This window comes from Manis pentadactyla, chromosome 4 (assembly GCF_030020395.1).
Source record: "Manis pentadactyla isolate mManPen7 chromosome 4, mManPen7.hap1, whole genome shotgun sequence".
NCBI classification, from domain to species: domain Eukaryota; kingdom Metazoa; phylum Chordata; class Mammalia; order Pholidota; family Manidae; genus Manis; species Manis pentadactyla.
The window spans coordinates 48,396,617-48,890,006 of NC_080022.1; the positions used below are offsets into that span (position 1 = coordinate 48,396,617).

The following is a 493,390-nucleotide window of genomic DNA, read 5'->3' on the forward strand; positions in this document are numbered from 1 at the left end:
ATGATTTCATTAACTAATCTTGTAGGATTAATTTCGGAACCAGATATTTATTTAATCCAATCCCTGCATTATTCAAAGCCCTCATTCAAATAACAAATTCTTGGCAGGGTCGAGATTAAAACTGGGTCATTTCAGTTAATGAAAATTTGGCAAAATATTGAGTATTTTACTCTATTTCTCCAGTGACCCTTTCCCGGCACAAGAAACTCCAGTTCAGTCAGTAGCTGCAGGTCTTCTGACTGAAGCCTTAGGGTGAGACTCAAGCAGAAGAGCACTTTGGTTTGAGTCTCACCCACAGGCTTGGTCCCTGCTCTCACCCAGTAATCGCTGAGCTTCAGAGGTAGCTTCAGAGAAAGACCTGAGCAGCCAGAGGGGGTCATCCAGCAGCCCGACTCATCACATGACAATGGCATCAGCATCAGGATACTGAAAGTTTGTTGTATCAGCAGCCCAACCAAAGCAAGCTAGAATTCTCAGCCGGCTCTCATTTTTCTTCAACGATGCCTCTCCAAATCCAGTCTCCTTCTAGGCCCCTATCCCTTTGGCTTCTGTGATAGTTGAGATTCCATTAGACCATGGGTAACCTGAGGACAAGGATCTACTTTATTCATCTCTAGATCCCAGCACTTAGCAAAATGCCTGTGGAGAGGAGCTCATTAGATGTATGAAAGAATGAATGAATTTTATGCCTCAAAGTTCCAGAAGTATCCAAAATTACAGTGTCTGCACCCAGCTAAATGTGCAGTTTCAACAGATGTTGAATAAACTGTGTGAAATAATGAATGGGTGATTAATATAAATAACTACTATCAATGGACTATTGATTGCATACCAGACACTGGCTAGGAGTATTCGGTATGCTATCTTATTTAATCCTTCAAAGACCCTGCTTTATCTTTTTCTCATTAGTGCTTAACACTATCTGTCAACTATGTATTTCACTTATTCACCTTGTCTACTATCAGCCTCCTCCTTCCACAAGAATTTAACCTCCACAAGTTCTTTGTCTGTCTTGTTCATTGCTGCTTCCCCTGCCTAGAAGAGTACCTGGTGCCAAGTATATGTTCAGTAAATACATATGTTTGTGAAATACTGTAATATAGTAATATTCAGTGAACATAGAATAAATATTATTATCTATTATCCATATCTTTCAAAGAAAAATCTAAATTTAGAGATGCTAAAAAAAATCCCTGATCTTGTGTCAGGCAATCCAAATCTTCCATGCTTTCACTGAAACCTGTTAACTACATTGTCAGGTAGATGTTATCATTATTCTACTGAGGCAGATAGTGAGACTCAAGAGGATGGGGCCACCAGCTCAAGTCAGACAGTAGTTCACCTAATAAAGAGCTGGCTCCTGATTCAAACCCTGGGTAATGTGGCTTCAAAACTCTTGCTCTTCCTTGACCTCAGTTCATGTTGCAATGAGAAAATGGCCCAACCCCTGAATCAGAATATTCATGGGCAAGGTGTTATTGAACACCTAAGAAAAAATCAAGATAACCCATTACAACCCAAGTCAACTAAGAAAGACCCCCAGTGAACAAAGAGCATGTTTTAACATTAACAATGTAATAAATGCTGAATGTAAGAGGTTAGGAAAAAGTTATTAGGAGGAGAAAGAACACCGATGACTTAATGAGATTCCCACTGAATCTAAGAGTAAGCAATTTCCCAGAGGATTATTTGATGTGAAAGGAATCGTAAGGAGCTCTTCAGTGGCACCCAGACACATCCCCTCACATATGCACCTGCTCAGGGCTCAGCAAAAGACAGTGAGTAAATGTCTGGAATATTGCATAAAAGCTGTCTGCCTAACCAGTCAAAGCTATTAAAATCCATCTTGCTGAAATGAACCCTGAGAGCAGGTCAAACAAATCTAATTTTTATTGTTCCTTAAGGAGATAGCTGTGTCGGAGACAAAGGAGAGAGGCAGGAGGCCAGTTAGAAAGAAAAAAAAAAAAACCCTAAGAGGCCTTAAAAAATTAAATGTTCAAAAGAGCCGTGGCAGGCAAGATAAATGATATATTACAGTGCCGGTTTAAACCTAATTGATGACTAATGTTGTAATGCATCTGAACCTACACTGATCTATTATCCGTCTGGTCCAGGCTGAAGGGACACTGCAAGGAGAAAAATTGCTAACTGTTTTAACCTGATGGAACTTAGAAAAAAAAATAACCAGCCCAGTTACTTTAAAAGATAAATGGTTGGGTGGTGACCTCCTAATGTATATCAGGGTCTTGCAATGCAAAATCAAATGTTAATTAAATAGAATCCAGTACAAGAATGATGCAGAAAAAGTGTGGTTTCAAACACAAGAGTCCATGGGGAATTGTGTTGTTGGTTCCTACAAAATCTTTCAAAGAAACTACCAATAGATAGGCAGTAATGGCAGACCCCATATGAGTCATTGAAAAATCGAATGGACACACAGACACCATCTGGGTAACACCTACATATAGGTTATATAAAGTAGCGTGTGAGCAGAGCTAAGTCACAGTCTTTGGAAGGGTGGGGTCACCAACAGAACTGCTGAATACACTGGGGTGGATCAGAGAGGCTGTATTTTCTTGATTTCCATCGACACAATTTCAACACATCCCTCAGATGGGAAAACAATGTAAGAGAGCCAATTTGAAAGGGCTCCTGACGGAAAGTCTAGGAAAATGTTAGCCGCAAAATAGTAAATGTAATAAATTTTAGCTAAAGATGAAAATAAGACTCAATGAGTCCATACTGATGTAATTGAATGAATGTGTGAATGAATGAATGAATGAATGAACAAAAAAAAGGGAACTCTTTGGTTGAGTAGAATTCCAACTAATAAATGTATAATAAGTAAGAAAAATAGAAAGTCAACATTTGTCAAACAGCAAGGTAATAATTATCTCAGGTAAGAATCTTCAATAGACGGTAAAATCAGTGAGCAAAAATGAAAAATGATGAGAAATAGAATCTTTACATAATTCCACAGTATCTCTACTTTGAGGACACATGGACCAAAAGATTATAGTTAACATCACCAGTAATGGGACAAAGGGACATCAAGTGGCTCTTGATAAAATGTACGGAGAAGGACACATCATTTCTATGGTATTCTTGATAAAAATGAATAACCAGAATTTAATCATGAAAAGATATTAGACAAATTGAGAAACATTCTGCAAAATAACAGGTGAGTTCTCCTCAAAGATATCAACATTGTATATCAATTATCAGATCAAAGAATGACTCAGGAAATGGTCCAGGTGAGAGGAGACTAAGGAGATGTGATAATGCGACACACGATCTGTGATGCCAGTTTGGATGCTGGACCAGAAAAAAGTGACACCTGGGGGAGAGCTGGAGAAGTGTGCATGAGGGCTATAGATTAGACACTAATATTGTACCATTCCTTTTGTAGATTTGTTAACAGTGCAGTGGGTATGTGAACAACAGTTTGGAGACTTCAGGCAGAAAGCATATGTTCTTTGTTCTATTTCTGAAACTTTTTGTAAGTTTGAAATTATTTCAGAATGAACAGTTTAATTTTTTTTTAATTTTAATACATAGAATGCCATCCTTGTGCTTTCTCTGAGGACCAAATCTCAATTTATTCTTCAAGAAGCTGTTCTCCTCACAGGAGGGAAGAACCATCACCAAGCCAGTATATCCTTACTCAGTTGGGAAAGGAAGGAATCAGGAGCATAAAAAGGTGATCATTTTGACCACATTCATCAGAAAGGTCAGAACCACCACAGGCATGAGCTACTGCAGGACAGCTTTGCCTGAATGGTTCATGCCTTTGCTGATATTTGACCCTCTAGGTATAGGAGCTGCAATTGAGTCCAGAGAGAACAGCTCCTTTCTGACAGTGCCTCAGCAGAGGGAACCATTAGCAACAATTTTAATAATAATTACACCTTTTTTTGGCACTTATTGAGGTAGCCTTTGTGCTAATGTCCTTAATATATTATCTAATTTATGTATAAAAGCCTGTGAGCGAGATATTGTCCACATTTTAATAACTGGAGAGAAAACAGACTTGTTTTCTAAAACAGTTGTTTTGCTGAATGAGAAATTTATCAATTTGGCAATGGACAGAAGTGCTAACTCTAGAGATTATGCTTATTACTCTTAATCCTGGAATACTACAAGCCTCAACAAGGGTGCAGAACCCACCTACTGTGACTGTTAAAACATTCAGCTACATTTGATCCTTAGCTTAGGGTGCAAGTTGAAATGTGAAAGGCAAAAAAATAAAAACAAAAAAAAGAAATTTCTTAGCCAAGTATATCAGTATAAAGGCAAGATTGTAAAAGTCATGCATTTGCACCTATTGAAGGGAGGCCTTGCTAAGATCCATCCTACTATTCCTTTCTCTCCCTCTGCCTCTCTCCCTCTCTCTTCCTCTTTTACTCCTCCCTCTCCTTCTTTCTCTTTTTCTTTTAACCTATGGACACAGAAAAGGGAGGAATTAATTTTAACTGGAAGGTTTAGAAAGACTTATGGAGTAGAGAGCCCTGAGCAGGGTCTTGTACAAGGGGCAAGACTTTAATATGCAGGGATGAGAGAAACAGCTTTTCAGGCAAAGTACTCCTGGAGCAAAACCGTACTGGTGCAGAAGTTCAGGGAAATAAGAATTGGTGTGAATGGTCAGAGCATGTGTGCATGAGATGATGGGGGTAAGGAGCAAGGGGTAGGAGTGGTAGGACTATTGAGGCAGGTTGGGGCTGATCTTGGAGAGGCCATCAGTTCCTTCAGGAGGAATCCACATCTGACCTTCTAGACCAAAGAATGGTCACTGTGGGAGGAGTAAGTGTTGAGCAAGCCAATTCCTTGTCATCATCCAGGACTCGAATCCAGTTCCTGAAAGTCAGGCTCAGGAATGTTCATTTAAACTCTCCAGGAGTCTTACAAGCACTAGAACGACTCCACGAGACCTCCACATGGGCACAGGTTGTTATTATTGCATTCCTTGTACAGAATGAATTCTACATACTATCCTTTAAGATCCCTGTAATCCAGAGCTTTCACAATATAAGCTGGTTGTCTTTCTGCTCTTTTAGTATCAGTAGGGTTTGCTCATAAGGACACATTTTACAAGATGTACTTTGAAAAAAGTGAATGATACGAGTGCCCAAAGGTAGCAAAACAAGAACAAACACTCCTGGAAAGAATTATAACCTACCCTCTTGGTGTGGGAGCTGACAAATGAGCTGCCCTGCGCGGAGGCACTGGCCACCTCCCAGGCTGGCCATGACCACTCAAGCTCCCAGACCACTGGCTGGAAAGGTCAAAGTCATATTTTATCAAGCTCAGCTGGTTCAGTGAAAACATCTTGTTGAAAAACCTCAAGTACACTGTAAATAGATTTCTAGGGTTTTCTTGAAACAGTTATGAGAACACTGTGGCTTAGCACTGAGTTATGTGAGTAAAAGGACCAGAGTGCACCCTTTGAAGGAGTGTGTCTCTTTGTAAATCTGTGCTTCGTCACCCAAACAAGAATGCAAGCTCTGGAGTTAGGAAGCCCTGGGTCCAAAACACAGTTCTTTTATTTACTGGCTGTGTGTAGAGGTAAGTTACTTCATTCTTCAGAACCTCAGTTTCCTTGTGGCTGTAAAATTTTAGTTCTCAATGTTATTTTGAGGGCTACTTTTTTCCCCAGATATCTGTATGACTCACGACCACACCTCTTTGGAGCTTCATTCAATTGTCCTTCTCTGTGAAACCTTCCCCAACCTCCATGTTTAATTTGGCAAACATCCCTCCACCTGCACCCAATGCTTCTTATCTTCTTCCCACACTTTGTTTTTCTCCTCAGCACTTATCACTGTATAATGTATTATATATTTCAGCATTGTTATCTTCTTTATTTTCCATCTCCAACACTAACATTTTAACAACACAGTAGGATTTTGGCCTGTTTTGATCACTGCTATAACCTTTGTGCCTAGGACAGTGCTTAGAACATAATAAGTGCTTAATAAATGTTTGTTGAATGAATGGATGGATGATTAAATGGTTTGTCAGTGGGAAGATTTCTGGTCCAGAACTTCTGGTCAGTATGGCTTGATGGTACATGTTTCCACTGCTTTGAGTACCAAAACCCAGAAATAAGAAATAAACTAAAAAAAGAAAAATAATAAAAACCTAGCTATGTTGTATGAGATGTTAACATTGGGAGAAGAAGCTGGGTGAATATTTGGATCTTTCTGTACTATCTCTGAAATGCTTCTGTGAGTCCAAAATTATTTTAAAATAAAAGTTATTTAAAAAGAACATGGTTTAAGAAAAAGGTAAGCATCTCTGTGACCCATAAATAGAACCAAAACAGCAATAATCAGGGACTAAAAGGGGCAAAAACCACTAGTCTCTTCACCTAGCCAACAGAAACAGCAGGCAGTTGAATTTCTGGAACAAGGAGAACCAAATGTGGCAGGGAACCAGAGTGAATCTCACAAACTAACACTGAGAATCTGGGGCAGGATTCTCCAATCCATGAAGGAAGGCTTACCGTCATAACACTTGTTTCCCAAGTCTGAGGTTTGTATAAAGCTCCAGGAAGGAGCAGAACAGCTGTTCAATTAGGACTTGGGCCAAGCTATCTGCTATTGGCTCTCTTTCAGACAGGGATGGAAAAGCGATATTAGAAAAGACAATGGATGAGAATTTTTCAGTATGGAAGATAGACCACTGGACTCAGATCGAAAGGCCAGATTATCTACCATAAAACAACAGCGAGGCAGATAGCAGGTAACTCTTCAACAGCAATCTCTGCCAAAACTCAATAGCTATCTACGAATTGCTTTTGGGGAAAATATTTGACTTAGACTTCCATAGCCTATGTTACTACTGTTCAAAAGTATATTAGTTTTCTGGGGCTGCTGTAATAAAATACCACGAACTATGTGGCTTAAACAATAGAAATTTATTTTCTTACAGTTCTGGAGGCTAGAAGGTCAAGGTGCTGGCAGGTTTGATTTCTCTCGAGGTCTTGCTCTTTGGCTTGCAGATGACTGCCTTCATGCTGTGTCCTCGCATGGCCTTTCCTCTGTGCACACGTATTCCTGGTGTCTCTTTTGTGTGTCCAAATTTCCTCTTCTAACAGGGACACCAGTCAGATTGGATTAGAGCTCACCCTAATGGCCTCATTTTAACTTAATCACCCCTTTAAAGGTCCTATCTCCAAATATAGTTACATGCTGACATAGTGCGGGTTAGGGTTTTAACATATGAATATGTGGGGGATGGACACAATTCAAAACATAATAAAGAATAAGAGAAACACAGACATATTCAGATCTATAAAAAAAGTAGAGCATTTATTACCTAGAGATACTTGCTCCAAGAAATCACCAAATGCTGTTTATCATCAAGGAGAAAATAAACAAAAAATATGGTAATATGGTAGAAATGTACCCAAAAAGTAGTAATTAACTATAAATTAATTAAATTTATCAGTTGAAAGCTAGAGATTTTATTTTGGATTTTTAAGGCTTTCTGCTATATGCTCCATGACAGAGACAGAGATATGCCCAAAACACAATGGCCCACAGATTGAGACTAAGTAGATTAGACAAGATATAACAGCCACATACAAATCAAATAAAGCTGGTATAGCTATATAGTATTCAACCAAAAAACAACTCAAGGATAAAAAGCATTAGTGAAATAAAGAATATTAGATAACAACTAAAAGAATCTTTGCCAAGAAGATCTGAAAAGCTCAAACTTGTATTTGCCTAAAACTGACTAAAAATATATAGAACACTGACAGATCAGCAAACATGTAATTATGACTGGAAACTTAAAATCATCTCTCTCAGAGATGACTTAACATCTCGAACATACATACATACATATATATGTATGTATGTTCATACACTGATACATGTAAGTATCTAATGTTGATATATGCCAGATTAACAAGGGAGAACTTTCTAGCGGAGGGTATAATGTATTCTCTGGAAAGCACTTCTCTTCCCCACTTCTCAGGAAGAGAGTTCTGGGTAGGAGATGAGGGAAAAAGTCAATGGGTCACTTTCCTCAGGGTCCAGATCTTCCCTGAGTCTTTGAAGTCATTCCAGAATCCTACTGGTCACCCTAAAATTTAAGGTCTTCACAGCTCCTTAACATTCAGATCCATCTGGCTTGCTGCTTTTCAGTGTCCTTAACAGGGACAGGAGAGATGAGTGTTACTAAGGGCTCATCTAGACAGTTGGGTGACTGCTTTTTTCTTTTGCATTACCTAGAAAGTTCAGCTATAGATCAATAGATGAATTTTCAGAAAAACCTGGGGTGGAGGGGAGCAAGAACACCATCTACTTCTCAATCCTCAGTATCATGAAAACACTATGAAATACTTTATTTTTTTGGTGCCTGGATCATATGGGTTGTGAACTAACATATATACATATACAAATATACAGATATACACAATTGATAATTTATTCCCACTGAAGTAACAGTCAAGAGGAAAATACTGCTTTATTTGAGCAGCAGACATGTATCAGTTTCTCTAAATTCTGGGAGCCTTCACACTCCATCGCTGTGTCACTGAGAAATTACTATACAGCTTACATTATCCATTGTGTTTGTTTTATGGTATATTTGACCACAGTTTATGGGATAATTCACTGAATAATCTCCATCCAAGTATAGGAGCTGGAGACAGTTTAATTTATGTCTAACTTCAAAGCTGCAATGGTTGAGGGCTTCATTTGAGTAACCAAGCAATTAGTATGGTGAACCATGTAGAGCCTTTGACTTCAAAATTTAGACTGCGAATTCCTGGCTAGTAATTTGACATCAGTGATCCCTTTTGAGAAATTATCTCACAAAGCTCCTCTAGTTTTCAAGGTAGATCTCTAAAGGCTCAAAATTGGTGAAAGAGATAATAACCAAAATTATAATACTCTGGTTTTGGTAGAGAGCATTAGAGTTTTAAATATACTGCCAACTTAATCCTGATATAGAGTTTGCTGAGGCTTTATTCTCCTCAAAATTACAAATGAAAAAAATTAAGTTCCCGGAAAAGAAATCTCTCATCTGAACAAAATCACATAGTTGTTAGGAAACAGAAGAGACAAGATTTAAATCTAGATTTTCTTGTCTAATCCAACAGCAGCCTTCCCACTGTACCAAAGTCTGTCTATCTTCCACTTTACTTTGTGGTTATTTTTAACTGCCTTCACATGTGGGTCCCTCAGCCAAAGAGCTCGAATCTCTGCTGTATTTCACAAGGGAAGGACAGTCAGGAGATGTCTGAGTTGAAAGTGATTTTAGAGACCATCTGTTTCCATATTCTTCCTTTAAGATGAGAAAACCTAGGCCCAGAGAGATGGGGTTACTTGTGGAGGTGAGACCAAGGTCAGAATCCATCACCTCCTTGTCATTCTTTCTGCTACTACCTGCGATTCATCAGAAATGTTTCACCTCCAAACTCGTGAAATTGTATTTATTTACTCAGCCTATATTTACTCAACCTGTATTTACTCATCACTTGCTATGGAACAATTCATGGTTTACTCACTGAGAACACAAAGATTTATACTTCAGGAACTCTTAGTCCTTTAGGGAAGATAGATGCATAAACAATTATAGTTACTACGGTGGAGGTTTACACAGGTGAAATAGATTAGCAAAGAGGGAACAGTTAATTAGGCCTGTGAAAAAGGGAGGACTTCACCAAGGAAGTAAGAGCTGAGTTTTCAAGTAAAAGGAAGTTTGCTGTTTAGATCATGGAGAAAGAGGCTTTGCATGAAGAATTGTGACTGAGAGAAACAAGGCTTTGGCATGGGCAATTCACAGGAGCTGCAGAGGAGAGTGACATGAAAAGAGTGGAGAACGAGGTGCTTGATGAGGCCTCATGTATCATATCAAGGACTATGGACTCTCTCCACAAGGAGGTGAGGAACTATAAAGACATAAAAAGCAGAAATAATTCAGAGATCAATTTTATCAGGAGTATTATCATCCCCAACTCTGTAGAAATGGGAAACTGAAAATAAATAATATTCTCAAGTCACCCAACGTGTGTGTGTGAGAAAAAGCCTAGACCAAGACTCAGGTATTCTGAATCGGCAACCCAAGTCCTTTAAACATCAGCATGCTGTCTCTGATAACAACCACTTTTGAAGGAGATAAACTGAGCCCTGAGCTCATGCCAAAGGTGTGCAGCATAGAGCACACAGAGGTCCACATGACCCCATCTCTGATAAAACATCAGCCTGGCCCCTGCTTGCTTCCCTGAGCCTTTTTTCTTTTCTGTTGGTCTGTAGAGTTTAGTTTACCTTTCCCTGGCTTCTGAAAACAAACAACTCTCAAACAAAAACAACTATGCTTTTCTTCTGCCTGCGACCTTATGGGATTGATATTGGCAAGCAAGGCAGTAGAACACACAGGCAGGAAGGTGATGCTCCCACCAGCTCTACCCTCAGAAGAAGTGCTCAGCTATGACAGAAAAACACTCCAGATGCATATTCTCCCTCTCTCCCTCTCTCTCTGTTTTTCAGATTATCTTGTCTCTAGACTCCCTCTCAAGAGTCAGCATTTCAAACCTGCCCTTTGTATATGGTTCTAGGTTCTGAAGACATTTTTTCTATCCTTTCTGCTAAAAAATGCATTCACCCAATGCTCCATTTCCTCTGTGATATGCTTTCTCATTTTTGTGGTTATAGAAATGAGATACAAAGAATCCCAGATCAGAAGTTTTAATAACAACTCAGTCCAGCTGCAGCATCTTTTGTACCTTTTGCAGTGTCTAACACTATCATTTGTGGCCCATTCATTGAAATATTTGTACGTGGCCCATGGAAGACTCTCAATAATTTTTAGTTAAATTACCCAAATGCTTGATTCCCTTTCTAGTATTTCAGGTAAAAACTAGAAGAAAAGAATTATAACAACCATCCATGTACAGCTAAGCAAATTTCTAAAAATGTAGAAAAATACAATTAAGAAAATAATTACAAGGTCAGTCTAGGTCCAGTTAGAAAAGTAGAATCCATACCAACCAATTCAGTGGAGCAACTTTAATGTGAGAAACTCATCTTACATGCTTTGGGAGAGCTAACGGTGGAAACGGGCTGGAGAAGTAACCTAGGAACTAATAGAAGCCCACTCTTACCCTTAAGGACAAGGGAAAGAAGTGGTGTTGTCAGATCTAAGAAGCAGAGCTACCTAGAGGGAAGGGTTGCTGAGGCAAATCAAACCCCCCAAAATCACAGCTGCCCTGGAAATGCTGCCTGAACAGAGGTAGATAAATGCCCTGTCTTCTCCTGCACCCCCAACCTCTGCCTTCCATTGGCCAATCCTAACAGTGTCAGAGAACAAGAAGGCATGAGAAATGTGGTTTGCAGGGGTTAGCCCTCTACAATACAAAGGTCATAGGATGTGGTGAATGGGTCTGAGATCAAACAAGAAAATGACAGAAATAGATATCTATAATTTCACTTTGAAGAGAGAACCACAGCTTACATTCTAACGTATTTACCTTTCATCTTTTTATGTTATTTTTCATTTGCATAATTTAGATCATACAGGTTTTGCAAGTTGATGTCCTTCTCAGTTCACTCACTATTAAGCATTTTTCCACATCCAAAATTTTATAAGTTTGATTTTTATGAATACATGCTATTGCATTTTTATAGATGTACTATAACTTATTTAGCCATTTCTTTATTATTGGATACCAAAAATGTACCCATTAAAGCAATCTTTTAAAAGAATAACAAAGCTGGAGGACTTTAACAGATTTCAGGACTTATTATAAAGCTGTGGTAATTAAGACTACAGTTTAGTGCTAAGTTAAAAAAATACACCAATGAAACAGAATATACAGTCCAGAAATAGATACCCACATATAAGGTCACCTGATTTACAGCCCTGAAATTGAGCAGGGAAAAGGCAATTTTTTCCATAAATGGTGCAGGGCAAATGAGTATCCATGTGGAATAAAATGAACCTTGATCTCTACCGCATAACGTGCACAAAAACTAACTCAAAGTGGATTAAAAACCCACATGTGAAGGCTGAAACAATCATGTTTCTAGCAAAAACTATAGACTATCTTCCTGATTTTGATGTAGGAAAGATGGGCTACATAGGACACAAGATCATACCTTAAAGAAAAAAATGATAAAATGAGTTATATTAATGTTAAGAATTTCTGTTCCATCAAAAAGTGAATAGTGAAGCCACAATATATATATCTAACAAATAACTCATACCCATAACATATAAAGACATCCTCTCAAAAATCATTAAGGAAAATGCCAGCAACCTGATTTTTCCAAAGGCAAAATACTTGAATGAATAATGCACATAGATGCTATTCAAATGGCCAAATACATGAAAAAGTGTTTGATATCATTAGCTATAGGAGAAATTGAAGGTACAACCACAATGAGATACTACTATAAACCCACCTGAATGGCTAAAATTAATGAGACTAGCTATGTCAGTATTATCAAGGATGTGGAGCCACTGAACTTTCATGCGTTAGTGGTGTTGTAAACTACTTCAAACTACATCATAAATAACTTTAATTGATATGGATAAATTAAAACTGTAATGCAGAAATTCCAATCCTGGTATTTGCTTAAGAGAAATTTAAATACATATTCACTAAAGATATGTACAAAAATATTTATAGCAACTTTATTCATAATAGCTCCAAACTGGAAACAATACAAGTATCCATCAACAGGAGGATGGATTAGCAAATTGTGAAAAAGTTATACAGTAGAATACGACACAATGGTACGAAAGAACAAATTACTGACATACACAAAAAAGAATGAACTTTATAAACATTAAGCATAATGAAGGAATCAATCATAAGACACACTATATGGTTCTATCTACATGAATTTCTTGAACAGGCAACATTCATCTCCATTGATGAAAGTTGGATAGTGATTATCCCTAGGTTTGGGTTATTGGCAAGAACAAGGCAAACAGGAAACCACTGGGGTATTGGAAATGTTCTATAGCTTAATCTGAGTAGCAGTTACATGGATATATATATTTGGTGTATGTATATACATATATACATATACACACACATATATACACACATAAATACATATAATTGAACTAAACACTTAAGATTTGTACACATTGCTGTAAACAAATTATACCTTCAAAAAGTATCAAAATATTCCCTATGATAAACAATGTGGTAATACATATCTTTGTGCACAGATCTTAACCCACATATCTGTCTACACAAATTGGAGAGGCCAGGTAGCACAGTGCAAAGCATGTCAACTCTGAAGTCAGACTGCTTCAGTTTAAATTTTAGCTTTGCAAATTACTAGATGTGCAAATGTGGGTAAAGCATGTCAATTCCAATTTTCTTTTTTTTTTCCCTCATCAATAAAATGCAAATAATAGTAACATCTACCTCATGGGTTTCAATGAGGTTTAATTATCCTGATCATGTAAATTACTTAAAATATTATCTATACATAGTATTCAGTTGATGTGTGACAGTTTTCCAGATAAGCAGAAGCAATAGAAGATTAATTGATTGATTGATTTTAAAAAATTGGCTCGTGCCATTAAAGATGCTGATAAGTCCCAAGATCTACAGGTGCAAGTTGGAGTCCTAGGAGAGACCATGGGGTAGCTCCAGCCTTGAGGCCCAGGAAGAGCAGGTGTTTCAGTTCAAGTCCAAAGGCAGAAAAAAAAATGCCCCAGTTCAAAGGTGGTCAGGCTGGCAGAGCTCCCTGTTATTCAGGGAAGGATCAGCCTTCAACTGATGGGATGAGACCCCCATATTAGGGAGGGAAATCTACTTTTTTCAGTCTGTCAATTTAAATATCAATCTCATCCAAAAACATGCTCACAGAAACACCCTGAGTGATGTTAGAACAAATATTTGGGCACCCTGTGGCCCAGTCAAGTGACACATAAAATTAACTACCATAGCTGTATAGCTATTATTAAATTCCTGGATTAAAGAATATTGACATTTTGTAGCTTCTTCAGACATGTCACAAAATTTCTTTAAAATGGTTTGCACCAGTTTACGTTTCAATACCCAGTCTGCAAGAGGCATTGACATACCATTTAATGAGGTGAACTATGCTTAGGTGTTTGCTGAATATTAATAGAAAAGAACATCATCTTGTTTCAACAACAAGCACTGAGGCTTGCAGCTTTAAGGTGAGCACAAAACTACCCTGCAGAAGGCTGGAAATGGTGATTTAAAACTAACTTGCTCTTGTAAACTCCTGTGGCACAGATTGCTTCATGAAATTACTGTCTCCACTTTAGTACTTATTCTTCATTCTGAGCTCCACTCCTCTTGACTTGCCTTCCCAGTCCCTCTCCAACTTTGGCTACTGCCTACTGGCCATCCTCTTGTCTTGCCCTAGAATCTTAATATGCAGTTTCTACAACTGTTCTCCAACATCTTCTTTCAATAGACGGTGGAAGAGGGGATTCCAGGCAAAGGAATTAGCACAAGCCAAGACACAAAGGAGAACTTTTACTGAAGCTGAAACATAAACATACCCCTAGGCCCAGCAATTCCTATACTAGGCATTTGCCTAAGAGAAATGAAAGCGAATGTTCAGCAGTGGTATAAGGGTTAATGGCCCTGAAATTCAGGGTGCATGGGATGAAGAGTATAACAACTCAGTCGTCCCTCACCTGTCCCACCACTTCATCACTGATCCCCCTCACTCCCCTGTTCCAGCCAGTATAAATTACTTAATGTTCCTGGGTCCTGCTCTGCTCTCTTTTGACTCTGAATCTTTGCCATGTTCTTCCCTCTGCCTAGAACACCGTTCTCAGTTACTATCAGTTGACTGGCTCCTACAGTCCTTAGGACTCATCTTGAGCATTACCATGCCCATATCCCCTTAAATTGGGATTATTGAGAGACAAATACACCCTGAGTAACCTTTCAAACCTAGGGAGAATATGACTAAACCTTCTGGATGATTTTTCATCACCTTTAGGATCAAAATCTAGAGACACGTGGCCCAAAACGATCAGGCCCAAATAATCAGACCCTAACTGCCACACCAGTTCATCTCGTGACACTTCTCCTTCATGCTCCAAGTACACTGAACTTCTTTTGGACACTTACACTTGACACCCCCTCTTGCCTCTGGGCCTTTGCACATGTTTTATCCACCATTGAAGCTGAAATATATACATACCTCTCTCTGCCATTATTATCTCTCTGCCATTCATATCTCTACATGGCTGACCTCTATTCAGCACGAAGTCTCAACTTAAATGCCACTTTCTCAGGGGAATACTGTGTGGGACCTAGATTTGATTAGCTACCTCCCCTCCCCATATACTGCCGCAACCTCCTGACCTCTCTTTACTCATTATAGTTTATGGATTGCTTACTTTATCATCTTTTTCTCACTAGAGGGTAAGAATGTTGTTCATTTGTTTACCCTTTCACCTCCAAAGCCAAGCACAGTTTCTCCAGCACCTTTTATCTCCATTACTTGCCTGGTAGGTACTTGATAAGTATTTGCTAATGAATGAATGTGGGTGGGTGTGTGCACATAGGCACCTTGATAAATTATAAAATTCCAGACATATTGCTTGATCTCCATTTGCCCTCTCCCCCAGATCTACTTTCTGCCCTTCTTGGCCCTGTGCTATGTCAGGTTACATCCCATTCACTATCTGGCTTCTAGTGGATTCAACCAGTGGGAAGCACCAATGGAAAATCAGAAAGCCAAATTAGAAAAAAGAGGCTGGGCCTTTCTTCCCTGCTCCCTCTTTGCTTTGGTGCCTTTTTCCTGGCAGCACCTGTGACCCTCTATGACTGCAGCTCTTGCTGAGAGGCTGCTTCTCCAGGGTCCCTCTGGACTCTACTACACTGTTCCTTCCCTTTGCCCCTCAGGCTCTCGGGGAGAGAATGGCTTCTCTCTGTTGGTATTCTCAGGGTGCCCCAACTCCCTGTTTGCTCCCTTGCCTGCCCACACTCAGTAAGTAGTCCCTTCAAGTACAGTCTCTTCACTCAAACTGTTTGAATGAGTTGCAGGAACCCTGGCAATGCACTGACAAATACAGGTTTTTTCTTCTTCTCCCAGCTTCCCTCCCTAGTTGGAGGGGAAAGGGATCCCTCAGTTGTCTTAACACTTACCCCTACCCGATCTCTCCTGCCCACTGGATGATGAACACCTTCAGGCAAAATAAACAACTTATTTACCTCTGCATCCCCAGGGTTTAGGAGAGTGTCTGGTCTATACTAAATGCTTAATAATAATTGTTGGCCCCTACCTCATCTATAAAATGAGCAATGGGACTGAACTATCTCTAAAATCACTTTTAAGTCTTCCTAAGCAAAAGAGGCAAAGAAAATGTTCTTTTTAGATCTCTCCTCTGGAAAGAGTTGCCCAGGAACATGTAAACATATTTGCCTTTTCGTGGGATGATGTTGGAGCTGTCTCCAGTGGGGTAGATGCCTTAAGAAGCCCATATTGAGCAATTTATATTAGAGAAAAGATTTACCACAAAATATCACAGTTCATATCAGATTTAATAGACCAATAAATGGCTGCTTAACAGGGACATTTGGTTACTGTTACATTAAGTTTCCTAAGGGACTTTGTTCTGTTTTACTAAAAGGCTGCAAAGGTCTATAAAGCACAGGCCTTCCAAATTTTTTTTTTTTCCAAAAAAAAACACCTTAGTCCTTTTTGGAAATTGTTCTTAAGTGACAGTATGAAAACAAGCCTCAAACATTTTCTTTTCCAGGCACTTCCTTCATGTATTTTGGAGAAAGTTTGGCCTGACTTACAAGGAAACCCCTTAATTGTCCCTTAAAAGTAGAATTGCGTCATTGTGGATAAGACATGGTGTTGAAATAGCTCCCTGGGGGCTGGACTCTTGGAAACTCAGCAGGACTTTAATTGTAAGCAGACAATTTGTTTTGGATTGTATGTAGAGCATGAAAATATAACTGCGATAGGATCTAACAATCTATAAGAGGATTAAAGGCTAGTATTTCTCTGCTGCTTTACTTTTCAGTCCTAGGCATATTTGCAAGCCATGAGCTTACCATCTAAGGTTATTCTGTGTCTTTTTGAAAATCTCAAATGTATTATTAGATCCTAGCACCCTGAAGGGCCATGTCAGTCTTGTTCACTCCTGTATCACTGGTGCCTAACATTATTGCTGAGATCCATCTGTGCCCAATAGATGTACTACTGTATTTCATCAATTCTAAGGTATAATCTTTTTTATAGTTTAACAGATCTAAAATTAGAAGACCTTATACAGTCAGCTAGATTAATAGGTTAATAGATTAATCAGCTTTTCCTTTCTCAATTGTACACGAAATTATGACGCCTGTGGCAATTGATGCTATCTTAGATTCAGTGGAATGTGGAATGCTGAGTGCGTCTGGTGTGCCATAGTCTATATCAAGTTCTTCATACACTATTCATTATGCCATGTAATAACTACTCTTTAAGGCAGGTATTATTATTTCCACTTGACAGATAAGGCTCATAGTGCAGTTAATTGCCTAGAGTCACAATTTCTGCTTGGAAAAATAGAGTTGGCCTCAAACACAAGTCTGATTCCAAAGCCCATAATCTTCCCATTATATTGTGCTGTCTCCCAGTGGAGAGTTAAGATCAACATATTTTAAAATACAACTATATGTTAAAATCTAGGATGCTTCACTGCAATTTTAACTTTCTCTACCCTGATTGTCCTGGATTCAAGCAATGACTTCGATTCTAAGTAGCTCTCAAAAGTGATCAATACATATGAATTTGGTTGATTCTGAGTGACAGAGTGACAGAAACTCTTCCCAAACCAAAGTAAACCAGTGTGGAATTTGTTGGAAGCATTCATGGATATCTCACAGCTCCAAGGCTAGGTGAAGGTTGAGTACAGTTGGGGTTCAGGAACCATTCGAACCAGGGACTCCAGTGCTGATGGGGCACAATCTTGTCTCTGTTCTCTCTGAGTACAGCTCCATTTTTCTTTGACTGAAGGCCCATGTTTTCCACAAAGCAAAACCATGGCCCTGGATGGCCCCAGAGTGCTACTTCTTAGAGCTTCAGCTACATGAGACAAGTCAATACAACTTTTGCTAACCCAAACTTTAAAATCCCAGAGAATGGACTCATTGGTTCAAGAATCCACCCTGCTCCACACTGGAACTGGCCTTGGGTGGAGTCACACGGAACTAACACAGCAGGCCCCACAGGAACTGGGTGAGTGAACTTGGGGAAAAGTGGGGCAAGTCCTAGGAAACATCAGTGGTAGGCAGAAAACCCCTAAATGCCTGATCTGGTGCAGACACCACATTTAGAGACCTCAGAGAAGAAGCACAAAAATATTTCCAGCTGGGGAGATTGGTGGCAGTTAGTATTCAAGGTGGCCCTTGAAGGAGAGCTATGATTTGAGCATATGGAGATGTGAGGGGAGGGCTTTCCAAGCGGGGAAACAGCATGACCCATACATAGTCTAGTTAGGAGCAGACCATGTAAGAGCACAAACACATAACTGTAAATTAAAATTGGTGACATGGAGGAAAATACATAAGAAGATGTGAGAAAGGAGATTTTGAGAAATGAGGGGCAGCTTCTTTGAAAAACATTTGAGTCGTGATCAGAAGGATGAGTGACAATAACAAAATGAAGACCAGGGATGCTGGAAGGGACGATTCTAGGCAGGAGCAAACATATGCAAAAGATCCTGTGGTGGAGGACAATGGCAAGTTTGTGGAACTGGAAGGATGAGCTGCTACCGATCTTTTTCTGGGTCTCAGTTAATGTGCACAAGAGCCCTTTGTGTTAATTTAATCTGGTCACTTACAGGCTTAAAGCTCTCCTACTACTTCCTATCACCTAGAGCAGCAATTCCCCACTCTGTTAGCCCAGAGAGCTGTACCACCAGTGGTTTACAGGGTGCTTGAGATAGTGACCCCTCCCCCACTGGACCAAGCATCCTCCTCCATTTACTCCAGGGTGCCATTCAAAACCCAAAATACCATAGTTTTCCATGTGTACCATGATGAGACAGAAGCTGGGGAACACTGAAGAGAATAAAATGAAAATACCTAGCTCACAACTCAGGTCCCTCTTATTTCACTGTCAGGCACATCCATCACAATGTTCCCATTCACCCTCCAGATATAATAAAAGCATGTGAGGCTTAATGAGGACTTTGGACAATATATGTCAATTTTCCCCTCCCTCCCCACTTGCATTAGGGCAGCATTTGTTTTTCCTGGTTTAATCTTTTTTTATATTATTATTAAATATCATGATATACACTCTTATGAAGGTTCCACAAGAAAAACAATGTGGTTACTACATTCACCTTTATTTTTGAGTCCCCCCTGTACCCCATTGCAGTCCCTGTCCATCAGCCTAGTAAGATGCCACAGAGTCACTACTTGTCTTCTCTGAGCTACACTGTCTTCTCCATGCTCCCCCACACCATGTGCACTAATCATGATACCCCTCAATCCCCTTCTCCCTCCCTCCCCACCCGACCCCCCACCACCCCTCCCCTTTGGTAACCACTAGTCCCTTCTTGGAGTCTGTGAGTCTGCTGCTATTTTGTTCCTTCAGTTTTGCTTTGTTGTTATACTCTGCAAATGAGGAAAATCATTTGGTACTTATCTTTCTCTGCCTGACTTATTTCACTGAGCATAATACCCTCTAGCTCCATCCGTGTTGTTGCAAATGGTAGGATTTGTTTCTTTCTTATGGCTGAATAGTATTCCATTGTGTATATGTACCAAATCTTCTTTATCCATTCATCTTAGGGTAGCATTTTTTTAAGTGGCTTCATGAAACTGATTTCTTAGAATACAGACTTTTCTCTGCGTGTTTTTCTTTCCTACATGAGCGGTAAAAGTTTTCTTAATATTTCCCCATACTCTTCCCACAAGGGCCCCACCAAACCAAACCACACAGTTTCATACTTCTGGGCCTTTGCACTCTTTCCCTCTCCCTAGAACACCCTAAGCCCCAGCCCTTGGAATCCTAATGCTGAAGGATATTTAAAGGTATTGTGAAAAATAATTAAATATGACTGCCCTGTGAGCAAAGGAGGTTAGGAAGCCCTGGCTGAACAGCGGTAAATGGTGTCTTCAGCACAGGATTGCTCAGAGTTCTTGATATAGTGAGTGGCACTGAGAATTTCTAGGAAATGTAGGTATTTGATATCCTGGGTTTCCCAAAACTGCTTCAACACAGAGCCACTGTTGGCAGTACGCAGTACATCTGTCGCACGAGGGAATGTTCCCAAGGTCACATAGATGGGAATATGAGGACGTGTGGGACTTGTGTTCATGATGGAGAGACACTGAGAAGGATTGTAAGAGAGCAGGACAGAGAAGGCAGAAGAGTGAAAGCAGGAGAGAGCTCTACACTAATGAAGGTTCCCCTCCAATATCCAGAGATTTGCCAGATTATCCCTATCTAAAGTAATTATTTTTTCCCTTGGCAGAGTCCCCAGAGTTGGGTTGTCGGTAAAGGGTAAAAATAAGCAAACAGAGCTACCTCCTGCCGCTAATCAGGGACCTGATTCATGACCATCCCCAGAGGGTGAGGAGCGTGCCTCTCCCTTTCTGTCAAGGTCCCAGCTGCGGGAAGGATGGTTGGCACTTGCCACTGAGCTGTGGTGATGCCTTCTGCAGCAGCCTTTCCTTTCTTCTCTCAAACAATAGCTCTTCCTGCGCTGTCAGGGTTCACTCAAGGAATGAGATTCCAAAGGCAGGTGGCTGTTGGCATCATTACTTGATTATTCTACCAGGGCTGTTTTGGATTGTTCCCAAGTCAAAATTAGTGCTTTAACCACTAGTACCAACACTATGCCTATATTAATAATAATGTTATTAGTCATAGTTACCACATATCAAGCATCTTTTATGTCAGGAAAAGTGCAAAACAATGTGCATAGAGTCTTCAAAGAATGGTAGCAAGACTGTTATGTCTCTTTTGTCCTCATAACTCCCTGACCTGCTTCACCGATTTGGGGTCACATTTTCATTATTTAAAATTAAGATTTGCTTGACCCTGGTTCCACTCTCTCTTTTCGCTTCCTTTCTTCCAATTAAGAATCGCTTTCTGAATTCAAAAACTCAGTACCATCACTAACACCTCTCAAAGAGAGGGTAAGAGAATTTGGTTCGTGTCTGAGTAGCTTTAACTCCAGTAGCTCTATAGCTTCTGACACTGCTGCATGGGGTCATCAATACAGTCTGCATTCCTGCCTAGTTACCGTCATTCTCACCTCCTGCCTCAGAGGTTCTTGCTGTTTTGGAACCTTTCAAAGCTGCAGAGGGGTTTGTTTGTGTGTTTGTTTAAAGAAAGGACAAAAACTACTTTCTCAGAGTTATTCTCAGCTAAGGTTGCTACACATCTGTACTCCTAACTTTCCTCAAAATGTACCCACCAGCAGAATTACAGGTCACACACTTGACTGAAATGACCTTTTCTTTGAATCACCTAAACACTGAGTGTGAGTCAAGATAATCAGTCCAGAAATTTCCTCATGTGGAGTTTCTTTTCAGCAATCTTTGATGTTCTTTCTGCTAGGAGACTTCAGCTGGGGCCATCTTGAGTCATGGGAAAGGGTGTAATAAAGTTGAACATCTAAAGAAAGTCCAGGTCTCAATGCCTTCTGGGTCTCTATGCAAATTTTCCTACTTCCACCCAAGTGGTCCTCTTCTAATATCAAGGGAGCAGCAGCCTCCCAAAACCAAAAGTAAAATGCTCTCTTACAGAATAACCTCTGGCAATGGGTGCCACTTGCCTTCAGTTTGCATAACTACAAAGGGCCACCAAGTGAAGAGATTATTGATAATTCAAAGCAGAATGACTCCACTAGTTTCCAGACTTTGTCCTAGATAGACAGGCAACTGTTAAATGTCAGTGTATTAGAAATATATATTTTTGGACCCACCTACTCAGGAGCCCCACTACTTTTACCACTGTCCTTTCTCTGCTTGGTTTGCTGGATCTTCCTCTTTTTCCTATGCTTCAAATGTGAGCTCATACCCTCTGTTTTTCTTTTCTCTTGGCATCTAAGTACTAGCTCCAATGTCCACTAAGTTTGTTACTTTTAAAGTCATATTTCCTTACCAGAGCTCTGTTGGGTACCTGCCAAGACCCTGATGCTTAGATGGCACCCAATATACTTTTACTGAATAAATTCCCTATCTCTTAATTACAAAAGATGTCTTCATTTGTATAGCTCCTTTTATTAGAAACTTGGCCTATCTAAAACTGAGCTTTTCTTTCCATAGAGATGGGAAATATGTTTCCTTCTCCTAGTCAGTGGTATCATCAGCTTCTCAACCAAATCTCAAGTCTGGGGAGTTATCTTGGTTAATTCCTCCCCTCCACCTGTTGCTCTACTCTGACCAGTTTCCCCATCTGTAAAATAGGAATAATAATAGTTCCTATCTCAGAGGACACTTTTGAGGATTAAAGGAGTTAAAATGCAAGAAGAACAGAACAGTACCTAGCATACAGATGGTAATCAGTGCTAACCACTATTTTTTATATTCTGAAGCCAAAATTACTACATATGGTGGGACTAGGAACTTGTCATAGTTAACTATGGAGATGCAGGGTGGACATCCACCCAAACTGTGGTTCACATGTCAAGAATGATGATGTTATACACACATTAAGAGGGTTATTATAAAAAGTGTACTACTCACATAATGAGGCTTTCTGGGGAGAACAGGGTGGCTTCCAAGCACTTCCAAAAATGGTTTGAGAGAGCAGAGACAGGAGACTTGGCTGGGGTTTTTGTGGTGGTTGGGGTGAGAGTTTTCATGCATGGTACTTCTCACTGGTACCCAAGGAGGAGTACTGGACTTTCTTATCTGCTTGCCCAGATGTGAGGAAGGAGAAGGATGAAGAGGCTTAAAAACTGTCAGCAGCCAAACATCTAAAACTAAACAAACAATCAAATAAACAAAAAAAATCAGTCAGATCTTTATCACAGAGTTCATAAGCAAACCTCATGCCATCTGCTGCTACCAAATCTTTTCAATTTTCAATTTGAATTCTCTTCAATATGTGCCTCTTCCCTCCCATTCTCATGATGCTGAATGAAGGTACCAATCACTTTTTAACTTCAAGAAGCACAAAATCTCCCTTTCAGCTTTCCCATCTCTATTTCTCTTACCTTCTCTTGCCTAAGCTGTCCCCAGCCATCTTTCTGCTAATCTCATAACCCAGATGTGAGCATTTCTTCTTACTGTTAGGTTCAAAGTGTTTTCCAATGTGACTTTTAAAACAGAGTTCAAAAATTCTTTGACACAATTCCTACAAAGGAGTGGGGTCTGTGTCCCAACCCTTGATTCTGTTTTAAACAATGAGGTATAACAGGCTTCCCAGACTAGGTCAGTGTACGCCAGGCAAATCTACCTGGTTTTCTTGGGATTCTTGCCTGGGAGAAGCTAGCCACCATCTGAGAAATCTGATCCCCTGAAACCATCATGCTACAGAGGCTAAATATAGGGGCTTCTGTTGATAGCCCAATCTGGCTTCCAGCCAGCAGCCAGCATCAACTGAAGTCATGTGAGTAAGCCATATTGGACATCTTGCCCAATGCATCCTACAGGTGCCTACAACATCAGCAGATATCTGGTTATAACCTTATGAGAGATCCAAAGCAAAAACTTTCCAGGAAGTCCTTCCCGGAGTCCTGACCCATGACGTTGTGAGTAAATTAAATGGTTGCTATTTTACATCATTAATTTGGGGGTGATTTGCTATGCAGTAACAATAACTAGAAACTCTCATTTTGGGCATTAAAAATTAGGACTGTCAAAGTTTAATTTTAAAAAAGTATAAACAATTTTAAAGTGAGCACATGTACAAGAGATTTTTCTCACTCTTAATGAAGAAACCAGTAGATTAGTAAAACTCACTTGAAAAAAACGTGAGATGCTAAGTATTTATATGCACAGGAGAAAGAATGTTGGAATAGGACTGCGAGGCTAAACACAAAACCAGTTAATGTTCACAGACAGTAAAACCATAATCTGTGGGGTTATTTTGCTTGCAAACAAAAACCGTGTGTGTCTGTGCTAGGAAAAAAATCTGTAAGTTATTAGGTTTCTTCAAAGAATCTGGACCTTAAACAATAGTAAATAATGTACAAAACAATAGAGAATTAAGTAATCCTAGGATATTAGACCATGCTCCAGCATGATATTGAAATAACACACAGCTAACATTTTGTCTAAGCTTTCAATAATTTTTCTTAATGGGACTTACCCTCAATTTCACCTTTCCCTAAAGGTCTTTTTAAGGCTGAAGACAACTAAGGCAAAAATGGAGGAGTAAGTAGTAAAACTTTGGTCTCTGACAGTGGGCCGGAGACATTAACAGGGATATATTCTAGCACCTTCAGACCACATTATGTTATCTATCGCCTACCTCTTTCTGTATTGTGGCTGTTATTTAGCAAAATCTGTGGTTTGCAGAAAAGATGTGGTTAGAAAGCTTGACTGGATATTTTTCCTTTGGAAATAATGGGATTCTTAATAGTAAGATTATGTTGGGGAATGTCCTGAACACTGGGTTTTCAGACTCTCTTAAAGTCTTTACCATAGGGTGATGTATTTTATTTAATTAGAAGAAATTTATATGGAAAAACAGAACATACTCTGAACAAGGAATCCTTATTTCAAGCTGCCATTTACTAGCTGAATCACAATCTCCCTGATACCTGATTTTCTTATCTGCAAATGAGACTAATAATGCATACTTTTCTAACTCAGTGATAAGGATTATGCTGGGGGATTATGTTGAATTTTGGAAATGGTACAGCTCTGTTCACAAGTAAAGGGGCATTATTACAATTACCTATTTGAAGACACAAATGGTAGAAAGGGAGGAAATGCATTCTAGGCAGATTGCTGTCCACGCAGCCACACCCAACCAGCTGGGCCAGAAGTTTTTGGTGCAGCTGACTACTACCCATGGAATTGCTTCAGTGAACAGGTTGTTTTGACATCTACTGACAGGGACAACTCAGGAAATCCCCTCTTCTCCCTCGTAGTGACTCATGAAAGAGACTCAGAAAACCCCAAACCTGGAGGAGTCTCCTGAGTCCTTCACATATGCATGTACTGGAAGCCTGGGCCTCCAAGGACCGGAGGAAGTGCTGCATCAGCCTTTGGATTCACGGAGAATTGGCTTAAACTCTGGCTCTGCTGCTGTGTAGCCATGTGACTACAGGAAAGTGACTTATCCTCTCTGAGTTTCAGTACCCTCACCAATAAAGTGTTCAAGGAATTGGTGGAAGATTTGAAATTGGAGATGGAAAAAAATCAGAGAGTTCTTCATAGAGTATGTAGTCAAGGAAAAGCCCAAACCCCCATTGACAGCAGGATGGATAAATACATGGTGGTATATTCACACAATAGAATATTGTGTGAAAGGAATAAACCACAGCTATATGCACCAGAGTGACTGAATCTTTGTGATATAGTACACATAAATATGTGTGTGTGCATACTGTATATTAAAAGACAGGTATAAACATTATGAGTAAAGAGAGTTTGGGAAGTGGTTAATTTGGATGGGGCCAGAGGGAGAAGGAAAGAAGGCAAATGAGTGGGTAAGTGCCAATGTCCAATGCTAATGCATCGTGGCAGATTCCACAATATTTTTACAATTAATAATGATGATGAGCATTTACTCATTATTAACATGATGAAAGTATATCATAAAATATGGATTGTAATTAATTCGGTTGTAATTAATTAACCGTACAAAAACGCAGCATAGGCACTCAATAAATATGCCTTCTTGTCTCCTTGTCTCCTTCCTGAGATTCTTCTTCTGGAAATGTTAAAAAAAGAAAAGAGCAAAGCATTTTCTTTGATGTGCTTTGTTTTCTTCCCATTGTATACACAGTCTTCTGTCCCACACGTCTTTAATTAAAGTTAAAAATTATTGGTATATGCTTAATGGTTTCCATCTTTGGAAACTGTTTTGCTGATACCGTTGTTTGCATCTCTTCTCTGTAATAGTTCTTTCTAACTTCTATATCCCACTCACATTTATGATACAATAAGGGGAAAACGCAAAAAAGACATTCAAATGATTAAAAAGAAAATGCTATAGGGCAGACAAGATAAAGTCAAAACCTGAGAGCCCACACAGAAGTTCTTTCACTGTCTCACACCAAACTCAAACTCATTCCTTATACGCCTTCATTCCAGTCAAACCAAAAGTCTTGCCATTTGTCCAAAACACTGCAACTGTTAACCTCTCTGTGTACCCTTCTGGAATGCCTTTTATCACTTTCTTTTCCTCTCAGAAAATTCTTCCTCTTCTTTCAAAAAACCACACTTAAATGTCACTTTTTCTGTGAAGTTTTCCTAAACACCCCTGGGAGAGTTTGTTCCTACCTCTCCTACACTCCTGTGTAACTTGAAAAATACCACTATTTTAGCCCTTAACCCAGTTATTATAATGATTTACTCACATGTCCCCTCACACTCATGAGGATGGACTATACCTACTTCACCCCAGAAGTGTCTGGCACATTACAAACAGGTGAATATAAACTTGTATGAGTGATTGGGTGAAAGAATGCTGTATTAAATATTTTATACCTCCTTTCCTCACTGGCAATTTTTCAGTTGTGGTGTGGTGCTGACTGGAAGTGTTAAAGAGATCAAACGTCCAGTCAGGTAGGTTTCTTGGAGGATTTTATATGGACCCTTTAAGGATCCGAAATATGACAAAGGGGGTTTCTTCTTTGCTGACGCCATCAGTCTCTAGTCGTTACATTCTTGCTCTGCACCCAGAAGATCCATCCCTGTCCTAGTAACAGAGCTCCCACACGTTCCAAAAGGAGGAGATTACCGTCTTGTGAGAGTTTCACAGGAAACACACAAACACATTTATATACAACTTTGGGTGGCCTGGGAACAATTTACAGAGGGGGAAAGTTGTAAGGTATTTTTATGTCACTCCTATTCAATGAAATACATTCCTTCTTCTGAAAATGTGCACTGATGGAAGGGAAGTTGGTGTAACTGAACTCAAGTTATTGTGAGTGAGACAAGACAGGGAAGTCAGCTAGATTAGAGTTCCTGTTAAGTGACATGTTCTACCACTCAGGGCTAAGTGTATGTGTGTGCAGGTACTGGGGGCCCCCAAGAAAAAAAAAAGTATGGTGTAGCAACTTAAAGAAAAGGATTTGGAATTAAACTTGGCCTCAAACCCACATTTCACTTGGCCAAATATCCTTGGACAAGTCACTTAACCTTTTTTGGTCATTTAGTTTATCATTGATGAAATAGGCAGAAAATAACATTTACCTCATAGGATTGTTACAAGATTAAGATGTAAAAACAATCAGCACATTAGAAGTGTTCAATAAATGGTAGCAATCACTACTATTTAAATTCTCTGAGTTCTGTTTTCTGCAAGGAAGGAAAAGGTGAAGGGTACGCAATGTTACCTACTTCCCAGGAGGGTTAAATGAGGAAGCATTTAGTAAAAATATTTAAAATAGTGTTTAACACATGGCTCAGCATTCAGTAAATATCTGAATCTAGAAAAGAAGAGACCTTAAAGATGAGGAAGTTGATCTAGGATTTCTTAATATTTTTGTCCAGAAGTATATTGGAGACCCTCTTTGTATGTACCCAGAAGTATATTTGGAGATGATCTTAAACAACTACAAATCATTTCACCAGGAAAAAAATATGTGTGTGTGTGTGTATATATATGTGTGTGTGTGTGTGTGTGTGTGTGTGTGTGTATGTATATGCATGTAATGTATGTACACACCTTAAAACTCTAATAAAATTGTAGTCACCCTCTGAATTCCATGGGGGAAAAATGGAGTATTTGGATCCCCAGGTTTAAAATTCCTGATCTAAATAAAGGTATAAAACATAGGTTAGAGAAAATGGGAGCTACGCTGGTAGATTATTTTTTCCTTGGTTTCAGATGAATGAGACTATTATTCATTTTAAAAACTCTTGTTAACTGAGGCAGGCAGAGCCTTAAGTGTAAATTAATAAACTCTTTTGATGGAAGAAACAGGAGACAATGGCAACTACTTCATCTTTGCTCTTCAAAGTTGGAGTGGTTTAGTTTCTGCCCTTTTTGAACATGCTATAGATTTTGATCCCCTTTTGGCCCTTTATTTTGATTAGAGCTAATGGAATTGTTCCTCCCTTATGTCCTCATTTCCATTCCTCAACCTGTCTGGACTTTTGCCTCTGAAGGTTAACATCCCCATGAAGTCATGTAATTTGTCATTACTATTTAGACAGATTTATTCCTAGTTTTCTCTCCACAGATGTCTGTAAGCATGGTGAATCCTTCATCCCCAATTGCCCAGGGGGTTGGATGTTGTATTTACAATATCTAAGCCCAAAACTGAAAAATAAGGAACCCTCAAAAACCTCCACAACCTTAGATTTAATCAGAATTGAATGACAATGTGTTTCAAATAATTGTCCCAATTACAGTAAGAAATTCTTCTGAAGTGGACTTGAGCATTGGTCTGGCTACATGTAGAGATGAGCTTTGGTGAACTTAGTTTCAACCAACTTGTCTGACACTGGAACATTAAAGTTAGCCTTACCCAGTATTTCTGGGTTGGATAAAGTGTGAAAATTCATGGTCACACACATGAAGGTTTAGAAGGATGTCTAAAGGACAACACTATTTCTTACCGAGCTTCCCTGTGAGCAGCCTCTCAACAGAGGCCCAGGTAGCTCCTGTCCACCAGATAGAAGTGCCTTAGGAGTAGAAACCTCTGCTATTTCTGGCATTCTAGGGAATGCATTTAGGGGACATCCTTGTCACCATCTCTACAGTGGAGTCTCTCTTGTGAAGCAGACCTCTTTATAGCCTGTTTCACCTTCGGGTGGAGGGCTTTCTCATATCCAAGAGCCAAAATCTGTCTATCCCATATTTCTACACCAATTTTTCTCCTTGAGGAGGAACACATTTAATCCCTCTTCCACTTGACATGCAGAAAACTATTTAATTAATTGCTTCATTTGCTATCCATTGAGCATTAACTGTATGCCAGACCCTTGGGATCTCGTGGTGACAAGATAGATCCTGGTTCTCACAGAACTTGTATCTCAGCAGGGAAGAGATTTGATGATAGCTATGATTCTTCTAGTCTACAGATTAACCATCTGCAATTCCATAAACACTGTATGCAGGTCCTTCACCCTCCTGTTCAGCCTCCTCTGAATTTGCTCTTACTGTCCAGGACCCCCACAAAGGGTAGAGCCTAAAATGAATACCAGGAGGAAGGCAGTGGAGAGCAAGGCCTATCACTACCATCCTAGACCAGTTACTTTTCCCCATGAGTCTCTGAAATCCTCATCATTATTAACCTTGCCTCTGAGTCCCCTAGCTGCACTGTAGGGTAGGGGATGAGGGCAGTGCCTAGACAATCTGACTGATGTGGAATGGGTGTCAGTTTCTCTCTGATCTGGGGCACTCCCATTGCAGAGTAACTTATGAATTGAGCCCCATCCAGAGTTACTTGTGGATCAAAGAGATCTGGGTTTAAGTCTCAGCTCTACTACTTACTAACTTAAACAAGCTGGACCAACTTTTGGTCATGTGACCTGTGCCATCATGGTGGTGAGGAAGGAAACCATGCTCAGAAAGACTCTGAATTTGCTTTAATGCTCTGCTGTTGCCATCTTGAAGTTCGTAGCGATTTCTCACTAACTTAAAATGGGGCCTGGCATTTTAACTGTGCACTAGACCTCACAAATTAGGTAGCTGGTCCTATAAGCAAGTTATTTGACCTTTCTGAGCTTACACTGGAGTGATAAGGATATGTTTTCCACAGCTTCCTGTGAACTTTAGATGACATGGTATATGTTACACACTGTAGTAAGCACCTTCCTCACAACCAATGTAAGTCAATTGCATTGTTATTTAGAGTGTACTGTTCTGAACTTAGTATATATGCTGTCAGAATGAGGACTTCTAACTTTCATGTGCCATTACTTACCCTCTTTCATACTTCTTCTAATCTCCTAACTCAATAATACATGCTTGGGAAGGGAGTTAACCTAGTTTTGTTTTGTTTTGTTTTTCTTACTGGACATCTGATTTCTTTGGTTGAACATGACAAACTCTGTTTCTGGGTAACTAAAGGGAATTTTTGGACTGATTACATGATCTCAAAACAAACGAAAATGACAGTAAGACTGGGAAATCAGGCTTGAAAATGAGCAGGAACTTAGCTTCACTTCCAGGTGGAAGAGCTCTGGCAAGGGTGGAATGCATGAACTCCTACCCTTTTCAGTCTTTGTCACTCTGCTGAAGAATCAAATTCCAGAGAGCAAGTGTTCATGACCTACTTGGTTCACATGCTCAACCCCAGGCCAGGGAACACAGGGCATCTGATTACAGTACCACAGAGTAGGGGTGGAGAAGACTCACTAAAAGGAAAATGAAGTTCTGGAAGGGAGGGGAAATAGGTCCGGAAGAAGAAAAACAAGTCAACAAATTTTCTCCAGAGTACCTGCTGTGTACCTGGCACTCTGCTAGGTGCTTTGTATTGTATCCATTTTACATTACATACTGTGCCTAGCATGAGTAGGAACTCTAGATTTTGTTGAATAAATGAATAAGTGAATGAACTTAATTAACCCTCACACAACTCTTTGAGGTAGGTAATATCAGTTCCATTTTATAGAGGAAGAAACTAAGGTTCCGAGAACTTAAATAGTTTGCTAAAGAATCACACAACTAGGAAGTGGTACAGTTGGGATTAAAAAATGGATCTGTCTGATCCCAAAGCTTATTTCTGTGCTGCTGTCACCCGCTAGCCTTGGAGGCTCTGTGAGAGACCCACTGCTCTAAACCTCCAGACTTTCTGCCATTCTACCCCAAATCCCAGGATCTTGATGCACTATCATTCATTGGTGGGTTTTAGAACATTTACCTGGACAGGGAAAAATTCAATTTGTGATTCTCCACTAATTTCAGGAAGGGAGTGATGCAAGCTGTGTGATCCTGGGCAAATTATCTTGGTCTCCTCAACATTGAAAAGTTATGAGAATGCTATCTCTTCTAAGGTTATTGTGTGATTAGTGAGAGAATGTTTGTAAAGACTTTAGCAGTTTTACACACAGAAAGCCCTCTGAAAGGACACCTGATCTATAGTCTCAAAAAAGTACAGAGAATCAGAAAGCAAGTGCTGGGGGAGATGTCAGGTTTCAATGCTTATTTTGTCTAAGATAAGGCTCCACCTGCTGAACTATTCATTTACCTATTGCTTAGAAAAATCAGTGCCTTTTAAGCTGTGACATGATGCTTTCTTACTACTTTAAGGTTTTTAAAAAAGAAAATTGATACTGAATCTTTTAGACATAATTAGACATGATTTAGATATATTTTTAATAAAAATCTGTTTTAGACTTACTTAGACATGTATTTTTACCTCATATATTACTCTTGGGTATGTGAAAAAAAGACAAGCAAAATACATTGGTACATTGGTTAAGGTCTTCTAAGATGTTTTTACATTCAGAATGGTTTGCCTCTTCTGAAGCACCTTTTGTCTCAATTATTGATGTGTTTTTCCACACACTATTGTCAGTAGAGCCATTGAGAGAGCTGGGGAATGAGGCTTGTCTTTTTTTTTTTTTTGTAGATAATTATTTTTTATTGAAGGGTAGTTGATGCACAGTATTACATTACATTAGTTTCAGGTGTACAACACAGTGATAAAACATTTATATACATGACAATTCTAGGTACCAGCTATCACCCTACCAAGCTGTTACAATATCTTGACTATATTCCTTATGCTATACATTACATCCCGGTTACTTATTTATTTTACCATTGGAAGTCTGTACTTTTTTTTTTTTTTTGTGAGGGCAACTCTCATATTTATTGATCAAATGGTTGTTAACAACAATAATATTCTGTATAGGGGGAGTCAATGCTCAATGCACAATCATTAATCCACCCCAAGCCTAATTTTCATCAGTCTCCAATCTTCTGAGGCATAACAAACAAGTTCTTACATGGAGAACAAATTCTTACATAATGAATAAGTTACATAGTGAACAGTAAAAGGGCAGTCATCACAGAAACTTTCGGTTTTGCTCATGCATTATGAACTATAAACAGTTCAAATATGAATACTGATTTGGTTTTTATACTTGATTTATATGTGGATACCACATTTCTCTCTTTATTATTATTATTTTTAATAAAATGCTGAAGTGGTAGATAGATACAAGATAAAGGTAGAAAACATAGTTTAGTGTTGTAAGGGAGCAAATGTAGATGATCAGGTGTGTGCCTGTAGACTATGTGTTAATCCAAGCTAGACAAGGGCAATAAAACATCCACGTATGCAGAAGATTTCTCTCAGAACAGGGGGGATGAGGTTCTAAGCCTCACCTCTGTTGATCCCCAATTTCTCACCAGATGGCCCCCTGCGACTGTGCCTGTCTTAGGTTGTTCCTCCCTTGAGGAATCTTACCTGTCTCTGGCTAACCAGTCATCTTCCAGGGCCATACAGGGAAATGTAAAGTTGGTAAGTGAGAGAGAAGCCTTATTGTTTGAAATGGTTCGCTTTTTATTTCTTTGCATATTTATGCCCTGTAGCTTCTATGCCCAGCATTTGTCTTGAGGTATCTTTATCACTTGGAAGAATTATGATACTCAGTAAATTTGATATGAGGCATGAATTCTCTTTAAGGGTTGTAATTAGGAAGGAAGAAGAAAAGCTATAGAAGTAGCAGGCGGAAGAAAACATGGGAAGATTGATTATTTCTTTGACATATCTTCTTGTAGAGTAACTTCAGCATGTATAGGTTTTAAGCTACTACTTAAATTGTGCACACACATTAACATAATAGGAGTATAGTTACATAACCAAAGCATACCTGCAATTACCAGCCATCTCCAGTGAAACCAAGAAAACCAGTTAGGCACCTTAGGCATTTGTGAAAACTTATCTATGATATGGTGGATATTGTCCAACTGAACTTGAACAGTCTGAGAGAAATCAGATAAATTAAAACAAACCATTCCTGGGGAATGTTCACATCCCTTATGTTCTTTTAACAGTAAATAGTCTGTAGTTGTAAGATTTTGGAGCACTACAATTTGCACTTCTCCTAATTCTTGATTGAGTTCCAACAGTATAGATCCAGTCAAATTTGTTGTTTTACTGTGTGCACAGGCCAGCTTAGATATCTCCTTCATTCCCATGGCAAATCCAGGAACTGATGGGATGAGTGCATCTACAGCTGTAGCAGTGCGTGGATCTTTGTTGGGTTTTTTGATTATCATCTTCCGGAATGAGTCTTCCAGAGAGTGCTGATGTTGGAAGTTCTTTTTCATATCGTATCTTAGTTCATTTTCGGGGTAGCCCAATTAGGCTTTGATCCTCTGTATAAACACAAACAGACCCTTTGCCTACACTTTTATATGCCCTTTATACCCTTGTGTAGAACTTATTGGAGGTTACCACACAGGAACTGCCCTTTTTGTTTTGTTTTGTTTTGTTTTTGGTATCACTAATCTACACTTACATGATGAATATTATATTTACTAGGCTCTCCCCTATACCAGGTCTCCCCTATAAATCCCTTTACAGTCACTGTCCATCAGCATAGCAAAATGTTGTAGAATCCCTACTTGCCTTCTCTGTGTTGTACAGCCCTCCCTTTTCTCCTAACCCCCCATGCATGCTAATATTAATGCCCCCCTTCTTCTCCCCCCCCCTTATCCCTCCCTACCCACCCATTCTCCCCAGTCCCTTTCCCTTTGGTACCTGTTAGTCCATTGTTGAGTTCTGTGATTCTGCTGCTGTTTTGTTCCTTCAGTTTTTCCTTTGTTCTTATATTCCACAGATAAGTGAAATCATTTGGTATTTCTCTTTCTCCGCTTGGCTTGTTTCACTGAGCATAATACCCTCCAGCTCCATCCATGTTGCTGCAAATGGTTGGATTTGCCCTTTTCTTATGGCTGAGTAGTATTCCATTGTGTATATGTACCACATCTTCTTTATCCATTCATCTATCGATGGACATTTAGGTTGCTTCCAATTCTTGGCTATCGTAAATAGTGCTGCGATAAACATAGGGGTGCACTGATCTTTCTCATACTTGATGGCTGCATTCTTAGGGTAAATTCCTAGGAGTGCAATTCCTGGGTCAAATGGTAAGTCTGTTTTGAGCATTTTGATGTACCTCCATACTGCTTTCCAGAATGGTTGAACTAACTTACATTCCCACCAGCAGTGTAGGAGGGTTCCCCTTTCTCCACAGCCTCGCCAACATTTGTTGTTGTTTGTCTTTTGGATGGCAGCCATCCTTACTGGTGTGAGGTGATACCTCATTGTAGTTTTAATTTGCATTTCTCTGATAATTAGCGATGTGGAGCATCTTTTCATGTGTCTGTTAGCCATCTGTATTTCTTTTTTGGAGAACTGTCTGTTCAGTTCCTCTGCCCATTTTTTAATTGGGTTATTTGTTTTTTGTTTGTTGAGGCATGTGAGCTCTTTATTTATTCTGGACGTCAAGCCTTTATCAGATGTGTCATTTTCAAATATATTCTCCCATACTGTAGGGATCCTTTTTGTTCTATTGATGGTGTCTTTTGCTGTACAGAAGCTTTTCAGCTTAATATAGTCCCACTTACTCATTTTTGCTGTTGTTTTCCTTGCCTGGGGAGATATGTTCAAGAAGAGGTCACTCATGTTTATGTCTATGAGGTTTTTGCCTATGTTTTCTTCCAAGAGTTTAATGGTTTCATGACTTACATTCAGGTCTTTGATCCATTTTGAGTTTACTTTTGTATATGGGGTTAGACAATGGTCCAGTTTCATTCTCCTACATTTAGCTGTCCAGTTTTGCCAGCACCAGCTGTTGAAGAGACTGTCATTTCACCATTGTATGTCCATGGCTCCTTTATCAAATATTAATTGACCATATATGTCTAGGTTAATGTCTGGATTCTCTAGTCTGTTCCATTGGTCTGTGGCTCTGCTCTTGTGCCAGTACCAAATTGTCTTGATTACTATGGCTTTATAGTAGAGCTTGGAGTTGGGGAGTGAGATCCCCCCTACTTTATTCTTCTTTCTCAGGATTGCTTTGGCTATTCGGGGTCTTTGGTGTTTCCATATGAATTTTTGAATTATTTGTTCCAGTTCATTGAAGAATGTTGCTGAAGAATGTAGTTTCATAGGGATTGCATCAAATCTGTATATTGCTTTGGGCAGGATGGCCATTTTGACGATATTAATTCTTCCTAGCCACGAGCATGGGATGAGTTTCCATCTGTTAGTGTCCCCTTTAATTTCTCTTAAGAGTGACTTGTAGTTTTCAGAATATGAGTCTTTCACTTCTTTGGTTAGGTTTATTCTTAGGTATTTTATTTTTTTTGATGCAATTGTGAATGGAGTTGTTTTCCTGATTTCTCTTTCTGTTGGTTCATTGTTAGTATATAGGAAAGCCACAGATTTCTGTGTGTTGATTTTGTATCCTGCAACTTTGCTGTATTCCGATATCAGTTCTAGTAGTTTTGGGGTGGAGTCTTTAGGGTTTTTTATGTACAGTATCATGTCATCTGCAAATAGTGACAGTTTAACTTCTTCTTTACCAATCTGGATTTCTTGTATTTCTTTGTTTTGTCTGATTGCCGTGGCTAGGACCTCCAGTACTATGTTGAATAACAGTGGGGAGAGTGGGCATCCCTGTCTAGTTCCCGATCTCAGAGGAAATGCTTTCAGCTTCTCGCTGTTCAATATAATGTTGGCTGTGGGTTTATCATAGATGGCCTTTATTATGTTGAGGTACTTGCCCTCTATTCCCATTTTGCTGGGAGTTTTTATCATGAATGGATGTTGAACTTTGTCAAATGCTTTTTCAGCATCTATGGGATGATCATGTGTTTTTTGTCTTTCTTTTTGTTGATGTGGTGGATGATGTTGATGGACTTTCGAATGTTGTACCATTATTGCATCCCTGGGATGAATCCCACTTGGTCATGGTGTATGATCCTTTTGATGTATTTTTGAATTCGGTTTGCTAATATTTTGTTGAGTATTTTTGCATCTACGTTCATCAGGGATATTGGTGTGTAGTTTTCTTTCTTGGTGGGGTCTTTGCCTGGTTTTGGTATTAGGGTGATGTTAGCTTCATAGAATGAGTTTGGGAGTATCCCCTCCTCCTCTATTTTTTGGAAAAGTCTAAGGAGAATGGGTATTATGTCTTCCCTGTATGTCTGATAAAATTCCGAGGTAAATCCATCTGGCTAGGGGGTTTTGTTCTTTGGTAGTTTTTTGATTACTGCTTCAATTTCGTTGCTGGTAATTGGTCTGTTTAGATTTTCTGTTTCTTTCTGGGTCAATCATGGAAGGTTGTATTTTTCTAGGAAGTTGTCCATTTCTCCTAGGTTTCCCAGCTTGTTAGCATGTAGGTTTTCATAGTATTCTCTAATAATTCTTTGTATTTCTGTGGGGTCCGTCGTGATTTTTCCTTTCTCATTTCTGATACTGTTGATTTGTGTTGACTCTCTTTTCTTCTTAATAAGTCTGGCTACAGGCTTATCTATTTTGTTTATTTTCTCGAAGATCCAGCTCTTGGTTTCATTGATTTTTGCTATTGTTTTATTCTTCTCAATTTTATTTATTTCTTCTCTGATCTTTATTATGTCCCTCCTTCTGCTGACCTTAGGGCTCATCTGTTCTTCTTTTTCCAATTTCAATAATTGTGACATTAGACATTCATTTGGGATTGCTCTTCCTTTTTTAAATATGCTTGGATTGCTATATACTTTCCTCTTAAGACTGCTTTTGCTGTGTCCCACAGAAGTTGGGGCTTAGTATTGTTGTTGTCATTTGTTTCCATATATTGCTGGATCTCCATTTTGATTTGGTCATTGATCCATTGATTATTTAGGAGCGTGTTGTTAAGCCTCCATGTGTTTGTGAGCCTCTTTGCTTTCTTTGTACAGTTTATTTCTAGTTTTATGCCTTTGTGGTCTGAAAAGTTGGTTGGTAGGATTTCAATCTTTTGGAATTTTCTGAGGCTCTTTTTGTGGCCTAGTATGTGGTCTATTCTGGAGAATGTTCCATGTGCACTTGAGAAGAATGTGTATCCTGTTGCTTTTGGATGTAGAGTTCTATAGGTGTCTATTAGGTCCATCTGCTCTACTGTGTTGTTCAGTGCTTCCGTGTCCTTACTTATTTTCTGCCCGGTGGATCTATCCTTTGGGGTGAGTGGCATGTTGAAGTCTCCTAAAATGAATGCATTGCAGTCTATATCCCCCTTTAGTTCTGTTAGTATTTGTTTCACATATGCTGGTGCTCCTGTGTTGGGTGCATATATATTTAGAATGGTTATATCCTCTTGTTGGACTGAGCCCTTTATCATTATGTAGTGTCCTTCTTTATCTCTTGTTACTTTCTTTGTTTTGAAGTCTATTTTGTCTGATATTAGTACTGCAACCCCTGCTTTCTTCTCGCTGTTGTTTGCTTGAAATGTCTTTTTCCATCCCTTGACTTTTAGTCTGTACATGTCTTTGGGTTTGAGGTGAGTTTCTTGTAAGCACCATATAGATGGGTCTTGCTTTTTTATCCATTCTATTACTCTGTGTGTCTTTTGATTGGTGCATTCAGTCCATTAACATTTAGGGTGACTATTGAAAGATATGTACTTATTGCCATTGCAGGCTTTAAATTTGTGGTTACCAAAGGTTCAAGGTTAGCCTCTTTAGTATCTTACTGCCTAACTTAGCTCGCTTATTGAGCTGTTATATACACTGTCTGGAGATTCTTTTCTTCTCTCCCTTCTTGTTCCTCCTCCTCGATTCTTCATATGTTGGGTGTTTTGTGCTGTGCTCTTTCTAGGAGTGCTCCCATCTAGAGCAGTCCCTGTAAGATGTTCTGTAGAGGTGGTTTGTGGAAAGCAAATTCCCTCAGCTTTTGTTTGTCTGGGAATTGTTTAATCCCACCGTCATATTTGAATGATAGTCGTGCTGGATACAGTATCCTTGGTTCAAGGCCCTTCTGTTTCATTGTATTAAATATATCATGCCATTCTCTTCTGGCCTGTAGGGTTTCTGTTGAGAAGTCTGATGTTAGCCTGATGGGTTTTCCTGTATAGGTGACCTTTTTCTCTCTAGCTGCCTTTAAAACTCTTTCCTTGTCCTTGATCTTTGCCATTTTAATTATTATGTGTCTTGGTGTTGTCCTCCTTGGATCCTTTCTGTTTAGGGTTCTGTGTATTTCCGTGGTCTGTTCGATTATTTCCTCCCCCAGTTTGGGGAAGTTTTCAGCAATTATTTCTTCTAAGATACTTTCCATCTCTTTTCCTCTCTCTTCTTCTTCTTCTGGGACCCCTATAATACGGATATTGTTCCTTTTGGATTGGTCACACAGTTCTCTTAATATTGTTTCATTCCTGGAGATCCTTTTGTCTCTCTCTATGTCAGCTTCTATGCGTTCCTGTTCTCTGATTTCAATTCCATCAATGGCCTCTTGCATCCTATCCATTCTGCTTATAAACCCTTCCAGAGTTTGTTTCATTTCTGTGTTCTCCTTTCTGGCATCTGTGATCTCCCTACGGACTTCATCCCATTTCTCTTGCGTATTTCTCTGCATCTCTGTCAGCATGTTTATGATTCTTATTTTGAATTCTTTTTCAGGAAGACTGGTTAGGTCTGTCTCCTTCTCTGGTGTTGTCTCTGTGATCTTTGTCTGCCTGTAGCTTTGCCTTTTCATGGTGATAGGAATAGTTTGCAGAGCTGGGACGAGTGACGGCTGGAAGAACTTCCTTTCTTGTTGTTTTGTGGCCCTCCTCTCCTGGGAGAACAGCGACCTCTAGTGGCTTGTGCTGCGCAGCTGCGCGCAGACAGGGTTTCTGCTTCCTGCCCGGCTGCTATGGAGTTTATCTCGGCTGTTGCTGTGGGCGTGGCCTGGCTCGGGCAGCTACTCCAAAGTGGTGGAGTCGCGTTGGAGCGGGAGCGGCTGGGAGGCTATTTATCTCCGTAAGGGGCCTCCCTGCTCCCTGCAGCCCAGGGGTTAGGGTGCCCAGAGATCCCCGGATTCCCTACCTCTGGATTAAGTGTCCCGCCCTGCCCCTTTAAGACTTCCAAAAAGCACCCCCCAAAACAAAACAACGACCACCAAAAAAAAAAAGAAAAAAATTTTTAAATTAAAAAATAATTTTTAATTAAAAAAAAAAAAGGTGGCCGCTCGTTTTTCTTTATTCTCCGGTGCCAGCCTCAGGCCTCTGCTCACCGGTCTTGCTGCCCTGTTTCCCTAGTATTGGGGTCCCTATCCCTTTAAGACTTCAAAAAAGCGCTTGCCAAAACAAAGCAGCAAAAAAAAAAAAAAAATTGGTCGTGCACTTTTCTTATGTCCTCCCGAGCCCAGCCTCTGGTGCCCGCTCACTGTTCTTGCTGCCCTGTTTTCCTAGTATCCAGGGTCCCCTGGGCATGTACTGTGTCTGGGCCCGGATGGCTGGGTCTGGGTGTTCGGCAGTCCTGGGCTCCGTCTCCCTCCCGCTCTGCCTATTCTTCTCCTGCTGGGAGTTGGGGGGATGGGCGCTCGGCTCCCGCCGGGCTGGGGCTTATATCTTACCCCTTCGTGAGGTGCTGGGTTCTCTCAGGTGCGGATGTGGTCTGGATATTGTCCTGTGTCCTCTGGTCTTTATTCTAGGAAGGGTTGTCTTTGTTATATTTTCAAAGATATATGTGGTTTTGGTTGGAGATTTCCACTGCTCTACTCACGCCGCCATCTTCCGCCCCTCCGAGGCATGTCTTAAAAGGGTACTACAGTGTTGTCTTGAGAAGTTTCTGTCAAACCACTGGTTGGCAAATTTTGATGCAGGTGCCATTTTTTTATTCTACTAGAAAGTATAAGTTGAAGTCTTCAAGACAAGAACTGGAATTCAATGGAGGACGATTCCTCCAATGATCCATAGGAGGTTTGTTGACTAAAATCAATGACTGGTTGTCCAGTCGTTCTGCCTAGGAATAATAACCAAGTCCCCCCAAGCAGGTGATGCAACTATGACATTACTGCAGCCTGACCATCTGACATCATCGATTATAAGATGTGCCTTGATTTCTGTGATGTTAAATGTTAAATAAGAATATGCATTTCAGAATATAGGCAATATGGCAGTAGGAAACTTGGGGAATGAGATGTGCCCAGCTCTTTTGTTTTATTCCTTGTGTTGTCACAATAAGCTTGTGACTGTAGGAAACTTTCAAGCATTTGAAGAGACCTTAGGAATGATCTTGTTGAATCCTCTCAATTCAATTGCACATCACTGGCAATCCTATGCTGTCCCATCCCTAAAAGCTCCACAATATTTTTAAATTGAATCACTATCATTCCTGGGCATTTCCAACTACAGTATCTTTCTTGGACTTTAAGTCCCAAATCAAATGTCCTCTCCTCTTGAATGCCTTTTCCAAGAGCCACGCTCATCCCCCTTCCCCCACACCCAACTCCCCAGGCAGGTCATTGCTCCTGGTTTTGTGGTTTCAGCACACTTAGCTCCTATTCGTCTCATAGAAGTCATCATATTGTTAGATACAACTAATTTCCTTTTTAAAACATTTTCTCATGGAAGATTTCAACATATACAAAGTTAACAGACTAATTAATGAACCTCTCTGTATCTGTCGATTGCTTCAACAAATATCAACATCTTGTCTTTCCTGATTCTTCTACAACTTCCATCATTCTCTATCCCCAACTTAATTATTGTTTAATATTTTTCTCATTGGATGTAAAATTTACATATAATGACATACAGTTACAAATGGATATGCTCATGTACCCCCACACAACTATCAGGATTTTGAACATTTCCATCATCCCAAAAAGTTTTCTCATGTCCTTTCAAAGTCAGGTTTCCTCCTAAATGTCACACCTCCACCTTCCAGGCAATCCCAGGAAAATTTTTTTTCCATGATAATTATTTTACAAAGGGTTAATTTAGAAGTTTACATAAATGCAGCCATACAGTATGTACTCTTTTATGTCCATCTCCTTTCACTTGACATACTTTCTATGAGATTTATTCATATCTCATTTAAAACAAAGTAACATTTATTCATATGTTATGTGGATATATTATAGTGTGTTTATCCATTCTTGTGTTAATGGACATTTGGCTTGTTTCCAATTTGGAGCTATTAATAATAAAGCTTCTAGGAACATTCACATACAAGTCTTTTTTGTGAATATATATTTCCATTTCTCTTGGGTTAACATCCAGGAATGAATTGCTGGATCCTAGTGTGGATATACATTTTTCCAAAATGTTTATGCTCTTTTACATTCCCACCAGGAATATAGGAGAGGTCCTGCTGTTCTACATTATCTCCAACATTTGTTGTCAGTCTCTTTAATTTTAGCCATTCTAGATATTATATAGTGTTGTCTCATTGTGGTTCAAATTTGCATTTCCCTGGTAACTAATGATGCTGAGCAACTTTTCATGGGTTTATTGCCCATTCATGTGTCCTCTTCTATGAAGTGTCTGTTCAAACATTTTGCCCATTTAAAAATATGGGGATTTTTTTTTTTTAAATTATTGCATTGTAGTCACTCTTTACATATTCTGGAATGAAATCTTTTTTCAGATATATGTTTTATGACTATTTCTTCCCTCTCTGTGGCTTACCTAAGAAGTTTCTTAACAGTGTCTTATGATGAAGTTTATTTTGTCAAACTCTTTATTTTGTGGTTAGTGCTCTACTATTTGCTTGTGTGCCATCTCCATCACTAGGCTATAGGTTCCTAGAGGGAAAGAATGTGGATATTTTCGTATTGTACCCTCAGCTTCCAGCACAGAGATAGGCCAATGACTATGGGACTAAGCTTTCTGGAAGTAGGGAGAAGGAAATATGTATTCTTCTTTCTGTCTAGTATCTCTCTGGCGAATCATCCCCAACCCTCAGTCTTCAGTTCTTCTAGTTCAGGTGAGGCTCATCTCTTTTTAACCCATCCCTAAGGTTGGGCACTTGACTAAAACTGGGCCAAATAAACTTTGTCCAGCATTCCCCTCACCTTCTTCCCACCAAGATTTATAAGGACATTGTAAGGCTAAAGCAATTGCTGGACATCTTTGCTAACACACAGATTGGTCCTTCTTGAATATGAAGCCAACACAATTAAGAAATGAAAAAGGGAGAATAAAAGATCCTTGAGGCTGGAATTTGAATCCCTGGATCTGGCCTTCCCTGAAGTTCACCTCCTTTATGAACTGCCCAAATATATGAGACAATAAATTGCCTTTTGTTTGTTTGTTTTTTGTTGTTTGTTTAGTCAACTTTGAGTTACATTTTTATTTCTTATAACCAAGTGAGTCCTGTCCAGTGTAGCCCTTAATAATGTTAAACTTTCACCTCTAAGTCCACATATCGTTTTTCATAGCTACAGAGTTCCTTTGGAAGGTGAAGGAGATAGGGTGTGGAGACCAGTATTTGTAAGTTCTGAAAGTGAAAAAACAGTAAAATCGAAGTCCTGAATCTATGTTATGTAGCAGTACTAAAAGTCACAAATTTTTAATCATGCTAAAACCTAAAAACAGAATCAATTACAAGACTCATATCGTGGGAAGACTTGTCATTATCAGCATGTCTGAGTGTACCCCTCTTCTCACTATCATTTTACTTCTATATGTCATCACCAAATATTTGATTGATAAAGGAATTAAAAATGAATCCTCTAAAAGAGCAAATTAATGCTCTCTCAGCAGTAGAATATTTGTCAAATGAAATTTTTAAAGTAGAATTTGTCATATAAAATTGATAGTTCTGATTAAAGATGTATGTATGTATGTATGTATGTATGTGTGTATATGTGTCTGTGTGTCTGTTTGAGTATGTGTGTTTATCTGTGTGGCCTGTGTGTCTGTGTATCTGTGTATGTGTGTTTGTTTATATGTGTGTGGCATATAAGTATGAGACTATGTCCATATGGTGTATGTCTGAGCATACACGTTTTTGTGTGATATGGATGTCTGTGTGTCTATATCTCTGTGTGACCACATTTGTATTTATGTTTATATTTCTGGGCACTATATTGTAGTTTAGCTTGCATTTGCATATCTATGTGTGTATAGCATATGATACAAGTTTGATTGTGTATTTACATATGTGTCTGTGTGCTCTGTGTATAGTGTGTATTTGTATTTATTTGTATATTTGTGTAATTCTGTGTATGTGGTTGTGCTTATATAGTGAGCCTGTGAGTATGCTTGGGTGGCTGTATGTGTGTGTGTATGGCTAGGGGCAGGAGGATGACAATGCTACTACTATCCTCTTCTATACTTTGTGCATATTAGGAAAATTTGCTCTCTGTGGTGGGGCAGAGCATCTTCCCAGGCACAGAATTTGGCTAGCAGAGTGGGGACTGGACTTCAGCCCCCGCCAACCCCCTCATATGGTGCCTTGGAGAAAAGTAGGCAGTAAAGGGGACATTTGGAAGGCCCAGAAATCCATTCAGCCTCTCCTTCTCTGTGCAAGCACCTTCCCATAGAATCTAGCCTGAAAACTACCCAAACCAATGTTCTCTAATGGTTTCCAAATAACACAATTCGAGCATAGTTCATGGCACAGTTCCAGTCCACATGATGCGCAGGCTCCAAGGCCTCCTTTTTTGACTCAGCCCCTGAGGCCACGAGCGTGCACATCCAGCTGGCCACCTCCCACTTCTCCTTTAGCCCTGTCATCATTTCATGGCCCTGGACTCTCTTCTTCCACCTGTTGCTTCACTGCAGAGAAACACTGGTTGGGGTTTAGGGTTGCACACTGCTGTCATGGCTCATCACATAGCTTTTACTTTTATTAAAATGACTCATGGCCAGGAGGCTGTAGGGCTGTGATTGGGGTTGTGTTAGGGTAGAAAGATACAGATGGTGCAGAACTGGTTTAGAGGGTGAGTGAGGTCTTGGAACTGGGAAGTGGCTGAACAGCTCAAACCTGAAATAGAAAACTGGTGCTGCAGGTTGAAACCAGAGCTTCTTAGGACTTGCATTCATCTGAAACCTTTATATCCAACAGGAGCATCTCTGTCCACTTTAGCTTTTCGGCAGAAACTCCCATTTGGCAGTTTGACATGTGATGTCTTATGACAGATGACCTAGAGCAAGTTGCTCCACCTCTGTGAACCTCTGTTTCTTCAGCAGTAATCCCCACTCCCTCATGCAGGTAGCTGGAGGGATCACTGAGACCCTGCATGTGGAGATGTAGAGCACAGCCCCCAGTAAATGTTAGCATGGTCCTTCCTTCTCCTTTGCACTCTGTACCTGCTTCTTCTTCTCAGCCTTGTGGTGTCCATAGCACTTCATCAATGCTTTTAGTGTAGCATCCACTTCTGGTCTTGAACTTAACAAGCACTCAGTATTCAGTAGATGTTTGCTGAATGAAGAGATGAAGGAAGACATGTAGACAGAGGACAAGTATCTAGTAGCAGGTAAGCAATAAATAAGTTGGAGCATTTTCCTGTCTTTGGAAATGAGCAACTGGCATCTGTTAGAGATGAAGGTTAAGAAAAATTAATGCTTTTTTATATAAAATATGGCTGTAGGTGGTAGTCAGGGTGGGGAGCTCAGTAGGCCCTTCCGGTCAGTGACCATCTGTTGGGTCTCCAGGGAACTCTTTCAGTTCTTTTCCTCCTAAGATGACAGTGTGGATTTGTAATGGCACCTGAGATGACAGTGTGGATTCTATGCAATGGCACCTGTTCCTGCCAGAGAATCAAGTTTAAGCAAGGCTTAAAAGGGCCTAAGTTGAGAAAGAAAGGCGTAAGGACAGGAGAAAACAAGTTTGATTAGTAGTGAAATACCCAGTAGGACTGTCGCCACCTCATTATACACCTGTTATTACAGAGCACTGTGCTAGTTGCTGAGATTGTAAAGTAGATGGAATGGTTTTTGCCCTCCAGAGGCTTCCGGTCTAGGGAGTGGAACTGGGTAGAAGACTGAGAAGTATGGAGCATTTACTGTCTGTTTGGCACTGGAATAAATGTTTTACAATATATCTCAAGAAATAAATATTATTCTCCAAAGAAACTAAAGTACAGACAGGTTAAGAAAACTTTCTCCAGGTCACCCAGCAAACTAGTAGAACTAGGAGTAAAACCCGTCTGTGGCTCTAGTGGCCTTGGGTTGTTCAGAGAACTATGAGCAAGGGCATGAGGGCAAGCACCTGCAAGACAGAAATGACTTTACCAGGTGTCCAGGTTTAGTGCCACCTGGGTAATAGATAATGATTGTTGCAGGAATCTAGAAGAAAAGAGATGTATTGAGGCCTCAGAGAGAAGGAAGGACTTTGCAGAGAAGGCCCACAACTAGATGCTGAAAGCAGAATATGACTCCAGTAAGAGAAAAATGGAGGGAGAGGCTTTCCAGGTGGAAGGAGGCATAGTATGCACAAAGGTGGAAGGTTGAATGATTCTCACCTTCTGGGGTTGTGTTATGCAGTATAGAGTACTGGAGAGAGCACAGCCTGCTCCAGATTTACTAACTGCTCCCTTAGGTCAGTCACCTAATCTCCCTAAGCCTCAGTTTCCCTATCTATACAATAGTTGTGATAGTAGTCGCTTCACAGGACTGTTGAAAACCTGAGACAATATATGTGAAGCAACTGGTTCCTCAGAATCACCAATCTAAGTTAGATCTCAATCTAAATCATGTTCCCCTCTCATATCCTGTTTCCCTTCCTACTTGGAATTGAATCAGTTATATATCTGCCTGTTTGTTAACTGAATGTTTGTTTTGTGACTCTAAGTTCCATGAGGACAGGACATACCTGTTCTTTTCAGCATCATGTCATCTAGAAGAGTAGGCCCTCAATAAATCTTTATTAAATGTGTGAATATATAAATGTATGAATGAATCAATGATTCATGAGTAAATGAATAACTACCCAGCTCTGCACCATGACTCTAAGAATCTCAGGGAAAATATGTCTTTTCTCTGGTGAGGGGGTGAGTTACTAAGTCAGGAAAAACCTTCAAAGAATGCAGTTAGAGAATCACAGGGCCTCCATGGGTCATCAGAGAGAGAGCACATGGTCTCCTGTATGCCTCCCAGTTCTGCACGCAATCAGCTCTGAACAGGAAGGAAATAACACAAACTTCCAATTCAGTTGGTTCCAGGGTTTCACAACCCAGCTCCTGCTGTCTTGCTTAAATCCGATGTGCTGCTTCCCTAGTGTGACTTATAATGTGCCTAGTGGACAATGATGGCATGATTTCCATGCTGCCCAGCAATGACTCTAGATGGATGCCTAGACTTTTCAATAATCAAGTCCTCTATTCCAATGCAACACAATAGCTCATTATGTAGAGTTGGGGAAGAGGAATGGGGATAAACAAACATACTAATAATTACTAGTAATATGATATGTTCTGAGTTCCAAGATACAAGTAAAGACAAGGAACTGAAGGATACAGGGGAGGATATATGGCCCTGCCTGAGGGGAAGCAATATAACAGTTGGATAACATTTACAGCTTTCAAAAATATGATTACATGTATCATCTAATCTGTCTCCCTGAAGTCATGGAAAATGGGCAGTATAGGTAACATTTATACTGATTTTTGTTCCTAATACATAGGGAAACTGAGACAACTGGAGGTGTTCCAAGATATAGATCTGGTTTCAGCAGCAGATATGAACTCACTGCCTGGATCTCATGACTCTGTTTAGAGATCTTTCTTCTGGACTACATGGTCATGCGCTGGCCTTTATATTGCTCAACTGTGTGAGCATGCTTGCAATGTCACAATCCCCTTACCTTCTGTAGTGCATTTCCAATGCACTTTTGTGATGGAACATCACAATCTAATAAATCAAGGGTCATCAAGCTAAGACCCATGGGCCACACTGACTCATTGCACGCTTGCATAAATAAACATTTATTGAAACAGATTCATATCTACTTGTTTAGTGTTATCTATGGCTGTTTTCTTCACAACAAAGGCATAATTGAATAGTTGCAACAGAAACTTTACAACCCACAGAGTCTAAAATATTTACGATTTGGTCCTTTACAGAAAAAGTTTGCCACCCCCTAGAATAAATTAATGGAATGGAAGTAAACAGGAAAAAATAGATTCATTCATTCATAATAGGCATATGAAAATGCCATTCCATTCCTGGGGTACACTGAGGAAGATCTAGAAGACATGTCTTTCATGTATGCAGCATCTAACACTTTATTATAAAGCATTTCCATATCCATTACCTCATTTGCTCTTCACAATACTATGGAAAAGATGAACGGATCTTAGTATTCTTATTCTTATTGTACACTATGATTCACACAGGTGTTAAGTAACCAGATCCCAGTACTACCTCCTATCTTTCCAAACAGTCCATTTAGATCTTTGGATATTTTTCAGAAATGAAAGGTAAACAACCATGGTGCAGAAGAAAGAAAATGACCCCAAGCCAGGATCCCAAACAGATGCAGCTAAATCATGTGGCCTCAGCCTTACTGAGCCAGTATCCTCACCTATAAGACAAAGACCAGAGCAACTATTCACCTTTGGGGTTGTTAGGATAGCAGACAGTGACGATAATGCTCATGGCATAAAGTTCAGTTCAATGAAATCACTTATTACCTGGGCTTACCACTCATATCTGGTGTCTTTGGAAAGTTACTTCTCTTTACTGGGCCTCACTTTCCTTTTTTAGAATAATAAAGGTTTGGATTTAGTAACTTTCTAAACTGGATTCCAAATCTCCGGTCCTATCAAACTGTTTCTTAATGAAAACAGGTCAGATTGGAGCTCAGGGTGGAATTCTCCCTCCATTACCAGATGTGTGTCTCAGAACTCACTAAAAACGTCTCAACTCTCCACATCTGTAAAATAGGGAGAAATAGCATCTAGCTTATTGGAAAAGCAAGGGTTGTGAGAATTAAATGAGATAGGTATGTTCAGGACTCGCAGACTGTAACCTCATCAAAGGCAGGGACCTGTCGGTTTTGTAGATTTAAAGGTTGTGACACCACTTCATAAGGCTGGCTACAGAATTGGATGAGTAAATCCAGGTACAGTATGAAGAACAGCACAAAGAAAGCGTTCAATAAAAAACTTTTTTTTAAACCGCCTACAAAAGTGCTGGTGTTCAGTAAATGGTTGAGGAGTTAGAGGAAACACATTTGACGTGCACAGCCATCAGGAGCCGTGCACCGTTTGGGTGGGTGAGTTCTTCGAGATGAGCACCCAGGAGCCTGAGCTCGCTGCCGGAGCAGACAAAGTGCCCTCGTTTCCTTCAGAGGTCCAGAAGCGGGGGAGCTGCCACACGGAGACTGCGGTTTCCGCCACCAGCCGCTGAACTTGGCCAAAGGCCGCGGGGGCGGGCATACGTGGCCAATCCCGGGCCCGGTTCAAAGGGCCAATCCGGGTGCGTTTTACAGGGGCCGCTGCCGGCCGGGGCGGGCCTGGCGCGGGGCTGGGGCGGGGCCGAGGCCGCTCGCTGGGACCGCCCAGCCTCTGCGCGGTGAGGCTCTCAGCGCTGCAACTAGCAGAACCCTGCTAGCTCAAATGTAATTTCAGATTGGACAAGTAAGTGACCCTCCTCTCAGTCCCACGTGTGCACCAGGGGCTTTTGCAGAAGCGCAGGCACGAAGGCTCACCGGCCCAAGCCTCCTTCGCCTGTGCCGCTGTCGCTTCCTCCTCGTCCTCTGGCCGCTTAAATTGTGCCTCCCGCCCGGCCTTGGCTCCGAGAACTTGTAGAATACCCTGTGTCCTCTCCTGGCTGAGGCGTCTGGCCTCTCAAGGGAGGGATCGGTGTAAACTTCATCCCCAAAGCTGTCTGTGCGATGTCTGGAACCCGGGGTCCCCTAACATCACTGTCCAGTTAACCATGTTCACTTTCACTTTTTCCTTCACCTCCCCTCAGTTGTAGGACATTTTCCCAGGCATTTTTGAGCCATTCAGTCCAAATCTGGCTACCTATGGCATTTTTAGGCCAGTGCTGCTTATAACTTGAAGTGTTTTTCGTGGCTTGTGATGTTTGAGGTGAGATTTAGCTTAAACGGTATAATGCTGTTTGGTTAGTTCACCTGGGTAGTAAGGGCCTTGGGTATCTTTGCATTTTTCTTTATTTCTCTTTTTTTTAAGGATAGACAAGAGGCACAGTGGTGAATTTCCCTAATCACTGGCTATTTTCCTCTGAAGTACTTCTCATGTCTTAACAAATTTCGTTCCTAAATAGAAGGATCTGACATTGCCACAATATGGAAGAGCTGTTATCATTAGGTTAGTTTTTAAAATAGATCAGGAGGGAAGAAGTGATTGTGCTTTTGAATTGCAAATCAATTAGACAGGCAAGTTCTCTAGCTTGTGGCTGTTATTTGGATGGTAGAGTTTTGTTTTGTTTTGCTTGCTTTTCCCCACTTACCTATGATCCACGAAGTGCATATGCTAATTTTTTTAAGTTGCCAGCTGGGTCTTCCAGCTTTCTGACTACCTCCTGGTCCTCTGGGAGTCTCCTGCTAAGGAGGCCCTCTACCTGGTTCTTGATCTGATAATGGCCACTGGCCTGGCTTTTGGAGGGACCTGCTGAGGAAGACCTCCTAGAGGAGGCCCAGGGCGCTGTTATTAAGGATGATTGAGGGAACAGACTGGAGGAGGTGACAAAGGCCTGGGGATCGATTTTGAGGAGGGAGTTTGGGAGCCTCCCTGGCTGAATTTTGAGGTCAAAACATGTGTATTGGGAGAAGGGAATAACCCAGAGGGTGGATATCTGTGTCTTCTGGATAGAATTAAGCAGTTTACTGAGAGGAGACTGGGCCTTCTTCCAGGCCATACTAATTTTTGCTGTGGGCCTTGTCTTTTCCTGGAATCTGGTTCCCTTTCCCTAATCTTTCACGTAGTTCAAATCACAGTCAATTACCCACTGGTTTTGAAAACGATTTGAGGTAATGAATCTTGTCCTTCAACTCCCAGCCAGAGTGCTGCCTCCCATGACCCTGCATCCCAGGGGATTGGAAGTAAGTTTGGAATAATTATTTTGCCAAAATGTACTACAGAGATCATTTAACCTCTCACTTGCACATCATTTTAAAAGGTGGAATATAGAATCCACTCAGGTGGTGTAAGAGGAGGCCATCCAAACCAGTTTTTCACTTCATTTGCTCATGAATCTTGTGGCATATATTCTAGGCCTGGCACTGTACTAGGCTCTGGGAAAATAAAGATGAACTAGACTTGGTCTCTGTTTTCAAGCTTTCACCCAGTCAGTTTATATCTAGTCTGATGAGGGAGGTAATACAATAGTTTACTGCTGTGAGCAGGTATGCAAAAGATTCTCCAGTTGAGAGAAGGGCAAATGACCCACCATGGCCTCAGAGAAAACTTCCTGGAGGAGGTACTACAGGAGCTGAGTTACAAAGCCTCAGTATAAGTGAGAAAAGACAAAAGGGGAGGCGATTATCTGACCTGGGAACAGCATGGGCAAAACTATATAAGCCTGGCACACTGTTGATTAGTATGGCTGGACAGGAAAGGATAAAGTAAGAAATCACCAGAAAGGAAACTGAGGAGGGTGAAAGGGCCAGATCAAGGAGGGTTAGATGAGTCATGTTAAGGGAGTTTGAAATGTGTCTGCAGAGCAGTCAGGAGCTATTGAAGTTGTCATCCTCAGATGTGGAGTAGAACATTAATTCCGGCTGTAGGGTGAAGAATGAACTGCAGTGGTGAAGACTGGAGAGAGGATATTATAACACACATGAAAGATGGGTTAGCATAGTAATTATGGGACTGGAGAGAGGCTAGAACAGGATGGTTTGGAATTAATTATTACTTGAAGGTAAGGAATAAAGAGAATATAGCACTCAAGGTATCATTGAGAATACAAGGCATTCTCAACTGCGATGTTTTTCCACAGTTTTACTGAGGTATACTTGACATACAATAAACTGTACTTACTTAAAGTGTCTATTTTGAGAGATTTTGACATATGTATATATCCATGAAACCATCATCACCGTTAAGGTAAAGGACATTTTTAATAGCTCCAGAGATTTCTTGGACCCCTATGTTAACCCTCCCTCCTGTGGTCTCATACAATATGTATCCTTTTTGTGTGTCTGCTTTTACTTAGGATAATCATTTTGAGAGTCATCCATGTTGTATGTGCATACATAGTTCAGGTCTTTTTTTGTTGAATAGTATTTCATTGTTTGACTTTCCATACTTGGTTTGGTTTATCCATTTACCTGTTTATGGATTTTTGGATTATTTGCTGCTTTTTGGCTACTACAAATAAAACTGCAATGGATATTTGTATGCACACATTTCTCTGTAGGGATATAGGCTTCCATTTCTCTTGGTTAAATACCTGGAAATGGAATGACTGGACACAGTAGGTGTATGTCTAACGTTTTAAGAAACAGGTAAACTGTATTTGAAAGTGGTTGTGCCGTTCACATTCCTCTCAGCGGGGTCTGAAACTTCCAGTTTCTTCAGCACTTGGTGTGGTCACACTTTAATTTTAGCCATTCTAAAAATGTGGAGTCCTGTCTCATGTGGTTTTAACGTGCATTTCCCTATAACTGATAATTTCACCCTTCTGATCTGTGCTTATTTGCCCATGTATATTTCATATATGTTCTTGGGTAAGTTTTAAATCTTTTGTCCTCTTTAAAAAAATGGGTTGTTTGTTTCCTTGAGTTTTGAGAAGTTTTTATATCTCATTACAAGTTCTTTATTACATCTGTGATTTGCAAATACTTTCTCCCATTTCACTGCTTGCCTTCATTTTCCTTCACAGTGACTTTTGAAAAACACTGTTCTCAGTTTTGATGAAGCCAAATTTATCAGTTTGTAATTTTGATGTCTATTTTATCAATTTATTCTATTCTGGATCATGGTTTTGGTATCCTATCTAAGAAATCATGCTGAGCCTGAGTTCTACAATTTTTCTCTATTTTTTTTTTTAAAGAAGCTTTACTGTTTTGTGTTTTGTATTAAATCCACAATTCATTTTAAGTTAATTTAAATTAATTTGGAGCACCAGATGAACGAACGAAGTTCATTTTTTTTGCATAAGGTATCAGTTGTGCCCACACCATTTGCTGAAAAGCCTATCCTTTCTCCACTGAATTGCCTTTGCTCCATTGGTCAAAATCAATTTACTGTCACTGTGTGTGGGACTGTTTTTGGATGTTTTATTTTGCTCCATTAATCTCTTTGTCTATTTTAATGCCAATGCCACATGTGATGTCTTGATGACTATAGCTATGTAATAAGTACTGGAGGTACATAGTGTAAAGTCCTTCAACTTTGCAAGTTGTTTTGGTTCTTCTGGGTCTGTTACATTTCCATATTAATGTTTTAGTCATTTTGTCAATTTCAAAATAAAATCCTGTTTAGATTTTAGTTGGAATTTCATTGAATCTATTTATACACTAATTTAGGGGAGAGTTAGCATCTTAAATATTGACTTCTGACCCATGACCATAGTATGTCTGTTCATTTAATAAGGTCTTCCCTAATGTTTCTCAGCAGTGTTTTGTAACTTTCAGTAAAGTATCTTGCACATCTTTGTCAGAGTATGTGTAGGTAATTGCATATATTTTGATATTATGATAAATGATACTATCTTTTTACATTTCAACTTCCGGCTTTTGCTACTTGCATACTTATGTATCCTGCAGTTTTGCTAAACTATATATTAGTTCTAATAGGTTCTTTGTAGTATTGCCATTAGATTTTCTATGTAGGTAATCATGTTACTTGTAAACAGACAATTTTACTTCTTTTTCAGTGAGGATGCTTTTTATTTAATTATTTATTGCTATAGTGTCCTGGCAAGAACCTCTACTTAGTGTTACATAGAAGTGAGGAGAGCAGGCATCTTCCCTGCTTCTGATCTTAGGGAGAAGTGTTCATTTTTTTCATTAGCTATGATGTATGATGTTAGTTGTATATTTTTTTGTAAAAGCCCTTTATCAGGTTTAGGAAGTTCCATTCTGTTCCTACATTGCTTTGAGAGGTGAGGTATTTTTTATTTTTGTTTTAAATGAAGAGTGGATATTGTATTTTGTTGCCTTTTTCTATAATTATTAAGGTAACTTTTAAAAAGACTTTTATTATGACTTACATTCACTGATTTACTTATTTTTTTTCCAAATGTTAAACTAACCTTGTATGAGATAAACTGCACTTGGTCAGGACCTATTATCCTGTTTATATTTTGTTGGATTCTGTTTGCTAAAATTTTATGAAATTTTGCATCTACTTAATGATGGATATTGATATAATTTGTTTCCCTTGTATTGTCTTTTAAGTTTTGCTATCAAGGTAATTCTGGCCTCATAAAATGAGTTGGGAAGTATTTGTTCCTGTTCAGTTTTCTGGAAGGGTTTGTTTAGAATTCATATTATTTCATCCTTATATGTTTGGTAGAATTCACTGGTGAAACTGTTTGAACCTAGAGGATTTTTTTTTTGGTCAGGAGTAGAGGAGGAAGAAGTCAATTGATTTCATAATATAGGACTATTCAGATTATCTGTTGCTTCTTGAGTGAGTTTTACTGGTTTGTGTGTTTCAGGGAATGTGTACATATTGTCTAATTTGCTTATAAAATATTCCCTTATTGTTTTGTTATCTATAGAATTGATTTGATGTTACCTCCCTAATTTCTAATATTAGTAATTTGTGTCTTTTCTCTTTATTTTCTTGGTCATTCTGGCCAGAAATTTATTAATTTTATTGAACTTCTCAAAGAACTAGCTTTTGGTTTCATTTATTTTCTCTGTTTTCCCTTTTTTTAACTTACTGATTTCTGCTCTGAAATTTATTATTTTTGTTCTTCTACTAACTTTGGATTCCTTTTTCTAATTTCTTAAGGTAGAGATTAAGGTAATTTGTTTTAGACTTCTTTTCTAATATAGGAATTTGATTATATAAATTTCTTTCTAAATATTATTCCTTCAACTGCATCCCATAACTTTTGCTATGCTTTAATTTTCTTTCAGTTAAAATACTTCCTAGTTTTTTGTTTTTGATGTCTTCCTTGATCTATGGGTTATAAACAATTGTGTTACTCAGTTTCCAAATATTTGATGACTTTCCACATATCTTTTTATTATTTATAGTTTAATTCTGTTGTAGTCACAGAATGTACTTTGTATGACTTGAATCCTTCTAATGTTTTGAGACTTGTTTTATGTCCCAGAATGTGGTTTGTCATGGTAAATGTCCCTTGTGCATTTGAAAAGAATGTGTATTCTGCTTTTGTTGAGTAGAGTGTTTTTTACATGTCAGCTAGGTCAACTTTATTGACTACTACTTAATATTGTCCTTGTTGATTGTCTGTCTACTTTTCTATCAGTTATTGAGAGATGGTTTTTGAAATCTCTCATGGTAATTGGGATGTGTGTATTTCTCCTTGTAGTTCTATCAGATTTTGCTTTGTGTATTCTGATGTTCTGTTGTTAGGTGCATTAATATTTAGCATTGTTAGGCCATCTTGGTGAATCATCTCCTTTATTATTTCATACTTTCTAATAATATTATTTCCTCTAAAATTTACTTAGTCATTATTCTTGATAATTTTTTTGGTGTAAAATATACTTAGTGTGATAATGATATAACTACTCCAGCTTTCTTTTGATTGCTGTTTTATGATATATTTTTTCCCCCTTTTACTTTTTAATCTATTTGTGCCCTTATATTTGAAGTGGGTTTCTTCTGGACAACATATAGTTAGACTGGATAACAAAGCAAAGCCTAAGAATCTCTGCCTTTTAATTGGGGCATTTAGACTATATTTAATGTAATTATTTATATGGTTTGTTTTACATACACCATCTTATTTTTTCTTCCTTTTCTATTCTATTTTTTTTCTCTCTTTTTGTCTTCTTTTGGATTAATTTTTTATATTTTTGTTTTTTCCTCCTTTATTGGCTTATTAGGCATATTTTTAGGTGGGGGATATTATTTTAGGTGTTGTTTTAGGGCTTATACATCTTTAATTTATTAGATCAACTTTCAAGTGGTGTTATACCACTTCACATACAATATAAGAGCCATGTTACAATTTATTTATAATTCTTGCCTACTAGCTTTGTGCTACTGTTGTTTCATGTTGTACATTTCACTTTTACGTATGTGTAAACCCCACAATAAGTGGCTAATTTAGTTTGAGTGGTCCGTAATCTCTTGAAGACATTCAAATAATTTTTAAAAAGGCTTTATATGTAGTCATATAGATACCCTTTGCTCTTCAATCTATTTTATAGATCCAGACTTCCATGTGAGATCATTTTCCTGCCTGCTTCTTGTGGTACAGTTCTGTCAGTGATGATTTTTTTTCATCTTTTGTATGACTGAAAAAGTCTTTATTGTGGCTTCAGTTTTGAAATTTTTTTTCAGAGTCAAGAATTTTAAAGTATTTTCTGTTAGTAGTTCAAAGATCTTGCTTTTCTGCTTCATAGCTTGCATCATTTCTGATGAGAAATCTGTTGTCATTCTCATTTTTTTCTTTTGTGCATAAAGTATCCCCTCTGCTGCTTTTAAGATTTTCTATCATTGTTTTGAACAATTTTATATTGACATTTCTTCGTTTAGTCTTTATATTTCTTGTGGTTGGGGTTCACTGATATTCTTGGAACTGTGGGTTTACAGTTTTCATCAAATTTGGAAAATTTGTGGTCATTATATCTTCAAATATTTCTTCTGACCTCTTTTCTCCTGTGATTCCTATTTCACAGATATTAGGGCACTTGAAGGTTTTCCATAGCCCACTGATGCTCTGTTTACTTAAAAAAATTTTTTTTCTCTTTGTTGTATTATGGATAGTTTCTATACTATGTTCTTAAAGGTCACTAATCTTTTCTGCTGTATTGTCTAATCCCATATAGTCAGTTTTTTATCTCAGACATTTGTAGGGGCCAAGAGCAGGCTATCCCAAGATGTGCCATTGTGACATATAGATTATTTCAGAGTTGAAAACATCAAGGCCCAAAAGATTCAAAAACCTTGACTTCTCCCACCCACAAACTGCATAAAATGAATTTAGATGGAGGAACTCCTCCAGGAAGAGGACTGTCACCTTAGATAATTACGGCTGTAATGTAAACTAGGTGTAGTAGACAGGGAGGGATGTGGCAAAGTCTGTTAAAATTCCTCTCCCTGCCCCATGGCTTCTGTGCACCCCAGCAAGCAGTTGCTTATCAAACATTTACTCTTTCATATTCCTGTGAATTTCTTCCCTTTTCTTTCGAAGGCTCAGACCCCTATCCCGCTTCTCCTTGATTTAGGATGATATATATCTCATTCTCCCTGACTTTGGAATCTATGCTTGTAGATTCCCTGTATGTATCCAATTAAACTTTGTTTTTTGTTTTGTTTTGTTTTTTCTTCTCTTAATCTGTCTCATGTCAATTTGATTCCTGACCCAGCTACAAGAACCTGGAGGGGTAGAGGAAGTTTCTTTCTCCCCAATACATTCTAGTTTTTCATTTCTAGAATTCCAGCTTGAGTCTTTTTTATATCTTTCATGTCTGACCTTCTGAGTTCAATCAGACCTTCCTTTTTGAACATATGAAGTAGAAGTATGATAACTATTTTAATATCTATGTCTGCCAATTCTATCAAATGTGTCAATTCTAAATCCTTGTCCATTGATTTTTCTCATTTTTGAGAAGTATTTTCCTGCTTCTCTGCATACCTGGTACATTTTGACTGAATACCAGACATTACGTATTTTACCTTGTTAGGCTGGATTCTTTTGCATTTCTATAATCGTACTTGAATTTTGTTCTGGGGAATGTGTAATTGTGATAAAATGATTTATAAGAAATATATATTTGGTTATTCAGATGACCAAAATATGTTTCTCAGATATATTTGGTGTTTGTCCATAGTTCCTGAAAACAGCTTCAGAGCCATGAAGGTGAACTAGGTGTCTTGTTATGTTATTGGGGATACTCTAGAACCCCACCCAAGGGAAGGGGCTGTGTGTCTGGGGGCTCAACCATGTGATCGGAAGGTGGGACCTTTCAGTCCCCAGCCCCCAACCCCTGAGAGGGGAGAGGGGAGAGGGGCTGGAGGTTCAATCAGCCAGTGGCCAATCACTTAGTCAACTGTTACTATGTAACGAAGCCCTCACAGAAGCCTGTGAGAAGAGCTTTTTTGTTTGTTTGTTAAAAATTTTATCTTATTTAATTTTTTATTAAGGTATGATTGATATGCACTCTTATGAAGGTTTCACATGAAAAAACAATGTGGTTACTACATTCACCCGTGAGAAGAGCTTTTTACTCTTTCTTGTATCCTGCTTCTCTGTCTGATAGAGAGCTTCCATGCTTGGGGAAACCAGAACACTTCCACATGTCACTGAGCCAGGCCTGAAGCTCACAAGGATAGAAGCTCCTTCATTTGGGACCTTGCCCTATGCATTTCTTCATCTGGCTTGTTCACTTGTATCCTTTACAGTATCTTTTATTAAACTGGTGTAAAGTGTTTTCCTGAGTTCTGTGAGCTGCTCTGGCAAATTAATGGAACAGTGGGGGAAGTTGTTGGAACCTCCAATCTGTAGCTAGTTGGTCAGATGCACAGGTAACAGCCTGGGGCTTGAGAACCGTTGAGTGGCAGGAAGCCTTGTAGGCTGGAGGCCTACATTCCTTGTAGGGAATCTAGTGTTGTCTCCGGCCAGATAGTGTCTGAATGGAGTTGCGTTCTTGGACACCCTGCTGATGTTTAAGAATTGCTTGGTGTCATGCATGTGAAAACCCCCTCTCATATGCCTATATTGGAACTGGGCCTGGGAATCAGCCGAGTAAGTTACTCTGAAATAATTTGATCCTTTTGAGTTGTGCTTTAAGCTTTGTTAGGTGGGACCAGGACTAATTTCTTACTGCTGATGGAAAGCCTTTCTGGGTATTCTACCCAGTGTCCTGTGAGTTATGAGGTTTTCTACTCTGGCTGGTGTACATTCATTTCCTTGTGTGAAGTCTGATGATGGTTCACTCGAACTCTATTGGGTGCTTCTGGCTCAGATAGTTTCCTCACAGGCACACAGTGATTGGTACTCTCCTGAATACTTGAGTGCCCTTTGTAGGTCTCTAGAATATTCCCTCTGTACAACTGTCTGTTGTCTTGTACTCTGGCCCAAGACTTCCAGCCTCCATGTTCTCAGGACTCTTAGCTTTGTCTCTTCAACTGAGACTGCAGGGCTGGCCTGGATTTACCCATCCTGTGCCATGGTCTCAAGTACTAAGCTTGAGCAGTTCAGGACACCTCATTTTTTCCCCATCTCCTTGGGTTCACTGTACTTTGTTGTCAGATGTCCTGAGAACCTTTGTTTCCTGTTTTGTCCATTTTTTAAAAATTGTTTTAGACAGGAGGGTAAATAGGGTTCCTGTTACTCCATCTTAATTCAAAGTGGGGCTGTTCAACTGGAATTTTTGAAGGAAATTTGAAGAAGGGACTCTTTAAAAATGTGAGGAAGGGACTTTGAGGTACCCAGGCACCTGTAATGGGACCACTTCTACCACATGTCACCTGAAGGGGTACAGAATGAAACATAAAATACCCTCGAGTTGGTATAATTTTCAATAAAGGAGCTATTTAGAAAGGTGAGGGAGCCTGTATCCCTTGGCTAATAGCTGTAGGATTGTTATATCCCTGTATTTAAATGGGCCAGGGGAGGAATTGTTATCAGAATCCAGAAGGATAAATGGGGAGAAGTCTGCCTTGAGAGGATCCCTTCTCTTGGCTCAAGGGATGCAGCTGGTTCAAGGCAACTCTAAAGGAAGGGAGCCCTGACCTTGACTCTCCTTCCTCCCAGAAGGCTTCTGCTGGTGCCCTCCATTGGCCAGAATTAACTAACAGACAGAATTGGCCTAGATGATCCAGACTGCAGTCCCCAGGACACACGATGGGCAGAGAAGGACTGAGTATGTAGTGGAGGAGGAGGGCAGATGGAGCATCTGCACGAGGAGTCAGTGATACCCTCCTCTAGATCCTGGTTACAGTGTATCGGGGTGTTTGGTGGAGATTTCCTTTCCAAGCTAAGCATACTTTTCCCTGTAGGTTCCTATACTCCCTCCCCCAATCAGCTTGAATTACTTAGAAAGTCTTTGTCAACATGGATGACAAAATGAAGCAGAATTCACACAGCAGGTACACATGAGGTGATGTATGTGTTGACTTATGGGAGAGTAGGGGAATGAAGTAGAAATCATCAGGCTGAATGTATGACCAGTCCCTTGGCCATCTCAAAGTCCACCTTCAATGACAGTTTGTGAAGATACCTCAGCTCCATTCCCCTTTCCCTTGGCAACTTATTCTGATGTAAGTGTCAGAGATAGGATATTCCATTGGATGGTCATCTGATATGTTCCAGCATCTGTTTTATCCAGGGAGCTTCCAGGAAGGTAGAGAAAATCTATGTGCTTGTCATGTGCTATTAGCCCAACTTGCCTCCTCTCCATGCAATGTCATGTGGAAACATGGGTATCTCAAGATCGTTCATGTTAATGTATCAAGTGCCCTTATCCCATCTTCCTGTCTTTTTATTTTAGAAAAATAAAGACAGGAGGAACAGTTATAGGACAGGAGGAACAGTTATAGGAACTGAAAATAGAGAGTGTGGGAGAAAGAAGACTCAACAGGAGGTCATGAGAATCATTTTATCCCCATTTAAATGGATAGTTCATCTAAGGAACTAGGTGGTTTGGATGATCCTATGGGATAGAATTCAGGACCAAAGGGTAGAAGTCATACAAAGCAGAGTTCAATTCAATACAATTATCTCTTATTATTACAATCACAGCTGCTCATTGTAGAAATTCAAACAGCATAGACAGGGAACATTAAAAATTACCCTCCAAGTTCCTGCATTTCTTTTCCCTAGATGTCACTGAGATAAGCAGGTTTTTGCATCTTCCTGAAATCTTGTATGGTACTTAAATGGTACAGTGGTTCTCAAACTTCAGCAGCTGTCAAGGTTATCTGGAGGGCTTTTTACAGCACAGGCTGAGGAGCTGTGCCAGAGCTTCTGGATCAGTAGATCTGGGTGGAGTGGAGAGTTTGCATTTCTAACACATTCCCTGTTGATGCTGCTGTTATTCTGGAGACCACAGTTTTAGAACCACTGATGCTCTATTCTCTTTAAAAAAAAAATAAGACAAATGGGGTCATTTTATAGTGTCTGAGAATTTGATCTTTTACTTAATAATTCATAATTAGCATTTTTTATCTCTCCTCATTGTTTTTAACAGCTGTTTAGGTATCACTTTTAGCAACTCCCCCATGAATCAACATTGTTTCCAGCATTTTTGTGAGCATGCTCTTTCCAAAAAATGTTGTAATGGACGTATTTGTATATATCTTTTAGGTGAGCCAATCCTTAGATTCTTAGAATATAAATTCTTAGAAGTTAAGCTGTTGTATATACGGTTCAATTTTGAAAATGAATGGATATGCCAAATTGTTCTAAAGAAGGTTGAACAAATTCTCCCACTAAAAGTATATGAACGTGCCTATTTCCCCACAGTCTTGCCAGAAATGGATATTAACAAATTTTTAGTTTTTGCCAATTTGTTAGGTGTAATATTATATCTCAGAATTGTTTTGTGTGCATTTCCTCCATTATTTGTGAGGTGAAAGGTTCATATGCATTCACTGTATTTCTTTTTCTGTGAACTGCAAGTTTGTTTTTTTCATCACAAGAAGAGGGGATAGGGTAAATAAAGGTGGCAAACCTTGCTTTGACAGGTTGCCGGTATTTTGTAAGGTTAGAGTAGAAGGGGTTGCGGTCAGGGAGGCAGGTAGGGAGGTAAGGGTAGAGAGGCAGGCTGGAGCCAGCACTTGGATCAGATAGAGGGCTTGGGCTTCATTTTGGGCAGAAGCCACGTAGGCACTGGGGACAAGCAGCCATTGAAGTCGTGCTGTAGCTCTTGCATAGTTTGACAGGGTGTGTTAGAGGGAAGGCAGACTCTCCAGTTCTCTAAGTCTAATGTTTAATCTTCAAATAACTCATTCTTTTAGGCCTTTCACCTCGGGCTGTAATGCCACTTGGCCATGCCTCGTAAGCAGGTAAACAAGAACAGGTCAAAGACCTCCGCCAGCTCTGGCTGGGTATTGTCTCTGAGGTAGGCGTTTTGTAAGACTGTGTGGGAACAGATTTTGTTGCTTGACCCATTGCTGCTCTGAGCCCTTCTTGAACCTGCTGACGTCTGACAGCAGTTATTAAGGTTGGTGGGTTCCTCTGTTGTTTTAATTTGAGTGACTTTCTGGAAAAAGCCATGGATTTTGTCCAGTATGCTAATGATAATGGCATTGCTTTGAAGGTCTGGTTAGTTCTGTAGAAAATCATTTCGTAGTTAATTATGTCAGCAAACCAACAGCAGTCTTTTAGACAAGAAAGTGACAGAGAGGAAGAAACTACATGGTATTTACATTATTCAAAACTCAGAGGTCAGGAATTCATATTTCGAAGAGTCCCTGTAATAATAAATCACTAAGTTTGTATATAATTTTCCCTGTTGTGGGCTTAGCTTTATAACTGGCATATCAGGGTTCAAATATAGTAACTTTGCATTTAGAATCAGGATACCAGCCCTTCACTCTGTTTGTGCATTTTCAGCCATGTTTATGCTTCCAGGGTCCTGGCATGAGAATGAGAGACCATCAGATTCAAACTTAGACTTTTTAAGAACTCAAGGCATCAATTGGGTTGTGAAAGATAGACTGAGGTAGACTGACTAGACAGGATCTCTTGTCTGTCTGAGGGGTCTCCATCTCCATCTGCCTTCTCCCCTCCATACATGTGCCTATGGAAGTGGGCTCTTGGTCAAGGAGGGAGCTGCCCTGGGCTGGGAGCGTGGAGCTTTCCATAGAAGAGAGGCAGTGCTCATAGTGCTTCTAGAACCCTTCAGGGACAGTCCTTAGGGGCTTTTTATTTTAAAAGGTATTTGACTATTTTATACATTAATAATCTCCATCCCCCACAACCTAGTAATTCTCCTGATACTACATTACACTGCGCTGTGCTTATCTGTATGTACAAGGATGAAGCAGGCAGAAGATTCTCAGTTAATATCTAATGTTTCTTAAAGTAACATTTATAGGGACATAAAATAGCCTTTATTAATGAGAGCATGGAGAAGGCATTTCTAATGACTGAGTGTCTGAGAAGTTTTTACAGGGTGAACAGACTTGGGAGAGCATTCTGAAAATGTGCCCAGGATCAAGGCACTTGGTTAGTGTGGAAAGCCAAGGACTCTGGCTTAAACAAATTTGAATTTGAATAGCGCCTCCTTCCTCTCTGGGCTTTGTGACCATGAGCTGAGGATTGGTTGCTTCTGGATTTCCATGTCCTCACCTGTAAATGAGGGAAGCAGCACACACTTTGAAGGGCATTGTGAAAGTGGGTTCTCCTCTCCCTTTCTCTGCTCAAGGTATAGCTGGGTAGGGCACTATAAAGGGCCTGGAAGCCATGTAACCACTAAGAAGCTACTTTATTGGATGATAGGGGTTGAAGAGGAGAGAAGAGACAGTAAGCAGGGTTTAGAGAAGAGGACATGGGATCTGAAGTTTAATTTGCTCTCAGGTGATGTTTGTTGTCCGAGTTTGGGAGGTCATTTGGTGAGTCACGTTTTCCACCCCTGATCTCTTTAGGGCCTATACTGTGCGTTTGGCCTCAGCATGACTGGAGGCCGGGTTTTCACTGTGTCAGCTGTTGTGCGGTCCTCGCCTGTGTGGCTTTGGGGGGTGGCGGTTTGGGGCCCCCACCCAGAACTGGCTCAGTTCTGATCCTTGTGGCTGCCACCATATTGTGAGGCAGGCGTGGGGATTTGGTAAGTTCTGACAATTCTACCTTTTGGGATCCAACTCTGAATTTAAAAGAACAGCCAACCTTTTGACTGTCTGATTTAATCCCAAACTCCTCCTCCAATCACTTCATGTCTGTCATTGAAAATGGACTTGGTCCAGAGCATGAAGATCTTCAACATCCTGGAAAGAATTGAGGTTTTGCCCTAGAGGCTGAAACAGTGATGAAAGCTGTAGACTGGTGCTGACTTTACCAACTGATGTCTCTGCCTCCTGTGGGGTGAGGGGGAGCTGGAGTAGGATGCTTGGCCCCGAGAGCAGGGCTGGCATTATGGTGGCCATGTGAAGCCACTTCACTGTCATATGTAAGTTTACTAGGTGCATAACGTTTAGCTTGAATTATAGACTAGGAATAACTTGAGGCCTCACCATTTGAGTCATAAAAATCAAATTCTTACATTAAATTGTCAACTCTTTAAAATCAGAGATCATACATTTTTCAATTTTCTATTCCTAGCATCTTGGTGTAGAGAAAGCACTTGATATTTTCTTTTTTTTTTAAACTGGGATTTGAGCTGTTAACTATGGTGAGAACACCTATGTATAGGTAACAGATATTAAGAAATTGCAGGTGTCTGGAGGTGGTTTGGAAGGGCAGGTAGGCACATAACAACAGTCCTAATAATTGCCGCTGTTTGCTGAGCATATACCATCCATCAGCCACTATGCTGGGAACATCAGTTACATAGCGTCAGTTAATCTTTCCAAAAATACTATGAGGTTGGAGCTGTTGGAGACAGCTTTTCACTTTAAGAGGACAGCTGTTCTTCTTCCAGGTGTGTTGTTGTTAAAGTCAATAGATAACCAATTACTATTGCCAAATTAGCCCTTTCTTTCGTGTCCCAAACTTCCCACCATCTTAGAGCATGTGTGATTTGTTTAAAATGGTATTTAGTTCTTTCTGTTAACACTGATGTGGACAGGTGTACTCATTGCTTATCTTTTTCTTCCCAAATTTACCAATCCCCAGATTGCAATATAACTCAATAAATAAATTGTGTGGGACTCACGTACATGAGCTCCCAGCAAAGTTGAAAGATCAAAGTTGAAAGAAGATATTGAGTTCCCTCCCAGGTCTCTGGGACACTATTTCTGTGGACACGGTCACCAGATTGATCCTGGAGGAGTGGCTCTTTAAGAAATAGGACTTGAAAGCAATCTCTTCCACCCTGGAGGGTTGTAATCTTGGGAAATAATAATATTGCTATTGGGTTATTTAGAAGAAAAGGAGGACGAAATAAGAAAAACCTCCAAATGATTGGTTTTCAGCACAGTATTTGTAGCACTGACCCCCTCCTTGGAATTGCTGAGATAGTTTTGCAAAGGATAGCCTCCCATACTGGGTTCCTCTTTCCCTTTTTCACGCTGCATTTGAGCAGCTTGCACATTAGTTGAAGCATTAGCCATGAAGTCTGTGGTTTCCTGTGGCACATTTCTAATAATATTTATACAGGCTGTTATTTAATGAACCGTATAAATATTTATCATAAGAGTAGTCTTTTGATCATGGATAGGGGCCAAAAATCAGACCAGTCCATGCTGGAGACTTGGCCAGGAGGCTGTTGCTGTCCTATGAAACATCTTGTAGACTGAGAAGTTAGGTGTGTCTCAGAACTTGTGTGCAGCCCAGCTTGAGTTTCTTTCTATGATTTTCTTTCTTTGGCCTCCACAGTCCATGTCCATTTTCCTCTCTGCCTGATAACCCATACTACCCATATCCCTAACAGTTGTTTTTCTTGTTAAATTATTCATCTTTGTCTAAAAGGAATGAGATGGAACCAAAGTTCTGATTCTTCACCAGCCATACTTTGGGGTTTAGAGCCACACTGACTTAGCCTTGAATCTCAGCGGCTCTGGTTCTCTGCTCTGGGACTTAGCTTTATCACCGAGAACCTCAATCTCCCTAACTGGAAAATGGGCTCACACTGCCTACCTCACAGGGTTGTTACCAGGATTAAATAGAGTGTCCAGTCATGTAGTTTTGCAGAGCATAGCTTAATAAATGCTAATGGTTGCTACATTCATTGTTGATACTGTTATTGAAGAAGTTACCAAAGGATTTGGTTTTCAGTTTTAGGTTGGTGCTGTGAAAGGAGCCCTAAACTTAGAGTAAGAGGCTGGGATTCAAATCCAGGCACTGCTGTTCACTGTCTGGGCGTTGGGGGCGAATTTCCCCATCCTGTGGAGATACCAAATGGTGCTAGATTTACCAACTTGAATTGGGTTCCAGGCAGAAGACATTAACACACGTGTGACAGTGACAGACAGGAAGATCCTAATCCTTTTCTTCTAAACAATTAGAAAATGGACTAATGTTTTCCATTTTGCAGTTTCTTTATTTTTTTGAGGCCACGAGGAACTGAAATATAGCTTAGAGTCTGAGACACAGCAGATAGCACTTAGGACCCAGAAACAAAAGGCACAGGGTGGGAAGACAAAGAATCTGAGTTGCAGAAAACCCTCTGTCAGGGTTTTTAAAACTCTCAGGATTGAGTTTCAGGGAGGCGGCCCAAGGCTTGAACTTCTCTGCACCGCTGCTTTCAGGGTCCAGGTGTGGAAACAATCGCAAAGAGATCACTTTGAAACTCTAATAATGGGAAACATGGTGAGTCTGGAATATTTAATTAGGATTTATTTCTTAGCAAAATATGAACTGGGATGTATGTGTGAATGACACTGGGAGGTATGATGCCCTTGTCTCCATGGGTCTGACTCTCTTCCTGACTGATACCTGGGTATATGGTTAGATGGTCTAGAAACAGGGGGTTTGCCAGAGAGAGGCATCCTGGTGTTGGGAAGCGTCAGTCTCTGAAGCCAGACAGTCTGGGTTCTGAGTTAGCTAATATTAGACAGAGTAGGTAAGGACACCTGGCAGAGTCCTCGGCAAATAGGCATTGAGTAAATGAGGGGCCTATCAGGCTGTATAGCATCCTGGCGGTGGTGAGGGACTTTGGAGACAGAGGGAAGGGGATTGCCCTCAGCTCTGTTACTTACTGGCTATATGACATACTAGATCAAGTTACTTTAGGTTTTAAAACTATCCACTGAGTCACAAAGCTTGTCAAGGTTCTGCCATGTGTCAGGCACTGGGCTGGCCCTGTGTGTAGTAGCTGTGATGCAGGCAGGAGAGGGCTTGTTTAACAGTAAAGCCCCATTCTCCATACAGGGTGGAGGCTCTCCTGACTCCTATGGGTCCAAAACAAAAAACTGGGGTAAGCCCTGGGTCAGCTGCAAGGTGGAAATCTGCCTCTTTTGATTTTACTGGAAATAAATCAGGATGTCTGGTTAGTAAGATGATATACTCCCCAGAGGAAGACAGAGAGTAAACGTGAGCCATCCAGGTATGAGGAGCTGGGCCATGGTGGAATCTCCATTGTCGCTGGGGTTAGCAGGAGGGGAGAGAAGCCTGGACGATGGCTGGCTGGGTCTGTGTGAGCCAGAATGTTTGCATAGATTCTTCATTTCCTATTATTTCTTCCTTTCTCCCTGAAGTGTCTAGAATAGTCTTGGAAAGTCTAGGCAAGGGCAGAGAGTTGTTGGTTTCCAAAGAGCAGTGTTAGGGAGCCGTACCCTGAGGCCTTTTGCAGTGGGAGGCTGAGAGGGAGTCCCAAGAAAAGTCCTATGTGTGTGGTCAATAGGTGGGAGGTGGGGTAGCTAGCGTGGTCATTCCTCCTGTTTGCAGATAAAGAAACTGAGGAAGCCCTGAGCCAAGCAAGGTACTGTCCTATTTTGTCCTTCACTATATCCTCAGCTCTCAGCTGGCTGCCTGGTGCCTGGCACAATCCACATTTCTTCGAATATCAGCCATGGATTGCAAGACACATCATTATTTCATACACCACTAAGAAAGCAAGAAAACACTGTCAATTAATTGTAAGAGGCCATTGATTCCCTGATTTTGGAGAAGCTAAATGTGAAAAAAAATAATTGTCTTAGAATTAATAAAATGAGGTTATAAGCATCTGATAAATATTTAATTGGATGAATGCAGCAGAGATTAGAATCAAAGCAAAACAGTGCACATAAGTACAGATTTAGGAATATAAACTATTAAAGCATGAACCTGTTCATCCTTGTTTTCCGTTGACTTCACTGATTCAGTTGCTCATTTAGTCGACATCTATTGAAAACCGATCATGCACCAGACATTGTGCTAGGAGCAGCGGATGCAGAAATCAGTAATTTCAGTTTTTCAAGTTCAGACCAGTAAGGGAGACAGACATGGAAATGAAAAAAAAATCACTATTCAAAGTGGCAAGTTTTAAAAGAAAAGTAGGGACATGATACTCTGGTGGCATCAAGAGACAAAGGCAAGGAAGTCTTCCCTGAAGAGGTGGTGGCTGAGCTGGATCTTAAAATGTTAAGTCCTCAGCTACCAGGCAGACGAAGGAGGAAGGATTAGGATGGAAGGGCAAGTGCAAGGTAGTGAGGTCCTGGGGCAACGTGATGCACTTGAGAACCCTTGAGGGGTCCTGGGGTGTCTGGAAGTTCGTGTGAGAAGAAGCAGGACTGTGTTGGACGCAGCTGCACAGCAGGCAGACGGAGCTCAGGCGGGGCTGGGGCTGTATCACTGCCCTGAGCCAGTGGTTTCCCCTTCCTGAATCCTGGGAAGGACCCTGTGAGGACTTCTGTGGTGAGGGGTGGATGGTAGGGCAAGGGTGACCCCTGCTTCAGACAGAGCTGCTGTGCTTTATCTGTTGGACTGAAATTTTCCCTGGGTAATGGCTTCGAGGAAAGGTACCACTAGTGATTGCATGAAGGGGGCTGCCTAGTCAGAGCTGGTGCCGTTGGTCATGTGGAGCTTCCAAAGTGGTGTAAGCCGGGGAGAGGAGATGAGAAACACCAGGGCTGGAGCCTGCGAGTCGTTCCCTGAGGCTCGGATGGATGTAGCAAATGGTCTTGCTACAGCTTCCCCATTTTCCTCTCTACCTTCCAGTGAGCCAGCAAGCCGAGGGGGGCAAATACAGTTGGGAAATCATTGTGGTTAAGTCAGAAGCAATCACTTGGAATGAAGCTGTTTTTGACTGGGATAAATACCCAGGCAGCAATAACTGAACATCTGCTGGCTGACTTCGTGTTAGAATCCCCAAGTGTGACTCTGCCAAGGGACCATGACTTTTTGACATGGAAGGGCACAGAAAGCCACTGTGGTTGAGATTTAGACTCTGGATGTTGAGATGGTCCTGAGCTCACCTGGGGAGCTGTAGTGTGTTCACCAGCGTGGCTGTCTGGGGGGCTTCCTCTTACTCTTTGAAAGGCCAGTCTGAAATGAGAGCCTCTGTGAGACCTCTGTGTCCTGTGGGTCAGTCTCACCAGGCGGACTTAGAGTGCCAGTGAAGGCCAAGGAATTTCTGAGTGTTCTCTGGTCAGATTTCCTTGTCACTCACAAGGAAAACAGATTGTCTAACAAATTCCTGAACGGTCTCGCTCAAGGCTCCTTCCCAGTTTTCAGTCACTTCATGACATGGCTGTAATGTATTTTTTCTACAAACCTGTACCTCAAGCTCTCAAGAAAGGCAGGGAGAAGCACAAGACTTGGGAGTGCACAGATGTGGGGCTGAGGGGCCAGGCTGCTCCTGAGTGATTCTGGCTGGACCTCCTAACTTCTTAGACACCCGTTTCCCCATCAGGATAATGTGCATCATTATAATAATGTGCATTTGCTCTTCTCAAGAGCGTGGCCCTAGCATGAAGGGGAAGCGTGTTTCTCTGGCAGTCTCACCTTGATCACCTGTAAAATAGAGATTTAAATTTACTCATCTTCTAGAGTCATACTGAGGAGTAGAGGGGATGTGTGTATTTTTCACAGTGCTTGGCACTTAGGTGCTCAGTAGATAATTTCTTGAGCAAATGACTCACTGGGTGGTTGAGATACCTTTTCAGTACCATAGCCACTGTCCTTGTTTTGATTCAAATTCAGTGAGAATAAATTCCTTTCTGTTGCCTCTAGATTCTTAGTTCCTCAGCCTTTTATTTATCCTGAGAGCACTTTTCACCTGAAAGCATGAGTTTGCTTAAATATCCATGCAGTTCCTAAGTACTTCACATCTGACTTCCTTCCAAGAATGGAAACTCCATGTCTAAGGTGATGTCTATCTTCTTCACCCACTGCCTAGGTCAGTGTTGTTCACATATCATTAAAATTCAACATTTTGGTTGGGTGAATAAATAATAAATGGTCACCAGTTAGTTAGCTGTCCCCCTTTTATCTCCACTTTCAAGATGTCTTGTGCCCACTTGGTGTTCATGTGGTTTTTGCCCTTGATCACTGCAGGTGGAGGGACCACAATGCCTGGTGGAGATCAGGAACCAGCGAGCTACTACGTGGGTGTAGATGTTGGAACAGGCAGTGTCCGCGCAGCTCTGGTGGACCAGAGGGGCGTCCTTCTGGCTTTCGCAGACCAGCCAATTAAGAAGTGGGAGCCTCAGTTCAACCACCATGAGCAGTCATCTGAGGACATCTGGGCCGCGTGCTGTGTCGTCACAAAGGTATGGCCACAGCTGTGGCATTCTCTCCTTGCACACATGCCCTTGCTCCCACCTGCTGAGTATGTGTCACATGTCCACCTGGTTCCAGGGACAACAGTTGGGTATCTTTAGTCACAGGCCTTGATTTCAGGAGCTCCCAGTATAGTGGTAGAGACCAATAGTCAGCTAAAATATGATGAGACAGGTGCTGGGAGCAGAGCAACTATGGCCAGAGCTGAGGAAAGGGCTAACTGAGGGGCTCAGGGTAGACAGCACAGAGGATGCAAGCATTCAGCCAGAGGGTTCGGTCACATGTGAATGTGGAAGAGGTCATTGATAATCACAGCTCATGTCTACCGAGCCTTCATGTGTGCCCAGTGCTGTGAAAAATGTGTTATTGTGCAGCACGCAGCTGAATCTTTACATCCATCCTATACAGGTAGTATTGTTATTGCCCCCATTTTATTGAGGAGGAAACAGGTGCAGAAAACTAACTCACCCACGTTCATGCAACTAGCAAGTAGTAGAGGCAGGACTGGAACCTAAGCAGTCTGACTCAGGCCTGTGCTCTGTCAGTGGACTGTCCTGCCTTCCACATGCACGAGGGAGGGGAGCCTCATTTGGTTCAGCAGGAGCAGCTTGTGCAAGGGCATGGTTGAGTGAAAACATGGTGTGTTTTGAGAAAGCAAGGGAGTTGGGCCAGACCAGAACATCTCTGATTTGTGCCAGGCAGATGTGCATCCTGAGTGGCCTTGGACTGGAATCAGCCTACTGGCCTGGAAAAGGAAGTGGTGCTGGGCAAGACACGTTCATTTTTAGTTTCACTTGACTGGTTTTACATTCTGGGGATCAGGAATGACAGAGATACATTTGTCCTTTTTTCCAGGAGGAAAAATAAAGTCCTGGGTTCTCTCTTCTCCCTGTTCCTACTTTAGTTCCTTAAATATTCATGAAGGGCTTGGTAATTTGCAGATGGACAATTCACCATTCTGTCTGTATTGATCAGTCTGTTTAAACTTTAATGAGTCCTGGGCTGCTGTTAGTGCCCCCAGAGAAGAAGGCAGAGAGAGGAGGTGGGGGTGGGCAGCACTGGAGCATTATATGGGAATAAAAGAGGGGGCACATCTTCTCTTCTGCCTGTTTAATTTTCCTCCTCTTTCCCTGCCTCAGCCCCCGCCTTGGTGAGAATCTTCTACTCTTTGCCCTTGGGTCTCCTTTGTTCTTCTAACATATAGCCCTTCTTGCCATTAAGGAAATTGTCAAGAAGAAAATATAATCCCCTGATGAAAAGCTACTTTAAAAACGGTCTGCTCTAAGTACTGCTTGGTTTAATGGTAGATTTTTAATCATCTCCCAGTGGCAGCCAACTCATCTATTTGAGCCCCGTGCACCTCAGGAGTGCTGTGGGCATTTGTACTCAGCAAGGCTGGCTCACCATAGCAAACTCGGGTGCAGCTCTTGGGTCTTAGGCTGTTCCCCTCCCAGGAAGTATGACTGTGTGGCTGTGTAGCAGGAGCATGGGATAAGTGTGGTGCATTACCTACAGCTCATGGCCCGCTGTGAGGTTAGAGGAGGGAAGCATTTTATGTTAGTGAGGTAGCACCCCAAAGAGCACATTCTGGAGCCAGACTGCCTGGATTGACATCTCAGTTCCAGAGTTTATTAGCTTGGCATCTGGGGCAAGGTACCGAGGGTTTCTTGCCTGAGTTTCCTGTCAAATGGGAATGATCATAGTGAGGATGCAGTGGGTTAATGCATGTAAAATCTCACAACGGCCTGGAAATGAGTACATGCTGGGTTTCCTGTGGGGAGGAGGGTGATGGCACCAATGGAAGTGAGTAGTTTATGGAGGAGAATGAATTTCTAAGACAGAAATGCTGAGAAGTCAGTCATTTGTAGAGGCACCTCCAGGGAGTATTCTGTTCACTCATGCCCTTTCTGGTTAGGGTTCTTTCTGTGTAGTTCTGGAGAAACACTGGTTTAGGGCAAAGGTTGACAAAAGTCCTGACCTGCCTTTTCTTTCTCATGGACTTCAGGAAGCTGAGGGCTTGAGAGCAGTTGTACAAATTCCTTTTCCTTAAGCTGTTCACATTGCCTGAGGTGAATTTCCTTTTAGTCAAGTTAATAAAAATAATAGCAATAACAATATGATGATGGTGATGAGGATAATGGCAGCTAACATTTCTTAGGCACTAATTATGTTCTGGGTATTATGCTGAACACTTTATGCCCATGACTTCATTTCATCCACACAACACAGCCTCTTGATGTTGTCTTTATTATTCTCTGTTTGGAGCTGGAAGATAGGAGCTTTGAAGAGGTTGAGCAACCAGTCCAAGGACACATGGCTGATACAAGGAGTTGGGCTGCTGCAGCCATCAGCCCCCTCCTCATGCTTGCCTTTTGCCCCTCTTCCCAGCCTCATCTGACCCAAAAGTGCCCCCTGCTTGGAAATTGTATTAAGGTACCTGATGTTTTTTGAATTTGCCACTGTGTGGGAACCTTGAGCTTCTCCCAATTGTTAAACTGGCCATACTAGATTACAAGTGCCTTTACCTGGCTATCTACTTATGAATTTGTGCCCTGGATCAAGGGTTTATCCTTATCTCCCTAGAGTTCTTCTCCTGGTAGTATACCCAATTCATGTTTGTTGAGTACCTGAATGAATGAAATGTCTGTTGTTTTCATTACCTGGAGTGTTTTTCTCTCACCTTCACTTGCCCAACTCCTGGGCACCTTATGGATAAGCTTAAGCATTAAGCATTATGTACATTGGAATGTATGGAGGAGAGGTACACAGAATTCTGTGCCCTAAGGATGAAGTAGTTGAGTTGTGTGGAAAAAAAAAACACCTATGAAGCCAATGAAGTAGGATTTTATTCTACGTTACACTAGCTTTATGAGTAATGGTTGGAGGGAGAGGAAGCAGAAGAGCGAGTAGACCACGTGGGATTGAGCAATACTGTTAATCTCTTGCATTCATAGAGCCTGTATGGTTCACACAGCACATTCATATTCATTTGATTGTCGTAAGAGGTAGAGAGATGGGGAGTTGTTATTCCCATTTTTTTTTTTTGAGGGCATCTCTCATATTTATTGATCAAATGGTTGTTAACAACAATAGAATTCTGCATAGGGGAGTCAATGCTCAATGCACAATCATTAATCCACCCCAAGCCTAATTCTCATCAGTCTCCAATCTTCTGAAGCATAACGAACAAGTTCTTACATGGTGAACAAATTCTTACATAGTGAATAAGTTCTTACATGGTGAACTGTACAAGGGCAGTCATCACAGAAACTTTCGGTTTTGATCATGCATTATAAACTATAAACAATCAGGTCAAATATGAATATTCGTTCGATTTTTATACTTGATTTATATGTGGATCCCACATTTCTCCCTATATTATTATTATTATTATTTTTAATAAAATGCAGAAGTGGTAGGTAGATGTAAGATAAAGGTAGAAAACTTAGTTTAGTGTTGTAAGAGAGCAAATGTAGATGATCAGGTGTGTGCCTGTAGACTATGTGTTAATCCAAGCTAGACAAGGGCAATAAAACATCCACAGATGCAGAAGATTTCTCTCAAAACAGGGGGCGTGAGGTTCTAAGCCTCACCTCTGTTGATCCCCAATTTCTCACCTGATGGCCCCCCTGCGACTGTGCCTGTCTTAGGTTGTTCCTCCCTTGAGGAATCTTACCCGTCTCTGGCTAACCAGTCATCTTCCGGGGCCATACAGGGAAATGTAAAATTGGTAAGTGAGAGAGAAGCCATATTGTTTGAAAAAGTTAGCTTTTTACTTCTTTGCATATTTATGCCATGTGGCTTCTATGCCCAGCATTTGTCTTGAGGTATCTTTACCACTTGGAGGAATTATGATACTAAGTAAATTTGATATGAGGCACAAATTCTATTTAAGGGTTGTAATTAGGAAGGAAGAAGAAAGGCTATAGAAGTAGCAGGCGGAAGAAAACATGGGAAGATTGATTATATCTTTGACATATCTTCTTGTAGAGTAACTTAAGCATGTATAGGTTTTAAACTACTAATTAAATTGCGCACATGCATTAACATAATAGGAATACAGTTACATAACCAAAACAGATCTATAATTACCAGCCATCTCCAGTGAAGCCAAGAAAACCAGTTAGGCACCCTAGGCATTTGTGAAAATTTGTCTATGATATGATGGATATTGTCCAACTGTTCTTGAACAGTCTGAGAGAAATCAGACAAATTAAAACAGCCCATTCCTGGTAACTGTTCACATCCCATATGTTCTTTTAACAGTAGATAGTCTGTAGTTGTAAGATTTTGGAGCACTACAACTTGCACTTCTCCTAATTCTTGGTTAAGTTCCAACAGTGTAGATCCAGTCAAATTTGTTGTTTTACTGTATGCACAGGCCAGCTTAGATATCTCCTTCTTCATTCCAATGGCAAGTCCAGGAACCCGTGGGATGAATGCAGCTACAACTGCAGCATCGCCTGGATCTTTGTTGAGGTTTTTTGATAATCATCTTCTGGTATGACTCTTCCAGAGAGTGCTGATGTTGGAAGTTCTTCTTCATATCGTATCTTAGTTCATTTTCTGGGTAGCCAAATTAGGCTTTGATCCTCTGTATAAACACAAACAGACCCTTTGCCCACACTTTGATCTGCCCTTTATACCATTGTGTAGAACTCATTGGAGGTCACCACACAGGGACTGCTGTTAGTCCATTCTTGGGTTCTGTGATTCCACTGCTGTTTTGTTCCTTCAGTTTTTCCTTTGTTCTTATACTCCACAGATGAGTGAAATCATTTGGTATTTCTCTTTCTCCGCTTGGCTTATTTAACTGAGCATAATACCCTCCAGCTCCATCCATGTGCTGCAAATGGTAGGATTTGCCCTCTTCTTATGGCTGAGTAGTATTCCATTGTGTATATGTACCACATCTTCTTTATCCATTCATCTACCGATGGACATTTAGGTTGCTTCCAATTCTTGGCTATTGTAAATAGTGCTGTGATAAACATAGGGGTGCATCTGTCTTTCTCAAACTTGATTGCGTTCTTAGGGTAAATTCCTAGGAGTGCAATTCCTGTTCAAATGGTAAGTCTGTTTTGAGCATTTTGATGAACCTCCATACTGCTTTCCACAATGGTTGAACTAGTTTACATTCCCACCAGCAGTGTAGGAGTGTTCCCCTTTCTCCACAGCCTCGCCAGCATTTGTTGTTGTTTGTCTTTTGGGTGACAGCCATCCTTACTGGTGTGAGGTGATATGTCATTGTAGTTTTAATTTGCATTTGTCTGATAATTAGTGATGTGGAGCATCTTTTCATGTGTCTGTTGGCCATCTGTCTTTCTGTTTTGGAGAACTGTCTGTTCAGTTCCTCTGCCCATATTTTAATTGGATTATTTGATTTTTGTTTGTTGAGGCGTGTGAGCTCTTTATATATTTTGGACGTCAAGCCTTTATCAGATCTGTCATTTACAAATATATTCTCCCAAACTGTAGGGTTCCTTTTTGTTCTATTGATGGTGTATTTTGCTGTACAGAAGCTTTTCAGTTTAATATAGTCCCACTTGTTCATTTTTGCTGTTGTTTTCCTTGCCCGGGGAGATACGTTCAAGAAGAGGTCACTCATGTTTATGTCTAAGAGATTTTTGCCTATGTTTTTTTCCACGAGTTTAATGGTTTCATGACTTACATTCAGGTCTTTGATCCATTTTGCATTTACTTTTGTATATGGAGTTAGACAATGGTTCAGTTTCATTCTCCTACATGTAGCTGCCCAGTTTTGCCAGCACCATCTGTTGAAGAGACTGTCATTTCGCCATTGTATGTCCATGGCTCCTTTATCAAATATTAATTGACCATATATGTTTGGGTTAATGTCTGGAGACTCTAGTCTGTTCCACTGGTCTGTGGCTTTGTTCTTGTGCCAGTACCAAATTGTCTTGATTACTATGGCTTTATAGTAGAGCTTGAAGTTGGGGAGTGAGATCCCCCCTACTTTATTCTTCTTTCTCAGGATTAATTTGGCTATTCGGAGTCTTTGGTGTTTCCATATGAATTTTTGAATTATTTGTTCCAGTTCATTGAAGAATGTTGCTGGTAATTTGATAGGGATTGCATCAAATCTGTATATTGCTTTGGGCTGGATGGCCATTTTGACGATATTGATTCTTCCTAGCCACGAGCATGGGATGAGTTTCCATTTTTTAGTGTCCCCTTTAATTTCTCTTAAGAGTGACTTGTAGTTTTCAGAGTATAGGTCATTCACTTCTCTGGTTAGATTTATTCCTAGGTATTTTATTCTTTTTGATGCAATTGTGAATGGAATTATTTTCCTGATTTCTCTTTCTATTGGTTCATTGTTAGTGTATAGGAAAGCTACAGATTTCTGTGTGTTAATTTTGTATCCTGCAACTTTGCTGTATTCTGATATCCGTTCTAGTAGTTTTGGGGTGGAGTCTTTAGGGTTTTTTATGTACAATATCATGTCATCTGCAAATAGTGACAGTTTAACTTCTTCTTTAGCAATCTGGATTCCTTGTATTTCTTTGTTTTGTCTGATTGCCTTGGCTAGGACCTCCATTACTATGTTAAATAGCAGTGCGGAGAGTGGGCATCCCTGTCTAGTTCCCGATCTCAGAGGAAAAGCTTTCAGCTTCTCACTGTTCAATATAATGTTGGCTGTGGGTTTATCATATACGGCCTTTATTATGTTGAGGTACTTGCCCTCTATTCCCATTTTGCTGAGAGTTTTTATCATGAATGGATGTTGAATTTTGTCAAATGCTTTTTCAGCATCTATGGAGATGATCATGTGGTTTTTGTCTTTCTTTTTGTTGATGTGGTGGATGATGTTGATGGATTTTCAAATGTTGTACCATCCTTGCATCCCTGGGATGAATCCCACTTGGTCATGGTGTATGATCCTTTTGATGTATTTTTGAATTCGGTTTGCTAATATTTTATTAAGTATTTTTGCATCTCCATTCATCAGGGATATTGGTGTGTAATTTTCATTTGTGGCAGGGTCTTTGCCTGGTTTTGGTATTAGGGTGATGTTGGCTTCATGGAATGAGTTTGGGAGTATTCCCTCCTCTTCTATTTTTTGGAAAACTTTAAGGAGAATGGGTATTATGTCTTCTCTGTGTGTCTGATAAGATTCCAACGTAAATCTGTCTGGCACGGGTGTTTTGTTCTTGGGTAGTTTTTTGATTACCGTTTCAATTTCTTTGCTTGTAATTGGTTTGTTTAACTTTTGTGTTTCTTCCTTGGTCAGTCTTGGAAGGTTGTATTTTTCTAGGAAGTTGTCCATTTCTTCTAGTTTTCCAGCTTGTTGGCATATAGGTTTTCATAGTAGTCTTTAATTATTCTTTGTATTTCTGTGGAGTCTGTCATGATTTTTCCGTTCTCATTTTTGATTCTGTTGATTTGTGTTGATTCTCTTTTTCTCTTAATAAGTTTGGCTAGAGGCTTATCTATTTTGTTTATTTTCTCAAAGAACCAGCTCTTGGTTTCATTGATTTTTGCGATTGTTTTATTCTTCTTAATTTTGTTTATTTCTTCTCTGATCTTTATTATGTCCCTCCTTCTGCTGACTTTAGGCCTCATTTGTTCTTCTTTTTGCAATTTCGATAATTGTGATGTTAGACTATTCATTTGGGATTGTTCTTCCTTCTTCAAGTGTGCCTGGATCGCTATATACTTTCCTCTTAAGACTGCTTTCGCTGCATCCCAGAGAAGTTGGGGCTTTGTGTTATTGTTGTCATTTGTTTCTATATATTCCTTGATCTCTGTTTTAATTTGTTCGTTGATCCATTGATTATTTAGGAGCATGTTGTTAAGCTTCCATGTGTTTGTGAGCCTTTTTGTTTTCTTTGTAGAATTTATTTCTAGTTTTATACCTTTGTGGTCTGAAAAATTGGTTGGTAGAATTTCAATATTTTGGATTTTGCTGAGGCTCTTTTTGTGGGCTAGTATGTGGTCTATTCTGGAGAATGTTCCATGTGCACTTGAGAAGAATGTATATCCTGTTGCTTTTGGATGTTGAGTTCTGTAGATGTCTGTTAGTTCCATCTGCTCTATCTACTGTGTTGTTCAGTGCTTCCGTGTCCTTACTTATTTTCTGCCCGGTGGATCTATCCTTTGGGGTGAGTGGTGTGTTGAAGTCTCCTAGAATGAATGCATTGCAGTCTATTTCCCCCTTTAGTTCTGTTAGTATTTGTTTCACATATGCTGGTGCTCCTGTGTTGGGTGCATATATATTTAGAATGGTTATATCCTCTTGTTGGACTGAGCCCTTTATCATTATGTAGTGTCCTTCTTTATCTCTTGTTACTTTCTTTGTTTTGAAGTCTATTTTGTCTGATATTAGTACTGCAACCCCTGCTTTCTTCTCGCTGTTGTTTGCCTGAAATACGTTTTTCCATCCCTTGACTTTTAGTCTGTACATGTCTTTGGGTTTGAGGTGAGTTTCTTATAAGCAGCATATAGATGGGTCTTGCTTTTTTATCCATTCTATTACTCTGTGTCTTTTGATTGGTGCATTCAGTCCATTTACATTTAGGGTGACCATTGAAAGATATGTACTTATTGCCATTGCCCGCTTTCAATTCGTGGTTACCAAAGGTTCAAGGTTAGCCTCTTTAGTATCTTACTCCCTAACTTAGCTCGCTTATTGAGCTGTTATATACACTGTCTAGAGATTCTTTTCTTCTCTCCCTTCTTATTCCTCCTCCTCCATTCTTCATATGTTGGGTGTTTTGTTCTGTGCTCTTTCTAGGAATGCTCCCATCTAGAGCAGTCCCTGTAAGATGTCCTGTAGAGGTGGTTTGTGGGAAGCAAATTCCCTCAGCTTTTGTTTGTCTGGGAATTGTTTAATCCCACCGTCATATTTGAATGATAGTCGTGCTGGATACAGTATCCTTGGTTCAAGGCCCTTCTGTTTCATTGCATTAAATATATCATGCCATTCTCTTCTGGCCTGTAGGGTTTCTGTCGAGATGTCTGATGTTAGCCTGATGGGTTTTCCTTTATACGTAACCTTTTTCTCTCTAGCTGCCTTTAAAACTCTTTCCTTGTCCTTGATCTTTGCCATTTTAATTATTATGTGTCTTGGTGTTGTCCTCCTTGGATCCTTTCTGTTGGGGGTTCTGTGTATTTCCGTGGTCTGTTCTATTATTTCCTCCCCCAGTTTGGGGAAGTTTTCAGCAATTATTTCTTCCAAGATACTTTCCATCCCTTTTCCTCTCTCTTCTTCTTCTGGTACCCCTATAATACAGATATTGTTCCTTTTGGATTGGTCACACAGTTCTCTTAATATTGTTTCATTCCTGGAGATCCTTTTATCTCTCTCTATTTCAGCTTCTATGCGTTCCTGTTCTCTGGTTTCAATTCCATCAATGGCCTCTTGCATCTTATCCATTCTGCTTATAAATCCTTCCAGAGTGTGTTTCATTTCTGTAATCTCCTTTCTGGCATTTGTGATCTCCCTCCGGACTTCATCCCATTTCTCTTGCGTATTTCTCTGCATCTCTGTCAGCATGTTTATGATTCTTATTTTGAATTCTTTGTCAGGAAGACTGGTTAGGTCTGTCTCCTTCTCTGGTATCTCTGTGATCTTGGTTTGCCTGTAATTTTGCCTTTTCATGGTGATAGAGAGAGTTTGCAGAGCTGGGACGAGTGACGGCTGGAGGGACTTCCTTTCTTGTTGGTTTGTGGCCCTCCTCTCCTGGGAGAACAGCGGCCTCTAGTGGCTTGTGCTTTGCAGCTGCGCGCAGACAGGGCTTCTGCTTCCTGCCCGGCTGCTATGGAGTTTATCTCCGCTGTTGCTGTGGGCGTGGCCTGGCTCGGGCAGCTACTCCAAAGTGGTGGAGTTGCGTTGGAGGGGGAGTGGCCGGGAGGCTATTTAGCTCCGTAAGGGGCCTCCCTGCTCCCTGCTGCCCAGGGGTTAGGGTGCCCAGAGATCCCCGGATTCCCTACCTCTGGACCAAGTGTCCCGCCCTGCCCCTTTAAGACTTCCAGAAAGCACCCGCCAAAACAAAACAATGACCACACACACAAAAAAAAAAAATTGAAAAAATAAATAAATAAATAAAAATAAAATAAAATAAAAAATGGCCGCTCGTTTTTCTTTATTCTCCGGCGCCATCCTCAGGCACCCGCTCACCGGTCTTGCTGCCCTGTTTCCCTAGTATTGGCGTCCCTGTCCCTTGAAGACTTCCAAAAAGCACTCACCTCAACAAAACAACAACAACAACAAGAACAACAAAACAATGGCCGCTCGCTTTTCTTTTGTCGTCCGGTGCTGGGGTCTGTTACCCTCTCACCGGTCCTGCTGCCCTCTTTCCCTAGTATCCAGGGCCCCGCGCATGCACTGTGTCTGTGCTCTGGTCCGGATGGCTGGGGCTGGGTGTTCAGCAGTCCTGGGCTCCCTGTGCCTCCCGCTCTGCCTCCTCTTCTCCCGCCGGGAGCTGGGGGGAAGGGTGCTCGGGTCCCGCTGGGCCGATGCTTCTTTCTTACCCCCTTTGTGAGGCGCTGGGTTCTCGCAGGTGTGGATGTGGTCTGGATGTTGTCCTTTGTCTTCTGGTCTTTATTCTAGGAAGAGTTGTCTTTGTTATATTTTCATAGATATATGTGGTTTTGGGAGAAGATTTCCGCTGCTCTACTCACGCCACCATCTTGGCTCCGCCCTTGTTATTCCCATTTTATAGTTGAAAAGACAACAGACATCTGGAGAGTTTAATGTCTTTCTCTTTTTCACCCATGAAGTAGGTGATAAGCCTGAATTCAGAGGGGTCAGATCTCTGCATTCTCTCCATCTCCAATGCCACATACTTCATCTTTTGTGTAAATTACTACAACAACCTAACTGATCTCCTCATAGACACCTTTCCCTCTCCAGTCTATTCTCCTTGGCACTGAAATTAATTTGTTTTCCATGCTAACATGGTCATGCCACTCTTTTGCTTACAACTCAATAGCAACATGCTACTGTTTGGGAAGACCTCAAAATCTTTAGCACAGTCTTCACGCCCTGCATGGTTTGGTTTTAGCCTGCTTTCCTGGCTCAGCTCATGGTGCTTCTCTCAGCTCTCTACAGTCCAGCCACACCCTCCTGTCATGTCCTGGCACTTGAAATGTCCCCTCTATCCTCAGGACTTTTATACACATTCTGTCTTCCTGCATACACTTCCTGCTTTCTGACAAAATATTTAACTCCTGTTCATCCTTAGACCCATAGTATCTAATACAGTAGTCACTAGCTGCATGTGGCTACTTAAATTTAGGTTAATTAAAATTAAATATAATTAACAATTCAGTTCCTCAGTCTTACTGGCCACTTTTCAAGTGCTCAGTAGCCACGTGTGGCTGCTGGCCACTGTATTGGGCAGGACAGGCAGAGAACATTTCCACCCTGCAGAAAGTTCCACTGGGTGGTGCTGTACTGAATCTTAGTTCAAAAGTCAGTTCCTCAAGGAAGAAGCCTTTTCTGGCCTGATAGCTCCTCCAAAGTAAGTCCAGTTTTACCTCCTAAATGTTTTCCACAGTATCTTGTACTTTTCCTTTATAGAACTTCTCATGGCTTGTAAGTCATTCATTTTTTTGATTAACAGTAATCAAATAAGCAATAATGGAATCACTATATAATAAATAATAAAATAACAAAATAAATGAAATTAAATAATTAATAAAAACATTTTTTTTTATCAATATCTATCTTCCCAACTAGATTTTATGTTTTAGGAGGGTAGGGACTGTAGTTTGCTCACTGAGATCCTAACATGCAGTAGATTCAGGAAGTGTAAAAAGAATGTATGATTAAAAAAATTAGGATATCTCTATTCCCAGTCAGTGGAGAAAGTCTGAGGAAAGATGTTGGCCTGAAAGTGACTTTTGAGAATTCTAGGAGGGGATAATTGAGAACTGGAGGAAGAGCATGGACAGGAGCACTGAAATGGGAACGTTAAAGAGGTGGCCCTGGCTGTAGTGTGTGGTTTCCAATAGGAGAAGAGGGAGACTGGAACTGATGGGGCATACCTGGGATAGCCAGTTCCGAACTGTCAATAGGGAGCTCTTCTAGAATCATCCTGAGTTTCAGATCAACCAGCAACACATACAGGATGACCTAGAAGGAACAGAAACTAAATTCAAGGATGCCAATTCCATTCTTCTAGAGGTTCTGGAGTCTGGGATTCCTTTGAACTATAAACTCTGGGGGACCTGGGATACTGGCTTGTTCAGCCTGTGCATTATCCTGGTACATGCAAGTGCTTAAATAATATCTCTTCAATAATGAATGGTGGATTAGAATGTTGGCAGATGAATAAATAGGAGGGATAAGACCAAGAAACTTTGGAAGGGAGATCTAATAGGACTTCGTGAATATGGAGAGAAAGGAGGTAGAAGCAGTTTTAGTTTCTGTTTTTGAAGAATGTTGGTGTCACTGACATAAATGGAAGTGTTTGGCTTCCATTTCCCTGCTTTACCTTCAAGAGAAAATGCTATAGCTAAGCCAGGATGCTGTGTGGATAAATGGTCCAGAATTGAATTTATTCATTTTAGGAGACACTAGAGTGGATTTTGTAAAACTGAGTCCCTCTAGGGGCCTTGCAGGTGCTCTGTGCCCTACAATGCCTTAGCTTCATTGCTGTTTCCACTTCAGTGCCTTTGCACTGGCTGTTTTCCTGTCTGGAACATCTTGCCCCAGATTTCCACAAGGCCAGCTTCTCAGGTCCTTAAGTGTTTCCTCATATCTCACGTTCTCAGCAACCACCACCCCCTCCTTCAGCATTCCTTACCCCCTTCACTTTCTGCTTTCTGGTAAACTAGGCATACACTATATAATTTATTTGCTTTATTAGCTGCCATGTATCCCTAGTAAAATGTAATCTCCCAAACAGCAAGGAATTAAACAATTTTTTTTTCCTCTCCTTTGTTTCCCAGATACTCAGAAGAGTACTCAGCCTGACCCTGGAAGGGGCTTGATTATATTGCTGACTGATGGAATGAGTAATTGAATTGTGTAGGCAACAGGGAGTGATGGGCCTGAGGGAGCTGGGGATTCACACCCCCAAAGCTGACAATGGCATTTAAATCAAGATTTAAAAGAATACAGTACCAGCTGCACAGGACTTTATTTGCTAGCTGGATTCTGTCCCTGAGGCCCCAGGCTTTCACCCTTGCTCCAAATAGAGCAAAAGATAAAACCAGGTATGCCTCTGACTCTTGAATTCTTAGTTTGGAAAGTTTCTGAGGAACACTGTCTCCCCACCCAATATGGCAGAGCCTGCTGATTTAAAACACATGCAGGATTGAACCAGTTCCCACAGTCAGAACAAAGCCGTGTACAATCCTTTCTCCAAATATTTGTTTGCTGCCCCATAGCTACAAGTTGACAGTTGTTAGACAAGGACCAGGTTACCAAATGAAGCTGCAGAAATCTCCTTCTCTGGAAATTCTTTAGAAGAGCAATGTGCTTTCTCTCCAGCCAGGGAAATTCCCTTGATGCCACATCGCTGGGGCGAGTTTACTAGACTGCTTTTTTCTTTCATTATTAAGAGCATAAAAAAGAATCCTTAGGTCAGCAGGTCAAGTCCCAGGGTCCTTCTGTGTAGTGTGACCCTGACAGCCATCTTTCTGGGATGGTTTAGATGGGATGGTGCTGGTCCTTCTGGATAAGCATGATTGTGAGGCATTCCATGTAAAGCTGGGGTTTGGCTACCTAAGATTGGGCTGAAGTGCATGTCGCAGCTGCTCTTCCAGTTCCTTGTGAGGGGTCTGGTGTAGGGATGGAGACAGGAAAACTGTGTGATGGAAAGGTCATGTTTAGAATAGGGAACTCTGTAGGTCTTCAGAAGGGATTCATAAAATAGATTGAAGTATTGTCTTTGTTCCTATTGGAAGGTTACTCCCCTCATAATTCTTAGGAAGGTTTGAATCTATCCAGTCTTTTCAATCACTATTCTCATTGCCTGTCATTTTCATATGTGTTTACATGACATATATAAGGGAACACACTATATTTCATGTAAAAAAAAGGATTCTGTGAACACAATAAGGCATTGAGTGAGTTTTCCATCTTTTACATTTCCTACAAAGGTTTACTGGTTCCAAAGCACTTTCAAACCAGTTGACTCCTTTGATCTTCTCCTGGGAGATACCTCTGGCTCTCGGGGAACTGAGGCTCAGAAAAGTGATGTGGTAAGGGCAGAACTGCCGGATCTAGAAATGGTGGTGTCAGAACCATAGGGGGCTGTTTTGACACTATATCCCATATTCATTTCTACTCCAAAGTTGCCTATGGTTTTGAGTTTCATTGAGTTTTCCATATTTTCTCACCCAATTCCTCTTTTGGCTAACTATAGGTCTGTGTGAGATGGGCTTGCCCAAGTCAGGTATGTACTCTCTGGGCACAGAGGCAAGTAGGGTTACATGGCAGGTAGAAGTTAGGGCTGGCTTATTGATTGACTGATTGATGCCCATTGGTTGATTGATTGATACCAATGAGTTCAAAGAAGATTGGAGACAGGTAATTTACTCTAATAATGACTGCTTCTTATTGTGCACTGAATGCCAGATGTTTGACTAATCACACCTTATTTTGCTGAATTCCCATATCATCGTTAGATGTAGGTATAAGTAATAGCTTTGTGCAATGAAGGAAACTGGTTTTCTGGTTCCCCTAAGTCATCTAAGTAAGTAAGTGGCAGAGCTGGGTTTCAAACCCAGGCAGTCTGCATCTAACACCACTGATCTTAACCACTACCCAGATATTTCCCAGCCAAGCTGGAAGGACATTCCAGGTGGAGAAAGCCATGCCTGTAACTGCTGTAGAGATATGACCCAGCAAGGCAAGAGGGTGATTGGAATGGCTGGAATTGTGTACCCTGCCCTCAATCACACAGCCAGAGTGGCAGAGCTAGGATTTGAAACCAGGTCTTTGCGATTCATCATGAGGTCATGCTGCCTGACAGTGAATTGGATTTGGTCCTCATGCTCTTGGTAAGTGTAGATCCATCCATGTAGTAAAGGCACACAGGACATTCTCTTGCTGTGTGTGGCTTAGTATTGCCAGCAGTCACAGAAGGGCCACTAGCAAATATTCTCTCCTAGAGCACATGCTCTTTCTGCAGGGTGACTCTCTTAGGCAACTGATGATGGGGGTGGACACTTTTGGGTATTTTGTGAGATTTAAAAGATTATTTTCATGTTTTAAGTTTATGGGAAATATTAATGATTATGGCCACTCATGCTATTTCAAAAAAAAGAAACCATAGAAGCAAAAACAAAAAGAAAGTAGAATTAATCAATAAATCTATTATTCTACAACTTTAAAAATTGCACAACTAAGTGAAAAACCTCCTATCTTCTCCAATGGCAGTTTTGGCTCTCAGAGGCAACCTCTGTTAACAGTTTTTTGTACAGGCATACCTTATTTTTTTTGCCCTTTGCTTTATTACACTTCACAGATACTGCCTTTTTGTTTTAAGTAATTGAAGGTTTGTGGCAACCCTGCATTGAGCAAGTCTGTTGGTGTCATTTTTCCAACAGCATTTGCTTACTTTGTGTTCCTGTCACATTTTAGTAATTCTCGCAATATTTTGAATTTTTTCATTATTACTCACTTTGTTATGGTGATCTGTGATCAGGGATTATGACTTGCTGAAAGCTTAGAAGATGGTGAGCAATTTTTAGCAGTAAAGTATGTCTTAAGTAAGGTATGCACATTATTATTCAGACATAATTCTATGACACCTTAATAGACTACAGTAGAGTGAAACATAACTTTTATATTCACTGGGAAATGAAAACATTCATCTGACTTGCTTTTTTGCAGTATTTGCTTTACTGCAGTGGTCTGGAACCAAATCTACAATATCTCCAAGGTCTGCCTATATACAGCTGGTCCTGACTTACGATGGTGTGATTTAAACAATTGTTCAACTTTATGATACTGTGAAAGCAATACATGTTCAGTAGAAATTTTGACCTTTTCCTGGGCTAGTGACATGCAGGACTATCCTCTCCTGGGCAGCAGCAGTGAGCCATAGCTCCCAGTCAGCCACACAGTCATGAGGCTAAACAACTGACAACCATTTTGCACCCATGCGCCATTCTGTTCTTCACTTCTGTATACAGTAAATTACATGAAATAGTCAACATTATATAAATAGGCTTTCTGTTAGATGATATACATTATAGACTAATATAAGTGTTCTGAGCACATTGAAGGTAGCTGGGTTAAGCTATTATTTTTTGGTAGGATATATATTAAATGCATTTTTTACTTATTTTTTCAGTTTATGATGGATTTTTTAGGATGCAACTGCATTGTAAGTTGAGGAAGATCTGTATTCTTTTTGTTTTGTTTTACCTTACTAATGTATCATATATATCTTTGCATTTCATCTTTTGTAGCTCAACTTCATTTAATACTTAACAACTTGAGGTATAATTTACATACCATAAAGCCCATTCATTTTAAATGTACAGTTCAGTGATTTTATTAAATTTACATAGTTCTGCAATCATCACCATTATTCAGTTTTAGGAAACTTCTGTTATCCCCAAAAAGTTCCATTGTGCCTGTTTGCAGTCAGTCCCCAACCCCAGTCATAGATATCTATTTATCTGCTTTCTGTCTTTATAGTTATTCTTTTTTAGAAATTTCAAATAAATGGAATTATACAACATGCAGTTTTTTGTTCCTGAATTCTTTCACTAAACATACTATCTTTAATGTTCATTCATGTTGTTGTACATATCAGTAGTTCGTGCCTTTTTCTTGCTGAGTACTATTCTGTTGTATGGATATATCACACTTTCTTTAAACATCTGGGTAACCATGATGGACATTTTATTTATTTCAAGTTTTGGGGTATTTTGAGTAATATGCTATGATTATTCACATACAATTCTTGTGTTGACATGTTTTAATTTTTCTTTGGTAAAAACCTAGGAGTGAAATTACTGGGTTGTGTGGTAAGTTACATTTAAAAAGTTGTCAAATGTTTTTTCTAAAGTGGCTGTATTTTTCATTTGTACCAGCAATGTAAAAGGGTTTTACTTTCTACACAAGTTTCTAACACTTGGTATTGTCAATATTTTTTATTATAGCTGTTCTAATAAATCTCACTGTGATTTTAATTTGTACTTCCTCAGTGACCAACACTGTTGATCATATTTTCATGTGCTTATTGGCCATTTGTACATCTTTGGTGATGTATATACTTAAATTCTTGCCCTATTTTATTATTGAGTTGTTTGTCCTCTCATTATTGAGTTATAAGAGTTATTTATAAATTCTATATACAAATCTATTATTGGATGCATAGATTGAATATATTTTCTCCCAATCTGTAGCTTATTTTCCATTTTCTTCTGGTTTCTTTTCAAGAGCAAACTTTAAAGATTTTGAAGTTAAATTTATCAATTTTTTTTCTTTTATAAGTCTTACATCTTAAGAGACCTTTTTCTAACTCATGTCATGAAGCTATTCTGCAAGTTTTATAATTTTAATTCTCACATCCAGGGATTTGATACATTTTCAGTTAATTTTTGTGTGTGTATGAAGTAATTCTGAAGGTTTAAGTTGTTCCAGCACCACTGTCAGACTGCCTTTTCCCCATTCAGTTGTTTTGGCACCTTTTTTAAAAATCAATTGACCATAAATGTTTGAGTTTATTTCTTATATTTGTATTCTGTTCCATTGGTCTATAAATTTATCCTTATGCCAATGCCATACTCACTTAGTAATGGTAGTTTTATAGTAAGTTGAAATCAGGTAGGTTAAATTCTCCAACTTTGTTCTTTCTTTTCAACAGTGCTTTGGCACTTTTACTTCCTTTGCATTTCTTTATAAATATTAAGAGCAGCTTGTCAATTTCTAAAAAAAAAAAACCTCCTTGGATTTTAATAGTTGTGTAAAATCTATAGATCAATTTGAGGTGATTGCCATCTTAGCAAACTTTCCATTACAAATATGGCATATTTCTATAATTTGTCATTTCTTTCGTGGCAATGTTTTATAATTTTCTTGGTGTAAATCTTGAACTTCTTTCAATAAATTCATTCCTTATTTTCTTTTCTTGATACTATGGTGAATGGTAATATTTTCTTAATTTCAGTTTTGAAATGTTAGTTGCTAGTATATAGAAATACAATTGATTTTTATATGTTAATCTTGTATCCTGTGATCTTAGCTTGCTTATTCTAGTCGTTTTTTTTTTCTTTTAGGATTTTCTGCATATGTAATCATGTCTTCTACAAAAGAAAACTCAAAACATTTTAACTTCTTCCTTTTTAACCTATATGCTTTAAATTTCTTTTTTCTTGCTTTATTGCATTGGCAATCCTTGAATAGAAATGGTGAAAAAAACCATCCTTGCTTTGTTTATAATAGGGGGGAATCATTCATTTTACCATAAGGTATAACTTTAGCTGTAGGTTTTTGTTGATGGTTTTATCAGTTATGGAAGTTCCCTTCTTTCCTGTTGTATTAAATGTTTTGTTTCTCTCCTTTTCTGTATCCATTGAGATGACCATTTGGTACTTGTACTTTACGCCATTAATATACATAATACATTGATTTATGAATATTAAACCACTCTTGAATTCCTGGGGGTGACTCCATGTGGTCATGGTATATAATGCATGTTTTATGTTTTGCAAGATTTTTTTTGTCAGTATTTTGTTAGGTTTTACATCTTGCTTCATGTCAAATATTGGTCTATAATGTCCTTTCCTTTTTGATGTCTTTGTTTGGCTTTAGTACCAGGGAATACCATGCAAAATTTGTTGAAAATGTTTCATCCTAAACAAATTTGTATAGGAATGGTATTATTTCTTCCTTGAATGTTAATTTCTGAATGAGGCCACCTGGTCCTAGATGTTTTCCTTCTTTCGTGTCTTTTTTTTTGGTGGGGTGGCAATGTTTTAAATACAATTTTGACTTTTCAAGAATAAATGCTTCCCAATTTTTCCTGTGGCTTTGGTCAAGTCCCAAAGCCCCAAAGTGGTTGTTTTTGATGATTTTATCAAGTTTTATACTTTTATTTGCCAAGAGGTTTTGTTAACCTCTTCATACTGCCACACCCAGAAGTTTTCTCTTTACTTCTTTCTTTTTAATGCCTATAGAATATTCTATTTTATAAATGTACCATAATTAATTTAATAAAAAATAGTTTCAATTTTTAAATATATTCTTAATCAGTGCAACAGTTAATCTTTTTCTACATAGAATTTTACATATTCATGCTAATAATTTGCTAAGATAGGTTCCTAGATGTAGGATTGTTGGGCCAAAAGTTATTCATGTTTTCAATTTTAATATTTTGAAATTATTCTCCAAAATTTGTACTAAATTATTGCACTACTAGAATAACATAAAAGAAGATCTACTTCTTCCTTTCTTGCCACTACTGCATATTATTCATCTTTTACATTTTTGCCAATATGAAAAGCAAAAATTGGTGTATTTTTATTTGTTTATTTAATTGTAGTGGAGTTGAAACTCTTTTTATGTGTTTTTGACTATTTGTTTTATGAACTTGTCATGTCCTTTGCTTAATTTTCAACTAGATTGTCTTTTTCTTACTAATTTATAGGATCTTCTGATATTCTATTGATATTGTTATTCATTTTCTTCTAGTTGTAACTGTTTTCACTTTAAAAGCCTGCATTGTAATTTATGTTTTGTTTGTTTTTTAAACAGGAAGTTGTACAAGGGATTGATTTAACCCAAATTCGAGGGCTTGGGTTTGATGCCACGTGTTCTCTGGTTGTTTTGGATGAGCAGTTTCATCCTTTACCAGTAAACAATGAAGGTAGGACCATTCCTCTTTCTTTCCGTGGTGGTGGGAGACTGGTTGGGACCCAAGTGAAACATGAGGTCAGGTGTTTTTTTTATCATTAATAGTGATTTATAGGTGGTGTATAGAGACCAGAAATAAGGTCCCAGAGGTTAAAAGCCTAGAGAACAATTGGTGGGAGTGGCGTGACATCAGGGATGGATTAGGGAGAGACCTGGTCCATAATGAACAAGAGCCATAGTAGAGAGCTTGGTAAAGGAAGGACATGGGATCATCAGCGCAGAGTGAGTAGCCTTAAAACAGACAAGTGTTCTAGGTTGGGCATGTCAATGTCTGCTGCTTACATATGAAGCTTCTATACCACTTTCGAGTGGGTGAGTCAAGGCCATTTAAAGGAAGTAGAATCAGGCACACAGGACCATGTATCACACAGAAACTGGAAACAGATGGCTGTTCTATTTTCTGTTTTCAGTAACCATATCAAAGACCTCCCATTTAATGATATTGTTGTAATAAACACTTTAAGTAATGAGCTCTTTCAAATATAAATGTCACTTGGGGGCCCACCATCAGAAGTTTTTTTATAGGTAAGGATGTATCGCTTTTGAGAACTTGTATCCATTAGTGCTAGTGCTGAGGTTGCAAACCCAGAAGTCCACACTAGTCATGTAGTTGATGTACGTGAGAAAAATAGGCCAGGTTTGAGGAAAAAAACAGCACAAAGGGGAGATTTCAACTGATATTTAACCTTGTAATGAGTGGAAGGCATTTGGGAATGATGGAGACTATGGTACACTGGAATTTGCATGCTCTGTCTAAAGGAAGGTAGCTGTAGACTTTGTCAGGCAGTTGTTAAGGTAGCCATTGCAAACCTGTTGGGCTAGACTGTTGGAGGACCCTTAGTAAATGGATCCTTATTTAATCATGCCTTTCTTAACTGGTGTTAAGCTGTAGTAGCACCCTTCTTAACCAGTGTCTCTGGATAAGAGGGCACACTGGGACATCCTGGAATTGAAGTCAGGCAAACCCCAGATCTCATCTATACTACTGCTGAGCTGTGACACCTAGAGCAAGTCACTTAACTTTCTCAGTGTTCTTCTCTGAAAGAATTTAAATAATCAAACAGCTTTGCTGTGAAAATTGAGAGCCTGATGCCTGAATGCTCAGAAACATTTCTTCCATCTGATTATGAGTTCTTTAAGAGAATGTGTCCCACCCACTTCTCTGGACCTAATGTAGAACAGTGATTTTTATAAATTACATGTGCTGAAAAAGTATGCAAATGAATGAATGGTTAGAGCACAGTGGTAATGATGACCATCTTATTATATACACACACACTTTTTTCCGTTTCTGCCATATTTATTAACATCTCCTGTGTGCCAAGGCTTGTCTGATTTAGGTTCAGTTCTAATATGCATGGTCCTTGTTCTCAGTGTTTGATCACTGGCTCAGCTGGCATTGTTCTGGCCTAGGAAGGCAGGGCACCCCGTTTCTGGGCCACTTCAGAAAACAGAGACTAGAGGAATGGGGCCAAATCAGCAGATCTGAGCTCAGCAGCAAGCAGCAAGCAGCAAGCACTCTTTAATTTTGAGATTTGGCCAGCTTTGGAGCTGGCCACTGTGGGAGTTATCCACGCTTCCTTTATTGGCTTTCTTTAGGTAGAGGTCAAGTGATGGTCCATTAGGGATGTTGGAAGAGCAATTCTCAGTTTAGGTAGAACTTCAGATGTTAAGAGCCCTAAGTTCCAAAGACTCTAGATCCTTTTAATATGCTAAAACAAGTAGTTTTCAACTCTGGCTATACATGAGAATCAACTGGGAATTTTTTTTAAGTGACCAATTCATGAACCTTACCCCAAGATTTGTATTCACTTGGCTTGCGGTAAGGCTAGACATCAATATTTTTAAAAAAGTTTTCTGCATAATTCTAGTGTGTGGAGAATCACTGGGTAAAGCTGAATAGACAACTAAAACATTAGGAACAGGAACACTTACTGTGGAAGAAGAGAGTTTGCTTACAAATGCACCCTGCCTGGATGCCATCTTCTTATTAGAGGTAGAATTGCCTCCTGTTAACAGCATTTCTGTTAAAAGGGTAGCTAGGATGCAACCCTAACTGTAAGTGTTGAATTAATTTTATTCCACCTAACTGTACCCATTCATCATGTGCATCTAGCTGCAGGTCCCTCATGAGGTTCTTGCCTTTACACAGGTTCTATTAAGGTTAAATTTTATCTAAATTGGATTTTCCTGTGCTTGACAATGGAATTTGGATTTTAAAGGTGGTTTAAATGTACTTTAAAGACTTCTACCTGCATAGTAGTAATCAATTCTTGACTGGTTAGCTGGAGTAATGATGAGAAACAGGGAATGTTGTCAGGAAATGAACCATCATCATTAAAACCAAACCCGTAAGACCAGCAAAACTGTTACCATCTTCAACGACAAAGATCAGATACCAATTAAAGTACAGTAGTTAAAGAACACTAATCCTCAGTGCATGATAAAATAGTCTGGTGGGGAGCTTTTTCTCCTTTGATCTCTCTTGCTCTGAAGGTCCAGACAGCCCCTGGATTGGACAGTGGTGTTATGGCTGCAGGCTTCCTTCTTCTGCAGCCCACCGGGCTCGGAACACAGTTCTGGCTGGTTTATCCCAGCCACAGGAGTCCTGGGAGGGTGAGGAACCAAGGGTGGTAACTTGGAATTGGGGAGTTACTACCAGACTACTCAGAACTGAACCCCAAAGGTGTTTTTGCTAATTCATGGGAATTACCCTCAAGCATGCTTGGAGCACTTCCTGTCAGGTGTTCAAAATCATAGTTGAATGAATACATGGATGAATATTCTTCCCTTAAGGTAACTGACTCTATAATCCCAATTCTCTACTACATTGCCTCCAATTGTCTTACAGTATAACACCTTCTTGGTCTGCACTCTGTTCACAGGCTGTCTCTCGTGTGGGACCTCCCTCCTCACTCTTTCTTCACCTAGCTAACCAAAGGCTAGTCATTTTCAGAACTAATTTAAAGGTTTCCTGCCACTTGGAAGCTTTCTGTGCAGCCTCAGGCCCAGCTAACAAGGGCCGTTTCTGTGCACCTGCTCCTCGGTGTTCCACGTCCATGTCCAGTCCTTCTGGCAGTCAGCACCCTTATATAGACTGTTTTTTCCCACTCAACCACATGCTCCATAAAGGTAGGGATTCTGGCACATTCTTTCTGATATCCCAGCACCCAGCACTGTGCCTGGAATTTGCTCAGCAAATGATAAACTGAACTTTCAGTGGAGGCATTTATTTGTGATTTTCTAGAAGAGCAGAAAAAAAGTTTTTTTAACTTCCTGGTTTTTGTCTACAGTGAAAATTATGAATAATTATAATAAATATAAAAATTCTGTGAAATTTTCATGGTCCTTTTGATTGGATTTTGGGAGCTTCTACAGGTAGAAGCAGTAGCAGCTGGTGAGTAAGTGAGTCTGTCTTCACAGTTGAAAGATTAGCAACAGGTGTTTTTATTGTGAGGCAGCTGCAGATACATTCTATGCAACATTTAAGAAGAATACTGTGGAGAAAGTGAAGGTTCCTGTGGCCAGGATTCTTACCTGACTGGTCGGCTAGCTCACTACACACATGTGGGTAATATGTTGTTATTGACTCAAAGAGCTCCGCCCAGTGCTCTGGGCTGCCCGGCTGCAGGAGAGCCGAGATTGCAGGGGTGGCTGCGCCGAGGACAGCAACTGAGATGGCTGTGGGGGTAGAGAGGCCCAGAGGCAGAGACCGGCTTGCTGCATGCTGACTTGCTCTGAGTGGATGGGATTCTAGTGATTCACCTGCCACTGTGGGAATAAAGTTGAGTATAAACACTTTCACACCAAGAACATTCCATTGTCATTTTTTTGGTTTCTTTGAATCTGTAGTGAACTTGTTTGGGGCTGAAACCCATTGGCAGGACAATTACTGATGTTGTCCCCTCAACACCCACACACCCGCATTCTGACTCTATGATGGTTCTGGAATGGGACCTTGCCATCAGTATTTCTCAAGTTATCCCAAGTGATTTGGATATACAACTAAGGTTGAGAACCAGAGCTTTAAGAAGTTTTGTTACACAGTTTATTCAGTCAGCTGTTAAAAAAAAAATTAGATGTACCTATGGCAGGTCTTACGTACTTTCTCTTATTTTTGAAGTATTACTGTTGTTTGAAGTGGGACCTGAAATCTTTCCAGACGGGCAAGCCAGTGACAGACCTTATCTCATTATGACGATGATACCCTAATTTAGGTATCAGGTGGGTGTTTTTCCTTTAAGGTTTAAAAATTCAAAGATATGGAAGAGTAAGGAAAATAAAACAGCCTCCTATGTACACACTACTGAGGATAGGTAGATGAAATTTTGCCGTATTTGGCACGTCTTTTTTTTTTAAGCTGCTTGAAACTTAAATCTGTGCCTCTGCCCTCCATCACCCCTCTGCCCAGCAGGTGACTGTGCTGCTGAAGCTGGTGTTCACAAACATTGTTTCTGTGCTTTTGCTGCATCTGCATATACTCACAGCAGCAAACAATGTATGTTGTGTTTAAAAATATCCCGGCTGGTATCATTACTCATGTTGAGATGTGTAGCGTGAGTGTAAATTTGTTTCACCGATTTATTTATCTATTCTCTGCACAGATCTGTTTTCAAAGCACACTTCTTGCTTTCCCCAGCTGTGAGACAGTAAGCATGTCTTCCATCCCGGAGTCCGTTTGTCATTAAAAATGACCTAGATCAGACGGTTGTTTTGAGGATTAAATGATGTGTGCACAATGTTTAGGACAGGGCTTGGGACACACAAAGCTTCATAAATATTTGTTATTAACAAAGTCATGTAATCGCTTCAGTTAAGATAATGCCATGAGATAAGATAATGTGTGGAGTGCTTGGTTCAGTTACTGTTGGGTCCCCTTTTATCTTTCCCTTGTAGAATTTCCCAGGTATATTCACTGCTGTTCTCTGCATTCTGCCATCTGAGGGAGCAGAGGTCTGGAAAACGAGTATGGCTTGTCCGTCAGTGCCTGAGGGATTAACAGCAGCTGGGGAAGGGGGAAAGGGGCATGCTTGTGTGGGCTGCAGGATGGTAGAGGGAGGGTATGGAGGGCAGTGCCTCCTTTCCCAGCTGGTTTTAAGTTCTGTTCCTTGTAGTTTATTCTTCTTGAGGGCCTACTATGCGACAGGTACTTGCCATATCCTCTATGTGAATTACCTTTTATTCAGTGAGTGAAAAAAATCTCAGTTGATACTTATATGATGTTAGGTGTTGGCTATTCTCATTTTACTTAGTCTGAGAAAAATTTAGTAACTTTCTCAGAATGTCTCAGAGGCCTGTAACACAAAGAGTCAGCATTCCCCATTAGGTCTGTCTGATTCCCAAACTGGAAAGTTTCAGTGCTTCCTATTCCACCAAACAAACCAATCAAGTGAGGAAAAAACACCCAAATTAACTAATTTTAGTCAAAATGACTAGAAAAAGTGGGAATATAAGCAGATAAAAGCCATTGTGTAGATGTATTCAATGTATTATTTAGATGTATTATGTCATCTAAAAATTTGCCCATATTTAAAGAAGATAGATCTTAAAAAGTCAAAGTATTGTTTTAGGCTTATTTCTTAGACTCTTTTCCTGAATATATATCCAGAAAAGTTTTTCTAGAATAGAAGGGATAGGAAAGGAGAGGAAGAAGTTAAAAGAGAATGCATAATAATAGTGTTAATTGGTAGATCTTGACTGGTTTTAGATGCTTAACCCTGAGGCTATATTCAAAGAACACATCTCCTAAAGGGAAACCCAAGGTTGGGTAGAGTGCACTGATCAGTGTTGGGGGGGGGGGTCCTTTCACTTGTTCATTGATGTATGAAATTATAGTACTTGTGCAGACTTTTGCCCTTGGGAATCCACAAGTGCCCCCCTGAATAGAAGGATGATAATATGTGTGTCCTTATCTCCCTTGTTTCTGTTAGGGGATTCCCATCGAAATGTCATCATGTGGCTGGACCACCGGGCGGTCAGTCAGGTCCAAAGGATCAATGAAACCCAGCACAGTGTCCTGCAGCATGTCGGGGGTGCGATGTCTGTGGAAATGCAGGCTCCTAAGCTTCTGTGGCTGAAAGAGGTGAGTGTCTTGGGGTGAGGAGAGGATACTGATCATTGCAGAGGATCCCATTTATTGTGGATCTGTCTGTACCAGCCACCCTGCTGAAAGTCCGTTATGTCTGATTTTTCTCAGCAACTCTATTAAGGAAGATTGACCCCTTTTATTGATTCGATTGCAGTTAAATCATTCCTGGTTTTATATGCTTAAATCATGTGAGGCACGAAAGTGTTTGGCACATTATCTCCTTGAATCCTAACAGTACATCTGTGAAGTCAGTTTTTTTTGGTCTGTGCTTTGTAGACAAGTTAATAGAGATTATGCAACCCACTCAAAGTGACACAGTAAGTATGTGACAGAGCCAGGATTTGAATCTAAGACTGGTGACTCCAAAATCGGTTCTCTTAATATCCAGTACTCTACTGAAGTTCAGAGAGGTTAATTACTATTACAATTAGAAAGTGGCAGAGCTGCAATGAAATCCATGTCTTCTGACGAGAGCCTTCTTTCTCTGTACACTTGTAGCCTTCAGTGCTTGCTCTTTGGCTTTGGTGGCTTTTTAAGGTATATCCTTTGTCATCTCACCTGATCTTGGGTTTCAGTGTCCTTGAGTGATGTGGTGCTCTCCCGACAAAGCATTTGCAGGTGGTTCCTATTTCCAGATGTGAGGATCTTTTGTAAAGTGTGGAGAATGGTGATGTCAGCTTAATAATTCCCAACAGAGTAGGATGTGTGAGAAAGTTCAAGTCCTTTGGGAACCTCAGGGATTTGAAAACCCTTAGGTGGTCTGGTGAGGAGAGAATCCATCTAATTAGTAAGTCCTGGTGTGATTCATTTGCTGGCTCTGAGGTTTCAGGTGGGCTGAGGCTCTAGTTACCTAAGATGTATATTGGATGGGAGACTGGTAGGGAGGGTGGTTTAAGGATGCTGATAAGGTGTTCCAGGATTGCCACCATGGGGCAGAAGAGAAATAAGCAAAAGCAGCCTCAGGAATCAAGGCAGGCTTGGTTTCATAAACTTTAATTTGCAGAAAGGCTTCTATAGCTGTTGAGAGTTTGGAAACAGTGTTTTAGGAGTCAGGACTTTTAGAATTTTAATTCTGACTCTACTCACATCACATTGTGTGACACTGGGTAAAGTAGTTCTCATCCCAGGCCTTACTTTTTTCCATCTATAATTTGAGAGGGTTAGCCTGGATAATTTTGCAAACTTGATACAAATACATCCTGAAATATAAATGGGAATGTAGAACTCCACTGTGCTGCCTTTACATTCTTTGTGTCCTACAGGCATCAATAGATTTAACCCTGACAATCTCTGCCTGGTAGGCATCATCTGAAGCTGAGACTTGAGAGAGGGTTATGTGACTTCCCCAAATGGGTGGTAGAGCTGCAATTGAAACCCTGTCTAGTGGGCTCTACATCCTGGCTCACCCCATCATGTCATAGCACTAAAGTCCCTCTCTAAAGGATGCCACTTAGGGTAGTAGGACCAGGAACGAGGGCATCCTACACTTGGTGCAAGAGGACAAAGGATTGGATATATCACCCTTCTTGACCACAGGTAAGGAAGAACTATCCTGAATTAAGATGATTGTCACTGGCGCATCATCATCAGGTCTTACTGAACATCTGCTTTGTAGCCAGCTTGTGGCTGTGTACCCCAAAAGATCTAAATATACATTGGTATGAACCTCTCAGGATACTTAACAACTGTGTACTTGAGATAAAGTTACACTAAATAAAGCCCATAGAAAATAATTAAGCTCTAGACTGCATGGCAGTGATTGTAACCTTCTAAGACTATTCATCCATTCATCCATCTATCCTTCCACCCAATCATGCATCCTTTCCCCCATCTAAGTTCATTTCAGAATTTTTTGAGCAGGGCCCTAAACTTTGCCTTATCTGTATTTAATTACCTGAAGGTTGAGTCTCCAATCTGTTTTTAAAGTTTTAAAAATTTATCTTTTACTTCTTGGTAAGCATGCACAGGAATCTCTGCGGAGGATTCCTTTGGTTTTATAGTGATTACAAATGCAAAATACAAAGGTATTTCTAAAATAATCAGTTTTAGCATCTTCTCCTTAAAGCCTGACCAGGATGACTTTCAGCACTTCTCAAACTTGGAGGTCTTGTTAAACTGCAGGTTCTGATTTGGTAGTCCTGAGGTGGGAATGAAAATTTGCGTGAGAATTGCATTTGAAGTTAGAGATTAGCTGATGGTTTTTAAGCTCTCAGGCAATGCTGATGTTGCTGGTGGCCTGCAGGCTTATAAGACCACTTTCAGTTCTAAAGGCTCTTCCCTAGTGTCTTGCCAATGGGTTTCAGCCCTGGGCAAGTTCACTATGGATTCAATGTGACCAAAGAAAGTTGACAGCAGAACGCTCTTTGGGGTGAAGGGTTATACCCAACTTTATTTCCAGGTGGCAGGTCAGTCACTAGAATCCCATTCACTCAAAGCGAGTCTGTATGCAGCAAGCCAGTCTGCCTCTGGGCCCCTCTGTCCACACAGCTGTCCTCTGGGCCTCTGCCTGCACAGCCATCCTCTGGGCCTCTGTCCTCAGCATTGCCACCACTCCAGCCTCTGCTCTGCTCTCCTGCAGCCTTGCAGCCCTGCCACCGTGTCGTGCCCAGAGCACTGGGCAGAGCTCTTTATCTAGAGTCAACAGTCATGTATTGCCCACAGGTGTACAGTGAACTAGTCAACCAGGGCCAGGTGAGAATCCTGGCCACAGGAACTCTCATTTTATCCACACCTAGTATCCTGAAAAGCACCGATTTGTGGAGAATCAGGAAACAGTACTTCTTTTTCATAGGGTTATGGGTCCCTGGGGCACAAGGAATTTAGGTAGCTTCAGCAGACCTGCTTGCTCAGCAATGTTCAAGAACAGAACCAGAGACTGTGCTGAGTTCATGGGACTGTGTGGGGAAATGGAAGTTCCTATGGCCAGGATTCGCACCTGACCTGAACTACTTGATGGTGTAATTGGCCTGCTGCTAGGCTACTGCTTCCACACCCTAGGCTATAAGCTCTTGTTGACTGAGTCACTATATAAAGAGCTCTGCCCAGGTCTCTGAGTGGAGGCAGACATGGAGGTGGATTACAGACCTGCAGACTGCTGGACACAGATGTGCTTCTAGTGCTTGACCTATGGCTAGGAAAATAAAGCCAGATATAAACCCTTTTACCCCGAGAATGTTTCATTGTCATTTCTGGGTCTCACTGAATCCATAGTGAACTTTCCCAGGGCTGAGACACTCAGGCAAGACAGACTGTCATTTGTTTATTCTTTCTTAGTCCCTTAATTTGCTAAACATTAACTGAGGTCCTGCTGTGAACCAGCAATGTGAAAGGCACTGGGGACGTGGGCACAAAGAAGACTCAGCTTTACTCTTGAAGGGCACAGAGTCCACTGGGGACAGTGGTAGGGATGTGGGATACTCCCTAAGCTAGGAGTGGGGCAGGTGGAGGAAAGAGCCATGGAACCAGAGCCATCAGAAGATAGGCTGAGCACTATGATGCAGGAATATGCAAAGTGCTTTCAGGAAACAATTTGCTTCCTGAAGAAGTTATTGAGATAAGTCTCAAGATGTAAGTGAAGGTTTTGCCAACTAGAGAAGACAGACAGAATATTCTGGAGAGAGACTATGGTTCATTTATGGTAAGGTATGTAGGCCCTGATACCAGAGCTTGGGAAGCTTCCCTGAGTGTAGTAGGAAATGAGGCAGGTAAGTAGCCTAGTGCAGTTTATTAAGGGCTTCTTTGGTGAAATTAGTTGATGGCTTTTAAGCAAGGGAGAGAATGTCTTAGAGACCTTTGGCAGGGATGAAGAGATTGGACTGGGGTGGGAAAATATATGTGTGTGGAAATAAGAACTAGTTTTCTTCCTTTCCTGAATATAGTACTTTGTGACACTATGTGACAATAGTGTTGGCTAGTTGTGTTGGCTTTGCTTTGCTCTGAAGATAAATTACAAAACTTGTAACGTGGCCTAGAAGATAGTATGTGACATCATTTTTACCTCCCCTTCTCTGCTTACTGTGTGTCCCTCACCTTGCTCTCTCTGACCCATCCACAGGAATCCACTTGGCAGGCCTCAAACACACCCAGTTCTTTGCCACCACTGGGTCTTGACTAGGGATTGGCAAACTAGGGTCCATGGGCCAGATCTGGCCTGCTGCCTGTTTTGGATGTCTTAGGAGCTAAGAATGGGTTTTATATTTTCAAATGGTTAAAAAAGAATCAAAAAGAAGAATGGTATTTTGTGACTTAGAAAAATTACATGAAGCTAAAATTTAGCAGCCATAAATAAAGTTGTACTGGAACACAGCTATTCTCATTTGTTTATTTATTGCTGATGACTCCTTTACATTGACAGAACTGAGTAGTGGAGACAGAGACTGTATGGCTTGAAACACTGAAAATATTTACTCACTGGGCTGCTAGAGAAAAGTTTGCTGACCCCTGGTTTTGATGATGTAATGCTGTGCCTCATTCTCTGAATGCTCTTCCCTCTACTTACCACTGATTCTAACTGATCATTTAGGTCTCAGCTTTATTGTCACATCCTTAGAAAAGCCTTTCCTGACCCTCAAGTAAATCAGAGGTCTCTTGTCATTGCACTCTTAATTTTACTTCATTATGCCCTTTACAAACTGTAATGGTAAGTCAGTTTGTATGATTATTTGTATAATGCTTATCTCTTCCAGCCATTGTAATCCACAGGAAGATGGAGATCATATCCATTTTGTTCATTGCTGTTACCCTACCCCTAATAAAATGCCTGGCACACAGTAGGTACTCAGTAAATATCATTTGAATAATTTGAGTGGCCCAGTAAGGGACAGTTGTAGTACTCCAGGTGAGAAGTAATGAAACCTGAATTACGTACTGTAGGAAGAAGAGGAGATAGGTTCCAGAAATCCTTAGGGGATAATGTTAACAGGACATTGAGACTGATTGGCTATGAGGGGTGAGCTCAATGGAGGAGTCAGAGCTGACCACTCACTGCAGTATTGCTGTCATTCATGTGCTCCTGTGTCCTTAGCTTGGAATCAGATGTCAGACTGTTGGGCAGATTTTGGAGTTCAGACTTCCCAGAAGACAAAAGTGATGTACTAGGACCACTGTAGCTCTTGGGCAAAGTCACTCGGGTCCCAGTTCTGCAACATGGAATTTTAATCATGTCCTTTACGTTTAAGGTTTATGTGTTTCAGGTTGACGTACGTCTCCTTAATAAGAATTGTCAGATAAAAGGAAAAATGCCATTTGAATTTTTCATAACCCCCAGCAGTCTGGCTTTTCCATTTGGTCTCAATGATTCTGACTCTCATCTTAATGAAGGCCAAATGTAAATTAAGTTCTGTCAGGCCAAAACAGCTGGAGCCTCCTATCTTTATAAACATGAAACATTGTAGGGTAACAAGGTGCAGACTGAGGAAGGTCAAGAAAGTTAACAGGCTGATGCAGATCCTGACAGCTCAGTGTTAATGGAAGATAATTAACTGGCTTGTAGAGGCTGCATGGAGATATTCCAATCTGTCTTTTAAGTCATTTCCTCTTTTTGCCATTGTCAGCAGAGCAAAAAGCTAATCAATTTACCGTTTGAGATTTTCATTGTTCATCCCAACGGTCTGGAACCAATGGGCTGCAGTGTCAGAGAATTTTGTTGATGGGGTTAGAAAATATATGTGCCCTTCCCATTTCTCAGTCCAGGCCCCTCTGCTTCTGTTTCCCTGATGACATGTTGGGAAAATGAGTAAATGATTCTCTGATTGGTTCTAATGTGCCTTTTCTGGAATATGTAGATTTTTTGGAGGAACCTGGGTGTTTGGATGCCTATAGTGGTGGTTTGGTAAGTTCCTGCTAGCTATGGAAAGTGTCCATAAAGTGCTTTGCAGTAGGAACTATTGAAAAAACTCTGTTGGAGGTCAAGAAAGTCTGGGTTTAGTGCCTTTTCAGTAAAAGAAGAGGCTTGCCTCAGCTCACTTTTAATGCCTTATCTGGCCTTATTCTTTTGTTTTTCTTGATATAGTAACATCTATTTTGTTATCTTTAGGTTTCTTCTCATCTTAAAACTTTATAAAGATAAACAATGTAAATTTCTTTCTTTGAAATGCACCATTTCTTTTTTAATGGCAATATGGAAGAAACTATAGTCTTTCTGTTATTTATTCTGGCTTTAAATTCCATGTACAGGTCTAATAATATTCACCTACATTCATCAGATCTAAGCAATAGAACTAATACAAAATATTGAGGAACTTTGGAAGATACAACACAGTTCTGAAACAACAGTATCAAAAGTACAGGATTTGGAGCCAAATACTCTTGCATTTAAATCTTCACCTTTTATTAGTTTTGGGACCTTAGATAAGATAAATCAACTTCTTTGAGTTTTAGTGTGCTTAGCTGTCAAATGAGGATAATATTAGAACTGTGAAATTATTCTAATTTAGTCAGAGTATTTGCAAAGTGCTTTATACAGTAGATATTCAAATAGTAATTTAATTTTCATTTCCATTGTGTTTAAAATTGTTTATCTCTACTGATGGGCATGCCAGTAACATCCTATTACCAACTGAGAGAATTTTAAACACTAGAACATTTTATTTCATGTAGCTGACTGTCATGAGTGGTATGTTTTTCCTGTTTGACTAAGAGCTAAGGAAAGCATCTAAACACCACCACAGAGTTGTCAGAGATAATCATAGAAAAGAGACAGTAGAAGAGTACAAAACATTTTTTCACAGTCATTCATTTATTTGAATCACCCACATCCTATGTGTAATACTTATACCAGGAGGCAGCCAGCTTTGAACTGCAAAGCAGACTGATTTACTGAATAACTACTACTAGTTTCCCTTAAAATTCACCATTGCCTCCAGCCCCATACTTATTATATTTCACAAGGGTAATTTTGTATAGTCTTTACACCAGACTTGTGGGTTAGATATTATATCCTTTAACTAGTGACGGAACTGAAGCTCAAAGAAATTAAATGACTTACTCATAGTCTCATACCATATAATCAAGCCAACATCAAGAGCCATACCTCAGTTCTGTCCCCCATCACACTCTATTGGGGCCTCTGCAGTTGACTGTGGGAATCCAGAAGTGGTCTCTGCCTTTAAGAAATTAGAGTCTGTATGGAGAGGAATGTATAGATCAGCCAAGCAGTAAGAATGAGGAAATAGGTGAAAACAGTAAAGTGTATATAGTACTTATTATGTATCTAGCACTTTTCTAAGCATTTCATCCATGTTAAATTCCTAATCCTCACAACCACCCTATAGTATCATCTTTTATAGGTAATAAAATGGGCTCAGAGATATTAAGCACCTTACCTAAGTCACTCAGCTAATTAGTGGCAAGGCTGGGATTTGAACTTTGACATTTCAGATTGATTATGAGGTTATCACCATCTCACTCTACTGCCTGTTCAAATATTTGCCTTTCTGGGTTTTGAATAAACTAGTCCAGGGAAGAAGCTTATAGGCCATGACTTCACAAGATCTGAGGCTGATAATAATGGGTGGTGGGTTCACTTTTTTCTTTTTTTTTTACATTTAACAAATACTGATTGTCTCCTATGTCACAGGCACTGTAGTGTGTGTTGGGGGTGCCAAGGTGAGCAAGACAGATGAGGGCCCTAGAGAGTCTTCTGGGAGCCGAGACTCTAGTGTGGGGAGGCAGAAAATACACAAGGAGACAAATACATATGCAAAGTGACTGTGTTTTCTGGAAAATGCTATGAAGGAGACACAGATGAACAGAGTTGGCATGGCTAGCGTGTTTTCTCTTGGGAGGTTTTGTTCGACCTGAATGATGAGATTTTCAGGAAGAGGGAGCAGTAGATTCACCTTGGGAAAGAAATCATCAAGATTGATGGGAGATAATGGTTGATGGATTTTAAGTATGGGTATGACACAATCTGTTTCATGACTTAAAAAAATCACTCTGGCATAGTAAATATTGGTATAGCAGCAACAGAGTTTATGCTATAATATTAAATGGAAAAATTGTAACACTGAATGTGCAGTCCTATAAATGCATTGGTTTTAAGAAATTACCAGTAAAGAAAAAAAGTCTGGCTATATATTCAAACAAACATTAATAAAGGACACTACCATGGTTGGAATAGTTTGCTACTGTTCCAGCACAATGCTCATGCTTTTATTACTTAGTACCTTTCCATTAAAAGATGATTTTTATAGTCATAGCTAAACTTTCTGGTTGACAATGCTTCATTATTTAGCATGGGATTTTTCTCTCCTTGGGCTCATTTTCCTAAAAAAACACTGTGTGAGTGGCTTCCTACGCAGTATTTCATCTAAGCCCCTCAGTGACAGTATTATTTTCCCATTATACAGATGAGGAAATCAAGACCCAGAAGTGATTATGTAGATTCTCCAAAGCCACACACAAAGTAAGTGGTAGAGCAGGATTCTCACCAAATGCAACCTGCCTCCAGCTCCTGAGGTCAATCCACCGGCCCTCACTGCCTTTTCTCAAGGGGCACCCATTTCTTCCTGCATGCCAGGGCTGCAGGCTGGCAGCCTACAGGCTGAATCTGGTTCCCAGATGGATTCTGTTTGACCCACCCTGTGCTTGAATTAGTTTCCAGCAGTTTAAAAACTAAGAAATCTCACATAAAAATCCAGATACTCTGCTTCTCTAGAAAAAGTAACAAAAGGACTTGGCAATCCTGGACTCACATTCCCATGTGGAAGGAATTGGCCAGAGCTGACAAGGGGCTGCCCCCTTTGGAAGGGGCAGGTGTCCTTCATTTCCCAGCCATCTCCACCCAGCTTGCCTCACTTATTTCTTTTTCCAGCACTACCCCTCTAGGCATTTGGATTTGAGACCCAGGCTGTGGGAATTTGTTCAAGGAATCCATCATTAGTTTTCCTATAACAAAATGCTTGGAGAATTAGAAAGACTTTCCAGATGGTAAACTTCTTGGTTAGTGGCTCTAAGGATTCCATACCCATATTGTCTCATACCTCTGGGTCTTTGCTCACGTTTTTCATTCACCTGGCAAACTTATAATAATTTCTTTCTTCGCTTGGGAAAACTTGAACTAAATCTCCAAGACTCTGGGGAGCCTTCCTTGACTTTCTCTACCCCCGTCGAGTGTGATTAGGGTCCTGTCCTCTGTCCCCTTACCTCTTCTCTGGAATTTATCACACTGTATGGTGCCTCATTTATCTCCATATGCCTAGTGTCTCAGGGTTCTGCTTGCTGTTTAACACTAATAATAACTCAGCAAATATGTAAATGGATGGATGGGATGGATGAACTGATGAACTAAGTAAAACATTTACCATGCCATTTTTGATGGTTGGATGTGTCTGGCCAATAGTTACATTCCAAAGTAAAGGCCCACTGCAGGCCGAGTGTAAGTTAATTTTCTGTCCCCATTGTAGAAAAGGAAGTTGGGAGTATGACCACTCATTTCCACCAGAGCCACCCCTTGGCCATGGTCCTGTTACCTTGAGTCACAGCTTATTTATGTGTGAAGTGAAGGCTCAAGATTGAGGCAGTACCTCCTCAGGGCATCTCCACTCTTGGGGAGGACAACCCCTTCCAGTTTTTCCCTTCACTTCCCATGAGCATCCAAGACTCAGCTACTGATTCATACAGCCTCTCTTTAGAATGTTTGTACCAGGGCCGCATTACCTTCGGACCAGATTCCTCCCAGCCTTTGAGCAGTGCTGACAGTACTGTCAGCTGTCGTTAGGGCATCTGTTGTGGATTTTCTCTCCAGGGTGGTCTGCCCATTAACTGGACTTGTAACTAAATATACAGAGTATTGAGGCTGATGGTCTGCCTTCGCTTACCTGGACAGTGAATCCTTTCTTTATCATCCTTGAATTTGCATATTTGAATAATGCCAAGTAATGTGCTATATTCTCTTAGTTTTATAGTCCAACAGAGTAATTAAAAAAAAGACAAAGGGTCAAGAGACTTGGCTTGATACCTAGTAACATTTAATAAATGTCAGCTATCATTACAATTGTCTATTTGTGTTTACTTTATGGTTTAGGGAAGACTTTGCCATATATTTACTTTATTTTATCAATGACATGGCCTTGTGAGATAATTATTAGTAATTGCCAAATTTTACAGATGAATACAACAAGCCTCAAAGAGATGAAAAGATTTGTCCACAGGTATCAGGACTGGGTCTTCATGAAGGTCCCTTTTGGCTCTAAACTGTCTTGTTTGTTTTTTGCTGCACGATGTTTCTCATTTAGTTGGTGGATTCTTAGCTCCGTAAGAGCAGGGACCAAATCTATTTATCCACACCTGTCTGTTGTGTCCCCAGAGCCAAGACAGTGCTTGGCATGGAAAACATACTCAACAAATATTTGTAAATGAATCCATGTTTCCTGGCCAGAGCCATACTTACGGCTATAGTAGTGAAGCCCATGTGCCCATCTTCTTTGCTGCCAGTCTTCCTGACCACTATAGAGGGGTGTCAGCTACATCAAGGTCTTTTTAGTGTGACCAGAGAGGCAGGAGAAATATAGCTAAATTTGGCTGGCCTGCCTACTTGGTATTTTTCAGTGTAAAACAAAACCTGAGCAAGATTTTTCTTTCACAGTGGCTAAAATGGAGGTCACACCTCTTAGAGGAAAATACTGTCTTTAGGAAAGATGCATTTTATGTGTGTTGTGATATAGGCAACTTATTAGCATGATCAGTCTCCTTGAGGTGAACTGTGACTTTGGAAATCTGGAGGCCTGGGGTTGATACATGTTGATTGAGGCAAGGGAGGAGGCAAGTCAGAAAAGATGCAGGACAGGGGCTTCTTCTAGAAGGATAACTACATTTCATTTCTCTGAGCAGTTGGGTTGGTTTTGCTTTTCTTGGTTCTGTTATCTTCAAAATGAGAATAGCTCCTCTGCTGTGGTAGGAATATATTCATTTAATTAGTGAAACAAACTTTTCTTTATTAATTGCTATTCAGAAGGTACCTACCTGGTGATGGGGAGACAAAGCAGAAGCCAAGGGTGTCTTTTATCTCAAGGGGCTCCCAAGTCTAGGACCAAGTGCAGGAGACTTTGAATGTCATTTTTCCCTCAACATTTTATTATTAAAATTTTCAAACATACAGAAAATGTGAAAGAATTTAATGGTGAATTGTCAGAACCATCACCTGGATTCTGCCATTAACATTTTATTAGATTTGTTTTATCACGTATGTATCCAGCTGTCTGCCCTTTTCTCCACCCACCAATCGTCCTTAAGTTTTTGAAGTCGAGACATTGTTACCTTTGTGAAAACAGTTTAAATTAAAGAAAGACCCTTTACCTTTCTGAAATACTTAATTCTGTTTTAGATGTTGATTGCTGTTTGATTGCTGTCTACAAATATTATCAACACCTGCACTGGAATTCATTAACTGTCTACTGTGTGCTATTAAGTTGGCTAGCTCATTTAAATCTTAGGAAAATCTTGTGAGGTAGTATTACCATTCATCTTGCAGATAGAGAAGCTGAGAATAGAGGGGCTTTTACCATTTCCTGCCTCTGTTTCTTCTGGAAATGCTGGAATGCCAAGCCTGTGTGTTCTAACTCTAGGAAATGGGTTTAAAAAAGGCATGGTAAAGGTTATTTGGTCAATCTCCAGCCTTTATGAGGCAAGGTTCCCTAGTCTACTTTACAGATGTGAGACCTACGTAGAGAGTTAGTTCTCATGTTTTTAAGTTTCATATCCTAGAAAACACATTTGCCTCACTTAAGGTTTTAAAATAAATATGAACCCTGGAATAAAACTTTAACAGAGTTATGCTAAATTAGACTCAAAATTAAAGAATTATGCTTGAGACTGAGTGGAATCTACGATTCTGTCTGCTACACAAATTCCAACCTATTCCTCTTTCATCTACGCTCCAGCACTTTAGCGCTACCTCTTAAAGAGCCAGTTTCTTTCTCCCCTTTGCATTCACTTTAAATGTTTGTAGTTCTAAAAAAATAAATGAATAAATGGTTCAACTAGTTCCTTACCTCTTCTGAACCCAGGAGTCCTGGAAGTGCTTCTTCAGCTAAGACCTCACTTGAGACTTGACTGTGCATCAAGCTGGGACCATTCTGCTGGTTGAATGATAAAGTGATTCAGGGATCCCCATAAAAGCCCATGTCTCTGAATCCTTCCCGAAGGGAGAGACTATGGATTAGGTAAAACTGGTGAGCAGCCTCAGTAATAAAAGAAAATCTGATCTCACTCATAGCCCCATTAAGATCTGCACCCACACCCTCTCAAAAAGCTCCTTTAGTTGCGCTTCCAAGCTTTGTAATCTCAAGAGTCAAAAATGCAAGATTAGGGAGTGTTTAGAGGGAATTAGAGAGATGCCTGAGTTACTGGCTCTACCCTCCCTGGCCTCTGTCTCTCATTAGGGCTTTGCTAAAGGGTCTGAACTATGGTACAGATGAACGCTGCATGTTTATAGTATTGGACCTTACCTAAGTAAAGCAAAGCAAGCAATTTAATATCTTTTTTCTAATTAATTATTCATAGTATTACGAATAATAAGGATCTCATCTTCCCTAATACTACTTTCATTATTGTTATTACTTCACTACTAATTAGTGAAAATCGTGGTCATGGGCTAGTATCATTCCATGAGCTGGTATTTGGGAACAGCTGGTCTACCTGGCCCCTGAAGTTCTCCTTCAGTGCTGTCCCTAAGGTAGATGAGAGAGAACCAGGACCAGAGTGAAGCTTACCGCAGTTGCCTTGGCATGGGGCCACGTGGTCTGGCTTTGGCTGGGGGTCAGAGACAGCCCATGGACCTGCGAGAGTGAATCATTGTGGAAGTATTTATCGAGCCCCTCCCATGTCCTGGGAAGCAGCAGCTGGACAGTAGGGAAGGAGTATTGAGTTTGGAGTTCAAGTGTTTGGGGTTCCACTCCAGGCTTTTCACTTATTATCTGCATGAGCTTGGGTAATTCACTTCACGGATGGGCCTCAGTTTCCTTTCTATAAAATGGTGTTAATTAGAAGGCACTGGCTAAGTTGTAGAGTGCTGTTGTAGTGATAAACTTTCAGGTGGTTATGACAGAAGTAGTTGATTTTTGGAAAGAAAATTAGTGAGACCTGTTTGTCAAGTACTTTTCTCTAGATGCTGTTAAGAAAGGCCAGAGTGAAGGGAAAAATCCATGTTGTTTGTGGGTAGGCACTTTTTTAAAAGTTGTGCTTATTCTTTACAGACACCTTGGGAAGTGGGCCTTATTATTCCTGGGTGAGCTGGTGAGAACAGGCTGAGAGAGGTCCCCTTATTTGCTAGAGAGTGTGGAGCTGGGGATCTAACTTAAATCTAACTCAAGCCTGTGCTCTTTTCACAACAGCTCACAGGGCAAGGGTTGGCGAGAGAAAGGAGCCAGGTATAGAGTAAGTCCTGAGCAAATGTTTCCAGCAGAGTTTCACTTGCACAGTTATTAGTGTCTTATAGGGTATTGCTTCAGCAACAAACATTCTCAGGATGAAGGCTGTAAGAATGGGTACACGCTTCAGACATAAAAATAGTGCAGTACTGATCAGTTTCTTCCAGAGTTGATCAAGGACATTCATTCATTCAGGAGATATTTATTGAAAATGCATTTTATTTCAGGTACTTGGTTAAATGCTGGGAATATGTTCGTAAACAAAACAGAGTCCTGTCCTCAAGTTGTTCATGTTCTAGAAGAGGGACAGAAATAAAGTCATAGAACACCACAAGAGGAATGGAGATTCAGGTCTGGAAATATACCCCAGTTGGGGGAGAGGAATAAGGAGGAGGTAATATATAGGCTACGGGCTGATGGTGGATTGGAGTTAGGTAAGCACTTGGGTGGGGTGGCTTGCAAAAGGCAGGTGGGATGGTGTGGGGAAAGGTCTGCCGATCCCAGGAAGTAAGACCTCTGTGGGGCTGTACATGCAGAATGGTGAAAGCTTAGAATGTGAGAAAGCAGTGCAGTGAGTCAGTCGAAAGTACCTTTTGAGTCCCTTTTGTGTATTCAATCCTATTCATGCTGGAAATTTCCTTTGTGGACATGATGGGATGGAGCCAGTTTCCCCTACATCAGTCAGAGAAAAGCTGGATGCTATTTGCCGCATCTTTTCTGACCCCCATCTTAGTGGCCTGGACCTGAAACAACAACGGTGAGCTCTGAGTGCTCATGGGGCTGCAGTGTCCTCCCAGGGCAGGGGGCTGCTCTCATTTCAGTCCTCTCAGGACTAGACTAGCCAGTGTCCCAGGGAACAAAGCAGTGAGTTAACCCCCTTGCCCATGAGGGTGGGACCGAACACCAGGCGGGGGCTCTTTCCACCTATCTTTGGTGGGCGTGTGACTCAGAGTCAGTGACATCAGCCATGACTTCATTCACCCAGAGGACAGACAGTGTGCAGACCGCGAGCTGGGCTCTGGCTTCTGCCCTTCCTTCTCTGTGCTTTGTCTCATCAGGGACATTGTTGTGGTCTTGCTGTTGCTTTCCACATATCTCTCTTATTTTTCTATTTTTATGCCTTTCTCACTTCATTCATTTCTCATGTTTATCCTATTCTTTCTCTTTACCCCATCTTTCTTTCCTCTTTGTCCATCTTTTGCTTTTGTCTTTAGTTTCTTTCCCTTCCTCCTCTACTCAGTCTTTATTGTTTTATTTTCTTTCTCACTCCTATTCTCTCTTTTGCCTCTGTTTTTCCTTTTCCTTTGCTCTTTGTCCTCCCGTGTCAGAAATGTACATGGAAACCAGTCCTCCTGCCTCCTCTCTTCTCCCATCAGGACTTCCCACCGTATTATTGCTGTCTTGACCTTCCTAAAGCTGTACTAAAAAATCACCCCGTGCTCAGAGCTGATGGTGGCTCCCCTTCTTTTCTGAGCTGAGTGTCTAAAACAAATTCAGATTTGCCTCTTACTACATTTAAAATGTATCTGTCAGGCTGACCTTCTCAGGGTTCCTTTTCCACAGCCAGGACACAGGAAGGAGTTGATGCCCCTTCCTGCACTTTGTTTGGGCAGTTGTCCCAGCTGGACTGCCCTCTGTCCCATCTTCCCTAGTCTTTCCCTTCTCTCTCCACTTGGGTCAGACACTATTTCCCAAGTGATACCTTTCTTCTGCCGCCTGCCTATAACAATGTCTTTCTTTCATGACCATGCAGTATCCTTAGTTTATAAATCAGGTATTTTCAAATTTGAATTTCTATACTGCTACACATTTCTGCTGAGTGTCTCGTGTGGACTCTTTGCATCATCTAGCCAGTAAACAACATGAGGATCAGAACCAGTATATTTCAGCTCTCCCTGTGTGGTCCACTTTTATACCCAGCACACAGTTGACCACAGAGGAGGATTGATAGACAGATTGTTGCCCAGTCAATAAGTATTTAACTAGAGAAATAATTATTTCATGTTAACTGTAGGGATACAAATGAGTAAGTTATGATCCCTTCCTAAAAGTAACTAACAGCCTAGTAGGGAAGACTGGCCCCCATAAAATTCGAGAAGAGTAAGGGTTGTAGAGGAAACTACTTACTGGGGATGTTTCACGATGGGCACATTAACATGTTTTAACCTCATTGAATTGAATCCTGCAACAAGTCTGTGAGTTAAACGTTGCCATCAGTGAACAAAATGAGTCCCACGGATAGCAGGTGACTGTTGGCCAGAGGTAATGAAGCTAACAGGTAGGAGAACCAAGTCTTGAACTAAGGTATGTCAGTCTCCAAAGCCCCTGCCTCCTCCTGAAGATGGAAACAGGCAGTGGCACCGACACGCTAAGAACGGTCATTGAAGAAGTGGTCCCTATATGCCAGATGCTATTCTAAGCGCTTTACATACATTTGTTCATTTGTTCCCTCGACAGTTCTGGTGTGGGTAGTGTTACTGTTCTCCATAATCATTATAGGAAAAGGAAACTGATGTGAAGAGTAGGTAGGCAGCTTTCCCAAGGCCACCTGGCTGTGAAGTATTGGAGCTGAGATATGCTCCCCATGGTCTGGCTCTGGGAAAGAGGCAGCAGAATGTGCTTTGGTGGGGCTGCTGTTGCATCAGCCTGCTGAGAGGATCAGGGACTGTGTGGGTGCTGACAGGTAACGGTATTGGGAGGTGAGGCTAACGAGGAAGTCTGGAGCCAGGTTGTAAAACCCATGTAGTGAGTGTCCAGTGCCCTCTGCAGAGATCCTCCTCAAAGGATGTGAGAAATGCTCCTTAGAAGGGATGTTTTCTGTGATGGATGTCACACATCCATTGTAAGGAAGGTTTATGAAATGCTGATCTTCTACATTTGGGTTGTGCAGGGGGTTCTCAGTTGTGGCCCTTGTCCTTGCCCTGTAGGAATGACTGTGGAGCTCTGCAACAGTGGTATCAATAAACAGGGAAGGAGATGTATGTGTCTGTATACCCAATAAGCCCCAAAGAAATGCCAAGTGGAACTGTAAAGTACACCTATTCTTTATGGGTTGGGGATAGATGAAGTTTGGGGAAGCAAGAGTAGGGGTCATCCATGTGAGCCAGCCTGGACCTGACACCAGGTTGTCCTCAGACCTCAGATGTCCCAGAGCACTTTCATTTGATGGAGCCCTTCTCCTGCTTCAGCCCCCTCTCCAGTGGTGCTTGGCAGCCATTCAGCATGGTGTTGTGCTGACCCAGGAGTCCAAGCCAGGAAGTGAATGAATCCATTTTCTAATTAAAATGAAACTTTTCCAAAGGACCTGCTCACCCCAAGAAGAGAAATTTATCTTTCTGGCTGTTTGGCTTGGCTGGAATATGTCTCCTCTCCTAAAACAGGCAGTGAAAAGCCATTAACCTAAATGAGAAAAGAGAAACTGGGACAGTTCTTATTCACAGTCTCATTCATTTATCCATTCATTTCTTATTTCCATTTCCACAAGCCCCTTTTAAGCTTGTATATCTCTGCTCATTTATTCATTCATTCATCCAACATTACTCATCATCTATATATCCGATGCAATACTAGGTCCTAGGGATGGAGAGGTTGAGAAAAATCGCATTCCCTGCCTATGAACAGGACAGACACCTGGACAGATGATGGGAAGTGCCATGATAAGAACATCACAGGGTATTATGCGGCATGGCATCAGAGCACCTTACTCAGCTCAGGGAACTCAGAGATGATTTCAGAGTAGATAACACTTGAGTTAGTTCTAAAGGATGAGTCCAGGTTGGCCAGGTTAAAAAGGGAGGATATTACAGGTAGGGTGCTGCCGAGTAAAGATATACTAGTGAGAAAAAGCACAGTGCATGTGGGTGGTTTTGGCATAGTATCTCAGCATGGTCAGAGATGAAGCTGGTGAATAAGACTTGGATCATATATACCATGTTTATGAATTTGATCTTGAACTCCAGAGGTAGTAGAAAACTTTGAAGGATGCAAAGTATACTAGATGGAAAGCTCCTTGTGGGTGGGGCTGCATCTGTTTTTTCCTCTTGTTTCCTTAGCGCTGAGCAGAGTACCTGGCATGTAGATTATACCAAATAAATACTTGTTGAATGAATGAGTGGATGAATGATTTATATAGGCAAATGTACATTTTACATAGGCCATTGTCTAATTGGCTGTGTAGTAGGTGGTATTTGAAGGGAGTAAGATTTGAAAATTAGGGGCTGTATCAGGGTGGTAACAAACCATCTCAAAATATAATTGAGTTAAAAACCAGTCATTTATTTATCTCATAATTAAGTAACTTGCTAACTGGGGATGGGCTAGTAAGATGAGTGGTTTTTCTGGTCCAACTGAACTCATTGAACAATCTGCAGAGGGCTGTTGGGTAGGGTTTCCTGATCTTCACTTTGCTCAGCTCTCTTGCATTTTTGGAGCCTTGCCTGAGATGGTTCGTTTTTGCTCCATGTTTCCTTTCCTTGAGCAGGCCATCCTGGGCTGCCTCGCATGGCAGCACTACGTTCCAAGACAAGAGTCACTGAAGCATCAGTTCAGAGGTAGCACAGTGGCACTTCTGCTTCATTCCATTGGTGAAAGCACATCGTAAGGCCAGCCCCAACTCAGGTGGAGAAATAAATTCATCTCTTGATGGAAAGTGTACAGAGTCATATTGTAAAGGAAATGAACACAGGGAAGAGAAGAATGGTGGCTACTTTTGTAGTATACCATAGGTATGTATGCTAGCAATAATCTAGGTGACAGCATCTAATGGGCTGAAAATAGAATAGTGAAGATACGGTGTGATGGTTAATTTCATGTGTCAACTTGACTGGGCTAAAGGATGCCCAGACAGTTAGTCAAACACTAGTCTGAGGGTGTTTTTGGATGGGGTTAACATTTGAATTGGTTAACAGAGTAAAGCAGAATGCCCTCTTTAATGTGGATTGGCCCCATCTAATAAACTGAAGGTCTGAACAGAGCAAAAAGGCTAAGAGGGAGCTCCTCCTAGATGACTGCCTTGAGCTAAGACATGTGTCTTTTGTTGCCTTTGGACTCAGACTGAAACAGGCTCTTCTTGGGCCTTGAGCCTGTTGGCCTTCGGACTAGAAATCATACCATCAGTGCCCCTGGTCTTCAGACCTTTGGACACAACTGAGATTCCTGGGTCTCCAGCTTGTTGACAGCAGACCTTGGAACTTCTTAGCCTCCATTATTATGTAAGCCAATCCTTGTAAGTCTTTCATATGCATGTATGTACATGTATACGTATATGTGTATGAAGGGACTTCATATATATGAAGTGTGTATGTGTTATGTATGTCATATATGTATGTATGTATGTAATCTATTCTGTTTCTTTTGAGAACCCTGACTAATACAGAGGGTGAAGTGGTGGGAACCTCTTATGGATTAATTGGGAGTTTAAATTATAAGGATGATTGGATGGAAGGAATGAGAGAAGGAGAAGAAAAAGATGACTCCTTAGGTAACTGAATCAACTGGCATAGAAAACCAAGGAGGAGGAAAACATCTGGGGGATATGACAGACTCTGTCCTGGCCATGTTGAGTCAGAGGTACAGTGGGACAGCCAGGAGACATTTTTCAGAGAGTTTGGAGGTTGAGACTTGGCATGTTCGCCAACCTGTAGTTGGTTGGACTCAATGGCAGTAACTGAGATTGCCCAGGGAGTGTGTGAACAGCGAGACGAGCGTTTGGATGAGGCAAGAACTCTGGGGAGGATCATTCACATTTAAAGGGCAACTAAGGGAAAAGAGCTCAAAAAGGAGACAGAAAGCAAGAAGTATCCAAGGGAGTGAGGTGTTAGGGAAGACTTCTTCACCTCTCCACTTGTCTGGTCTCCTTTTCTTCATGTCCATTCTGAGACCTTACCCATTCCAGAGCCTCCTCTTCCTATTAGGCCCCCCTCCATCCTTTTCCCTCCCTTTGTAGACAGGCCACACACACAGAATTGTGCTCTCTCGGTCACCACGGCATTCTTCTCCTTTTCTCCTGGCCCATCTACATCTTATGCTTAGGGAGGCAGACCCCTGAACTAGCACCAGGCTGGTCCTTAGAAGTCTACATCTTAGTATCTCTCTTTCCACTCCCCTGTTGTGTGACCTCGAGACAGTTGTGGCCCCTCTCTGGGTTTTAGTCTCTTAAACTGCAGTGTAAGGTTTATCATTTTCTTGCCTTCACTGCCTTAAAAAATTAAGCAAATCATATGAGATCATTCCTATTACTAGCATTGAGATAGATGCTAGTAATATGGCACTTGAGGAAACTGGGGCTTAGAGAAATTAATTTGCCTAAAGCTACACAGCTGGAGAGTGATGAGGACAGGAATCAAACTCAGGTCTGCCTGACTCCAAAGTTCTTAGAGCCCACATTCCACAGCCTTGCTTTCCAAATGCATGTGGTGCTATCAAATTCCTGGGCAGAGTCAGCTTTGCTGAATGTGATCAGGATTCATGAAAATGATAACATAATGTTGGGAAATCAACTTTAGTGTGGATTATACACTTACCTTCCTGTACCACAGTAGAACTCTAGAGGAAGTGGTAGGGAGGATGCACATAAGTCTAGTTCTAGAAACTTTAATTACACAATGGAATTATTTCATTTTATAAATAAATTCTATAATGATACAGTTAAATAAATCCTTCACTAATGGAGGCAATCTGTCTTGTCAGTTCGGGTTTTTGTTTCTTGGGTGTAGTTCTCAGCAGTGGCATAGATACTTATTTGACTTGACCTTTAGGCTTCAGCTCAAATCTCTCCCCCAAATTTCTAGCCACCCTGGCCCCAAAGCCCTCTTCCTGTACTGAATCTTGCCTGTGTTACTTATTAGAGGCAGATATATGGCCACACACAGAATATTAAATGATAAAGTTATGGGTCTGACTCACCAAACCTTGATGTCAGGCTCATTACATTATTGCCATACATCATCTTATTAATTACCTTTTCCTTTGCGCACATCTTTCTTTAGCTCTGTTGTAGTTTTCTTTGGAAAGGGCTTGACTTTAAGTTTCTTGATACCTCCTGAAGCTTTTTTCATTCTTTTCTCATGTGTTAGTTGGCTTTTGCCTTCTGGGAGTTTGTTATTTATTTATTTATTTTTTTGTATATAATTGTATTTTATTTCAACATTCTTTTTTTTTTTTTTGTAGATAATTATTTTTTATTGAAGGGTAGTTGACACACAGTATTACATTACATTAGTTTCAGGTGTACAACATAGTGATTCAACATTTATGTACATGACAATTCTAGGTACCAGCTATCACCATACCAAGCTGTTACAATATCTTGACTATATTCATTACATCCCGGTTACTTATTATTTTACCATTGGAAGTGTGTATTTTTTCTTTTTTTTTTTTTTGTGAGGGCATCTCTCATATTTATTGATCAAATGGTTGTTAACAACAATAAAATTCTGTATAGGGGAGTCAGTGCTCAATGCACAATCATTAATCCACCCCAAGCCTAATTTTCGTCAGTCTCCAATCTTCTGAGGCATAACAAACAAGTTCTTACATGGAGAACAAATTCTTACATAGTGAATAAGTTCTTACATGGTGAACAGTACAAGGGCAGCCATCACAGAAACCTTCAGTTTTGCTCATGCATTATGAACTCTAAACAGTCAGTTCAAATATGAATGCTCATTTGATTTTTATACTTGATTTATATGTGGATACCACATTTCTCTCTTTATTATTATTATTTTTAAAAAAATGCTGAAGTGGTAGGTAGATACAAGATAAAGGTAGAAAACATAGTTTAGTGTTGAAGAGAGCAAATGTAGATGATCAGGTGTGTGCCTGTAGACTAAGTGTTAATCCAAGCTAGACAAGGGCAATAAAACATCCACATATGCAGAAGATTTCTCTCAGCACAGGGGGGGTGAGGTTCTAAGCCTCACCGGAGTTTGTTATTTTGAGGATTCAGGCACATGTATATGTAATTAGGCTGCAGTGAAGGATTGAAGGGATTCATTGCAAAGTGACATTTGAGCTGGATTTAAATCAAAGGTAGAAGTCTGACCATGGGATAAGATGGGACAGGCTATCCAAATAGGGGCATCAGCCTTAATAGTGGCATGGACACATAAAAGTAGAGTGCATTTGGGAAGTGAAGGCAGTGGGGTGACAGCAGGGTGGACGGGGCTTGGAGGAGGGATGAGAGAAGAGCCTAGAAGGACTCATCATCATAATGGCTATGATGGAGCCAGTTTGTTAAGTGTTCTGAGAGCCATGCCGAGGAGTTAAAATGTGATCCTAGGCCATGTGGAGCTGTACAATCATTTTTTAAAGAAAAGGAATGTATAAGTTTTAAGTTTTTAGAAAGATGCTTCTAGTAGCACAAACCTGTCACAATATCTTCCTGTCCAACTTGAAATATCTCTAGTGTTGGTCTTTTTCTCTGTGGCTGGGAGTTTGAAACACACAGTTGTTTCATTCATTACAGGTATTTTCAAGTGGGGATTATGACCCACTCCATGTTTTCAGCATCAATTTTCTTTTATGAATGATACTGAGAGTTAGGTTTCTGACTGAAACATCCCTCCTCCCTGTTCTGACAGCCTGGGCCCTAATCTGGCATCTGTTGAACTCAGAGTGAGGATAAGGTTTTGCTATTTCAAGGGTAGTTGTGCTAGAAAACAATATCGTGAGTACTTAGACAGTTAAGGCAGGATCATTTATTGGGTGGGGAATTAGGGGGCCCTCTTCCCTCCCTTTTATTCAATGCACACAGCAGATAGCTCAGATAGAATCCCTTTGTGGTTAATGACAAAATACTTGGATGATCCTGTTTTAACTTTCATCCCTACTTTCTTATGCTGCTCCTAGACCTGGTGCCTCCTGACATACATTGCAGTATCCGCTTCATTTTACCCACGAGTTTCTTCAGCATCTAGGAGCCAGCAGAGATCTCCCCGCCCCCGCTGGACACGCAGTGAGAGGGGCGGGAGGAAGCTACACGTCTGCCCTGGGGCTGGCAGGGCGGCTGCTGCCTGGCCCTGAGTCTTGGATATTTTGCTCTATCTCCACCCTCTGCTAAGACCCGCAGCTGTGTGCTCTTTGAGGAGCCTCCTCCCGAGAAATGCTGTGGTTTTATGAAGTAATAGATGATTTTTAAAAAAGTAAAAAGCTGTTCTTTTTGGTTGCCTTCAAGTCTGGGGGATTGCTTAGCTGAAAGGATTGTGATTGGAATGCAGAAGCCTTTTGAGCCAAGTCATACACCCCAAATCACTGATTTCGTTTATTTTTATTGAAAAGACTAGTTTTTGTTAGTTGTTTGGTAACTGGGGTATAGACTTAACTCATTCAGCACGGAGAGCTCTTGGCTCCAACTGGACTCTGCTCTCACATGGTAAGATTCAGTTAAAGCTGGCATGTGTTGAGGGCCTGATCTGTGGTTTCCAACCCCTCTGTGCACCATATGCATGGAGGGCTTGTTAGGTGCATAGGAGTTAAGTGAATTGCTCAGGATTGAAAGTGAAATCTCTGAAATCTTTGAAGTTGTGTGCAAAAATGTATTGGGAAGGGCTTTTGTTTTTTCTTCTGTAAAGAATGGTGGTAGCTTCCACCATGACGCCCCCCAAAGGCCAAACCCACACAGCTCTGGTAGGTCTGGAGCCTCCGGCTGGTGACTGTGGGAGCTGAAGGAAGAGACACTCACTTTAAAGCTAGAATCCTGGTGTGACTTTGGACTGAGCTCTGTCATCCTGGACTCAGTTTCTGCATCCTTGGTCTGAGACTGTTGTGTACTGCCCACACACCTCTGAACTGTCCTGAGAATCTGATGAAGCATGTGGGAGCACTGTTGTGAGCTGTGGAGGAGGGGCCAGTCATTGTGTCTGGATGCAGGCCCAAGGGTTACAAGAATAGAATTAATTCAGTAAGATTGAGGCCCTCAGCTGGGAATGGACCAGTGTGGGAGAGAGATTTTTCCACAGAACTGGATTAAAAATCGGATTTTCATCCATGCAGCTGTGTGCTCTTGGCCCATCTGGCATTGATGACAGAGCACTTGTGAGTCATGTGGCCCAACTTAAGAGCAGCATGGGATCTTCACAGGTAGTCCGTCAACGTCTCCATGTAAGGGATCAGGCTTCTGGAAACACTCCTTCTCGTCCAAACACACGGTGCCTCTCCTTTGCTGGCTAATCTCCAGACTTTGCTTTTGTGGGGAAAGCAGGGAATACTGTTGTCTCTTTCTCCAAGACCCCTAGCAGTCTTAAGGATATCTCATACTTCTAATAAGATTCCTGATTTGTCATCCTATAGAGAGGTTTAACTGGGGTCTCTGGCTTTCATAGATGAAGCTGGCGTGGCCTCAAGAAGAAATGCCGCTCCCTGGCTGCTCTGCGCTCCTGCCCCCACTGTGTCTCTTTTGGCAAGAAGCCTGGAGTTCTCTTTGAGACATTCTGCTTGGGTTCCATTGTCCACAGCGGCTGTCTGTGTGGCTGCTAGCTGAAAGCTCTCATTATGCAAGGTCTTTAATGACCATATACAAGATCTAACAGAAGCAGTTGTTTTCTGAGTTGAGGAAGATTGTTCAGCTCTGGCTTGAAGCACTGGTTTCTGCTGCAGTGGTTTAGCGGTTCATTTCTGGTGACTGGTCTTGGCTTTCTGGAGCCGTTAGAAGGAGGCTGTCTTCTCCTTGAGAACTGATCACTGAAACCACAAAGCACATGGAAAGAGACTTTGACTCATGTAATTTCAAAGGCTACCATTTTCTGTGTGTGACCTATTAGTGTATAGAGATACTAGTAGTTCATAGCTGTGTTGGGCATATTTGGTCAACTCTTCATCTTGCTTAGTTTACTGCTAACATGTATGGGCATTCCAAGAGATGTTTAGCCTTTTCTAGATGTAAGCTCTCACCCAGTGCTTAGGAATTTAAAACCAAACAACAATAACAGAAAATGGGCTTAACACTGCCATTTGCCTCTGAACCCTTTTACTGTTACTGTTGTCTTAGGGACTCTATGGTTGGGGTTCTGCTCAGTTTCCATGCTGTACACAGACATCTCTGTTCATATAGCAGTGACAGAGAAGGAGGAAATAGGAAGAACTCATGGAATTTGAGGGCAAAAGTAGGTAAAGACCAGTTGTATGTCTGTAAAATAGATGTAATGAGACTCAGAACTTTTGTGTCATTCTAAGGAGATAAATCGTGTGGAAGCCCTTTATAGACTCAGAAGTGCTCCTAACAAGAAGGTGAAACTGGGCAGTTGTCTAGCTGCTTCAGGGTTGATGAGTCATGTTGCTGGGGTGTGTATCCTTTGGGACTCCAGCATGGTTGCCCTTGGGTTCCCAAAGACACCCTGTGCTGATGATACATTCCTCTTTATTGTAGCCTTTTGGGGAGGGAATAATTGAAAGCAGAACTTGGAGAGTTGCCTGGATGGTAGGAAACCTTTCTTGTTACTGCTTCTGTCTGCTTTACTCTTCTATGAAGTTCGACTTCTCCAGGTACCTGGCAGAAGATGGCCACTTCCCAGTTTCCAAGTTGATCTCACCTCTACTTCCATTCATAGGCAGAAGTTAAATGACTCCCTTTGGATTCTGACTGTAAATTCCTGAGACAAGGAATCTGTTGGCTCAGTTAGGTCACATGTCCATTCCTGGTCTAGCTGGGCGTGTAAGGAGACTTGAGTCCTGTACTTTCTACCTCACAACAAAGGATCCAGTCCTATGTAGGGGCAAGAGAGGAGATAGTTGTGGGATATTATAATACATAAAACTGGCAAGGTTCTTGATCTCATAGAGCTTACAATCTAATAGGAAAGAAAGACATTACACAAATAATTGTGGGGTAGAGTGGGTTGTATGACAGCCAGACGTAATCAGAGAGGGTGAGCCTGGAAGGCCTCCCCAAGGACAGGTGGGTAGAATTAACCAAAGGAGCCAGGACCGCAGGGATCCTGGGAGGGAGCAGGGTGGTGAGTGAGGAATAAGTAAGTGTTCCAGACAAAGGGGGCAGAGGAAGGAAAAGCCCAGAAGTGGAAGAGGAAAGAAAACGCCTACTTTGGTAGTTTGGAAGAAACTGGAAGAAACACATGTTTAAAATTTTTTCAAAAATAGCTTATGTGCCATTCTCTTTGGCTCAGACTGGAAGTTCTTTGAGGACAAAACCATCTTTCCTGTTGCTGTTGGAACTCGTTGGCGTGGGGAGAATTTTCATGGCAGGGCACATTCTGTTTCATGTAGTAGTTTCTTAGCGCAGTTTTCTTCCCAGCTTATAGCTGTTCAGCTGTGAAATCTTAGTATATGCCCTGAAGTGCATCCTCTTGCCTTTCACTGGGAAGATGGATTACATACCCTAACAGAGTGTGCTTCCTCCCCTCCAGGTTGGCAAAGGTGATAAAAGGGAAATGCTGGTCGTTTCTGGAAGGATCAATACTTGCCAGTTTTTCTTTCCTCTATAGGTACTGCTCTTATGTCATCCCCTTTTCCAGCCCCTGAACAGATGTTTTATGGGCATTGTTGCTATGCTTTTGTTTTGAAAATTTGGAAACATTGAAAGAGGAGAGGGGTAGGAAAAAGCCCATAATTGATTCTAATATATATTTAATTTGGCAGAACTTAAGAGAGACTTGCTGGGATAAGGCGGGACATTTCTTTGATCTCCCAGACTTCTTATCGTGGAAGGCAACAGGTGTCACAGCACGGTATGTTAATTACAAGTTGGATTTTATTTGCTCTCATCCATTCTCTGGTGTCTGTATGTATATTGCTTTCTTAACTCTGACTGGACGTGCTGTTTGTACATCTGCATGGGATTTTGCATACTTGAAACATCTTGAATCCGTCTTCCGCCTCCACTGCATATGCCTAAACACCATTGTTCCTGTGAGGCCTGGAAGGTGGGTATCCAAGGGGAAGACTGTTCATTAAAACTGGGCACGTTTGTGAGAGATGTGAACAGTCCATCATGAAATGTGACTGTTTTTCTTTCCAAAGGCACTTTTTACATGGTGAATAAAAGGAAAATATTTTTTTCTTGGTCCCTAAAATTAAGACAAGAGATCTGTTTTTCAAGGAAGCTGATTTTAAATGGATGGGTGTGTTATGAACCTGTTTTGCTTTTTATATCACTGTGCCTGAACCATCACAGAGTGTAGAGGTATGTATGTTGAAGTCAATAATGTTTTTCAATTAATTATGAATGTTATAAAAAGCTATTGTGCTACATGACAGAGACAATTTAAAAAATACTCATTGAGTATGAAATTGCAGCTGCTATAATTAACAGAAGTGTGTATGAATATATATATATATATATATATATATATAGAGAGAGAGAGAGAGAGAGAGAGAGAGAGAGAGAGAGGGAGGGAGGGAGGAAGGAGAAAGACAGGTTGGACATGAAATCTCAAAGTAAGCAAGCTGTTGTCATCTTGACCTCAGATTTCAGGGGATGTACAAGAGGGGCAGTGGTGGGGGAGGGGTATTTTCATCTTGAGAACAATTTAGGATCTGTGATGGAGAAATCTGTGAGGAAGAGGATCATTTCCCAGAGGAAAGATAAAAGATAAACTTGTATAAATATATATTTAGGGAGGCAGTTGTTGTAGTTAGCTCATTCAGAGAGAGCTAAATCCTCCTCCATTTTCCTTTTTATTTAAAGGTGAGGGAGGCTGGGGATCTTCCCTCTGCTGTTCCTGTCATCTCATTTTGGATGATTTGCACCTTTTCTTAAAGAGTTGATAAGAGTGTGGTAGTTCAGCAGCAGGGCCTTGCAGAAAGGAGATAGTAGGGGACGTGTCTCACAGGCACATCATTCGTCAGGGGCATTATCTTCCCCGACTCCCAGTGAAATGATCCTTAGCTGAAGGTCTCAGGGTAGTGAGGCTCCACAGATGTGTAAGGGTGGCCCCGGAAAACCTCAGGTACTCACCCCGCAGGTAGTCACCGGAGGTGCTGTTATACCACCCATGGAGAGGCCATTGTGTTGGTGGAAATCTCATCTTAGCCATTCGTCTTTGGGTGTGACATTAATTGTCTGAAGTTATTTCTGGAAGGGACTTTCTCAAGGTTTTTTTTTTTAACCTTTGTGCAGTAGTGAAGAAATGTTTTCATCATTTTAGCCAAATGGACCTATATTAGTCAAAATAATGCCAATAGTGTGGGTATTGGCAATATCCCATTGGCCTACAGACCTTGAGGACTCAAAGACAGAACTACAGATACAAGAGGACCTTGCTTTCCTTCTCTTTTCCCTTGGGTGCTCTGCAACACAGGGTGTTGACTTCTTCTCTGGTTCTTTCTGATGGTGCTGGATAGAATACACTCCCATATTGTGGTGTCTGATACCCTATTAAGGCACCTGTGGAGTGGGCTTTTTGAAGCTAGCTCTGGCTCAGATTTAATGAAGATTTAATAGATTTAAATGCAGTGACACGTGTACCCACTGTGGAGTCACAGGGTGACTTACAGTATTCAGTTCTGCCAGACATGAGTTGTGTGGCCTTGGGGATGTCCTTTTTCTTTTTTGAATCTCACTTGCCTTATCTGTAAGGTGGGGTCATGGTACCTACCATGTGAGCTTGTTGGGAAAGTCTTTTATAGCAGTTTTTCCAAACTAGCCTGATGATAGGAATTGGCTGAATCATTAATTCAAAGCACAGATCCCAGGACTTCCAGTTTTAAGCCTCCTGAATCAGAATCTCCATGAGATACCTGGAAATTTATATGTTTAGCAAGTGCCCCAGGTGGCTATATGATCAGTACCTAACAATATACATTCATGTAATATGTGACTCTAAGGTGCTACACACCCTTGAGGGACTGGAAGTATTTTACAAGGTTTAGTGAATTTGGTGGATGTAAAAATGGAGAGCTTCTTTTTGACACATCAGAATATGCCTGGGGGCTTCTGTCCCCATCCACAGCAATCTGAAACCCTGAGGAAGCAGCAGAAAGTTTAATGCTCAGAAATGATTAATTGGCTGCCCAGTCATCCCTGCCATTTTTTATTGGCTGCGGCACTCATGACTCATTCTATTTTCATTAGTATGGATTTGCAATCCCCCCTCCCCTGCCCCTTGCCCTGTACTTGTGAGCACCTTCAGAGCTCTGCCTTCCGGTTTCCTTCTCTTCTAGAGAAAAGCTGGCGGACCTTGATCAGACACACGCCTTCTTCCTACAAGGGTGGCTGCCCTCTCCCTGGCACACCTGTCTTTAACATTTGTGTGGCTTTTCTGTTGTTTTCTCAGCCTTTCAATTCTTTCTCCCTTCTCTATTTCAGCCTGTTTCATCAGGGTGAAACAAGGAACCCCTTTGAACTTTCTCGATTGTAGCATTAGGATAACGACAGTACCTACTTCATGGCGTTATAGTATGGACTGAGTGAGCTAACAGAACAATTTCCAATGGAGATTGGAGACATTTTTTGAAGGAATTAGCTATTTGATTTAGTTTCCTTTCTCTATCGATTTTGGGAGGAATCTTTGCATTAAGCTTCTGGCATAGTGGGAAGAGGGAAATCCTTGTAGTCGTACTGACCTGGGTTCACTGTCTCTGCCGTGTACTGTCTGCAAGAACAGGGAGTGAATGATTTCCCCCTGCTGGGCTTCAGGTCCTCATCTGGACATCCTTTCAGGGTGATTTAGGGCGTTATTAGTATTGTGGATAAAATGTGTAGTACATTGTATTTAAGCAATGCATGATTCTTTTAATGAAAAAAAAATCCTCTTTGTCAGTCTCCTCTTCTGGAATTAGGAAGATGAGGGTTTAAGTTTGAATGTGCCAATGCCAAAAAAACTTCGGGCAGTGGGACATGAACTTGGCAACCTCTGGGCCAGGGAGAGATTCAGACTGGGTGTTTATTTGGCCTTTATTGTGATTGTTTTGGGAGCTTTGGGGAAATGAGTGCCAACAAGGCTGGAGGGTGTTTTTCTTTCCCTTTTTCTCTTCATTATTCTAGTGGAGTCAAGGCTAAAAAGTGATCACATTTCACCTTGTCTTAAAGCTTTCAGACTTGTTTTTGGCAGTGAAATGTATAAGAAGTCTTCTTCCTTCTCCTCCTCCTCTCCTCACCTGTTTCTCTCTCCTTCCCCTTCTTGTTTCTCCCTTTAGTTGTTGTCCTCATCCTACAAAATATGGAAGCTACTCTTGTTTCTCTGGGGCACTAAGAAAATACTACCTGGCCTATGATTAATTTGGAACTTAGCTCCATTCTTTTCTATATTAATTAAAATAATTGTTCTTAATGATAACATATCTATCAGTTTTCACATGCCTCCTCTTTACCTGTGCTAGGCACATTAGCAAACGTGAACCCCATTAATCCTCGTAACCATCAGTTAAAACAAATGGCATAACCACGATTTTGCAGTTTGAGAGTCGAAGCTGAATGGTTTAGTAATTTTCTACATCTTAGCCTTTGAGTAGGTAACTATCCAGAATTTTGGTAACATAAGAGAAATGGCAGCTCAGAAATTCAAGTAATACAATTTTGTATAATCAGACAAAACATATTCATATATATAAATCCTTTCATCAAAGAGATTTAAGTTGACTCACAGTAGGATAAGATCAAAACAGTAATAAAATAGTTAAAAAAAAATCAGTGGAGTGAAAATATTGATAGAATAACTGGGATCATGCTAAGAGCTTCATAAAAACTGTAAGAATCTTCGTAATTACGAATAGATGTGTTTCCAGGCTTCCTAGTGACCAAAGCAAAGACTAGAACATAATCAAGCTGAAATGAGTGACCAGGTAAGAACCTGATTGCTGTCCAGGAGAAGTAGAACTCTGACTGTGGGGTCTCAGAGACATTTCTCCTATAGAATAATTTATATTCTATAAATTCATTTAAAGGTATATACTATTAAATTTAATGATAACTTTTTTTAGTTTTGATGTATAAAAGTACATTTATTTTCCACAATTTAAAAACCACTGTCTTGTTTTACAGTAGAAATATTCAAGTGGAACAATAAAATGAACAGTATGTGTACATACATTGTATATAAAGATAGGACTCATGCATTTGTATTCCAGTATTTAGCACAAGTATTACAATTTTCAGCCCCACTTAACCCTTAAAACAAAAAAAGCAGGATCTTTAGAAATACTCCTAATTCAGATCTATGCTGTAGCCAGATTTCTCTGAGTCAAATTCTCTCAGTGTCTCATGTAGAAGAATGTGAACAATGATCCACAAAAATGAACAGGTACAAAATTCAGCCTTTCCTCCCATGTGTGTTTATGTGTATGTGTGTATATATATGTGTGTATATATATAATATTTTTTAAAACAAGGATGCTCTGGATGAGCCTGAAAATAATGTGTATAGCATGGCTTAAAGTGATGCTACAGAAAAGAGGTTCTATGTGTAAATAAATGGGTGAAGGGGCTGGGATGCTGGAAAAGAGAATACTGGCTTTGAAAACGACTTGCTCCAGAGGCAAGAACTATCTTAAGGGAACTGAAGGCAGACATTTGACTGTAAGGAAGTTGTATACATCTGACAAGCAAATAGCATCACTTTGCTGAAATCATCTTTGACTAATATCGTTAAAGTCCAGACCCCATTTGGCATGTAGGACTTGCAGGGACTTGTTTCCACAAATGCCACCTCCCTCCCAACCTCTCTGACTCCTCCCATGCCAAGAGGCATTCCCTAGGTTTAATTTCAAATAGACCTTTTATTTTTAAAACAGTTTTAGGTTTACAGAAGAGTTGTAAAGACAGAACAAGTGAATTCCTATATACTCATTACCCAGGTTCCCCTGTTATTAACATCTTACATTATGATGGTACATTGTCACAATTGGCGATCCAATACTAATATCATTAATTGAATTCCATACTTTATTCATATTTTTTTAGTTTTTCTTTCTGTTCCTAGTGGCCTTTTTCTGTTTCAGGATCCTATCCAGGATACCATATACATTTAGTCATATCTCCTTAGGCTCTTCTTGGCTATAACAGTTTCTCAGTTTTCTTTGTTTTTGGTGACCTTGACTGTTTTGAAGAGTGCTGGTCATGTATATTGTTTGATGTTTTTTTTCATGAGACCTGGGGTAGTATGTTTTTGGGAGGAAGACCACAGTACCATTTTCTGATGATTACCATTTTCATTATATCTATGAAGGACTTATACCATTGGTATGATACCACTGTTGATGTTGACGTTGACCACCTGGCTGAGCTTTTGCTTGCCAGGTTTCTCCACTGTAAAGTTACTCTCTCCTCCTTCTGTATTGTACTTTTTAGAAGGAAGTCACCATGTATAGCTCATACTTAAGGAGTTACGCCTCCCCTCCTTGAAGATAGATTATCTACATAGGTTATTTTGATTTATCCTGTATGGGAGAGTTGTCTGTTCTGAATTCACTTATTTTTATTGCTTTGGATTAAAAGAATTTGATAAGCAGGCTCCTTATGTACAAGGGACACTTTGGTAAGAAGTATCTTGCTTAGAAGATACATGTTAGAATTACTGAGACTTTTCTATGGCATGTGGGAAAACAGGCCTGAATTCCTAGATCTCAGGTTTATTTTCCCTTATATTTCTTTGTATGATTTATTTATTTCTGTTCCCTCTCCCCTCCACTATAATGCACAATTCTGTGTAAGTAATCAGCAAATAGCCTATCTGCTACTTTAAAGAGGTGAATTTATATTTTTTAGAAACTAATCCCTTTTAAAACAGTAATTGTTTTCCTGAATTGCATCATTCTCTATGTTTTAGGCTTATATTTTTGTACTGTTATGTTTCTCATGGTATTTGCTAATCCGTTCAAGAGAAGATTATGATCAGGTTATTTTGCAGATATATAGTCATTTTCTAAATAAAATCTCCAGTATCTCAAAAGTAATGTCATTACTTAGACTACTTATTCTACTGCTTTTCATTTTTTAATTGTAAATCTATCTTGTATAACTTACTTTTTACTTAATGTATTTCCCATACTAGTAAATATTATCAGCAAACCTGTTTTTCAGATAATATTCTATCCCATGTGAGTAAATGTATATGTCAATTTTGCCAATATTTTAGGCTTAAAGTGGTATCTTACTTAATTTACATTTTTAGATTATTAAACACAATTTTTCTTATATTTCTATAATGTGTTAATTTATGTTAATGTCAGTTATGACCATTTGTGTTACATATGCCGATTGCCTATTTATGCTGATTCCTAATACTTACATTGGATTTCAGTGTTTTCTTAAATATTGGCGAGAACTCATTATTTTGTTTAAGTATTTTTCCCCAGGTGTTCTATGCAATACCATATCTTTACCTACATTCATCAAATTAATACTTTGTTACATTGCCTCAAATGCTCTCTCTCTCTGACAGGCATTAATATGTTTATTTTGCTGAACTATTTGTAAGTGAATTGCAGGCATCACATACCTCCCTCCTAAATTCTGCAACGGGATCATCCAAGAGTACTGACATTCTCCAGTGTAACCACAGTGCCATATCATACTTAGGACAATTAGCATTAAATCCACATTATTTAAATTCCTAACAGGTATCCCTGTTGTGAAGGGTTCAAAGTGCTGCTCACTCTTCCTTGTCATTGCAGGTCTATCTGATAGAGACTACATAAAAAGCATATTAGCTAAAATAAAAATGACAACCTATCTGATTATCTTAGAAAATACTCTTTAACCCCTAACGTATAGAGCTTCTAATCTACTGGGGAGATAATGCAACTCAGAAGTGAGGCTACACCAGCATCCAAATGTCCAGGTGTCTGTGCACATATATGGGGGAAGGAAGACCAGATACGTCAACCAGATACCAAGTCAAGGAACTGAGTCAGCAACACAAATGCAGGCCCTGCTCAGGTTGCATTCTTCATTGCACCTGGGCATGGACAGTGAAGTAGTGGGCTCAGTGTTGTTCTAGGTATGGTTTGTCACCTTATCTTTAACACAGTGACCCTTAAAACATGGCTTAATATATTCCAGTTTCAACCATTAGATGAATTTCCCTTATTCTCTTAGAGAAAATTAAGTAAGGGACGGGATACCAAGTCAGCTTTGCTTCCCCTGATCTGCTCTGCTGGAGGGAGCAGGCAGGATCGCAGTCTTCTCTCCCTGAAGGGCTAAGACAGCAGTATGGGGGGAAGAAGGAAGAAACTTCCCCTGTCCTGCCTGCCTCTGGTGACAGGCCTGAAGTCCAGGTCCCTTCCTTAGCACTGGGCTTCCTGATCACAATCGTCAGTTGCATATCTAAGATAAGACTTGATTTTTTAAAAAAAGTATTGAAATATAATTTGGATGCTATTTAAGTCAACCATTTATATAGTTCAGTGCTTTTGATGGATTTTGTAATTTTTATCAATTAGAGTAAAATATATATATAGCATAAAGTTTACCATTTTTGAGTCTATAATTGAGTGGAATTAATAACATTCACATTGTTGAACAACCATTACCACTATCAATTTCCACAACTTTTCACCATCCCCAAATAGAATCTCTAGCTATTAAGCAATAACTCCCTATTCTCTTCTCCAACTGCAGCCCTTTGTAATCTCTAATCTACTTTCTGTCTGTATGAATTTGCCTCTTCTAGATTCCTCATGTTAAGTAGGATCATACAGCTTTGTGTGTGTGTCTGGTTTATTTCACTTAGCATAATATTTTCAAGGTTCATCCATTGTGTTGGAATTTCCTTCCTTTTTATGGCTGCATAATATTCCAGTGTATGCATATACTACATTGTGCTTTTCTATTTATCTGTTGATAGACCTATATGAATGATTGGGTTATTTCTTCCTTCTGGCTGTTATGAATAAAGCTGCAGTGAAATTGATCAATTCTTGTGGGTATATATCTAGGAGTAGAACTGCCGGGTCATATGGTAATTCTATGTTTAGGTTTCTGAGGGACTGACAAGCTTGTTCATAGCATCTGCACCATGTTACCACCAGTGATGTATGAGGATCCCAACTTCTCTACATCCTCATCAGTACTTGCTTCCTTTTCTTTTTTCTCTTTCTTATAGCTTTCCTTACAACTGTTAACTAGATTTGCATTGTGGCTTTAAGACTTGATTTGTTTATGATTTTTGGTAGAAACCTACCAAAGAAAGTAAAATTGATTGAATTTAGCTAGACCTTTATTGAAATTTGATAAGGATCCTCCTGATAGTGTCATAAAATTGAAGAATTTTGGAAGGAAAAAATCAGTTATTCCTGGTATGATTGATGCTAAAGTGCTTTTATTTGCATTATTTTATGGTTGTATTGAAAGATGATTTCTCAGAACAATGGTATAAAAGTTCTTCGAGGATCTGGAAAGAATGATTCAGTCATCCTCTCGCATCAGCTTATATTTTGGTATATTTATTAGTACTGAGAAATGGCTTGTAAATATTAGATTTCCTTTACCTTCAATTTTGGGAAAGAAGTGTGCTTTTATTCTCTACAGAAGATACATGATCCTAACCTTTTCTCTGATGAATAATAGAAAACTCAAAATAACAGTGGTTTAAATACATAAGTATTCATTCTTTTTGAATAAATGTGGAGTCTCAGGTTAGTGTGACAGCCCCATGAAATCATCAAGGGCACTTTTGATTTTTGTACTTTACCATATTTAGCCCTGACTTCCATTCTCCAGGTCACCTCCTTGTCCACATGGTTGCTGGTGTCTGTTGTGCAGTCCTTGTCCCATGTAGCAGGAAGAAAGAAGGTGGGGGATGCATAAAAAGGAAGGACTACACACCTGAGTCAGCCTTCTTCACATATCCTTCTTGGAAGATCTGCATAACACTTCCTGCATATCATTGGTCAGCACTGGGTTTATCGTCACACCCAGCTACAGTGGAGCCTGTATAAAGTAGGCTTTTAGCTGGAAGCATTGCTATCTGAATAAAATTGGAATTCTCTTACTACTAAAGAAAATAAAAAGGGGAGAATTAATATTGAGCAGGTAAAAATATAATCACAAAATTGTAATTTCTCAGTAAATTACATTGACTAATACTCCAGATACCAATTCATAATCTTTGTACAATGGTGATGGGGAGGCGGCCGATGGTGGAGGTCATGAGGGGATGGTTTATTGTGGGCAGCAGCTGTAGTTCACGGTTTCCATCACTGAATTATTCACTCACTCATCTACTTATTCTCTGCATATATATTAGTAGAGCATCTAAGAGGTATCCTTGCTCTAATCTATCGGTATGTAGGTATACATTTATTTCAACTATTCAAATCCATGTAAGGGTTGGAGCCAATGATTCCTCAGCTCACAGTTTTGCTGTGCCATTTATCAGCTGGGTGGAATTGGGCAAAGCTTTTAATCCCTCAATCCCTGTTTCCTCCTAAGGTTGAAGGAGGATAAAGATCACACTGGTTTGCTTTATGGGGAAAACGAAACATTATGGGTAAAATCTCTAATGAGTTTATTTTTCCCTTTAGTCTGTAATTTTTATTTTTATTTTTAAATTTTAAGATGAATCCAAATTCATTTTGGGATGGGCCATTTAGATACCACATAACCTGTGTGACTGCCTTTCTCCCCCAATTGGGAGTTTTGTCTTGGTTTCCTGTGGATGTGATCAGGGTTCAGTGAGTCATAGAGCATAAGAGATCTCAGAGCTACTGTGAGCACAAAGAAATAGGTAGGTGCTAGGATATGCAGACCAGTCAGTATCCAGAGGCTGAGAATCCAGGGAGGGCAGGTAAGAATGCAGTATACTGGGGTCAGTTAGGGGACAGGAGAGGGAACACAGCATTAGAGTCATGGCTTCTCATCCATGCTTATCAGAAGCATCAGAATTGAGGGACAGATTTTGGGTTGACCAGTCCTACTGCCCTACACTAAAGCTTCCCTATGGGATCACTGGTGTCCCTCTTTATCTATTATGTTGAGGCAAACTCTAGGGAAGGTTGAGGTGTTTTCTTTCACTTTTCATCGGTAAAGCAAATCTCGTGGACAGAAAAGGTAAAGAATCCTCCCCTTTTGTCCTTTGGCACAAAGGAGGTAAAACTGTGTGACCTCAGGTGGCTATGATGTGCACCCTTTGTTAAGAAGGACTCATCTGAATTTGTTCTGTTTCTATAAGCTTTTTTCCCCAGATCTCCACTGCATATCTAGGCATGAATTTTGTATGCCTGAAAAATGATATCTAGTATGACTGTACTTTTCTAACTGAGCAGCAATATAGTGTTTCCTTTAGTTAACAATTTTCTCTGAGACCTTGAGTCACTTTTAGAATTTAATCCCATTTTGCTCTTTCAGTATGGTACAGTGGTATGAATATGAGTTCTGATTTACAAATAGTGTGGTGGTATATTCTCTGCTGAAAGTGTTTTGAGACTGTAAGAGTGCTGAGAGCGAGCGAGCTCATTTTCCAGGTGATATAAATGAACCTCAGGAAGGTCTCCCTCTTAGGGCAAAACTAGTGGGTAGAGTAGGAGTTAGATGTTAAGGAGGACACCCCCGCATCACACAATGTTTAGGGGCTCTTTCTCCAACCTGACAAGACATCCCTCAGGATAGACAGGATATCTCAGTCCTCATGAACTCTCAAATTTGTTTCCTGTTGTGCCTCTGTTGGTGAACTCCTTTGAGAACTTTGCTATTGAGCCTTTTGAATATGCTGTACCTGTGTGATTCTGGGTGGCCTCTTTGTTTCAGTCAATCTGATGAAAGGTACCAGGATTTAGTCTTGAAACCCCAGGTACGGAAGGGTTCCAGTGGTCAGGTGGTCAGGACCTACCTCATAAGATGCTCAAGGTGGCATGGTTTGAGACTCGGAAGACTGTGTCTGGCCCAGCCAGGTACCTTGGGTCCCCAGTCCTCAGTTTCTTCATCTGCAAAATTTGATCCATTTAGCCCCTCCTGGGACTGCACTTCTCAGTCTATGAGATGTAGTGTTGTTGACCAAAGTCCTCTTTGGGTTCTTTCTTAAAACTCATTCCTTTGAAAAAGTATTGTTAAAGTCTAATGTTAACGTTGAACCCATTGGGGTTATAATTTAGTGTCAAAATGCTATGCTTTTTCTTTCTCTTTCCGATTTTTCCCCTCTTTTTTATATGTACTTTTTTCCCTCCTCATTTTCATTTTCATTCTTCAGTTCTCTTAAGTTATTGTCAAGGGCCTTTGAAAAGAATTCTTAAATGTTATTAAGAAATTGCAGTCAGGGAGCCCTTTGTTCCCAAGTCACTTAGAAGATTGCTTTTCCCTTTGTTAAATATGAAAATTGTCAACCTGTATCATTAAAATGTGCCAAAAACTTCATTCACCAATAAAAAGCATCAGCTCTCATTATTGCCCAGATATTATTCTTTTCAAAAGCTGAACACTATCCCCAGGCTTTCTAAACACTCTTTGGCTCATTCATCTTCCTGGTTTTGTTACATTTTGAACTTCTCTAGGTCTATATAGGGTGGCAGCCTGTCTTTTAAAAATTAATGGGTTCCAAATGCCATTCAAACCTATTTCCTCCCTCAGCCTCTTGCCCCCCCTCTCCAGCCCTGCCTGTTAGGAGTCTTATATTCTGTATAAATATTGAACTGGAGATAGTTTCTAAAGAGGTGTTTGGACTTTTAATTAACAATGACAGCCTGTCTGCTTGGGATTTTGCTCTGCCGTCTCCATGGAGAAGTCAGGCAGGTCAGTATGGGAAGGGGAGGGAGGCTCCACAGTGGATATGTTCCTGGCGGTTGGCCCTAGAGACACTGAACTCTGAGCCAACCATGAAGTCATTTTGAATTTAAGGAGTCTTGCTAATCCAAGGCAATGTGTCTTAATTTGACAAAGTAAAGGCTGCCCGATAAGCAACCCTAACTACAAGTTCTGTGAAACTGGGGGTGTTTGTAAGTTTAGATTGTGCTAGAGAAATGTGGTGATGTGGAAGAATGGGCTCATTTTCTTCTGTTTACTGCCTTTCCCACCCCATCCCCCTCTCCTCTCTCTCTCTCTCACTTACTTTGGCCCAATTCAGCCCTGCAGTCTGGCCTCTGCAGTGGCTTGATGTGAAATTTGAGAAACATATGTAGTTTTCTATTTCAGGAAAGTGATCTCAGGGATTGAATGTGTTTTTTTGTTGGCTGTTAAGCTCTGATCTTGCCCACTGTGGTTTTTTGATGATGGGAAAGAGGCTTCGAAGTGCTTTTTATCAGAATTTCATGTAATAAACCTTAAGGCTTGGTTTCTTTAACTCAGCCCCGCATCCCTCCCCAGCCAACGACACAATGCCATCTATTCTGTCAGAAGTGGGAAGAAGTGCTCATTGTTCGTATTACAATCAATCCATTGCTGCTGGCACACACATATACAAAAATGGCCACTGTGTCTGTCTTTCACAAAAGCTATTTTAAATGTAGTTCATTGGAGGACCAGGGGTCTGCATACTGTTGCCCATAAAGGAAAAGAGATCCATGGGGGAGAAGTCTGCCTTTGTTTGGCCTTGGAAGGGCCAGTATTCTTTGTTTTAGAGGTGAGTGCCAACAGTGGGCCTAGTGCCCTGCCAACCAGACTTCACTGATCCAGCCACACAGGATGTGCAGGCCACCATTGCCGTGGCCTGTCGAGAAGGGTTGAGCGGGTGTCAGATGAGTGCACCTGGGGGAGGCTGGCAGAGGCCTTGGCTGAGAGTTGGGGTGTTGGGAGGTTGACTCATAGTATTCTTAGCTGGTCCAACCTGCCCCGTGTCCCGTCTGCAGCGGAATCAGAAGTGACTTCAGCCCCTGGGAGCATCTTCCTCATGATGGAGAATGGCTCCAAGACCTGCGGGTATCCACTAGACATGAGTTTTCTGAAGACAGCAGCTTGTCTGTTTTCATCTTTGTATCCAGGGAGTGCTTGCTCAATTAACGTGAGAATTATGTGCTCTGAGGGAGGTCCCCGCGGGATATGCTGGGGGTACACAAAAGGGACCAACCTAGCCACTCTCAGACTTGGGGTGGGGTAAGGAGGAAGAAGGAGAAAGCACAGGACAGGCATATCCATAGGGAAGGGAGCTGACATTACAGAGCAGTCTGCATTCTATCCTATTTGATCCTTCCATTGTATCATTTTTGCAGAGGAGCAAACTGAGACTGAGAGAGGTCAAAGAACACGTGCAAGATCACACAGTTGCTGAGAGCAGAGGCTGGATCCTGATACAGATTCACGTGGCTCCAAAGCCACGGCCCCTTGCCGCGTGTAACCCATCTTTCTAGAAAAGGAGAAAAGATGGAAACCCTAGTGCCTCTCACACTGCACTTGGCTCCACCTCTTTTTTTGTCCTGTAGGTGAACTGACCACCTCCCTCTGTTATGAGATCTGGCCTTTGTCAAATGATCTGGAAAAGTTTAAGAGACTTTCAAGTGGTGGAAGAGGCAGGTTTCCAGGAAGCAAACACAGGGAAGCTTACCAGGCCTCGCCGACCCTCACTGCCTGGGCCCTTGTGGGTGCTGTGATTGTTGGGAGTTGTGGAATGTTCTAAGAGGGGAGAGGTTGCAATCAGGAAGTATTTCTAAGTAGGTATTGCTGATCTCAGGAAAAAAGGGACCTAAATCCCCAACTGCAGTTATTTAACTTTTTTCTTATTGTAAATAATCATTATTATACCCGATTTTGTATTCCTTTTCTTAAAGAAAGGATATAATAGCCTCAGAACCGGAACTTGCCCTGGAAAGTTGTGTGAGAGCATCTTTCATGGAGGAAGGAATGGGAACTCAGGGCTAAGGCATTGAGTTTGGGCTCTGGCATAACATGCCAGCCCTGGGACTTATTGTGGGACCTGAGCAACGTACTTTTCTGTACTTCATTTTCCTCACTTGCATCTCATGGACTTGCTGTGGGGACTGGAAGGATTCACATGTATAGAGTTTATAGTACAGCCTGCTAAGGACTCAGTAAATATTAGTTGCCCCTGCTACTGTTGTTGTTATTGTTATTGTTACTGGCATATGAGATGCAAGTGGATGGAGCTTAATACCAGTGTCTGCCATTAAAAAATTGGCCTTCTGGAGGGTACGGTGGGAGGACAACTTTAGACTTATATTAAAAATTCCAAAGACTATATAACCATCTGCATTTATTTCCTTACCATCTTTGACCTTCATCCAAATGGCTTCAGATAAATCTTATTATAGGGAAAGCTGGTGATATTTTTACAGAACTGAGATGTGATCTGTGTTCATCTCCTGCCACTCTTTATCACACACGGACATCCCAGCCCCTTCAGACACCTTGCTGATCCCTGGGACCTCTCATGTCTTCCTGCCTTGCATGTACTTTGCACACACTGCATGTACTTTCTTCAGAATGTCCTTCATGCTTTCTTTTCTACTTGGTGAGCTTTTGCTTATCCTTCAGTACCCATCTTAAACATCATATTATTTTCAGTCCTTCAGACTCCTGGGAGCAGTTAGCCACTCCCTCTTCATTGTTCCTGTGGTTCTTGTAGCACTTATCTCAATGTACTATAATTCTTTCTCAGCATATGTTTTTCTTCCACTAGCTTAGGAACCCTTCAGATAAAGAAATCAGTTTATTCACCTTGACAGGCCCTAGTGCAGAGTGCATGACATGTGTTAGGTGCTGAGAAGCTTAGGGGGATTGATTGGAAAGAGTTTCTCTTTTCATAACATTCTGTTTTAGAAGACATAATAGTTTGTTTCCAGAAAGTCTATAGTATGATTACACAGAATCATGTTTTTCCACTGGTTTATACTCCAGTTTAAGAAATGTGTTCAATGCCTGATTGATCTCCAATTTGAAATGACTCTGTAGCCTTTTCTCATTGATTCTTGCTTTTAATCCTCTGGTTTAAGCAGAGAATGCCTTGTAAACAACTACTTAGGTTGCATGTGCCTTGCTGGACTAACTTGGTGAGCACGGGACCTTGTATGTTTGGCCCACAGCTCTACCCCCAGGTCCTAATTCAGGGAAGGGCACAGAGTAATAGTTCTAGAGGTAGAAGAAAATTTATAGTAATATACTTTACGTTAGTACTTATGTACTGTAAGTATAAAGTATATAAAACAATTATAGTATTATTAGTTTGTACTAATAACAGGATTCTTAGCCTGTGTTGGCCCTATTGTGAGCACTTCAGATGTGCTAACCCCTTCCGTCCTCCCAGTATCCCTATGTTATATGTACTAAACTCATCATGCGTATTTTGCAGATGAGAAAACAGGCTCAAAGAGGCCAGGGTCACATGGTTAATGAGTGACAAACTGGGATTTGAACCCAGGCAGCTGCCATACCATCTAGGTTTTTAATCACAATCTGTACTCTCTCTGATTAGTACTAATTATAATGCTCAGTACTTGTCTGTTAATTGATTATTAAGGAAATCCAACAGAGACCTATTTTTTTAAAGTAAAGAGCCCATTTGTCAGGTGATTTTTCAGCCTAAATCAGTTGGCCTCAAAGTGTGGCCTCCAGAACAGCAACACAAACATCACCTGGAAATATTTGAGAAAGGCAGAGTGTCCGGCCTCATCCCACACACCTCAAATATTAGAAACTTGAGGAGTGGGACCCAATTATCTGTGTCTTAACAAAGCCTGCAAGAGGGTCCAATGGATTCTAAAGTTGAGTACCACTTCCCAGAGCAGAAGAATTATTTTCTCTTTATTTGGTGGGGGTATAGAAATAGACATCTTTAGTTTTCCCCAGTGTTTTTTTTTCTTTGAAATATCATTGGCATATAACATTGTGTGTTTAAGGTGTACACTGTGTTGATTTGATATACCTATGTAGTGTAAATTGATTGCTACTATAGCATTGGTAACACCTCTATCAGGTCACATAATTACTAACTTTTTCTTTTTTGTGTTGAGAACATTTAAGATTTACTGTCTTAGCAACACTGAAGTATATAATGCAGTATTGTTACCTATAATACCATGCTGTACATTAGATTGCCAGAACATATTCATGTTACAACTGAAGTTTGTACTCTTTGACCAACATCTCCACAATGCCCCTCCCTCTCCCTCCCCTAGTCCCTGGAATCACTATTCTACTTTCTGTTTCTATGAATTCAACTTTTCAAGATCCACATCTAAGTGATATCATACAGTATTTATCTTTGTCTGACTTACATTTTAGCACAGTGCCCTCAAGGTCAGTTAATGTCACAAATGGAAACATTTCCTTCTTTTCTTGTGGCTGAATGATACTCCATTGTGTATTTATACCACTTCTTTATCTACCATCCATTGACTGATACTTAGATTTTTTCCATATTTTGGTTATTGGAAATGGAATCATCATGGGAAAACAGGTATCTCTTTGAGACCCTGTTCTCATTTCCTTTGTATCTATACCCAGAAGAGGAATTGCTGGATCACATAGTTCTACTTTTAAGTTTCTGAGGAACCTCCCTACTGTTTACCACAGTGGCTGCACCAATTTACATTCCCACCATCATGTACAAGGATTGCCTTTTCTCCACATCCTCACCAACAGTTGTTATCTCTTCTTGTTGTTACATTGATGATAGTCTTTTGATGATATCTCACCTCTATGTATCCTTGAGTTCTGTGACATTTATGTAGGGAACTAAGCTCTTGCTTCAGTGAATGTTTTTGCTAAGACTTTTGATAGGTTTTGAAATACTGGGAATGTCTGTACCTTGCTGATTTTTTTCTCACTCCTGATGAATTTCAGGATCTGGGAACTTAAAGAATATGATACCCCCTCCATCCAGCCATGCTCTCTCAGGTTTCTGTAACTAGAAGGTGAAGAAGGAGCCAGAGATGCAAAGATAACAGAGAAAGAGGAGACAGCAGACCCAGGATTAGGGAACCAGAGTTTCTTGTCATCACACTTCCCAGAAATATCCTTAGCCCCTCTGGACTCTACACATAGTAGAAAAAAAGAACACAGGTCATTGAATTGGACTTGGAATCCTGGTTCAGCCCCTTTACCTATGAAGGAAAGTGACCTTCCTGAGCAGCAATTCTTTCATCTGTAAAATGGGGATAATGTGACCTACTGCATGATGATGATTGTGAGAATTTATTTAAGCACACTGAGCATTTAAATCTCACTAGTTGTATCTGCACTGGGGGAAGGAAAGGGCTAGATTTAGTCACTAGCATATTCACCAGAGAGTGTTGTAAGAAATGGATTTTAGGTTTTGCAGAGCAAAAAGGACTTGTATTCCAAAATGACTGGTATTCCAAGGAACAGAATACTGGGTGGGGCAGAGGGTGGTGTCTAGTTCCAGGAAAAACCAGGCACCAGGTTGAGTGCACTGTGTCTTAAATCTCCTTGTTTTAAAAGGTATCTAAAAGTGATTTAACAATGTCAGGATTTAGACTTAAGGTTTTAGTTTAGACTTCTTTTTCTATTAAGGAGGCTATTGCTATTTGTCAAGACGTAAGGACTGTAAAAATATTGACGCAACTGTCAGAGGTACACGGTATTTGACCTTCTATTAATAAAGACAAATTATTGCATTTCTGTGATATTTGAGTCTGCAAGACCTTTTCTTAATTCCACTGGTATTCCATTCCACTGCTACTGGGGCTGGGGACGAGAGACACAGGGTCGTGTTTCTGATTTATGAGGTGGAATATTAGTCTGATTTACCAAACTGAAAGTCAGAGAAGGTTCAGATAACAACATAGTGAAATTTCCTGAATGATGATGGTCACAGAACATAACAACTCAAGTATTTGGTGGCATGGCAACAAGTTTGGTTAGAAGTCACCCACAGAATAAAATACGAGTCATGGGGAAAAAATAAGTAGGTAAGCAGAAATAAGTAGAGGGTGAGGCAAATACTGAACAGATTAAATTGGGGGCAGAAGAATTTTGAGGGAGGTTTTCTCGAGAACATTTCAGGATGCAGTAAGTGCAGTGTTCATTGTAGCTGTTCGCTAACACCACCTCACTACATGGATTTTTCCTTTCCACCCAGATTTTAATGATGGGTCAAGACACCATAGAAAGGTGGGGGAGTTTACCCTGCATAACTTAAAAGAAGTCTCAGCTTACTCAGGGCAGCGCTTTTGCTTTTTACCCTTGCCTTTGCTGCATATATAGAAAGCACTTTGGATTCAGCTCATCTAAGCCTCAGACTTCAAAGGGAGCTCATTCTTGTTTGACAACAGTCACATCCATTTTTGCCAACTCTTTGACCTTTAGAATAACATGCACTCAGGTCTGACCTGTCAACTGTCTGTAAAAAATCCAGCCAGATCAAGGGCTCAGTATTTTCAAGAGCACATCTAAAGGATGGGGGCCCTTCTAATTTTGTTCCTCCAGAAGTTGTTTTGGGAGAAACCAGCTGCTGCTTCTGGTCTTACTGAATAGTGACTGTAGAAGGGTTGAGTCTATGGAGCCTCGACTTACATTACGATCCTATACCCTTTTATTACAAGTTGCACTGATGTTTTTTTAGCCATTCACGTCAGCATTTTTCTCCAGCTGCAGTCAATTTCATCTAATTCTTGTTGATCATGATCATTTGACTGTAAAGTATAAAAAGAAAGAAAAAAAATGTGTTTCCAAAATCCATTTGCCATGGGAAAACAGGATATGTTGACCTTTCCTCATATGTCCATTGAAGGGCTTTTGGCCATGAGGGTTAGTTCACATGTGGTTTCTGGGGCCACTCTCTGGTGTTGTCATGCTGTCCAGATGTCTTGAAATTTTGCAGAATGAGAAAGAAAAGCTAGAGAGAAGTTCTGATTTGATTCAACCAGAACTTGATTAGCTAATTAGGACATTAAAATTATTCATGTCTTTGCAAAATAGTAATAATAATATTACTTCATGTTTATGTAGTTCCCATCTTCTTAATTCAAAGCAGTGTCCCATTCTGTTTGCCCTCTGTTCCCAAAATATATCTCAGATGTTTTATGTGGTTCTAAAATGCAGGCACATCATCATGAAGGATGAATGAATGTGGTGACACTGTGGAAATTATACAGTGTTGAAAGTACCTAAAATTTGGGGTGGGGAAGCCCCTCAAGCTTCCAATAGGCATTTTGTTTATCAGTTTCTTCATGTGTGTTGTAGGGACAACAGTACTTAGCACAGGGTTATTGTGACCATTGATTGTATTAATACATGTAAAGCATTTACATAGTAATGCTAGCACATGGCAGGTTCTCGGTAAATACTCTTGTGTTGGTTTTAGAATCAGTCAAATAAGAATTTAAATGCCCCCTTTGTCACTTAGTGGTTTTGTACTCCTGGGCAAGAACAGTAGCAGTCAACATAGCTGCCATGTATTAGGTTTTACTTATAAAACCTAACATTATATTAGGTACTTTATGTAGATTACTTCTCTCTTAATCCTTACTTTAACTTTCTGAGGTCGGTATGATTATACCCATTTTATAGACAGGCAAGCTTCAGAGATGTTAAACTTGCCTAAAGTAACAGAGCTGGATTAGCAGCAAAGCTATCTAAACTTCTTGTTCTTAGATAGTTACTTAGCTTTCCTAAGCCATAGTTTTATCATCTGTAATGAACAACAACTCTTTGTAATGATTAGGTATTGTACTCAAAGTGCTTCACACTTACTGGGCACTTTTGACATTATGAGCTGTAATGTTATTATCTTCTCCAACTGGAGCTTTCCATGCAATAGAATTTTCCTTTTTTCTGTTCCTCACGCCACATGTATATATATATATGCACACATGCATCATGCACACGCACACACACACACACACACACACACACATCTGTAGAGACTGAAAGTTCTTAAGGTGAGTTCTTTCATTTCTGAACCTTAGAATCACATGTATGGTATGTTGTATATGCCTGGATATCTATGTGTCCATGTATTTTCCATCCTGTCTAGAGGTGTGTGGATTCTAAATCTGGATGCTGTGTAGGAAAATCACAAATGTTCATACACTTGAACATGAAAATGTCTTGGACTCAATACTTTGCTTTTCTTTTTGTATGAAAGTTGTTAAGAAAACTGGCTCAGCTAAATCCAAGCACTTGGGAATCAAGCACGTTTGGATGGGTAGGGTGGAGTCAGCATTATACACAACATTTTTGGCACTTAGAAGAAACGAGAATTCTTTAGATTCGTATGTACAGATGTAATATGTTCCATGATGTTTTAGCCTATATTTCCTTAGTAAATGAAAACACTTTATAAAATTAGACTGTAAGCCACTGTACCATTTCTCTCCTGTAGTCACATCTTCCATATTAAGGATCAACACCCACTTCCTTCATTTATTCTATTACCCATTCACTCTTTAACCTCTGACAATGCAGCTTTACTATGAGCACCCCCCTTAGAGAACACCAGTGTTTTCTTTACTGTGATTTATGTCATAAATATACATTCCAGACATATCTTCTCACCTGAATATCAATCCCCCAGAGATAACATTTTAAGGAACTGTCCTCTTATAGCATATTATAAAGTTTGTAATTTTAAAGATGGTTAGCAGAAACAAATATGTTTTGGAAAGTTCATTTTACTCTAACACTCATTTTATGTACTCTTTATATTTTTTAGAAGTTTCTGTAAGAGCTGATTTATCAGTGTGCTTGTATATAATTTTAGTTATAAATCATCTATCAGATTTATCAGTGTGCTTTGTATATAATTTTCCTTATGAAATATGGAAATCACAAAGCTGACATTCTGCTTTTGATTCATCTTTATAAAACATGAGAAATTCTGGAATAGAACTTTTTCTTGAAGGACTTGCATAAGTGAAACTAAGTAAACAAACATTATAGTTAATGTTTTGTTATTGCTTTATTTTATGAGTATTAGAACCTGACATTAGAGCTATAATCCCATTTTAATAGTAGTTTGTTTCATATTAAACTTTTTTTATGGACTTATAGTCTCAACAGAGATATGATGTTCTCTGTCACTTCAACTAGCTAAAACTCTCTCTTAATATTTAGCTTAAGTATCAATCCATTATCCCATTAAATTATTTCACTTTAATTGGTTTGGTGCATAAATAATTCACAAAGTCATCAATAACATTTTGCTTTCATCGTGATAAATGTACATTTATATTTCAACTAACTTGTCCATCTTCAATATATAAAGTTCTAAAAGAGATTTTTTTTATCTCACTTTGAAACTAAATCGCTTATTTATATTCAGAAGTGAGTATTGTGACACTGAAACATAAATCCTGCACTGCTTTGTATTGCTGACATTGTTACACTGTCTGGATAGGATGGAGACCCTTAATATGATCTTTGTTATTGATCAGACACAAGTTAAGTAATGTCAGAGGTGATGTTGAAATAATCAGTGCCAAAGACAAAAACTGAGAGTGGTTTAGGTAAGTGCTGTTGCCATGCTCACCTTCAGTGTATTACTGACTGATCCCCATTTTAGACAAGTAGAAAATGTTGAGGGGCTGAGATGTTAAGTACAAGGCCTCATGGCTGGTTAAGTCGTTTCAGGATTTAAATGATAAAACCTATGCTGTTAACCACTACAATCCTGCAAGCCACTCAGTATTTGTCTGTAAAGCAAATCAGTTCCTTCAAGGAATTGATTCTAGTTATGAAATAATCAAGTAATAAATTATGATTCAATGTGAAAAATGTTGTGTCTGCAGAATAAACAGTACAATAAGAAATATGAGTAGCAATGAATTTTGGAGGGGTTGGGGACAGAACAATGGAAGGAATGGGAGACAGTAGCCTCTGAGGGAGGAGGCACCAAGACTGGGCCCAGGCCTTGCCTTCCAGCTACCACACAGCCTTTATTTCCCCTGCCTTAGGACATACCATGTAGTGTTTGGATTTATTTACTTGTCTTTACCTCCCACTAGACTGTAAACTCTTTAACAGTGGGTGCTCAATCTTGTATTTTCATGACTTAGTGCAGGAATTGATACTTAACAGCTGTTTAATAAATATGGGATGATAAGTAAGTGAGCTGTGTCCACAGGGGTGAGTACAGTAGACAGGACAATACAAAGATTGGAACATGAAGGAAAGTGTGGAAACTCATTACATGTCAGATAACACTGGGTTGTGTGGAGTGGGCAGAGCATGGAATTATAGACAGAGGTCCTGTAAAGAGTTGGATCAATCATCTATATTCATACACCATGATAAAGAACAATATTATTAGATTTCAGAGTACATGCTTTTCCCTGAAACATCCTCTTCTGTTCAAGGACAAAGACAAAGGACCAAGAGTTGAGGTATATCACAGGACTTACCAAGATATATCTCATCAGCCATGTGACAGTGGGCATGTCACCTAGTTGCATAGTCCTTGCCACATAGCAGATTTTTGAAAAGGTGTGTTAAAGAGATTAATTAATGTATCTTTTTATAGGACTGTTTTGAGGAATTTGAGATACAGCTCCATAAAAGACCTGGCATTGTGCCTGCTACTTATTCATGGAGTGGGGACAGGGCTTATGGGATTCCAGGCATGAAGAGCTCTGAGTATTTAGACAGGTAGGAGCTCTGTGGTCCAGAGTGGCTAGTCCACCTGGAACAGAACCAAGCTAGTAGATGCAGGTCAAATCCTCTGCGAGAGGGATTATTTGGCAAAAGGAAGTGAGGCTTCATAGGGGCTCATAGGCCAAAGAAAAGGCCACAGTCTCAGGGGAGTCCTGGAGTGTGAATCAAGTAGCAGGTGAGATGCGCAGGTGTTTAAACCTTACCTGGCAGAGAGGGCGAGGTTTGGGGAAGCCTGGCGGTGGCAGCCCCATGTTCCTGGGGACTTGGACTCAATGCTAGGATACAGGCAGCACGGTCAAGTTCAGATGGCCTCATGAGGCTGGGTCTATGTCTACTGCTTTTCCCCTGGCTGTTGTCCAAATGGGGCTCATCTTAAAGGCTTAGGGTCATGGAAAAAAGGAGTAAAGGCATGTTGATAGTCAAAGGTAAAGGTATAAGTGACCAGTGAGCTCAATGCTTCTGAAAGAGTTTTATAAGTGTTCTTTGGGTTTATAAAGTAAATTAATTTTTTCTTTCCTTCCTCTCTATAAATCATACTGGAGAGTGACATTTTGCTCTATACTGACTATATTGACAAAATTTGACCAAGATCAGAATATGTCTAATGTACAGATTTAGAGAACCATCCATTTCTTTTTTTTTTCATTAAGGTATCACTGATATACAATGTTTTAAAGGTTTCACATGAGCAACATTGTGGTTATTGCATTAACCCATATTATCAAGTTCCCACCAAACCCCATTGCAGTCACTGTCCATCAGCATAGACAGACAAGATGGTATAGAGTCACTACTTGCCTTCTCTGTGTTATACTGCTTTCCCCATGACCCCCCTACATTATATGTGCTAATCATAATGCCCCTTAATCCCCTTCGACCTCCCTCCCCACCACCTACTCTCCCTACCCCCTTCCCTTTAGTAACTGCTAGTTCCTTCTTGGGGTCTGAATCTGCTGCTGTTTTGTTCCTTCAGTCTTGCTTTGTTGTTATACTCCACAAGTGAGTGAAATCATTTGGTACTTGTCTTTCTCTGCCTGGCTTATTTCACTGAGCATAATACCCTCTAGTTCCATTCATATGGTTGCAAATGGTAGGATTTGTTTTCTTCTTATGGCTGAATAATATTCCATTGTGTATATGTACCACCTCTTCTTTACTCATTCATCTACTGATGGACACTTAGTTTCTTCCATATCTTGGCTATCTTAAATACTACTGCAATAAACATAGGGGTGCATATGTCTTTTTGAATCAGGGGTCTTGTTTTCTTCAGGTAAATTCCTAGGAGTGGAATTCCTGGGTCAAATAATATTTCTATTTTTAGTATTTTGAGGAACCTCCATATTGCTTTCCATGATGGTTGAACTAATTACATTCCCACCAACAGTGTAGGAGGGTTCCCCTTTCTCTGCATCCTCGCCAGCATTTGCTGTTCCTTGTTTTTTGAATGTTGGCCATCCTAACTGGTGTGGGTGATACCTCTTTGTGGCTTTAATTTGCATTTCCCTGATAATTAGCAATGTGAAGCATCTTTCCATGTGCCTGTTGGCCATCTGAATTTCTTCTTTAGAGAAATATGTGTTCAGATCCTCTCCTTATTTTTTAATCAGGTTCTTTGCTTTTTGGGTGTTGAGGCATGTGAGTTCTTTATTTATTAAGGGTGTTATATATTAAGGATATTAATATATCCTTATATATATAACATCCTTTATATACTTGTATATATAAATATATAAAATAACATCCTTTATATATTAAGGATGTTAACCCCTTATCAGGTATGTCATTTACAAATATATTCTCCCATACTGTGGGAGGCTTTTTTGTTCTACTGCTGGTGTCCTTTACTGTACAGAAGCTTTTTAGTTTAATATAGTCCCATTTGTTCATTTTTGCTTTTGCTTCCCTTGCCCAAGGAGATGTGTCCAGGAAAAAGTTGCTCATGTTTATATTCAATAGATTTTTGCCTATGTTTTCTTCTAAGAGTTTTATGGTTTCATGACTTACATTCAGGTGTTTGATCCATTTTGATTTTACTTTTGTGTAGGGGGTTTGACAATAATCCAGTTTATTTCTCTTACATATGGCTGTACAGTTTTGCCAACACCGGGTGTTGAAGAGGCTGTCATTTCTGCATTGTATATCCATGGCTTTTTTATTGTATATTAATTGGCTGTATATGTTTGGGTATATATCAGGGCTCTCTATTCTGTTCCATTGATCTATGGGTCTGTGTCTCTGCCAGTATTGAATTGTTTTCATTACTGTGGCTTTGTAGTAGAGCTTGAAGTTGGGGAATATAGTATTTTGAGGAACCTCCTCATTTATTCTTCCTTCTCAGGATGTCTTTGGCTATTCAGGGTCCTTTGTGGTTTCATATGAATTTTAGAACTGTTTTTTATAGTCAAAGAATGCTGTTGGAATTTTGATAGGGATTGCATTGAATCTGTAGATTGCTTTAGGCAGGTTAACCATTTTGACATTAATTCTTCCTAACCATGAGCACAGGATGTATTTCCATTTATTGGTGTCTTCTTTAATTTCTCTCATGAGTGTCTTGTAGTTTTCAGTGTATAGGTCTTTCACTTCCTTGGTTAGGGTTATTTCTAGGTATTTTATCCTTTTGGATGCAATTGTGAATGGAATTGTTTTCTTGATTTCTCTGTCTTCTAGTTCATCGTTAGTATATAGCAATGTACAGATTTCTGTGTATTAATTTTGTATCCTGCAACTTTGCTGAATTCAGTTATTAGTTCTAGTATTTTTGGGGTGGGTTCTATAGGTTTTTTTATGCACATCATGTCATCTGCAAACAGTGACAGTTTAACTTCTTCCTTAAAAATCTGGATGCCTTTTATTTATTTGTGTTGTCTGATTGCCATGGCAAGGACCTCCAGTACTATGTTGAATAAAAGTGGGGAGAGTGGGCATCCTTGTCTTGTTCCTGATCTTAGAGAAAAAGCTTTCAGCTTTTGCTGTTAAGTATGATGTTCGCTGTTGATTTGTCATATATGGCCTTTATTATTTTGAGGTACTTGCCCTTTTTACCCATTTTGTTAAGAGTTTTTACCATGAATGGATGTTGAATTTTGTTGAATGCTTTTTCAGCATCTATGGAGATGATCATGTGGTTTTTGTCCTTTTTGTTGATGTGGTGGATGATGTTGATGGATTTTCGAATATTGTGCCATCCTTGCATCCCTAGAATAAATTCTACTTTATCATGATGGATGAACTTTTTGACGTATTTTTGAATTTTGTTTGCTAATGTTTTGTTGAGTATTTTTGCATCTATATTCATCAAGGATATTGGTGTGTTATTTTCTTTTTTTTGAGGTGTCTTTGCCTGGTTTTGGTATTAAAGTGATGCTGTCCTCATAGAATGAGTTCAAAAGTATTCCCTCTTCTTCTAGTTTTTGGAAAACTTTAAGGAAGACTGGTATTAGGTCTTCCCTAAATGTTTGATTAAATTCAGTGGTGAAGCTATCTGATCCAGGAGTTTTCTTCTTAGGTATTTTTTTGATTACCAGTTTAATTTCATTGCTGGTAATTGGTCTGTTCAGATTTTCTATTTCTTCCTGGGTTAGTCTTGGAAGGTTGTATTTTTCTAGAAAGTTGTCCATTTCTTCTAGATTATCCAATTTGTTAGCATATCATTTTTCATAGTATTTTCTAATAATTCTTTTCGTTTCATTGGTGTCCATAGTGATTTTTCCTTTCTCATTTGTGATTCTCTTTATGTGTGTACACTCTCTTTTTTTCTTGATAAGTCTGGCTAAGGGGTTTTTCTGTTTTGTTTATTTTCTTTAAGAACCAGCTCCTGCTTTTATTGATTCTTTCTCGTGTTTTATTCTTCTGAATTTTATCTATTTCTTCTCAGATCTTTGTTATGTCCCTCCTTCTACTGGCTTTGGGCCTCATTTGTTCTTCTTTTTCTAGTTTAATTAATTGTGAGTTTAGACTGTTCATTTGGGATTGTTCTTCTTTCTTGAAGTAAGCCTGTATTGCTATTTACATTCCTCTTAGAACTGCCTTCACTGCATCCCACAGATTTTGTGGTGTTGAGTTGTTTTGGTTTGTCTCCATATATTGTTCAACCTCTGTTTTTATTTGGTTATTGATCCATTGATTATTTAGGAGCATGTTGTTAAGCCACCATGTGTTTGTGGGCTTTTTTTTTTCTTTGCATAATTTATTTCTAGTTTCATACCTTTGTGGTCTTAGAAGCTGGTTGGTGCAATTTCAGTCCTTCTGAATTTGCTGAGGCTCTTTTTGTGGCCTAGTATGTAATCTATTCTTGAAAATGTTCCATGTGCTCTTGAGGAGAATGCATATCCTGCTGCTTTTGGGTGGAGTGTTCTGTAGATGTCTGTTAGGTCCATCTGTTTTAATATTTTGTTCAGTGCCTCTATCTCCTTATTTTCTGTCTGGTTGTTCTGTCCTTTGGATTGAGTGGTGTGTTGAAGTCTCCTAAAATGAATGCATTGCATTATACTTCCCCCTTTAATTCTGTTAGTATTTGTTTCATGTATTTGGGTGCTCCTATATGGGTGCATAGATATTTGTAATGGTTGTATCCTCTTGTTGGATTGACCCCTTTATCATTATGTAATGTCCCTCTTTATCTCTTGTTACTTTCTTTGTTTTGAAGTCTATTTTGTGTGATACAAGTAATGCAACTCTTACTTTTTTCTACCTATTATTTGCATGAAATATCTTGTTCCATCCCTTCACTTTTAGTCTGTGTATGTCTTTGGGTTTGAGGTGAGTCTCTTGTAAGCAGCATATAGATGGATCTCGTTTTTTTATCCATTTTTTAACTCTGTGTCTTTTGATTGGTGTGTCCAGTCCATTTACATTTAGGGTGATTATCGATAGATAGGTACTTATTGCCATTGCAGGCTTTAGATTCATGGTTTCCAAAGGTTCAAGGGCAGCTTTTTATTATCTAACGGTCTGACTTAACTTGCATATTACGCTATTTCAAACAGAATCTTTAGGTACTTTTTTTTTCTCCCTTCTTTTTCTTCCTACTCCACTCTTTATATATCAGTTCACATATTCTGTACTCTTTGTATGTCCCTTGACTGACTTTGTGGGTAGTTGATTTAATTTTGCATTTGCTTAGTGATTAATTGGTCTACTTCCTTTACTGTGGTTTTATTTTCTCTGGTGACAGCTGTTTAGCCTTAGAAACACTTTCATGTATAGAAGTCTCTCTAAAATACACTGTGGAGATGGTTTGTGGGAGGTAAATTCCCTCAACTTTTGTTTATCTGGAAATTGTTTAATCCCTCCTTCAAATTTAAATTATAATCTTGCTGGTAGAGTATTCTTGGTTTGAAGCCCGTCTGTTTCATTGCATTAAATATATCACTTTTTTTTTTCTGGCCTGTAAGGTTTTTGCTAAAAAGTCTGATGATAGTCTGATGGGTGTGTCATTGCATGTGCTCTTTTTTCCTCTCTCGGGCTGCTTTTAATACTGTGTACTTGTTCTTGATCTTTGCCATTTTAATTGTTATATGTCTTGGTGTTGTCTTCCTGGGGTCCCTTGTGTTGAGACATCTGTGCACTTCCATGGCTTGAGAGACTATTTTGTAGCCCAGACTGGAGAAGTTTTCAGCAGTTATTTCCTCAGAGAGACTTTCTATCTCTTTTTCTCTCTTCTTCTTCTGGTACTCTATAATATGAGTATTGTTCCATTTGGATTGGTCAGATGGTTCTCTTAATATTCTTTCATTCCTAGAGATCCTTTTTTCTCTCTGTGCCTCAGCTTCTTTGTATTGTTGTTCTCTAATTTCTATTTCATTTACTGTCTTCTCTATTTCATTTAATCTGCTTTTAAATCCTTCCATTGTATATTTCATTTCAGTTATTGTATTTTGCAAAGTTTCTGTCTCTTTCTTGAAGTCCTCCCTGAGGTCTTGAATATTTTTTCTGTAGTTCTGTGAGCATGTTTATGATTTTTATTTTGAAATATTTATCAGGAAAATTGGTGATTTCAGTTTACTCAGCCCTCTTTCTAATGTTTAGTGATTTTGGTTTGTGCTGGTTCTTTTGCCCTTTCATATTCCTAATGATTGCTATGGAATAATAACTTTGTGTGGCTGGTGCCCTCTAGTGCCCAGAGGCTCTACTTTCTGGAGCTGCCCTGCCCTTGGAGTGATGGCAGAGGTCACAGGTGAGTGGCACTGGTGCTTGTCAGGAGGAAAGTGCTCTTTCTTGCTTCTCAGCTGCAATACCTGCCTCCACTTCCAGGACCAGTGGGCCAAGCACTCAGGGAGCAGCTCCTGCTTTATGTCCCTGTAGCTGCTATAGGTGGGTCCCCTCTCTGCAGGCCTGGTGCAGTGGCAGCAGCTGTAGGTTTGTGAACCAGTGCCTGCCCAGAGGAAGGAACTGTAGGCTGTGTATTGCAGTGGGGGTCCTTGAGGCTGTATTGCCAGCCATGGGGATGGAGTGCCTAAAGCTCCTGAAAGTTCCCAACCTGCTAGGCTGAATATGCTGGGATGATTTTGTCCACCTATCCTTTCTCCTGATCAGGAAACTCCGTGTAATCTTTGCCACTTTAGCAGCCTTCTTGCTTTTGTGTAGTCTTTCAAAGTGCCTGCCTTTCTTTTGTCCCAGAGCAGCCAGTTTTGGTTACCTGTTCTCCACAAGTAGCTGGAATCTCAGTCTCTCTGAGTAATATGCCTGTTTGTGCTTTTGAAACCCTCTCATCTCTAGAGCACCATGTAAAGTGAGTTCATGCTCTAGGAGTAGATATCCAGGGGTGGGTATTTAGCAGTCCTGGGCTTCTATTCCCCTCCCCTTTCCATTTCTCTTCTTCCCGTCAGTGAGCTGGGGTTAGGGGAGGGCTTGGTTCCTGCCAGATCATGGTTCTGCTTCTTTACCCTCTTCTGTGATGTCTTCTCTTACCCAGATGCAGGCCATCTGTTGCAGTGTTCTTTCCTGTAGCTCTTTCAGGATTAGTTGTGTTTTCTATATTTTTGTGTTATATGTGGTTTTGGGAGGAGGTTTGTGTCTCACTTCTCAGCCTGCCATCTTGTTTAATCCTCAAGAACCATCCATTTCTTTATTTTTCATGCATTTAGTCAACATCCTACTATGTGTCCTGCCTTTAGGGGACGTTTAGAGGAAAGTCAGGCTCTCCCAGTCAATCACATTAGCATTGTCACAGGAGTTTTGCAGGTTCTAGATTCTGTAGTAGCAAGGGGGGAGTGATCAGGTCCTGTCCATGGAATCAGGAAAGGCCTTACAAGGTAGGAAAGGAAGGGTGAGCAAGAGTCTACCAGATGGATAAGGAGGGCCACCTGGCATAAGCACTTCGAGTGCAAAAGCTCATAGGTGTGCAAGACTGTGGTACGTCTGCAAGGTCATGAGCATGTTATTATAACGAGAATATAGGTCATACGTTGGAGAGGATTTGGGGAGAAGAATAGGAAGTACTCGTGTGCTTTACTTGGAGTTTATGGCATGGGCTGTGGAGCCAGACCTCACGGCTGTCAACCCTGGCCCCACTGCCTCTCTGGTCTTGGGTAAGCACCTTAATTTTCCTGTCCCCAAGTTTTTTCATCTGAGATAATAACAGGACATGCCTCTCAGGGTGGGTGTGAGGATTTCAGTTATAACATCAACCACTTGGAACAGTGTCTGGCATGTCAGTTATTATTAATTCTATAATGTAGACAATTATATAATTAATAAAAATTATTTCTCTCAAGTTTTAACCTGTTGTCAGTGGGGAATAACCTGATGGGAATGATGCTTAGAAAGATAACTGTCTGCCACGTGGGGTGGAGTGTGAATTGGAGCACAGACTGAGGCTGAAAGTGGGGAGATGTTCCAGTGTTCACAGGGAGGGTGGAGGGCACAGTGAACACAGGTGAAGTGGTGAGAGATCTGAACAATGCTACAAGGGTAGATTTGATCAAGTTTGGTGAGAGGCCAAGGGAGGAGGAGTTGTGCTAGGTAGATGTGGCTGTCCATATATCAAAGCACCACAGTGGTGTTCATGACAGTTCTGTTTCGTGCACTGCCATGACCTCTTATCCATACCGTGCCTACTGGGCAGCATTCTCTCATGATGTTTTCAGCTGACTTAAATGTAACACATGATGATAAACATGTTTATATAATGTGTGGCTGGTGAAATCATGGAGGATTGGAATTTCCCATTTTAATTCCATTTTAAAGATGCTTGTTAAGCAAAAGGATATAATTCATTTTTCGAACTGCTGAAATGTTATTTTGGCCTCTTGAATCAAAGGCATTCCACAAGTGTTTTCTTTATTACATGCCTTAAACTTTAATTAGGATTTAATTATAAGATCCTGAAGGCATGAGTAAGAGGAGCAGATGGGACAGTAAAAGCAGCTTAGTGAAGGAGGATTAAAGATTAAAAGTTGCTCGTTAATGGCATAAAGAGTGAACAGAGAGCTAAATTACTATGCTTTTGTGCTATTCCAATGCTTTTCAATTCTGCAACTTACTTTTATTCCTGGTTTGAAGCTGAAGAATCTCATAAATCATGTTTTTTAACCTCTCTCCCCAACCACCAGGGTAGGTTTGTGCATCTAAAATAAACTCAATAGACCTTCTTATTTGAGTCTTTCTTATAAACCCAGAAGAATCTTTTACTGTTGGTAAATAAATATTCTTGAACACAAATACAGAAAGCAGAACTGGGATACAGTCTTTTCTCCCTCTTTTGCCTCAGTGTTTGGTAAAATAAAAAGATGGATAGATGTTTCAGGTGTTATTTATATAAGTGTCCTTCTAGAAGTGGGCTGGGCAATTGTCATTTTTGTAATGTGCACCCTGGAAGATACTTCTGTGTTGGCAGCTTTGGGATGGCGGAAGGAATACCGTGCATGGAGTCAAGGCACCTTCATAACTATGATCTTGTACACGTCACTTCATATGTTGTATCCTCTTTCTTTACCTGCAAAAATTGTTAAAGAATACCTGTTTCAAAAAAAAAATTCCTGTTTCAATATTGTGAGGATTTAATCTGAATGCAATAATTCTGCAAAGCTTATTGAGGATCTGCTAGGACAGTGCCTGTCCTCATGAAGCTCAAACACAAGAGGGAAATTAGACCAATAAACAATGTAATGTGCTCATGGGGGTATCTGTCTATCTATATGCACATTATTAACACAGACAATTAGAGCCAGGAGGTAATATGTTTATAAGAATTTTATACAGTACTTTGCAGATGTAAGCCATTTACAAAGATAAGGGAGTTAGTTAGATATCCAGACCCTCTGATTATTCACAGAACAGGTAAAACATGATATATGACAAAATGGTGTTTTATTCCTTCTAGCACTTAGCATGTGAGTTTGCACATAATAGAGGCTCAAATCATACTTGCTAAATTGAATGGAAAGAGGCTCACATCATCTCCATAATGACTATCAAATGAGCATAGGAGAGATGTTAGAGACGGATGGGGAAGGTGTGAGTCTGTGAAACCAGGCTAAATTATTCCCTGGGAAAGTTTGAGGTCTATCCAGAAGGTGGTTTATATGGCCCTCCTGCCCTTAGCCTGTCCCACAGCTGGCCTTTGCCCTCTTTGGGTGGTTGGCTGGGAGAGTGGTGGAGATTCAGAGTGCAGATACCTTGGGAGTGTCCCTCATATCTCACAGTGGGGATGACATGCTCTGCTCCCTGGGGGCATATTTATGATGATCTGCTAGGCCAACTGATTCCACTTCTTAATGCTTTTGCTCCTAGTTTTTCTTTCCTTTTTAAATCTTAAATTTAGAATCCTCTCCCCACCTTAATTTCAATCTTAATACAGAGTAGAAAACATTTGAAAATAAAAAGGAAGGAAAGATGTATAGTTGAATCTAATTATTTGCAGAGTCCCTATTTGCAAACTCACCTGCTTGCAAAAGGGCATTTGTACCCCCAAATCAAAGCTTGTAGCACTTTTTCAGTCATTCTCAGGCATGCACAGTGTGGTGAAAAATTTCTGATTTGCCCAAGACACATGTTCCCAACTGAGGTCAAGCAAAAAGACTCCACCCCCATTGCCACCCTCTGTCTTCTTGTTTCTGCTGTCATACTGTCAACAGTGAGTGTCCTTTTTATGGTCTATTAATGCCACATTTTTCTCATTTTTATGCTTTCCGTGGTTGATTTCACTGTTTAAAATGGTCCCTAACCAGAGTGTTAAAGTGCTGTTTGTGTTTTTAAATGCAAAAAGGCTTTGTTTTACCTCATGAAAAAAATATGTATATTAGATAAACTTCATTTAGGCATGAGTTCAGTGCTGTTGGTCATGAGTTCAATGTTAATGAATCAATGGTGTGTATTCAATGAGGTGTTTTTAAATAGAAGCACACATGAAACAAGGCTGTGTATTGACTGATGAAAATGTAACCAGAGGCTCACAGGTGCCTAACCCTGTGTTTCTCTTAGGAGCAATGGTTTGGTATTTTCTAATTCAGTATTTGTGGAGCCTTAACAGAACATAACTACCACAGATGATAACAGAGTGTATATCTTTCTACTCTTCCTCTCTCTTTCTTGATCTTATCTCACAATACCTCAATCTCTGTGTTATATATAGCATGTATATATTTGCTTAAATTACACATACCTAGCAATTATGGTGTCACACAACAGTGTATCTTTTCACTTATCAGCTGTGCTGGCATTGACCTGTTTGCACTCAGATCCATTTATTGCCCTTGCCCTGCTCTGTTCTGCATTCCAGGGGGTTGACCCTTGCCCTCTGACATTTTGACACCCATGGGAGATGGGAGGGCAAGAGGATGAGGGAAGCCAGAATGTTGGTCCTTCCCTCTAGACTCTGCCTTGGGCAGCATTGCTGTCAGTAGCCACATCCCCTCTGTGGCTCTCCCACCTGCTGGGCAGGCCCCTGTGGCTCCAGCTTCTGCTGGGTGACCCTGGCTCTTGGGCTTCAGCCATGGTACCTCCTCCCTTTGTCCTTGCAGCTGACAGGCAGGAACTGTCAAGTTTTCTGATGCTGCTTGTCTCTGAGTTTCTTCCCTGTCCTCTGGGTGGAGCATCAGATTTGAAAACTAAGGCAGGACAAAAAGTGAGAGAATGATAGCAAGGGTCCAACACTATAGGAGAGAGATTGAGAACCGGTGGAGAGTGTGGTTGGCAGCAGCCATACTTGAGTGTGTGATGCTGAGCTCTGCATGCACAGGTTAAGCAGCTAAGATGCCATTGGGTGGTTGGAAGGCAGCCAGTGCCTCTCATCCTGTGCTTATTTGTCTGGAGTATGATTCCCCTAAACCTGACTAGCTCATCCACTAAGGGAGAAGCAAAATCCATTCTGTTAATTATTCTGATAGGGGTCTAACAGAGCCTCATTTTCTGCCATTTTTTTTTTCTGGACTCTTTTATTCCCTTCCTCACTTTAGAACCCTTTCTCCCAGGAGCATGTGGTCCCCTGTGGGTCTTATACTCCATTCTGAGCCTCTTGTGTTGGCACTATTCTTATTAAAAATGCATTTTCTCTGAGTCTTGTGTGCACCCCCAGAAGTGTGGAGTAACAGAAAGGCCTTCAGAGCTGAAAGACATTTGTGAAGAACCACTATACCAAGTGGCATTAAATATTTATCACCTGCCACATGGAAATTGTTCATCTTCTTGCTTTAACTCTCGGACCAAAAGATTTCTCATCTCTTTCCTGCTAACATGGAGGTCACACAAAAGCTGCTTTCACCTTGCTATGGTATTTTCCTATTCCAGGGATGAAGGACATTTTCTTGTCCTCATAGCAGTACTATGAAAGATGTTTATTACTTTCAACATTTCACTGGGAGGCAATGTGGTAAGATAATGGGAAAAAAAACAGATTCTGGGGCAAGCAGAATGGGCTCTGCAACTTGCAAGCTGTGTGGACTTGCAAATATGATATTTAATATTTAAGTTTGTAGTGTAAGTAAAAAAAGAGAGCACTTGAGCAGCGCTTGGCATGATTCCTGGCACCTAGAGGTGCTGCCGTCAAAGGAGTCTCTCCTCTTACTCCTCTTGTGTCTTTAGGTGTTCTATCCAGGGCTTTCCACATACTTTCTTCTAAGCAATCTAGAGTCAATTGTGCCGTTAGTAACAACGAAAAGCACTCAGTTTAATCCTATTGCATAAAACTGAAATGTTGTTATTGACACCCTTCACTGTTTTGGGAATGCCTTTATAAAAAATTTTGATCTTGCCAAAAAACTACAGCATGTAAAAGATTTGTTTCAGGCCTTGTTACTCATACCTGAAAACATACAGAAATTTGGATGATTTTGGTATCACATGTGTGCACGTGTGTGTGTGTATGTATTCTGTCTGTATCATAAATATCATGCATGTGACTCTTTAAGAAATATTCTTCTAATGTTTTATTTTCTTAAAGTCTGTACTTCACATCAATTTTTTCCCCCCAGAACTGTTTATCCTTACTCCAGACATGACCGTTGGAAAGGTGGCAGAAAAAACAAACGGCTGGTGTGTTTCGGGGCAGTCTGCATTCCTTTTAACTCTCTGAGACCGGGCTTATGCTTGGACTTTCACCCTGTTTGTCCTGCGGCCCAACCACTTAGACTCCTGCTTGAAAATTAGCCTGCTGTTCAAGCTCACGAGAGCTGCTCTGCTTTCTCAGGTTTGCAAACTAGAGATCTATGAAGTGTTTGACTTTATTTGTAACTTTAACCAAGGCGGTCTTAACTGGGCTTTTGTTTTCTTATTGAACTTTTATCCTTGTAACCTTAACCTGATTTTTTTTTTCAGATCTCCATCCGCTCCCATCCCACAATTCCTAATCCCACTTTTGTCCTCAGATTTTCCTCCAAAGTCGAGAGTATGACATTTAAATCCATCCTTTAGGAAGTATCTAAAATGTAATGCTTACATAGAATTATTATTTTTTTGTAGGTTGGTTAGAAGGATTAAACAAAGGTTGTAGAATGTAGAATTCAAAAAACATCGATAGAAGTGGTGGTGCAGCGTGGGAACAGGAGTATGGATTTTAGGAAACTTCAGGACGCTTTTGCTTGACCTTCTTATGGACTTTTTATTTTCTCTGTGAGAGGCCCAGGAACCAGGGCTGTGGATGGCTGAGGCAGGAAAGGATTGAAGGGATAACTGCTTCCAGACCTGAGTCTTGAATGCTTGGTCCTCATTCAGGCTCCTAAGAAAGGGAGCAGGAGGCGTAAGGAGGCTTAGGGAGTTTCCATGCAACTTCCCTTAGCTCCAGCCTGTGTGATTGGTCTCCAAATGTATCCCTGGCACTGTGGAAAGTAGTGTTATACCACAGTTAACCCTCACAGTGACTCTGCCAAGGAGATGACAGTATTTCTGTTTTATAGATGAAGAAACCGAAGCTCTGAGAGGTTAAGGAAATTGAAGGTATACTCAGGATTACATTGAGTCTGGATTACCCAGTTCATAAGTGGCCTTTCTTTTTCACCAAGTACTCTCTTTCCTCCCTGGTTTGCATGTCCTTTCATGGATATTTCCTTCTTGTAATATCTCAGCTGAAGAGAGGGACTGAGATACATGGAGTATCTATTCAGGGTCAGGCACAGTTTCATGAAATTTACATCTATGCCGTGTACATTCTAATAACCCTGTGATAAAATGGTATTATCCCATGTTAGAGAGGAAGTCCCTGAGGCTTAGAGAACTAGGTAATTTGCTCAAAGTTACACAGGACACAGGAAGTGACTCCAGGATTTGAGCCTAGGTGTGACTCCAGAGCTCTCCCCATATCTGCTAACCAGCACTCCATGTTGGAAAGAGGCCCACAGGTGTGGCAGTCAGGGCAGAGGTGCGTGTTTCATGTCCACTTCCCGTCTTCATTTCTGGCATTATAGAGATTTTAGGCAGAGATAGGCTTGCTTTTTTTTTGGTCTTAATTTCCTTGGAAACAAAGACATTATTAGTAATGATGACGGGTATTGCCAGCATATGTGAGTGTCTGTGTGTAGTGGGCTAAGCTATTTCATCTATATTTTCAGGTAACCTTATAACTACTCTGAAGTTTTGTCTATTTTATGGATGTGGAAACAGGGAAATTGAGTAACTTGGCCTGCCCTTTGTCCCTCTTTTAGTAAGTGGATAGGTAGGGATTTGAACCTAACTTCTTATACTAAAACTATGCCCCTTCCACTCAGCATATGGGACATACATCTCTGGGAGCACATGGGGTTTCACGTGGTTCATGAGATGATTTATAGCCAGGATAGGGACAGGGTGCTAAAGAACATTGATTCACATAGTTCAGAAGTGACTCTTCCCTTTTCAGTTGTCTTGAAAGCCACCTGACTGCATCAAGGAGAAAGTCTTATGTAGGGCTTGTTTTACAACTTCTTTATAGTTGCTCCCTTTTTAATTTATTTTTTTATTTTAACCAAGAGAAAACAGGGCTCAGGCTCTGAGGCTTAGGCAACAGAGTTTAGGAGAACATAATGATACTCATTATGCTTCCACTGTATTTTTTAATTTTCTCCAATTAAAAAATATTATGACATGTTCATACATGCAGAATAATATAATGCGTATGTAAGGTATAAAAATCATCTAATGGGCATCCATGCACCTATTACCTACCAAAAAATTAGACTAACTTTGGGTACTACTGGGACATTCTGTGTATCTCTCCCCATCATGTCTTTTTCCTCTCTTACACCATTTTACATAATTAATTCAGCAGTTGTCAAATTCAAGTAATTAACATTCATAGAAAATAGTTACCTAATCTACATACCTTATTTTAGTGTTGTCAGTTGTCTCCCTAATGTCTCTCTATCTGAGCCAGAAACTAATCTAAGTTCACACAATGTATTTAGTTCTCATGTCTCTTCAATTTGGAATAGTTCCTCTTTCAACGACCGCACCACTTTGAAGCATCAACCAGTTATTTTGTATCATGTCCCTCAGTTCGTCTGTTGTTCCCTCAGGATTAAATTCAGGTTATGCACTTTTGGTGGGGAAACCACAGAAATAATGATGTGCTCTTCAAAGTGCCTCTCAGGAGGCATGTAATACTGATTTGTCCCTCATTGGTGGTGATAATTAGTGATTTCACTTGGTTAAGGTGATGTCTTCCTGTTTCTCCACTGTAAAGTTCTTATTTTCCCTTTTAATAGTTACCTTGTGGGGAGATACTTTGAGGTTATGTAAATATCATGCTTCTTATCCTACCTTTGCCCACTAATTTTAGCACCCATTATTAATTCTTACTTGAGTCAGTTATTCCTGTGGTTTTGCCAGATGGTGTTTTTCTATGTTTTTGGTTCCTTCTATGTTTATTTACCGAAACTCTACCCTGAATGACTTTCCTCTTGCCTCCCATTTACTTATTCTTTCAATTATGGGCAATCGTGCTCCCTTTCTCCCCACCATGGATGGTTCTCAGATACAGTTGATACGGCATGGCAGATTGGTGCGGCGGGGTTGTAGATGGTCCTGTGGGATGAGAATCAGTCACCCGTAGTGGGGCCAGCTTGATAAGGCAAATTCATCTTGCTTCCCTCTCCTTATTTATTCCCCACCTGCTCCCTGAGATTGCACTTCTTAATTAGTACTTGCTCAGGGTCTGCTTTCTGGGGAATCCAGGAGAAGACATGCTATATTTAGTACTCATTTTCTATAATCCTGTAACTTCCACAATATCACATATTCATTCATTCATTCATTCATTCATTCATTCATTCGTTTTACATTTATTGAGCCTTTCTCTGTGTGAGACATTACATGTATGTAGACAAAGCCTTGATCACATAAACCTGGTTGTGGTGGAGGAGACAAATCATAGAATAAACAAAAATAATTCGGCTGAGTGATAAGTTCTCTGAAGAAAATGCAAGCTGCAGAGATGAAAGGGGGTCAAATGAGGAATGGCACTGAGATGGTTAGTACTGTCTGAAAAGGTAATATTTGTGCCAAGAAGAGACCAATGACATGGAAAAAGTTGAAGGAAGAGTGATCCATTGAGGAGAAGCAAGTGCCCTCAGCAGGTGTGTATGTTTGACCTGTTTGAAGAACAGCAAAGAAGTCAGTATGCCAAACACAGTGAGCAAGGAGCTAGTTGTTGGGGATGTGGCCAACAGCAGTAGAAAAGGGCCAGTCCTTGGAAGACCTTGTGGGGTGTGTTTCAGAGTTTGGATATTTTTTTAAATGTACTGGGAGGCCACTTGCCTAGTTTTGGCAAATACTTGACATGATCTGATTGACATTTAATGGGCTGTTTCTAGCTGCTGGGTAGAGAATACGTTGTTGGGAGGTAAGTGTCAAAAACAGACAGGAGGCAGTTGCGGTAATCCAGGTGAGAAATGGTGGTGTTTTGGACCACAGTAGTAAAGGTGATGGGAAGTGTTTAGATTTGGGATATACTTTGAAATTGATGCTGCAAAGACTTGCTGATGTGGGAGAAGGGAAGTGTCAGGCAAAGAGTAACCACGGCTGACTCCGTGGCTGCTCTATTCCCTTGATTGTGATGATACCACATGCACTTTGATCTTTCTGACACTCTTTCTGGGTCTCATTAATAAATTTCTCTTCTAAAGTCTCTTCATGTTAGTTTTCAGAGACTTTTCTTCCTAAATTCTCCACTCTCACATTCTGCCAGGGATTATACAATTGAAGCCACAGTGTCACATTCCTAAAGGATCCCAGAGGGCAGCAAATGGGCAGCATGAGCTGAGATAACTTCACATAACCACACCTTCTAAGTGGGGTCAGCCATGGCGAACTGCATAGCATGAGCCTGGTCTCAAGAGGGCTTCCTGAAGTGAGCACGAGCTGAGTCTGTTACAAGAGGGGGACTGCTGGCCCTGTATTGCCAAGTCTTCTGATTTTTTTCAAGACAAGTTAGAGATCCAGATTTTTTTTTTTAAATCACAATCTGAAGAGCTTTATATATTGGCTGAAACTTTTTTTAGAACTCTGTGGAGGCCAAACAAAACAAGTCTGTGTCCCAGATGTGGTCCTTTGGCCACTGGTTTGCAATTTCTGCAGAAATACTCTTTCTGGGGTAACTCGGTGTATATGGCTTGGTTTGATTGATTTAATTTATGGGTCAGTGACTTCCAAATCTGTTTTTCCAGCTCTGTTCTTCAAAATATAACTCGCCACTGGGTAAAGCTGCATAGCTTTCCACAGTTGTCTCCTGCCAGCATGTACCAGATTCAGATTCCCCACTGACTTGCCCCTCTCCGGCCTGCTTCATTTTCGTGATTCCCCATCTCCTCACAGTGGTCCAGGCTGAAGAAACCTGGCTTCTCTCTTGCTGTCTGCTTTATTCACAAAGTCCGTATTCAGATGTCCATCTCTATGTCTTATGTTACTTTCTAAATACTTTCCAATCCTCTGTTTCCTGTACAACCTCAATTTGGTCATTCAGCTAGCTTTGGAAACTGTGTAGCTAAGTCTCCATTACTATACCCATTTTACAGATGATGAAACTGAGACTTAGAGAAAACATAAAATTTGTCCAAATTATGTCATAGCAAGTGACAGAGTGTCAGTATGAACCTGGTAATGTTATTGTAGAATGTACATTTTTCATAAGTACAAAATAATAAATTGTACATCTGTATTACAGGGGCTTAGGTCACAAGTATATATTTTCTTGGTAATATTCCACAATTTATATGCATATCAAATTATGTTGTACACTTCTAATTCATACAATTGTATTTGTAAATTATTCCTTAATTGGAAAAAAATTAGAGTGAACAATTTAGTGGCAAAAAAAGAAATAAGTGACACATGTATAAAAGAAGTAGATGTAATCAATTAGATCATCTAGAATTGCTTATAACAGACCTATTCTAGTAAGCCAAAAAAAATATTTAGTTACAATATCATATAGGTATAAAGTAGTGCCTGCTAATTCCTTAGAGGGTATTTGAAAACATCTTTCCTTTACAGATTTTTAGTTCTTCCTTGTCTTAGATATATTTGCTTCATCTAGGAAATCAGAATACTGAGAAGCTATGTACAAACTGTGGAAGTTTGGTGTTCACATTGAAGACACTGTAATGTCATTTACAAATAAGTCCATATGAGGGAGTCCGCAAAGTCAGCAAAACTGACCCCGCGTGACGGGGACCCTGTTGCCTGCTGTCTGTGAGTCTCATTTTTGGATGGGCTCTCTGTCGGTCATCTGCTGCTTCTGGCAGTCTCCGGCCAGCTGTCCCCAGCAGACGGGTCTGGCCTGGCTGCTCTGGGAAGGAGAGCCTGCCTGCCTCCCTTCTCCATGGCACTTCCCAGAGGCTGGTTTTTTTTTTTCTTTTTCCTTCCTAAATGGAAAGCTACTGGCACCTGCATTTTGACCGTGCAGCAATATCCACTTAGCAGTTGGTTTTCCACTTACTTCAGAGGATAACTTTTATTTTGGAAGGACAAGTTTTAGTCCCTTATAAGAGAGCAGGTTCATTCCCTGGTACATTGGGCTCAAACCCAACCCAAAGGCTAAAAAATATAACTTAATGTCTGAGAACTTGGACTTTGGGTTCTGACCTTCCTGTGTTTGAGCCCAGCTCATGTCTCTGAGCCTGCTTTTAATCTGTAAAGTGGGAATAATAATAATACCACATAAGATCATTGTATGTATTAAATGAAATAATGCCTGTGAAACTCTTTGTGAAGTACTTGGCACATAGTAAGCACTCAGTAAATGTTAGTTATTACTGTTGTTCTTCTAATAATTGTTTTATTATTGTATTAGCTCATGTAACAGTTCTTCAGTCAGCTCCCAGCTCCTATATTGCATTTTCCAAGCATAGCTCTTACATCAAAGGGACTACTTAACTACTGCTCAGCCATGCTTGGTTGGCATTCATTCCTTCTGCCCCGTTTTGAATTCATTAATTAAACACATAAACATACCAGCTGTTTTTGAGTATCTTCCATATGTATCAGGAACTGTATTGGACACTGCCCATTTAAGAATGGTGTACTGTGGAATTTCACCACTGTTCATTGCCTGTTTCAAACTAACACTGCACTTTTGTGGCTCCTCAAATGTGCCCTCTCTCTTCCTACCTCTGTACTTTTGCACAGATTATTCTTATGATCTGGAATGTTCTCTCTCTCACTTATCAAGTTGGCAGGTTTCTACCCTTAGCTCAAATGTCATCTGAAGCCAGCTCAGCTGCCCCAGGGAGATTTAAGTGCCTTTCTTATTGTCTGCACACTGTGCTTTAAGTACATTAGTCATTTATAATATTCTTGTGAGTGTATTACCATTGTTGGCCTGTGTCTGTCCCTGCTGGACTAGGAACACTTTGAGGGCAGGGAATGTGCCTGTTCACTTTTGTATTCTTAACAAAGTGCTTACAGGGGCTTAATTGTATTTATTGGCGAGTTAGATGGTTGAATAGTTGGGTAGATTGGGAGAAAAAAAGAAAAATGCATGTGAATTAAAGTAAATAAGTGAAAGGACCAATGAGTTACCCAGGGACCTGACCTTCATATATTGCCACACTTTTAGGAGAGACAGGAATGTAAACACTCCCAGGGTACTGTGATAAGTGCTTAGTGATCCATGGAGCATAAATAACAAGGAACAACTAACTGGTTCTGCCTGTAGACATATATTGTCTGAACTACTCCATTTTTACTTACTTATTTATTTTTAAGTCTTTCTGGGAGCAGACTTTAAAATGCAGACCTCCAGCTTCCCAGCTTTGGCAACATGGGGCAGGTTCTCCTGCCTGGAGCAGGGTAGCAGAGCTGAGAGGAACCGAGGACAGGGGCTGCATTCCGTGTGGGCATGCATGTGCCTGTGCTCTGCAGTCCCTGTCCTGATTTGCTCCTTTATGTTACTGTCCTGACCCTGGAGGGCACATGGGTTTGCAGCCCTCATTGCAGAGGGTAATTTGGAATCTCTTCCAGTTGGGGAGTGAGGGAAGGGGCAGTTCAGTGTGGAGGGGAGTCACAGTGAATGAAAAGGACTGGAGTTGTGAAAACTAAATGGGGTGTTGTAGAATTGGAGTAATTCCTGTGCACCTGAAGCACCAGAGCTTGTAGGGAAATAAAAGGGTTTAGCAAAGGCTAGAGAAGCCTTCAGGGGCCTGATCCTGGGGCCTTTTTGTATTGCTTGGCTAAGTTTGGATTTCAGTTTGTGGGAAGTGGGAGGTTGGGCGGTGATTTAAGCTGAGGAGTGACATGGTCAGGCTTGCATTTTAAGGCCATTCTGTTCGTGGTAATGGGAAGAAATTCCAAAGGGCACAAGGATAGATGCAGGTAGACCCATAGAAGGCTATGCTCTAGGTCAGAGATTCTCAACTTGGGGTGATTTTGCTTCTCAGGGGACACTTGGCAAAGTCTGGAGAAGTCACTGATTATGAGAAAGGGATGCTACTGGCATCTTGTGGGTATTGCTTAGGGTTGCTGCTGACATCCTGCACTGCAGAGGACAGCCCACACAACAAGACACTACCCAGCCCCAAATGCCCAGAGTGACTGAGAAGCCCTGTTCTAGTCCCGTTGAGATGTAAAGAAGACATGAGCTCTGCAGTGACAATGGGTATTCTTAGAACTTAGAAAGGGATGGATGTGTGTTCTCAGAAGGGCGTAGAGAATGGATTCAGGAGGTGGTATCAGCACACGTAAGCAACTGATTTGTATTTTTAAGAAGAGAGAAAAGAGGGGAGGTAGGAGGTGAAGCAGAACAATGTTTATTTAACAAATGAAGAAATCAGTCTTTAAAGTGTAACCTAAAGCTCTTAAGTTACCAGCACCGTCATTAATTTCTATTGACTAAACAGCACAAACAAGCCCTTTCCTATCTTTTTAAAAAACCTTTAAGAATATACTGGTGTTTTTAATTTTATCAGGATCTGGCAATCTAGCCTATTCAGGGGAAAAATAATTTTAATTTCTAAGTTTAATGAATAGTTTTAATTTATACTTTGGCCCTTTAATTTGCAAAGATTTTTTTTTGTTTTCAGGTTTTAAGATAAAGACATGAGGCCAACGTCAGTTTAAATGCCCTCCGAGGCCACTTTCCTTATGTTTTTCTCCCTCCAAAAACTCCTTGATCCATTAGTATGTATCACTTACAAAAATCAGAAAATGTGTAACTGGAGGATTACTCTAGCAAAATGTATTGAGTTTTTCTTCTAACATGACTGTTTCGATACTTGTTTTTACTGGGTTAGTAAAATGGAATTTGAGGTTGACAGCTCTTGTCTTCCTTGTGCTAAAATTTATTTGGTCTGTTCTGCTGGTGCAGAAAATCAAACTTCTGAAGGCCCAAGCAGAGGACTGAGGGTGGGTATGGAAAGGCAAGGCTGGTGAGCAGTGACCTGGCAAACCCCGGGTCTCAGCAAATTTTCTGAAGTCCCTGATCTCCACCGCAAGTACTGCTCTCTCCGGGTTCCTACTACCTAGGGACATCTTGTGTCCATTCAGGGTGTATAGATCAGGTAGGATTCTGGAGAATGAGATGGCAAGTATACTTAACATCCATCTCCTCATAGTAACTGCTCTCTGGAAACTGCTGTTATGAGGAGAGAGAGAGGCAGGAGAGGGCTCCACTGGTATTCATCCGGTACCCAGTGGAACACCCGTGTCCTTTCTGTTTTGTCAGCCAGGGTCCCTGCAAGGAACAGGTAGCACACTGAAACAGGGTAATTTGAGAAGAGTGGTCAAGTGTCAAGAAGCCACGAGGGATAGTGCGAGAACTCTGGGCTACCAAAAGTCAAGCCCAGACCACCTGTGGGCCTCCACACACAGGGGTGTGTGTTTTACCAGGTCTGGGAGAGGTTGTTCTGTGGACGTGTGGAGAGCCACAGCCAGGCCACACTTCCTCTTGTGTGCTGATATCCCTCGGTGTCCCCCATGGGCCAAACCCAGCTCGAGGCCATAGGGCAGAGAGCCGTTTGGTGTGCTGCACACTGGTCGGAATGCTGGGTCCAAAAGCTTGACGAAGAAGGTTAGAGAGTGAATTTGGAGAGGCAGATGAGAGATGCCTGGGACATTTGGACATTCTTTCTGTTTGGTTTTTGTGGTCAGATTCTTGTGGAGGAGGCAGGGTGGCAGGTCTGTGCTTTGGAGTCAGAAAGTCTGGTATGGAATCCATCTACTCCCCTTGCTAACTGAGCAGTTCTCAGCTCTTAAGCTCACCAAGCCCTTACTTCCTCATCTTTTAATGGGAGCACGGATAATGCCTATATCAAAAGGCTCAAAACAGAAAATATTCTGTGCTGTTGACAGACTGGAAAAGGCTGCAAAAACTGTAGTGTAATGTGAGCAGTATACCCCAGTGAAGTGTTTCTGTATAAAATATACATAACTGTGTTGTGAGACAAAGGTTGATTTTTTTTTCCCCTTCATTATATTTTTCTACCATCAGAGAAACAAAGCCTCTAAGGGCTATTAGTAAAAATGTCAGTAGTACCCTCTGAGCTATTGTTGTTGACTCATACTGTGCTCTCTGGGTCACTGAGGTGTGTGAATTAGCAGCCACAGCAGAGCTGGCTGGATTGTGGGCAGACATGTGACATGTATGTCATTTTTTGTGATGTGGCCATGGGCTCAGTTCTAATGTCCCATCCCCAGGAAGCTTCTGCTGTCCCTTTAAGTGCTTCTCCTCTGATCTCCTATAGCCTGGGGCTATTCCTAGCACTTACCAGACTGTATTAAAAATACTTCTCTACTAGACTGTGATCTTCTTTAGGCCCATGCTGTTTTATTCATCTGCACATTACCAGCATTGTCTTGTCTCTTGTTACTACATGCTGCCTTCATTCTTACTGCCCAGCTTTCCCTGCATGGCCACAGGGAGTTCTCAGGCTCACAAACCATAGCTTCTACAACAGAGAGCAACTGACCTGTGTTTTCTCTTTTCTCAAGTTCCAAAGTTCTGGGGAAGAATTTTGACTGTTTTCCTATGGTTCAGGTCCACATATCTTATTAAATTAAGTATACCCAGGGGAATCTGTTAGGCCAGTAGAGTGGGGTCCACATGAGCATGACAGGTCTTATTTAAATCAGCTGGTTGCAGTGGAAAAGGAGAATGTAATCAGAATGCATTGGGCTGCAATGGCAATACTAAGAAGCTCTTATTTAAGTCATGTGCTTGTAGTGAGGAAGCAGCATGTATCCAGAATACATTTGCAAGAGGGCAAAAATTGGTTCTTGGGAGATGAAAGAATCTAAAATATTACAATATTTTGTGGCCTTCTGAAGCACATCCCTACCTAACAATGTAAACAGATACACAGGTATTAAAATTTCATGGGTGCAGAGATAAAGAAAAGAAGTCTAAGAAGACTCTTCAGTGGAGTTGATGGTGAAAAAGTAGTTGAGAAGCACTGAGTTATAACATTAACACCTAACACTTTTGTAGTGCTTACCATGGACCAAGAGCTGTTTTGAATGTATTGCCAATGTCATTAACTTATTTAGCAATATACCCATTTTACAGTGGCTTAAACAAACTAGCTTGGCTTCCCACTTTCTTACCCCAATAACAAGTTCAAAAGGGGTTTGATCATGTTAAGGTCAACAAACCTTTAATTCTTTAGACTTTGCCTTCATCCTATTTACTTCATGGATAGTTTTGCTGAAGCTCTAGACATTAGATCCATCTTTAATGATGAAAGAATGGAGAAATGCAAAAAGAAGAATTTTTTTTTTCTACTTGAGAAGAGCAAGTTTCCCAGAAGCATTCTTACTAGGTTTCTGCTTAGGTCTAACTGGCTGGAATTAAGTTACATGGCCATTTTTAGCTGCAAGAGAGGCAGGGAAAGATAGAGAACAAGACTATCATGGTTGGCTTAGATCTACACAATTCAATATGATAGCCACATATGACTCTTTAAAAGTTTTTTTATTGAGGTATAATTCACATAGCATAAAATTTACCATTTCAAGTGTGCCTTTTAGGGATTTCTAATAGTCACAGGATTATACAACCATTACCAGTATCTAACTCCAGAACATTTTCATTATACCCAAAAGAAACCCAGTACCCATTAGTAATTACTCCCCATTCCTGCCTTCCCCAGCCCTTGGCAACAGTAACCTAATGTCTGTCTGTAGATTTGTCTGTTCTGGACATTTCATGTAAATGTAATCATACAGTATGTAACACTCTATGTAGCTTCTTTCACTTGGCACAGTTTGTTTACAGGTTCATCTGTGTTAAAACATGTATCAGTACTTTTTAAAAATCAGTTCTTTTTTATGATTTAATGATAATTGACTCTGTAGAGATCACACATTTTGTTCATTCATTTGTTGATGGACATTTTAATTTCCACTTTTTAGTTGTTATAAATAATGCTGTGATGAACATGCATGTGCAAATTTTGTGTGAATCTATTTTCATTTCTCTGGGGCATATTTCTAGGAATAGAACTACTGGATTATGTGGTGTTTCTATGATTAACCCTTTGAGGAAATGCCATATTGCTTTCCAAAGTAGCTGCAGCATTTTACACATCCACACTGGAATGCATAAGGGCTTCAATTTCTCCATGTTCTTATAAGCACTTGTTATTTTCTGTTTGTTGAGTCTAGCCATCCTAGTGGATGTGAAGTGGTATCTTGTGGTTTTTATTTGCATTACAAAATCACCACTGATGTTGAGCAGCTTTTCATGTGCGAACTAGCTATTTCTGTATCTGCCTTGGAGAAATGTTTATTCAGATCCTTTGCCCATTTTTTAATTGAATTATTTGCTCAATATTGAGTTTAGTGGCTATTTAAATTTATATTAATTACAATTGAAGTTAAAAATTCCATTCTTCAGTTGCACTAGCCACACTACAAGCACCCAGTCACCATGTGGGGATGCATAGTGGCTGCATTATTGGACAATTGTATATATATATAGAGCATTTCCATCACTGTAGAGAGTTATATTGAATAGCACTGGCTTAGACCATCAAGATTGAGCTGGGTACATGGCCACCTTAAATAAAATCAGGGTTTTGTTAAGCTAAAGCAGGATGGGGGAACAGGTATGGAATATATTTACAGAACATTCTTCAGAAACAGATGTCCTGGTCTGAGAAGAGATGGATAGGTGTATTTAGCATATATCTTCTAAAGATGCACAGGAGTTTCCCAAGGGAATAAATGGGGCAGGGGGTGAGTGGACATACAAAATTCTAGACTAGGGATTTGATTGGCAAACTTTCTCTGTAAAGTGTCAGATAGTAAATATTCTTGGCTTTGTCATCTATATGATACCTGTCAGAAGTATTCAACTTTATCATTGTAGTGAAACAACAGTCAGGGGCAATATATAAATGAGTGGGCGTGATTGGGTTGCAATCATATTGATTTTCAAAAACAGGTACTGGGCTGGATTTGTCCCACTGGTCATATTTTGCAAAGAACATTATGTAGAAAAGTATGGAAGCTTACAGGGGCCTAGCATACTGCAGTAAAAGGAGCAGTAAGATGTTTGGTACTGCTGGGAAATAGGCTTTAAGAATGAATAATTGTGTAGAGAGGGTAGGAAGAGAGACAGAACCAGATTGTAAAGGTCCTGCCTAGGTGCATATCAAGGTTGTTTTGTTCTGGTACTTTTGTTTGTTTTTTATGATCTTGTAGGTGACAAGAAACCATCAAAGGTTTTTAAGTCAGAAATCATAGTTATATTGGCTTTTTAGATGACCCTCTGGCATCATTTTGAGAAGTTGATTGGAGAAAGTGAGAATAAAGGTAAAAAAGACCAGTGAAGAAGCTGTTCAAGCAAGTGAACAAAAACAGGATTGTAATGAAAGTGATTCTGTTAATAAGCATACCTGTCTCCTAATCATGTCAGATTGTAGGCTTTTTACAGTATACCAATGATGTGACCCAGGTTAAGCCTCTGCCTCCTGGATTAAAATAAAGATCCAAAAGATCTGGTAATGATCATACTAATTGGATCAGCATATAGACAAGCAAGCTGATAAATCTTGTGCCCTGATTAGCCTGTTCAAGTGGGCCAGGCAAGAAGCAGTATTGATTCAAGTGAGGTGTGAAGAGTGGGTCTCAGACCCTCTTCTTTCGTAGCCCAGCAGAGTCCCATGGAAAGCCAGAGAACTGGTGCTGAGTGTTACTCTAAGAATGTCAGTGACTCTTGGAAAGCTGTGAGGCTGGTGTTGTGAGGGAAGACTCACTATGGTCTTGGAAGAGTTGATTCCTAAATAGGGAAGTGAGCTCATTCTTCACCAGTCCGTTCTGAAAGGCCCTTTGAGGGGAAAAGGAAACCTTGATGAACTCGGATTTATGAAGTTAGGTCCAGAGTCAGGCACAATGAAGGCTTGCCTGGGAGTATCTGCCATTAGAAAAGATGAATTATCCATGTGGGCTTGGAAAATCACAAATACAAATTATGTGTCAATGGATATTTTCCACCCACCCCCAGCACAGTCGTCCTAGTCTGTGAGTACACAACATGCTTTCAAAGCCAGTTTTGCAGACAGAATAATAAGAACTCTAAAATACATGTAAATAGATTTATAAGTACAAAAATTTAGTGAGTTGGTTGTCCTACTTGTAATCATATTAGTACAAAATCCTCCGACATTTAATTGGAAGTGAGATCATGACTACTGATTTCTGACAGTCTTTATTCTGTGACTAAACACTTCAAGAAAGTATCTTGGCTTGTTCACTAGTTAAATCCTCACTGATTCCTAAAATTATGAAATATAAATTTATTATAAGAAACAGCTTTGGATCCTTCACAGGCAGAATTATACCTCGCCTAGTAATGAAAATGAATGAATATCTTGCATGCGTAGCTTTTTTTCCCCTCTGGACATCCTGACTCCAATACTGTGAGCATCAGAAATGTCTTCTGAATCTGATTTTGAATGGTCAGACCTATGTCCTGTGGGGATTATGAGTATTTCCAAGGGTGCGGCAGACAGAGGTGGTAACATCAAAAGAGGCTAACCTTTGACAAGGCCTGTTTCCTCAAGTCATTTTTTCCAGGACGCATGCTGGGTGGGATGGGCTCTGGAGAGCTGCCCTGAAAACAGGGCCCCACTGCTTCTCCAGCTGCGCTCCCCGGGCTGAGACTGGGCTCACTTGAGTATCGGTCTTTCACATTGTTTTGCGGAGGTGTGATGAAAGGAGTAAGGAAACCTCATCTATTTTATGAATCCAGCACCCTGAAACAGAAGGGACTGGCTAGATCCAGGGCATTTGGAGTTCACTGAATTCATCAAATTATTTTTCAAGCTTGTAGGGTTCAGGATTTCCCCAAATATATTTTTCCAAGTGCTTGCATACTGGTGTCTATTACTGGTGTCTGATTTGTCTACCCTGAAATGATCAACATACTGTGTTTCTGAGATCTCTGAAGTCCAGAAAGGTCTTTTGAATTTTAAATTTCTGTTTTACTCTCTAATGAGCCTAACAGAAATGGGTGATTCCAGAGATCACAAAAAAGCCCAAATTCACCTCCAACTTCCTGGCTACCAGGAAGCTTGGACAGAAGTATTTTCTGGGGTATTTGTGCCAATGGCTAGTCTAGGACATGTTTCTGATTTGCTTTACATACACCTGATCAGAAAAACTATTTTAGGAAAACTGCTGTCTAGCGATCATTAATGTTTTTTTCTAAGGAAGCTTCTCAAGTGTTTTCTTAGAACAGGGAAATCTCTTTGTGACAAAGAATAAATAAACTCTGGCATAAAAAGCTAGTGTGGTGACCTAGTTTCTTCAACAACATAATTGCAAGGGGAGAAAAAAAAAGAGATGGGGGAAGGAACTGTAATGAAAAGAGACTTAGGAAAACATATGGCTCCTTGTGATACATGGCCCTTATTTGAACCCTCATTCAAAAAAAAAAAAACTTGGAAGAAGAAAAGTAAAACATTAGGAGAAATATGAACACAGAATGGATATTTGGTAAATTAAAGTATTATTCTTAATTATGATAATATTTCAATTACTTTTTAAAAGATATCTCACATTCTGAAATATTTGCAGAAAACTTAAGTCTGGAATTTGTTTAAAAAGAATTGGAACATAGATGAAACAAATGGCCATGAGCTGAAATTATCTGAAGCTGAGTTATATGTACGTGGGGGTTCACTAAACTAGTCTTGGTAATTTTGAGTATGTTTGAAATATAACATACCAAAAAGTTTTTAGAAATTAACAGTTTGGTATCTCTGAAAGCCTTGGGTTCCTAAGTGTGCTTCTTTTATCCATCATTGCTTCTATTTCATACCTTCTTTTCCCCAACACAGAGATTTTCCCCACTCCCCACCCCATTTTCTGTCTCCTTGTCATCTTCCTCCTTCCCTCCCTCCATGTCTGTCTTTCTGTCTTCTTTTCTTCCTTCTATTTTCTTTCCTGACCTTCATTTGGACTGACAAGGAAAGGAGACACATGTTTTGGTATCAAGTTGCAAATATACTTGGGACATATGGCTACACAAAGGCCAGGCACTTGCTGGATACTCAGGTGAGTATTGCAGACTGCCAGGGCTTGCCTTGACCTCTGAGTGGTCTTACTGGGCTGAAGTCAAACTTACCTAAACCACCCATTCCACAGTTGGCCAATGCACCATGGTTTTCAACAAAAATTGGCATTATTATTAGAATGTGAAAGATTTGGGTTGAAGTTAACTTTTTATCACAAATCTGGATTTGCAAAGGAGATGTTGGAATCCCACTCTTTCTTTGTTATTATCTGTGATTTGGAATGAGTTTTTGGCATTGAGATTTCGCTGTGGGATTGGTCTATCTTGATCACTGCCTGAGTAGACAGAGAGATTAGATCACTGGATCCCAAACTAGTCTCAGAAAGAAACTCATGATGGTAAGAATCACTTGGAGAAATTTTCGATTTTCAATTTTCAAATTTTTTTTAGTAAAAATACTAGGGTAACCCCCTGGGAATTCTGATTCTGTAGATCTGAGTGGAAACAATCTGAAAGTCTGTAATTGTATCAGGTTCCCCCTTGATTCCATGATTATTTGGTTGGAGATTGACTAGATTCAATGATTTTAAATAGATTGGAGGGATTTGAGTTTGTTCGAAAAGCAGACTGAGATTGTACTGTACATTGCTCTGCCTTGTTACAATAGATGTGGCAAGTTTTTTGTTGGTGTTGTTTTAATTGTGTTTATTCAAAATGCGTTGCTTCTGAACAAGGCCTTGCATCAGGGAATTGTTACGTGAGAGCTAGGTAAGTAAATGGTGAATACAAAAAGGATGTGTATATAAGGAAAGGCATCTAATATAGTGACAAGTGTCTATTATTTAGTATACTTGATTCATAATTTATATTTTCTCCTTTAATTTTTGCAATGACTCTGAAAAGCAATCATCATCCAGTTTTGCATTTGCTGAAAACAAAGCTTAGAGGAATGTCAGTACTTTGTCAAGTTGCGCAGCAAACCCATGGCCGGGGTGTATGCACCTAGATTTGTCTTTCTGTTGTGCCATGCTGCCTTTCTGAACACTGCAGCCTGTGTCTTGATCTTTTCTTGGCCCCAGAAGACTGTGTATGCCAGGAGGGGCTATCTGTGTAGAGGTCAGGAAGCCCCACCAAGGGGGGCAGGCCGCCACAGCTTCCTTTCCTGGGCCATCCTGCTGTGTTTGTTTTTCTCGGTCCAATAATGGATAAAGATCCCCATGAAAGTCTTTGTCACTGCTCACCACTGGCAACTGTTTGGTAAAGGAATATGGCTGAGAGACAGAAGCCTCTTCAGGGTGGTTTGCCCATGTCTGAATTTTTTTTTTTGGCACCTTGTAAAGGCCTGAGAACGTGGGAGTTTTGTGCTGATGTGTACACCGTCCAGCATATTGGCTTTCTTTGACAGTGTGAGGATCAAAATGTCACTTGACTCATTATCACCCACAACAGCCCACACACTGGTCTTCCTTCTTCTTTCCATGGCACTTTCCACAGAGGGCATCCTGTTCAAATACTATAATAGTATGCCTCCCATGTGGAATCCTTCAGCTACTCCTGATTCTTGGAGGAAAAAGGCCGAGCCCCTCAGCATAATGCCCAAGACCTTTCCTGGTCTGGCCCTGTCTCTTCAGCTGCACGTCCCAATCTTCCCACTTTAGGAATACCCATGTCCTTGTACTTCACAGTTGAGCAGCCCATTTTAGAAAGGGAATGAAAAGGAACCCCAAGAAATATGTAACTTAGTTCTAACTTGTCTGGTAGCATTTGATTTTTCCATGTTTGTTGTCCGTCTCCCTGCACCGAGGGCAGGGATTTTAACTTCTCTGCTGTTGCATCATCACACATGGGACAATGCCCAGCACACAGTAGATGTTCACTTACATGACTGTTCAGTGAGTTTAGGAATGGTAGGCACTATTGAGTGCTATTCAGGGCCCAAGGAAGGCATGATCAGTGTGGCGGGAGTGGTCAAGGAGAGCTTCGCAATAGGATGGTTGTGAAGGATTGAGGCTGGTGAGAATGGTTAGGAGAATCGGTTGTGAGCCTTAGTCTTGAAAGTCAGAGTTTCAGAAAGGCTCTTGTTATATTGGGTAGGATATGGGTTTTAGAACCTAAGAGATCTAGGTCCAAATTTGGATTCTTTTCACTGCCCAACTTTGTGACTTCAAGATCTCTGAGTTTCAGTTTCTTCATGGGTAAAATAAGATAGAGTTTACTTTCCTTAGAATATTCTTGTGATAAAAACACTACCATATATAAAGCTTGTAGCATGGTGCCTAGCATATATTAGGCTCTCAAGCAACATGAAATAAAAGCTTGCATAGTATGACTAAAACACCTGGAAAAAAGGCACTATTTAGATGAAGGAATTGAGTTTGATTTCAGTAGCACAATGATGATACTTGGATCCCCTCCTCCCTAACACTAGAGGCTTCTTTGAAGGCAGAGGGAACATAATGAGTAGAAGAGGGACATGAGAATGAGCTTTCTGTTTAGGTAGATAAATTAGAGTTACTCTTTCAGTACACTTTCAGCTCTGACTTTCCTTCTGCTGTGTGTGTGTGTGTTTGCGTGTGTGTTTCACTCTAGGATTTAGGGCTAGAGTTTTCACCGTGGTCATGATTCTGACCTCTGCTTACTTCTTCATCTTATGCCATCTCTCCCTCTCTCTCGTTCTCCGGCCACATCTTCTCCTTTAAAGTTCCTTGAGCATGCAAAGTCTTTTTCAGCCTTGGGTTCTTTGAATTTAGTGTTCCCTTTGACCAAGAGTCTTTTCCTCTGCCTCTTTTCATTTTTCAGAAAATAAACAGGTTCCTTCTGTAATCATATTGGAGTAAAAGAAAAGAATTGGTCTTTCAATGTTTATTTTATATAATACCAAGGAATAATATTTTCAGAGTGTTTGCAGTTCTTAATTTTTTTATACAGTGAACTGTAATGCATTTCAAATGCAAAAATACAGGCATATATTAGGAAGCTTTCCTGGACACTACTGGTGTACATGTCTTGAGGTCTGTTCCTTCTGTCTTGGGCTGCCTATAGAGCTACCTTGCCTTCCTTGGAGGGTGTTTAATGCCTTCCCACATTTGAGCTTTAGAACCGCTTCCTCTGCCTTAGTCAGCATCTCCCACCTCCAGCCGGTTTATTCCTCTCCTGACTGCTCCAGGAGGGATGGTCCTGCCCTGGAGGGAGCTGATCCCTCCCCGTTCCAGCAGGAGATGGGTGAGGAAGAGGCATTGCCCCAGCTGTGGCAGTGAGGAGCCAGAAGGGCTTGTCATTAGGGTGTCTAGGATGGGAGAGGAGAAAGAGGAGGGGAAGGGGGGAGGATTAGATTGGGAAGAGTCAAGGACAAAGTTGCTAACTGATGTCTGAATACTATTATACCAGCAGAGACAGCCATGATTCAGGACTAAGGAAATAGCACCATAGGCTTTAATAGCAAATGTGGTAGGGTGCACCTAGTTCTTATCCAGCTGGTCTCACCTCAGAAGTTACCTCCTCCGGGGAACCTTTTCTGACCCCTGTCTCTAGTGAGCGTCCGCCGCAATCCATGCTTATATCTCTACAGCACTTACTGCTCTCTGGAAGTAAATTGTTTACTTTTTTGTCTGACTCTCCCAAATATAAACTGAGCTTCACGAAGGCAGAGGCTTTCCTGCTCTCTGCTCAGCGTCTGGAACATAGATGGGACCACTAAGTAGGTGCTGAACGAATGGAATGGGGTCTTCACAGCCATCCCAGTTGCTTTGGGTTAACATTAAAGAAAAGGAGTACAGTCGCCTGCGTTCTACATAGCCAGTCAGGCAATGCTTTTACAGGCTTGGGTGTTATTATCCTGAGTATTGTTGTGTTTGAAAACCCTTTCAGGATGCCAGGCATGTTGTGGAGTTGAGGGAAGTAAAAATCTTACAACAGATGGTACAACCTGCGAAAGAGAATAAATCTAAAGTTTTTACCCCTCCCTTCTCTCCCTATTACAGCTAGGAATAAACAACGAAATGTTTTTAATTCTCCCTTTGGAGGGAAGGCACATTTAGTATTCTGAGTCAGGCAAGGAGAGTCTCTAGCCACAGGACAGCTGGGAACTCAGGTCCATGGAGGGCGCCCAGGATGGAGGTGAGGAGACGGCGCCTTCTTGTCTGGTGATAGCTAGCAGCTGGGGCTCTCTCGGCTTCCCTCCCCACAAAAATCCAGTTGGAACCAGCACATGCAGGGATTCTGCCTGCCAGACAGAAACAGATGGCCTCAGGCCAGCCCAGATCTGTTGGTGGCACTGACCGCATAGCTACTGCTTTACTCCTGCACAAGGGAGATGGGAGATGGCTGAGGTGGGGTTGGTCACCTCGCCTTCCTCGGTTGAAGTGACTCACTTTGCTCTAGTTACAGTTTCAGTTCAGATTCTTTGGATGGGGTCAATTTCTCCTGTTCATGTTCCTAGGAATCAGACTTGGCCAGGTGTATTTGTAAATATGCATATCTTTGAAAAGGTATTTTTCCCTCTGCTCCTCCTTCACCTGCTACAGAGGGGGTCTTGCTGGAATTAGATTACAAGTAATTTGTTAAGTGCAGCAGCCCGTCTATGCAGCCTTCAGAACAATGGGTGAGGAGGGGATCAGAGTGCCTTCTAGAGTCTTCCTGAGGGTGTATTGGCAACCTAGAGAGGCAGAGTGGGGATAGAAGAAACACCACCTGAGGAGTTAGGTGGTCTACGCTCTGGGGCTGGGATTGTCACTTACTAGATGTGAGACCCTTGGCAGGTCACTTACCCTTGATGGCCCTCTGGTTTCTTATCCCTCACATGGGATAGTGGAACTGGAATGGGGACATCAGATAGATGAGCTCTTATGCCTGTCTGGGACAGTGTGGGAGATGACTGAGAAGCCCATCACAGCTAAGTGAGAAAGAGCAGCATCACACTATTGATGTTTGTCAAGTGTGTGGACAAGAGGATGGTGGCTCACGTGCCAGGCATTATGTGACGGATGGTAATTTCTACCTCTGTTATTTTATGATTCCATGTGTCCTACCGGTGGTTCTATAGGGATCAGGTAACATTTTCTAGTCTTAATAATTTCCTGGGGCTTTATTAATGATGGTGAGGAACATATACAAAACCTGACTTTTGTTGAGAGTTTAAGATTCTACCATTTAAGTCTCATCCTTATGGATAGAGAAACTAAGGCTCATAGTGGTTAAATGACTTGCCAAAGTCATTCTGCTGATAAGTGATAGAGCTAGAATTCAAACTCAGATCTGTCTGCCTGCAGAAGCCAAATAATCAACCACCACACTGGTGCTGCTTCCCAGTGGGAAAATACCTCAATGCAGATCACAATCAACTGTCAGTGTGTATGGCATTACCTGTAAGTACATGAGATCAGAAAGGTGCTTGAGAGATTTGTTAACTGATATTTGCCCAGCTCTTTTGAGCTTACAAAATACTTTCATAATATTGTGAACATAAGCTGAGTTCTAGCGACCTATGAGAGATACAATACAGAGTGCTTTACCTGGATTATCTCATGTAAACTTACAAGACTGTATGTCCAATAGTCACATGAGATAGCTGAGGCTCAGAGAGTTATGTAGCTTGCCTCAAGGTCGAATGCCTGGGGTTTGGGCCCACCTGCCTCTGGAGTCTATGGTGTCACCTTTTGAGATGGATGAGTCCTGGGCAGATGACCTGGAAGCATCAGAGACATTTTTCAGTATGAAAATCAGGGCAAGGTGGGAGTAGGATCCTTCTGATTCTATCTACTTTGTCCTCTGGAACTTGGTGAAAGTCTTGGCTCTTACTCATCAGCGTAAGAAAGGAAGAAACTTTGCTGCTCTTCCTGAGCTCTTTCCTCTGGTGGTGCTGAGAGATGTTTTCTGTCCAGGAGTGCTCAGCAAGCATGCCCAGTGGCAGGCCACCAGGAGACTGACCTCAGGCTGCAGACAACGCTCTTCACTATACCATCACATGTACGGCAGCACTGAATGCCAGAGATTAAAGAGAAGTGACATGGGCAAGTAGGTGACCTAGAGGAGACCTTTAGGAATGTAAACCTGATTAACTTCAATAATTCTGTGGGGTTTTTTTAGGCTTAGAAATTTAGGGGTCAAAAAGTAGAACTCATACCTAAATAGAGATTTAAAATGCATGTGAAAACAGGGATGTTCAGAGGATGAGTGGAATATTCCTTTGTATTTCAACAATTTATCCTTTTGGTTTTTTCCTTCTGTAAGTTTCTGTCTTTCTAATCAACTCAATTCATTTGGTGCTATTGCTTTCCTTTTATGAAAACTATTAATTCTGGGGATTTGATCAAAATAGACTGAAAATAAAACCTTCAAATTGCAAATATCAGGGAATCTAGAATTTGCCTTTTCTAGGCTGAATTAATTGGCTAGTGAATTTGCTGACTTGCCCCCGCCTCTGCCCTGCAGCAATGTTTCACTGTCCTCCAGATCCTTTCCTAGCACACGTGCACACACACCCCTGTTCACATATATGTGCACACACACTCTCATGTGTGCTTTGAGTCTGTGCTAATTGTTTAAAAAGGCCAGCCTCAGCTAGGCTGGGCTGCCGCAGCCTGTCTGGTTTAAATCTAAGCTGCCTGGGAGATCTGGGGCATTAAGTGAGTGACAACAGGTGCGGATGCCTTTGCACCCTTCTGAACTCAGCCCATAGTTCTCTCTTTGGTTCTTTTCAACCAACACCCTTGCCTGAGTTGTGTCCAGTAAATCTTGTAGCCGCATAATCCTGTTTCAGAGCCAAAGGGAGATTCTTTCTCTGCTCTTGGTTAAATGATGCCTAGGTCAAACCCTTCTTCCTAACCCCACCTCACTCCTTAGGAAGTGATAAGGAATAGCCCCAGGCCAGAAGCTGCTGGTTCTGGTATCTTCAGTCTTTCAGTGAGAGCTAATTTTCTGGTCCGATTTTAGAAAAGCCAAGAATTAACTTGCAGAGAATTAGCCATAATTGGGGAGAAAATAATTACTCGGCTTTTTCTGCCCTGTGATAACTGGAGCCCCAGGCAGATCTTTCATAGCAATGTCAACGCCCACTTCTATTTAAAACAAAGTGTTGCCTCAGGGGCCTTAAAAAGCCCTGTCTGAATGTTCTCAGTGGTACACTTTTGTGCAAACCACCCTGACTGTTGCATTAAAAGGAGATTCATTTTATGTCTTGTTGGTGAAGGTCCCAGGGCAGTGAAGCATTTTATATCATATTTGAAGACATGAATGGCTTTTGCAAGTGTCAGGTATGTTCACAGGCCCTACACGCAAACGTAACGCTGGGCTAGATCACGGTTCCTTTGTAAACAGGCTGTGGTCTGAGAAGATAATTGTTTCTGATAAGGTCCTAGACATTTTTCTATTTTGAAATTTGCCCAGCTGCCTCTGTTCTTCAGTATGTGGATTTTTTCTTTTTCTCTCTTCTGGCCCAAAATAAACATGGGAAGGAGGTAATGGACATTTTCCGTTTGTTATTGGAGGTGACCTGAATACAGCCGGTCAGAAACCTCAGTCCCATCAGAGTACCGCAAAATGTCATGCATTCCCCTGATTTAAACACCCACTCTCCACTGATGACCTCACACTCTGAGTATCTGCCCTGTAGTTCTCTCCTGAGCTCCAGACTGAAGAGCAAACTTACTAGGTCTTTCTACTTGCTGGCTCATGAGCATCTCAGCCCCTAGTCATTTCCCCTGAAATACATTTGCTTTTCTTCCAGTGTTTCCTGTTGGGGTGAAGATGCTGTCATCAGCTTCCCAGACCCAAAACCTTGGTGTCATACCTTCCATATCCATCACTGGTACCTACATCGTGGGCAGGAACTATCAGGCTGCCTCTTAAATGTCTCTGGGATCCATCGTCCTCCTACCTGGGCCCCTGGCTCCAGTCAGCCTTCCCTCCTTTCCCCCTGTTTTAATCCCGTCTCTCCTCACAGCCCCTCACTCTCCCACCCTACCAAACTGATACTCCATGCCCCCTGTTTTATCTTTAAACATAGAGCTGATATCACTTATCTATTTGAAACCCTCAGTGGCATCCCATGCCTACAGGATTCAAGTCTTCACTCCCTGGTGTGGCATGTAAGGTCCACCGTTACCTAACTATTCCCTGGTGCTCCCATCTGCCCCTCTATTACTCTCCAGTGGAAGGGATCCAAAAGCATGGATCCTTCTATTCTCTCTCAACTTTATCCTCTTTCAACTCTTTGTATTTTTGCATATGTCATTTACCCTGCTAGTAATGCCCTTTCCTTAACTGACCTATGTGATCAACTCCTATGCTTTCTTATCATTAGGTTATAGTATTATCTGTGGTTTAAATTAAATAGCTTCCTTCTTTCTCACCTGATAGTCCAGAGATGAGTATTTTCCATAAGTTCCTTCAGGAACCTGGGTGGCTTCTGTGTTGAGCCATCCTTGATGTGATGCCCTTGACTGCATGATCCGAGGTGGCTTTCATCCATAGCTTCCTTTCAGGAAGGCGGGGTGGAGAATGGGTGAACAAGAAACACGTCTTCTCCCTTCAGGAGCACCTTCAGGAAGCTGTATCTGTCTTGTCTTCTTAGTCCTCTGTGCCCTGCTGTCTGGTACTCTGATGTACTCTGCAGCTGCAGAAATGGTAGTGGTGGTGCTGGTGGTAGTAGTAAATCTCCAGTAGAAGTTACAATTTTACTAGGAATAGAAAAGTATCATAATTTCCCATTCAGTTTCAGAAGAAATTGAAAGGTTAAGTGATCTGACCAAGGTCACACAGTTAGTAAGTAAATGGCAAAGCCAGTATTTGAACCCAGAGCTCTTACTGCAGAGCCCACCTCTAGGTGGTGATAGCTTCCAGTCAGTCACACTGAGTGACAGTTGTTTCTTTACATGATTATCTCTCCCACTAGATTCAGAAATTCCTGTGAAAAAGGACTTATCCAGTGCACCTTTGTATCTGTAGAGCTTAGCACAAGCCTGGGCATATAGTTAGTAGTCAGGAAATATTTTAGATTCTAAATCAAGGCTCCTTGACCTTGGCATGCTTGACATTTGGGGCCAGATGGTTGTTGTGTGGCTGTCCTGTTGCACATTGTCGGATGTTTGGCACCATTCTTGGCATCTACCCAATAGGTGCCAGTAGCATGGCCCCCTACCCCCTCGTCAGGGAGACCGAAAATGTCTCCAGACTTTGCCAGCTGTCCCTCGGGAGGCAAACCCCCCTGATTAAGAATCACTGATTTAAATTAAATGCCAGCCACGACGCCTTGAGTAGTACTCACATCCAGAAAGGAAATGATAAAGCTGCTGGATCTCAAGGATGATGATGCATTTCTCAGGCCTCAGTGTGTCTGGAACACAGACAGTAGGCTTGCTACACTCACAGGTTGTCTGCGCGGCGGCTGCGATGGTCTCCCTGGGTGTGGCAGGCCTTCTTGGGGAATACCAGACAGGGGCCCCCCGGGAAGCAGATCTCGCTGGGCCATGCAGGCCTGCTGTCTGGCTTGGCACAACCTGGTTAAATCTCATTGACTTAGCCAAAATATGCTTTTGTAAATCTCCTGGCAAAACGGGGCCTCATTCTGTTCCATGGTTTCTCTTTTCTGTATCCAGATGTGTCACTGGTGACACATGGAGCCCAGAGAGAACTCTGTTGGAAACCCAAGTCTCTTATTCTTTGCCAGCTCCGTTGTCATGATTTTTCCCACCGTCTAAGCCAGTCTTTGTTACTGTCATCCATGGGGTGGTCAATGCCTGGATATCATTTTCACCTTTATTATTTCAGGCCTGTAGCATGTTGCAAGGAGGAAACTTTATATGTTATCCCACAAATGGGATTAACCCTTCCTTTCTTGTAGTGCCTTTATTGATGACAAGTGACAGGGATTCAAGATCCACCATTTATTAGCTGTGTCACTTTAGATAATATACTTAGCTTCTTTGACCTTCATTTATTTATCTGCAAAACTGAGTAACCTCCTTGTTCCAGCTACCCCCACAGAGTTATCAGAAGAGCAGAATAAGATAATCTGTACAAGAGGCTTAGACTCCCTCATATGGTATACTATTACTGCACCTTTGTACAGAAGGCGACAGCATTCTCGTTCATGGACACTGCATTACAAAGCGGTTAAGGCAGACTGTGTCTTTCCCAGTTCCCAGGACTTAGAAGATACTCAATAAAAATGTGGTGAGTGACTGACTGAGTGGAGAACAGTTTGGAATTCAGACCCTGTAGTCCATAGCCACGGTGGATGCTAGGGAGGAGACTGGAGGATTATATATGTTTTATGTGTTAATGTTTGTGACAGACGTTCCAAGCAATGCAATTTTTAAGAGTTAACCCAGTATTTATTAGGGGTCCCAAACTGGAGTGCCTGCAGAGGTAGCATACACATAGTACTTGGCAGGTATGAGGCAAAGCAGAGGAAAGAAGGGACTGAGGAAACTGGGGAAGGCACATGCTTTTACAGTCACATATTGTAAAATGTCTGCATTAGCCACACAAAATATGTCTTTTGGCCAGTTTAGATCTTCAGGCAACAACTTGCATCCCCAAGTTTACAGAGTACCTAGGATAAACACTAGGACAGGTGCTGGGCAGATAAAAATGAGGCGTTCAGAATCCAGTAGCACAGACAGACCAGAAATGCATAATGAGAAAATGAGAATAGCTGTGATGTATTGTGAGTTCAGCCACACACTGTTCTACATCCTTCATAAATGACAAGTAGTATGTGATCCTCACGACAGCCCAGTGTGAAGTAGAAGATATTATTTTTACCCCTCTTATTTTTTTAAATTAAGGTATCATTAATGTACAGTCTTATGAAGGTTTCATATGAGCAACATTGTGGTTACTGTATTCACCCATAATATCAAGTACCCCTCCATATCCCATTGCAGTCACTGTCCATCAGCATAGTAAGAGGCTACAGAGTCACTACTTATCTTCTCTGTGCTATACTGTCTTCTCCATGACCCCCCTACATTATGTGTGTTAATCATGATGCCCCTTAATCCCCTACACCCTTCCCTTTGGTAACTGCTAGTCCCTTCTTGGAGTCTGTGAGTCTGCTACTGTTTTTGCCTTCAATTTTGCTTTGTTGTTTTACTCCACAAATGAGGGAAATCATTTGGTACTTGTCTTTCTCTACCTTGCTTATTTCACTGAGCATAATGCCCTCTAGCTCCATCCATGTTGTTGCAAATGGTAGGATTTGTTTTCTTCTTATGGCTGAATAATATTCCATTGTGTATAGTACCATGTCTTCTTTACCCATTCATCTACTGATGGACACTTAGGTTGCTTCTATATCTTGGCTATTGTAAATAGTGCTGTGATAAACATAGGGGTGCCTATGTCTTTTAGAATAAGGGATCTTGTTTTCTTCACATAAATTCCTAGGAGTGGAATTCCTGGGTCAAATAATATTTCTATTTTTAGCTTTTTGAGGAACCTCCATATTGCTTTCCACAATGGTTAAACTAATTTACATGCTCACCAACAATGTAGGAGAGTTCCCCTTTCTCTGCATCTTCGCCAGCATTTGTTGTTCCTTGTTTTTTGAATGTTGGCCATCCTAACTGGTGTGAAGTAGTATCTCATTGTGGTTTTAATTTACTTTTCCCTAATAATTAGTGATGTGGAGCATTTTTTCATGTGCCTGTGGCCATCTGAATTTCTTCTTTAGAGAAGTATCTGTTCAGATCCTCTGCCCGTTTTTTAATAGGGTTATTTGCTTTTTGGGTGTTGAGGTGTGTGAGTTCTTTATATATTTTGGATGGTAACCTCTTGTCAGATATGTCAGTTACATATATATTCTCCCATACTGTAGGATGCCTTTTTGTTCTACTGATGATGTCCTTTGCTGTATAGAAGCTTTTCAGTTTGATGTAGTCCCATTTGTTCATTTTTGCTTTTGTTTTCCTTGCCCGAGGAGATGCATTCAGGAAAAAGTTGTTCATGTTTATATTCAAGAGATTTTGCCTATGTGTTCTTCTAAGAGTTTTATGGTTTCATGACTTACATGCAGTCTTTGATCCATTTTGAGTTTACTTTCATGTATGGAGTTAGACAGTAATCCAGTTTTATTCTCTTACATGTAGCTGTCCAGTTTTGTTAACACCAGTTGTTGAAGAGGCTGTCATTTCCCCATTGTATATCCATGGCTCCTTTATCATATATTAATTGACCATATATGCTTGGGTTTATAACTGGGCTCTCTAGTCTGTTCCATTGGTCTATGGGTCTGTTCTTGTGCCAGTACCAAATTGTCTTGATTACTGTGGCTTTGTAGTAGAGCTTGAAGTTGGGGAATGTAATCCCCCCAGCTTTATTCTTCCTTCTCAGGATTGCTTTGGCTATTCGGGGTCTTTTGTGGTTCCATATTAATTTTTTGTTGTTGTTATTGTTTTTTTTGGAAGTGATGGATATTTAAAAAAATTTTTTTAAATTTTAGCATCATTATTGTACAATTACTTGAACAACATTATGGTTGCTAGACTCCCCCTATTATCAAGTCCCCACCACATACCCCCATATGAGTTTTTGAACTATCTGATCTAGTTCATTGAAGAATACTATTGGTATTTTGATAGGGATTGCATCGAATCTGTACATTGCTTTAGGCAGGATGACCATTTTGACAATATTAATTCTTCCTATCCATGAGCATGGAGCATGGGATGTATTTCCATTTATTATTACCCCTGTTTTATAAATGAGGATGATTAGACACAGAGGTTGAGTTTGCCCAAAGTTATGCAGACAGTAGCTGGCTTGTAACCAAATGTAATGTGCTGTCTCCAGTGACAATGAAAGAAAGCTCAGAAGCCCCCTGTTGGGCCTGCCTGCTTCCACACTTGTCCCCTTCTTGTCTCTCCCCACACAGCAGCCTAAATGATCTTACAATGTAACTGAGATTGTGTCAGTCACCAGTAAGCTCCGAGAGTGCAGGGACTTTTCTGCTCCATGCCACACCCCATATTGTGATATGGTGGCTAGCACAAAGTAGACAATAAAGAAATGCTTGCTGATGGGAACCCATGGGAGGGGACTGACTTCATGGGTAGAGTCAGAGAGGTTGTGCCTCACCCGGGCTCATGTAGGGGACACATGGTGCAGCTGGGATTTGAACTAATCACAGTATCACTGTGCTTGGTACCCATCACTGCCTCTGCACTGCTCTTGCCTTAGAGTCCCCAGCATGTGACAGAGCTCTGGCCTTGAGGTCTGGCTCCTGCAGCACCTCCAGTCTCATCTTTTGCAGTTGTCTGCATACCCTCCCCTGCTGCATTAGCCTCACTGATTTCACTGTCTCTCCTGTATGGTGCCAGCCCTTGCTCATCATCTCTTCCTGGGGCACCCATCATCCTTCAACTGCCAACTTGAACGTGCCCTCCCCAGGAATCTTTCTCCAGCTCCTGGACTAGATTAGTTCTCCTTCAAGTCCCCTTCATTACACTTGTCACAATTGCCATTGTATAGTCAATTTATGAGATTTCCTACCTCACTTCTGACTCTTCTGCCCAGGCCCCCAAGAGCAGCTGGTTCATATTCCTCTTCTCTGTATACCCAGGTTCTGTGCCTGGGCCTGCCAGGTGGCAAGCACTAAACAAACAGTTGTCAAGGACATAGTAACTGAGTGGATGGACGATGAGCGAGTGAGTGAAGAGCTCCTGCATCTGCTTTCCTCCACCACCCTTTCCCGGGAAACCTCACCCAGCCTAAGTTTCCCTGCTCAGGCAGGCACTTGTGGCTTATAGATCTCTGCCTTTTATCTGGTAACTGAGCCAAGCTGAATGACAGGGGCCAGAAGCCATGTATTTGACTTGTTACAACACAGGATGAAGAACTTCGGCTTTTGCTGTTACAACTTGGACTAAAATTAGCCCATTGGGGGTGATCTTTGTTTACCTAAGCTACCTCAGGACACTGTCCTTGGAGAAAGGTCAAGAGAAACTGGAGAGGAGGTGGGTGTTTACAAATAACTTCTGTCCAAGCCACCCCATGATACTATACCACAGGCCCTCACTTCCCTGACTCTTGTTAATTAGAGCTGAAGAGGCCACATGCAGAACTTCAGGTGTGGTTTCTTTAAAGAAGAATCCAGAACCCAGAACCCAGGATACCTTCCTGGAGGCTTTGCTCCCACTCATCCCCCAAGCCCAGTCTCATAAAGTCTTCCTCAAGAGTTTCTCCTCTTCCTCACAGCTCTGGGGCTGAGGTGGGGGCACAAGGGCAGAGTTCTGTTTCCTAAGGACACTGTATTTTAATTTGTATTATGTGTGAGGTTGTCTGCCATAACACCAGATGGGGTGTTCTTCCGGATTGGTGGTTGGTAGCCAGTTCTATAAAGAGATTCAACCAGAAGGGAAAAGTGTGGGGGCAGAGATAAACCCATTTTGACCCAGTAATAATGATGACACCACCCATCATGTAGTGGAGCACTCTCTACTCTCCAGGCACTGGCTCAGCACGCAGTCTGCACCTGCACAGACTGGCCTGTTCTCAGTTGTGGAAAAGTCCAGAAAGAGCTTACTTGCTTATCATCAATTTTCTCTACCTTATTAAAGCTCACAGAAGCACATAAACCCTTGCTTTTTTTTTTTAGCTAGTAAAAGCACTTGAGACCTTGATTTCATTGATTTCTTATCCTACCAACACAACTACCTCATTCATATACAGCTCTATTTATAGGGACTTATAAAATGGTAAGCAACTGATATTTGTTGAAGAGGATCTGTAAGTGAAATTGCAGTTGCTAAGATTAGTGAATTGTTTTGGCTGTGCAACTTTGAGTCAATTACTGAGTTTAATTCCATTTCTTCTACCAGAACTGTTGGAAGGCAAAAATCAAATGTGTCAAAACTGCCCAACAGGGTGCTTGGCTTAGTGATGACACCATTTATTCTTTGATATTTGTGGCTGTGTCCCTGGTTGGGACCTGTCCTCTTCCTCACTCTCCACCCAACAATGCTTGTCTGTCCTTTAGGTCCCCCATATATGTCACTTCCCCAGGCAGTCCTTCCCTGACCCCTCAGAGTAAACCTGGCCCCTCTTATTATGTGATTTCATGACACCCTGCACTCTTCCTACTTAAGACAATTTTAAGTGTTTATGTAATTATATGTTAAATACTGGCCTCTCCTGCTTCATCCTGAGTTGAAGAGGGTAGATACCATATCTATGTTATTTCCTTCTGTGATGGGCACAGCATGGGCATTCATTAAATCCTCTTTCATTTATTTTCACTTTTTTATTGTGGAAAATTTGAAAGATACATAACAGTAAACAGAAAAGAAATGTCGTGCACCCATTACATGTAGTGGCTGAGAACATATTTGCCCTGCATCCCACTGCCTAAGCAGTGGGTCCAGTGACCAGTTTGGGGAAAGTGTTGGGAAATACATAATGCAGGTTACTGAAGGTGTTCTAAATGTGTCAAGATGCAGCTTGCTTTGAAGATGCTGTCCATGTACACATAGGTAAACGTCAGCAATTGTTTCTGAGGGACCAGTGTGAGGATAGACATTTGACTTAAAATGTGCTGGTTTGGAGTGTTTATATAAATGCTGCTGAAAACATGAATATTTCAGATCCTTTCTTAATCTCGAGTGGATCAAAAGCACTAACTCTATTTGGAGAGAATCTGAGCTAATTTTTATGCTGACAGGAGACTGTATACTGATGTAAAATCTACCCTTCTCAACATGGTTTCTGCACCAGTCAGAGGGAGATCCTGGGGTTTCAGAAGAGACTGTTTTTTAATGTGGAGATTTTCTGTAAGTTTGACGCACAGATTTCAGGGAAAGTCTGTAGTGCCTGTGTGAGTGAGTGTTTAAATGTGCCATGTTAAATTGAAGAAAAATGAGTGCTGCTAGTAATAGGTATTGTTTATTGAGGGTGTGCATGTGTCTTTTGCTCTGCCAGGAGGCCCTTGACAGTATATCTCTACTTCACAACAAGGTTTCAAGACCCATGTGCTTCCCTCCACCTAAGATAGGAGGAAATGGAGAGGTTCGAATGGAGAGGAAATCAGAGAGTTGCTCAAGCTTAATCACATAGCAAGTGGTAAGGCTGGAACTTAAATCTAGGCCTGCCTATTTTCAAAGCCTTTATGCTTTCGGTAATACTCCATAGCATCCTAAAACATTCTTCCTGTTTATATGAGAGGTAAGTCCCAGTTGGGAAATTATTCCTTTTTCACTGAACAACCAGACTGTGTTATCAATTCTGCAGTAGTAGCCAGCTCTTTTAGACATATCATGGATTTTTTTTTTTTTAATGGCCAACGTTGGTGTTTCTCTGCTACTGGTACGGAAAGATTTTTCAGTCAGATATCTGTTATGATGATATTTTAAAATCCTTACTGAAAGTGCCAAGTCCATCCCATTAGCTGTTCTTCCATGAGGCAGTCAAGTCCATGCTGGTCCTTTATGGACACATTAGCGTGCAAGGGAAGCCAATGGTTTTGCATGTGTTTGGCAGCCCTCAGTTAATTGCCTAAATTGTAACTTTGCAATATTAAGATTTCTGTTAAAAAATAATACCATAATAAATTTGGTCTTGATTTATTCCAGTTGAGAGGGGAAATGATTAGGGAATGAATATACTTTGGTTCCAGTATATCTTTTGCCACACATTTAGAGATTTACACACAGGGTCACTTACATGACTCAAGTCAACTTGCAAATTTTTTTTTTTTTTCTTTTTCCTCCAAACACTTACCCTTATTCAGCTTTAACTAGGCAATTTCGTGTTTGCAGACAGGATTCAGATATTCATCCTACCGTATCTCTTATAATGTTTATAACATTTGCCTTCTTAAGAATTTTTAATATCCACATCATAATCTACTTCCTCCTCAAAATTTTCCATCACTTGACAGCCCAATGACATATTGTCTTTCTAATTCTATTCTTTCTATTCTTTGTTATTTCATAGTTTGTTTTTCTTTAATGCTACTCACTGTGTCTCATGTCAGTAATTGATGGACTCATTTTCTCCCCTCCAGTGGACTGAGGACCAGGACTCATGCTCTATCTCCATGTTCCTGACACCTTGAACAGAATTTGCACTTCAGAGACACTCAATATATTTTATTAAATTGAAATTTGAAAGGAAACTTGTGTGCTTTTATTTAAATAAGGCCATAAATTTGGAACAATTGTCTTCATGACTCTGAAATTCTCAGAACTGTTACTCTTTAGTATGTTTCCTTTGTTGCAATTGAAGAGGTTGGCTTTAGAGTAAATGAAATGAATCACAGAATCTTTGAACCAGAATAACAACAATATAATGATAAAAACATTAGAAATCGCCTGTGTGATCCGTTTCCTTCACTCCAAGGACAGACATTCCTGTTGCTGTAAATGGATGGGACTTTGAAGAAGACTGTCTCCTTCTTATGCCAGCTCATCACGTCTTCTAGGCCTATGAGTTAGGCAGCTTTCCCTCAGTATATTTGAATCCTACCTCAGTGAAATTTATGCTCATTGCTGTCCTAGAAATGAAAAACATCTGCTTTCAACTGCAAATATTTCCCCTTTCTAAAGATGGTTATTCCATCATGCCATGTGCTCTTTCCCTGGTGTAATTCTGCCTTCCGTCTGACATTCCTCCTTTCCTCCATTTGCAAACCACTGAATGCTGCTATCTTAATTTATTGGTCTTTTGCCTAAAAACAACTTGGGCTAGGTATGATTAGTAAGTGATTGTTGATTTCAGGTGTACTTAGAAATATGTCTCACAACATTAAACTCAAGTTGATCCAGGCAGGTGGGTGGGTAACCAAAAAACTGTGACCCCTAGTGATAGATATATGGTGGTGTCTTTTAAAGCCTGCCATCAACCATTCTCATCTCAGTTTCTCTAGTTGCCTAATTTCTAAGACATGATTTGCTTGTCACTAATCACTCAGCAAGGTTCAGAAGAAACAGAAATGGTGCCCAAGGGAAATAAGAGTAAATTTAAGCTGTGGGTTTTTTGTTTTCAGATCTGGTTTATAAATAAGCCTTTCTCAATTAGAAAAACACATGATAATTCTACAGGAGGTAAAAAAAGATCATTGTGCACTCTAAGTGCCCTTTTACCTTTTCGTATGGGTTCTCAATTAGGAAATGCCACAAACTCCTTCATGCTAGTTATGAAAAAGGAGAGCAAGCAGCCAATTTCCTTACTTAGGGAAGCTAGGCTATTGATTTACACGCAAGCAGAGGCTTCTGGTTCCTTTTGTTTGTTGGTTGTTTTGTTTGTTTTTAATATGAACTCATTTAAAAACTCAGCATATGGACTGAGTTGCAGTGGCAGAGCTCCAATTCAACATAGCATTTCCTATGCAAGAATAAAATGGGTGTGTATGTATGTAGTAGTGAGTTAAAGAAGGTGAGTGATAAGTATTGAGTCAACATTTATCAAGCATCTTCTGTGTGTGAGCCTTACTAGGAAGCCAAAGATACAATGTGCTGTCCTTGTTTCTAGTTTGCCATCCAGGCTGGGAGAGAGAAGGACAACGGAACAGGCTATCGTAATGCAGTAGATGCTATGATAGCACTGGAGGCACAGTGGGGGGATAACTAACACACCCTCGCATGAGTTCTCAAAGGAATTGCTTTCTGAAGGTCATTAATATTTACCAAGAGTAAGTAAACTAAACCTGTTTCAGGCAGAGAGAACTGCACAGAAGTGAGGGAACGTGACACGTTCAGGAAGTTGCACGTTTGCTTCAGCCAGAGAGTTAGGCCAACCAGGGATGACGTAATACTCTGTACTCTAGGTTCCCTAGAATGCACATCTTAGGCATGGTTTCCATTTTTCTCTGGTTTTGATTAAAGTTCTAGAACCTCCATGTAGTTAATTTCTCTAGCTTTCTTTGTTCCCCATAGTAAAGCTCTTCTTAAATTGTTTCTTTCCACTTCTCTCATGGAGTCTATCTACCTTCTATCTTCTGAGCTACTCAAGAGATGGGATCCAGTACTTATTTCTCTATTTCTGCAGTGCCATATGCAGTGCTGGCAAAAATGTGTTTGGAAAATAATCACTCCATGAATGCATGAAGTATTCTGAGTGGTTTTGCCCCTGACTTTGCACAGAGGGAAAAGTTTGGTTCCATTGTTGGTGTGTAAGTTCAAGACATGAACCAATAATGTGGTTTTCAGCTCATTTTATGTTGAGTTGAGCAAGGTAGAGCTGGGTTGCTTATGCCATCAAGTTCATTTAGTTCAGGTAATGGTCATCAAGTTAGAGTTGCAAACCCATCTTGCTTCTCTATAGTGTTCCTAGCACTGTCTGAAAGCAAGGTTTCATTTGATAATTTCTCTTTCATTGGCATTTTCTTTCTCAGAGCTAGCAGTGAGATAATGGTGATCATGGTTGTGCTGATGAAAAGGCAAACAAAAATAGCTACCTTTTTGTCAGGCGTGGTTGGGGGGCCATGTGCTGTGTACTTGGCACTGTGCTACCTGCTTTATGTGAACCAACTTCCTTAATTAAATTATGAGACAAGTACTACTGTTACTCTTCTTCTCCTTAACTGATGAAGAAATGAAGTACATCAAGGATATCTCTCTCACTAGTGAATGATGACATCACACCATGTCTGATCCAAAACTTGTACTATATATATGCTCAGTATTGCCCTCCTCCTATCAGCAGCAAAATCAAAGCCTGGAAGAGTCCTTAGGTCAGCTATTCCATCTCCCATCTGGAGGCAGCATCATGCATAAACTGAATACCTTTCTACATAAACTCTGCCTGAAATGTCTCCCACAGCCTCTGTCTGCCTGGCAAACTCCCGCTCATATTTCAGGACTCACAACTCAAGGACTTCCTTCCTAAGGGAAGCTTCCTTAATATTCCCAGGCAGAGTTTCTCTCTTCCTCTGTTCTTCTTCTTGAATACCTTATATTTCTTCTGTGAATTTCCTGTCACACAGAGGGTATGTTCCTAGGTGGCGTGCTCAGTAGTCAAAGACAAGGACTCTGGGCTAATTGTTTGGGTTCACATGCTGGCTCTACCCATGTTAGCTGGGTGATCTTAGGGTACTCTTCTCCCCTGAAGGATTTTTAAGGCCAGAGAGATGATATTTACTAAGAATGGCTTAAATGGCTAAGTCACAAATTGCTATGTTCTTGACATTAATAGCAAATCTGACTGTATCCCCTTCCTGAAGAGCTGATGCACTGATATGGACAGTTTAACAGGTTCTAGATCTTGATCCCTAAAGGACATGGAGAACTGAGTTTGTTTGTTTGTTGTTGTTTTTAATAGATAGTAAGTTTTAGAGCAGTTTTAGGTCTACAGCAAAATTGAAGGTATGGAAATACCCCATGTAACCTGTGCCCCCACACATGCACAACCTACCCTGTTATCCACATCCCTGACCAGAGTGGTGCATTCATTACAGATGGTGAACCTACATTGTTACATTGTTATTATCCAATGTCCATAGTTTTCATTACTCTTCACTCTTGGTCTTGTACAGTCTATGGGTTTGGAGAAATGAATGACAGGTATCCACCATTATAGTATCATACAGAATAGTTTCCCTGCCCCAAAAATCCTCTGTGCTCTGGCTGTTCATCCCTCAAGAATCTAGTTTAAGGCTCTTTCCTTCTCTGTTTGTTTTCTTTTCTTTTCCATTTCTACCTTTTCTTTTTTCTTCCTTTTCACAGAGAAAAAATTTCTTGAAAATTATGGAAACTTTACATCTGTATGTGCAGTTCACCAACTCTTATTTTTTTTTTAGTGTTTGTTCCTCTTTTCCTTGCTTGAAAAGTCTGAATCTGACCCCTCCTCTTTGTGCCAGAGAGACATTGCTCTGTGTTAACACTGAGTTTCTACTGTTTTCTGCTCCCGACGCTTTCTCTGCTCCACGCAGACTGACCATCCGTCTGACTGACAGTCTTCCTTTAGCCATCTTAATGCCTTTAGTCTGGTTTCCATGAACTCTGAATGTCCTGGAAGCCATTTTGTCTTTTTATGATCATTTTCTGTATTTCTACTCGTATTCATTCTGAGCTGGACTCTGAAGAGCAGTCTTAATTTTCACATCTTCAGGGAGCAGCTCCTTGTTGTCCCTGTGTCCTTGCCTGTGGTCTGCATCTCCTGGACATCTCATGTTTTACCACAATATTCACAGGACACCTCAGGCAGCTACCTATATGCTTCTTAGAGCTCTGAGTTTCTTGTTCTTCTTCATATGTTTTTATGCTCTATTTTTCTTTATTAAAATGAGATAACAGACAAGATAAACACACAGAAATCAGGTTTCTCAAATTTATTACCTTCCCATGCCTAGTTGGTCTTTGCAATGATTTGTAAATATCTTTTCACAAATGGTCCTGAATAAGCACATAGTTAACAAACATAGACTTTTAATTGATCAGACCAGGGTTCTTGCTTCTGCCTTGTTCTGTCCTAATGTTATGACCTCACTGAGTGACCTGTCTTTTCCGGGCTTCAGTGGCCTTCGCTAAATGGGAATCCTGATGGTATCCTTACCATTTGTTGTAGGAACAGTTGTGATAACCCATGTAAAGTGCGAGACACAGTGCCTGGCATATGTATATAAGGGATTCAGTGTTGTGTCACCACTTTTCTTCCCTTTCCCCTGTGCTTTCTCTGCTTCTTTCATATTGCCACCAGTTGTTAGATGTATTTCTTAGGAGATAAATCCAAATCTGTGACTCTGGGGCCTTCTCCAAGATCTTGGAATGTTCTGGTGGCAACTTTAGGCTCTTCCTTTTCCTGAATCTCAGATCCCTATTTCCTGGGGGTCTGGGAAAACTCCCTGAACTTGATTATTGATTCAGTTCTGTCATGCTCCCTGTATTGTCACAGCCATGTTCAAGCCTTATTATCGGCAAGTCTAACTGAAAAGGCAATTTAATATTGCTCTGTGCTGCATCATTGCATATATTATTTCAGTCCATGGACCTGTCTGCAAGTCTTGATGAAGTACAGAGCCAATAGCCACAAGCCCGAAATCTGACAGCTCTTTCCCAGAAGCAGCTCTGATTGGTGCAATGGTATTTCTTCAGAAATAAGTCCTTCTTGGTCTCTGTTGATAACAGTTAGTGATCCAGTTTAAGTCGTATCTCCCCATGAGCTGTATATTCACTGCTGGTAATTCAGTCTGTTGTATGGCTTGGAAAAACAGAGCTGTCATGGGCCTGTGATGTACTGAAGGCTACAGCCAGGAATATCTTGGTAATTTATCCCCACTCACAGGCTCTTATTATCCTGTTGTTCACTCGCTTGTTCATTGAGACTCTCCAGGTTCTGTCTTCCCCAAGCAGAGAACAAAAGGTTTCCCTTGAAAGTGGGGGTCTGGCAGTGTTAATACAGTGAACTGGGTATAAATAACGTGGCAGTGCCAACTTCGTTTTTATAAAATCTTGTTGGAGAAATACATGAAAATCATCAGGCCCCTGGAACTCAGCAGACATGTGCTTTTGATGGGTGCCTTGCTCTGGGTAAAAGCAGGAAAGTCAGAAGTTCTCCTTGTTCCTGCTAAGGCTGCTTCATAGTCTCAGGAGTATGGCTGGAATCTTGGTGACAATTTCCCTTTGTTCGAGTTTGGAAATTCCTACTTGCCTAGAAAAACTCTGGTATATGGCCTTCCCCACTCACTGTTGCTTAAAATATTATAAAATGTAGCAAGCCCACAGGACCACATAATGGGACCACAGTAAATGTTTTCTGAATTCATGCTTTTTAAGGTGATGTTGATGATAGTGGTGGTGGTTATAATTATAGCAGTTACCACTATTTCCCATCAAAAGTGGACTTAACTTAGGTCATTTAGGTCATTTAATCCTCTTCAGGCTAAAGTGATCTGGCTGGCCTTTTCTTTCTGTACCCCTGCCCTCCCAACTCACCTCCCATTTCTGCTTCTGTCTGGTCAGATTCCCCAAAAATGAATCTTCAGGGTATAAACTTGGAAGCCAGAGTTCTGGGAATTGAGTTGGAAGAAGGATCTTGAGGGCTGACTCACAAATAGGCAGGACTTTACTTTCTCTCTCTAGCCTTGTACCCAGCTCTGTCTGAGGGTGAACCTTAGTCCTCTCTCAGGGTGTGGGAGAGGGAGCACTCTGGTTGCTCATAAGTAGGGTACATGGGGGTCTACTTCCTATACAACTTTCACTCATCCTGTGGTTTTTAGCTCCCACTTTTATTCCCATTTTCAGAAGTACCTTTTCAGTGCCACTACTTCCTGAACTTTTCTGGGTCTCTACAAGGAAATCATTGCCCTTCTGGGTTTTCTCTACTGCTACTTAGGTTTTTATCTTTCCAAGTCTGCCACGAGAGTCCCCACTCCCCCATCTGTGTGACTCGGCTTGCAGACTTCTGTGCCGTTGTCTTCTGTCTTGCTTGGTTTGTCATTATGAGTTTTGCCTTTTTGAAATATTCCTATACCTCCATTTTGTTGGAATTTTTAAAGAGAACAGAAGTCAATTAATGTGTGTAGGCAATCTGACATCTTTAAACTGGAAGTTTCTTTTTTCATTTTTTCATTTTTCAAAAAAGGAAATAAGGTGTTTCAGAGACTTGGTATATTTTTTTGTTTTGTATCTGGAGAGATAGGTTATGGGAGGTATGTGAGCTAGGTAAAATGCATTTCTGAAAAGCTATCCTTGGTCTGTTCGGGGGGATGGTCTGTGCAAGGGCTCAAGTGTTCTGCCGCTGTCCGTGGACACTCCAGGAATCTAACTTCTGAATAGAGAACAGTAGCTGAAGGTCTGAACCTTATATACAAACAATTAAAAAGTGATAAGGAACCTGAAAGCTACCTTCTATAAGTGACATCCTAGTGTTCTTATTCATTTACTCAGTAAACACACATTGAGTTCTCAAAGTTTGTCAAGGAGGCACTATACTTGGTGTTGAGGAGTGAAATGATGAGTAAGATAGGTATGATTCCTGCTTTAGGAGGTCATGGTGAGTTCTGATACTGAAATTTCCAGAAGGCCAGATGGCGCATCAGGAAATGAAATAAAATAGTAACATTTCTTTATGATAAGGAGGTGGATCCTTCAGTACCTCCTGGCCTTCCCCACTCATTGTTGCTTAAAATACTATAAAATGCAGCAAGCACACAGTTCCAGACTCCTCCAAACTGTCAGGTGCTTTAACCACCATAGGCCTGTGAGACCCCTGAATTTCAGGCTAATTAATCTGTATAAAAAACAAAGGTGATCTTAGGTAACCATTCATGATTATACTGTCATAAATCCCTGATTGCATGTATAGTTTTTGTACTACTTGTTAGTTCTGAACTAAAAAACAAAAAATAAATGTAACTTTAGCTGATGAGTTCAAGTTGCCATTCTAATAAATTATTATTTGTTCTCTAACCAAAGAGTCTTCTTGGTGCATTGACCCTTTGATCATTATGTAATGTATCTCTTTTTCCATGATAATAATTCTTGTTCTGAAATCTATCATATATATATATGACTACACACACACACACACACACACACACACACACACACATATAGTCACTTTCATTTATGAGTATTTGCATGGCATATCTTTTTCTTTTACTCTTTAACCTATCTTGTGTCTTTGTGTTTAAAATGTTTGCTGTAGACAACATATAGATGGATTTTGTTTTTTATTTTTATCTAGCCTGATGATTTCTGTCCTTACATTGTATTTTTAGGGCATTTACTTCTACTGGTTAGCTTTTAATCTGCCATCTTGCTATTTGCTTTTATTTGTTTCATTTTTTCTATGTAATTTTTCCCTTTTCCTACCTTTTTCCATGTTTCTGAAATGGAGCTGGGGAATGAAATGATGAATGAGGCCAGCATGATCTCTGCTGGAGGAGTGTGTGGCCAGTTCTCATATACTGATAATTTTTTAGTATTCTACTTTATCTCCCCTATTGGCTTATTAATTTTATCCCTTTTTTTTACTGGTTCCTCTGGGATATATAAATGTATCTTTAACTTACCATAGTTTATCTTAAAATAGTTTTACACCCCATCATGTACAGTATACTATCATATCTCCCTATCATTTTGGTTGTTATTGCCATGTTTTGTTTATATATATGTTATGAACCCCACCACGTACTGATATTTTTTATCTTTTAAAGATGAAGATGTAAAGTCAATTATCTTTTAAAGAAATTTAAAAATGAAAAAAAAATGTACCTCATATTTACCCACATACTTACTAATTCTGAATATTTTTCATTCCTTTATATAAATTCACATTTCCATTTATTGTCATTTTTCTCCTCCCTGAAGAATTTCCTTCAGCATTTCTTTCAGTTCCTAGAAATCTCTCAGCTTTTGTCTGTATTTCACATTAGTTGTTCATTGATGTTGAATATAGAATTCTAGATTGATTTTTCTTTTCTTTTAAAATTTCTTCCAGCACTTTAAAGATGCCATTCCATTTTCTCCTGGGTTGCATTGTTTCTGGTGAATCTGCAGACTTTTTTTGGTCTTTGTTTCTCAGTAATGTCTTTTTTTCTCTGACCACTTTTCAGATTTCCTTTTTTCACTTAAAAAAATAATAATTTGATTATAAAGTGTCTTACTGTGGTTTCCCTAGTCTTTATTCTGCTTTGGTCTCACTGAGCTTGGCTCTGTGGATTGATAGCTTTTATCAAATTGAGAAAAAAAATTGGCTTTTTCTTCAGATGTTTCTGATTTCGTTACGTTGTAAGTGTCCGGATTTTGTTATCTTCCCTTAGGGATTGTTGAGGTGCTTTGTCTAGTAGGCTGTTAATGTGCTTTTGGTCTACTTGTAACCTTTAGATTCTTTTTTTTAAGCATTATTAGTACAGGGTCAGGCTAGCCTTATACAAAGGAAGTCCAGTCACACTTTTAAAGGCATGTGTCTTTTGGGATTTCTACTGAATGTCCCAAGTAATCAGTGAGGATGTTCCATTCTAACTTTAGTAATTCAAATGCTTCTCAGTCCTTTTTGAACTTTGAGAACGATTCAGCTCATAGTCTTCTAGTCGCTCTTCACCAGGCCTCATGCAGTGTCAGTGTGCATATCTCTGTCTTAGTAGCCAACTAGGATTTTGTGGGAGTCTTGTGTAGATTTTCAGGGCCCTCTTTCTTCTTAGCTACATCCTCTTTGAAGGTCTGTGCCAGTATAGCTTCCAGCCACCTCAGATTCCCTGATTGTGATCTCAGTCTCCTCAACTTTGTTAAACTTCCGTGTTTTCCTTGGCATCCCTCCTCCTACTCTGTGGTCTGGCATGTGCTTTCAGGGAGAAATCCAGAGTGATCTTAGGGCTCACCTCATTTGTTGCCTTCTTTCAAGGGTCACAGTCTTAGGTCTTCTGTTGTTCAAATGAAAACATTTGTTTCATATATTCTTTTTCTGCTTTTCTAGTTGTTTAAGTCAGGGGGTAAAAATCTAGTCTCTGTTACTCCATCATGGTTAGAAGCAGAAGCTTCTATTATTCCTACTTCGATATGAGTTTCTATCTTGATATGTTATTTTGTTTCATTAAATACATTTTATTTTACTATAAGAGTTGATCATTTTTCTCTTCTTTGATAAAATACCATGGCAAAATACATTCATAGGTATTTTATCATTAAAACATTTTGAATGTTGTTCATGTTGACTTTTTCCCCACATTTTTATATTAAATCTGGTCTTGTCTTGCTTAGAGTATTTATGTCCCCTTCATAATATGCAGGTGGCCTCTGATTTTTGTTATTCATACTGATTTTTGTAACATAGCTCTTGTAACTTTATATATATCTTGGGGAACTCTCCTCCTGCTTTTAGACTCTGAAATTCTTTGGAGGTCTCTGTTCCCTGAATATTTGTTAGAACTTTGTAGGACAAGCACCTGTGATTGAAGTTTATTTGAAGAATGATTTTTTTTTAACTACTGACTCAATTTCTTCAATGGTAATAGGTTTGTTCAGGTTTCCTATGTTTTCTTGAGTCAGTTTGGTAACTTCTATCTTTCTAGTCAATTGTCCATTCCATCTGAATTTCAAATTCACTACCATAATGTTCACGTAATCCTTTTTTTCCCTAATAATATTTGCTTTATCTGCAGTTACAGCCCCTCTTTGCATTCATGCTATATGTATTTTTTGCCTTCTTTTTTTCTTCCTCAATTTTGCCAGAGGTTTTTTTAATTTGTGTTTTCATAGAACCATTTTGGCTTTCCAGATTCCCTGCATTTTATCGTATTACTTTATTTATGTCTGTAATCTGCTTTTATGTTTACTATTCCTTTTTGATCTTTCAGTTTAATCTGGTTACTGTTTTTCATAATTTCCTAAGTTGGCTGCTTAGGTTATTAATTTTCAGACATCCTTCTTTTCTAATAAAAGCTTTTAAAACTAAAATTCTCTACAGAATACCACTTTACCCCTCTTGTCTCTGCTTGTATTATAAAATGTTCCCCATGTCTCTCCCCTTATATGAGTATATATGGTTGAGTTTGGTGATTGTATTTGAGTCCTTTAATTCCTCTCAATAGTATATTAGTTATTACTGTTCTTTTCGTTTACCTGCTTTAAATTCTGAAAGTACAATAAAATCTTTAAATAGATTTTGTCTCTTTTTTAAGTGCTTTCTCAATTTCTAGGACATTCCTATTTTATATATATCGCCCTATGTTCAGTTCATAAAATTTAACAAATGGTAATATTCTTGGATTGAGCATTTTGTCATTATGGAATGTTTCTCTTTGTCTTGGCTAATATTTTTCATCTTATATTCTACTTTGTCTATTATGGTTTTTTTTTTAGTTTATATTTGTTATTATCTTTGTTGACCTTTCAAAAAAACTCTTTATAGTATTTAAAAAAATTCTGTGTTGTAAACAAGGTATAGCTTAATTTTCATCCCAATGTGATTATTATTGTTTTTTAACAAGTTCTGAAATTCAGCTGAGTCATAATTGTTGTAGGAATTGAAATAATTGATTTTATTTTATGTGATTTTGTTTTCTACTTGTATTACATTACCCCCTTTCCCTTACTTTTTATTTTGATTTTTTAGTATTTTGTTTCACTGACTTGTTAGTTTTCTCTTCCCTTTTTATTTATTGTTAATTTTGAAAGTCATACTAAGCTTTTTGTTACTGTTAGTGATTACCTTCTCATTCCTTACAACCAAAATTAAACTTCCATTCTCCCCAAACATACATTTGCATCCCCAGGTACTTTTCCTGTGCATCCCTTGTCCAATTTCTGACCTTGAAGTTTTGCTAACTTAATATTTTCAGTTCCAAGCCCTTATTAAATTTTTCCTTCTAATATGGCATACTATTTTGTTTCAACAAAATTTAACATTACAGATTCCTGTTTACATTATCTTCTAGTTTAAATATGTGTGTATATGTATGTGTGCTTATGTATGCACACAAACATGGATGGAGAGAGAATGAATAATATCAGTATTCACTACCACTGGTTCCTCTAGTCTTTGATTTGTTCTGTGTTGAGATGGATTCTCTGAATCAGTTCTTTCTTGGTTATGTTCTTTCTCAAGTGTTGTCTTCAGATAATGTATGTGGGAAGTTTACTTTTCAAGCCTTGCATGTTGAAAATGTTTTTCTTTTTCCCTGACAGCTGAATAATATTTTGTCTGGGTATATGATTCTTGGATCATTTTTCTTAATAGTCTGTACATTATTCCACAGTCTTCTGCATTCCAGGGTTGTAGTTGAGAATTCCTTAGCTAGTCGAATCTCTTGCCTTTGTAAAAAACTTATTCTTTATGTCTGGAAGCTTGTATAATTTTCTGTTTACACTTGAAATTCAAGTATTTCCTGACTTCATTTCCTGGATTTAATGAGACTTTTAATCTGAAGGCTTAAATTTTGTTTCAGCTCAGTACAAAATGTGTGTGTATATATATAGTACTATATTCACTTATAATGTCTCCTTCATCTGTTCTTTTTGTGGGGTTTTTTGCCTTTTTAAATAAAAAAAATCCTCCTGGAATTCCTGTTACTGTCATGTTAGGCTGCTGTATCTGCCAGCACAACCTCTTATTTCTTCCCTCATTATTTCTCTCTTTGTGTCCTTGCTATGGGTAATCAGATGTTTCATTCACTTGGCCTTCAGATCATTAATTCAGTTTTCAACAGTGCCAGTGATTTTGTTTTTTGGTTCTACAGAAATTTTTAAATTTAAAATTTAAAAGCATTAGTTCTAATTCACAAAGCCTTTTTTTTGCCACCACCTTCTGATTTCCCATTGCTTTCATTATTGATGTTCTCTTCCAGTTTTTTTTCACCACTTCTTCTTCAATGGGACCTGCCTTTTGTAGATGTTTTGTATGCTCTTCTCTCAGGTGAGCTAGTCCCTTTACTTAGGTATTGTTTTTGTTATGCCTACTCGTACCTGCTCACTGATGTATGTTCTTTTGATTCTCTTGTAGGGTTTCCTAGTTTCTTTGGCATTAACAAATCTGAAAGCAGTGAAAGATAGAGAATTTTCTGTCCTGACCTTCTGCCTTGCAGGGAGCAAAAGCAAGCAGCCCCTTCTCTTGGTCAGCAGCCCCACTGCTTTCCAACTGCTAATCTTTGAAGCCCCTCAGCCTGCCAGTGCAGCCTGTCTTTCTCAGGACACTGTCTCTAATTCTAATCCTACAAGTGTCCCCCCTCCCCTGACTCCCCAAAGACTGATGCGTCAGCTTGCTTGAGGTGAATAGCTGTCCTTGGAGAACAGATTGTTCACAAACACCTCAGGAATGACCTAACCCTGATCTTAGTAGAAGCCTCAGCAGGAGGCAAACCTTCTATCTTGCTGTCAGTACCGTGTCTTCACTCACTAACAAGATTAAGTATTATACTTGGTATTTCTCCTGGAGATTCCTGGAGAACCCGTGGCCTCAGATACAGGCACTAAATTTTTCCAATTCTACTGCTTTTACATATCCATATTACCAAGAGTTGATGTAAAAAGAGGCACAAATGAAGTGGACCCTAATAGTGTTTGAATAATGCTGACAGAGGGTGGAGTTGCCAGAGGCATCTGCAGCTGCAAAACCTCCTGTCTCCTGGGCTCAGTCATTATCCATGCATGTTCTCTGGCCAACTTATCCTAACTTGCTGTGAGGGCTGAGACATCCCTCTTCTTGCACTTATTGGGGGAACAGTGTACTTGGAATAACTTAGTTGTGCTGCAGAGTATTGAGTTGTTTAACCATTGCTCTCTTAAAAAAATGACAACTAATGCTCAGTAGTTTAACACAGCAAGCCTTAATTTGGCTCATTGAAGCTGTGCTCTGCTGGGTGGCTGTTCTGGTCTCAGCTGGATGTGGCTTCCTGGGGGGGTGTGATCCAGGCTGGGGTTGGAGGTCATTGCTGTGCTCCAAATATCTCTTATCCTCCTCCTGGGACCAGTAGGCCAGCCCTTCATGATCTGTTCATGGTGGTGCCAGAGGTGCAGGAGAGCAAGCAGAAACACTTCATACCTCTGCAAGCTTAGATTCAAAACTAGCATACCATCACGTCTTCCTCTTTCTTTTGGCCAAATCCAGTCACATGATAGAATCACAGTGTCGGGGTTGGAGGAGGAGAGTGCAGTGCTACAAATTATATGGCCAAGGATGTGGATATGTGGATGGCCGAAGAGCTTGGGGCAATAAACTCACCTTAGCTGTTAAAAATTACAGTGCAGTTTTTCTAAGTTATAATGTTACCACAAAGGAGAGACCCATGCATTTAGCTTGGAGGTAGTGGGGAAACTTTTGCAGAGTAGATGAGGTTGGAACTAGACCATAAGAATGACTTGGAGTTTGCCAAGTAGATAAGGATGAGTGGAAGGAGCAATATTCAATTAAGACAGAAGGAACAGTCTGAGTAGAGGCTCGGAAGTCTGTGAATAAGTGTACATTTGGGAAGTGATGAGTTGTCCTGTGTGGTTGTATCATTAGAATTAGTCCTTCTACACCTTCTCTTCTTCCATAGCATCACTCTTTCCAGTGCACTGTCAGAGTTCCCAAAAAATTTGAATTGTAGGCTATTTGCCACAAGGAGTTAGCCTAATGTGAATTCTTCAGAACATCCTACATCAGGACTTCTTTCTTTTAGATCTCAGAAAAAGTACCCTAAGATGAAGGATTTAGCACATATACATTGAGTTTCTACTGGTGCTAGCACTCTTTCAGTGTATCTGCCAGTTAGCCTATAGCTCATGTGTTCTGCCATCTATGACACATTTGAAAAAAGTCATTAGTGATAAATAACATTTGTTTGCTTTCAAAAGACATTTATTCCTCACAGAATGTCACCTTTTCTGTGAAGCCTTCCTTGATACTTTCTCCTCTTTCTTTCTGCCAGATTATATTAGGTTCTGCTACAGGTTCTCATTTTTCTCTCTACTTCCTTCAGAACATTTTTGTTAGTTTGTGATTTTAGGTGTGGTTGTTTGGTCACTGTTTGTCTCCGCAGTTAAACTCTCAGCTTCTCTGAGAGCAGAGAACTGGGTCTTCGGCATACCACTGGTTTCTCCAGGTGTAGCTTAGTTCCATGGTCATAGTAACTCAATACTACATATTTATCAAGTGAGTGAGTGAATGAGTGCATCTCATTCACCTAGACTTTTGGCTCTGTGAGATAGGTTTATCTTTAATATTGCATGAGCACCCCCCCCACCCCTGGTTTACCATTTTCCTTTGAGGTAGACAGACCATATTCATTCTTTAGTGCTTCCATTCAGTCAGCTGAATGTGGACTAGGTATTGGAGATAGAGTTGAATAGGGCTGGTTTTGCTCTGAAGGAGTTGCTGGATGAGTGGGAGAGATGGAGAAGTGAATGGGCAAAGACAGTTACTATGTAAGTGTCAACCTCTTAGGGTTTGTCCAGATTGGAGCTTAGGAAAGATGCATTGGACTCAGCTTGCCCTCCATTGGGACTTCATGAAAAGAGACAATATGAGCTGAGGCACAAAGACTAACTAGCAATTAGATCTACAACAGGGAAGAACATTCTGGGTATAATGAAGCAAAAGGGTCAGTGTACAGGCGAGTGAGGTATCAAGGCCTGTTCTAGGAAACTTCAAGTAATTCAGTATTACCGAATATGGAGAAAGCAGGGGCGGGAATAGCAAGGGCCCTGGAGGTCGGTATGGTCATATCACAGATCTTGAGTATTTTAAGCTCTGCTAATGACTGTACTTCTTCCTGAAGGTAATTATCAACAACTGATGGGGTTCATCAGGGAGTGATAGCATCAGATTTTATTTTATAAAGTTTGCTCTAGACATACATGGAGAACAGATTGGAAGGCAAAAGGACTATTGGAAAGATATATAAAGAAGCAATTAATTACACAGCATGATTAAAACTGGAGTAGAAGATATGCTGCATCTTCTGGGAGCTTAGAGGAGAGGCACCTCACCCAGAACTGGGGACTCAGCCTAGGCTAAAGGAAGTGTTTGAGTTATTGGGGGAAGAGGCTGGGAAGTGCTTTCCAAACAAACTGAAATAGGGCAAAGTTGGACAAAGGCACAGAAATGTGCAAAAACATGTTTTGTTTTGTTTTTTCAGAGAACTGCAAATGATTTTTTTATTGCTGGAGTATATAGTACTCAGGATGAATGGATAGAAATGAAGCTGGAGAGGAAAGCACCTTCCAGCATTCAAGTCTTGCTCTTATTAAATGTTGCTTTGGATTGGAGTGACCACGTGTATTCCAAGCACTTTTTAAGACCCTTGTTTTTATTATAGAGCCTTTTGAACATGTGTAAAACAGAGTAGTGTAATAAACACTCATTTACCCATCACCCATGACACCACTCTCCCTTCTCCTGTTATTTTGAGGCAAATCTCAGCTATTATATAATTTCATGCATAAATATTCCAGTATGTATCACTAAATGATAAGGAGACTTTTAAAAATTATAACCACAATGCTCAGTATCATCAAGTATTTAGTGGTGTAATTTCTAATTATTTCACCAATGTCATAAATATAGATAAAAGTACACATGTTCATATACACTGTTTATTAGGATCTAAATAAAGGTCTGAGACCTTTTTAAAGTGAGAGAAGTTGTTGTCAATCATTAACAGGTATAAATGGGGACTTTTGATTTAAACAGGGATGTATAATTACCTACTCTGGTTTATTCTGCTTCTTTGATAACTACTGCAGATATCTGGGCAGGTATTTAGCAAAATGCGTAGCTCATATGGTTCTACTTCTCTCCCATTTCCTTAGGTCTCTCTGCTCCCTGGTGTGTAAATGGACATACTCGGCAGAGAAAGGCTGGGATGACAGTTTCTGGAAGATGATTGGTTTGGAAGACTTTGTTGCAGAAAATTACAGCAGAATAGGTAAAAAAAATATATATATATATATATATATACATATATATATATATATATATATGGAGAGTGATTACATGTATATATATGTAAGAATATTGGTGACATTTTTGTTTTTATGTGAATTAAAATACAGAAGTGCAGCCCTGTTTTTCCAAGAGAAATGAGAAAGTTATGATGGGTAAGGCCATGACTAGTAGTTACTTGTATTAGAGCTTATAGAAACTGAGTGGAGATACAGGCTGTGAAAATCTGCACTGAAATAGAGAATCTTAGACATTGGACTAGACTGAGGAAGATATTTGCATGGACTAGCTGGGAATAGTTTAGATCATCTCCAGTCACTACTAGGAAAATGTTTTGTTAATCAGGTGACTGAGTGCCAGGGGAGGGGCTCTTGTCCTGAAGAGGCAATTGCAATTGAAGGGGACAGGTGAGTTGGGTCTAAAACACTGAACTGGGAGCTAGGGTAGTTCTAGTTACAGCACTAATGGCACAAGTGTAGACAAATCTTGTAATGTTTCTGTATCTCTATAGTCTTGTCTGTTCAATACATAGTTCATGGAAGTGATTAAAACTAATAGTTTACCACTTCTCAGACATATTATTGCATTATAACCTTTATCTCTTAAAATGTTCAAAACTGTGTAACAGTACTTATCCTGTTTCACAACTGCAGAAACTAAGAATCAGAAAAGGAATCTGATGGTTGCACAATTTGAAAGTGGTGGAAACAGAATTCATATTCACACATGCTTGGTTGATTCCAAATCCTGCTCTAACTGCTCTGCTCTACTGACTTCCAACTAATATTCATAGTGTGCCTATAGTAGGCAACAAATAAGTACAAATCCTCCTTCCTCTTATGAAGTTCATGCACATTTCTGTGTGTTTTTGCATAGCTGGTTACACGTAATTCTCACAACCAGTGACAAAAGTACTGTGCCCTTGTTAACAGAGGAAAATTAGATAAGTAACCTTGTCTAGCTACATGTAGAACTAGTTAATGATAAGTCAGGATTGAAACCCTTCTGACAGGGGGCCTAGAAGGAGCTAATATCTTAATGGAAGACAAATTTCAACTGCAATTACTTAACCGTTTACATGTTAAAATTTATATGGCCCCCCCACCTTGAAATTTAGTTGTTCTTTCCAAGTATTCCTGTGGTATGTTGAACATAGCTTTATTGATTGCATGTTTGTGTCTTGCTCCTAACACTAGACTATGAGCTCCTTGCCATCAGGATTTTTACTAATTTACCTTTTTGTTCTTGGTCCTAGCACAGGGCATGGCACATGTTAGTAGCTAAAGTACTATTTGATTAGTAAGTGGACAAGTTAATGACTGAGATGGTTGGAACTGTAAGTGGACAAATTAGTGACTGAGATGGTTGGAACTGGTATGTTGGCACTGATTGTTTTGTAAAAGCTGTAATGATTTTTACTGATTTTAGCATGTCTTTGGTGACTTGGTTCCAATTTCCACTAGGGTCCAATTTTAATGCTGTGGTGTCTCCCTCCTTCCCCCTTCACACAAAACCCATGCTTAATTAGTATATTAGCTCTGCTAATAGAGCAATACCTACAGGAAATGTTCATTAGAAGTCCATAATGTTAATCTAGCAGAAAATTTCCAGAGTAACTTTATTAGATTTTGCCTGTTAAGTTAATGGATTTTTAATGCATGTCCTAAGGAGACATATCATCAGCCAGAACATTGCCATACATGAATTAAAATTTGCCTGTTCATCAAAATTAATTATGTGATGTTTCCTTTGATTTTCATTTCTGGTGACTTGAACTTAAAGTTTCAGTCTGGACCAAAAGCGCAAGATATGAAAGAGGCTGTTAACTCTCAGTTGTGACTTTCAGAGACTCCTCTGCAGGATACTTCCAGACATTCTTTAGCAGTTCTTGGAACTATGAAAAATGGATCTCGGAAGCTTCCATTTGAAGTGTTAAACATTTTCAGTGGACTCATTACCCATCAAGATGTAGGCACTATACTGCAAAACCTTTTAGCAGATTTAAGCAGAGCATCATGGATTTGAGCACTAATATAATTACCATAATTCCCTCCTTGTGGAGCTTTCAGCCAAGTCTTTACCAGCCTTCCTGGTCTCATGCAGTAAATAAATGCTTTCCCTGAAAACTGAACACCTCAGCAACTGATGGTCTTACGGAGGGATATTTTTGAGATAAATTATTTATGAAGTGTAAGTTAAGGATCGAATGCAATATTTATATGGTGCATTTCAAGGACAGGGGAAGAAATTTACAATGTTTTAAGTAACTACATGCAGGTTTCCAAAGGTAAAATGTTACTACTTACTACCTTCTTTCAAGGAGGCATTTGGATGGTTTGGTTTGGGAACATTAAACAAAGTACAGGGAAAAAAATAGTTTTGTGATTGAAAAAATGTAGTAGCCATTTCTTTACAATTGAAACTCTCCTACTTGATTTAATATTCAGAATTGATGGAAAAAACTCAAACCCAGTGTTTTGTAGGGAATTATATACCCATAGTCCAATAAAATGATCTGTGTCAATAAATTTTGACCTTCAGTTCCATGTGAATCATTCCCAGGTTAGCTGTCTAATCCTAAACGTCTATCAATGGCAAACAGGAAGGAAGAGATCAGCAGGGAGAAAGGGCCCTTAGGAAGATAAGCGACATCCCACCTGTTCTAATCGATTGTCCAGGCTCTCTTTGAGCATGTCCCAGATGCCTTTTTACATTCTCGGAAAAGTAGTTCATTGGGTTCTTAGGTTGGGCCACTTTGTGAAAACTCGGTTGTACAACATGGTTGAATTTATAGAGTGATTATTTGTTTTAGAGAAAAGAGCTTTGTTATACACAAGGCTTCAGTGTGTTAGCTTACCGATCACTAATTATTTGGGGTTAGAGAACAGGCAAAGAAAAAACTTAAAGTTCAAATAGAAGGAGTTACTCTTACACGAGAGGCAGAAATGAAGATAAAGCATATGTGAAGGAAGACAGCAGTTCCTTAAGGGGAGGGAGGCTAATTGTTTCACTACTTTTCTCTCCCTCTGGGAGTCTGTATTTTTGGTAAGGACACTGTGGGCACAGTCATCTGACACATAGTAGATACTGATGAAATATTTGTTGAATGTGTGAATATATGTTTGAATGAAGGATTTGATAAATAAGTTCCTTTTTTGGCTTCAACTGTCCCTAATACTTAATGGATTCTCCATAAATTGTTTTGATTTAAATATATTACTAGGAGACAGGCAATGATTTAATTTAGTAAATTCAGTGTTCATAGTCCTTTTTTCACTGACGTATTTGCCACTTATGAAGGGGCTCCTGTGGAGTGTGGAGGACACACCCCAACCTGAGTGGTAGCTGCAATCCAATGTCACTCATACCGAAAATCTCTCAGAGACACAGAAAAACAAGCAAACAAACAAACTTAGGAAGATTAGGAATATCGCTTGTCCATAGAGTAAAATAAACCCTGCAGTTCACTGAAGCTGCCTTTTGGATATTTTTATTTTTGTCCTTTAGGCTTAAAATTGCAGGAAAAGAATCTTGGCTAATCACAAGTATGTGCTAAGGACGAAGATGTGCCAGTGCTCACCACTGTTCCGCTCTAAAAGGTCACAGGACAGTGTGGTTTATAAAGCCTGTAGACATGTTAGCTATTATCACTTTTAAGTGTATCTTGGCACTAGGAGGAAAGCAGTCTGCACTCCCTCCACACTCTATTTCCTGCCTTTTGGGTCTGAAAGAAGTAACTGCTTTTCCCTTACTCCAGCCACCACCACCGTAGATTCCCAGCAGTCCTACTTCAGTTGCTGGCCCTTCCAGGAACACCCCTGCAGAGCCAGAAGGGCCAGGGAGCAGCAATGAGCACATCATGTTGTAAGGTAGTGACCCTCCGAGGCTTTGATGTATGTAAGGTTTCATGGAGCCGCTCTTCCTTTCAGTGTGGCATCTGGGATGTGATTGGAAGACCCCCCAAAAGTGAGGTCAACCTCTCTAAACTTTCTTCCTACTGCCAGACAGCTGGTGAATACCAGAGCTGAAAGAGATCGTAGAGATTTTGCTGTCATGCCCTCATTTTATAGACAAAGAACCAGGACTCAGAGAGAGAGGGTGAATTGTCTTGGTCTTAAAGCATTTTAGTAACAAAGTTGAGACCAGAAACCAGGTCTTCTGACTCCCACTTCCATTGCCTCATGCCGCTACTCATGTTTGCCCTTTCCAACAAATTTTGGTCATTGGACAATCTGGTTATGGTCACTTGAAAGGGACTAAGCACTAGAAGAATGGCACTGAGGAGCAGACTTACGTGGGTGAATTTATGTCCATTGTCCAGTCTTCAGCCTTAGAAATGTGGCAACTGAACTTGGCCCAAAAACCCAGGGATAGTTGGATCTAGGATTATGCGCATCGTTCTCTTAACCTACTGACATAGATAAACTAAAATAATGAAATAATGTATTAGCCGTGCCTATTTTAATGGTTAAGAGTTTGGTCACAGTGTCTGACAGGCCTGAGTTCCCTTTGGGCTATGACACCTACAAGCTTTGTAAGTTCTGTCATATGTATTGTGGGAGGTACTTGATTTTCTGAGCCTTAATTGGTGTATTATGAGGATTAATTAATAAGATTAAGGGAAATAATGCAGATAAAGATCCTAGAACATAGTAAGTCTTCAGAAAATGTTTTCTTACTCTTTTAACTGTTCATTCTCCTGAATTCAGATTCCTCTCTAGGTGAAAGGTCATGTCTGCCAAAGACTGTACCTCTGAATAATTCTGTGTAATTATTGCCAACTTCTGACTTTTGGGAATGCCTCTTTCTGAGCTCCCCCCAGGGGTTCACACAGCCTTTTTTTGAGCAACATATAATAAAACCAATCGAATTTTTTTTTCTAAATCATAATCACATTCTAGTCTTACCTCTTTCAGAGGTCACCTTAATCGAAATTGCAGGTTTTCCTAAATTCTTCAGTCCTACAACTGGGAATCTTTAGTTTTTTCTCATGAGCAAAAGGGCACATGTCCCTAGGCAAATAAAAAATATAGGATACATAGGTAATAATTAGCTGAGAAACTCAGTGACTAATGTTCTGTGAGTGCTTTGTGACTTTAAATGAGTATTGCTTTTCATGTGCCATTACACTTATTTTTCCCATCAAATTTGAAAAATGAATTTTGTACCAGATTTACATTTGGGGAGACCTTAAGTCATAAGCTGTCAAGTCAGAAAGACCTGGTATCAAATCCTAGATTCACTACGTATTGGCTCTGTAACCTTGGGCAAGTCACTAAACCTTTCTGAGACTTAGTTTCTTCATCTATTAAACAAGTATGGGAATACCTTCCTTACATGGTCCTTTTGATGGAATGATGATTTTTATAAGGTGTTTGATTTCTGGTAAGACCCCAGTAAACAGTAGCTAAATTAACCAGAACAAGAAGACTCAATACTGCATAAAATACTGTAGTGACAGATGGAGCAGCACTGGCTCCCCTAATGCCAAATCCTATGAACAACAAAAGGACTTTTGAGAATTAAGAAGGTTGGCCTAGTGGTGTGCAAAGACAAGATCATATTCATGAGTGAATAAAAAGAGAGACTAAATACTCTCATTCATTAGCTAAATACTAAGGCTCATGCTGTATGCTAGAGACTAGTGACGAACCAAAGCCTGCGGGGTTCCTGCTTTCCTGGAATTTCAGTCAGGTGGACAGAGCATTAATCACAAAATTGGCACTGGGGTAAATGCTACAAAGAAGGGATAAAGGGGAGCTTCAAGAATACATAATAAGAGATATGACCATACCAGGGAAACAGGCAATGTTTGAGAAAGTGGTACTTAAACTAGGTTGCCATACATTAACTCTGTGAAGAGGGGTAGGAACAGTATTTCAGGCAGAGGGGACAGCATTTGTAATGACTCTGTGGCAGGAGGCAGCATGGTGAAAGAAGGGCATGTGGCTAGAGCTGAGAAAGCTGAAAGGACACAGGATGCAAGAAGATGCTGAAATCATTATCCCAGAGAACTAGCTTCATTCAGACCAAATGGTTGAGGGGAAATGAACCCTAAGGGAGTATTTTGAGTATCTCAGTCAGTTTTATATATTCATGCCCAGCTGGGCATCCATAGCAAAGAAAATAAGTTACAGATGTGATCTTGGAGCCCCTGAGAATAAAATTGAATTGCTGGTCAGAGATAGGAAATGGTCATACATTATCCCAGTTTTTCATGTTTAGTCTCTAAAAACTATTGATGTGTGTGCTTTATGTTAATTACATAAGGTTGGTTCTGATTATTATGCATCTGATTGTGAAAAAGGATGTCAGTAGGAAGTAGCCCAGGTGTACTATGAATAAGTCCTGCTGACCTAGCATTAAGCATTGCCTCTTGAAATTCTTTTCTTAGTAACACGCTCCCTCTTTGTTGGTGCATAGTCCCATTAGCACCTGGTGCTTACATATTGTCTGTCTTCTTTTATATCCCCAGCTACACTGCCCATGTTTTAAGACTCATTATCTCCTCTGCCTACCATTACCACTAAATAAACATCTTAATGGATGCATTGATGAATGGGGGAAATAGTTATCCAACACAGAACTCTTATTTTGCTCCACAGCCCAGCCACCCATCATGTGCTCTGTGGGCCTCTGTTTTAGTAAAAGGTACCACATTTCTCCCAGTTGGTCAGGACCCAAACCTAGAAGTCACTCTTGATGCTTGTCTTTCTCTTGTACCTTACTTTAATTAATCAGCAAGTCCCTTCTGCTTTGTTCCAAAATGAACCCTGAATTAGACTGTCCCTTCTCCTCTACTTTGGCATCCTAGTTCAAAGTACATTTTCCTCTCTTTCTGTGTTAGAGTACCAGCCTCTTAATTGGTTTCTTTGGTTATGTTCTTCCCATGACAATCCATTTCTCCACAACATCCTGGTTATTATTTTAAAAATGTAAATAAGATTGTGTTGCTCCCATGCCTAAATTCTTCCAGTGACTTTTCATTACAATTAGAAAGAAAAGTCTGAATCCCTTGCCATGTTCTACAAAGTCCTACATGATCCCCCCAACATTCTCTATTATAGAGACACAGAACAGACTGGTGTTTGCCAGAAGTGGGGCCAAGAGGGTGGGCAGAATGAGTTAATAAGAAGGTCAAATGGTACAAATTTCCAGTTATAAAATAAATAAGTCATGGAGGTGTAATATACAGCATATTGACTGTAGTTAATACTGAATTGCGTATTTGAAAGTTGCAAAGAGAGAAGATATTAAAAGTTGTCATCAAGAGAAGAAAAAGGTTTGTAGCTATGTATGGTGTTAGATGTTAATTAGAATTTTTGTGGTGACCTTTCACAATGTATACAAATATTGAATTGTATACTTGAAACTAATATAATGTTATATGTCAACTATACCTCAGTCAAAAAAAAAATACGAGGAAGAAAAACAAAAGTCATTTCTCAATAGTGTATATGTAAGTTCAGCAGTGACCTAGATTTCTTAGAAAATACTTGGTTGCTAAGGAGCAATGAACAAAGTGAATGTTTGCTGAGTACTTATGCACCAGTCACTTCTAGATGCTTTGTAACTATTAACGTATTTAATCCCCTTAACCAGTTACGTAGGTACTGTTATACTTATTTTACTGATAAGGAAACTGAGGCATAGGGAGGTTAAGTAAGCTACTTAGCCTCACACAATAAGTAATGGGGCCAGAGGCAGGTCTTCTCTAGAGCCTGCACATCTTAACATAAGGCTACAGGGTCTCGTTGGGTTGGGCTGCATTAATACACCTGCAATGTTCAATTCAGGATCTACAAGAACCCCAGTTCTGGTTGGATTATATCTGAAGTCCTGTGTCCCATTTCAGGCCTCACATTTATAAAGACCACTGATGAAAAACTAGTCCATCTACAGGAGAATGACCTGGTTAAAAAAGATAATTTACATACAGTGAATGCAAGAAACAGTTGAAGAGTCTGGGGTTGTCTAGCCTGATGAAATCACTTACCAGTCAAAATACCATAAGCCATGGAACTAGATTCTAATCCAGATCTGTGCAACACCAACGTCCCTCCTCACTGCTGTCTCAAGAACACAAAAGATGCATGCTATCCGAGGTCCCTTCCTCCCTTTCTCTGAAATACAATAGGAAAAAGAGGCTTGAGAATGCGGCTCTCAGAAGATTAGAATTATCTCAGCTCTCTAAAATTGCAAGAGAAGAATGAAAAAAATATAACACCTTGCAAAAGCCGCAGTTGTTTAAATAAATCATGTTAAAATCACAATTCAGTTTTGGATTGTTTTTCCTTTTCCCGAAAGAGTTATTAACTTGGAATTTGCTTCTAGATCCTGGTTGCACATCTGACCTGCCATTGTTGTCATCCATTGAGCAGTTATTTCATTCAGTGTTCTTAGAAGGCAGCATTTCCAGCGGCTGCCCTTCTGTGTTGCATGCGGCATGTCAGAGCTGCTGCCTCTTCTGCCTAGCCTCTCTTGGTCCTGCAGCTGGTACCTGGTGACCAGGGGCTCTGAGGTGGCCCTTACCTCTGACTTCCTAGCTCCTCTGCAGTGCTGTTCACCTCTTCAGTTTCCCAGCGTGGGCTAACCTTTCTGAGAACCCACATCAGGAGGCTGCTGTGGTCAGGTTGGCGGGTCACTGGTTGACTAATGGCCTCTCCAAGGTTTGCTGGCAGATACAGCATTGCCGTGAACACTATTGATCCCAGAAGTTTGCCCACTGCTCAGACAGCCTCTGTGGACATGAAGAGGTGGTGAGTCATGGCCCCACCACCCTGCCACCCATCTGTTCTTGTGGCGAGGAGATCAAAGATGATCTCTTTGTGGTATCATAAAACCTAGAAAGACATTAACAATTCTGTTAAATTTTCATACCCTTTTAGCTGTTGAAATGTACAATGTATTAGGAGGGGGAGAATGCCTCCTGCAATTTTTTTCCTCACTGCCTTTACTTCAGAGGCTACTTAAGGGACCAGGTAATGATTTTACAATGTTTATTAATACTTCATGTTCTGCTTCCCTCCCCCATTGTTTTCTACCAAGGACTGTGCATTTGTTTTTAAATTGGAAGTCCCGAAGCTACCAGAGGACCCTTAAGATACAGAGATATTGTGATGCCATGTGTTGTCCTGTTATGGATGGTATATATGTAGAGATCATTGCCTCAGAGTTGCTGGGTGAGGAGTATTTATTTTTAAAAAGCACTTTGGAGAAATGGAAGGAAAATGGGTTTTGGAGCTATAAAGATAAGAGTTTGAACCCTGCCCCTGTCATTTACTAGCTTTGCCCTTACTATCAAGCCAGTTACTTAACCTTTGAGGTCTAGGTTCAACCTCCTGCCACACTGAGAAAGTCATACCTGAGTGATAGCGGCTAATGTGGATGACCTTACACAGAGACCTCATGATGCTGGTCTCTCGGGAGAACTCTCGTCTGATTTGAGTACTGACATTATTTTTAGTTTCTTCTAGTTTTTCTGAATAATTACTTTTATTTTCTTTTTCTCCCTTGGGCATTATATTGAATAACTACCAAGATATTCCTCATCCCTTTGGCTGATTGAGGATTTAAAGCAAATTTGAGACTTACCTGTGAATTTTTAAGCCATTAGTACGTATTATTAGCTCCATGTTAATTCATTTTGTCCCCATCTTTGTTTTTATTTTAATTCCAGGTAACTTATTTCATCTCTGCCTAATGGATCTAAGCTCCTTCAAATATTTTCTAAGATAAGAGAACATGTAGAGAAAGAAGTCTGGAACATTGTCAGTACTCAATAGCTATTTGGTAAATGGATTAGTAAGTGTTAGAGAATACACACAGGCACAAACAAATGCTTCAGAGGAGAGTTAAAACAAATAACAGAGGGTTAAGATCATGAGTTCATGCCTTTGAGATATCCACATGATGTGGAATAGACAGTTGAGAGAGAAGAGAGAGAAAGCTAGTAATAGGGATTTGCTGATATTTGAAGCTATAGATATGTGTGAGAGACTCCAGAGGAAGAAGGGAAATGGATCTGGAGGAGAGTAATGGCAACAGTTAAAAGAGAGGAAGAGGAGGATGTGCCTGCAAATGAAGCTAAGAAGTAGTGGGCAGGGAGATAATAAGACCAGGAGAGTTGAGATGGGAAGGAACAATCTCCAGGGAGACAGATAGGAAATGAGATGAAAACTGTCCATTGGATTAAGTGACTTGGGGATCTTGGTGAAAGGCACTGTTTTATAATGGGGGCAAAAGATAAGGGCTGAAGAGGCAATAAAAATTAAAAATAGCACAGCAGCTACAACTAACACAGACCAAGCATTTACTAGACGCTAGCTATTGTGTCGGCTGCTTAACACAGATTATCATGTTGCAACATCCTTATGAGATATGTTATAATCTCTCTCCCTCTTTTTAAAGAGGAAAATTGAGGCATAAGGAAGTTAACCACCCTGAGTCACACAGCTGGCTGGTGTGGATTCAAGCCACATGTCAGATGCATAGTTAGGATCCAAGCAAAGACAGTCAGATGCCAGACTGAGAATGATAGCTGAGGAAACAGAGCCTGCAAGTTTAGACAACTGTCAAGAAATTGGGAGGAAAGGAAAACTGGGGGCAGTTGCTAGAGGAGGAAGAGTAGTTGAAAGTGGATGAAACTTGTGTGATTGGTTGGCTGAAGATGGAGAGATTTGATTAAGCAGGTCTAATTGGTGATGGGCAGGTTCCAGTAGTGAGTGATAGGTTGGCAATACAAGAGAGGGAAAATAGAATTAATACTGGAAGTTTCCAGAGAAGTCAGGAAGGAATAGCTTCTGTATAGGAGGGTGATGTAGTCAATCTTTTGTAATATACAGGAAGAAGAAGATGGGTGCAGACCTGCGGGAGATTGTATGCTCAGAGCGAAGAACTGAAGAGAGCTCTCCATTCCGTGGCTTTTGTTTTCTATGTGAAGTAGGAGATGAGATGGTCAACTGAGAAGGTAGTTGAAAAATGGGGGAGTCAGAAGTTTGAGGAGAGTGAGAAAAGGTTTAGCCAGAAAGCAGGAGCAAGATGGTTAGAGAAAACTTAAAGGGTGGTTAAATGATATTGAGAACCTTGCTGAGGGGTGGTTATGAATCTATTATTAATCTTCCCAGTTGTGTGATTTTCTCCAGCAGTGCTCAGCATTCTGGTTGCAAATACAGAGGGGGTTGTTCATTTGTTGTTTTGCTGGTCTTAGTGAATAGTAGCACCACTCAACCAGTTCTGTAAGCCCTTGACACTTCATCCTTGATGCCGCATATCTGCTCAGTTACCAAATGCTGTCAGCCATATGCCCCATATATCTTTGTAATCCACATATTCTCTCCACCTTAAATGCTACCAAGTCTGTATTTCTATAATCTCCCACCTGGACTATTCAATAGGCTTCTAATTTTCCTCACTGAATGGAAACTTGCTTTCTTCCATCCATTCTGCACACTGAAGCCAGCATGAACTTTTTATAATGGAAATATAACCATGTAGCTTCCCAGCATAAACCTTCCTAAATCTTCCCAATACACATGGAGCACAAAACAAAAGCCCTGCCATGACCTCCACTGCTGACACTCTTCTCCCCACGATCTCTGTCCTCTGGTTGACTGCTCTTCTTCCTCTGCACATAGCACCCTTGTCCTCACCAGAGCTTGCTCTTATGGTCTTGTCTTGCCTCCAGCATCAAGTCCACGTTCTAGACAGAGGAAGGACAAGAACAAAGGGCAACAGTGTGTAGGTGAAGTGAGTGCTTCCATCTCAGGATGCTACTTATCTCTAACACCTCACACAGTCACTTCTGCTTACAGCTCATTGGCAGACCACTATCAGGGAGGGAAGGTAGAAAATACACATTTTGCCTTGGTCACATTGCAGAGTTGTATCAGGAAGAAAGGAGGATGTTTACTCAGAAGGCAGCTTGCAGTCTCTGCCATAGATGAGAAGGTGTTTTCTGACTGAAGAGTTGAGTGAAGCATATTGTGGATAGGAGTAACAGCATAAGGTTCCAAGCCAGGTAATACGGTGTGTGCAGGGATGAAGGTGCTGGAACATGAGTTGAGGCAGGGAAAAGGGAGAAGTGAAGCTGGAGAAGTAGGCAGGGATGAAATTATAATGGCCTTTCTATGCCATGATGAGTTGTTTAAACATTATCCTGTACGTTCATGTTCTACAAGTAGGATTTTGTGTCCCGCGTTATGTCAAGATGTTGCATTGAGTGTGGAAAGAAATTTAGAATTTAATTTACTTTATTTTTATTTCATTCTTTTTAAATTCTATTTTTAAATTCTATTTTAAATTCATACAACTTATAAATTTAGTAGCACATACATATAATGTGGAAGTAGTAAATGTAAATATAAATAAAGTAGCATGAGAAACCATGATAGAGACTTCTTCATGGCATTCATGATCCAAATGCTTAGAAACCACTGCGTTAGGCATCAGGAAGGATTTTAAGCAAGGAAATGACATTTTGTTCATTTTGTCATTTTTTTTCCTTGAGATTATAAAGTGCTTTAGATTAAAAAGAAATATTTTAGAATGTTAGCATTGTAAAGGAGCATGGAGAACATTTGTTTCTTTTTACAAAGAAACCAACAGAAGCCCAGTAAGGTGAAATAATGAGGCATAATCTCTGAGTTAGTGTGCGGCAGAGCTTGGGCTCAAACTCACACCCCATCTCTTCATTGTCCTTTGTATACTTCCCTCCCTTCTTCTTCCTGAGGCTTATCCTCTTTCTCTAAAAATAACTGTCCTTATCAGGGCCATGGGCACATGGGAGCCAAGGAGGGAGCAAAAGTGTGCATTTCTAATAGACATGAGCACTGCAAAATGGACTTTTGTAGATGTGAATCACCAATTTAGCCTCAGGATTCTACTCACTGCTTTGCTCTCCACCTGGAAGTCTTGAGGCCCAGATCCGCATGGGTTGTTTTCATGGTATTAAAACCATCAACAGTTCAGCTCATTGGAAAGACTTTTAACATTATATTTGCACAGCTAACAGGCTAAGCAAGAGATTCAACTGAACAGATTTCTGACTTTGGAGGATAAATACTTTTCAAGGGGTGCACTGCTCCACTTTATCTCAGCTCTGCGCATATAAAGAAACACGGGTTCCCATGGGAATGTGTCTGTGTGTATGGATTTATTTTATAGAGAGTATCTTGGAAAAACTATAGGGAAGCAAATCTGATTTATAGAATCCTATTTCCTGATGCTGTGAATACTAGTTTGGGTCTATGTTAACTACGTCTTAGCCAATGTAATTGATTTATTTCTTCATGCCATCATGAGCCCAGTTATACAAGTACAGGAGTAACAGGGACTCTTGGATAACCAGATGGTGAATAAGATCTGTACTCTCCCAGGTACGCTAAACTATTCAGAAAATTCAGTTTATAGGGGTACCACAACTGAGGGTTAGATGTCTCCAGACGAACATGTTTGTCAAGTTGATGATCATGTTTACCAAGATGCTTTTATCACCAGCTGAGTCCTCTTTTAATGGCTGAGGTCACCCTGGAATTATTTCAGAAACCAGCCTGATGTTAGAGCCTCCTCTGGGCTTGCCAGACACAAATCTAAAGTGAAGTCTGCAGTCTTCCTGATAGCAAACTCTATCCAAGCTCAATTATATGAATCATGGACAAATGTTTTCATATCGGAGCAAGTTCTTTGCCCCTACAAAAGAGAGAGAGAGAGAGAGAGAGAGAGAGAGAGAGCCTGGTTATATATATAAAATGGTTTGAATATGAGAATCTTGACTACATTTCCCAAAGGGAACATTCTATAAATGAAGGAGGTAAAAAAATATATATATATATGTGTGTGTATGTGTGTGTGTGTGTATACATGTGAAATTTTGTGTGTATGTATCTATGCACATACACACATGTAAATAGTTATATGTTGTATTTAACAGTTCTGCATAGTCTATGAAATATACTTTGGATATTGAAATATATCCATTTCTGGAATATTTTAATGCCTTATGGGCACAAGAGAGAATCCAGCATAAACCTTGCAATATTATAGTCATTTCTGAATAAGTATATATATGACTTGAGTTCCTGATTTTTATTACTTACAGTACAGGCAGTTGCTATAATAAAATCTCTAATTGCAGTGGCTCAAACAAGAGTGGATTTTGTTTCTCCTGGTTGAAGGCTGGTACTCCACCTGAATGGAGTCAGGGATGCAGGCTTTTCAACTGTTGTTTTGTCATCCATAGGGTTTTGTCGATATAACTGAAGGAAGGACCATTCCAGTCCTTAGGAAGGAAAAAAGTGGAAGGGGAAGATACATCCCTTTCCTTTAAGGTTATAAACAAGGAATTATACATATCACTCTTACTCTCATTCTATTGACCAGGACCTGGTCACAAAGCCAGAAATAGCTCTAGGAGAGGCAGGGAAATACATGGTGGCTCTGTGCCAAGCTGAAATACCTATAGAAGGAAGAGAGAATGGAGAGAATGTATAGTGGGGGGTCACCCCTCCATCTCTGCCATATTGACTAAGTTGAATGTGAGTTTCCAACATCTTTCTGCTATTTTTAGTAGAAATGGCTCTCAAGTCCTGTGGAACTATTCCTAAGTCTCCCCTGAAGCAAAATGGAACAGGGTGGCATCAGAACTAAGCTTTGTTGCATATCCACTATGCTCTATGTCCTTTATTTACATACACTATCATTTAATTATTAAAACTGCCATAAGTAAGTATCACTCTTCCCATTTTACAAGTAAGGAAAGTGAAGCTCAAAGAGGCAAATAATGTCACAAAGCCATGAAGTGGTTAATTTGTCACCTTTTAATGATCTAATTATTACAAATATTGATTATGGAAAAACAACTGATATTCCCTTTCTGGGAAAATCGTTTCCTCTTCTGTAAACTGAAACTGGAGCATGTATCCGAACCACCTGGAGAGCTTCTTAAAATGGTGATTGCTGGGCCCCACTTAGAGTTTCTGACACAAGATCTGGAGTGAGCCTCGAGCACTGGCATTTCCAGAAGTTTGCAGGTGATGGTCCCCAGCCATACTTGGAGATCCATTAGAGTAGATCTCTCAGATTCCTCTCCTGTTATGTACTAGAGGGCCAGCCATCTGGCTAGCTTTGTTAGTCCTGCTTGGGTTGTGATAAAAAAATACTGCTACTTCATGTAGTGACATCCCAACTGCTTTGGCCAAGTTTGATGGTGATTATTCAGGAAAGTTCTCAACATGAATGGAGGGAAATGCTGATAAAAATCTTTCATGTATTCATTGACTATTTGTTCAAGAAATACTTGTTGAGCATCTCATGTGCCAGGCATTGTGCTAGACACTGGCGATACAGCATGATTAAGACATACCTGGCCCCTGCTTGTGATGTGTATATAGACTATGGAGAAAACAGATTATTAATTTATTGATATTCCTAAAAAGGAAATGCATAGACCTATGATAATCAAATGCTCTGCTCCTGAATTTATATTAAAGCTTCAAACTTTACCTAAAGATGCTTATTTTCTACTGTGGGCTGAATAAATTGCCAATTTGCTCTACCTAGTTTGATTTTTGTTCTTTGCTTTTTGAGGTATTTCTATTGTGCCAGCTCAGTAAGGACATTTCATTTAATTTTTGCCAACCTAAATGTTGCCTTCCTGCCCTAGAGGAAACCTTGGCTCTGTTCAAAATTTGCATTTTCATTTTTAGCAGACAGTGACAGTTTAAATCAACAGCAAGAGCAGAAACCCTTGTCTAAAGCAATTTCCTCGCTATTATTTCAACTTCAATGAAATTAGAAGTCCTAGGGAGATGAACTCAAGTAGTCCTCTTCACCCCCATCTGCACCTCCAGCAATCTGGCTTTTGTAAAGAAAAATAGATGAAGAATGCAGAGTTCTTGAAGGGACGATGTCTGATATAAAAAAGAAGAAAGGGAAATAGTGGCCTGATAACAGTTACCATTTGTTGAGTGTGTATTATGTGCCAGAGACCATTGTCAAGCATTTTATGTGAATTACCAGGTAAATTTCCCAACAAACCAAGGAGGTACAGGTACTGTTATTATCTCCCTTTACAGATATAAAATTGAGGCTCACAGTGGTTAGAGAACTGGCCTAAAATGTCCTAGTTCTTTGATGGAGGAGCAAGAATTCAACACCAGGCCTATCTGCTTCCAAAAGCTCATGCTTTTTACCAGTAAGTTATACCCTGAGTCATTTCATCTGATGCATTTTTCGTAGGGATGGTGCTGATTCATTTGGCTTACTGGTTTTCTGACTCATCTCACTGAACAGGGCCAGATCCAGGGGATCTTCTGCACTCTCCCATGTATCCTCTTACTTCCCACCTTTATTCTCACACAGTCCACCTTCTGCCATCTTTCTTTTCATTGGCTTTAGAGGAATAGCTTCTTATGGACCATCTCTGTGATATAGTAGAAGTCTGGCAAATTTGCCAGGAAGTGAAAGTATGTTTGTTCAGGACTCTAATGTTTATTTAAGTGGGATGTTCAATCACTGATCTGACTTTTTTATGGAGCCTCATTCTATATCCTTGTGATTGGAAAAAAGCCTCAGTAAGTAATGCCTCATGAAGAGTCACTATTATGTGCATTACTTTAAAAGATTTGACAATAAAAAGCACTCAAACTATTGATAATCCATAATTAATATAAAGTAAATAACATTCGTTTTTAAAATAAAATTCACCATGGTAGTGACATGAATATAGGCTCTTTTTTTTTTTTCAAGTCAGACTCATGGAAGATAGGTCATCCATCACCAAAGAATATGTAAGCATATTAGTCCAGAATTCAGTTTTTCTCTTTTATATTGATGAAAACACAATTCTGCTCTTCCAAGAAAGAGTTAGCGGTTTTCTTTTTTGAGCTCATTAAGATGGCTCAAAAAGTCTTGGCTAGCCAACACCTTTTTAAAAAAATCAATTTTTCAATAATTGAGAGTGAATCAGACCCATATAGTTACATTTCCCTTAAGGGGGATATGCTTTCAAAATGATTAAAGGAGAGGCAGCTTTATAGATCTTGAGAAAATGTGCTTGGAAAATGTCCTTTGATTTGTTATGAACCCCAAAGCTTTGATAAAATGAGACACATCTGGGATCAACTTCCCAGCTTCTTTATGCACTAATGGTACATGACCAGTAGTACAGAGTATGCTGAATGTACATACTCTCATCCCTTTTATTAATAACAAAACTCATTTTAGCTGTACACAAGACTCTGAAAGACTACATGTCCCAGCTTCCTTTGCAGCTATGTATGTTCATCTAAGTTTTTTAGCCAATGAAATGTAAGCGGAAGTGTGCTGTGGGATTCCTGAGAAAGCTGCTTTAGAGAGGGGGATGTTGATGTGTTTTCCCTTCTTGCTTGCCTGAATCAGTTCAGTTGGCAGGGGTTCTGGCAGCCTTAAGGTAGGGAGGACAAGGGCCATACCCCCAGGGATGACAAGAGTGAGATTTTGTGGGGGTACCACACCAACCTTGGATTTGCTATCTCTAGAGTTTCTTTATATGAGAGAAAAATTGATTTTTGTTTTTTTTTCTTTTTTTGTCATCATTTTATGTATTTGTAGCTACATTTAATCATAACTAATAAAAATGGTGACTCATCAGGTTTGGGGAAACAGCAAGTACATTAAGATAATAAGTTTAGGCACCATTATTGAGTATTTTCAATATGCCAGGAACAGTTAGAAGAGCTTTATTTGTAATAGCTCACATAACTCACTCAACAGTCTTTTAATAGGGACTATTATCCCCATTTTACAGATGATGAAACAGAGACATAGAAAGGTTACATAGCTTGCCCAGGGGCACGAAGACAAGCAAGGAGTTGAAACCAGTCAGTCTAGCTCTAGAGCTTTCTTTAAATCACTGTAGGAAAATGACAATATTTAATAAGACAAGCAAAAGCTGAACTCAGACCCCAGTTTTTCTCTATGCAGGAGTCTTATCTCAGACCTGACTTTGTCTCTAATTATGTGAGTGACCTCTGGCACATCACTTTCCTTCTCTATGCCTGAGACTTCATCAGTAAGAGGCAAATGACAATACCTCATCATGCTTACTGGACAGCCACTCTGGGCCTGGGTCTGGCCCTGTGCCAGGTACACAGCTGTATTAGTGTGAGAGCCCACAGGTTGGTTAATGAGACAAGGCCTGAACACTTGAGTAAAACCAAGGAACAAGAGAAATACAGAGCAAGGTTACAACATCTGGCAGAATTTTGGTGCTTGGCATACAGTGGGAAACCTGTGAATGTTTCTGGAACTGAAGTGAGAATACATAGTTAAGTGCCCTGGATCAGGCAAAAATAAATGTGAGTCCAAAGGAGGGGAGACCTTTGGGGTTCAAAGAGCTCAGGGAGACTGCGTGAGTGCTGGGCTAATGTTGGGATCAGTAAGTGAAGGAGCCTTGCAGGTCTGATGAGGTTTGGGTCACTAACAGGTAAGTTAGTCTGTGCTCTCCCTCCTGCTCTTTCTGTGTCCCAGATTTAGTTCCCTGAACACACTCCCTGCTTGCCTGCATTAGAACCTATACTAGTACTCCTCTCTGCTGGCCACGCTTTTCCAGTCTCTCCTCCTGAATAAATTCTGCTCCTTGTTCTGGTGTCAGTGACCTACAGGGAAGTTCTCCTAAGTGGATGCAATCTCACTTCCTGCCCCCCAGCTATGAGGACTTGCTTCTAAAGTCAGCATACACTGTGAAAATTTTGTCAGCCAGAATTATCTTTGAAAATCCCTTAGGAAGCTAGATCCCCACTGAGACTGACAAACCGACATGGGCTGCCGTTCCAGTATTTCTTTTTCCCTTTCGAGTTACTGGCCTATTTTAGGATCTAGTTTGTATGAAAAAGTCCACATCACATACAGCCCAGCAGGTTGTGTATCCCAAGAGTTGTCAGGTGAATAGACCATGATCTGATTGGTGCCCCTGAAATTGTTCACTGAGTGGGGAACTGTACACAGCAGACTTGTTAGAGTCATATGTAGTAATAGGAGATACCCACACTATGAGAAAATAGGAAGTGAAGTTAAGCCAGGGAAGAGCTGATTTACATCCTGCTCCAGGGCTGGGCTCTCTGAGTGGCACGGTGAAATAAGTCACTTGCATTATTTATATTGTTTAATTTCTCCCTGTATCTCTTTCATTTACTTCCTGAATCCTGTGGACAGTTAAATTTGTGTGTCATATCTATGCAAACCACAAATCTTTTGTTCTTCCTTTTATTATACTCATTACCTTTGCATTTTTCATGAATTATCTGTAATTATGGGTTTAATATTCCTTCTGGATTATACATTCCATGAGGGCAGGAGCCATGTCCATCTCATGACCTGCTATGGCTCGAGCACCAAAGTAGTACGTGGCACAGTTTTTCTGAGCAGTTCCGTTCCAAGCATTGATGCAGGTATCTACTTTCCTGTCTTCAAGATCCTCTAAACTTCTTTCTCAATTACTTAGTGCAGAGATCTGTAGCTGCAGAGACACCCACGTAGGCCTAGGGTAGAGATAAAACCTGCCTGGGCTGATGTTGTTCCTGTGCTGCAGAAACCACTGAAACTGATAATTATCCAGAGCCACTGGTTATATCTAAGGGTGGCCTAAGGAGCTTTGGACCACATCAGCTCATTATCACCTCATTAAGCACCCCCACCTCTAAAGGCTCCTCTCCTCATTCCTACTGCCAGCACCATGTCCAAGTCTGCTTGCTCCCCAGCCTCATGTTGAGCCCTTTCACACGTGAACTTCACTGAAACATGATCTTGAACATATGTCAATGTTGGTTTCTGAAAAGGCTATCCAGTGACAAGAGCATAATCTCCTTTTTCTTCTATTTTGAAAAAAGTGTGCAAATAAAAGCGACAGAAGTCAGAAAATAAATGAAAGCTGAAAATAATGAATCTTAGTATTCTGACATCCCAGTACAGTTTTGGTTAACATTGCCCTTTTCTGGACATTTTAACATAGATGAAACCCTGCTTTTATATGCTAGTTTGTTACCTGCAGTTTTAAAGCAACATTATCACATATTCACATTTCCATTTTTCCCTTATGCACTTTATCAGCATAATTTTAATTCCAACTGTATTTCATCAAATGATCTCAGGATATTTTTAAATCTTTTGTCAAGGTTGGACACATAAGTGTTTTCAGGGCTTTTTTCTCTAGAATATTAATATTATAAAAATGCTGCAAAGAACCTCTTTATTTTGATTTATTTATGTATCTTTTAAATTGATAGAAATGGAATTACTAGGTAAAAAGCCCTAAAATAATTTTTTATTTCAAGTTATGACTAATGTATATTTAAGATAGAAAACTTGGGAATTATAGTTAAGTATTTCTTCCAATATTGATTCAAAGAGATGGCCATGTTTTGGTGTATTTTCTGTCTTTTTTAACTGCAGATAAACATATATGTATTATATCTGCTATATTTTATATTACACATGTTTGATTGTTTTACATAATTGAAATAATTTATGTCATTAAAACTCTTCAAGTATATTATTTTAAACTTACTCTATAATTTAATTAAGAGCATTTTTCTTGTATCCACTTAAATTTTTTGAGTTCTTATTTCTGTTTTTTATTTTTCTAGTTTTATTTATCTTTTCTATTTTATTCTAATTATTGCTATAAAAATTTAGGATTGTTGTGTTCGAACATACTTTCATTGACATTTTATGTTATTTCTCAGGAATTTTCCACTGATGGTTTTACTAAGTTAAAAGATGTAAAAATATTTTTAACAATCTTGATATATACTGGCAGATTGCTTTACAGAAAGATGATGCCAAATTGCATTTTCAGTAATCTATAAGATTATAAGGCAATGGAAATAGCATGCCGTTTGTTTTAATTTTTTAACTGTTAGTGTGGTTGAACTTTCTCTCATGTTGTTACTCACGTGTATTTTCTTCTAAATTGTCTGGTTCCTAAAAGGATAAGAATATCTGAAGGTTCTTGACACATGTATAGAAAACTGTTTTAAAGGAATTTATTGTATAAGAAATTCATAAGAATAATAGCCAGGTAAATATGAAGGTGAAAATTTCCTGATTTACTTTTTCACATTATGCCACAAGATTCACCTGTGAAAACTTGAAAATTCTTCCATGTCTAAGTTTGTTCTTGTAAGGTGATAACAGACACATGTCCTTATTGGAGGCAAGCAGTCAGGCTATATCATGTCCTCAGATCTCATCCTCCTGGCTTTGAAATCTGGTAAGAGAATGGCTGTGTATCCTTAGGATGATAGAGATAAAATATAGTATCTCAACTCTCAATTGTTTGAGAGCCAGTGACCAGGTTAGCCTCTACTTCTGTGCCTATCATTTTAATAATAACTATTGTTCACTTATTTGTGTAGGTAGTGCCTGGTCCCATACTGTAGTATATACATCAAGAGAGATTACATCTCTTTGCATAGTCTTAATACTCTATTTTCTCAAATTTCTGTTATCTTTTTAATCTGCCTTCTTATTTGGATTTCTGCATTTCATGTTAGAGGCTATCTCCAGATGAACAGGTGATCCTTAGGTGTCTGTTCATACTTGAGAATGGGGTGCTAAAAAGCTGATTGGAAATTCCATCTGGGACTTATCTGCAGGGTCCTTTCTGTAGGGAGATCTGGATGGCTTGTTTACTAAGGAAATCCTCTGCCAGTATCTTTCTTTTAGTTTAAATGAAGTTCCCAGAAAAAATATCTCCCAATCTTTCAGTATCCTATCTTAGTGATGTAAGTCTGGCTTCCAGAGTTCAAGAAGATGGGGTAGGAAAAAAGTTGGATGCGTCCACAATTCATTATGAACTCTTTCACTAAATCTTACTTTTTTCACTTTAACTTCCCCACTGTCAACTGCCTGGTGTCCAGTATCCACACACCTTCTGTTTTGTTCTTTTCAGAGAATAAGCTTCCAGTCTTTTTCCAGGTTGGGGAAAGGGATGGTTATGCTTGTGTGAAGTCATTCTTGAGTTATATTTATATTAAATAAGCTTTCCATTAGACCTCCTATTTTCAGCTTCTCTTTAACCTCATTCCCAGAGATAACAGGTGCCACTAAATTTCTGAGCCTTTTGGGGTTCTATAGGGAAAACAGGGTTGCTTCTTAGAGTTCTTCATAACTAACTTAGGATTCAGGTTGCTTAGGATTGTTAAATTTATTACCATTCATTGTTCTTTTTAACCTCCAAAATTTTATTGCTGCTATTAACTTTTCTCAAATTTTTGACATTAGGAGTTTGTGTCTTTTAAAAGAAATGCCCCTTCTCTCTCCCATCCATTAGGATGGATACTATCAAGAAACAGAAAATAGCAAGTGTTGGTGAGGTTGTAGAGAAGTTGAAAATCTTGTACATTGTTATATTCCATTAGTGGGCATATAAAGTGATGCATCCACTATGGAAAACACATGATGATTCCTCAAAAAATTAAAAATAGAGTTATCTTGTGATCTAACATTCCATCTCTGGGTATATACCCAGAAGAATTAAGAGCAGAGATCTGAAGAGATATATGTACATCTAGGTTCATAGCAGCACTATTCACAATAGTTAAGGGTCCAATAATGGATTGACAAACAAACTGTGATATATATTGGAACACAATGGAATATTATTCAGCCTTAGAAAGGAAGGACATTCTGATGCATGCTACAGTATAGATGAACCTTGATATTAATTGAAATAAGCCAATCACAAAAGGACAAATATTAGGTGATTCCACTTGCATATGGTGCCTATAGCAGTCAAATTCAGAGAGACAGAAATTAGAATACTGGTTTCCAGGGGTTTAGGGAAGGGGAAAATGGGGAGGTATGTTTAATGGGCATAAAGTTTCAGTTTTGCAAGACAAAAAGCATTCTGGACATAGTTGGTTATGGTGGTTGCACAGCAATATGAACATACTAAATATACACTGAGCTAAAAATGTTTAAGATAAATTGAATGCCATATTTATATGACCACAATTAATAAAAAGACTCCTTTACTTTTATTTCACTCCCATCTTGAGAGAAAAGGGGAGAGAAACTAACTAATGTATTCAGTCTATTATTTAAATAGAACTCTATTGTTTCCTATTTTATAGGAAGTCCTTTTGGAGGTTAAATGACTTGCCCTAATCACAAAGCTAGTCATTGCATTAAAGATTTGTTCCCTTTCTGGAAGGTGGGGGTTCTTATATGTTCAATAAATCAATTCATTTTTTTAATAACCAACAAATATTCATTAAGCATTTTCTTTGTTCCAGCACTCTTAAAGGTAGCATTCAGCAAGTATATTAAGATTATAATGCACCGCAGTGTGAGGTGGGGGATTCTATACAATAACAAAGTACATAGATAAACAAGACAATGGCAATTATTCATATGTGTTGTGATGGAAATAAAGTGCTAGTTGAAGTGTAGTGGGAGAGACTTTTAATTGCGATTTCATCACAGAGATGGCTTTAGCAATGTGACTGTGTGGGTAGGAGTGTTCCTGGCAGAAGAAACAGTATGTGCAAAGGCCCAGGGAGAAAAATAGGCTTGGCGCATTGGAGGAAGTAAAAATGACCAATTTGGCAGAACATAGAAAGGGGAATGACAAGAGATGGAGTAAGGGATTTTAAAAATGTGTAGCCTCAGGAGCCTTGGAGTAAGGCATCTGAAGTTTTCCCAAAGGTAATAATAGAAAGCCACTGGAGGTTTTTCAGAAGGAAAATGATTTAGGATGATTTAGCTTTTTGACATTCAGCTTGCTTTCACCAAATATTTACCATATACAGGTGCTTAGCAGATACCAGAAAAGCAATATTGAACAGACACTGCTGCCTGTACAGAAATTATAGTCTGGTAAAAAAAGAAAGAGCAGGTCCCCGGGAGGCGGGACCTCCAAGAGGCTCGGTGCTGAGCCGGTTAAGGCTGGTGGCATCCCTTCTACCCAAGGCAGGACCCGGCTCCTCCGTTCCTCTCCGCCTACGAAGGCATGCAGCTCCCGGAAAGTGAATTATACTTTAATGTACTATAGGGTGTATACTATGGATGGGAACTATTAAAGATTATAATTCAAAAACTTTTCTTACACCAAAGGTATCTTCCCCAAAGGTAGCAGACTGGGTAGACCCATCATTTGATGATTTGTAAGAGAATTTGGGCATCTCTACTATTACTGCCACATCATTAGGTGTGAATAACTCAAGTTATAGAAGGAAAAATGTGCCTTCCACATTAGAACGCAGCAGACTGCCGACTAGAGAAAGAGGAAAGCTATCTTCCTCAGAACAGATTTATGGTGTAGAAATTTCAAAAGAATATCTGTCTGAAAATGAACCATGGGTGGTTAAATACAAACCAGAAACTCAGCATGAACTTGCTGTGCATAAAAAGAAAATTAAAGAAGTTGAAACCTGGTTAAAAACTGAAGTCTTAGAAAGGCAGCAAAAACAGGGTGGATCTATTTTATTAATAACAGGTCCTCCTGGATGTGGGAAAACTACAACTATAAAAATACTATCAAAAGAACATGGTATTCAAGTACAAGAGTGGATTAGTCCAGTTTTACCAGACTTCCAAAAACATGATTTCAAAGAGATAATTAATCCTGAATCAAGCTTCCATGTATTTCCCTATCAGTCTCAGATAGCAGGTTTTAAAGAGTTTCTACTAAGAGCAACAAAATATAACAAACTACAAATGCTTGGAGATGATCTGAGAACTGATAAGAAGATAATTCTGGTTGAAGATTTACCTAACCAGTTTTATCAAGACTCTCATGCTTTACATGAAGTTCTAAGGAAGTATGTGCAGATTGGTCGATGTCCTCTAATATTTATCATCTCGGACATATCTCAGTGGAGATAATAATCAAAGGTTACTGTTTCCCAGAGAAATTCAAGAAGAGTGTGCTATATCAAACATTAGTTTCAACCCTGTGGCACCAACAATTATGATGAAATTTCTTAATTGAATAGTGACAATAGAAGCTAATAAGAATGGAGGAACTACTACTGTCCCTGATAAAATTTCTCTGGAGTTGCTCTGTCAAGGATGTTCTGGTGATATTAGAAGTGCAATAAACAGCCTACAGTTTTCTTCTTCAAAAGGAGGAAACAATTTGTGGCCAAGGAAAAAAGGAACATCTGCTGTGAAATTGGATGCTGCACTGTCAAAATCAAAACAAAGGAGAAAACCTGATAGAGGTTTTGAAAATCAAGAGGTCCAAGCTATTGGTGGCAAAGATGTTTCTCTCTTCCTCTTCAGAGCTTTGGGGAAAATACTCTATTGTAAAAGAGCATCTTTAGCAGTGTTAGACTCACCATGATTGCCTTTACATTTATCAGAGCATGAACAGGATGCAATGCTTGTTCAGCCTGAGAAAGTAGAAATGTCACATATGCCAGGAGAATTATTTAATTTATATCTTCACCAAAACTACATAGATTTCTTCATGGAAGTGGATGATCTTGTGAGAGCCAGTGAATTTCTGAGTTTTGCAGATCTCCTCAATGGTGATTGGAATACCTGTGCCTTACTCAGGGAATATAGTACATCTATAGCTACAAGAGGTGTGATACATTCCAACAAAGCTCGAGCATTTGCTCATTGCCAAGGAGGAGGATCAAGCTTTCGACCCTTGCACAAACCCCAGTGGTTTCTAATAAATAAAAGGATCGGGAAAATTGCCTGGCAGCAAAAGCACTGTTTTCTGACTTCTGCTTACCAGCTTTGTGCCTCCAGACTCAGCTGTTGCCCTACCTTGCTTGCTAACCATTCCAATGAGAAATCAAGCTCAGATTTCTTTTATCCAAGATATTGGAAGGCTTCCTCTGAAGCGACACTTTGGAAGATTGCACATGGAAGCCCTGACTGACTGGGAGCATGGAATGATAGACCCAGACAGTGGAGATGAAGCCCAGTTTAATGAAGGGCAGCCTGCAGAGGAAGCTATGGGTGAACCTACTCAAACCGCTGAACTGGGAACCTGGTCCCTTCCTTTGAGTTAAAATAGTGGGAATGAACTGCCAGCCAGCCAGCCACAGCCCTTTTCAGCCCAGGAAGACATGGAAGAAGAAGACATGACAATAGAAGACTATGAGAGCGATGGGACATAGACACCAGCCCACCAGTCACATTGCTACCTGACAGCACCCCGCTAGTTTTATTCAGTGGTACTTGAACAGAGATTATATGCTTTCAAGAGAATTACAGCCCAATTCTTCACATTTTTAATACTTAAGCACAAGGAATTGACTCTTCTGTCATCTTGAAGTAAATTGAAGATCAAGCCTTCAAATATATCTTAATTTTTTTCTTTAGTATTTATTTAGTCTTGAGAGTGGTGTTGGAAGTGAAGGTCAGTGTGTATGAAGCATGTTTGGACATTATGCCCAACATCAGTAAATGTGAAGGAATAAATCAGAATACAAAAACTTTATGGGGTTATGAATATGAATTATAAAAATTCAGTATGCAACTATGAGTGTAAATAAACTTTGTGCCTTACTCAGTTTCCTTATGGTCTCCAGCTTCTCAGAGGCCATTTTTATGTTGTACAGTGGAATATTTTAGGTATTTTTTTTGGAAAGTATTTGCATATTTATATTGAAATTAAAACGTTGAATTAAAAAAAAAAAAGAAAAAGAAAGAGCAGACAGTGTCAGTGAAACAGCAGTATAGCCTGCATTGTGCATTCTAGAACTAGAGGTGATTTTTAGGAAGACGTTTTTCAATGAGCAAATCAGATTGGGGGATTCATATTTCATATTTCCTTAGTGATTCTTAGTTTTAATTCAGCTTAGGATTTCACAGATTTATTTGAACCGAGAGCTTCTTTTACATAACACCTTTTAACAGCCTTTTTAGCTCACTATATAGGAAACACCCTCTGAGAAACATTGAATGAGGGAAATGTGACAATTAAATTATACGCTAAGTGTGATGGCTATACTGAGAGGGGATCTAGCATAGTTCAGCGTGTGGAGGAAGCAGGCATTCAGGGTGGCCTTCCTGGAGAAGGTGACCCATGTGTTGCTTCCTGAGGGGTGAGTAGAAGTTAGCTATGTATAGAAGCAGAGAAGGACTTTCCACAGAGGAAGAACAGCCTAAGCACAGACATGGAGACCCAAACAGGTACCTCATCAGCCTCGGAAAACAGACTTTACAAATGTCAAGCAGGACGAGGGAACCTTTGTTATTTTGCACCTTACTCGTTATAATTGGTTTGAAATGGAGACAGAGTAGAATGTAATTTTCCATATCCAGATTTCAATATGAACTGCCAGTTTCTGTTTTCAGTGGGTTTCTGCTCTCTGTTGCCATGTCTGCCCCTCAGTCTCCTCCCTCCACCTTTCTCCTACCCTGTCTGCACGCTCAGTGCCGCTTTGTCTTGGGAAGGCCACACAGAAGCCCCTGGCTGCGCACCTTTCTCCCCGTGTCAGATGGCTCAGCCTTCCTGGAAGCGTGGGCTTCCTGTTAGTACCTACAACTCTGTCAGCACTGCTATTTCTGTCTTCACATTGTTTCTGAAAACTCACACTGCCGCCCAGTTTTCCTTCCACATTCTTCCAGGTTCATTTTTGCATCTGATTTATGCAAGGCAGCTTAATTAGAGGATGTCACATTCCCCTGCAAGAGAGAGTTTCATGCACAGCAGGTTACGTGGGAATTGGAAAGGTTTGCAGGTGCCGGAGGGTCCGTGTCTCCCCATCACCGGTCCCGGCCCCCTGCACTCAGCCCTTTCCATGTGATGGAATAGAGTAAAATAGAGGTACTTTACATGAATTTTTCTTCTTCATTGTTATTAGGTGATTAATAAAAATAGCCCCACTTACTATGTACCAGACACTGTACCAAGCGTTTTACATTATTGTTTAATTTTTGCAACCCTGAAGTGTGTTTTATTAACTCTAGAAATGAGGAGAAGGGAGCTGGAGAGTAACTTGCTCACACCATTCAGTTCACAGAAGAGGCCATCATTTAAACCCAGGGTGTAGTTGTAAAGTTCACACATCCAAGACATAATGCCATTAAGCACTCTTAATTGTGAACATCCATTTTCTGGGTATTTTGTGCTTACATCTGCTTGTGCATCAAGATCACCAAAAATAAGGATACCAGGGCCCCCGTTCATAACCACTGACCAGAAGTCAGGAGTGTGGCCCTGGATCGCTATTTTCTCAAGCTCTCCAGGTTATCCGGCAGTGATTCTCACCAGGGTCACCTGGAGGGTGCTTGCTGGGCCCTTCTCCAGAGTTTCTGCTTTACTAGGTCTAGGATGGAGGCTGACCTTGTGTTTTTATAACAGGTGCCCAGGTACTGTTCACAGTGCTCGTTGGGGAGCCCTATTTGATAATGCTGGCCTGATGCAGCGGATGAAAAATGAGGGAACAGAGCAAAGTGACAAGAACAGGCGAATCAGCATCAGGAAACTGAATGCTGAGGCCGCTTTTCATTTTTTTCAAAAGCTTTTGAGGTTTTATTTTGTTCTGACCAAACATTTTAATTAAGAAATAGGAAGGAAGGGATGTTGGAGTGGGCTTGGGAGTCAGACAGCTGGCATTAGTTTCCAGCTTCACTGCCTACAAAGGTTCTGAGCTCTGTGTCCTCAGCTGAAAAATGGCAATGCTAATTGCTGCCTCCCAGGCGTTTAGTAAATGGTGTTACAGTCTTCATCTCTTCCCTTTCTATTTGCCAGAGGAAAAGAATAATGACAATCTAGAGCCTTAACTTTTAGTCTTCATTTCAGGAGATCACAGAAGCTATCATGTGAATTCGTTTTGTGAATACTTTAGGCCTCATTTAGCCCGTTTCTCTCTACCTTTTTTGCATACTCCTTCAGGTTCACAAGAGGAGATGGGTGGTGGAAAGACAGTGGGATCCCAGAGCATGTGCTGGGCAGTCTGCTGGTGCACGGCCTGGGTCTTGGCTTTAGGTTGGAGGGAATCGATGCCAGCCTTCTACTGGGAAGTCAGGCGAGAGGTCCCGAAGCAGAATCTTACTGGGGGAATTTGCCAGTATAGCATTTGGAAGATGGCAGTTTTCCCAGAAGGAGAGGGATAGAACTAAAAGCTACTCCTGGGCCTTGGGATATCAAGTGTTCACTCAATGGCTGCTGGAAAGGAAATGGGCTTTACAACCAGAGCAACAGATCATCCTAACTCCAATCCTGTTTTTATTTGAAGCAGGACTCAGACAAGTTACAAGTCCATCCTGTGGTTTGGTTTCTTTATCTACAGTATGGGGATGACCTCCTCTCCCTCCCAGGAATAATGTGAGTTTAAATGAGCTACAAACTGTGGAGTACTATGTTGTACTGTGCTTGGATCACAGCTGGTTCTTAGTACAGTATAGTCCCCTTGCCTTGAACCATTCGTTATTTCCTCCTATATAACTTTCTCTAAATGGGAGAAAGGAGGGAAATAAGATATTAATGGAAAATCAGTTAAATGCCATGTAGTCTGCTGGGCCCTTTGACATTCATCTCATCCATTTTCACAGTGTTCCTTTTATGTACCATTCTTCTCATCTTCTACAAGGAACAATAGAGTAGTTATATAACACAAATTATTACAGCTGTCAACGTTGGAGTGGATGTGAACCCAGATGTGCCTAAATCGAGCACTTGGGCCCCTTTCCCCAGCCTCAGTGAGCAGAGAACCTGAAAGCATTGTCCAAGCAAGGACATTCAGATCGTTTCAGGTTTGATTTTTCTGGATAGACAGAAGTGTTCATATTTTTACCTTGTTTTTCTGTTTATTGGGGATGTAAGCTACTGGGCTGGAGGATAATTAGATACCCATTTATAGCTTCCACTGTGAAATATGGGTTAATGGCAGTACCATTCCTAAACTTATCTCATAAGCCATGGTACCATGTGGGCATGCATGCATGTTCAAAAATGTTTTTTTACAGTAGTATTTATAATAATAGTAGACAGTGTTGAATTTTACTTGAGTTCAGCACTCCTGGAAAAGAGTGAAGGTAATAATGGCCACTATGCTTGTGTCCCAGGAAATGGCTCACTACAAACACCCACCCTTTCCCATATGACCTTGCTAAAGCTCATGGATGCTTCCCATGTTCATTTATGACAAGATCAGACACAGACCCTCCGAGTTCCCACTGTTTGCCTTCTGTATGATTAGATGAAGTGGGTGTCCCCTCTGGCAGTTGGAACAATGTACTTGTTAACCAAACTCTGGTTAAGACTCTCTTCCCACTCCCGGCCCCTGAACTTCGGCCCACCCTCACCCTGAGTCAGCAAATAGCCCTCCATAAAAGTCCTGTATTAGTTAGGGTTCTTCAGAGAAACAAACCAACAGGGTGTGTGTGTACATGTATGTGTACATTATAATGAATTGGCTCCTGTGATTGTGGAGGCTGGGAAGTCCCAAGATCTACAGGGTAAGCTGGCAAGCTGGAGACTCCGGGGAGCTGGTGGTGTGGTTCCCGTCTGAAAGCTTGCAGGCTTGGACCCAGAAAGAGCTCATGTTTCAGTTCACGTACAGAGGCAGAAAAAAAGTCCATGTACCAATTTGCAGGCTGTCAGGCAGGAAGGATTCTCTCTTACTGGGGAGTGAAGGGGTGGGGAGTGGGGCCAGCCTTTTTGTTCTCTTCAGGCCTTCAACTGATTAGATAAGGGCCATCCACAGTAGGGAGGGCAATCTGCTTTACTCAGTCTATTGATTTAAATGTTCATCTCATCCAAAAGAACCCTCACAGTAAAACCCAGAAAAATGTTTGACCAAATACCTGGGAACCTTATACTCCAGGCAAAGTGATGCATACAATTAACTCTCACATATCCCTCCCCCAAAATAGACTGGCCTCAGGGTAAGACACTCTGATCTGTTACTCAGTCACCCACTCTTTTAGCCCATGTTCGAAACTCCATTAATTCCTAGCTTTGTTTGCTCCTATTTATGAAAGAAAGACCCTTTTCTTCTAACTCTTTCGGCACTGATAGATCTTACGGTCACAACATTCTCCTTGTTGTAATAATTCCCCTCCCCTGCTACATAAGCCACTTTACCTCCTTACAATAACCCTTACTAAGTCTGAATGTGTTTTTAATTTGGCAGAGACAAAGTGTTTAATACTAAGGAACTGGTTAAATAATATGGCACATCCAGATTATAGAATATGATACATTTTCACAAAGAATGTTCTATACTCATTGATGAGCAAAGATGTCTGTGGCATATCATTGAGTTAAAAACACAGACTATAAAATTGCATACTGATATTATCCCTTTTATGTAAAATTAAGTCAATGTGTATCTAAATATTTTGGAAGAGTATTCTCTAATAGTTCCTAATATTTTAGTGGTAGTTATCTCTGGGAGGAGGAAAATTAAGGGGATGTTTTTTTTCTCTTACCTTTCTGTATGGTTTAAATTGTCTATAATGAAATCGTATTATTTTTGTAAATTGAAGAAAAACTACAGTGCATTATAGCTTCATGATCTCAATTTTTCTTTAAAAAAAAAGAAGTCAATTCTGATCATATGAACTAGGGCCTGGGGACTGGACTCATGGACTTTCCCATCTGTGTATATCCACTCTTGATCCCCAGAGGCTGTACAGTCTCAAAGTCTTTCCCTGCAAACAGTTCAAAAAGGCAGAGTCCTATGTATTTTGTCTGTTTCTCCTCCCTGCGAAAGGCACTGAAGCCTGTGGAGGTTGGGGCTGGCCCTCTCTGCCCTCAGAGCTCCCTCTGGGAATGGTCCCTGTGGCCATTGTGAGAGGTTGAGATGGCTGGTGACACTCTTGGGCTTTGAGCCAACCTTTTTTATTTTGCTTACGGTCTGTTGTCTCCCAGTTCCTGTGTCCAAAGAATGAGATTTAAAATGTGGAGAAATTAGATGTTGTTTCACTTACAAAGCTTGAAGCTGCCATCTTCTTACCACTTGAGCATTTCCCCCAAATCCACATGAACCCCCCACCCACCCAACCACTCACACCCTGGATGGCCTGGATGGAGACTTAAAAGATACGAAGTTAGAGCATCATTTTGCGAATCTTCCTTGCCCTGCTAGAGTCCCATGGCAGTGAAGGTGAGGCCTTCAGGGACTGTGCTCTCATGTTTTGGCAAAATACCAGCCTGGCAAGTTCCACTCCTCCCCTTGGGTCCTGCAGTGCCAGTGTCCTCCTTCACCCAGGATGAGCTCGTGGTCTTTGCAGTTGAAGAGTGGACCCTTTCTGCTGCATCAGCTTTCACTCTGTAGTAAAGCCTGAGAGAAGGGGCTTACAGTTTCACAGCTCCAAATTTCCATCCCTCTCCTCTTGGTCTCTAGATTGGGGGTCTCTCACCATAGAGTAGGTTCCAGATTTGAACCTCTGTTCCCCAGCTCCCAAGGGCCTCTGTCATTTTGAGGCATTTCCTCCTTTACTTGAACCAGTCAGATTTATATGGTAGGGTCCCATGAAAGAATCTATCTAAAATAAAAAGTTTTAGCCTTTGGGGAAAAAAAAGTTTAGAAACTATAGCACATTACGTTTCTTCATATATTTGAGATGTTTCTGGGCTTTGGTGATAAAAGAATCTAACATCATAGGATAAGCAGCAACGGCAGGCTTAGCCCTTTTGCCCTTATGTGCAGAGTTTATTTGTAGCCTGACTATTGAAACACAGTGGCCGTTAAAACTACAAGTAAGCTCTTCATGGCAGCCTCTCAGTGCCCAGTTGCATTCTTTCTACAGTCCCCTTTCCTTTATGTATGTTTATATGTCTGTTCATATCTATGTATTTATTTCCCTTAGAAGAATCTCTGCCACAGAGACCCTGGTCTTTTGAATATCATCTCTGTACTGTCGAGTTTTGCCTACTGACTTTTAGTAGAAAGGGACACATTGTGTCTGTTTTCCATATGCTGTCTAGTAAATGGTTGGTTGTCAAGACAACAGAATAGATAAGGTGGAGGGGTCATTGATAGCCACATGAATTCTTTAAACAAACACTTTCAGTGCAAATTCCAGTGTGGGCTTAAAAGCAGTAAAAGAAGAGGAAAGGTTTCAGAGGTCCTTCCTTTTACACACTTGATACTCCCTTTAAAAATTAGCTACAGTTGGAGTTGCTCGTATTTTTATTAAAATCCTGAATAAAATCACTGCCTTTGTGGGACAGTACATTGTCACTGCAGGGTATTACACATGGCTTTTATGTCACCCCCTTCTGAGCACCTGATCTTGACCGAGCCCAAGGAGAGCACTGTGGTGCTCCATTGTCTCTCAGTACCACGCAGGTTGAGTAGGAGGCCAGTTCATACTGCAGGAGGCAATGATCTCAAGTCTCACGGTGTCCCTATAGATGGGTTCAGTGATTTATATCTGCAAAGATATGGAATTCAGAGTTTAAATAACTTTTTCCAAGACCCTTAAAAGCTGGGAAGTGGAGTTGTACACAGAATTAGATCTCAATTCATCCTGACTCCAAAGACCACATTCTTTTCATTATAGCACATCGCCTTACTGTAAAACACCAAAAGAGGAATAAACATTTTAGAAGATGGAATATTTCTACTATGAAATATATGCTTTTCAAAACAAGAGTGCCAAAACAGTTGGGGAAAATAGAAGAAATGATATGTAATTTAGTATTGATTGAGAATAAGCAATTAATTCTGCCCTCCAGGGGTAAATTTATGTCTAGCTTCTTTGCACATGAAAGTGCGAGATTGGCTTCATTTATATGAAAGTAAGACATCTGGTTGGGAAGTGAAAAATTTGGTCAATTACCTGAATCATGTTTGGTCTACATGATAGAAGAGCCCCAGATGTCTTCAGATCACCAGATGTTTGGCCTTGGGTGATTAACACTGGACTGACCGACTTTCACGTGAGAGCTTGCTGTCTGATGTCCTGTAGATTCACCCATTGTTAGGAGGCTGTTACCATTCTGTAAGCTAGCAGTTTGCAAACGGTAGTCTGTACTAGTGACCGACACCAGCCCCTGACAAAATGGTGTGTGATGGGATGAGAAAATATGGTTATAAAAGGAAATGTATTTTAAATGTGTCCTTTACTTTGAGATCCTGTCCTTCCTTTGGTTTTATTGATAAAGCATTGTGTCAAATAATCCTATTTCTAGGGTTTGTTTTTAATGACTCTATGAGAAGCCTATGTCACTCCCCAGTTTTCTTTGTGTGATTTTCTTTTTTAGTGAACTGTGAAAAAAACAGTGGAGACTGCTGCTTTGCACTTGGACATTTCTTCAGCACAATGACAACTAAAATTTTTTCATATATTTCCCAAATTTGCCTTTCCCCGGAAGTGGAGTAACCCTCCATGGCAGAGCTGTTTGTCTGGGTCTTGAAAGCATAGATCATCTTAACAGTCAGGAGTTTCGCTGACAAAATATTTTTTCCTTTTGAAACAAACATTTAGTCCTTAAAGTGACTCTGAAGAGAACACCTTCTGCACTTTCAAAACATCTCACTCTGCAGACACGCCGTGGAGATAAGACCACAGGGAGACACATTTTGTGCTCAAAAACTGCATTCCGTCACTGTGAATATTTTCACAACTTTAACAGTTCCTGTGGTTTGTTCTCATGACCCTGAAAGCATAAACTCCATGTGCTGTCACATCAGGGATCTCTTCTCAACCTTTATAAACTCAGCCAGAATGAACTGAGTAACCACTATATGCCAGGCAGTATCTGATACACCAGGGATACGGAGTCATGATAGCCATAATATCATTGCATATAAATCAAGCATTTTCCACATCAGACAGCACCCTAAAGTGCTTTATTTGTATATCTTGCTCGATTCCAATAACCACTCTGGGAGAAAAATTGCCCTTTACAACCTTTTTACAGGTGAGGAAGCTGTAGCAGGGACATTAAGTAACCTTCCACAGTGCTAAAGCCAGGGTTCCCATCCCAGCCTGCCTGTCTCCTAACCTGAACTCCCCAGTGCTCTGCTAAACTGCCTGCCTCCACAAATGCATCTGTGAAAAGAGCTCTGCCTTCAAGGGGGTTATAATCTAAAATAGAGGCGGGAGGAAAAAAAGCCAGTATGTAGAACAGAATGATGCAATTCCAAGAAACAGGCTGTGGGGTTATAGAAGAGAAAGTGATTAATTATGATCCACCCAGGAAAGGCTCTGTGGAGGTGGCCTTAGGCTAGGTGAGAACAAATAGGGCATTGACAATTATCTAGAGAATTAGGTTACTGTGGGTGTCAGAGTAGCTGATTGCAAGCTAAAAAGACTGTACTTTATGCTCTGAATAGTTCAGAATCGGCAAATTACACTGCTGGAATCCATTGGATTTGGCCATCTCTCTTTCCTCCCTGTGACTTATAGCCCTGGCTTAGGGCTTCCTGCTGTGGTTGGAGGGGGGTACAGGATGGCACTGCCATAGCAGGGTTTGTGGAGAAGCAGAGCCCTGGGGTTCGATCTAGATTCCAGTACCATTCTTGGGTGACCCCAGGGAAGTCACCTCCCTCTCTGGGTTCAGTTTTCTCCACTGCAAAAGAAATACACTAAAGCTGATGGTCTCTATGGGCCATTTGAAATCCAGAATCTCTGTTTTCTTGGAAACTGTCTTGGAGAGGAAAGGAAGGAGCTAGAGGATTCAGCCTGCTGAGATTTCATGGCTCTTACAGTTTTGTTCTTGCAAATGACCCAGCAGGGGAGCCTTCTGTGAGTGATGAGTGAAGTTGCCTTTCATTTCTCTCCATGACAGTCAACATGTACATATCCTCCCTGGCTCTAGTATCTACATGGTATAGTAGAGAAATCTCAGACTTTGGAGCCTGAGAACCCATGACTGAAACCCTGACCTGCCCCTCATCAGACAGGTGACTTTTAACAAATTATGTTAACCTTTCTGTGCTTTTGTTTCTATGATTGTACTGTAGATTCTTATATCAGCCTCATAGATTTGTTACTAACATTGAAGGTGATAGCAACTGAAGAATGCCAAGAACAGTGACTGAAAGCCTGTAGGTTCTGATAAATGGGCACTATTACTTTATATTTATCTCCCTAAAATGCAAGTTGTGCATGCCATTCCTTGGCTCACTGATGTGTAATAGTGATCAGTTGCTTGTTAGAACAAGGCCAGCCCCTTGGCTTGGAGTCCGTCCTACCTTCCTCAGACCCACTTAGTTGTAAGACCTGGGGCTTTCACCTTAGATTAAGCACTGTCCACCTCTTGAATCAAATTTGACCAGGCAAGGAGAATTTGAGAGCCTCTATCCACTAGATGGTGATATCCACAACGTCTTGCCACCATAGATCACTGTACCTAGTGAGAGGTTTGGGCCTCTGGCCAACCATTTTCTAGGCACGTGCAAAGGTCTTGATACATCACATCATCCTGAGTTAGAGAAATGACTGTGTATTACTGATGGGATTCTATTAGGAAATACATTCCTTGTCTCAGTAGCATTCAAGAGTTAAACCTAATCTAGTCTTTTATTCACTCTCCCAGCTGATATTCAGTCTCCTATGTGTTAAGTGTATATAATCTTTTTATCTAAGGTAACTTATCTGTGTCTTATGGTTTTCTCTTTTCAAAAGAAATCTATACATTCAGTTGAATGAACATGACTGAAAACTTATGTTCTAAGCACTGCTGGGTGCTAACGGAAGGGGAAATGAATTCAGAGATAAATAAAACCTTTGAACTGTTCTCTGTTTAGTAGGAGAAAGGGAAAGAGACAAACACAGGGAAACAACAAAACACAGCATAAGGGTCATTCAAAATTTGTTTTAAATATAGGGTGTATTGGTTAGATCAGAGTACAAGGCCAGGGATATAAAAAATATGTAAATAAGACTTCAGACAACAGAAGAACTTATAACAGAATAATTACAAAATAAAATACAGGAGAGGAATTGAATGGGGAGAGTGTCTACTGAAAGTAAACCCTTTGAGGGCAGGGACCTTATCTATCTTGTTCTTCCATGCATTTCTGGCATTACAACACTGCCTGGCACACAGTTTGTCCTCAGTAAATATTTCTTTAATGGAAAATGAATGATGAGGATATCATCAGAAAGTTTTACATTTTATCAGTAATTTAAAATATAATTTAATTTCTAGTTAAAATGATAATATTTTAGGAAGCAAATGAAGAGAAATTAACAAATTAATGTTTCAGAGGATGCCTTTCAATAGGTGACAGAATATGTCAGGTTTGAGTTTTTCATTAATCTCTCTAATTGAGTGACTAGTTCTTCACATGTGTATCTCCCATGCAGGACCAAGAATTACTGGCATGTTTTTCAGTCAGTCTTTCATCAGTTGTGTTGCAGAGCTAGAAAACTCCCTCATCTAACCTGCCCAAGTGGACTGAAATTTCTGTAGAAGAATTTAGGTGCTGGATATGAATAAAACCCCTAATTCTTTCGGGTTTTTTCAAAATATCAATAGCCAGTCCACTGGCAGCCATAGCACATGATGGTGTGTTTTGTTTAGTGAGAATTCATGTTTTATATGACTTTGGAGTTACACCATTCAAACCGGGTCTTAACAATCTTTGAAACCACCCACAGTATATGCCTGTGTGAAACAACACCTCATATAAACCCCTATATGCATCTAAAATCACTCCAGCCTGTTGTTGGGAGAGTTGCACATTCTTGTTTTGGTCCCCTGCTCTCCTAAACCAGATTGAAAGTGGATTCAGTCTGAAAGAACTCAGAGGCCCTCTCTGCCGGCAGAGCCAGGTGTCATTTAGCACTGTCCTAGTCAATCTGGCTGGCCCGTTGACCTTGGCAAAACTGAGCAGGGACCGGTGCCCCAGTGCCAAGCATGGAGGAACCAGGGTTGCATGCCACCCACACCCAAACCTCCCTCTGGCATTTCCAGGGGCTCCAAGCCAGCTCCCTCTCTGGCTTTCATCTGAATTCGGAGGAACACAAAGGATCACTGAACCTTCCAGTTAATACAGCCCCCACGCCCTCCTCCCCCTTCCTGGAGAGGGTAACAGTTCTGTTGACCATTATAATGCATTTTCTGTCTCCCAGCAATCCACACAGTCATTAATTTCTGCTGCTGACGTCAGGAAAGAGGATTATGTGTGTGTCTGAAACTGTTCCCAAAGTGCTCATTAGTCATAGATAATTGAAAAACTGGTAAGGGGAGATTTGGTGTAATAGTAGCCCCCACTTATGAAGAGGGGCTCCAACCACTGGATAATTGTAGGCCCCGGCTTCTGGCCGCTCACACCGAATCTGCCCATCTAGGTGGGAATTCAGTGGACAGGAACCCGAGAGCCCTCAGAGCAATTGCTCTCTTTGCACCCAAGGTGAAGGCATGTTCAGAGGGGCAGAAGCCGTCCAGATCAAGAAAATAAGTAAATTCCCCATGAGCACCTTTCCTGCCTTCAGGCTGTGGACCAGCATTTGGAAAAGGTGTACAGTATTCTCTGTTTCATTTTACTATTCTTTTTACTAAAACTAGTTTATTTTGATTGCAAAAGAGAAAGTTATGATACGGAGGAAGCACAAATGGTAGAGAGGAGTGCCCTATGTGGAATCCCAAATCCCTGCTGTAACAATATTCTACATATTTTTTGAGGATTTTTCTGGAAGCATATGTGCTTACATTGTTATATCCTTTAACAGCATTCACAAAGGGGAACATACTCTGAATACTATTCTGCATCTTTCAGTTTTTGCTTCATTTACCTTGGACTTCCTCCCAAATCCAGACCTTAATTCTTCCTCATTCATTTTAATAGCTATATAGGATTCTGCTGAATACATGTCCCTTGATTTATTTACCCTGCCAAGATGTAAGGGGGAAAGCACCTTTAAAAAAAAATGACCCAACAAACATCTTCCCAAAGTATTACAATTATAACATATCAGTTCACACAAAGTAAAAAAAAAATCACTCCTAATTTCTCTATCCAGAGCAATCCTATTCTATTATTTTTTCCCCTAGGAGTGTATTTTTACAAATTGTCCATTTATCTTCTTTGTTGTTCTGAAAGTGAAGTCATACCGTACATAATGTTTTGCAGGCTGCATTTTTCAGTTGGCTTGATTGTTTGAAAGATAAAAGCAATTTCCCATTCTAGCCTTTCTCAATGCTGCAGGTTTATCTTCTTAAAGAACAAATACGTGTTCAAAGCTGTTGGCTGGCTGGGCCTCACTGTGTGGGTTGGAGCTCCTTGCCCTGCTGGAGGTCCCCTGCTGCCTCTCTTACCCAGTAGGCCACACTTTTCTGCTCCGTCCTGGTGCCCTTTTTGTCAATATACTGAATGTCTCAAACACTGTGAATCTTTTTTTTTTGTTCTAATGGCATCCATTGTCCCTGAGCCTTCTAGCTCTGAAACCACAATGCACCTGTCTTTCCAGACTAGGCTTAAACATCACCTTTGTCTTGATTTCCTGCACTCCCTGGGCCAAGCTAACTGTCGCTCCTTGGTGCCCTGGAAACACCGTACATTCCACCATTGGAGCATTTCACGCAGGGCCCTGAGAGCCTCAGTTTGCCTTTGAGGTCAGAGCTGCCTCTTTCATTTATACTCCAACACCTAAATCTTTCCACAGGGTAGGTGAAAAATATATGGGGACCATTGTTACTGCAATGTTTGTTGCAATGCGTGAATGAAGATGAGAGGAGATTGTGAATGCTGAGCCTGCAAAGTCCTGATTAAATCTGGGGAAAATTGATGCTGTGATTAATTTTATGGTGGAAGAAAAGCTGAAAGGAGAAATTATTTCTGGAAAAGTTGTCAAGATACACTAAAGTTTGCTTCTGATAGCTCCTCTAGTCTCTTCAATGCGCCTCTGGCTGATAAACTCGATGTGTGATCTGAGGGGTAATTTTCCAGAGATTCCCACCTTTTTCTATCATGCTCTCTTATGCCAAGCTGTTTCCTTTTGGTTTCCAAAGAAGCAAAGCTGCTTCCTGCAGCTTTAGGGTTCAGAGAAACTATCCTGAAGGCTGTGGTTTCAATTCAAAGGAGGATGTTAATCTTTGTGTGTATTTATTTTCATTCCTAAACCACTGGCCTGAGGAGAAGGCCTGGCTTACTGCCTCTGGTTGGGTTCTCTGGAGCAGCTGCCGAGACAGATTTGGGGGTGGAGATGTTTATTAGGGGTTGCCATCTGTGAAAGGGGGAGAGACTAAGATTGGGCTTAAAGAGAAGTCCAGCCCCAGGACATCCTGGCAGACCCAGCAGGGTGCACTAGAGTGAGTGGTACCCATCAGAGCCCCTTTGCCCCTACTTTGCTAAGTCCTCGGGTGCACTTCCCTGGGGAAGTCATCACTTCGCCCAGGTGGCCTGAAGGAGCTGGCCGCTGGAGGCTGTCGTCTGACCTCACTCCCCTCACTGGGCAGCAAGTCCGTCCTTAATGGGAATCCGGGTGGTGATGTCTCCCTATCCACCATACTCTCTGTATCCAGGCAACTGCCAGGACCCTGTCATTTCTTGTTTGGTGAAATCTCTCATCTTCCTCTGTTTCTGGATCTCACTTGCCTATTCCTCAACAAAGGCCCTCATCTTTTCTCTTTGGTTCCTGAAATAGCTTACAGTGGTTCTCCCTAACCCCAAGCTGTCTCTGCTACCATGCTGCCAGAGAGGTCCCCCACTTTGCTAAGTGCCAGAGAGATCTGTAAAAATACCCAAATCCAGTCACCTCACTTGTTGGCTTAATGCTCCTTCAGAGCCTCACAGAGGTCTTGGTGAATAAATTCAAACTCCTTAGTCTGGAGGACAATACATACTCTATCCCCGCTTCCCTCTCCAAACTTATCTGTCCCCTCCAGCCCCAGCCTACTCCAGGTCCTACCCCAACCTATATTCCAGTTTACTCAGCCCTTTTGGCAGTCTCCAATATTTCTTGGCCTTTGTTCAAAATGCTACCTGTGGTCCTCCAGTGTATGACTTGAACCCGGATCTCCTGGTTGCAAGCCCAGGGTTTTAGGCACCATATCAGCCAAGGCTTCTTTCTAAATTACTGTCCAGAAGACTTGGCAGAATACTCCACCCTGCTAATTCTCCTTCTGTCCGGAGCCTATTTTTATGTAAATTATGTCCCTTATGTTTGTGAGGATTGGGGATGAAGGTGGAACAGAGTTCTCATTCTGACCTTCCTGTGAAAATTAACCCTTTAAAAAGAAAATCTGAATGGAGTGAGCATAATTTACAAATGGTGCTACTTTTCAAACATGCATAATGTATGGTCTCTAAATACTCCTCTTGTTGGCTTCATTCACTTTAAAAAAAAACAACACTGCTGCACTGAAACATAATGTAATCAGTAAGAACACAGATTTGGTATCAGAGTGGAAGCCATGGCCTGAGCTCCTGCACATCTGCTGTGTAACTCTGGGGAATCTACTTTCCCCCTATGAGCCTGACTTTCCCATCCATCTATGCAATGGGGACAGTAATAACCCTTTACATAAGGTTATTGTGACAATGAAGTGCGGAAATGCATATGTCCTTAGCAGAGTTCCTGGCACTGAAATAAGTGCTCAGTAAATGGGAATGTGGTTTATTCCATACAGAACACTAGATATAATTCAGGTAGTGACCAGAATAAAACTGCCCAGCTTGGGCACTGCTGTCCTCCGGGTTGCTGCTGGCCTGGGCATTAAGGCAGACTAGGGGTTCTCCTTGCTCTTCACCCCAACATTTGAGCATCTTGACCTTATCCCATAGACCAGCACTGTCCAGTAAACATATAATCTGAGGCACATATATAATTTTAAAATTTCCAGTAACCACTTTAAAGTAAAAAGAACTAGATAAAGTTAATTTTCATATATCTTATTTAATGTAGCATATCCTAAATATCATTTCAACATATATTTGATGTAAAAAACTGTTAGAGATATTTTACATTCATTTCACCATTTGAAGTCTTTTGACATCCAGTGTGTATTTTCCTTTAGTACATCTCAATTCAACACTAAGGTTTCATTGTAAATACTTGAGTTAGGTTTCTTAAATTAATGTTAAAAAAGTGGATTTTCACACCCAAGGTGTTCCAAAAATACTTAAAAGTTTTTCAGTATTTGAATTGAGTATCAGTTTTTAAATTTAAATGAATTTAAATGAAATTAAGTAAAAAACTCCAACCACATTTCAAATGCCCTGGCCCCATGTGCCTAGTGGCTACCATGTTGGATAATGAAGCTCTAGAAGCCACTGCAGTAGTTTCAATCTTCTGCTTCCTTTTCTTAGCTAATTTTTTTCAAATTCAATTATACAACAAAGCTCATTCCCTAAATTGGATAAAAATGGGATTGTGAATGTTCTTTGTTCTCATTTAGAGGAAGCTGGTGAGCCATTCACCCTCTGTCTCTCTCTAACACACCTCCTCACCTCCATCCCCAGAAGTCCTGAAATACCTCTGCCTATGTCTCAAGCTCTACGGAACAATTAACAAGTGGTAGGTATTTTAGCACCAAGCAAAGTGCTGACCACACATTCAGAATCTTAGAATCTTGGAGCTCACAAGCATCTTGGCATATATATGCATGCACCCCCAACCCCTCTTTGCAGTGCAGAAATATGTATTATAAATTTCTTGGTGCAGGGATAGGGGGTTGGGGGGAGTACTCGGCTCTGTTAAACACCTGGGAGCAGATGGATCACTTCATTCTGTTGTGTCTTACATGGCTCTCTGTGTCCTGATCTCATCTCCCTAACTAGGTTGGGGGTAAGGACTGCCTTTTACAATGCCACAGCGCCCACACAAAGCAACACCATCAATAAATTCTTAACTGAAGGCCTGACCGACTGCAGGAATTCAAGGTCACTTGAAATATCAGGGTCACTGCATTGCACAACTCTAAAGAACACCATTCAAATTGTATTCTGTGGTTGTGCAAGTAGCAGCCTTGTAAAGTTTGTAAGGTTTAGTCAGGGCTTTCTTTTCCAACTGAAAGACTTGTGAGAAATTCTTTATTGGAACAAAATAATTTCCCCCATCCTCTGATGGGAAGCAAAAGTTCAAGTAAATTTTTTCAACTTCCTTAGGAATATATGTTAATCTGGGAGCGTGTATGGATGTGAACATTGTGTGTGTGTGTAAAGTGTGCTAATAGAGCTGCTGTGTTAAGAAGCCCATTTGGAACAGTTTAACCATTTTAAGCTAGTCTTCAAGAGGCCACTGTATTTATGTCTTTTGGAATTTCCTGTGAATGGAATATTTCTCTGATTTGATATATGCTTTCAGGTTTTGGTTTGTAAAGCAACCCAGACCATGACCCATAGGAACCAGGGATATGTACTAAGTCTCCAAATGAGCGAAGGGGCTCTTCGTGGCTGCATGGTGTCTGTCTTCATGAAGTCGAGAGAATGCAGAGATGCAAGGGAGCAGAGAGGTTCTCTTAAGAAAAATGTGTTTGCTTTTGGGTTTTTCAAACTGACAGGTGTTTATTTTTCCCGTCTACCTAGGAAACCAAGTACTGCCTCCTGGAGCTGCGCTTGGAAATGGGCTTACACCAGACGCAGCAAAGGACCTTGGCCTTCCGGCTGGGATTGCAGTGGCAGCCTCACTTATTGATGCCCACGCGGGAGGACTAGGTAATCTCTTACTTCATGTTCACAGCCAACTCTCTGTTCAAATGGAGTATTTCCCAGAAGCTTCGACCCTCCTTTCCTGTTTTTAAAGCAGAGATAGAAGGCTGATAATTCAAGATACAATAATGAAAAGCCTTTTATAGCTAGGCATTTCGATAGAATTAAAGAACCTTTTATCAAATGTGGAATTTATTTAGAATTTATTAGTTTTTTAATATAGATAACAAAAAAATTGATCTGAATCAATATCTGGATGGTTAAATATCTTAATCAAAGGAACTCTGAAGTATATTCTAGTCCATACTTAATATTACAGCCAAGAGTTATCCTCCAAATGCTTACATCAAGTTATGCTCCCAGAACTCTGTCCATGCATTTATACCTACATGTCTTTTCCGTGTATTTCCCTGTATTTGTCTTCCACTCCTCCTGTTGGCCAAGTCCTACTCTAACTTGAAGACTCATGTCAAAGCCTTCTTCTGCATAGCCTTCCATGGAACGCTCAGGTTTATTTAGAAGGTCCTTAAATTGTACTTCTTCCAGCACTTTTACCTACCCTATTGAAGAAATGACCACACTGTGTTGTAACAACTGATTTATCTGCTTGTCTTTTCTATTAGACTATGAGCTCCTTGAGAGCACTATATTCTTCTTCTTGTATCACCTGTGCTGAGCCTTGTGCCTCATTTCTATAGGTGCTTGATAAATTTATTAAGTGAATAAGTCACATTAAGGCAAGAATAGGGTGAAATTGCCTTAGCCCGTAGAGTGCAAATTCATGTTTCCTTATGCGACTGAATATTAAGCAGTGTCTAGTTCTACGTAGTCCATAGACTTTCAGAACAGGGTAGCACTCATTGATCTATGAATGTGTCTGCCTAGTTCATTTTTATGTGTTCAGGATCTAATACAGTGCCTGAAAAGTAGTAAACAACCAATAGAACATGTGCATTAATTAAATGGTAGAATTAGTGAGAATATGCAAGGGTGTTGCTCTCCCTTTTCATTATGAGTAGGGTGTGTTTTTTATTGTAATGGCATGATTTTGTTTAAGAACAGAAGCAACTTGTGGTCTATGTAGACATGAAGTGTTCCTGTCCTCTTTCAGTGCTGATACTCCATGTAATGTTGGAGGCCCAGGAAGTTTTCTCCTCTGTGCTTCCTCAGTTATCCCTGGGACAACAGTCTCAGCCATGCACCCCACCCAGGTGACAGGCACTTGGCTTGGACCAGGGCATGCTCAAAGAAAGACGGCTGTCCTTGGAGGAGCTCCAGGACTCTGGGTTCTTGTCACTTTTCCAGACCTCACTTCACTATTTCCCATGCCTTTTCACTTCTGCCCAGGAATTGGTGTGCCCTCCAGTGGCAGGGGTGCAGTGGGGGAGGGCTCCCTGAGTGCACCTGGTACTTGTAGACACTCAGAGTGTAGGTTGAGTTGCACTGGGAGGAATCCAGACCATTATAACAATGACCCCTCTCTTTTCCTAAATCAGAGATGTTCTGTGACAGAGATTTGACCCTTATAAGTTTGGGCTGAGGCCTTTTGTTCCCTTTAAAATACAAATGCTCTTAAGCTAGTGAGTTTCACTTGTGTTTTCCAAAAGTAAATTCTCTATGTAGAAAGATAAAATAAGGCCCTTGGATTCTTACTGGGCTGAGGGTAGGGGCCAGCACTGGCTCAGAGGGACACTCTAAGGGGATTCTCAGCAGCTGTGAGACAGTGAAGATCTTAACAATTTGACCCTATTTTTATCCTTATACTTTTTTATACCTCCTCCTCTCCTCTTCACCTTACAGCCAAGATGACTGGGATGTCTGGGAAAGACAGGAGGCCTGGGGGCTAATGTTCCATCATTTCCCAGCCTGCCTATGCCCTATCAGGATGTGGAGGAGAATACAGGCCTAAAAGTCTTGAAAAGATCATTCACCTGTCCAACCATGTAGTGACCAAAGATATTTATTGAGTGCTTGCAAATCTGGCAGGTCCTAGTCTCAGCACTTGGGATTAGAGCAGTGAACAAAACAGAGCCTCATTTTTCTGGAAAGAAATTTCTGGTGGTTCTCTCATGGGCTACACTTTTGTAACTTAACAGTATTAGTTTGAGACAACTAACCCTTAAGACATATATGACGCTGTAGTAAGAGCTCTGAACATGGAGTCTAAAACTCTGGATTTAATTCGTATTCTTTCTACTTGTGTACCTTGGGGCCAGATATCAGGGTTCTTCATGCTTTCATTTCTTCCGCTATAGTAAGAGATCGCGGTGCTCCCTTCACAGCATAGTTATGAGAACTGATGATGTAAATAGAGGTAAAGCAGGTGCAGACTGTTTGGCATGTAGTACTGCATCATAATGAGTCATCTCTCTTTGATTTTCTGACTCTGGAATCACAATGCCTGATACAAAGTGGGCTTTATAAAAATGGAAGTTCTCTGAGTTACTGTCCTGGTAAGAAATATCGCAGGAGAACTATCTTCCCTTTGGAAAAGAACCTCAGGTCTCTGGACTCCATCTGCCTTCCCTGAATCTGCTCTCATCCCCCTTCCCTGGAGCTCTGTAACAACGCAGGACTCACTGCTTTAAGATTCTCTATGGGTTGAGGTCAGAAACAGCCTTAAGAAATGGTTAGATGAACTCCATGCTGAGAGGTTGCTGAATGTCAGGCTAGGAGCCCAGCTCTGAAGGCCAGAATTGGGTGCCGTTGAGATGGGGCACAAACAAGCCCTGACAAGTATGGCCCCTTCAGGTGCTGACCCAGCATGACCTGCCTTGGACCCCACATTCTGACTAGTAGGAGGGGGAGCACTTTGCCTTGGAGGGATCCTGCTGGACTCATTCTCCAGGGGTGTCTGGGAAGAGAGGATAAAGATCAAAGAGGCAAGTAAAATTCAGCTCATGCTTTTTCCAGTTCTGGAAAAAGAGGAGGAAGGTTTTGTGGGAATAAAAATCAAAGATAAGGGCACATTTTGCTCTTAAGGTGCCAGTTAGTAAGTTCTCCAGCAGACAGCCAGAAGATACGAGTAGCTTTGTTTGCTCTTTGTGGGTGTGGTTCTGGCCAGGGCTCCTGCTGCTGATATTTTTCTAGCTTACAGAAATAGTATTAACTTTGTTCCAGGTCTGCCCTTGGCTCCAGCATCCCAGCTGCCCGAAAGGCAATGACAGCCTGACTTCCGCCTCAGCCCCCGTTCCTCTTAGTTCTTCCTGTCCCTCAGATTCCTGGTTCTCCAGCACATCTTGAATCCGGAGCCATCTCCTCTGGGAGCCTTCTCTGACTCCCCCAAGCTGACCTAAGTACTGCTTCCTCTTGCATCCCACCTGTCTTGGACTTGCCTCCGTCACTGTTCACATCACCCAGTTTTGTGTCTAGAACTTTGTCTCATTTACTAATTTGTAAACTCTCAAAAGAAAGCACCATGTCATTTCATCCTTATATGCTGGCAACAAGCACAGTGCTTTGCTGCATAAAGCATGCATGTTTCATAAATGAGTGAATGAATGGCCTTCTCTCCACAAGGGATGGATATTAATAGTTGTGGGATACATAACGTCCATTGCAGAGGTAGCTGGCTCTGCACAGTAGGTATACCTGGCTCAGCTCTCCGTGAAACAAAGGGGTTTGGTTTGAGCACTTCCTGATCCCCTTGTAGTTGCCTGGAAATTGGTGTCCTTTGTGCTCCCACCATTTTAGCAGGTGTTGGGCAAGAGAGGCAAGTAAAATTCTTGTGTGCCTAGGTTTAGCATCACTGTTTGATTCCAGACTTGGATTCTTTGCCAGATGTTGAATTGGGTTAAATTGCTCATCTGAGTTGCAGAGTCAAACCAAAATGAGGATTTTGAATTTTTTTTTCTTGTTCTTCTCCTCCCTCCCTCCATTCCCTCTCAGTTCCTCTCTCTCCTTTCTTCTTTCTTTTCTTTCTTTTACTAGCAGAATAATTAGTTTAGCCAGTCTTAGCAAAAGAGCTTCTGGTCCATGCCATGCCCGTCAAGAGCAAAACATAGTTTATTCCAGTGAACAATAAAACTCGTCAACTTCTTACCTCACTACTATCAGTAGTTTAGAAGCAACACTGATGCCTAAAGCAACTTTATACATGTTATTATTTTGTTCCATTTATCAAATGGAACAGTAAGGCTTACAAAGGCTACCTAATCTGACCAAAGTCACACAGTTAGTAAGTGGGAAATGCATGATTTAAACCCATGCCATCTGATAACAGAGCTCCCACTTCTAATCACTGTGCTGTATGAAGTGACATAGCTACTCAAATGTGATCCAGTCTATTCTTGAGTTTGACCCCTACAATATAATTTGAGCAAGTAAAAAATGTTAAAAAAAAAGGTCTTTCCATAAATATTGATGACTCACTTTAATAGTTGATGGGATTATAAGGTGAATATGAGAGAAACTGGACTTCTGGGAATTTGTAATCTAGTAGAGAAAATAAGCATTAATTAACAAATACAATTGTAAATGTGGAGAGCTTCAGAAAAACACAGAAAATGCCCAAAATTGAGACTTGAATAATTATAAAAAGATTCCTAGAGGAAGTAATATCTAGTAATACAATTGCAACATTTCTTGCTTTATTATTGCTTCTTGGTAAGGTGGGATTTACTTACTCATTGTAACTTTCAACTTCAATTAGGCTTTATCCCTAATAATAATGATAACAACACCAACATCATTGATAAAAACAGGTATTAGAACCACTTCTCTTAAGGGTACTACTAGTATTTTGATCATTCTTGCTTTCCTGCCACGTGCCAAGTACTCTGACACTTTACATACTTTACCTCTTGCTTCTTCTAGGTAGAAGTTATTTCCCAAGGCAGAAAGTGTAACATTTCATAATCACATAACTAGTGTCATGGTAAGATCTGAACTTGAGTTTGACTCCAGGTCATGTTCTTTCTCTTATTATATATGTGGTTCTCAACCAGGGGTGATTTTTAACCCTACCCCCAGCCCAGGGGACATTTGGCCTTGTCTGGAGACAAATTTTGATTGGCTGGGGAATGAGTACAGTACTGGCAAGTGGTGGGGAGAGGCCAGGAATGTTGCTGAACATCCTATAATGCTCAGAACAGCCCCCACAACAAAGAATTATCTAGCCTCTAATGTCAATACTGCTAAAGATAAGAAACCCTACTTGATACCAAAACACCTCTAGTGATATTATTTCCCTTCACCAATTCAGTTTATATCTGTGGAAGCCAAAATGCAGCCCAAAGTAAGGGTTTTGGTAATATATTTGTATTTTATCAACACATATTTTGTGAGATTAACTGTTAAGTGAAAATAGAGAAAATGGAAGTGACTGTTGAGGAGTAGGGAAGACAAACTGATTGCTACCCCATATATATTACTGAGACTCCAACCATACCAGACCACTTGTGCTCTCAACAAACCATGCACATGCTGCCTGCCTGCCTGTGTTCATACTCTCTGCTCTGTTTGAGTGGCCCGCTCCCCACCTAGACAGTTCTGCTCATGTATCAGGACTCAGTCTAAATGTTCCTTCCACTGTGGAGACTTTCCCAAATTAACCCCACTCATAGAAAAAAATGAGTCACTCCTGACTCTGTGTTTCTTCAACACTTTGCATCTATTTCATTTTTCCCACCAAATCATGTTTACCCTTCTATGCCTGTCATCCAGCATAGAGTCCACAGAGTGAATCATTAGTAAACCAGTGAATGCACTAAGGTAATAAATGTGAAAGAATTTTGAAAGATCAAAAACAAAGATTGTTAAATCTGGGTTGGAGAGCCTTTAGAAAATAATAGATTCCTAGGCCCTAACTTGCCAAAGGTTTTGAGTCTGAATGTCAAGATGGGCCCAGAAGCCGATTATGAGGTGGAAGGTGGAAGCTGGTACCCAGAGGGACAGCCTGAGGGACAAGTTGGCACTGGGGACAGAGGGTTCAGAGGTGGTAGTGATGTGTAGCTGCCACACAAATGAGATCAAACCAGAGCTGCTGAGGAGCCAGGCCCAGGTTCGGGCCAAGAGCTGGGGACAGGAGAGGGCCTACCTAACAAGGAAGGGAAGGTGGACCCAAGAAGGCAGACAGTCTGTAAGGAATGGGGGGGATTAGAAGAGCAGATAAATTCATGCTGGGGAATCTGGAAGGAGAAAAGGCGATGTCAGTGTTCAAGCAGATAAAGCAAGGACAGCTCTGGGAGTTCCTGGATACAGATCAGAAGTGGGGAGGAGAAATTTGTTAAGATTTCAAGTTTATTGTTTTAAGTTGAGATTTGTATTAATGAGAACCACTGCTCCCTGAGCAGTGGTGAGGGGCAGAGAGGGTCTGAAGAGGAAGAATAGCTTTGGGTTTCCTGCTCCCTGGCCCCGAGGCTTTGAGTGTTGTGCTTTTCTGGACTGTGAAGCACTGGCCTTGGCTGGGAGACAGTCTGTTACCCTGTGGTCAGAAAGCCAGGAGGACTGTGGGACCTTGTGAGTGCTGCCACCTCCTCCATCCTTCCCATCTGAATATTTGCAGGATATACAGCTGTGAACATGCTCTGAAATGGCAACATCTTTAGTTTGATGCATGCCCTCCTGTGAATAGTGAGTGATCATAGGCTTTGAACTAAAAGGTTGCTCCAAAATTTTCTGCACCAAATTCTTCAATTTCCAGATGAGAAAACTGATGCCTGGAAAACAGTGAGTCATCCAAGTCTGCCCTGGCACATTACCGTCAGAAAGGAATTGGGCCTCCCAATTCATCTGCCACGGCCCCTGCCCCCATTCTACTACACCATCTTCAAATTAAGAAAAGGGACTGATTCCCAGGTATCTGGAGCTCTATCAGTTTTGGGGAATAAGACCAGCTTATTAGACCAGGAAAGGGTGGGTGTGTGGCCACATGTTAGTGTGTGTATATGTATGTAACTCTGCATATGTGTGTATGTGTGTGTGCGTGGTAGTGCATGTATAAAAATGTTTTTCCATTATACACATTATATCCCATGTAATGGCTATGATCAATATTATGGTGGCTGTTAAACAGGTTAACTAGTTGTTCTAAGCCACATTTGAATAAGTTTCTTTGTATTGCTGTCCCAATCTGTACTAAGTTCCCTTAAACCTGGTAATACTAAAAACATCTGGTATTCAAGTTCCTTCTGAAGAGCTCCAAGTAGTTATTTTTGTTTCACTTACCATTTGTCAAATCCCTACACTGTGCCAAGAATTGTGCTAAGCACTTTAATAGTATCATCAGCTCACAAGCACACTGTGAGCTACCATTGTTTCAATAAAGTTAGGTTCTAGGTCCAAGGCTTTCTGACTCCAGGGCCTAAGAGCTTTCTCCTTCTTGCCCCGGGTAGTATTATTTATATATGTCTTGATATGTCTATGCTTTTACTGAAGTTAGCCTATACTTACAGAAAAATATATCAATAACAGAAGCTAGAACTTCTATTTAGCATTCTCTCAAGTAGCTATGTTTCTAGATTCATTTTATGGGTGAGAAATATGAGGCCCAGAATGGAGAAATGACTTAATAAAAAAATACTTAAAACTGCACAGGTTTCTGGGGCTCTGTCAGTCATGGGAAATAAGACCAGGCTGGCTATTTTTTTATTGTGCCATAGAAAGATCAGGAATATTAAAGTTGATACTAATTTCATTAATTTTGTGGCTATTGTGAAAACTAATGTTGGTATTAATCTCATTTGTGTGGCGACTTGCCATTTTCAAATCCCCACTGTGGTGTTTTTAGCTCTTTAAATGATTGAGCCAACAGTCACCTCGGGAGATGAAAGGGTTTGCCTAAGGTTACAGTATGAGGGGAAGTTGGAGCTAAGACTCAAACCCTGATCGGTGAATCTCTCCCTGTGACTTCACATTTGCTTCGGTGTGGCCCTTGCATTAACACTGGAATAAGTGCTACCTAGTAAATAGAGCAGAATGTCTTGACCCAACGTGACTTCCCTGTGCCCAGAGACCCCAATTTCAAGCACACCTCTGACCAGCTCATCAGCTCCAGGACCCTATCTGGTATTCAGAGGGAATTTTTAGGTTCCACTTGTTTTCCTATGTATTAATACATGACTGTTAAGCCACTGTTTTTCTTTGTTGAACCTGGGAACAAAAACAAAAAACCCAAGAATAACCCAGCCCCAGGTTCTGATACTGCCAACCACCTGTTAGGAAGACTTCCCACTCCAGATTCACAAGGTACAGAAGTGCTGGAAAATTGTGTGTTTGGGGTCTTAAAGTCCAATTTTGCACTTGCGTCATTGACCACATGAGTAGGCTTACCCCAAAGGTCCAGTGTTTTTCACGGCACAGAAACTCAGCACATGGTGCTTCACGTGCATATAATATCCCTGAATACTATTGTTTACTTTGGAGCTTGTGCATCAGCAGCTGTTGGTGGGAAAATGCACATCTCTGTTTATCACCCACTGGCTGCAACCTCACATCCAAACTGCTGGCTGCTTCCTTATCATCTCTCCATAGACCTGGTTAATTTCCTTGTTTTCACTTTTAACTATGCATTTATATAAGTCGTTTTAAAGAGGAAAGCAAAATATTTGTTTGATTTCTTGGTTTTTTAATCTCCCCCCACTGGGTATCTTGAGGATTGCCTCATGGCACCCTGCAGCCAGGGTAGATGTCTGGAGAAATTAAGAGCATTTCTGGGAATATAGACAAATCACACTAGTTTTCCATCATTACTCAGCAGCATCACCCCGAGCCCAGCTCCCCATAACTCTAATCCTTATCATGCTCTGTGCTAGGACTTGGATGTAAGAATTTGGTTTCTGAAGACAGTGAAAATGAAAAGTATTGAGGAAACAGAACAGTAGTTAAGAATACATACTAATTCAAATCCCAGTTCCACTTGCTGTCTGTGTAATTTTGGGAAGTCAACACTCTGGGCCTCAGTTTCCCCAGTTATGAACAGGAAATAATAATAGTATCTACTTCATAGAGTTGTTTGAAGAATAAATGAGCTAAAATCTATAAAACACTTAGAACAATGGCTGGCAGTGCTCTATATATTCAGCCATGATTAATGTGATCTCAACAGGTTTATCTTGTGGATGATAGCAGACTTCTGTCTGTTCCCATTTTAGTTAGAAATGACTGTTTCCTGCATCAGAGAATAAAAAACCTTTAGAGGAGCAACACAAGAAAATAGGTTATTTGGATTATTTCTGATCATTCATAGTAAATTGAATTCACATTAATGTATGCTTAGAATGACATACAGGTGTTCTTAAAACCTCTGATTTCTACCCTTATTTACTTACTGTAGTGGTTGTCAAGCTTGAGTTTGCAGAATTACCTAAGGGGTCAGTTAAGAGGCTTCACAACCACTACCACAGATTCTGAGCAGTAGGTCTGGGACACTGAATCCTCTCGTGAGCCTGGTGGACTTCCCACTGGAATCAGAAGATAGTGGGAGGGGAAGTCTAACTCAAGCTGGTTACAGTCAAACTTTGTATATAACCCAGAAAGAGTCAAATTGAAATCAAGCTAATGAAAAGAGTACATTTAAAAATTTTTGTTTTTAAAATGCTGGGCATAGAAGCCACAGGGCATAAATATGCAAAGAAGTAAAAAGCTAACCTTTTCAAACAATAAGGCTTCTCTCTCACTTACCAACTTTACATTTCCCTGTATGGCCCCGGAAGATGACTGGTTAGCCAGAGACAGGTAAGATTCCTCAAGGGAGGAACAACCTAAGACAGGCACAGTCGCAGGGGGGCCATCAGGTGAGAAATTGGGGATCAACAGAGGTGAGGCTTAGAACCTCCCCCCACTGTTCTGAGAGAAATCTTCTGCATACGTGGATGTTTTATTGCCCTTGTCTAGCTTGGATTAACACATAGTTTACAGGCACATACCTGATCATCTACATTTGCTCCCTTACAACACTAAACTATGTTTTCTACCTTTATCTTGTATCTACCTATCACTTCAGCATTTTATTAAAAATAATAATAATAAAGAGAGAAATGTGGTATCCACATATAAATCAAGTATAAAAATCAAATGAGTATTCATATTTGAACTGACTGTTTATAGTTCATAATGCATGAGCAAAACCGAAAGCTTCTGTGATGATCGCCCTTGTAATGTTCACCATGTAACTTATTCACTATGTGAGAATTTGTTCTCCATGTAAGAACTTGTTAGTTATGCTTCAGAAGATTGGAGACTGACGAAAATTAGGCTTGGGGTGGATTAATGATTGTGCATTGAGCATTGACCCCCCTATACAGAATTTTATTGTTGTTAAGAACCATTTGATCAATAAATATGAGAGATGCCCTCACACACACAAAAAAATATATATATATATACACACTTCCAATTGTAAAATAAATAAGTAACCGGGATGTAATGTATAGCATAAGGAATATAGTCAAAATATTGTAACAACTTGGTATGGTGATAGCTGGTACCTAGAATTATCATGTATATAAATGTTGAATCACTGTGTTGTACACCTGAAACTAATGTAATACTGTGTCAACTACCCTTCAATAAAAAATAATTATATAAAAAAAATATTTTTGTTTTTAAAGCAGAGAAATGAAGAGCTCTTCCAGCGTGGTACACGTAGGCATGACAAAAGTGTTTACCTAGACAATACTTAATACGGACAGGAAGCTTGTGGCTATGAGCATTCTGATCACGCCCCTGTAAAAAGAAGAGTGAGACCTACTCAGGCAGCTTGGTCTGTTTGACTCTGGGTCTGCCCCTATTAGTATTATATAGCTTTACTCAAGCCCATGCTAACTGAGTTAGCCATAGATTATTTGATTTTTTTCCTCCCAAGAAACAGAAAACATGGAGAACCTTTGAATCAAATACTCAGGTCTAGGGAAAGCTAAGGCTCCTACATTTTGTTCTGTGAATGTGTTAGTGCATTGATCTGTATTATTACGGATTCCTGGGCTAAATTTAGAATAGAGACTCAAGTCTTGTGACTCACCATTGAGAAGCCCCGAGGCTTCTCCCACCTGTATCAGTATTATGAGTGAAAAATTTACACACCTTCTATATCCAGGCCTCTCACAGCTAAAAATTGTAAAGAAAAGCCCACACCATTCAATTCTGTGAAATATATTAAATACACCCAAATAATGTGGCTCTTGCTCAGACATTATTTGCTTTACTGTGGTATAACATTATTGCCCAGCCTAATGCATGTGGCCTAATAATTCTTCCCCTTGTGCATATCTCTATCATTAAATGTAACACATAGGCAATCTTGAAATACTTGAATAGATGATTACATTACTGCATTCCCCACTTAGACTGTGAGCTTGTTGTGTGCAATATGGTCTGGTCGCATTCATCTGTGTAACTTCAGCCTTCGCACAAAACTCAGTAAATGAATGAGTATATGCATTAGTCATTGGGTTTGTTTATAAACAACATGCTAAGCACTGTGGCGAAGACTGATATAAAGAGATCATGTGGACTAACTTCTATAGGAATTTGAAAACGGAGAAGACTCAAGGCAAGAGAAGGACAAAGATACTAATATTTATTGAATGGCCTCAGTGTGACAGAAATGTGCTGGCATAGTCTACCTGTATAATCTTCACATCAATTCCAGCAGCTTGCTGAAGGCCACATCACTAGTAATGAAAACTTCTTGAATGACTACCGTGGTCCTTCAGGGAAGTGGGAAGGGGTAGCTTGAACTTAATGTAGGATAATAGATATTTTCTCCATCAGAAGCAATGGGTTATTTTCTGGATGGAGAGAATAAAACAAGTGAAGACATTGAAATGGAAAATGATAAGTGTTTCATTTTGGCTGAAACCTGTTATATCTATAAGGGAGTCCTGCAAGTTATGGATATAAAAGTGAAATTGCTGGGGACAGGTGGGCAGCCCCTGAGTAACATGCTGTAAAGCTTGTGCTTCTCCCTCTTTGTCCCAGGCCTTGGCAAGGCATTGGAGGTTTTAAGCAAGAGACGTATTCCAAGCAGGGCTTTACATAATTCTCTACACAACAGTTTGGGGAAAGGAGAGAGCAAAGAAGGGGTAGCCTGGAATAGGACTGTGGCAGTAAGCCTTCTTGAAGCCAGGGGATTTGGAAAGAAGACAGGGCATTTGACATTTTTTGTTCCTAAATCCATTGATTAGGCAAGAGTCACCTAAAATTTTGGATCTTCTTTGCATGTCTCCTAGCTATTACTAAGTTGAATGTTTGAAAAGTGCCTTTTTAAAATTTGAAATGATTTTCTCTTTTATTTGGCAGATTAAAAAAAACTCTTAATTTCAAGACAATAATTCCTCCAATTTCTAAGTTGGGCATTGATTAAAATCTATTATCTTTAGTGGAGAGATCCAGTGAATTCATCCTTTGAAGCAGAGCATGAAGCCTGAAGTTAAATAAGCAACACAAAAGACCCCAAAAAGCTGAGAAAACACAAGTCAAAGAGTGCACACACTATAGGGAAGTCCAGGCACTATTCTCAGGCTGACAGCCAGCACTATAGAGTTAGAATCATAGTTAAATATGGCAGATGTTTACAGTAGGAAATAACTGATTATGAAAAAATATTATTTTCTCTTACCTTCCTTCAACCAACAGGTAACATATCTTCACTCATAGCCAGGTATTGTGCTTGTAACTAGAGATACAAATATCAACAAATCAAAATTCCTGCCCTCAAGAAGCTCACGGTTTAATTGTAGAAACAAACAACTAAACTGTCATGATATGGTATAGGAAGTGCCTGATTCAAGCATGTATGGGATATTACAGGAGTCTAAACTCTTTTTTCCCTGTGTAGATCAGGAAGATTTCTCCCTCACCAAAAGTGGTGTTACTTTGACATGTGAAAGATGAATAGGATAAGAGTAAGAAAGAAAGGAATTTATCAGATGGAGAAAGTGAGTACTGGCAAGCAGAGAGGGGGGTAAGAAGGAGAGAGACAGACGGAGACAGCATGTGCTGAAACCCGGAAGTGTGAGGGTACCCATTTTGGCTGCACATCACTGGGTATTTCAGTATAACCATTGTATATTTTATGCTTGTTGAAATAGAAGTGTAGTAGATATATGTGGGAACCAGGTTATTAAGGGCCTTGAAAGTCATTTTAAAGAGTTTGGATCTTTACCCTTATGGTAATAGCTTTTAAGTAGAGAGTTTGAGGGCTGTAAGGTTAATGACTCAGGATAAGACAGCACTGGGGTCAGAGATGTTGAAGCCTGGAATGAAGGCAGTGCAGTGGGAGTGGAAAAGGAGGGAAGGGTTTAAAAAATTAAACAAAAAGAGACTGATAAACATTTAATACAAGGGCAGGGAGTATGTTTCCACTCTCACCACTTCTATTCCACATTTTATTGTAGGTCCTAGCCAGTGCACTGAGCCAAGAAAGATGAACTAAAATACAAAGATTAGAAGGAAAGTTGACATCATTGATGGCACAAATATACACGTGTAGAACATCAAAGAATCTATAGATGAAATATCAAAATTAGTATTTTGTCAGGGTTGCTACTATAATGAGTCAATAGAAGAAAGTTTTTTCTGTAAACCAGAAATAAACATTTAGAAAATCATTTTTTAAGTAGCAAGATTTACAACAGTATCAAAAATCAAATACCAGGAATAAATTTAAAGATGTGAAAAGACATCTACGCAGAAAGCTGTAAAACGTTATTGAGAAAAAAAAAAAGAATCATTTTATTTTATTTTATTTATTTTTTTCTTTGAGAGGGCATCTCTCATATTTATTGATCAAATGGTTGTTAACAACAATAAAATTCTGTATAGGGGAGTCAATGCTCAATGCACAATCATTAATCCACCCCAAGCCTAATTCTCGTCAGTCTCCAATCTTCTGAAGCATAACGAACAAGTTCTTACATGGTGAACAAATTCTTACATAGTGAATAAGTTCTTACATGGTGAACAGTACAAGGGCAGTCATCACAGAAACTTTTGGTTTTGCTCATGCATTATGAACCATAAACAATCAGGTCAAATATGAATATTCGTTTGATTTTTATACTTGATTTATATGTGGATACCACATTTCTCCCTTTATTATTGTTATTATTATTATTATTATTTTTTTTAAATAAAATGCTGAAGTGGTAGTTAGATGCAAGATAAAGGTACAAAACATAGTTTAGTGGTGTAAGAGAGCAAATGTAGATGATCAGGTGTGTGCCTGTAGACTATGTGTTAATCCAAGCTAGACAAGGGCAATAAAACATCCACGTATGCAGAAGATTTCTCTCAAAACAGGGGGTTGAGGTTCTAAGCCTCACCTCTGTTGATCCCCAATTTCTCACCTGATGGCCCCCCTGTGACTATGCCTGTCTTAGGTTGTTCCTCCCTTGAGGAATCTTACCCATCTCTGGCTAACCAGTCATCTTCTGGAGCCATACAGGGAAATGTAAAGTGGGTAAGTGAGAGAGAAACCATATTGTTCGAAAAGGTTAGCTTATTACTTCTTTGCATATTTATACCCTGTGGCTTCTATGCCCAGCATTTGTCTTGAGGTATCTTTACCACTTGGAGGAATTATGATACTCGGTAAATTCAATATGAGGCAGGAATTCTATTTAAGGGTTGTAATTAGGAAGGAAGAAGAAAAGCTATAGAAGTAGCAGACGGAAGAAAACATGGGAAGATTGATTATTTCTTTGACATATCTTCTTGTAGAGTAACTTAAGCATGTATAGGTTTTAAACTACTAATTAAATTGTGCACACACATTAACATAATAGGAATACAGTTACATAACCAAAGCAGATCTATAATTACCAGCCATCTCCAGTGAAACCAAGAAAACCAGTTAGGCACCGTAGGCATTTGTGAAAATTTATCTATGATATGATGGCTATTGTCCAACTGTACTTGAACAGTCTGAGAGAAATCAGACAAATTAAAACAAACCATTCCTGGGAACTATTCACATCCCATATGTTCTTTTAACAGTAGATAGTCTGTAGTTGTAAGATTTTGGAGCGCTACAATTTGCACTTCTCCTAATTCTTGGTTGAGTTCCAACAGTATAGATCCAGTCAAATTTGTTGTTTTACTGTATGCACAGGCCAGCTTACATATCTCCTTCCTCATTTCCATGGCAAGTCCAGGAACCAGTGGGATGAATGCAGCTACAGCTGTAGCAGCGCCTGGATCTTTGTTGAGGTTTTTTGATGATCATCTTCTGGTATGAGTCTTCCAGAGAGTGCTGATGTTGGAAGTTCTTTATATCGTATCTTAGTTCATTTTCTGGGTAGCCAAATTAGGCTTTGATCCTCTGTATAAACACAAACAGACCCTTTGCCCACACTTTGATATGCCCTTTATACCCTTGTGTAGAACTCATTGGAGGTCACCACACAGGAACTGCTTTTTTTTTTTTTTTTAAGAGAAAGGAATATTATCAGAAAAATGTACCTCCATAGCTGATCATCTGACACCCTTTAAGTGATCAAAATTAAGGATATTTAAAGCATACATTAATTGTTGATTTGCAGTTAGTTTTATCCTATCAGGGAGTAATCCACCTTTTCTTTCTTTCTTTTTTTTTTTTTGTTATCATTAATCTACACTTACATGAAGAATATTATGTTTACTAGGCTCTCTCCTATACCAGTTTCCCCCTATAAACCCCTTTACAGTCACTGTCCATCAGCATAGCAAAATGTTGTGGAATCACCACTTGTCCTCTCTGTGTTATACAGCCCTCCCTTTTCTTCCCCCCTCCATTATGCATGCTAATCTTAATACCCCCTTTCTTATCCCCCCACCCTTATTCCTCCCTACCCACCCATCCTCCCCAATCCCTTTCCCTTTGGTACCTGTTAGTCCATTCTTGGGTTCTGTGATTCCACTGCTATTTTGTTCCTTCAGTTTTTCCTTTGTTCTTATACTCCACAGATGAGTGAAATCATTTGGTATTTCTCTTTCTCCACTTTGCTTATTTCACTGAGCATAATACCCTCCAGCTCCATCCATGTTGCTGCAAATGGTAGGATTTACCCTCTTCTTATGGGTGAGTAGTATTCCATTGTGTATATGTACCACATCTTCTTTATCCATTTATCTACCGATGGACATTTAGGTTGCTTCCAATTCTTGGCTATTGTAAATAGTGCTGCGATAAACATAGGGGTGCATCTGTCTTTCTCAAACTTGACTGCTGCGTTCTTAGGGTAAATTCCTAGGAGTAAAATTCCTGGGTCAAATGGTAAGTCTGTTTTGAGCATTTTGAGGAACCTCCATACTGCTTTCCACAATGGTTGAACTAATTTACATTCCCACCAGCAGTGTAGGAGGGTTCCCCTTTCTCCACAGCCTCGCCAACATTTGTTGTTGTTTGTCTTTTGGATGGCAGCCATCCTTACTGGTGTGAGGTGATATGTCATTGTAGTTTTAATTTGCATTTCTCTGATAATTAGCGATGTGGAGCATCTTTTCATGTGTCTGTTGGCCATCTTTTTTGGAGAACTGTCTGTTCAGTTCCTCTGCCCATTTTTTAATTGGATTATTTGTTTTTTGTTTGTTGAGGCATGTGAGCTCTTTATATATTTTGGATGTCAAGCCTTTATTGGATGTGTCATTTACAAATATATTCTCCCATACTGTAGGGTTCCTTTTTGTTCTATTGATGGTGTCTTTTGCTGTACAGAAGCTTTTCAGCTTAATATAGTCCCACTTGTTCATTTTTGCTGTTGTTTTCCTTGCCCAGGGAGGTATGTTCAAGAAGAGGTCGCTCATGTTTATGTCTAAGACGTTTTTGCCTATGTTTTTTTCTAAGAGTTTAATGGTTTCATGACTTACATTCAGGTCTTTGATCCATTTTGAATTTACTTTTGTATATGGGGTTAGACAATGGTCCAGTTTAATTCTCCTACATGTAGCTGTCCAGTTTTGCCAGCACCATCTGTTGAAGAGACTGTCATTTCGCCACTGTATGTCCATGGCTCCTTTATCAAATATTAATTGACCATATATGATTGGGTTAATATCTGGAGTCTCTAGTCTGTTCCACTGGTCTGTGGCTCTGTTCTTGTGCCAGTACCAAATTGTCTTGATTACTATGGCTTTATAGTAGAGCTTGAAGTTGGGGAGTGAGATCTCCCCTACTTTATTCTTCTTTCTCAGGCAGAATCATTTTAAAGAGTTTGAATTTTTACCTTTATGGTAATAGCTTATGAATATATGATGTTTATTCATTGGAAGACTCAATTTATAAATGTGAGAATTCTTCCCATGGTCTGTAGATTCACTGCAGTCCAATTCAAAATATTAGAGAATGTGTTAAATGACATATCTGACAAGGGGTTAACATCCAAAATATATAAAGAACTCACACACCTCAACACCCAAAAAGCAAATAACCCTATTAAAAAATGGGCAGAGGATATGAACAGACAGTTCTCCAAAGAAGAAATTCAGATGGCCAACAAGCACATGAAAAGATGCTCCACATCACTAATTATCAGAGGAATGCAAATTAAAACCACAGTGAGAAATCACCTCACACCAGTTAGGATGGCCAACATAGAAAAGACTAGGAACAACAAATGCTGGTGAGGATGCAGAGAAAGGGGAACCCTCCTACACTGCTGGTGGGAATGTAAACTAGTTCAACCGTTGTAGAAAGCAGTATGGAGGTTCCTCAAAAAACTAAAAATAGAAATACCATTTGACCCAGGAATTCCACTTCTAGGAATTTACCCTAAGAATGCAGGATCCCAGTTTTAAAAAGACATATACACCCCTATGTTTATTGTAGCACTATTTACAATAGTCAAGAAATGGAAGCAACCTAAGTGTCCATCAGTAGATGAATGGATAAAGAGGATGTGGTTCATATACACAATGGAATATTATACTCAGCCATAAGAAGGAAACAAATCCTACCGTTTGCAACAACATGGATGGTCCTGGAGAATATTATGCTCAGTGAAATAAGCCTGGCAGAAAAAGGCAAGTGCCAAATGATTTCGCTCATCTGTGGAGCATAAAAACAAAGCAAAAACTGAAGGAACAAAACATCAGCAGACTCACAGAACCCAAAGGGAAAGGAACTGGGGAGGGTGGGTGGCTAGGGAGGGAGAAGGGGAATAAGGGGCATTACGATTAGCACACATAACGTAGGAGGGTGCACAGGGAAGGCAGTATAGCACAGAGAAGACAAGTAGTGATTCTATAGCATCTTACTATGCTGATGGACAGTGACTGTAATGGGGTATGTGGTGGGGACTTGATAATGGGGGGAATCTAGTAACCACAAGGTTGCCCATGTCATTTTATACTAATGATATAAAAATTTTTTTTAAAGTAAAAAAAATACTAGTGTATTTGTGTGTGAGTGGGTGAGAATTGACAATCATATTCTGAAGCCTATGTGTAAAAGGCCAATAAGAATCAAGACAACCTTGAAGAACAAAATTGGGAAGACTTAATGCTACCAGATGTCAAAACTTGCTATAAAGTAATTAAAACTGGTATTAGGGCAAGGACAGACAAATAAACCAGAGGAAAACAGATCAAGAAGTGCAGAAAAAAGCTCACACAGTTAATATATGTTTTCAGTTAATTTATGACAAAAGAAGTGCTGCAGAGTTGTGAGAAAAGGATGCTTTTTTCAATGAAATAGTGCTGTTAGACATCAATGTGCAAAAAAAAAAGAATTTTGGCCCTTTATACTATACATGAAAATAAATTCCAAATGGATTATAAGCCTACTGTGAAATGTAAAAAGTAATCTTTCCAAAAGTCAGTTAAGAGAAGATCATGACTGTGGGATAGGCAGATATTTCTTTAATAGAACATCAGTATAAGTACAACTATGAAGGAAAAGGTTGATAAATTGGACTACATTAAAATTAGGAAATTCTTTTCATCAAAAGGTGACATTTAAAGAGTGAACATGCAAGCTACAGAGTGGAAGAAGAATATATTATATATATTGGAATATATATATATGCTAAAGGACTTGTTTCCAGAGTATGTAAAGAATTTCTACAAATCAGAAAACCATGGCCATGCTGACAGGAAAATGGTAGAAATTACTTGGATAGCCTTTTGGAAAAGAGGATATCCATATAAACAATAAAATATGAAATGTTTCTTAACCTCATTAATTATTAGGAAATCCAAATCAAAACCACAATATATTACCCCACTACATACCTACCACAGTGGCTAAAATTAAAAAGATTGAAAACACCAAGTGTTGGTGGGGATATGGAACAACTGTAATGCATAAGCACTGCTCTGGAATATGAATTGGAACAACACTTTGGAAAATAATTTTGCAGTATCTCCATAGTCTGTGATTTAGCAGTCCTACTCTTAGGCACCTATCCAGCAGAAATGTGTACTGAAAAATAAAAAACGGACTGTTTGTGTTCCCAAAATTTAATATGTTGAAATCCTAACCTCCAGTGTAATGGTATTAGGAGGTAGGACCTTTGGGGGGTAATTAGGTCACAAGGATGGAGCCCTCATGAATGGGATTAGTGCCTTTATAAGAAAACACATCAGAGGTTGTTCCTTCTCTCTTTCTTGTGAGGACACAGCAAGAAGATAGTCTCTGTAAACAGAAAAGAGTGGCCTTCACCAGCACCTGAACTTCCAGCCTCCAGAACTGTGAGAAATAAATGTCTATTGTTTAAGCCACTCGGTCTGTGGTATTCTGTTACAGTAGCCTGAACTGATGAGGACTAGCCACACAACTCCATAGGAAGAGGACAGCATGAAGAAGGAGAAAGGAGCACCTGCAGGCCAGTTGGAATTTAGGCTACATGGTAACCGACATATGTCGGGATGTGGGGAGGACATGGATCATGAGAAGGGCTGGATGTCTTTGGGGGACAGTGGCCCATTGGCAGCTATTCTGGGCCATTGCAGAGTCAGAAGGGATGTTCCATCATGTCACTGCCTCTGGCCTGTGCTGAGAAGGTCTGGGGAGTCAGTGCTCCAAAGAGCTCACAAGGAAACAATACTGACTTGGACACATTCTGGGATTGCTTTGAGATGGGGTGCTTTGAGATGGTGGGCTGAGGTTATTTTTTAAATCATTTAAAAATTCCCTTTGTTCCTTCTGCTGGGGGCTTGTCTGTCCTTCTGCTGCAGCCATTGTCAGTCTGTTGTGTACTAGTGGTCTTGGCTCCCAGCAGATTATAAGCTCTTAGAGGTCAATGATTATGTTTTCTCAAGTATTATTTCCCTTACAGTGTCTGATATAGACTTGTGCTCAGTAAATGTTTCTTGAACTGAATCCTCTGAACAGAGGAGGGAGAGAATAGCTTTCAGAGCCTAACATGTGCCAGCACTATTCTTCAAGATAAGATAGAATTTTTACACTTGTGCTTTGAATTCATCACTTCCCTTTTACAGATGAGGTATCAGAGGCTCAAGAAATCCAGCCCATTTGCCTTAGGTGCAGTGAGTTGGTGGTGGTGCCTGGAAGTGTCTCCCTGAAGTCAGAGCCCTTCCTAGGTATCACCCGTTACCCCATAGAGCCTGGGATGGGTATGAGGAAGGAGAGCAAAGCCTGGCGAGGGCTGCTGTCCCAAGAAGGTGGGCTTTGAGCAGGTGCACAAGTGGGCAGAGAGGCAGAGTCGTGATCTCTGCTAAAGCAGAGATGTCATTTCAACTGCAGTTTTTGAAAACTGCCAGTATATTCCTTGTGGGGTTTTCTGTAATTCATTTTTGCTCTCATCTTCCACCCTATTTATTTACCTAAGCCTTTGTTCTCTTTGAAATTGTTTCAGCCACATGTCATTCATTGTGTTAAAACCCTGGGCCCTTATCCTTCTCAAATTTGGTTTTGTTTTGTTTTCTCTCTCTCTCTCTCCAGCTGTTCTGCATATCACTTAATTCCCTGACTCTCTGGCCTGACTCTTATCCGGTGGTGGGGATCTCCTTACATTACCATCCCCCACTCTCCCAGGAATGCAGGGGTGGGGATTGGAGGGGTGCGTAGAATCAGGATCCAGCTGCAGGATCTATTTTTCTTTTTTGTCTCCTTGTCTAAGGCTTGAGGCAAGGTTAGATGAATCAGTCTAGGTGAGGCGGGTCCAGTGACCTTTCCTCGGGGAAATCCTAACCCCGTAGAAACTTGGCTGGTTTGGGCTCTCAGAGTACATTCCAGGCTTTGAAGAATCTGTCAGTGTTCAACTAACCCCACAGAACCTCTGGAAGTTTTTGATGAAACTGAAACTCATACCATGGGAGGAGGTACTGAGTTTGGCACTGAAGACTGGGGAGAGCTAGCCCGCCAACTAAGATATTTGACTCTGAAATGTTATGCCTCCTCCTATAGCTCAAGTACCCTATATTCTGTCTGAGCAAATCCTGTCTCCTGGCATTTTCCTCAGCAGCTCACTGGTCTGCTCCTGTGTCTTTGAGGGGATTGCTGGTTCCTTTTCCACCTTCAAAGAGCCTTTACATAATTTTATAAATGAGACTATTTGGGGACAAGAAAAGCTTGAAGAAAACCTAGTCCTGCTTTATCATGGGAGAAATTGGACACTAAAATGTACTTTAGCAGTTCCTGTATCACAGGTGTAGGGCTACTTGGCTTACATGGGGAATAACCAGCCAGTTTGCTCAGGACTGGTGGTAGTGGTGTTGAGACTGGATATACAGTGCTAAAACCAGGAATAATGACCCTATAAAGGAGACACCATTTTTCCCACTTCGAGCTAAGAAAACTGAGGCTTGAAAAGGTGCATTTAGCTTATCGAAAATTGCTCAGCATACTTGGGTGGAGTGGAGACTCAAAGGCAGATCAGTCTGACTCAGACTCCTGGATGTTTGCACCAACCAAGTTCTTCAGAATACAAGATTCCATATTCTAGACTCTGTGGCATAGCAGCCTTATGTCATCTGACTGTCTCTGTTTCACCTTTGTTTTTGTCTCAAGGTCTACCTGATATGCCTTTCCCTCCCCACCCCCACTGTCTGCTGACTGATAAAACTGCCTCTCCTCCTTCAGGAGGTCTTCCCTGACCATCCAAGCTAGATCAGGGGCCAGGGCTGCCCACTTCCATTAGACTTATCCACATCTGAGTCATTGGTTGGTTCATACTATCTTAAAAATGTCTGCCTATATATCTTTCCACTCCTGCTACACTGGGATCATATAGAATAAAAAGAAACAACTTCCATTTTTTCATGTCGAGCACCTAACACAGTTCCTGGCTTATCATTGGGGGTCAATACATAGCTGCTGAATTAATTTATAAAGTATCAGAAGGCAGCTGTGTGATTTAGAGTCATAGTTTTAGATCTGTTTAAGTATTCCATAAGATTCATTTGTTGTACTTGGGTCATTTCTCTTAATTTTAGTTTCTTTATTTAGAAAGCAAGTCATTTTTGTGAGTTAACTAGGCCATTTGGATCGAATTTCAACCTGACCCTTTTGCCACATCTAATGCCTGCAAGTGAAAAATTGTCTTTTATGAGGTCATAGATGAGAATGTCCAAAAAATCTGGAGACTGTGTTGATGTTAGGAAGAAAGGAATTTCTGAAATCAAGTTTTTGCTTTACTGTAAATTTTGCTAGTGTTCTCTAAGGCTCAGATTTCTGAGCTATTTCATGTTAGTCTGCCTTTGAGATTTGATCTTTCTGGGTAGAAGAGAGGAACAGAGGAGTGAGACCCAGTTATCTAAAAGTCTGTTCTTTGTTCTCTGGCCCTTTATTGGCTTCAGATTGGTGCAAGTCATAGAAGAGGATACTATTTAGACAGAAATGATAAATGACATTGCCAAGATGAACTGCAGTACAAATGATGCTACATGTTACTGTGGCTTTTAGAGATAGAAACAGCTTTTGGGTTATTCTCAACAATGTTTAAAATGTCAGCCTGGATCATTACTACTATCTGGTACCTCATCTTCCTTATCCCCTTGGGCCCCTGATTGCTCTGTCACCAGTTATGTACTCAAGTACAGAAAACAAGTGTTCCACTCAATCTAAGTAAATCCAAATAACTCTGGTAAAGCATGCACCATGCTGAAATAAAGTGCCCAGGCTTTCATGCCTGCCTCGCTGTCAACAACAGAGACTGAGGGTTGTCATTAGAAACAACAGTGGCAAAAATATACCAAATAAACTATGTTCCAGGCACTCTTGTGCTCACTTAATCTTTACAGTAGCCCTGTGAGCTATACACTATCATCATTCCAATGTTGTGGATGAGAGAACAGAGGCCCAGCAAAGTTACATGATTAGACCACATTGCCAGACTTTACATCTGGCTGTCCAATACGAGATCCCACATTCTTAATCATTATACCCTAACTAGTTCAAGTAGAAGTCTGTCCACCTCTCATTTAGACAAGGACCTTCCTTATTATCTTTCTGGCTTTGCAGAGGGTGGAATGTGGAGGAGGGGGTGGTAGCCTGTCAAGGTTTGTAACATTTCTTTGTAGACATATCACATATGAGTTTTTTTTTAAGGTAAACTACTTCAGCATTTAGAATGGGTGAATTCTTTTTTTTTTTTTTTTTTCCTCGATAATTATTTTTTATTGAAGGGTAGTTGACACACAGTATTACATTAGTTTCAGGTGTACAACACAGTGATTCAACATTTATATACATGATAATTCTAGGTACCAGCTATCACCATACCAAGTTGTTACAATATTTTGACTATATTCCTTATGCTATACATTACATCCCGGTTACTTATTTATTTTACAATTGGAAGTGTGTTTATATATATATATATATAAATTTTTTTTTTTTGGTGAGGGCATCTCTCATATTTATTGATCAAATCGTTGTTAACAACAATAAAATTCTGTATAGGGGAGTCAATGCTCAGTGCACAATCATTAATCCACCCCAAGCCTAATTTTCGTCACTCTCCAATCTTCTGATGCATAATGAACAAGTTCTTACATGGAGTACAAATTCTTACATAGTGAATAAGTTACATGGTGAACAGTACAAGGGCAGTCATCACAGAAGCTTTCGGTTTTGTTCATGCATTATGAACTATAAACAGTCAGTTCAAATATGAATATTCATTTGATTTTTATACTTGATTTATATGTGGATACCACATTTCTCTATTATTATTATTTTTAATAAAATGCTGAAGTGGTAGGTAGATACGAGATAAAGGTAGAAAACAGAGTTTAGTGTTGTAAGAGATCAAATGTAGATGATCAGGTGTGTTGTAGACTATGTGTTAATCCGAGTTAGACGAGGGCAATAAAACATCCACGTGTGCAGAAGATTTCTCTCAGAACAGGGGGGGTGAGGTTCTAAGCCTCACCTCTGCTGATCCCCATTTTCTCACCTGATGGCCCCCTGCGACTGTGCCTGTCTTAGGTTGTTCCTCCCTTGAGGAATCTTACCTGTCTCTGGCTAACCAGTCATCTTCCGGGGCCATACAGGGAAATGTAAAGTTGGTAAGTGAGAGAGAAGCCTTATTGTTTGAAAAGGTTAGCTTTTTACTTCTTTGCATATTTATGCCCTGTGGCTTCTATGCCCAGCATTTGTCTTGAGGTGTCTTTACCACTTAGAAGAATTATGATACTCAGTAAATTCGACATGTGGCACGAATTCTATTTAAGGGTTGTAATTAGGAAGGAAGAAGAAAAGCTATAGAAGTAGCAGGCAGAAGAAAACTGGGAAGATTGATTATTTCTTTGACATATCTTCTTGTAGAGTAACCAGCATGGATAGGTTTTAAGCTACTACTTAAATTGCGCACACACATTAACATAATAGGAGTATAGTTACATAACCAAAACATACCTGTAATTACCAGCCATCTCCAGTGAAACCAAGAAAACCAGTTAGGCACCTTAGGCATTTGTGAAAACTTATCTATGATATGGTGGATATTGTCCAACTGAACTTGAACAGTCTGAGATAATTCAGATAAATTAAAACAACCCAGAATGGGTGAATTCTAAACCACATTTCTTTCAAAGCCAAGGTGACACTTCATCAGACACTAGGATCACAGAAATCTCTTCAGCTGTTTCACGCCCCTTCACTGAGATGCATGCTTTGGGCTTGCTTTAGTGGCTGTAACAATAAATCCTGGAAGTGCTCTGACTTCAGCTGCATCCCTGACTATTTAGAATTCTTACAGCAGTTGAAAGGAAACGAACTAGTTTCTGCAGCTTCCTGGGGTGTAGAGGTGGGTAGAAGCACACTTAAATACCTCTGCCCTCACTCTCTCTGCAGAATCTTGGACAAGTTACTTGAAAACCTTTGGTCTCATTTCCTCTATTAGTAAAACAGTCTGTTAATAACTATCTTTCAGGATCGTCAAATAATTCAATACAAAGATCTTTGCAAAGTATCAGGGACAAAGCAGTCTTTCAATAATCATAAAGATCTTAAGACCTTTACTCATTAACAACCATTTTGAAGATTCTAAACAAGGTGTGTTGTGATGGTCTAGTAGTAATTTTACTACTTTTTTGCTATTTTACTAGTAATAATTTTACCATTACCCATGAGTTATTATTCAAAACTCTCCAGTATCTTCCACCATTAGTCATATTTAAGACACAGAGCATTTGTCTATGATTAAATCTGCAGCCTTTATCTAGAAAATATATTGTGCTCTATTGTACATGTGCTGTACCCCATCCATTTATTTATTTATTAAACAACAACATCAGTGAAAATGAGTGAGCCCAGTGGTGTCAGGACCAGTCCCAGTCTCTCATAGTCTAGTAGAAGGAGACAAACTATGCAAACAAATAAATGACAGATACAGTGATAGAATCTGTACAGTGTCCAGACTTAGGGTACAGGGAAAGGGGCTTGGCTGGTTCTCCCTGGCTGGGATACCTGGGAAATGGGGAAGACATGGTTAGGAAAGTCTTCTGATGTAAGAGCTGAGTTGTCAAAATGGAGTTGATGTTCCCCAGGTAGATTGTCAAGGGATGGGGTGAACTATGGAAAGAACTATTCTAAGTGAAAGGAGCAGCACGGGCAAATGCTGCATGGCATGAATAAGAGCAAGGCATGTTTAGGAGCAAGTAAAAGGTTTTACACTTTTGCCAAGCTCTTCTGTAGGTACTGGAGTTACCAGCCCTCATTTATTAAGTACTATACTTTCCACATAAATCTCATTTAATCCCTACAGCAATTTTGTAAGGTGGGTGTTATTGTTCAGAATCTTCAGATGTGCATACTGAGGTTTGAGAGACCTAGGCATTTGCCCAAGGGCCCATAAGGGAAGTTCTAGCCTAAGTCTGAGGACAACATAAAAACAACAATAAACATTCATTTAGTGCTACTTATGTTCTGACCTCCTCTGTCCAATACAGTACCCACTAACTACATGTGGTGTTTTACATTAATTACATTCATTAAAACTGAATGAAACAGGAAATTCAGTTTGTCAGTTGCACCAGCCACATTTTAAGTGCTCTGTTGCCATATGTGCAGGCATAGAATATTTCCATCATCTCAGAATGTTCTATGGGCATCACTAGTCTAAGCACTTTACATGCATTAACACATCTAATTCTTATAATAATCCTATGAGGAGGATACTGTTATTCCAATTGTACAGATGTAGAAATGAAGACTTAAGAATTAACCAAGGTCACACAATGAATGAATCCATATCTTTAAGCCCAATGCTATAATGAAATCCCATGTATTATATTCTATATAAAATGAGTATCTATCAAAAAAAGTAGAAGTGTCTTCTTCTATATAGATGGGTGTTTGGTCCCTTGTAGAGAAAATGTCTTTGATTTATCATTTAACATTCTTAGTCATTCAGCCAATGCATTGAAATTTATCAGTCCATTGCTCCAACTGGCTGACTCGAGAGTCTCAAGCTGATCTAGTCTAAGGTAATGCTCAAAACTCTTCTCATCCTTTTTTTCTTCAGAGAAGGTTTTTCAGGTTGTTATTTCAAAAGGATTTTTTTCAAGATACTAGCACATCCATAGCAGACCTTTTCATTTTTCAAACACAAGGAAAATATTTGAGACTAGAATACAGAAAATTCTCTTTTGAGCCCTTCTTTTGCCCCTAAGCCAAATAGACTTGATGAAGTTACTTCACATCTCTGAAATTCAGTTTCTTAAACTGTAATCTGGAAATAATATAACACATTTCACAGAATTTTATAAAGCCTAGATGAAGAGTACAGTGTTTGAGGATTCTTTTCAAGCTATAAAGTACTTTATAAAACTATAAAGTGGGAGATAATTATAACACAAATTCTGAAACTTGGTATGTTTTTCTTCTATATAACCAGTTAAAGTTTTCAAAGCAGCTGTGGTTTGATAAATTACAGGATAACCTACTCTTAATCATAACATTTGGGAAGTCTCTTTTTTCTTTTACATAAATTAGATATTCAATAAATGTTGGATGAAAGGATGGATGGTTGGTGGTTGGGCGGGAGGGAGGGAGACAGCGCCTAAGGGTAAATAGGAGAGTTGTTCATGAAGTTTTAATCTTCCTCTTCAATTCTGCTTTACAACATATTCCTTGATAGGAACTATGTTCTTGGTGTGTTGAAGGGTAGGAGCCTTTTAGAAGCACTGAGTTAATTTATCAACTCAGTAAGCTTGTTTGTCTGCTATTTGTTTTCTCATTCAACAAAATTTATTGAGCAACTACCATCAGCTGAGCTTTGTGCAAGGTTCAGGGACAACGCAGTTTAATGTGTTGCTATTTTTTTTTTTTTTGGTGCCTATTTCTTCAGCTTCTAATTTTGCCCCTTCAGTCTTCTGTGGAATGCTGAGCAAACTGACATTTGAACAGTCATATGAAGGGCCCACCACTGTTGAGGGCTGTGCTTGACAAAATCTCATCTTGTGAATTGTTCCCTAATGTACACATGCAGTCCATGGTTCCTCTATGGGCTATGAAATGTGTTTATTCAGAAAAGAGAGAGCTCCTCCTGCCCTTTGTTGCTTTTCCCGCTTTGGGCTGCTTTTCTCAGGCGTGGCCTCTCAAGCTCTATGTAGGCAAAGGAAAAATGAGATATGTCAGCTCTTAGATCCATGTGGTCCCACAGGGGCATTAGCCATGCTATTGAATGGGGTGGGCATGAAACAGGGTTCACAGAACCTTTCTTGAGAGGAAATTGGACATGACCTGCTTCCCCCCAGGGGTAGATGCGCCTGACCTGAGGTTGTCTAAGTCTCCTCAGGACTTGAGAATATAAGCTCTTGGGAGGCATTTTTCTGCCCTTCTGTTTCCAGGAAGGGAACACTTTAGCTGGTATTTTCTAAGAAGCACTGTGTCTGTTGTGTACTGAGAATGGCTGAGAAAGGACCTCTGTGTGTGATCCATTTCTTCATTGTGGATGTGAGTGAACAGTTCATTTTCAGGGGGTTTAGGGCAGAATTGGGACTAACACTCATGCTTTGCACCTCTAAAACCATAGCTCTTCATAATGTTCCATGGTGAACTGATACTTCCAAGGTATTTTCTTTATATAAGACAATTATAATATCATAAAATGAAAAAGTATGGAAAAAAACATGGTTTTGGAACCAGACAGGACAAGGTCACATTCTGGCATTGCTTCTTATATCTGGGTGATACTCTGATCCTTTGCTTCTACATCTGTTGAAAGGGGAAAAGAATATTTCATTTATAGATGTTGTGAAAATTAGAGACAACATTCAAAGAGCTTAGCACAGTACCCAGCCTATCTTAGATTTCTGGTATGTTTGCGAGAAAGGGACAAAGCGTACAACTGTCTCTTGAAAAGTAGTTTAGACAGTGTTGATGTCGGTGATGAGGGTCATTGTCACGGTGATGGGGACATAGTTACCAGTAATCAAACTGTTATTTTTAAACATATCCTCCATATCAGAGCAACCATATGATACCGTTACTTTCCTCATTTTATAGCAGGTCTTCTGTCTCCAAATTCCATCCTTTTCTCATTATAACACACTAGTTCTCAGACTCTGAGTCTAGATACATCCACAATGAATCTGCTAACTGGAGAAGAAACAAGAAATATTTCCCACAGATTTCATTTTTCCCCACTTTAAACCCCTTTCAGTATTGATAGACCCTGTTAGATACACTTTGCCTGTGCTTTATGTATGTGGAAACAATAAATGTGGGTCATCGTCAGGAATTCCTTGAACTTCTTGATAATGCTATGACTAGCCATGGTCAACCCTTTTTCTATTAAGGATCTCAGGATTAGTATCGTCAGGAGCCCAATATTTGGAGATATTCAAATAAGGAAAGGTTGACCGCCTGTTTATTGGACTTTTATCTTGGGGAAAAACCCAAGAACTAGCAGTTTGGAATCAAAAGACTACCTGGATGTGAATCCCAGCCCTGCCGCTTATGAGCTGTGTGACCTTGGTTAAGTTACTTTCAATTTTGAATTGGTTTCCTCCTCTATAAAATGAGGATGATAACAATGCAATCCCATTTGGTGGTTGTGAGAATAGAATGAAGATGTAGAAAGAGAGCATACACAAAGAGCTCAAATAAATTAGCTCATATGTAGGTTTCCTTCCTTTGCACAAGCCTTTGTGCCCTGGATAGGAAACTGCTTCACTTAGGGTCCACCCAGAAAAATATGAAACACTCTAAATATTTTTTTAAAAAGGAATTTAATAGACAACAACAGTGACCCAGATGATGAAGGAACTAAGAAGGGCTGCATTTCCCGGCACCAAGCCAGGGATCAGCAAAATGGACGCTGATGCTCCCCTTTGTCTAGAGGGACAAGGGAAGGAGGTGGTGTTACCAGAGTCCAAGGGGAGTGACACCAGCAGATGTGGGAGCTGTGGCATCTGTCAGCAGAGCTAAAGTCCTGAAGGAGAAGCAGCCACCTGATGTAGAAGAGCTGGAGACACAGTCTCGCTTTCCTCTTTCTTCAGCCCTCAGATCTCCTGGTCGCCCTTGGCTGACTTGGAGTCTGGGAACCAGTGTGCAGGGACAGCTGCACAGCACTGGATGGAGCAGTGCACCTAATAACAGCCAACAGGCCTAACTACTGTGGTAACTGACACAGAAAGTTTGAGTCTTACTTCCTCCTGCTGCTGGGCCCTCTGAACAATGGCAGAGGGTCACAAGGTGCCATGCTTGGGAAGGTAGAATTTAGAAAAAACATTGGAAAAGCCTACAAAGTTGTTGGAATGTAAGAGACCTGTCAGTGGTCCTCTAGATCTCACTTTATGGAAAGGTCAGCTTGCTGAGCAAAACAGTGCTTTCAGCATCTGGGGATTGATGGCCTGAGGAAACATCCCCACCCCACCTTCCCCCTGGCTAAGCCCTGCAGAGCTCAGCATAGACCCTCCTCCTTGGGAACCCTCCCTGAGTCCTTACAGGTGAGCTCAGGTGTCCTGAGGTTCCTCCTGTCCTTTAGATCCTGGCATTGAAATGTCCATTTAGAGTTCTCCCTCCTTCACCTCAGACTGGACACCCCCCCATGGACAGGGACTTGTCTTCCTTATCCTCATGTCCCCAAGCACTCACACTTGTGTTTCCTGCCCTGTGCTAGCAACTGTGACAGGTGCTGGGCAGCTAAGCTCGTGGGCAAGACAGTTCCAACTTCCTGCAACTTACTGTAGAAGACGATGCAAATGGTATGACTTCTTAAAATTACCAGTGTCTTGTGTGCTAGGGAAGTCCATGGTGTATGAGATCAGGGAGACTCCATCTTTCCTGGAGGATCAAGGAAACCTTCAGAGGAAGTAATATTTTAGTTAAGAATAACTAAGAGTTAGCCCGGCAAAGAGGTTGGGGAATAGCATTTCATGCAGAGGAAAGAGAAAATGCAAAGGTCCAAGAGTGGGAAAGAGCATTGAGTATTAGTGATGGAGAGCAAGGATGGCATCGCCTGGAGCTGATGATGTCAGCGGGGCTGTTCTCTCCTGTACCCCAGTCACCATGCTTGCCCTGAGCACTTCTCAACTTCTGCCTGGGTTGTAATTAGGAATGTTGCAAAGATTTCAAATCCAAAGGTGTTTGCAGCTCTCACAGTCCACCTAGTTTTATGCACAGAGGTATTTAGTGGATATTTGAATAAATGAGGGACAGTTTTGGCCTCTAATCAGTATTTCTAGCCCTCTTGTCATATGTGCAACTTCCCTTGCCTAGCAAGCATTAAGGAATACAATCTTTGTGGAGAAGTAGCCTGAGTTTATACCATTTATGGGAAACTGTGCTGTCTGGCATTCTTTTAACAAAAAACTGTCTGTCAGTCACCCTCTCTTTTACTCTGTGAGTTCTGTGATAAGTAATAGTAAGAACAGTGATCTAGAGATGCCAAAAAAACAATTCAATCATCAAACAATTCTGTTGCCTTCTTTGAGACTGAAATGTGATGTTATTCATGTTCCATTAAGCTCTGTTCCTTACTAGCAGTGTGCGCTTGGACAAGCCACTCCACTTCTGTGAGCCTTCCTTTCTCCACTCTGTGTGGGACATTGACAACATCAACTTGAGAGGTTTAATATAAACCAAGATTATACATGTAGCTGTTCAACACAGCACCTGGTGTTTCCTGAGCACAACCTCACCGACAGCTACTGCCTTTGCTATTGTAATCACGGTTACTATTATTCTTACAACGTTGGGTGCTGTTCACTGAGCAGAGGAAAGCAAAACCAGAGCAGTGTCCCCATGTTTCCCATAGGCAAGTACATTCTTTTGGTTTCCGTTTGTGACTGGCCTGCACATGGAACACTCTCTTAATGTCATTCAGCTATAAAAAGGAGTGTTTCATGCTTGTTTTTAGCTTTCTTTTCTTCTTCTTTTTTTTTTTTTAAGAGGATTTTGTTTTGGTTTGCTTTCTCATAGGAGTGATTGGAGCAGATGTGAGGGGGCATGGCCTTGCCTGTGAGGGACAGCCAATGACATCAAGGCTGGCTGTCATCTGTGGAACATCTTCTTGTCACATGGTGGTGAGTCCGCAGGGACTGGGGCAGCCCGGGAGGGGATCTGATCTGCTGGTCCTTTTACCCCTCAACTTCTTCCCTTTTGGCCCTTCTGCTTTGTCTCACTGAAAGCCCAGCTCTCCCTCCAGCAGCTTTGCTTAGATTTGCCTGCTCTTTCTTTTTCCAGAGACTGGATTCTTAAAGAGTGTGAAAAGGATTGAGTCCACCTTTGGCATCACCCTGGCCAGAGAGCCCAGGCGTGAGGGGTGAAATCAGATCCAGGGTGGCCATGCTTCACTCTCAGCTAATGGGTAGCTAAGTCTTCTCTACAAAGGGGTGTCTGTTTTCCTTGGCCACTGAGCTCTCTCTCAATCAATATAAATCCATCTGCCTGGGAGCAGCCTGATGATCTATAGAATTAGGCTGCATATCATGACTTCAAAAGAACACTGATAAGCAATTTTCACTTTGTTAATTTTTCTCCATGAATTAGTGGAAAGGCTTTCTCCAAGATTGCAGTTAAAATTTAGTGCCTACCCTAAAATTTATATCTTCTTTAAATGCATGAGTCTGAAAGCATTCCATTTCGATAAGTACCCATTTCTACCATATTTTTATTTAAAAGTCATTACTCTGTTAAACTTAGATGGACGACTCCTTGGATTTTTCTCAGATGAGTAAAATAGAGGGGGAGTGGGGAGGAGGAAGAAGGTAAATGGGGGATGAGAGGGGAGATGAGCAAGGACTGGAGTGAATACCATCCAGGGCAGAATCTCTGCAACTGTGGACAGAATCGCATGCAATGGGAAACTGCTTAGTAACCATAGGGACCAATGAGTCTTTTTTACCATTAAATATCTTGGTTGAGTAAACATTGATAGATACATTTCTTTGTTTACTGGTTCCCTGTTCCTGTGTCACAAGCTGTGTTAAACCTTGGGAACATAAGGATGATAAAGGGCTGCCTATTGATGACATAGAATTATAACCATTATTATAATACAATACAAGGCCCCCAAATATAGATTCAGATTGAAGTTGTGATATTGAGCATCTATTATGTGCCTGCAGCATTGCTCAAGGTGCTCTCATATGTGCCTGCCTGTTTCATGCAGATGGTGCAGCCAGCCTCATTTGTTCCATTCCCAGTTCCTCCACTTACTAAATATGGGCCCTTGGGCAAGGCACTTAACTCCTCTGGGTCTCAGATGCCTCATCTGCAAAATGTGGAAACTTATAGTACATGGCTCACAGCGTTGTATTAAGTGAGGTTATATAAAGTGCTTTACATAAAGTAAGCACTTGGCAAGGCTTAGCTTTGGTTGATTACTATTATAAACGTTGTTGAACAGAGAGGGGACTGTGACTGACTCTGTAAAGGGACCAGGGTTAGGGACATCTTCCACAGGGGACTACTGTGCTGGACTTTAAGGACACAGATTTCCTTGACCCTCCCACCACCTCAAAAAAATGGTTTCCTTTTTTTTTGTTTCCCTGGGCAAAGTCTTAAATGAAACTTCAAAATAACATCTTTAACTTAGTTTTTAAAATCCCAGCCTCTTTCTTCCACACAGCAGCCCTGCTATGAGGCTTAGCTGCCACTGAAGAGAGAGATCTACAGAGGCCTAAGTCCACCTTAAGCAGCATGGGCCCACCAGAGCAGCCTGCCCTTATTTCCATTGATGAGCATCTATACTGCTTAGCTTGTCTTAATTGAATGCTGATTGGAACCTATCTAAGTGTTTTCCCATTGTCACAGGGACACATCTAATCTGGTTTCTCCCATGAAGTCATTTTCAGGGCATTTTTACCCACTCAATTCAGATTTCTGAGCAGAAGCAAATCCAAATGAATGCAAGTGACATTTTGATGTCCTCACCTCTCAGGTCTCCTTGTCTATTCCAGGAGTTGATACCACCTTTTCCTACAGTACCCATTTTACACATGAGGCAAGTAGGCATAGAGAAGTTCAGACATTTTCCCAAGGCTACAAAGCTATGAAGCCAGAGGTGAGCACTCATCTGCTCCATGTGATGTCCATCACGTCCTCCTCAGTGCCTGTGTGGTGTTCACAATTATAATGTGCCTGTGGAGTAATGGAGACAGCGTGGGCCTTGGACTCATGCAGATACGGGTTTGAACATCTGCTCATACGCTTTCTGGCCCTGTGACCTGAAGTGAGCTACTTAACTTCTCTGAGCCTCAGATTCTCCATCTGTCATGTTGGGACAATGCCAGTCTCACAGGGTCGCTGGATAACATGAGTTATGTACGTGCATACCTGGTACATAGCAGACACTCAGAAATGGTGGGGATTCTTATTACACTTTGTTAGCGATATGAAAAGCTCACATGAAGCGGCTGTTTGGATTGTAATGAGCTGGATGGGCAGCTGCAGTTGGTTGCAGTGAATGAGGGCAATAAAATGCCAGTGTATTATGGCCGGGTTGTGTTGGAAGTACAGTGCCTACCCCCACCCCGCTTTGTACTTGGGAGTAGGAAGGGACCTTCTGGGCCAAGGAGATTAATCATCAGCTTTAATGTTATGTGGGGAGGGCGAGACTGTGGTTGTGCAGGCATCAGAACGTGCCTTTGATCTCACTCAGGTGCTGGGCGCCCGGAGAGCCAGCAACAATAACACCTTTGTGCAGTCTAGAGAGGTGCAGGTCTGAGGAAACACTCCCAGGGAAATTCAAGGACCCCTTTGTTGTGGTTCTGGCAAATAAAACCACCAACTGTCAGGAAAAATTCACCAAACAGAACACAGGGACGAGTGGGGGCTGTAGGCTTTTCAAAAAGTGTTTCCAACCTGGTCTGAAGGATTCTGTTTCTTCCTCTTTCTTCACTGCTGTTGTTTCTAATTCGGTAGGTTGGTTGAGTCAAAATTCCCAGGAATATTTTATACTTGATCCGGGTTCCCTCTTTCTAGATTACCTTGAATGAATAAATGAATGAATGGGTGTCCAAGTTGGTGAATATTGGTATATAGAAGCTCCCTCCCTCCAGGTCCCTGTTATGTCCATGAAACTGGAGAAAAGTCTGAGGCTGAACATGACTTACTAATCAGGCCTTTGATATTTTAGAAGAAACAAGTGTGGGCTACACATTTATCTTGTAGATGGTTTAGTTAACAAGGAAAAAAAAAAACTTTGTTGTTTTTTTAACTCCATGAAAGCAGAGCTGCTTGTTCAGAGTTAATTACTGCCAAGTCACTAAAACCCAAGATAATACACAGCAGGGGTCAGCCAGAGGTTGAAAAGTCATGGAGTCAGATAGAGCTGGTCTTTGCCATGGCGCCCATGCCCCTTTTCTTGAGCTGTCAAGTCGGGTTGTAACTTGGCAACTTGTTTTCTAGTTAGCAAGTCAGATGGGAGTGAACCCTGGGAAGAGGAGGAAGTATTGAAGAGGTAAGACTTAAATAGAACAATAGGTGGTGAGAGCTGGGAATTATGTCTGACGTTGAAATCACTCAGAACTGAAGATTTTACAAAGTCTTAGATGAATGTAGGGATGGTGGTTCTCTGTCACTTAGTGGGCATGGAATTGCAAAAAGGGGCTCATATGCTGGCCCCACCAGTTACTGTGTGAATTTAGGGAAGATCCTTCCTCTTTTTGTGCCTTAGTTTCTTCATCAGTTAAATATGGACAATAGGATTTACCCATGAAGTTGTTTACAGGATTAAATGAGGTCATCTTTATAAACAGTTAGGCACTATACCTAGCACAAAACACCAGATATGATTTTATTATTAAAAATAATTCATTAAAGCTAGAATGATTCATGTGGTAGTGGATTTGAATTGGGGATGTCAGGATGAATTCCTGGTTGGCTTAATATACATTACAGATGGATACATATGCAAATATTTATGGACATGTGTAGGTATTACAGGTTAGGAAACATGCATGCATTTCTTCGCTCTGACAGCTTATGGGGACCTGAAAACAAGGATACCCCAGCAGTTAGTTGTTACAAGCACACCTACTGTTCAGATCTTGGCGCCTAATACCATTCTCCAATAAAAAGAAACAGGACTCCTTGGAGAAATGGTTGATTCTCCCTGGGACAGGAAATAGACAAAATGAGTTTGGAACATCTTGTAGTCAGAAAGTAAGGATGTGCTCAAAAAAAGAAAAAAAGATGCAATTATCAGGAGCCAACTGAGGGAGCCCCCAGTAGCCAAGATGAGAACAGTTTGAGCAGCAAAATAAAGTAGTACTGGATTATAACCCAAAGTATAACATAAGCATAACATTAGTTCATAATGATATAAATAAATGAACAGAAAGGGCAAATCTCTCATGCAGAAGAATTTCAAATAATCTATGTAAATATTCCCCCATCGAGGTGGAACGTAACTTCCTACTTCTTAAATGTGAGCTGCATATAGTGACTTCTTCGGAGAGGCAGTATGAAAATGGTGGGATTTGAGTGATTTTGCAGTGGAGAAACCTGACAGTGACTCCCTCAGCTAGGTAATCAAGGTCACAATCAACAGGGATAAGTCATATTCATAAAAAGTAGTGTTGATATGATGTGATGAGACTGGCCACTTTCTTTATCTTCCTCCTCAAAATCAATAACCACCGTCTTAATTATAAGAAAAACATCAGACAAATCCAAATTGAGGGACATTCTACAAAATACCTGACCAGTGCTCCTCAAAACTGTCAAGTCAAGGTCATCAGAAAACAAGAACAGTCTCAGAAAACATCACAGCCAAGAGGAGCCTGAAGGGATGTGATAGCTGATTGTAGTGTAGCATTCTGGGTGGATCCTGGGACAGAAAGAGGACCTTAGGTGAAAACTATGGAAAGCTGAATGAAATAAGGCCTTTATACTACATCAGTATCCTTGTTTAATTGCAATGTATGTACCTACTGTCATATTTAATGCTAGGGAAACTGGGTGTGGTGTATGTGGAAACTCTGTACTATCTTCCCAAGTCTTGAGCAATCTAAAACTATTCTAAAATTAACAGTTGTTTAAAAATAATAATTTATTAAATCATTCACTCAGTAAGAAAACATTTTCTTATATTGGCTAAGTGCTCAGGCTATTAAGATAAATAAGATAAAGTGTCACATCTGCCTTCATTGTGAAAGGCAAGAGGAAGATGACTATAATGCCAAATGGGGATTGGTATAGTAAATGCGTTACTGGAGTGTGGTGGGAATATGGAGAAGGGGCCCACACTCATGTCATCCCTAGACAAGTTTTCCTATAGGATGTGATGTTTGCAAGATTGTGGTTTCCCACCCTCACTGGGACACTGTTCCTGGCCGGCCCACTGGGAGGCCACCATAGGAAGGGAGGAGAGCCAAGTGCTTTGAACATATGACCTTCTGTTAGCCGTTGTCACAGTTAAGAAGAGAGTGGGCAGGTGAGGCCAGTTCCTCTGTCCTGGTTCTCTAGCAGTGTCATTGGCCAAGGTCATTGAGCGAGGTGAAGAGGGGAGGGAGTCTACCTGGCCCAGCCGGGGGGACCGTGCACCTTAGACCTGCCAAGGGGAGAGCGCCGAGTACATGCATGAAGTGCTCCTTCCTCCTCCACCAGGACCTGCTGTTGTCAGCCCCTGAGGGACCAGCTCCACAGCGAGGCTGGCCCTGGACACCCCAACCACATATACTGAAAACAGACCTTGTACTAGGCATCAGTTTGGTGAGTAGAGGGCTGCTGTGGTTCTGTGAGCAGTAAGAGACAGATGATGTACTCAGGGAGCCAAGGGTAGCGCTGCTCCTAGCATTCCCGGCAGGACCGTTTGACACTCTGCTGGAAGGAGGGTATTTCACATCCCTGGCCCATCTTCAGTCATTATGAGGATGCAGGTGAAAGTATTAGCGGCTTCTGTTTATACCTACAGTGTACCTACGTTGGGCTAAATTTTATATAATGTAATCAGCTCAACAATCCTATGAGGTAGGCACCACTGTGCTCCCCTTTTCACAAGTGAGGAAACTGAGGCAAAGCATAGTTAAGTGGGCCACACCATGAGCAGGCAGAAACAGCTTGTTTGAGCCCTGTTGGGGTCTGACCCCAGAGTCCTTACTCTTCTCTTCCAGTTAAATAGGTCCTGCCAAAGGCTCCAAGAGGGAGAGCAGACTCAATTAAAAATGGGCAATGTTGGAGCAGACATCTCACCAAAGAAAAGATCTGAAAGATAAATAAGCACCTAAGAAGATGCTCAGCATCATGAGTCACTAGGGTCATGCAAATTCAAGCTGCTGTGAGATCCACTGCACACCTCTTAGAATCGCTGAAGTTGTGGCCAGGATGTGAGAACTGGAACTCACACCCTGCTGGTGGGAGTGTGAAATGCACAGCACCTGGGAAGCTAGTGTAGCAATTTCTTACAAAGTCAGTGCACATCTGCCAGGTGATCCGACCATTCCACTTAGGACAGCAAATGCCTGTGCCAAAGTTCCTACAGGAATGTTCCCAGCCGCTTTGTTTGTAATAGCCCAAAACTAGAAACAGCATAGGTGTCTATCAACAATGAACAGATTAACTGTTGGTATGTTGTTACAATGAACTAACATTAAGCAGTAAAAGGGAATAAACTACTAATATAAGATACAGCATGGAATCATCTCAAAATAATTATGCTGAGGGATAGAAGCCAAACAAACAAAACACTATATAATTCTATTAAAATCCTAGGAAATGCAAGCTAATATACAGTGACAGCATATCAGTGGCTGCCTGCAGTGGGATATTGGGCACAAAGAGGGCCAGGAGGGTAGGAATGTACAGGGGCATAGGAAACTCTGGGGGTGATGGCTGTGTTCACCTTGATCGTGGTAATGTCTTCACTGGTGTCTGCTGTGTCAAAACTTACCAAATCAGAAGTTTTTAATATTTGCAGCTCATCGAATTATAATTCAGTTAGCTTATTAATTATAGCTCAGTAGAGCTTTTTTTTTAAGAGAACAGAAAAAATAACAAAATAGTAGTATCTGTGATCACATATTAGCACTTACTGTATTCCAGGCAGTATTTTAAATACATCTATAAAAATTATTTAGTCCCTCTTTTAAAATATAGTACAGAGTAGGCATTCAGTAAGGACTAGTTTTCACTAGTTTCCTTCTAACCCAAATTAAATCTTTAGCTACTCTGACATATTTTATTGTTTTACTTTTTCGGCCTCTAGCACAAACCAATATTACTGCTATTTGTGTTTTAATGGTATTGCCTTGAATCTCAGGTGAAGCTGACTTATTTAGTTGTCTACATCTCCTGCCCCCTGTGTTGGCCTGTCCTGTCCAGTTTAGAACTAGGTACACAGTAGATGCTTAGTGATTACATGGTTATATTGCTTCCCACTCACTCCCCTCCTCTGACCCAGAAGTGCTTGGGTTTTCCTGGTCCTTCTCCCTCCTTTCCAATCCAGTGAGGCTGCCTGTCATCATTGTCTCTGCTTAGTAGGGCCAAACTGCCTGGCAGAAGGCCCCACTGTGTGAGTTGCTGACTGTCTCCTACCTCCACCTGCTCAGGAATATCTGGGAGTTCATTTGGCCTCTCTGGGCAATGAGATTTTCACTGAACAGTTTTACATAAGTGGGACCTGAAAGACACAAACCAGCCACATCAGCTCTCTCTTCTTTGCCCCACCACAACCATCCTCCAGACCCTTCCATGCCATCAGCTGCCCCACTCCATCACTACCTTGTGCCCTTGGGAGGATAGGCCCCTTCTTCTCCTCCCTGCAGTAGATGATCAGGATGCACTTTGGCTCAGTGTTTCTGTGGCCTGACCTGTATTCTGTTGGGAGAAGAGAGTTTGGGAGCCCTACATATTCTGGGCCCTAACCAGAGAAAAGCCACCATCAGACCAGGCACGGTGCTGGTGCTGTGCTCTTTGCATGATGATGGGGCAGGGTGGGTGGGGCTGCTCTGCAGCTTCCTCAGACCATCTCAGAAAAATGTTCCTGCAAAGCAAAAGGTATGGCCTGGGCCTGAGTCACCATATGTCACCCAGGCCCAGCGAAGCACGTTCAACATCATTACTTATAAGAGAAATGCAAACTCAAACAACCACGAGGTCTACTACCTGCTTTTAGAACACCAAAAATTGTGACCAGGCTGTGGGAATTGGACTCACACACTGGTGGGAATGTGAAGGGCACAACTACTTTGGAAACTAGTTTAGCAGTTTCTTACAAAGTCACACCTACTATGATCCAGCCATTCCATTCCTATAAAAGGCTGGCAGGGCTGTCTAGTCCCGTGTTCCTGGAAGGCCACCAGAAACACAGCAAAGTCAGGTAACACAAGGCCTCTCAAAGGGTCAGAAATAAAACTATCTGGCAAGAGTCTGTCAACTGGCCTGAGCCCAGCTTTCCACAAAAGACTGCAGCTTGCCTGGAAGAACAATAGAGGAATCAGAGGGAAAAAAATCAAGTTAACAGAAATAATGATTTCAGCTAACATTTACTGCATGCTCATCATAAGCTAAGAAATTTAAATATTTTATCAAATACTCCTACTAACCCTGTGCAGTTAATCAGAATCTTCCTCCCAGTTTACCAGGTCCGGCACTGAGGCTCGTGCTTACCCAGGTTTCCATAGCGAGCAAGTCCTAGAGATAGGTTTCCAACTCAGGTTCTCTGGTTGCAGAACTCAGATGCTCCATGAGACTGAGGCCTTGGGATGGGTTGGCCACATGCACCCATGTTTCTGTGGAAATGGGGGTGCAGTGATGATGAGACAGATCTTTTTAAAACCTGATGAGAACTGCAAAGTTAGGGCTGCATCGCAGCTAGACCACAGAGCTCTCACTGTCCCTTCTTCCCAGTCTTTCAAATCACTGCCTTTCAGGAGGCCACCAGTCTAATGATAACAATAAAAACAAACATCACTTGTCGCCAGCCTCCCCTGGGAAGAGAGTGTTTATGAGACTCCCTGTGTACTCTTCCCTATTTCCTTGCTGCTCTGTGGTCAAGCACTGAAGCAGGCCGTTTGAAGACATGCGGCTAACTTCCCAACTCATGAAGATGTTTTTGTATTCATTTGGAAGAGCATGAAATAAAATCCATGTCAAATTTTGTTGTTTTTTTTTTTAACTTTTCCTATTTACCACTCATCTGCTCTGTGTGTGACTCTGATACTGTAGCTGCTGAGGGTGACCTCACAGTTACAGGAGTGTTTGTGCTTTTCCAGTGGTTCAGTGCGCCTGGAAAAGATGCTGAAGACAGCCATTGTAGGGCCCTCACTAAATACCAGTACCGCACCCAGGGCCTTGCTGTGTGTCAGCTCCTGCTGTGTGTCAGCTCCTGCAGTTCTATGTGCATTTAGTTCAGGGTTTTAGAATGTTGACCTTGTTGTTTTCCCCTTATTTACTCATCCCTTTCTCCCACTCTCCTTGTGTGTCTCAAAGGCCTCTTTTTTTTATATGTGAATCAAAATTCTTTTTTTTTTTTGTCCCCTAGAGTCATCAGAGGTTTGGGAGTTTCTCTTCTTCCAGTTGCCTAGTGTTAGAACACCAGGAAATGTATTGATCAGTCAACACTCTCAGATTGAAAGTCCCTTCCTAATGAACAGTCAGCAGCTCCCTTATGCTAATAGAAAAAAAAGTTCAAATGAGAAAACTAATAGACATTTTGGCCATGTTTATAGATTTGAAATATATTCAGTTGAAAAAAAGAATGAAAGTCTTACATCCCTAGGAGGTGAAAGTTACTACAATGCTATCATGTCTTTTTTTACAAACTATTTTACTGACAAATAGTTCACATACCATAAAATTCACCCCTGCCATGTATTTTTGGAACCTCTAGAGAATGGAGTTTAGTGATATTTCAGAAAGAGAAAGGTTTCATGTGCATCTTGAGGGTTATTCTATATAATGATACTAGCATGTAGTCTTCATGACTTAGGGAGGTAATAGAAAGATATATCTAATCAGTAGTCATTTACTTAACTTCATATAGTTCCTGACACTCAGGTATTGGTTTAGGGCCAGTAAAGTTGGATTGCTAGATGAGGAGAGGGACAGGCATAAATATGCTGGGTAGCAGGCATCAAGCTGTGTTAAAGAACAAATCATGCCATTCCAGTCTGATTTCCTTCTTTTGATGAATCAAGAGGCCGTGCAGTGAAAGGGGGATCCAGCATGTAAGCGATCTGGGCTTCAGTAAGGCTTTGCATCCTCTCCTTGATGAACTCAACCTTCTCATTTGGCAACAGCAGCATCGGTTGGTTGGGTCACAAGTTTCACCCACGTGAGAACTGAATTTTTCACTGAATTAGGGCTTGAAACAGGTCAAAAGCAAAAACATAAAACTGATTGAAAAGTATTCACATCATCCAATTGCTAAATTTGCATTTGGGCTTTTCCACCATTGGCTTTAGCCTTGTGTGGAGCCAGGCCTGTGTGTGGGTCTTAAGTCTTTGGTTGAGGGGGCACTTAGCTGGAGGGTGCATTTGAATGATTGCTCAGCTGCCCAGAAACTGCTTGACAGACCAGTTATGAGGCCTCCCTGACTTATGCACTTGTCATCTTCCTGCATGTTCTAATGCGCTGAAAGTTCTTCAGGTTTCCATGTAACCCGAGGTGAAGTATTTGCTATGCTCTTGGAAGACAGGGCTAGGCTCCTCTAGAATTAGGGAAATGGACTATGAAAAAGAAAAGGGAGCCCACAGGGAGAATGGCCAGTTATATTAACATGTGTTCATTTTCTGTGGTGTACAAGGCACCAATTTGCATGGACTTGACTACCTCAAGAGACTCACAGTGAAGATGCCCCTGATGGCTTCACTCTCCTGATTAAAATCTTTTACTTACTGAGTCTCCTAGAATCTTAGCTGGCCTTGGAGATGTAGCCTGACATGGGCACTGTCCACCTCTGGCCTCAGCCCCTGCTGTCCCCAATCCTGCATTCTAGCAGGTACATCCATACACCCTTATCTGAACTCCATGGTGCCACATGTGTTTGAGAATAGAGAATGTCCAGATTAGAAGTTAATACTATGTATATATACTGTATTACATAAAACTGCCAATGAGGTCTGGGGCAGTACCCACAATCCAATACATCATTGTTTCTACAATAAAACTTATGGATATTCACACCAAGAAGTTTAGACTCTAAACAGTTTGATCAGTTCAGATCAGATTTTACCATCAGATGAACTGGGGAAAAACTTGGTATTTGGAAAGCTTTAGGTAGAAGAAATAGAGACCTACAGTTACCTTGCAGAGAGCCTGTGTGCTCTCGTCTGTCTGGCCTTTGAGCATGTTTTTTTCTCTGCCTGGAATGGCCCCATCTCCCTTCTGCTTGGTGAGTAGCATAGTCACCAGAATCATCATTATTGTAATTCACATTCATTGAGCATTTATTGTGTTACTTGATACTCCCAATAAACAGTGAGGTGGTTCGTACTGTGTTATGATCACCAGTGGTCAGAGGAGGAACCTGAGTCTCCAAGAGGTCACAGAGCAAGGACAAGTTAGAACAGGTTGAACCAAAGCACAGGGACCTGAGAGCCTGTTCTCAGTCAGTGCACTATCCACAGCAGGTGTCCTCCCCTAAGTTTCATTTCAGGCATCCCCATGAGGCCCTCTTCCCTTCCTGCACCACGCTTAGTTCATGGTGCTCCTGTGGGCCTCCCTAGCTCTTTCTGCACAGCTCCAGTGCAGCACTCAGCATTTCCTGGCTTCCTCACAAGCCTGAGCAACTTCAGCATTTGGAGGAAAAGTCCACTTACTTCATGCTTTGTCTCTAGGGCACATGGTAGGTACTCAACACAGTTTGTAATCAGTTCACCCAAAGAGATGTGCTAATAGCAAATGATCTGTATCCCTAGTGAAAAGGGTATAAAACATGAAGCCACAAGTTCCAGATGTAAATTTGGATCTAAAAATGAAAAATATTTTAAAAGGAAAAGTCTCCCCAGGTTTGTGCTTGGTATGTAAAGAGGAGGAATTTGTTTAGGACAATACTTCAGTGATGAGCAAGGGACATGTTTATACTTAAGGGTGATAGCTGGGATTTATTAAATACCTACCATGTGCCAGGTTCTGTGTGAGGCACTTTGGATATAGAATTTCTAATCTTCATTGTTGTGATATGTAAGATTAAACTAGAAAGAGAAAGATGTAGTAACCATGTTTTAGATCAGAACACAGGGTATTACTACTCTTCTCAAATTAAGCAAAAGTTAAGTGGCAGTACAGGGTTGAAACCTAAAGTGGCCCAGTAGAGTCTAGTTCTCCATCTAATACATTATAGAACTGAGATTGCAGAGCTAGGGCATGTCAGGGGAAGCCTGGGCTGGCTGGGCTCCTGTCCTTTATATCCACTCATTGAAAAGGTAAACATAGTACCAGAAATATATCCCATTGTCCTACCCAGGACAGGTTCATCTTCATTTACTCAAATCAAAGGATTTGGCAGCTGGGGAATCTCTGGGCCATCACAGGAAAGTTTCCTGATTCTGTGTTGCTCATCCCATTGTGATTGTAAATTCTTCATTGAACTGCAAGCAGGCAATTCTCAATGTGCACAAAATAGACCTGTGGAACTCCTTGACAATGCAGTCAGGTCCCACTTTTACAATGTCTGTTTCTGTAAGTCTTGCTGGGAAGGAGTATATACAAATCTGTAATTTTAACATGGTTCCAAGTTATTCTAGTAGAGGACTTTCAGAAAGAAAAAAAAATTGCTTTAAGCTTCTTCAGACTATAAACTGTAACTTTCCATCATTTCTTCAGTGCCTAGCAGGGCACAGTGTTCATAGAAGTACTCTAAATTTACACTGATGAATGTCGTCAGCATGAAGTAAATGAATATAAATTGGTGTAAAATGAAGTAAATTAAGTCGGATGGTCAGTCAGTCTCTGCTGGTTTGGGACACACTAGGAGGTTCCTTGAATCTCCATCCTTTCAAAGAGTCTCAGTAGGAGGTACAGATAGACTGAGAAGTTGGGGCTTGGATAAAGTACCTGGTAGAATCTGCCAACAATTAGCGATTGAATTCTTATTTCCTATGAAAAGCAGGATGAAGTGAAACAGTGAAAGACCCCATTGCAGCTCTGTGCAGACAAACCCAGAATCCACAGCACAGACACGCCAGGACGCAACAGGAAACCACAAAGACCTAAGATCTTTCAGTATAAATAGGAAGTCAGAGTTTACTTTTGAACCCAGAGTGCTCAGCTGAAGCACAGTATCTAATCCAGCTCTCTGCCCAGCCCTTCCTTGAGCTCAGGCACAGATGAAAGATGATGCCACCTTGGTAAAAGCATTTTTAAATGTTTGTTCTGACCAGGGCTTGGAGCAAGCTTCCTTTGTTTGTGCTGATGAGTAGTTTGGGACACAGGTGCAGATTGGACTTGAAAGCATTAATTGGTCTCCCTGGTTTTCCTTGCAGTGATATCTGAAACCCCATCTTCCTCTACAAAGTCATCTTAATCCACAGACATTCATAAAGCATTTGCCGTTGGCAGCTGTCTTTCATATACCCCATCTGTGGACTTCTGGGTCCAGGTGCACAGCAGGGGGACATTGGTGAAGGCTAAATGTATACTCCATGTTCTCTGGGTTGACATCTGCAATCTCATTCAATTACTACCATGAAAGTAATACGTAAGATACAAGTGATCATCACCATTTTGAGATAATGAAAATGTAGTATGGAAGAAAAGGCATGGATTTTAAAGTCAGACCTGTGATCATATCCAAAGTCCTTAAACTTTCTTATCCAGAGCACCTTCTTTTATTCAGCCAGTTAGTTTCAGCATTTACTATATGCCAGATCCTGGAGAGAAAATGGTGAGTCAAAGTAGACACAGACCTTAGAGTTTAGTGGAAGAGATGGATACTAAGCAAACAAACAAACAAACAAATACATAATTACACATCTTTATAAAGGATTGACATTCATACCCTACCAGTGGGAGCATAAACTGGAGCAATCACTTTGGAAAACAGCAAAGCACTCTCTGATAAATTTGAATATGCACAGCCTCTACACTCCACCAATTTCATTCCTAAGTAAAAACCTGGAGAAATTATTTCACCCGTACACCTATGTACATCCAGAAACAAATACTAGATTATTCATTGCATTCTTTTCCATAATAGTCCCAAATATGAATCAACCCAAATTTCCACCAATAAAAGATTGAATAACTAAATTGTCCTATATTCCTCCAGTGGTGTACATACTTAAATTGAAGTATCTACAGCTGTATAGAACAACATAAATGAATGAAACCATTTTAAGTGAAAGAAATAGGATATGAAAGAAATATAAACTTTAATGTATGTAAGATTCAAATAGAGTCAAAAGAGACAGTGCATTTTAGGAGTTCATATACAGGTGCTAAACTTAGAAAGATAAGCAAGGAAGCAATTGCCACAAATACCAGGACACTCATTAATTACATGGTGGGGGTGGGTGGGTGCTGCTTGTTGAAGAAAAAAGATGCCTCCAGAAGGGAGTCAAAGGAGTTGAGATTTCCTGATAAAAGATGCATGGGTACTTGGTACAGGTCTTTAAATTGTACACATATGTTTTATATGCTATTCTGTATGTAGGTGCTGAATTGCAGAGGGATAGCCGTGCGAGCATGTGCTTGCTAAGTGATTGATACAGTCTGAGTGGTCAGCTTCTGCAAAACAGTCGTGTTTGAGCTGAGATACTTTGATAAACCGGGCAGAGTCTGATAGGGAGAAAGGAGGGTCCTGAATGAAGGTGATTGGGAAAAAAGTGGTCCAGGGACAGAACGGCTGGAAACTGGGAGGGAAATTGGTGTGTTACAGGAGGGGGAGTGGTACAAGTTAAGGCTGGAGAAGCAGAAAGGGACAGGAAATGCTGGGTTTATAAGCCTTGTGAAGAGTTGGATTTTGAGAGAAACTAAAGGTTTTAAGCACAATGGATAACATAATTGGATTTACAGAGGATTGAAATGATCACAGTTTGGAGGACAGGTTGGAGAGAGACCAGAGGGAATGCTAACAGACCAGTTAGGAGACTGGTGGTCCAGATGAGAGATGATACCAGTGTTTCCGTGTCTTGGATTATGGCAGGGAGATGGAGAGAGGTAGAGATATTTAAAAGCTGTGTTTAGAAGATAAAATCAGTGGCACTTTTGGTAGTGAAAACACCAAGGCTGCAGGGTGGATGCAACAGAAGCTTCCCAAATGCCTCACCCAATATTCCTTGATCAGCTTCCAACAATGGAGCAAAGCTCTCTGGAGAGACAGCAGCAGGGCCACAGGCATTCCTTGGTGAGACTAGACTTACGGGAAACAAACTTTTTGGTTAACACTGTCAGCCAAGTCTTCATATAAAAATTAAATCTTTTGCTCTTACCGCTTATCAAAGATCTCCCCAAGAAGTAGCCCTGTGACATATTATTACTTCTGTGGTAGTCCTGGCAAAAATACCTAGCCTGAATCTAATCATGAGGAAATGACAGAAACTTAAATTGAGAAAGAACTCGACGGGATCACTTGCCTCTACTCTTCAAAGCTATCCAGGTCATAAAAGATAAAGAAACATGGGAAAAGCACTCCAGCTTTAAGGAAACTAAAGAGACATGACAACTGTAGATAGTGTGGGATCCTGAACTGGGTCCTAGCCTACAGAAACTTTTTTTTTTCTCTTTCTATAAAGGTCATTTTGTAGACAATTAATGTAATCTGGGTAAGGTCCATAGATTAAATAATAGAATTGTATCAGTGTTTATTTCCTGATATGATCATTGTACTGTGGTTGTATAAGGGATTGGCTTTGTTTTTATAAAATGTATGCTGAAGTATTTAGGAGTACATGTGCATTATTTCTACTACTTACTCTCAAAAAATGGTTCAGAAAAAAGACGATACACACATAGAAACACACATGTAAGATATGGGTAGACTGCGCAAAACATTGGGAGAATCCAGAGAAAGCTATACAGAGTTCTTTATACTATTTTTGCAACTTTCCTTTAAGTCTGAAATTATTTTTGAATAGAAAAATTTTAATGCAAGAAAAGTTAATAGCATGTGATGTCATACCTGTATTTGCCATAACCATGCTGATGCATAACTCATCATACCCCATACAAAGCCCCACTGGAGAACTTGTTTTAGAATTTATATGGTTGGAAAAGTGATGTTTAATCTGAACTGGTATATTTTCTTTTTTTCGGTATTAAAAGCTATACAACCTATCATATTTTTCTTCTAAGCAAGGAAGTTCAGAGTTGAAATTTAACACTCAAGCTAAACTATTGAGCCTTCTGTGTGTCACATTTCCATTCTTTTCATTAGACTTACATTACAGCTTCTGTTTATGTGCTCCTATGATAGCCATGTTTGTTTGTATGTGTTGGGGGGTGTATAAAATACCTTAAACCCCTCATATGTTTCCTATGACTGCTGTAACAAATTAGTACAGATTTGGCAGTTTAAAATAATACGCATTTATTTTCTTAAGGTTCTGGAGACCAAAAGTCTAAATCAGTTTCAGTAAGTTGAGATCAAATGTCTTCCAATCCTTACTCCCGCTGGAGGCTCTAGGGGAACATCTGTCCCTTTGTCTCTTCCAGCTTCTTGTCACTGCCAGCACACCTTGTCTTATGATCACATCACTCCAATCTTGGCCTCCATAGTTACATTGCCATGTCCTCATCTGTAGTCCATCTCCCTCTGCATGTTTCTTATAAGGACACTTGGAACTGTATGTAGAGGCCGGCTGCATAATCCAGGATTATCTTCCTCTGTCAGGATCTTCCATGTAATCACATCTGTGGAAACTTTTTTATTTTTGCCAATAAGGTAACATTCGTAGGCTGCAGGGATTTTGGAGGGTATGTTTTGGGGGTGGGGACATTATTCAATCTACAACACATTTGTGAAAAGAATTGACATATAAATATCTATTTTAAAGTAAATGAAAAGAAGACATTTATTTCTGCATTCTGATTCATCTGTGATGAAGGAACAAATATAAAGCAAGGAAATCAAATTCCTGTGTAATGACTGTTGACTGCCTTTATGAATTGTATCTAGTTTTCTACTTTATTTCCTATTTGGTTATTGGTGGACTAGAGAAATATGTTTGATTTTCAAAAACTGGTCTTAATACCCACCAGCCTTGCTAAGCATTCTTATTCCTTAAGCTTTAAAATGTGCGTGTGCTACATAACTCTCTGTGCACATATCTTTCACAGTGATTTCTAAACTATAGAGCTAGGAGTTCCAACATGATTTGGATGGTCAGGGCAGGCTTCTGTAAGGCAGTGATGTGGAACTGTGATATTTTGTTTAGAAAAGAGAGTGGTTCAAACAAAGGGAACAATATGAGAGCTGTATCTATGAGGTCACATCAACTACAAAATTTTGTCTCTCTTCCCTTCTTTGTATCTTCTGTTGTGAATTTTTGTCTAATTGGGTTTGTCAGGACCTCCAGTGTTACAATGAACAGTCAGGATAATAAAAACCAATGTCATCTTGTTCCCGATATTAAAGGGGCATATGGTGCTTGTTGGAGATTTTTGATATATTTTTCTTTTATGAGATTGAGGAAATGATCTTCTTAGTATTCAGGGCAGATGATCAGTAGCCTGTGCTTGAATAACAAATAGGGATTATTCTATTTGACAGTCCTGTTCCACAGCCAAGGGGCTCCATCCCAGTGAACTTCGGAGGTCAGTGACCATTGACTCACTGTGTGTCCCTGGCATCTGGCACATTGCCTGGGACTTAGTTAGGCATTCAATATTTAATGAATGAATGGAAGATACTTAATAAGTGTTTGCTGAATGAATGAGTGAATTAAAGTTAGCAAATTATTTTTTAAAGTGAGCCAACAGTCTAGGTCTTTTCCATACTCTTCATTTGATGAATCGAGTTCATGGTGCTGCCGTCCTTATGTCCTCCCAGCACCTGGTACAGTCAGCTAGTCCTTTGACATATGAGGGAATAAATGAGTGAGTCAGCCACAGAACATTCTGCTGCTGGCTATTAGGCTTCCCCTAAAGATTCACATTAATTTGAACTGAAGCCAGGTGGTTAAAGACAATTTAATCAGGACAAAAAATAAAATACTCTCTTTAATGGAATAATTGCTTATTTCATTGTCTCCTTAAATTTGGCCGTTCATCTTATGCCACTGATGAATTATATATGTTGTCCATGAAGTATTGAAAGTGATTATTCTGAATTAAAGCAAAAGTATTCATAAAGGATTGTCTTAGTGTGTGACTGGAGGGTTTAGAATTCCAGTGTTGAATTGGAGAGGGGTTGAGTATTGTGGCACACTTAAAAGTTGAAAGCCTGCATAAGGATATATACATATATACAGATTTATTGGTGAATAACTGAGGGTATGTTATTATAAAATATGCAGATAATATCTTAGTAATTTAAATTCTTCATGGTGGTTCTAATCCTATATGTAAATCCCATTTCAAAGGAGGATTTCATTTAATACGTTAGTTAATGTAACACCCAATATTAGAATGTCCACTATCCAGAAACTTACTACCTTTTCCTGACTTGGGACTCTACTCAAAAAGCCTTTGATGACTCCCTGCTGCCAGAAATAAGTCTATTTAGCCCTAGTCAGCTCCATCATCTCCCACAATAAATCTCTCTGCCCCAGCTACATATGATAGGATCTTATAATAGGAGTCTTCCCTTTCCTGGAGTTTGTGGAAGAGGCCCCAGAGACTAGACTACCTATACAGAACTTGCTAAAAGACTGTAAAACAATATTAAAAGTTACCCTGAGAATATAAAATAGAGGGAGAAGAAGCCAGAGGTGAGGACTAAGGAGAAAGGCTAAGGTTGACTATTGTATCTGTGATAATACATCAAAAAGTGAGGGCTGCTTTAGGAACAGGCTGTGTGTCCATTAAAGACAAAGTCACAAGGGAGGTTGCTGGGCAGATTTTAATTGGGACTCCATCCAAAAGGATCACCTGAAGGAGCAGTGTGACCCCCAGTAGACAGATAAGTGACCTGAAGGCCAGGACTGACAGGGGGTCATGAGTAGAGCAGTGGAAAGACAGTGAGCTAGCTTCAAGCATACTACTCTGGGATATGGGAGGAGTCCCCAGTGGGGACATCTTAGTGAATCCCAAAGAGCACAGTAAAAAAAGAGTCTATTTCGGGCAGGCACCCTACCTTGAGGGCATTCAGAAGCCAGATCACAACCAATCAGTCAAGACCTCCTGGAGGCATCCCATCCCCCATGTGGATGAACCCAAGCAAAGGCCAGCTAGCTAGTGGAGGAGAACGTGGAGCAAGAAAAGAGAAGCAGCATAGAATGCCCCCTTCTCCAGGTGTGCTTCTAAGCCTGAAACAAACTACTGTAGGGGGGAGACAATTCTAAATCGATGAGAGGGGAGTTTTGATTTATTAAAATGGAGTGTGTACATTTAATGCTTGAAGGTGGACTGGGATTTTTATTTAAGAGTATAGAAGTACTATGGGTCTGCCTGAAATTTCATCCCAGCATGAGGAAGAACTATTCACAGAACAACTTTGACAGGGCATAGAGAAGCAAATAAAGCCATTTTCCTACTCTATGCCCATAACCCCCACAGGTCCTTCAATAAACTAGGACATGCATAAGACTGTCCATACTGCCATCCCCTCCTTCACTGATAGATTTTCTTTACATAATCATATAAGAATACAATATGCTGTAATAGAATATAATAGATTGCTATATCATTCTAAGGAATCAGGAGAGAGTAAGGGAGAAAAAACTCTCTTGACTCCATATCCCACTCCTATACCCCCAGTTATCTTCTTGTCTTTTCTGCCCTCATCCATCACTTTTCTTCTTGTTCACACCAGCTGCACTAATTCTTTGCTGCCACAGGGCCTTTGCACTTGCCACACCCCTGCCATAGGGCCTTTGCACTTGCTGCTATTTCTCGGTCTCTAACACTCGAACTGCAGACTTCACTCTCTCCCGTATAGTCTCTGCTTAATATAAGCTCATCAAGGTCCACCCAGATTGCTCTGTATTAAAATAACAACACTTGCCCTCATCACACTATTTAACCTCTCTCTCCTGATTTATTTTTCCAAATAGCATTATCACAGCTGACATATATATTTGAATATTCATGTACTTTTATCATCCTGCTCTCTACCAGACTTTAAGTTCCATGGAGGTGGGACTTTGTTTTATCCCTGGCCCCTTGAATATAGCAGACACTCACAAATGCTTTTTAAGTGAAGGAATACTTTGTAGCTTGTTTTAGCCTTTCCACATGCTGTTCCTCTAGACAAGAAAGCTTCCTTTGGCTCCCCTTTCTTATACCTCAGCCCCATGAGCTTGCTAAAATCCCTTGAGACTGTGCATCCCTTGCATCCTTTGACTCTCGATTTCCACACCACCTCCTCTAGGTGCTGCCTTAGTCAGATTTAATTGCTCTCCTCAGAAATCAAAGCTCTCAGTCTTACTTCACTTTAATCAAGTTCATGTTCTTAAGCACTATATCCTGTTGCCTCTTAGACTCATGTTCTTTATTGATTTTTAGGTTTTAGAAACGACTAACTCAGCAACCGCAGGTCCTTCTCATGTTGTAGAATAATAAAATAGCTCTTTTTACTCCATATAACAGTATAAATCCAAAATCTAAAATTTTCAATCCCTCAGTCCCACCACATGTTATTTTCCCTTCTCCTCTCTTTCCTTTTCCTTCTTTCCCTTCTTATTTTTCTTCTCCTCTTCATCATAAAAATGTTCCAAGCAGACATTACATGTCACAGTAATTTTCATCAAGATGCTGTCATTTGCTGGCTCAGGAAAAGCCCATCTCTTCCATTGCTCGGCCTTCCCAGTGACCATGGAAGGTGAGCATTCTCTCTCGGCCTGTTTCACAGTTGCAATGCTCCTGACTATTTGTATTATAATGCTAAACAGTCATGGTCAGTAGTGACTTGGATAAGTTTTTCATCTAATTTGCACATGGGGAAAATGGTTCTGGGCTGTGGATCACATGCACTCATTTCACATCTTCCTGAGATGGTTTGGGAGACAAAGCTGATCAGCCACCTTAGCTCTGTGCCCCCCAGTAAGACCCCAGTAAGTTTTTGGTCAAGATGATGGTACTATTTCATGACAAAACTTGGAAAAATTAAAAATTTACAGATGAACTAATGCTTTCTCTCTCTCTCTCTTTTTTTTTTTTTACTTCCTCTCTATTTTTATTTCCTAAGACCATTTACATGGGGAGGAATTATATTAGAATCCCTAGTTGAAAAACTCTTTATTGGACAAAATTGGACCTAGAGATCAAGTGATGTCAACTCCTATTGAGTGGAGATATATTAAACAGTATGTTATTTATTATATAACAGCTTGTTTACAAGTTATTAGCCACCAGCTTAAATAATACATCTTCTCTAAAGCTTGGCCCGAGCATCCTTCAGTGACCCAGGCAAAAACAATTGCAGCTTCCCTGTGTTACTGTGGCACTTCATTCACATCTGTTGTGCTCAGTTTATAAAAATGTATTAAATATGTGTCTCTGCCACTAGATCTTGAGCTCCCAAGGGCTGTGACTATGGCTTATCGACTCTGTATACTCAAGGCCTGGCATGTAACAGATATATAGTAAAAGTGGAAAGAATATATTGTGCTACAGTCTGCCCAGCCCAATTAATAGTCAGCGGAAATTTGTTGAATAATTGCTTATGTGCCAGGTATTTTGAAGTATTTGATATTCTTTATGTCTTAAAATAATCCTAAAAGCATTGTTCCCCTTGTGTTATTGATGAAAGAAGGGGCATATACATGCTTTACCCAGTCATATAGTTAGTAAATAGCAGATCTAGCTTTGAATTCCAGTCACTTGAAGCCACATTCTATGTCCTTTCTCCTTCATTGGAGCTTAAGAATCTTTCAGTCACCCATTTGTGATGTTTAATTACCAACTCTGTAGCAGCTTGGAAAACATTTCTGTAGCTGTGATCATGCATTTGAGTAGTCAGAATGGGAGACCCAGTAGGAACTTTTGAAGACCATCTAATTCAGTACTCTTATTTACACATGACAAAATCGAGTCCCAGACTGGATAAAGGTCTTGGCCAGTAAATTTCCTACCAGTTCAAATCATGTTTTTCTTCTCCTTTGCAGTGACCCTACAGTAATTACTCTAAATCCTTAGCAGGTCTGGTGATCCTCAGCACTGTGTGGCACATGTTGACTTCTCTAGCCCAACATGGCACTGTTCTTCCCATTCTCTGTCCTCCAGCCCTGCTAAAACCATACTTACTGTGTCCTCTCCCTCAGCTTCTCTCCCTCTGCTGCAATACCCTTTCCTTCCACTCCTTCTTCTGTCTAACTCCCAGTTAGCCTTCAGATGTTAGCCCAGACTTCCCTTCTTCCTGGAGGCTTTCAGACAGCATAGGTGGGATATCTATGGTCTCCCAGGGTACATGCCTCCATCACAGTGTGTTTTTCTCCACTTCTGTTGTTACCTGTGTTTATGTCTTCCTTGCTCACTGTGGCTGTGAATTCTGGAGGGCTGGTGTCATAAGTGCCTAGTCCAAACCTGAATTTTGAATGAAACAATTACTCACCAGGATTCCAGTGTGAAGTGAGATAAGCGTTGGAGATGTGGTGGTAGTGAATGCTCACCTTTTTGGTATATTGAAGATATTCTTAAAGGTCCTCCCAGTCTTGAGGTTCCAAAGGAGCCACCATCCCATAATGCCATGACTATGCGTTGGTGTCCCTAATACCTGGGTGCTGTTGTTGAGCTATACCAAGACCTTCTGTAGAAAGGTCTGGCGTGGCGTATGCAGGAGAGCCTCATCTTCCAATGCTAATGTACTCAAAGTGTCTGTTCTCCACTGCCACTAAGGAAAAAAAATAATGCTTCCAGGTCCTTCTACAGAATGATATAACTGACTATATGATGTGTCCCTAAGTGAACATCTATCTTTTTAACAGAATTAAAGCTTTAAAGTAAGTGAGAGGCACTCTCTGGTATATCATCCTATAGGAGACCAGTAGGATTATGGCCTTGGGGGAATATAAGGGCATTTTCTGACTTCTGAAATCATATACATCCCTTCTCAATATTATGCCAACAGAAAATTCACTGGCCTTAGAAATAAAAAGGGTCTTAATTTTGAGATTGGCACTTTCTATCCAAGCAAATTTGAGGGATTCTTTTGATTTTTCAGGGCCTCATCTTTTTATCTAAAAAATGATGATCTTTCATACTTTCTGGAGATATCTCAAGGGTTAGTTAAAGCAGTGATCATGACAGCTGTCTGGAAACCCTTCGTAGCATGGAGCTATGTTAGGAGCAGGGAAGTGCGTGGCAAGGAAAGGAAAGGAAGTCTTAATAGGGAACATACTCGATATGGGGCATGGCCTCACTGGAAGAGCATTATTGCCTTTGACCACATGCAGAAGCCCTTCTGGAGGGTATTGGGTGCCCGACTGACACCCTCACTGAGTCCAGTTCAGGGTGGTTTTCCTCACCCAGACTTTCAGAGTGAGAGTGAGGGGCACTAGTGGAGTTCATCTAAGCAGAAGTTGTCAGGGAGAGGCAGGATTTGGAAGACTAAATTCAAACGCCAGGCCCTTAGCACCTGTCATGAGTGAGCAGTGGAACTGAAGGTCTTGGGCCAGATTTTACCTGAATCAGGACAGAAGTGGCTCTGAAGTAGCTAATAATTGCCCCCTACCCCTTTGAGATGAGCAAAGATCACCATTTATGTATTGGCTTTTCTGCTTGAGACGGTCAGGTGGTTTAACAGTCCAGGGTCAGAGTAGCAGGTTTGGAACATGTAAAGCATGGAGGGACAGAAAGTAGTAGAGAGGATGATTTGGGAAAGAGTAGATGGATAGAATGAGGTAAGACAGTGAAGGACTTTCTGGAGAAACGTATTTGAGGCAAAGCCTCTCTTCTCAGCCTAGAGCTGTTGAGTCAGCAAAGTAGAGGAAACCACACATACTTACACACCATGAGGCTGATCTGGAGCTTGGAGGCTCCAGAAGGCCAGAGAAGGCTTGGCTCTGTGTCGAATACTTATGTAGCCTGTGACCGCCAGAACTTTTGGGCAATATAACAGATGATTATCATTCATTATGCATTCGGTTGTGAATCAAAACAAACCAAAATGAACCGCTATGCAAGTCTGGCCTCTGGTAATCCCAAATACGTGCTTGAGAGGGGATGGCAGTGGGTTTATGGACTTCTAGCTACAAAGCAACCAAAACATAAAAAGGATTTCCCATTGCCTTCAAGAAAAAAATTTCCACTCCTTAACATGTCATGAAAGGACCTTCATGATCTGACCTCTGCTGCCCTTCCCTCATAGGTTTGAAGGGTTTTTTTGTATTCCTCCTCCATGGCTGCCTTACCTGGACCAAGTCATATACCTCTCAGGCCTCAGTTCCTGTGTCTGTAAAATGGGGATAAAGATACCTAGCTTACAATCCTGTAATAATCATTAGTATATTTAAAGTCACTAACAGAGTCTTGCTCACCGCATGTGCCAATTCAACATGGTATGATTTTTACTTATTATTATTATTATTATATATTCTACATTCCAGCCAAGCCATAACACCTTCTAGCCATTGCTGTACTAACAACATAAACCTTTATTGAGGTGCTTATCAGAATGTTTTGCTATTCTTGGATTAACTGTCGGACATCCTAACTACACTGAACACTAGGACCAGGAAAGTATCTTTTTCATGCCTATTTACCCAGGGCCTGATGCAGAGTATGTGCTCAATCAAATGTTTGATGAAGGAATGTGTGGAGTGTCTCTGTTCTGGAGAATCTTGATTGTCAACAGGCCCCTGACGCTTCCTGGGCTCTCCTCTCCTGCCCATGTAAGGCATCTGCACTGTCAGAAACCACACCAGGTGCTTCAGTGCATGAGCGCAGTTAATAGCTAGAAGGCAGCTATTACATAAACTCTTGACAGATGAGTGCAGAGCCCCAATTAACAGAAATGCCTCAAGTGTAAATATTAGATATCTCTTCTGCCATGAACCCATGAGGGACAGAAATTGAGAGCCAAACAATCTTCTTGGTCTGGCACAAAAAATGAGACCCAGATGATTTTTTCCACCTAAAACCTACTGTATCTTCAGCCGTCCCCACCATGTACTGGCACCACTGTTATCTGTACCTTAGCAGGATCACCAGTCTGTATTCTCAAAAATACGTAGATTAAATGTTTCCTGGCTTAAAAAAATAAGAGTGCAGATAGTTAAACAATCAGCTCTTACTTGTTGATTATTTACTCTGTGTGGGCCACCTTTCTCTACATCACCTCTTCTCTTCCCAGACATCCTGAAAGGCAAATATTCTTGTCTCTCTTTTTACATTGGAAGAAACCAAGATTCAGCAGGGTCTCATAACTTGTTGCATGGAGCTATGATTCCTGCCCCGGCTGAACCGCGGTGCTCGTCAGCCTCCGGGAAGCAGTGTCAGCAGCTCCCTGGCCCCATTAACCGGCACACCCCCAGAGGAGGCGTGGAGGGTTGTTCCCTCCTCCCATAGCTGAGTGCTCAGTCACCACCCTATGAGAGCAGGCCAGTGAAGTGGAAAAATAGCTCTCACTCCTAACTCACATCTGTTCCTCAGGTGAGAGCCAAATTCTCAAATTGCGAGGCCAGTGACAAATAAGCCCACATTCAACACAGAGGGTACAGACACAGAGAGTATTCACACATCCAAAAAGCCAGGCTAGACCTAGGGCCAATGCCCTTTAATCTTGTCTGATTGCTGCATGCTGAGTGGAGAGAAGAAGGGAGGCAGGACCCTAGGGACGCCTTCTGACCTGCAGAAACCAGCTTTCCTTTGCTCATTCAGGGAACCCGTACGTAGTGCCCATGCTCTTGCCTGTGCCCAAGGACCCCACTCTATAAACCCACAGCAATAGCAAAAACATCTGGGAAGGGGAAGGGCTGGTCCCACTGACCCACTGACATTCATTGACTTTTGGGTTCCCAAGTAGCCCAGAGACATCCAGGTGTAGTGGGAAGAGCCTGGCCTTTGGAGTCAGTGAGATCCAGATCAGATCCCCATTCTGCATGTGCACCTGTCTGATCATGATCAAGGCTTTGTGCTTTTTCAAGCCATCGTTTCTTCACCTGTAAAGAAAGCAAATAGCAATAATATCATGAAAACTATACATGAGAGTGTACAGCAGTCATCAATCCGCTTGGCAAATATTAGCTGCCTTCCCTGCCTCTTTCCTCCTAAATTCATTTGTAATGTTTTAAAAAAAATAAAAACCCATTATAATTGTCATCTGTGACTTTGTGAGCTATATAAATTACTCATTCACAACACAGAAACTGTGTCTAAAACCACTCATAGAACTGGAACACTGTCCTACGTGATGTCATATGTTTTACAGATAGCTGCTGGTTCACCTTTTTCTCCTCCTTCCCCCACCCCCACCATTTTTCTTTCTCCTAAGGAAATCCAGATGGGCCCACTACACCGCCATATACTAGATTGCCTAAGCCAGGGGATCAAATCAGGTCTGCTTCACATGCAGATGATCTGTTCATGACCAAAGCTGCCTCCTGGCCGTTGCCCATGGACTGAACACTGTTCCTCTAAAGCCATCATTTCATTTGTTTCTGATTGTTCTACAGTGTTTACATATCTTAACTCTTAGCCTGGCCTTTTATAGAGTCCAGGCAGAGGGCAAACCCTCCTGGATCAACTTTCCGTAAGAGTGCACTTTCGTCTTTTAGTCTACATGCCTCTGAAATACAGAACATCTCTTCTTTATAAGAACTTACTTAAATAGAAAAATAAGTATTTTCCTTTTTTTTTTAATGTAAGCCTCAACATTTTCAAAGAAATGCTGTTGAATATAGGGAAGAAGGAAAAGATATCACTGGAATATGTGATTTCTCTTTCTCTCTCTCTCTCTCTCTCTCTCTCTCTTTCTCTCTCAAAAAATCCCATCTTGTCCATTCAATTTTCAAGGCACATGTTCTACTCAGGGCACAGGAGATGCTGGTTAGCTCCAGACCCAATGGGGTCGAACATGCTGTCTTCCTGCTGTGGCCTGGCCTCTCCTTTTCATAACCTTTTTTCTTTTTAAAAAAATTATTTTTTATTGAAGGGTAGTTGACGCACAGTATTACATTACATTAGTTTCAAGTGTACAACACAGTGGTAGAACATTTATATACATAATTCTAGGTTCCAGCTATCACCCTACCAAGCTGTTACAATATCTTGACTATATTCCTTATGCTATACATTACATCCCGGTTACTTATTTATTTTACCATTGGAAGTCTGTCCTTTTTTTTTTTGTGAGGGCATCTCTCATATTTATTGATCAAATGGTTGTTAACGACAATAAAATTCTGTATAGGGGAGTCAATGCTCAATGCACAATCATTAATCCACCCCAAGCCTAATTTTCGTCAGTCTCCAATCTTCTGAGGCATAACAAACAAGTTCTTACATGGAGAACAAATTCTTACATAATGAATAAGTTACATAGTGAACAGTACAAGGGCAGTCATCACAGAAACTTTCGGTTTTGCTCATGCATTATGAACTATAAACAGTCAGTTCAAATATGAATACTCATTTGGTTTTTATACTTGATTTATATGTGGATACCACATTTCTCTCTTTATTATTATTATTTTTAATAAAATGCTGAAGTGGTAGGTAGATACAAGATAAAGGTAGAAAACATAGTTTAGTGTTGTAAGAGAGCAAATGTAGATGATCAGGTGTGTGCCTGTAGACTATGTGTTAATCCAAGCTAGACAAGGGCAATAAAACATCTACGTATGCAGAAGATTTCTCTCAGAACGGGGGGGTGGGGATCTAAGCCTCACCTCTGTTGATCCCCAATTTCTCACCTGATGATCCCCCTGCGACTGTGCCTGACTTAGGTTGTTCCTCCCTTGAGGAATCTTACCCGTCTCTGGCTAACCAGTCATCTTCCGGGGCCATACAGGGAAATGTGAAGTTGGTAAGTGAGAGGGAAGCCTTATTGTTTGAAAAGGTTAGCTTTTTACTTCTTTGCATATTTATGCCCTGTGGCTTCTATGCCCAGCATTTGTCTTGAGGTATCTTTACCACTTGGAAGAATTATGATACTCGGTAAATTTGATATGAGGCATGAATTCTATTTAAGGGTTGTAATTAGGAAGGAAGAAGAAAAGCTATAGAAGTAACAGGCGGAAGAAAACATGGGAAGATTGATTATTTCTTTGACATATCTTCTTGTAGAGTAACTTCAGCATATATAGGTTTTAAGCTACTACTTAAATTGTGCAAACACATTAACATAATAGGAGTATAGTTACATAATCAAAGCATATCTGTAATTACCAGCCATCTCCAGTGAAACCAAGAAAACCAGTTAGGCACCTTAGGCATTTGTGAAAACTTATCTATGATATGGTGGATATTGTCCAACTGAACTTGAACAGTCTGAGAGAAATCAGACAAATTAAAACAACCCATTCCTGGGGACTGTTCACATGCCATATGTTCTTTTAACAGTAAATAGTCTGTAGTTGTAAGAGTTTGGAGTGCTACAATTTGCACTTCTCCAAATTCTTGGTTGAGTTCCAACAGTATAGATCCAGTCAAATTTGTTGTTTTACTGTATGCACAGGCCAGCTTAGATATCTCCTTCCTCATTCCCATGGCAAGTCCAGGAACTGGTGGGATGAGTGCATCTACAGCTGCAGCAGTGCGTGGATCTTTGTTGGGGTTTTTTGATGATCATCTTCTGGCATGAGTCTTCCAGAGAGTGCAGATGTTGGAAGTTCTTTTTCATATCGTATCTTAGTTCATTTTCTGGGTAGCCCAATTAGGCTTTGATCCTCTGTATAAACACAAACAGACCCTTTGCCTACACTTTTATATGCCCTTTATACCCTTGTGTAGAACTTGTTGGAGGTTACCACACAGGAACTGCCCTTTTTTTTTTTTTTTTGCTTTGTTTTTGGTATCACTAATCTACAATTACATGACGAATATTATGTTTACTAGCCTCTCCCCTATACCAGGTCTCCCCTATAAACCCCTTTACAGTCACTGTCCATCAGCATAGCAAAATGTTGTAGAATCACTACTTGCCTTCTCTGTGTTGTACAGCCCTCCCTTTCCTCCTACCCCCCCATGCATGTTAATCTTAATACCCCCCTACTTCTCCTCCCCTTATCCCTCCCTACCCACCCATCCTCCCCAGTCCCTTTCCCTTTGGTACCTGTTAGTCCATTCTTGAGTTCTGTGATTCTGCTGCTGTTTTGTTCCTTCAGTTTTTCCTTTGTTCTTATATTCCACAGATAAGTGAAATCATTTGGTATTACTCTTTCTCCGCTTGGCTTGTTTCACTGAGCATAATACCCTCCAGCTCCATCCATGTTGCTGCAAATGATTGGATTTGCCCTTTTCTTATGGCTGAGTAGTATTCCATTGTGTATATGTACCACATCTTCTTTATCCATTCATCTATCGATGGACATTTAGGTTGCTTCCAATTCTTGGCTATTGTAAATAGTGCTGCAATAAACATAGGGGTGCATCTGTCTTTCTCAAACTTGATTGCTGCGTTCTTAGGGTAAATTCCTAGGAGTGGAATTACTGGGTCAAATGGTAACTGTGTTTTGAGCATTTTGATGTACCTCCATACTGCTTTCCAGAATGGTTGAACTAACTTACATTCCCACCAGCAGTGTAGGAGGGTTCCCCTTTCTCCACAGCCTCGCCAACATTTGTTGTTGTTTGTCTTTTGGATGGCAGCCATCCTTACTGGTGTGAGGTGATACCTCATTGTAGTTTTAATTTGCATTTCTCTGATAATTAGCGATGTGGAGCATCTTTTCATGTGTCTGTTGGCCATCTGTATTTCTTTTTTGGAGAACTGTCTGTTCAGTTCCTCTGCCCATTTTTTAATTGGGTTATTTGTTTTTTGTTTGTTGAGGCATGTGAGCTCCTTATATATTCTGGATGTCAAGCCTTTATGGGATGTGTCATTTTCAAATATATTCTCCCATACTGTAGGGATCCTTCTTGTTCTATTGATGGTGTCTTTTGCTGTACAGAAGCTTTTCAGCTTAATATAGTCCCACTTGTTCATTTTTGTTGTTGTTTTCCTTGCCCGGGGAGATATGTTCAAGAAGAGGTCACTCATGTTTATGTCTAAGAGGTTTGTGCCTATGTTTTCTTCCAAGAGTTTAATGGTTTCATGGCTTACATTCAGGTCTTTGATCCATTTTGAGTTTACTTTTGTATATGGGGTTAGACAATGGTCCAGTTTCATTCTCCTACCTGTAGCTGTCCAGTTTTGCCAGCACCACCTGTTGAAGAGACTGTCATTTCGCCATTGTATGTCCATGGCTCCTTTATCAAATATTAATTGACCATATATGTCTGGGTTAATGTCTGGATTCTCTAGTCTGTTCCATTGGTCTGTGGCTCTGCTCTTGTGCCAGTACCAAATTGTCTTGATTACTATGGCTTTATAGTAGAGCTTGAAGTTGGGGAGTGAGATCCCCCCTACTTTATTCTTCTTTCTCAGGATTGCTTTGGCTATTCGGGGTCTTTGGTGTTTCCATATGAATTTTTGAATTATTTGTTCCAGTTCATTGAAGAATGTTGCTGATAGTTTCATAGGGATTGCATCAAATCTGTATATTGCTTTGGGCAGGATGGCCATTTTAACGATATTAATTCTTCCTAGCCACGAGCATGGGATGAGTTTCCATCTGTTAGTGTCCCCTTTAATTTCTCTTAAGAGTGACTTGTAGTTTTCAGAGTATAAGTCTTTCACTTCTTTGGTTAGGTTTATTCCTAGGTATTTTATTTTTTTTGATGCAATTGTGAATGGAGTTGTTTTCCTGATTTCTCTTTCTGTTGGTTCATTGTTAGTATATAGGAAAGCCACAGATTTCTGTGTGTTGATTTTGTATCCTGCAACTTTGCTGTATTCCGATATCAGTTCTAGTAGTTTTGGGGTGGAGTCTTTAGGGTTTTTTATGTACAGTATCATGTCATCTGCAAATAGTGATAGTTTAACTTCTTCTTTACCAATCTGGATTCCTTGTATTTCTTTATTTTGTCTGATTGCCATGGCTAGGACCTCCAGTACTATGTTAAATAACAGTGGAGAGAGTGGGCATCCCTGTCTAGTTCCCGATCTCAGCGGAAATGCTTTCAGCTTCTCACTGTTCAATATAATGTTGGCTGTGGGTTTATCATAGATGGCCTTTATTATGTTGTGGTACTTGCCCTCTATTCCCATTTTGCTGAGAGTTTTTAACATGAATGGATGTTGAACTTTGTCAAATGCTTTTTCACCATCTATGGAGATGATCATGTGGTTTTTGTCTTTCTTTTTGTTGATGTGGTGGATGATGTTGATGGACTTTCGAATGTTGTACCATCCTTGCATCCCTGGGATGAATCCCACTTGGTCATGGTGTATGATCCTTTTGATGTATTTTTGAATTCGGTTTGCTAATATTTTGTTGAGTATTTTTGCATCTACGTTCATCAGGGATATTGGTCTGTAGTTTTCTTTTTTGGTGGGGTCTTTGCCTGGTTTTGGTATTAGGGTGATGTTAGCTTCATAGAATGAGTTTGGGAGTATCCCCTCCTCCTCTATTTTTTGGAAAACTTTAAGGAGAATGGGTATTATGTCTTCCCTGTATGTCTGATAAAATTCCGAGTTAAATCCATCTGGCCCGGGGGTTTTGTTCTTTGGTAGTTTTTTGATTACCGCTTCAATTTCGTTGCTGGTGATTGGTCTGTTTAGATTTTCTGTTTCTTCCTGGGTCAGTCTTGGAAGGTTGCATTTTTCTAGGAAGTTGTCCATTTCTCCTAGGTTTCCCAGCTTTTTAGCATATAGGTTTTCATAGTATTCTCCAATAATTCTTTGCATTTCCGTGGGGTCCGTCGTGATTTTTCCTTTCTCGTTTCTGATACTGTTGATTTGTGTTGACTCTCTTTTCTTCTTAATAAGTCTGGCTAGAGGCTTATCTATTTTGTTTATTTTCTCGAAGAATCAGCTCTTGGTTTCATTGATTTTTGCTATTGTTTTATTCTTCTCAATTTTATTTATTTCTTCTCTGATCTTTATTATGTCCCTCCTTCTGCTGACCTTAGGCCTCATCTGTTCTTCTTTTTCCAATTTCGATAATTGTGACATTAGACCATTCATTTGGGATTGCTCTTCCTTTTTTAAATATGCTTGGATTGCTATATACTTTCCTCTTAAGACTGCTTTTGCTGTGTCCCACAGAAGTTGGGGCTTAGTGTTGTTGTTGTCATTTGTTTCCATATATTGCTGGATCTCCATTTTGATTTGGTCATTGATCCATTGATTATTTAGGAGCGTGTTGTTTAGCCTCCATGTGTTTGTGAGCCTCTTTGCTTTCTTTGTACAGTTTATTTCTAGTTTTATGCCTTTGTGGTCTGAAAAGTTGGTTGGTAGGATTTCAATCTTTTGGAATTTTCTGAGGCTCTTTTTGTGGCCTAGTATGTGGTCTATTCTGGAGAATGTTCCATGTGCACTTGAGAAGAATGTGTATCCTGTTGCTTTTGGATGTAGAGTTCTATAGGTGTCTATTAGGTCCATCTGCTCTACTGTGTTGTTCAGTGCTTCCGTGTCCTTACTTATTTTCTGCCCGGTGGATCTATCCTTTGGGGTGAGTGGTGTGTTGAAGTCTCCTAGAATGAATGCATTGCAGTCTATATCCCCCTTTAGTTCTGTTAGTATTTGTTTCACATATGCTGGTGCTCCTGTGTTGGGTGCATATATATTTAGAATGGTTATATCCTCTTGTTTGACTGAGCCCTTTATCATTATGTAGTGTCCTTCTTTATCTCTTGTTACTTTCTTTGTTTTGAAGTCTATTTTGTCTGATATTAGTACTGCAACCCCTGCTTTCTTCTCGCTTTTGTTTGCTTGAAATGTCTTTTTCCATCCCTTGACTTTTAGTCTGTCCATGTCTTTGGGTTTGAGGTGAGTTTCTTGTAAGCACCATATAGATGGGTCTTGCTTTTTTATCCATTCTGTTACTCTGTGTCTTTTGATTGGTGCATTCAACCCATTAACATTTAGGGTGACTATTGAAAGATATGTACTTATTGCCATTGCAGGCTTTAAATTCGTGGTTACCAAAGGTTCAAGGTTAGCCTCTTTAGTATCTTACTGTCTAACTTAGCTCACTTATTGAGCTTTTATATACACTGTCTGGAGATTCTTTTCTTCTCTCCCTTCTTGTTCCTCCTCCTCGATTCTTCATATGTTGGGTGTTTTGTGCTGTGCTCTTTCTAGGAGTGCTCCCATCTAGAGCAGTCCCTGTAAGATGTTCTGTAGAGGTGGTTTGTGGAAAGCAAATTCCCTCAGCTTTTGTTTGTCTGGGAATTGTTTAATCCCACCGTCATATTTGAATGATAGTCGTGCTGGATACAGTATCCTTGGTTCAAGGCCCTTCTGTTTCATTGTATTAAATATATCATGCCATTCTCTTCTGGCCTGTAGGGTTTCTGTTGAGAAATCTGACGTTAGCCTGATGGGTTTCCCTTTATAGGTGACCTTTTTCTCTCTAGCTGCCTTTAACACTCTTTCCTTGTCCTTGATCTTTGCCATTTTAATTATTATGTGTCTTGGTGTTGCCCTTCTTGGATCCTTTCTGTTGGGGGTTCTGTGTATTTCCGTGGTCTGTTCGATTATTTCCTCCCCCAGTGTGGGGAAGTTTTCAGCAATTATTTCTTCTAAGATACTTTCCATCTCTTTTCCTCTCTCTTCTTCTTCTGGGACCCCTATAATACGGATATTGTTCCTTTTGGATTGGTCACACAGTTCTCTTAATATTGTTTCATTCCTGGAGATCCTTTTGTCTCTCTCTATGTCAGCTTCTATGCGTTCCTGTTCTCTGATTTCAATTCCATCAATGGCCTCTTGCATCCTATCCATTCTGCTTATAAACCCTTCCAGAGTTTGTTTCATTTCTGCGATCTCCTTTCTGGCATCTGTGATCTCCTTCCGGACTTCATCCCATTTCTCTTGCGTATTTCTCTGCATCTCTGTCAGCATGTTTATGATTCTTATTTTGAATTCTTTTTCAGGGAGACTGGTTAGGTCTGTCTCCTTCTCTGGTGTTGTCTCTGTGATCTTTGTCTGCCTGTAGCTTTGCCTTTTCATGGTGATAGGAATAGTCTGCAGAACTGGGACGAGTGACGGCTGGAAGGACTTCCTTTCTTGTTGGTTTGTGGCCCTCCTCTCCTGGGAGAACAGCGACCTCTAGTGGCTTGTGCTGTGCAGCTGCGCGCAGACAGGGTTTCTGCTTCCTGCCCGCCTGCTATGGAGTTAATCTCCGCTGTTGCTGTGGGCGTGGCCTAGCTCGGGCAGCTACTCCAAAATGGTGGAGTCGCGTTGGAGCAGGAGCTGCTGGGAGGCTATTTATCTCCGTAAGGGGCCTCCCTGCTCCCTGCAGCCCAGGGGTTAGGGTGCCCAGAGATCCCGGATTCCCTACCTCTGGATTAAGTGACCCGCCCTGCCCCTTTAAGACTTCCAAAAAGCACCCGCCAAAACAAAACAACGCCCACCAAAAAAAAAAAAAAAGAAAAAATAAGTTTTTTAATTAAAAAAAAAAAAAAGTTTTTAATTAAAAAAAAAAAAAGGTGGTCGTTCGTTTTTCTTTATTCTCCGGTGCCAGCCTCAGGCCTCTGCTCACTGGTCTTTCTGCCCTGTTTCCCTAGCATTGGGGTCCCTATCCCTTTAGGACTTCCAAAAAGCGCTCGCCAAAACAAAACGGCAAAAAAGCAAAAAAAAAATGGTCGCGCGCTTTTCTTATGTCCTCTGTCGCCCAGCCTCCAGTGCCCGCTCACTGTTCTTGCTGCCCTGTTTTCCTAGTATCGAGGGCCCTGCACTCTGGCCCGGATGGCTGGGGCTGGGTGTTCGGCAGCCCTGGGCTCCGTCTCCCTCCCGCTCTGCCTGCTGTTCTCCCTCCGGGAGCTGGGGGGAGGGGCGCTCGGCTCCCGCGGGGCCGGGGCTTGTATCTTACCCCCTTCGCGAGGCGCTGGGTTCTCTCAGGTGTGGATGTGGTCTGGATATTGTCCTGTGTCCTCTGGTCTTTATTCTAGGAAGGGTTGTCTTTGTTATATTTTCATAGATATATGTTGTTTTGAGAGGAGATTTCCGCTGCTCTACTCACGCCGCCATCTTCTGCCCCTCCTCATAACCTTTTTTCTTAAAAAAAGTATCTTAGGAAACATATGGACTGTAAAGTCAGATTTGACTCTAAAACTTTGCTCTGTCCTGGGAACTTGAATTAATGTCTCTGTAGAGTTCCCTTTTCAGTCAAAACTGAGTGTGACACAGGCTTGCCTAGCATCTTAGGTGAGGGTTGTCTGTGGAAGTGCTCCACGTGGGGATGACAGGGAAGTTTCACAGTACATGTCCTCCCAGCTGACTGCCGTGGCTCCCTGGCCCACTGGCCGGTGAAGGGTCCAGGAGGGCAGGAACGAGGGCCATGTTCATTGTCTGCCATGGACATGGTGGTGCGTGTCCCCCTCAAGGCCATTCCTGGTCATGTGTTTGGTAGCCCAGGAATACTGGGTTTCACAGCCTCTCTCTAGTGCTCTTCTCCTGATCTCCTCCCATCCAACCATCACTGTTTTGTAATGCTATCCTCAGTCTCTTTTGTCACAAAGAAGATGTTCGGGGTTAACTCCTGCACCTTAATCACCTCAGCCAATGTTTGAGAAACACTTCTCAGTTTATAATACTTCTGCAGTCCCTCAGCAGAGGAGCTACCCAAGTATCTGTGGATGGATTTTAATTGTCCAGCCAATTTAGCTTTCTCATTTTATATAGGCCAAAAATGGAGACAGAGTTCTGAAGATGGGTGTTTTTCAGGTCTACGCTTGTATGGACATATTCCAAATTGCTCTGAGCTAATCTTGAGAAGGAGTGGGTTCTTTGCAGGAGACTTCTTCAAGACAGCGATTGGTGTGTACGCATAGAAATTCAGATTCAAGGGGCCCTGATATAATATAGCCAGGGCCCTCTTTGCCTTTCCACAATATGCTGTTAACAGGGTGAAGCTCCAGTTGAGTTTATTCCCAGGGACAGATCTTGTAAAGAGAAATTAACCCATCTGAGTGATAGTATTGATTATTTATTATTCTCTCTTCTCTAGAGCCTGTACAACCTCTGTACCCTACATTAGAATTAATGTAAATGGTATCAGATCTTACTTTTTAAAATTAAATGCCTATGTGTAATCTACTCCATAAATAAGAAGTTCACCTTGGCCAGTATGAAGGTGATGATTTTAACACAGGCTGTATTTCCCCGGGTCACTGAATGTACCGGGCACTGTACCAAGGCCAATAATAGTCTGTGCCACATTTATCTTTGCACATCTGTAAAAGAGGTCCTCTTTGCCCCATTTTTCAGATGAACAACCCCAGGATCAAGGTCACACAGCATGCCAATACAGAACATTGAGAGTCAAACCAGAAAATCTAAGTCTGTGATCCGATTTATGAGATAATACCTGAGGCCAGCAATGGTATCAAAGCAAAAGGTCTTAACAAGGGAAACTAGGAAACTGATCTGGAGCAGGGCAGGAAGAGAAAATGTCTGACAAGGCACGGAGTCATCGGGTACCCCAGGCTTGTTGCAAGGGAAGAGACCAGTCCTGCTCTGCTGCATCTGCTGATCAGCCTCAGCTGTGAGACTGCCCTCGGCAGCTTTGCAGTGGAACTCTAAAATCTGTACGGGGGAGTCTGCTTTCCCTCTCTTTTGTAATCAAGAGACCATTCGTTGGGTCATATTTAAGAACCACTTAATAATTAGTCTTATGCTCATTCCTGAGGGATGTGACAGATATAGAAGATATGGCTCTGACTCTGAGGGTCCAAGTCACTATGTGACCTTGGAGAAACAGAGCTGAGGGTCCCTCTGATGACTACTGCCAGGAAAGAGCACCCTCCCTCTTCTCATTAGCTGCCTCCCCTTCCCCTGCCCGCCCTGCATCCCTCTCTTGCAGAAGAGACCAATAATTGTTTACCCATGACAGATTGTTTGGGCTGTGAAAAAGATGCAAGATATGATTTTATATCTTTGGAGCCATACAGCTCTCAGAGCTTTCCAAGCTGACAGCCAGTCTGAGCTCACTGGAGCCGGTCAGGCATTTGTATAGAGGAGGCCAAGTGTGGCCTCTTGTCTACAAGGGAGAGAAAGCTTGGGGAAATTTTAGGAAGGCCTCAAAGTTTTCTTGGCTATTCAATCTCTTGCAAAGCAACTTTGGGTGTGTTAAGTATATCTGATGAGGAACATATGGATTAAATTTCTACTGTGATCATGTAAGAGTTTCAGAAGGATGAAGAATGAGGAATTCGGGGTTTAAGAAGTCCAAAATACTTTGCAAATAATTCAGGACATTGCAGGCGACATTTGGCTGCCTCCCTCCATTCCAAATTTGGTGACTATTTGGTTGGGTCACAGACCCACCCAGATTTCTCCCTGCCACTCAAACTGCTAAGCCCCTGGAGATATGTGTGGATGGGTTCCATGTGTTCTTGTTTTGCTCAAACTGAAATAAAGGGATTAGATTTCTAGGAAGGGCAAACTCTTAAACTGGAGGACTCCTAACCTTTCAGTAACCTCCAAATAGAGGAGAGGAAAATCTGGCAAACCTGACCTTTATTAACTATGTGCCACTTACAGGTGATTGGACATGTGTTCTAGTCTATTGTTGCTCTTAGTATCAATGACATCATTATATTAATAATAATTTAGCCATTCCCTGTATTTGTGTGGTCATTTAACTTATAAAGCATATTAAGTACACAAAATATACGCACTTATAGGTATAGGTATATACATTACACACATAACATATGTAATGACAGCCTTCAATATGGAAGTACAGAGAGTTAAGGGAAGATACAGGGGGGTTAAAGTCATGGTTTAGAGAAGGTTTCTCAGAGCAGATAATATTGGGCTGAGTCTTATAAAAGAACATGTAAGAGTTAGCCAGGGGAAGGTGATAGGAAATGCCTTTAAGGCAGGGGAGGGCTTATGAAGACATAGAAATGAGAGAGAAAAAGGCACATGGCAAATTTCTAGGTGGTTATGGGCTTGTTATAGTAAAAATGATGGGGAAATGATAACATATGTGATTAGGCCAGACAGATAGATAAAAGCCAGATCAGAAGGGACTCATATGTCATGGAACTTCTAAATGCATTAAGTTAGGGAAATTAAATAATTAGGTTTGTGTTTTAGAAAGTTCTTTGTGTTGGGGATATGGAAGTTGAACTCTCTAAGCAGGGCTTTTAGGGGTGAAGATTGGTGGACTATATTTGAAGCAGGGAAACCAGCTTAACTGCTGTTGCAGTAATCCAAGCAGAGATGATAAAGGACTCAACTGATGTAGTGGCCATAACGAGAAAGGCCTGTGTTTGAAAAATAGAGTTGATAGTACATGTGACTTACTGTGGGGCAAGGGGAAAGGTGAATATGTTAAGAAGTAAAGAATAGTATCTCAGTGGTTGGGTAAATAGGGTACCATTCACTGATACAGGGATCCCAGAACAAGACCATCCCCTGGGGGCAGGATGGTGAGGTCTGTTTTGACATGTTCGTTAGACATCCAGGTCAAGTGTCCAACATGGAACTGAAGAGCAAGACCAGAGTCTGGGATAGAACTTTAGTATCCACATGGGAGTGGATGGACTGACCTCAGGAAATAGGGTGAGTGACACTAACACAGAGGGGAGAATCCAGAAGAAAAGAGGAGGAAGAGCCCACCAAAGAGACCGCTAAGAAGGAGTAAAGCCTGAACCTGAACTCAGGGCGTTGATCTCCAGATCTTTCCACTGTTTCATAAAGGAGTAGAATTAAACCATCTGTTGTTTCTCATTCCTTAAGGGCACATTATGATCTTTATGTACATTATACCACTTAGGAAATAGCCCAGAGTTCTGTAGCAGGGGAGACTTATCTCCATTTACAGAGGAGGAAACTGAGTCCCAAAAAGATGCAAAGGCACATGGCAAATAAACAACCTATCCGGAATCATCCAGGTTTGAGGTTTCCAAGGTCTATGCTCATATTACTAAATCATATTTACTGCCTTTAAGAAAAGACATGGTTTCTCACTGTTTTCACAGGAAAGGCAAAGGACTCATTACAATTTAATCTTGAGAAGTTCAAAAATAGAGATGAATGCTAAGAGCCCCAATTCATAAACAGAATTCTCTGTGCTCTTTTTTGTACTGTGCAGTGTAAGCTGGGAGTTGACAGGAATGTGTATAAATGGCTTTTTTCTAGTAAGACGATAGCACAGTCCATTTAGAGGGAGAGATGAGCCACCACGGAAATACCCAGTCCCACACATGCCTGCGGCTACCCTCTAAAATTCCCAACCTGGCTGGAGGCACTCGAAACAAAACCTCCTGTTCCCTCCCAGAACCACGGCGCCGGGAGCCTGCCTCCTGCCCCTGCCAGAGGCTTAGTTAGGCCATCCCTGGATGATGGGGTGGGAGTAAGGCAGAAGGGAAGTTGCTGGAGCAGCTCCCTGCTTTCAGCCCAGTCATCTCTCCCAGAAAGAGGTGTGAGCAGGCGCCTGGCAGTTATCGCTACAGGGAAACTCAGCTGACAGTAGCATAGCCTTAGATGAAACTCAGCCAATGGAGCCAGACGTGAACAGAGGAGGACTGTGGAGACAGGCTTCTAATCTCTGCTCTGCCACCTCTGATCCTTGTGATCCTGGGTAGTTTGCCTCTGTCTTCAGCAGTAAAATGGGCTGCACATGTTTGACTCCAGAAACTGTGAGGGAGATTGCAAGGCTGAAGGCAAATGTAGACTTACAAGTCAGGTAACATCCAGAGTTACCCTCAATCCATCTTGCACTTCAACTCCCACTGGATCATAAACTCAGAAGGACAGCATGGCTGTGATGCCCATCATCCTGTATCTTTTCATGTTGAAAATAATCTGTACCCAGTAAGTATTTAGTGAATACTTACTCAGCTAATGTAAGATATTACAGATAGTAGCTACTAAATACAACCCAAGAAGTTGTCAGTCAAGTACTCACTACCTCCAGTAATCTTGACCACAGGTTAGAGAGTTGGCAGAATGAAGTGGGTACTCAGAGACCACCTGGTGCAGTCCCATGAGCCCCAGGCCATGTGAGGGCAGAGTCTGTGTGGAAATAGCATGCCAGAGGGTTCTGGTTGGGCAGCTGGGGAGGAAGGACTCAACATTATGGAATCTTAAAGATACGTACTAAACATCTCTACTCCAGTCTGTTTATTATATAGGGGAAGAGAATAAGGTCTAGAGAGGGGAATGAATTGATAGTTCATAGCTTGGATCCTAAAATTACTCCTATTCACTAGCTATTTGACCTTCTTCAGCTTAGATTTCTCCCTTTATGGAGTAAGTACAATAATAGGACCTAGCTCACTGGGTTATCATGACTATTAAAGTGATAATGTCTATAAAGAGCTGAAAATAGTCTTTGGCACATAATAATCCCATGAGAGCTGTTAGAAATTACTATTTTATTATTATGTCTTATGATTATTCATATTTCTATATTATTACTTATTATTATTGCTTGACTTAGAGGATGGTTTCACTGAGGCTTTTTCCCAGACACAGCTTTTTAAAACTGGAACTTTTGACAAGCAGTAGGGTATGTCGATGCAAAAATATACCCATCCTTCAAATATATAAATATATAACCTGTATTTTGTGTTGACTTTCAAGCTTGTGTTTTTATACCCTTGGACATGTTAGTTAACTCTTTCTGCCTCAGTTTACGTATCTGTACAATAGGCATAATGATGGAATCTTCCCTTAGGGCTTTTCTAAGGGTTAAGTGATTTAATTGCTGTAATGTGCTTAAAACAAGGCCTTTATTAAGTAAGCAATCTGAGCAGCCGCTGCTATATTGCCAGCAGCACCATTATTACTAGGAATTCAATGTCCTGTACAGATAGATACCTGTCATCAGAGGAGGAAAGTGAACTCCCTCCTTTTTGGGTAATAGAGCAGCCTCCATGCCAAGATAGCCATCAGCAAGGAAAGGTCACAAAAATAGTTTTAAGTATTTAGGTTTATAGCAAAGGATTAAAGCACACATAAATATACAAACGTGTGTTATTTTTTTCCTCTCTCAAAAGAAACTGTTACTTGTTTTCTCCAAGAGTACAGGGTTTGGGAGTGATTGGAAGTGACCTGGCAAACATACTTCTGTATCTTTATTTCTTTGCTTTAATCAGGATGTCATTCCAAATGAGTGAACACAAGTAACAACACAAAGCTTTCTCACTGGACAGGGCCAGGCAGAGCCTTCACCTGACATTTACCAGCAGCAGGCCCACAGTCCTGTAAGGGAGTTCTGTTGCAGCTGGTGCAGTAAACGCTGAGATCGTAAGATTGGGACAGGAAGGAATTGGCGGGGGGGTGGGGAGATGATGCATAATCTTGCTAAGCAATTTAAAGGGAAAAAAAACAGTGTTTTGAGGTTGACATCTGCCTTGGTCCAAATCCAATCTTGGCCAGTCACAAACTGTGTGACCATGGACAACTTAGACAACCTTTCTAAGACGCGTGTATCAAATAGGGCTAAGAGTTCTGGAAGGGAAAGGGCCTGAAAAGAGATGATTGGTTTTTTTTTATTAAGGTATTATTGATACATAATCTTATGAAGGTCTCACATGAGCAATATTGTGGTTTCAACATTCACCCATATTATCAAGTCCCCCCACACACATCCCATTGCAGCCACTGTCCATTACCATACCAAAATGCTGTAGAGTCATTACTTGTTTTTGTGCTATACTGCCTTCCCTGGGCCCCACACCCATATTATGTGTGCTAATCATAATGCCCCTTAATCTCCTTCTCCCTCCCTCCCTCCCCACCCTCATTATCCCTTTTCTTTTGGTAACTTCTCGCTAGTCCCTTTTTGGAGTCTGTGAGTCTGCTGCTGTTTTGTTCCTTCAGTTTTGCTTTGTTGTTATACTCCACAGATGAGTGAAATCATCTGGTACTTGTCTTTCTCCACCTGGCTTACTTCAGTGAGCTTAATATACCCTATAGCTCCATCCATGTTGTTGCAAATGGTAGGATTTGTTTTCTTTTATGGCTGAATAATATTCCGTTGTGTATATGTACCACATCCTCTTTGTCCATTCATCTACTGATGGACAAATAGGTTGCTTCCATATCTTCACTATTGTAAATAGTGCTGCGATAAACATAAGAGTGCATATGTCTTTTTGAATCAGGGATCTTGTTTTCTTCAGGTAAATTCCTAGGATTGGAATTCCTGGGTTAAATGGTATTTCTATTTTTAGCTTTTTGAGGAACCTCCATATTGCTTTCCACAATGGTTGAACAAATTTGCATTCCCACCAGAAGTGCAGGAGGGTTCCCCTTTCTCCCCAACCTTGCCAGCATTTGTTGTTCCTGTCTTTTCGATGTTGGCCATCCTAACTGTTGTGAGGTGATATCTTACTGTGGTTTCTATTTGCATTTCCCTGATAATTAGCAATGTGGAGCATCTTTTGATGTGTCTGTAGGCCATCTGAATTTCTTCTTTGGAGAAGTGTGTGTTGAGATCCTATGCCCATTTTTTTAATCGGGTTATTTTCTTTTTGGGTGTTGAGGTGTGTGAGTTCTTTATATATTTTGGATCTTAACCCCTTGCCAGATAAGTCATTTACAAATATATCCCATACCATAGGATGCCTTTTTGTTCTGTCAATGGTGTCCTTTGCTGTACAGAAATTTTTAGTTTGATGTAGTCTGATTTGTTCATTTTTTGCTTTTGTTTCCCTTGCTTGAGGAGATGTGTTCAGAAAAAAAGTTGCTCATGTTTATATTCATGAGAATTTTGCCTGTGTTTTCTTCTATGAGTTCTATGGTTTCATGACTTGCATTCAGATCTTTGATCCATTTTGAGTTTACTTTTGTATATGGAGTTAGACAGTAATCCAGTTTCATTCTCTTACATGTAGCTGTCCAATTTTGCCAACATCAGTTGTTGTAGAGGCTGTCATTTCCCCACTGTATACCCATGGCTCCTTTATTGTATATTAACTGACTGTATATGTGTGGGTTTATATCTGGACTTTCTATTCTGTTCCATTGATCTATGAGTCTGTTCTTGTGCCAGTACCAAATTGTTTTGATTACTGTGACTTTGTAGTAGAGCTTGAAGTTCTGAAGCATAATCCCCCCCACTTTATTCTTCCTTCTCAGGATTGCTTTGGCTATTCAGAGTCTTGCATGGTTCCATATGAATTTTAGAACTGTACTAGTACATTGAAAAATGCTGTTGGTATTTTGATAGGGATTGCATTCACTCTGTAGATTGCTTTAGGCAGAATGGCCATTTTGATAATACTAATTTTTCCTATCCATGAGCATGGGATGTATTTTCATTTATTCATGTGGCCATTAATTTCTCTCATGAGTATCTTGTAGTTTATTAGAGTGATGTTGGCCTCATAGAATGAGTTAGAAATTAGTTTCTCCTCTTCTACTTTTTGGAAAACTTTAAGAAGGATGGGTATTAGGTCTTCTCTAAATGTTCGATAAAATTCAGCAGTGAAATTAATGAAACTAGAAAAGAACAACAAATGAGGTCCAAGGTTAGTAGAAGGAAGGACATAATAAAGATAAGAGCAGAAATAAATAAAATTGAGAAAAACAAAACAATAGAAAGAATCAATGAAATCTGGAGCTGGTCTTGAAAGAATAGGCACAATGCATAAACCCCTAGCCAGACTTATCAAAGAAAAAAGAAGAGTCTACACACATAAACAGAATCAGAAATGAGAAAGGGAAAATCACTATGGACACCAGAGACACAAAGAATTACTAGAGAATACTATGAAAAATTATGTGCTAACAAATTGGATAACCTATAAGAAATGGACAACTTTCTAGAAAAATACAGCTTTCCAAGACTGACCCAAGAAGAAACAGAAAATCTAAACAGACCAGTTACCAACAATTAAATTGAATTGTGCCTCAGCTTCTTTGTTTTCCCATTCTGTAATTTCTATTTCATTTACCATCTCTACCTTATCTAATCTACTTTTAAGTCCTTCCATTTTATGTTTCATTTTAGATACTGTGTTTTCATAGTTTCTGTCTCTTTCTTGAAGTCCTCCCTGAGATCTTGAATATTTTTCTGTAGCTGTGTGATCATGTTTATGATTTTTATTTTGAAATCTTTATTAGGGAGATTGGTGATTTCAGTTTCACTTAGCCCTCTTTCTGGTGTTTATTGTATTCTTGTTTGTACAAAATTGTTTTGCCATTTTATATTTCTGATGATTACTATGGAATAACAACTTTGTGTAGGTGGCACCCTCTAGTGCCCAGAAGCTCTACTGTCTGCAGCTGCCCAGTGTACTTGGAGCAATGGTGGGTGTCACAGGCATCTGGCACCAGCACCTGCCAGGAGGAAAGAGCTCTTTTCTGCTTCCCAGCTACAGTGCCTGCCTCCACTGCCAGGTCTAGTAGGCCGAGACTGCAGGGAGGAGCCTCTGCATTATGCCCCTGTAGTTGCCATAGGCAGGGCCACCCTCTGGCTGGCCTGGCGCAATGGTGGGGGCAGCCCACTTGTGCAGACCCATGCCTGATGGGGGGAAGGAGTGGCGGGCTGCATATTGCAGTGCGGGGCCTTAGGGTTGTGCTGCCAGCCAGGGGGATGGGGCACTTGAAGCTCCTGTAAGTTCCCAACTGCTGAGCTGAGTGCACCTGGACAATTTTGTCTACCTGTTCATTCTCCTGAGCAGCAAGCTCTGTGTAATCCTTGCTCCTTTAGCACCCCTCTCGCTGTTGGGAAGTCTTTCAAAGTGCCCACCTTTCTTCTGTCCCCTAGCAGTCAGTTATGGGTAGCTGTTCTCCACAAGTGGCTCCACAGTCTCTCAACGTATTCCACCCGTCTATGCTTTCCAACCCCACTAATCTGCAGAGCACCATGTAATGTGGGTTCATGCTCCCAGAGCAGATCTCCAGGGCTTGATGTTTAGCAGTCCTGGGCTTCTACTCCCTCCCTGCTCCATTTCTCTTCTTCCCACTTGTGAGCTAGGGTTGGGGGAGGCATTGGGTCCCACTGGAATGCAGCTTTGCTACTTTACCCTTTTCTGTGAGGTCTTCTCTTTTCCCCAGTTGTATGCAGTCTGTTCTGCGGTCTTCAAGTTGTTCTTTAAGGATTAGTTGTATTTGCTGTATTTCATGTTATATGTGGTTTGGGGGAGGAGGTTTCTGCCTCACTTCTGACACTGCCATCTTTTTCCCTTCTCTGAGCTGATTTGATTTTGGTGGGTGTCCATCTACCTGTCCAAACCCTCAGTCCTAAGTGGTTGTGAAGAGGACTGTCTTCTTCACACCAAAGCAGGTCTGGGATACAGGTTAGGGAGCAGTTTCTAAAATTGGCATTTGATAAAATGTTCACAGGCAATGACAAAGTGACAAAAATAAAGACCATTTAGTGGGTGTGCCTTCTGGCTGGAACACTTTACATATTGTATACAAACACACACAAACCCTCTCACCCACCTGAATTATTTCTATGTATGTTGTACATCTTAATTCAATATCACCTCCTCAAAAAAGCCTTCCCTGACCTCTAGACTAGCTTCAATACCTCACTTGTATGCTCTTACAGTACCTTTGGATTTTCTTTTATTTACTTATTTCAGTTTGTAATTACACATTCATCTCATGATTTGCGTAATATCTATCTCAGGGTGAGTACTTAATTGTCCCTGTTTGCCTAGGACAGAAGGCTCTCCAGCACACAGGACTTTCAGTGCTAAAACTACAAGAAATCCTGGCCAAACCCAGATGATTGCTCAGCCTAACCCCCATCCCTCTTGAGAGGGACCTGCTCCTTGAGGACAGGACTGTGCTCCCCTATTTGTCCTCTGAGCCGGGCACAGATTTGGATCACAATAGGAATTCTGAAAACATTTGTTAAACCAATAAGGAGATGCATGATTTGTCAGTATAAGTTGAACTGTCTTTTCTTGCAGAATTCCTTTTTTCTTTGGGATTATTTTTCCTATTTTAGGTGTTAAATGTTCCTTTTCAGTAAATTATCTTCCTTTTACAAAATTTAATGTTGGCAATGTTGTGTAGTTTGCTTGCCTTCCCTCACCTCCTTCCTGTATGGGAGTTGGAAATCATACTAATCTGAGGACTCATTAGTGAGAAGGGAACCAGAATAGATAGAATCAAGAAATTTAAAGAAAGTTTGTCCCTGTGCTGAAATGCTAGACCCTAAGTTTCATGAGGGCAGAAATTATGGATATTCACTTTATTTCTGTATTCCCAGCACCTGGCTTATCACCAAGTACACAGTAAGGGGAAGGGATGAATAAATATTTGTAGAGTAAATGAATGGATGATTCTCTACCCAGCATTGAGATGTGCAGGAATAGACCTTATGTATCTAACTCCCTTTTCCCCTCTACCTTCTAACTACACCTTTCCACAACCATAAATATGACTTCAGCATCCATTCCTGTTGGATGTATGAGAAATGCATTGCCATTCCAGATGAGAGGACACAGGGTCCGTCCTTGCCTGTCCTGGCTTATCTCCTAATATATTTTTCTAATGCCTAAAAGGGCTTCCATGGTCTGCTACCACAAAACAAACACACAAAAAACGTTGTAGCATCCTGAATACTCAGAGCATTTCTCTCTCACCTACATGGCTTTGTTCCAGTTGCTCCTTTGGCTCAGAATGCCTGTTCCACTTCGTCTGGCTGAATCTTACCAGTCTAAGCTTATGTCCCAATCTCATGAAGCTGTTTGTGGAACATTTCACTCCTCACCTCCTGTGCCTCTCCACAACATCCTATGTTTTGTCTTTACCATACAGGGACCACACTGGATACTACTTGTCTGTTTACTCGTAGAGTTTCTGTCTAGATGGGCAACTCTTGCAGACAGAAACTCTGATTAATCTCTGTGTCCCCAGCACCCAATAGGGGAAGATGGATGCTGTTTGGTAGCCAGGAAGTGTATCAGCTATTTGTTACCACAGACGTACTAGGTAGTAAACACAGAATCTTAGCAACACAGAACAAGACACATATTTTGTTTACAAATATGCCAATTGGCTGGGTGGTTCTGGTGATCTGGGCTTGTGAGCTGGTCAACTAGGATGATTTGCTTGTCTTGTGTGGGCTCTCTCTCACGCAGGTGAAACATCGCCTATGACAGCTGGGCTAACTCAGCTCTGTTGCACATCTTTCTGTCCACTGGGCTAGCCTGGGCATGTTTTCATGGCACAGGTAGAAGAGTAGAAGCAATGGTCCTCTTGAGGCTTGAGGTCTAGGCCTAGAAAACTGGCAGTGTCCCTTCCACCTCATTCTGTTGGCCAAAACAAGTCACAAGGCTGACCCAGATTTAAGGGGTGGGAACCTCACCTCTGTGAGAGGAGATAGAAAGTTGTGGTGCAAAGTGGGTGGATAAAGGGAAGGGGTGGAAAATAGGGGCCATTTTTGCAATCAGTCTAACACAGAGAGGGAGCCAGCAGGGAAATGTCTCCTCAGTTACTTTCTAAAATGATCTCTTTTGCTATCCTGACATCTAAGTGAATTTATCAGAAAAATTTCCCAAGATGAAGCCATGTCCTTCCTTAGGAGGGAGTGACTTCCCCACCTTAAAAAGTATTTAATAAAAAGCTGAATTTCATGGTCATACAAACATCATAAGGAAGAGGATAAGGCTGCTTCTACTCTGAGGGTCAATACTTTTACGTACTTTTTCTCTCTTTCTAGATTAGCAAAGACCCAATTTTTGTACCAGGTGTCTGGGGCCCTTATTTCTCAGCCATGGTCCCTGGGTTCTGGCTGAATGAAGGCGGTCAAAGTGTTACTGGAAAACTGGTAAGTTGACATTTTTCTCAGTCTGGTTTTTAATGTTTTTCTACCCTTGACTAGCTCATTTTGTCATACTACCCATATATACAGTAACTGGAAGACTTTGCAGGCTCCTAAATCAGAATTAACTTTCTCTTAGTGTAAGGCCTAACATATGGTACCTATGCAGCCTGCGTTTGCCAAAGGGATGTGTTGGTCCAAGCAATGATGACTAACCCATCTCCTCTCTAACAGACGACATTGCATTTTCCTCATGGTAACCAGAATGATATTCTACTTTGTGAAAAGGACCACGTTATGTTCCAGCTCAAATGCTTCCATCATACTTCATACCTCTTGGGACATAATTCAGATAGTTTTCTGAGCACATCATACCCTTTGTAGTCTGCCCTCCCCAGTCCCACACATGCACTTGTCACTGAGACTCGATTACCTTACTCATGGCATTATGTGTTATCCCACTCCTCCATGCCTTTGTATCTGCTGCTTTCCCTGTCCACTCACCTTGATCATTTTACTTGTTCTTAAAGACACTACTCCACTTCTTGTCACATTCTATTATCTGTATGCTTTCTTGATCTATTTTTTTGCAGAAATCTATGAGCTCCTTAAAGGCAAGGGCCATATCATACTTGTCTTTGTATCCATCTTGGTGCCTGGGTCATAGACTGTGCTTGATAAAAATGCATTGAATTCATGGGGTTGTCTAATAGGGAAGGTTGAAGATCCACCAAAGTGAGATGAGTAATACGTGAGACATACAAGGCACAGAGTCGGCACCAAGCTAGATTAAGAAACACTTTGCAGGGGAAAAGGCATTTATGTTGAGTGTTAAAAAATAAATATCTCTTAAGATCTTTTTGCCTAGGACAAACTTCTAGGCAGGAGAACTGGGTCAGGAACAAAGACATAGGTGTGAAAAACAACAAAGCATATTTGAAGTAGTTGAAAATAGTCCAGAATTTCGCTGTGGCATAAACTGTTCCTAGAAGAATGATGTGCACTAAAAGTTAGAGAGCCAGGCAGGAACCACATCATAAGGAATCCCTGTAAAACATGATGAGGAATTGAACTTTATCTTGTAGACCAGGGGAGCCCAGTGAAAGGTTGGAAGAGTGGATGGGCATATTCAGATCTGAGTTGTAGAAACTCTGACTGGCTGCAGTGAGGAAGGTGGCCTGAGGGTGCATGGCTAGAGGCAGGGAGACTAGTTTAGTAGGTTAGTCCTCAGACTAAAGGGCATGGAGGCTTGAATGTGTGGCAATAATGACTGAGGATTGAAGTCAAGGGATCAGCAGGCCTTAGAGGGATTAGATGTGGAAGGCAAGGCAAAATGAGACCTAGTCTCAATCATCTAACCTCATATTTACTGTGTTACATTGAAATCATCTGTTCATGGTCTGATTTCCCTACCAAGTCTTCTAAATGTTCAGCCAGATTAAAAGTGATCCAAAACTGGATGTGTATGCAGATAACTATTAGTTCCCATTTCTTAACGTACTGCTGTTTTAGACTTGCTCCCTCAAATTCTCTTTCAAGGTCAGTGGAAGCATAGGTGAATGGCTAGATTCTGTGTCCTTGCCCTTGTGCCAGTCTACAGAGACGAATTAAACGAATTAGACCTCCATCAGTTCCTAGTTTTAAGGAGCAAATAACATCAGATTGGTCTTAATAACCAGTGCCAGAAAAATTGAGAAGAAGACATCGCTGTATGGCTAAGGCGCAGGAGGTCTGGAGCTTTACATTCTCCTACTCATAACTGTGTTTACACAGCTTTTAACTGAAATATCCATTCCCTTTCTGTGATACTTTGAAAACTCATTATTGAAATACAGACCTTTCAGTCCCGAGTCATGGCATAATCACCCTTAACAGGCCTAGAATTCATAGATGACACAACCCAGAGGCTTTTTTAACAAGGCTAATGACCCAGTAAACCAACTCTTTGTACAGGATGCATTGTCCATGAAGCTGTCCATCAACAGGTTTTCAGAGACTTAGTATGCAAATTGAACATCTGTGTCAGTCTGGAAATGCAATTCCCAGAATTTAGCTCAATTTGCTCTGTTGCTATGGATATAAGCATCCTTTGCCCAAACATTATGATGTGTCTTCGTGGATTGGTTATGCAGTTTCATAAGCCTGAATTTAAATTAAAAATGTGACCTCTTTTTTGCCATTAATAAAATCTTCATAATAGCTTACTATATTTTCTGACAGGAGTCATGGGAATTTTGGGCCTTCATCTAGTTAGTTGATTTTGCAGTATCAACCAGTCATTGCATTTTGAGTTCTACTTTGGGGAATTCTAGGTATATAGTTTCATTGGATATAGTGATAGAACGTGATTGACCCATTGGTCACAGAGAATGAAAGCTTGGGAAATCCAAAAGCTGACATAATGGGGTAAAATCTGAATCAAGCACAAAACAAACTGTCCAATAAAGCAGCAATCCAGAGAAACCAAGCAAAGAGACAGAAACCACCTCTAAAATAAAGAGATAAAATAAGAATAACAATAATGATGGCATTAGTAATAATAATAAAAATCGTATCTTATTGAGTGTGTGTTGCTGTTGAGAGGGTTTATATACATAATCTTGTTAGTCCTTGAATGACATGCATAATAATCACAATGCCTAATATTTGTTTTAAAGGCTTACTTTCCTGTCTCATTTCAAAAGCTTTTTATATGCTATCTCATTTAGTCCTCTCAGCACCCCTGTGAGATGGTTATAGTTTTGGACCATGTTTTACAGGGGAGGAATTGCAACCCAGGGTAACAAGTGCTGCCCAGGGAGATTCCCAGAGCACCATCAGATGGCCTTTTCACCATTCACCTTTCCTTTCTATTTGCTTATTCTCATTTATTCTCCTGTAAATTCTGATTTCTGGTTACAATATCTTGTTGTCTTGTAGGGCATGGTAAAAGGAAGTCCCATCTTTTTGTTCTTTGTGGGAAATGCACATTTTTCTGTGATAAGCCATGTCTGAAAGTGTCTGCTCTGGTATAATGTTGTCCACAGTGTAGTCTAAATATAGTCATAGATACAACACCTAAAGCAGAAGAGAAGAGAAAGGCAAAGGAGAGGGGAAGAAAGGAGGGGAAAGAGAAAAAAAAAAACAGTTACCTAAATTCTAGATTTGAAAAAAACATATTTTGTCTCATTTTTATAATAAAATGCAGATCTTCCATAACAAAGCAAATCCTTCATTTCAAGTATGTGATATATTGGTCCTTAAGAAAAAAATCTCCCATCTGATTAGCTTCAGGATGAAGAAAAAAATAGGATAAGATCTTTTCTGGCTCTAGAGTCCTTGCAGTTTATCTGACTGAGATTTGGATGCAGTTTTTTCACTCACTTCAAGCTTGGGCCATTGATATTTATTTGCTCTTAGACGGGCACATACCCCCATCCCACAAATGGTTGATTGCAGCTGCATCAATCAAGTATCCATCAAGGACTTTTTGTGCTTGTCAGTACTCTCTCCAGGATAGTTGTGCAAAAACCAGTGCTTTTTGCCCAAAATTTTCCTGTGAATACCTCTTACACTCACTGCATCCAACAGGGCTTTAGCTATCCTTTTCTCCAGGTGTTCTCTCTTACTGAAGTCATTTTTATTGAGGGGGGTGTAGGGTAAGGGAGGCTAAGATCAATTCCTAAGCTGCCCCCATGGTACCATTGGTTTTCTGGGAGAATTGCTGGGGAGTTACCCTTTAATTATTTGAACCCAGAATTTAAATTTATGAGCACAGTATATACGGTGCTATATAGGTTATGGAGGTAGAGCTTTCATCCCTTTGTTCATTCACTCTTTCTATCACATTACAGAGGTTTCCTGAGTGGTTCCTCTGGGTCAAGCAAGAATATGGTCATGTGGTTCTTATCCTCCAGTTGCTTAGCAGCTAATAAGAAAGTTGGATAGAAAACTGTTAATTAGAATTTATTGTAGCACCTCTCCAGCCTATGGGGTGTATCTGTTATGTGCCAAACCCTTTTAGACATTTATAATAAAGATTCAGGATTCCATCTGATTTTTACAGTATGTCTTATGTGGTCAGTGTTATTATGTCAGTTTCCCTAATAAGCTCAGAACAGTGAGGTAACTTGATCAAGGTCTTAACAGTTATAAGCAGAAGAGTCTTGATTCAAACTCAAGTTAGCTACAGGAAGCCCAGATCTTTCTAGAACTGGACCTGACTTTGGTGGAGTTGCATTTCTGAGTTTCTTGTAGACTCCCTTGAGGAGCAATTATTGTCAGTTAGAGTGACTTTCTTTTCAAGTATTTTGAGGCAAATACAGTAGGCAGGCTTGTAAGGCCACAAGAGGAAAACATGTATGCATATAGACAGAATCTGTGTATAGACTTATGTGTGTCCCAGCATTTCACAGTAGGTAACTGGAATGACTTCATGAATATAAAGGCCAACTCTGAATAAACAAATGCCTGCCTGTTCCCTCCTCTTGCTCCGGCTTTCACTGTGTTTTCTGTATACCCACCTGGATTCCCACACAGCTCCCTAATTACTTTCCTCTAATTTTTCCCCCTCTAACCTCCATGTCTTAGCTCAAGTACCTATAACAAAGTACCATAGATTGGGTAGCTTATAAACAAAAGGAATTTATTTCTCACAGTTTTAGAGGCTGGAATTCTCAGATCAAGTTAGCAGTATGTTTGGCTTCTGGTAAGGGCCCTCTTCTGGGGTGCAAAGGGCTATCTTATTATAATACCTTCACGTGGTTACAGGGAAAACTGTGGTCTGTTCAGACCCACTTAAGGACATTCATCCCCTTCATGAAAGCTCCACCCTCACGACTGAATTACCTCCTAAAAGCCCCACCTCCCAGTACCATCACGTTGGTGGTTAGGGTTCCAACAGATGAGTGTTGGAAGGATACAAACATTCAGTCCACGACAACCTCTCTAAAGATTGCAGCTGAAGCAATCTTTCTAAAACATAGATATGACCTTGTCCCTCTTGATAACTCTCCAGTTATCTGTAGAATAAAGTCTAAACTCTTTAGAGTGACTGCTATTTATACAGCTAGTATTTATTGAGTGCCTACTGTATTTAAGTTACAGTTACAGTACTGAGAAAAAGGCAGTGAGTAAAACAGCCTCTTGCTGCCCACCTCCAAAAATTCATCCCCTTTTCAAGTTTGCATTCTAACAATAGGAGACAGATAATATACAATGAATAAAATGATAAACCAATAAATAAATACATTTTATTTGATGGTATAAGTTGTTAAAAATAATTGAGGAAGTAAGCTTACACTGTCAGGTGAGCAGTTTCCAATTTTAAATAAGGCGGTCAGGGTAGGCCTTACTAATCTGACTTTCAAGCAACCAAAAAGGGAGGGAAGAAAGTTAGCCATTTGGAAGCCTAGGGGAAGAATTCCCTTAGGAAAAAGCCAGTGCAAAGGTGCTGAGGGGATTGCTTGCCTGAAGCATTTCAAGAATAGCAAGGAGGGTACAAGGGTGCAGCAGAGTGAACCAAAATAAAGGTTTTAGGGAACAAGTTCAAAGGGGTCATCAGGGGCTATCCTGTTTGCCACCGTAAGAGTTTTGGCTTGTACTCTGAGTGAAATGGTAAGCCATTGGAGAATAAGGAGCACAGGAGAGAGATGATATACCAGATTTTTAAAGGGCCATTCTGGCTGCTGCGTGCTCTGCTGGAAATCAGCTGTGGGGTAGGAGTGGGGGAGATGGAGGCAGAAGGACTGGAAAGAGGTTATTGCACCAGAACCATACTAGTGGAACTGGTATGTATTCTGGATATATTTTGAAAGTAGGGCCAACAGGGTTTCCTAATGGATTGAATGTGAAATGTGCAGAAGAGAGAGAGGTCAAGGTTTCTGAAGGATAGAATTGCTATCAGTGGCAGAGATGTATTAGATGTTGAGGAGGCAGGGGGAGGAAGGAGTCAAGAATTTCTCCCAATTTTCTGGTTGTGGTAACTGATACTCTCTAAGCTGATCCTCAGTAATTTGTCTTTATCTTGGTAAAGAGCACATCATTTATATTTCTATTAAAGCCAGAAAATTAGGATTAATTCTTGACTCCTTCTTTCCCTTCTCTGCCCACATCCAATCTATCAGAAAGTCCTATTGATTCTATCTCCAAAATGTGTATTGCCAATCCATCTATCTTTCTTTACCTTCACTCTCAGTACCATTGGCCAAACCATCTTTATCTCTGCCCCGGTCTATGTAAAGTGTATCTTTTGTATGTGGATTATAGTTGGGTTTTACTTTTTGGTATCATTTTATAATCTCTGATTTTTACTTAGAGTGTTTAAACTGTCTGCATTTAATGTGAAGATGAATATGGTTGAATTTAGGTCTTCCCTTTTGCTATTTGTTTTCTGTGGCCACTCTTTTTTTTTTTTTTCCCTTTCTGTCTCTCTCCATTTCTGCTTTGTTTTGTATTGAATATTTTTCATTCCATTTTAATTTCCCTATTTGCTTCTTAGACATCTTCTTTTGCATTCTTTTTTTTAATGATTTCTTTGGAATTACGATAAATATCCTCAACTTTTCAGTCTACTTAGAGTGCATAATGGGTAATTTCATGTAAAATATAAAAAGCATTCAACTCTGTAGTTCCATTTACTACCTACTCCTTCCTATGCTGTAGTTGTAGTAAGTACAGCATCTCCGTATGCTATACACCCAACAGTACAGTAGTTTTTACATTGGTAAACAGTGTAATGATCTTCTTAGGATGCCCTGATAAAATATCACAGGCTAGGTGGCTTTAACAATAGATATTTATTTTCTTACAGTTCTGAAAGTCCATGATCAAGGTGCCGGTACATTCAGTTTCTTAGGAGAGCTCTCTTCGTGGCTCATGGCTGATAGATGGCAGCCTTCTCACAAGGCCTTTCCTAGGTGCATGAACATGCAGAGAGCTTTTGACACTTGCTCTTCCTATAAAGACACCAGTTCTAACAGACACCAGCTTGTGCCTATGAACTCATGTAACCTCAACTGCGTCCACACAGTTCCCATCTTCAAATACAGTCACACTCAGGGTGGGGCTTTGACATCTGAATTTTGGGAGAACACAGTTCAGTTCACAGTCATACATATTTCAAATAAACTCTGAGAAGCAAACATAGTTTTTTGTATTTACCTACATACTTATGATTTCCATTGATTTTTTTTATTTGTCTCTGATAATTTAAATTTCCACCCATCCAGTAATTTCCCTTCAGCCTGAGAAACTTCCGTTAGCATTTCTTTATTTTCTTGGAGGTCTACTGGCCAAGAAGAAAAAAAAAATCTCTGTTTTCTTTTTTAAATGAATTTATTTTACCTTCTATCTTGAACACATATTTTCCCTCAATATAGAATTCTTGAGTTTTGTTTTTTTCCCTTTAGCACTTAAGTGTCACTGTTTTGTATTCTGGCACCATTGTTTCTTGTGAGAAGTCAACCATTACTTGTATTTTTTTTCCCTGTGTAAAGTGTATTATTTTTCTCTGAATATTTTCAAGATTTTCTCTTAATATTTGGTTTATATTATGGTGTACTCAGATGCAGTGGTCTTTGGATTTATCTTTCTTCCCCCAGGTTTGCTAACCTTTGAGTTTGTAAATTGCTATCTTTCACCAAGTTTGGAAAATTTTCAGCATTTGATTATTTAAATATCATTTCTGCTGCATTTGCTCTCATTCCTCCAACTGTGACTCCAGTTCATATATTTAATATCTTTGGCTATTATCCCACAGGCCCCTGAGGGATTTTTATTTGTTTGTTTGTTTGTTTTTCATTCTCTGTCTCTCTCCACCAATCAGATACTCTCTATTTATCTTTCCATTGACTCTTTTTTCTGTCATCTCCCATCAGCTATGAAGCTATCCATTTAATGGTTGTTCCAGAGATTTATCAATAGTGGAACATCCCTTTTTAATAGTTTCTGGTTCTTACTATTTCCTAACTACTATCTGTTTATTAATTATTAGAATATTTATTAATATTATCCTTTACATCCTTAAGCATTGTTAAACTACTGAATTCTTCTAACATCTCTGTCATCTCAGGGCCATTGTCCATTAAATGCCTCTTCTCTTAAGTATGGATTAAATTTTCCTGTTTCTCTGTTTACTAATTTTGCATCATATCTTGAACATTGTGATCGGTGGGTGTATTGTCGAGGCACTGGGTTTTTCTTATTTCCCTGGAGACTAACTTGATTTGGCTGAACTCAAACTCTAAATTTTGTCTCTCCTGTGATGGGCATCTACTGAAATCTCTGCTGAGTTCTTTTAGCCTTAGCCAGGCTACTTAAAATATAATTCAGAGATTATCCAGAGATACGGTGGCATTTATATGCATACTGTTAAGCTCCCTGTCTATGTCTCTGTCCTTTCTCATATATCCCACCCCTTACTTTCTGGTGCTTTGGTTGCCTTGAATTCCAACCTCTCATTTCTTAACTAGGACAACTGCATATTTCTATCTGAGTATGAACTATCCTGCATGACACTAATTGGTGCCTGGCTTTAGGTAAAACTCTGTAAAATCAGAAAATATATTGCTATTTTTTCCTACTGTGTGTCTATTCCTCTCCAGTTTCTATGTGATTTTGGTCACTTTCTAGTGTCTTCCAAGAATTATTTGATATAATTTAATCAGCATTTATAATTGTGATCTGTGCGAGAATTTATATGTGAACTATTCAGCCATTGTATTATGTAGAACCCCTGAATGATGTCTTTTAAAGCAAGTGGGATTGCTGCACTTTCCTGATTGAAACCCTTCCATGTCTTCCCATTGTATTTAGAATAAAATATAAAGCCTTTGCCACAGCCTGCTTGATTTGACCCACTTCCTACCTTTTTATCCTCATTTTATGCACATTTCCTCCATACTTACTCCAATCTAGTTGCACTGGACTCAGTTCCTAGGACATATGAAGCTCTTTCCTACTAAAGAATCTTTGCATTTTTTATTCTGTTTATTGGAAATTAACGGTTCTTCTATTTTTCATGTCTTAGCTTAAATTTCACTCTCAGATCTTTTCTGAACCCTCTAAAATATGTACCCTTACAACAGTAACCTATTTATATCCTTCAAAGCATTAGTCACTGTAATTATTATACTTACTTGTTGATTGTATACTTCAATAGAATGTAATCTTCATGTGGACACAAAGTGTATCTGTCTTAATTGCTGCTGAATCCCCTGTGATTATTTACTATGATGAGGACAGAGTAGGTGTTCAATTAACATTGTTGAATCTCTAGAAAACCTTAGTCTAAACTATATTTATTGACTATTGGCATGCCCACTTCCTACTCACAGGCAGAGCTTTCTTAAAGCAATGACTTTTACTTATCTTTGTATCCTGAGTTATTAGAAGAATGCCTAGCACAAGGTAGCCATGTGTTTCATGAATAATTAAACTAATAAACAAACTGTAAAAATGCACAAAGCTACCAACTTTGATGGTAAATAAAACTGACTAAACTAGCTCTATGTTAAATCAGACTTTACCTGTACATGAAATTGTACTGTGTAAAGCTAATAGTAAAACTGTAAAAAAAAACAAAAAATGTACATTATATTTTATTTGAGGAATGTTTGATCTTAGAAAATGTTCACTACTGAAATCCACAATCCTTTCCAGCAGCATAAAAAACATTGTCTAGATTTAGGTTTCTTCTTTCATTAGATTTTCATGAGAATTTCAAGCCGGGTTGGTAAGGGGGGGAGCAAAATCTTTTCACTCTGAGATAAGACTAGGTAAGTAAAGAATTGCTGAAGAAAGTGACATTACAGGTAAATGCAATTGGAACAAAGGCAGTTGTGACAAGTGATGAGCATTTTTCTGAGCCTAATGATTTCTTTATCTGCAAAATAAAAGTAAAAGAAAGCCTCCAAACTAATACTTAAAACTGATTTTAATAGAGAAAAACCCATTATGCAAAAAGATAGTTTTTTCTTAGCAAAATAATCATAGAACCTAAAATTCTTAAATTCTCAGTTTGCCTTTGTTAAGTATTTTTCTTCCCTATGAACTCTTTGCATACAGTTTTGATATCTCAGGCAATACCATTCTTGTGTAATTTTACAAATACTTGGCTATTTGTCATAATAATTTGCTAAATGTTTTAGAGGGAGAATTCAAAATGGTGTTGTCCAGAGTCATGGCCTGAGGCGAGGCCTGAACTCCAGTCTCCAGGACTCCTCGTCTGTGTTCTGGCCGCCATACCAAGGGTCGAAAACTCAGATGCCCAAAGGAGTCAGACAGCATAAATGAATAAACAGACTAGGCAAATATATGCACTTTGTACTTCCACAGAGAAGTTTTTCTGTCAACTCCCAAGTACTCCTGTGCTGAATTCCCCATCCGCTCCTTTGACAGACACATGGGCATAGCAGGTCTCTACTAAAAGCAAAATATTAGTGTGTCATGATAATAAATTGATGAAATCTCATGTCTATTGTTGGGGAGTGACAGGGAATAGTGGTGCTTCTTACGAACTCAAGGGCATAGGCCTGTCTGAAGGGACAGGATAAGTCGCCACTCAATTACAGCTGACTCTTGCTGTGGGGAATATGGGTGGCCCAGTGTTTTACATTTGCTAGTTCTTCAAGAGAAAACAAAATCTGGATTTTAAGTGAAATCTCCCAATTTAAAAATATTGCTCATTTTTGAAAACTATATATATATCACAAATAAAATAAATCTGTGAGCTGGATGCCCCCTCATAGTACTCATTGATGGTCTCTGTGTTATACTATATTGTATTTCTATTTCTCCCATGTCCCTAATGCAGATGCCAGCTTTATAAGGAAGGGCCTGAAACTCCAGCCCTAGTTAAATATTGTAAGGTGGCCTTTCCCTCTTGTTCTAGACCTGAAAGCCATCCCAAAGGAGATCTGACTCCATCCAGCTCAAGCCTCCTACCTGTCCGAATAGTTTGTAGACTTTTCTGCCTACTCTTACTGCTGCCTGCTCTCAGAGCTGAAATCTGAGATGGAGGAAACAGGAAAATAGTCATAGAGTCAGGCTAGTTCTGTCTATGTATTTCTAAGGCAACCGCTTGGCAAAAACAGTCCTTGTGGTAAAACTGATTATTTCACTGGGAAATAAATAAGCACTAATGGGACACTATGTTCCCCTATACTTTGCTAAATGCATTAGAGAATAAAATATATGTGGAGAGATCTACCCAGGAACAGATACTCCAGGCTTTTGAAATATGAGCTCAATTATTTTGATGAATTTGCTTGCTCTTCACTAATCAGGGTGGGTCTTTTCCCCCAAATGCTGTGAAAAAGCCACAAGTGCAGCTGACCATCAGAGATACTGTTCTCCCAACCATTTTTTACTCATTTGGTGGAACTTCATTTTAATAGTAGACATTATGAACTGAAAGCCACCTATATACCAGCCATGCACCACAGCCTTCCCTGCAAGGTAAATTTTATTATACTCATTTTACAGTTGTAGGAAAGAAGGCCCTCAGAGGTAAAGTAATTTTTCCTAGGTAGCACAGAAATTAGTGCGTGAACACCCAGGTCCCCTGCCGTTCACCCTGAGGTGCTTCTCCTTCTCACTCCTCTCTTCACTCCTCATTCTTGGACCTGATTCTACCTGCTGCTACCAGTTCAGCCTTGGGAGTTTCATTCCCTACTACACTTCCCTTTAAACTCCTTTGTTTAGTAAATCCAAGAAGCTGCACTAGGTTAAGCAAAACTAGATTTCTGAAAGAGCTGAGACTTTCTTACTTAATATCTTAATATTAATTTATTATTAATATATTAACATTATTAGATCCTCTATAGACATAGTTTGGAGAAACAGATATTTTAATATACCTTTATCTGGCTTGCCCATAGATTGGAGAACCTATGATATTGATCCACCTCTCTTGTTTTTCAGATAGACCACATGGTGCAGGGCCATGCTGCCTTCCCTGAACTACAGGCCAAGGCCACAGCCAGGTAACATCTCTCTCTGTTCCCCTACCTTTCTGTCCATGATGGCATTGAGGAAATTCAATTTAAGCAGGTGCATTATTTTCATATCCTATGAGCAATGAAAATACCTGGCAGTACTTGGTTATAAGATAGTCATCTAGACGATCCAGAACATATGTGTATTAATTTTCAAAATGATCCGAGAACTCAAAGAACCTGGAGATCACCCAAGAATATCCCAGGATCCATGGATTAGAAACTCTCAGTAAAATGAACATGGATTTTGGATTCAAAACTTCTTGGGTTCAAATCCAGCTTTATTCCTTACAATGTGTGTGACCTTGGGCAAGTTATTCAACCTCTTTAAGCCTATCTCTTCATCTGTAAAACTGAGGATAATAGTTGATTTGGAGTGATTTCCAAAATATATTATTAAGTGAATAAAGTGTAGTGCACAGAGTGTTTACAGTATGTTCCCTTTCACATAAAAAGAAGGCTATTATAAGAAAATACATGTATATTTACTTATCTGTGCAAAAGAAATATAGTAAAGTTAAACCAGAAACTAATAAGATTGGTTACCTATGGTGATGGGTAGGAATGGATGCAAAGAAAGGGGGAATGGGAACAGAGTAGTAGGAGGGAACAACACTTCTCTGAGTATACCTTTTCATATAAATCCAACCCTTAGAACCATAGTGGTGCTTTATGTCCCCCTGAAAATAAATAATAAGAGATAGATAAATAGATAGATAGAAAGATAGATAGATAGATAGATAGATAGATAGATAGATAGATAGATAGATAGATAGATAGATAGATACCAGGATACATGGGTATGGTGGGGATGGGGCAAAATGAAATACAAACAGTAAAAAATGAACCTATTAATAATTAATAAAAGGGGTTTGGGAAAGATAAGGACTAACCTAAGTAACTTTGGGAAAGAATATTTTATAAGTATGCTATATGTACAGTTACTTTATCTTTAACCATACACACATACACACACACACACACAGTATGTTGATATAAATGGAAATAAATATAGATATGAGTATGTATGTGTGAGTATATATACATATAAATCAGGGACAATTTGATCAACAGAAGGAATAATGATTATATAAAATAACTCCATGAGGCCATAGTGATATAAGTAAAAACTGAAGAAATAAGTAAATGAGGAAGAAAGGACAGATCTCCTGGTCCACTATAAGGACAATGTATTTAAAATCAATAAATGCAGAAGAATGAATAGAAATAGAAAATCATCATTAGGCAGATGCCATAGTAATATAATAACTGTTGCAAGCAAAAAATCATCAATGGATGCTATAGTTAGTGAGTGAAAGTAGGATGCAAAGCAAGATATTTGTATAGTCCCAAAATATTCTTACTACAAGGTATTTATTCATATAAAAGAAAAGTAGTAACTTCACAGTGGAGACATATGGCAGAACACCTGATGCAAGTGATCAAAGTTAACAATACTGGCATAAGATGTATCAATATCATGTGCCTCATTTTTGTGCTGCACTGAGAAGGGCACAGCATCATTTCTTTCATGTTCTTGCCAAAGATGCATAACCTCAATGTAAATATGAGAAAACATCACACAAATGAAATTGAGGCACATTCTAGGAAATTATTAGATAATGTACTCGAAAAGATTATGAAACTTAAAGAATTACTGAAGAACTCTCCCAGATGGGAGATTAAGGAAACACTACAACTAAACACAATATGTGATCATGGATTAGATCCTGGACCATAAAAAGGACATTGGGGAGAGGGAAAACTGTTAAAATTCAAGTAAATATGCAGATTAATTAGTAATATTATATTTATGTTAATTTCATAGATGATGAGTAAAGGAAAGTCAATGTCCTGTGTTTGTACCTTTTCTGTAAACCTAAAATTATTCCAAAATGAAGTCTGTTTATTATTTTTTAAACTTTTATGATAATTCTTAATTGCTCAGGTTTTTCAGAAAAATAAGGTATTTTATAAAATTAACAGAAGAACCCCATATAGTTAGTACATAGAAAAAGAAAGATAGACTAAGGGGAAGTTAATATTATAGTTCCTGGAGCCAAATTGTCCTTAATAGCTATCACCCCTTAGTAGCTATGTGACCAGGGAAATTTACTTTACCTCTTTGTACTTTAGTACCTCCCTATATAAGTAAAAATAAATAAAAGATAAAGGGAAATAATAATGTTTTTGAAAAAATTAAATTAGAGGGTTCTTGATAAAATTAAATGAATTTGATAGTGGCTGGTGCATAGTGACAATTTTGTGTCAAGCTGAATAGGTAGGTATTCAGGGGTTGATGGTGGTAGTGGTAGAAGTTATTGTTATGATGGCTGTAGTTACTTACATTAGACATTTCCATTCCACCAGGAGGCTTACATTCTAATAGGGGAGGCACACCTGCATCGAGCAGGGTGAAACACATATCCAGGTAGAATATAAGCAGTGTGTCATCAAGGTGTGCCTGAGGACTGATCCTGACAACGAGTTTGAGAGATGCTCCACCAGCTTCCCTTTCTAGGAACCTCTGGTTATAGTGCTGTTACCAGCAAGAGGGATCAGCCACGTAACCTCATCAACTAACACTTCATTTGGCTTAGAGACCATATAACCTAGAGCAGCGTTTCTTAACTTCAAATCATCAGTGAACTCCTTAATTATATGCAGAGTTTTGTTGATTGTACATTTTTGCATATATTTCTGTGAAGAGGGGCCATAACTTTCATCAGATTCTTGAAGAGATCCAGCATTTATAAACCACTACCCAAAGACAAGAGCACTGGATTTGGAGTTCAGAGATCTATACTCATATCCCACCTCCAACATGCACCATTGTGTGAACCTGTTTCCCCATCAGAGCATGGCATGGTAGTTGTGAGACAACCAGCCCTAGCTACCTGTGAGGATATATTTTGAGTTTCATGAGGTGATATATTTATCAAGGCTTTGTAAACTGTACTGTGATGGTTATAGTGAGTCATGACTGCTGCTATTTCTGCTCCTACTCCTAACGATTATAAAAGAGGACGAAGTTCTGCTGGTGGTGGTTCCAGGGTTAAGCAGCAGATAGCAGTCATCCATAACCTGCCTGCCTGTTTGCAGAAAGTGTGGTGAAGTAGCAAGAATACTGGACTGGAAACTAGAGGTTTTGGGTTCTTGTGCCAATTCTGCCATAACTGTCTTTGTCACCTGTAATATCACAATAATACTGTTCTGTTTAACTCATTTTATATGTGTCATACAGATGAAGGTAGATCATGAAAATGCCAATCTCTGAAAATCTTAAAGCTCAACACAAACCCAAAGGGTAGTTAGACTTTGCAATGAAATACTCAAAATTTCCAGAACTTTCTTCTATAGATGAACCTCATGTGAGGAGTTTTTATTGAAAATAGGAAAGAAGGATTTATGGATGCATGCAGACTTAGAGATACAGCAGTGTAGGGTGGTGCAGAAGCAGTGCTTCATAGAATTCAGTCATGGATTCAGAACTGGACTTAAATTCCAGCTCTGTGTCATCTAGGTGACTTTGTATACTTCCTTGTAACTGCCGCTCAGTATTTGTCCTCTTCAGAGCTGGTACCCCAAAGTATTGCCTATACTCTTGGCCACTATTGCTTTACTTTGTACTCCATGGGCCAGTGTAACACGTAACATTAAGGTCCTCAGGGACCTCTGTCTGTAAGTCTGCAGCATGTGTTGCCGTCTCCTTCCTTGGGCTCTTGACAGCGTGGGGCACCAAAGGCCTCTCCTTCTGCTTTATCACACTCTCTCTCTCTGGAGTAAGCCCTCCCAGTTTTCCTCTAGGTCTCTGATTCCTCTTTCTTAATCTCCCTTCCAAGTTCCTGGTCCTCTGCTTAACTATAAACATCAAAGCTCAACGCAGCTAGGTCCCTGCCCCTCTTCTTTCCTGTCTTTGTCATCTTTTCCAATATGATCCCATCTACTCTCTTGGCCTTCTTTCTTTCTATATTTTGAGAATTCTCAAATTTTATCTGCAGCTCATATATTTAGTAGGTATTCAATAAATGTTGGTTCTCTTTCCTTAGGGTTTTTTTCTGTTGTCTTGCAAAGGAAAGTGCATCTCTATCTTATTAGATCTGTGAATACAATATTCCATGACTCTAGGACCCACTGTACTCAAGTCTTAGAAAGAAATACTTCTAGCTGTTATTAAAATGAAGTTGGCTGTTTGAAAAGGACAGCAAATCCCTTGGAATTAGGAACCATATGCCTTTTTTGGTGTGGCTTGAGCCTCTTTGAAAACAACAATGCAGGTCACTCTTATCTCAGAGCTTAGCATCAGCGAATCCTATTTGAAACTGTAGAAACAAGTTTTCATAAACAGATTTAGTATTTTATAATCTTGATTTACCATAATCCTATTAGACCCCATCCCCAAAGAGGAATGTTTCTTGAGTTTATAAAGTAAGGTACTAACAACTAGATGTGCCCACTAATGAAACTGGTGACTGAGAGCCTCTCTCTATGTGGTGCCAAATACCCAGATATTTCACTCCTTAGCCAGAGATCACCTTACATTTATCATAGCTTCAGTTGTTTTCTTCTAAGCTGCCCAGTATCATTCTTAACTCCACTGTAGAACTTAAATACCCGTGTCTCAGAATGAGGTTCTGGTGGTGGCAGATTGGGTGGGACAAACTTGGCATAATCTACAGGCACTGGATTTGAAGTTGGCATCAGAGCCAAGGTTAAAATCCAGTCCTATCACTGTCTGATGAGTGCCTATGAGCACTTATGATATAAGAGTAAACAGAGCAAAACAAAAACAAACACAATAACAAAACCCTGCTTTCACAGAAATTACATACACACACATATGTGTGTGTCTGGGTATGCATGGAGAGAGAAAACATGCATGTGCACACCACAAATTGATAACTTTCTAAAGAAAAATAAAGATGAGTAAGGAGACATAGAGCAAGGTGTTGGGGTGATGGACAGGAGGAAGCCATCCTTGATGAGGTGCCACTTGAACCAGAGTGGGAATAAAAAGTGGGAATAAGCCATGGTTGTGTGTGGGAGATCCCTGCAGACCGAGGAACATCAAGGCCCAAGGCCCTGAGGCAGCAGCCAACTTGGCAGGCTCAGGGGACATGGGAAAGGCCACTGTGGCTGGGCCAAAGTGGGAGGGTGTAGGGAACAGACAGGTGAGGGCTGCAAGTTAGCCAAGGGCCAAATTGCGCAGGTCATTGTAGATAGCTCCGGGAACACTGGATCTTATTCAAGGTTTTAGTTTCTGAGCAGGGGAAAGACATGGTTAGATTTACCTTTTAAAGGGATTACTGTCCTACTTTGTAGAGAGTAACCTAGAACGTTGGTGGGGAATGAGGGACAGTGCAAGACAGGGCCCCTGATCTCAACGGGCTCACAGTCTGTTGACAGCGGAGGCTGTGCAGAGAAGCCCAGCCTGTCCTGAGTCAGTCTGCAGAGGCCACTGCAAGCAGTGGTCGCTTCTCATTGTGATGCTGGTGGTTTCAGGTCCCTCAGGATTGTCATTACGAATTTCTCTGAATTCACATTCTCTCTCTCAATGTGTCTTTCTTTTCTCCCACTTTTCCTGGATTATTTTGTTATTCCTTTAAAGACAGTCAATTTTATCTGGATCTGATTTATTCCTCAAACCTTTTTTGTTCCTGTGATGGGTATAATCCCATTAAGGATCAGTTTCTCAAGATGCACTGTCCCCTATATGACTATCTCAGGTAATTAAAAGCCCCCATTAAAGGATAAATACATTCTCCTGGCACAAGTAGAAAATGAAAGGACAAGAACCTTTTAAAAAATTTGCAATGTACATACACTCTCATTTAATTCTAGATGAGGAAATAAAGATCGTAGGGACCTCTCAGATTCCACTTCTGAAGATTGTTCCCATTCTTTCTGCTCTTGTATTCTCAGATTGCTCCTTGGCCTTTACGGCATGTTCAACCATGGTCCCTCAGTCTGACAACTGAGGCCATAAGTCTATCAGCAAGTATTTACCTAGGCTCTCCTGAGCTAGGACAGTCATAGAAGCAGGTGACAATATCATTCCCTGGTGTGTTCTAGGATAATCAGTAAATTCTTGGTGGCTCTTGGTTGAGAAATGTTTCTTGACCAGAAATTAGCTAGGCATTATAATGCCTTTCTTTGGATTCTCATTTGCATCCAAGGAAAAGAAGGTGCTCATTGGGGTCCTCTTGAGAAGAGTGAGGACTGAACTGACTGAGGAAACAGATTCTCCATTTCTCCCTCTTATCAGGTTATTTGTGGCCCAGCAGTGGCTAGCACATGGGCCGGGGGTCGGGGGTGGGGGGCGGCAGGAGGCAGTGGTCGCAAGATGTTTGTTTCTTCTCTCTGCCCCCCTTCTGAGGTGTACATGGCATGCCTGCAACATTGTATGCGTGTGACTCCAGGGATCCATCTAGTGCTACAATGAGATGCAGAGGTATAAACAATCCAGAAAGTCCAGTTTTGATATTCTGTGTTGGATCTATATTCATTCATTTTCCATTTCAACAACTATGTGTTGGATACCTAGTCAGATGAGTAATATGCAGCTATTTCCCTGGAGTTCAGATTCCAGAGATGGATACAGATAAAATACAGAAGCACTTAGTACACAGTGGAGGGAGTGCCATCCATCCATTTGGTGTATATTCTTGAATGGGACTATGTGCCAAGTTCTCTGCTAAATCCTGGGTGAGCACTGGTGATTCTGCCTTCATGTAGCCAAAAGCCCAAAGGAGTCCAGAGGCAGTTAAAGAGTAAATGAGCAAGTAAGTCTACAGTGATGTCACCTGATGTGAAGGAAACTAACAGTGCAGTGATAGGATATGAGGGAAACCCCATTTAGGTCAGATGGTCAGGGAAGCCCTGCCTGATGGAGGGACAGTGAATATCTGAAGGATAAACCATTGCTAACCACTTAAAGAGCAAAGGAGAGGGCAGTCCAGGCTAAGGAATTAACATATGTGAAAGCCTTTAAGAGAAGACTCAGAGATTGATCTTAGGCCACAGTCCAAAATGGGCAAGGTGAGGTTGGAGACAAGTGCAGGATCTGGATCATCCAGGGCTTTTTAAGCCAAGGCAAGACACTAATTTTATACAAAGGACAGTGGTGAGCCATTGCAGGAGTCTAGGCAGGGAAATAATGAAATCAGTATTACTGCTGAAAACCTCTTTATTCCCCAACTAGAGAGCACAGACTTTACCCAAACTCCCAACATTGGTGAAAAGGGTAGGTGATATTCCCCTCCTGCTTGAAGATGTCAGTGTCACTCTTTCTGTCCTCTTGTAAGGCTGAGACAGGAGATGTAAGGGGGGAGCTGAGGCAGTGTGTTCAGTAGAGGCCTCTGTGTGAACATGGGCAAAGAAAGGAGCAGTGGGTTCAAGAACAGCTGCTAAGAGGTAGTATCAAAGATGAGTCCAGAATGATTGACAGAGGCAGGTAAAGAAGGCAAAGAAGAGCATTCTGAGCAAGAGGGAGCAGATAGGCAAGTATTCAGAAGCATGTTATGAAAATTAAAACTAGTGTGGTTAAAGCATGGCGGGTGCAGGAGTAGGGAGGGAGGTGGCATGGAAGATAGCTGTGTAATACAGTGCAGTGTTACGAGAGCTCGACAACAAGGGGCATTTTATGCCAGGTGAGGATGTTTGTGCCTTATCTTGAAAACAAGAGAGGAGCCACTCAAAGGTTTTAGAGAGAGGTGGGAGCCATAATTTGAGTTGCATTTCAGAAGAATCACCCAGGAAGGAGTGCAGGGAACCTAGTTGGAGAGGACAAGATTACAAAAAATATAACCCAGGAGGCCAAAGCTCTGACCCAGGCATTGGAAGGTAGCTTAAATAAAATAAAAGCAATCAAGCTGGAGAAAAGTTTGATGGTTAGAGGAATATTTAAGATAACAAATGGATAGGTCCTGGTCAAAAAATTTGGGAGCTAAGTAGAGAAGAGCCAAATATAATGCCTGGTCTGCCTCTGGCCATCCACATGGTTGCTTAAGCAGCTACTTAAATGAGATTAGCTTTGATTAAACCAAGGAACAGAGAAGGAAGAGGAGGTATACCAGAGAAGACTGTGTGTGTCATCTTAGGGTTTCTAGTCGAGGTTCCCATGGACAGCCAACAGGAAGCATTTGATGGGTGGTGGTTATTTGAGCTGGAACTTGTGGGAGAGAAAGGAGCAAAAGATAAGGGAAAATACTTGGAAGCCCTGAGCCTTAGATGGTAACTGGAGCCACAAGGGGGAAAATGGGGTCACACAGGGTGTATAAAGAGTGTGGAGGAGGGCAAAGAGAGAGCTCTGGGAGACCAGCTATTGAAGGGACAAGAAAAGGAAGAGAACCAGCCAGAGAAGAGGTAGAAAAATAAAAAAAAGCATAGTGTCTGGAATCAAGGGAAAGAGAACAAATGAAGCTAGAAGTGTTCAAGTGGTACAGAATGCAAAAGAGAATTCAAGTAAAATAAAGGCAGAAAATGGTCCATCAGAGTTAGCAATGGAGAGGATATTGTTCCTCACTGTGGGACCAGTTTGAGTAGAATAGGGCAGGCAGAATACATATTGCAGTGGCTCAAGAAGTGAGGAACTGTAGACAGTGAAGAGGACAGCAGGTCTTCTCTTCCAAGACTTGCTCCTAAAAAAAGGCACAAATGTCTTATGATAGACCATGTGTACTGATTTTTTATTTGAAAGTATGGTCAGCATACTTCTGGGCAGCCCATGAATCTAGAGAATAAGTGATTTATTCAGAGGCAAGAAAGAGTAGCAATTCCAGGGCTGCTGTTTCTCATTTGAGATCGTAAGCTGTGAAGTCTGAAAAAGCCTTCCCTGACTCTTGGATATTTTTAAAGTTAGCAATGAGTTTCCTGTGATGGGAAAGGAGAGGTAACTATTCATCAATCCCCATCATTTTACAGTGCTCAGGACTGTATAGTTAGTCCTCGTAGCAGTCATAAGGTGAAAGTATTAGACCTGATGGCAAAAAAAGGAGCTAGGCCTGGAGAGGGTTAGCATTCCTGAACACCCAGCTGGTACATGGTGAAGTCATTTCGTGACTGTTGAAACTATATTTTCTTCATCATACCCAATGGGACTAGGACAGCAAGAATTTCTCTCTCTGAGAGAGGATATATGAGCCTGAAGTTCATGAGTGGGAGAGAATGATCCACTTGGAACAGTTAATATGTGATTCCCGAGCAGAGGAGGGCAGATGGCCATTTGGGAAGGAATTGATAAAACACACAAAATGAAACAAAGTTAGGACCAAAAAAAGTACCATGCAAGGTTAAAATTATGTGAATAATGATGTGCATTTGTTATTTTAATGTTTTCCAAGTGCATTTCATTTTGGGTGATATACGCAGATAGCACACATGGTAAGGTATAATTGAAAAAACATGCAGGAGAATGGCTACATTCAAAGAATAGACATACAGCTGCAAGGAGGTTAGGAGCCAAAGGGGTAAGCATATGCTCCGTCCCCCAGGGATCTCATTAGTGCATGAGTGACCATATATGTGGACGCTAAATGAATCTCACTGTTTGCAAAGGCCCACAGTAAATGAGACAATGACAAATCAATAGTAATTAGGCCTATAGGTTCTTATTGACCCAGATGTCTGAAACCAAATGCCCTGCTCTGAGATTCCTTGAGAGGCAAATTAAAAGATTTATGGACATGTACTTCTTTTAAAAAAAAAATTGCTTTACTCTAAGTGCAGTGATGCTATTCTGAAGTGGAATGTTACTAGAATAGTGTAGACTCTTGACTTCTGTCTAGAGAGGATGTTCTCATGGTTTTTGCTGGTTCCTGCTAGACTAGGAGCAGGGATATCTGAGAAATAGAAAGCCAGGATGTGATCACTTCTACTTACAGATATGGTTCTGGCCTTTCTTTCCACAGAGGCCGTGTATGATCCTTTCCTAACACTATGTAGAATCACGCTAAAACAGAGTTTGAATATGGGGGTTTGACAAATCATTTCTGACCTGGGATCCAGAAAGCACATGGCTTGAGAATCTCATAGAAAAAGGCTTAAATTTGGACTCAGTCATGTGTTCCACCACTTTGAGTGTCACGTCCTGAAAGGGGTGTTAGCAGTGCTTGGCTCACTGAGCTGTGTTGAAGGCCTGGGCACACTCGGGGCGGGAGTCCTGGCCCAGCAACATCGCTGTCCGCCCTGAGCGACCTAAGGCGATGTTTTGCCAGATGGAAATGAGGTGTCACACCAGGAAATGAAGAAATTGCCTTGCAGGGAGGGCTGGCCGAGCCTCCACCCGACAGACGTCACACACACACCCGCCCCCTTACAGCCCATCACTGGAGCATTTTTACATAGAGCATTTCTGCTTTTCTATCTTTTCTACATTGGAATTCCACATAAAAGTGTTACTCAATGAAAGACTTTGGAAGCCACTGTTCTCCTTATCTGTTTCTTCCTTTAAGCTTAATTTGGAAAACTTTCAGGAACTCTGTGGGATCCCTGGGAATATGTGCCCACAGTGCCATAATACTGAAACTAGAAATCTCTGAGCTGTACTCCTAAAAGATTTTTAAAATGTAAATAATAAATATCATCCTAAGTATCTTAGATATTAACCTCCTTTGGGCAATGATTTACTATAGTTTTTTTTTTCCATTATTCAAGTCATATATTTAACCTGTAAAGCTGTCATTCTGAGGATACCAGCGGGAAGTGTTCTGGATGCCAACCTCTGACAAACCCACTTTCTTCTGGAATTATTGGTTAGGATTTTGAGAAGGGAACACCTTTAAAGAGGGAAAGGGTGACCAGCTTTAACCTTTGTGCCATGCAGTGAGATTGGACCCAGTGAGGCAGGTGTTATTATACACCATCTGGCATGTTTAGGTTGGAAGTCACGTCTCCTAACTACATTCGCTCCATTCTCTCGCTTCCCTCAGCCAACTCCTATCCTGAGTCCAGGAACTTATATTTGTATCCATCATCTCATCATTATTATTATAATTAGGAATACTGATTTTTAAAAATCCTTTACATATGTGCAGTGTTGCACAGTTTACCAAATACTGTATCTTCACATATACAGCCTCCTTTGATCTTCAGAATAACCCTATGAGGTAAGTTGGACAGGGGTTATGATCTCTGTTTTTACAGATGCAAAGAAAGTGGTTCAGAAAGTTTGAATAACTCTCTCATGGATACACACCTACTAGAGATAAAGCCACTCCTGGATCTTATCTTCAGATTCCAAACGTTTCCACTAGGACATGCCACCTATTCTTGGTGACCGTACAGTATAATTTGAGAGGACAGCATGCTGTTTTTTATTGCTTTAGGGTAATTTCTTTGCTGAAGGTTTTGGGACTCCGCTTACTTTTTGGATCTGATATGGAAGTACAAATGGTTTCTTTCTGCAGAACAATTTGCTCCCCGACCCTACCCCCCTTTTAAAAACAAAAATTCACTTCTCTTCCAGATGCCAAAGTGTATATGCATATTTGAACAGTCACCTGGATCTGATTAAGAAGACTCAGCCTGTGGGTTTCCTAACTGTTGATTTACATGTTTGGCCAGATTTCCATGGCAACCGGTCTCCCTTAGCCGATCCAACACTAAAGGGTATGGTAAGTAACAGCCAGTCCTTGCATGAAGGTGAAGGCAGGTCACAGGACTGCAAAGTCTGGAAGAAACAAAATGAGAAGAAAGGGAATGAAGAAAAATAAACAAAACAGGCCAACAGCTCGCTGGCTTCCTGCAGATGCATTGCTGTTGTGAAGGCACTTCTTGCTCCCCAGGATGATCTGCTGAAAGTTCTCATTGTTTCTGAGCCAATCTTAAGAGCGTTAAAAGCAGAATATTTCTTACATTTACCTACTGCTGCCTCTTTGTCCTGTAGAGTGGCTGGAAGTCATGAACCTCTGCCTGTGTAATTTTTGTATTTATATCAGTTTTTACAGCCATGTTTTCTATCTCCATCCCAGGCCAACTGATAAATAAATAGTAAATATTATCACCCATGATATTCCTTACCACAGCCACACATCTTCCTAGGTTCTAAGTCAGAGCTGTCCAGAGTGCATGCTAACATTATAAGGATTTCTGGTTAAACTTTGGCAAAAGTAAAATAAAATTAGAAAGTTATCTTGGTGGATAAATTCAGCTCCTACTGACCTTTAGAGTCACTTCAGTGCAGAGATTATGGGCCCTCTTGGAGGAGCCAGGATGTACTTAATGGGAGAGCTCATAACCCCCTAAACTAACAGAACTTCTTGGTGGCCAGGCACAATTAGGTGGCTGAGAGTAGCGTAGCCATTGAGAATGTTGTTTAAGGATGGATGAAGCATGTTAAAGCTAGAGAAACAGAATTAAGTTTCAGTTTCAAGACCCCAAAAATGAGAAAATAATCCATAAATTCTAAATCCAGGAAGATATCAATAAGTTGAGAAGCAGAGTATGAAGTAAATGAAGGCAGAGGGTTCAGAACAGAGGTTATAAGCAATGTGGGTTTACCCCACCTGACCGTAGACCAGGCCTGCCGGCTTGAAGACCTTCAAGACTCAAAAGTCTATGGCTTTGTGTATAGTTGTATTGGGATTGTTTGAAATATTTGTATGATGTCAGTACCTGATCTCTATTTTCATTACCCAGTTGACATAATCAATATGTCTACTAATAAAAGAGGGTCACAGTAAAAAAAAAAAAGAAAATTGGACATAGCAAAAGTTTTGTCTGTCTGGAGTCCATGAAGTGTGTTCAGGGAGCTTGGGCTCCTTACCTGGCCTATGGAAACAGAAGAGGAATATCCAGAGAGGGCCATGTGGCCTCAAGCTGTAGCTAGAAAGCCATACTTTCAGACACCTGACTCTCTGGGTACAAATGGAGGTTTGGGGAAGAACACATTTTGTATGGACACAAAAATGAGTTTCTTAATTAGAGACAAATATCTGAAGCCAAATATTAGTAGACGCTTCAAATGTTAAAGATGTGGTAAGAAGCATGACCAGTTTATAAAATGACCCCAAAACAAAGCAGGGTTATACAGTAAAATGATGGCTCTGGAGTGCCTGACCTTGGATTTGGAGTCCTCCCCTCACCAACATCTGTCATATCCAGCGTGGCAGGAGCCATGGCAACCAGTGGCTTTTGTCTGTTTCTTAAAACCAAGCCTGACATCTGAGGACATAAGAATTACAGTTGTACAGATTTCTTGTAGAGGTAGACCAAATGTGGAATGTAATTCCCAAGGAGCCAGTGGAGTGTTTGAAGGATGCCTGTCTCGTTAAGTATGAATAAGTATGTACTCACCAAAGAAGACTTCTTACACGGGTATATCTGCCCAATTATATTGAAAAATCCTGGTACGTTTACTTTTTTAAAAAGTTTTATTGTTTTATGAACAATCCTCATATGTCACCTGATATTTCTTAGCAATTACTTCCCCTCCTAACTGCCCTTGGGTTAGGCTTACTTTGGGAGCACTGTCACTCCATGAATTACATCACAGTACTGAAAGGAGAAGGTGACCTAGATAAGACACAAGGGAGGAAATTCAGGGCTATAAACTCCTCATAGTATTTCTGTCCCTCTGTCCAATTTTGGGTAATATCAAAACATTTACCCTGAAATCCTTCTGTTATCATATTATCCTTTTGTCATAACCTGTAATAACTATGTCACCAACAATTCAGTTTACATTTATTCAACACTACTATGTGCCAAGCACTGCTGTAGATATACAGTAGGTGGTCAATTCCTATATTCATGGAGCATGTTTCAAGGGAGGGAAGGAAAGTGTTTGATAAAGTGTAAACACAGTAACTAGAATCATGAAGATACTCCCCATAGGACAAGAATCATATATGATTTCTTCTTTTGGCTCCTGAAACATTTTTCTGGGTGTATACTAAGTGCTTGATATGTACTTACTGATAATTTATAGTCAATATGGAGGTAATAGATAATGTATTGCTTTAGAAAATATATACATATGAACAATTTGCTCATATTAAATGGGTTAGTTGCTGCTCTTACTATCCATGTAAGTATGACAATATTAATGTCCAGGAAAATTAAAGTAAGAGGCTCCCAGTTTATCATAATTACAAGCACATTTGTTCATTAATTATGTTAACAAATTCAGGCCCTGTTATAGTTGGTGGGAGATATAAGAGTAACTAGAAATAATTCCGGCCCTCAGGAGTATTACTGTCTTTGGGGGCAAATAGAATATACAAACAGACAACGGGGATGCTGGGCCAACCCCCAGACCCCAGTCACTCTCCTGGGCTCCCTAGATGCATGGGAAGTGATTGCTCTGCCTGGTCTCAGTGGTCAGGAGAGGTGGTGACGTTGACACTGAGTGAAGGAAGAGAGTTTGGTACCTGGCAAATCACAGTATGTGCAGTATTCTAGGTGGGAGGGGAGCATGGCATGTAATTCCTACAATTTTGACTCCTGATATCATTGTCTAACCAATGAGTTTGCATTTAGCATTTTATCTTGGTAATTTAAAAAAAGTGTTTTCTCAGAAAACCGCTGAGCCCTCTGTACTCCTTCTGCCTCAGCCACATTACCTTCTCCCAGTCTTTACTCTCTCCTTGGTGGCCTCTTATCTCTTACCTCTGTGAGACACTCATTCAATAAATGCTATTGATCAGCTACTATGAACACAAAGAAGAAAGAAACTATAGCTGTCCCAAGTTCACAGAAAGGTGGGAGAGATGATAACCATTGCACACATGTGATTGTACGTGTGCACACAATCCTTACACAGTGTGACCCCCATATGTAGGTATCTGTGCATGCCAGGGGAGGTGCTCAGTAAATGTCTGACTTGAGTTTTTCAGGTGGCATTTGGGTAGCAAGCCCTGATTTAGCCTTCCTCTGCCTCATTTGAACACACATATAAAAAACAAAAACAAAAAACTCATGCTGACTTTGAAAATTAAGATGTCATTCAACCAGGAAAACTAAAATTGACATTCTCAGAGAGTATCTGAAAAGATTTTCTAGAATCTAAAAGACTACATGTAACTTGCTTGATAAATATAATCTGTGATATATAAACAAAGTAAACCTCCAGCCTTGCAAGAGTTCGGACCTCTCCACCTTCTTTTTCCTAGCTTAAAAATGCAAGGTCCCTTTAAGCCTAAAAGCAGGACAGTCATCCCTCACTCTACTACTTATGGTTAGGTTTTTTTGTTTTGTTTTTTTGGAAGCAGCCAGTGAGTTTAATTTCCCAGAACTCCATAACCCAGGCCTTATCTTCCCTTTCAGTTCAATCCATTAGAAAACTGCCAGCCCAAGAAACCACTTGGACAGGAAGTCTAACTTAGGATGAATGGTGATGCCCTGCATTCTAAGGGTCCTTAGAAAAAGTGTTAACAGGGCAGTGATAGGAAAAGCTGTGGATTTGGAAGTAAGATGTAGTTTTGCATATCTACTGTCTGTTCTGTGATTAAAAACTGGGCAGTGGTGACCCCCCCTTAGGACAAAAGAGCTACACAAAATAAAACCTGCTGGACTCTGGGAACTGGCAAGTAGCTGTAGAGCTGAAGAGGCAAGTCCAAGTCACAGGGAGCGGCGCTGAGAGTGCATCATGTGTCCTGGGTGCCGGGAAACACTGAATATGTATAGCTTTCTAGTTAGAGTGAATTAAAAAGTAACAAAGTGAGTCCATTTGGAAAAACATGTGCATGCATACAAAGAAAAAGAAGTACCATTTGAACATTTAGAGAGAGGCCTCCTTAAAAATTACTTCCTACTGAAATCAAAAGAGAATATTAAAAACTCCTTGACGTATTCAGTGGGGTTTTTAACACACATCTATCTATGAAATAGGGCAGAAACCTACCAGGACAAAATGAGTTCGATGAAAAGGCAATGGAATTAGAGGGGGAAATGATAACTAAAAAATACAATAGCTGAATTAAAACCTGAATTGAAGGCAATAGAAAACACAATTTTTACTGAAGAAAAAAAGATCCAAGCTCTCATAAAATGTAGCATATATTTTATACTTATTAGAAAAGCATTTTGAGGGTAGGGACTATGGCTTGCTTGTTTTTTTACTGTCAGAGGTGCCTAGGTCAAAGATGGGCACCAAATAATTACCTGTGGTTAAGCAGTTATTTCCATCTTCACTTGTCAAGGGAGGAATGAACAGTGACCTGTCCAAGGTCACTGTGCCAAGAAATGGCAGAGCTGAAGCAGAAACGTGAGTGCTGACTTACAAGATGCACACCCCCATGAGGCTGCCTTAAGTCACATCTCCAGACTTGGCAAAATGCATGAAGCACTTACAAAAAAGGAGCCCCAGCAGCCACATCGTGCATGGTTTAATACTGAACCGTACTCCTCAGCCTAGTGCTGCTCCTTGTCCTGCCAACAAGTCTCTCACTCGTTCTCCCATTTTTATCCTTCCCCTGGTCCGTGGACAGAAGCTCTGATCCTGTTTCTTCTCAGAAATTGTCCTAGTTTCCTTCCCATCGTGACTCAGATTTCAAAACTAGTTTCCACTCTGGTTTGACCTGGCCCTAAACCCTTCCACTTTAGGTGCCTACCCACATACATGGGAACACGGCATAATGCAGGAATCTCTCCATTATACTTAAGAGAATCATTTCCTTTGTTCTGGTAGTAGTTGGCTTCCTGCCATGTGCCTAGCTGTTTCATTTCTCCTTTGGTAACGCAGTATTGACCTGTACCTTGGGGCTAAAAAGAGGGAGGTGTTAGCAGGTGTACTACTTAATAGTATGCCTGGACCAAGTAAGCTTCTATGTGAGCATTTCTCCTTTCCCCTTGATGATTGAGGCGCAGAGAGGTGTGCATAGGATGTCTAAAAGAAGCAGAAGCTTAGGTGGCAGTGACAGTGTCAAAGTATTTAACACTGGTGATGCTAGGTTCCTTCCAAATGAAACAGAATGAAACTGCTTACTTTTAAAGAAATGTGACACAGTCACACAGAAAGATAGAGGAAGCTAAATACTCACCACAAGGAATGGTTCCATGCTTTAGATATTTTTTTGTGTGTTTGTTTGTATTTTGAATGACTGGCTAGATAGTCATTACCACTGTGAAACAGTAAAGAGAGCCCTGGGTTGGAAGTCAGACCTGTTATTTGTATCCTGGCCTGAAAATGTACCGGTTGTGTGACCTCTGAGGTTAGCTCTGTGAGGTCAACCCTATCACCTGTAGGCAAGAATGGTGCAGGCTGCTTCACAGGGTCATCGTCAGTCAAATGGGGAAACTGTCCCATAGAGGACACACAAAAACGAATGCTTTTGAGTCTGTAGCTCCTGTTTAGTGGCCTTTATGTGCACATTTTAAGAAGACCAGCAGGATCATTCATGTGACCTTTGAATCCTGAGCCACCAGTCCTGAGCCATCCACCTTAGCCCCAGGACCAACTGGACTCCCCAGCCTTGGAGGTCTTCAGTCACAACCGACCAGCCAGAAAAGCTGAGCAATCACTTGGTCCATCCCAGGAACCATGTTTCTCATGGGTCTAGAAATTGGTGTCTTCTATACTTAAGTTCTTGGCTTTAATTTCCTTAACACAACAGGAAACTCAAATTTGGTGTACCTTATGAAATAGCTATTGGGGATGGAATTTTGCAAGAGCCCTTTCCTCCTTATATAAAGGACCAGTTTCTGTTCTCAAATATGACCTTCTTGTTTTGCTGGTGTCTTTTTTTCATTCTTTTCCTGAAATACCTACTCAAGAAGTAAAATACCACAGAGAAACTTCAGGCCATGAGAGTACACCATATTCACTATTGGTTGAAATATGTTCTCTCTGCTTCACTTTAAGTACTGCATTGCCCAGGATGGAAAGTTACTTTCTAGTTCTTTGAAGAGCTGTGATTTCTCACATACAGCCGCAGGCTGCCCCAGTGCTGGAGAGGATGAGTGCTGATCCAACAGCTCTCAAAGCAAGCACAGGGCAAGTGTAATGGCTAAATATTATCAGGGAGATTAGGCCCCTTTTGCTTTCAGGCTGCAATTATCCCAGACCTGTTCTCTAATCTTTATCTTTTCTCCAGAGGTTTTCAATGACTGTTTCTCTAATCTTCCTCATTTCCTTACTGTTTTTCCATCAGCTCCACCTTCATTATTGACTGAGCAAACACAGTCTTTCTCCTGTTTGTTCCTTTGTGTTTTGAAAGCTTTCAATGAATTCTCCTGAACCTTGGATACCCCATCGAGCTCTAATGACCCCAGAAAAACCTCAGGACTAGAAATCCTGTTTTCTTGTCTTCTATAATCTTAAGAAAAGCAATAGGACCTTGCTGAAAATGAAGATTGCTGGGCTCACACTAAAGGTCCAGCAAAGCTGGAGTTGGATCTCAGGAAATCTGCATTGAGCTAGGATTCTGGAAAAGGGCTAAGAGATGTACCCAACTTCTCATAGCTACTAAGTAGCAGCAGGATTTAAGGTGAGGTCCAGGGTGAGGTCCATCTGTCTTTCCTAGTCACAGAGTGAATGGAAGTGTGTAGTGTGGTGAGAACTAAGGCTTCACCAAGGAGTCGTTGCAAGTGAGTCCCCACTGTCCTGTCCCTGGGCACTCACCAGGGGAGCACTGCTTCTCCACGCTCATAGATGTCTGTACCTTTCACATTATGATTGGGATGCTAATGGGCTCAACATACATTCTGCCCTGCCTCCCCGACACTGTTCAGCCACTAGTCTTCAGTACCTCTCATTAATACCCTGCTGGCAACCATAGCCTTTTGAAGGAGATGCTTTATTGCTGCATTCCAATTAATGAATGATATTGGGCCCTTCATGCATAACAAGAGAAAGAGAAGGATCATTTATTAAAGGAAAGGGAAAGAAAGTGAGCATTTATAATTGTGAGCCCAAGTGCTGGCTCTTATAGACAAAGTATAGTGTGCTGAAAAACTAAGACTTTCTGCAGATGATGTTTAATTTTCACAAGAATGCTTTGAGGTACAGGCATATCTTGTTTTATTGTGTTTTGCTTTATTGCACTTTGCAGATACTGCATTTTGTACAAATTAAAGGTGTGTGGTAGCCCTGCATCATGCAAGTCTATCAACAATATTTTTCTAACAGCACTTGCTCACTGTCCCTGTGTCACATTTTGATGACTCTCCCAGTATTTCACAGTCTTCATTTATGCTATTTTTTATGGTAATCTGTGATCTTTTGATGTTATTATTGTAATTGTTTTGAGGCCCCATGAACTGTACCTATACAAGACAGTGAATTGAATTGATGTACATTATATGTGTTCTGATTACTCCGTCAACCGGCCATCCCCCTTGTCTATCTCCCCTCCCTAGGCCTCTCTCTTCCCTGGCATACAACGATATTGAAATTTGTCCATTTAATAGCCCTACAATGGCCTCTAAGTGTTCAGGTGAAAAGAAGAGTCACATGCCTTTCACTTTACCAAGTGAGGAAGCATGTGAAAAGCCAACATAAGCCAAAAGCTAGGCCTCTTCTGTGCCAAAGAGTTAGCCCAAGTTGTGCATGCAAAGGAAAAGTTCTTGAAGGAAATTAAAAGTGCTACACCAGTGAACACATGAATGACAAGAAAGTGAAACAGCTTACTGCCACTATGGAGAACATTTTGGTGGTCTGGAGAGAAGATCCAACCAGCCACAACACTCCTAAGCCAAAGCCTAATCCAGAGCAAGGACCTAACTCCCTTCAGTTGTAAGAAGACTGAGAGAGGTGAGAAAGCATCAGAAGTTTGAAGCTAGCAGAGTTTAGTGCATGAGGTTTAAGGAAAGAAGCTACAACATGAAAGCACAAGGGGAAGCAGCAAGTGCTGATGTAGAAGCTGTTGCAAGTGATCCAGAAGACGGAGCTAAGACCATGAAGGTGGCAACACTAACCAACAGATTTTTAATGTCGGTGAAACAGCCTTCTATTGGAAGAAGATAACGTGTAGGACTTTCATAGCTAGAGAGAAATCAATACCTGGCTTCACATCCTCAAGGCAGGCTGATTCTCTTGTTAGGGGCTAATGCTGCTGGTGGCTTTTAGTTAAAGCTAATGCTCATTAACCATTCCAAAAATCCTAGAGCCCTTAAAAATTATGCTAAATCTACTCTTCCTGTGCTTTATACATGGAACAACAAAGCCTAGATGACAGCACATCTGTTTACAACACGGTTTACTGAGTATTTTAAGTCCACTTTTGAGACCTACTGCTCAGAAGAAAAGATTCCTTTCAAAATATTACTGTTCACTGGCAATGCACTTGGTCACACAAGAGCTCTGCTGGAGATGTACAAGGAGACTAGTTCCTGCTAGCACAACATCCATTCTGCATCCCAGGGATCAAGGAATAATTTCAATTTTCAAGTCTCATTATTGAAGAAATACATTTCATGAGGCTACAGCTGCTACAGAGTGTGATTCCTCTGACGGATCTGGGCAAAGTAAATTGACAACCTTCTGGAAAGGATTCTCCCTTCTCGATGCCATTAAGAATACTCATGATTCATGGAAAGAGGCCAAAATATCAACATTCACAGGATTTTGGAAGAAGTTTATTCCAACCTTCATGGATAACTGAGGGATTCAGGATGCCAATGGAGGGAGTAAGTACAGATGTGATGGAAATAGCAAGAAAACTAGAATTAGAAGTACAGCCTAAAGATATGACAGAACTGCAGCAATCTCATGATCAAACCTGAATCAATGAGCAGTTGATTTTTAGGGATGAGCAAAGAAAGTGGTTTGTTGAGATGGAATTTACTTCTGGTGATGATGCTATGAAATTGTTGAAATGATAATAAAGGATTTAGAAGATTACATAATCTTAACTGATAAAGCTGGAGCTGAGGATTTGAGAGGATTGGCTTCAATTTTGAAAGGTCTACCCTGCTTAAAATGCTATCAAACAGAGACCTTTATTGGAGACTGGATTAAAGATGGCAGTGTGAGAGGTGAGAGACCTCATCCTAGAATCATATATAATATGAGAATATAATTAATACAACTAATCCTGAAAGAGCAACAGGAAAGAAGGCGGTGCCAGACTGCATACACTTAGAGAAAAGAACAGACCTCATGAAACAAGGTAATGTACCAAAGCTGTGACCCTGCGGAGCCTAAGCCTTTCACCCACCCCAGCTCACTGGTGGGAAGAAGAGAAACAGAGCAGGGAGGGAGTGGAGGCCTGGGACTTCTGAACACTTAGCCCTGGATATATGCTATGGGAGCACAAACCTACATTACATGGTGCTCTGATAATTAGTTGGGTTGGAAAGCTAAGACAGGTGGAATACCTGGAGATACTGAGATTCCAGTTGCTTGTGGAAAACAGGGATCCATATCCAGCCGATCTGGGTGGGCAGTCTGAGAGACTTTCTAACAGCAAGAGGGCTGCTAAAGGGGCAAGGATAGCACAGAGCTTCCTGCTCAGGAGAAAGGACAGGTAGACAAAATTGTCTGGGTGCACTCTGCCCAGCAGGTTGGGAACTCTAACAATCTTCAGGCACTCCATTACCTGGCTGACTACGCAGCTCCAAGGACCCCACCGTGATATGCAGCCTACTGCACCTTCCTCCTGGCTAGCCCGCTTCAGGCTCACAAACCAGCAAACCATGCCCTGGCATCAGGTGAGCCAGAGGGAAGGCCCTCCTATGGCAGCTACAAACACAAACCATAGAGGCTTACACCTGTGTGTTTGGCCCACTGGTTCTGGCAGTGGAGACAGGCATAGCAGCCAGGAAGCAGGAAACAGTTCTTTCCTCCCCCCAGGCACCAGCACCACTCCCCTGCAACCTGCAACATCACTCCAGGGGCTGAGCAGCTCCAAGAGTAGAGCTTCTGGGCATTACAGGGTGCTACATACAAATATGAAATGTCAGAGGAACCTGGTTCAAAGCAAAATCTCAACAACACCAGAAAAAGGGTCAAGTGAGACTGAACTAATCAATCTTCCTAAAAGAAATTTCAAAATAAAAATCATAAAGATGCTCTTGGAGGTACAGAAAAATATTCAAGAACTCAGAAACAATGTAGGGCGGAGATCCAATCATTGAGGAACACAATGGAGGGTTTTTAAATCAGATTAGATACAGTGGAGGAGACGATAAATGAAAAAGAAATTAGAGAAGAAGAATACAAAGAAGCAGAGGCACAGAGAGAAAAAAGGATCTCTAGGAATGAAAGAATACTGAAAGAACTGTGTGACCAATCCAAATGGAACAATATTTGTATTATAGGAGTACCTGAAGAAGAAGAGAGAGAAAAAGGATAGAAAGTATCTTTGAGGAAGTAATTGCTGAAAACTTCCCCAATCTGGGGAAGGAGATGATAGTCTCTCAGGCCATGGAGGTGCACAGATCCCCCAACAAAAGGGACCCAAAGAGGACAACACCAAGACATATAATAATTTAAATGGCAAAGATCAAAGATAAGGGCAGACTATTAAAAGCAGCAAGAGAGAGAAAAAAATGATCACAAACAAAGGAAAATCCATCAGACTTCTCAGCGGAAACCTTACAGGCCAGAAGGGAGTGGCATGATTATATTTAATGCAATGAAGCAGAAGGGCTTCAAACCAAGAGCACTCTATCCAGCAAGATTATCTTTTAAATTTTAAGGAGGGATTAAATAATTTCCAGATAAGCAAAAGCTGAGAGAATTTACCTCCCACAAACCATCTCTACAGTATATTTTGGAGAGACTGCTATAGATGGAAGTGTTCCTAAGGTTAAATAGCTGTCACCAGAGGAAATAAAACCAAAGTAAAGAAAGTAGAACAGTTAATTACTAAGCAAATGCAAAATTAAATCAACTACCCCCAAAGTCAGTCAAGGTCTAGAGTACAGAATATGATACCTAATATATAAAAATGGAGGAGGAAGAAAAGGAGAGAAAAAAAAAAAACCTTTAGATTGTGTTTGTAATAGCATACAAAGTGAGTTAAGTTAGACTTGTTAGTAAGGAAGTTACCCTTGAACCTTTGGTAACCATGCATCTAAAGCCTGCAATGGCAATAAGTACATACCTATCGATAATCACCCTAAATGTAAATGGTCTGAATGCACCAATCAAAAGACAGAGTCCACTGAATGGATAAAAAACAAGAACCAACTATATGATGCCTAGGAGAGAATCATTTCAAACCCAAAGACATACACAGACTAAAGTGAAGGGATGGAAAAGATATTTCATGCAACTAATAGGGAGAAAAAAGCAGGTGTTGCAGTACCTGTATCAGACAAAATAGACTTTAAAACAAAGTCACAAGAGACAAAGAAGGACATTACATAATGATAAATGGGTCAGTCCAACAAGAGGATATAACCATTATAAATATCTATGCACCCAACACAGGAGCACCTACATATGTGAAACACTAACTGAATTAAAAGGGGAAATACAATGCAATGCGTTCATTCTAGGAGACATCAACACTCCACTCACTCTGAAAGACAGATCAACCAGACAGAAAATAAGTAAGGACACAGAGGCAATGAACAACACACTAGAACAGATGGACCTAACAGACATCTACAGAATACTCCACCCAAAAGCAGAAGGATACACATTCTTCTCAAGTGCACATGGAACATTTTCAAGAATAGATCATATACTAGGCCACAAAAAGAGCCTCAGTAAATTAAAAAAGATTGGAATTGTACCAACCAGCTTCTCAGACCACAAAGGTATGAAACTAGAAATAAATTATGCAAAGAAAACAAAAAGCACACAAATGCATGGAGGCTTAACAACATGCTCCTAAATAACCAATGGATCAATGACCAAATAAAAACCCAGATCAAGGAATATATGGAGACAAATGACAACACTAATTCAACACCACAAAAATCTGTGGGATGGAGCGAAGGCTATGCTAAAAGGGAAGTTTATTGCAATACAGGCCTACCTCAGGAAAGAAGAACAATCCCACATGAACAGGCTAAACTCACAATTAAAGAAACTAGAAAAAGAAGAACAAATGAGGCCCAACATGAGAAGAAAGAGGGACATAGTAAAGATTAGAGCAGAAATAAATACGACATGAGAAAGAATCAATGAAAGCAGGAGCTGGTTCTTTGAGAAAATTAACAATACAGATAAACCCTTAGCCAGACTTATCAATAAAAAAAAGAGTCTATACACATAAACAGAATCACAAATGAGAAAGGAAAAATCACTACAGACACCACAGAAATACAAAGAATTATTAGAGAATACTATGAAAAATGATATGATAAAAAAACTGGATAACCTAGAAGAAATGGACAACTTTCTAGATAAATACAACCTTCCAAAGCTGACCCAGAAAGAAACAGAAAATCTGAACTGACCAATTACTAGCAATGAAATTGAATTGGTAATCAAAAACCTACCTAAGCACAAAATCCCTGTGCCAGAGGGGTTCACTGCTGAATTTTATCAAACATTTAGTGAATACCTAATACCCATCCTCCTTAAAGTTTTCCAAAAAGTAGAAGAGGAGAGAATACTTCCAAACTCATTCTATGAGACCAGCATTACCCTAATACCAAAACCAGGAAAAGACACCACAAAAAAAGAAAATTGCAGACCAATATCCCTGATGAACATAGATGCAAAAATACTCAACAAAATATTAGCAAACTGAATTCAAAAATACACCAAAAAAGATCATCCATCATGATCAAGTGGGATTTACTCCAGGGATGCAAGGATGTTACAATATTAGAAAATCCATCAACATCACCCACCACATCAACAAAAAGAAGGACAAAAACCACATGATCATCTCCACAGATGCTGAAAAAGCATTTGACAAAATTCAACATCCATTCATGATAAAAACTCTCAACAAAATGGGTATAAAGTGCAAGTACCTCAATATGATAAAGGCCATATATGACAAACCCACAGCCAACATCATACTTAACAGCGAGAAGCTGAAAACCTTTCCTTTAAGATCGGGAACAAGACAGGGATGCCCACTCTCTTCACTTCTATTCAGAATAGTTCTGGCGGTCTGCACCACCACAATCAGACAACACAAAAAATAAAAAGGAATCCAGCTTGATAAAGAAGAAGTTAAACTGTCCCTGTTTGCAGATGACATGATATTGTACATAAAAAACCCTAAAGAATCCACTCCAAAACTACTAGATCTAATATCTGAATTCAGCAAAGTTGCAGGATACAAAATTAATACACAGAAATCTGTGGCTTTCCTATACACTAACAATGAACTAGCAGAAAGAGAAATCAGGAAAACAAATCCATTCACAATTGCATTAAAAAAAATACAATATCTAGGAATAAATATAACCAAGGAAGTGAAAGATCTATACTCTGAAAACTATAAGACACTCATGAAAGAAATTAAAGAAGATACCAATAAATGGAAACACATCCTGTGCTCATGGATAGGAAGAATTAATATTGTCAAAATGGCCATCCTGCCTAAAGCAATTTACAGATTCAGTGCAATTCCTATCAAAATACCAACAGCATTCTTCAACGAACTAGAGAAAATCATTCTAAAATTCATATGGAACCACAAAAGACCCCGAATAGCCAAAGCAATCCTGAGAAGGAAGAATAAAGCTGGGCGGATTACGTTCCCTGACTTCAAGCTATACTGCAAAGCCACAGTAATCAAGACAATTTGGTACTGGCACAAGAACAGACCCATAGACCAATGGAACAGAATAGACAGTCCAGATATTAACCCAAGCATATATGGTCAATTAATATATGATAAAGGAGCCATGGACATACAATGGGGAAATGACAGCTTCTTCAACAACTGGTGTTGGCAAAACTGGACAGCTATGTGTAAGAGAATGAAACCTGATTTTTTTCTATCCCCATACACAAAAGTAAACTCGAAATGGATCAAAGACCTGAATGTTAGTCATGAAACCATAAAACTCTTAGAAGACAACATAGGCAAAAATCTCCTGAATATAAACATGAGCAACTTTTTTCTGAATGTATCTCCTTGAGCAAGGGAAACAAAAGCAAAAATTAACACATGGGACTACATCAAACTAAAAAGCTTCTGTACAGTAAAGGATGTACAAAGCTTCTGTACAGTAAAGGATTTACTGTACTTCTGTACAGTAAATGGTGTCCATCAACAGAACAAAAAGGCCCCCTACAGTATGGGAGAATTTATTTGTAAATGACATATTCAACAAGGGGTTAACATCCAAAATATATAAAGAACTCACACGCCTCAACACCTAAAAAGCAAATAACCCAATTAAAAAATGGGCAGAGGATATGAACAGACAATTCTCCAATGAAGAAATTCAGATGGCCTACAGGCTCATGAAAAGCTGTTCCACATTGCTAATTATCAGGGAAATGCAAATTAAAACCACAATGTGATATCCCCTCACATCAATTAGGATAGCCAGTATCGAAAAGACTAAGAACAACAAGTGCTGGCCAGGATGTGGAGAAAGGGGAACCCTCCTACACTATTAGTGGGAATGTAAGCTAGTTCAACCACTGTGGAAAGCAATATGGAGGTTCCTCAAAAAACTAAAAATACAAGTGCCATTTGACCCAGGAATTCCACTCTTAGGAATTTACCCAAAGAAAACAACTTCTCAGATTCAAAAAGACATATGCACCCCTGTATTTATCACAGCACTATTTACAATAGCCTAGATATGGAAGCAACCTATGTCCATCAGTAGATGAATAGATAAAGAAGATGTGGTACGTATACACAGTGGAATACTATTCAGCCATAGAAAGAAACAAATCCTACCATTTGCAACAACATGGATGGAGCTGGAGGATTTTATGCTCAGTGAAATAAGCCAGGCAGAGAAAGACAAGTCCCAAGTGATTTCTCTCATTTGTGGAGTATAACAATGAAGCAAAACTGAAAGAACAAAACAGCAGACTCACAGACTCCAAGGAGGGACTAACAGTTACCAAAGGGGAGGGGTGTAGGAGGGCGGTTAGGGAGGGAGGGAGAAGGGGATTGAGGGGTATTATGATTGGCACACATGGTGTAGGGTATCACGGGGAAGACAGTATAGCACAGAGAAGGCAAATAGTGACTGTGGCATCTTACTACACTGTTGGGCAGTGACTGCAGTGGGGTTTGGGGGGGACACGATAATATGCGTGAATGTAGTAAATAACCACATTGTTTTTTCATGTGAAACCTTCATAAGAGTGTATATCAATAATACCTTAATAAATAAATAAAAATTGTAAAAAAAAATGCTATCAAACAGCACTGCATGCTGCAGAGAAATCTTTCATGTAAGGAAGAGTCAATCAAAATGGCAAACTTCACTGTTGTCTTATTTTCAGAAATTACCACAGCCACAGCAGCCATCAGCAACCATCACTATGATTAGTCAGCAGCCATCAACATCAAGACAGGACTGTCCACCAGGAAAAAGATTAGGACTCACTGAGAGCTCAGATGATGGTTAGCATTTTTTAGAAATAAAGTATTCTTAATTAAGTATGTACATTTTTTTGATGTAATGCTATTGCACACTTAACAGACTATAGTGTAGTGTGACAATAACATTTATTTGTACTTGGAAACTAAAAAATTCATTTGACTTGCTTTATATCAATATTTGCTTTATTACAGTGGCTTAGAACTGACCCCTCAGTATCTGTGAAGTATGCCTGTACTATTCCAATGGGAAAAAATGAGGCTCAGAGAGGTTACAAAACTCAACCATCATGCAGCCAGTTATGGGGAATGTCAAGATTTAAATGAAGGTGTCTTACACTAAAGCTGATCATCTTTCCATTCATCTACACTTCTCTTCTAAGGTCAAAAATCCCACAGTTTACATAAACATTTAATAACTATTATCTAGGATGTTGAAGTTAACAGTTGCAGTTTGATTCTCTTTGGCCACCATATGCAGCTTCACATAACTCAATATTAATGATTAGCATTTTCTCCTACAGTTCCCCTCATTGCACAATAGCCAAAATAAATAAAATGTGCCTACCGTTGCAGCTCTCCTATGGAGCTTTCCTGCACATTTCACTGTCTCACCTAAACACTCAAAATAGGCGCATGTGCATCTGTAAACACAGTCCTTCCACTTGGCTGAGGATCCTCCCCACTTTCTCTTACTGCTGGAACCATTCAGCCTTCAGCCGGGTATATCAGCTCTTCTGTGCTACCCCAGCTTTCTTACTGGTTACAAAGCTGCAGATTCCCCAGGACATCCCTGGCACTCCCAGGACACAGCTGCCTGTTCCCTACCAAGACATCTCCCAAAGAGCCCTCTGTCGCCTCCCAAGTGGTCCACTTGGCAAGCATTCTTTAGAATGTTCCATCTTGGTCTGACAGCCATTTCAGTTTTGCCAAGACAGGGCTGAGGTCCCTGGCATTTGAGAGAGAATCAAATGGACTTAATGATCATCTGCCCTTTTAGCATCTCCATGTGCATATCAGGTGAGATGTCAAGAAAACAGGAACCCCGACCATAGTAACTTTGCACTTTAGAGAGAAATATCTCTCATTAAGTCACATTTCAGCACCATGGTGCTAGTGTTAGTAGCGAGGAAATACTGGAAATGGGAGGACTGTGCATGCTTATTCTCTTTTGTTACTGTGTGCCTTCTTCCCAGGAATGATTTTTTTATTTCCCCTTGAAAGACAGGTATGTTTTGTTTATCAGAAAAAGAAAAGCTGTACCACCTTTCATGTGTTCCTTTTTGCCATAGCTACCAGCAAGCTCAAGAGTTAAGTTTAGTGTTCATTTACATTGAATATCTCATTCTTAGTTTCTGGAGAAAAGAAACTCTCTTCTGTTTTCTCCCCTTAGATTTCTGAGCTCTGGAGGCACTAGAAAGTTAGAGAAGGGTCCGTGCTATCTTTTTGCTTGAATATCCCTACTCTTTGGAAGTTCTTGTGAATGTTTGTTGGGGATTAAGAAAGCTAAATCTGGTGATATTGGACCCCTTCTCTCTTATGGGTTCTTACTAACAGAAGGATATCAGGACCACTTACATTATCAATGTTATTACACAGGGCACTGGGATTCCTAATAAATTAATAGGAGAATGCATCTTATATACAAAATCAAATATTCCCTCACCTCCATCATCATTTATCCAAATCTGGTCTTCAGAACTCACTGGTAGGGAGATGTCTGCCAAGCAGATACATGCGCAGTGACACAAAGGATCATAGCTTGATTCACATTCATATTGATGACCAGGAAGAGGAAGCCAGAGGTAGCCTGACTCCTGGACTCCCTCTGGAAAAGATCTCTAAGCTGTGGCCCAATAGGTTTTCCCAGCAGACAAACAACAGAGATGCTGTTAGGCCAGTACAGGAGAGACCAGTCATGACTAGTGGTCTTTACTCAGGTCCACTGCATGCCTTGGTGCTGGTTGTTTACACAGCTGAAGGGGCATATGACAGAGGTGAAATCCTGTCCATTCTGCTCCTTTTTATAATTCTCCCAAGCAGGATGCCTTTTGCATTTAGTCCACCAGGAAGAGGCACCTTTTTCTAATTTGCACAAAGGCTTCATATGAGCTACAAGGACACTACTTTTAGCCAGTCTTATATATAAGCCACTCCTTTAACAAAGAAGGGCATGTGTGGATGTTGGGGTGGGGTGGCATTGTTGGGAGCGTGGAGCAAATAACTACCAGTGATCTTCCATTGTTCTTTCTTGGGACATGGAGTAAAAGACTCCTCCTCTCTGTGAACATAGAGGAGCCAAGGTAGTAAATACTGTCCTTCCATAATTGAATAATTTGACAGAGAAGAACAAGATATAGACAGGAGATGTAGAAAAAGAGAGAGTGGTATATGAATGGAAAAATGAGCATTGAATTGTTACTAATTCACACATTCAACAAATATTAACTTAGTGCCTACTGTGTGCCAGGCCTGGTGCCAAGTATTGGCGATCCCGTGGGGAGTAACATGAGTCAGGGCTGTTGGAGCACCTTGGTCCTCGTTTCCATTCTCTGTGTTCCCTGAGGCCAATTACGAAATGAACTTCTGTCAGCATTGTCATTCACTTTCCCTCCTAGTTCCAGTGTTCTCACTGTATGCCCAGGGACCTTTCTGAGGGATGTTCGTTCTTTCCCAGAGTTACTGGCTTGGGAAGATGCATACTGGGATTTCCTCTCTGGTCTCTCACTCAAACCCTCCCTGTTCCTGTGTGTTGGAATCAAAGCCATAGTTCTTATCTGGTTGCCCAGTTATTTGCTAAGAAAAACTACCAGCCAGTAGCTGTACTAAATCCAGGAATCCCTGCACCAACAGAGGAGTCATCAGAACTGCTGGAGCCTAGGATACCAAGTGAGGACAGGCAGGTGAGATACTGGCAGAGTGAGCAGCGGCCATCCCAGGAGAAGTGCTGAGAAAGCAGAGGCATTTCTGCCTGTAACTGAGGGCACAGGGGGAGGATTTTTAGCAGGGAGTAATGTGATCAGGTTTTGCATTTAAGAGCAATCACCAGCCCCATTGTGGAGAGGAGTGCCAATAGAAACAGGGAGATTTACTCAGGGGCTCTTTCAGCAAGAAGGAGGACATAATGGTGGCCTGGATTAAGGAAGTGAGTGACGGCAAGGCTGAAGAGAAGGGATGGATTTTTAAAAGATTTGGAAGATCAAATGTGCAAGACTTGGAGACAGATTAAATACGGGAAAAGACAGGAAGGTTGGGCAAGAGTGCATTCGGGTTTCTGATTTGGGCAATGAATGTGTCTGTGTCCTGCAACAGACCAGTCCTGGTCTCTTCATCACAACTGGGTGTGGAATCTGGAGAAGGTAATTAATGGGGCTGGAGACATGAAGGATTAGGACCTGGGTAGACCACTGAACTTACCGTTTTAGCACAAGCTGCACATCATCACGTCATAGAACTCAGGACTGTACACACTGTGGACCCCCTGCATATGTTGGGTTTATTAATTTTGTCTTTGGAAAAAAGTAAACTCTAGTATTGATGCCCACAAAATTCAGAAAAGGCTTGAATAAATCAGCAGTTCTTCACCCTCTAGACGTGCCCCAGGAAACAGCTTCAGGAATGGCAGACTTGAAAGAGGGACTGCAGGCAAGTCTTGAAGGCATCAAATCCAGCGTCCTGTTCAGTTCTGGAATATCTGAGAGACTGGCGTACTTCATACAACCATGTGGTTCTGATCCACTTTAGTGGGGTTCCCTTGCAAACCACAGATTCTAAATTATCCCTGAGTAGGTACAACATTTATAGGAGGTATGTTATTTTACCCTGAATACCCCCTGGATGCTTTTACACTGAATTGTGACAGTAGCGGGCTCTGAAAAGATCTTTTACTAGAATGCCACTGCTACATCTTGATTTCTGTAAGCCAAAGAAAACAGGTATTTGTAACAAAAGAATTTTTTTTAAAGGTGATATTTAATATCATGCTAAGAAATACCAAACATGATCTTCCTATAGTATTTGTTTTGTTTTGTTTTTGTTTAATCCAAGGCAAGGCATTTTCCTTTGAAGAAGAAGGGATAGTTCCCAAGTCTGGAGATTAACCAATTTAGTAGTCATTTCACGTTCAGCTCACAAAAAGGGGATTTGCATATGAACTTGTTTCAGCCAGAAAACACATCTGAACGTGTTTTCATGGGAACTATACCCTTGGCAGCTATTTTTCCCATCTCCTTCTTTTATTTTCTTCATCCCTACAGGTCACCGGGTTGAAACTGTCTCAGGACCTCGATGATCTTGCCATTCTCTACCTGGCCACAGTTCAAGCCATTGCTGTAAGACACTTTAATGCCATTTTTAAAGAGAGTTAGGGCTAGCAATAAACCTTAGACCGTGTGCTTCCCAAGATCCATCATACACTTTCATGACAGAGATCCTTAATTAAAAGGGAGCTTGCCAAAAAGAGATGTGTGTCCGTCCGGAAGGAAATCTTGATGAAGGTCTTCACCTGCTTTACTAATAACCTCACATAGCTGAAAGCTAAAAGAGGTTAAAATCTTTGAACATCCCACTTGTCATTTATCTAATTTGTGTTCTAAGTTCAGTTAAATAGAAGCAAGCAAGCTGATGCCATGTATGCTCGCATTAAGAAAAGCTGATGTTGAGAATGTCCAATTTATAAGACACATGATATTGTTCACTTTGCAAAAGGGTTCACTATAGGGTTCTTTTAAACAGTAAGCTTCTTTAGAGCATGACAGTGTTTGTTTTTAGGTAATTAGCCACTTAAATGGGAGGTCTGGATGGTTAGAGAGAGAGAGGGAAGGGAGAATTCAAATCTAAAGTGTTAAAAGAGCCCCTAAACTGAAAATCAATCCTTGAAGTTCAAACACCATTTTAAAAATATTCTTACCCAGAATCAATCTATGTGTGGGCTGCAGGAGAGTTATAAACCCTGAAATCACACACAAGAAATTGTATGTGTGTGTATGTTAGGAAGTGCTCTTTGGGAGAGTGGGTCATCGCTCACAGGGTCTGAGAGCTGGTAGGAACCCCCAAGTAATGCTTAATCCAGTGAGGCTGAGCCTCTTGAGAAAAAGAATGGGGACTAACCAGAAAGGAAAAATCAGTTCATTAAATTTTGATTTCAAAATTTATTTTTCAGAAACATACCTAATTAAACAAAGTTGTTAATGTTACATGGACTATTTCTATGTTCTTTAATTATTCTGTTTCTCCATATACCACTTTTATAACCTCATTGCTTAAATTACTGAACTATGTTCATTCTTTCTCATATCTCCATATCACCAACAAATGTGTTTTTCTCATGTTCAGTTTGTCCAGGTACCATGTACATATGATAAAAAGCAGTTTTCCAACCACTGAGGGAACATACAGCCTTATATGGAATAGGCCTACTTGATTAAACAGTCCTTTTAGTTTATAGACCAATTTGACTGTATCTTCCTGAAGCAACTGTCTTACTGATTTAGTAGCTTGGCCAGTTCAGTGAAATCAGTCAGCCCACTTTATTTATGGGATCTTGATAAAAAACAGATCATTCTGGCATCTATCAAAATGGAGGGAGTGAGTAGTAAGATGAAAATGGAGAATAAAAATGTACATCACTGTGTTTTATAGTAGTAGGATAATAATGATAATACATAATTTGAGGGATATTATGTGCCAGACACTGTGCTAAATATTTTACGCACATTATCTGGCTTAACTTTAATGAGGTAGGTAGGTATTAGAATATTCATTCGACAGATAAGCCTCAGGGAGGCTAATTACTGCTCAGTTTCATACAGCTAGTAAGTGGCAGAGCTGGGATTTGGCAGAACCCACAACTTTCTAAAATAAAACTAGGTATATGAGGTATTGAGGAACTTTTATTTTCTAATTTGTTAACGTCACCGTGTGAAGAGTCTTAGAGTAGAATGGGTCACCTGCATTGCCATGGAAAATCAGAGCTGTGTGAAGCTCATCCTTCCGAGTACACGCTGAGAGGTGGGCATGAAGAAGGAGGCCAAACAGGATGGGCCAAGGACACCATCACATGGTGATGAAGACTGTGACCTTACATGGACACCCACTCTCTGTGCCAGGCACCAGAATGCCTTACCCATCCGTGGCTTTAAACAGGAACCCTGTAAGTAGGTGGGATTGTCCTCATTGTACAGACAGAGGTGAAAACCACTTGCCAAGGTCAGACAGCTAGTGCATGGTAGTCAGAATTTGAATGCCTGTCCATCTCACTCCCAGGCTTCTGCTCTTTCTTCTGTCTTTGATCTACTTACAAAAGCTATCTGGATGAAATAAGCTTTTGGGCATTCCCAAGAACGGTTTTTACTGTACACATCTTAGAAAACATTGTTAGTTTGGCCATGATTGTCTCACTGAGGACCCCTTCATGATAAGAACACTGTAGCAGAAGTCCAAGCATATATAAATGAGTTTAAACTTAATGTAGTCTGGGTGCAACCAGCTACATTTTCCCAAATGCCACACACATGGAAATCAGTCTTGTATTTAGTGGGCTATACATGTATTAAAAGCTATCACATTTATTCTGTCCATTATCTGAATGACCTTTATAATACCATGAAGAGAAGGCAGTTTGAGATAGATATTTTTTTGATAAGGCTTTATTGTGGGGTCAATTAAATTGTGAGGAGTTCAGTCTGTTTTGCAGGGTGTGCTGATCTTTTAGGCAAAAACATGCATTTTAATGAAGCATTCTGATAACAGATATTTTCCCATTATATTCAATTTGAATTTTTTTGTTTCGCTGCCTCTGAATATTGCCCTAGAGCCTATTTGTTATTGGTAAGTTAAACAAATTCCTCACTATAGTCATACTATGGGTTGCTATTTTATAGGAAGGGAAAGAAAGAAATACTGTAATGAGTATCTCTTCAGTCTGTTTAAAATTAACTTCTGTCTGTGTGAAACTCTCCACAACATAAAATTCTCTCTTGATCACGCCTAATTGAAAGACCTGTCAAATACCCAGTTTACCCATAGCCTGTTCATCTATAGTTTTCTCTTCAGAATAGACCCTTAAAAAGTACTATTTGCATTTGAAGTCTCCCAATTTGCATTTGGTTCTGTACATTCCCACTGGAACAGCCTGATTTTAATTTAAATTTCTCTGTGAAAACGTTTTTTCCAGAAAGGTGAGCACAAAATCATTTTAGCACAAAGCCCTTGGAGGGGCCTTTAAGGAGGGTGGAGCACTTCACAGAGTGGAGTCTGGGACACCAGAAGAGAATGCCCTGGTACCACCCGCCAGCCTGAGTGGGAAAGGCCAGCTAACTGTGCCACGTGAGGGAGAGACAGGCTGTCACAGCCCCTCTCAAGGGAGTGCCTCTTGTTCACATACTTTCTTGCCTTTTCCCAGGGAATGTGCTTTCTGTCACCCTTGTCTCAGGCCTGCTAGTCACGCAAGCCCCAGGTCTCTGGTTTTAGAAACATCAGAAATAACAATTTTGTATGACATTTCCATGCATATTGAAGGCAGCTATCCTCCCCCAAAGCAGACTGTATTGCTTTAGGCAAATTACACAATTCCTAAATGGGGATAACCGTGCGCATTTCCAGGGTTTGTCGTAAATTTAGAGATGACATTAAAGTGCATAGCAGAGTGCCTAGCATCTCATTTCTTAACACCTCCCATGTACTTGACGCTCTGCAACCTTGCAAGGTAAGTGTTAACTGTATTGCATCAAGTCTAAGACCACACTTTTAAAACTTTTTGCATGTTAACATTTCTGACAATTCAGTTTTTAAACAAACAAATATGGTATTATCCCTTTAAAAAATGAGAATTGAGTCATAGAAAGGTTAGGTACAGGTTTGATTCAAGGAGTAGGTGAATACCTTAATGCCATCCTAGGTTTCTTTTAAATCAAAAGCCATGTTCTTAGCTAAAGAGATACATGCCCCTATAGTAGACTAGGATTATCTGGAATCTGTAGACATCAAATGATCTATGGTGGGCGTAAGGGCATCTGTAGACCTGAAATTATTTATACTTTTTCTGTATGTGACTTTTTTCTGGGAAGGTCAATAGGTTTTATCATATTCTCAAGAGGGTTCATGACCATCCCTCTACCACCACCCCTCCACAAAAAAAAAAATAAAATAAAAAATGGCTTAAGAAGAACACCTGGGGATAATCAACCATATTCAGTAAGCAGGATCTGGCCTTATATGATACAACATGTTTTAATTTTTTTTAACACACCACATCTGTGGATTATCTTTGGAGGCCCAGGTTTCACGTAATCTATATTCTTACCAGATTCTCTAATAGCTACAATAAGCCCTGAAGACTTTGGGGCTGGAACTGCCATGAATTTTGCTCCTGAATCTCTGTCCCTCATTATTTACTCCATAGCAGTCAAGAGTTCATGCTCCATGGTCCTCAGATCACCCTACAGCAACTCCCTCTCCCCGAGGCACCCCAGGCCCAGGGAGACAGCTGTCAGCCACTCAGTCCAAAGAGGCTTCACTTGCCCCGCATCCTGCCCACTGAGGGTCAGAGGAATATCCTGACCACTTCTCAAAACCTCTTCCTTTATTTTGTTTAAGCCTCTGATATGGCATGCCCTCAAGCTAAAGTCCTCCTCTATATATTTGGTACTGACTTCCCAGAAACACTCTTAAACTTTCACTAAGTCTGTGATATTGGCTAACATCCTCTCTCCAGCCCAAGCCCCACCTTCTCAGTGGCTGGACCATCTGTGGCCTCCTAGGTGCTTGACCTTCTCCTCCCTCTGCTTTAGCAACTCACCCCTGTGTCCACACCTGGGCCTTTGTCATCCCCCAGAACTTCTCACGCTCTAAACATTTCAAAGGCTCTCTCTCCACCAAAAAACTTTCTTCCTTATTTCTCTCCAGAGCCATTTTCTCAAATAACACCATGTGGCTGCCTCCTAAGTCCTGTCACATTTAATCTTCTTGTTTTTAATCCTTACTCCAAATAAATTATGACTTGTATGCTTCTAGCTTTTGAGCTTCTAAATAAATTAGGATTTTTAGCTATTCAAATATCCTGGTTAAAACAGGACATTAAGATTCAGTCCAATGATGCAACAAGTAGTTACCTCTTTCCAAGCATCAACTGTTCTCACTGAGCTTAGTAAACTTAGCAAGACAGGATGAACAAACTACATTTTAAGAAGGTAATAAGACACAAGGGCTGAAACATGTTGTGTAACTACTGATAGAAATAAATGGTATAGTAATTAAAAGGATTTGGGAGTCAGGCAGGCTCAAGTTGGAATCCCCACTTGGCAACTTAATTGTGTGATCAGAAGCAACATAATCTCTCTGAATCTCAGCCTTCTGAGATAGTGTATGTGAAGCTCTCAGTGCAGTGCTTGGTGCTGGGTAAACACTAAATGTTCCATATCATTTCATTTTGCTACCATACTGTTCCTTTCTTCCATTTTTCCCTTTAAGTTTGGGACCCGCCTGATTATAGAGGCCATGGAAGCAGAAGGCCATACTATCAGCACTCTTTTCCTGTGTGGAGGCCTAAGCAAGAATCCCCTTTTCGTGCAAATGCATGCAGACATTACTGGTAAGTCTCAGGAGGAAGAAAGAAGGTCACGTTGGGCTTAGCAGCAAATGGGCAAGGACACGGTCTGAACAGAGTTGAGAACTGAAGGCCATAGGTGGTGTACCAAATTATTTCAAATATTTATGTTAAAATGTACTTTTTTCTTAAGATAACAGTCAAATCTTTTTAGTCATAATGGGGAAAGTGACTTCTTTGCAAATCCAACAATTGAATGATGCTGAGGAATGAGATGAGTGAAGTCAGCAAGGGTTAAGTCTTAATTCAAGCATTTATGCAACAATTTTGAATACCTCTTCTAATCCACACATTGTGAAAACGTTGAGGATACAGAGATGAGTAAGATATTATTCCTGCTACCAAGAGGCTCAAGGTTGATTGAAATGGCAAACAGACATGTAAATATGGTGTGACAAGAGCTCTAAGTAAGAAAAGAACAGGGTATTTTGGAAACATAGTGGGGCACCTTGCCCTGGTTTGGACCTGGGACAGTGCAGGATGAGTGATTGGCAAAAACTGATAGGATGCTGTCCCGAAGAAGGAATGCAGAGCCCAGGTGCTGTGGGTATTGTGGGTCTGGCAGCAGATGGGATCTTGAGCCCTAAGACTCCAAGAGCCTATGATTTCTTCTCAGCTCAGCAAAATCAGGGCTTGTGCCAGAGATGGAGATAATTTCGAGTGAACTGCTGATCCCTCTGTGATTGAGCAAACGACTACAGAGCAAGATTTGTCGTGCAGATCCCTGGGCCTCAAGGATGTGGCCCCTTGGCAGGAAGCTTGCTGGAATTGCAGAGCCTGGCCTGTACTTCTGGCCTTCTGATACACCTATTGCTCCTTCCTCCCCAGTGCCTTGTAGAGATTAATGTTCCTCTGTCCCCATCCTGGGACCCATCACAGTGGCCAGGCACCAGGGCAGGGCAAGGGCAGGGAAGTAAGGAAGGACTGGACCCTGATTACAGCCCCATCTATAGCCTGAGATGCACCCACCCTACTGGCCTCCATTCATCATGTCTCTTGCTGTCCCCCGTCCCCTTTATTCCTCACCTCTGACAGCTGGGTGGCCCAAGGCCCCTGCTCCTGGCTTTGCCTTATCATATCACCCTTCTTCCTCCAGGAGATATACATTACTGCAAATGAAAGCATTACCAAGTGGTGGGCATAGCTGATCCCTGCACATCATGAGATCAAACTAAATATGTTACTCATTTCCATCTTAGAGATAAGTATGCTGAGACAAGGCAGCAAACAGCATAAGAAAGCACACAATCTCAGGGTAATATAGCAGGCTGAGCAATGTAACAATCACCACCATTAACCAAGTCCCCTGTGTGTTGCTATGACTTGTTCTCTATACATTTAATCCTCACACACCACCAAAAGGTAGAAATTGGTGCCCCCATCTTACAGACAAGGAAACTGAGGTCAGGTAGGCAAATTAAGTTGAGTGTCCAAAGCCAAACATACAGGAAGGGGCAGGAGCAGAAATATGACCAGCTATGTCCACACCCAGCATCCCCTGCACTGCTGCTGACCCAGGTTTCTTAACTTTTCTGCTTAGCTTGTAACCATTTGATGATTACTGCTCCTTTTCTGTAGTGTCCAAAAGCTAGGGGCCATTCTGAGGCAGAAAGAGGAAAGATGTGCAAGGAGCGCAGATTACTGGGTAATTTTCCCCATGAGACAAACCATAACTACATTTTATCTGAAAGTCAGCTAGCTGGTTCAGATAACATTCAGAGGTAAAATTTGATCTGTGAGTGACTTTCCAGTCTCTAGACTTGTAGTGGCCACAAAGACTTCCCACCTGAAGCAGGAGGGGAGATAAAATCAGCCTTGGCCAACACATCACCCTGAGGGAATGGGGAACAGGGCAGGTGACAGACCCCTAGCTCTGACTCGGCTTTGTGGAAGGGGGTCCTCCTCCAGGCCTTATGTCCTGTTGCTGACTCAGAAGTAGGGGCTATAGCAGCTTCACAGAAAGTTCTGCTTTGGAAATTGCTCCCTTCAGGCTGTTGAATGAAAAGGCTGTTAATCGTTATTTGGATTCCAAATGAAACTGGACCCTTTGTCTCTGACTATGGACCAGTTACAGTTCCTAACAAAGGGACCTTTTCTTTGGCCTGGAATTCCTCTGCCTTGGGAAGCCTGTGACTGACAGGTGATGGCAAAGTGCATCTGCCTTTAAATGCTTTGGGTTCTGCTAAACTCATTAATGCATCAGATAAAATAGTTGGCATTCCAGGCAAAGCTGCCTTCCTCCTCTCCCTCACCCAGCCCTCAGAGAAAAGAACACATTTGCATCTGTTCCTGTGAAAGGCACGTCCACAAGTGGTGGGCATGGAGGTCGAGTCTTGGGTGCCTTTAAACATTGTAAATGCTCTAGTTTTCCTGTAAAGGAAGACAGAGAGGATGACCACAAACCTATATGTGATTCTTAGGAATACGTGTGAAAACACACGGAATTGGGAAGATCTCTTGGAGATAGGTGTGGAGTAATGAAAAGAGTGGGAGACGAGCTCTATGACTTTGGGAAGGTTGCTTTACCTCTCTGAGCCTCATTCCCCTCTTCGGAATGCTGGAAATAATGTTAGTTCCCTCATATTGATTAGGCTGAGGAATACTGCTCATGAGTTTGTGAGCACCAGGATTTATGCCTGGCTCAAAGTCAGTATTCAGTGAATGTTAGCTCACTTCTTCCCTCAAGGCAGCCCCACGTCAAAAGCAGGAGGTGTTTTTGAGAACAAAAGCAGTTTGATATTTTGCAAGCAAATCTTTGCCACTTGGGCAAAGATTTGCTTGGGGAACAGCCTTATCATGCAAGCCAGGAGAATGGGGCCTTGCCAACTTGGGAAATGTCCTCTATGTGAGAAGGAAAAATCTCCCTGTACCCTGAACTTTTAGTTCACTGTGGTTTCAAGACATACTTGGTGTGTACTAAGTAATTGTAGGTTTCCCCCATTGACTTGGGACTAAATGTTCCTCCTTCTAATTTTTATTTTTTAGTACTGGCAATTTCAGTAGGGGTTTCCCTCTTTCTGTCTTATTATCTTAATTATTTGCTCTGTCATTTTTTTCACTCAAGAGCCTTCTCTGAGCACACCAGTGCACCACACACCGAGCTTGGCACGGGGATGCAAAGGAGAACAATAATGCCGTGCCAGGAGGGTCTTTTTTGCAAACAAAAAAAGGGCTCTCAGTACTCTGACCAATGTCCAGCGTATAGTGAGGACCTGGAGGATGTTGGTGTCAGTATGAGTCAAGTCTAGACAAGGAACAGATGACACACTCAAATTGCGTTAACAGGAGAAAAGTCAAATAAAGGATCTATTTACAGAAGTGTGGGCAGGGTATAGGGAAACCCCGGACCGGGCAGCACCCTGTGGCTCTGCTCACAATCTCACCACACCAAGCAGGGAGAAAATTGACCTGAGATTGTGGGGCTACGTGAAGAGCCCTCTCAACTGGAGCCTAGGTAGTCAAGGATGCAGCCATAAGGTCAAGGGAGCTACACAGGCCCGTGTCCCAGGACCCAGGGCAGGCTGGGGAGATGGGGAGGGAAGAGGCAGCATTGACCTGAAGGAAGCAGTGAGTTGGTTCGACCCAGGGCACTAGGGCCAAGGAAAGACTTCAGAGATAAGGTAAATGTTAAGAATCATAACAGCTCATGTTAACGTCGTGCTTTCTCTAAGCTAAACATGGTTTTAAATGCCTTACTTGCCTACAATAGCGCTTTTAATCCTCGCAGCAGCCCTATGAAATAGGTGGAATTTTAACCAACACCGTTTTGCAAATTGGGAAACTGACTCACAGAAAGGTTAGGTACCTTGCCTAGGATCATACAGCTAAGCCAGCAAGGAAGCCAGAAGTCCAGCTCTCACAGTCTGGCTGCAGAGCACTTTGGGCTGCAACTTCAGAGCTGATGGCGGATTGCACAGGTTCGCTCCAGTTCCCAGTTCCCAAGGAGGGGGCCTGGAAGGAGTTCCTCCCTGTTCAGAACTAGTGAGACCTTGACAGGGAAGGGAGGGAATGGGAGGTGAATGGTGTCTGGAGGGGTTGTCTTCTAAGAAGTCCCAGGTCCATGAGGGTGTCACAGTCATGCTCCTTTCTGCAAGATCTCCATATTCTGCAGAGGCAGGCAGTGCTCTCTCACTTGGCCAGCCCAGCCCTCCCTATGGCCAGGCATCTGCCCGGTCCGTTCCCCACCATGCCAGTGTTCAGCCCAGGTGGCGTGCCTGTAGAGGGGCTGCACTCACCATCAGTATTCATTCTAACAGTAGCAGCATCATTCTCAAGGGCTTCATGTGGGCTATAGAAATGCTCAATGCCATGTGTGCCCTCTCTCAGTCCTCACGGCCCACCTGTGTGCTAAGTCTTATCATCATCCCCGTTTTATACATAGGGAAATGGAGACAAGTTTCAAGTGACTTCCTAAAAGACACAGAGCTAGTGAAACCAGGACTGAGCTTTTCTCAGAACCTGTAGCCCACCTGACACTTGTTAGCAAAGTCTTATGCGCTAACCCTGCAACGTGGGGCTGGTATTCGTAGTCCTCCAGGACATGTGTGGGAATTCTGTGCCCGGCCCCCTTCATCTGGAGCCCTGGAGTGGGAGGATGGGTTAGGAGGTGGAGCACAGAGGAGGATATGTCTGGGAAATCTTCCCAGAAAAGATGGGAAGAGAAATCCAGTCTTTGGAAAAATAAATTTAATGTCTTGAGAAGAAGAAGATTGTATAGGTCTGGCCACAGGGCTTACCTCCATGGACTTTGCTGCCATCTCCTGATTAGCAAATATATTTATACTTACATTTTATGTAGACTAGACACGCACACACACACACACACATATGGGTATATAAAATCCTAAGAATTCTAAATTATCTATATTTTAAATCTGCCACGCCCCTCAACCTCTGGAAGTTGGCATGTGAAGTGTTCCTCCCTGCCTGGTGGGCCCGTGTTCACCCTTCAAATGCCTGCTTAGTCCTCATCTCCACTCTGATGAACCCACGTCCCCATTCCCTGAAATCCATTCTTTCAGCATCTAAGCACTTCCCATGTGCTGCGTACCAGTCTCCACTCCAGGGATTCTGGGGTAGACTAAATGAAGTCCCTGCCCTCCTGGAGCTTATGTTCCAGCAAGGGAGACAGACAACGAACAAGATGAGTAATAACAGTGTTGGGTGGTGGTGAGGAATGAGCGGGGGGAAAGTAGTGGGGTGGGTAATGTGTCATTTTAGGTCAGAAGGTTAAGAAAGGGATGTTTGCCCAAAGACGTAACAGGGAGAGGGGGTGAGAGCGCGGACATCTAGGAGGCAGTGACCCGGACAGAAGGAACCCTCGGGCAAGGCCCTGAAGCAGATTCAGGAAAGAGCAAGGCAGCCAGGGAGTGTGGCGGGAGGGAAGGAGAAGAATCAGAGTGGGCACCAGCCCTGGACAGCCTGGTCCGCCACTGTAAGGGCTTTGGCTTGTGCTCTGAGAGAGACAGGAAGCCCCTGGAGGGACTGACCACACCCTCTCCCTGCTTGCCTCTTCTCAGTGCATCTCAGGTAACCAAGCCCCCACATGGGCTATCTTCCTCATCCATCTCCCCTGTGAGACCTGAATATTATCTGAGAGTTAGATTCGTCTCTGTAGTATCTGGGCCCAGAAAATCACTTAATAAATGTTTGCTGAACTGAACTTGAACCATGGCAGGTAGTAGCTCGTAGCAGCCTGGGAAACCTGGGCAAAGAGGTCTCATGAGTTGATGTAGATGGTGTTAACTCCCATGGGGCACTTGGCTACTGCACCAGCACACATAGGCGGTGAACTCCTTTAAAATCAGGTCACCCCAGGAGCAGGAAACCGCAGGAACCAGGCTGGGGAGTCCGCTGCTGCCTTCACATCAGGTGGTTTTGCTGCCCGGGCTGGTTGCTGGCTCCCCGCACAGCCCCCAGCCCTGCTCTCTAACCAAGGTGTGGCCCTGTCCTGTGCAGGCGTGACTGTGGTCCTGTCGCAAGAGGTGGAGTCTGTTCTAGTGGGCGCTGCTATCCTGGGTGCCTGTGCCTCGGGAGATTTCGCTTCTGTTCAGGTATGTGAGGACCAAGGGGTGGGCTGGGGCCCCTCCCCTGTCTGAGGCTATCCTTCCTCCTGACAGCCACTCAAATCTTGCAAAACAACAGGATATAATTAAGAAATGATAGGTTCCACCCAGGGAAAGCACAAACCCTTCTAGCTTCAGACGTATTTATTGCAGTTTTCATTTGACTTGGCCTCGGTTAGTGTTGGTCATTCTGTTTTTCTGTTAGTTTTCTTTTTTCTTCTTTAAAACAACTCAAGTTATTTCTCTTAAATTTCACTTTGGTCATTTTTCTTTTAGCAAGTGAAACAGGTAAAATTCAAAACTTAAGTTTTTCATGTAAATTTCAGATTTGCATTTACTTATTTTGACTCTACCTACCACTTTCCTCACCACTTTGAGGCACCTATCAGCAAGAGACACAAATGAAAATGTTTGTAAAAAAAGGAATTAAATGGGTAAATAAGGAACAAAGATACATGAATAATGAAACAACTTTGTGGTAGTGATTGAGCACACCATTTGACTCTGAGCTTCCTGGCAGCCAAGACAAAAAGAACACATGATAAGTTGCATAATTCTTATTTTCAGAAAGAGGAAACATTAGTTTCTTGTGGGAGACAAGGCTTTTCCTACCACCAAATTGCAAAAAAACATTTCACACATGGATTTTATGGAGAGACTGTGGTAAAAAAAAAATAGTATTAATAACAGGTTTACAAAAAGGTAGAGAAGCAGCATAGGTAGAGGCTGAGAGCACAGACTCTGGAATCAGACTGCCTGGGCTCAGATCCTACTTTGCCTATCTCCTACTTCTGTGACCTGACCATTCTGCTTTCCATTCCATTTCTTTACCTATAATAATAATAAATAGCACATTATGAGTTCTTTCTCCAGATCAGGAATACACATTTAGTGCCACAACAGCTCCATTATCCCCAGTTTATAGTTGAAAAACCTGAAGGATTAAGACATTAGATAATTAGGCTGAAGTTGGAACAGCTAGTCAATGCCAGAACCAAGAAGTCTGGCTCTCAGGTCTCAACTGAGAGTCAAGAAATACTTGCTCAAAGAGCTTAAATGACTCATCCAAGGTCTCAAGGTCAGGACTAGAAGCCAGGGTTTTCATTAGTAGCCCAGTAATCAGAGCACTATCTATTGTGACCCTCTGATCTATCAAGAACTATGCAAGGTGTTTGCATATCATCTTCCTGACGCCCATAACAACCTACGTGGGCAACAGGAGTTGGGAAGCAGAGATGCAGAAAGATGACAGAATTGAAGGCCACAGTGTTAGAAAGGGACAGGTGCGAGTCTGATTCCAACAGCCATGCTCTTCAGATCACATTTTGGGAAGTGTGGTGCAGTACACACTGTCAGGCCTCTGGGATTGATACCTGTGTAATATCTCTTCCAAGGAATCGAATCCACTCATAAATCCTTGTGGACTTTTAAGTGAAGTTTTTTTTTAACAAAAACAGTCTAGTTGAATTCTTAACTTTCTGTGAATTTTCCTGGTACTGTCAAAAACATCACATGGAAATATTTATTGTTGTAATGTCAATGACTTGTCAATTATTAGTTTAATGTATCAATTTATGAAGATGTTCTCAGAACTAGTTGCTTTGTCCTTTCTGGGATAAATAATAGTTAAAACAAAACAGTAGAGATGCTTACTAATATCTTTCATAAGTTACCTTGTATTGTGGACTGAATGTATATGCCTCCTTGAAATTCCTGTCAAAGCCCTGACCCCCATTGTGGTGGTATTTGGAGATTGGGCCCTTGGGAGCTAATTGGGGTTAGATGAGGTCATGATGGGATTGGCACCCTTACAAGAAATACCAGAGAACTTGTGCTCTCTCTCTGCCATATGAGGAAGAGGACTCTCACAAGAATTTGCCCATGCTGGCACCTTGATCTTAAATTTCCAACCTCCAAAACTGTGAGAAAATTAATTTCTGTTGTTTAAACACTCAATCTATGGTATTTTGGCATGGCAGCCCAAGCGGCCTGAGACACCTCATTAATCTTGACACTCTCCTTGCCTGTGGCGTAGGTGTTTTATCCTTGTCTTACATGAATAAGAAAACCAAAGCTCAGAGAGGCTTTAAGCAGTTTGCCCAAGGCTACAGTCAATAAGGAGCAGAAACGGAATTGAAACCAAGGTTCTTGGGGTCTTGATTTTCATTCTTTCTCTACTTTGATTTATTTTTTCTTTGAAAATATTGTTTGGCTTCTTAAATGTTTAAGGGTGTATTTTCTGAAAATAAATGTCGCTGGTCACAAATCAGGAGAGAGTTTGCAGCTCAAGTAGAGAGTGGTGTGACAGGATGGGGCTGCTCTGTCAGATACTTCCTACCATGACTGATGGCTCACTGATATCTTAGTCAACACTGGAGTTTAGTTCCAAGAGGATTCTACTCATGTCTTTCCCCAAATGGAAACTGAGCTTAATTCCACACCGACATCTTTTTCACCACATGAGATTTTCTGCTGATCTTCTGGAACAATATCTAAGATACAGTAGGTCACATTTTGAAATTGGTGACTTAAGTAGCAGCTGCAAGGCTCACAACATTTTAAGGACAAGTTCATGTCTCTTATTCAACCCAAGAAAGTATGTACCTCTCCTGACTATAAAGAGAGCCATTAGCTGAAAGAGACCTGAGATCTGCTCTGTCATCACATGCTTTCGAGAAATCCACGTAATCTTGACCTTTATGCTTGCTTATTGTGTATTCTCAGAGAGTATCACCTGGCCTTTCCAAGTACTTGTGTTATTTATTTATTTCCTTAAAAAAAATGTTTAAGAATTGTCACTCATGTGGGAATGTTGAGATGAAGAACCTGTGAATGCTTCAGAGACATCTGTGAGCCCCAAGTGTAGTTACTGACATCGATATGATGATCATGTTTGGGACTGCTTTGGGAACATAAATGAGTGTAGACTTGGCTTCATTCACCCTTCTCCAAAGAAGAGGCTCCAGCCTGGGTGCCCCGGGCCTGGAGCACAGCTCAGGATTCTGGCAAATCGAGATAAGAGAGAATCACTTGTTGCACATGATGCGTATCTTTCAACCTGAATACAGTTTTTTCTTGGACTGTCAGTAACCCTAGTTTGGTCTCCAGGGTGCCTGCCACTCTTTCCTCTAAGAAAGCTCAGCAGTTCCTGCGAGCCACTCAATGATTCCAGCAGGCCAGGTGTTTTGCCTTCTCATGGACCACACACTGGGTGGTTGGATGGAGGATTTTACTTCCTCTCTAGATAAGCAGACCCTGGCAGACCCAGCCAGAATCACATCCTCCAGACAAAGGAAAGGCTAGGAAAAGTCTAGGGCACCAAGGCTGCAGACCTAGGTGGGGGCTTATGTGTCTGGGGAGGCAAGGTTTCTGATTTCCTGGGCCCACAAATGGATGACTTCACCAAGGGGTGAAGCCCTATACCTTCCCTTGGTGATGCATAATGAATCAGAAGGACTTTACCTATAGTTATTGAAAACTTCTATATATTTCAATTCTGGGGAAATTTTATCAGATAAAGAGAGAGGGAGGAATAGTGGATGGAATTTTCTGGTCGGGTGTTCATGGGAGAGATCAGTCAAGTATTAGGGTGACTGCTATTCCAAAGTTTGAAACCTCCCCACAGTTCCTGGCTTCCACCTCTTGTTGTTTTATCCATTCATATTATCATCCTCATAGTCCCTCTTTCCCTCCCTTCCCCAGCTCTTTCTGCCCTCTTTTCTTTAGACATCTAAAGTCTCCCCACTATTCCAAATTAGGATATTACTTACTCTTATAGCCATTTATCTGCATTAAAGTAATAGAATGACTCAAAGTATCTTTAAGATGTCCTTCTCCAGGAATGGTGGTCTAATTTTAGCTGTTTTCAAAACTGTGTCTCCACTAGACAGTGTGACAAGTATCATGTCAACAATCTTTATATCTGAAGCTTATTCAATAAAATTTCACCAAACCACAGAGAGTCTCTTTTTGTGGTAAAAGGTTAGCAACTGAGTCAGTAGGAGGGGATGCAAGGAAGGGAGTCTTCCTCCCTCCTTTAATTCACAGGAGTACAGAATCCATGCAGTCTTGACCTCTGTGACCTTTCCATGTGACCCTCCCCCCGCCGAAAGTCACCCTTTACTCTCTTTACTCTAATGCACGCCAATGAGATCCTCTCTCTGAATATCCTAGAAAGCGAATCATTATAATTAGAAAGTTGGGAACATCCCATAACCTTCTGTAGGCTCCCAGGCCTTGGAAAATTACCAAACTGGAAAAAATAAGTTCGTATAATATTAGCATGCTTACATTTTCTAAGCACAGGCAGTAGAGAGATTCTAAGAAATGCAAAGGACAGTAAAGAAAGAAACCAGCTTCACGATGCCATGAGAGAAAACTCAATCAAAAGGCAAAGAGGGGGAAGCACAAAATGGCTTTCCACTCTTCGCTCCCCTCAGGGCCCCTGCAGATGTCATTAGCTTTCTGTAATTTCTTATCTTAAAAGAGAGGTTTTTTTCCAAGACTATACAAAACAAGCTTTAATTCTAACAGTGCTATTTATCTTGACACCTGTCCTCCTCTCACCATTCCACCCCCATCAAAAAAAAAAAAACCAAAGCAGTGGAGGAAGCTTCTGAAGTAAAGCTCGGTGACAAGAGATGAAAATGAATTCAGCAATCAATTTAAAGCAAGTACCAGTGTAAAGGAAAGAAGCCCATGGAGTCAGCCAATTAATCAAAACCTTTCTCCCTCCCCCAGTGTGAGGGTTCCCACCTCTGTGAGCCATTGACTGCATGTTCCTGCGCCATCAGCTTTCCCTGTCACGTTCCAGACAGACGCCTCTGTCTTGCAGACCAATACATGTAAGTGGCCTGTTGAGAGCCGTGATTTCTCACCCTCTCTGTAATATGTGCCCACAAGATAAACCATCCACGCTGACCGCAGTGGCCTACGCTCGAGGTCAGTCCTTGCAAATGTCCCCATTGCTTAGCTGAAGCCTCTCCTATTCTTTCCCACAAAGTTTGCTTTGTTTAGAGCCAGTTATAGTCATCACCTATCATGCGCTTCAAAGCCTGTGATTTTTGTATATGATACAATATGACTCCATTCTGTTTTATTTTATGAGAGTCAACTTTTTGTGATTTTTAGTTCTGTTTGGCTTTTTGTCATCATAAATACCAGCTTTACATTTTGCAAAGTAAAGCTGATTACCATGATGTTAGTTTCTGGAAATTTGTCAAGACTGTACATAATGGATGGTCAGAAATATGAAACCATCCCATTTCTTGGCATGTTCAATCTTAATTTGCTTTTTTTCTCTTTTTCTGGAATACAACTAATAATTCATGTGCACAGAGAAAAAAGAAAATTAAGTTGAAAGAAAACTATGAAAACACTGATCTTCCTATCCTAAAACAACCACTAAGATTCTTGTTTCTATCCTTTTAGTTTTTTGGTACACATTTTTAAATCATTTTATATCTTTTCATATTACAAAATGTGTTCATATAATATAGACTGTTTTATAGCCTTTCCCTACCACAAAAGCATACAGTAAACATGTCTGTTTGTCATTTTTATAGGCCACCTAATTTTCTACCCTATTGAATATACCATGACTTATTTTACCAGCATCCTAGTTTTAAATATTTAGATTGCCTTCATTGTTTTAAAGAGTGTTACAACCAATATCTCTGTAGCTAAATTTTTGTATACACCCTAAATTATTCCCATAAAATAAATTATGGAGATAAAATTGGTTAAAGAGTTTGCCCAACTTTTACAATTATGATACATAATACTTTATACTCCCACCAATACTGTATGAGAATTCAGGGCTCACATTTCGTGTGCACAATGAGTCATTTGCTGTGAATTTTAGTTCCAGTTAGCTTTCATCCCCAGACCTCTTATAATCCTCTTCATTTCACATATGGTCCTGATATGATCACCTTTTTTTAGTAGCCTTTTGCCCTTTGCTTCTTGAGCATGTGTTTCTGGAGATAGGAGATTCTGGTTTCTAATTAAATAGATTCAGATTTCTGATTGAATTTTCTAAGTGTCCCTGTCCCATATGTCAATGCCTCATAGAAAGTCAATAGAAATTCCTGGAAGGGTAATTAATAGTTTAAAGAATAATTAAATTAAGAATGTGATGCTGGCCCTAACATCCACTGTACTTATTGCCACACTTAGTTAACAGTACATTCTTATCTTTTTAAGAATCATTCCCTCTCCAAAAAAAAAAAAAACAACAAATTCAGGTTCTTACTAATTCTAAATCTCCTTGTTCCAATCTGCTTTGTAGAATGAAACCATAAAATGTCAAAACATTAGCTCAAAATCAGAATTCTGTTTTTAGGAAATTATTTCAGTCTATAAGATACACACCATTTGACTCTCCTGTTCTTTACAGGGTAATCCAGGAACAGGCCTGTTGCTCTGTATCCTTTACCATTCATAGAATCTGCACAGCCACCAGTGGGTATTTAGCAGTGCCCCTGCTGTGCAGATGAGGACTCTGAAGCATGGAAACATAGTCAAACCCTGCTTGACACAAAGCCCATCCTCTTTATACGATCCAGTTATAGCCCAGTAAATACATACACTTTACTTAGAAAGGCATAGATTCTAACATGACAGTACAGCTCTGCCTCACAGGGTGGTATGGTTATAGAAAATATCAACATCGCACATTTTTCATTACTGCTTGGTTGAATAGCAAATACAGAAATAAAAATAAGTCTACTCCATTTTTTGGAAATTTTCTAATTCCTTTGCCTGAGGAAGACTTCATACCTTGTTAACCAATACTGTCTTATTTTAGTTCTTTGCTTTTAAGAAGAACTAAACTTTTAAGTTCTTTACTCCCCTTCTCACTCAGTAACTTAAGAATTGGGCTTTTATAAAAGCAAGCAATAGCCAAATATCTATTGAATCCTTTAGAAACCAAAAGGGTTACAGACTGTATTTCTAAAATAAAGTTTACCTACCTCCGTGACTTAATTTTGTTCAAGGCAACATTTCATACTGGTGGAAATCTGAAAAAATATGTAAGATCATTCCCTAGAAACAAAGGTTTATTAGCATTAAATTCCTCATTATAATTGTCATGCATGCCTTTACTTTTCATAATAAAAATACCTTTCTGGAATTAATTGGAAATATATGAACTGAATGTTTTCATGAATATTCATGAAATGAATAGGTCGGGTATTTTTTTCCTTTATACTATGGTAACTCATGAATAGCCGACCCATGTTGTATAAGCTTAATGTTCAACACAGTAAGTGAGGCTATGGAACCAAATGAGAGATCAGGAAAGACAAGACCTTTAGTTAAGTCAGGAATTGTCTGTAACTGGGAAAAAATGCTGAAAAACAACCATACACACACACACACACACACACACACACGTGTATGCATACATACCACAGACAATTGGACAAAGCTTGTGTCAGAGTCATAGAATGTATAGAGGTCTTACTGAAGTCAACAAAACACTTCTGGCTGCAGCATTGAGGCAAGTGATCAAAACTATGCAGAATAAAAATAACCGTTATTACAGTTGTTCCATAATTATTGCAGTTACATCTGCTACTCTGCAGGGAAGCATAAGAAACTATCTTGTTTACCGAAACTTGAGTGGCATGTATGTAATCGTATGCATTTCAAAGAAATTTGAACATTTAAAAATGTGATACCAAGTTAAAAGTGGTATATCAGGAAATTACCTATATTGTTAACATAATAATTTTACAAATGACGAAACAGGTTAAGAGAAATTAAACGACTTACTAAAGCCAATGGCTAGAAAGGGATGGAGCCAGAATCCAAGGCCTGCCGAGGATCTTTCAAATCAGTCATAAATGGAAATGGACTTTTCTGGAGCTGAGTGTGATTGCCGTTATTAAAAAATCTAGTACCCGTAATAGACAACTGGAATTTGAATTTACATTAAACTGTCACTGTGTTAGGAAGTCTTCCACAGAGGGTACCCTCAAATTATGTAATGTTAGTTTAGTAAGGGACTATTTACAAGATAGTGGACCAGGGCATGGAGAAATCACAAAGGTGGATGTGGTAACCAGGGGTTTATAACAGCTGGACCTTAAAAGGTGAAGGGAGAACACAGTTACTGGAACCCCAGAACCCCAGAACAGAGGGCTGTGGAGACTACTAAGTCAGCTAGCTTACCAGTGAGCCTGCAAGGAAAGAGCTGAGTTATCGACCCCATCCTCCTCCCCATCTCTGATTTACTGCTGGGCTTCCCACTGGCTGGACTCAGACTCAGAGGACACATGAGCTCATTAATGTACTTGGTACAGGTGAGCCTGGCTAGGCCCTCAGAAGGGTGGGGAGGGGTGTTTGGGACCCACATGCAGATATCCAATGTAATCATTCAGGCTGGGCTGTTGAGGTTGGTCTGCAGACCAGAGGCCAATCTGTGAATGGTTCCTTACAGATTTGCAGTGAGATTACATTTTTTTCATAGCAAAGTGTTCTTAATGGAAGAATGAGTATGTCTGTTAATATTTTGGGTCCTTGTGGCATTGTGGATGGACTCTTTGAGCAGCGCTGATCTAGACCCCACAGCTCTGCCAATAGTGACAGACATGCTGGAGTCCTCAACAGTGACTCCATTGTCCCTGCTTTCGTTTTCCTGCCTTACCTTCTACTAAAGACAAGAAAACTATTATTTTTGTGTGCTTCCTCCGAACTGGGCACTGTGCTAAGGTACTTCAGATAATATTTAATTCTTGCAGATTAGGTTCTTCATCTCACCTTTACAGATAGGAAATTGAGGCTCAGAAAGTTTAAATGACATGCCCAGGGTCTAACAGCTAGCAAGTGGCAGAGCTAGGAATTAAGCCCATATCTGACTCCAATGTCTGTGCTTTCTAAGTCTAGACTGCCCCAGGGCTGTGCTTTAAATCATCTGACATCAACACCCAGGAAACAGTGCAGGGTTCTGGGGGAATTGCCTTGTTTGGAGACCATGACTGTGTTCTCTGTTGTCGGTAACTACCGAGTCGTGGTTTCTGGGAACAGACGCACCCACCTCCCAAAAAATCAGATAGCACTGTTTATGGGTGCCCTGGTATTCCACTTTACAAGGCCCTTCACAGCCTAGCCAACCAGATCAGATGGTGAAGCCAGTTTGTTTCTCAGTAGGTCTTGTCTGTTTCCATCTCTTTTTATATCTGGGAGGTAGGGAAGAAGATGAGAAAGAATTCATGAGACGGATGCGTTTCCTTATGTTATTAATTGGCTGGGCAAAATAAGAGAAGGAAATAAAATTGCTGCTCCTTACTAAGTAAAGGCATCTTCTTCCCTTACTTCATTAAAAATTAAAAGCACTCTTGGTTTAAGTAGGGCAAATTCATAATTAAGTGCTATATAATCAACTTGTGTAAACATAATATTGAAGGGAGGCCAAATTAATCACTCTGCTGGCTTTGTTTTTGTCCCCCATTAATGCACCTTTTACTCGAGTCCTTCCTGTTGTGTCAGGATGCATTTTCTGCTCCCCTGCGCTACTGGAGACTGGGTGGGCTGGAAGAGCCCAGCTGACAGATGACAGCAGTCTAGATCTGGAAAATGCATGTGTGTGGACCTTGATTCAAGTAGGTGATGAGGTTCCCTGTTTAATTCTTCAAGCCAGGGTTCATCAGCAAGAGCCTACCACGTGACGGGGACAGTCCTAGGTGGTAGTAAGACAAAGAAGAATTAAACACATCTCAGTGCCCATGCAGCTTGCAGTCTAATGGGAAGGAGCTGGACATAGACAGATACAATTACGGAAAAGTCAGTACTAAGCAGGGCCTTGCTTGGGCTCAGATGATGGTCTGCTGCTTATCTTGGGTGAGTTGACTTAATTTCTTTGTGCCTCAGAGCCCTCATCTGTAAAAGATAACACTATCTGCATCATAAATATATTACCTCACAGCTCCTGGTGTAAGGAGTAAACACATTAGTGCATATATGGTGAAACAGCATTTACTTAATTTGGCTATTGTTCATTTAAATTATAATTGCTATACAGTGGGATAATGGGAGCACCAAGGAACAAGCATCCTCCACTGTTTTGAGGGTTGTGGAAGTCCTTCTGAGAAGCAGCATCTGAATTGGGCCATAGAGGATTTGGTAGTAATGGAGCTAGAACTCAGGGGGGCCTTGTGACCTGAGATCTGCTTTTAGTCTTTGCAACGAGTGCCTTCTCTGAAAGCAGAGGAAGGAAAATGCGCCTCCATCTTGCATGAATCTCTTTCCATGTCAGCTCAACAAAGTAAATAATAATAACTGCTGGCAGCTCAGTTGTGTGGTATTATAACAGCTGCCTGCCAAGTATGGGAGGGTGAAAGAGAGTGAGCTAAATCCATTGTGGACAAGAGGAAATCAAATGGGGCAGAAGAGAGAAAGGGGCCCACTAAGCCACCTTACTACTCTCCAGGGGCTTCTTCTGGGCTTGGTAGCTATGGGAATGAACCTGGCTAGGCAAAGTACTTAATTTCTCTGAGCCTCAGTTCCATATTAACTGACCTCACTGAGTTGCTGCAGGAGTTCTATGAATGAAAGCACGTTTAACACAATGTTTGGCACACAGAAAACCACTGTTGTTATTTCCTGGATTCATGTAATGCTAAGAAGACACCTGTAAGGTAGATGGCATCATTGTCCCACTTTATAAAGCAGAAAGTTGAAACATCAAGACATCAATAATCTGGCCTAAGGTCACATAGATGACTAGTGGCAGAATGAAAGTTTCAGTTCAGGTGGTCTGGCTCCAGACCCATCCTCAGCATATCCCCTGAAGCCCAGTGCTTTGGAGGGCACCTAGAGCTAGGTTTATATATCACATGCTAGAAATAGGTCAGGCACCACTTGACTATGTCCAGGCCCCTCACTCACTAGTGAGGAAGAAGTTCTTTTCTTCTCCTTCTTGAGGGAATGGTAGGGCTGAGCCATGGTAATCCTTTAACAGGTGGTACAGAGTGGGTAGGCCGAAGAACGATTAGCCCTAGGAGGCAGTGGAAAGGCAGCTGCCTGCACTTGTCATGGCAGTTTTGCTTAGGGGAGTAAACAATTTGTTTATCATTCATGCTCTGCTTCCATAAAAGATCTAAGGGCTCTTGTAAAAAATGACTAAGCAGACTAAAACTCACAGATCAGAAACTATGTACAAAGAGGAAAACACACCAACCCCTTAGACTAGTGATCCTCACATTCATATGCCTTCAGATGCCAGGTAGATCATATAAACATGGCAAGATACCAGAAAAGGACAAGATAATTTGATTCTATACCAAGCTGGAGAATGTATACTTTGCCTAAGGATATTGAAATTAAAATTGTCTTAACCTTGGATTGCTGAGTGCCAAACCTAACAGATTTATGGGATAGATTTGGCCTGTGAGTCTCTGACCCATAAATAAGGGGATTACTTTGAGCTTCCAGGCAGCCAAGATAAAACTGGGAAATATGTCAAGTCATATGGTGTTCACAGTCAAGGAAGTATACCAGTTTTCCAAAAGAGACCATATTTTCCCTGGCACCAAATTCTAAAATTGCCATTCTTTAAAAAATAACCTTGAAATCCTTCCATGGAACTTTCACAGAAGAAGCAGAAGTATCATGTACTTCCTTAAGAGCCCAGAGCATGATACCAATACTGGACTTCAGCTTAAGGATTGCCCAGGTTTATAACTTGGATGGTATGTCCCATCATCTCTTTGCCCTGAATACTCCTTCCCTCTTTATAGCCTTGCAAACAGCCCACCTTGCAAACAGCCCGCCTTGCAAACAGCCCACCTTGCAAACAAAGCTGCGTTACTGATCTAGGAGTGTCTTAGAGGACCTCAGTACCAAAGCTTTTTAGCAGCCTGGCATCAGGGAGGTGCTAAAATGAAGCACCCATCAATCGAGAAGGGCAACAGATGTTGAAGCATATCAAATATCAGTAAACAGCAAGCCTGCAGAAGCCACTGAACTTGGCATCCTCTTAGCAAAAATACCCTATTACTTTCAAGAGGGAACGCCATGGACTTTTATAAACTACATTAAGTGATTTTTCTCTTATCTCTACTTTTTTTGTAAGGGCAAATTTAATGCTCACAGAATGTTCTAGGCTTTCAGCCCTGGAAATGTAGGTCTTCAAAATATCCTCCCAGTAATTACGAGAAGTTTTGTGTTCAGCTTATCTAGTACCTTCCCTTTTACTGTTAGCAGTATGATTCATGTTATAAGTAATAACTTGTACCATGAGTTAAAAGTACAGACTCTAATATCGCATAAATCTGGGCTCCAATCCTAAGTTCCAACGCTATTGCTGTGACTTAAGTCAATCCCTTCACCTCTCTACAATGAGATTTTGTCATTTGTAAAAATAAGACTGTTAGGAGTGTGTACCTCAGAAGATTGTTGTGAAGATTAACTGAAATAATATGTATAAAATATTTAGTAGACTTACTTATATAAGTAAACTTTCAGTGACACTTATACAGAATTATAGTAATAATTATATTGGTACCTATTATCACACGCTGTACGAGTGCTTTACATATATTATTGAAAGATGGCTTGGCTGGTCGTTTGTCTGTTTGCTCTCAGATAGCTTACCACCCCTCCCCCTGTTATGTGTGTTATGTTTCCCAGGCTCCCTTGCAGCTGGCCTCTGGACAGGTTTGACCAATGGGAAATATTGGTGGAAAGAGAAGAAGTCAGGCCATCTCTCCCTTCTCTACAGCAGCAAGCACATCTCCTGTGTGATTCCAGTGCTCCTCCTCTACCTGTTAGGTTATGTTCTGGCCACTCAGCCTTTCTTTGGTTTCTCCTCCAGCCCGACATCCCTAGCTCCTGGCTGTGGTCACACAACAGCCTCCCATCATTCCTTGATCCCTAAGAGGGCCAGCAAGCAGCTTTCTGCGGTTGCTGATCTCTGAGTTGCTTCAACATCAGCTGTTTGGATTCTTAGTTTCCTCTGTCACCTAGGAAACCAGCTTATTGTATTAAATTATTTCTGTTGAAAGACCTAGAGTAGTTTTGATTTTCCTGATTGAACTCTGACTAGTAACAGTTGCTTTTCAATATTAGCAGAGAAGTCAGTCCCTACAGTGAATTCACTTTCCTTCACCTCTCCCTATTGAAATGAGCTAGGTCAACTGGAGAAGGGGTGGCTGGTTATCATGGAGAGCAGTTCACTTTGACTAAGTGATGCCCAGAAGATAAGAAACTGTCCTAAGCATCTGTAGTGAACACCCAGCTCTGAGTTAGGCATTGAAGCCAGTAGCCTCACATAGTTTACCACCTGTCTGAAGAGATAAGACTTGATGACACATGAGAGCCAGACACGGTTCAAGGCAATATCTAACCAAAAGGAATAGAAACTCCTCTTTCTTGAGCTAGCACCCTGGGCCATTCACCATTCTAAGTGAGTCACTGTATTAGGTGTGTGATTATTCTCACCTCCCAAATGAAGAAATGGAGCTCAGAGAGGGCACATGACTTAGCCACAGTCACACAGCTATTAAGTAATGGTGTTAGGAATTTAACTTAAGTCTATATGTATCAGAACCGATATTTATTAGTGACTTATCATTTCCCAAGCTTTCTTCCTGGTTCAAAGCAAATAGTAAAAAAAACTGTATACATAACTAATATTTCTCTGGTCTTTTTGTAGAAAGTTCCTTACAGAATCAATATTGAACCTTTCTCACCTAACTCTAACATAAGTTTATGTGATAAGTTTATTGTTTTCATTTTTTCAAATGAGGAAACAGACTAAAAAAATTGAAAGAATTTACCCAAGGTCACATTGATGTTAATATTCAAGCTGAAATTTGAATGCAGGTTTTTCTGTCCCCAAGTACACAGTCTTTTTAGTGGTGACATCAAAATAATGCTAGGCTTTTGAACAACACCTGGGTTAGGGACACTGATGTCCTGCACAGTCAGAAATCTGCAGGTAACTTTTGAGTCCCCAAAACTTAACTACTCATAGCCTACTGTTGACTGGGAAGCCTTACCAATAACATGAACAGTCAATTATACATATTTTGTATGATATATGTATTATGTACTTTATTCTTAAGTAAGCTACAGTAAAGAAAATGTTTTTTTCATATTGTTGCAAATCTCCCAAGTTTCTTCAATTTATTTATTAAAAAATATCTGTGTATAAGTGGAGCTGCACAGTTACCCATGCATGGTATTCAAGGATCAGCTGACTAGATTATTTAGTATAGGATCTAGTGTTTTTTACTAATTAAAAAAAAAAAACAGGAAAAGTAAGGCCAGGTTCCTCAATATCAACCCTCAAGTTGCTGACAGTCAAACTAGATAAATAAAAATGAGGCAACATGAAACCAGAGAATGCCATTACATAATATACTCCCAGGTAACTAAGGGATAGAAGCAGCAAAGACAAGTGTGGTTTTGTTTAAGTGGGGCTTGAAATGGAAACGTTAACTTAGGACAGCAGAGAAGCAACAGGAAAAGGGCTTTTCACATACAGGTACCAGTGAGAATGAAGGAATAAGCACAGACAGGAGGGAGATCAACTCAGCTCCTGGGAAGGACCCCAGTTCAGGAGCAGCAGGAGAGAAAGCTGGATATGTAAAGACTACAGTTGAATGGGGGCCGGGGTTGCTAACTATAAACAGACCAATTAGGAATTTAATTAGGAGTCTTGGGAGTATCCTGAGCGCAACATCCCCTGACTCTTTTATTTAAAAAAAAAAATGTTGTAGGCTAATAATCTCATTTTTCAAACATCAACAACATTAAGTGTTTCTCAGATGATAATACTGCTTCCTGCTTAAGAAAAATAGTCTTCAAATTAATTCAGCCTGGGAACAATAACAAAGGTTTATTACTTATTTCCAGCAGTTTTGAAGAGTCCCTGAAAGAGAAGGGGAGCATTCTTTAAATGCCGGTAGAAAGCTCTCATGTTTCACTGGACCACATTGTGCATAAGGTGTTGTAACTTACCATGTTTGAGAATTTCAGGATAGGGATGCACTTTCTGAGACAGTGCCACTGAGACAGGGGAAGAAGCAACTGCCCTCACACCAGCTTAAAATCAACCCACTTTGCCCTCCCCACCACCCTCCCTGTCAGCTGACACCTGGAGAAGCCTGTGTGTTGGATGGAGTCAATCAGAGTGAAATTCCTACCAAGTTGGCTGTGTCAGTTTCACCTGTCAGCATCTCTGATGAGGAGGCATTCTGACCAGCCAGACTGGTCTTGATAATTGGATTACAGCAGTTGTCTTCATCTCAGTAAGCTGACTACCAGCTACAGACTCCAGAGGGGAGATTTATAGACAGTCCTACAGCAGAGATTCAAGTAAGTGCTTAGACTACTAGGACACAGGCTTTAGTGATCTGGCACATTGTGTGGTGAGCAGCAGGGACCCCTCTCCTCAAGGAGCTCCTAAAAACGGTAGCAGAAGGCATTTACGTAGTATACACCAGCCACTGCTTATATACTTTTTGTGTATTAACTAACTTAATCCTCACAACATGAGGAGGTCCCGATATTAGTTGTGCTTTGCAGATGAGGAGGCTGAATCACAAAGAGGCTAAGTCCTTGCCCAAGGTCACATAGCCTGTAAGATACAAATCCAGACTTACTGACCACAGTCTGCTCACTGGGATAATCCTGAGGCCCATCTCTGTAAAGTTGCCAGGAGAAGTCCTCTTGGTAAGGCCCCCCTGCCCTGTCCTGCCACCTATGTTTACCACCCCTGCTGCCCTTCAATGCTCCAGTGTCCTGCCTACTCCACTTGAGTGCAAGCATCCAGGGAAGGGCCCAAGTCTTCCTCCTCCTTAGCCAGTGCTGGGTAAATGTATATTGTACCAAACAGAGGGAAGGTTTCATAGGTATTTTGTCATCTCCCAAGAGCTGGTTAAGAAGGCAGCCACTTGCAACTGGTTGCACAGAAAGCCAGCCGCTTAAGAGTTGGTAGTGTTGCTGTGAATGGACATGGAGTTAAAATCTTTAACTGGTAAAATCTGACCCGAGATCACCTAGTTATTAGCTATGTCTCTGAAAAGAGTGTCCCCTGTTCACACTAACATTCACTCCCAACTGCTCCTGTGATTCTCAGTACTGTCATTTTCAAAGATTAGCTTCCCCTCTTTAGTGCTGGTTGAGTTATAGAACTACTTACACAGTGTGTTACCTGGGACAACAGGTCTACCTCTTTGGGCCTCAGATTCCTCATCTTTAAATTGAAAGAATCAGTTCTGGTGTTCAAAAAAGTTAAAGCAGTGGGGCTTTTGAGAGGCCAACACAACAAAAGGTGGCAGGCAGACCGTGTCTCCTGCTGACTCTGTCTCTCTCTCCCCCCATGGCACAGCAGCCTTGGACAGTCTCTGCAAAACATAAGAAGCCCTGGACTAGATTGTTTCAGAGGAGATAGTCCAATATATAGTAAAGTAATAGCACAATAATAAAATAAATTCAAATTGGGAGATCCAAGCCATTGAGAAAGGTAACTTGGAGGGCCCTCGGGCTGGGACCCCTGTGCCTGCAGGACTGTTAGATGCTGCACATTCCTGAGGGAGGGGGCTCCAATGGGCCTGATTGTGTACAGTGGGCTGGGGAAGCAAAAGCCTCTGGGCCTCATCCTCATTGGCTGGAAACAGACTGTGTGTCGTGGCACTGGTGAATTAGAAATTCTATCCAGCAGCTCTTGGAGATTGATTTTCCGTCTGGGGATCTGACCTCTTGCTTCACGAGCAGAGAGGATCAGACTGTTCTGGGAGGAGTTAGTGAGCTAACCCCTCTGAAAGGCCTTCCCTTTCTCTTTCGTTCATTCTGTTTTAACTGTACATTTCAAAGGGAATTTCTGATTCCTTTAAGGGCTTAATGCCACCAGTTTGAATCCTTCTTGGCATTTAGAGCTTTGAGATATCCATACCACCCACCACATTGGTGCTTTGTGCTAAAAGATTGCTGAAGATTTAATTACATTTATGTCACTGGATTTATTTAAAAAAACAAAAATGAGAAACAAAACCTTTTTAGAGTCAGGGGTGAATACCCCATTTCCTTTATTTTTGTTACTTTTCACAGATCCCTTATCTGAATGCTTCAAGGATAAGAATCTCCCTTGAGTTATTCCCAGATCTCCAGTGCCTAACACAGAGCAGCTGCTTGGTAAATATTTGTCCATTCAGTTAGCAAATAACCCCCTAGGTACAGTGATGAGCAAAGTCACCATAATACCAATCCTCATCACATTTATAGCTGAGTGTAAGAGATGGTTAAAGATATATAAACATATAACTTGGGTTAAGGGCTATAAAGAAAAAGAACAGTTTCAATGGAAGAACAAATTAGAATGATCGATGAATTAAATAACATGATATTCACCCAGCCCTAATATCTCTGTCTCATCTCATCTCTTTGTAAATAATAATAGTTGCTGTTATTTTAATTGTCACCACTAGTGCCATTTCCTGAGTACCCACTACATTCCTAGCTCTGTGCTAGCATCTTCATATTTCATCAGATTCCTCAAATAATCTTTTTTCCCTCATTCCAGATGAAAAAGTAAGGCCCAGGGAAGATAATTAACACGTTCATAATCAGAGAGCTAATAAGTGTCAGAGATGAAATTTGAATCAAAGTAGGTCTGACAGAGCCTCTGCACTGAGCAAAAGGGAGAAAATTCAAGAGATTATCACCAGGGACCCAATAGGGGTCCCTTTTTGAGAACTACATCACACCTTTTGTCAAAGGGTCAGTTATGTTAGGTGAAAGGAGGGAAAAGAAGAGAAAAATATTTGCTGGAGAGAGTTAACAGGAGGAAGATAGTATTCTTGAATTGGCGATCTTATCAGCCTAGCAATAATAAACCATCACCATGGCAGCAGAAACGCTAATTAATGGCAGATGTTGAGTCACTTTAAAAACCACACCAACTGAATGCCGAGCTGGTGCTGTAAACCTCTCCCCCTGCCACAACCGGGCTAATCATGCTATGGCCTTGGTGGAGAGACCCATCTTTCAAGGGTGGAGCAAACTCTGGTCTTGGCACACCACCAGAAGTCTTGCTTCTGAGCCCCAAATCTACCTTTAGTTCTTTTGCCTCAAACAGTAAGTTCCCCGGAATTGGGAGGTAGTTATCATTAATTTTATCATTGATATTATTACTTGTAGTAGAGGAGCTTTCTGAGATTCCATTTCATGATCAATAAAATGATAAATAGTAATTGTCTAAAGCATTGTAAGAAGATTCGAAGACAGCAAAGGATGTGGAAGCACTCAGTAAACTATAAAATAAGTCACAAGTATGAAGCATCATCAACAGCAGGAGGCAGCCTGATGGAGTAGAGAGAGCTCACATTGGAATCAGACAGACGTGGCTATTTACTGACCGCATTTCCGCATCATTAAACACACAGAGCATCAGTCTTAATCAATATATTTCTTAGTAGACATCTGTAAAATGTTCTACCCATCTTTAAAGTGTGAGTCTGTTTTAACCTCTCTGCACATCAGTTTCTCCCTTTGTGCATGAAGATGACACCAGCACCTCCCTCATAAGGTCGTCATGAGGATTAAATATGTCAACACAGGGAGCACAGCTGGAGCAATGCCTGACCCAGACAGGGTGCTGTAACGTTTGACTGGTGGCGGTCATGGCAATGGTGGTGCTGCTGATGGCAGAGAAGAAGGAGTTATGAGCAATTGCAGTGATATATGTGCAGAAATGTGAAAGTTCTGAGATTTGATACAATTGAGGGCATTCTGGTCATTGTCAGAATACTTTGGTCAGTTCCTAGACTGGGCAACTCATTCATAGGTCCAGTTTTCTCAAAGGTTCTATTGTCCATGTTGCCTTTTTGTCCAGCGCAGTATGCATGTGTCCCCTGATTCTGGCTATGCAGTGGAAGTGGGGGAAGGGGAACCAGGACAAAGAATTGATAGAAACCATGAGAAAGAATTGCTCAGAGCCAAAGTTCTATAGGCCAGGATTTCCCAGAGGGTGTTTTTTTGGGGGATATTAAGAGGCAGTTCTGGAAAGAAATGGTTTGGAAAATAGCAATGTTCAAGTTAATTAGGTATCTTTATAGCAAGAATTCTCATAAGACTGTAATAGGTAAACACGCATTGAGAATTTTCCAGGTTGTGGAGAACTAAAAAATATAGTCTTTCCCAAATTTTCTTGACCACATAGTTTTCAAGGAGCATCTTACTTTGCTAAAATCTCAAGGACCAAACATTGAGAAATTATGCTATAAACCCATGGTCAAGACCATTAAGCTTGCAAGCAATACCACAAAACATGTCTGAAAACTCCTACCAACCTTCCATCAATTCATGTGTCCCTTTCCCAAATTAAAAGAGTCCCAGTGCTATATCTGGCAGCGGCTGTGTGCTGGATTGTGGGGAAGCAACAACAAGCAAGACCGATATATTTCCCACCCTCTCGGTACTCAGGTGGATCTTGCAGAGTAAGGGCGGAATTTCCTGGCAATTTCAATAGTGTGACAAGTGAACAGATGGAGGGCACAGGTACTGGGGCAGGGGCTTCTTATCCAACTTGGTGGATCAAGGAAAGTTTCCCAGAGGAAGTAACTTCTAAGCTGAGAGCCAAAGGAATAATTAGAGCCATGGAGCACATTTCCAGTGCAGTTTCCCATTTATTGCCAGATTCTCACAGCAACCCTCCTAGATAGGACGAGAGCAGTAAAAGGTAAGCTGTGATTACCTCTGGATGAGCTTAACGAGGTTAGGCAGCGTGCTGGGCATTTCATGCACTTCCTGCAACGTAATCCCCACAGCAATGAATAGGAGCTCAGTTTAGAGGTGAGAAATGGAGGCCCCGGGTAAGGATTCATAAAGCTGCATGTGTAGTTAGTACGAAACTGGGACTTGAGTCAAATCTGCCTGATTCCAAAGCCATCCTCCATTATACTGTGGCCACCAGGCTGGGCCTGGACAGTGGCTAGTCCAGGACAAAGTTTTCACCAGACTGAGAAACATAGGGATGTAAGCAGAACACCAGAAGCAGGTTTCTTCTGAAACACCGTGTGTTGCCCTGAGAAGCTCTTCCCAGGTGTTTATGTAGAAAACCCATGGTTTTGTTGTTGTTTATTTACCTTGTGCGAGAATACCTTTTCATTTCGAGTTCTCACTTGACAAAATAAAAACTTGCTAACTGTATGTTAATCTCCAAAGTAATTTTGGGAGATAGTGTCCATGAAATTTAAGAACCTTGGAAGCACTCTGTATGTTCCTTGATAGAACACACCCATTCTAAAGATGAATGGAATATGGGCTGGTGCATTGCTTTAGGTCTGTTGGTTCAAACTTGGATGAGTTCCTAAACTTCATAGGCCCAACTGTCCAGCAGGCATGAATGAAAATAAAGTAGGATAATGTGAATCTCCAAAAATGTACACATATAACAGCAGTGGTCCTCAGGATGATTTTAGCTAGATTGTGGACATTGTTTTTCTAATAGTGATATATTTATTTTTATGCATATTAAAAAAATATAGCCAGCATGATCCCTGGATTCCCATGGATGTTTTTGCTTAGAATGAGGCCATTTTAAAAGAGAAATAGGAGTTTATTCAGAATTTAGAAAAAATACTACATATACAATAAATACTACAGATGGTACTTGAATATGGAAACAATTATGAGATGGTGTGTCAATTACTAAAGCTTGTGAAGTAATAAGATAATGTGTGTGAAAGTGCCTCATACATCAAAGGCCCCAGTAAATGCTTCCCTCCCTCCTAACTCACCTGGCTGGCAAGTGACAGAGCCCAAGACTAAACCTCAAAGCCTCAGGCTCCCAGTCCAGTGCTCCTTGCAGGACTCCTGTCACTCTTCTGTTTCCTATGGGCTCTCTCACCTGCATCCCTTCTCTCTCCATTCATCCATCAGCAGGAATGCAGTGAGGAGGTTTTTCAGAAGTGACTGGTGGCTTGCAAAAATGTTCTGATAAATATCAGTAATAAATGAAGTGTACCTAACAGAGCAGACAGTGTTAGCATTCGGAAAACCAGGAATCAGAATCTGAGAATTGAAAGGGCCCTCAGAGATCGTCCCATTAATTGCCTCCTTTCATGGATGAGGACTGTGGGACCCAGAGAGCAGAAGTGCTTTGTTCAGAGTTCTAAACTAGTCAAACCAGAATGAAAGTTCATGTAAAACAGGCAAATGTAAAATTTCACATGTGATAAAAAGTCAATTTCCTCCATACTTCCCGCTTCCAGAAAAGTAGCAGGGATGTACCACAAAAGGGCTTTTACTTCCACAAATCTAGAAACTTAGAAGGTCTGCTTCATACTGTTCAAGGCAAGAGAACATTGTAAATGACCACTGGGGAAGGTGTTCTTGGATATTTTCTTTTGTTTGTTTTAATGGGGGAGAAATACACATAACACAAAATTTGCCATTTTTAAATGCACAATTTGACAGTATTATTGTCAAATAATATGTGCAACCAATATCCAAAAGACTTTTCATTTTGCAAAACTGAAACTCTATACTCCTTAAACAACTATTACCCCACTGCCCCTTCCCTCCAGGCCCTGGCAACCACAGTTCTATGTTTTGTCTCTGTGAATTTGACTGGTACTTCATGTAAGGGGAATCATACAGTATTTAACTTTTTGTGACTGGTGTATTTCACTTAGTATAATGTCCTCAAAGTTCACCCGTATAGTAGCATGGGTCAGAATTTCCTTCCTTCCTGGTTGTATTCTCAATGCAGCACAGCCTGTTTAGTCCCTGTGGTCAGATTGTACCCATCATCACTGTGAAGACTTTGATGTGAATGCTTAACATTTTAGTGACTTCTGTCCAGTGGAGGAAATAGAAAACCCTGTTGTGGATGATGGCAGCAATGGGAAGCAGTATCTGAGAATTTAGCTCCTCTTGTTCCAGTCTTTCACAAGTAAGAGATGAATGTGATTGCATTCTGTGTCCCCAGCCCCCACCCCCAATTTCTTTCATTGCTCCTGCCCCAGGTCAGCCACAGGGCTGTGGGAGTTTGAGGTTAAAAAAGTGAGTTTTCAAGTAGAACCACCTTGGGCTCCAGTCCTTTCTTCATGCCTTACTAAATGTGTGATTTTAGGGAATGGGATTAACCTCTTGGAGCCTCTGTTCTATCATCTGTAATAGAATAATACCTGTATCAGAAAAGCTTGCTTTTTCTTTTCCTTCTGAGTGGTAAGGTATTTCCTGTACTTCTATGGATTTAAGCTTAGTTTCACAAATTAATAATAATGCTGTGACTTCCTCCACTGGGTTGTTCAGAGATGAAATGGGATGTTGTTATCTGACATTTTGGCCACTCCAAGATGTCCCGTTGCAGCCTGAGGATTTTAGGAAACCTTGTTGATAGTGGAAAGGAAAGAATGCACATTTATTGTGTAGCTTCTACATGTCAGATATATATATATATATACCCCTGCCCACCAACTCCCACCCCCTAATCAGTGCATAGCATGATGCCTAGGAAACTAGAAATGGCCCTCCATTTTTTTTTTTAAAGTATTTATTTCATGCTTTGGGAACCAGTCAGTATTTTTCTACACTTACTTAGCCACTAATACATTCCCCCCATATCTTAAGATAATCTCTTCCCCCTTGGACACCCCATGGCCTCGTGGTGAAATGTGCCATTCATTAAAACTCTCAATTCTGGAAAAGGGGGAAGCCTGGCTGTAGAAACTGATTTTGGCTTCTCTCTGAAGTTGGGCATCTCTTTTTGCTGACCACTTAGGATTTTTTTTTTTTTCTCTTGCTTCTGACCCTCCCTTCTCCTTTCTTTTGATAAACAGGACAGCTGTTCCCAAAGGGGTGAAACCATTACCTTCACCAGAGTCTAGTTCATTTTCCACTGTATGTTTCTGTTTAAAGAAAAAGCCTTTTAAAAGGGTTAAGCATACATTGAGTGTGTGTACATAATTTTTAATATGTGTGTGCCCACAGCCAAGAGAACAGAGAAGCCTTAAATAACAATGAAACCAAATTGTACATGTTGTGTGTTTTATGTGGCACTGATTCCTAAATATACTCTTAGCAGCCAGGTATTATTTAATACATCCCCATTAATCAAGCTGCCAAATCTAAATGAAAACCATATTTAAATATATTTAATAAGATGATAGCTCTTAGTTGAATATCAAACTAATGTAACTATTTTTTTCACCAACTCTCATTCACTGTCTTACAGTTTTATTCTGAACGCTAGTTCTTTTGCTCTATCAAGCCAATCTTGATTATAAAACAATCCGTACTATACAAACTTTTTAGCATCGTGTACGTCTTCACTAAGCCCTTAAATGTAAATGTTTTAGAACAACCCTGAGAGTTTTTTCTGGCTGAAAAATGAGATGTCTCTTCTTAGGGTGAGCCCTTGAATTAAAAAGGAAATTAATAATTGTCTTAGAGACACTATATTGTTTGTAGCTTCTGTAATAAATGATGTCTGCCTTTTGAACTGTTACTGCTTTTAGTGCTTTGTACTAAATGTACTTTTTTGTTTTTTGACTATTCAGGCTTCTGTTTTGCAATAGCGACACCTAGAGGTTATGGAAAACATTGCATGTGCTGCTAAATTTTCTCAGTAACCTTTTAGGAAAGCATCTCCTAGTATTTGAGATGCAATGACAAAATGCTTGTAGGGGGCAAAGAAAACAGAAGGCCATGGCAGCCTGATGAGATAGGTTGCTGGTTCTGTCCATCAAGCTTCCAATCAGGTGACAAACCAAAAAGACCTGTAACTAAAATGACCCTTTTTACAAAGAACAAGCCAAACTTGGAGTTATAGATTCTGTTCTAGCAGATTCTTTTTAAGTTATTATTAAAATATCATTGTATTCATTTAACATTCTTGTTCTTGTTTTCAGTGGTTCACTCTATTTTCATCCTTGGAACAGGCATTTCTCAGATGGTTGCAGCAAAATGATTATCGCATGTAGTGCTCTGATTTGTCATCTTGCAGTCATGTCTTGCTTCACATCTCCAAATGTTTCCCTTGTCTTTCCTCATTGTTCTCTGTATTAGTGCTCATAAAGTTTTATTTCAGCCTTTTGTTCTATATATTATCTTCACTATTATTTCTTCATCACTTCTTCTTGTGTCTCAGAGTTCTCACATGGTTCTTCATGTTTATATGTCTTGAAATGTTTGAGTCATTGATTAAAACAATCATAAATGTGTTTGTTAAAAACACTGAAATGCTGTGATTACTTAAATCCTGATAAATAATCCTTATAAAACTGTTTTTGCATTGTATTAAATTCAAAATAGAAGACATGTGTTCATGTCTTTTACTTCATTTTAAAAAGCAAAAGTATAGTACATAGCAAGACATAAAATTTTTATGGGCAGGTGTTATCTATGTGTCATATCTCCTCGTAGATGATGAGTGATGATAGACAATATTTATTGATGCTCTCAATACGTCTAAGTCACTTTACAATGGTTAACTCATTTAACCACTATTACAGTATCATGGGACAGGAACTAAACTCATCCCCATTTTATATATGTCCACAGAATGCTTATGTTTTCCCAAAGGGACACTTCAACAAGGTAACGTATAAGCCTGCCATAGTTAATGTGTAATAAAAGAGTTATTATTAGTTCTTTCTGGAACTTTAAGAATCAGTTTAGGTCACTTTTCTTTGTCACAAAGCTTCCCTTTGGGAGCTTGTGCATCTCTTTCACCATTTGATACCTCTCTTCCTTCACACTGAGAACATCCATCTATATCTATTGAAAAAGCAATGTTTCCTTCAGAGAGCTTATATTCCAGTTGGGAGGAGTCTAGTGACAAGTAATTCCAAAAACAAATAATTACAACAAATAATATGATTGCAGATAGCAAGAAATGCTAGAATGAAAGTAAAGCAATGTATAAGGACAAAGGGACTGGACAGACAACATGAAGGATTGGCAGTGTGAATTGTGGGCAGGGTCCTCCTGAGCATGGGGTGTTTGAAATAACTCGAATGGCAGAGAGTACAGTGAGTGCAAAGACCCTGAGGTGAGGATGAGTTGAATGTGTCTGAGGAAAAGCAAAAAGACCGGGGAGGCCAGAGTGTGTTAAGTAAGGAGAATTCTGAGGTATCTCTTCTCTCTACATCCTCAACTCACTAATACTCTTTTCTGCCTCAGACCCTGGTTTCACTGAATTCAAAGAAATGGTCTGGAATGGCAAAATCCTGAAATGTGAATAAGACATGTCTGCCCCAAGGAATCCAATCCAGTGCCATTTACCTGAGTGCCTTCTGGGGGGGGCAGATACTGTGCCTTGATTACCTCACTGAATCCCACCACAATCCAGTGTGATGCTCATTTTGCCCATTTCACCCTCAAAACTGCGGCCTGAGAAAAACCATGTGACTTTCCCAGTGTCATGTAATTAGTAAGTGGCAATATCGGAATTGGAGCTCAGGTCTCTTAGACTCCAAATCTAGTGCTCTTTCCACCACCATACCCAGCTGCAACAAGGCTGCCATTGCATATGGTTTTTTTGGAAATGAGAAAGAAGAAGCAGTACATGTTGGGAGTGATCATAGTGGGATATAAACTCACCTCCCAGGATATCCACTTCCAGCTTTTAGAAGAGATGGGAAAGCTGGGCTAGAGAACCAAGCTCCCAGCAGTCCTTGCTTCAGCCCATCTATAAAGGATCTGTCTTTAAAAGCAAGGAGCCAGAAAAAATAATTCATACTAAAAACAAACTCTGTCATGAGTCATTTGACTTTGCTTTCCCCTGAACACATAGTTTATGTCTTGGGTGAGCTAAGGCTAAAGGAACATCTGATATGTTTTAGGCTAGCAGAGCCATTATTTAAGGAGCTTCACATCCAATGTGTGCCCATTGGACCCTATGGTTTAAATCAGGATTTGTGCTGATGGGGGCCGACAATTTGTTATTTTTGTTATAGTTGTATTGGAGTGTGATTGTGTACGAGTTTTATCAAGATGACAAGAATCACTTTGGTCCATGATTCAAAAGTTCTCAGGCCATGAACTAGCCTATGCAGTGGTTATTCTGAGTGAATGTGTGAACAACAGGAATGCGTGTGTGTGTGCACATGTCCAGATGTGTGAGCATCTTTGCAAATGAGAGAGAGAGAGAATGAGGGAAGGGTGGCTTCCAAAGAAGCTGCTCTCCGTTCCCATCAGCAGAGGAGAGAGCCTTAGCCCTGGAGAGAGTATTCTCTGTCCTGGGGAAACGGTATATACTCAGAGTGCATGGCAAGTAGCTCAGTCTCTGTGGGCAACTCACTCTTCTTTAGAATTGAAAAATGGTAGGAATACACTTATATTGTAAAAACTCAAACAATATAGAGCTGTAGAGTAAAAAGTGAAAGACGTAAACCTCTCCTGATCCTAGAGGTCTGGGAAACTTCAACAAGGTAACGTATAAGCCTGCCATAGTTAATGTGCAATAAAAGAGTTATTATTATTATTATTAGTTGTTTCTGGAACTTTGGGAGTCAGTTCAGGTCACTTTTCTTTGTCTCATCAGCTGGCTTTCTCTTGGGAGCTTATGCATCTCCTTCACCATTTGATACCTGTCTCCTCCACAGTGAGTACATCCAGCTGTGTCCTGATTCCCAGAGCCCATTATTATACATTTTGTATGTCTTTCTAACCTTTTTAATGCATTCACACACACATATATGTGCATATATAGGATCACATGGTACAAATTGTTCTGTTTTTCTTCTTTACTTACAAGCAATTTTGGAGTATGTTAATGCATATAGAGCTGCTCCATGTCTATTACATACCAATAGTAACGCCAGAGTCTGCATATATTAAAAAAATTAGTTAACTGTTGTCCTTCTGATAGACACTTAGGTAGTTTCTAATGTTTGCCTTTTATAATTGGTAATAGAGCAGTCATCCTTGGTAGTTCCTTTCATGCAGGTCTGAAGATTTCTCTTGAAGAAATACAGAAGAGTGGATTTCTACTGGAAGGATTTGTGCATTTAAAATGTTAGCTATGGCCAAAATGTCTTCCAAAAAGGCTATCCCAATCTGTATTCCTGCCAGCGGTGTCCCTGTACATTTGCCAACACTGCATATTGTCAGTCATTTAACATTCTTGCCAATTTCTTGGGCAGAAAATGACTCATTATACTTGTCCTTTGCCTTTGTTCTGTTGCTAGTAAGAATGAATGTTTTCTTTGTATCTTCAGTCACATGATGTCTGTTTTCTGTTCATGGCCTATCAATATCCTTTCTTCATTTTCCTATGGGGTTTTCTGTCTTTTGCTCACTGATCAAGAGTTCTTTATAGACTCCCTATATCAGTATTGAAGACTTTCTTATACTATGTCCCTCTTCATCTACCTTTTCTTGAGATGTCTTGTACAGGAGTTCTAAATTTTCATATACTCATATCTGTGACTCTTTCTTTATAACTTCAAGATTTCCTGGACACTTTCCCCATAAACTATTTCTTCTCCTGAAGCTGTGGATTTCAGAATGACAACATTTTAGAGCAGAACATACCAGGTTGGCAGAATGGCCTCCGTGTTTGTGCAGACATTCTTGATAATTTCAGCACTAAATATGGGGGAATTCTAAAATCATATGGGTCAGTCCCAGGCAAATGAGAGGCAGGGATCTAGATAAGAGTATGCAACCTGAAGCTGAAGTCATATATATGGGCCCTGGCCCATATCCAGGCTCCTTCACTTGCCACTTGATTATGGGACATCACTTTGCTGCTCTGAGTCTTAGTTTCCTTCTCTGTGAAACAGGGTGAATCACAGTTTCAAGGCTTATTGTGAGGTTTAATAACTCCCATGTTTCAACACATGGTAGCTAGTCTGTACAGGTTTATTTCTGCCTTTCCTAATAGAAGGCCTTCCTCCCCCAAACCACCGACATGTAAATGTAACTGGTCATTTAAAATGGTTGACTTCCATCTCTTCTGAGGATTTTGTAGCTAAATAGTGGAATTACAGCTTGCTCAAGAGTCCAAGGCAATTTCCTCATGATGCATCTCAGTGGGCCTAGAGGAAACAAAACACCTACACCATTGCTCAGTGCTGGAAAATTCTCTTGGGTGGCTGACCCCTTTGGAGGAGAGAAGCCAGGGCTCTGGGGGGCTGCTCCAGTCCTTGTAGGTGGAGAGTTCCTGCTTCTAGAGAACTTCTGTACTTTGTGGACTCACTGAGCCTCCTGCCCATGTAGAAATAATTGCCTCTGTCCTTGAAATCATCTCCTCTTCCCCTCACTTTGCCTGGCGTCCTTCACTTCTTATAGCAGACTAGAGGCTGGGAGCTGAGGCAATTGAGGCCAACTGCCTGGGTTCAAAATCCAGCTCTACCACTCTTACTTGGGAGGCCTGGAGCAAGTTTCTTAATTTATCTCTGCCTCAGTTTCCCTATCTGTAAAATGGAAATTCTAGTATTACCTACCTTACAGAGCTATTACAAGGGGGTAATATTTGCAAAGCACTTGACACATAATTCAGTATTCAAGGAGCTACAGAGGAATCATTTACAGTATCTGAATCATCCTTTCATAGCTGATTTGGGATGACATACTCTTCTGACCTCTGCTCTCTTATTTGTGAAGTGGGTATGAAATATCTATTCCGTGGATGTCTGGGAAAGTCTAATGGAATAATGTATGTACTGATTGTAGGTGTCCAGTAAGTGGTGCCTACTATGGTGATGATTGGCCAAACAACAGGAGTGAGCATGCAGGAAGTACCTAAAAGCAAAGAGACTGGTGATTAGAAAGGCCCCGGAGGCAGATACAACCTCCACCACTCAGCTCTTTGACCTGGGACCCAACTTCTCCAGCATTCAGTTTCCTAATCTGTAAAATTGGATTGATAATGGTGCCTACCTCTCAACTTGTTATGAAGAGGAAATGATAATAAATCAGGCACATAGAAAGTACTTAGTAAAATTAATGATTATTGATACTCATTTCTCCTCCATCCATGGGATGATCCCTGGCTGCAGTCAGGGATCCCTGAGCAGAAGAAATGACAGCACAACCAGAGCCCCGGCCCAGTCCACCCTGGTGGGTCTGGAGCACAAGGTAGAAAAAAGGATCAAAACTCAGGAAGGGAAACTGAGGCAAAAGCCTGGTTTCTATGATCAGGCCAAAATGATTGGGGCAGAGAGAAAATCACAATTAAAGATATGCACATCACACATCAGGATTTCTCTGCAGCGGTGTATCTCATTTTAATTCTTAAAACAGTGCTTTTAGGTAGGAACTATTATTTCTAGTTTTCATCTGGTGAAACTGCGGGTCAGAGAGGTTAAGTGACTTGCCCAAGGTCACACAATCAAAAAGTGGAAGAACGGGGATTTGAGCCCAAGTCTGTCCAGCTCCAAATCCCTAATGATCCGTTGTTAATATATGCCTGCCTCTGTTGGGAATGACTCAGAGGCCAAGTGGAAGTGGGAGGAGTAGAGGCGAGGTGACCCTGTTTCTCTGGAAGATCAGAGGTAGCAGGGGCAGGGGCTGTAGGCCTGGAGCTGACAAGCTACATGTAAAAATTTGGAAATTTTGCCCTGAAAGACAAGAGTGTTTTCAGCTGAGGCCATTTTCAACTGTACCCTATGTACTAAACCCAGGGTAAACCAAAACACAGCCATAAAGAGTACTCCCAGAATGCTTGTCCCAACAGCCCACTGTGAGCCCTCTGTTTGGAGAGGACTGCTGAAACAGTCCGCATGAAAATGGCTGACTCTGTTACTGTTCATGAAGCCAGTCACAGCCCGTTTGAATGAGGGGCGTTGGGTGTGAGTGAAGATGCAAGTCTTCAGAGGTCCATTGCAGAGTCTCAGCAAACGGCCTGGCCTCAGGTATCTGCGCCCCTGGCCTGGAGGCAGGCCTTCCCAAAGCCTCTGCTTTGAAGGGGCCCCTGCCAGTTCATTACAGAATGTGTTTTTATAGCTATCCTTTCTCTAATTAAAAAAACAAAAACAGAGTATCAAAGATGAATAGACTTTAACAAGTCATCTATTCTAATGTGTTTGAAAGAGAGGGACTTTTGGTTCCAGAATGGAAAGTGATGTTCCCAAGGTTATAGAGAAAAAAACTGAGACTGGATTCCAGGCCTCCTGATTCTTTACTGAAAACAGGTACTGTGCTGCCCTCCTGCACCTTTCCAGGGCAGTAACAGAAAGTCTGCTCGCCTCTCTGAAAGGCAGGGCTGGAATGTGGAAGAAGGTCGTGTTCATACTTGATGCTTTCTGTCTTCTCCCCCTAGCTACCTCCCCGCCACACACACACATGTTTATTTTTTCTCACCTGTCAAAACTAACCAGTCCTGTGTACTCAAATCTTGTTCCTTAAAAAGCAGCTTCTCAGATTTCCAGAGTTGCTGCTGCTCACCCATCCAGGGCTTTTTTCCTCCTGCATAGCTCTGCTTCTTGAACAGTGGAAAGGCCCCTCAGCCAGGAGGACACCAGCCTCAGCCCTAGGGGGTGGGGTTTCCTTGCGTGAGACATTGCCTCCCCAAGTATTGTTCCTCACCTGTAGGGTGTAGGGGAGGGAGAGGAAAGGGATGAACCTTAACTGAATATGTGTTCCCACACAAAGAGGAAGAGTGCTTTCTAAACTGAAGTGATGATAAAGATAACAATCAGCCACCCAGTGCAGGCCAAGCCTAAAATGGTTCCCATAGGCCAGTGCTTAGTTTCTGGGGAATTTTGCCTTCCACCGGCAAGTTTGGGAATCGTAGTCATTACCCAAAGAATCTACTTACCAATGAGAGGAATGGAGGGGCTATTTAGGGGCAAGAATCTCACAGCTGGTGCAGTAGTTCTCTGGTGTCCTCAGAGGGCACCTGTAGGCAGGCCTAACTGCTTAATATGTGGGATCCAGTACAAAATGGATATGCAGGGCCCTGGCCCGGGACAGGGAAGTCTCCTTTTCCCACAGGCCTCCTGCCCCAACTCATGGCTGATAGATGACTCCCAAAGATTTCCAGCTTCCCAGTTGCCTACCCAGCCACTACTCCATGGTGGTGGGAGTGGGGGAGGGAGCTTCTGCCTTGTCCCACCCTGAGGTGGCACAGACTCACTTCCTGGCCTCTCCTACACTCCCCTCACCCCGTGTAACCCTGTCACCACCCCAGCATGCACAGTTAGCATGGGGATGGCACTTAAAGGGAGCACACAGCCAAGAACCAGCCCTAGAAAAGGAAAAGGGGACAGCAGCAGGCTCCCCAGCACCCCCGCCACCACCACCCCATGCTCCAGTGGCTTGTCAGCTTTCATTTACAAAACAAATTCAAAGATACAATTACCAAGAATTCCAGACAATGACTGCAGATCACTAAACCCCAAGCTTGGGCCTTTCCTAACATGGGGCCCCGGGTTCCCACACAGGCACCGTGCCTGACACTGGCTCTCTCTCAGCAAAATTTCACTCGTCCATGGGACAAGAAAAAATAAGAGCAGTGTACCAAGTTTTTAACACAGCTAAAGGTAGATAATATAAATGGTCTTCCTTTATTCTGAGATCATGGTAACCTTTTTATTTATTTATTTTGGTGTTAAAAATCCCCTTTTTGTTACAACCTAATGGTCAGACTACATGTTCGATCTTTTTTTGTTTATTTTAAAGGGCCTTATATGGCAGAATTAAAAGCTGATAGTTTTTTGCAGGTCTCCAAAAGGTTTGGACATATTTTTGGTCTACAGTTTGGGAACTACTGAGTTAGGTCCTCCAAGAAGATAGCGCTTTCTGCTTGGTGTTAGAGGCCTCTTTCTTAACCACCAGAATCAGAAAGGCTCTAGCCCACATACATTTAGTAGTTATTGTATGCTTTGGTATTTTCTAGGTGTTTCTTTGCTTTCGTGAAGTGTAAAGTCTTGTGGAGTCTGTTAGAAGAGGCAACACAGAGTTAGGGCATCAAAAGCAAAATTCAGAGTGTGAAACTTCCCAGTGTCCTATGACCCTAGAGAGAGCAGGGCCTGATGACAATCATTTCTCCAGATCTCCCAACCATCTCCCAACATCTCCTTAGAAATAAAGTGGGAGGATGATAATTCACCCAGGACAGGCCCAGCCTGTGTCTTACATCCTGGCATAATTATTAATAATTAATCATTAAAAATGTTAGGACTTAAACTTGAATTTGGGGGGATAATAAACTATGGCCACCCTAAAGGAAGGTCTCACCATCTCTCCTGAGGCCGCAGGCCCCACAGAGGCTGCTGTTCCCCTGGGTAGGAAGCCCCATGGTGGCTAGCTGGAGGGTTTCATCCGTCCTGCCAGAGACCTGGGTTTGGTGTCAGCATGGAGCCTAGAGGATCCACTTAGATTCTGGGCTTCAAAAACTTAGTGGTGGGTGAATCTGTGTGACCCCTGGCCCAGGGGCTTTCACCATTGCATTGTCTTATAGGAGCATCAAGTTGAAGGCCAAGCCACTCCCTATACTTTGATGAAGGAAAACAGTTCAGCACAATGGTCCACTGGACTCTGGAAATAGACAATGTGCAGCGTCTTTTGGTGATTGTAGCCTAAATGATTTTACTCCACAAGATGTAGAATTAAACATAAAGCAATCAGTTGATTGCTATTAAATCCACATGCATAAAACCAACCATTATGGTGTCTTCTCTGTAGCAGAACCAGAGAGTTGTCCCTAGAACAGACTGGGTGCTAGGCTGGGCTTTGGGGGAAGGTGAGGGAGGAAGGATAAAGGGGAGGAGTAGGATAAGGGAAGGGAAGTCGAAGTCAGGTGGGCACTTGAAATGTGCATTTAATGCCATTTAAAGTTTTTCATGTTGTTTAATGGAGATTATATATTTTTTCTTTTTATTCCATGTAGTTGGTATATGAAAGGAAATCTTTGCAAACACTGCTTCAGAGTCTCAGGTTTAAGAAACCAATCGTTGACCTGAGGGAAGTTAAATAAATCACATTTTCAAGGCCTCAGACAAAGAACAACTTGAGGCAAAGCTGGAGAGTTTGCAGGGAATTTTGGTGACATTTCTGGATGGCCTTTGTTTCCCCCTTTCAAGAAAAGCCCTTTCTTTCCTTGCCTTCTCACATAACAGCTTGGGATTTATGTTCCCCCCTCCCCACCCTCCAGAAATGCATTTGAACTTGCTGGGTTTGTTAAAAGTCGGGGCATGAAGCATTTTTCCATGGTAGAAAAGTTCTGGCATTCCAAAGCAGAGCTAATGTGGGATTTGGGAAGGCTGCCCTATTCGTGCACTTAATTAGGGCTCCCCAAAGGCAGCTGATCCGTTGGTATCGTAGGAAACTGACGCCAAGGCCAGGGAACGCTGAGACTGGAGCGCCCAAGAGGGCAGTGGACATGGATTGCGCACCTGTCCCCACTGACTGGAGTTGGAATTCAACGGAAGAGAATTCTGACAAATGCTTGTTTGGATCCTCGGCCTGATCTCATCATTTAGTGTGTCGCCGATGTTTGACTTAAGTCCCAAATCACCTGGAGATATAGGACCAGAGCAAGGTTCCCTCTGGGCCTATGAAATAAGGTCTGATAGAGATTTGAAGTTGACAAAAACTGCAGTGGAAAAACCATAGACTTTAGAGTCTGACAATTCTGTGCGCTGAGTCTGACTGCCACTATTAGATGTCAGATCTTAGAGAAGTTATTCAGTTATTTCTGAGTTTTAGGTTTCTGTCCTGTAAAAGGACATTCTCACACCTATTCCATGAGTTCATTACAATAACAACAGCTAACATTTGTTGAGCAATTACTGTATTCAGGGCACTGTTCTAAGAGCATGAACTACATTAACTCTTCAATCCTCTATGGACTTTGTAAGGTAAATTCCATATTAGAGGTTGGCAAACTACTCCCTGTGGGCCAATTCTTGCCCACTGCCCATTTTTGCAAGTAATGTTTCATTGGAACATAGCCACACCCGTTTATTCACATACATTCTATGGCTGCTTTCATGTTACAAAGGCAGGGTTGAGTAGTTGTAACAGAAGCTGTGTGTCCCACAAACCCTAAAATATTTACTACCTGGCCCTTTTCAGAAAAAAATTTGCCAACCCCTGCTTTAAATTATCCTGATTTAAAGATGAAGAAAATATGCCATAGGCATTTTAATTAACAGAGGTCACATAGCTGGTAACAGACAGAACTAGGATTGGAACCCAGTAGCCTGACTAAAGTAGGCTCTTCGCCAGTAAGCTGTATAAAATAGAGATAATGCGCCTAGCACAGTGCCTGACACACTGTAGATATTAATGCATCTGTTTCATTAGCAATCCTTTGCGTCCCCCATAGTACTCCTTTTCCTTCTTCCTCCCATGGCAGGTTCCTCTCAATTCCAATTGCCTTTTCCTTCTCTTCTGCTAGATTAAATCTTCAGTTCAGCAGACTTTCTGGGCAATTTTATATCCACTATCTCAATCCATCAAACAACTGTATGAGGTTGGTGTCATTATCTTCATTTAAAAGATGAACAAATCACTCCTGACTTCTGAGCTCCCAGGAATCTTTCACTGCATTTGGGAGCCTTACTCCCTGAGGAGAGGAAATGATGCTAGGGGATTTTGAAACATTTGTTTTATGCTGAAAACTAATGTAAAAGAAAAATATTTCAGTGGTTCCTCAAGAAAGGATCACAATCTAATTGGGGTGAAGAAACCAAAATACTGGAACAGCAGCAGACATTTTAAAAGCTATTTAATACAGATTATACATGGATATGAATGGAGGTTGCTGGGACACGAGAATGGACCAAGGGTGTGGCATGCATGGACAATTTCCTGGAGACAGTCCAACGTGAGCTGGGCCTTAAACATGGGGCAGGATTCAGAAGGAAGGTCAGATATGGGCATCATAGGGGTGAGGAAAGGAATCACAGACAGAAGACATAGAAATAGAAGTATCTCAGAAGAACAGGCCCAGCAGATTCCTGGGAACTGGGGGAAATCAGAATGTGTAATTAGCATGGGAGCAGATTGTGCAGGACTTTAAGACCAGGGAGAGGGATCTGGGCCTTAGAAGAAGAATAGTAAAGATTACAATAGCATTTATGTGCAGGATTGCTGACATAGCACTATATATATATATATATGTCCACTTGTTTAAACTTGCATCCATTCTGTGATGTAGGCATTATCCTATTTCGCAGATGAGAAAATTGAGGCTGAAATTGTAGCAATCCAGTATTAAAGGGAGCATAAGAAATAGTCCACATACTTGGTCCAACAGTGCAGGGCTCTCTCTGTGTTGTCATTTTTATTCTATGGATACATGTTCCTGTCTTTGGGATTTTATAGTGTGCCCATACAAAACAATCTCAGGTTCTGCCTATAAAATTGTTCTTGTTTGTTCTGGTGTTGGTTATCTAGTATCAGTCGCTCATGGACTCAGACAGAGAGTATCAGGAATTAGAGGAACTATGCTACTTGGACGGGTCTAATGGCTCCCACCGTGGGCATTGGGGAGCTCTAGAATGCTTTTGAGCAGAAGATGCCATAATGCAAGGAATTACTTTGCCAACAAACTCAAGCTGGGTGGGAGCTGGGAAAGACAGGGGGAAGGACATGGGGTGAACCCAGCAGCATGATACACAGTCGAGAGGCAACCTGGGTTGTTGAGCCACAGAGCTTGGGTTTGTGATTGCTGAAAAAGATAGCAGGAAATGAAGGGCATCTGTGTGGAGTCAGAGGGTCATGCCCAGCACCGTTACACCTTACTGCTATGACTTGAGGGACAAAGGACTTGGAGTCTGCCCTTTTCTTTTGCCATGGCTCCACTGCAAAACTGTACTGTGTGAAGGAGGATGGAAGAGGGGAGAATTATATGCTGATTGAGTTATGTAACATTTCATTGTTTTCCCATCAGCTCTGGGAGGTGGTAAGAAGAGCAATAGATATTAAATACTTCTATATGCCAACACTTTCTATCTTCTGTTCTAAAAGATATTCATTTGCTATGTATTACCTCATTTGTCATGGAAACCCCATTAGATAAGAGACATTGTTATCCCCGTTATACAGATGAGGAGACTGAGGCACAGTAAGGTCACGTAGCATGGCTGTGGTCACACAGCTGGTAAGTAGAGAAACTAAGCTTTGAACTCAAGTCGTTTAGCCCCTGAGTCCGGTTCTTTGTCACTTTCATACCGCCTCTAAGCTGAGTTTACCCAAAGGAGTGTTCTGGGGTTAAAGTTATCCCAGTGCACTCCTTCACCTGCACTTTGACACTCATGTCAATACTGTGGGGCCAGGGGCCTCGCACTGAGGAGGCTCCTTGCCACAGTCCGGTTTTGCTCACAGCCTTCCTGGACGCTTCACCGCACACCCCACCTGGACGCTCACTGTGGGCCTCCTGACTCCTGGCCACTCCCGGTGCCCTTGGTTCTAGCTTCCTGCCCCATAGGCCTGGTACACAGTACCACTTCTCCAGCTCCCCTTCTCTGAATCATTTGCTTTTGCCCTTGGGGCACATTTACCCTTTTTGTTCAAGGTGACAGTCCAGCTCTGCATGCAGGATCCTCCCCGTGGCCAGCCCACATGAGTGGTATCCCCACCAGATTGGTACAAGCCCCTCAGAACAGGACTGAACAGCTTGCTCAGGCACCTTCTCAAGAGCCACTCCCTGACAGCTTTCCCAGTCCCACTTGTTTCTGGCAGCTGCCAGTCTTACTGGATGAGGCTATTCTGGGGAGCAGCAAGAAGATTTCTTCACCCTAGTTGAATCCTGAACAGAAGAAGTCAGAAGTGCCCTTTTCTTTTTCCATGTGCCCTAAAATACTGCACAGGATGCTCTATCAGTTAAATACATGGCCTCTGAAGTCAGAAGGAAATGGGTTCAAAATCCAGTTCTTCCACTTGCTGTGTCACACTAGGAAAGTGGTTCAATCTGTTCTTCATTTGTAAAGTGGAGCTAAAAGAAGGCCTACCTTATTAGGTAGTGGTGAGAATTCAGTGAAGTGATGTGGGTGGACACCTGTCACAACGTCTGATGAGCAGTGAATGCTCAATAAGTGGTAGTTATAATCGACATTAATGTTAAGTATCATTAATAAAGTATCACTCAAGAGTTCCTGGAAATATTTCATTCAGACATTTATTCAACACATTTATCAGGTGTCTACTCTTTGCCAAATCCATGTCAGGGGCAAATGTGGAATGTGTAAGTGTGTTTGTAAAAGGAAGCAACAAATGTGAGTCATTTATTACAGGCTAGACACTTTTCTAGGCATTTTAGGGACATTTCACTTAATCTTAATAAGGGTTTTGCAGGCAGACGTTATAAATAATTGTCATTTTACAGATCAAGAAACTGAGGTTTAGATAGGTTAGCTCTGCAAAGATGCGGCCAGTGATTGAACATGGCACCACCTACCCTTAAATAAACCAAGATATTCTGAGACTGTGTCTCCACTATTGAGAGATTCGTGTTTGACTCCCATATTCATGCAATAGAATGCTGTTGCTTATGTACACTCTTGATTAAAGGGAAGTTCACAGGAAAGTATCCTTGACTTCATCCTTATTGGTACAAATCTCTTGAAAGAGGTGATTCCTTGTGCCTATCTTAGCATGAGCCTGGCAGGCTGCCCTCTGATGGCTGGGCTCTCGTGATCACCCAGCGTACCTTTCTCTCATGTTGTGGGTCTGGCAACTGACGTGGACAGGATGGCAGGTCAGGAACTCATTTCAGACTCACCCATACTTGTAAGTGATTTTGTTTTTCAAACAAGTCCCAGTCATAAACTTGCTTTTTTGAATTGTGCCTTACGCCTCTAGCCATTGAAAGCCAAGTATGTCAAGGAAAAAATGGTCCTTCAGTTAGTTGATGGTTTCTTCTGTTTCTACTTTGGTGGTTTGAAACTAATTACAGACTCTGGGTTGTGCCTACATGTACAAAATGAAACGAGAGTTTGAGCCAATTACTTTAATAATGAAGAGAGGAAAATCCACTTTTCTTTCCATTATCTAAAGATTTCAGGCATATGTAAGTTTTTAAAAATTGAATTATGTGAAAAATTGGCCTCAAGCCTTCATTTCACTTTGTCTCTGTAGAAACTGTCTCAAGTTTTGTTTCAGAAAGAAGATGACATGCCTTAGGCTGCTTCTGCAGGACTAGTGGGTCTTGCAGCACTAGCAGGCTAAGATATTTTGGTATCGTTATGATAGAATTTTTGTGTGTGTGTGGAGGAGGGAAGTGTATTGTAATGGATGACTTCATTCAAATTTTAAAAAAGAAAAAAATGTTGGGGTACGTAGAACAAATTTCAAGATGAAGAATTTCCATTCATCTCATTTGTTGTTTCATTTATTTAATGAATAGTTAATCACTTACTAGGACCTACGTGGCCCACCTGCCCTGGCACCCAGCCCCTCTGTGACTCCATTCCCTACTTTTCTGCCCTTGGCCCAGGCCGCTCCATCTAGCCAGGCCTCTTTGCTTTCTTTTTACATACCACTCACACTTCCAGCTCAGGGCTTTCAAATTCACAGTTCCCTCTGCATGGTATCCTCTTCCCCTAGATACTTACGTGATTCACTCTCTCATTCCCTTTAGATCTCTGCTAAAATATCATTTTATCAGAGAGGTGCTATTCTTGGCCACCTTGTACAAACAGCCTGCTCCACTCCTATCAGTGTCCAACCCCCTTACCCTACTTGATTTTCCCATGAATACTTATCACCACTTGACACATAGGTGTATGTGTATTATTTATTACCTATATTACTTTAATAAACTTTATTTTTAGAATACGTTTTTATTTACAGAAAAATTGTGAAGATATGCAGAGAGTCTTCATAAACCCCATCCCAGTTTCCCTTATTAACATCTTACATTAGTATGGGACCTTTGTTACAATCAATGAACCAACACATTATTAGCTAAAGTCCATATTTTATTCAGATTTCTTTAGTTTTTACCTAAGGTCCTTTTCTACTCCAGGATCCTGTCCATGATGTTACATTGCATTTAGTCATCACGTCTCCTTAGGCCCCTCTGGTTTTTGATGACCTCATCAGTTTTGAGGAGTATCAGTCATATATTTTGTAGAAGGTACCTCAGTTGGGGTTTGTCCTAATGTTTTTCTCATGATTAAACTGAAGTTAAGTTTTTGAGGAGGAAGACCACAGAGATAAAGGGCTATGCTCATTGCACCATACCCTAGGTTCCACACTATAGATGTGACTCTTTATGCTGATGTTGACCTTGAGTACCTAGCTGAGGCAGTATGTGTCAAGTTTCTCCACTGTAAAGTTCCTTGTTTTCCCCTTTCCATACTGTACTCCTTGGAAGGAAGTTGCAATGTGCAGCCCACACTTAAGGAGTGAAGTTATGCTGCACTTTTGAGGGTGGAATATCGACATCAGTTTGAAATTCTGCACAGGGGATTTGTCTCTTCTCGTCCATTTATGCATTTGTTCATGCAATAATTTCTCTGAACAGTAGATATATATAAACAGACTTATAGATATTCATGTCATATTGGCTGTAATCCAACACTATTTTGTTGCTCAACTGTTCCAGTTTTGACCATTGGGATGCCCTCAGTTTGATCCACCAAACTTCTGGCATAACCCCTAAATGTTTGTGTGTATACGTGTTTTATTCCTTAATTTATGTACTACAAGATGCTCCAGGTTCATTTGACGGTTTCCTGCCCTAGCACTAGAATCAGCCACTTCTGCAAGGAGCCCTGATCCTTTTTGTTGAAGAATGGTGTTAGATACCAAGATCTGGAAACTAAGTATGCTCACCGCCACTGAGTGTTGTTGCTTCTAGACCCTCCCAGCTGACATTTCAAGGAAATATGTGTGTGTCCTAATCTGTGTATATACTCATATCTATAAATATTTACATATGATAATAAATATATATTTTATATATTATAGTATATAAATATAATTGTGTAATTTAATTATATATTTATAATGTGAATCATAATTTTAAATTGCAAAATATATATATATAATCATGTCTATCTACATTAAGCTAAACATCAGTTTATAGTGGTATCACCAACTGTAATCTGTTACCACATGGATTATTCTAGCCTCCCCTCTTGCTTACTGTAAGCTCCCACTCACATAGTAAGAAATCTGGCTCCTACCATCTGCCATCCATTTTCCTAACTGTTCAATTCCAGTACATATGTATAGACATATCAGAATTGTTAACCCATACCCCATGGGCTACAGCTTTATCAACTAGAATGCAGTGCTTAGGTACAATTTCTTTTGCCCTTAGTTTTACAAACTACTCATTTCCAGAGTTAATTAAGTCAGAGCCTTTATCTCCCATAGCCTTCAGTGATCATTTCATGCATTTGTAATACAGTTAGATTGCTTCTCATATACTGCATTCCATCATAGGTTACATGCTGCATGATTTCAATTATGGAACATTCTGGAAAAGGCAAAATGATAGTGAAAATAAAAACATCAGTGGTTGCCAAGGTCTCAGGGAGAGTTGGGGAAGGATTAAGTAGGTGAAACACAGAGGAATTTTTTTTTTTCAGGATGGTGAAACTATCCTATATGATACTGTATTACATGCATTTGTCAAAACCATAGAATTATAAGCACAAATAGCAAGTCATAATATGTGCATTGAATCAAATGTTTTTTATGACATTTAATCTATTGATTATGATTTTTATTTTTTAACCTGTTTATGTGGTGAATTACATTATTGATTTTTGAATGTTGAATGTTGCATACCTGGAATAAATCTCACACTGTGATGTGTAGTTCTTTTATACATTGTTGGATTTGATTTGCTAATATATTGATAATTCTTACATCTATATTCATGAGTAGTATTGGATTTGGTTTTCCTTTCATGTAAGGTCTTCATCTGGTTTTGTTATTAGAGTAGTGCTAGGTTCAGATTGAGTTTGGATGCCTTTCTTTTGCTTCTATTTTTCTGGTGGAGATAGAGAAGAACTGGTTTAATGTCTTCCTTAAGTATTTGGTAGAAATAACTCATAAAACTTCTGGACCTGGTTCTTTGTTTTTTGGAAGGCTATTATTATTGATTCAATATCTTTAATAGATACAGCTCTATTAGATCTATTTCTCCCTATGAGAATTTTGGTAGTTTACATTTTTCATGGAAATGGGCCATTTCATCTAAGTTATCACATTTATGGGCACGGAGTTGCTCTTAGGATTCTTTTATTTTCTGATTAATATCTGTGGGATCAGTAGTGATAACCTCACTTCAATTCCTGATATTAGTAATTTTGTCTTCTCTTTTTTTATTTTGGTTAGCCTTGCTGAAGTTTTATTGATTTTATTGATCTTTTCAAAGAACCAGCTTTTAGTTTCATTGATTTTTGTCTACTGTCTCCCAGTGTTCAAATTCATTTCTGCTTTTTATTTCTTTTTTTGCTTTTTATTATTTATTTTCTTCTTGCTTCTTCCTTTTAGTACTCTTTTCTTCTCCTTTGCTTCTTCCACTTGCTTTAAACTTAAATTGCTCCTCTATGTTTGGGCTTCCCTAATAATTCCTCCTTAGATAGAGTCTGTGTCTTATAGCTCTTTCAGCTGTAATCCCCTATTATTTCACTGGAGCTCTGATGGTGTGAGGAAAGGAAAACACTCTATAATCTTTGTATGAATTCTTCACTTTTAGTAGGCCTGTGTCCTTAGGCTATGGTCTTCACAGATGTTTCTTACCGTTTCTCTTCCTTTTTACCTGCAAAAGGAAGGCTAGAGGGGGCTAGAATAAGGCTCTGGTAAAAGTCTTCCCCTTAAGAGTAGGCCTTTATTATAGAGAACTCTCTGGCATATTTCACAATGCTTATACTCTTTTCCTCCCCCTGCTGCAGCCATGAGGGGATCCTTCTTGTGTTTGCACAGCGAGAAACTAGCAGGGTTCCTAGAGGTAAAACCCATGAGAGTGATGGCTCCCCACTAAGACTGCAGCTCCCCGAAGTTCCTCAGTCTCTTGTTAGTTCACACTTAGCCCCCAGCCCTTTGTCAAATTATCCCTTGAGTATCCCTACCAGTTTGCAGCTCCAGTGCCTTTTGCTCTAGGTGAGATCTCAAGTGCAAATGTCTAGATTCTCCCATTTTTCCAGATCACAGGGTGGTGGTTTGCCCTATAACCTCAGTTCTCCAGTCAGTGCAAGAAAGATCAGTAATTTTAGTTTGTTAGCATTTTTTCTTGTTGTAAGAAAGGGATGACTTCCAAGCTCTTTATGTGTTGGAGCTATAACTGAAATTCCTCTATTGATTTCCTTCATGAATTTCCTGACTTACCCCACTAGGATGTAAACTTGTGGTAGCAGGGTATGTGGCTGTTTTATTCACTGTTATATCTTCAGTAGCTAGACTAATACCTGACTCAGAGGAGGTGCCTAATAAATATTTGTTAAATAAATTAATCAGTTGATATTCACTGAGCATATCAGTATTCTCGGCACTATGCTTAGTAGGGAGTTACAACAGTGAACCCAAAAGACTCCATATATCTACACTTGTTACCATGGTGGTAGGGGACATGGTGCGTATACACTTAAAATGGAAATAACAATAAACTATGAATTAGAGGAGAGGGAGGTATGGAAGCATAGAAGACACATACCTAAATGGCCTAAGCAAGAGGAAGAGGAACACTGCCAGAGAGGAAACTGTCGCCTGAGTAGTGGCTCACCTGTATGAGCAAGGGTGATCCCAGCAGAGGGGACAGCACAGAACTGAAAATGTCCATGTCAGACAATCTGCAAAGTGATTTCCTCACCCTACCTGTTGTAATTTTTAGTACTCCATACCAGGCAGGGTCTATTAACTCATTTCACACATCAGAGAGTTTAAGTAATTTGACAAAATGTCACCAATGCTGAGTGAGGGAGCAGGTCTGTTTGAGTCCAGAGTCCATTTTCTTTCTGCTACAAAGATGACTAAAGCACGACTCAGGGTCTGGTGGAAGAGCCAAACATAGAAACACATCTTTATGCATGAATGCGCCCTTTGAATTGGCTTTATTGTTATTTTTCTTTAAGACTTCAGCCCTAGAAGTAGAGAGCTGACAATCAGGGCTGCTTTTCAAATGCTCAGAAACCACTGGGGGGAGTTTTGTCAAAAAAGGCAGAGAAGAAAAATAAATGTGGGCTTCTGCTCTTTAAACCTCAGTCCAGTGAGACGGACTTTCCGGAATATTTCAGGCAGCCTCAAAGGCCTATTGTGGAAACTCTCCAGATGTGCATGGAAAACCTCACTTGAGAGCTTCCCAGTGAAGAGGCTTTTTAAGCTTGAATTGAGATGAAGGAAGTTGACATGATGAGTTCTACCAGGTGGCCTGTTTTCTGAAGAAGCCCAGATCCCACCATTACCTTAAGAAGGAGGGGGAGGGAATTAGCCCCCCAGATTCCTTTGCCAAATAGCACATCTTCTTTGATGGCAGACAGCAGTGGGCTTTTTTTGCTGTAGTGAGGGGTGGGGGGCAATGCCTTCACCAAATGATTTATCTACCTATAAATTCTTAGTGGCAGTCTGGTCATTCATCCAGCACATCTTGTGAGGGCTGGGAGGGATTTCAGGAATGGAAAACGTCAGGACTCTGAGTAATTCGTGCCAGTTCCTACAATGATGCTGCTAAGAATTCTGACAGCCAGCAGCATCCTGGGGATTTTTGCTCTGATGCTCTACTCTGAATCTCTGCATCCCATTGTCCTCTTGCTAGGTACAGTGAGGTCAGAGAGACCCAGGTTTAAATCCTCGCTCTCCAGCTAGCTGTGTCATCTTGGGCAAAGTAACTTCAACTTCACCAAGCCTCTGTTTCCCCATCTGTAAAATGAGAATAATCCTAGCCCCGGCGGCAGCATCTGGTGGTTAGAAGAACGTGAATTGCTGAGTTGACCATACAAAGCACCCAGCACAGTGCTGGGCACAGAGTAAAGGATTCAGTCTATTTTCATTGCCCTTCTCTTTGATCCAGTTGTATGGGGAGGCAGGGCTGCTCCCATTTGGCCTTTGACTGTTTCTTCTGTAGTTCCTTAAATACTCTCCCTGACGTGCCCATAAGCACTTGGCTAAGTATTTTGAGACCACAGTATATTTAGGGGAAAGTCCTTTCGGCTACAGCTAAAATTAGGGCTCTCTCTTGCTCCTCTGTTTACCACCCCCCTTCCTATTTTCACTAATTAGAGGCATTGACACTAAGAGACACTTGAGAAAAGTTGGGAGAACAGCTGGGAGTTGTTCTAGATACCAGCAGCTGCTCCCTCTCAGCCTGCAGGCACAGAAGAGCATGGCCCTGTGTCGGGGAAGCAGGAAACATGCTTTGGAGAAGGCGATGGGGAGCCAGAGTCTGTTCGCAGCTTGGCAGACTGAGCAGAGGTTGGGGGGGTCTCACCCCTGTACCCACCACCTTCTCCTGAAATGGAGACAGAGGGAAACTGCGGGGAGGAAGAGGTGAATGAAGAAAGGCATTAAGAAGTTCAGCTAACTGGGTGGTCATTTAATTGGCTATTTCATGCAAGCCCCAGCTACGGTCACCTAGAGTACTAAGGTATTCCCTCAACTGGAGCCAGAAAGGGCAGGGGTCAATGTCAGTCTCACCCCACAAAACTCCTGCTACTGGTTTCCACCACTGAATTTAGGAAAAATTCTAGACCCCATCCCGTGGCCCCTGAGCGCCTGGGTGTGCCCTCTCCCTCCACCCCTGTGGCTGCTACAGCCCAGCCCACTGCCTTCCATTCATTGCTGCCCTTCCCCAGGTCTTCCTGTCCTGGAGCCAGAGCACCTGGGTTTTATCCAGGTTCCCTACCGTCCAGCTATGACCTTGAGCAAGTTACTCCACTTCTCTCTGCTTCATTCCTCTTATCTGAAAATGGCGATGTAATATAATTGCCTCACAGTTGATGTGAGGACGAAACGAATACATTATTCTCATTGTTGTTACTTATTTTATTCCTTTGGCTGTAATGCTGCCCCTCCCTCCAGACACAAACTTTTTCTTGACACAGGTCCTCCCCCTCCAGCTGTGAGTGTAAACGTCACTCCCGGAGACCAGGATTCCCCAGCCACCCCCGTCTAAGCCAGTGTTCGCACATGACCCGCTCTAGCCCCCTGTACTTCTGCTTCACGGCACTCAGTGTCATGTATCAGTAGAGAGATTTTTTTTGCTATTCTCTGCTGCTAGGCTCTGTTCCCTGTGGGCAGGGCCCCTGCTGATTTTGTTCACCATTGACTGTCAGAGGCTAATATAGTGGTCAGCATGTAGACGATGCTCAGTAAGTACACATGAAGGGAGGGATGGAAGGGCGGCCGGGGACAGGAGAAACAGGAGGAAGATGATTGGGGAAAAAGAAAAAAATCCCTCCCAAGCCCTCTCTCCTTGAGCTCCAGTTCTCTCCCTCGCCTCATGATATCAAGGGCTGTATCGTGCTTCCTCGCCGCTGCCTCCCTCCTTTCACCCTCCATTCCTTCCTTCCTGTGTCCCACTCCTATGGGGCCCTGCTCTGGGCTTCCCCATCTTGTAGGGAGTTACTATGGCAAAGATGCCTCTAATATATTGACTATTCCATGAACCCCTTCTTGTTAAACAAGTGTGTGAACATTCATCTTCAGGAGACACTTGTCTTTTTTTTTTTTCCACACAAGAGATTTTATTATCTAAAAGAGAAAATGGCTGCCCCCAGAGAGAGGGAGCAGCAGCTCATGGGTGAGGAAGTGCGTTTTTAAGGAGTAGGGGTAGGGTGTGTTCTGCGTTGTGATTGGATCTCAAGGGTTGGGTGACCATCTGGCCGGTGGTGATTGGATCTTAAGGGGTGGGGATCTTAGCGTGCCAGAATTCGCCTTCATTCCCATCTTTTTCTTTTCTTAATTGGGCCTCTGGGGAACTGGGCATAGAATCTCATTCTCTAGCTACATCCCGCTGGAAGGGGGCGCAGGTTCTGCAGTTAGTGAGGCCATTGCTGTAGAGTTAGGAATGGCAGGCATCTTGAGATGATTCATGATGTCATCTAGCTGGTTTTGTTATTCTTCGTGAGAAGGCCTTGATAGCCCTGAAGGAGTAACTGGTTGACAGTATGGTTAGAAATTTTCAAAATTTGATTTTGAATGAATTTTTGGAATACGTTAATGAAGCAGGGAAGGAAAAGGAGAAGAAGAAGAATAAAGGTAATAGGGGCTAAGAGGGGCAGGAGCTAATTGAAGGGGTAAGGGAATGGATTGTTACGGGAGTTTTCTAGGAGTTTGGAGGCTTGTTCACGGAGGTGTTTTGCACCATCCCGGACGAGACCGGATTTGTTTGTGTAGAAGCAGCATTGTTGTTGGAGTAGGGCACCTATGCTGTCTTATGCAGCTGTAAGGAGGTCCAAATTGAAGGCCGGTGTTGGGCGAGAAGACGAGCGACCAGGGAAATGGACAGTGAGCCCCAGAATGACTCAGGAGACACTGGCCCACGCAAGAGATTTTATTATCTGAAAGAGAAAATGGCTGCCCCCAGAGAGAGGGAGCAGCCGACACTGTCTTAATTAAACTATCTTGTAGGATGAAAACCCCAGGTAGTGAGTCATAGAGATAGGCAATGTTTTAGTATCGCTGTTCATTAGGGACCTTCTTCTTTAAGGCCAATTTCCAGTACCCCAGAATTTTTCAAATAGATGATGCTGGAAGTTGGGGGTGAGGAAGCTTTTCACCTGACCTCATCTTTGCTGGTTTTCTGCCAGACTCCGTGTTAAATTCTAAGCCATTCCACTGGTTTCTGCCCATGGCCAGCTGTGTCACCAGAGCATCTTATGGTGCAGTTCACGCAGCCCCCTCCTGGATGTTGGCTTCCAGCATGAAGATGACCTCACTGTGACCCACCTCTCAGAGGAGAGCTGGGAACCCTGCTGTCCTGGAGGGACCACCCAGAAAGGTTGCCTGGGACATCATTTTGTTTTTAGGGGAAAAATACAAAAATATGTTTTAAAGGATAAAAAAGGAGGACATGATATAGCACAATACCTAGAATATTTCACAATGGATTGATAGTCTTATTTAATTATTAGGCTTGAAGGGGCCTCCTCTGGGGGATGCTGGCTCCACAGTGCTTTAGCAAAATATATCTTAGTTTTGATGAACTTATAAACCAATATGCACCCATTTCAAAATAAATACAACATCCTAGCATCATAGAGATGTCGTAGTGTTACATTTATCCAGCAACTCAGAAACAGGCTGAAAACGAAATAGATCCTCCAAGGAGCACGTTGGGATCTATGTGTCTACATCTTAATCCACAATTGTGCATTCCTAAACATAATCCAGAGTCTGTGCCACAGTATTAATAGTTTCTGGCCCTAGACAGGTCCAGTAACTACCAGTCCTCCCGTATCAGTCTCAGGAGGGATGTCTTCTCTTCCTGCGAATGGTGGTTCCATAAGAAGGAAGGTTGGGGTGCCCTGAAGCTCAGAACTGCACTAAGACCTATGCTCTTCACACCTGGCAAAGAACTTCCTGTGCTTCGGGAGGAAGAGTCCAGCTCATTGTTGCCGCTTCCTCCAGCATCACCGGCTCCTCTTTCCTTTCTGAAGGGCTCTTTCCACAAAGAAAACTTGGTGGAGGCAGTGTCATTTTAGACTGACCTTTCCTTCACTCATGTCTTCATTCATCAAATATTTAGTGGGGTGGTGGTGGGGTAACCACCATGTTAAGTCCTGCCCTTCAGCCTGAAGCATCGGCACATCCCCTACCCTCATGGAGTTGATCCAATGGCAAAGACAGACACTAAAGAAATAATTGCACATGCAACCAGTGTACTTGTTAAGAAGGTTTAACGAAGAGGTACAGAGTGCAATGAGAGTGTTTAGATGGGATCTGAAATCTGTGAGGTGTGACTAGGGATTCCTACCTTCTAGAGTGGTTAAGCCAGTGGCTTAGGATGGATGGGGGGAGATATATTAGATGGGAGAGGTTTGCCCTTGAGGGGAAATTTTACCACTGACATTTGTTAATGAATAAAAAGCAGATGGACCTTTTAACTGGTCCTGTTATTCTCTGCAGACAATGCATCCCCCTGTTGCCCAAACCCCACAGAACAGTCCCCACCAGCCTATTCTTTGGTATACCACTGAGTTACACAAACGGATTCTACTGTCTGGGTTAGAATCCTGGATCTGCCATTTACCAGCAGGATGATCTTGGGCAAATTACTTAACATCTGTTCCCCTCTCTTTTCTCCTCTGTGAAATAAAGATAATAATGATAATGCCCCTCCCTTGGAGTTGCTGCAAATATTGGTGAGATAAGGCATGTACACTCTTAACATGATGCCACACAGATCAGGTGCCAAAAATATGCTAGCCACTATCACTCGTGAGTGCTTAATGAGTGGTGATGAGTCTTATTTTCATTGCCATCTCTTCCACAAAGACAGAAATAAGACCTTCTCCCTGGCTGAGAATCTGGTGGAGATGAGTGAGAAGGTGGGAAGTGCAGGAAATTTCCTTCCTGTTTCTATTCTAAAAGGGCCTCCCCATTTCTATGCCAGCCTTGAAAAGCTGCTCTCCTTGAATTCCCTGTGCAAATCCTGCACACTCAGTCCAAAGTGGAGCCACCCACCCGCTGCGCCCCAGTGAAAGGCATATGTGATTCCAGGCAGCCATAGTTCCTGTGTAACAGGGCCCGAGCATTTTTCCATGGCCTCATGTCCTCTGTCTGAACACATACTTGCCTGTCCTTCCATCTCCTCCTCACCATCCAGAGGAAGCTGGGATGTCCCTCTGTGGAACTGTCTGGACCTCAGGCAGTGTGTTGGGTGTCCAGAAGTTACAGTGAAACTCTCAGGTTGTCCAGAGCTTCTGTTGCCTTAAAAAGAAAAAAAAAAAAGTGCCTTCACATCTCAGGTGTAAGTGCCAGATTTTGTAGCACTTACAAGGACAAATCCATTTCTTACTGAATAATGGAGTTTAAAACCCACATGACTGGCTGATGTAAGCTTTGACCAGGTCTGTAAGGAATCTGCAACATTATTCCTCTTGATGTTCTTTTCTTGTCCCTGTTGTCCTCAAAACAGGAGGCCAGGCTGAGGCTCTGCCTCTCCCTTACCCAGTGACCCTGAGTAAGCCCTTCCACGTCTAAAGAAGCAGGCTCAAGCAAACATCCCTAAGTACCAGTCCTCACTGGGCTTTGCCCTACGTGGGGCAGATGCCTGAGCCCAGAAATCTAAGAGTCCTTTGGTATTTCTGACAATTCTTCATCCCTAACACTCTCATCCAGTCCATCACCGAAGACTCCTGAACACCTCAGGTGTCCGTGTGTATCTCCCTCATCCAGCAGCACCACCCTCACAACCCCCTGTACCTCTGCACTTGGCTACCCCCAGGCTGAATGCAGCAGAGTAGCCAGGAGGCGGCTCCTTCCCTTCAGGAAGGGAGGCAGCAGGGCTCCTGTGGTGTGGCCCTGCCTGCTTTGGGCTCTCATGCACAATCGCCCTGTCTCTGTCTGCTCCAACCATGCTGGATGTCTCAGTCATCAAAGGTGTCATTTTCCTTCCTTCCATATAGTTCTCTCTCCTGCTAGATTGCTTCCCACATCGTTCTCCTAGCAAAGGCTTGCACATCCTTTTCCAGTCAGCTAAGCCCTAACACACAGGGTGCCTGCCTGCATGCATACATACATACTTCGCACACTCACGTAACATATCATACATAACATGCATGGCATGAGGCAGTGTAGGCTCAGGAATGTTGAGACCCTTACCTCCTGTGCCCTGAAACTGTCCCTGGGGAAGGGGAAGATCCCTCATCTCTCAGGTTCTCTTTCCTGACAGAGAGAAAGGATCTAAGGACACAGCTGTTCAGAGCCGTGCTTACCACACTGTTCCTCCTCATGGTTCTGAGCAGAGCAGAGAGGGCCTGAGGAAGGCTGTGGACAGGATAAGTTCTTGTTCTCTACTCGCCTCTGTCTGACCTGACAGATTATTTCTTGATTGTCTGGCAGAGATTAATTTAGCTTGTGCAATTAAATTAGCAAAGCTTCCCTGCCCAGTCTATCAAACATAGCCTCATCTGTCTGGCTATATCCAGAAACATTCATTCCAAGAATTTTTGTTACTTTGGGTTTCACTCTTCCAGGCACAGAGACTAGGAGAAGGAGAAAGTGGGGAAGAGGGGGAGCAAAGAGAGAAAACCTCTCAGAAGGATCTGAGGACATTCATGAAAGAGCTCCACTCACTTTCCCCCTGCCCTGGACACATGCCTGGCCCCTTACAGGGCCCCTCTTCCACTCACCAGCCCTCTGTGGTAAGGCCCAGGCCACCTTCCTTCCTTAGCCAACATCTGGTCTCCCATGAATCCAGCTCAGCCTCCGTTTCTTTTCCCCACCCTTCTTTAGCTCATGAGAAAGATCTGCAGCCTGGGAGTAGGGGCCCTGAGTTCTAGCCCTAGGTTTGACACCAGTGATTGTGTGACCTTCTCTGAGTATTGCCATTTCCTCCTCGGAGGCATTCTGGGCACCTGGCATTTCCCCCACTGCACGTACTGTGCAGAGGTAGCCCACATTTGTGAGCACTTGCTTTCTGCAGAACACCATGCTGGAAACTAATGGTTATTGTTCACTCACCACCCCTACAAGGCAGATGTTACTCCCATTTTACAGAGAAGGAAGGTAACATTTAGGACAATTAAGAAACCTGCTTTAGGACACAGGCTGATAATAGAGAGGCAGGTTTCAAATTTCAGGCCTATCTCTTTCCAGAGGTGATGAGCCATCACACTAGGCTGAGTCCCTATAATGTAGAACAAGAAAATCAAGATGACTTTTTATAAAACAAGAAACAGTGCTCATCCTCCTTCATTCATGCATTATGTAGAAGGTGAATGCCTTTGCTGGAATTTTCCCCCCATCACATCTCTGCCCCAGAGCAAAGGAGTAGGAAAGCATGCATTGGACTTTGTATGGGGTCTGTAAAGTGAGACCCTGGTACCAGAGGAAGTGGAGGAAACAGGGGAGACAGAGCTGACCCTGTGAGGCTCTTCAGTGTCAGGTCAAACCTAACCCAAGCCTCTTCATACACAATGTGCCAACAGGACCAGAGTGGTCACACAACTTGTCTGAATTCACACCATTTATAAATGGAGCAAAGGACCTAGAACCCGGGTCTCTCCTGACTCTTTCCACAGAATCACCAAAAGCAAATAAAGAACCACCTTTAAGAACATTAATGCTGTACCCATCTAAAAGCCACACAGGGCTCTATAAAGGTAATGGGCATTGCAAAAATGTTCTCGTGGAGACTCCCAGCTGAACACACAAAGAAGTGGGTCTACAAGGCACAGTGTAAGGATTGTCTGAAGGGATCTGTGCTGGTGAGATTACAAAAACCATAATATATGAATAAATGAACATATGGAAGAAATCAGCAAAGCCCTGTCCTTCTTCCCACATGTAAACTCGGCCTTCGCCTAAAGTCATTAAGTAAACACAGATGCAGTCAAACCAGGCACCAGATGGCAAATGAGAGCTGGAATAAAGGGTAAAGAAAGCTATGGGTGTTTATTCAAAGATGGGGAAAAAAGCCATGATCCAGATTGGTCACCTCGGTCACCAAGTCCCAAAGTGACCAAAACAAAGCTCAGAGCGATCATGGTTGGGAAGCTGTAGGAAAACCACTACTAACTTCTGTGAACGGGTTCCAGTGTCAGAAGAAAATGGTAACTCTGAGAAACCAAAGAAATGGTTAAAGAAGAAGAACCAGAGAAAAACAGGAAAGTGAAAAGAATGAGCTTTTGCTGAGCACTTACATGTGCCAGGAGCTTTGCATCTTTGGTCTTACTGAATCCTCACAGCTACCTGTCAGGTATTGGCCAGATTTTATAAGTGAGGAAATTACATAAATAGACCAAGAGTGATGAGACTCCACATCACACCACAGGCATTCCAACCTGGCTGTTTCCAGTGCTTCCTGCGTACCGTCCCCAGCTTTACAGCTCTGACTACTAATCTTTCAACGTGTTATCAGAGCATGTAATGTTTGACACAGAAAACATGGTCCTTGAAAGCTTCCATTCACCTCCTACTCACTGAGCATTCACTGTGTGCCAAGCCCCCGGGGATGCACATGGGTCATATCCATGTAGCAGACACATAGGGGAAGTTATATGGCACCGTCTCCCCACTTCTGCCCATACCATTGGACATAAATAAGAAGGTGCTGCCTTTAGTGGAGGCCAGAGCAGAGTGGGGTAACAGAGAGCATGCCTGAGAACTTGACTCCACTTTTATCTCACTAAAGACCCCCTTGCATGTTCCTCACCCACCTCTTAGCTTATATGTTTGGGATAAACATCTGTAAGGAAAATGTCCAGGGACATCCTTGCTTTTCAGTGTGTATGAATTTATATATTGGTGGTAGAAGATTCCAGTAATGCTTCCATTTCAACTAAAACTTAAGTGAGCATTAAAATATGCCCCATCCTCCCAGTTCATTCAAAGACTCATTTGAAGCAGTGTAGAAAATGCTTTCAAGCTAGACAGACCCTTTCCCTAACCCTACCACTAAACTTGCTCTCTTGGATAAGCCATGTTATCGCTTTGAGTTGCAGTTTCCTTGCCTCTAAAAAGAGTTGATAACACATTTTGAAGGGCTGGGTTTTTTTTTTTACTTTCCTCCTAGCCTCTTCTCTTGTTCCACTTGGCCAATCTCTACATGGCCATTTTATTTTTTTTTTATATTTTTCCCATTGTTCTTGTCTTACCAAACCCCAATCTAGGATGAATTCAACTTTCTGACTTAATCCTACCTAAAGGCCACAGAGCACTGTCAGGAATCATTATCCAACTATACCAGGCTTCTCTCCTTGCATGTTACCCCCAGACAGCCTCCCTTACCCCCGGCTTCCTGCTGGGTTTGGTCCAGGGGAGGAAGCAGCAGGAGCCTGCAGGAGAGAGAGAAGCAACCTGTTCCCACAGCGCTCTTCTTGCTGAGTTGCCACAGTTCAGCCGATCCATCCATCCTCCATCCTCCATGGACCGCAGTCCCTGGAGGTGGCCCCCTAGGACTGGCCCTCTGGGGGTGGGAACCACTCCCCCCTTGCCCCTTAAGAGAAGTGGTAATGACTTCACTTGCTTCACTTCCTAAACCTTCTTTTAAACAAATAAATTAAGCTTTATTCTTAGCCAATATGAGTGACTCTGTTTCCTGAAGGGAACCTAATATGTCGGCTCAACTTCCCATTTTCCACAGTAACTGCATCAAACTTCCCTGATTCCTACCCCCTTCTTTCCTTTCATGTTCAGACATATGACCTCCTATACATTCTCAACCACCAGCTACCTCAAAGAGAAAATAGAAGCCATTAGAAGAAGACCCCTGCCGTCAAATCTTCCACTTATGATAGCCAGTGGTATGCTGGAGCTGGCCCATGCCCACTCACTAGAGCCACCTGCATGCACCTCTTCCCAGCTGCACCTTCCTGACATCACATCAGTAGCTTGAATTTGATCACAGTGGAAGGATTCACATCAGAGAAATTGACACATGCTACAAATTAGAGCTTTTCTTCTTTTTCTTCCCCTCCTCCGCCCCAGTTGAGCCAGTTGTTGAACACTTATCAGCACGCCACTCACTGCTTATACCCAGACACAAACCTTTTCCCCTTGACATTTATTATCATGGAAGAGATGTCCCACCTATTGTAAGAGACTCCTCCATCTCCCGCTGTCTCTGACAGGCCACTCGATCCATTATGCCCTCCCACTCCTGTATATTTAAGCCTCTCTCTCAGTACTCTTTCCCATCAGTGTTTAAACACGCATAGACTTGTGTTATCCAATACAATAGCCACTAGTCAAATGTAGTTATGGAGCTCTTAAAATGTAGCTAGTCCAAATTGAAATGTGTAAAATACACACCAGATTTAAAACACTAAGTATGAATAAAGAATGTAAAATATCTCTAACAATTTTTTGTGCTGATTATTTATAAAGTGATACTTTTTGGATCTAATAGGTTAGATAAAAGATAGTAAAATTAATATCACCAGTTTCTTTTCACTTTATTAAGTGGCTACTAGAAAATTTTTAGTTATGTAACTCACATTATTTCTGTTGGAAAGGACTACTCCAAACTCTCCCATCTTAAAAATAAATCCCTTCTTCTACTTAACAGACCCTCCAATTATTACCTCTCTCAGTCAAAAACGTTTCAAAAGATAGCTAATCATCATGATCATAATTTTGTCATCACCACCCCATGCCTCCTTAACCAAAGATGATGAATTGGGTCACTCTTGCTTAAAACTCTGCAATGACTTCCCCTTGACTTACGCATTCCAATTCCACAATTCCACCAAAATAGTGCTAGCCTAGGCCACTAATGCTAACCTAGGTTATTGTTCAGTACAAAGGGTTTTTCAGCCCTTACCCTGCTTGACTTTCAGCAGCATTTTGTATCGTGGAATACTCTTTACATTAAAACAATCTTCCACTGACAACATACTTTCTTGATTTTCCTCCCACGGCTCCAAATGCTGTTTTCCCAAATTTGTCTGCAGTTGCCCTCTCCTCTATCCATCATTACGCTGATCTACAGGATTCTGCCCATCTCATTCATGTCTAAGGATTCATTTACTCTTTATGTAACCAGCATCTCTGCAGCTGTCCACATAACATCTCCACTTAGTAAAGGGCTCACAGGCACCTCAACTTAAACATGTTCAAATCTGAACTCACCATTTCCTCCTTTGCCTGCGACACTGGCACTAGCCCAGTCACAGCACTGCCTGTGATCTACTTATTGCATCTACTTCATCTCTCCCACCAGAACCTCGAGGAGAACATTCTGAACCCACCCTCTACTTTCTTCCACTTCAGCCTTTCACAGTCCCTGCCAAAACTACATCTCATGTCTTTTGACTACTTCCACTTAATGCTTTAATTCCACAATCACCACCTTAATCCAAGCTATATCACCTCTCTCCTGGGCTGCCCAAAGGGTCCCTTGAATGGTTTCCTTGCCTCCACTTGAACCATTCTGTAATGCATTCTCTGTACATCAGCCAAAGTGGTCTTTTACAAACTTGAATTGGGTCACTCTTGCTTAAAACTCTCGAATGACTTCCTCTTGACTTATGCATTACTTAGCTATAATGTCAAGAAACTTTAATGTAATCTACAAGACCATCCAAAATCTGGCTCCTGCCTTTATTTGCCATTTCATCTCTTAGAACTCTTTCTCTTCATTCGATCTACTTCAGCCATCTTGGACTTCATTGAATGTGCTATTTTATCTTAACTTCAAATATGCATTTCCTTCAGTCTGGAACCCACTTCATCAACTTTCTTTATCTGGCCAACTCCTTTTGAACCTTCAGGTAGTTCTCTCAGCCCCCAGCTAGTTTTGTCTTCCCCTGGTCGTCTCCTATAGCCTTGTGTCTCTCAAGAAGATGCTAAGCTCCATGAGGTCAGGAATCAGAGCTGCTGGTTCACTCATATATCCACAGTGCCTAGCACAATGCCTGGCACACAATAGATGCTCAGTAACTGTTTGTTGAACAACAAAACTAACATTATCTGGCTCAAACTTCCCATTTTGGAGAAGAGGAAACTGGGACCCAAAGAAAGGAAGCAATTTATTCCAAATTACAGAGCCCACACTAAGATTAATACAGGACCAGAGCCTCCTGATTTCCAGATCAGCTCTTTTTCCAGTGCATCATGTGCCTGACTATAATTTAGTAACCAGAGGAACACAGACTAAATTCCCTATGTTTTGTGAAACCCAGAGCACACTGATATTCATAAACACAGCTGACAAAGTTGTTGTTTTCTTTGTTTGTTTTATGTAAAAGACCTGGAAGTCCAACCCAAAAATAAATTCTGTGTTTCTAAGTTTAGAAGCTCCTACAGCTTTTCTCTGTTACAGCCTCATTCTGCTCATTGTTCACCTTCCTTCCCCTCATTGACCAGAGACGTGACCTGGTATTCCATGTTAAATGGCTCCTTCGTTCTCTGCTCCTTATCACACCCCTGCCCAGGCAGCATTTCACTTATTGCAGATTATGAAATACTGTCTTTAAACAGTAACATTCAAAAAAAAAAAAAAACATTGCAAGATCCTATGTAGTCCTGGGGTAGAGATGGATATAATAATTACAAGAATAAAAATAACTCAAGATATTTAAGCCATTACTTTATGCCAGGCATTACTTTTAATGGTTTGCATGCATTTTCTCTTTTACCTTAACAACTCAATGAATATTATTATTTCTAGATTATATATATTATTTCTAATATTTCTATTTCAAGATGAGTAAACTGAGGCACAAAGAGGTTAGTCATTTGCCCCAGCCATTCATTCAGTTAGAAGGTCCAAGATTCCAATCCAGGTAGTCCAAGGCCCATGGTCTTAACTGAGTGACATCTGACAATGAAGAATATGTTGACCTGACAGAAAGTACCAAAAAGTACAACTGAGGGAGACCCCTAGTGCTTTGCACAAATAGCCCACCCCTTCTTCATTCATTCTTTTGTTCATCTGTCTACTCATTCGTTCTTTCTCAACAAGTATTTATTAAAAAGTCATAGTATATCAGTTACTGGGAATACTGATAAAAACGAATGGCCCCTATCCTCTTAGATGTTACAGTCTAGTTGGGAACGGGGACATATAAGTAAACAGACATTTATCCTACTGTGTGCTACGTGCCAAGACAGAGGGAAACCTTGAGGCTTTGGGAACAAAAGAACATTATAAACCTAGTAAAAAGGACACCACAGTGATTTATCCTGGACTTGCATTCCACGCCTTCCCCTCTCTGTCTGACCTCCGCTTCTACCTCTTCCCACCCTGCTGGCTCCCCAGTTTCCTTCTAGCCCTTCTCTTGCCTGTTTCCTTTGGTGCCATCCTTGGCCTCCCCAACTCCTGACATCAGATTCAACCTCTCTGCTTGTCTTCTCCCTCCTGAAGTTGATTTGAAATGAATTCTCGTTTAGCCAGAGGGACTTCTGTAGTGTAAACCAGGTGAAGGCCATTCCCAAAGTCTAGACCAGAGTGTCCAGGCCCCACCTCTAGGCCTAGGAGAGTCAGAGATCCCGAACAGAAAGCTTTGAAGAGTGGGTGGGATGGGGTGGATGATTGGATAGACAGACCCTGCGTCTTGGGTAATTTGGATACCTACCAGCCTAAACCCAAAGAAATTCCCTACTGACTACCCAATGTCCCTTGTAGCTTAGTCATTGTGCAGTACGTTAATACCGTCACATTTTAGTTCTTTGCTGCCAGTTTCGGTTTCTTATCTGTTGGCCAAAGAATGGAATTAATTTAGAAGCAAGCACTGTACATTTCTAAGGTATTCAGACCCTGAGAGCTTTCAGGATGTTGTGCTTTCTTGAGCTGCAGTCTGCCATTGGCCTGCTCCATCTGAAACAAAGTATCTCCCTTACAGCCATAAATGAAACATAGCCTGGCTAAGTGATTTCTGTGAATTAGAGGTACTAATTGAATTTGGCAACTGAGAGAATTAGTGGTGATTCTTGCTGGTCAATGTGTTTGATATAAAAGATGGTGAGCTCTACCCCAGCTATGGAAGAAACTAAAGCCAGAAAAAGCATATGGATTGAAAGAAAAGGAAAGGATTGAAATTCTAGAAATTACCATGAGGTGGAAAAAGGTATTAGTGTTTAATACAGTGCTAGCCCATAGTAAGTATACAATAAATGTTAGCTACCATTATTATTTTTGTTGAGCTATTATTGTTATTATTTCTACTATAACTCACTGCAGTTCTTTTACCTTCTCAGCCAGCAGTATCAGCAGGACCCTATTTTTCCTAGTCAACAATAGATTATTAGATGGATCATGGCTTGCAGTTTTGAAGCCTATAGTCTGATGCTTTTAGCAAGAAGCTTAATATTTTGCTCTGAGAAAATTCCTAAGACACAAGTCACACTTACATAAATGGGATGAATACTTGCTCAGCTGTTCATATTTGGACCCTACCCCTTAGTAGCTAGGCCATGTATCAGGACCCCACCTCAAAACATCACAGCAGTGGTAGGTAGCCTTACCTATTACAGAAACATGACCCTGTGCCATGTTTGCTATGCCTAAATTAAAATGAAACTGTGCCTTGATAGGGAAACACAGTGGGTCTGTTCCCTCTCATAGTGGGCCTAGTAAAACCCTACTAAAATGTACCATTGGGAATAACTGGTTCACTTGTCAACTGAGAGTTAATCAAAAAAAGACATGTGCATGGAACCAACAGATTGCAGAGCTGGCAAAGACTTCAGAAATAATTTAATCCAACCCCCTCATTTTACTGATAAGGAAATTGAGTCCCAGGGAGAGGAAGGGTCTTACTCAGGGTCAGACAGCTGGCAGCAATTTTGTTTCAAAAATTAATATGAACAATCTTTCTATACATCAATGAATCTACCTTCCTGCCTTTGTAAGCACAGAATAATGACTATAATTGGATTTGGTTTTGACAGTGGAGAAAGCAAGCTTTTAGGGTTTTATAGGGCCCCAAAGTCATCAGAGGAAGATAAATTGTCCTGAACTAACATTAGAGAGCTGCCTATTGACCGTGAGCTCTTCAAGGAATGGGCCTGGTCTTATTCATGAGTTAAAGCAAGTTTCAAATCCTAGTGAAGCCATTTATTAGCATAGGCAAGCCACTGACCCTGTGTGAGCCTCTGTTTCCTCATTGTAAACTTAGATCATAAGACCTTTGTCACTGAATGTTTGCAAGCATCAGAAGAGACAGCACATAAATATGCAGTGCCTTGCTAAAATTGGCAATCAACAAGTTTACACTTTCAAGTGACATTTAACTAACACCATGCTAGGGATACATCAATAAATAAGAAAGCCAAGAACCCTGCCTTCATGGAACTTAGATTCAGGAGCAAGGAGTAGAGGCAAGGGCCACAGAGGAAGAAGGAGGCAATAAACAAGGGTGCAAATAAATTAACAATATAATTCCAGGTCATGCTAAGTGCTCTGAAGGTTTATAAAGACAAGGAAAGGAGATAGTATGATAGAGGGTATTTGTTAGAAGTGACCTGTTTCAGCCAGCAGTGGCCAAGGGTGGCCTCCTTGAGATTCTGTTTGAAGAGGATCTGCATCATAGGAAAACACCCAGACAACCAAAGATCCGGAAGAGCCTTCCTTAGAGAGGCAGGGAGACCCTGGGCAGGAGCCAGCCCAACGCGCTCAGTCAACAGCAAGATGGCAGGTGTGTTTTCAGTGTGGCAAGTGCAGTGAACAGGAAGTGAGGTGGAGTTGAGGACACTGACACAAGCATGAAATTGACACAAGTTCTAGGCCATTCTACAAAACCTGAATTTCATTCAGAAAATAATGGAAGTCTATTATAGTTTGTAGGAGTGATACTGTGATATAACAAAAAACAAATATTTAATATTGTTCCGTGTTTCCTGGCACAAGTCTAAAACCATAGGCATCTCTGGAGTGAAAAGAGTGTCTTTTGTATACTGATGAGATGAGGGGTGGCCAGGGGCCCTGGGTAGCTTCGGTGTGGGGGCTGGTTGCCAGAAAGGCCAAAGCCTGATTAGAGGGTTGGAATTTTCAGCCCTACACCCTGACTTCCAGGATGGGGAGAGGCACTGGAGATGGAGTTAATCTCCAGTGGCCAATGATTTATCAATCAAGCCTATGTAATGAAACCTCTGTAAAAGCCCCTAAATAGCAGGGTTGGAGAACTTTGGGTGGTTCACACCAGAGGGCAAGGGAGCTCCCCACGCCCTCTACCCTCTATACCTTGCCCTCTGCATTTCTCCCAGAGTTGTGCCCTTTATAATAAACTGGATAGCAAGTAAACTATTTTCCCCAACTTCTGTGAGCCATTCTAGCAAATTAGGAGGCTGAGGTTAGGGAGCTGGCCAGGGGAACCCCCTTTATAGCAAGTCAGTCAGAAGTACGGAAGGCCAGCGACCTGTGACTGCACCTGAAGTGGAGGTGGTCTTGTGGGACTGATCCCTTAAGCCAGTAGAACCGGATGCTTCCTCTGGGTAGTGTCAGAATTGAATTGTAGGAGACAGAATTGTCTCCACAGAGTTGGTGAATTGATTGTTGTGAGAAAAAAACCTACACATCTGGTGTCAGAAGTATTGTGGGTAAAAACCCAGAGAGACAAAACATAATTTTCCCCATTCGTTAATTTACTCAACAAATATTTACGGGTTACCTGTTCTGGCCAGGCACAGTTCTTAGTGTAGTAACTGAGTCAAATAAAAAACCTCTGGCCACAAGGAGCTTGCATGCTAGGGATAATAAATATTTAAAATTTATGGAGCATTTCCTGTGTATGGGCACTGTTGTAAGTGGTTTATCAAAAATAACTCATGTGATCTCACAACAGTCCTATGAGAGGCATTTTGGTTTTATTCCCAGTTTTAGAAGAGGAAACGGGCATAAAGAAGTTAACTTATTTGTCCATGATACCTAGTATATGGTAAAGCCCAGCTTCAAACTCGGACAGTCTCCTATAGTCAGAGTATATCATTCTAATCACTACAGTATATTTTCTCTCTGAAAAATCAATCCAACTGGCCCAGCAGCTCTTACTGTACCAAAGGGGAAGTTAGGAAGCAAGTTGGGAGATGGTGGTCAGAGAATGGGATACTGGAATTTTCGACAATGCTGAGAGTGGATGTTACTATTCCCACTTTATAGACGGAAAAATCAAGGCTTAGCTCAGATGTCTGGTTAAGTAGCAGAGCCCAAGTATGATCCCAAGCCTATCTAAAACACATATGTTTCCACTATCTAAAATACATTATCATTTCTTGCAGAATTATAGAGTTTCCACACCCCCATCCTTCTTTTATGATCAAGAGACTAATTTGAGGTATATTTGAGAGTCGAGGTTGGAGAACTGGGAATTTAAAATTTTTATTTCTGTTTGGTTGTCATTATATAATTGAAAATTAAATAAAATATAAATATATCATCACATACTCATACATATATACAGTGTTTTATTTTTAAATCGAGATATAGTATATATATATATTTATGAAGTAAAATACACAGATCTTAAGTGTGCAGTTTGATGAATTTTGATAAGTGTGTGCATCCATGTAATTAACACCCAAACAAGATATATAGGTGCATGTATGTGGATAGACAGACTGTATTAAAATTATAAATGTTATGAGTCTTCATTATCACAATTAATGATTAAGTCTTCGCCCACTCTTTCCTTTCTCTCATCATTTACAAGCACTTCCTGCTTCTAAATTGACATTTTTGTCTCCAATGCATGGAGATGACACAGAATACCAGGTGCAGGTCAAAAGATGACTGTGTCTAAAAGAAAAACAAAACAAAATAAATAAAAGAACAACTAGCCATTTCTTAGTGCTTGTTGGAGGAAGAAAATCACATTGCTATACTTTCTGTTTTTCTGTGGAGGGGTCATGTGCCCCAGCCCACACATTAGCATGTGAACTTGTTGTTCCAGTAAAATGACTCAGAGTTCCTCAAGAAATCAGATTCATGTATTTCAGAACTATGTGTCAGCATCTCTGAAAAAAGGTAGAGTGTGCTATACTGGTGGATCGCATTGCCCATACACACACATACACACACACACACACACACACACACACACACACACACTCACACTCACACTCACACTCATTCTCACCCAAGGAGATCACACAGCACTAAGCAGCAAAAGTGGGATCTGAACACAAGGGGCCTCAAAGGTCAGGCTTTTTGCATTATGGGGAGGACAGCAGCATCCCGTCTAAGTGTAGGGCTAAGCAAAGGCCTGGAGTCAGACTGGGCTCCAATTCTAGCTTTATTTTATATTGGCTTTATTACCTTGGGTAACTATACTCTGTTTCTTATACTCTGTTCACTTCCTTGGCTCATAAAGTGGAGGTAGATGATGATACCTATGTCATCGAGTCATTTTGAGGATTAATATGGTCATATACATAAAGAAGGTAGCATACGCACAGCATAGAGTAAGCATCTAGAAATACTGGCTTGGACCAGTAACATAGCAATGGTCACAGGAGTTGGCTGCTACATCAATGGACACCATGCTTTTTGGATCACATATTGTGTCAGTTAGAAAATTCCAAGCTTGCATCCTCAATGCAGGAAAACTTAGTGATGAAAAATCATAGTTGTGTTCTGTTTTGCTTATAGACTGTGTGTACTATATAACAGGTGAAAAATAGCTGGAATAAAATATTTCAAATATTTTCCCATTATGATACCTTCACAGTAACATGACAAAATATTTAAAGGTACACTATACATCTATGGCCAGTTGAGTTATTGACTTTTAAATGATTTTTGATGATTTCTAAATGATTTTATATGTGCCTGTGTATTTGTATCTCAAACAGTATTCTAGACAATTTTGATTTTTTCCCAATTCTTGTCTTACTGACTAGGTCCTCACTGGTTTTGCTTTTTAATATGAAAAGCTGGTACTGAGTAAAATTGCCACCATTTTCTTGTTTAGTTGAATCTGAGTTGTCATCATTACCTTTACTCCATTGACTGAATCTCCTTCAGGCACTTGCCCATTTTGTGAGGGTTAAAGAACCCTAAGTAATACCTTTAAATCCCCTAACCTAGAACATGTAAAGGGCTACACGTAGCAAATCCCTGGAAGCTGGAGACAGAGGCCCGTGCCAGGCTGTTGCCCCCTTTGTGCTGTAAAGCTCCCATTCTTCTCTTATAAAACCTCATACATCTTAATGTGATGCATGACTGTCTTATGTGCGAACCAACTGATTAATCTGGTAACAGTCTGCATATTAAATACTAGTAAAGCTTAATGAATTTCTTTAGACTAAAATTCATATAAATGGCACCTCCAGTATTTTCTTCCAGAATCCTAATGGATCATCTTGAGCACTCACTGGAGGGCATGTCTGCCATTTTAGAAACTCTGGTTTAAGTGATCTTCTACTGTCTCTCTTACGAAAGCCATCATCCTTTCATTCAGCAACTCAGCAAACATTAACCAAGCACCTGTAAGTGCCAAGACCATGGTAGTCATGAGAGCTAAAGTGACATGGTTCCTGCCTTTGGGGAATTCAGAGCAGCTGCCACTATGCCAGCGCCTGGTCATCCTCCCCTGTAGGCTGTGACTCTGGACACTGCCAAGCTTGCAGTCCCTGCGGTGCTGAGGTTCTAGACTACCTCACAGGCTGAGCTAAATCTTAAAGCCATTGTTCCCCTCTCCCTGCATAGGGGAGAAGGTAGCAGATCTCCTGCTCCCCAAATTGCCAGCATTAGTGTGTCTGCCACTCATGGGGTTGGGGCCCCCATCTTCTACTCAGGTGCTGAAGAGCCCCTTCCTTTCCTTAACCAAATTTCCCTGGGTAACTCACCCCAGAGTAGCCTAAAGCCCTTTGGCAGCTCCCCAGCCAGGCCGTAACACATGAGAATTGGGTGTTTCCCTCACCCACACCGACCAAGGACTGCCAATGCTGCTGCCAGAGACGCGGCAAGCAGTGTGTGAGGATTGGTATCTCAGCCTCGACATGGCAGGGAGGGTCAGACCCCATGAATGCCGTCTTTCATGGCGATGGTACAGGGCCCCTATTTTTTCCTACAGAAACCCTTCACTTGCTTTCAAAAGTGATGATCAAATGTGAACTTTCATGGTTTATTTATAGCTCTGCCTTATAGAGAGAAAGAAAAGAAGTGATTAAAATGCGATTTTACAAAATATTTTGTTTTTAAAAAGCTTTCATTGTGTGGGCAAAAAGGAAAGAGAAAAGTCACTGTATTCATTGTGCTGTCTAGACTCTCAAACAAAGAGGGTAGCGTGCTGCAAAATCAGATTGTCCATCTCCTGCCTGCTGACAAAAAAGTATGAATTTTGAAGCCAACTTCAAATAAACCCTTTGAACAGAAATATATTGTGGAGGGTGACTATATTTAGCATGTGTCAGCATTTCCATAATAAATTCATATTGTTGTGCTGTGGTAGTTTCCAGATTTACTGCAGCCAGTGGCTTCTTGAGGTTCCAGTTTTATGTTAATTATTTGGTGAAATTGGAAAACTCAGTGCTGCTGTTTCTGATGATAGCGCTGATTCTGTGGTGTTCTCCATATCGTGTCAAATCCCCATAATGAGCCCTGCCTCTCAGGGGAGAGGGGCATGAGCACCAGTCATTTTGACTGCCTGTATAAGCAGGAATTTTTTTTAGAATCCAGCACATTTTTACTTTTCTTTACAATTATCCAATCTATATATCCTACTGTAAAAAACTTAGAAAACACAGAAAAAAAAATTAGGAGAAAAAAATCAACACCTATGCTCTTGAACCTTTTCCCATTTTAGTACATTGTCATCAGTGTTTATCATGCACATGTAATTCGTGTTTGGAACAATTCTTGAGATGGACTTGAGGATCGGCTGTACTTTTTACTCCCACTGCCCCTTACATTTGTGCCACAGAGCTATTTTTTCTCTGCCCTGGTTAAAAATTCCAGTAGTTCCATTACTTTCTTAGATACATACAGAGCCACTTAGATAATAAAAGTTTTATGGTCTTTTGAAGTTGCGAGACAGCCAGAATTCAGAATTAGAATATCAAGGAACAGATAATAATCATCACATCGATTTCCACCTGAAGATAAGACAGCTCGGCCTCCTGCAGCTGCGGCCTGCTGCACATGCGGCAGGTAGCTGTTCTCAGTCTTCTGCCGTCCTCATGCTCTTTCTCTCCGGCGCATGAGCTTCTTTCATGCCTCTGAGGTGGTTGGAGGGTGTAAGGGAAGGGAGATCACGGGTGCAGAAGAATTCTTATCTGATCAGCACTGCCATAAATGGGTTTCATGCTTTCTTCGCTTAATGGACATTTATAGCTAGGTTCCATCGTAGGTTTTGTTTGGAAACCATCTACTTCTGGAAACCTCTCACTTGGACTTTCTTGACCTTGTTAATGCCAGTCTATTCTAGAAGACTTTTTACTCTTTTTATTCCTTAGAAATACAGTAGATCATCTCAGCCTTCTTTATGCAGACTCTCTCTGCCTCATTAGGTGGCCACAGTGGGTAGGGTGTATGACAGCCCTGCCATGTGTGGGCCACCTCAGGTCCCTGGGAACCAGCCACGCCCTCGGAAGTCTGACCGACTCTGGCAGTGCCGGCTGATCCCCGTGCAACCGCTCCTTCCCTGTACAGCTGCCAGCTGGCCCTTCTCTTCCAGCAGGAGCCACACTTAATCCACTGTGCCCCGCAGCCTCACGGACACACACCAGGCTCCCTGTTCATCTCAGTGAAGCCCTGCTCTCTTGACGTGTTAGCCGGGAGAACCCTTCCACCCCTCCCAAGGAAGGAGGCCTGATATGCAGTAAATCAACAGCTCTTTCCTAAAATCCATCTCTTTTTCTGACCTTCCATAAGGATGAAAGGTTTAAGAGTTGACTAACAGGTCCTCAACCAGCCTTTTTTCAAATTCTTCAGGGTGGTCTGTTTCCAGTTCACTTTGGTGTCTTATATCTGTCATCTTTAGATCTCAGCTAAAACGTCCATTTTAGCCTTCTGTCACATGTATGATCCCTAAGGTCACTCATCCTGCAGACATTCCCTGAATGCATATGATACACCAGATGCGGAGTCTGGCAGTGAAAATAATTCTAACAGTTCTTGTCTTAAGGAGCTCACAGTCTAGCTGGGGAGGCTGATGTGTTAACAGAAAATTGTGGTGCCGTGCCACCAATGCTCTGACAGATGGAAGCACAAGTCACTGTGGGAACAAATACCCCCATCTAGGTGGGAGGCAGGCAGCAGGGGTGGGTCAGAGAAACCTCAGTGGAGTTGACAGCTGAACTGAGTTTAATATTTAAGTCTGTACTTTTTAAAACAAACAAAATGCCTGCTTTTTAAACCTTTGGAATCTCTGTTGCTGGTGTTTGCTCCTCAATCATTTTTTTCAAAAAAAAAACAAAGGTAATGTAAGGAATAGTGGAAAGAATTTCCTGCTGTCCGCCTGTTGTCCCCACATCTGTTACCGTGGGGAGAGAAGGGACATTCACGGAGCACCTTCTCCATGACACGGGTCCCGGATCCCACCCGAGAAGCCAGTCCTGCGACGCCGCCTCACGCCTGGGGCCTAAGCGCCACCCAGAGGAGATCCCCTGAGAGCATTTTCAAGATCGAGAGGCGATGCGGGGAGGCCAAGTCCTCCCTGCAAGCGCCGCGGAGCCTCGCTGAGGGAGGAAGCAAGACCCCGCGAGGACGGGCGGCAGAGCTGGCGAGGGGGCCGACCGGGACCAGCTCAGTGGAGGCGTTTCCCGTGCAGGAGGCCGTGCTGACGCCCTTCTGCGGGGCGCAGCTCTCGAAATTCCCGCGCCGAGCGGGGCGGCCGGGACGTCTGCAGAGACGCTGGATCCTCTGCACAAAGGGCCCAGACTGCCCTTTCTTAGCCCTCACCTTCTCACCATGGTTTCCTTTCCAGTAATTTTTCATAATTTTTCAAATCTCCTCCTTACCTAAGACTGTTCCTGCTGCCAGTGTGCTTGCTCCTCTCGGCGTCTCTGATCTCACAATCAGCACTGTCAAATCCCCGGAGGGCCAGGAAACCAGATAACTCGTTCAGAATGCTCGTGCCCTCCCCGGGGAAGAGCTGGCAGAGCGTCCTCGCTGGACTGGAAGTCTGTGTGAGTGATGAGGCCGGTGGAAAAGTAGCAGGCGCCCTAGTCCTTGGATAACTACCCAAAGAAAGTTTATCTGCTTCTAACAAGAGTATTTATCACACTCTGTATTGATTACGGGAGATGTCTTTTCCGTTGCATGGTGAGCTCCTTGATGAAAGGACCCACAAATCTTTCACCTGTGTCTTCCATATATATTGCATATTGTACTTGGCACATAGAAGGCGCTTCAGTGCACCCTAAGGATAGTCTAGGTGCTGAGATGAAACAGTTACCTGGCTTTGTGTGGCTTGCATTCTGTTTAGGGCACGGAGTGGAGAAAACAAATTCCAAGCACATAAACCAGCGAATACATGGCATTCCAGAAAGAAATTCGTGGCGAATTAAAATGTATATGTAATCATGGTAAGGTGGCAAGGATGGGCAGGTAACACTTGGATATGCTTTGAAGATACCCAGGGACTTTCACATTTTGTGTAATTGTCAGCTTTTTACATTTTATTCCTCCCCAGCTAGTATGTAAATTTCTCCAGGACAAAGAATATGTCTTATGCAAATCTGTATCACTCTCACAATGTCTGGTACATAGTGAGTGATTAAGAAATATATAGAATATGAGGTTGTACATATGTGACCCCAGAATGACTACGTCCTTAACAATAGCCCTGCTTGGGGGGGGCGGTCCATTCCTGGGGCCTTTGTCATGCCAGAGCTTGTGGTCTCCCTAGTCAAATCTGTTGGACTACAAAGTTTGGGTTCATTCCATTCCCCCTAACTTTCCCATAGTCTCACCAGCATCTAGAGAACTGCCCAAGGAAATCTAACCCTCCTATTCATATGATGGAGCCAACACAATCCACGGCAGAGCTTGATGCTGTACACCCCAGACCACATCCACCAAGACACTACAGCTTGCTGTCTTCCCAGTTGGCCTATTTAAAGACAAGAATGTCCTGAAGTCACATTTCAGAACTCAAGTAAATTAAACTCAGCCCAGAGGTCTCACATCTGTACTCACAATTTCAGACACTGCTGGAAAAAGAGCTAAAGGTGAAATGAAAAGGTCTTAAACATTTTATCCTAAAGTGCAGGTGCAAAGTGGATCCCATCCAGGTATTGTTATCTTGAGTTAAGTAAATAATGCATGCAGTGGCTGATTATGTTGCCTTTTTAAGCTCCTGTGTTCAGGCTAAAGAAGGGAAGATAATTTCCTCCCTCTGTTCCCTGCAGGTGATCACAAAAGTGCTTTGCCTTCTGGGTTGCTTATGACATGGAACCCTCAATAATACCATTTATTAAGCCCAGGATTTGTGTTCATAGAAGTAACTTTTAATGATCATTGGGTTTTATTCTTATTACCAGAGAAAAATAAGTTGAAAAAAAAAAAAAGGACTGTCTTAAGGGGACGTGAATTCTAATTAGAATGTTCTTGCCCATGACAAGCCTTGTCTGGTTTCAGCTTCCAACTCAGCTCTCTGTGTTCTGTTTTCCATTTGACAGGAGGCAATGGCCAGAATGAGCAAAGTTGGGAAAGTTGTGTTTCCCAGACTTGAGGATAAAAGGTAAGTTTGTGTTCTTTTTATGCAATGCTGAGGAACGAGGCCATATAAACACGTGCAATTAAGAACTCGACTAAACCATGGACGTCAGCAAACACCGTCTTTCATTTAATAGTGGATAAAATGAAATCCCAGAGGGGTAAAGTCACTGTCAAATACCTAAGATCACCAAGCCAGGTAGGGCCAGACCTGGGGGTCAAATACAGACTTCTGAACCCTTAGAACAGTGCTCTTTTCCCTAGGTCATTAGTAACAAATCTGGTCTCTCTTCTAAAAGTGGATCTCTTATATCCTCCATCAAAGGACAATAGTAACATTTCTCCTTTCTTCCACCCTTTGTATCACTTGGCACTGAGGGCTACATAACCTTGATTTTTAACCCAATTCACAAAATTTATTTATTTTCACACTATTTATTGATCTCCTGGTATATTCAAGGTATTATGTTCATTAGCCTCTAGGAAGGACTTAGAGAGGAATAAGACACGATCTTATTTATGCCCATAGATCATTTCAGACTGAAGAGGTAAGTTCTACAATAGAAGTATTACCAGGTGACAAAGTAGTCCAAGGAAGAAGGAATGTGACCTGTATGCCATAAGGAAAAGGTTGGAGAAGAGTTTAAGTCTAAACTGACTTTAAATGCTTAGAAAAAACTGTCGGACAGGCCAGTACGGGCAAAGACATTCTCCATAGAAGGAATGACAGATGCAAAGTTAAAGGTGGGAACAGCCTGGTATGTTCATGTAAACAATTCATAATTCCAAAATACAAAGTAGGAGCTGGGGAATGGCAAAAGGTGAAACGATGTGGAGAGAATGGTGGGGGTCATCTCACTAGCTTTGAGGCCTTACTAAAGACCTTGAACTTCCTCCTACAGGCAGAATGAACAAACTGAATTTCAGGCAGTGGTGGGACCTGGTCAGCTGCAGATTTCAGGATAGAATGAATTAGGGGGTCAGGATAGAAGCCCAGAGATCAGATAGAAGGCTTTTTCGTTAATCCAGGTGAAAGATGAAAAAGAACTATATTAAGTCACTGGTGGTGAGTTTAAAAATGATGAAACAATTGTACAAGTGCCTTTTATAATTTTAGGTTTGAGATTAAGACATAAAAGCAAATTCCACCTCCTGTAACAGGCAAAGGTGCTGATCCCACCCAAGTACTATCAGTATTATCAGAGTTGGAAATGTCCATGCAGAGAGCAATCCAATTCCTTTTCATTCCTTGAAGAAGCCCTCCAAATGGAGTTGGGTTGTTAACCTTCTGAAGATAAACCCTTCCCTAAGTACTGGGGTCAGAAGGCAGGCCATTAGGTGGGAGAGCTCAACTCAGGAACTTGGAGAGGTCTGAGTTACACGTGGCAGGGGAAGACATGGGCTAGCAGCTTCCCTCTTGTTGAAATTGCGAATAGATTATTCTTCTTCATCTCTTCAGCCTCCCAAGACTTTTGAGAGAAGTCTGCTTTTAAGTTCTTTCTGGAAATCCGGAAAGATTTTTGAAAATCTGAAAAGTACCCTTCTTACTGTCAAGCCCCCAGCCTGCCTCTGGGAAATGGCACTCGTGGTACTTTAGCACCATCTACAGGCATCCCTAAGATTTGCAAGTAGAAAGAGGGCCGGTTTCCTTCAGAGCAAGTCACACACCTCTTCATTGCCTCAAATCACGTTATCTGCGTGGGACATTTACTTAGGTTACAGATGCCACTGACTGAGTATGGGGGGAACTTGGAAGAGAGGGAATTCAGTTGATTTTAAAAGTCAGGATCACAGCATGATCTAGTGACTGTGGTTCAACATGCTTTTTAGGAAAATCCCAAATCTCAGCCTTATGCTCAAGCTGAATTTATATGTGAACGTAGAGCAGTCACTTCAACGTGCCCTGGAAAATTTTGTGCTTCAAAATGGACTGCCAACAGAGTAAAGAGCAGCCTACAGAATGAGAGGAAATATTTGCATATCGTATATCTGGTTTAAAAGTTATATCCAGAATATACAGAAAACTACTAAATTAAAAACACATACACACATACACCCAAATCAGTAATATGCAAAAGACTTGAACAGGCATTCATCCAAAGGTGATATACAGATGGCCAATAAGCACATGAAAAGATGCTCAACGTCACAAGTCATTAGGGAAATGCAAATGAAAACTTATATCCACGTTACATGCATTAGGATGGCTGCTATCAAAAAGCAGAAAATAGCAACTATTGATAAGGATTTGGAGAAATAGGATCCCTTGCACAATGTTAGTGGGAGAGTAAAATGCAGCCAACCATGGAAAATAGTATGGTAGTTCCTTAAAAGTTAAAAATAAGATTGCCATCTGATTAAGAAATCTTGCTTCCTGGTATATACCAAAAAGGATAGAAATCAGGGTCTCAAAGAGCTATTTGTACACCCATGCCCATAGCAGCATTATTCACAATAGCAAAAACATGGAAGCAGCCCAAGTGTCCATTGACATGAATGGATAAAGAAAAAGTGGTATATACATACAGTGGAATATTATTCAGCCTTAAAAAGGAAGGACTGACATATGAACCTTGAGAACAGTATGCTAAGTAAAAAGAGCCAGTCACAAGAGGATAAATGCTGTATGATTCCACTTACAGGAAGTACCCAAAGTAGTCAAATTCATAGAGAAAGTAGAATGGTAGTTGCCAGGGGCCGTGGGGAAGGGAGGGGGAATTATTGTTTAATGGGTACAGAGTTTTAGTTTTGCAAAAAGGAAAAATACAGTTTTTCTCTTAGCATTCCCAGATAATAGAAAGATATAAGAACAATATTAGTTCCCATTTGTGAGCACTTGTAGCTCACAGAGAATTCATGTACATTTTCTTGTCTAAAGTTCAGTCACTCTATAACAGGTACTCTTAACTCCCTCTTAGAGCAGAGAAATCTCAGACCATTTACAGAGGTTGCCCAAAGTTACTAAGGCTTGCCTACCAGTAAAGCCAATGCTTTTCCGTTTCAGCACTTGTAGTTTCCAAAGTGAGGAAATCCATCTCATATAATGAAAGAATTGCTTAATGTTAAATTGTTGTATGGTATCATTAGAAGGAGAAAATTGCTGTTTCTAAAATAATTCTATGATTAATAAATTTGGAGGCTCATAGAGCAGGTGTTGGTAAAACATTGACATTACCAAGATTGATGGTAATATTGGAATATTATTATTTTGAAATAGTAACTATAACCAGCACTGATATCACTTACCTTGAGCCAGGCACTGTTCAAAGTGTTTTTCATGTATTACCTCATTGAATTCACATAGCAGCTCTGTTGAAGTAGATCCTATAATTATTCCTATGTACAGGTGAGGAAATTTAGGCACAAACAGATCAAGTGACATACCCAAGTTCACACAGCTAGTAATGAGCCAAACTGAGATCCAAGCCCCAGCTTTAGAGTCTGCCTCTTAACTCCATATTTGGCGCAATTACAGCTCTTATGCTTAAAGCAGAAATGTTGGGGGAAGGTCTATTAATTTACTTAGCTCTGCATGTTACAGGGAGAAGTCCCTCTGTGTGTGTCCAGCATTACTCTTACAATCTCTGTCCCCCAATTCACAAGCTCACACCAAAGCTCCCTTAGGATGACTTTAGAGCACCCCAGAATCTACCAAGATGTGCTAAAGCGGCTCCATCAGCCCCTCACCTCGTGTCAGCAACCCCAGACCAAGAGGAGCAAGGATGACGTTGCAAGCCTTCAAGCTGAATTTGTCTGAGCTGCTATTATCCCTTTGGGATTGGGCTTCCCTTCTATCATCTGACTGATGGCCAACACCAAGTTCTGATCGGCCTCCCGGATGAGTCAGCCTGCAAAGGAAATATAGGTGTGGAACCCGCAACGGGTGATTAAAATGTCCAAGCTCATCCCTGGTCAGGCTGTGGTTTTAAATCAGTCATCAAACCTGGGGCTGGTCGTCTATGAAATATTCACTGAAGTTGGGAATGGGAAAGGTTGTGTATTAAGCCTGGGCCTTCTAGTACATGACGGTGGAGGCTTTGAAGTCAGACCTGAGTTTGTTTTCCAGCCCTGCTGAATTTTAGCTCTCCCATGGCTTTTGCTCAGATAATAACACCCCTTGTAGGTTAGAAATAATAGATGTGAATTGTGCTTACCCATTGCTCAGGATGCTCCATAAATATTCCAAAAAGAGGAGGTGTCTACAAAACCATAAAAGATATAGTCCAGTTTTTCTAAATGTAAGGGGAAGCTGTGTAACAGTTTTATCCGAGATCATTCAGCATATTCATTTTTCTCCCACAGATATTACGACAAGAAATACCAAGTATTCCTGAAGCTAGTTGAACACCAGAAGGAGTATGCAGCCATCATGAAAGGGGATTGAACAGAGCTTGCAAGTGCCAGTGCCAGAAGGTTCTATGTCATTGTGTCAGGGACCTGTGTCATTTCACCTTACATTCAAGACCCTTTAGGGATCATTTCATCATGCCCATTGTCTTTTAATAAAGCAAACCAAGGAGTGTGCAACTAGAACTAGAGTCTTTCGTTGCAAATTCCCGCTCTTATTTGGTTGACAGTTCCCACAGGCCCTATTGTGGAGACAGAAGTTTCACATCAGGCCCTAGGATATCCTATTGGACTAGACCTTGGGGATCATTTAGTGCAGGAGAAACTTGTACTTGTTAATTGATTCAGTGTAAGTCATTAAAAGAAAGACTCCCCTTGCTTCAGGTAGGACATCTAATGTTTATACGTGGCTCAAAGCTTGTTTCTAACTTGTTGCTTGGAAATAATTTCAAAGGCAGAGAAAAGTTGCAGGACTAGGAATTCAAGGAACATCCAAAATCTTACCTTTAAACATTTACCTCACCTTTGCTTTATCATTGTACGTTCTGTCCACATACATATATATGTATATAGGGGTGTGTGTATGTATACACACATATATATATTCGCACATATATATATATATCATATTTCAATTATGTCCGTAACTCAATAATGTGCTTTGTGGCATTTTTTTCCCCTCCTGTGTACAGCATCCAGTCTAGAATCAGATATTGTACTTAATTGCTGAACTGTTATCTTGCAATCATCATATTAAAGACAGGTACAGGTAGGAATCATCGATGGATCCAGGAAATTTGATGAGTAACAGGATGTATGCACAATCTTAAATTATCTCCTCACAGATTGTTTATTAGTTACAAGAGGAGAAAGAATGTCAACTATACAGAGAAGAAATAAGACAACATCTTGATTGGGTGATTAAAATTAACTTCCAGTGTCCAGGCAGAAGGACATCATAGGCCCCCAGATGTGACAGCCTGGGGACAAAACGTCATTCTGGCTAGGAATGTACAACCTGAATTTAATCGTAAGGAAACATCAGACAAACCTAAAATGGGCAGCATTCTATTTTTTAATGGACTATATTCTTCAAAAATGTTTATGTCATAAAGATTATGAAGGGCTATGGGAACTTTCCAGATTAAAGGCAACTAAAGAAATGTGATGGCTGAAAGCTTTTGATGTAGACAAGCTTTTGGAAAAAAAAAACCCTATAGTTGCTTTAGTTGATACCATAACACACATAAACACACACAAACATATGCATATGTATGTACACACACACTCACACACCACTTAAAGCCCAAGAGTGCCTGGTAATGTTGATGCTAGAGCTGTCACAGCTCAGATGAGTTTTGATAGAGGACATATGGGATTTCAGCAACGTGAGTCAGCAGGTAGAAAAAAAAAGTCAGTACAACTCAGTCAACAAGCATCTTTTGGAACATTTACTCTGTGCCAGATACTGTGCTGAGCACTGGAGTACACAGATAAATGAAACAGTTCCTGCCCTCAAGGAGCTCCCAGTCTAATGAGAGACAAGAACAAGCCAATCACAGTACCTTCAAGATGCTGCAATAAAAAGAGGTGCCTGCTGCCATGAAGCACGTCAAACAGCCAAGAAAGACGGAAGTAGTGGAGGGGTGACAGGTGGGATGAAAAGCAATAGGGTGTATTGACTATGAGCCCTGGCATGGGATGCTCACATGGCTTGCCCTCTCTCTAGCTGTGTGACTTGGAGAAAGAGCCTTGTCCTTCCTCAGCCTTAGTTTCCTCATTTTTAAAATGGACATATCAATAGTACCCACTTTACAGGATTCTAATTAGAATTAAATGAGATAATACATGTAAAGCCTTTAGCTCAATTGCCTGGACCATGCCTGTCTTTTTACAGGGCTTGGTACCTAGATGTTCAGAATAATAACAATAAAAAGTACTGAGTAGGATACCCACAGCCAGTTGTGAAGACCAGCCCTACAATAGCATTCTATAGTATCCAAAGGGTATAGAGATCTTGGACATGGTCCAGGGTGAAGGTGGGTGTAGGTGTGCAATCAGCTGGCCTAGAAGCTAGAGAAGGCCCTGTTTATTCAGCGAGACCCCAACCAGAGCATGGATGGGGGATGGGAAGGATCAGGGAGCTGTATTCAGCACCTCAAGAGACGTTCAGTACAGCAGGATATAGGCAAATGTCAGGACCACCATCAGATGAGCTTAAACTGCTAACGCTGATCAGCACTAACTCAGAAACCAGGACAGGCCTGGGCCTGCCCCTGCCAAGCAGTGGTCAGTGCAGTAGCTGTACATGGCTAGGAATACAGAGGGAGGAGAGTGAAGAATTACCAACTATTTGCCAAGTCCTTCCTGTATGTTCGCTCCAATCCTTCCTGTAACACTGAGAAGTAAGCGGCATTGACGTCATGTTCCAGTTGAGGAAGCTGAGACTCAGAAGAAATAAACAGCTTTCCCAGAGGCCCTCAGGTGATAGCAGAGACAGGATTCAAATCCAGACGCATCTAGGTGAAAAGCTTTGGAGACCACCACCTTGTAACAGCCAGAGAGGAATTCTGCCCCACTGCCCACCCTTGAGTTACAGTGCTCATGCTGTGGGTGAGAACTGTTCAGTCATGCTCTCGAGCAACTCATGTCCAACCTGACCTTGGGTTTCCACTGCTTTATAGAAAAAGAAAACACACAGATGATGCAAGGAGCATGGAAGCCATAGGAATCCCCTGGCATCTCAGCAGTCGGGAGCAGCCTGATAGAATGGCTGCAAGACCTTGGGCAAGAGACTTAACCTCAAAGCCTCAGTGTAGCCCTCTGCCAATGGGACAACCTACCCCCCACCTCTTGGGTTGGTAGTAAGGATCCAGTGAAACTGTGTGGACAGCCCCTAGCACAATGCCTTGCAGATAATAGGCATTCTGTAAACATTATTTCTACAGTGTTTTCTTTGTGCTACCTGGCCAGCGGGTAAATCCCTAAGAAAATCATTCTGGTTCCCACTCAAAAGCCAGTGTTTTAGGAAAATACAAATGTCTCTGGATTTCTCTAACCATGTGTAGCTTGATAATAAGAATGTTAATGATTCCAATACTTACCTTCGTGCCCTGGGAAAGGAGGCTTTATTTAATGCACACATGTGAAGTGTGTATTTCACTTTTATGAATAAGAATTATAGTGTAGCCAGAGGGGTCTGTGGGATTTGCATTTTTTTTTGTTGTTGTTACCTACTGAAAGCTTTTCTTTCAAACTGAAGCCAGTCTTGCTTAGGAAATCATTGCCAAAGAATGAGTTATGCATTTTTAGCTTTGACCAAAAATACTTCCCATATGTGAAGAACATAAATGTGGCTTTCAAAAGAGAACAAAAGCTGGAAGAGGGACGTAGAGAAGAGAAGACAAGGATGACAGAATGGTGTGACATGCTGCAGAGCTGCAGTAACTCCAGGACCCAATGCCAGCGTTTGCTGGAGTCCAAACGAGGCATGCAGAGAGAGTGCCCTGTGTCGGGAGCCCCAGGTGGGGTGGTGGGCTTTACAGCCAAAGCATTTGTATATTGCTGCTGGTCACACCGGAAGAAGAGACACTGAGGAGTGTTAAGTCCTAGGGGAGCAGTAAAAACACCATAGGACAGCTCTGGACGAAACACCTGGCTTTGAGGAGTTACCGGATCAGCAGATGAGGGTGACAAGCTGGAGCTTTAACATTAACATGATCTGCCATTTCCCACAGGCCTGAGGATAATCAAGTTATTTGGTTTGGCTACTTTGTTCCCCCACAATGGGCCTGTGAGCTCTTGTCAGGCCCTGACCCTCTTAGGGCCTGTGTTCTCTGCCCCTAAACACAGTTACTGGCACATATGGATGCTCAATAAATGAATAAGTGCACAAACACAAGATACTTTTTCTGTACAAAAAAGACTGGTAAAACTAGAAATGTCTCAAAAAAAAATCTCACTTTTAGGTCAATTTATCATATGTATTAATATGCCTTAATTTAAGCAGATCAGAACACATCAAAATATGCCATGATCATTAAGGGTTAAGAAAATCATGCCTTGTACCTAACAACTTGCTTTTAGTTTTTTATTGCACACATATATGCATAACCACACACTTATATTTTGGACTGTAGCTCAATTCAGAAACCTCTGCAAATTTTTAGTGTTGTGAAGGACTGTTTCCTGTATGATCCCTTATGGGAAACCAATTGCATCGTAGTTTAGAAATACCCATTGTTCACTAGGACTGTGGTACACATGCTTTCAGAACTCAAGGGCATAGTTACAAATAATTACCATCAAAGGATTTAAAATGAAGGACATTGTCGCTAAACAAGAAACTAATGACTAAGCAGAGCTGTGTAATGTAATTATAATTAAGATGGGCCTTCTGATGTATTACAGAAGAATCTTTGTGCTGTCTTGTGTCTCCATAAATGCACTTAACTGCTGTTGACAGTAATAGGAGGGAGTCAAATATAAAAAACTTTTTTCCCCCTTTCCAATTTCTAGAAGGAGAACTTAAAAAGAAAAAAAAAACATTTTAAAAATGGTTGTTTCTCCCAGTACTTCTGAATATTTGATAATCATATAAAATGTGTTAAACAAGGTAACTAAAAAAAAAAAGACTACTGATAAATTCAGGTTTCTTTACCATTAACTTACCCTTTAATATCTTTGGTCAGTTTCTATTCTTCACAGAAAATCATTTAAATTACATATTAAAATAAGTGTTTCCAAAGACCTTATTTTTTTTTCTTAAGCTATGCCTGAAGACTTGATTAGAAGTGTTTCCTTATTAAAATCTATAGCAAGCCTGGCTCTCTGCTGTACACTTTTAACACATTTGAAATGGAAAATGTTTTATTTATTAATGTCTGGCATTTAGGCAAAGTCAATAATGATGCCTTCCATTTGAGTATTTCTTTACAGCTTTCATATTGATTGCACCCTATGTTACCTCAGCTGCTCTTCATAATAAATTGGCAAGGTAGGCCTACCAAGGAGTGGGATCCCATTTTGCAACTACAAAAACCACAGTTCCACGAATTTAAGTAACTGGCCCAAGATTGTGTCTGAACATGAGAGTAGAACCATTCCATTGCTTCTTCCTAAGAAAATTCAATTAGTTTATTTGTGCAACAGAGGATGATTCATTAGTTTGCTAAATTGCTCTCTCCTCCATGGTTCTCCTCTTTAGCAGCTGTATAAATATCTAGGAGTCCCCTTCCGAGGCTCGTTGGTTGATCAAAGTACTGTGTTATTTCTAGTAGCAGGCAGAGTGGGAAAGTGAGAAAGCCTTGAGCCATGGAGTCAGTGAATCCTGTCTTTGTATCACAGCCTCACTATTTATTAATCAACACATTGTATGAACTAATGCAAGCCAGTTAACCTGAGTCTCTGTTTCCTGTCTATAAAGTGGGAGAAAAGAAAATCTGCCTCCCAGATGATAAGGGGAATAAATAGGATGTTTCAAAGTACCTGGCACAGTGCCTGATAAAAAATAGAAGTGCAAAAAATATCAGTTCTTTTTCTTCAACCAACCAATTTTTACTTTATAGAATTTCTAGAAACATTGCTTCCAGTCAAGTTAGCCACTTGATATCCAGTTTCTGTAGGTAAAACTTCTATGTTCTATCAATAACAACCAATCATTATTGGGCTCTTATTAGGTCCATAGTGCTGGAATAGTTCCTATTGATGCATAAAGGGGCCAGCATCAGGTTGAGGCGAGAGGGGACATATGAGACATTTAACAACCACAGCCATGTCATGCTGCATGCCCAATGAGCACCGCAGTTGATAGGTGCTATAGGAGGCCCAAGGATCCCATACCATAGGTCTGTCTGGAAAGGCTCATCTGGAAATGATGAAAGCTGAAACATGGCCAGCCCTGTCCATCTCAGCTCTGCTTAAGCTGCAGGTGCTGAAGGTCTTTTGCCTGAAGATTCAGCTCTGCTCCATCCTTGAGGTAGCCCAGGCTGAGGCAGCCTGTGTGTATCCATTTCAGACCAGGCCTAACTCATCCCCAGCCAGTGGGTCTGGAATTCTTTCTACCATTTACTCCTGAACACCTGGAGCCTCACCAAATCATAGGCTTTTCCCCTGAAATATAAACATATTTGTCCAATCTGGTATGACCCCCTAAAATTGTGCAGTTATCCTTGTGCTAGGCAGAAAGATAAATGTCAAGTCCTTTCACGTGGTTCATCACATTTAATTCCACCTGTAATCCTCCTGAGTGCAGGCCTTGTTTATTCTCTTATTTCTGGCCTTATTAGTCCTTCAACTTTGACTTTTGAAACTATCTTTCCAGGCAGAACCTTAGCTCTCCTGCAAGTATCGGTTGACTAAATTCTCTTTCCTAGTACTCTGACTTAAAATCATCTCTCTCATCCCACCTGGTACCAAAAAGCCCTATCTCATCTGCACTCAGTAAATAGAAACTGGTGGTAAGTGTCTAAATGGCCCTCCAGTTTCCCTCGTATGGCCAGCGTTCCACCTTGAATTTAGGCTGCTTGGATGGAACCCTCATACATTGTCTAGCATTTACCAGCCCTCTCCCGAAGGCCAAATCCAGTTTCCTGTAATTCTCCAGCCACCAATCTGGGTCTTAACTTCTGTTCACACAGACCTCCCAGAGAGAATCCAAGGGATGAAAGCATGTTTTCTGACAGAACTTCTATTGCTATGCCAACCATTCTGATATAAGTGATAACCAATGAAGATTTCTTTGAGTGCTTCCTGTTCCTGGCCACCTTCTGGTTGAGTGGGGTCTTTGGACCAGTTCTATATAATGAGCTGTGAGAAATGATAGACACTATTTTTAGACCAAGTCTTTCATTGACAGTGGGGCTAAGAAGCCCCAGAGCTTTCTTTTCCACTACACAACCATCAGTGTTCCAGATGGGGATTCTTCCTCAGCCTGCTTTCAAGAGTGAAGATGATGCAAAGCAGATCCAGTAGCCAACTCACAGTGAACATGTAGTTTAAGACATAGACCTTTGCTGTGTGAAGCTCTGAGATTTTAAGTGTTTCTTCCCTACACATAATCTGCCCTATCTTTACTGATACAATTCAATACTGATATACCTCATACTATTAGAGCCACACTGACTCATCTGAGGCTGTCTGCCATCATGGAACAGCAGGCTCACACTTGCTTGGGGAAAGACTTGTAGCTAAATTAATCCCTTGGGTCCCAGCCCCGAACAACCCATCATGCTTCCTTTCCCCACTAGCATGTGGGGAGCACTCACTCTCACGAAATCAACAGGCCGCTCTCTTATTTTATTCTAGGATTTCCCAAGAGAATGTTGGCCAGCTGGGATGGTGTGGACTGCAAGTGATAATAATCACTTAACAATAGCTTATATGATAAGATATTTTCTTTAATAAGAAATAACAGAGAAACACAATTACCACATTGATTTGTGGATTCAAAAATTCCATCAAATGTTCCTCTTATTCTTCTATTCTTCTATTCCCCCAGCCTCAGCCATCTGGCTTTTGACCTCAAGTTGTTACTTCCTTTGCAGGACGCTGACACCTTTACAGGCATCTTATTTTTCACATAATAGCATCCAAAGCATAATAAGACTTCCTTTCTATGCCACCTTTTGTTTTTTAAATCAAGAATCAAGGAGGAGCCTCCCAGCAGACTTCTCCTTATATCTTACTGGCCAGATTCTGCAAGGCATGCCTGCCACCAGAGATTGGCAGGACTGGCTTGGAGAAAGCATACTACACAAGGACTGAGCATACTGCTGTTCCAAGAATCATGGTTCTGTTAGAAAGGGAGAGGAGGAAGAGCTGTTGTGTAGGCAGTCAATAGGTTTTGCTTATATATGATAATGATATATTTTTGATAGGTTTTACTTCGAAAAAAAGAGCCATGATCCATAAAGTTTGGGAAACAGTAAATTAAATGGGCTTTGTTATTATAGAATGTCTCGAGCAGTATTTTAATATGCTATGTACATTGTGATTCTCCCAGAGAGGCATAAATTGTGAAGTATCTCCCAGACTTATTCCATCAGAGAAGTTTTTGTGGAGAGCATTCATTGCCCTCATATAGAACCACCACAGTAATTTGGACCCTAATAACCAAGAGCTCATAATGTTTGGGCCTGAGGTATAAGAGTGTTCTTTCATGTTATGTGTGAATAGGAGGTTCATTCAACAAATTAGTGGCTACTAAATGAAATTTTATTGTTTTACCTAATTATAGCAACAAAAGTTATTCACTATCAATTTACTATATTCACTACTATATCAAATATTATCTTATAGATGAATGTTATTAATTATTAACATAGAAACTAGTCATTAAAAATAGGCTCAGAGAAGATTTCCATTTAGAAATACATTGTCTTTCAAATAATTGTCCTTTCAGTTAAATTAAATTATAGCTCTAGAAGCACATAGATCAAACCTATGAGCTAGCAAGTGTCAAATACTAACTAATAATACAATCCTGCATTTCTTTGTGATCTTTTTAAATTTACTATTTCCATTTATTCTAGCCTTTAAGTCTCCCTTCTCTCTTTATATTCTAGGTAGGAGACTCCTTAGTCACACATAGCAGGCTGATGACATCTCTTTCATCCCTCTTACATCTCCTCTCTGTGTACCTTCTAACCATAAACCATACAGGCATGCATCCAACTCAGAAAACCTTAACATATTGTTAGGTCTTAAGCTGAAAAGAGCAAAAACCTCTTCCCTGAAAACTAAGAAAATATCTCTAACATTAGCTATTCTGTGATGTGGAGTTTCTAATACTAAATTTCAAGTGTTGCAATTTGAATTCCAATATGGTATAGAAATTTTAGGATCATCCTTTTGACAATATGCTTCTACAGTTTTTAGTTTATTGTACTAAATGTTTTGAAGACATTGTGGCATATGGTACAAGACAAGAGCTTGTTAACAATTAAAAAGGATTTGAAGAAACCGTAAAATTGAGTTACGTTAGCAAACAACATGTTTATTTTTTGTGCAAAAGTGCATTTTCCTTTTTGACATCTACATACTAATTTTTAAGTATAAATTCAGCAACATATGGCTTGGCTGTTGTTCACAGGTGTTTTAGAGTTCTGGGGAGCATATTGTGCTTATATGCATTCAAGCATATGTTTCAATCCTACTCTTCTTAAATAAACCCTTCATAGACTTCCTGCTATTTATGCCAGGAACATGTATTTGGCCCTGATAGCACCTGTCCTTTTTAATATAAGGACTTACCAGGAAACTTCTGGGAGCTTATAAATTCTACAAGAAATAAATACAATGTTGACTTTGTTATAAAGGTAATTTAGTTGGTAAGGAAGTAGTTTAAAAAGACCTTTATGACTGTAAATGTACAATGAGATAACAATGTGTTACCCTTTTAAAACTTCCCTTATTATATCACTCTCCCACAACCCTTTTGCATTTGTAGAACAACTTAGGGTTTTAAAAATTATTTTTCATACTATACTTAAAGCACAACCCTCATTTTCAAGAATATTATAATCCATCTATGAATAAGAATAGCTAATAACAATAATAACTAACACTGAATAAGTGCTATCAAAGGCTGTTGGGTCATATTAAAATAACACTAGAGCCAGCTTAGGTGTATTCCACTGGCCAAAGATGGGACACTATTTTGCATCAAAAAAAGCAATGACTCTAATGGATTAATATACAAATATATAAACATCCATAAGTGATCACCAAATAGGAACATCCAGAATCTTGAATGTGGCCTGGATGTAGAGTTGGTATGTTCTTGGAGGTGGACTTAACTTATACTTATCCACTACATAACTGTTCATGAATCATATTTATGCAAGTGTGCTCTGCCAAACCCTTCCACCTTGGACCTGACTCTAGGGAGATACCGAACTGTAATTATGTCTTTTAACAAAAGAGAGGTCCATGTTTTTTACTAGAGAGGAAGGATTTTAGGTAATCCCAAATTTGGGGAGCACAAAGGATCATGTGTGTCATCTGTATTAGGTCAGGGTTCTCCAGAGAAACAATAATTTACACTATATATATAAAATACACACATAAAGACACAGGTGTACATGTCTATATAGATACATATGTATATGTATATGAATACATAAAGAGATTAATTGTAAGGGATTGGCTCACATAATCATTGGAGGAGGTGAAGTTCCACAATCTTCTGTCTGCAGGCTGGACACCCAGGAAATCCAGTGGTATATTCAAGCCAAGTACAAAGGCCTGAGGACCAAGAGAGCCAATGGTATAAACCCCGGTCTGAAGGCAAGAGAAGACAATGTCCCAGCTCAGTTAGGCAGTGAGATCAAATTCTCTTTCTGCCTTTTTGTTCTGTTCAGATCTTCAAAAGATTAAGTGATGCTCACCCACATTAGGAAGGGCAATCTGCTTTATTCAGTTTATAGATTCGAATGCTAACCTCATACAAAAATACCCTCACAGACACACCCTGTGACCCTGTTGGGTTGACACATAAAATTAACCATCACACCAACCAAATTCAGATCCATGGTTCTTTTAATCTAGAAATTCTGGCTGAGTTTTTCTGGGATGTTGCCTGGTATTGGTATATTTGAAAATATCCCCAAGTAGCCTCTTCAACAGCTGGTGTTGGCAAAACTGGACAGCTACATGTAAGAGAATGCAACTGGATTACTATCTAACCCCATAAACAAAGTAAACCTGAAATGGATCAAAGACCTGAATGTAAGTCATGAAACCATAAAACTCATAGAAGAAAACATAGGCAAAAATCTCTTGAACATAAACAGGAGAAAATTTTTCCTGAAAACATCTCCTTGGGCAAGGAAAACAAAATAAAAAATGAACAAGTGAGACTATATCAAACTAAAAAGCTTCTATACAGCAAAGGACACCATCAGAAGAACAAAAATGCATCCTACAATATGAGAGAATATATTCATAAATGACTTATCCGATAATGGGTTAACATCCAAAATATATAAAGAACTCACATGCTTCAACACCCAAAAAACAAATAACCTGAATAAAAAATGGGCAGAGGATCTGAACACACACTTCTCTAAAGAAGAAATGCAGATGGCCAACAGGCACATGAAAGGATGATGCTCCACATTGCTAATCGTCAGGGAAATGCAAATTAAAACTATGATAAGATACTACCTCACACCAGTTAGGATGGCCAATATCCAACAGACAAGAAACAACAAATGCTGGTGAGGATGTGGAGAAAGGGGAACCCTCCTACACTGTTGGGATGTAAATTAGTTCAACATTGTGGAAAGCAATATGAAGTTTCCTCAAAATACTAAAAACAGAGATACCATTTGACCCAGGAATTTCACTCCTAGGAATTTATGTGAAGAAAAGATCCTTGATTCAAAAAGAAATATGCACCCTTATGTTTATCACAGCACTATTTACGGTAACCAAGATGTGGAAGCAACCTAAGAGTCCATCAGTAGATGAATGGTTGATGAAGAGAGATGTTACATATGCACAATGGAACATTATTCAGCCATACAGAGAAAACAAATCCTACTATTTGCAATGACATGGATGGAGCTAGACGGTATTATGCTCAGTGAAATAAGCCAGGTGGAGAAAGACAAGTACCAAATGATTTCACTCATTTGTGGAGTATAACAACGAAGCAAAACTGAAGGAACAAAACAGCATCAGACTTGCAGACTCCAAGAAGGAACTAGTGGTTACCAAAGGTAAGGAGTTGGGGATGGTGGATGGGGAGGTAGGGAGAAGGGGATTCAAGGGTACTGTAATTAACAATCACAATATAGGTACATAATGGGGAAGGCAGTACAGCATGGAGAAGACAAGTAATAACTCAATAGCATCTTACTATGGTGATAGACAGTGACTGCAATGGAGGTTGGGTGAGGGGAGGACTTGATAATATGGGTGAATGTTGAAACTACAATGTTGTTCATGTGCAACCTTCATAAGACTGTATATCAATGATACTCTAGTAAAAAAGAAAAGAAAAGAAAAAATCTCCCCAAGTAATTCTAAAGTGAAGCTGGCATTAAAAAGCATTGCAATCAAACTATGCAATGGTTATATGGCTCTGACCTATGCTATTTCTGGGAGGGAGCTCTATGGAACAGGAATGAGAGAATATCCTTCAGGAAATACACTTAAAAACATCACCAACAATAACAAGCCACTAAATACCAGACGTATCAGGTCAGACAGTATTATGTATTTAATCCTTTAAAAAACACTGTAAGGGACGTACAGTTATCCTCATTTTTATAAGTGAATAAACTGAAGGTCAATAGTTAAACAAGTTACCAATGGGCGCAGAGCCAGTAAATAGTGAAGCCAAGACTTTAATGTGGATTCTGTGAATGCAAAACCATTCTTCATGATCTCATTCTTTAAATATGTTTTCTTGCTGATCCTTAGCTGAAATTAGTGTGCTGTCTAGGCTGAGTAGATAACTCCTCAGTATCAGCCTATGGAGACAAACATTTTCATTATTCTCTTTTAAAGAGCCACCCCTGAGGAAGGAATTGAATGCTGCCAGACTTATTTTTACAGGTTAGGTAGAAGGCATATGATTGCGACTTACTTGAGAGTGTTATTACCTAATGGTAGTGTTTTTTTTCTTTTTAATTTCTTATTAAGGTATGATTGATATACACTCTTATGAAGGTTTCACATGAAAAAACAATGTGGTTACGACATTAACCCATATTATCAAGTCCCCACCCATACCCCAATGCAGTCACTGTCCATCAGTGCAGCAACATGCCCCAGATTCACTATGTGCCTTCTCTGTGCTACACTGTTCTCCCAGTGATCCCCCACACCATGTGTACTAAACATAATACCCCTCAGTCCCCTTCTCCCTCCCTCCCCACCCACCCTCCCACACCCCTCCCCTTTCATAAACACTAGTTCATTCTTGGAGTCTGAGTCTGCTGCCATTTTGTTCCTTCAGTTTTGCTTCATTGTTATACTCCACAAATGAGGGAAATCATTTGGTATTTGTCTTTCTCTGCCTGGCTTATTTCACTGAGCATAATGTCCTCCAGCTCCACCCATGTTGTTGCAAATGGTAAGATTTGTTTCTTTCTTATGGCTGAATAGTATTCCATTGTGTATATGTGCCACTTCTTTATCCATCCATCTACTGATGGACACTTAGGTTGCTTCCATGTCTTGGCTATTGTAAAAAGTGCTGTGATAAACATAGGGGTGCATATGTCTTTTTGATTCTGAGAAGTTGTATTCTTTGGGTAAATTCCAAGAAGTGGGATTCCCGGGTCAGATGGTATTTCTATTTTAGTTTTTTGAGGAACCTCCATATTGCTTTCCACAATGGTTGAACTAGCTTATATTCCCACCAGCAGTGTAGGAGGGTTCCCCTTTCTCCACATCCTCGCCAGCATTTGTTGTTCTTAGTCTTTTCAATGCTGGCCATCCTTACTGGTGTGAGGGGATATCTCATTGTGGTTTTAATTTGCATTTCTCTGATGTTTAGTGATGTGGAGCATCTTTTCATATGTCTGTTGGCCATCTGAATTTCTTCTTTGGAGAGCTGTCTCTTCATATACTCTGCCCATTTTTTAAATGGTTTATTTGCTTTTTGGGTGTTGAAGCATGTAAGTTCTTTATATATTTTGAATGTTAACCCCTTGTCAGATATGTCATTTACAAATATATTCTCCCATACTGTAGGATGCCTTTTTGTTCTGTTGATGGTGTCCTTTGCCGTACAGAAACTTTTTAGTTTGATGTAGTCCCATGAGTTCATTTTTGCTTTTGTTTCCCTTTCTTGAGGAAATGCATTCAGGAAGAAGTTGCTCATGCTTATATTCAGGAGATGTTTGCCTATGTTGTCTTCTAAGAGTTTTATGGTTCATGACTTACATTCAAGTCTGTAATCCATTTCCAGTTTACTTTTGTGTATGGGGTTAAACAATAATCCAGTTTCATTCTCTTGCACATAGCTGTCCAGTTTTGCCAACACCAGCTGTTGAAGAGGCTTTCATTTCCCCATCATATGTCTATGGCTCCTTTATCATATATTAATTGACCATATATGCTTGGGTTTATATCAGGGCTCTCTAGTATGTTCCATTGGTCTATGGGTCTGTTCTTGTGCCAGTACCAAATTGTCTTGATTACTGTGGCTTTGTTGTAGAGCTTGAAGTTGGGGAGCCTAATTCCCCCTGCTTTATTCTTCCTTCTCAGGATTGCTTTGGCTATTCGGAGTCTTTTGTGGTTCCATATGAATTTTAGGATGATTTTCTCTAGTTTGTTGGAGAATGTTGTTGGTATTTTGATGGGAATTGCATTGAATCTATAGATTGCTTTAGGCAGGATGGCCATTTTGACAATATTAATTCTCCCTATCCATGAGCATCGGATGTGTTTCCATTTACTGGTATTTTCTTTAATTTCTCTCATGAGTGTCTTGTAGTTTTCAGATTATAGGTCTTTCACTTTCTTGGTTAGGTATTCCTAGGTATTTTATTCTTTTTGATGCAATTGTGAATGGATTTGTTTTCCTGATTTCTCTCTCTGCTAGTTCATTGTTACTGTATAGGAATGCCACAGATTTCTGTGTATTAATTTTGTATCCTGCAACTTTGCTGAATTCAGATATTAGATCTAGTAATTTTGGAGTGGATTCCTTAGAGTCTTTTACGTACAATATCATGTCATCTGCAAACAGGGACAGTTTAACTTCTTCCTTGCCAATCTGGATGCATTTTATTTCTTTGTGTTGTCTGATTGCTGTGGCTAGGACCTCCAGTACTATGTTGAATAGAAGTGGGGAGAGTGGGCATCCTTGTCCTGTTCCCGATCTTAAAGGAAAAACTTTCAGCTTCTCTCTGTTAAGTATAATGTTGGCTGTGGGTTTGCCATATATGGCCTTTATTATGTTGAGGTACTTGCCCTCTATACCCATTTTGTTGAGAGTTTTTATCATGAATGGATGTTGAATTTTGCCAAATGCTTTTTCAGCATGTATGGAGATGATCATGTGGTTTTTGTTCTTCATTTTGTTGTGGTGGTGGATGATATTGATGGATTTTCAAATGTTGTACATCCCTGCATCTCTGGAATAAATCCTACTTGATCATGATGGATGATCTTTTTGACGTATTTCTGAATTCGGTTTGCTAATATTTTGTTGAGTGATTTTGCATCTATGTTCATCAGGGATATTGGTCTGTAATTTTCTTTTTTTGTGGTGTCTTTGCCTGGTTTTGGTATTAGAGTGATGCTGGCCTCATAGAATGAGTTTGAAAGTATTCCCTCCTCTTTATTTTTTTGAAATACTTTAAGGAGAATGGGTATTAGGTCTTCACTAAGGGTTTGATAAAATTCAGCAGTGAAACCATCTTGTCCAGGGATTTTGTTCTTAGGTAGGTGTTTGATTACCAGTTAAATTTCGTTGGTGGTAATTGGTCTGTTCAGATTTTCTGTTTCTTCCTTGGTCAGCCTTGGAAGGTTATATTTTTCTAGAAAGTTATACATTTCTTCTAGGTTATCCAGTTTGTTAGCATATAATTTTTCATAGTATTCTCTAATAATTCTTTGTATTTCTCTGATGTCCGTAGTGATTTTTCCTTTCTCATTTCTGATTCTGTTTATGTGAGTAGACTCTCTTTTTTTCTTGATAAGTCTGACTAGGGGTTTATCTATTTTGTTTATTTTCTCAAAGAACCAGCTCTTGCTTTCATTGATTCTTTCTATTGTTTTATTCTTCTCAATTTTATTTATTTCTGCTCTAATCTTTATTATGTCCCTCCTTCTACTGACTTTGGGCCTCATTTGTTCTTCTTTTTCTAGTTTCATTAATTGTGAGTTTAGACTGTTTATACGGGATTGTTATTCTTTCTTGAGGTAGGCCTGTATTGCAATATACTTTCCTCTTAGCACAGCCTTGGCTGCGTCCCACAGATTTTTGCAGTGTTGAATTATTGTTGTCATTTGTGTCCATATATTGCTTGATCTCTGTTTTTATTTGGTCATTGATCCATTGGTTATTTAGGAGCATGTTTTGAAGCCTGCATGTGTTTGTGGGATTTTTCATTTTCTTTGCATTATTTATTTCTAGTTTCATACCTTTGTGGTCTAAGAAACTGGTTGGTACAATATCAATCTTTTTTATTTTACTGAGTCTCTTTTTGTGCCCTAGTGTATGATCTAGTCTTGAAAATGTTCCATGTGCACTTGAGAAGAATGTGTATTCTGTGGCTTTTGGGTGTAGAGTTCTGTAGATGTCTCTTAGGTCCATGTGTTCTAATGTGTTGTTCAGTGACTCTGTGTCCTTACTTATTTTCTGTCTGGTTGATCTGTCCTTCAGAGTGAGTGGAGTGTTGAAGTCTCTAGAATGAATGCATTGCATTGTGTTTCCCCTTTTAATTCAGTTAGTATTTGTTTCACATATGTAGGTGCTCCTTTTTTCAGAGCATAGATATTTATAATGATTATATCTTTCTGTTGGATTGACCCCTTTATCATTATGTAATGTCCTTCTTTGTCTGTTGTGTCTTTGTTTTGAAGTCTATTTTGTCTGATACAAGTACTACAAATCCTGCTTTTATCTCTATTAGTTGCATTAAATATATTTTTCCATCCCTTCACTTTTAGTCTGTGTATGTCTTTGGGTTTAAAGTGAGACTCTTGTAGGCAGCATATAGATGGGCCTTGTTTTTTTATCCTTTCAGTGACTCTATGTCTTTTGATTGGTGCATTCAGTCCATTTACATTTAGGGTGATTATCAATAGGTATGAACTTCCTACCATTGCAGGCTTTAGATCTGTGGTTTCCAAAGGTTCAAGGGTAACATCCTTACTATCTAAGAGTCTAACTTAACTCACTTAATATGCTATTACAAACACAATCTAAAGGTTCTTTTCTTTTTCTCCTCCTTTTTCTTCCTCCTCCATTCTTTATATATTAGGTATCATATTCTTTACTCTTTGTCTATCCCTTGATTGAATTTGGAGATAGTTAGTTTAATTTTGCATTTGTTTAGTAATTAGCTGTTCTACTTTCTTTACTGTGGTTTTATTACCTCTCATAACAGCTATTAAACCTTAGGAATACTTCCATCTATAGAAGTCCCTCAAAAATAGACTGTAGAGATAGTTTTGGGGAGGTAAATTCTCTCAGCTTTTGCTTATCTGGAAATTGTTTAATCCCTCCTTCAAATTTAAATGATAATCTTGCGAGATAAAGTAATCTTGATTTGAGGCCCTTCTGCTTCATTGCATTAAATACATCATGCCACTCCCTTCTGGCCTGTAAGATTTCTGCTGAGAAGTCTGATGTTAGCCTGATGGGCTTTCCTTTGTATGTGATCCTGTTTCTCTCTCTGGCTGCTTTTAATAGTCTATCCTTATCCTTGATCTTTGCCATTTTAATTGCTATATGTCTTGGTGTTGTCCTCCTTGGGTCCCTTGTGTTGGGAGATCTGTGGATTTCCATGGCCTGAGAGACTGTCTCCTTCCTCAGATTGGGGAAGTTTTCAGCAGCTACCTCCTCAAAGACACTTTCTATCCCTTTATTTCCCTTCTTCTTCTTCTTCTGGTACCCCTCTAATGCATATATTGTTCCGTTTGGATTGGTCACACAGTTCTCTCAATATTCTTTCATTCTTAGAGATCCTTTTTACTCTCTGTGCCTCAGCTACTTTGTATTCCTCTTCTCTAATTTCTATTTCATTTATCGTCTCCTCCACTGTATCCAATCTGCTTTTAATTCCCTCTATTGTGCTCTTCAACAATTGGATCTCCAACTGGACTTCATTCCTGAGTTCTTGAATATCTTTCCATACCTCTATAAGCATGTTAATGATTTTTATTTTGAACTCCCTTTCAGGAAGAGTCATGAGGTCCATGTCATCTTTCTCAGGAGTTATATTAATTTTACTCTACACAAGGTTCCTTTGGCATTTCATATTTGTATATGGCGCCCTCTAGTGTCCAGACGCTCTACTCTTGAGCTCCTCAGCCCCTGAAGCAATGTCGGGGCTCACAGGGAGTGGTATTAGTGCCTGGGGGGAGGAAAGAGCTGTTTCCTGCTTCCCAGCCGCTATGCCTGTCTCTGCTGCCTGAACCAGTGGGCCACACACACAGGTATAAGCCTCTGTGCTTTGCATTTGTAGTTGATGTAGATAGATCTTCCCTCTGGGTGGCCTAACACAAGGGTAGGGTTTGCCAGTTTGCGAGCCAGGTGGGGCTGGCTGGGAGAAAGGCACAGTAGGCTGCCTATCACAGAGGGGGTCCTTGCAGCTGTGTAGCCAGCCAGGGGGCTGGAGCACCTGGAAATCATCAAAGCTCCGAAGCTGCTGGGCAGAGTGCACCCAGACAATTTTGTGTACCTGTCCTTTCTCCTTATCAGTAAGCTCTGTGCAATCCTTGCCCCTTTAGCAGCCCTCTTTCTAAGGGCTTCCTTGTTAGGAAGTCTCTCAGACTGCCCGCCTTTCTTTTGTTCCAGAGCAGCTGGATATGGATCTCTGGTTTCCACAAGCAGCTGGAATCTCAGTCTTTCCAGTAATTCTGCCTGTCTTAGCTTTCCAACCCCCTAATCATGAGAGTACCATGCAAGCACCATGAAATGTAGGTTTGTGCTCCAGAGCAGATCTCTGGAGTTAGGTATTCAGCAGTCCCAGGCCTCCACTCCCTCTCTGCTCCATTTCTCTTCCTCCTGCCAGTGAGCTGGGGTGGGGGAAGGGCTTGGGTCTCTCCGGGCCACAGCTTTGGTATGTTACCCTGTTCCGTGAGGTCTGCTCTTTTCTCCAGGTGTATGCAGTCTGGTGTAGTCCTCTTTCCTCATGCTCTTTCAGGATTAGTTGTATTAATTATATTTTCATATTATATGCGGTTTTAGGAGGAAGCGTCTGTCTTGCCTCTCATGTCACCATCTTTAATCCCTAATGGTAGTGTTTTAAAGTATACATTTTAAGTGCAGTGATCAACATTTGATAGCCAAAAACTACTGTTTTTCAGTACAGAATAGAATTCCTATACAGGAATTTCTTAGAGGACTCAATATGGTGAAAAGGAAGAGCTAGCCAGCTTGTCAGAAAATTGCTTTTGCAAAGCCCTTTCCGTAAGAACGAGATCAGCTGTCCAGAGCAAAGACTTGAGGAGGAAAGCTAGTAAAAACTAGGGAAAAGCTAAAGCCCTCTTACCTAAAACACCTCTTTGTCCCTGCTGCTGTCCCCCAGATACACAAGGGTGTTTATATAACCATCTGGGATTAAAAGGAATGAATTAGGTATCCTATAAGCTATACGGTATCTTTATAATTAAATGTTATAACAATTATTATCCTCCTTTTAAAGAAATCTCTCGGATTCCCCATATATTTTCACCCCCTCCATTCTCAAAGTCTAGGTTCTAATTACATTTAACAGCCTAGTTAATTTCTGCCTCTATCCCTCTTTTCTTTAATCTAGCCTTACTATTCCTGCCAATCTTATCAACTCTCCCATTCTTTCATTTGGTTTCCTATTTTTAAGGGTAAAATAAAATAAAATAAGACCCTTGTGAGGTCCTGAGTGGGGGTGTAGAAGCAGAGTCATTAAGCACCGTGGTGGAGGTGTGAGAAGCTAAAAGACAAATGCCAGAATAATGTCCTGGAGACACCAAGGTAAAGGCTTGGACAGGTGGCCAAGCCAGGTTGTTATTCACAAAGGCTAGGTGAGGAATAGATGTGAGGTGGGGAGCCCAAGTGAGAAAGAGAGTGAGGACGCAAGTGAGTGGTAGTTTAAATGAATGTCAGAGACAAAATGCTGGTGAGAGCAGCATCTTTTTGATGAAGTCCCAGCAGGAGTAAGCCAGATTTTTAAGGGACTAGAATGGTATGGATACACCCACTCCGGCTCCAGTACTCTGGCATATTCCTGAGCAGGAGAGCCCCTTAGGTCCATATAACCCCTGATGGATCCATCACTGACTGTGTGTGTCACTGGGATTCTGTAACTTCCTCCTCCCATCCAATTTTTCAGATCTGCCTAGAACTTTCCAGAAGGCAGTGGTGCATGAATAACTCTAAACAGGCTCTCACCAGAGCTTCCTTCTAAACATCACAAAGCCTGAAGGCTGGGAGAGTTAACAGCACACCGACAATGTAATAAATACTTAGGACTACAGCCAGTGTCTCTGTCTATGGTAGCAGTGGAAAACTTTCCCCAGAGTTTTGGTCAGTCTGGAAAACAGGGAATTCCATCATGCCTTTTGTTTCTGTCAAAGTCTAGCCAGGAAATAGAAGCCACCTGAATATTTATAGCAGGGGTTTCTAAACCAGAAATAAGTCACACAATTAATGGAGGAACTGAGAACCAAAGAGAAGACAGTGAGGCAACCCAGAGATTACAGAAGGAAGCCCCTAAGGCCCTGGACTGGAGGGATTGAGGAAGAGGTGGTGTTACTGGCCCCTGAGCAAAAGCCGAGACCACAGCAGGACTGTTTGTGCAAGAGATGTAGCTACTGCTGGAGTCATTGCCCAAGACACAGAAGGCAGGAGAGAAAAAGTCTGGCTTCTCCCTTCCTCCCACCCTCTAATCTCTCACCAGTTCCCCCCATTGGCCATATTCATCTGGAAACCAGCTGAAGTGGGAGACTGAGAATTGCAGCCTGAAGGGTCAGCCCCCTGTAGAAACAGAGCAGAGTGGAGGTTTGAGGGGGAGTAGATACCCTACCTCAGGGCAATATTCACCAAGAGGCTAACTACTCTTCTTCATCAACCTTCACTGCTAATCAAGACACAGGCCCTCAGCATACATCCATACCAGTTTCACTCCTTGCTTCATTCCCAACAATCTATCCTTACACTACTGCCATCCTTGTGCCAACCCATCTACTGTGTCTCAATGAGCCTCCATTCCATTCATATGACTCTTTACCCTAAACTTCTCCAAACCCTCTTTCTGATTTTAACTGAACAGTGAGTCACCCTTAACAAAAAGAAAAAAAAATACTTCTGTCATTCATTCCTTCATTCAACGTTGATATATTAAATGGGAATTATATCAATGATAAATTATCTTGCACATGTGTTTTACACATGTTAGTCCCTCCAATTTTTACCACCACCTTATTATATTTCTTTTCATAGATGAGAAAACTGAGACATGGAGTATTTAAGACACTTGCTGGTAACATAATTCATAAGTGGGTGAGCCAGGAAGTGAACACACAGCCAGGTTCCAGAACTGAAAGTTTAATCCAGCATATGTCCCTGTTCTAGCAATGAACATACAGTAGTGATCGCTACAGAGATGACCCCTGCTAATAGAGATATGTTTAGTGGGAGAAGATATTTTTTAATTTTTATTTTGAAATAATTTTGGTTATACAAAAGAGTTGCAAACAGTGCAGAGTTCCTGTCAATGCTTCCCCTTGCATCCCCTAATGTTAACGTCTTACGAAGTCATTGCATATTTCTCACTACTAAGCGATCTGCATTGGGACAATACTATTAACTGTACTATAGACATGATCACGATCATTTCTCCTTAATCTCCTCTAGTCTGTGAGTTTCTCAGACATCCTTCGTTTTTTATGACCATGACATTTTTTAAAATTACTGGTCAGGTATTTTGTAGGAAGTCCCTCCCTGTGGGTTTGTCCAATGTTTTCTCATACTAGGCTGGAGATAGGGATCTTTTTGATGAATAATATAAAGGTGGTGTACTTCTAGGCTCATCATGTCAAGGATTCAGGCTATAAACTTTTTTGTTACTGGTGATGTTAACCTTACTTAGTTAAGGTGGTGTATGTCAGATTTCTTTAATGTAGAGTTACTATTTTTGTGTTTTCGTATTCCATTAGTTTTAAGTGACTGACCAAATGTAGTCCCCATTCAAAGGGAGAGGAATTAAGCTCGCTCTCCTGGGGTGGGGAGCAACTACATTTATTATTTGTAATTGTGTAACATTTGTCCTGCTTCTCCAGTTATTTATTTATATTTCAATCACTTATATCAATATAGATTCATGGATGTTCATCTTATTCTTTGTTAAAATCTAACACTATCATTATTTATTTGGTTGTTCCAGTTGTTCAGGCCTTGGCCATCGGGAGTTCTTTCAAGTTGACAACTATGTCCTTTTTCACATACTACCATTTTTTAAAGCACTTCTTTGATTTCTGTCACTACTAGATGATCCAGGCTCTTGCATTTTCTCTGCATTTCTGTTGCATTTCACTTCCCAGCCTAAATTCAGCCATTTCTGCAAGGAGCTCTGGTTCCTCTTATTGGGAGATCTGGGTGCTAGATATATTTCTAGACCCTCACAGTGGACAGAGCTAGAAAACATATGTATAAATACTAGCCCATGTTTATATACATAAGAAGATTTTAAGTAAATAAAAGCATAAACAGGTTATAAATGCCATGGGAAAAAAGAAGCCAAATACCATGTAAAAGAATTAAAGGTGTGGTTTTGTATACATAGAACTCCAGGCTCTAATAAATATTAAAAATAATGTTTCCCTCTTTTCCTCAGTTGCTAAAAAGCTCATGACAATATTTATACACATTCAATTTTATTTTCCTCAGCTATGAATTCTTTTTTTTTATATGAAAACATTATTTTATTTTTTGTCCCTCCTGTAAGCTATAGAAAAAGTAAAAAGAAATAGCATATGATTTTGGAGTAAAATAAATCAAGGTAAAAATCTTGCTTCTACATCATACTTCTGCAGATCATAAAAGATTTCAATTTCCTCATCTTTAACATGAATATATGTATCCCCATACAAACCAGTTTGTGAGGTGAAGAATAGGAAAGAGCTAAGAAAGTTATCACTCAACAATAAATGTCAACTATATCTTTCCTTTCTTTTCTATTCCATTCCATTCCCAGTGTCTCATTTAGAGTCTCATCTCTTCTCCCTTAGATTACAGCAAATTGTAACCTCCACACTTCTTGGTTATCTCTCTGAACAATTTTGTAACTGTGTCCATCACTGATATATGTGAAATCAATCTCATTTCATTCTCAGTTCATCAAGGTACAATGACTTCCTCAGTGAGTTAAACTACTCTGCATAGCTTGCAAGCCCTTCTTTAATCTTGCTTCCTACATTCCCATCCATTTTTATTTCCAATTGTTAACTCACATGAATCCTAGCCAACTCTTTTCCTGCTTGTTTTCCACATTGTCTTTACCATCTCCACTTTCATCACCCCTATAATTTAACATTTTCAAATTCCTTGAGGCTCAATTCAATGTCTAGGTTTTCCTTGAAACTGTATTTGAATATCTAGGCCCAAATGATTTCTCCCAACTTTGACCTCTTTTACATTTATGTCCAGAACCATAAGACAATTTTTCCCTATTTTAAAAATTGGGGTAATTTGTCCCCACAAAAAGATGTTTAGTTCCCAGAAGCATAGAGTTTTTATACTATTTTGTATTCATTAAAGATCCTAGCAGAGTTCTGAGTGCATAGTCACTAATTCTATAACTGCCTCCAGATTAGTTATATCTGAAGGCTTCAGGTAGATTTCTTAATGTTAAACCTAGACTGCCCTTGAAAGGCCCTTCAGCAGAAGGTACTGATTAAAATAGTCTGTCCATTTACAGCAAGGGGAGGTTTCCAGCTGATAGATTTTTATTGCCTGTTATTTAGACAATGCAAACACTGTAACAGAGAGGACCTTGTAAACAAAATTTGCCTTGGCTATTGAGTATAACCCTCAGCTATGAATTCTTGATAAAAAAAGCCAGATACCATGTAAAAGAATTAAAGGTGTGGTTTCGTATAAATGGGATGAGGTGGGTGGTCTTCTCAGCAGAAGGAATACTTAATTCCAAATCTATTCAATGAATAGGAAGTAGCCAGGTGAAAGGGCAAGGAGAGAGCGTTCAGGTGGGAGGAGCAGCATCTGAGCAGAACTGGAAAGGCAAAGCTCAATTCACTTGAGGAACGGAGAGTCCATCATGGTAAGAACAGAGTGGCCTGGGGGAGACGTGATTGCAGATGAGCAGAAGCCAGATCATGTAGGGCCTTGAAGGCAGGCCATGGTAAGAATTCCAGATTTTGTCCTGAAAGCAATAGGCTGCTACTGAAGGGTTTTAAAAGGTAGGGTAGGTGGGGGGATGGGGTCAGGGGGCAGGCTGCATCTTACACCACCTAGAAATTAAGGGTATGTAAAATGAGAAACTCCCCAACTTTCTTAGCTCCCCCACTCCACCTCCTTTTAGCTTTTCTCTGCTAGCAGTCACCCCCAGGCAGCTTTACACTTGGCCACACCACAGAACTTTCCAGTTTGGGATTTCACCCGTGTCATCCCTGTAACAGGCACTCATATGAGGAATACTCATGTATTTTGGTTGTCAAGTGTGCTCTTGTTTACATTATTTGTTATTTCACTCAAAGCCTTGTCTAGGAACAGGCTTATATCCAGTGGCTTGTATATATTACAAGAACTCTAGGCTCTTATAAATATTAAGAATAATGTTTCCCTCTTTTCCTCAGTTGCTAAAAAGTTCATGACAATGTTTACACACACTCAATTGTATTTTCCTCAGCAACAACTTCTTGATAAACTATTTCTCCTCTCCCTCTCTTTTACTGATTAGTTGCCTTTAATGAATGCTAAGATTGTTTATTTTATTATTCATGTACTTTTATTGTAAACAAACTGAAGACGTCTTTTGAAATTAGGACAGTTACACACTTTTAAAAAATTAACAAAAATATAAAGAATCCTACCACTTGACACAGGAATTTGCTCTTTAGCAACACTTACCAGCCTCTTCCTGAGGATTCTAGTAACTAGGGACTCATGAAGTTATTCTGTTTCTCTGGGCAGCTCCAATTACTGCAAAGTTATTAGATGTTTATTGATTGTTGGGTCAAATGAATAAACAATAGTCTGTTGTTTTTGTTAAATAATGAGGCACTGCTTGTTTAAAAATGTTTATCGTGTCTTATGCAAAATCTAAGGGTTTACTAAAGTAAAACACATTAAGAAAACAACTTTTTTACTAAAAACATACATTTAAAGATGTGTGGCTCAACTATAACTGTAAAGTGAAAAGAGAAGGTTCTATATCATGTGTAGTTTTGTTAGAATGCAATGAAGACAAATAATTATCACTAGAGGAACACTATTACAACCATTGCTTAATTATGGTTTATTTTCCTTTCCTCTTGTAATAATTATTCACTCTTTTGGACTAAGAGGTGCTGACAGTTCACTAACAGCATGGTTGTTTTTGTTCTACACATCCTGTGGCTTCTTCTCATTTTAGTCCTAAGACAATGTATCCAGTTATTTTCAGGTCCTAAATTTGTTTTAATGGTGTCTATGTCTACAGACATTTAGATTAATGAGTCTCTACTTTAAAAAACTACACCAATTACATTTTGGTATTTTAGACACATATTGAGTGCCATTTAACATGTTTAAAGAATTGTCAATTCTTACACCACACATAAATTTAAGTTTGAAAGCCAAGCCAGAATAGCATCAGGACTTGGAGTTGTGAGACAGGTTTGAACGGCAGCTCTACTACATACTAGGTGTGTGTGAATGTGGAGAAATCAACCAATCCCTCCAGGTTGCTCTCTTCTCAGTTTTTAAGATACAGTTAGTCATCATTCCTCCACTCAGTCCACTGAGTTGTTATCAAGTTCAAATGGAATAATGGCTAGAAAACTGGTCAGTATAAAGTTCGCATGCCACAAAGTTCTTGTCAAGTATGAGCCATGGTATTTGTATCCATTCATTTCAAACACATTTTCTGAACACAGACTCTATGCCAGGCTTGATACTCATGCCAGGAATATGCGGATATTTAAATAGAAGACTATGATGATGACAATGATGGTGTTAATAACGGTGACAAAATTTCAGCGTTAAAAATATATGTAATATTTCTTATATCAGTGAACAACATCCTAGTATTAATGGAGTCATGATACTTCCCCTTACTAAATCTTTTAAATTTATATTTTACTCATTTTGAAAAAAATAATTTTATTACAAAAATGTCATAAGTATTATCTGCTGAATGTTAATGTAGGTGAAACTCTGGGCTTGCCAATAGGATATAACTTTTGTTCTATAATATCTAGTAAAAAAGTGAGGAATGGGCTAATTTTATATTAAACTGACCAACTCTATCAGTGTTATATTTTGTTCCCAGCGTTGTCTCTGATTAACTCTTTCTATTTTAGACTGACAGTGGGCCCAAGCAGAATTTCCATAAAAATTGTCACAAGGAAGACTGTCTTTATTTAAGCTGACAGCCTAAGTACTTTCCCTTTCTCCCTCAAGTCAAGTTTATGAGCTTTAAACATTGACACAGATGTGGCTGTTTCTGCTTCTGATGCATTTCATCATTTGATATGCTTGAGAATTAAAATTAAGAAACTGTTCAGGATTCAGACCCCTTCCAACGAGATTCTTCCTTGATGTCATTCTTTTTCATGTTCTTTCCATTTCCCTGTTTGTTTCAAAGATGAACAATGAACACTGTTGGTGTTTTACATTTTAAAAATTGCTTTCGCATCTGTTATCTCATTACATTTCTGTGTCATCCTGTAGAGTAGAGATCATGGTTCACACTTCACCAATGAAAATATTCATGCTCTACCATTCCAAGTTAGACAAGCTCTGGGAGGGCCAGCTGATCCAATAGTGCAGAAGTTTGTTTGTTTTTTCAGAAGTTTATTTCAGAGTTAGAAGCATAAATGGCAGCAAGGACTCCAAGAGCAAAAGAAATGTGAGCTGTCATTACAACAGGGCAACAAGGAACTGTAATTACTACACAGACCACAAGAGAAAACAAGATAATATGCCAAGTTCAAACACTCTGTCAAAAAATACTGATGAAGCATTTACCATGTACAAAGCACTGTGCTAGTGGCAGGGAATACTGTAGTGAATACATACCTGACCTCTCCTTTATGGAATGTACAGAAATTGAAAGAAAAGTCAAGAAGAATCTTCTCTGCAGAGAAAATAGCACTGGGGAAGGACTGAGGCTAGGAAGAGGTATGCTGTCTTTCAGTTACTCCTGGAGCAGAGGGGACATGCTCTGAGGGGTCCTGTATACCTGTATCCTCACAATGTTTGGCATTATGTTTAACACAGAGACAAGTGACAGATACTTTTGAATCAATAGTAAGTGATGAACATCAATGACTGTCACACCATTGGATAAGCTGGACCTCCCAGAGCTTGTCTAGTTCGTAATGCTAGATCATGAATATTTTCACTGGTGAAATGTGAATCGTGATCTCTACTCTACAGGATGATACAGATATATAATGAGATAACAGATGGGAAAACAATTTTTAAAATGTAAAACATCAACAGTGTTCGTTGTTTGTCTTTGAAACAAAAGGGGGAATGGAAAGAACATGAAAAAGAGCGACATCAAGGAAGATTCTCATTGAAAGGGGTCTGAATCCTGAAAAGTTTCTTAATTTTAATTCTCAAGCATGTCAAATGATGGCATACATCTGAAGCATAAACAGCCACGTCTGTGTCAATGTTAAAATCTCATAAACTTGACTTGGAGGAGAAAGAGAAAGTACTTAGGCTGTCAACTTAAATAAAGACAGTCATTCCTCATGATCAAAACTCATAAGCCAATGTACCTCAGTTTCACAAAACAGATTCGAACATGAAAATTTGGTTAATGAACATATTAATGATGCCAATAAGCAAGTTTGGATAGATTGCTCCCCAGAATCAAACTTTTTCTGATTATATATTTATATACACATATATAGCTTATGTGTGTTAAAAGGAACACTTGCTAAAGCTTTATTTTGGGGTTATGAGATAATATATGTGAAAACACATTATAATCTACACACACTTAGAGAACGCTAAGAAACTGCTGTTATCAGTAATATTTTGACTGTTAATTCTGCTCCATGCCATTATAATCTTATGGCAGTGTTTCTTATCAATGGTCCTTTGGGACATTGCAGTAATGGTCTTGCATGAAATCCAAGTCTGAATTGCTTAAATGAATTCCACTCTCTCCCAAATGGTGGTGTAGTGCTGCTTCAAGATATTAGATAGTGGAATTGTGACCCTATAGTTTTAAAAGCTAACTCTATTAATAAGGACAAATAGGTCTTCATCTAGAATGATGATACAAGCAAAAAGCACAGCACTTAAAAAAAAATAGCCACTGTGATATCCTTGGAATAATGCCACAAATGTGAGTCTGGAAAAGAGAAATTATTTGGAGAGGGAATGCATCCCCATACTGCTCATCTTGCCTTTTACTAAAGTAGTTGGAGCAGTCAGACTATAATGATGCTCATCACATACAGTAAGCTTGAGTAAAAAGCTCTCAGGATGCCTGCTACTAAACAGGGGAGCTACTCTCTCCAGAGGGCATTTGCATACTAACGATCCTGTAGTATTCTCAGTTAATTTGCTGGTCATATTATACCAAGTATAGCAAATAGGTTTCAACTCTACCACCAATACTGATTGGTAACGGATGCTGGGGGTACTTTATTGAAAAAGACTGTGAGGTAAAACCAACTCTAAAGCAGAGGTCATGGATGTGTGTGTTTGAGGGTGGAGGTGAGGGGTTAGCTGTCCCTATACTGTGACAGTCGTGGCTCTCTATTAAGGAAAAGGCTGATTAAGCACAGGTCCATAGTTACACATTTACTCACTTATTCATTTGTTTATCCTTTACCTCTTCAAAAAAGACATGGAAGAAAATATGTAAAAAGATAAAGGAACCAGGAGCAAAAGGAAAATAAGATCAAATAGTAATATAAGGCCACCGAGAAATGCAAGACATAACATCCTGCACACTAAGCAAAGGGGGCTTAAACTGTGACTCTGAACTTCCCACTAGCCAAATTAAAAATGAAAGTCAATCCTTTACAAGATTCACATTGTCAAAAATATAAGGCAGATCATATAAGGAAAGTGTGAGACAGATGTTTTTGTATAAAATAATAGAAATGGACAGGCAAACATGAATTTAAATCTTAGGTCTGTCATTCAGTAGTCGTGTGACTTTAAGCAAGTTATTTAAACTTTACTACCTCAATGTCTTCGTCTGTAAAACTTGGATAACAGTGATGCTTCATGAATTGTTCTGAAGTTAGAATCTGAACTAAGTGTGCTCTTTATTTTTCCTTTGGTCACCTAGATCCATTCCTCTCATTCCTCTGCCCTGTCCCAGGCCCTGGGAGGCTGACCCTGAAAATTCACCACTGGGCTTTGCCCTCCAGCCTCCAATTTGATTCAGCCAACAAGAAGTAACCTCTCCCTACTGCCTCCAGGACAAGAGTCCAATAGCAGCTGCTCCCTTTGTAAGCAGAGCTCCTGATGGGCAGCTGCCTTCCCCCATGCCCGCTCTCACCAAGCTCCAATAAGCCGCTGTCTCCCCTTGCCTGAGGGTGGTAACAGCTTCTGGAGGAGGCCAAGGATTGCTTGTTGGTTTCCGCAACCCCATTCATACTTCTGTAAATAGTCCCTTCATCAAATTCTCATCAGAATCCAATGTGAGGGTGTATTCTTTTTCTGGCCAGGGCCCTGACTGACACAATGAATATTTATAGCAAGATAGAAGAAGGAGGGAATAGAGTCCCATTTCTGAACCCCTACTGCAGGCCAAGCACAAAGCCTGGCACTGTTAATAATAGATATTCAGAAAATGCTGATACATCTGAACAAAGGGTGTGAAACAGGATAAAGAAGAGCACATTTCACAAGAATTTTAGACACAGGACTCAGATCCTTTCATGACCTCCTTTCCCAATATGCAAAATGAACAGAAGAGAGAAAATCAGGATGGATTAGCTCATTTAGCCCAAACAACAAAACACTAACATTTATGAAGACATAAAGTCCTGTTCTAGGTTTTAATAAAATCCAAAGAGAAATGGTACAGTAAAGAGCAAGAGTGGGGCTTTTCTTTGTGTCATTTTTGTACTGGAGTATAGAGTGGAGATAAGAGGAAAATAATTAGCGGAGCGGTTAGTATCCTTACATGTCTAACCATTTTTGGAATGACTTACAATTTTCAACTAATGTGCCATCAGAAAGGAAATATTTTGCCTCTCTTTCACAAGAAAAGGATCAAATTTAAGAACGACTTAAGCAACGGAGAAAGTAGTGTCCACGAAGTGTATTATTCACAGTGTCTGGCACAGGTCCAACAAAAGGTTTGTGGGTATCCAGGAAAATCTGTTTGTTGTTCCTAGAAACCACCAAAGTCAGATCATTCTAAGTGCTTTTCTTTTCTTTTTTTTTTTTTTTTTTTTTTTTTTTTACTGAAGGGTAGTTGACACACAGTATTACATTACATTAGTTTCAGGTGTACAACACAGTGATTCAACATTTATATACATGATAATTCTAGGTACCAGCTATCACCATACCAAGTTGTTACAATATTTTGACTATATTCCTTATGCTATACATTACATCCTGGTTACTTATTTATTTTACAATTGGAAGTGTGTTTATATATATATATATATATATATATATATTTTTTTTTTTTTGTGAGGGCATCTCTCATATTTATTGATCAAATAGTTGTTAACAACAATAAATTTCTGTATAGGGGGGTCAATACTCAATGCACAATCATTAATCCACCCCAAGCCTAATTTTCGTCAGTCTCCAATCTTCTGATGCATAACGAACAAGTTCTTACATGGAGAACAAATTCTTACATAGTGAATAAGTTACATGGTGAAGAGTGCAAGAGCAGTCATCACAGAAGCTTTCGGTTTTGTTCATGCATTATGAACTATAAACAGTTCAAATATGAATATTCATTTGATTTTTAAACTTGATTTATATGTGGATACCACATTTCTCTATTATTATTATTTTTAATAAAATGCTGAAGTGGTAGGTAGATACGAGATAAAGGTAGAAAACAGAGTTTAGTGTTGTAAGAGAGCAAATGTAGATGATCAGGTGTGTGCCTGTAGACTATGTGTTAATCCGAGCTAGACGAGGGCAATAAACATCCATGCATGCAGAAGATTTCTCTCAGAACATGAGGGGGGAGGTTCTAAGCCTCACCTCTGCTGCTCCCCATTTTCTCCCCAGATGGCCCCCTGCGACTGTGCCTGTCTTAGGTTGTTCCTCCCTTGAGGAATCTTACCCGTCTCTGGCTAACCAGTCATCTTCCGGGGCCATTCTAAGTGCTTTTCTTAAGTATCCTATATGTCATTGTGGTTAGGAGAGGCCCTCTACCTCAGATCCTCTTGAGAGATTTTTTTTTCCTCTTCTGATGCATGCTTTTGTAGGAGAGCAGAGATCTCTTAGATCCTTCGTATACAAGTTGTTCCTATAGCCAATTAGACAGCCTTTATATAAAATAACCATAGCGTAGGGGGGAACTCAGCAAGAAAAAGACTCATTAGGTAAAACATTCTGCTTTTCTTTTTGCCATTTTCCATCCTGCTTTGATTTTCAACATGTGTAAATCATTCTGTTGCTTGCCGTAAAACTTATTAAATGAAATAAAAGAGCAAAGACCAAGAATGTAACAGTGAAGTGAAGTTGACGGCTTTACAATTTTTGGGCATGATCAGCTTGATTATATTTGATATATACTTAAGAGTTTTGTGTTTCAGGCAGAACTTTTCTTAAAACCGATCATGTGTCCCAGATGTGACCTAGTTTCATTCTGGGAAGGGATGCTGAGTGCCTCACAGGCAAACCAAACAGACATGACTATTTTAGGAGCCATTAATATATACTTATACAAGAACCAAATATGTAATGCCAGCTGGCCAGTGAAAACCTTTGTTGAGCATGTACTATCTGCTGAGCACAAAAATGTAAACACAACAGACAAGTCCTGATCTTGTGGAGCTCATAAACTAGTAAGAGAGAAATTCAACAAACATGTCACATTATGAAAGAAAATAAATGTAAAAATAAAACCAAAGCATAACATGCAAATATTAGAAGCCAGAAAAAGTCAGAAAAGCACTGCATAAAATGTACCCCTTCTATCTTAGGAAGGCTTAGAGTTGAAGGAATGCTTCATAGAGGAGGTGGAATCAGAGCAAAATTTAAAGTTTTAATTTCAGTTTAGAAATTTTCTTCAATTAAGTCAGGACCTGTTTATGGACAATCACTTAGATCGATAAGAAAACAGATGGAAAAATCCCTAGGGTAAGGGTGGGCATAAAATAAGAATCACTAAATGCTTCCTCTCTTCTCCTATGTTTTTTTTAAATTGAGGTAAAATTCACATAACATAAAATTCATCCTTTTAATCATTATCAAGTGTGAGAGCCAGTCATATTTAGTATATTCACAATGTTTTGTATCCATTACAACTAATTCCAGAATTTCTTCATTATCCCACAAGAAACATCGTGCCCACTGAGCAGTCACTGGCCATTTCCCTCCTCCCCCAGCACCTTGCAACCACCAGTTTGCTTTCTGTCTCTCTGCCTATTCTGGACATTTCATGAAAATAGAATCATACAACATGTGGCCTTTTGTGTCTGGCTTCTTTCATTCAGTGTAATGTCAAGGTTCATCCGTGTTGTAGCATGAACCAGTACTTCATTTTTATGACTGAATAATATCCCATTGTATGCATATATATATTATGTGTACAATATTTATCCATTTTTTTGTTTATCCATTCATGTGTTGATGGACTTTGGGTTGTTCCCACCTTCTGGCTCTTGTGAATAGTTCTGCTATAAATATCCACGTACAATATTTGTGTTCAATTTGTCTGTGTTTATACCTAGGAATGGAATTGCTGAGTCCTAGGGCTATTCTATATTTAACTTCGAGGAAGCACCAAGCTGTGTTCCCACTACAGATGCACCATCTTACCTTACTACTGCAATGTGTGAGCATTCTAATTTCTCTACACCTTGCCAATACTTGTTATTTTCCAGTTGTTGTTTTTTTTTTAATTTTTTTTTTTGCTTATAGCCATCCTAGTGGGTATGAAGTGGTATCTCACTGTGGTTTAATTTCTATTTCCCAAATGATTGATGATGTTGAGCATCCTTATATGTGCTATGACCACTAATACATCTTCCTTGGAGAAATGTTTATTCATATCCTTTGCCCATTTTTAAATTGGGTTGTTTGATCTTTTTTTTAGATGCATTATAAGAGTTATTTATACATTCTGGATACATCTCATCAGATAGATGATATGAAAATGTTTTCTCCCATTCTGGAGGTTGTCTTTATTTTATCAATAGTGTCCTTTGATGAACAAAAGTTTGTTTTGTTTTGTTTTTAGTTATGATGAAATCTAAGTTATCTATTTTTTCTTTTGTTGCCTGTGCTTTTGGCTTCATATTTAAGAACGTACTGCCTGATCTAAGGTCATGAAGATTTTATACTTATGTTTCCAAGAACTGTATCATTTCAGCTCTCATTTAGGTCCTTGATTCTTGAATTAATTTTTGTATATGGTTTGAGGTAGAGATCCACATTCATTCTTTTGCATGTAGATGTCCAGTTATCCCAACACCATTTGTTGATAAGACTCTTCTTTCCCCATTGAATGACCTTGGTACCATTATCAAAAATCAGTTAGCCATTGATGTCTGGATTTATTCCTAGACTCTGAATTATATTCCATTGATCTTTTTGTCTATCCTCGTGCCAGTGCTACAGTATTTTGATTATGGTAACTTTGTAGTAATTTTTTAAACAGGTATGTATGAGTTCTCCAGCTTTTTTGTTCTTTTTCAGGATTTTTGGATATTTGGTACCCCTTGGAATTACATACAGACTTTATAATCAGCTTGTTCATTCTTCAAAAAAGCAGTTAGAATTTTGATGGAGATTGCATTAAATCTATAGATAATTTGAAGAGTACTGCTGCCACTTAACAATAGTAAATCTTTCAACCCATGAATATTTATTTAGGTCTCTTCAATTGTTTCGCATGTATTTAGTGCTTGGATTTTTTTCAGCAATATTTTGTAGTTTTCAGTGTACAAATCTTATTCTTCCATGGTTAAATTTATTATTATTTTATTCATTTTGATGCTATTTTAAGTTTTTTTTCCAGTTTTCTTATCACTGATGTTTATATTACTATAAGATTTTTATGTTTATCTTGTATCCTGCAATTTTGATGAACTCTTTTATTAGCTCTGTGTGTATACATATAATCGTGTTATCTGTGAATAGAGAGAGTTTCACCTCTTCCTCTCTGATTTGAATATCTTTTATTTCTTCTTCTGGCCTTCTTGCCCTGGCTAGAACTTCCAATACAGTGTTGAATAGCAGTGCCAAGAGCAGACATCTCTATCTTGTTTCGGATCTTAGGTGGTAAAGTTTTCATCATTTCACATTGAGTAGGATTTTCATAGATGGCCTTTATCATTTTAAGGAACTTGCCTTCTGTTCCTATTGTTCTGAGTGTTTTTATCATGAAAGATTGTTGAATTTTGTCAAATGCTTTTTCTGCATCAGTTAATAGTTTGTGTGGGTTTTTTTTCTTTCCTTCTATAAATAATGGTATAATATATTGATTGCTTTTCATATGTTGAAACACCCTTGTATTCCTGGGACAAATACCCCTTGGTCATGGGTCATAATCCTTTTAATATGCTGTTGGATTTGGTTTGCTAATATGTTGAGAATTTTTGCATCAATATTCGTAAGGGATATTGACCTCTAGGGGTTTATATCATGTGATGTCTTTGTCTGGTTTTGAGATCAGGGTAATGCTGGCCTTGTAGAATGAGTTAGAAAGTGTTCACTCCTTTTCTGTTTTATGAAAGAGTTTGAGAAGGATTGGTGTTATTTTTTAAAACATTTAATAGACTCTACCAATGAAGCCATCCAGTTCTGAACTTTTTTTTTGTTGGAGGTTTTCAATTACTGATTCAATCTCCTTACTTGTTTAAGCCTATGCAGATTTTCTATTTCTTCTTGAGTCAGTTTTGATTATTGTGTGTGTGTGTGTGTGTGTGTGTGTGTGTGTGTGTGTACTTTGTGTGTTTTGACAAATTTCTTCATTTCATCTGGGTTACCTAATTTGTTTAAATGCAAATATTCATTGTGTTCACCTACAATAGTTTTATTTCTATAAAGTCAATAGTAATGTCCACATTCCCTTTTTTTATTTTAGCAATTTGAATCTTTTTTTCTTGATTAGTAGAGCTAAAGTTTTGGTAATTTTGTTCACCTTTTCAAAGAAACAACTTTTGATTCCATTTGTTCTGTCATTTTCTGTTTTCTGTTTCATGTATATCTCCTCAAATTCCTTCCTTCTGCTTGCTTTGTGTTTAGCTTGTTTTTTGCTAGTTTCTTAGAAAGATTAGATTATTGGTATAAGATTTCCCTTTTTTGAAATGTAGATATTTAGATCTATATATTTCCCTCTGAGCACTGCTTTAAACACATCTCACAATTTCTGGTGCATTGGGTTTCTTTTTCACTTATCTCATGTTATTTTCTAACTCTCTGTGATTTCTTTTATGACTTATTGGTTGTTTAAGAGTGTGTTGTTAATTTCCCCATATTTGTGAATTTGCCTGTTCTCCTCCTGTTATTTTTCTTTCAGAAAGATTTGTTTGTTTGTGTGTGTGTGTGTGTGTGTGTGTGTGTGTGTGTTAAGAACACTAAACCTGAGATCTCCTTTCTCAACAAATTTTAGCAAATACACAATACAGTATTGTTAATTATAGGCACAATGCTGTACAGGAGATCTCTAGAACTTACTCATCTTGCATAACTGAAACTTTATACCAGTTGAACAATACTTCTCCATTTCCTTCCTCCCCCTAGCCCCTGACAACCACCATTCTATTCTCTGTTTCCATGAGTTTGACTATTTTAGATACTTCATGTAAGTTGGAATCAGGCAGTATCTGTCCTATGACTGGATTGTTTTATTTAGTTTAATGTCTTCCAGGTTTATCCATGCTGTCACATATGGCAGGATTTCCTTTTTTAAAGGCTTAGCAATATTTCATTATATTTATACACCACATTAATCTGTTGATGAGCATTTAGGTAGTTTCTGTTTATTGGCTATTGTAATTAATGTTGAAAAAAACATGGGAGTGCATATATCTCACTGAGATCCTGATTTTGAATTCTTTTGGATATATACCCTAAAGTGGGATTGCTGGATCATATGGTAATTCTAATTTTAACTTTTTAATTAAATCAAGAACTTCTGTACTGTTTTCCATAGAGACTGCACAATTTTATGTTTAACATGTACCAACAATGTACAAGGATCCCGATTTCTCCATAGCCTCACCAACACTTGTTACCATTTAAAAAAATATAATACCCATTTTAACAGATGTGAGTGATATCACTGTGGTTTTGATTTGCATTTCCTTGATGATTAGTGATGTTGAGTATCATTTCATATACTTATTGGCCACTTGTATGTCTTTGTTCATTTTTTAATCCAGTTATTTGTTTTTTTACTGTTGAATTGTAGAAGTGCCTTATATATTTTGGATATTAATCCCTTATCATATACACGCTTTTTAAATATTTGCCCATTCTGTAGTTGCCTTTTCACTCTGTTGTTTCCTTTCCTGTGCAGAAGCTTTTTAGTTTGATTACTTGTATAATTTTGCTTTTGTTGCTTGTGCTCTTGGTGTCTTATGGAAGCCAAACCCAAAGTTATGAGCTTTTCTGTTAAGTTTTCTTCTAGGATTTTCATAGTGATTTCTAACTTTATTCCATTATTGTCAGAAAAAATACTTTGTATGGTTTCAGTCTTTTTAAATGTTTTGAGATTTATTCTGTGGCCTAACATATGGTCTTTGCTGAGAATATTCCATGTGCTCTTGAGAACTGTATTCCACTCTTGTTGGATGCAGGGTTCTCTACACATTTCTTAGATCTAGATGGTTTACAATGTTGTTAAAATGTTCTGTTTCCTTGTTTATCTCTGGTCGAGTTGTTCTATACATTATTGAACGTGGGTATATAAGTATCCTACTACTATTGTTGAACTATTTTTCCCTCTGTCAGTTATTGCTTCACATATTTTAGTACTCTGTTTATGTGTATATAATTGATACAACTTCTTGATGGATTGATTCTTTTATCTTCTTTGTTATAATAATTTTTCCTT

The 493,390-nt window shown here is 40.6% G+C and overlaps 1 protein-coding gene and 1 pseudogene across 7 annotated transcripts; both read left to right on the forward strand.

The window, feature by feature from the left end:
• The first annotated feature begins 48,435 nt into the window (after positions 1-48,435).
• FGGY (FGGY carbohydrate kinase domain containing) lies at positions 48,436-456,500 on the forward strand. Of its 7 annotated transcripts, XM_057500245.1 has the most exons (17): positions 48,436-48,546; positions 69,107-69,321; positions 89,022-89,133; positions 95,111-95,262; positions 121,230-121,318; positions 205,543-205,658; positions 249,055-249,183; positions 280,931-281,034; positions 328,789-328,896; positions 340,792-340,853; positions 352,330-352,477; positions 372,490-372,564; positions 377,702-377,822; positions 383,796-383,890; positions 388,643-388,746; positions 451,937-451,998; positions 456,276-456,500. In XM_057500245.1, exons 2-16 carry the CDS (start codon positions 69,121-69,123, stop codon positions 451,953-451,955), a joined length of 1,635 nt encoding a protein of 544 aa, XP_057356228.1. In that variant the 5' UTR covers positions 48,436-48,546; positions 69,107-69,120; the 3' UTR covers positions 451,956-451,998; positions 456,276-456,500. The 7 variants fall into 7 exon arrangements, with proteins under 7 accessions (XP_057356228.1, XP_036767133.1, XP_057356226.1 ...); XM_036911238.2 differs by lacking the exon at positions 388,643-388,746; XM_057500243.1 differs by lacking the exons at positions 388,643-388,746; positions 456,276-456,500 and adding an exon at positions 455,577-456,249.
• Positions 229,570-232,180, forward strand: LOC118925438 (cell cycle checkpoint protein RAD17-like; annotated as a pseudogene).
• Positions 456,501-493,390: the final 36,890 nt, after the last annotated feature.

Bases quoted from the DNA above. Each gene is read 5' to 3' on its own strand.
- FGGY (XM_057500243.1), top strand. From the start codon at position 69,121: ATGCCTGGTGGAGATCAGGAACCAGCGAGCTACTACGTGGGTGTAGAT. The intron at 95,263-121,229 runs GTGAGTGTCTTG...TTAATTTGGCAG, and splicing joins AGCTTCTGTGGCTGAAAGAG to AACTTAAGAGAGACTTGCTG. The intron at 121,319-205,542 runs GTATGTTAATTA...CCATTTCCTTAG, and splicing joins GCAACAGGTGTCACAGCACG to GTCTCTCTGCTCCCTGGTGT.